The 576,716-nt window shown below is 41.8% G+C and overlaps 2 protein-coding genes and 4 long non-coding RNA genes across 7 annotated transcripts; 2 read left to right on the top strand and 4 right to left on the bottom strand.

The window, feature by feature from the left end:
• Nucleotides 1-183,216: 183,216 nt before the first annotated feature.
• LOC125163268 (uncharacterized) lies at nucleotides 183,217-195,338 on the bottom strand. The gene is made up of 5 exons (XR_007151365.1): nucleotides 194,770-195,338; nucleotides 191,826-191,960; nucleotides 189,870-189,930; nucleotides 189,478-189,560; nucleotides 183,217-183,869 (listed from the first exon to the last, which is right to left on the bottom strand). It is a non-coding gene; the product is annotated as an uncharacterized LOC125163268 (long non-coding RNA).
• Nucleotides 195,339-197,034: 1,696 nt separating this feature from the next.
• On the top strand, nucleotides 197,035-212,813 carry DUSP4 (dual specificity phosphatase 4). Its single transcript, XM_047857065.1, has 4 exons — nucleotides 197,035-197,993; nucleotides 206,831-206,976; nucleotides 207,970-208,189; nucleotides 208,836-212,813. Exons 1-4 carry the CDS (start codon nucleotides 197,561-197,563, stop codon nucleotides 209,219-209,221), a joined length of 1,185 nt encoding a protein of 394 aa, XP_047713021.1. The 5' UTR covers nucleotides 197,035-197,560; the 3' UTR covers nucleotides 209,222-212,813.
• A 10,149-nt stretch (nucleotides 212,814-222,962) lies between these two features.
• On the bottom strand, nucleotides 222,963-437,093 carry TNKS (tankyrase). Its single transcript, XM_047855551.1, has 27 exons — nucleotides 436,321-437,093; nucleotides 405,068-405,292; nucleotides 374,124-374,219; nucleotides 327,253-327,289; nucleotides 326,417-326,492; nucleotides 304,097-304,191; nucleotides 302,082-302,148; nucleotides 301,579-301,765; nucleotides 295,965-296,086; nucleotides 294,228-294,319; nucleotides 294,057-294,135; nucleotides 280,310-280,481; nucleotides 273,836-273,915; nucleotides 270,049-270,194; nucleotides 267,682-267,847; nucleotides 265,999-266,218; nucleotides 265,601-265,710; nucleotides 258,282-258,470; nucleotides 255,006-255,243; nucleotides 254,270-254,352; nucleotides 245,744-245,864; nucleotides 244,431-244,528; nucleotides 242,779-242,853; nucleotides 241,813-241,918; nucleotides 241,044-241,230; nucleotides 238,224-238,380; nucleotides 222,963-228,667 (listed from the first exon to the last, which is right to left on the bottom strand). Exons 1-27 carry the CDS (start codon nucleotides 436,991-436,993, stop codon nucleotides 228,581-228,583), a joined length of 3,984 nt encoding a protein of 1,327 aa, XP_047711507.1. The 5' UTR covers nucleotides 436,994-437,093; the 3' UTR covers nucleotides 222,963-228,580.
• Nucleotides 437,094-437,223: 130 nt separating this feature from the next.
• On the top strand, nucleotides 437,224-474,316 carry LOC125164004 (uncharacterized). 2 transcript variants are annotated; one of them, XR_007151617.1, is made up of 4 exons: nucleotides 437,224-437,439; nucleotides 446,230-446,364; nucleotides 458,516-458,726; nucleotides 474,004-474,316. It is a non-coding gene; the product is annotated as an uncharacterized LOC125164004 (long non-coding RNA). The 2 variants fall into 2 exon arrangements; XR_007151616.1 differs by lacking the exon at nucleotides 446,230-446,364.
• A 49,249-nt stretch (nucleotides 474,317-523,565) lies between these two features.
• On the bottom strand, nucleotides 523,566-530,579 carry LOC125164005 (uncharacterized). The gene is made up of 3 exons (XR_007151618.1): nucleotides 530,480-530,579; nucleotides 529,727-529,855; nucleotides 523,566-524,247 (listed from the first exon to the last, which is right to left on the bottom strand). It is a non-coding gene; the product is annotated as an uncharacterized LOC125164005 (long non-coding RNA).
• Nucleotides 530,580-532,116: 1,537 nt separating this feature from the next.
• On the bottom strand, nucleotides 532,117-542,077 carry LOC125164006 (uncharacterized). The gene is made up of 3 exons (XR_007151619.1): nucleotides 541,797-542,077; nucleotides 533,109-533,231; nucleotides 532,117-532,243 (listed from the first exon to the last, which is right to left on the bottom strand). It is a non-coding gene; the product is annotated as an uncharacterized LOC125164006 (long non-coding RNA).
• Between the last annotated feature and the right edge of the window lie 34,639 nt (nucleotides 542,078-576,716).

Here is a 576,716-nt window from a genome sequence, read left to right as displayed (position 1 = left end):
GCCACCTGGCCCCTCCGCTTCTGAGCCTGTAAGATTGCAGACGACTCAATTGCTGCACAGAGCCAGTGGGAACACTTGGGAAGATTCAGGATCATGGAAACACATGTTGCATCTGGGCAGGGCTGTTGTATGAATGAGCCAGCGCCTGTGGAGTCAGCCATAGAATCTCTTCTTTCACCACTACATGTAATCCTGTTCCTCTCTCAGCACCCTGGTCCAACTAAACAAAAGCCTCCTTGTAGGAGGGAAGTCTCATGACCCTAGAAGTAGGTGGAGGGTCCTGCCCTCTCTGGTGGCATGGGGCCCATTTACAGGAGTGGTGTTGAAAGAGAAGGAGATTTGGAGTCAGGAGTCCTGGATTTCAGCACTGCCTCCAGCATTTGCTAGAAGCATGACCTTGGGTGAGCCTGTCAAACTCACTGAGCTTTTAGTTTCTAGCTCTGTAAAGTAAGAATAGAAATGATCTTCCCTGCTGTGGCATTGTTGAGAGGATTCAAGGGGCAATATTTGAAAGTGCTTTGTAAACCACAAATCCCTACTCATGTGCTGTCATTAAGTGTTATGGTAGCAAAAAAGAAAAAAATTTTGTTCACGCTACACTCTGATGTGCAAAATAAATGTAACACTCTTCATAACTGACCTGGTCGTCCCCAGGAGCACCTCACGTCTAGGGAACAACGAGTGACAGCCAGGACATTGATTACAACCTGTCAGATTGCAAGTACTCTTGACTACTTATGTAATTCTCACAGTAACCCATGGGAAGCGGGGGCCAGTGCCAGCTCCAATTTAAAGAGCAGAAAGGAAACTCAAAGATGCTGGTTAACAACATGTGAGTCTCTTCAGTTGAAAACTATCCTTTTCAAGGAAACGCTCATAGTTCTGCCCCGCTCCATCCTCCTCCCCACGGTGGCCTCTGAGTAGTATTGGGGGAGTCTCTGAGCCCTTGTGGTTGAAGAGGTGGCCTCTGATGCCTGTGGTGCCCCAATGCTACTCTGTCCTATGGGGCATGGTGCCCCAGTTTACCCGACGCTGCCAAGGCTGTGGCAAGGAGGCTGTGGATGTTCTAGGTCAGCCAGGCCAGCATTGCCCTGCTGACTCAGCCCCACCCAGCTCTCACTGGTGCTGAGTCCCCCCTGACACTGGCTGAGAACGCTATTGCCCCTCTAGTCGAAAGGGCTTCTTTCCAGCCTACACTGTGGCAACACCCCCCATAAGCCCACCAGCCAGCCCCCTCCACTCATCCGTATCTCTTGGATACCTCCCAGCCACACGGGGGAGCTCTGCCCAGAGACAGCATCCAATCAACTTTATGCTGATATAGTCACCCCTATGTTATTGAGCGCCTACCATGTTCTAGGCACTGTCTTAGGTTCATAAGACCAGTGAACAAAGATCCCTGCACTAGTGGAAATGCTGTTCCAGCATCTCCATGATAATGGGGAGAGTACCTTTGACGGGTTCCAACAAGAAGTGGGCAAAGGCTCCTTTCATTCAGGCCTTCCTCTCAACTTAACATCTTCCCTCTCCTAGAGTGGGAAGGCCAGGCATACTGTTCCGAGACCCACATTCTGGACAGCCAGAAGATGGTGGCATTCACTCTGTCACCCTCTTTGGCAAGGACATCCTCTGCCCCAAATCTATGCCATTCTGGGGAGTGGATTGGGAAGGGCTAAGGGGGTGTGTGCTCTCTCCACTACTCTTTGATAGGGGCACAGTATATCTTGGTTCTTATCATGCCAAAGGGAAATATTGGGGATTTAGGAAGAATATCCCTCTCTCTACAAATCCTGACTTTCAAGACTATTGTCCTGGTGAACAGACAAAGAGAGTCCATTGTGAGACTTTAGTTCAAGTGGGATCCCCTCCTCTGTTCTAGGGGTCCTGCTCTGTCCATCCCTGATTGTGTTCAGCCTCAGGGTTCAGTGTTGGAGATACAAGGTTGACAGGGGACAAAAGATTAGAGGGAAAGTGAAAATACATCAGCAACCTCAGGGACTAACCAGGACAGAGACATCATCAAACAGGAGTCTCATATTCTGACATATATGCTGAAGGTCAGTTACTTTTTCACGTTGTTCCCTGTAGCTTTCCCCATAACCTCATAGTTATGAGGGCCCAAAGCTGTCTGACGACAGTAGGCTGCATAGGAAAAGAAGGGGAAGGGCAGGGGAGCAGGATTGATGTGAGGAAGCGGATGAAAGAGCCCTCAGCGAATTTACTAAACAAGGTGACTCCAGAGTCTGTGACCTCAGAGACTAGAGAGAGATGGCACATGGGACAGAAATGTGGATGGTCAATGCTAGCTTGAGGGAGCTGGTCTGGAGAAAAGAAAGATAATGAGGTGAGAGACCAAGTGTCTTGCAAAAGCAGCAAGAGGGAATTCCGATGGAAGAGATTAATGCTAACTTAACTAATGTTCTCCCAGGACTGAGACCTCAGTCCCTCAGGACTACACCCTCCTGTCCTCAGATAACAAATGGAGAGGCCATGGGTCCACAGATCTTCAAGGGCTGTACCAGACAAATTAGCACCCCCTCTGACCTTCAGACTAGTCCTTGACCATTTAGACATAGCGAGTGGCCATGCTTTTTCTGAAAAATGTTCCAGAAAAGTAGATGCACCTTCTACCAGGAGGTCTAATACCACTCCCCCTGGCTGCCAATGTTAACTTCTTCCCATGTGTCCTTCTCAAAGGCAAAAGTACTGTAAACCAACTGTGGGACAAAAAACCCAGGGTTGTCCACATAGTAGGCCCTCCCTGATGCAGACTGGTCATCTCTCAGGAATCTGAATGACCCACAGTTCACTCTGAGATTATAGTCAGTAAATGGTCCCCTAAGGTGAGAGGTGCCATTGTTCTCCTAGACCCCTTCTCCCCATCCAAACCCACACCGATGCCCTCACACACACATGGCCCCTCTCAGACAGGACATCCTTCTCCCCTGGGCTCAGTGACTAATGCTTGATTCAGCTATACTCTTCACTTGAATGTCAGTTTTTTCCTACCAGCATATCCACTCATTCTCTTGTCCCCACATCAACCTGGGAAGGTGACTCACCTGCTGTTAGCTGTGCCCTAGGTCCTCCCACCTCCTACACCCTCGAGGGCTGACGGAACTGGAGTGAGGAGCAGAGGGGAAGCTTATCAGAGGAGACACACTCCCGAAGGATGAGGGAGCCCACAGCCAGACACTTGATGAAGAAGAGGTGTAAAGCTGTTGCAGGAATGCCTGGAAGAGGGTCTGGAAGAGGAAGGGAGGGGCTGACAAAATCAAGAAGAGCCAGAGCAAGGAGTGGACGGCAGCCTGACTAAACCTTGAGTATATGAGATGGTACGAGCATCCTTCAGTCTCCACTGGGGCCTCTTCATAACACCCAGAACATCTTGGTAGGCTCCTTCCTGTGATTCATTGTGTGCATTCCCACGGTGGCATTGGGATCTGAAACAAAGGCAAAGCCAGAGGGAGAACCTTCTAATGCAGCCATACAGGGATGACTTGGCCTCAGGAAGTTACACAAAAGTGACTTTGGTAGTCACAGTTACCTGAGAGATACACAGGCTCTCAGAACTCTGGTGTGACCCGCCCAAAGGTAAACCCAAACCCTGGGGTCAAGGTGTGCAGGGAAAGTAGTGTTAAGTTCACCTGGCGGAGGTGGGGGATGGGGGCAGATTGCTCAGTCACAGAAGAGAGTCCTGACTTTGCTATAGAGCAATGGGAAATTCAGGCCAATATATTCAATAATTCAGCATGTTTGAACGCTGATTTCATACCGGGCACAGTGTTGGAGGAGAGCCACATACCTCGGAGCTGGAAGAAGTCTGGAGAAAGTCTGGAGACCATCTACTCATTGGGGGGTCCAAGAAGTGAGGTGACTTTCCTAGAACACCAACTAGTCATGACTGAGCCAGATCAGACTTCCTTTTTCCTGTTTCTCTTTACCATCCACTCTACCTGGCCTTCTCCCAGGATATTATTTTATAATCAATAAAATGTTTTTTCAGGAAGCCCCAAAATTGAAAGCAGGAGAGAAAAAAATGCCTAGTGCCGTGCTATGATTCTTGGGCCTGTGCAGGTTGAGCGTGTCCACAAGCAGAGGCGAGCCATCCTTGGCCGTGACCCTACCCTTTCTCATCCAACACAACCATCCCCCCGTTTTCTCTGCAAGACCACCTCCTGCCCAAATCCACTGATACTCCTAGGTTTGGGCAGACTCCCCAACCTGCTTGTCCTTTAAAGGTGAACAGCCGCTATGAAATGCAGGAAGAAAGTTTTCTTTCTTTTTTTTTTTTAATATTTATTTATTTTTGAGAGAGTGCAAGCGGGGGAGGGGCAGAGAGAGGGGGACAGAGGATCCAAAATGGGCTCTGCACTGACAGCAGGGAGCCTGATGCTGGGGAGCTGAACTGACGAACTGTGAGAACATGACCTGAGCTGAAGTCGTATGCTCAACCGAATGAGCCACCCAGGCGCCCCTGAGAAGTCTGATTTCTATTTCCCCCACTTCCTTCTTATTGCTGCTGCCTCATATCAGCCTCACTTCCTCGTCCTTTCCCATGCCTCCCAGTTAGAGGGAATCTGACAAGAGTGCAATGAGCGTAGAGTGGAATGAACGATTGGAGTCAAACGGACATTGCCGACATCATTTGCTGACTGCGTGACCACAGCATGTTATTTAACCTCTCTGTCTCGATGTCTCCACTTAGGCTTTGAAACTGATAATCTCCTGCTCTTAGAAGTTTTGCATGTATGTGGCATACTAACCCTATACTAACATACCAATTTAACAATATACCTAATTCCTTTATTTGACTGCTTATTCCAGTCTATGCTGGCTTGTTGTTGTTGTCGCTAAGCCCCAGGGCCCAAGCTGGGGCGAGGAGGAAGGATAAAGATGACGAGAAGGGAGGACACCCTTCAGCGGCCCCACCACACCTCACTCCTGGTCTCACCCTGACACCACCACCAGGTGGCCTTACTCTTTGCCTCACTGCCAGCATGCCCCGCATACCCCAACCTATAAGCTGGCCTATCGCGAAAAGCCCAAGTGACTCACAGCATCTTGACTTCCCTTTGAAATGGCAATTTTGTTAAGTCATCTTTCTCACCTCTGGGCTCCCTTACTTATGAGGCCTGATCAAGAAAGGAATGGGGACCCTGAAGAGGAAGTGTCTTTGCCTGAATCCTGTTCCCACATCTGCCAGCAACAACATCCCTCAGAGGAGCCATAAGGCTCTGAGCCTACCTGGGGGCCGAAACGGTGGTGCTCTGGTGTTCTGAGAATGTGGCAGTGGTGTTTTTCAGAGATGGCTTGGGAGGGTCAATTTTATGTGTCAACTTGACTAGGCCATGGGGTCCCCTCATATTTGGGCATATGCTTGCCAGTATCTGGGTGCGTCTGTGAGGGTTGGCCTGGATAAGATTAACATTTTAATCAGTAGACAAAGTAAAGTAGGTTGCCCTCCCAGTGTGGGTGGGTCTTGTCCATTGAAAGCCTGAATAGAACAAAAAACCTTGCAAAATAAAGAATTCTGCCTGCCTGTTGACCTGAGACAACAGTCTTTTCCTGTCCCTGGACTAGAACTTATACCATTGGTTCTCCTGGGTCTCCAGCTTGGGACTGCAGATCTTGGGACTTCTCAGCCTCTATAATCATATGGCCAATTCTTTAATAACCTACATACATATACATGTATGTATATATAGGTGTATGTGCATACAATCATCAATTTGTTGCATTTCCTGGAGAGTCCTAACTAATATGTGACTGCAACAATAGATCCCATTGTGCTCTTTCTTCTTATTGGGCAGCTTTTATACTTCCTCATCAAGAGGTGGAGCCTATGTTCCCTCCCCTTGACCATGGGTGGGATTGTGACTGCAGAAAAAATGACTCGATGTGACTGCCAAGCCTGGGTCATAAGAGGTGACACAACTTCTGCCTGGTTCTCTTTCACTAATGTCATCCTTGCTGGTGTAGCACAGAGAAGCTCAGAGTCCAAAAGTCCAAGAAAGCTGGAGGCAGGTTGGCGACCACCTCTTGGCCTGAGCTGGTCCCTGAGCAGTTTCTCACCTGCTACAGCCTGGCCTCCTTTCCCCCTGGCAGTTGGGTCAACCTCTAGGCCACCTGACCTGACTCTGACCTGACACATGCTGAACAGATGGATGGCACCAGAGTCAGGATGTGAAACAAAACAACACTGCTGTTGGAGCTACTGTTCAGTGACCATTGCCCTGTGGGAGTGAGGATGTGGGCCTGGAGCTGGGTCCCCACCTTCACTTCTAAAAACTCCTGCTTGCCTCCGAGCAAGTGAAGAAGTGCGGCCCTTCCTCTGATGCTGTAACCCCAACCCCGCCCCCCCCCCCCCCCGCCGCCCCGCCATACATATCTTCCACCGAGGAAAGTGGATGGAGAAAAAAGTTGTACATCTTCATTGTAGGCCAGCTTTATGTCTCAGAGCACTGTGGCATTCCAATCCAGGGAGGTGGACTCAGAGACAAGAGGAGACACACAGACAGACAGACAGACAGACAGAGGCCCAAGAGATCGATTTGGCTCAGCCAGCGTTGACTCGGGGCTTGTCATTTGCCAGCTCTGCTCTACAGAGGGTAAAAACACAAACGAGCCCCTACCCTGCCCTTGAGGCACTTAGAATCTACTGGGCATTTGGACTCATACACAAACAAAGTCAAAACAATGCCATGTAATCAGTAAGCCAAGGATGGTCAAGAAAGCAGAAGTAAGGGACTGAGCACCCTGGTTCAGAGCTCCAGAGAAGGGAGGAGACACTGAGCTGAGTTCTGAAGATCCGTCAGATGCCTTTCTCCACCCTGCCCTTCACAGTTTTAACACAACTAACATATTCCTGAACCCTTGCTCAGGCACCATTCTGAACCCTTTGCTCATTTAACATTTATTTATCAATAAGCCTACATGATTGATATCCTTAGTATGTCCATTATACAGATGAGAAAATGGAGTCATAGAAGGCATGATTGTCAAGGTCACCCTACTGGTAAATCACAGAGGCAGGATTTGAACTTAGGCATTCAGCCTCCTGGGCCCTTGCGGTAGCCTTTGCCCTACTGCCCTCCTGGAGAATGTCACAGCAGAGGCTCAGAAGGCCACTGAGAAATCATAGGCATCTGTTTCCCATACTGCCTGATCCTTTAGATCACAGCAATGCTTATCAGAAATAGAGATGCCCACCTCTCTCCATGGAGGGTCAGATTCAGGTGGTTGGTTGTGAGTTATGAGCTGGATTTTGACTGAATTTTCTGGACACACTGTGACCCAGGGCCTAGGATCACATGACCGGTTGGTGGCTGAGCCAGCCCCTGGCTCTCTCAGCCTCCCCTGCACCCATTGTCCTGCCTGCTGTCTGAGAGAGGCCTTCTTCAGGAGAAGTTTGAGCAAACATTTCTTTCCCTGGGACTGACTTCTGAGGTGAAGCTGAAAACCTCTGAGCACCCAAATAAGTAAGTTCACTTTCTGTGTTGGTCTTGGGGCTGTTGAGTTCACAGGTACAGTCAACAGTCATTATTGTCTTGTGATTCAAGGGCTTCCGAGGGACACTTCCCCACTTCCCAGTCTACCATGGCTCTGAAATCCTCACCATGATTCAAGAAAGTCACTAAAATTCAACTGTCTTACCTGGAAGTGGTAGGATGCTAATAGCTGTTAGGGCTTTTGTTCATTAACAGATCCAAACATTACAGGGTTGAGGCAAAGGACAGCAGGGCTCATAGAGAAGAATGAGGAGGAGGAGGAGGAGGAGGAGCAGAAGGAGGAGGAGGAGGAGAAGGAGGAGGAGGAGAAGGAAGAGGAGGAGGAGGAGGAGGAAGAAGAAGAAGAAAAAGAAGAAGAAGAAGAAGAAGAAGAAGAAGAAGAAGAAGGGGAAAAGGAGGAGGAAGAAGAGGAAGAGGAGGATGAGAAAAAGTAGGAGAAGAAAGTGTGAAATCTGAGTGTTGTCACAGAGGCACACTGAAATGGAAATGAGGTTTGGGGCTAGGGAGGAAGAGAGGTCACCAAAGACCAATTTTGTCCCTCACTGACCCACTTGGAACCACGTCTCCTCACCCCAACTGCAAAGCCAAAGAGGAACATTGACACATAAGTCATCTCCTCCACAGTCTCTCTCACTGACACACCACAGAAGAGAGAGGCATTGTTGGTAGAAAACCCAGCACAGCAGAAGCCCGTGATGTCAACCAGCATCAGAAGCATAGCTTGGGACCTTATTGGCCACACACTGCTATTAGCTGGAGTGTTTTCTGGTACTCCAGAAATAATTCCCTTTGGATGGGGCTAGCATTGGTCCGTCTAATCTGTAATTGCCTGCTGGAGTAGCTAATGCTAGAGATCTCCTTGAAAAATACACAGCCTCTGGGAAAGACTGACTTCAGGTTTTGTATTTTTGAAGGGTGGGGAATATGAGGGCAATTCCAAACAACCACACATGCCTCACATATGGGTAATGGTGACCCGATGATACAACATCTTCGCTGCAGCTCTCTGTTTGTTTCTTCTGTTCTGCAGGAACGCCCTTCTCATCCACAGTCACCTGACACTAATTTTCCAAAGTCACACCCTCCTGCCCTCTGGAAGAAATGACTGAAACCCAGCCAGGAAGCATTCCCTTTCAGTTTTTCATAAAAACATCACTGAATGCCCTGTTCTGAAAAAGGCATTATGATACACTTTAGGAAGAAGTTTCCTTCATCCTCTCTGTTGAATCAACCAAGGTGTTCAAAGAATGGTAGATAGCATTCTCTCCTGATACTCTCCAAAGATTTAGATTATCAACCCAACCACTCCCAGCCTTTGCTAGAATACTAGGGTGTCAAAAATGGAGAAGACCTGAGAGAGCATCTAGCTTAGAGGACGAAAACGCAAATGCTCACAGGAGACAGGTAGGTCAAGCAATGAGTGATGCAAGCCAGGTGGGGACCGCCATGACCCAGAGAATTGATACCCAATCCAAGGGAATGCAAGTTTTAAAAATTTAAAACACAAGTTCTTCTGACTCCATATCCCATGACTTCTCCCCTTAGGCTGGGTGTATTCATTTCCTAGAGTTGCCATAACAAATTACACAAACTTGGTAGTTGAAAGCAACAGAAATGTATTATCTCACAGTTCTGAAGGCCAGAAGTCCAAAATCAAGGTGTCAGCAGGGCTATGCTTCCTCTGAAGGCTCTAAAGGAGAATCCTTCCTCACTTCTTAACACTTGTGGTGGCCCCAGGTGTCCTTGGATTTATGGCTGTATAACTCCAATCTCTAACTCCATCTTCTCATCCCCACCTCTGAGTGTCTATCTCCTCTTCTGTGTCTTATAAAGATAATACCATTTAATTTAGGGCTCACCTAAATAATTCAGGGTGGTCTTATCTTGAGATTCTTACTTTGATTACATCTGCAAAGACTCTGTTTTCAAATAAGGTCACATTCATAGGTTCTGAGGGTTAGGACATGAACATATCTTTTGGGGCCCATATTCAACCCATACCAGACTAGGGTGAAAAGAGAAGAAATGAACCCCTCTAGAATCTGCAGGTGAATCTCAACAAGGCAATTCCCTTTTTCTAATTTCTGAGAGTAATTTGCATCCATATTTGTTCTTTTACCCTTGTTAGCTGAGACTCTCCTTAAAACTTCTGCATGATGTCAGTGGTAGGCATGTGCTAACTAAGAATCCAGACAACCTTGAACTGCTACAATCTTGACTCACATTCTTCTTTGATTCTGACAGCCCTCATTATTTTTCCTTTTTCTGGAGTACTTCCTCCCCGCCCCTATCCTCCCCCAATCCAGTGCTACCAGGACTGTCTCTCCCTAATTCCAGATGTGCTCCTACCAAATTTTAGCATGGATCAGGATCACCAGGAGGTCTTGTTGGAGCACAACTGGCTAGGCTCTACTCCCATAGCTCCTGGCTCTGCAGTGGGGCTAAGAATTGGCATTTTCAATCCAGGTGGCGCTCATACTGCTGGTCCAGGGGCCACACGAGAAGCCCTGCTCTAGCTCAGTACCATTCTCCTCCCTCTTCTAGTGGTGTTCACTTATTACTATCAACCCATTACCACATCTGCCTTCCCTTTCCCCTATGGTCACCAACTCAGTCTGTCTGTTGGCATTACCTCCAAACACCTGGGCCCACAGTTGATTTAGTTTCCATCTTATACCCATAGACTTCCCACCTAACCATTTCAGACCTTTGATGCTCATCAAAAACCTTTCCTCCATTCCTCTACCCTCTTACTTCTCTACGTCAAAGCTGAGGAAACCCAAGTAACTAGGACTTATGATTTAAAAACAAAAACAAAAACAGGAAAATCTAGTCCCAAGCAAGGGAGGTGGCAGCCTTGGTGACAGGGCTGGCTTGAGATACTCTCAATAGACCAAGAAAGTGGGCAGTCTGGAGCTGGCTCCAACCAGGTCTGGGATGATTACAGAGAAAACATCCAACCCAATCTCCACCCACCCATCCACCCATGCTCCTTCTGTCCTCACCAGACCCGCATGCCCCAGAGTACTGCAACCCCTCTCCGGGGTGAGCGTCCAGATGCCAGCAGACTGCCTTCCCAGGACATTGAGCAACACTTGGGGAAGTATTTCCAGCATTCATGAACAACCCAACAGCCTGCAAGACATTTTCTCCAAGGAATTTCAACACACATAACTAGCGCTTTGTTCTGATGTGAATGAGGGTCTGTCTGGGTGCCAGTGTTTCACCATACAGGAGATTAGCAAACATGAGCTGAAGCCTCTTAGCAGCCACATTGCAGTCTTATTGATCTGTCTTCATATTAAGCACAAATGTCAACCCACTCTAGAAAAAAAAAAGAGAAGGGGTGTCGGTCCTATCTGAAGATCTAACTAATCTAGATAACTGCTGTTATAAACCTTTTTAATGTCAAGTACCCACTGTCAGTTTTGCTAAAGATGGTCTGAGCTAAGCATGGCTGTGTATTTTAGTCAGGATCCTGCTAATAGTGTGTTGATACTCAGAAACTCCTCACACTTTCCCCCTTATGCCCTCGTAAGTGGAAGTAAAAGAAATAATAATAATAAGAGGCCAATTGCTAATGGTGGTAGTTCACATAAAGCTCTTATGTCCCAAGCGAATGGCTGACTTCTCGGTGCATTGAGACCCAAGTGGAAGGGAAGGTCTAAGCTGATACTGGGTTAATTGAATATGACGGACCCGCAGAGGTTGGGCTGGAAGGTCTCCTGCTAGAACAGGACTGTTCTATATCTCGGTTCCTTGTCCTGTGGTCTTAGAAAGATTTATTGAGGGGTATGCATTAGTTTGCTGGGGCTGCCATAACAAAGGGCCACAGCCTGAGTGGCCTAAATTGAAGAAATGTATTCCCTCACTGTCCTGGAGGCTGAAAGTCCAATATCAAGATATTATCAGAATTGGTTTCTTTGGAGGCCTCTCTTCTGGGCTTGCAGATGGTTGCCACCTCCTTGTATCTTCGTGTGGTCTTCCCTCTGTGTGTGTCTGTGTCCTAATCTCTTCTTTCTTTCATTTTTTAAATATTTATTTTTGAGAGAGAGAGAGATTGAAAGAGAGAGAGAGATCACGTGTTGGGGGAAGGGGCAGCGAAAGGGGGACAGAGGATCTGAAGCAGGCTCCACGCTGTCAGCACAGAGCCCAAAGTGAGGCTTGAATTCATAGACTGTGAGACCATGACCTGAGCCACAGTCAGGTGCTTAACTGAGACCCCAGGTGTCCCCTAATCTCCTCTTCTTATAAGGAAACCAGTCATGTTAAATTAGGACGCACTTACATGACTAATGTTACTCAGTCACCTCTGGAAAGACCTTATCTCCAAATACAGCCACATTCTGAGGTACTGGGGGTTAAGATTTCAACATAGGAATTTGGGGGAGATGCAGTGCAGCCTATAACAGTATCATCATTCATTTAAATTATTTGCCACATTTCACTGATTTTAAGACACATGTTTTCCTACATTTGAACATATAAAAGAGGCCACATCTAACAATCTCTGGTGTTCAGAGTTTAATCGACAGATGTTTTTCTTGTGTTCATTGTACATAAAGTAATGGCTCATCTTACAATGGATGACATCTTGGATTCAATGAAGTATAATAGTCCTTGCAACAGCGCACTGAATTAGCTGCCATTTTAACTCCCGTTTTACAAATCAGGAAACTGCGGTACACAGGTTAAGCCGCTTTCCTAAGGACACCATCTCGTAAGCGGTGGAACTGAGTTTCAAACCCAATCGGTCTGTCTCCAGGTCCCCCTGGACTGTCTTATGGGGTTGCTCTGAGGCTAACTGATTCGGTGCATTTGAAACACCTGGAACAGCATACATGTTCAATAAATGTTGGCATTTATTATTCCTAATTTCAGGGAAACGTAAGTGTCATTTGTGTACCCTATAAGTCACAGTGAACTTGACATGTATACCTGGGAGCAGGGCCATCCCCACAGTGATGTGTGACCTTGATGCCTTCCCCCTTCATGAGCCAACACTTCCAGCCTGATAAAGTATAATGAGAGTTTGCCTATTTGTCCTTCAACCTGAATGTATGCTCTCTAATCATCTACCATATACAAAGCTCGGTGAGCTTCGAAGTATAAGAAATGAATATGGAAGGTCCCTGTATGGAGACACTTAATGTCAAGTCAGGGGGAAGGACAGCTAATGAGTAGGTATATATCAAGGCAGTGCATGACAAATGCCACTGGGGCGGTGTTAGGGAGTCATGATGAGAGCTGAGAGGACAGACATTGCTTCTGGTTGGCTGATCAGATGTGTGGTGTCCCAGGGGTGGAGGCATTTGAGCCGGGAATTAAATGACCAGTAAGATTTCAAAAGGGTGAGATTGGGCAAAAAAGGGGCTGGAGCCAGAAAACAGCATAAAGGCTGACAAGTGAGATCTTCCATGGCAAGTAGCTCTGTTGAATAAAGGTTATATGTAGGGAAAGATGACACTAGTAAGGCAGGTAGAGCCAGATACTTGAGAGCCTTGAATGGCACAGTAATTCATCTAAACTAATTAAAAAGCAAGTTATATGCTTGAAAGTTGAAGATTTGGGGGTTAGGAGCAACAATGCATGGGGGAATTCAGTGCAGTGGTGATGTATGGAGAGACAGTGGGGGCAGAGGGAGACCGCCCCCTTGCTGCAGTGGGCCAGGCACAGGGTGACCAACTCATCCCACTTTTCCCGGGACTTTCCCAGCTACAGCATGTCAAGTCCTGCATCCGTCAGTCGAGGCAAGTCAGGATGGTTGGTCACCTTGGTCACCCTGTCCGCATGAGAGAAGGGCACCCTAAACTTGGCTATGGGAAATGGAGAGGGATGAATTTCATCAAGATGAGGGACACAGTGTGGGAATAATCTACCCTACTTGGGGACTGGTTAGGTGGAGAGAAGTGTAAAGGGCAAGAAGGATTTGAGAATATTTCAGAGTCTGTGAACCCAGGTTGTGGAGGAAAAGGAATGAGCATATCAGGAAGGGAAGCCGGGTTGGGAGAGACAGATGAGGCATTTTGCTTCAGATGCCCTGGGTATAGGTGGTTTGGAGCCAGGCAGATGGGCTGAGAGCTGCCAAGGACAGATCCGGGAGCCATCCCCTGGAACACAGCCACTGTCCAACGTTGTGGTGAGCCCACCAGGGCAGCCTGCAGGGGAAGAAGGGTAGACCATCCCCCAGACAAGCGTTCTCAAACTTCACCCAGGACAGGATCACCCAAGGAGATGGTATAAGCTCAGACCTCATACCGAGTCAGAACCTAAGGCTTAAGACTCAACATCTTGAACACAACCTCCAAGTGATACTTTTCTTTTTTTAAAAAAAAAAAGTTTATGTATTTATTTTGAGAGAGACAGAGACAGTGCATGTGGGGGAGTCGCAGAGAGGGAGAGGGAGAGAAAATCCCAGGCAGGCTCTGCAGTCAGTGTGGAGCCCAACTCAGGGCTCGAACCCACAAAACTATGAGATCATGACCATGATGAAACCAAGAGTTGGACGCTTGATCAACTTAGCCACCCAGGCACCCTTCCAAGTGATGTTTTTGCAGATAGTCCAAAAGCTGCAGTTTAGGAAACTCTGGGGTCAAAGAATAGGGAGTAATGTGCCAAATCTCCAGTCCCTCTCTGCCCTCTTCCACCTCTCCACTTTCTCTGCTGGTCCCATTGTATGTGCCTCAGCTGATGAGTTGATTGTAGGCACTGGCTGGCAGTGCCATCTGCCCCTCCCCTCGGCTGCTCTAGTCTCACGGTACCGGCTGCCTGCTTCTCAAGCAAAGCCGGGCCCCTAGCTGGGTGTGCCCAACACCCAACCTCCTGTCCACAGTGGACAGTGCTGGGAATATCAGTTGATTCTCTTGCTCCCAAAAGACTGACTTTGTGTGTTTTGGATTTTATCAAGAGGGTAATTGTAACCAAACCCAAAGAATTCTGTGGGTTCATCTAGCCAGGTCACCTGTTTGAGTGAATCATTTCCATCTACCACCACGGCCAGACCCAGAGGAGTGGCTTAGAGGAGTCACAATCAGGAGTAGATCATTTATCTGAGGTTCTCCAGAGGTCCCATGTTCAGACCACCAGAACGGGTTCAGTTACCGGCTCAGAGCTGCAGCCTGAAACAGACCATAAACAACACGCATGGGAGGTGACAGACTGGCTCCACTCTGTCGTTCCCTTAGCAGCCCAAGAGGTTCAGGCAGACCTTTAGCCCACTTCTCACAGACTATCATAATAGCCATGGATTCTATACCTGGAAAGGGCAGGGAGGTGGGTAGCAATCAGCATCAATTGCCCCTGGGCTAGTGGTAGAGCAATAAACCCATAGCCTGGTGCTCGGCAGCCTACTTGGTATGCAGTAATAGTCTCATAAATGCCTGCAAGGGTTACAAGGCTCAAGAACATGTGTCCATTATTCTCAATGAACGTAAAGAAAGCTAAGCCCTCCCGTTATCACTGAATTTGAAGTTGAATTTATTCAACTTCATCTGAAGGAATCAGAGAAGCTTCCCTACTTGCAAACTTCAACATCCAAACTCTCATGGACAGAGTGTCATGCTTGACAACATCATGTCACTCTGTGTGCTGCCAACAGACAACATCAGTGATCATGCGAGGTCATTTCATTCCCTGCCATTGGCTCGGGCCATTGTGACTTAATTTGCTCATTTTCATTCATTCAACAAATGCAATACTGTACTGGGCACAGACTACAGACCAGGCAGTATTAAAAAAAAAAAACTTTTTTTAACATTTATTTATTTTTGAGAGACAGAGAGAGATAGAGCATTAGCAGGGGCGGGGCGCAGAGAGAGGGAGACACAGAATCTGAAGCAGGCTCCAAGCTCTTAGCCATCAGCAAAGATCCCGGTGCAGGTCTCGAGCTCACAAGCTGTGAGATCATGACCTGAGCTGAAGTCGGACGCCCAACCGACTGAGCCACCCAGGTACCCCGCAGCCAGGCAGTATTTTAGATGCACAGGATACATCAAGAAACAGCCCAGAAAAAAAGCCCTGCCCTCATGAGGGTTATAATTTAGGTAGAAGTGAGGGTGGGAGTGGGGAGACAGCTAATAAACAATTAACATGATAAATAACTAAATTATAGAATATGTTAAAGGAGATAAGGGCTATGGAAATAAAATAGAACATGTAAGGAGAGTGGGATGAGCAAGGGGACAATGACATGCAATTTTGAAAAACATTGTCAAGATAGGCCCTGTGGGAAGGCATAATTTGAGTAAAAACGTGAAGTTTTGGCATCTGAACAGGAAGAAAGATTGGGTTGCTCCAACTGAAATTAGGGACAGTAGAGCAAAGCTGGCTTGACAGAAAGATCAAGAGCTCAAGTATGGAATGTGCCCCACAAAGTCCCAAGTGGAGGTGCTAAGAAGGGGCAATTGGTTTTTCAGTATGAAGTCCCAGAGCAGGGTTTGGGATAGATTTACAAAATTGGGAGTCCTGGACATGTAGATGATATTTAAAACTTTGATACTTGATAAGATCACCAAGGGAGGGAATGTGGATAGGTAAGAGGGACAGGAAGTGAGCCAGTGTCAGGAGTAAAAGGAGGAGCCTGCAAAGGACAAGAGAGCAAGAAGGAGCATCTGGTAACTTAGGAGGAAAGGCAAGAGTGTGTGGGTACCAGCAGCTGACTGAGGAGATTGCTCCCTGAAGGATGGTGTGATCAGCTGCATCACATGCGATGGATAGTCACTGAGGTGAGGAGCAGCACTGACCATTGTCAGCCTCAGTGATGTGACCTCAGTGAGAGCCCCTTCTGATGAATCATGGGCAAGAAAGCCCACCTAGAGAGAGTTAGAGAATGGGGCAGGGAGAGATTGGATACAATAAGTATAGACACTTCTTGCAAGGAATTCTGCTGCAAAGTGGTTGAAAGAAGACTTTAGTTTCTTAAGAGAGAAAAATGGTGATGCGAAAGAGGGGGAAAGTTCTAGAATAATGATCTTGAGACCTCAGTGGGCTGTAAGAGCTAGTCCACCCACTAAGGGGTCGTCTTCAGACGGGAGCACAGAGCCCATCTGTGCAGATGGGAAGGCAGGGGACACAGGGCAGATGTGGAGGAGCTGGATGGGGTGATGGGGTCACTAGTCATCTCTTTTGATTGCTACAGTTTTCTCAGGCAATAGAAGCAAGGTCATCAGCTGAGCAGGGACGAAACAGGAAGGTTAGGGAGAGAAGAGAAATCATGAAGGAATTGTCGAGAATCCTGGGAAAGTACATGGATGTGTGCTGTAATCTATCTCCCCAACAGCATTGAAGGCCGCCCTGAGGACTGTAGTCATGACTGTAATGTGAGGCCAGTGGGGCTGAGGGTTTCTCCAGCCCTGGAACAGGTGCAGATGTGGGGTAGATGAAGAGCAGGTGTTCTCAGGGTTATGGTTTTCTCAGACAAATACTTTGTAAGAGAGGCCAAGGGTGTGGAGGGTTTTTGCAGGGCCATGATTAGTAATGATTAACCTTGGGACATAAGTGAATAAGCAAGGAAAAGAAGACACCAAGGAGGTGCAGAACAGTGAAAAAATGGTAAGATAAGGTGATTGGAGGTTCCAGGGGGCTGTGAACTCTTGGAATCAGGCTGCTAGAGAGACTGAGTTGGGCAGATAGGAGGTGGTGGTCTGAGATTGGGATGCATGAACCCAAAATACAGAGGGTTCACATTTGTTGGTGATGACCAAGTGTGGCATATGACAGGGGAATGAGTCACAGGAGTAGAGCAGAGGACGAAAGCACTGGAGGAGAGGAGGTCAAGGAACTGAGAGGCTAGGGCATTGGAAAGACCACCTAAGAGAATCCTGAAGTCACCCAACATTAAGACAAGAGAGAAATGGGAGAGAATGACCACAAATTAAGAGCTAAGATCTTGAAGAAACCATGGGGAGTGACCCCCTTCCTACATGGCAGCAACAATTAAGGGCACTGAGTGGTATAACCTACTGCGGTGACATCTGAGTTTGGGAAGGTGAGGAAAGGACTTCAAGGGGCAACAGGATTCATGGAAGACACGTAGCTCTCCTCCAGGCCCAGTGATACAAAGACTACTGGAGAATAATAGTTACCCCTGGGGGGACTGCACTGTCCTCAGGGAAGATTCAGGCAAAGATAAGGGATTAAGAAATGTGGATGTTGCTGATGATGGACCAGGAGTGGTAAAAACATGGCAGGAGACGTTCAGGAGTTAGGACTGGGAAAGAGATGGGGATAGAATAGTGAGTATACAGAGCCTATAGGGATTAGAGGATGGGAGTTAGGTGCGACCTGGGAGGCTACGCCTTCTTAGGATAAACCAGGAGACACCATAGTGAGACTGGTCCTACTGAACTCCAAACAAGTATTGCTGGTGAAGCTTCAAGTATTGAAAGGTAGGAGAAGTGGGTACCTCAGGCCCCAAAATTGCTGGGATAGAAGGCCTAGGGAGACAAGGTCTTCATTCCTGAGCTCAGAAGGCATCCTCAATACCTACAAGTAAGCCCTGGTGCTGTGTATTCTCTTCTCCCCTTTGAGCCTTGTAGATAAAGTTACATACATTTAAGAAAGTTGGGTGTTGCTCTAAGACCTAGTCTCCTGTTGACCTCTGTCAGTGGTCAGAATTATTGCTTTTCAGAAATTTTGCGAATAGCATTAACCCCATCATTTCTGACATACCCAGAAATATTACCAGTGTTAAAGGTTTTAGTAAGATGAGACAGAATCTCTAATGAAACAAATATAGAAGGAAGAATATATTAAGAATGGTGAGAAGATGTCCCATGTTGCTTGTCTGGAGACACCTGATCTTGCAAACAACTAGATGTAAGGATGGTCTTAAGTCAAAGTGGACTGGTGGTTTTCAGGGGCTGCTGGGGAGGGGGAAATGGAGATTCCTAATCAAAGGGCACAAAGTTTCAGTTGAGGGATCTGAATACACGTGAATACAGAAAAATCTGCTGTACAACATCGTACACTTAAAAATGTGTTACGTTTTCTTGCCATAATAAAATAAGATTTAAAAAAATGACCTTGAGCGCACAACCTGTTTGCAAGTAAAGAAGATTGGATATACTCCATAAATTCGCTAGTCAATATCCTCAACGTCTGTCCTGCATTATAAGATGCAAATATAATATAACATAGCTATTATTGCAGATAACTAATCTTTCACTCCACATAACTGTTGCTCTTCTGAATTATTTTCTGATGTTAATGCAAACAGAGGGAAAGAAGAAAACCAGTTTGGATGATAAAACTCTGACCTCAAAGCACTTATGTCAGATTTATACAATGATGGATCTAAAAACAGGGTAATCCAAGGCTTCCTTTTTCCATTTCAGAGAATCTACCACTCATACAATACTTAATCACATATCACCTTGGGAAATCTCAGTTGTCCTGGTTCCTTTGGGCTGCTCTAACAAAATGCCATAGATTGGGTGGCTTACAAATGACAGAAATTTATTTCTCACAGTTCTGGAGGTTAAGTCCAAGATTAAAAGAAACCAGAAGATGCAGGGTCTGGTGAAGGCCTGCCACTTTCTGGTTCATAGATGGCGGTCTTCTCAATATGTCCTCACATGGAGAAGGGCAAGGGAGCTAGCTCTCTGGGACATTAATAAGGACACCAATCCTATTCTGTAGGGCTCTACCTTCATGACCTAATCACCTTCTAAAGGCCCCACTGCAAATACCATCACATTGGGGGAATAGGTTTCAACATGTGAAATTGAGGGCCATACAAACATTCAGTCTACAGCATCAGTTTATACTTATATTGCTATTTGCATTTTTAGGTACTTAACATCTTCACCTGGAACCTACTTATGAGCTCCTGGAGAGAAGGTTGTCCTTTGTATACACATGGTGCACAATAAACATTTGGTGGTTGATAATACTGGTCTGATCCCAATCCATAAACTCCGGGATTGCCTCAGTTTTGTTACAGTTACTTTATGCTTCCAATAAAGACTCCTACTCTTAAGAAACTGCATTGGTATATATACAGAGAGCATTACTTGTGAGTTTTACCCCAGAGTCCCTGATTATGGCTTGGAGTTTTGTGTCTTCCTGACATTTCAAAGGAGATTTTTAATGAGTCTGAGCAATGCAGACAACCAGCAAAAGCCAAGGTAGGTAGGAGAGCAGGGCAGGTCTCTGAAAGTTGGAGAGAAGGGGGCCGTTGTGGAGGAGGGGTACTCTTCCCAGTGTAGACTTGCCTTTGCCATTGGCATAGTCTCTCTTGTTGATGGTAAGGGAATGTTCAGATCTGTGCTACCTTGAGTACAAGGAACAGACTCCAAGAGGATGAGGTGTCCCTGGCAAGCATGCATGGAAGAGTGGCTATCCTTCCCTCTTTTTTGATTTCTGAAGTCTTACTTCCCTTGACCATCCCATCCAAAGAGAGAGCTTCTTCTCTAAATTAAAACATTACTCCCCACCCTACCCTTCTGCCCTCATAGTCTTGGTGCCCTCCTCTTGGTGGGAAGATCATATTCAGTCTGCACTTGGAATTGTCCTTCTCCTTCTTTGGATGACCAGCATTACATCCACTTGTCTGGTATGCAGCCCTCTGTCAAAGTTTACCCCTAGCTGAGGGCCATTTTCTGCTTTTTAGAATAATAAACATGTCCGTGTGAATGTGCATATGTGTGTGTATGTGTGTATGTGTGTATGTGTCCTGCTACAGACTGCAAACTCCTTGATACTTTGTTTTGTTATTGCCTTTGTTTAAAGGACACCCTGTCCCCACTGTTTGCTTAAGGATCCTATTCATCCTTTAAATGCCACTGCCTCTGTGGTACCTGCCAAACTAGCCTTCTCAGTTACTGGTCTTACAATGATACTGATTATCCGTAAATAGTGTCATGATTTCTTAGTTACACATTTGCTTTCTTTCCCTAAAAAAGCTGAGGCTTTGTGTCTCTAGCTCTTTGCCTAGGGTCTGGCACATATTAGGGCTTTAAAAAAATGCTCGCTTAATTGAACTGAAGAGATCTCACAGGTAGAAACCTGAGTAAACAAGGTTAAAACTACATAGTGTGACTTCAGAAGGCTGGAAGATTTTTTCGTCCCCCCAATTTTTTCTTAACCTCTGACCAGGCAAGGTAATTGCATAGAAAGCCTTGGTCTCTTTAGGCTTAAAGGTTAGATTGTGTCACAGGGCAGCTCTCCTGGGATGGGGTTCCATTTGGGCTCCTTTTAAGGCTGCCCATCCCAGGAGTGGTAGAGGGTCATGAAGACCCCAAGCAGCCAAACATTCTCGGGCAAGACACACTGTGTTCATGACATGAGTTGTACAGGGTATCAGCTCCATTACCACAGTTCCCCAGAAGCAGCCCAGCCATGGTCAGGGATGGGGACAGAAGCATAGACCACTGACCAGGGGCAAGGTTTGGAGGAAGGAAATGGGCTACAGAGAAGATAAGAGAGAAGTTAATTCTTAGCTATGCAATTAATTTGCAACTCACTTTACACCATTCTCCCATAAGTCCTATTGTTTAAGTCCATTGCCCCACAGAAGATGAAATCACTTCTCTCCTTGCTGTGCATTTAACACACATTTAAAGGAAGGACTTACAGCTCTTAAATGCCAACTCTCCTTTCACAATTTAGAGATAAAAATCAGAAACCTATCATACCTTTGACAGAGTTATGCAGATTGCTTTGGGCAGGACAAAAGAGGGTTGTGATAAAATGAAGCCAACGTAGTAATAGGGAATGGGCAAAATGAAATTCTGTGCTGTTGATGTAGGGGCAAATGCCATCTGTGCTCCATGGAGGCAGATGCCCCCTTCAAATGGTGACAAGGTGATTCGAGATGCACTAAATTCCCTGTGAGTATGGCTGACTCCATTCACATGATCATGGGCGGATAACCTGACACTGGTGGAGGTGCTGGAATTTTCTGTGATGGCTTTGCCTGTTGTATGTATCTAGCACTATAAAGAAAACACTAGAACATGTGTGCTTTCCCATTTTTTATGTTTTCCAATAAAAATCCATAACTTTCAAATAAGTTTACAAAAGAGAAATTCACAAGCATGTAATAGTATATTTTCTCTTCTTTTCTCCTCCTTCTTACCAAGTTCCCATTCCCAGCCATTCCCCAGTTCTGATGGCAAATGTTACTGGCTCAGTGAAAAGAACAGAGATGATAGAAAGCAGGTGTTAGGGATAAAACATACAAAGCTCTTTCCAAATATTATTTACTGAGGCTCCTCAGTTTGTCTGGCACATCATTCAGTGCTAAAGGAGTTGCAAGAAATGCAAGATTCAAGGCTCTGGTGCAGAAAGCAACTATAGCACCTGCTGAGTTTCAAAGCCCTTTCCATTGGCCTGGTCCCTCTTAGAAAGTTTCAGTAAAGAGGGCCGAACATCCTGAATCTTTGGTGTTTCCACCAATGAATCTCATCTGAAGCTTGGGGCTGGTTAATTCTATACACTGATGGGAGCACTGCACAGTCCCAACCCCTCCCCAGACACTCCACACCTCGTTCCGCCAGATGGCCTCCTGGCTCCTGCCCCTTCAGTCCATTAAATCAGCAAGCACTGCTGTAGATATGAGGTCTCTGCCCCTTTCCTTGGTTCTCAGACTCAGCTGTGCCCTAGGATTCCTGCTTATCCAGAAGTGTTCTTTGTCTTGAATTCTTCTATCAGTTCTGTGTTCTTATGCCTATGTCCCCTAGACTGTTCTCCAGCCTGCACTTTACTTTCTCTGACAACATCATCAGTCATTAGTCAGGTAGGAAGCAGATTTAAGGGAGATGATTTCAGTTTGAGCCTTGTTAAGGTTGGGATGCCTGTGGAGATGATTCATAGGCAATTAGATATGTGGATCTGAGCTTCATGAATGAAGTCAGTGCCAAAAGCATCGACCTGAGAGTCATCGACATGTAGGGACAGTTAAAAAACAACAACAACAACAAAACAACTCTGGAGTGAATGGAGATTGCTTCGGGACTGCAAGAAGAAGAAGAGAAAAGGGCTGAGAGTGGCAATCCTGAGGAACACAAACACATTTAAGAGGTGGGTAGGTAGAAGAGAAGCTACTTGGATTGAAAGAAACAAGAGGAAAACCAGATGGCTAAGGAGTCAGGGAAGTCATGGAAGGAAAGAGAAGGGAGAATTAAATACTGTCAGCCACCGCAGAGACAGTAAATGAGATAAGCATGGTAGTGGCCCCTGAGTTTGGACACTACATTGTGGGGCTGAAATTTGTGACCTAAGCAGTTTCAGAGAAGAGGGGAATCAAGAATCTAATTCTATAGACTGAGGAGTGAAAGAAAAGTGAGAAGGCCAGACACGGCTATAGACCCTTCTTTTGAAAAGTTTTAACCAGAAAGAAGGAGTCAGGTGGTGACTAGAGGGCCATGTAGTATTAAGGGAGGCTCCCCATCTGAGTGTTCCTCTTGCTTAAGATGGGTTAATTCTGAGCATATTAACAATATGGGAGGCAGAAGCCAGTAGACATGGTAAGGGTGACAATCCCAAAGGGGATAGTTGATGGAGCAGGAACGTGAAAGACAAGGGAATGTAGAATTTGGGTGGAATGTTTAGCCTCCTACTTCTCTGAACCTTGAAGACAAGCAGCCCAGGGTTACTTGACATGTGAGAGTTCTTGCCTAAGAGCTTCAGCATCTTTCCTGAAGAAGGAAGAAGGGTCATCTTCTGGGAATGAGAAGGAAAGGGGCGAGTTGTGAGTTTGGGGAAAGTGGTGATGGTTTGAAAAAGCATAAGGGAATAGAAGAAGGGTTGGCTGAGGACAAGAACAGAATTATCAGTCCATCTATTCAAGGCCCCACTGAGACAGTGTGTCTCCCAATCATAAACTGTATGCAAGGCTGTCTTGAGTTTCTGTAGCTGTAATCAGCAACTTCTCCATGCCATATTTAGGAGTAGAGAAATAATTTGGGGAGTTTACTTGTTGGATTGTTGAACAGAATTTGTGCTCACTGTAATGTATGCTTGTTCTAGACATGAATCTGTCTTCCCTGTCTGCTATGCTTCTGCATCTATGGGCTTACTCAGTATTCTCTATGGACTTTCTCAATGCCTTATTCATCATCATTGTATCCCACACAGTATTGCTTCTGTCAAAGAAAGTTATTTCATGGGAAAAGAAGTAAGGCTTCATGCTCATGCTCAGAGGATTTACTGGTCTTACCATATGCCCTTCATCCAGAAACAGATGGCCTCATAGAATGGGGGAATGGCTCACTAAGGCCCAGTTACAGAGCTAGTTGGAAACAATGGCAAGCAAGGTTGTGGGACGTGGTATATGTTCCAAATCAGCAACAAATAAATGGTGATGTTTCTCCCAAAGCCGGAGTGCATGGCCACAGGAATTAAGCAGCAAAATGTCTCTCACTCCTACATCTGATGACCCATTGGTGAAATATCTGCTTCCTACTCCTCAGACTTTGAGCTTTTCAGCTTTGGAGCTCTTAATTTACCAGAGGACACAATAATTGTGCCATCGAAGTGGACGTTGAGACTGCCATTTAGCTACTTTGGGTTCTTGGTGCCACTGAGACAGTAGGCCAAAAAACCAAAAACAAGGAATCATTTTCTAGCCAGGGTGACTGGTCTTGGTGATCAAGGTGAAAAAAGCACATTGTTTACACATTAGGGGCAGGGATAAATATGTCTGGAAGGCAGGGGATCCTCTGGGGCACCTCCCAAAATGGTCATATCTATGGTAACAAATTATCAAGTCTGTAGCAACCCTGTACAGGCAAGATTATCATGGGCTTCAGTCCCCAGGAATAACTGTTTGGGGCATCCTACAGTGAAGAGCCCTGACCTGTTGAAGTACTGACTTTGGAAAGGATTTGGTAGTAGAGGAAGGGAAATTATAAATACCAACTATAACATTGCTTGACCATTTGTAGAAAAGAGAGCTGTAATAGCTGCCCGTATTTTCTTTCATTTTTTTTTCTCTTTCTCTTTCTGCCTCCTCTGCTTTTATCCCTCTCCTCTCCTCTCTCTCTCTCTCTCTCATTTCTTTTATCCCTCTCTTTTTCTTCTACTGTGAGGTTGTAATGACTATCTTTCTAAGTTATCCATAAGTTAGCAGACAATGACTGGATTGTAATTGACCTAAAGGGAAAATGAGTATTACTCAGAGGTGGATGCCCTAACCAAGAAGGCTTTCGGGACGAGGGTAAACATGTGTACGTGATTGACCACACCTGAGCCAGTTATTATTAAACCACACAGGTTTGCTATTTCTAGATCAAAAAAATTTTTAAAAATAGCAATTTCGTTATATCCAACCTAATAGCTTTGGTTGGGCAGGAGCATCTGTCATTGCCATCATTGTTTGGAAATGCAAGTGAAGGGGAAGATGTGTGTGCACCTTGAGTACCAGGGTGGCAGGTGGCAGCATTACTGGGGATTCGCTCAACATCCGTCCCAACCTTCCTGTGGATGTTAGATTTCTCAGATGCCCTAGTAGTAAAGATTCTGGATGTGATATAGGCTCTACCATCAAATTGCACTTGTATTCGTCTTCATTTGCAAATTGAATTAAGTAGGAAGAAAGGCCAATGGCAAGACTTTAATTTTTCTGATGTGCATCAGGATAGAGAGGCATGGTCCCTTGGATTTGGCTTCTGAGTCTGGTGACTCCTTAGTCATATCAAGGACAATGTAATTCTAGAATGAGCATCATCACACCATGCAGAGGCAACAGGCCCTTTGGCAGTCTAGTTCTGCAGTGTGGTTTAGGGAATTGTTCCTGAAAGTGCTGCCTACACTAAAGGATTTCAGCAGACCTCTCAATGGTTCTATGAGCTAAGCATACACTTTAATAAAACTCTCAGTGCTTAAACTAGCCCAGGTGGACTCTGTTGTTTGCATCTAAGAAGCCTAACTAATATATAGGATATCTGTCACTCAACCCTGAGTTCTGATCCTGTGTTCCCCAACTCTTTCCATCCACAACGTATGTGACTCTGACATCCAGAAGAAGGACACCTGCTGTTTTCCCCTCAACTGTTCTGTTCCTCGTCCCTTCTACCCCCATAGTGCCTTCATGTTTGACAGTCAGGAAATGATCAGTATTGTGGTCAATCTACTCATTGCATTTAGAGATCTTCAGACTCTCCTTGGAAACCCAGGAGAACACAGACACCTTGCAGGAGTTTTCCACTGAAGGAAATTTCCATCAAATGCCAAAGTCATAAATTGTCCAATATACCATTTGTTAAAAAACAATTACTACGTCAAGATTCTGCCTCAGATTTGCTTTGAAAAAGAGAGTGCTACCACTAAGACATTTTTAAGCCACTGCCCTAGTCACTAATTGCTGCACTGAACATGAAGGTGACACTCAGCTATGGTGAAGGAATGACTCTGAAACAAGGACTGTGAGGCTCATTGCTTCACAGATGCATAGATGCATCACAATTACCAATGACCTTGATTCCTTCAGTACGTGTTGATTACCCATAATAAGCCCCACACCAGGCTAGGTGCTGGGGACACAAAGGCAAATCATATATAATTCCTGGCTTAAGGAGCTTTAGCCTAGTATTTTGTACTTAAAATCAAACCTGGGGGCACCTGGGTGGCTCACTCAGTCGATTGTGAGACTCTTGATTTCAGCTCAGGTCTTGATCCCAGGGTCGTGAGATTGAACCCCACATCAGGCTTTGCTCTGACAGCATGGAGCCTGCTTGGGATTCTCTCTTTCCCTCTGCCCCCTCCCGTGCTTGCTTGCTCTCTCTCTCTAAAAATAAAATAAATAAGTAAAAATTTTAAAAAAATAAAAAGCTTTAAAAAAGTAAAATTAAACCCATTTTGAACATTGTTCACAATATAGTTAATGCTTGAACAACGTGGATGTTAAGAGTGGCCACCACCCACACAGTTGAGGATCTGTGTGTAACTTCTGACTCCTCCAAAACTTAAGTAGTAATAATAATAGCTTACTGTTGACCAGAAGCCTTATCAATGATATAAACAGTTGATTAACACATATTTTGTATATTTATTACATAGTGTATTCTTATAATACCTAAATTTCTCTTAATTTTTTTCAGTATTTCTAAGTTATGCAGTTAATCTGAGAGTTTTTTCAAATCATAACCTCCAAAAATTTTTTCCAATATATTTGCTTTTAAAAATCTGCATAGAAACAGACCCACACAATTCAAATCTGTTTTGTTCAAGGGTGAACTATATTTTGTAAAAGTGCTTTCTTTTCTCTGAAACCTAATGAAAAGAGTTCTAGATTCATAATCAGATACCCTAAGTGCAACATCAAAGCTTCTCTCTTCCTACCTCAGTTTCTCATTGGTGACGTGTTGCTAATAACAGACTAAATTACTGTGAGGGGCAAACGAAATAGTGGATGTAGAATCATCCTCTAAACGCTCAAGTGCTATGCAAATATAAGACTTTCGGCATATTGTGACTTGAATCTTTCTCTGAAGAGTCCAGAGCGACGCATCCCAAAACCTGGATCACGCTGATGTCCCCCTGAGCGCGGTAGCCACTCAGCTGTGGGACGATGGGAACAGCAGAAGCTCTGACATAACTCCTAACTTTGGCTCTGCCCTTTACTACCTGTGTGCTCAAGCAGGTGACTTCCTCTCCCTGAGCCTCAGTTTCCTCATCACTGAAGCAGGACAATACTTCCTCCTTAGGAGGCTGATGTGCAGATAAAGTGAAATAAGGCATTTTAATGTGCCTTGTTCAGTGCCTAGCACATGGCAACTTTTGAAAAGAAATGTTACCTGCCAACTTCCCCAACATCCCCTGACCCGGCAGTGCTCCGCTATATGGCTCCATCCCAAGCAACCATCCAGTAATCCATCCGCTGCACTGGGGCAACAAATAAAGATTTCTAGGCATTACAGTTCACTTTCAGTGTAGTTTCTATGTAAGTCAGACTTATGGCCACATGAAGAATTTTTATGAGTGGGTAAGTGATCCAGAAGCTGTTCCATTTATTCAATTCACTCAACAAATATTTATTGATTGCCCCCTGTGAGCCTCTCACAGGCACTCCTGGAGAGAGAAAGATCAGGAAAGAACAGGCCACTCTTATTTCTCTGGCAAGAGCTACAGAACAATGGGAACACACTGCACGATGAGCCTGTCAGAAGACAACTGTTTTCAGGGCCAAGTGGTAAGGAACAAAAAGGCATCTCAAGCCTCAGCCGGCGGAGAGTGGGGGGCATTGGCTGCCTCCTGGGCAGTGGAGGCAGCACCGACACAAGCAGGAAGCCAGCACGCCCTGCCAGACCACACTAAGCTTCCTCGTGTGCCAGGAACATGGGGCATTGAATGAAAGCCAGGCCATGCACCTGGGTGACAGAAGGTGACAACACTACGGACAACGAGTACTGTCCCCACGACCCTAGCATCCTCCATGTCATTTGCATTTATAAGATTTGGAAAAGAATTGGCGAGCTGTGGGTTAGGGGAAGCAATGGTAATCACCTTGGGAGAGAGAAGGAAGGGACAGCCTCTCCTGTGTTTAGTGGGAAGAAAGTGCACTGCCAGCCACTTGCTTGGGAACTGGAGTGGACACTTGTCAGGCAACCATCCATCCTGGGAGCATATCCCACCACTACAGAGTAAACACTGTCCATTCTCTGTGACCAAAATGTGAGCTCTCCAAGCCATCAGCAAAGGCTGTTTAATGACAGACACTGCCAACCCGAAGGCTCACCCAGACATCACAGCTGACTCCTTGGCCAGCAAGGACCTCAAGGAGGCAGCTGGATAACCCCCAAGTTCAGTGAATTAACTCAGAAAATGATGACCTGGTCCTTGAGCATCCTATGAAAAAAAACCTAAAGACATTCAAGGCATCATTCAGAAATTCTGTGAATTTCAGGGCCCTTATCTCTTATGTTAGTAGTAATGGTTTCAGTAACTCAATGTGTCAATTCTTTCTTTTTTATTTTTATTTTTAATGTTTTATTTTTGAGAGAGAGAGAGAGAGAGAGACAGAGTGTGAGTGGGGGAGGGGCAGAGAGAGGGAGACACAAAATCTGAAGCAGAATCCCGGCTCTGAGCTGTCAGCACAGAGCCCAAAGCGGGGCTCGAACCCACAAACCATGAGATCATGACCTGAGCCGAAATTGGACGCTTAACTGACTGAGTACCCACGTGCCCCAAGAAATGTCAATTCTGAAAACAGCCAAGTGCAGGGGCACCTGCATGGCTTGGTTGGTTGATCTTCCAGTTCTTGATTTCAGCTCAGGTCACGATTCCAGGGTAGTGGGATCAAGCCCCACATCGTGCTCCAAGCTGAGTATGGAGCCTGCTTAAGATTCTCTCTTTCTCTTGCTCTTTCTCTTTCTCTTTCTCTTTCTCTTTCTCTTTCTCTTTCCTTCTCTGCCCCTCTCCCTGAATTGCTCTCCAAATAAACAAACAAATAAATAAATAAATTATTATTATTATTATTATTATTATTATTATTATTTTAAAAAGGGAGCCAAGTGCAAATATGGCTAAAATGAATAATCTTTGATCACAGTTTCAGTTCTGTTCAGTTAGACTGAGACAAGTTAAAACCCTCTCCTCAATTCAGTAGAGCCATGAAGTTGTTTCAGTGTGTTTCTCAACTCAATTCTGAATTGACCCATTTCTGCAGAAGTCCTTGTGATCATTAAATATCGGTGATGGGCACTGAAGAGGGCATCTTTTGGGATGAGCACTGGGTGTTGTATGGAAACCAATTTGACAATAAATTTCATATATTAAAAAATAAAATAAAATAAAATAAATTTTAAAAAAATAAATAAATATCTCAGGAAGTAAAGAAAAAAAACACATGGCCTAGGCCATGGGGGTTGGGCTTAGGGGATAGAGTTACCGAACAGGATCTGTTGGTAATGACGAAGTTCCAACAAATAGTAAATTGTTCTCTTCCTTCCTTCTTACTCTGAATCTCAAGCAACAGTAAGTAGCTCAAAGTCTGGCAGGCGAAGGAGTTCCAGACACCAAATGCTATATTAGGCAATCCATATTGAACAGGAAGCACCCACATCGCTGTGCGGGATCTACTCTGCTACCTGGGAAGTTGACATTATGCAGTGGGAGGGTCTGCATTATTTAGGAGCATAATCAGCTGGTGAGTATGAGTGAGTCATAAATTCTACTGTCTCCTCATCCCTTTTGTCTACGTAAAATCCTTTCAAAATCGTCCCCAGGTAGTTCTCAGAGCCCTCTGGGAACGGCTTTCATGTCTATGAACGGTTCTAGGCTTGCTGTTCTCTCACTGGGCTCTGCTGGGGAAAGGCTGCCTGCCCAGAGCCTGTGTTCCTGTGTCCCCACATCTGACCCCCCAACACTGCCCATGTGAGCTGTATACCCCCATCCTTCACTATATTAGAGCCAGCTTGATTCCTGTGGAAATATAGATATGGGGAGGATGCCACCCGTTTCCAAAGGTACTGGGCTGCCCCTCCCACCAACGTACACACTATTGGCACCATTTCTTTCTTCTGTCCCCCCCAAGGTGTCTTGGCACCTAGATTTTTCTACTCAGGGATCCCCTGTGGGTCCTCCTTCCATGCAAAGCAACTCACCTAGGGACATGTGGGAGCCCCACGTGCCTGTTCCGAATGTTGGCTCAACCAGGACCACTCTGCTCTAAGAAACGCAAGAAGTTCACAAGGCTAGGCAGACATTGCACAGAAGTCTCACAGATGAAATGGGACTTGAATGGGATTTTGAGGCCAAGGAGCCACATAGGTAGAAAAGAAGGTAGAAAGATATTACAGGGACTCAAGGATGTGTTGTATCTTCTGGCCATTGAGAAGACAAGGGGGGATGGCAAAGGGGACCAGTATTCCCGGCAGGAAAGCCCAGGTATTATTTCATTTAATCCTCACTTAGCCTTATTGGTTCCCATAGTCCATGATTTATGGGTGAGAAAACCGAAGTTTTGACAGATCAAGAGCAGCCTTTGTCACACTGCTGATTATACTTTGGGAAGCGCTGCTCCAGGGGGCTTCTCACTGGAGGAGTCAGGATTCTGGAAAAGTCACAGGAAACTGGAATGAATGTTGGCTGGAAGAATGCAGGTGGCTGGCTTTCCGGCTTCTTGAACACTAGTGTCCTCCGTCCACACCGCAGCCGCTCCCTCTAGCAGCACCACACCTGTAAGACCACCATTGTCACTTCACAGGCCAAGCCAGGAAATAGTTGCCAAAACCCTGAAGAGGGGGCATAGGGTTGAGAATATCTGACACTCTTTTTTTATTTTCTATGAGCAGAGGAGCCTTAGAAGAAAATGAAGCTATTTTTGAAAAATGTTTATTTATTTTTGAGAGAGAAAGAGAGCAAGCAGGGGTAGGGACGGAGAGAGAGGCAGACAGAGAATCCCAAACAGACTCCACGCTGTCAGCACACACCCCGATGCAGGGCTCAATCCCACAAATCATGAGGTCTTCATTTGAGCCGAAATCAAGATTCAGAAGCTTAACCGACTGAGCCACCCAGGAGCCAAGCAAATGAAGCTATTAATAGCTGTATTTCTAAATATAACTATTTTTACACCTCCCCCAGAGCTGGTTCAGAGGAGACCCCATTCCATGGCTCTATTTGGCATATCTAATTTTAAACTAGAGGGATTATTCAAAGCTATTTAAAGTCCTAAACCACGAATAGGAATGGAAACGAGTAATGTAGGGGATGAGCAGGTGGTCACCGGGGTCCTTAGTCATTCATACTTAGCATATCTTCTAGAGATAGCACCTTTCTGGAAGCTGAGCTAAGGACAGGGGCAAGATGCAAAGGTAAATAACTCAAGGTCCGTGCCTTCAAGTGAAAATCGATCTCTCCCTCTCTCCCCCTTTGAAACAGCTACCCTTCTCAATAAACAAAGGAGCTGATATAGTGACATCATTGGGGTATTTTCCTCTATTGGAAACACCAGTCTGGACCCTTCTATATCCTTAACATTTTTCATACTCATTCACAGTTCTGCTCTTATATTCAAGCTGTAAAGAACAGATTATATCAATGGGTCAAAAACAAAACAAAACAAAATAAAACCTGTCAGTGATGAAATAGGGAAATGTTCTGCTAGACTTTGAAAATCCCAAACACAGTTTTCTCTGTGTACGTAAATGAACACGGAAGCGTGGAGTGGAACAGAGATGACCCTGTAATATGATCCTCTCTGAGCAAATAAGAATGTGTGATTGGGCGGTGTGCTCCTTCACCGAAACCTTTGTCCTGGGAGTCGGGTAGGGCCTCGGCCCTTGACCACTGTTCTTTTGGAGGTCAGCAGCGTCTCAAGGCCTGAGAAGCAGAATGAGCTAGTAGAAAGGAACTTTACTGATGCAGAATCAAAATCGAGACTGCTTTTTCATGTGGCAGAAAGTGAAGCACACTGGACTGGGGGTCAGAAGGTTTAAATCTAAATCATAGATCTGCAGCTCACTTGCTGGGAGTTCCCAGGGAATTTTCGTAAGTTTTCTGAGCCTCAGTTTTCCTGTCGTCAAACGGAAGTGGGTGGTAACGGCACCAGCTCTGATGATGACAAAGCAGTGCTGTGAGATTCTAAAGACATATTTGAAACTGTGCTGTGGGCTGCCTAACGCACCAAAATTATTAGAGATTCCTGGAGTGCCTGGGTGGCTCAGTCAGTTGAGCATCTGACTCTTGCTTCAGGCTCAGGTCGTGATCCCAGGGTCGTGGGATGGAGCCCCATGTCAGGCTCTGTGCTGAGCGTGAAACTCACTTAAGATTCTACTCTCCTTCTGTCCCTGTCCCCCACTCATGTGCTCCTTCTCTCTCTCTAAAATAATTTTTTTTTAAATTAGAGGTGGCCATCAGTATTGGTCTAATAATCTCAGATAAGTCTCCAGAACAATATATTTAGAAAAGCCAAGTAGTCTAGTTGTCATTCTGTTTGTCTCCTAACATCTCCTCTATGTATGAGTATAGGGTGACTACCTACGGGCACCTGCGTGGCTCAGTCAGCTAAGTGTCCAACTCTTGATTTCAGCTCAGGTCATGATCTCATGGTTCATGAGATCAAGCCCCAAGTCATGTTCTGTGCTGACAGTGTGGAGCCTGCTTGGGATTCTCTCTCTCCTCTCTCTGGCCATCTCCTGGACATTCTGTCTCTCTCTCAAAATAAATAAAGAAACTTAAAAAAAAAAAAGGTGACTACTAAATAGAAGCATGCCCAACAAAGAGAGACAGGCAATTATTTGTGAATTCTATTAAGAATGTAAGCATCCTGCTTCCATCTCATGTCATATAAATACCAGTTAACCTTAGGCAAACTTCTTACCACAGCCTGAACTCAATTCTTATTCTTTCCAAAAATCTGTCTTCTTTTCTTCTACTGGAGGTAGAGAGACCTTCAGGAGGGAAGATCTGTGAGGTCAGAGAAGGAAGCCCAAAGCTTAAGTGTGTCCCAGCATTGCCACATTGATGTCATGGAGAGAGCCCTTAGAGGAAGCTGTACCTAAACAACTACTATCCCTGTAAGCCTTGTCCTGCACTCAGGATCCCCACTCCCTGGAGCAAAGCTAATGGCTGTTATGGGAACAGGTCCATTTGGCCTTACAGATGGCTTTCAGCAACTTTATGCCTCCTAGTTTATAGTTTATTAACTCACCCTTAGTTTCCAAAAAGCAGACAGAAGCTCAATCCATAAAGTCCTCATCTGAACTCCATACTCCATACTTTCTCAATAGAAACACTAATGGTTTTCTATTGTCCAAAGAGAAACGCCCAGTTCCATAGACAGGCATGCAAGGCCCCTCACAATTCACTCCCAATCTGGCTTTTCAGCCCATATTCAATTACATCTATCTATCCTTATCTATCTATCTATCTATCTATCTATCCATCCTTATCTATCTATCTATCTATCTATCTATCTATCTATCCTTATCTATCTATCTATCTATCTATCTATCTATCCTTTACCTATCTATGTATCTATCTATCTATCATCTATCTACCTGTACACATGTGTAAATAATTATATAGGAGGGCATTATTCCAGGTTCCAGGGGGACACGCTGATGTACATTGTATCTGAAACAGCATATTGATTTATAGATTTATTGACTCTGATAGGCACTTGAACTTATTCAGATGCAAACCAAAATTGTTCAGGTGGCATGCGTACGTTTTCAATGTGGGCAGGAAAAGCTCTTGGCAGCATTGTCTTCTCATAGAGTCACTCTTTCTTGTTAGAAAAGTTGGGTTTTAAGCTACCTTTTAAAATCATTCTGACTTGCAATGACCTCCACTCACCTCGTATTTTTCAATACGTATCCGTTATTCACAGTTTTGTGTTATCTCTCAGTAGGTTAGACGTCCTCTTTGTCTTTGTGTTAACTCCTGGTGAATTTGTGTCCTGTCCATATTCAAACAGTCAGCTGGTTCCAGGCTCCCCCAGGAAGTGCCCGGCTGGTGCTGATTCTCTCCACACAGCCACACTCTGCTTGGGGATTCACTAACCACCTTTGTTAACTCACATTCTTCTACTTTTAATCTTGGATACACACTCCAATGCCTACTCACCAAAACATGCTGTAAAGAATGCCTTTTAGTTGGTCACCTTCCTAGTTTACATTCATCTGGGAGCTGAGATCTGAACACTATTGTCTTCTGCTCTAGACAGTTCCTTGCAGATGCCCCAGCATGCCTTGGGGCATCTGGGCCCCAGCATGCCTTGGGCACCTTGACTGTGTCTTTCATCTGTTTATGACATCACCGTCAATTGTTGTACTTTGATGCCTTTGCTCTCAGAAGCCTACCTCGATTCAAAATCCAGCAAAAATCCTCTTCCTCTGAGAAGTTCTCCCTCACTGCTCACAGCCAGATTGGATGTAGGACAAGCACCATGACACCTGTTCTCCCTGTCATGGTTTGGCTCTTAGTGTGCTTTTGTCTATCTGTCATTCTTCCTCCAATAAGATGACAGTGCCTGGAAGGCAAGGACTGTCTGTCTCTACTGGCACCTGGCTCTTCACGAGCACCTCATTGCTCGTTTATGGGTGAAATGACACAGGACTCCCACCCAGCGGAAGAGCTGACATGTAGAAGACCTACGTAGAGATTATCCTGTGAGCATGAGCTCTCCCGTGCATGTCTTGGTGAGGCATGTTAGTTCTGGGGCCCCAAAGGAGCCTTGACCATAGAAGCCTTGGCTAGAAGGCTATTTGGGGAATATAAAACCGTCCTCTTTTGGACAAATGAAGATACAAAAGCCAAGATCAATGTGATAGTTTCACATTCATACAGTTAGTTAACACGAGGGCTGAAACTAGAATAAAATGAAAAGCCACAACAATCCAGAGCAAGTAGTACAAAACTCATTTCCTCACTGAAACATTTGAAGAGTCAAAGAACGTCTTCCTTAATATTTAATATCAATGACCATTATCATCAGCATTTACTGAGCTTTTCAGCCCATATTCAATTACATCTATCTACCCCAAAGTCGAGGCTCTTCTGAGTCAAGGTAATGAAGAGGAGGAAAATTGGCCAAGAAAACCCATCCCTAGTTCAGCAAGGGAAGCAGAGAGATATCACCATGCAGGGGATGGCCAGAGACCAGCTGAGGCAGAGAGGCCTTGAGAAGAAGCATGGGGATCTGACCCTAGCAACAGTAACATCTTCAACCATTCTGAACTTTGGCTTTCTTATCTGTGAAATAACTCTGACCATCCCTGTGGCTTGCACATTCTGAGACTGTTTCCCCTTCAATATATAAATGATAGGACCTCAAACCTTTTATTCTCTGTCAAAAATTAAATGTCTGATGGAGCCAACCTCATGCCTGTGTGTAGCTGATGTTCAAAGCCGTTCCGTTCTAAGACTAAATGAATGATTTCTGAATGTGAGGAAGGAGACACTCACTCATGTTTTCTTTCCCATTCCAAATCTTTTCCTAACATGATCTACTTTCCCCTTGTCCTGGCTCTTACTCTGTTTTGGGGGGAGGGGAGATGCTCAAGTGCAAAGGGTTGCATCTGTGATATTTCTCAGTCACACCCCATGGTCATCGCTGGGCCCTCACAAGGTCCCTCCTCTTGTCTTCTGTATTTATTTGTTGCCTTTTAGCCTTATTTCCTACTGCTATTCCTCACCCCCAAGAATAACCATTGTAATGGGTTTAATATATGTCATTTGCTTGAATGTGCTCTTGTGAAGTGTGGACTTTTGCTTTGTGTGTACGTATTTCTGAATTTCTGTAAGTAGTATTGAGTCATTATGTCTGGTTTTGCTGGGGAAACTGGCAAGAGAATCCCCACCCCAAGACCCTTCCTCTCCATCACAGAGGACGTCTTCAAGCAGAGATCTTTTCATACTATGCTCTCCCTAGTGTGAGAGAGCACATATTATTCATTCTTTCAGCAAAAACTAGGGAAACAGTATGGCATAGTGATTAAGAACACAGGCTCTCAAGTCAAACATGCTTTAGTCTGAATCCTGTCTTTTCACGTTATATGACTTTAGGCAAGTTACTCAGTCCCTCAAAAATCTCCATTTCTTCATCTGTAAAATGAAGACAAGAACAAATCATTAGGTTATTGTGAGGCTTAGATGATATAGGCTTAGAACAATGGCATTTAGCATAGACTGAAGTCCAAATAAATGACAGCCGAATTAAAAAGAAATTCTTATTAGAGTGCTCACAGATGCCAAGCCCCACACATCTCATGCAGGGGAGGGAGCTCAGGATGAAAGACAAATGGAAAGTAAGAATTTAAAAAAAATTTTTTTAATCATTATTTACTTTGAGAGAGAGACAGAATGTGAGCAGGGGAGGAGCTGAGGAGAGGGAGACACAGAATCCGAAGCAGGATCCAGGCCCTGAGCCGTCCACACAGAGCCCCGACGTGGGGCTCGAACTCACAAACTGTGAGATCATGACCTGAGCCAAAGTCGGACACTTAACTGACTGAGCCACCCAGGTGCCCCTGGAAAGGAACAACTTTAAAGGCACATCTGAGATCATAGAAAATTGCACAATTAAAAATTTTATAATCATTAACCCTTCGAATCCTGGGATGAAATGTTCCGATGCAGATGCTTACAAGTGTCACAAGCTGGTTGTTTTCTGTATTCGTGTGAAGAAACCAAAGGAAAAGAGTCACCCTCCACAGGAGGAATTTCCTTTTTTTTTTTTTTTTTTTTAGATTAAAGTATGTACTTTGAGGCATAGCTTTGTCTCAACCTAGCTTCCCCTACCCGGAAATGAGAGTCTTGCACACATGTGAACTACCACCTGTCTGGTTTAATTTGGCCAAGAGTGTTGTGCAGGGCAATCTTTATTCTGAGATTTGCTATTAAGGTAGCTTAGACATATAGAAAGTTGGTCAGAGCCTGGGAGGTCCCCCCCAGGGACCATCTGCACCTCCCCTCCTTTACATACGAGGAAACCAGAAGGATTAAGCTTCTGTTACGTCACATGTTGTTGTTCTTATGTATTGTTTTCCAACAGACATGCAGTGATCACACAAATAACCCCCTGTGACTGACAGCTAGCCTCTTCCGGTGTTAGGTCGAAATTCATAGGCACCTGCCTGGAGACAGCAATGTTGTCTGACCTTTCCTCAAGGCCAAGAAACACTCCAGAAAGATCTCTGGAACCAGAACATACCAGGCAAGAACGCAGCCTACACTTAGCAAGCCACATGTTCCTAAGCCCCGGAGCCTGTACCATCTCCCCACTGATTTAACCTTTAAAGGCCATGCCCTGGGGAAACAATGATCTCAGCCATTGCTGAGATGCCCTTCAGCATCGTGAACTCCAGACTGTGTGTCCAAGGCAGGCTGAGCCAGGTGAGTCACAAAAGTGACGCCCAAAGCCACAGTGATTGTAACATGATTATGAAAACCTCAGTCTATAGAATTAGCTCAGGGAAGCGAGTTGAGTATTTCCTCAAAGAAAGGTCTTTCGACTAGTCTAATGATTCATAAGAGATCAGAAAATATGTTCTGCGTCTATTTATACTTTGCAAACTAGCGTAACTGCCCTGAACAACTGCCACGAGTTGTTAGCACATGGGAAAGAGAGCTATTGAGCTTTAGCAGAATGATAAATTAAACTTACCTGTTTGTTTCTCAATATAATAATTGTGTTGTTGATTTCAAATACCTTCTTTTATTTATTGATCGATTGATGTTAATTTTTTAACGTTTTTATTTTTGAAGAGAGAAAGAGAAAGAGAGAGAGAAAGACAGCATGAGTGGGGAAGGGGCAGAGAGAGAGGGAGACACAGAATCTGAAGCAGGCTCCAGGCTGTGGGATGTCAGCACAGAGCCCGATGCAGGGCTCAAACCCACCAACCATGAGATCATGACCTGAGCTGAAGTCAGGTGCTTAACCCACTGAGCCACCCAGGTGCCCCTCAAAACCCTTCCTTTAATGTACCAGTAGCATCCATAGACATCACCCCAATAATCTGAAATTAGATAAGTTAACACACACGTACTTAAGATGAAATAGCTGTCATTTATGGGCATTAGCTGGTCAATGGACCATAGTCATCCCATTGTCCAAAGTGTAAGAATGGGCAATTTGACCTTACACTGTTCGTGTTAAGGCAAGCAGAAAGAACAAGTATATGGGGTTTTGTGATTCTGAAAGAATTTTGAAACAGATATGTTTTGGAGTTTTATATTTGTTGGAACTCTACCTGTTCTAGATATATGTAAAGAGTTCCCAGAATTTGTCACATTTTTTCTCGTTAGTTTCAGATTTTATGATTCTGCCTATCAAATAAACTGCATTTATTAAGACATAATTAGCCTATTTTCACATTTTAATCATCTAAGACGTATATAACTGTAATCACAGCTTCAGATCAGCATGATAATCAATGTTATCAAACTGAATTAATTTAACCCTAATCAAAAGCAAAAATACCATGACATTCTAGTTAATTCATGTAGTTTTATTTTGAGACATGTGCAATTTCTGTTAGATTTTTTGAAATATTAAGATAATCCAAAAATCTCTCTTGTTTTCTCCAAAGGCCCTCTAAGGGTTCATATACCCCAAGGGTATATGACTTGGGGCCTTGTAAAGGGCCCAGAGAGAGAGGTTATATAGCCTTGGAGAGGGAGACCTGCCTTTTGTTCCTTTTTCTACCTCCCAAAAAAAGGTGTGTGTAACCGAGACATGAGCACAGTGTTTATCTTTCTAGTGTTTCAATTTCCCTGTCTGAAAAGTGGGAATAACAAACAATTAAAAAGAAGGAAGGGAGGAAGCAAGGGAGGGAGAGAGGAAAGGAGGGAGGAAGAAATTGAAAATCTGCACCTCAGGGCTAAACAACAGTTCTGCAGGAGAAGAATCATTGGGTGGTCTGAGTTCAGAGAAAACCTTGTAATGTTGAGGTTCACCACTTCCGAGCCCCAGATAAACTCAACCTGTTTGAGGATTTAAAGAATTCTAAAACTTCAACTAGACCAGATTAGCTCCATTTCAGGGGATTTGAATTCAATAATATTCAGGAAAGGAGTACAAGATCAGAGGGGGAAATTATTTTGAATTCTGAACCAGTGAATGAAGCCAAAAGTTTTGACTCAGGCCCTAAAGAGATTCAAATTTTATTTCAATTGAAAGTAAAGACTTGCTGGATTATGTCCAAATCTTCTTCTTCTGCAGTTTAAGGTATAGCTGTCGCGGGGGGTGGGGGGGTGGCTTTTCTCAGGAAACAGTTTGTACCTCAATAGATAAAGGGATCCTGTAAAAAGTACACTAGAGGCGCCCGAGTGGCCCAGTTGGTTCAGTGTCCAACTCTTGGCTTCAGCTCAGGTCATGATTTTGTGGTTCGTGAGTTCCAGCTCTGCATCAGGCTCTTTGTAACAGCATGGAGCCTGCTTAGGATTCCCTGTCTCTCCTTCTCTCTGTCCCTCCCCTGCTTGCTCTCTCTGCCTCTCTCAAAATAAATAAGTAAACTTAAAAAAAAAATAAAAAGTACACTAACTTCTCTAGAACAAGTTTACTGGGACCTAAGTTGATTGACTAGAGTAGCCAATGAATTAAGAATTAGGCCAATTCCTAATTAAATGGACCTAGCAAACCAATTACACTTTCTCTGTGCCCTTGGGTTGATAGCAAGGTAAAAATAAAAATTAACTTCCAGAAATTAATGAGATAACCTTTATAAAGCTTTCCGGTATGTATGTAGTGTTCTACAGTGACTGGTGCTATGAGATTATTATGATAGAGTAAACCTTTGATATTGTCTGACTGAATGAAGGTCAGAGGAAGTCAGAGAGAACAGTGACAAGGTCACGTCTTTCTAGCAAAGGGGTCGTATTTGTTCTCCATTAGAGTGACTTCTTGACAGGAAGTTACAGAACATAAATGTTAACAGCACCTCCAAATTTCAGCCCTGAAGTCTTATTCTAAAACCTCACTTCGAACGGATGCTATAAAAAGAAAAAAAACAAAAACAAACCGTTACCTATCATACAATATGCTTCCAAACTATTTGTGTTTACCATCCTGAACGCGTTGACTTCCTTGAAGTCAGGTGCTGCTGGTAACAGTCAGACTTGTGATTGGCAGTAACTCTCCGGCAGCCTGGCCCCTGGAAGGTCACCCACACATCAGGAGGCTATTTGTTGATTATATAGCCTAAGACCATCGGAATGACGGGCAGCCCTTATGGAGCACTGTCTACAAATGATTAGCCTCCACCCCTATATTCTGTTTTGGGAAGATTCAGGTGGGCCTAAAAATACTCATTTTTAAGTGCACCCCAGGTAATTCTGATGTTACAAGTCCTTAGCCACGTTTTTAAAAATACAGATTTAAAGGAATGCTCCTATTCTGGCCCACCTGCAGCTGAAAAACCTAACCTCTGCCACATGAGGCTAAATAGGTTATGTCCGATTTAGAATGTTCCATGACACAATTTTCCGTTATCTCCTACTTTATTTGTATGCTATCTCATGCTCACTAAAAGTCGGGGCACCTGGGTGGATAAGTCAGTGGAGGGGGGGTTGGTGGCGTCTGACTTCAGCTCAGGTCATGATCTCACCATTCATGGTGCTGAGAGCTCAGAGCCTGGAGCCTGCTTTGGGTTCTGTGTGTGTGTGTGTGTGTGTGTGTGTGTGTGTGTGTGTGTGTGTGTCTGCCCCTCCCCTGCTCTCTGTCTCTGTCTCTCTCTCTGTCTCTCTCTCTCTAAAACAAATAATCATTAATGCTCACTAAAAGATTTTCTACGGATGAATATAGTAGCAGTGGTATTGTCATTCGTGCACATCAACTCCAAAATCCCAGAAACTGGTGGCACCCAGTTATTTTGGAAGCAGAGTTAGTGACTGACGATAGAATTGTTTAAAAAGTTGTTTGAGAAGCAGTTACAGTCTACTTCTGATTTAGTAGAGTAAGTTCCTGCTAGACCTGCCCTCCCACAGGCTATAACCGTAAAGAGTAGAAGAAATAACCTCTCCGAAGGCACTGTCTAGTGAGCAAAAGCAAACAGGTTCTAGAGAGGGGAGTTGACATTTGGAAGAAGAGGATGGCACAGGATGGCTGGGCGAGCTCCCCCATCCCTTTTTATTTCTTAGACGAAGGGAAGGTGATCAGGTGCACAGTTAAAACTCCAGCAGAAAATCTAGTCTTCCAGGCTTAAAGAACCAGAGGGCAGAGCATAGGGCAACCATAGCCCCTGGAAAGTGAAGTTGTAATTTTGGAAAGGTGAAGGCCAGTGACAAGGAACCACAAATGATATGTATAAACTCTGACCAAATATCTAGGTGACTTTCAAGCTACACATCACAGGGAAAAGTGAAAACAGCCCAAATAAAGGTACAAGAACTAGAATGAGATCTGAACTATCACCTAAATATCAGAGTTTTCAGTTTGAGTGCAACTGAGGTATTTGCTTGGAAAACGACAACACTTTTCCAGATTATCTACAACATAATATTCACAATGTCCAGAATATAATCCAAAATTATTCAATGTATGAAGAAATTTTAAAATGTGACTCATACTCAAGGCGCCTGGGTGGCTCAGTCGGTTAAGCGTCCAACTTTGGCCAGGTCATGGTCTCTGGTTCATGAGGTCGAGCCCTGTGTAGGGCTCTGTGCTGACAGCTCAGAGCCTAGAGCCTGTTTCGGATTCTATGTCTCCCACTCTCTCTGCCCCTCCCCCACTCATGCTCTGTCTCTTTCTCTCTCTCAAAAAATGAATAAACATTAATAAAAATATTTGTTTATTTATTATTATTATTTTTTAAATTTAATTTTATTTTTTTAATTTACATCCAAGTTAGTTAGCATATAGTGCAACAATGATTTCAGGAGTAGATTCCTTAATACCCCTTACCCATTGTGCCCATCCCTCCTCCCACAACCCCTCCAGTAACCCTCTGTTTATTCTCCATATTTAAGAGTCTCTTGTATTTTGTCCCCCTCCCTGTTTTTATATTATTTTTGCTTCCCTTCCCTTGTGTTCATCTGTTCTGTGTCTTTAAATCCTCATATGAGTGAAGTCATATGATATTTGTCTTTCTCTAATTTTGCTTAGCATAATACCCTCTAGTTCCATCCATGTAGTTGCAAATGGCAAGATTTCCTTCTTTTTGATTGCTGAGTAATACTCCGATACACACACACACACACACACACACACACACACACACACACCTATATATGCCACATCTTCTTTATCCATTCATCCATCGATGGACATTTGGGCTCTTTCCATACTTTGGCTATTGCTGATAGTGCTGCTATAAACATGGGGGTGCATGTGTCCCTTCGAAACAGCATACCTGTATCCCTTGGATAAATACCTAGTAGTGCAATTGCCAAGTCATAGGGTAGTTCTATTTTTAATTTTTTGAGGACCCTCCATACTGTTTTCCAGAGTGGCTGCACCAGTTTGCATTCCCACCAGCAGTACAAAAGAGATCCTCTTTCTCCGCATCCTCGCCAACGTCTGTTTTTGCCTGAGTTATTAATGCTAGCCATTCTGACAGATGTGAGGTGATATCTCATTGTGGTTTTGATTTGTATTTCCCTGATGATGAGTGATGTGGACCATTTCTTCATGTGTAGGTTGGCCATCTGGATGTCTTCTTTGGAGAAGTGTCTATTCATGTCTTTTGCCCATTTCTTCACTGGATTATTTGTTGTTTTGGTGTTGAGTTTGATAAATTTTTTATAGATTTTGGATACTAGCCCTTTATCTGATATGTCGTTTGCAAATATCTTCTCCCATTCCATCGATTGCCTTTTAGTTTTGCTGATTGTTTCCTTCGCTGTGCAGAAGCTTTTTATTTTGACGAGGTCCCAGTAGTTCATTTTTGCTTTTGTTTCCCTTGACTCTGGAAATGTGTTGAGTAAGAAGTTGCTGCAGCCAAGGTCAAAGAGGTTTTTGCCTGTTTTCTCCTCGAGGATTTTGATGGCTTTCTGTCTTACATTTAGGTCTTTCATCCATTTTGAGTTTATTTTTGTGTATAGTGTAAGAAAGTGGTCCAGGTTCATTTTTCTGCATGTCGCTGTCCAGTTTTCCCAGCACCACTTGCTGAAGAGACTGTCTTTATTCCATTGGATATTCTTTCCTGCTTGGTCAAATATTAGTTGGCCGTTTAAAAAAATGTTTTTTAAATGTGACTCATACTCAAGGGAAAAAGTAATCAACAGAAACTGGCCTTGATATGATCCAAGTGTTTAAAGTAGCAGAAAAGGGGGAGCCTGTGTGGCTCAGTCAGTCAAGCATCTGACTCTTGGTTTCGGCTCAGGTCACGATCTCACAGTTTGTGAGTTCAAGTCCCACATCGGGCTCTGTGCTGACAGTGTAAAGCCTGCTTGGGATTCTCTCTCTCCCTTTCCCTCTTCCCCTTCCCTGCTCTCTCTCCCTCTCTCTCTCTTTCTCAAAAATAAATAAGTAAACATTTTTTTAAAAAATAAAATAAAATGAAGTGGCAGACAAGGATTTTATTTTGACCACAAATACAAAAATTTTAATAATATTTAACAAATCAAACTCATCAATGTACAAAAAGAGCAATTCATCCAAATGACCAAATGGGGTTCATCTGAGGAATGCTTTAACACTGAAAAACAATGTAGCTTGCCATCTAAACAAATTTTGAAAGAAAAACTATATAATCATCTTAATAGAAAAGGTATTTGATAAAATCCATTACCGATTCCAGATTTTTAAAAAACTTCTCAGGAAACTAGTAACACAAGTTTCTCAACATGAAATACTGTCATCATTTAATGTAACAGTTAATGTTACAGATTGAAATTTGCCCCCTAACATCAGGAACAAGGGAAGTTCTAGTCAACATTGTAGTAGAAGATCTGGTCAGTGCAATCAGGCAAGACAAAGGAAAAAAAATACTCATATTGCAAAGAGAGAAGTAAACCCTCTTTATTTATTGACACAACATAATTGCATATATAGAAAATCCAGTGGAATCTATAGATAAGCTACTAAAGCTAATTAGCATGTTTACAAGGGGTGAAGTCATTCTCTACAAAAAAATCCATTTTATTTCTATCACTACCAACAAATAATTGGAAATTGAAATTTGAAAAGCATCATGTATAATAAATAACATGAAGAAATGTGAAATATTTAGGAATAGATCTGATACGATGTGTAATATATGCACACCAAAACCTACAAAACACTGTTAAAAAGAAATGTTAAAATACTTAAATGGAGAGGCATGCTATGTTCATGAATTAATATTGTGAAGATGCAGACAAGGATTTCAAAGCATCTATTATAACTATATTCAATAAAATAAAATATATTCATAATATATGAACAGGTAGGAAATCTCAGCAGAGATATGGAAACTACTAAAAAATATATAATGGAAATTCTAAAGCAGAATAGTATTATCTGAAATAAAATATTCACTAGGTAGACAAGTAAGAGTAGGGTAGAGAAAACAAAGGAAAACATCAGTAAGCAAGAAACTAGATCAATAGAAATCATCCAATATAAAGACCAGAAAAAGCGGTTAGAACTACAGAACCCTTCCCTTACTCAACTCAGCCAGATGACTTCTGCTCCCTTTCCCCAGCAGAAGATTAAGAGTTTATGCTCCAGAGAGGGCGAAACAAAAGGTCTCTTGGTTGAGAGACCAGGCATGGTTGAGGGGTGGTGGCACAATATGGAAAACAGAAAGAGGATGAGGTAGAAATTTACATACTGAGGCAGCTCCCCTAACAGCCCCAGCCCCCAACACCCCATCCCACACCCACTCTCTTTTCTCAAAATGTTAGCAGCTGGGCTTCAGGCTTATACTCTCGAAACAGGACATTAGAATGTACTATGTTAGGGAATCTTACCAACCAGGGAGGAAAGACCCAAAGATGCTGATAGCCAAGGCTCTATTCTCCAGCAAACCTCTTAGCCAGTTTCTATCCAGGAGAATATACACCCTGGATGGTTGCATTCTAGGAGCAGGGTGAAGAAAGAGAGCTGAGACTTCCGTTATTCAGTATGCAAACTTTTATAGAATGCTCCTGTTTTCCAGCCCCATCCTCTCCTGTGCCAAATGTCCCTACCAACATGGTGAGCTGGGTGTTTGAAGAACGAGGTCCAGAGGAAGCTTACTCCTACATTCTCTTTTACAATTTTGAACCTTTAGCATAAGCATATATTATTCACATTCATTTTTAAGTGCTTAGTAATGGGACTGATTGATAAATGTGAGGAAATCACTCCAAAGTGCAACAAAAGGAAAAGAGAAGAAAAACAGAACAGAGGTAAGAAATGTAGAGAATCAATTCAAGAAGTCTGACATCAACTAATGGCTGTTCTAAAAAAAGAATGAAGACAACGGAAGAGAGGAAATTGTCAAAGAAAGAATAGAAAACTTTCCAGAACTCAATAATCTGAGTCTCCAGATTGAAAGTAACCACAAAGTGCTCAACACAATGAATGAATAAATAATGAAAAAGGGATGCCAGGCATAAAAAGGAAGATACTAAAAGCCTTGAGAGAGAACAAAAACAGTCGCATACAAAAGAAATGAGTTCAGAAAGGCGTCCGAATGCTCTAGGGTAACACTGGAAGCTAGAACACATCACGCCAACACCAGCTTCAAAATTCTGAGGGAAATTATTTTCAGCTGGAGTTCTATTACCAGCCAAATGGACAACCAAGTGCAAAGGTAGAGGAAAGATATTTTCAAATATGCAGGGAGTCAAGAATTTTACCTCTGATGCACCCTTTCTTAAGAAGCTCCTGGGGAATGTGCTTCAGGGAAATAAGGGAGTGAAATGACATGCTGACGTCATGCACAGGAAAGGTGTGAGGAAAATCCTACACATAGCTGGGCAGCAGGTGTAGCTTAAAACCAACCCAGGCTGGAGGAGGAGAATAAAGGGCTCATGGAAGGATGCCTCTGCAGCTGACTGAGTATCAGATATTTGACCATTTGAAAGTGAAACAGGAGGTGTTTGACAGACCTGAACAATCCTGTGTGTGGTGTCTGTGTGTCTGTGTGTGTCTGTGTGGGGGGGGGGGGGGGGGGCGGTGAGGGTCAAAGAAGTTTAAGGAAATAAAAAAGACCAAGGCAATCAATTATCTCCAACACAGACAAAACTCTCTAAAGCAAACTGTAACTATGGCACATCCCTGGGTTCAGAGGTGAACAATATACATACAACAGTAACAGAGTAAACACCGAATATGATTTAACCCTTCAGTCTTTGGGAGAATTAGAGAAATAGAAGAGTATACCAAAGTAAACTTGACTGCTACAATAGAAATTAATAATGTCTAAAATTGGTAAATCAAGAAATAGCAGTATATGTGTATTATTTAGCACCAAGGAGATAAATACCAAAATAACCAGCTAAAAGAATAGATTGGAAATGACCACTTCCAGACAGCAAGATCCCAGATTTGTTGTAGAAATGGGGAAAGCTGTTTTTCATTATTAACCTTTAGGGGCGCCTGGGTGGCTCAGTCAGTTAAGCGTCTAACTTCCACTTGGGTCATGATCTCACGGTTTGTGGGTTTGAGTCCCGCATTGGGCTCTCTGCTGACAGCTCAGAGCCTGGAGTCTGTTGGGATTCTGTGTCTCCTGTCTCTGCCCCTCCCCTGCTCGTACTCTGTCTCTGTCTCTCTCTCTGCTTCAAAAATAAACAAAAACATTTAAAAACTTCATTATTACCCTTTACATACAGCTTGATTTTTAACCAGGTTATGTACAATTTTGATAAATTTGAATAGTAGTTAAAACTAAAGACGTACAATAAAATAAAGACGGAATTGTCACCCATCAGAAATATTCTAGAGAATGACTCCGAGTGAGGTAATAAATATAGCTAAGAATTAAGTCATACTCCCTATCTACCCATGCAATTTACTACTAATTGCCCCTGAGGGGAGATATTACAGCAGACTCCTGAGATTTCTTCTGTCGTCCCCCTTTCTTCTAGTCTATGCTCTATTTAGTTTCAATGATTAGAGTGCACATAGATGTATTAAGATAAATTTCGGGATATCTGGGTGGCTCAGTCAGTTAAGCATCCAACTTTGGCTCAGGTCATGATCTCACGGTCCATGAGTTTGAGCCCCACGTCAGGCTCTGTGCTGACAGCTCGGAGCCTGGAGCCTGTTTCAGATTCTGTGTCTCCCTCTCTCTCAGCCCCTCCCCTACTGACACACTGTCTCTTTCCCTCCCTCTCTCTCTCTCTCTCTCAAAAATAAATAAACATAAAACAAATTTTTTAAATAAAAAAATAAATTTCAACTTTTAAAAATATTCCAAAAACTTCGTATTTATTGACAATAATTGTAAAAAGTAAGCATTTTGAAGACTACAAGTTGTATAAATTATAAACTGAGGATAACCCATCATGTATGATTTATAAAAATCTCTTCTTCGTGGAAGAGGTTACTCTTTCCCCTGAAGTTTCAAGTTTGGCAGATCTCTAGACCAGGGCAGAGCGGTTTGAAGACTACTGATCTACAAAAACCCTGGGTTTGTAGAGCTTCTGACCTATTGGGGCTGTTTAAGTTTGAAGCTATTTAAATCTTGAAACATTACCATCAGAGCAAAGCCACAATTTCATATCAACATCCTCCCTAGGTCTAGAAGTATCATTTCCCACCCTGCGGGCAAAAGCCCAAATATACTAATCATTTGGCAGGAAGTGTAGGTATATCATCATTGTCCCAATTATCATGGTTCCTCAGCTACCTGGTTAGGAAACCCCAAGAAAAGCAAGTTGGTTGTGATACCCCAACAGATGAGCTTGAAATTAATAGCACGACACCTTCAAGTTGGCATATGGTTGACGGGTTTGTCAGAAACCATGGTATTTTTTTCATATTCCATGTATATGACCCTGTCCTTTCATCTCCTAGGTCCACTGCATTCTCAGTAAGAGCCCCAAGCTCTAAGAATTCTCATATTACGCAGTTGGCTTTTTCTCACTGTGCTCCATGTAACAAGTTCCCATAGGAAAAATGCCTTAATGCTCATGTATTGAACACTGTGCTCTGTGCTCACACACAAATCCATTCACCATTTACAGTAAACGTGCAGGATAGTATTATCATCCTTATTTTAAAGATGAAAAGATAGATTCAGAGAGGGTAAGTAACTTGCCTAAAATTGCACAGAGGGATCCCAGTAAGTGCCATTCGAACTGTGATACTAACCTCTCCATTAGCCAACTGTGGTTGGTTTCTCTTATATGCAAGAATGAAAATATAATATATTTAGATGATTCAGACTCGTGGAATATTTTTCAAAGGTCAGATGTCCCTTCTGCACAAATTGGTGTAAGGGCTTGTACAAGAAATCACTGCTTTAAAGGGAGGTTTGAGATATATTCAGTGCCTGAAAAATGTCTTGTCTTTCATTAAAATCACATATGCTAAAGGTCAGTCTAACATTATGAGCATTGTCTTGGGGGGTTTTTGAGGAGGGGAAAAGGGTGGTGTTTAAATCATTTAAATTACCTCTTAAGTCTCTCTTAGTTTCAAAATAATTTCTTTGTTAGTTGATGTCATTTATTGCTTTGAAGGGTTTGGGCCTCTATTCGATGTTGTACAGCTTCCCCTTCCTTTCAAAGAAACATTTCATAGTTATCTTCTTCCAGAGCGCTCTGGGAATATTTTAGAGATCCATGAATCTTCGAAGGGAAATAGTTTTTTACATAAAATATTGTTTTAAGCACTTAAAGCCAGCTTTGTTAATCTTCCATTTCTTAAAAATTGGGACATCACAGTGACATTACAAGAGAGCAGTTGTCTATAATTTGCACAGCTAAATTTGGTTTCCGGATTGTCAAATATGCAAACGTATTGTTTGGAATAATAGTTAATAATAGTTTCCAAGCAAGTCGGAAATAGAGCCATTCTCATTGAAAAGCTGGAGCCCAAATGCAACTGCCTCTCCAGTAAGATAATGAATTAATGAGGAGGACTTCTTTCGAACCAGTAAACAACACTGTCATTCAGGGTTATCTGGGCACCCACCACCTTGAACGTGAAGTCGCTAACCCATCACTATGTGATCACTAAGAATAGACCCATTACCGCCTCTTTAGCAAGGGCTTGAGCTAAACAGCTGGCACTTGTATCTGGGGCTGCAGGGAACAGATGACTACAATAAGAATAAGGTCCTGGTTTATAGAGTCTCTGCTGTGAACCAGGGCAAGCTACTGGATTATGAAAGGCAGTGAATGTAAAACTCTGAGATTCTAGGGCACCTGGAATAGCTCCTTTGATGCACTGCCCAGAAAAGCCTTCCCAGATCCCCCCGGCACAGGCTTTGCCCTGGATGTTCTCCATCTGTCCCTCCAAATGCCCCCTCTGTCCTTCTCCACTCTGCCCTGTACCCCCGGGACCCCATCTCTAAGCATAGTCCCCACACAACTCCTGTGACCTCTGTTTTGGGCCAATAGGAGGAACCAGGAGCAGCAGAGGACGCAGGGTGAGTGAGGATGGGGTCTGTGTTCCCCGACCTTTGGCTACTGCTCTCACCGGTCCCCGGCACCCTCTCTGCACCCTTGCCCTCTGCACTTGGGGATGATAACGACTTCCTGCCGTGGTGCTGAATCTGCTCCACCTCAGCGAAGGGACCCTCCACGGAACTCTTCCGTCCCCTACCTTGAGTGTCACAGCGTCCCTATGGGACTCTGATGGATGCCACAGTCCTTGTCCTCTCTGCTTGTAGTTAATTGAGGTTGGCTCTGCAATATGAAGACTTCATCTTTGGAGAATACAGACATGGATAGATGTAGATACCAGGCAGGACGCCCGACACCTAGTCCTAGCTCAGTGCTAGCTCTTTATTAGCTCTCTGTGTAAACATGAGCAACTTGCCAAAACTACACTGTTTGGCTTTTAAAGCTCTGGGTCTTCAGATCCCCAACTACGCACCCAATGCTCTGATTCCCCGCCCTCCAGTCAGCCCTTTCCAGAACCCTGCTGCCCTACCGGTCTCCACACACAATCTCCCACGGAGTGCCTTGCTTCTCCAAACACACGAAGCAGTCTTTGCCAATCGATGCTACTTTTCAACTGCCAAAGTGCACAGTACGATTCTCAGGCCGTGGTAACTTCTCAGGTCTTATTAACTAAAAAACTTGGGAATGACTCCATGTATGTAAATTTATATCAATAACAAATTATAATTATCCATGTATTTTGACCCGTTTGCTTCCATGTCCTGTTTTAGACCGTTGTATTTTTTTCCTAAGCCATTTGGAAGGGTTTTGTTTTTTTTTTAGTTTGTTTGTTTGTTTGTTTCTTTCTTTCTTTCTTTCTTTCTTTCTTTTTAGGAATCTCTACACCCAACTGGGGCTCAAACTCACGACCCCAAGATCAAGAGTCACACAGTCTTCCAACTGAGTCAGCTGGGTACCTCTGGAGGTTTTAAGAATGGAACATATAGCACATCCTCCTATGTATGCATATATGTGTGTGTGTAGCTATGTCTATCTAAGTCAATCTGTCCAGGGGTAGGGAGCAGAGGGTAAATTCATGATATGAAAAGGATGGTCTCGAATCGTAGAGCTCTGGGTTTTAATTCCAGCTCATGCCCCCTGCTATGTCACCTCAGGCAAGTTGCTTAGATTCTCAGATCCTATTTCCCCTTTTGTAAACGTGGTGGTAATCCCTTCTCTGCCTCTGGTTATTTGTGAGGATTAAATTATTTATTTTATGTAAAGCGCTTGACATATAGAAGGCACTTAATAAGTGTTCATTTCCTTCCTCCTGGAATTATGGCTCATAAACAAAGGAAATCCTAAAATTCCTTGGAAGTTCTGTTTGTTTTTTTCCAAGAGTCCTTGATTCTTTGAGTCAAATTCCCAGGACCAGATGTTGTGACACTAGAAGCTTTACAGTGTAGCAAAATAAATTTTCTATGGCAAATACCTTCCAATTAATCTTATCAAAAGCCCCTTGAGGTCAAATACTTAATCATTGGAAATTTAGGTGATTAATAAGACTTCATAGTAGAAAAGCCTTAAATTTTGTCACCTTCCTCCTGGCTTTTTAGAAACTAGAGATGCCTCGAGAAGTAACCATGAAGGTATAAATCAGCTTGTTACACGTCTGCAGCCCAACTCATCAATCTGTTCTGTCTCAGTAGCTAATAAGAAAATATAGATGCAAGAGGAAATTTCCAAGTGTGATGTATATGCTCACTGTCTTGATGGGGTGACTGTTTCTGGGTATTTACTTACACGTGCAATTCATTACCATATGTCAATTGTAACTCAATAAAGCTGCTTTTACAAGTCACCCAAGAAAAATAAATTTTACAAAAGGAAAAATATTAGGGCGCCTGGGAGGCTCAGTTGGTTAAGCATCCAACTCTTGATTTCGGCTCAGGTCATAATCTTCCAGTTTGTGGGTTTGAGCCCCACGTTGGGCTCCATGCTTACAGCACAGACACTGCTTAGGATTCTCTCTCTCTCTCTCTCTCTCTCTCTCTCTCTCTCTCTCAGTCTCACTCTAGCTCTCGCTTTCTACCCCTTCCCCCAAATAAGTAAATAAACAATTTTTAAAAAGGAAAAATATTCATTGGCCTGTGCACTGGCCCACACAACTCCAGCACAACCTCATCTTAACTTACACCTTTTTTTTTAAACAGACGTTAACACTCTTTTAAACATTTTGTTTTAATGTTTATTTATTCTTGAGAGAGAGAGACAGAGACAGAGCATGAGCATGAGCAGGAGAGGGGCAGAGAGGGAGACACAGAACCCGAAGCAGGCTTCAGGCTCCAAACTGTCAGGGCCCCAAGTGGGGCTTGAACCCACAAACCAAGAGATCATGACTTGAGCCAAATTCTGACACTTAACTGACTGAGCCACCGAGGTGCCCTAATTTTTTAAGTAAGTAGGCTCCACACCCTAAGTGGGGCTTGAATTCATGACCCTCAGATCAAGAGTCCTATGCTTTACCGACTGAGCCAGCTGGGTGCCCCTTAACTTACATCTTCATTACGTTTGCCAAGACCCTATTTCTATTCACAAGTACCTGGGGTTAGGACTTCAATCTATCTTTTGGAGAGCACAACTGAACCCACAGCAGCCAGGATCCCCACATTCTACAGAGAGGGATCTCCACTGTACCAAGTCTTATTTGTCATGCGGGTGATATCTCATAGCCAAACTTCGATGGGAACTTATGTTTACCCACCCCTCCCCGCACCCCCCCTGCTTTGCAGGGGAGGATGGAGATAAACACAGGGATGAAGAGGGTAGAAAACCCACTTCCTTCCACCTTGGGGAGGGTGAACAGAGACAAAGCAGGGAGATGGCAGAGAACCCTGCTCTGCGACCATCAAAGTTCTCTCTGGAGGGAGGCAGTCGTGGACGGCATGGGCTGTGGTGGAAACCAGGGCGAGGAGACTAAACCTCCTGCCCCGCTCACCACCACCTCGAATAAGCTGCTTAGCATTTCAGATCCCTGGATTCCCCTGGCTATAAAAGAAAGGGGTTGAACTACACTGCCTGGGTCGTCCCTAGCTTGCAAATGTTCTGATTTCAGGGCGACATCTGGGGTTCCCCACCATCGGGGACTCTGGGTCACCAGAGGTGACTGGGCATGTGGCAGGCAGGCTGCAGGATCAAGAGGCTGTCCTGTCCACCCGCACCCAGGGCTGCCTAGCTGGAGGGCCAGAGCCCTGACTGGCAAAAAGGAAGGGGCAGCGCTAGAAGGGTGTGGAATGCGGTTCTGCAGGATGGTGGCCCAGCCCCTTTCAGGCTCCAATTAGGGAGTCATCTGGATTCTTTCAACTCCTCCTCTTCTGTGGGTCTTTTTCCTGCTCATAGGCACCCCCCACCCCCACCCCAGAGGAGGGCGAGGGAAACTGAAAAAGACCGGTTAGACTTCCTGTCTTATCAGCACTTGACTTAGAAGGTCTTAAGCACGACTTTGGACTTCCTGAAACTTGACCTCCTGGCATCCCCACCCCTGGTATCCCAGCCCAGCACACCCATTGCCCTCTCCTTCCGCAGGCGCTCCCCTCCACCAATGGGTGCTGGGTTCCTTCCCATACGCTTGCACTCATCCAGGCAATCAACAAGCTGTTTCCCAGCATCCGCGGTGTGGAGGAGATACCTCCCTGCCTCCAGTGGGGCTCACAGCACAGTAAGAGTAACAGGCTCTGACCTTCAAAGAGGGACACCAGAAGGACAGGGGACCAGAGAACGAGGGGACACATCTGACGTCGTGTTTTACACATTAGAGTTTGAACTCAGGCTACTTAAAGCTTTAAGGCCGTTGGCTCAGGAGATGAAACGGTTTGTTCTGAGAGTTCCTACAGCTAATGGAAGGACGATGTCCCCCAGACCATGTCTTGTGTGAGATGTGTCTCCCACGTTCCTGAATGAATGTGTCTCGATCTGAGTATCTGCCCTCCCTGTTCCATGCAGTGTTTTTCTCTGGCAAATACTCTTGGTCTCCCCATCCTTCTGCCCTCCAGCAACCCCCTTGCTTGGATCAAAATCATCCTAATTGTGTGCTTCCTCCACTGTCAAAGTTAACATCCAGTGCTTATGACCGCAATTGCTTCATTTAGATTCTAACATGTTTTTCACATTGCAATGCAAGCCTCTACCAAGATTGATCTCTTCTCTCCACGGTTACCATTTCTCAAGTCTTGTTTTTACATTGATTTCATCCCAGCAGCTTTATTTCAAGTGAATCCAAGTGGATTTCCTCTTTTTTATTATTATTATTTTATTTTTTTTTTTTTTACTTAATTCTTTCCTAGGGAAAACTGGTCTTCAAGAACATTAAAAGACCTTTTGACCCTTTCAAGTGTAGAGAATACACTTTCTCATTATTTTTGCCTCAGTGGCCTCCAACCCCAGTGCACTCCTCTTCTGTGCTCTGGTACATGCTTTGGTACTCCTCTATCCATAGTTCATAGGTAGAGGAGTGACAAGGACACAGGCTGCCTGGGATCCTGCCTGGCTGGCCTGTAAATCACTACTCCCATGGCACTTCACAGAACTGCCAATCTATCGGCCTCTATCCATCTAGTTACTTATTTCTGCAAGCAAAGTGGATTCTCCAAAACCAAATGGCTTAAAACAACGATTTCTTTACCTCACACATGTATAACCTGGACAGGGCTTACAGGGGAACACTCATATCTACTTCACACAGTAGCAACTGGGGGGACTTGAGTAGGGACTGAAGAATCACTCCCCAGATGCCATATTCTCATGCCTGGAAAGTTTGTGCTGACAGTAGGATGGGAGATCAGGGCTGAGAGCTGGGGGCCTCAGTTCCTCTCCACATGGATTTCTACCTCCGTTACTTGACTTACTGTCAGCATGGTGGATGGGTTCCAAAGGTGAGCATCCCAAGCCAACATGGCACTCTTATGACCTAGCCTCGGGAGTCACACAGTGTCATTTCTACCATACTCTGTTAGTATAGTCATAAAGGCCCACTTAGGTCCATGGAGAAGAGACATAGACCCTACCACTAGATGGGAAGAGTATCAATGTCGCCTTGTAAGAGCAAAGGGGATGAAAGACTGCCTTTTATGCTGTAATATTTGCATGCTTATTCTAACATGAAAAATTCTGGTTTTCTCCAACATGTTTAAGTAGTATTCACACTCCCAGGAGAGGTACCATGTCATCCTGTGATTCTCCAAACACCCTGGCACAATACTACATGCCCACAGATGTTTAACGAGAATGGCCCCACTGTAAATGGTGGGCACCTCATGTGACCCACAGTTGGCATGCAGTAAAGGGTAGTTACAACTTTCATCATTATTTAATAATAATAATAATAATAATGCTAACTGACTCGGAGATGCCAAATGAGGGGATGATAAAATAATTCTCCCTGATACGTCCTTGTAACTTAGAATCCAACTAACTCAGACATTGTTTTTGTATATATAATTTGTTAATGTTTATTTTATTTTTGAGAGAGAGAGAGAGAGAGGGAGAGAGTGCAAGCAGGGGAGAGGCAGACAGAGGGAGACACAGAATCCAAAGCAGGTTCCAGGCCCTGAGCTGTCAGCACAGAGCCTGACGCGGGGCCCGAACTCACGAATGGCGAGAATCATAGTCAGACGCCTAACTGACTGAGCCACCCAGGTGCCCCAGACTTTTTTTTTTTTTTAAGAGCGAGCTATTTAAAACCATCTGGCTTTTCTACCTTCTGAGAGGCGTTGCCCAACTGGAAAAACCCTGGGAAACCCTTATAAGCTTTCTATTCTAGGTGTGATTAACATTGGGCTCTCAGATGCCTGCCATTAGCAGCTGCACCGTGCTAACAGATACACAGCCTAACACTGCTTTCCCAAGCTCCTCTTTCTCTGAGCCCTCGCTGTTTCCACAGAAAATTAACTCCAGTAGCGACTCCCAGCTTTGAGGTGTTTTCTAGCACTGTGTTACTCAAAATGGGGTTCACAGACCAGCAGCATTTGCCTCACCTTGATAGAAATGCAGATATATGGGCCTCACTCCAGATGTACCGAATCAGAATCTGTGTTTTTAAAAAGCTCTCCCGGTGATTCTCTTGGGCACACTGGCATCTGAGAAGCACTGTCCTGAGAGATTTGCTCCAGGTCAGCTTAACCCTGCCTTTCCTCCCCGCTGCCCTACAGTGCTACCCTTCAGGGAAGCCTGACTGCCATCTGGACCCTGGTCAACTAAATAACCTCCCCCACTTCTGGTCGGTTCCTACCTCAGCCATTCCCTTGAAAGAGCCCCATCAGTCATCTGGTCCTCATCTTCGCACAACCACTGTTTATGCCAGTGTCTTCTGCCTTAGCTGAACAGAGTGCAGGTGTCTCTGTTTTATTGCCATGGAAGGTGCCAGATTCACTGCCTGTCATAAACATTATACATCTGCACTGCATTTCCTCACTAGTTAATTCACTTAAAATTGAAAAAGAAAACCCCGCTGTCCTCTAGAATGAATCTGCTGAAATTTGATTTCATAACCTCAGAGATTTGAGACTTTGCCATGATCAGGATTCTTTTGACTGATGCATTGGGTTACTTCATTATACCAACAATCCACCAATTTTCTTTAAAAATTATCTGTTTTCTTAGTAAGTTTGAATCTGAGACAAGATCTGAAACATTCTTGGTTTTAATCAACTCTTTTTGTCTGTGGTTGGGAGTTTTGTTTGCTTTACCAAGGGGACCAAATGCTCTTTGGAATACTTATTCCTCACACAGAACAAAAGCCCATATATTGGAAATCCAAAACAAGACAAATAACAGGCCTCACACGGGACCACATGGCAAGTGTAATACTGGGTCGTTGGCCCGGGGAATACCCAGATGCCACAGCTGCCTTGTGCTCCTTATGATTGGTCGTTATCTTGGTAAATTAGCACAAAGTTTATTCCTCAGCCTCTAGAAGTTCAGAAATTTGGTTTTGTTGGCACAGAGATGGTAGCTGCTCCTCTCTTTGCAGAGACAGATCATGAGATGAATCAAAGTGGAAAGCCAGTTTATTAGCTTACACTGAGACATTATTCTCTCTGGAAATGGAAAACCCCAGTCCACATATAGTCAGTCAGGGCCTTATTTTCCTATAGCCCAGCTACATGGAAAGCGAAACCATTCTCTAAGTCAAATGTAGAAATTTTACAATAAGAAATCATTGACACAGGAATTGGAATACTTAAAGGACGTATGACGAAGACATACTTTCCCAGAAGGGAGTCTCCATGGACACAACAGCATAAGCTAAGGGTTTAACTGAGTCCCCCCACCGCCCAAAGACATGTGTTGAGGCCCAACCCCCATTCATTGTAAACATGACCTGATTGGGACTTAGGGTCTTTGCAGGTCTGATTAAGTTAATATTGAGGTCATAGGGTGACTGTCCATTCTGACTAGTGTCCTTATAAGAAGAGACACAGAGACACACAGATATCACAGCCATGTGACGACAGGGGCAGGGATTGGAGAGATGCATCTAGAAGCCGAGGAACACCAAGGATTGCCAGAAAACACCAGAAACTAGAAGAGCCAAGGAAGCCTTCTCTCTTACACATTTCGGTGGGAGTGTGGCCCTGCAGACATCTTGATTTCAGACTTCCGGCCACAAGAACTGTGAGAGAAATAAGTTTCTAGTGTTTGAAACCATCCAGTTTGTAGTACTTTGTTACAATAGCCCTAGGCAGCTAAAAAGAGTTGTTTTTCCGGCATGGAATCTGAATGAAGGGAAATCAGAACAATCCCACGTTGAATGGTATCATGCTACGAGAGCCAGCTCACCTTTCTTGTTACAGAGAGGGCCTTTCAAATGGGACTGGGATATTTGAAGTCCATTAGCTGAGGCCCACTCCTACATGGACAATACTTATGGGATTCAATAGTACTTGCGGGGTCAAATTTCATGTTTAATAGGAATCCCACACACTGAGGCACATGTCCCATTTCCAAACAGCAAACAGACCAAGTAGGGTGTAGTACAATCCTCCAGAAGATGCAAAGACACTCGGGAATAACTAATTAATGGTATTCCCTGCCACCAGCTTTTTTTTTTTTTTCCTGGAAATACAACCATATTCTGACAATGCTGTGTAGCTGGCAAATGTCCTAGAAAAATCTTTCTGGGCTTCACTTCCACAGCTCTTATTCACTGGCTTCTGAGGCTTCCTTGAGGGGTCAATAGACCATTGGCCAAATGAGTAGACTCCTCAAACTAAACATGTTGCACAATTTTGTTCCTAATGATTTAAGTATTGGTTTGAATTTTGAGTTTGAATGGAAGGTAAAACAACGAACGGGCCCCTTTGGGCACCCAGCTTCCCCCAGGCGTCCATAAACCCTGGCAGTGCCTTCCTCCCATCCCTTCCAGTCACGCATGCTCACTGCCACCACCTCTGGCCAGCTAGATCTCTTCTCCTGTCTGGGCGAGGGGATGACGGGGGCAATAACCAAGAGCCCTGCAGGCCTTCTTCTGAAAAGGGGTGGGTAGGAGTGATTGCTTGTGAGGCACAACCAAAAGTGAAAAAATCCCAGACTGATCAGCTACCACGTCTATGACCCATCACCACCCATGCAGTTAAATCCAGATGACATCTTCAGAACAGAGAGCCTCTCCCCTCCCTGCTGTCCCTGGACTCCCATCCAGGGCCCCCACAAAAGCTGCCTTCAAAACCTCCCAGGGAGAAAACTGTAACTCAGAACACCTAACAGCCCTATCTATAATATTTATATTTGGTGCCTCACCTATACCCAGCACTACCACCTACCCCATAAACATACACTTTTCTCACATCATATGACTGACAGAGAGCACAGCAGAACAGAGCTTGTCCTGAAAACCAAGTTTTACTTCTGACTTTAGAGCCACAGGGAGAGCATCTCCAGCGAGTTGGAGTATCCATTCTGTGCCTCTCTCACCACGCAGGGATCAGAAACACCGAGCTCCCACTCACAGCCTCTTGACATTCATAGACATTTTCAGGTTTCCTTTGAAAAGCACCATTTTGTTTTATCAGACAGAAAGCTGAAACAGCCAGATGTCTGGTTCAATCCAGGAGAGCAGGCAGTCTTAACGGCACGTGATGGCCACTGAAACGTTTGCTTCTGGATCTCGTCTTTGCTCTGGATCCTGGCCTTTTCTGACCAGAAAGGGTTTTTCTTTAGATATGTTAATACCTTTCATCTGGACACCCAGTCATATGTTGAAGATCTGGCAGCCCTTGCAGATGGGTAACTTTACCCATCTCTGCTCTGATCATAAATTAATCCTACACCTAAGATCCTAGCAACTTTATTTCCCAATGTGGTTGGGGAAATTGGGCACTGGCCTTCCCAAGTACTGACACCTCTTGCTGTTTTATGGCCTCAGGTGTGAGGACGGAATAGCAGAAACAATGAAAAGGCTATTTTAAAAGTTGTGTGCATTATGGAAATACTGTTGCTTTCCCTGTATAGTGATTTGTAAAATGTCCTTATTCTTAGGGGGTGCAAGCTGTAATGTTTAGGGATAAAGTGTCACAATTTGTACAACTTACTTTAAAAAAAATTAATGTTTATTTTTGAGAAAAAGAGAGCTTGAGTGGGGAGGAGCAGAGAGAGGGAGACACAGAATCTGAAGCAGGCTCCAGGCTCTGAGCTGTCAGCACAGAGCCCAACATGGGGCTCAAACTCACAAACAGTGAGATCATGACCTGAGCTGAAGTCGGCCGCTCAACCGACTGAGCCATCCAGGTGCTCCTGTAAAACTTACTATTAAATGAACCAGCCAAACACATTACACAGACACACACAGACACACACACACACATACACACACACACACACACACACACACACACACACAGAGCTACATGTATGTAGATAAAGCAAACAAGGCCAATGCTGGCAATTATTCAGGCTAGGTAAAGGGTATGTGAGCATTCCTTGTACTATTCTATCAATTTTGTAAATGTCTAAAATTTTTCTTATTATTAAAGGGAAAAGAAGCTGCATTGCCTTCTATACTCGAGGGTAAAAGGCTGATAGAGAGATGCTCCCTTTTCCCCAACAAGGCTGGTTCTTGGAAAAGCCAGCGGTGTCATCCAGATGAAACTGCTTCAGACAGAGATGTTAAATAAAAACCCATCTTCATTTTGGACAGGGAGGTCTTTGTAGAGCTCGTTTATGGCATTATAGCATTTTCCTCTCTCTGCCTGGGGCCAAGAGACAGGGAGGAGCAAGAGACAGAGGGTCTCTGAGCCAGCACCTGAGCTGCTCTGGGCGGGCAAGAGTGACCATGCGATGGCCCGTAGGGAGTGTGGGATAGCCTGCAGGCGGGGACCCAGAGAGCTGGGGCCGCCATAACAAAATACCATAGACTGGGTGGCTTAAACAACAGAAGCTTATTTTTCACAGGCTGAAGTCCGAGATAAAGGTGCTGGCATGGTTGGTGCCTGGTGAGAGCTTTCCCTTTGGGCTTTGGATGGCACGCCTTCTCGCTGTGTACCCACGTGGCCTTTCCCTGTCTGTGAGCACACTCGTGTGCAGAGACAGCGAGCTCTCTGGACCCTCTTCTTAAGACGACATTCATCCTATGGGATCAGAGTCCCGCCTTTATGACCTCATTTAGCCTTAATTATTTCCTGCAAAGCTCGAACTCCAAATTGGCCACCCTGGGGGTTAAGGCTTTAACATATGGATTTGAGGGGCACACAAACATTCAGTCCATAAATACCTCATATTGATTTTGCTTCTGTTTTCTGCATTGTAATTCCATTGGACTATCTTCAAGCTCTGGAAAGTTCGTTAAACACAAGAGCCTTAGGTTAACCATTTCTTGGAGAATGGGAGGGAGGACCCGGGATCCCTCCTTCCCTGAGAAGCAGACTTGGAGGGAGCCCCTGCAGCACAGACTGGCGGCTGCGAAATGGCCAGAGTTGAGCAGGGAGGAGCCCTGAGCAGTGGGCTCCTGGAGCGAGCCAGTGGGCTGGTAGCAGCTCTCAGCTGTCCCAGAGGGAGCCCCAAAGATATGGGGAAGGGGGCCGGGTTTCCCACAATGTCACAGGAGTGAGGCTCAGACTGTCTCAGGGGGCAGAGAAAACCTGGGAATCCATGCACTCTATCACAGCAAGGACACATTTTTGCCTTCCATCTCCCCCAGCCACTCCAACGAGGGGAGAAGATGTTACTGGGAAGGTCTTTTTTGTGTGCCAAACGTGTGGGTTGGTTTGTGAAAGCAAGCTGAGGGCGGAGATGTCGGCCTCGGCCCCAAGCCCTTTGGAAAGGGGCACGAAATACGCGCTGTTAGTGGAGAAAAATTTGGAGCCGTTAGGGGCCGACCCAGGCTGCAGTGAATGAGACCCAGAGTTTGCGAGAGGTGCCCCAGAGGAGAGGGGAGATGGCAGAGAGCTCAGCACTGCTTGGTGAGACACCATGGCCACAAACGCCCCCAACTTTGAGGAAGCCCGACAAGACTCAGGATGTGCTTGGCACAAGACAGTCCCTAATGGAAACCACGTGAAAGGTGGCTCTCAGCATCCCACGGCCCAGGCTGAACAAAGGCAGAACGTTTAGATAGAGCAGGGGGCCAGCAGAGCCCTCCTGACAGCCGCCCACACGCGCAGACTTACTTTCAGGCTTGATCAGAAATGGATGGTAGGAACTTGAGCTTCCTTTACACAGGTAACCGTATCTTCCGAAACCGTTTCCTTCCACTTTTACTAGTGGTTTCTCCACGCGCCAGCGTCCTGTCGTTTCATGCCAATAACCGAACTGCTTTCTTTGCAGTGGCTCGGTTCTCAGACAGTGTAATTTGAGGTTTGGCCGACTCCTTAAATACGTATCACGTCGCTGAATTTAGGACGGGAGGAAAAGAGTGCAGAACCAGTCAAGGCATCAAAGACAGGCTCATCCTCGTTCCCAAGGCGAAAGCGAAAGGGCCATCCCGACCTCCTCTCTCCTCTGGCCCTCCCTTCCAGTGCCACGGCCATGACCTTCCCCCAACACCCTGTGCACAGCTCTACATTCTCCGTGTTAAGAGCAGCTGTCCTGTGATTTGCTGGTGTCCCCCCAGGGAGCTGGAGCTGAATCACTGGACAACGGCAGCTGATTAGTTTAAAGCTCGTGTTTAAAGGGAGAGAAAGGGCTTTCTGAGATAAGGAACTCCAAGTGGGTACACCACTGACCCGTGCCGTCGAGGGTTAACAGCGTAAAGGTAATTGGGGTTTCTAGCTAAAAGGGAAAGCTGCCAAGAAGAGCCCCTAACCGAAGCCTGCGCCCCATTCTTTTAATCCGTGACTTCCTCCAGCACTTCCTCTAGCTTGGGGGAGAAGATGCAAATTTGGCTAACCTCTGAAAAAAACTTGTGGTATGTGCAGAGCGAGCGTTTCAAGCAGAAAGCAGAGACCAGGGGTCATTTCCGCCCACGCGCCTCAGCTCGGCCTCCAGGGATCACCGCATGGTTCGTCGGGACCCTCCCAGAGTCTCTTCCAGACGCCCTTGGAAAAAAACCTGGGCAGCCTGTGTCGCGGCGGAAGCTCAGGCGCGTGGCGCTGACCCCAGGCAGGCAGGTGCCGGGCCCGGGGCGCGCGGGCCCCTGCTCCTTGCCTTGATCTCCACTCCCCCCTGCATCTCTGAGCGAGTCCACGCAGCGAGCGACCAGGGATACTGCAGATCCGCCACACCAAGGTGCGTGGGTGTGAAGCCGAGAAATGACTGGCCCGGTTACAGCCACAAACATACTGATGACTTTATTATGGGCAAAACCGCCGCCCTGCCCAAGGTCTCTGGTGAAAAAGGAAGTCAGTCGTTCACGGCAGCTTTTGCACACTGGGCTATTTATACAAATGGAACTAGAGGCCGGGAGATCAGAACACACCAAATTCTGATCTTGCCAATCATGGCTTATTTCAGGACAGAAAAACGGTCCTTTTTTTTTTTTTTTTTTTTTTTTTCCAACTTAAATGTATTAACAAAGAACTGGCTGGTTCCACTGGAAGGAATTTGACTTCAGCTCGCTCCTCTTCAGACAGACTCCCTCCCGCCTTCCCCCCCCCCCAACCCCACCCCGCTGCCTGATGCCGGGTCACAGCCTGAGTGGCAGCTTGGCCAGGTGCAGTCACCCTGGGGGAAAGACCGTGGGTGGGGAGGCAGCTCGGAGGTCCTTCCAGGCAGGAATGTGCCTCAGTATATGGGCTGGAAGCCACCTGCATCAGTATCCGACAGCGGTAGGAATGCAGATTCTATTCAGTCTAAGTTCCCACTCTCTGGGAGTGGCATCTCAGAATCTATGTTACTATTTTTTTATGAAAGTTTTTTAAAATTCATATATTTTGGGGGGGGGGAAGGGCAGAGAGAGAGAGAGAAAGAGAGAATCCAAAGCAGGGCTCCATCCCACAACCTTGGGATCACGACCTGAGCCCTGAAATCCAGAGTCGGATGCCTAACTGACTGAGCCAACCAGGCGCCCCTCAGTACCTATATTATCAACAACCTCCCCAGGTATTTCTTATGCAGATTTGAGTTTGAAAAATGACATCTCTTTCACCACATTGGGAATTCACTAAATGCAGGTTGAGTGAATAAACACCAACTAATTCCTGCTAAGGTATTAACCTATCCCTCTCATTATGGGGTGGCATAAACACACACACACACACACACACACACACACACACACACACACTCTTGAAGATTCCAAAACTGAAGTTAAGATGGCAGAACCTTGGAGACTTGTCAGGGTGGTGACCCTGCTCGTATGCCCTCAAATTGCCACGTGGGCCTTCTGCACATAGGACCGCGATCCCATGGAGACAGATACCAGTGGTGTTGAGTACTAGCCATTTGCTCATCAGCTACTATGTGCTCACCAGGCACAAACATCTCAATTTTCACATCCACGTGGGAGGTACAATCTCCAATTTCCAGACAGGAAAACCGGGCTCAGAAAGGTTAAGGAATTTTTGCCTCTGCATATGGCTACTAAGTGTCAAGGTACAGATGATTCACGTCCAGTCATCCAAGCCCAAAGGCTGTACCCACCAAAATCTATTTCATAAATTCCAAATGGTGTCAGAGAATCATGAACTATCAGGACAGGTAAGAACTCTGGCCTTATCTAGTCCAGCCTCCTCATATACTAGTGAGGGGCAAAACAGTGTGAACATGAAGTTCCCCCATTTGTTTTGTCTGGCCTGCTTAGTGTCTTTAAAGAAACTCGAATTCATCAGCATTTAAAACTCTGGAGATGTTACATTAAAACCCAGATTTTCCCTGTCTTGAAAAGCGAGCGATTTTGTAACCCTGGGCCTCATTCCTGGTTCTGGTAGTGGTTAACTGTACTGGTTGTGGAATCCACAGACCTGGATTTGAGTCTTGGCTCTAGGCCTTATTGGCTGTGCAACCTTGGATAAGTCACTTTACCCCTCTGAGCCTCCTCCCTCAACTGGAATGTACATACGGTAACAGCAGCTACTGTGTTCCCTCTGATTCAATGTTGAAGGTCTGACCCCCCGTACTTCAGAATAGAATTGTATTTGAAGATAAGGTCTTTAAAGAAGTGACTGGGTAAAACTGAAGGCTTTACCCTCATCCAGTATGACTGATGTCTTATTAGAGGAAAAAGAGGGGCGCCTAAGTGGCTCAGTCAGTTGAGCATCTGACTTCGGCTCAGGTCATGATCTCATGGTTTATGAATTTGTGCCCAGCGTCTGGCTCTGTGCTGACAGCTCAGAGCCTGGAGCCTGCTTCGGATTCTGTATCTCCTTTTCTCTGCCCCTCCCTCCCGCTCAAAAATAAATAAACATTAAAAAAACAAAGAGGAAAAGAGACACCAGGGGCACATGTGCACAGGAGAGAGCCTTCTGCTAACTCAAGAGACAGGCCTCAGAGGAAAACAACCCTGTCAGCACCTTGATCTTGGACTTCCAGCCTCCAGAACCATGAGAAAATAAAGTTCTCTTGTTGAAGTCACCCAGTCGGTGGCATCTTGTTATGGAAGGCCTAGCAAACCAATACAGTCTGTTTTCCAGAAGAATCCTTGAAAAGCCTGGTACGTAGTAGGTATTTGAAAAGGGTTAGCTGTTGTGCTTCCACAGTCAGAACCAAGGACGTGGGATTGTTTTGTGTTTGGAGGCTGCCCTTTGAGCCAGCCTTCTCTGCTGGCATAGTGTGCCTGCCAGGTGGCCTGGAATGTGTGCACTGCGTGGCCAGAACACCCTCCGCCTTGGACAAGACTGGAAAGATAACGAAGGATTTGTCAATTCTTGTTCAAGCCACCACCTTCCTGTTTGCACTTGTTATGACAGCAACCCCTTTCTTCATCTCAATGTCTTTCTGAACAGGCCTCCATCTCTAAATATGAGCTCAATCTTCGTGACATCTTTCGAGATGAGTTAATGCCATCTAGGGGGCTACTTGGACACATTGGTAAACTACGGCTCAAAGTAGAATGGATTACTCCTAGCACATATTCATAGTTTTTCACAGCCCTAATATGCTGATTTTGCTAATTCTAGGGCATCTATCTTTCCATGTCTGACTGCCCTGACCTATTCTTGGCCACGCCTCAATGGTCTCTTGTGATTCAACAAGCTCCCCTCCTGATCCTTTGAAGTTTATCTGAACTTCCAGCCCACGAAGGGAAAAAAGACGATATTTTATCTTGGCGTCACTGGATATCCTTACCTGCATCTGTCATAAAGCAGATATTCATTCAGTTCCAAAATCTATGTAATATTCTTCAAAAAGCAGTAGACATTAACTTCTTTTATTTCTGGGAATGGTTCCCAATCATTTATTGGAGAGTAACCCCCATGACTGGAGATTACTATAGTATGATGTCGTTTTGTGCTATTTTGAACAGTTCCCTCATATAGAACTGTTCTGTCCACCAGCCACATGTGGCTGTGGAATACTCAAACACAACAGATTTCAAAGACTTAGTATAAATAATGAGAATATAAGGTGTCTCGTTAATTTTTATATTAATTATACCCTGGAATTATAATATTGTAGAGGTATTGGGCTAAATAAAATTTACTCAATTAATGTCACCCATTTCTTTTCACTTTTTTAAAATTTACTTACTTTAAGAGAAAGAGAGCACACAAGTGGGGGAAGAGCAGAGAGAGAGAGGGAGAGAGAGAATCCCAAGCAGGCTCCACGCTCAGCACAGAGCCTGACATGAGGCTGAATCTCATGACTGTGAGATCATGAACTGAGATGATTGAGCCACCCAGGCGCCCCATTTTCTTTTTACTCTTTAAATGTTAACTCCAGAACATTTTAAATTACATATGCAACTCACACTCTATTTCTATCAGACAGTGCTGGCAAAGAAGAGAAATTGAGGGACCAGAATATTTGTAAGTGGCTTGCTCTAAGTTCCATGGAGAGTTGGACAGCCTGGGCAGGGCTCTACCAGTAGATGTATATAATCATATGACATAGGAATGGCACCATTTGGCATGGCTCTTTGAAAATATCTCCCCAACACCAAAATCTTCATCCACCACTTGGTTTCTCCTGAGAAGAAAGCATGTGGAGATTAAGTCAGCCCAGAGGATGAACAGAAACCCATAATCCTCTATGAGTCTTAAAGGGTAAACTAAATGACCTAAGACTTTTCCATCCCTGATGTCTAGAGCAGTCATAAGAGTGTTCTGTACTCCCACTACCACATCAGAACACGTCTGACTCAGAAAGATAGTGAAAGATTCACATGACAAATATTTTCATTCTGTTATCTCTTTTTTGCCAACCACAGTTGAGGTCACTCAACAAATCCCCAAATGATGTCACCTGAGGTACTGAAGGGATCATTATCTTGCATTGGGACTCACTCAGGTATGCGTTGCATCCAAGTAAAAACACGAGGCAATGATAGGTCACCTCAAGTGACTTTGTCTCCGCCTTGAGGAGGGGAAGGCCGCACAAAGACAACCAGCATCCAGTGGGGCAGACTTCGCTGTGTGGGGATCACCCTCTCACCAGAGAGGTCCTTCTCTGATCTTGCCTGTGCCCTTAAACCCTCAACCCCGTCAGAGCCATTCAGGAAAGACCCCTGACTCATCCACCCACAGAGTCTGAAATACCTTCCTTATCTTGGGGTCACTGCGAGACAGGCAGGAACCTTGATATAAGAATAAAATAAACGGGTCTGTCAACAGCTTGAAGGGCTGTTAGTTCATAGGAAACTCACTAGGTTCTTTCCAGAGCTTATTTATTCGGACTTGACATATGACTACAACAAAGCAATTTAATAGCTTCGCTAGAAATGAGGGCGAAGAAGAAAACAAAACAAGGAAGTACTTCCAAACAGACTCTGAAAAGATGTCAAAACTCGAGGAAGGGGAAGATGATGAAAAATATTTGCAAACCCAAAAGCCCAGCAGCTTATAGCTAGTTGGCATACCTCTGTGAGTCTCAATGTGGTATTCATAGCACAAAAATAAAAGAACTGTGATAATCCAATTCATTGCGTTTAAAAATTATTATTCATATTAATGCCTCAAAGGGCATTCATGGATGTTTATAATTTGTTCTGTTTTCTGCTTTCAAAGGCTCAAAGATATGTGATATTTAAAAATATTTTGGTTCATTTTCCTTAAATGTTTTATCTTTTGCAAGGGGTGAGCTTCAGTTCTGGTTCATTCCCCCAACAGTACCCGACAAAGGAGGCCTTCTAGGAGGAAAAGTACTAATGATGTTCAGGGAACATATGTCCCTGTAATGCCCGAGGGGCAAAAGTCAGTTGACTCAGCCCCAGGCAGGAGCCCCTGACAGCCCTCCCTGCACCCAGGGCACGTCATTTGTTCAGTGGCCGCGTGGGCCAGCATCCTGGCAGAGGCGACGCTCGGGGCACTCAGCACGCTCAGGCAGATGGGCCAACCCTCAGGGAAAGGAAGCTCTTCTGAGATCCTCCTGTCTTCGTTCTTCCCAAATGGGCTTTGCTATAAAAAGCAAATTAAACAGCCATTGTTCCTTTCCTCCATGAAGCTGGCAGACGGACATCCTGCCTAATCCCAAAGCTCCCGGATGTTTGCTGCCGGCCTGCTGATGCCTGCTACTGCTTGACGCAGGAAAAAAGAACTTACCCTCCCCTGGGGAACGGAACGTGTCTTAAGTTCTGAGCTTTCCTTTTTCATTGGGGACTTTTAAATTTTTACTTTATTTTTAAATCTCTTATAGAAATATAGCTGACATATAATGTTATATTAGTTTCAGCGGATAGTTTGACCACTACGTACATTATGCTGTGCTCACAAGTGTAGTTACCACCTGTCACCACACAAAGGTATTATAATATTTTGACTCTGTTCCCTATGCCGCACTTTATATCTCTGTGACTTACTTAGTTTATAACTGGAAGTTTGTATCCCTTAATCTCCTTCACCATCTCCCCATCCCCTCACCCATCTCCCTTCTGGCAACCAGTTGTTTGTTTTCTGTATTTATTTATGGGTCTGTTTCTTTCTCTTTCTTTCATTTCTTTCTCTTCCTTCCTTTCTTTCTTTCTTTCTTTCTTTCTTTCTTTCTTTCTTTCTTTCTTTCCTTCTTTCTTTCCTGATAAAGAAAATGTGATGTGGGGCGCCTGGGTGGCGCAGTCGGTTAAGCGTCCGACTTCAGCCAGGTCACAATCTCGCGGTCCCGGAGTTCGAGCCCCGCGTCAGGCTCTGGGCTGATGGCTCAGAGCCTGGAGCCTGTTTCCGATTCTGTGTCTCCCTCTCTCTCTGACCCTCCCCCGTTCATGCTCTGTCTCTCTCTGTCCCAAAAATAAATAAACGTTGAAAAAAATAATTTTTTTTAATAAAAAAAGAGAAAATGTGATGTATGTACATAATGGAACCTTCCTCAGCCATAAAAAAGAGTGAAATTGTGTTGTCTGAGACAACATGGATGGTCCCAGAGGGTATTCTGTTAAGTGAAATAAGTCAGACAGAGAAAGACAAATAAATACAGTACAATGTCACTTATATGTGAAATCTAAACAACAAATACAAACAAATAGCAACAACCAAAGAAAAAACAGACTTGGGTCCTTTATTTTCGGTGACATATAAGACACAGCAGAAAAGGACTTTCTTTTTAACCCTGGCCTGGAGAAATACTCCCACTGGATTGATAAATAGGCTTAGGGTCATAATCGGAGGAGATCCTAAAACACTGGCCCTTAAATCTTCCCCTACCTGTGAAAGTATGTGACATTTCTCAGTGAAAGACTTACTTCAGTGTTTTTGGGAGTCCCTCTAAAATGCCAAGTAGTCAAAAGGAGATTATGCGGAATGACCGATGTGTTATTTAACTTGATTGTGTTAAATATTTCACAATGTGTACCTATATTAAATCATCATGTTGTATACTTTAAATGTATACAATTTTATTTGTCAGGCCTCAATAAAGCTGGAAAGAATAGAATAGAATGAAATGGAATAGGTAGTCACCCACCCTCATCTAAAGTAGAAAACATAAAACACTTTCTAAAAACACAGACCACGGAGGGAAAGACAAACGATACTCTGAGCACTTACAAAGCAAGGCCTTAAAATATCATCTGTCCTCAAGTAGCTCTGGGTCTCTGCAAAGAAGAGAAAAGAGAAAAACTGGGGAGAGGAGAAAGAAAGAAGAGCAGGAAAGGAAATTGGAAGAGAGAGAGAGGGAAGGGAGGCGACCCATATCATGGCATTTATCATATCATGGCATTTCTCATATCATGGCATTTATCATACTGTAATATAATAGCTTGTGTAATACTCTCTCCCCTTTATAGACAGTCCAGGATCTACCTTGTAGGCTTTTATTTCATATTATTTTTTGGTTTATTTGTGTTCTTTTTTAATTTTTATTTTTATTTCGATTTTCACTGAATTCTAACCTGTATCAATGGGTCACTGAAAGCCATAACATCCCAAAGTGACTCACAGGGCTAATCCTTCTGGAAGAGTATCTCTGAGACTTCTCCATGGACCGTCCACGGATAACTGGGCCCTGGCTGACGTTGTGTGACTGGGTGGTGCCATTTCTGGTGGAGAAGCCGAGATCTCTCCCTTCACACTTTTATGTGGCCCTTAGGAGGCCACAAGCCACAGATCGCTCTGGCTGATGGAATTCCTAACTTACAGCAAATGACTCAAGTATCCACTTCATGACACTTCAGGAACCCTAAGGCAGAGATCCAGCATTTCTAACAAACCTCAGGGGAGCTACAGATACAAGGCGCTGATGAGGGGCAGTTCTGTGAAAGTAAGTCCCAGGAGGAAAAACAGGTCTGAAAAATGTGGCTGGCCTCAGGCCAAAAGGCTAAAATTATTTAAAATGATTTACTCTTCCATCGTTTAGAGTGAAGGCTAGAATAGGCATTTTAATCACTAGTTTCTGAAAAGTCAAGTGTACCTACCTTTGGGTCATTTCACACTTACCAGTTCTCTAAACCATTACTAAACTTGGGGGTCTTTGAGGTTTCTAACGTCAGCTCTCACATTAAGATTTTCAAAGTGAAACTTCAGTACGTGTTTCCTGAACAGCTTCTCTCTACATGGTCAAGTGGACTTATTCTCAGAAAAGGAGAGCCACTTCTGGTAAATAAAGGACTGAAACAGGAAGTGAGCCCATGACAATCAAGCAGAGGGTGTGAATGGTGTGGAAAGATGAGGAAGGTTCCTTAGGGGTACGGCTCATGCTCTTCCAGCCACGGCTTCTCCACAACAGGGTCTTCTCCCCCTCAGCTCCTCGGCTATGAGAGTCCTGGATAAAGCTGCTCCTCATACCCCTGTAACCACAGGAGCTCATTTTTAGACTCCTGCCCTTTCTCCGATGCTGCAGCATTGACCAAGCTAACATTGTGGGAGACGCAAATGGTACTGGATTCCTAAGGCTGCTGTGACAAATTACCACAAACTTAGTGGCTTGAACAATACAATTTATTATCTTACAGTTCTAGAAGTCAGAGGTCGGGCACAGGTTTTACCAGGGGCCCAAACCAAGGTGTCAGCCAGTCTGTGTTCCTTCTGGAGGCTCTATGGCAGGATCCGTTCCTTACCTTTTCCAGTTTCTAGAAGCCACCTACATTCCTAGGCTCATGGCCCCTTCTCTATCTTCCAAGCCATCAGACAGACGGAGTTCTTCTCGAATGGAGTCACTTCTGCTTTTCTCTTCCACTTGTAGGAACCTTGTGTTGACATGGGTTCCACCCAGATAATTCAGAATAATCTGTTTTAAGGTCAACTGATGAACAGCCTTAATTCCATCTGCAATTTTAATTCTCTTTTGCCATGTATCATAAGAGTCATAGATGTTAGGATATGGACCTCTTTTGGGGGGCCATTATTCCACCTGTTCCACAAGCAAACCAAAATAAAAAGGATATACAATGGGCAGAACATACCTTCTAGATTAACACACACGAAAATATCTTGAAAACGCCAGGAAATAAACGTGAAATCAATGGTCAAAAGTAAAGAAAGAAAGTAGAACATCAATTCACGTTGTATCAAAAGAGGTCATTAATTAAATCAGAGTGGAATAAAGCACCCTAAGATGATCTATGAGACCTGGGGGCAACCTTATGAAGCCATATGGCTACCATTACTTAGTGCTCAGACGGTAGTTCAGAGTCAAACGTTTACACAGTCAAATGTTTTGATGCAGTAGTCCACGATACTCAAAGATGGAAACCAGCACAAAGCAAGCTGTCAATCATTGCAACATTGCAACCGTTGCCTTGGAAAGCATCTCTAGCTTTCAATTATTTGTCTGATTCCCACCCCCACCCTCTCCAACTCTGAGTCACTGTTGAAAAGAACTGTTTACAGCTCAGGAGGCAAAGTTCTTACACGTCCCTGTAAAAACATGATTTTTTTTTTTTGGCAAGAGCTTGCGCGTAGCAAATTGAATCCCCATTACCCTGTGTGTTGAACTGGTTGTTGGAAATCTGACAAATATCTGGTGCCCTGTTGGACAACCAGTGCATCTTTGCGCACTGATTGAGACCCAAGGACCAACCTCTCACTCCATCTCTCAGAACTTATTGAGATAGGGGGGAACTGCTGTCCCCATTTGGCAGACAAGGGAGATTGAAGTTCCAGGAGAGCTGAGCTGGAGTTTGGACCTTTCTAGCCCTGAGTCAACATTGTTCTACTGTATTGACAGTCACTCATCTAATCATCCCTGATAGCCCTGCTCTTCCTGTGACATTGTACAGCAGGTGAATTTCCTGGCTGTTGTATTATAAACAGTGTGTGTATGTTACCCAGATATGCAAGTTAGTGTCAGTAAATACCTCTTTCTTTCTCTCCTCTAAGTTTTTCCAAATACCGAATCTCATTATTTCTTGTTTTTCTGTGAAATACTGCATCTACAAAACTCTCTGTCAGGATGTCTGGGTGGCCCAGTTAAGTGTTCAGGTCTTTATTTCGGCTCAGGTCATGACCTCGCAGTTCGTGAGACTGAGCCCAGAGTCAGGCTCTTTGTGGACATTGCGGAGCCTGCTTGGGATTCTCTCTCCCTCTCTAAGATTCTCTCTCTCCCTCTCTGGGATTCTCTCCCTCCCTCTCTCTGCCTCTCCCCTACTTGTGCTAACTCTCTCTCTCTCAAAATAAATAAATAAACATTTAGAAAAAAAATTTTAAAAACCCTCTCTTTCTCTGTCTTTATCTGTTTCTGTCTCTCTCGGTCTCTCTCTGACTCCCTTCCTGTCCTTTGGAAATTCACCCCAGTGTGTCACGTCCAGGGTCACGTCTGTATCTTGTAGTCAGCAAGAAGCAAGTTGTCTTCCATCGTAGATTTCTGGGTACTTCCTCAACTTAAGCCATTTCCATTCGTTTTGCTCTACCTCTCTCCAGCCAGACTGTCTTAGGTCTAATGCACTTGCCTTTCCTAGATGAGTTAGAGCTCTTTCCTTAGTCTTAGCCCAAACCACTGCTGGGCTACCCATGAATTCCAGCCCCCCACCCCCTTTGCTGCTGCCCTGCTGAGCTCTGCCTTTTCCTCCTTCTTCATCTGTTCATTTCAGCCACATTTGTAAGGTCCTATCCAAAGTGTTCTCATGGGAGATTTTTTACCCCAGACCCACCCGCTCCCCTCCTCCCCTTCCCCATCTGGTAAAATCTTGCAAAATTTCCATCTGCCCTGCAACATTGTCACCACTGCTCTGCTTTAACAAATACACCCTTTCCTCTAGGGTGGTGGAGTATGTGAATAACAGCAGGTAGCAGCTTTTAAAAATAAGATCCAGAGAAACAGTCTGACATTATAATTCATGAATGTAAATTCATGCAAGAATGGGAATGTGTTCTTCCCTTCCTCCTCAGAAGGGGCTTTACCCTGTCAAAGGAAAGAGAACAGGTCTTATCAAGATACGCAATCTGCTCCATTCACTCAACTGCTGAGGTTTGTAACACCTCTCCGGTGAGTTTTTGCAAAAAGAACTTTTGCTTTGTTCAAAAGGCTTCTGTGCTAGAAAAAAAGCTCCAAGTTTCAGAAGAGCAATTAAAAGAAGCCGTGGAGCTTAAGCAAGGCAAGAGGAGGATCATTTTCCCTGGTGAGGCAGACAGGTGAGGGAGGAAAGCCTTTGAAGATCAGAGGAGATGGGAGAGAGTCCTTGGCTAGCAGAGAAATCCCAGATACAGAAATTGTCTTTCTGTATCGAGGGGAGGGACAGCAACACAGACAGCCTTGCCCCAAAGCTTGCTTTATTTTTATTTATTTTATTTTTTATTTTTTTAATATGAAGTTTATTGTCAAATTGGTTTCCATACAACACCCAGTGCTCATCCCAACAGGTGCCCTCCTCAATGCCCATCACTCACCCCCCCCCCCTCACCCCCATCAACCCTCCCTCCACTCCCTCCCACCCCCCATCAACCCTCAGTTTGTTCTCCGTTTTTAAGAGTCTCTTATGCCAAAGCTTGCTTTAAACTGAGATGTTCCACCCCATTGGCCGGCTGTTAGCTTTAAATTTGAGAGAACACCAGAAAAGGTTACTGTCCAGAAGTACAACACTAGTTTCTTTCCATCTTCAAATGCTTGGGGAAAATACCAAATGGGAACACTGGACCTGAAAAAGTTGAAACAGAATGCAGTAGAGGCAAGACCCTTATTCAGCACTTCAGCCACCAGCCCCCCCCAGGAAAGAATGGGTGGACTTAAGTGTTCACAGCTACCCATAAACTCTGGGATTTTCATTACACCCAAGGGGAGAATGACTATTATTTATTTAGCAACTAGTATAATGCCAGGCGTGTTTCATATCTCTAGAAATTACTGTAATCCTTCAAGAAAAATATTTTTAGATCCATTTTACAGTTGTGGAGACTACTATTTTACTGACAAGTTGGTATAGCCAAGACTCAACTCAATCTGATTCCACAACTGGTGTTCCTTTGCTCCGTGAAGGCAGGAGGAGGAGAGTGTATACCCTTCGGTACACTGTCACTTACCAGTGTTCCCATAGGAAGCCCACTTGTTCCTACCTTTAGGAATTAATGTGAATGGCAGTCCCAATTCAAATGCTTTTCTCCATAGTCCCCTTGAAGACTCATATTATTGAGCCATTTTTCCTGATGTTTAGACAGTGAATTCAGATATTTCCACATTGTTAATACTCAGAATGAAAATGTCAACTGTCAACACAGAAGAAAGGATTCTTCAAGAGAGAGCTGTGAAACTGACAATTTCTGATAAGACTTGAAAATCACTAGTATTTACGGTTAGCATTCCTGGCTGCACATCGGACTCAACCTGGGGAGCTTTATAAACTAAACGTCCTGCTCCGTGCCTGGGGATTCTGTTCGGGATGTATGGGGCAGGGCTCAGCAATCTGTACTTTAAAAAAAAAAAAAAAATCACTCTAATGGTTTTGATCTGCAGCCAGGGCTGGTACCCACAGACGCATGGTAAAAACAGCCTTCAGATTTCCTCTCTGTTCTGTCACTTGCAAATGCAATCACAATGCAATCAAAGAGAGTCACAAATCCCTAATCCAGAAACCCTCCCAAAGCAACACAAAGCAATCACAGAATAGTTTTTTAAAAATGAAGGCCAAAACTAAGCATAACTGGAGCAGGAAACCACCAGATGTGAATATATTAAGCTTTATTTTAAGAGATTGCAATTGGAAATTGTTTAAATACTAGAGAGTGCTGTGAGCTGACAGATGGCGAGCGGCACCGAGGAGGAAGGCAGCCTGGACTAGCAAACACTACCTTAATCCCGGTCACCATCGTGGGACATGCAGGATTGTGCCCTTGAGACTGCTGCCCGCCCCCGAACTGTTTTCATTTTCATTCAAACTTGATCCTCTGAAAGGGTCTCAAGTGCTACCGTTTTTAGAACTACAGTTGCAACAGCAACACCCCAAATGTGTTATGCGTGTGTCCCATGTACGGAGGCTCCTTGTTATCTTGATCCTCCCCAATCACCAAAAAGTCATGAGTGTTAAACCCAAGTGCACAGACCGCTGGGAGAAGGATGGAAGCAGCTCCCATGGGCCAGAAACCGTCGGACAGCACGGTACACCATTCCGGCTGCCTTTGCTTAGCCTGAGGACCGTGTCGTAATGCCAGGGATCCCCCAAAACTAGAGCCACATCCACCTGCTACAAAGCGCTGGGCTCCGGGAGCCACTCGGTTAGTTCTAAAGGTGTTCTGGTGTCTTACTGTGGTGTAGCTTTAAGAGTTTGGGGTCTCCCTCTCGGGTTCACAGAGAGTGAGCAAATAAACCGTGCGGTGAGCACGGCTAGGCTGGAAGCTCAGGGGGCACAGGATCCGGGGGCAGCTAAGTAGCAGGCCCCGGACACCTGCTGCCCGCTGGAGACAAAGCAGCCGGCCCTGCCACCTGAGCAGAAGGGTGAAGGACACTTCTCAAAGAAAGTCAGACTCAGTGAGCTAAAATGGGAAGGGTGTAAAGAATTCGCCTGATAAACTGGCGTGGGCAGAGAACAGCGTGTGAGCAGCAACGTGGTCCATTCCAGTGACAGAAGTTCAGCGGGACCAAAACATAGAGAAAGACGGTGAGAACCCCAGGAGTTAGAGACGGGGCTGGGTCAGCAGCCTCACTGACTCAAATGGACTTGTAAAGCACGATCAGGAGTTTCGACTTGATTCTAGAAGCAGCATAATTGAAAGGCTTAAAGCCAGAAAGGGCACACTGACATTCTAGAATTATTCTGGGCAGGAGAATGGGCCAGCAGGGGGTATAACCAGTGAGAGGAGACCAGCTAACAGGTCAGGCAGGGCGGGAATGAGGGTACCATGCAGAAGAAGCGTTGTCAGCAGGACATGAGGGTTCATTTGACTGGCGGGCAGAAGTTAGAAAGACATGGAGAGGGAGAGAGAGGATCCAGGTAGCTGCAGTGCCATTTATTAAGGGTGAGGAAGCTCTGAGACCCTTTTGGACTGGATGAGTTTGAGGCACTGTGGCACACGCAAGGGACCGTGTCAAGTAGGCAAATGACTAACAGGCCCTGAGCTCCTTCAGGTCATCTGGCTTCTCCCCACAAGGTTAAACCAGCAGCCCTGTTCGTTCAGCCCTCCTGTCAGCTCTCCGTGTTTCCCCCCGAGTGACAGGCTAACCATCGCTGAAAAACGCTCCAGGAGAAATGAATGAAAGGCAAATGGCCAGTGGTGGACTGGTAAATATTTACAAGTGCTTCTTCTTCCCGCTCCCAAGGAAGCCCCGACCGGGACCATTCGGTGAGTTCCGTGGTATAGCTCTTAGTGCTGTGGCCAAGGTCGAGATACTGAGGCGCCACCTCCGGATGTGGACTTGGGAAGTATGTGCAGATTCAGCTTCGGCAAGCCAGCATGAGCCGATGGCAGCCCAGCGTTGCACACACCCCAGCAAAACTGAAACCAATCAGTGAAGCCTTCAGGCAGAGTCCAAACCACACTGGCCCATCAGGCCAACCCCAGGTGACTTCTCTTCTCCAAGACCTGGGTCTCACAAAAGTCCTAGAAAAACATAATTCTGTTTGGTGCCTGGGAAGATCCGAGACCTTCTAGGGAGGTTGAGTGGAACCCTTAGACATCTGTTCTCTAAAACAGGGATCAGCACATCATAGCCCTTCGGCCAAACTGGGCCTACTTTTTAAGGTCTGCCAGCCACCGATGATTTTTACACTTTTAAATGATGGCATTTTAAATAGTTACATAAGTACCTGCATCATAGCCTTCATTTTATCTGTTGACACATAATCCCTGCAGCCTAAAATATTTACCATTTGACCTTTTAAGAAAAAGTTCACTGACTCTTGCTGTCCTGAAGGTCCTGAAGACAGAGCCAATTCTGACCCCTAACATTTTTTAAGCAGCACGGTAGCCAGTGTTTTTCCCTCCCCACCCGGGCCATCTCCCACCTCCTGATTGGGCTGGACCCACCATGGAATTAGGAGACCCCCTTTAATCAACCTCCCCTCTCTAGGGCACCCCCACTATTTGCTCCATCTGAGGCTAGCCCTGAAGTCTTCCAGAGCTGCTCCCACCATGCCTGCATTTGCCTGAAGTTCAAACCCAGGGCAGGAGCTTTGGATTCCCCTGGAGCTGGGCTGTGCAACCTGCAAATGCAGGGCTTAACTTCCCACGAGAAAAACCTTGATCTATGAGAGACAAAAGATAGAAGGGAGCCAACAAATAAACTACTTCTCCATTCCTCCTCCAGGGGACTATTCCGAACACGATATTTCTGTGTCACCTGCCTTGATTCATCCCATGTGGCTGAGCAGCTAGCTGTATCCCTTATGACGTAGCAGCTTCTCTACCTCACTTCTCTTTTCCCCAATTCTGGTTACCCTGGATTTGCACTTCTAAATTTTTTTTTTTCAACGTTTATTTATTTTTGGGACAGAGAGAGACAGAGCATGAACGGGGGAGGGGCAGAGAGAGAGGGAGACACAGAATGGGAAACAGGCTCCAGGCTCTGAGCCATCAGCCCAGAGCCCGACGCGGGGCTCGAACTCACGGACCGCGAGATCGTGACCTGGCTGAAGTCGGACGCTTAACCGACTGCGCCACCCAGGCGCCCCTGCACTTCTTAATAAAGTATTAGCACTGTAGCTGTGCATTAGGCTCTTTTTTTTTTTTTTAGGAAACTGGCTAAACAAAACAAAACAAAAACAAAAAAACCAGATGATAAGGTATTATCTTTGACAATTCAACTCTGTCCCTGAACAACAGCAAAAACTAGGTCACCGTGCCATACCTCCTAAATAAGTTCAAATGGTATACATTTTTTTTTAAAAAAAATACGCATGAAAGGAACTTTTCAGAAAACTACAGAAGACCAAAGTATGATGTGATGGCACTTTTACAGTCATAAGATATATTCATTATAAAATAAAGACCTAAAATGTCAGGTATTTAAAAAAAAAAAAAAAAAAGTAACAACCAGAAGAGAAAGAGCAGAGGCAGTGAGCAAAGCAAAGACTAATCCCGGGAAATGCCTCAGGGGAAAACAAGAAACTATTAAGACTCAGGTACTTAGGCTGTAATCTGACCTCAAAGGTGAGGCCCAAGCACACAGCCAGAATGGATCGTACTTCTTTATTGGCCAGGGAAAAGGAAGAAGAGCCTTTATCTGGGAAAGAAAGGAAAGGAAAATGGAAGCCCAGAGCGAGAAAGAGAAACTACAGAGATGCGGTGAATGCGTTAAGGGATATCAGTCAGGTGGGTTGCAGCTGATGTGACTGAACTTATGTCTCTGTAACTTCCAACACTGTTTTGTCCTAATGGTCCCTCCTGTCAGGACAGCTTTGCCTTCTACATAGATCTGTGCTGTGCTAAGAGACATTACCTAAGGACATCACACTTTGGGGGTGAAAGGAGTGGAGCTCCAGCAACAGATTCTTGAGGGTGGGAGGGGCCTCTGAGCCCATTTGATTTATCCTTTTCCATATTCTTTAGCCTTTTTCATGGAACCTTATCAAGCATTTATTGTTTTCCATGGCCCTAGATAAAGGTCTTAGAACTCAATTCGTGCTCCAAATCCAAGAGCATCTCTAAACTAGGTGTATGGACAACAATGGATCAGTATCCAACGTCATGCCTAGCACCATGGACACCTAATAAATATTGTTCAGGAAATGACTGAGCACATGGCCAGTCCTTGAATGCCCATTTGTCCTTTTCCAGAGCGGGAAGCCCAGAATGCACTGTTTTTGTATATCCGAGCCAAATGGATTTCAATGCCCTTTCCAGAGAATCAAATGATTTCTTCCTTTGAGAAAAGAGTGAGGAGCAGGCTCACTTATTCACCTCACTCTACCTTAAGACTTAAAATTCTGCCATTTGGGCTAAGAAGTTGGAAAATATCTAAGAGACAAGATTCCTTGGCTGCCTCTTCGCCAAGATAACCACTTGATGGGTCTCAAGAATTAAGTGAAATAAAGGTTGCAGAGCATTTAGCACAATGTCTGGCACACAGCAAAGGCTAAATAAATGTTAACTGCAGTGGTAGGTTTGACTTACTGTTGTTGCTGTGGTTGTGACTTATTTGTTAACTATTCCAGTGCAATAGTGAAAGCAGCCTTCGCATGCCTGACTTTTAATGAGTTCCATCTAAATGAAAAGTCTTATACTAATCCTTTATCCTGACCTGCAGAGGCTTTCCCGAGATGATTTCCAAACACAACCACACAATTTAAGCTTTTTAAAATGTGGAGGATTTAGGAGAGCTTTCTATGCAACAGAAGGAATTTACAATTTTACAAGAAGAAACAAACAAGCAAACAGACAGACACCTTCCCTGCGCTCAGTACAGGGTTGAATTTTCCTAGAGAACAGTAAACATTTGGCCATGAATGATTTGCACACCTAGAATTCAGGAAACAAGTACACCGCACTGAGCCCAAAGCCCTCTCCTCCTGCAGTGTACGTGGCCCTCTCAAAGAGGGTCAAAACTTAACCACTGTTCTCACAGACACTCATGACCCCTACGTGCCCAAACTCCCTTCATCCAGATTGCTCCTGGCTTCAAAGAATATTCTAAAACCCCGCAGGGAGAGACCAGGTAAGGCCCTGACCCATTGGTCATATTTAAACAGTGTAGCCAGGTACTGGCTAAGTTTATGGCATTTGAAAATCAGAATAAAGTATTGAATTTCCTGGGTACCTGGGTGACTCAGTCAGTTAAGCATCCAGCTTCGGCTCAGGTCATGATCTCACTGCTTGTGGGTTCAAGCCCCACGTCGGGCTCTGTGCTGACAGCTTGGAGCCTAGAGCCTGCTTCGGATTCTGTGTCTCGTTCTCTGCCCCTCCCCCACTCACACTCTGTCTCTGTCTCTCTCTCTTTTTCTCTCTCTCAAAAATAAATAAACATTTAAGACTTTTTAAAAATTAATTAATTAAGGAAACAAGTTGGATCTTGGGGTGCCTGGATGGCTCAGTCGTTTAAGCGTCCAACTTCGGCTCAGGTCATGATCTTACAGTTCGTGGGTTCGAGCCCCACGTCGGGCTCTGCGCCGACAGCCTGAAGCATACTTGGGATTCTCTCTCTCCCTCTCTCTCTCCGTCCCTCCCCTGCTCATGCCCTCTCTCTCTCCCTCCCTCTCAAATAAACGTTTTTTTTTTTTTTATTTAAAGGAAACAGACTGGATGTCTCTAAGGACCTTTCCAGACCAGCGACATTCCAACACTGAATGAAGAAGAGTGCCTCAGACTCTGGTGAAGACCCAGAATGAGAGAAGGTACTTGCCTCGGGTGCCTGATCTAGGCTAAGACAGCAGCACCTGGAAGAGACCAATATAAGGGGAGACAATGAAATATGCAGGAGTGGTGACACCATGACAGTTTCTGTGATATTCATGGATTTTAAGTCAATACTAAGAGAGCTTCTGGAAGAGTGAGTGCATCCATTTAGTCACCCTCAACTCATTTCACTAGAGATAAAAGAAAGGGGAGAGGAGATACTAAAATTTTACTCCATCCTTTTCTAGAAATGTCCTAACTGTCCAGATGAGATCTGGGAGAGAAAGTTAGTCTGGAGCCATGTTTGACTAGTCAGATAGGCTCACAGGCTTGGGATCTTCTGAGCAGGGGGAGACCATCTTTCTGGTGCTGCCCCTGACCACTGCCCAGCTGAGTCCCCAGAAGTGTAACAGCTGTCCATCCTCCTTTCAGCCAAGTTCAGATACAGCTTCCGCCCCTTTTCATGAGCCACACCATGCACTTAGTCAGCAGGGGAGGGACAACAGCAGTAATATTTGAAGCAGAAAGGAAGTGTTATGGACTGAATGTTCACGCCCTCCAAAAATTCCTGTGTTGAAACTTACTCTCCAACACGGTGGAACTTTGAGAGGTGATTAGGTTTAGATGAGGTCGTGAGAGTGGGGTCTCCATGTTGGGATTAGTGCCCTTATAAGAAGAGATACCAGAGAAACCTCTCTCTCTCTCTGTCTCTGTCTCTCTCTCTCTCTCCATCATGTGTGGGCACAGCAAGAAGGCAGTCAACAGCAAGTTAGGAAGAGAGCGCTCACCAAGAACCTAGCCACACTGGTACCCTCATCTTGGACTTCCCAGCCTCCAGAACTCGGAGAAGTGTCTGTTTATGGTATTTCATACGCCCCATCTATAGTATTGTGTTTTAGCAGCCAGAGCTGACGAAGACGGGGGAAACTGCTAAATAGAACAGGAGTGGGTCCAACAAACTTTGCAATACCCTTCAGGCCCTGGCAAAACAACAGCTGCCTTGTTCTTATCCAATCTAATCTTTCAGAATTTATGTTCCTTAATTCTCCTATGTGGCCTCAATACAGACAAAAGAAGTACGTGGCCTTTGCCAGATCAGGTGCCACCACCCTGCCAAGTCACAGGCCTCTCTCAAAAGCCAGTAGGCCCACGCTCCTCCAGGCAGCTACCCTATCACATACCTGGATGCGTGGGCCGCGGGCATTGGGTAGGTGAAAAGTAAGTCTGTCTGGGAAAGTGGAGCTTTCCTAATGGTCTAAAGAGGAGGCAATCTCTTTTCTGAGCAAGGAGTCACGTGGATGAGATGGACTCTGAGGTCCTTCCCCAGAATCTACACACAAGTTCTTGGATGCCCAGTGACGTCTGCTGTTCGGTGGCTTCAGGAGGCCGCTTTTCCTACCGGATGCAAGCCCGGGTCAGAGCAAAGTGGGCAAAATATACTCACTGCTGGGGGTTCAACTGAGCTCCAGCTGAACTCTAAAGCACCTCCAACGGTGGGTGCAGAATTCAGCCACTTAGAACCTCATGAGCCCTCTTTAAAGAGCTTGTGATCCAAAAAGAATGCACGATAGGATGGGGTCATCTGGATCTACTGTAAAGTAATCCTGACCCGGAAGCAGGTAATACGCAAATGACTTGCCTGTTTCCAGAGCCAACTTTGAACAAATCCCATCAAAGTCGCGTTTCTGCCTGGCGCGGAGCCTGTGCTTTGGCCGCTTCGGAGGCTTTGGTGGTCCTGCCAGGCCGTCGGGTCACCAAGGCCAAGAGTGCTGGGGAGAGCTCGAGAGTTATAAGTGGGCGAGCAGCTTCATGGAAGCAAATGACCTCTTCTGGAGGCCCAGTTTTCTTGAACAAAGAGAATTTGCCTCATGTAAATGAGCACTTAACTGAGAAGAGGGAACACGTTTCAAAATCTGTTGTTGTTACTGTGGAAAAACAGTCCTTTGCCAACACCACACAGGTGCTGCAGAGAACAGGGACAGGGCGTGGCCTTTCCTGCAGTTTTCTGGTGGAAGGAAAAATGATGCTCACGTCTGGAAAATGGGTGACTTCCACAAGTGAAAATCTGGCTGATTCCATCCTGTCGAGAAGGAGCAGATGATTATCTGCCCCTGCTGCCTTCCCTTGTGCTGACTTTTATGGTGGTGGCAATTTTTTTTTTTTTTTGAGGGACAGAGAAGACAGAACTGGGATCTTAATATTTTCTGTTCCTCTCCAGCAGGCATTCAAGAGAGGTCACAGGGACCATTGCATTTGGGGAGGAATTTGAGAAGGGTGGGACAACAATGTGAAGAAAAGGCAGTCACATCACACATAGAAGATGCAGACAGTTCTGAGAACGCAAGTGAATTGAGTGACTCCAGCTGTGCTCAGACAAAGGGACAGGAGACAAAGTGTTAGCATGGATCAGTGAATGCCACGGGCTAGAAATGAAAGAGAGGGGCATCAGCTTTTCCTATCTGGGCAATGACAGGCATGATCTGGTTCCCTTATCTAATATCAAAAATGCTCATGCTAATACCCTGCCCGGAACACACAGACATCTGTACAACACGCTTCATTTTGTAAATGGTGCAACAAGGAGTGGAGTCCACGAATTACTCACTCGAGAGAACCCAGTAGACACTCAGTGGCAGAGCCAGTACAGGTCCCTAAATGTCCAAGATGGTGGGATAGGAATTTGAATCATCTTCTTAGAACAGTTGAGGTTTTCTTAGATGTTAATGCATACTCACATGAACAAACGCCAATTAGAGTTGCCAGATAGTATACAGGAAACCTGGTATATTAGGATTTCAGATAAACAACAAATAATTTTTAGTGTAAGTATGTGCTAAGTACGGGACATACTTATACTAGAAAATCATTCATTGTTTATTTGAAATTCAAAGTTACTTGGGCATCCTATAATTTTATTTGCCCAGTCTCACAACCCTAGTGTCAATGGCTTTTCCTCCCTGGTCACTGTGGTTATGCTGCTAGAAATGATCTCCTCTCCTTGCATCTATTTAAATCATGCCCATCCTGTAAGGCTTAGCTCACACTTTGCCTGCTGCAGAAATCTTCTCCTGACTGGTCTCACTCATGCCATTGTCTCCTTTTTGTCAATACCTGTGCCATATTGTGATGGAACATGGGCCAGCCTGGCATGCACTGCTATGCCCTTCTCACCTTGCTTCGTAAGCCCTCACCACGTCTCTCCATGGATGTTTCAAGCTCCGAGGGTCAAAATCATGTCTGATTCTCACTTTGTATTGTCTCTTGCATCTATGAGGGGACCAGGAAGGATAGTCAGTAATGGATGAAAAATTATTTGCTTTAGAGCACACGGAGAATTAGACAAAGAGAAGATTAGGATTATCATTATCATTTTCCCCCTAGTTTCTCCTGGGTATGAAAAAGGCAAAGGATAGAGGAGGAAGAGACTAGAATGCATGAAAAAATGATTTGCACATAAATTAAAGATAACATTTGTGTGTGGGATAAGAAGCCACAACAAAATTGTGCTGGTATGGTAAGAGCAGGTGCTATACTGACCTGTAGGTTTGCTTCTATGGAAATTCTCCTCCCATCTAAAGTCTCTGCAGGTACTGTTTCATGCATTGAATATTAGAGCTGGAAAGACCTTAAACATCATCTGGGTCAGACTATCATCGTACGGGAAGAGAAATGGAGACCCAAAGAGGAAAGTCGCTTGTCCACGGTCATGTAGTGGGTTAATGACAGCCTCCTGGTCCCCAGGCAAAGCTCTTTCAATTTGTCGAGCTGACCTTTCAGTCTCAGGGACAGCGTCTCATGCCAGGAGGCAGGTTTTCAGCTCTGTTTACATATGTATGTATGTATGTATGTATGTATGTATGTATGTATTTAGAGTGCCAGCAGGGGAGAGGGGCAGAGGGAGAGGGAGAGAGAGAGAATCTTAAGCAGACTCCACATTCTGTGCAGAGCCAGACACAGGGCTTGATTCCACAACCCTGGGTCATGACCTGAGCCAATATCACGGGTTGGATGCTCAACCAACCCAGGTGCCCCTCAGTTCTGTCCATTTGAATAAAAAGACATCTGTTGTCTTTTTTTAATCTATAAAAGATATTTAATTTTATCAGGAAATCTAGAAGATATAGAAATACATAAAGAAAAAAGTTTAAGTCACCCAGTAACCAGAAAAACTACCATGAACATATGATGTATTTGCTGCCATGGCATTTCCTATGCATAAGAGACTATAAACTCCATGAAGGCAGGGATTTAATTACCCTTGTTTGGCTCATATCCTCAGCATCCAGCACAGTATCTGGCAGATAAAAGTCACTCCATCCATCCTTGTTGAATAAATGACTACATAAATATGTATATGTGCATATAATTATGTTTATGTGATTTCAAAAATTGAAGTCATGCCATTATAGTTCACTTAATGTTTTCTTCAGTTAAGATTATAGCATAAGATTGTCCCCTGGGTGCTTTAGTCGATTAAGTGTCCAACTCGGCTCAGGTCAGGTCAGGTCAAAGCCTGGAGCCTGCTTTGGATTCTGTGTCTCCCTCTCTCTCTGCCTCTTCCCCGCTAGTGCTCTTTCTCTCTCTCTAAAAAATAAATAAACATTATAAATAAATTTTAAAAAAAGGTTGTTCCCTGTCAATAAATATCCTCTTATAACAATATTTTATTTATTTATTTATTTATTTATTTATGTTTTTATTTATTTTTGAGAGAGAGACAGAGTATGAGCAAGGGAGGGGCAGAGAGAGGGAGACACAGAATCCAAAGCAGGCTCCAGGCTCCGAGATGTCAACACAGAGCCCGATGTGGGGCTCGAACTCACGAACTGTGAGATCATGTCCCGAGCTGAAGTTGGACACTTAACCAACTGAGCCACCCAGGTGCCCCTAATAATATTTCTAATAGCTGTAAAATTCTTCTATCGTATGGCTGAATCATAATTTATTGACCATTCTCCAATCAGTGCATGTTATGGCCCTTTGCAAATTATTTTGAATTACAAATAGTACGATGATAAATATTTCTAGACATGAATCTCAGTAAGAATTGGTGCATGGGGAAATAGACGTTGTCTTCACCATCAGGTGAAGTTTGGGCAAAAAAGTATAGCGAGTGGCATGCCTGGGATCATCTTCTCAGCCGTGTGTGCCATTTTCACTCAGGTTCCCTCACAAATCACAAACCTCAGATTGGAGCTGCCAATCTCTGACAGAAGGCGTGAGATGGTCAATTTCCATGTTATCTCCCCATGTGGGTGAGATAAAGATGTCTGAACCAAAGAGCATTTCATAGTTGAGTTCACCAGCCCTGTTCTTAGCCAAAGTGCACTTAAATCTAAATAAAAGAAGTGCCCTCCTCTCCCCAGCAAGTTAAAAACACATATTCCACTAGGAAAGTGACTTCAAATTCAAGAAAAATAATATAGATGACCCAAATCCCAAACTAAGTAACAGATTTCTTTTTCTAATGAAATCCATATACATGAGTCCCTGCTTGCCCATACTTGATAGAACATTCTTCACGATGTATATTACAGGTCCATTGACATTCAGCCATCTCTGAAGTCAAGCTGCCTTTTTAATTTTCCCTTTTCGCTGAAACAAAGAAAAACCAAAGCAGATCCTCCAATGGCCTGAAGCTTCTGTTCTGAGATGCCAAAGGGATCTTTGTGACATCATTTTATGTGCTGCTCTGAGCACTGAGATAAGGGAAGTGGTGAGGGAAGATGCAGGGGGTCCTTTCCCACCAATGTCACCTGCTTCTTCTCTCCTATGTCCCAACCCAGCTGAGTTCCTGGTCTGAGGAAAGGACATCCGATTCCAGGATGAGGCAGAGAGCTTTGGTAACCTTTCTACTGTAAAATGTTCTGGTGTCGGTATTCTGGGTGTGACTACAGACTGCATCTGTTTCAGGATCGTTCACGCCACTGTCCTGGAGGCCAAGCCATGGCCGGACAGGTAATGCCTCTCTCACATAACCTTCCAGTCGGAATCCAACTAATGTTGAGGACTGTGGCTATTTCTAGTCCCGCCTTATATCCTGTGGAAGATTCAGAGCTGACTAGACTCGTGCAGGCATTCCAGCTGAAAGATAAAGAGACTGGACAAGAAGAACAAATATTTCTCATCTTATGAGCTGGTTCGAATTGACTAGTGGTGATTTCCTGCAGTACTATCTGAAGGATATCAGCCCTTGTCCAGAGCATAAAAGAAAAAAAAAAGTTTCAGAGTCACAGAGTGATGGGCCCAGAAAGAAAACCTAGCACCACTCAAAGCCCAGAACTGTGACCCTGAGGGTAGGCATTTCTTTGACTCATCTTGTAACCCCAGTGGCTGACACAGTGCCTGGCATGTGACAGACGTTGAGTACATGATTGAATGAAGAAACAAATTCTGAAAGACTGACCGCAGGGCTTACATTAAGTTGTTACTGCTGGTACGAACAAAAGGAAATTCTCTGCAAAGAGAGAACACATTGCCAACACTTCATAGAGATCAAAAGGAACCTAAAAGGAAAGACACCTCACCAGGGATTGCTAAGGAGGCAAAGGACAGAAAGAACAGTGGAGATGCTGTCTCCCTTTCACCTCATGCCCAGCCAACAATATGGCTGAGTGTGGTTAACAGGGAAAGGCTATATCCCATACCCACTGGTGAAAACATTCCTGGAGCAAAACCATCTGGACTAAATAGGTTCCTGCAAAACTGATGGTGTCATCAGCCTAACCTTCCGCTTCCCACCCACTTCTTCTATTCTAGTGGAAACCAACTCCATTTTAGAGAGCTAAAGCATCAGTTTTCTTAACAACCACCTCTGCAGTGAGAGCTTGAGTGTCTGACCCATTCTAGAAAGGGTTTCTCTTTAGTCAAAGTGTTTTGTCTACAGATGATCCCTTCAACCTTGGCCACCAACTTTTAACCCTGAGGAGATAATTCTAAGGATGCAGCCACTACAGGGAAGAGGGTAGAGGAAAAAAATGGGGAAAATACAGTCCCTGGTAATACTGTTGAATGACAGAAGTGACCTGGAATTCCCTAATGAAGAAATTTTTATTATGCATGATTTCAAAAGTGTATTATTTAAGCTACTTTCAGTTGGGTATTCTGCTTTCTGTTAAAAACATTCTATTGGATGTACCCAAGTTTCATGGCCACAGGAGGGCTGTGACAGGTATGACTCTAGGATCCAATTCACCTTTTGGAGCTGGTACCAGATCTTTAACACAAGGGATGGAAGTTTTTCCCTAGAAGCCCAGGGCAGCCATTGATACAGCCCAAGATTGGCCAGAACAGTGCATGTCCGGTTATGAATGACAAAGCCAGGTTGAGGAAAAGAAATTATTCTAGAAAGGAATCATCCTTAGAAAATTGAGAAGAAATTGAAATTTGCATCCTTCCCTACTTTCTGCCCCCCTAGGAGATTTTTCTTGAGGCTATGAAAAAAAAAATCAAAGATCATCAAAGTAAAATAGATTACTTCTATTCTATTTATAGCTTATAGGTGGGAACGCCAACAGCACCATTCACATCCTTACTTTCTTTTCTAATTACTACTTTTCTACATGAGGATTATAACACAGAGTGTCACCAGCAATTTCCCCAGGCAAAAAATGAAAACATTTCAGTGGAGAATAAAGATCCTTAAAAAAAAAGAAAAGAAAAGGAAGGTAGTACAGTCACTCTGCAAAGGTGACTGATAGTAAAAAAGAAAGGAGGAGGGAATGGTGGAAGGAAGGCAGGAAGGAAGGAAGGAAAAAGGAAGGCAAGAGAGAGAATGGCAAGGAAGAAGGAAAGAAGGTAGAGAGAAAGAAAGATAGGGAAGAATCTATTATTACAACAGATGTTCTAAATCCTTGAGTAAAGAAAGTGATGAAAAATAAATCTGATGCTCTGTCTAGTATTTGTGGTTCCCCCAGGATGATTTCACCACTGAAAAGACTAGAACAATCCATTCGTAGGAGGCAGTGTGAGACAATGGAAAGAGCACAGACTTTGAAGAAAGGACACTTGGATCCCAGCTATGCTAATTGCTATTTGCAAAACTCAGGCCTGAGGTCAGCAAACTACAGCCCACAGGCTGGTCCCATGTTTTTGTAAATAAAAGTTTTTTTGTTTTTTTTTAACACAGTTGCAATCATTTGTCTATATATTGTCTATGTAGCTTTTGAGCTACAGTGGCAGAGCTGAATGGTTGTACAGAGGCCATATGAATGCAAACCTAAAATATTTACTATTTTTCCCTTTAAGTAACATTTTGCCCACCTTTGCATTAAGCAATTGTCTAACTTCTTTAGTACTCAGTTTCTCCACGTGTAAAATGAAAGTAGGATTCAAAGCAGATTTGAGCTTACAGAAGAAACCATCAGTGAACTTGAACTTGAAGACAGATTCATAGAAATTTTCCAATCTGAAGAACAGAGAGAAGAAAAGATTAAAAAAAAAATAGTCTCAGAAATCTGAGAGAAAACATCCAGAAAGACAACATACATGTAATGAGGGTTCCAGAAAAAGAGAGAGAAAAAAAGCAGAAAAAACATTTGAAGAAATAATGATTGAAAAGTTTCCAAACTTGATTCTAAAAATATTAATCTACAGGGTTGCCTGGGGGCTCAATCAGTTAAACATCCGACTTCGTCTCAGGTCGTGATCTCATGGTTCGTGGGTTCAAGCCCTGCATCGGGCTCTGTGCTGACAACTCACAGCCTGGAGCCTGCTTCAGATTCTGTGTCTCCGTCTCTCTCTCTCTGCCTCTCCCCCACTTGCACTCTGTATGTCTGTCTGTCTCTCAAAAATAAACGCTAAAAAAAATTTTAAATATTAACCTATAGATCCAAAGAGCCCAAAGAACCCCACATAGGATGATCATAAAGAAAGCCACACCCACATACACCACAAACTGCTAAAAATCAAAAAAGAAAAGAAAAGAAACGAAGAATAAAGTGATACATCGTGTGCAAGGGAACAATACAATTAATGTCTGACTTCACATCACACCAATAGAGGCCAGAAAGTAGTGAGACAACATATTTAAAGTGCAACAAATAAATAGCTTGTCCTTGTCAACCAAGAATTTTATATCCAGCAAAACTATTCTTCAAGAATACAAGCAAGATAAAGATATTTTGGGGTCAACAAAAGTTAAATGGATTTTTTCTCTCCTTGTCCTTCATGTTAAAAGAATATGACACCAAACTAACCTGAATCCACAGGAAGGAATGAATATATTTTTTCTCTTAGGCTTTTTATAACAACACAAGACTGTATAAAGCAATACTTATAACACTGTTGCTGCATTTGTAATATATATAAATGTACAATATATGACAATAATAGCATAGGGTTGGGGTGGGGATGTAGTGAGACAAAGTTGCTCTACTTTGCCAGAATTAAGTCGGTATTTACCTAGAGTGTGTGGCCACCATGAGAAAATAACTAAAAAAATTGCCTACAAAACCAACAGAGGCACTAAAATGGCACACCAAAAATGTTTAACATGAAAGACGATTATAAAGAAGGCACAAAAGATTAACAAGTGAGTTCATATATGTAAGAACATATATGACATATATGTTGGCAGATAGGACATGCTACGCAAGTGTGGTCATCAGTGTTCTCCTAGCTGTTGTCATTCAACTCTAGGAGCAAAACGAGCTCACCCAGGAAGCTTTCAGGCTAGTAAATCACCAGGTGTGGAGAGCTAGAAGGGAGCTAGCAAGCATCTGGAGAAAACAGTATCACTACAGAAGCAGGAGGCTGGCTCTCTTGATGACTTCAGAATTCTTAAGAAAATGTTAGAATTGTTGGAAGATGGAAAGGGGTGGGGGGGGAATGGCGATGACAGGGACACTTGACCTAGCATAAACCTCAAGGTCATGGACCCAAAAGATGCCTTGGCATTTTAGCCCAGAAAGAGGACTCCCGCAAAGGTATCACATTCCAAACGGGCTCTTCGAAGGTTGTGTGAGTGACAAGAGCCAACTGAAGCTTGAGGCTGATGGTGTCAAGTTAATGAAAGACAAAGAAAAAGCAGAACCCCACCCACTGCTGCTCTGTAGGTGCCTTCCAAAGAAAGGCTCATTTATGGGCTCGACTATATGCTGAGACGTCTCACTGAATCTTGAAACCCAGGAAGACAGAAACTAAAGCCTCCCACTGAACAATGAAAGGAGTTGCACCTTGCTCAGGGATTCACAGCACTTAAGACAAGTCCTGTCTTTTTTCCCTCTGTTACTGTCTCTGTCAAATAGAAGATCTCTGATCTAAAACTGTAAATGTGAGAGAGCTGAGCCAGCAGACCGAACGGGCTATAAGGAGGTACTGGGTTGCCCTGCACGGGCACAGCCTCCTCACCCTGGGGAAGTCTCCCCAAGTGCAGAGAGAACCGATGCATTTATTTCTTACAGCTGCTGTATCGACACACCACAAACTGGGTGGCTCTTAACTGCAGCACTTCAACCCAGGATGGCCTCGTCTTAACTAATTACACCTGCCAAGACCCTATTTCCAAGTAAGATCACGTTCTAAGGTTCCGGGTGAACACAAATTTGGGAGAATACCATGCAATCCAGTACAGGTGTCACGTGCACACAAATGCCACAGGACACTTGTTGCACATAACAAGAAAGCTAGAGGGCGTGTGCAGGGTGAGGAAAGAAGACGATCAAAGCTAGAGCCGGGGCTGGGAGGAGGCATTCCAAACATAAAGGAGGCAAAATGCAACTCTTCGAGACCCGTCCTGAGAACAAGAGGTGAGAGCACCATACAAGCCATGGAATCGTAGGGTTTCAAGAGGGAAGAAGTGGCAAATGTTGCAGAAAAGCCAAGCAATAAAACCCAAGCAGGCACCAGGAGATGCGGCAATTAAAGCTCATGACGTACTTGTTGCATGGTTTTAGCGGAACAATGGGAGTTCCATCGCTGCCTGATTGCAGCAACCTAAAGAAGGACATGAGGACTGGGGGGTGGCAAGCCGAGATTGGTCTGTGGAACATGATCCACAGAGGATGGGGAAGGTAGGTCGTAGCTGAAAGGGGTGCGGAGTCATGTACTGTTTTGAAGATGAGAGACACTCACCCGTGGTAATATGCTGAGATCAAAGAGCCAGGCGTGATATATGGATTGTACAGTTTTCATGCATAAAATGAAGGGGAAATTGATGACTCAGGCAACCTGAGGTGGTGGCCAGGGGGAGGAATGATGACAGTGTGAAGAATAAGCCTTAGATAAGAAAAGAATCCCCTGAGACACGAAGAAGGAAGAATGCGTCCTGTTTAAAAGAGTGAAAGTTGCCACAGGAGATTAAGCTGACAGCCTGGATCATAATGATAAAAACAGTGATGGTTTTGTTATTAGTATTTGCTGTGGGAAAGGGCCAGATCAAGGGCTGAAGCAAACAGAGAGGAAGCCAGCCAAGCATAAGGGCAGCAGAAGGTTGGGGACCTCAGATTTGCAGCCACGCCCACCTGCATTTCCTCCACATCGACTGCTCTGCCGAGGAGTTGATCTAAGCTCCAGCATTTGTGCCCCAAACCACCCCACAGGTACAGGGTAGATGATGTATTATGTTAGCAGTAGCCTGTGTGAAAGTGACTTCAGAGTGCTGTAACTGAGCGGCTGCAAGTCTAAGTGCATGGTCTGTTCAAGATGGGGCTGCAAGTTCATGGTTCGTCACACCCCCTCTGCTCCAAACACATAAAAATGAGCAACAACATATCAAAAGAGAAATCCAGTAAAACATAGCTGGCCTCAGAAACAAACTAAACATCTCCACAGACCAGAAGCAGATGGGAACCAAAGCAACGGGTGGAACTGGAGCCTTGAGCCTCTTGGGTTCTGGGGTCTGAATCAGGCAGTGGAAGCTAAGAGGTCAGCTGCCTGGAGAAACAGGGACTAACGGGTTCCTGCCTGAGCCAGAAGTGGTGCCGTGGCTGAGAACTTGGGGGCAGCCCGCTGCCCGGGGCTGTGGCTGTGGCTTCATGGGCAATGGTGGCTCTAGTGCCGGGAGAGGATTAAGACTCAGCCCCAAGGCCAGGAACAGAAGTAACTGCTCACTGACTGGGAGGCTGGACCTGCTACCCCCTAAAATCCCAGGCAGGCAGAGCTCCCTTCCGGATGACTGCGGACGGGAGTGTGGTTCACTGTGGGGGCCTCTCAAACTCGCCGAACAGAGTGAAGTAAAAACAGCAAATGAAGGAATTGGCCTGTTTGAGCAACAGCAAGGAGGCCAGAGTGGAAGAGAGGAAATATGGGGACCGTGGCAGAAGATGAGGTTGAGGGGAAGCCAGGGGCCATGTTGTACAGGGCCCAGTAGACAGTGGTGTTTGGGAATGTGATCCCAACACAAAAATAACATGACTTACTTTGGGGTCTAGACAAGCTAATCATGAAGGTAATGTGGTAAAAATTTAAAGCCAGGTTATCCAGAAATTTTTTTAAATGGAGACCAAGGGTGGGGAAGGGGGGTTATTAGCCCGCAAACATTACAATAGAAAGGCACAAGAAATAAAATAAGGTAATATTAATACATTAATAAGAAGATAGACCAAGATAACAGGTCTAAAAGTCCAGAAATAGAACTCAATATAATTTTTTTTAATTTAGTATATGACAAAGTACCACTTCAAATCTGGGGGAAAAAATCTATAGACAGGGGCTGACTTCACTAAAACATAGATAGGCATCAATTTTCCAAAGAAAAACAAGCACAAATATCAAAAGTTCATGGGGTTCCTGGATGGCTCAGTTAGTGGAACAGTGGAGCATGCAAATCTTGATCTTGGGGGTCATGAGTTCAAGCCCCATGTTGGGGGTAAAGTTTACTTACTAAAAAAGAAAAATAAATAAATAAACATAAATTGTTTAAAAATCAAGAGTTCACAAAAAGGAAAATCTAAGTGGCTCCTAAATACATAAAAAGACATTCAAAAGAAATGAAAAATAAAAACACATCAAGGGTTTTCATCTACAAGACTGGCAAAGATCCAATACATTGGATAATGCACCACATCGGTGAGCTTGCCAGTCATTCGCCTATTTTACTCTCAAATCCATTGCCAACTCTTTCCTTCCTGGCTCGTTTTAATATGTACCATATCACCAAGAAGCATCTGGCAGGACGGCCTTCTGGAAGCTTGAGACTGTACAGTTGGGATACTGTCCCGACAGGATGCAGTACGTGGTCTGAACCAGAAACCCATATATATGTGGTTTCCCCCATGGTGCCCAGGAGCAGAGATAGAGGAATGACTTCTCACTATACCTGATGGCCCATCACAGAAAGCTTCCAGTCTTGCAACCCTGGGCTCTGCCCAATTAGGAGTATTGACTCCCAAGAGAGGAATGTGTCCACCAGCAACACAAGAATAGTTGCACAGAACTGGAAGTTGAGATTGCCATTGGGCTACTTGGAACCAATGGGCAGAGAAAGAGGTTATCAGATTGGTGGAGGGGAATAATCTCATTTACCCAGAGGAAATAGGCTTTCTGATACACCATGGGCAGGGAAGGCTATGTCTGGAGCAGAAAGCAATCTCTTGGTGCCTTTTAGTACCACATGACCATAGTAAATGGAAGGCATTTTACTCAATAAAGGCGGGACTATTAAGAAATCAGACTCTTGGGGGAAAGAAAAGATTCCTGCCACTCTTCCAGGTAAAGATTCCCCAAACAGCCACGTGTTGGCAGAGGACAAAGGGAATGTTGAACGGGTCATGGAAGGAGAAACTCATAAACATCACCTGCAGCCTCGTGGCCAGCTACAGATATGAAGACTGAACAGCTGTGTCTGCCTTTGTAGGTATTTATTAGCTAACTTTTTTTTTTCTTTTTCTTTCTCACTCCCTGATGATTATGTACGAGGGATGCCAATGGTACTTAAGTTCACAATCAGAAGAAACGTCCAGACCTGAACATCTAGGCTTTTGAGACACCTGTGGTAAGTGAGGGGCTTTCTACGTCCTCATCTGGGGGGAAGGGCTTGAGTGCTGGTACAAAGGATCATTGAGCTCTGTCACACTGCACAGGACATCATTGTCGCATGACCATTAAATATGGGCGGCCGGTGAGAACGGGACTGAGCACAAAAAGATTGGGCTGTGCCAGTCACTGGCCTGATTTGCTCTCAGAGCTGCTCCCCTTCTTTCTCTGCTCTGGTCTGTATTCATGGGAAAATGCATTTCCTAAGCTCTGGCTGAATCCGGGTCCTTTTCAGAAACGTGAGGCATTGGCAGGCGGTCTGGAAGGCAGTGGAAGGGAGAAGCCAGGGTATTTCTCCCCTTCCCTGGCTGCCCGGGGGTTATCTCTATCCGGGGGCAACTACTTATCCTCCAGCTCTCTCCTGACAGCGCCCCCCCTCCCATCCTCCCAGCTCCTGCTAGGCAGGCCTGTCATCCTTCCAGCTGCTTCCAAGGCCCGGCTCCTGGGGTCCAGTCACACTGCCTCCCTGCGAGGCCTCAAGGAGCTACAGGTTCCCGCCTCACCACCCCACGTTTGACTTCGCTCACTCTTCCATCTCTCGGCTCATCAGTACCATGTTTAAAATCCCAACAGAGGACACTTTGCTGACTTGGTCCTCTTGGTCCTTGGTCCTTGGCTGATTTGGTGATGAAATGGGAAAACCAGCAGGTGGGCGTCAGAATGAGGTAGAACATTCTTTTCTGGCGGGAGCGTAAACTGACAAAATTCTGTGGAAGGTAATTGGGTGACATCTATAGATCCGTCAGGATTATGAAAGCATGCACCCTTTGTTCCAGCATTTCCACTTCTGGAAATTTCTTCTATACGTACACTCGCACGTATTTAAATAATGTTTGTACAAGATTATTCATCACAACGTTGTTTGTAAAGGATTTGGAAATTACCTAAAAATCCACTGATGGGAGATAAGTTCAACAGACCAGGATACATTCGAAAGTGAATCAACTGCAGTCACTCAACAGAATGAGGAAGTTCTTTATGTATGTTAAGGGTAGATCTCTGAGATCTGAAAAGGCAAGGTACAGAACAGTACATATAATGCCACCATAAAATAAATAAATGTAGCTACTATATTTATTTGTATTCACAGTGATCTTACTTGGAAAAAACTAATAATTTTTTGGCTGCCTCTGAAGAGAGAATCTGGGAAGATGAGAAGGAGAGTTTTTACTGTTTCCTCTTTAGTATATTTAGAATTTGGTAATTTATGCTGGATTACATATTTAAAGAATACATAAAATTTAAACTAAAAAAAAAAACCCTGCATCTCTTCACTACTTACAAGAGACATACCAAAAATACACACATGCACGCACAGAGAGAGAGAGAGAGAAATGTTGAAAATAAATGGATGGAAAATATATACTATGAAAAACTACGTAAAAAACAAAAGAATGCTGGAGAATAAATCAGACAAAACAAAAATTAAGGCAAAAGCCTTAATTTAGGGGCGAAGAATGACATTATATATAATTTAATGGGAAAAATCCACCAATTGCAAATATGTATATTCATGCCAATCTACCCATGTAAGAAGAAATTGATTGTGCCAATACAAGATTAGTAAGGGCGTAAATTAGAAGAATAAAACCAACAAATGTGAGCTAATAGACATAGAATCATTCACCAACAAATGGAGACCACATTCTTTCCAAGCACAGAAGGCAGCATACACAGAAACTGACCATGACTACAGGGACAGAAGAAATCTCAGCATGTTTCAAAGAATCCATGTCATATAAGCCATCTTCTCTGACCACATGTTGATAAGAAATCAGCAATGAAAAGATTCTTTTATAATGTTTGGAAGTTTAAAAATCTGTTTTTAAAGTAAGTTGCACACCTAAGGAGAAATCACAGTAGAAATGACAAAATATTTGGAACGCACCAGCAATGGGCGGTACTAAGTATCAAAACCCGTAGGAAGAATATTCAGAGGGAAATTGATAGTTTTGAATGCATCTATTTTAAAAAGGCAAGAAAGACTGAAATAAATGAATAGACCATTCACGTCTCAAAGCTAATACTTTTAAGTTTTTTTTAATTTATTTTTGAGAGAGAGGGAGAGTGCAAGCGGGGAGGGGCAGAGATAGAGGGGAACAGAGGATCGGAAGCGGCCTCTGCACGGACAGCAGAGAGCCCAATGTGCGGCTTAAACCCATGAACCGTGAGATCATGACCTGAACCGAAGGCAGATGCTTAACTGACTGAGCCACCCAGGCGCCCCAAAGCTAATACTTTTATAGAAAATGGAAGAAAGGATTCTGGGTTATGATATTTGAGCCCGTGCACCTAATTATTCCCCCTCCAGAGGATCCACTATGAAAGTGCAGAGAAGGAACTGCTTACAAGGGCAAAAATGCACAAGCACAGGGAGACAGGAGAGGTGGGAACAGCAGTTAAGATGTGGATGCTGGAACACAGGTGGATAATGAGAAAGGATTCTGCAGACCGGCCTCAGCCCAAATCCTCCACTGGCCGTGGGGGGAACTGTGAGCAAGGCTGGTTCACAGGCCAGCACCCTCATGGGCTCAGACACTGGCAGCACCAGGTCCCTGGACTTGAGAAGAAAGGGGACTACATTAAGGAGGATTCGGTGAAAGCCGTTTGGGAATCAGTTAACCCTTAGAGCCCCTCCTCTTCTCCACACTGCAGATGACCAGGCAGGTGGTTGACCAGAAAGTCTTCTCGGCTGGGGGCCACTGAGACACAGTGGAAGGCATGGGTATTTGGGATGGTCTGAATGTCTGTGTCCCTCCCAAAATTCATATGTTGAGCCCGAACCCCCAAGGTGATGGTATTAGGAAATGGGGCCTCTGGGACGTGATGAGATAATGAAGGCAGAGCCTCAGACCGAGTCCTGAGAGAGCTCCCTCACCCTTTCCACCATGAGACATCACAGCAAGAAGATGAGGAGCCAAGCACTCATCAGACACTGAATCTTCTGGTACCTTGATGTTGAACCTCCCAGCCTCCGGAACCGTGAGATAATGTTTGCTGTTTATAAACCTCCCGGTTTATGGTGATTTTGTTACAGCAGCTGGGAGGGAATGATCCAGTCTCCTGCCCCAAAAAGAGAGATAAAGTGGCCTATGGAACTGAACACTGAGGTCCCAGCCCTCTTTTGCCACTTGGTAAACACAGGCAATTCTAAAACTTTTTTCCAAGAAGGGGACCTGGGTGGCTCAGTCAGTTCAGCATCCGACTCGTGATTTCACTCAGGTCATGATCTCACGGTTCGTGAAATCAAGCCCGGCATCGGGCTCTGTGCTAACAGTGCAGTCTGCTTGGGACTCTCTCTCTCTCTCTCTCCCCCTCCCCCCTCGCATTCTCATTCTTATTCTCTCTCTCTCTTTCTCCAAATAAAGAAATAAATGTTTTAAAAAATAAATAAAACTTTTCTCTAGGGAGCCTGACAGTCCGAGAGGACCTCGGTGTTTCTCCAACAGCCCCCCTCGATCACTCTGCAGTGAAGATAAACGCTGACCAGCTTCACTATTCTCTCAATACTTCCAACCAGCTTTTAGATCTCTACTGTTAAATATGAGCAGGTACCCAGGATCACGTCCTCCCAAAGGGATTCATAAACTCTCAAGCAATCTGAAGCCTGCACATGACTTGAAGATTCTATTTAGCCTAGCTTCTCTGGCAGGGGAAATACTGCTCTTTCTTTGCACGGCTGGCTTTGGACTGGCTACCCAGTTTTGGAAAATCTGCTTTTGAACTGTCCTGAACTGGGATGTGTACAGGTTGGAAAACTCTAGTGAAACCGAGTGGTGTCTCTCTGGGAGAACCAATAAAATGAGGCCTGGCTGGTCTCCATTTGCACCATCGACAGATCCCCATCGCCACCCTGCTCTGACCCCTGGGGAGGCGATCCCCACACGCTGAGGCACCAGCCCTCTGGCTGATGTCCTCTGACCTCCTTTGGGATTTGACCAACAGGAAGTAACGGCCAAAGAACAGAAAGCCTGAGAAGAGAGAGGAGGAGGTTATTCCCACACCTCCTCCCACTTTGGCACTCCTCTGTCAGGGGCTACGTCTGTCTATACCGTGATTCTTGTGGGTGGCCCCTCTTCCTCAGCTCCAGGAATCACCCACTCTTCTCTAACACCATCCCCTATCCTTGCACCTTGAGGCAGAACCGGATCAGGAGGAAAAGGGGTGTTATGGAAAGAAAATGTTCTGGGGCAACTCGTAAGCCTTATGAAAAATATAATAAAATTAAATCCCTGCACCACACACACACACACAACTCAATTCCAGGTCAATTAGAAACCTAAATTAAGGTTGGCAGGCCCATAACACTTAATGAAGAAAATACAGAATAATAGATTTATGACCTCTGGTGGGTAGTAGGAAGACTTCCTTAAAAAGACAGGAAAAAAAAAAAAAAGAGGGCAAACCTTTTACAACACATTTAACGACATTAAATTTAAATCTTTGTGTTCATCAAAAGACACATAAACAAAGTTAGAGGCAAGGCACAGTCTGGGAAAAGATATTTGCAACATTTAAAGCTAACAGAGGATTATGTTCAAAATTTATAAAGGATTCCTACAAATGAATAAGAAAAAAGACAAACATATCCAGGGCAAAAGAGGCGAAGTACAGAAAGAGGCAAACCACAGAAGAAGAACACTGAAAATAAACATATGGAAAACATATTCGCCAGCACTGATAATTAGGGAAATGCAAATTAAATTTTTTTTTTGAAGTTTATTCATTTTTAAGAGAGACAGAATGTGAGCGGGGGAGGGGCAGAGACAGAGGAAGACCCAGAATCTGAATCCAGGCTCCTCCAAGCTGTCAGCGCAGAGCCCTACACGGGGTTTGAACTCACAAACGGTGAGATCATGACCTGAGCCGAAGTCGGACGCCCAACCCACTGAGCCACCCAAGTGCCCCAAGGGAAATGCAAATTAAAACAACCCTGAGATACCCTCAGATTGGTGAAGAATGTGAATGTGAAAGAAATAAGCCATGGAGCCATGAAAACGTGGAGGAACCTCAAAGGTTCATCACTAAGTGAAAGAAGCCACCTTGGAAGGCTACGTATTGTACAATTCCAGCAACACGACCTTCCGGAAAAGGCAAAACTATGGAGACAATAAAAAGATCAGTGATTGTCAGGGGTGGGGGATGGGAGATGCGGAGGCAGAGCACAGAGGATTTTTTAGGGCAATGCAAATATGCTGTATGATATTATAATCCTGGACATTTTTCCTTACCTATTTGTCCCAGAGAGTGTGCAACACCGAGTGAACCCTCAGGTATTTGGGTCATTATGAGGTGTCAGCATAAAAAATAAACCATTTTGGTGAGTGATGTTGATAATGGGGAAGGCTATGCATGCGTAGGGGCTGGAGGTATATGGGAAATCTCTGACCTTCCTCTTAGTTTTGTTGTAAACCTAAAACTGCCCTAAAGAAAATTAGTCTTAAGAAATGGTAATATGGGGGCACCAGAGTGGCCCAGTTTGGTAAGCGCCCAACTCTTGCTTTCGGCTCAGGTCCTGATCTCACAGTTTTGTGAGTTCAAGCCCCATGTCAGGCTCTGCACTGGCAGCACGGATCCTGCTTGGGGTTCTCTGTCTCCCTCTCTCTCTGCCCCTCCCTCACTCATGCTGTCTCTGTCTCTCTCTAAACTTTACAAAATTTTTAAAAAAAGAAATGTTAATGGGGTAACACCAACATTTGGTTAGATTGTGGAGAAACGGGACCTCGTACGCGTACTCACAGATGTGTATTTGGCAATATTTGTAGATCCAGCAATTCCAAGAGGTGTATATGCTGGGAAAAAAATGTTTCGTCTGCAAACTAGGGAAAAGGCACTAGAAGATGTATTGCAGCGTTTTGTAAAAGGCAAAGGAAACAGCATAAATATCAAATGGAGAGTGGATACACAAATTACACTATATTCATAAAATGCAATTCTATATAACAGTATAACAAAAAATGCAGCAACACGGAACAATCTCCAAAAAACAAAACGCTAGATGAAAACCAAGTTAGAAAAGGATCCTACCAACTGACAACATGTATGTAAAGTTTTAAAATGTGCAAAACACCACTGTAAATTTTTAAGAATATATGCATGTATAGTAACAGCGTAAAAAAAGAAAAAAGGAAAAAAAACACACACATACAATTGAAACCTACGAAACTTGGGATAATGATTACCTCCGGGGAGGGAGAGTGTGAGTCAGGAAGCCAGGGAGTAGGGGAGGGATATGAAATGGGATTCCCAGGAGACACCAAGTGTGGCTCTTAAGATTTTATGGCAAAAAAAAAAAAAAAAAAAAAAATTAAAAAGCTTTCAACGGAGTTTGGAAGCAGGAACATAAGCATTTGTGATTTTTGTATTTTTTTGTAGGTTTGAAATATTTTGTAATGAAAATATTTAAACCTACTATGATCTTAAAGGGTGTTAATAGAAACGTGGCACCAGAGTAGTGGAAAGAAGGCTCCCACTCTAAGCTGTATTAGGCAGATTCCTTAGGAAGTACCATGTGCGTACTTGGACCACAGACGAACAGGTGGTTGGCTAGTAAGTAAGCAGTGACCAAGACCTGTCAACAAACACAAACTAGGTCGGGGGGAAAAAAAAAAGCAAAAACAGAAGGATGCACCTGGGATGGTTAGCCCGGAGTCAAAAGACTTTCTGACATTTTACAAGCAGTGGGGCATGCCAGCCGCCCATGGAATGTCATCCTAGAAAGTGGCAGCTGGCCAGCGACCACTTTGTATTCCACAAAGCATACAAGTTCAGATGAGAGACAAATGCTGTTCGGTTCTCGGCCTCACCCTCGTTGCAGGGCAGATCTGGCAATCCAGATTCATCGTGAAAAGAATCACCACGTAAAGCTGCACAGAGTCAAGCCTTCTGTGCCTTGCCAGAAAGGCACAGATGCCCTGACTGCCCTGTGGTCCCAAAGCAGATCCCCTGAAAGGCACAGCAGCCCAGGAGCAAACTCAGGGTATCTTGTGGTCAGGGTATCAAGACCATCAGTCTTGGTCTTGGCCTGAGCCCTGGAGTGCTGTGTCTAAGTGATTAGATGCAGTGATCTATTTACATTCATTGAGCTAACCAATAAATGGGCAAAGAGCTCGTTTGTGACACTAAGTACAGCTTTGTCTCTACCGCGCACCATCAACAACAAGCTTCCAATCATTTCTATTCCATTAAACATTGCAAATTAGAGTCCAAGGAGGAGGCTAATTTCCAATCAAACAGAAGAACCAAGGGGACCCAAATCTGTTCTCATTTTTGCCCAGATGGCCATGTAGGCACACACTCACAAGCCAACTCGCCCACTTCAAAATATAACAGAGCAAACACACAAAAATAAACAAGTGACTAGATCCTGTGTCATGTGCTCTTTTGCTTTTATTAAAGGCATCCGTTTTTGGAAGCAACTCAAGGGACAGGCTTTGGATGCACCAATATTTTGCAGAAAGGGCACAGGTATTTTAAATGGGTTTGCTTCCTGACTCAGTCCTCTTGCATGGGTGCTAGAAGGTTGTGCCACAATTGCCCAGGCAGCCTTGAAGTGTGCTACAATCTTCCGTTTGAGCTGATATTACACTCGGCCAAATGAGAGCAGTACATCCACATTTCAGACCAATTTATTCTACTTGAATATAATGTGTCTCATTAATCTCTTCCATCTGTTGTTTATGTGCATGAACAATTCTAGTGGGAAATATAAAGGACTGACACAGGATTTACTACTTGGGCCTCTGAGTCCAGCTTTCATTTGTAAGGAGTTACTATTCTTGCAGATGGGTCACAGATATCTCAGAACTGGCTCTCCCCCAGCCCCAGTGACATTGTGAGAACTTCCCCGTCTGCCCGGGCAGCGTTCCCATGGCTGGTGCCACACAGATGCTCATGTGTCAACCTATCCTGGTATCATCAGAAGTCAAAGGCAGAATAGGATCTCCCAGACAGGAAGAGAGGTCCGCCAACTCTGTTATTCAGGCATTTTTTCTCTGCCTTCTGCTACTGCTGCTTTCTGATCGATTTGTTGCCCAGTACACCTTCCCCCAGGCTCCGGACAGGACAGACAAAAGTCAATATCCGTTGGTTTTCTACTTGGTAACAGTGCAATTGAAAGTGCTCATGTGAGAATACTCTGACGTTAAATTGGCTCCACTGAGGATTGGGGATTACTGCCTATGCAGCTTCCAATCCCCACATCACCAAGGATAATCAACATCTTGGAGGGAAAATTAACACCTTATGAAAAGCCAATCTGAAAACCCCTAGTATAATTAGATGAGGCTAGCTAAGTGTGTTCGTTAGTTCAACACATTTCTGAGGGTCTGATAGGCACCATGATTTGTGCCGGACCCTGGAGCACTCAGTGGTATGTGAGACAGACGATTCCTACTTGCCTGAAGCATTCAGTGTGTAGTGTGCCCATTCCCCAAATTCAGATGTCAGAGTCCTAATCTCCAGTACCTCAGAATGTGACCTGATTCGGAGACAGAGTCATTACAGAGGTAACCAAGTTAAAATGAAGTCATTAGAGTGGACCTTAATCCGATATGACCAATGTCCTTATAAAAAGGGGAAATGTGGAGACAGACACACACACGGGGAGGACGCCTGGCAAACATGAAGGCAGAGATCAGGGTGATGCTTCTATAAGCCAAGGAGCCCTGAAAATCGCCAGGAAACCATTAGAGAGTAGGCAAGAGGCATAGAAATATTTTCTCACCTGGGCCTCAGAGGGAACCAGTTCTTCCAACACCTCGATCTTGGACTTCTAGCTTCCATAACATGAAGCGATGTGTTTCTGTTGGTTAAGCTGCCTAGTTTGTGGTACTATGTTCCAGCAGCCCTAAGAAACCAAATATGTATGCCTTCCACAAAATAATGTCACCTAAAAGGGAAGAATTCATGAAAAATTAGAAAAAGCTTTCCTGATTTTCCTTCAATCAGCTGAGGGATCCAGCTTCCAATAAACAAAGCTGACCTCCATCACTCCCAATGGCAACAACCATTCCCAGCGATGCATGACCAGCCGCCTCTGATGGAACGAGGGCCACAATAAGTGAGGGCTCCTTGGGGGCCTGTAGATAGGACCTTAAGGGCCAGTGGAATAAGAAATAATAATAAAAAGAAAAAAACTCTCCAAAATTTGTCTGAGGGTTCCAGGATTATCCTGTCACTTTATCTGTCTCAAAAACTTCTGGGATGTACTGGCTGGCTTCAAAGATATAAAATTTCTAAATCGCTATTTTTAACCTGGGTTCTAATCCCATTTTATGCTTCGGTCAACTCTGACCTCAGGCAAATCTTGTCTCCTCTCTGAAACTCAGTGCCCCCATTTGTAGAGCAGGAATCTAGGCTACAAGATACATAGATTCTCCCTTTAAATTCAGTTGCTATGCAATTTGCCCCTCACTAGTATTGGGTAGTCTACGAAAGTAATGATGATGATGATGATAAATGTGAGGGCTTCTTTTACCAAGTTTTGTTCGATGAAGTTTTTATAAATTAATGAATTTAGTCCATGAAACTCTTTTGGAAGAAAAATAAAAGCAAATAGCTCTTGGTCATTCTCCAATTTCTCCACATACCCAGACTCAGTGGAATAAAAAAAGTTGTCGTCACAAGGAAGCAAGTGACTGTCTCAACAGTGTGTGAAATGGTTCCTAACCTTTAGAGCACCAGATGAAATGGCTTGGTCTGCCTTGCATGCTAGACATGGGGCTTGAAGTCAGCCAGAGACGCCACATCCCGGGCAAACAACCCAATACAACAAGTGGGCCTGTGTAGCCTATTAGCAAACTCTCATAAGCAATTATACAGAGACCGCTGGCCAAAAAGCCATTGACGGAGAAGCGAATTCAGTGTGTGATGAAACCATTGCTAAGAATTCCACCTAGTCTAGAAACATGTTCCATGAAAAATAACTCCTCTCAGGAAGAGGCTAAAGTCCAGTACATTGTTGAGGCTTCTAGGTACTGCTAAGGGTCAATACTTTTGTCTGGAAACCAGAAGCAGTGGGCCGGCCTGGAGGAGGAGGTCACTGGGGCCACCTCTCCTCTTGCGAAGCAGGACAATAGGATCAAGATGACCAGGCGCACTCTGTGGTGGCCACCTGCTACCTGGAAAGAATTTACGAGCCCTAAAAGGACACTTCTTGGAACTCTCTGTTGCAAAGACAGGGAAAGATATGATGAAAATTTGTGGGCTTAGTTCAGCCTCTTTTAATGCCTTCTTTGTAACTAGAGGATTTTTAAAAATTATACAAGTGAAAGCACTTTGAAAAGTGAATTAAAAGATTTTTTAGGGGAGCCTGGGTGGCTCAGTCAGTTGAGCATCTGACTCTTGAATTCGGCTCAGGTCATGTTCCCAGGGTTGTGGGATCGAGCCCCCCACAGGGCTTTGTGCTGAGTGTGGAGCCTGCTTGGGATTCTCTCAATCTCTCTGTCTCTCTGCCCCTCCCCTCTCTGCTTGTGCTCTATAAATAAGTAAATAAATAAATAATATTTTTAAAATATTCTTATTAATGCTAACACCACAACTTTAGTGTGCAATGTCTTGTAACAAAAGACAAATCGTCAATTAAATTTGAATCAATTATCCACCATTAAATCTGACACCATTTAGTCATCTCTACAGATCAGTGACTTTGTCTTAAACCATCATCCTATAAGGAACTTCTGAGTAGAGGAGCAATCAAAACTATAGATTCATATCTATATGAATAATCCATATGAGTATATTGAACTAAAAGGAATCTTCTAGAATATCTGATCTAACTCCCTATCTTTTTACTGAGAATACCGAGGTGCGGAAAGAAATAAAGTAATGTGCCCAAGATCACGTAGCTAGTTACAGACAGAGCTAAAAGGAAACCCACAGCTTCTGACACTGGGTGAGCCAGGACTCAGCATCACCCCTACCACCTCCTAGATGCCCTCAGATCCTTCTCTGCACTCACCTCAGTGACTCACCACTGGCCTGGTTCTTCATTTCTATCTCTTGCGCATGAAGGTTGGGGGGCTGACCATCTGTAAAATAGAAGCGTCTTTAGAATTATATTTTTGAATATCTAGAAACATCATTTTAAGTAACTGGGCTTATAGCCAGAATTTTCCACCGAGTGCTACCACCAAATAACTTGAATCTCATTTGCCAGACTTTCTTCCCTAATCTCCCTTCCCCTGTCCTCTATTAACAAAACAAAACAAAACAAAACAAAACAAAACAAAACAAAACAAAACAAAACAGAACATCAGGAAGAAGGAACAAGGAAGAGGCTCTCCATAACTGCAAGAATGTAGAACTGGTCCCTGGTTCCTCAAGGCCTGGCTGAAGCCAGGGGGAGGCTGAGAACAGTTTTCAGGAAATGGGCCCCTCTAGAGGGTTCCCAGAGTGACAAGCAGCCATACTGGGTGTAGACTGAAGAGCTAGCTTTTGTAGGGAAGTTGCTCAGGTGAATGAAGTTCGATGGGAAACAAGTTGGGGAAGCTTTAAGCCATGGCTTCCTGCACAGGACCCTCGGCCCTTAGCACTTCGGTGCTTAATGTTCTCAGCTTCAGCCGTGGACACACGATCCCACAATCCATGACATACTCATCTGTAACTTTGGGGAGACACCAGTTTGAATCACATGCTTTGAGGGGACTGTGAAGAAGTCAGCCCCTTGGCTAAAGCATGGGCCTAGCTCAGTATCCAACTTTCCTACTTCACTGGCCATGATTCTTTTTCTTCTGACACCAGCTTCTGACATGACAGGGTATGCTAGAATGGTATTGTATATGTGAGGATTTCCAGAGCTCTAGTGTTTTTCCAAACCATCAAAGATCTGCTCTGCAAGACCTGTCTGTGGAATCCGTCAGAGATATTCATTTGGGCCACGGCTGAAGACTGAAGAACAATCCTTTGATCAACTTGCCCTGAAATTCTTTTTTGTTTGTTTGTTTACAAATTTGATTTGTTTGTTTGTTTGTTGAGGGGGGGCGCAAACGAGCAAGGACAGAGAGAGAGAGAGAGAGAGAGAGAATCCCATGAAGGGGGGAGAGAGAGAAAGAGAGAGGGAGAGGGAGGGGGAGAGAGAAAGAGAGAGAGAGAAGCAGGGCTCACCCAAAGCAGGACACAACCTCCCCTGATGTGGGACTCAAACTCATGAACTGTGCGATCATGACCTGAGCCGAAGTCAGATGCTTAACCGACTAATCCACCCAGGTTCTCTCCTTGCCCTGAAATTCTTCCATCATTCTTTTGGCAGTTTACCTGCCATCTCCTCTTAGTCTTCAGCCCTATTCCTTCTCCTTCATTATGGCTCTTTTCCCTTGCTTGTCTAACCTGTAGGGTCTTTCTGTGCCTCACTAGGGTAGTGGTGGACCTCCGCTTTCCAGAGCAGAGGTTCAGACGCAGTGTGCATGTAGAGCTGATAGTCTGTTGCATCTTCTAGTACCCTGCTCGCTGCTTTCATCAGCTAGAAGAACCCTAGGGGAAAACCTGCATGTCCACGGATAGGGGTCAGATAACCACAGACATGTTCAGCAAGTTGGCAAGAGATGAACAGAAACCAAACTGCACAAGGAGAACTCAAGGAAGCCTCTAGCCTCAGGGAAGGTGGCGGCCAGTGTTGACTCAACAGCTGAGTAAGAGGTGGAGGGAAGTGGTCCCTGGAACAACACGGGGACTGTTTCCTGGGATCCTTTGCCCATTCCACCACTCCAACAGCTTTTGTGGAAGACAGAGGCAGAGAAGCCCTGTCCCTATGTATTTTGCAGAAGAACAGTAAATATCAGCAGTCTGGAATGTAGCAGCAGGCGGGGCACTGAGCAGAAGTCTGGGGTAAGGGAGCTCTCGTGCTGGGTGTGCCCATCAGCTGGAATGGCAGATCCGGGGAGAACCGTGGGGTGGGCGGCCCCCCTCAGGTGGCCCTGAGGGGTCTGCAGGAAACAGTCCCTACAGATCAGTGAGCAGGTCTGCAGCCACAGTAGCCCCAGAGGGTCCCAAGGGGAGATCTGCCAAGAGACCAACACAGCGTGGTGAGATGAAAATCTGCCAAGAGGATCATTTAGATTGAAGACCTCCAGTGAACTCAGACATTCTACCGAAGGGAGGAGATTGACATGGAAAGGGGCCTCGGGTCCTGCAGTCAAGAAAGTGGAAAGATCCAGCCACATTTGGGCCTGCATAGGCATGTGATCTTACCTTTCTTGAGAGTCATAAGGTTGGACAACGTGAGGTTTAACAACACAAAGAGTTTGTAGACAGCTCTGAACAATTCACAGAAGAGGGGTCTCTTCATTTCTCTGTGAACCACTGTGCATGATTTGGCATAGATACAGACATAAAAGAAGTAAATCATAAGAACCAAGCAGGCATGTGAACCCACCATGGGAAATGCAGTTTGCTACAGGACAGGGAGGTGAAGAAATCATCCTACCAAGAGGAATTCTAAATCGTGTGATGTATGGTGTGCACACTTTTATTTCTTCTTATTCAAATGAGCAGCATTTTTTGTGTATATGTGGACTCAGATTATTGGGCCTCTACCTTGGCCTCTAGTTTACCCAAGTTCAATGCACCCTGGTGTGGATCTCCAAAGATCGCCCAAAATTGCCCTGAAGCCTTTGGACAACAATATCACCTTAGTGCTCTACATTTAGCATGCTTCCTTTCCACTGACTCAGTAGAGCCCTGTCCTACATTCTGGGACAAGAATGCTAACTCTTCTCTGCAGGAAGGCTCTGAGGATTGAGGGGGCTTTCTTTGTGTGGGCCATAAAAATCATTAGTACTTATTGTTTAAAAAAAAACCAACAACTTAGATTATAGAAATGCATAAAAGTAAAATATAAAAAGTTCTTTATTTTCCAACAAAACTTACTCCCATGCAGACGATCCAGACTCCCAAAAATAGACTCTGTGAAGAGGCTGGGGTACGAGTTTTATTTTCCAAGTATATTGAAGAACCCCTCCCCGCCCCCACGGACACACACACACACACACACACACACACACACACATACACACACACACCAAGAAATGTAATCATACCACACATAGTATAGGCATTTTGCTATTTCAATCGATACTCTGTCTTGAACACCTTTCCTGCCAGCACTTACAGATTTCCCTTATTATAGTTTTTAATAGCTGCATGGTTAGTCCGTTCTATATATGAACCATCTTTATTTAATCCATCTTTTATTCATAGACATTTAAGTTATTTTGAGTTTTTTGCTTTTGCAAAGAATGCTACAAAACTATCTTCGTGCAGATATCCGTGCACGGTTGCACGGTTGCATGGTTTATTTCTAAAGGTAAATTTCCTGAAGTAAAATGGCCAGATCAGGGGGTGTATGTGTGTTTTGTATTTTAATGAATATTTTCAAAGGTTGTACCAGCCTATCCTCCCAGAGAGGTGGTGTTTGTGGATGTGGAGTGTGTTATTGCTCCAGGTCTTGAGAGATCCCTATCTTGCCTATTAGGCTTGGAAGTAAAATCCTGGGGTGCCTGGGGGATTCAGTTGGTTAAGCATTCCACTTCGGCTCAGGTCATATCTCGTGGTTTATGAGTTCGAGCCCCGAGTCAGGCTCTGTGCTGACAGCTCTGAGCCTGGAGCCTGCTTCAGATTCCGTGTCTCCTCTCTGCCCCTCCCCCTACTCTCAAAAATAAAAACATCAAAAAAAATTTTTTTAAAGAAGTAAAATCCTGGGCTTCCATTTTGACTAAAAGAGCTCTCTGGTGCTCTTGGCCATTAGACATTCAGCAAGTTCACAGTTCCACCAGTTTATTTATGGACAAGGTGGTCTTCAGCAGTTACGGGGGAGGTGCTGTTTCAGAACCACAGAAGGTTGGCACAATAGGGTCCCCAGGGAGATGGTTGCAATCGACCTCCTCATTTGACAGATGAGCAAATGGAGCTGTGGGCGGATGCTGTCTCTGGGTGTACATCACCCTGTCCCCATCCTTCTGTGAGATGTGGGTGTTCATCAGTCATCCAGAACTTCTGGGTCTTTCTAATGCAACCTCGGTACGGGGTGGGAGGGAACCTGCTTGTGGACATTTGGCCAGCCACCAAGGCTGTGAGAGGTGTTGCCGCAATGTACGTCATCCCAGCGTAAATATGTGGTACCTGCACGGGGCTGGACAAAATGATGACACTGTGTTTGTTGAACAACAGATTGAGGTATAAATCTACCTCTCGTGGCATGACTCACTCTTCAGCATGTGATCTGTGGGAGCATCCCTCTCCATTCCAGCCTTCCTACTTCAGCCGTTAGAGTCAGAACTCCCTCCCTGTCAGTATGTCTACCCAATTTCCCACCTCTCTGTCTCCTCACCAGAAGAAGAAGCCTGGCTCCTCTGAGTGGTCGGACTGGCAAGAAGGAAGGGCCACCCCTGGGTCCTGTCCCAGAAGAGGTGTGCCTGGAGCGCCACCCTCCCAGGCTGCCTTGTCAGGTGTGTGGGTGCACACCTTGCAGGAGGCGCCTGACCCGGTCCAGCTCTGACTATGTGCCCGCACGCGTCTGAGGATAGATGGGCAAACGGATTCAGTATCTCTGTGGCCCTAGTTCTAGGCTGACTCAGTCTGGCTAATCAGAGGATATTTTCATCAGACTTCTGTTTTGATCTTTTGATTGATACAGAACTCACAGGAAGAAAGGGGTTTAATTCATTGGCTGTCTTAAAACCATAACATTCACCCTCAAAGGCTGTGAGTTTGAGGACAGGGGAGATAGACCCAGTGACTCACCTAATAAATGCCCAAAGGCTTTCCGTGTGCAGAAGCTGGCGGGCCACGGGACCCTCGTTCCTTTTTCCCTCAAGGAACAGGGATCCAGTTGGACTGGGTCTCTCAAGTATATTCAGTAAGGCAATGCCCTTTTTTACCAGACTGATAGGATTGGGATCCAGGAACCTCCTGAAACTTCAACAGGCTGGTTAGCAAGGGTGCAGAGGTGCCTGCAAAGCTGAATTGCACAGAAGAATTGTGAGACCACGTACGCACGCGTGCGCACGCGTGCACACACACACGTGGGGTGGGGGTGGGGCAATTAGAAAATAATTAAAAATATAACGGAGCCACATCTCTCAAATTGTTAGGAATGTTCCACGTTGTCAAGGGAAGAAAACCAAAAAACAAGTTGCAGACTAATGCATTTACTTTAATTATATTTAAGTAAAAACAAACCAGAAAAGAATCTATCTCTATGTAAATATGCATTTGCATCTGTTTGAATGAGCAAGGGAAAATCGTGGAAAGTAGATAGCAGGTGTTAGTGCTGGTAGCTCAAGAGGATGGGCTTGGCGAGGAGGCCAAAAGAGAGGGCTCGCTTTCATTTTATAAATCTTTGTACCATTGCCATTGTTACAATAAACTTGTCTTAACTTTTGTATCAAAAACCGTCAGAAGAGGAAATTAGATGAAAAGGAAAAGGAAAATGTTAGTTCCAAATTCGCATATTTCTCTGTGTTTTGGGGGGAAGGGAGAGAGAAAGGGGGAAGCAACGGATAGAATAGTGTATATCATATGATCTATTTATGTCAACGAAAATGATTCATTCACACATATGCTAGTATTGCATCAAAATATATTTCAGTACAGTTTGAAATATTTGTCGTGGGCATGCAATTCCTTCATTTGTCAAAAAAAACTTAATTATATTTGTGAATAATTTATAATACAAGGAGAAAATGCTGGTGATGTATTAAACAAAAGAACAGTATATCAACCTGCTTACATATTAAAATTTCAATAGTAAGGGAACAGTCAGGGGAAATGTACAGACAAAAGACTGGGTGAAAAAGTGCCATAATGTCAACAGTGACGGTTAAATTATAGGTGGCATTTGCTAAAATTAAAAACAGGTCCTGTGGGCATGACTTCACCTCTGATGCTTAGGGTTGGGAAAGATCTGGCCTGGTTGCGGATAGACAGCAGATTCTAGGACCACAGCACCTTTCTGGTACCCCTTGGGGGTCCTGCATAACGCCCTCAGTGTCAGCTAGGACATGGGAGGGATTGTGCAAGAAACAAAGCAGCCAGCACAGAGAGAAAAGCAGCTGCCAGCCCCCACCCCAGTGACAGGGTCAGTACCCTTTTCTCTGACTACAGACAATATTATGAAAGATGGGGGAGAAAACTTCATTGGTTTGAATAGAAGTGAAGAATGTTCTATGTTAAACAGCAGCCTTTTACTAGAGAGACTCAGAACACAGACTCTGGAGTTAGACTGCTTGGATTCGAATTCCAGCTCTGCAAACTGGGTCAGGTGCACGCTTCTTCACTTCTCCATGCCTTGACGTTTTCATCTACAAAATGGGAAACATAAAAATAATAGCATATGCCCCATAGGGTCCTCATGAAGAGTCAACAAGTTAAAAGATATAAAAATCTTAGAATAATACTTTGAACATAGTACTATATAAGTGTTTGCTATTGTTACTAACAATATTATTCCTTACATATTTAGAAAATGGTGGCACTAATTCTTGATCTGTGGTCATTGCTTTAATAATTTTTACAATTTATTGGAGGTCAAAGTTGTGTCTGGAAAATACATGGATCTCTCAAGGCGCCTGGCTGTCTCAGAAGAGCATGCAACTCCCCCCCCCCTTTTTTTTTAATGTTTTTGAGAGAGAGAGACAGAGACAGAGCGTGAGCTGGGGAGGGACAGAGAGAGAGGCAGACACAGAATCTGAAGCAGGCTCCAGGCTCTGAGCTGTCAGCACAGAGCCCAATGCAGGGCTCGAACCCACAGTGGTGAGATCATGACCTGAGCCGAAGTCGGGTGCCCAAGCGACCGAGCCACCCAGGTGCCACTGCCTCCCGTGCAACTCTTGATCTCAGAGTTGTTAGCTCGAGCCCCACATTGGGTGTAGAGATTACTTAAAAATAAAATTATTCTTAAAAAAAGAAAATACAAAAGGGCACCTGGATGGCTCAGTTGGTTAAGCGTCCAACTCTTCATTGTGGCTCAAGTCATGATCTCAGAGTTTGTGAGATTAAACCCCACATTGGGCTCTGTGCAGATAGCGTGGAGTCTTCTTGGGATTCTCTCTCTCCCCCTTCCCTGCTCTCTCTCTCTCAAAATAAATAAATAAGCTTAAAAAAAGAAAAAAAGAAAATACATGGATCTCTTCAGGAAGGACCACAGGGTCAAAACAAACAGTACATGAAAGCTTTGCCCTAATTGGCTCTCCCATGCAGGCTTGGGTTTGAGAGCCTAGAGGTCTTGCAGAAAAATTATGCACTGGGGCAGGTGGGGACTCCCAGATCCCATGGATACCCTGCCTTTTGGAATTCTTAAGCCTCTTAAATAATTCCCAACTTAGTTATACACTAACTTGCATTGTTATTGGTGTTTCATATGTGTTTGTCTCTCTTCTTGATAAACTTCCTGATGATAAATGATATAAACCTACTCCCTGTCTGTCCTTTCCCCACACCTGAAAACAAACAAACAAACAAAAAAAGCTGAGCATACTATGAAACTTAATATAGAATCATAGGCTCCCAGAATCTGAGAGCTGGAAGGAACTTTAATCTATGGAAGGACTCCTTTCATAAGATGAGGAACCTCATCTAGCATCATCTACCAGGAGGACTATTGAATCTGAAGTGTGGACATGCCAATAAACACACACAAACATACACACATTCTTAGTAGCCAGTTCAGTTGAAGTCAAATAGGCACCATCTACCATGACAGATCCAGACACAGCAGAATTCTAAAGCAACCTCTGATTGGCCAAAGGGAGACCTAACACGTCTTTCTCCATCTGCTGAGACGGGACTCGTGAGATTTCCGGGAGCTGTTCTTTTTTATTGTCTTTGCCCTACAACTGCAAAGGGAAAGCACCATGGCTTAACTAGCCCTAAAGTCTCAGCCAGTAAACCTTGGACACATGCTTTCTAGTTCACATTGCGAAGCACTGTGTTAACATGGTACTCGATCCTGTTAATCGCACTAATCAGGAAACTCCGTGCACAGTTTTATTTATTTATTTTTAATATGAAATTTATTGTCAAGTTGGTTTCCATACAACACCCAGTGCTCATCCCAACAGGTGCCCTCCTCAGTGCCCGTGCGGAGTGTTATACCTTTATGCTAATCTATCTTTCTCATAAAATGTAAATAGGGCTAGACATTCAGCCCAGGATACTTTTCACCCTCATATGAAAAGAAAGAACTGCTGGCCGGGGGCCCAGGGTGGGTGAACATGGACCCCAGCAACAAGGCCCATTTCTTGGTTTCTTCCTTCCCTAATGAGCACAGATGGAACCAGGAAATTGGTTCCCATAGTTATTAACTGTGACTTTGGGGGTAAAGCAAACCCCATGCTTTCCTCACTGCATTTATAAAGCACACACGGTAAGAAGGAATGGGACGTCACTGGTCACCCACAAACTTCTTGAATCCTGTGAGTCAGAAGTGCCATTGCAAGTGGGGAAGGAGCTTGCAGCTTGAGTTTGGTGGTGGGGCTTCTGATGTGATTAATCTCGGAGAAACCTTCTTCCTCTTACCTTGCATCCATTAGACTATGCACTAATCAACGATCGTGTGTCATTTATTTTTGTATCTTCATACTAGCAAAGAGCCTGGCATGCAGGAAGTGCTCCAGATGTAGTGATTGAACTGATGTGAAAGTGACCAGAGTAGACGGTGGGCAGGCTATGGCCCCTGACAGTAACCGGCCCCTTCAAGATGCTTTCCCTCTATCCACCACCAGTCGCCACTCCTTTTCCTCTCTGAACATCTGAGATTGAACAGGTTGGCCCTGACTACAGAGCAACCCCCAACTGGCTCTCATCTAGTTTAGAAAACTGACATTTGTTTACAGATGATCCCAGATTACACAATGCTTGCCACTTTCCCCAAATATCATGCGTCAAAACGTAGCCTGAATATAGATAGTAAAATGGTCACTGATGTTCTGCCTAAAGGCCTTCCACAAGCTGCAGAAAGAATATTAATTCTGTGCCCTATTTGTTTTCATTGCCTAAGGGAAGCCCGGGACAGACACCAGTGCATCTTTAATCTTCTCTGTTTCCTGTCTGGGGAAAGGCAGACTGACTCTCCTTCCACAGACTTTCATATTCAACCCTATCCATTCATGTCAAACTGCTGAGCCAGGAGAAAGCACACAGGAATCTGATGGAAGTTTTTTCCCAAGTGAGGAGTACCATTAGTGTAATATAAATACAACAAAACCTTACAACAGTTCTGAAATGACTTTCTTCTGCATCTATTCAAACACAGGATGTTTCTTCTTTCATAACGGTCCAGTAGAAGGACTACCAGAATGTTTTGCCTCTCTGCCAAGTTCTGTTTCTCAGACACAGTTTACCCACAGCCCAAATTTCATACAATTATTGAATTGTAGAATTGCAAGAACCCTCCTAAGGTTACCATATAATATTAAGTATTTTTTTCATTCCAAAGCCTTGACTAGCCTTAAAGTCTACGTCTTTCTATAACATCCTAGGTTATTTGTAGTCTTATACTCTAATAGAAGTCCAAAAAAATGGAACAGTAGCTGTACTTACGATTTAGTTTTCAGCATTTCCTGAAATTGATTTTACCATAAAGTAAGTGAGCTTTAGAAAGGGAAATATGTTTAAGGACCCAAAGTCTGCTCTATTTGGACTTTGAGAAAAACCGTTCATTTTCCTAGCAAACTTAGAAACTATTTCTTAAAACAATTTTTAAATAAAAGAAAGGATTTCCTGATAATGCTTTGGCAAGTAGTAATCTTTGACAAGGATAAGCCTTGCGAGAGCTTTTTTGACCTAGCTTTTTCAAATACACTCTACATGAATCGTTCTCACTATTACATTTCTTTTAAAAGAACATAATAATATGTTTAATGCATTAAGAGACAATAAAGATTATACCAACTAGTCAATCAAAAAGTACAAATGGCCCTTACTAGGTGGCAATGGTTGGCCTAGATTTTCAGTCTGCATAATTGATCCTGCACAGAGGTAAGCACATCTGCAGCCAGCTATGCTGAGGATGAACCGGAGCCTTCTTCAATGATTCTAGCTGACAGAACATGCTCACAAGTGGATGTCTCCTGTTACATGCTGCCTAGCACCACAGTCTTTATGGGTGATGAAATACAAACCATCACCACTGGAAAACACACACACAACCACGCACACACGTTTCATCATACTCACTGTCTTTCACTATACTGCGTCATGGATCTCCCCAACAGGAACAGGACTAGGGTGCAATGAGTGAGGCACTCATCTTGGGAACAAAATTTAGGATGATACCAAAAAACTCAATTACCAAGATAAATGATAGTTTAATGCAATAGTCATGAAAATAAAATTCAATGCAAAAAAAAATCCATGACAAACAAAATATTGAAAGTCTAAATAACAAGATGCAACCTGTCCCTTGTACAACCTTGCCTCACTTGTCTTACACCAACCTTGGCCCTTGTTCCAATAAAACTTTATTCACAAAAACAGCCAGCCAGCCATGGGCCATGGTTTGCCAAACTGATTTTTTTATATTGCATTAAAATACTATTTATCTTGCTAACTGAGTTTTTTGGTACCCCTTTAAATATCATATCCTTGCCCTGGTTCTGTTCTCCCACTGAACAGTAAATACTATGAGGGCAGAAACCAAGTGTTAATTCATCTTTGGTACACAAGTGCTCATTGAATTCTCAGAAGTGATTCTCAGAGATGAAACTTAAATTTACATTCAAATCATTTCCCTAAATGTAATCCTTAATTTTCTAGTAAAAAAGATACATAGATTGTCCCTTAAGAGAAATGGAAATATATAGCATGAACTACAAATATAATCATCATATTTAATATGGATGTTTTACTTCTAGCAATTTATCATAAGAAACTAATTCAGCTAAGCAAAAAGATATAGGTATTAAAATATTCTAGCAATTTATCATAAGAAACTAATTCAGCTAAGCAAAAAGATATAGGTATGAAAATATTCATGGCAGCATAAATAATTCCCTAGGGAGGAGAGCTGTTTAATATATGATCATATGTTAATATGACAGAGTCAGATGTATTATTAAAGAAAATAATTTTTAAAGACATATAAAAATTTGAGACATTTTGTATCATAAACTAATAAAAAGTAACAAAATACTAAGAAATATGTACACCATGGAAAATAAACCAATGTATACAATTCAAAATTAATATGCAAAACCAGCTTTTTTAGGATTATGGAATTACATTTTCACAATTTCTACTAAATTACTCTTTAATCATGTTTTCATAGTGCTTCTATTAAAATAATTTGAATTAAAACATTTTGAATAAAATATTCTCAGCACAGGGTAAGTCCAATACCTATAGCAGATTTCCTCTCGATGAATATCCCCACCCATGGTAAGAGGAATTGAAAACCAGAGAACAAAAAGTGCTCTTTCTTTTACTTCCAGTTAATTCTTCACTCTTGATTTTTCTTACAAAGCTTTCAAAATTACTCTGTCTAAAAGCGTGGCAAATACTAGGGGGAATCACATGGAGAGGATTTAAATATCACAAGTTTCCACTTCAAATGTAGATGAGCATAGAGGTAAAGAAAGAGGGAAAGTGTTCTAGGGCAGAGACCAGTAAACCAAGGTCCTTGGGCCCAATTCAGGTTGCAAACTAACAATGGTTTTTATATTTTTTAAGGGTTGAGGAGAACAAAGAGGAAGAGAAGGAGAGGAAATCATAGAGGCTTACGTGGCCAACAAAACCTAAAATATTTACCATCTGATCTTGTACAGAAAAAGTGCCAGTCTCTGCTGTAGGAGAAAAAAATACATGTCTCTGTGTTAGTTGACTTTATACATTTCTTTGATTAGTGGCTTTTACCTTTTTAGAGCAGTTTCAGGTTTCCAGAAAAATCGAGCAGAAAGTACAGAGTTCCCACATAGCTTCCCCCTCCCAGTTTCCACTGTTACTAATATTTTGCATTAGTGTAGTAATTTGCTACAGTTGATAAACCAATATTGATATTATTATTATTAACTAAAGTCCATCATTTACATTAGTATTCACTCTTATTGTCGTACAGTTCCATGAGTTTTGACAAATGCATAGTGTTAAGTATCCACCGTTAGGGTATCATACAGCATATAGTTTCACTGCCCTAAAAATCTCCTGTGTTTCACCTTTTCACCCCTCCCTTTCTCCTCCCGAAACACCTGTCAAACACTGATCTTTTTACTGTCTCTGTAGTTTGGCCTTTTCAGGAATGTCATATAGTTAGAATCATACAGTATGCAGTCTTTTCTGACTGGTTTCTTTCACTTAGCAATATGTATTCAAGATTCCTTCATGTCTTGTTGTGGCTTGATAGCTCATTTCTTTCTATCACTGAATAATATTCCATTGCATAGATGTACCACAGTTTGTTTATCCATTCACTCATTGAAGGACATCTTGATTGCTTCCAAGTGTTGGAAATGACGAAAAATGATGCTATAACATTCATGTGCAGGTTTTTGTGTGGACATAAATTTTCAATTCATTTGAGAAAATACCAAGGATTGCTAGATCCTATGGTGAGATATGTTTAGCTTTGTAAGAAACTATCAAACTGTCTTCCAAAGTAGCTGTGCCATTTTGCTTTCCCACTGGCAGTGAATGAGAGTTCCGGTTGTTCTATATACTCACTGTATTTGATGTTGTTAGTGTTTGGCTATTGGCTACTTTAAAAGGTATATAGGAACATCTCATTATTGTTTTAATTTGCAATTTTCTGATGACATATGATGTTGAGTATGCTTATTTGCCATTCATAGATCTTTGGTGAGCTATCTGTTCAAATATTTTGCCCATTTTTAAGTTGGGTTGTTTTCTTATTATCAGGTTTTAAGAGTTCTTATATATTTTAGACACAAGTATTTTATCAGATGTGTGCTTGCAAGTATTTCTCCCAGTCTGTGATTTGTCTTTTCATTCTCTTAATGTTATTTTTTACAGAGAAGAAATTTTTAATTTTAATAAAGTCCAATTCATCAATTTTTTGTGTCATGGATCGTGCTTTTTTTGTGTGGTGTCTAAAACCTCATCACCAAACCTAAGGTAATCTAGATTTTTTATCTATGCTACCTTCTAAAGGTTTGTAGTTTTGCATTTTATATTTAGGTCTATGATCTCTTTTAAGATATTTTTTGTGAAAGATGTAAATTCTGTGTCTAGGTTCCTTTTTTCTGCTTAAGGATGTCCAGTTGTTGCACTGCCATTTGTTCAAAAGACCATCCTTTCACCATTGAATGACCTTTGCCCCTTTGTCAAAGATTAATTATATTTGTATGGGTCTATTTCAGGGATCTCTGTTCTATTCTGCTGATCTATTTGTCTATTCTTCCACCAACACCATGCTGTCTTAGATACTGGAGCTTCATAGTAAGATTTGAAGTTGGGTACTGTCTGTCCTCCAACCTTGTTTTTCTCCTTCAATATTATGCTGACTATTCTGGGTCTTTAACCTCCCATATAACCTTTAAAATTAGTTTGTCAATATCCACAAAATAATTTGCTGGGATTTTGATTGGAATTGTGTTGAAACTATAGATAAATTAGGAAGAACTGACATCTTAACAAAATTGAGTGTTCCTATCCATGAACATGGAATATCTTTCTATTTATTTTTTATTTCTTTCATCAGAATGTTTTAGTTTTCCTCATATAGATTATGTACATATTTCATTATATTTACACCTGTGTAGCTAATTTTTGGTGCTATTGTAAATGGTGTCATATTTTTTATTTCAAATCCCAAATGTTCATTGTTGATATATAGGAAAGCAATTGGTTTTTGTATGTTAACCTTGGATATTTACAAGGATATATAGCAACCTTACCATAAGATGCTTATTAGTGCTTTGAGATCTTCTACATAAGCAATCATGTTATCTATGAACAAAAACAGTTTTATTTCCTCCTTCCCAATCTGTATACCTTTGTTTCACTTTCTTGTCTTATTGTGTTAATTAGAACTTGAAGTATAATGGTGAACTTGAGTGGTGAAAGGAGACATCCTTTCCTTATTTGTGATCTTAGGGGAAGAGTATCTGGTATCTCACTTTTAAGCATGATGTTAGCTGTAGGGTTTTGTTATGGCTGTTTTTCCTCAAGTTAAGGTAGTTTCCCTGTTCCTAGTTTGCAGAGACGTTTTATCATGAGTGGCTATTGGATTTTGTCTAATGCTTTTTCTGCATCTATTGGATATCATCTTATAATTTTTCTTCTTTAGCCTTTTGATGTAAAAGATTTTATTAATTGATTCTTGTATGTTGAACCAGCCATGCATACCTGGGTTAAATCCCACTTGGTCATGGTGAGAATTTTTTTTTTGTTTTTATATATCTTTTCATTGTTGGATGCTATTTGCTAATATTTTGCTGAAGTTTTGCATCAATGTTCATGAGAGACATTGGTATATAGTTTTCTTCCTTGTAATGTCTTTGTCTGGTTTTGGTATTAGGGGTCTACTTCCTCAATGAGTTAGGAAGTGTGCCCTCTGCTTCTGTTTTCTGGAAGAGATTGTACAGACTTAGTATCTTTTTTATAAAAAAATAAATTTACCAAGGAAGCCGTTTAGGCATAATCTTTTCTGTTTTGGAAAGTTGTTAATTGTTGGTTCAATTTCTTTCACTGCTATAGGCTTTCTCAGTAAGTTATTTCTCCTGTGTGAGTGTTGGTAGTTATGTCTTTCAAAGAATTGGTGCATTTCATCTCAGTTATCAAATTTTGAGGCATAGAACTGTTCATAGTATTTCTTTCTTATTCTTTTAGAGTCCATGGGATCTGTAGTGATAGCCCCTCTTTCACTTCTGATATCAGTAATTTGTATCCTCTCTCTTTTTTTCTTTGGTTAGTCCAGCTAGAAGTTCATCGATTTTACTAATCTTTTCAAAGAACCAACTTAAGTTTTGTTTATATTTTTCTATTGAGTTTCTGTTTTCAATTTCACTCATCTCTGCTGTAATTCTTATTATTGATTTTCTTCTGCTTACTTTGGATTTGATTTCTTCTTTTTCCAATTTCCTTAGGTGAAGGTTTATACTATTGATTTTAGAACTTTCTTCTTTTCCAACATATGCATTCAATGCTATACAGTTCCCTCTAACCACTGCTTTTGTTGCATCACACACATTTTGAGGATTTGTATTTTTATACACATCTATGTGTTAAATAGTCTGCTTTTTTATTTTTTTTAAAGTAAACCATATCTATATTATCATTTCTAATAAACAGTTCTTTCTTAGAGGTTCTTTGAAAAGATGTGATGGGAAGGAAAAATAATGGGGAATTTGGAGAGAGTGAACTACACTGACTTTTCCTGAACTAATTATTGTGAAAAGTGACTCTTACATCTTCCCAATGCATATAGCCTATGCCAAAGAGCTCAGACCAAAAACAGCCACTCTTCCCATTCCTCTTCACCTGGCCTTTCTTTGTTGAGAAGTGATGTCTTACTAAATGTTATGGTGAAGCTGAAACCAGCTTGTACCTGCTCTGAACAGTCCATTGTTAACCTGATGTCAGCTTGAAATTAGCCATGGTGAAAGTATTTGTACCAGGGAAATTGGCATGTAGCACAAATCAGGACTAATTGTGGGTAGAGGAGGCAGTGGGGTGGGGGGGAGGCTGGCTCATCAGTACAGCAGTGCCAGATTATAAAACCTATGAATTTCCCCTAGCTTTCTAAATTTATTGGGCAGAAATAAGAAACAGAATCTATTGTACGTGAATATTAGAGAATCATAGAGCTTCCAAAACCCACTATTTCCTCCAGATGCCGTGAATATGCCAGGCCATGTGAGAAGAAGAATTCTTCTTTCAAGCAGCGATGTGAAATGTAGCTGGGCAAGAGTCCAAAATAGATTTTCTAAGAACACTCAGTTATGTCTTTTATAAACATAACGAAAATATTCTTCGACAAACTTCCATAGGGTTAACCGTAGGTGAAGTGATTCATCCAAATGTACAAGCTAAAAGTAACTAAAAATGGAAGCCACAGACTTGGATTATTATTTGCTCCATGGTGGTTTGGATCAAGGTTTTCCCCTAGGAATCAGTCTCATGCGTGGTGCCAGAATAAGGGCAGTTATCTGAGGCTTGGGTTTGGAGGGACTGGGCAATAACAGTGAAAAAAAGGCTGGAAGAGAAAGAAAGGATGTTCCCATAAAGCTAAAAATACCTTTAGTGTCATTATATACTTATTTGTATACAAATGCACATTCCTAACTATAGTTTGAATGGACATCTGGCCCTACAATCTAATTATTGCCAGAAAGAATAGAGACGGATGATTCTAAAACTAACGTGACCACTTTCAATCATTTATAAATAAAAATTATACAAAACAAATTATCTCATTTAATTTCTTTGGTGTATATTTTACAAACTGATGAAGAGAGGCACACGCGTGCGCGCGCGCACACACACACACACACACACACACACACACACACAGACGTGAAAATCCATCCGTATCTATCTCGTCAACTTTCTTCTACCTCCCTACAAAATACAATTAAAAATCCGTCGTACTATTACTCGTACGGCACTTATGGTCTAGGAAGGCTTTTCCCAGACATTATCCCACTCAGTCATCTTTTGTTAATAATGTAAATATTATTTACATCCTAGTTTTAGAGTTGAGAAAATTGAGCCTCTGAGAGATTACCCGACCTGCTCCAGGTCAGCATATGCATCGGGATTCAAATGTAATTTCTTTTTAACTAGAGCCCTCTATTTTCCTTTCATCACACGTAAACTTCTGCTCTATTTTGCCATTTCCCCTGTCATGGCTGCCCCGGACAAATATTTTAACCAAGGGAGTGGTGAAGGGTGGCATGCCATGTGGGCATAAAGATTATTTTGAGCTGAAGGCAATGGACAAGAAGCAGACACAAGAAAAGCTCTCTGCTCTCCCCTCTTCCCCTATAAGCAGGACAGAAATTTACAAAGGTGTCCGTTCCTTCTCCCCTCTCTACCAGGAAGGGCAGAAGTCAATCTCCAGAGACAGCTCTAGACCCTGATCCATCCAGAGACAACAGCAGAGGAATCCACCTAACAAACTTTGTAAAACTAGCCCTTGTCTCCACCGTTAGTTTCCTCATGTATTTTTCTTCCCACAATTTGTTGCTCTAAAGAAACTTAAAGTCCTTTCCTTTGGTCTTGTCACTTCTCGAAAATGTTCTTTTGTGAAGATGCTGTATCAGCAGGTTTCTAACCAGCCCTATGAGTTACTCACCACTGGGTGCTCCCACGTTTATGATCAATGCACCTGTTAATAAACTTCGGCTTGTTTTTTCTCTTGTGCATCTGTAGTTTGTTAGTCTAATTGCAAGGCCACTGCCTGAAACCTAAGATGGGTATAGGAAAAAGATTTTTTCCCCTCTCCTACAGTGTCCTACAACAGGAATATCCTTAGACCAAGAATTTTCTTGCTCTCCTTCTTCTCAGATTCATGCTATACTGCACATTACACTGGAGGTTTAGTATCTGCATTTAGTGTCTGCAGTATCTTTAGTAAGAAATGTATCTGTATTGGCCTAAAACATGATCCAGCAAAGGGCCTTTCTGAGGCAACCATTTCCCTCTGAGCCCATGGGCTGCCGCCCTGCTTGGGTTTGGTTTTACAAAGCACAGATAGTAATATCGTTACTGCTGAACACCTAATGCTTAAAAAGAGAGTTCTCACTATGTCATAGATTCTTTTTGGACTTTCCTATACAGAAATAGAGAAAATAACTTTTTAAGTCAACAAGGTACTAAGGATGAAGTCATTTGCATTCCTGGAATGTCTAAATTTGCATCTATACAAAAGAATTTTTTTTATTTCTCTAAAAATGAAAACTACCCGTCCAGTATCATTAAACGTCTCTAAGTCATTCTGATAGATTTTTTTTTTTTTTGATGTTTAAGGATTTTGGTCTGGTTGTTATTACCATTGATTTTCATAATCTTTGTCAGCCACTTCCTATGTATCTGCGACCTCATGCAAAGTGTATTATTCAGGTCATAAAATGCAAATATGAATAGGGAGTGTGTGTGCTCATCTCAAATTCTAAGAATTTATGACCAATTCAAAGAATGTATTTTTTAAAACAACAGCATTTTCTTCACGTGTTTTGAAGCCCAAACTAATTTTGGAAGACGCCTTTGGATTTCAAGCCTCTCTAGATTTTAAAACATACAAACATAGACAAGTATTCAGGTTATAGAATCATGAGGAAAGGCTAAACCAGCTGGAATCATCCCAAATGAGCTGCTTGATTGGTGTCTAAATTGCCCAAATACCCCTTTACTCTGTCTGGGGTAGAGAACCTGCTTCTGATTACAGACACTATTTGAAAGCAAACATGCTGTAACCAATTTGGCTCACCAGCATCAGGAACTGTCGATTTGCTTCATGACTAACTCTATCCGGGTATTTTGTTAAGGCGGCACCTCAAGATATTAGAAGTAGGCTCATAATTCACTCTCCAACAGGGAGGTGAGGAAAAGCATTTTCTAAAGCTCTTACGCATTAAATACTCAGTACAGGGTGTTAAATTAATTAAACAAAGAGACGGTTAGACTGAGGTGGTTCTAATACCTTAGCAGCCCATGTAAGCAAACTAAAACCGAAGTAGGTAAATGCCTCAAGGTTAAGAAATCTAAATCTAAGGACAACCAAGGACAAACAGCCTACTAGGCCTTTTTCAAATCAAGCAACTGCTTAAACTGTAGCCAATCAAATAATTTCCTTGCTTTGCTTCCCATCTTCTCTATAAAAGTCGTGCCCCTACCCACTTCCAGCTGGAACTCCGATTCGATTTGATGTTGGCTCAAATACACTCCTAAAACTTTTAATATGTCTCCGTTTATCTTTTAATAGGAGACAACGTAAGTGCGAGGACTGTGTTGTTATTTTAATTATTTGTGAAGTATTTCCCCCCTTCCTAAAATTCCTCTTTAGCTATACGGGATAAAATTGAAAAAGCAGACCCGTCCTTAAATTTAAGTACGAAGTTACCGCACAAATGAATCCTTCCTCAGCTACCCTTTGCTAACAAAGGGTTTAGGGGAGAGGAGAAGGGGGTTGGTCCTGCAGCTCAATACACATGGTTACTTGGCACCGGCCGGGCCCCTGGCCTTTGGTCAGGTAGCTCTTGGGTTCTGGAAAGCCGGCACGCTTCTCCAGAGGGCCAGCCTGGGGTGGGTTCACAGAAGGGAAGATCTGAGCACCGAGATGCTCCTCCCACATCCTATTAAAGAAAAGCATCCTCTGAGAAAGCTACCGAGTTTTGAGACACCAACACCCCCAAGGCCTCCACCCGAAAAAGCCTCAGGGCTCTCTGTTTCAGTTTCTCGATTAATGAACGTGCGCTTCTGAGGCCAGAAGTAGCAATTGTCTCTCTTCTCTAAAAGCAGCAAAAGGACACACCCAGGGCTTTGGGTTTGTGTTTGGAAGGTAGCTTCCGGTTCATCATTTCCCCCACCCCACCCCACCCCCGGCCCACATGGTGTTGCCTAGCTGGATCTGTAAGTGCCTTATTTACAACCCAAAAGGTTAAAAAAAAAAAAAAAAAAAGTGATGGCTGGAATTTAAATAGCAATCCCAAAGAGTTCTTTGCCTAGCAGAGAAACCAATTACACGAATCCTCTACTATTTTAACTTCCTGGGGTCTATCCCCACCCCCATCTGCCAAACTGTGGCAAAATTGTTTTGAAAGCACCGATGTGCACTTTTTTGTCTTGGGAATGGGTTGCAGAGAGCTCATCGGATTTTCCAAGACCCAAAAAGTAGTAGTTGTGGAACTACTACTGTGAGATGGAGAAATGGAAATGCAATCAACAAAGCCCAAAAAGAAAGAAAGAAAAGAAAGAAAGAAAGAAAGAAAGAAAGAAAGAAAGAAAGAAAGAAAGAAAGAAAGAAAGAAATCAACCTGGTGCTCCCTGAACTAGATGACAGTCTCCCTGCAACACAACTCAAGCTATGATTCCGGCTGAAGCCAGCAAACCAGCAGTCGGGGGAGCTTCCCCTGGGCTCCCAATGTAGATCATTCTCCTGAGAATCTGGGAAGGCTTCTGGCTCATGGACGCAGTGTATTTGCATGAAAACAGTCAGAAACATCCCAAGAAAAGAAGACTCCTAACATTGCTTGTCTGCACTCCTGTTATGACACAGGTAAGTAGGTGCACGTGGCGGGTTTGTGAGACCTCTGTCACTTCTTGTACTGAAAAGGACCAAGGCCATCTAAAGCCCCTTCAACTGGAAAGCGATTTTTAAAATAATGTTTTAATTGAAATACAACAAATATACAAATGCATAAGTTATAAGTATGCATCTTTATAAATTGTCACAGAGTGAGCATACCTATGGAACCACCACCCATATCGATATATAAAATAAAGCATTACCAGCATTTTCCTGGTGACGAGTGATAACTAACGAGGCTAGATGTTTTTCATATGTATTCTCGTTATATATGGCTTACGTAATGAATACAAATGTTAATAATATTTTTGTATTATTTGGATATTCTCTTTTATAAAGTGACTTTTCAGTTCTTTTGCTCCTTTGTTGTGTTATCTGTCTTTTCTTCTAACTGATATGTAAGCAATAATTTGTGTATTCTGGATATGAGTCATTTGCCAGTTTTATGTGTTGCAAATACTTTCGCCCACAGTGTTAGTGGCTCTTCCCTTCTGTGGAGACATCTGTGATGAATACAATTGACCGTTAATACTTGGTTTGTGTCTTGTTTAAGAAATCTTTGCTCACTTCAAAGTCATGAAGATATTCTGCTGTGTTCTAGAAAATGTGTTGCATTACCATTCACATTAAAAGATATAGTCTACTTGAAATAGATTTTTATGTGTAGGAGGTAGGGGTCAAGTTTCAATTTCTCTACACGGATATCCAATTGACCCCACACCATTTGTTGAAAAGACTGTCATTTCCCTATTGATCTGCAGTGTTCCTGTGTCATAAATATAGTGTCCATTTATGTACAGTTCTTTCTGGACTCCGTTCATCAATTTCACCTACTTATCCTTGCACCAGTTACATGCTGTATTAATTGCTGTAGCTAAATAAAGTCTTGATATCAGTAGCATACATTTTCCAACCTCATTTTTCAAGATTATTTGGCTATTCTTGTCCCTTTGCATTTCCACATAATTTTAGAATCAGTTTGTCCATTCTGTCACACACAAAAGAAGGCTACTGGGATTGCACTAAATCTAGGTATCAATTCAAGGAGAATTGACATCTTTATATGATGTCCTCCATTTATTCCAGTATTCTTAAATTTCCTTAATTTCTCTCAGTAATGTCTTTTAAAATATTTTTTAGATGTTTATTTATTTATTTTTGAGACCAAGAGAGAGAGCTCGAGCAGGGGAGGGGCAGAGAGAGAGGGAGATAGAGAATCCCATGCAGGTTCTGCACAGTCAGAGCAGAGCCCCAGGTGGGGGTTGAACTCATGAACTGTGAGATCATGACCTGAGCTGAAATCAGGAGTCAGACGTTTTAACTGACTGAGCCACCCAGGTGCCCCTCTGTCAATAATGTAGTTTTCCGTATAGCTGTCTTGCATGTCTTCCTTAAATTTATTCCTAAGTAGTTGATTTTTTTTAACTATTCTAAATGAGAATACTCAATATTATTACTAATTGTTTATTGCTGGCAAAACTATTAGTTTTTATATATGGATCTTGTATCTAGTGATCTTAATTCACCCATTGATATTAAAAGTACATCTGTAGATTACTTGGAATTTCTATGTAATATTGTATTACCTATGATTAATGACATTTTTTTTTCTTCCTGTTGAGCCAATCCTAATATAGTCACTCTCTTACATCTTTTCCTTCTTCTTTTTTTGGGTAGGGCATCAGGACAATGTATAGTAGAAGTGGTTACAGTTGAGCATTCTTGTCTCAGCCCTGATTTCAGGAGGAAGTTCCAGAATTTCACTGTCAGGTATAACATTTGCTATGGGATTTTTGTAGACACACACTGTAAGATTAAGGAAGTTCCTTTTTGCAGAAACCAGCTTCTAAGATGGTGCCCAATTCTTCTTCCCTCTTGGTAGTCAAGTCTTTGTATAGTATTCTCCTACATAGAATCCTGTGTGTTCAATAGAATATGGCAGAAATAATGAGTGATTTCCAAAATTAGTGACAAAAAAAGCATTTCAGTTTCCACTTAACCTCTTGGAAATCTTAATCTCTCTTGGATCACTCATCCTGGAATAAACTAATCATTACTTCCTGAGAAGACTCAAGCAGCCACGTGAAGAGGTTTACATGTGATAACAATGATAAGAAGAATGCTTCCACTAATAATCAACACCAACTTCTTAACCATGTGAGACACCATGAGAGCAGAGCTTCCCAATCAAGTCTTGATATTGACAGAGAAGAAAAATAATTTTCCCTCAACCTGAGTTCCTAGCTGAGACCCTTAATAAAAGACAGAGTAAAAAGAGAAAAACAAGTAGAAATGTATGATCATGTCTTCCTTATGCATATATGAGAGGTACCCAGGAAATAATGAGTAACTCCCCTAGGTGGCTTGCAATTCAGGCTTCAATATCATCTTAATAGGGAAAAAGAAGGGATGTAGGCCACTTAGGGGAGAGGAAATGATTTTTAGGAAAGATGAATGGGCCCTTTGAATAATAAAGAGGAGGGGTGGTAGTTTGTGGAAAAGTGTGTGGGTGTGGTGTTGACTTCTAGTCTCCTCTCCAGTGGCAGGAGTCAGTCCCCCCCTGGTGGATAATACTTCCAGGGAGGGGATTTACAACAGGTGAGCTTTTTTTGAAGGATCTCTCGTTGGGCATTTAAGGGAAGTTCAATGAAAGCCTCTCCCTTCATTTGCTGTTTTCCAGGTGCCTACAGCTCACAGTAATCACTATACCAAAACAGCGTATTTGGGGGTGGCATGTCGTGAACCCCTGCAGTCTTATTTTAGGGTGTCATATTCTGCTATTCTTCAATACGACTGCAGCCCCAGCCAACATATTGATTGAGCCCTCATTAAAGATCCAGAGGGAGAATTCCAATTTAAGATGTTCCCACATTCTGAAGCCATTGAAAATGTAAGGATAAGTGTTGATTGTTGTATTGAGCCACAGAGTTTTGGAGTACTTGGTTTATTCCGAGCCAAGGCAATTAATACAGGGGTGCCTGGGTGGCTCAGTTAAGCATCCCACTTCGGCTCAGGTCATGATCTCACACTCCGTGAGTTCGACCCCGCATCAGGCTCTGTGCTGACAGCTCCGAGCCTGGAGCCTGCTTCTGACTCTGTGTCTCCCTTTCTCTGACACTCCCCTGCTCACACTCTGTCTTTTTCCGTCTCAAAAATAAATAAACATTAAAAAAAAGAGAGACAATTAATACACCTACACTTACTCTGCTAAGAGTTTTTATTTTAAATGAGTGTTAAATTTAATATTATTTCTGCATTATTAAGATGATCGTATGATTTTTCTCCTTTATTTTACTAATGTGGTTAATTGCACTGATTTTCCTTATATTACTAGGATAAATCCAGTTTGGTCATGATAGCTATATTGTGTATTTCTGAATTTCATTTTCAAATTCCAGTATATTGCTTAGAATTTTTGCACCTCTGTTTCTAAGAGATATTGACCAATACTTACTTCTTTTGTTCTTTTGTAACGTACTGGTCAGGTTTTGGTGTTAAGGTGGGAAGTATTTCCTTTTTTTTCTATTCTCTGAAAAAGCCTGGTCTTCCTTACTCCTAACAGACTTGAAAGAATACACTGGTGAAATTATCCAGGCCTGATGCTTTCTTTGAAGGAAGGTTTGAATTAGAGATTCAGTCTTTGGTGGCTACAAGACAATTGAGATTTTCAATTTTTGTGTGTGTCTATTTTGCCAAGTGATGTTTCTCTGGGAATATTCCTTTCATCTAAATTCCTAAAAGTGTAGCATAAAGTTGTCCATGATGTTCTTTTTCATCTCTTTATTTTTCTCTGTAGAATATTACAATTTGCTTTGAAAAATTCTTAATATTGCTTATCTCTGCCTTCTCTTCTTTTTCTTAATCAGTCTCACCCGGGGGTTATTAACGTTGTTAGATTTTTCTAAAGACCCTTCTTTCGGCTTTTTGATCCTAGGTACATTGTTTTCTGTTGCCCTGATTTCTGCTCTTACATTTATTATTCCCTTTTACCTGCTTCCTTCCCTACTTCCTTCCTTCCTTCCACTTTAATTTTCTGTTACTTGTCTAACTTCCTGTATATCAGCTTAGATCATGGATTTTCAGCTAATATAAACATTTAAAACTGTGAATTTTCCTTTAAACACAGCTTTTGTGCATCTCACAAGTGTTGATACATTTTGCATTATAATTCTTTTCAAAATATTTTTATTTTCCTTATAAATATACCTTCTTCTTGGGGCACCTGGGTGGCTCAGTCGGTTGAACATTTGACTCTTGATTTCGGCTCAGGTCGTGATCCCAGGGTCATGGGATTGAGGTCCCTCTCTCTCTCTCTCTCTCTCAAATATATATACGTATATATATACATGTATATATATATATATATATATATATATATATAATTTAAAAATTTTTAATGTTTATTTCTGAGAGAGCGAGAGACAGAGCATGAGCTTGTGAGGGGCAGAGAGAGAAGGAGACACACAACTCACAGCAGGCTCCAGGCCCTGAGCTATAAACCACAATCTGGGTTCAAACCCACAAACTGTGAGATCGTGACCTGAGCCAAAGTCATATACTTAACTGACTGAGCCCCCCCGGGCGCACCAATAAATAAGTTTTTTTTAAAAAAGAAAAAAATACATGGTTTTTTCTTAAATCCATGGGTTATGTACACACACATCACTTAATGTCCAAGTGCTCAGGGATTTTCTTTTCTCATTGTTGTTGCTAAATCTCCCTGTGACTTAAGAGTATTCTTCTCTACAGTGTTCTGAAATTCTTTCCCATTTCATTCTTAAATTTGTTATGACTTTATGGCCCAATTGTGGTAAATGTTCTAGATATTTCTGAGAAGAATATAATTCCTGGACTTGTTGAGTGAAATCTTGATTAGGTCAATTCTGTTCAGTATATTGTTCAAATCTTATTTTTCATTACTGAATTTTTGGTTTTGGTTTTGCTAGCTACTTCTGTCAGTTACTGAGAGAGGAGTGTTAAAATTTCCACACTGATTATTTGTCAATTTCTCCCTTCGGTTCTGTCAATTGCATATATGTGTGTGTGTGTGTGTGTGTGTGTGTGTGTGTGCACTGTTATTAGTGCTTACAAATTTAGAATTATTATGTCTCCATGATTGACTGCACATTTCTCTTTCTGAAATATCCCCTCTAATTTAATCATGCTTCTTAAAGCCTATTTTGTCTGATACAGCACTTTGTCTAATAGGATTGCCTGGTGGGTTTTTCTTGTTGTTGTGTTTTTTTTTTTTTTGTATTTTTTTACATCTCACATCTCAGTATCCTTATATTTAGTATCTTATAAGCAGCATGTAATTTGAGTATTTCCTCATCCATCTTGATAAGCTTTGTGTTTTAATTGGAGTAATCTCCTTACATTTACTATCATTACTGACACATTTGATTATTTTAACATACTACATTACCATTAATTTCTATTCGTCCTACCTATTCTTTTTTTATTTTTAAGTTTATTTATTTTTATGAGAGAGAGAGAGAATGTGAGCAGGCAAAGGGCAGAGGGAGAGGGAGGAGGAATCACAAGCAGGCTCCACGCTCTCAGCGCAGATCCCTACGCAGGGCTCCGTTCCGCGAATGGTGAGATCATGACCTGAGCCAAAATAAAAAATTGGACGTTTAACCAACTGAGCCACCCAGGCATCCAGGTCCTACCTATGCTACGTTCCTTTCCTTTTCTTTCATATGTTCTTTTGTATTAAGTGCTTTGCATTACTCCAGTTTTCTGCTCTATTTGTTCGCTAATTATACTTTTCAAAAAACCAGTCTTTCATCAGTTACTCTAGAGATTGAGGCATTTACCCTTCGCTTAAGTCAAATGTAAACCACTGCTTTGTCACTTCTTGGCCAAGGCAATGACCTTAGGACATTTTAACTCCATTTAATTATTCATGCTTTTGTACCATGGTTTCATGCCTTTTGAGTTATACATACTTACAAATCTGTGAAACATTTTAATTATTATTTTATATATTCCATTTTTATTTGGATTTACCCATATATTTACTTTTCAGGTTGTTCTTTCTGCATCTCTTAGCTTTAAGCTGAGGATCATTTTCTTTCTGCCTAAAAGAATTCCCTTTCCTATTTCCTTCAGGTCTGCTGATGATGGATTGTTTCCATTTCTCTTAAAAGTAATGGCTTGTTTTTTCTTTGTTTCTGAATGATATTGGCATTGGGTCTGGAATTCCGAGTTCAGTTATTTACTTTCTGTATAGTAAAACCTTGGATTGCAGGTAACTTGCTCTGTGAGTGTTCTGCAAGACAAGCAAACATTTCTAATAAATTTTAACTCGATAAACGAGCAATGTCTTACAATAGGAGTAGTAGGTGACACTGTCACGTGATCACAACTTAGCCAATGGTTCTTCTCTCTCTCTCTCACTGTGGGATTGTGGGTGATTGTCTCTCATGCTCAGATGCTTGATCTCAGGCCATGGTGTTTGGCAGAAATCAGTGGTTTTTCAGGATGTTGAAGGTGCCCACACCCGGCACCTAGTGTATTTTTTGTCACTTTAAAGCACCTATGGACAGGCCTTTGCCTTTCCATACGAGAGTAAGCTTACAAAAACTTTGCTTCATTCTAGGTCATTGGATTGGTTCTTTATGAAAGTTGCATGAAAAGAAAAAGATTCCATTGAGCTAATAGATACCAGTGGTTCCATTAGCGATAGTGAAAGTCCTCCTACACGATAACCCTCCTCTCGCTTGTCTCTCTCACACCAGCCACAAAGGTTTTCAAAGGTAAGTGCGGATTCATTTGCTTATTTTTCTTGATATTTTGTATTTTCTTTATTATTTTGTATTATATTACAGTATTGTAATCATTTTTATGTGAATATTTTTGGTTTGTGGAACGGATCCTCTGAGTTTCCATTATTTCTTATGGGAAAATTCACTTTGATATACAAGTGCTTTGAATTGCAAGCATGTTTCTGGAACGAATTATGCTCGCAAACCAAGGTTTTACTGTCCTTTGAATTCATCATTCCATTGTCCCCTGGCTTCCATTATTGTGGCCGAGAAGCCAGCTGTCAGTCCAATTGTTGCTCTGCTTAGGGGAATTAGTCTCTGTGTCTTTTTCCAGGCTGCTTTTTCAGATTTTGCATTTGTCTTTAGACCCTGTATCACAGAGGGCTGCTACAAATTGATAGGACACTATCCATATCAGCAGTAAAGACTGCTTTACAGTCTTTACAAACCATGAAGAAAAAGACAACCCAATAGAAAAAAAATGGGCAAAGAAGGGCAACAAAATTCACAGAAAAGGAAAACAAATGGCACTTACACGTATGAAAAGACACTCAGTCTCACTCAAAGTGAGAGGATGCACATTAAAATAATAAAGGTACACCATTTTCTTACCCCTCTCGTAATGGACAAATCAGTAAGTTGATCGCCCTTTGTCAGCAAGGCCTCTCATGTATTACTGGTAGGATGGTAAACTGATAGACTTTCTTGGAGGGGCTATTTGGCCATATCTGTTCTCTATCAAATGTGCACTGAAAATGCACATTACCTGTTGAGTCAGAAATTCCACGTCTAGGAATTTATCCTACTCACCCATGTGCAAAATAGCATGTTGTTTTTATCAGGTATGCTAAGACGTGCAGACGCGAATCTGACTGTCAGGGAGAAGGGTTTTAGGCCCGGGGGCTTCGGGTAGGAGGCACACCACACCATGCAGGGTCATATGGAGAGGCACTAGCATCTGCCAGGAGGCAGAAGGAGTGAAGGCTAAGATAAGCAAGAGTCTCTATTGTGGCTATTTTTTGGCTGCTGTTTTGTTTAAAGTTTATTTCTTTTTGAAAGAGAGGGAGACAGAGTGTGAGCAGAGGAGGGGCAGAGAGAGAGGGAGACACAGAATCCGAAACAGGGTCCAGGCTCTGAGCTATCAGCACAGAGCCCGACGCGGGGCTTGAACTCATGAACCACGAGATCATGACCTGAGCCGAAGTCAGACGCTTAACCGACTGAACCACCCAGGCGCCCCTCTGTTGTGGTTTTTGAGGGCAAGAGTGGGTGAGGCAAGGTAAGTAGGATAGATAGGTTTAGGATCAACTAGTGTGAATAATTTCTGTGGGCTCTGGGCATAGAGATGGCCCCTAGTTGTCTAACACTTGGCCCCGGCATGATTAGGGCAGATGGGTAGCAGCCCAGGAGAACAAGAGCTCAAGAAAGGACCTGGTTGAGAGACATGGACTATGGACTATTGGGCTTGCAGTTGAAAAGCACACTCACAAGTGGGCCATTCGCTCCAAGAGTTGGCTAGCCCCGGAGGGGCTCTCCCCAGTTGGTAAGGCCCCAGATGCCCAAGCATCAAGAATACAGAAAATAAGAAACTGTGGTTGATACACACTTATACAAGTTTATTCATTGAAGCATTATTTGCACTAGCAAAAATGCAAACAACCTCAAATCCATCAATAGGGAACTGGTAAATATATTCAGTTCCATTCAATGAACTATTTTTTAAAATATTTTTTTAATAGTTATTTACTTCTTGAGAGAGAGAGAGAGAGAGAGACAGTGTGAGTGGGGGAGGGGCAGAGAGAGAGGAGACACAGAATATGAAGCAGGCTCCAGCTCTTAAGCTGTCATGACAGCACAGAGCCGGATGCGGGGCTCGAACTCACAGACCACGAGATCGTGACTTGAGCCGAAGTTGGACGCTTAACCAACTGAGCCAACCAGGTACCCCTCATTCAATGAACTATTGCATAGCCATACTAATAAATAACTGGCGCTTTATGCATTAATTTGAAAGGCAACATAGTTCAGTGGTTAAGAGATTAAGCTCTTAAACCAAATATTTTAGGGGTATAGCACAGCTTTACCCCTTTAAAAGTAGTTCTTAAAATACTGTTTCATAGTAGAGAAAGTAAGTATCCATGGAAAACAAAATTTACTTTTTTTTTTTCACCTTGCTGTTTTTGTGAAGACAACTGATGTTGTCAGTTCCTCATGTATCTAGGTTTCTAATTACAGGTGACCAAGGAATGAGCCCTAGCTAATCCACAGAATAAGCAGAACTCGGTAAGGCCAACATTGAAATAGGACTTAGGTAATTACCATGAACTATGAACTACCTAGAACAAATTTCAGGAAGCAAATGTGAAAGCCCTGAGGCAATTGCATCAAACCACTGGCCTCGATTCTACCAGCAGGAAGTAACTTTGAGAGAGTAAGCTATAAATATCAAGTATTGGTGCAAAAATAGAGCAAAGTGTTAATACATGTCCTCTGGTCTTCGTTCTACTGCCCTCCCATTTTTGATATTTTGTCTGTCCTTCTAATTTTTGTCAGATTTTTTTTTTAATTTTTTTTTTCAACGTTTTAAAATTTATTTTTGGGACAGAGAGAGACAGAGCATGAACGGGGGAGGGGCAGAGAGAGAGGGAGACACAGAATCGGAAACAGGCTCCAGGCTCCGAGCCATCAGCCCAGAGCCCGACGCGGGGCTCGAACTCACGGACCGCGAGATCGTGACCTGGCTGAAGTCGGACGCTTAACCAACTGCGCCACCCAGGCTCCCCAAATTTTTAAGAACTCATTATAAATTCTTCTCGCTAGATTTCAATATCCTTCACAATATGGGACTGAAATTCTGTGGTAATATGGGGCAAGCGGGGGGCTTGCACAAGGAAGAATGTGTTTATACATGTAAATGATAAAGCATTACACTCTTGTGAAGTATGATCTGTCCATTCAGCAACCCAACTGTGGCAGACTGACTGCCATTTACCTAAAATCTATTGTCTCCATTGCATTTACTAACAGATACCCAGGTGTGTTGGGGAGGGAAAGGCATTGTGCTCAGCTAAACAAGCTATACATCCTATCCCTCCTTGAATCTCAAAAGTCTTCTTGGAGATGTTTGCTTTCATAAATGTGGGTACTATTTCTTCCACTTTATTCCTTTCTTCTTCCTGCTTAGAATGTGGACATGATGTTAAGAACTGCAGAGGCTTCTTGGAACTATGAAGGAAAACCCAAGAGTTCGCAGAGACCTTGGCCCCGACATCCTTGGGCCATTGAGCTAACAGTAGCCATCACTTGTGCCCAGATTTCTTGATGCATGAGGAATCAAAATAAACAAACTTGTGGGCTTGGAGTATTAGTAAATGATAATTTCCAGCTCCCCCGGGGTAGAAAAAGCCCAGATTTTTAGCATTTGCTATTTTCTGTTGTATAAGTTCTCCCACTGAAGCTGATTTCAAGCTACCAATGTGATGTCCCTGAATGCAAAGATGAGAAGAGATATATAATACCACACTGGTTTATAGTATTCTAACTAGAAAATAAAATAGATGCAAATAATCATGGGAGCACAGATGATGGCAAATGTACTAAAATAATTAGGATGTGGGGCGCCTGGGTGGCGCAGTCGGTTAAGCGTCCGACTTCAGCCAGGTCACGATCTCGCGGTCTGGGAGTTCGAGCCCCGCGTCAGGCTCTGGGCTGATGGCTCAGAGCCTGGAGCCTGTTTCTGATTCTGTGTCTCCCTCTCTCTCTGCCCCTCCCCTGTTCATGCTCTGTCTCTCTCTGTCCCAAAAATGAATAAACGTTGAAAAAAAAATTAAAAAAAAAAAAAATAATAATTAGGATGTAAGGATTTTTGTATATTTATTATCTTTGTAATATAATTGTACATTTATACCACTTAATTTTAATAATTGTCATATTGGGGTACCTAGGGGCTCAGTCTGGTGAGCATCTGACTCTTAGTTTCAGGTAAGATCATGATCCCAGGGTCATGGGATCAAGCCCTGCGTCAGGCTCTGCTCTGAGTGTGACGCCTGCTTGAGATTCTGTCTCTCTCTCTCTCTCTCTCTCTCTCTCCTTCTGCCCCTCTCTCCCATTCACATGCTCTCTCTCTCTCTCTCTCTCTCTCTCAAAAAAAAAAAACCTAAAAAATAAAAATAAAAAATGAATCATAATAATGGCTGTATTTTAAAACTGACTTGCAAATTTCCTGAAAATTCAGTACTCCGTTCTTGTGAGCCAGGATGCATCCAGTCTAACACACCATTCGGTTTAAGCCTGTTGCTATAGGAATTAATACATCAGCCAAGGTTATTTCCCATCATTCTTCAGTCTGGGGCTCTAGGTCATCTCACATCTCCCTTTCATTATTTTCCATCTTTAAAAAAAATACAGGCCTGTGTCCTATAGGAGTCCTTCTGGAAAACTCCGTGCTTATGATGGACAGACACTGGGGTCACCCCCATGTCCATACTTTTTATAATCCCCTACCCTTGCATATGGGTGGTGCCTGGGACTTGCTTCTCTCCAGAATCCATTGGTGCTGCTATCCAATAGGATGTGGCAAAGGTGATGGGATGTCACTACCATGATTGTATTAGGTTCTACATGGATGAGGCTCCATCTTGCTGCTGTGCACTGGAGAGCTTCTCCTTGCTGGCTTGATGCAATAAGCAGCCATGTTGAGGTAATGTGATTGTTAAGGAACTGCTTGTTCGTGGCCTCCAGGAGGCTAGCAGCCTCCATCTGATAGCCAGCCAGGAGAAGAATGGGCCCTCAGTTATACAGTCACCAAGAAATTAATCCCAATGACAACCTGAATCAGTCTGAAAGAGGATTATCCTCCAGTGAAGCCTCCAGATTAGAGTACCTCTTCATCACACAGCCTTGTGTGATGCTGAGCAGAGAACCAGCCAAGCCGCACTTGGGCTTCCGACCCACAGAAACTCTGAGATAATGAATGTGTTGTTTTAAGACACCAAGCCTGTGGATGATTGTTACATGGGCTGTAAAACAAATATAATGCCCCACCGTTGTCTTCCTCCCTGCTTTCATTACCACTTCGTTTCCATACCAAGAAAATCACACAACTTAGGAGTTCTGTGCTATGGGCTTAACATTCATTGATTCCAGAAGTCTCCTCCATGTTAGCAATGTGTATACACGGGCCACTCCTGCCTGGATACATTCAGACCTGTCCAGTTCCACTGTTAATAATTTGCATGACGTGTGTTCATCAGATGCATGGATCCATTAACTGATGGAATAGATGAGAATAATGAGCAAAACAGCAAGATAATGGTTATGAATGTAACATATCTTCAAGTTCAAAAGAATAGAGTATGAGAGACCTGAATTACCAGCAATACAGATGTTTGGAAACAGTTGACCACAGAAGGAATGAAGAGTCAAAAAGACCTGTCTGTTGTGTGTTTTTCCAACACTGTCAAGCAGTTGACTCAATTTTGACATTTCCCACCTGGAGATAGTGTCTGATCCCCCAGGATAAGGGCCTGGTCCTACAACACTGGCCCCCTCCAGGTTCTCACCTGTGCTTCTGACTGGCCACAGATTGAAAGTTCCAACAACCCCCTCCTTTGGTTCAATTAATTGCTAGAGTGGCTTACAGAACTCAGAGAAATACTTTACTTATTAGATTTCCAGGTTATTGTAAAAGGATCCAAGCCAGGAATGGCCAGATGAAGAGTTGCACAGGGCCAAGTAACTGAGAAGGGGCCTGGAGCATCCATGTTCTGAGTGCCCCACTGTCCCTGAATCTCCACGTGTTTACCAGCCTGGACACACTGGAAACCTTCTCCTGGCCCCACTCAGTCCTTCTGGGGTTTTATAGAAGCTTTATTACATATGCACAATTGGTTTACTCATTGGCCATTGGTGATTGAACTCAATCTTCAGTCCCTCTCTCTCCAAGGAGAGCTTCAGTGGGGGAAGGCAGGCAGAGGGTTTGGACTGAAATTTCCAATCCTCTAGTCACATGGTTTGTTCCCCCCAAAACCAGCTCCAGCCTTAGGTTACTGAGGGGCTTTCCAAAAGTCACTTCATTAATATGAGCTCAAACAGGGTTCCTTATGAATGACAAAAGACACTCTATCACTGAGGAAACCCCAAGGATTGAAGAGCTTTCTGCCAAGAACTGGGATAAAGACCAAGTGTATTTTTTACTTTATCACAAGCTGTAAATATTTATGTTGGAGAAAAACCTAGGCCAGGAAGATGTCTGAAATAAGTAGTTAAGGGGCACCTGCGTGGCTCGGTTGAGCATCGGATTCAGGTCATGATCTCCCGTTCCTGAGATCGAACCCCGTGTTGGGCTCTGTGTTGACAACCCAGAACGTGCTTGGGATTCTCTGTCTTTCCTTCTCTCTCTGCCCCTCCCCCTTGCCCAAAAATAAATAAATAAACTGAAAAAAAAGTATTTGAATTCACCATTATCCAAGGCGCCATTTAAGAATATGTTTCTATGTGGGAAGTATATTCATCCCAAGGCATGCAAAAAATTGCTAATTATGGTTCTTACAGAGTCCAGTTTGAAGATATAAAATCATTTTAACTCTTGGCTTGCCCATCAGGACCTACAGCATTGTACGTCACTCCCTCTCTCCTTGGCTTGGTCAGTCTCAATATAGCTGATTGTGTCAGTTATTTATTACTGCAGAGCAAACAATTCAAAATTTAGTGACTTAAAATAAAAACCATCTTATTTACTCATAATTCTGCAGGTCAGTAATGTAGGCTGAGGTCAGTGGGGTAGGTAACTTTTGCCTGTGTGGCCTGGAGTACTCAGAGAGGCTGCAGTCTTGGGGGGTCAGCTCGGGGCTGAGTGGTCTAGGGGGTCCTAGCTAGGTTGGTTCATCTCTGTTCTGCATAGTTTCATCCTCTAGTGGGCTAGCCTGGGCTTCTTCACGCAGCAGTGGTGACATTTCTGGGGGGACAAGAACAGAAGGTGCAAGACCTCCTGTGGCCTAGGCTTGGAGACTGTGCAACATCACCCTCTCCAACATTTTATTAGTCAAAGGCAGTCCCAAGGCTGCCCAGGTGGAAGGGGTAGGGCAATAGGTTTCACCCCTTGATGGGACAAGCTGCAAGGGACAAAAATAGCTTTGTGCTGTTTTTAATCTCCCACATCAAGAAATCCATCTAACTTTATCCTTTCTTGTACCAATGACTAGTTTTCTGTCTGTATCCGTTGGTGATGCCAGTCCAACAGGATGGGAGTGAAAGCCTTTTCCAAAAATGATTCCAGCTGTGATGGGGCAGCTGTAGCCTCATTACAGTCTTTGTGGTTGTTGATAAGGTCAGGCACATCAGACCTTTTCGGAAACTCTGTTGCCAGTATCTTGTAGGAAGAGGAGGCAGAATGGTCCCAATTTGCTACCCACGACAGATTGCCAGGGAAATGGTTGCTTTTTTATACTCAAGTGCCTTTTTCACAGAACCCTTGCTGATAAACTAGTGTTAGCTGAAGACCAGTTAGCATGCTGACATTTCTCTAAGAGTTGTTATCTCTAGGCACCTGTGGATAAATGTGCTAATGAGAGACTTTTCTTAAGGGCTCTTAGATCCATGATTATTCCAAGCCATGGTTGAATGCAAACATCATCAGAACAGCGTGTTATGCTTAATAGCCGAGAATGCCTCTGTAATACTTAATCCCCTTTATGCTCGTGACAGATCAGCCTCTGAAATAGGAGCACGGCCCCAGGGGAAACGCAGCTTACTCATCAAGCCTCAGGTAGGAAAGCACCAACAAGTAATGACTTCCCAGCCGTGGGATGCTTCTAGAGTCGATATATTTCCAGTCTAATCGAGACAGCAACCAAAGTGATCTTTTTCCATCAAACTTCATTATTCAAACCATTTATGGGATAATTCTCTGAGAGAAGCTGTTTCTTAACACTTCCTTGGTTGAGTAAGCGGCCAGTGGAAAGATTCTATATATCACTCAAAGGCTCTAATCAAAGGGAGTCTTGGAGACCTCCACTGTTTACACAAATCTGGTGACCAGGCATTTGGAATTTGTTCAAGTTCCTATGGGATCAGTGTGATCCTTGATGGTCTACCTAATAACATTAAGGCCTTAAATCCTGACCTCGGGCAGTTTTACTCTTCCCTTCTTAAGGTTTTCATGTTCCATGTGGACTGTCCTCAATTGTGGTTGTTACTTTATCAATTAAAAGTATTTCTTTCTGCGGCACCTGGGTGGCTCAGTCTGTTAAGCATCCCGACTCCTGATCTCAGCTCAGGTCTTGATCTCAGGATTGTGAATTCAGGCCCCATCCTGGGCTGCACTCTGGTTGTGGAGCCTACTTAAAAAAAAAAAAAAAAGAAGAGAAGGACAAGGAGAAGAAGAATTTCTTCTTACTGCTTGAAACTTCTCTTTCCCAGCATGGCCTTTCCTTTTACTTTCTATCTTCATTCTCTGATGGGACTTGTTTACTTTTTAAGTTAGGATTTGGTGCCCGAAACAGAATCCACAGGGATTTAATTAAGGAAGCAGTGGGAAAGCCAGAGAAGTGGCATTTTAGATGAGTTTCCAGGAGAAACTCCTAGAATGCCAAAGAACTGATTACCAGTGAGTGGCTCCCTCTCCTAAAATCAAGAAAGTAGGCAATCAGGAGGCTGTTCTAGAATCTACTGAGTTCAAGAACATGGCACTAGAGCTGCAATCTAGGGCTGAAGAAACAGGGATCTGAAAGCTAGGATCAGAAAGTCAGTGCTTCTGATCACCCACAGAGCTGGACAGGTACTCCAGAAAATTCCACCATCCCTTGACCTTGCTTGCCTGTAGCAAATAGCGAAAAGCAGCATGAAAATGGTTACTATCTCACTTCCTCCTTGCAAATATCACACAAGTAAATCTAATGAAAGGAAGCAAATTTCTAACTGAAAGAATCTGGGAAGTGTGGTAGTTTGAGGCCTTCTACCCTGTGCACTAAGGGCACCCTAAAAAAGAAATGAACGGGAGTGCCTATTGGCTAAATCCTGCGGGGCGACTCTCACTGCTCATCCTCCCCTCTGACGACATTAACTGGAATATTTAACAAACAAGCATGTGCCAGGCAGTCCTAAACTCATTTTTCAACATTATCCCACTTAATGCTTACATCACCCCCGTAAATTAGGTGCTATTCACCCAGTTGTCCAGATGACGAAACATGGGGTCAAGGAAGTGAAGGAATCTGCCCAAGGCCACAGAGTAGGAAGGAGAAAGCTGGTAATCAGACCCAGATTGTGTGATGCCAAAGGGGATATGTGTCCAAGCCTCCTTGGTGCCAAAAGCTGTGATCATAACCACTACATTAGACCACCTTACAGAGGTGCGCATTCGGCGCCCAGAGATGGGGCTCAGCCAGCCTCGCACAAAAGAATAGATTTTCATTCCCCTTTCTGGAATGGGACCATTTGCTTCATTCCCTTAACCCACTCCAGCCAGCAATGTATCCTGAATAAACATGGGCCAACGAGAGAGGTCTGACAATACTCTTGCTACATGACATTAACCGTGGCTTCCTTCACCGCCCATACGCCAATCGGTTTTCTACAAAAACAGTTATTCTCACAGAGAGACTTGAAAAGCACTGAGAATCTAATGGCGTAAAAAGAGCTTGAGAAGGATTTTTAGCTCCGTGTTCATAATCATCCCATGCATAATGAATATCACTCACAAACATCGGGACAGTGAACACAGGCCCTCACATCTACTGCTGACCCAATGATGAAGAGCCTTTCGGTAGGTGAAAATCAAGACAAGGGCATAGGCTCACCCACTTGATCGGGCACCAAGGGCTATTTAATGCATTTTCTTCTACTCTGATAAAGAATGTAATTTAGAATCTGATGGAAAAAAATCCCCCTCTGGAGGCTGCTTGAAGCATTCTTCTGTCATGGCTGATTACTACACTAGTGTTTATTGTCAGCAAAACGAAAACACAAAAATACCGTTCTTGGCATCATGCTTCTTTTTTTCCATTATAATCCAATCAAGGTTTAAATCCTCTCAACTGAGCAGTTCTTCCTTCAAAGAGAATGCTGCAAGAGTCCACGATGGACGTGAGGTGAGCGTCGTCAGCTCCGACCTTCACCGCACTCGCACTCGGAATCTGGCCTGTCCTCTGGCCATGGGCAGCCTCACCTCTGCACTCAAGACATTTTCTTCTTGGACACAAACACCTCGAGAGAGTTTCTGGCCCTTAGAGGGAATCACGTCACACACACGAAGAGATCAGTAAGAAATGCTTTCAGCAGGCAGGCTTTTTGAGAACTATCACTTCCTTAAAAATGTAGCATAGGCTGCCAAAAGGGGTTATTTTTATCTGAGGAGTCCCATGGGCTACACCCTCCTTAAAAGGATAGGATAATGAAAATATACCTTCCTTCTTCCTCTTTGAGGATCTCTTTACCAACAGTAAATGTTCTCAACTAGCCATGAGGTACCCCTTCTGCCTAGAAATCACCTCAGCATGTGTGGGGCGTTAACTGAACGTGGGTGGTGATTCATCATGAGTAATAGTCGATGCTGTGGCATCATCGGTTGGGAGAATAAAAAGTCCTCCTTTTATCAGTCAGATTATCTGCTCTTTTTATCTTAACAGATAATAATGTAATATCCCACGCGAGCACCCAAATGCTCAACTCCCTTTTTTGTTTCTTATATAATTATTTGCAAATTCTTCCTAACTCCCGTGCGATGCACCTGTCTCTGTGGGAATTGTTACTGTTTTCAAATATGAACGGTTATTTATTATATTCAACGTCCAGTCTTCTTGGGGTTGAGTAGTTCTAGTTCATTTGGCTTTTCCTTAGCCTCCAGCATTAGAAAGTCAGCTTTGTGACTCATCTCTAAAGGCTCTCCTGGTTCTGCATATTCGTGTTCTTTAAAACCCTGGGCGAGTTCTGATCTCCTGGAGCACAGAGTGTCATACAGTGTCCCAGCCTCCATATGCACAAGAGGAAAATGACCTGCCCTGAAAAGGAACCGACTCTTCTTTACAGATAGGGACTTACGTTAGGAAAGGGATTTATCAGCCCAGCTGGCATGTGAGTGGAGAGTAAATGGTAGTGCCTGAGCCTGAGCTCAAATTGAGATGGAACCAAAAATATCTCATCAGTGGATGATGTCCACTCAGTTATATTACTTGTGCCAGCCCAAAAACAGTGACTCAAAACTTCTCCGTGCCCCAAATTCCCTTATCGGTTATTTTTCCCGGTGTCTCTTTTGTAAACTACTTTCCTTTAAACTTAGATTATGTACAGTTAGTCTGTTTGAAATTCTTGATTTTTAATTTTATTAAAAAATTTTTTTAAACTAATGATGGTTAGCATTTTACTAAAAGTTTATGTCCACTAACGAGTATGCAAGATATATTTGCTATTTACTTTTTTGTAATGTTTTCTCATAAAAGGAAACACAAAATAGTACCTGCAGGAGACCCCTCACCCTGACCGTGCTGTGCTCAGATGTCCATAGCTGTCTCCAAGAGAGGCTTATTTTTATTAAACCTAGACACGTACTGACACAAAATTCATAAAATAATCTCCCTGCATGAGCACAAGTTGTATAACAACACAACCCATCTGGGGGTTTGGACTATATAGAAAAAAACTGATCGATTTGTCATGGGGTTTCAAAAACAAAGGGTGAGGGGGAAGGTGTCCTCTCATGTGTCTGTGAGTGAATATTTAATTTTCTTAGCCAACCTTTCCCTCCCCATGTCTAGGGTGATGTGAAAAGGGTGATACCACATCATTACCCTCTGGCTACGTGAACAACCACTAAGTCCACAGTTTTCTGCCTCCCTTACCTACCTCAGTGTTTCTTCAGAGGCATCATCCATGAAATGAGCTGGCTTCATAGCAACCCCTGGAGAAGTGTAAGTGATTTTTTTTTTTAATCTGACGGATACGTGTCTTCCTCAATTACATTGGCAGATACCAGCATGTTATTGTCTGACTTGAATATTAAATACCATCTCCATAAATTGTTATATCATATTGGCCACTCATATGAGGCTCTGGAACACCAGCCATTCAACACTATGTTCTAACCTGTCCCCAAGAAAAAGCTTCACCCCCCGCCCCGCCCTGCTATCAGCATCATGGAAATCATGTTCGTAAGAGTTTCTTTCCAAGGAAAGTGCATTCATTCGCAATTTACTTTTCCCACTTATATTCATTGAATATATCAGTATGTGCCCGTCAGATGTTTTGATGAACACGAGATGTACAGAATTCTGGAATGAGTCGGTAAAAATCCAGTCAAGAGCACAGAATCTTGAGATTTTTGTTAACCCACAGCCTTGCCATGAGTCAATGACGATTTAAGGTGCTGACCTCACCCCCACCACGCCAGACTCCCGCAGGTTCTTCCTTTACACGATCTAAGGGTATAGAGACTCAGCCAGGAATCTCTGCTCCAGGGGGCAGTGCCTCAGAAGACTTTCTTAGGTGGCCCTTCCATCCAGTAACCCCGAGGCTGAGGATCACAAAAACACACAGCCACCTCTGCCAGCAGCTAAAATGTAGGCTAACGTAATAACCATGGAGATCACGCCACAGTTGGGATTTTGTGGTTGGTGATGTTGGGTTGAGGTGGGGTGTTGATTACTGTTGTTTTGCTTTGCTTTTTTCTCCCATAATATTCACTTGGTGAATGAGTGTAGGGGCAGTTTGGTGACCATGACCTCAGGTACTCTGTTAGCTGATCCTCTGTTCTCCCGGCCTCTTATAAACTCCAGTGGTCTTAGAATTCAGCTCTTTCCTTGTCCCCCTTCCTCTGCCACCTCACAGCAAGAGGCTTCAGTGGCTTTATTATTAAGCAAGGAGGCTGGCAGGGCCAAAGCTAAGCTTTTAATGCATCTGGCACTGGGATCCTACACGTGTCTCCACCGACTTGCATGGGACGAGGGTCCCCTAGGGCCCAGACACTTTTGGACACATTTAGATACTAGGAGACTAAAATTGCAGAACAGACAAAAGCCAAACTAGAAAAGGGGACTTTAGGCCTCTGAACGAAAATTCAACTTGAGGGAAGAAGACAGATCAGTCGGTCTCAGCACCTAATGGAAGGAGGGGCAGCGTGGTTCTGGAACCCACGTGGTAGTTCTGCCCCATGGGCGTGCATCCTCCACAGGTGGGCAACTGTGTGTGAAGAGCTGTACAAGCTCCTCTAGGAGGGACAAGGGGGCCATCTGGGAAAATTCCACATAGAGGGGAAGCCACTCCCAAACCGGGCGTGGGTTTCCATTGCTGGCTCGTCGCCAGCCCATCTCCACCTCCCTCCACCAGGGTGAGCTCACTCGTTCTTGTGGGTCCCACTACCACGTGCCTCCTGATGGCTCTCGAACCCTTTCTGCAGCCCACACTTGCCCTGTGTGCAGCCGCATGTGTGCCCCGAACCTGCCCATCAGAAGGCACCACAGATTTTAACCTATTCAGACTGAACTCATTTTCCTATCCCTCCACACACCCCCACCCACGCCTATGTTCCCTGTCCGCCAAGTAGTATGATGTTGTGAAAGACCAATAGAGCTTTTATTTTTTATTATTTTTTATTTTTTTTTAACGTTTTATTTATTTTTGAGACAGAGAGAGACAGAGCATGAACGGGGGAGGGTCAGAGAGAGAGGGAGACACAGAATTGGAAGCAGGCTCCAGGCTCTGAGCCATCAGCCCAGAGCCCGACGTGGGGCTCGAACTCACGGACCGCGAGATCGTGACCTGAGCCGAAGTCGGCCGCCCAACTGACTGAGCCACCCAGGCGCCCCCCAATAGAGCTTTTAAAAAACGTAGTTCCCTGCCAGGGAAAAATTCATGCTTTTTAAGTGCTGAAGATGGGAGTTTGTGATGATCACTGTAATTAAGAGTTGAAAACTGTTGGGGCGCCTGGGTGGCTCAATCGGTTAAGCATCCCCCTCTTGATTTCGGCTCAGGTCGTGATCTCGTGGGTTCTCGAGTTGACTCCTGCATCAGGCTCTGTGCCAAAGGATTCAGCTTGGAGTCTGCTTGGGATTTTCTCTCTGCCCCTGCCCCCACCTCTTGAAAGAAAGAAATAAACTTAAAAAAAAGAAAAAGAAAAAGAAAAGAAAACTATTACTCTGGAATGGCCAAAGTGAATTTGGAAATCTGCCAACAGTTAAAAACAAGCCCCTTACAGAAGGTGGCTGCCTTTGTGGTAAGCACAGCATAACACTAGAATTGTCAAATCACTGTGTTGTGCGTCTGAAACTAACGTGACATTGCGTGTCAACTACACTTCAATAAAAACCAATCAAAAAAAACTAGTGAGAAACCAGCCCCAGACTTCCGTTAGGTCATGGGTGTCGCTCCAGGTGCTTGTCCTCTTTGGTTCAGAGTCAGTGGCGATGGAACACGGCTTTGATATTTCTTAGGCAAGTCCGGCTGTTGCCAAGTAACAGCTTTTACAACTTCTACTGGGCCACCAAGCCAGGAAATCTGGGGTTGATATCCTGGTTGTCTCAATCCTCATGCACACTGCCTCTTATCAAGCCTTGCATGCCTCTTGTCCCGGATCCTCAAGGTGCGGCCAGAGGATCAACATTCCCAGCATCACCCGGGAGCTTGTTGGAAAGGCAGAATCTCGAGCCCTGCCTCAGACCTGTGCAGTCAGGGTCAGCTTTTCGACAAGATTCATGGGCACATGTGCAATTCATGGGCACATGTGCGTCCGAGAAGCACTGTCCTCACTCTTGTCCCCGTGACCACGCATCCACAGCTCACCCTCCAGCTCCTTTAGACCTTCCTACAGTGTAGCTGTGACCAGTGCACCCTGAACGGTTTTATTTGTGTAACATCCTGCACCCTGGCCCCCCTTTGCTGAAATCTGTCCTTTCTGACCCTGGCTAAACATGAGAATCATGGGGATTGCTTTAAATATTTCGTTTTAATGTTTTCTCATTTTTTGAGAGAGAGAGACAGAGCATGAGCAGGAGAGGGGCAGAGAAAGAGGGAGACACAGAATCCGAAACAGGCTCCAGGCTCCGAGCTGTCAGCACAGAGCCTGACGCGGGGCTTGAACTCACAGACTTCGAGATCATGACCTGAGCCGAAGTCAGATGCTTAACAGACTGAACCATCCCAGAGCCCCTTTCAAAAAATGTCAATGCCCTTGCCCCAGTCCCTGAAATTCTGATTCAGTGGAAATGAAGGTTTGGTCTAATGTTTAAATTCCCCTCACCTGATGTTAATGAGTAGCCACAAGTTGGGAACCATTGAGCCAAAGATGAAGTTTTAATTCACTACGATGGCAGGTGAGTCTCTCTAGGGCTGAGCCTCTCGCTGGCTTTCTCTCTGTCACCATGCTGTGTCCCGTCATGCTGAATCCATAGTTGACGGCCCAAACCATTTGTTGGATGAATGAGTGTTTGCATCTCCTACACCGGGAATGGTGATCTGTGGAAAGAATGTGTATTCCCTGCATTCTGAGAAACGCAGAGGCTGCATTCGTGGGCAGAACGAGGGAATGATGGAAGATACGTTTTTCAATTTACGACAAAGCAAATGCCTCATTTAACAACAGCCAGGGACTGCAGACAGCCATAGGGAATGCCCTTTATGGCCCCATGGATGATTCTACACAGTGACAGCTCTTCTCCTCCCAGACTGGCAGGCAAACAGGAAGCGATGGGTCTTGCTACCCAATCAAATATTTTCTGCTTTTAATTGAGTGGCAACAGAGCCAACGGAGCTTTATTGGAGGGACTTGGTCCTAGAGATGAAAACATAGACATTTTTTAGTTTGCAAATGGCGTTGTTGTTTTTTCCATTTGCCAAAACATAAACATGCTTGTTTTTTTTCTGATTTTCCTTATATTCCTGACTGGCAGAGAGGCCATGGCTAACCATGCCTTTTACACAAAAATGACTGTTAAAAATTTGGTCTACTTCATGTTTTTAAAAGCCAATCAGAGGCATCGTGATACCGCATTTCTCCAGCATCTCTTTAACATCTGGACATGGCTTATGTGCCGTAATGCTGCAAGACGTCCGGAACCCTTAGTGCTGTCACTAACAAAACCATAACCATACTGCTGTTATCACACCCAACAGAATTATCCACAATTCCTTTGTACGTATCATCCGTTTCTCTCTTGAGCAAGCTCTCCAGGTTCTGTCTTTATTAACCTCACCCCCCACTCCCCCCCGCAAATCCTTGTGCCCTGCTCTGTCCATTCAGCCAGACCCTCTGGAAAAGTACTTCCTGGGAACACCCAGCTTCAAAAGAAGGGTGAGTCACATTGAAAGTACATCATCACGTCCATTCCTGCCTTCCACCCCATCTGCGTAGAAAAGTCATAACATTCTGATTTCTGGAAGATTAAGGCACCTGGTTTTTCTCTTAAAGGGGAAAAGCAATAGGTCAGCTCACTTCCTTCTTTCTCTATTTTTTCAACGTTTATTTTTTTATTTTTGGGACAGAGAGAGACAGAGCATGAACGGGGGAGGGGCAGAGAGAGAGGGAGACACAGAATCGGAAACAGGCTCCAGGCTCTGAGCCATCAGCCCAGAGCCCGACGCGGGGCTCGAACTCACGGACCGTGAGATCGTGACCTGGCTGAAGTCGGACGCTTAACCGACTGCGCCACCCAGGCGCCCTTATTCTTTCTCTATTTTTAAACAGCCTTTTCTCTAACAATTTCCTTTCCTGTTACACCGTGCCCACATTTCTCCTTTCCTTCTCACTTACCCTCCTCCTCACCTACCAAAGACTACTCACATGGTACTCACGATACCAACCTAACTCACAAACAGTTCTCTGGAAAACCTAGGCCTGATTTTCAGTAACCTGGATCAAGGGTTTTTTAAGCATTTGATTCTCAGTCTTAAACACAGTCTATTAATTATTCCATTAACAGTGATGAATCCCACTATGCCTCTTCCCCCTTAGGGTGAATTCACTCAGCTGAAGACAGGCTTTCCACTGAGACCCATTTAAGAGAAAAGGGCATTAACATTGAAATGGATTTTTAAATATAAAGTAACACTTATTTACTAACACCAAGTTAATTCTGTACAGGAATGCTCTGTGCATGGTTGAAAAGCCATTGCCACCAAAAGTCCGGAAGTGTTGGGACAACTGGAGGTGAATCCCAGAACATAGCTATAGCCTCATAGAAGCAAACACACGGTGTTTAGGACCCCACTACTGAATTCTGTTAACTTTTATTTAGCAATTTGCCATGCCTCAGTGAATCCTTAGAACAACCCTAAGAGGTAGGTATGATTATATCCATTTCACAGTAAGTGACTCACCCAGATTGCACAGCTAGCTGGCGACAGATATGCTCCAAAGCCCTGTATTTCCCAGCCAAATACCCAGGACTCTGGTTCTCACACACCGTGCTTGTCACTCTGAAGACAGTGCTTCGTTTCCCTTCCCATCTCCAAACTGCATTGTTCCCTGGTACCTCTGAAGAAGCTTCTGGAAACATGACCCCATTCAATTGCATGCAGATGTTTATGTCTGTTTGCACTCATTTATTTTTCTGGGGAAAAAAGACTTAAGTTTAACAGAAAACAGAAAACTAAAAGTTAAGAACCACCTATTTATTTATTTATTTATTTATTATCTTTAGGTAATCTCTACACCCAACATGGGGCTCAAACTTACAAACCCAAGATCAAGAGTCGCCATGCTCTACTGACTGAGCCAGCCAGGCACCCCAAGAACCACTCTTAGAAAACACTACAATTATTTTATTTACTTATTCACTTATTTATTTATTGAGAGAGAGAGAGAGAGAGAGAGAGAGAATGCAGGCAAGGGAGGGGCAGAGACAGAGGGAGGGAGAGAATCCCAAGCAGGCTTTGTGCTGTCAGCGCTAAGCCCAACGTGGGGCTTGATCTCACGAACCACAATATCATGACCTGAGCAGAAATCAAGAGTTGAATGCTTAACTGACTGAGCCACCCAGGTGCCCCTTAAACCCTATAATTGTTTTAAATCTCTGGTTGTGCAATTGGCAGCCTCAACCTGTCCCTCTCACAACTGTAGTACATGCACACACACATGCACATGTACACACACACAATATATCCCTACAGAATCCCCACGTCCTTAGTTTAATTGCCCTATATGACAAATATTCCTCTGACCCAAGAGGCATTTTCAAGACCAAACTTGGCACGTCTCATATAACAACTAAACACATCATTTTTCCTGGAACAGGATGCCTTTAGAAATGAAAACTCAGAGCAGTTGTTCAGGTGACAATTGTATTACTTCTTCAGTCTACTCAGAGGACAACAGTAATAGATACACAAATCCTTGGCTATAGATTCATTACTGACTCAACGAGCATTAATTAAGACACTTTTGCTTTCACAGCCTGTGAGATTTTTGCCATCAAAGGTATTTCATCAACCAGACTTATGTCCCAGAGAGAAAATAGCTGCCCACCTGAGAAGCTGGAGCGGCCAGGAAGGATGAGATTAAATTATCAGAATGCAGGCCAGTGAAACAGAGTTATTGCAGGTGATAGCTGGACATCTGAGGGGGGGAAAAATAAAATAACGACCCTCAAACTCCAGAATCCTGCAGCTTAAAAATACGCTTTGTAAACTGAAAATTTTAGTAGCTGAATTCACTGTTCTTATCTAAATTGATGGCCTCAAAAATCAAGAACACCTCAAAGAATACAGAGAGGAAAATTATGGGGGCAAGAGAAGAGGCTCGGAAAATAGATTAAGGAAACGGCATGTAGAAAATTAATGTCTACACAGTCAGGGCATCTGTTACCAAGGTATGGTAAGTATCGCAGTTATGTTAGGAGCGAGATCAATACCAGCATTCTTATGAATGGGATGATAAAATGTCAACGACTTGCTTTCACATTCTCAAAACAAAAACAAAAAACCCAAGCAGAATGAGGGAAGATGCAACTAGATGAAGTAAGAATGATAATATGTTGATAATTGTTGAAACTGGATAACGGTGCAAGGGAATTCTTCATAGTGTTTTAAAAGAAGTCGAGGTAAAACAAAGTGACAGAGAATGGTGGAAAATTGAGGGTGACAGCAGTATGGTAGACCACACGCTCTGAAGAGCCTGCTCCCACTGAAATGTAACTAGTTCCTTGGTAACTTACAACAAACAAAAGCTATCATGATAATGTATGTTGGACATACCAGAAAGTAAAGGAAATGTTCAAGAACCAGAAAGAAAAGAAAAAGAAGAACGAGGCCTTAATCTTGAGTGGGGAACATAAGCAATACACAGGTAAGTAGGAAGATTAATAACACATGGCAATCCAGTGGGGTAATCTTTTGAACTGATAGTGCTAGAACAATTTGATTTTCATATGTAAAATTATAAACAGGTACATAAGGCTGACCCTTCCCTCACACCATATACAAACGGAACTTAAAATGAATCATAGGTGGGGGGGGGGGGGGAGGGGTTGGTGCCTGGGTGGCTCAGTGGTTAAGCCTCCAACTTCAGCTCAGGTCATGATCTGGTGGTTCATGAGTTCAAGTCCTAAGTCAGGCTCTGCACTGATAGCATGAAGCCTGCCTGGGATTCTCTCCCTCTCTCTCTCTCTCTTATTGCCCCTCCTCCACTCATGCTTTCTTTCTCTCTCTCTCAAAATAAAATTAGCTTAAGAAAAAAAAGAAAGTGAATCAAAGACTGCCCTGAAATTTTTAAAGAGATCAAGATTGGACTTGATATTCTCTTTTACAGGTCGCAGGCCCTTTTTATCACCTCCCAGGATGAATTCCTGATGCAAAACCTAATCGGAAGCTAACACAACGACGTAAGGCCTTTTTATCCCTAATTATCACCACTAACCACCAACTATCCCTCATGATAAAAAGCATTTTTATATCATTCCTATCACTGGAGTCCTACATCCTACATCCTGTAGTCATTACAGCTATTTTCTAAATAATCCCAGACCTACCCCCTTCCAGTCACACAAGAGAAGTGCACTTCCTGTCTCCCTTGCAGCTCATTGGTTGCCACGTGAATAGGTCCCGCCAAGGAGTCGTGAGCAAAAGAGATGTGCGTCACTTCCGGTTTAAATGTTAATTACAGTGCAACCAGCAACCTCTAGGGTAGGAGCAGTTCCATCAACCCGGGTGTTTGTGTGAGTACCGTGAGGGGGGGCCCAGACGGCCAGCGATGGACACAGAGCGAGAACAAGGAACAGACCTTTGCAGTTCTGAACGGCTGAAACCTCAGGGTTGCTTGTTACCGCACTGTAACCTGGCCCATTTCAATTAACACCACCCCTGGGCAGAGGAGTTGTCGTTTTAAATCACTTCGGAATTTCATTCATTCCTTTATTCCTTTGTCTACCGAGGCCCTCCTCTGAACTTGGAATTGGACTAACTCTGGGGAAACCGCAGCCCAGAGGGCACATATGGTCCTTTGCCTAGGTCTGTGGCTGCAGGTAGAAAAATGTGGGGGAAATAAAAACTTTATTCACTTAAGTAGAAAGTGGCTTGTCAGCTAGCCTCTGTGAGGTCTGTTTCCTCATCTGTAAAATGCACACAATACCCACCCTGCAAGGTTTTTATAGAGGTTGGCAGCAATGCCTGGTCCCTGAAGAGGAAACTAAACAACAGGTATAAATATTTTATTTCACATTTCATAAAAAATTACTTTGGGCAAACAATGAAAAGGTAGCAGAAAATAAGAATTTAAATCCTCTGAGTACCATTTTCACATTATTGCCATTTTCACATGATTCTTTATTCTAGGGTATCTTGGGGTGTGTGTGTGTGTGTGTGTGTGTGTGTGTTTATTTTTAATTTAGTGATTGGCCTTCCAGCCCTAACTGGAACTGGTTCCAGGATCAAGTAGCAAGTAGTTTGGGTTTCCTTGGAGATGAAAGGCCTCAGAGAGGGTTCTGTGTTTCCATGGGCCCCGCTTGCTAAGGACAAGTACCACCTTCCCACAAGCCCTCAAGAATACCTGTGTGAAAGTGAACCTCTGATGTACTGGGATCTTTTCTGTATTTGGATCACCTGGAAGGCGGGAGAGGCAGGGCGAGAAGAGACGCCCGCAGAGAACAGGTTGCATGGAGGGATTAGAGATAGTGGAAGGTACCCATGTGGCCTACATGATCATTTTCATCGGTATGAATGAATGTGTCTGCATGAGTGGGCGTCCGTGACTCAGGCCAGGTCTGAGTGGCTGAGGATGCACATGATTTCGAAGCCATCCCCAACTTCCTCGGTGTCAAACAGAAATTGAGAAGAGGCACATGAGGAAGTTTTCTTGAGATAATCATCATCGCCATCTCGAAACAGTCCCTCGACCCTCCCGGCAAGAGTGATGACATTTGGACCGTCTAGAAAACATGCAAAATAGCCGAGCATTTGCTTAATCTTTACGAGGTGAGCAGCGATGGAAAAACAAATTCAGTACTCCCACCCTGGGGAGCTAATCAAAGCCAGAGAGCTGTTGACTGACAAGCCTGAGGAATGGGCAGGTCTTAGGGTGTGAGGACAATGTTCAGGGACATGTTGGATTTGGGAAGCCAATGGAGGTGGTGAGTATGTGGTCAGACGTGCGAATGTAAGCCAAAGTGAAAATGTTGGGGCTGAAGATACATATTTGGGAGTCACCCTTACATGAATAATAATTGAAACCTTGAGAATGATTAAAAATAGTCCAGATTCTAGGGGCACCTGGGTGGCTCAGTCGGTTAAGCAACAGACGGCGGCTCAGGTCATGATCTCACGGGCCGTGAGTTCGAGCCCTGCGTCGGGCTCTGTGCTGACAGCTCAGAGCCTGGAGCCTGCTTCGGATTCTGTGTCTCCTTCTCTCTCTGGCCCTCCTGCTCACGCTCCGTGTCTCTGTCTTTTTCAAAAATAAATAAACATTAAAAAAAAAGTAAAAAAAAAAGACTGTCAAAGTCATGAAAAAAATAATAACCCAGATTCTAGACAATGAAGGCAGAAGAGATAACAGGATGGTGTGAAAACCACGATTGCTAAGAACATCAGGCCTTCTCTACGGTGCCTCTAGAAATGAGCAAAATAAAGAGGAACATTGGGTTGGTCCCTGTCTTTTGCTTCAGCCATTAAAGCCTCAAAGTGCCAGTTCTTCCTAAGCGGTGTAACATAAAAATTAAAACCACGGGGTTTTCGAATCAGGTAGATTGAGATTTGAATCATTGAATCATTTCCAAAATGTACTACATGTGTGACCTTGAGTAAGTTAATCTTTGAGTTTTGGTTTCTTCAGCTATAAAATATGATAATATCTACAACAAATAGCTGTTTGTTAGAGAGTTACATTATATATATATATATATATATATATATATATATATGTATATATATACACACACACACCATATATATATATACATATACAATACATATATACATATACATATAACTATATATGTATGTATATATATATGTGTGTGTGTATATATATATATACACAACAAATATCAGCACTCCGTCCTCCATGGTATAGAATCTTTGCTAGAAAGTGGTTGTCCAGCCAGAGACTGTATTTCCCAGGCTCCCTTGCAGGTAGGTGGCCACGTGACTGAGTTCTGGCCAGGAGAATATGAGCAGAACAGACAGCACAAACACTCAGGTCCGGCCCATAAAACCCTGCCATTCAGGGCTCCTCCATTTTTTTTCTCTTTCCAATGGATAGAGTGTCAGTCTTGGGTCCCAGACTTATGATGTGGAGGAGGGTTATCCTGCTGAACTATTCTATCACCCACTTGTTCTATGAGCAAGAAATAAATTTGAATGTGTTAGAACCATTACATACTTGGGAGTCTATTTGTTACGGCAGGTACAAAGCAAATAACCAATAAGGTAGCAGTTAGCCTATTCTAATGGGTTTTATTTTTCAGTGACATGGCTCCTGAGAGTCAAGCATGTATCTAAGAGGTACTGATAAATAATAGTATCATTATAGTGCCTTCAGGCCCCACGTCTGTTCTTGTTAGGGCACTAAATACCCAGAGATGTATACTCTAATCTGTTTGGAAGGGAGAGAAGAAGTTGATAATGTTAGGGTTAGCTATACAAGCTTTTAATAACACACCATAAGAAACAGGGTAGGTTCTGAAAGAGGGCAGGGCACAGGTTGAAGTTTGCAGACATGTGGTCAGTAAGAAATTTCTTGTGGCAATGTGCTGGAGGGACTCTTAAAAACACAGGTGTCAGGAGGCGCCTGACTGGCTCCGTCGGTGGAGCATGTGACCCTTGATCTTGGGGTTGTGAGTTTGAACCTCATGCTGGGTGTAGAGATTAGTTAAAAATAAAATCTTGGAAGACAAAAACAAAAAACAAAACAAAACCCAGAGATGTCAAATATTCATTTTTACATTGCTGAAATGTAAACCTCCTTTTCTCAAAACTTAAACAAGTTTAAGCATAAGAGACTCTTAAATACAGAGAACAAACTGAGGGTTGCTGGAGGGGAGGTAAGCAGGGGGATGGGCTAAGTGGGTGATGGGTACTAAGGAGGGCACTTGTTGGGATGAGCACTGGGCGTTATGTGTAAGTGATGAATCACTGGGTTCCTCTCCTGAAACCAATATTACATGGTATGTTAACCAACTTCAATTTAAATAAAGAAACTAAAAAATAAAATAAAATAAATTTTAAAGGAAAAAAAACCAAAACACCAAAAAACAAGTTTGATATGCACACACACACACACACTACATCTCTATATTATACATCTCTAAAAGTAGCACAGTTTTTTGTAAAGATATGGCTGAAAAGCTTTGGGAAAGCCAAAACCTGGTTATGGCTTAGATATCTCAAAGAGGCACTTAGTGAAATAGGAGTCTAACTAGAAAGACTAATTAACTACATTGCGCTCAGAAGGAAGGGTAATGGTAATCATGAAACCTTAGTGGGGCAGGAGGGTGGAGGGGAGAGAGTTAAAAAAGAAGAAAGAAAGAAGGGTCAGACTTTGCCAGTGTTTATCAGTGTCCTGGAAGAAATCCACCGAGTCTGGTTAACAAGACCATTCCATTCAGAAGAGAGTTCTACTCCATTGGAAGAGATGGATATTTTATTAGAGCAGTTCATGCTAAAAACAGCCCTTAAATCATTTATTTCAGCAGTTGTAGCAAGAGATGGTAAGCAACAGATATGTCCATCAAATTATGGTATGTCCATACAATGGAAAAATCAGCCATCTTGGAAAGATATCCAAGGTATAATGTTAAGTGAGAAAACCAGGCTTATGATGGTGCGTCTAGAGTACTACCAGAAGTTCATATACGAGTGAAAGAAATACACAAACACGTATGTCTCTACACATATAGAATATGTCTCAAAGGAAGCACAGATATTGGTAGGGATTGATGGAACCGGGAACATACGTGGGAATGTGATTCTGCTTTCACTGAATCTTCTTTTTTTATTTGAATTTTTTAACATGTGCATGTTTATTATTATTATTATTATTATTATCCAAGAATAATAGTAAGTAGTAAATAAAAAGACAGAACAGCAGATCATCTGAAAAGCTGTTTTGTTTTGTTTTACTTTAGCAAATCTGCTGCACACACAAGAACAATGAAGGGGTAGCTAAAATTGGATGTACATTCTAAATTCACTCTTTTCCCTCTAATTCTAGCTGTATCAAGGCCCTTCTTAAAATTATAATTGGCTTCTCATATACACAAGTCTACAGAGAGAAAACGACCTGCCCAGTGAGTAAGCTGTCCTCTGGTCCCCTCATGGTTATATTTCTTACTCTAATTCAAACATCTACTCTTGGGAGTTTGAGTATAATAATTGTGTTCCTGTATGTCTAATCAGAACACCTGCATCTGAAACTCCAACCAGAAGACCAGATCTGGTAAGGGGATCTGCCCCAGAGACTGGCAGCTGGTCAGTCCAGAACCCTCCATTCACTAAGTGGGTGGCTAATGCCCGGAGCAGAGGACAAGCAGTTTGCCCAAGTGGCCCCATGCCTATGTCAGCCACACTCCCCGCCTCCACTCCTCAAGTTCCTTCTGCCTGCCTTTCATCCAGCCCTCTATCCCATGGAACCCATGCCATTTCTGGGAGGACAGGGAAGAATGCGGATTTTTCTCACCAGGCAATGGTTCTGTAACCTCATTCGGGGGCTAAAATATTAGCAGAGGATGTGTTATGAACCAAAATAGACAAAATAACAACAAAATGAAGCCAGGGCTATCTAAAGACTGTGTCATTAAAAATGATTTCATCCCCCCTGGGCTCCGGAGACGTGATTTACAGGAGGCAGTCAGCCTACCCAGGTGGTGAGAACTCATTTTTAATAAATGATAGCAAGTAGGTTTATCCCGACCTGTGACTATGAGTCACCGTATTTGAAGCTGTTTGACAAACACCATCAGAAACAGATGACCTTGTCCAGGGGACTTTTCTTTTCAGGGAAACTAAGTGCGTTTCCTGAGAATGCTGCTACTGAAGGTCTCACGTCAGATCAGCGAGAGAGACGTGGGCCTCTGTGGACCAGACCGCGTGGTCACCAGGGTCCCCTTCTCCTCCAGACGTCTGTGGTTCTGCGTGCTTGGAAACCTGGTAGGAGGAACAGCATGTACTTCTGAGTAAAACAAACCATGGTGGGAGAGGGGGCGACGTTACTTTTCGGGGAAAAAAGCGACAGGCTTGTGATCCCTGCCGTCACTGATCATAGTGCAAGTTAATGACAGACCGAAAGCTCAGCAACCGTTTGTTACTTGAAATTCCCCGTCACTGTGATTGAGCACCTTTCCCAGTGTGAAATGAGACTATTCGCAGGCGCACAGGTACCTGTGATGTGTGGGGCTGTGGGCCAGGGACAGGAAGGAGGGATTCTCTGTGAATCCCAACAGAGGTAGGAGTGATGGGGACACTGTACTCTCAGAGGACCAATGTCACCCCTTTGATGGACTCTTGCCTTCCACAGTCTGGCAGCCACACGAAAGCAGCTGCGGGACGGCTTCCCAGAGGCAGTAATGGCCGGCTGCAACCCCTTTCTCTTGACTTCTCCCCATTTCTTCCACTTTTTTCCTTCTTACTTCTTTTTTCATTTTATCATCGAATAGGAATTTTTGAGAGAGAGAGAGAGAGAGAGAGAAAGAGGGAGAGTGCCAGCAAGGAGAGGGCAGAGGGAAAGAGAGAGAATCTCAAGGAGGCTCCGCGCTGAGCCTCCAAAGTGAGGCTCCATCCATGACCCTGGGATCATGACCTGAGCCGACCTCAAGAGTTGGAAACTCAAACAATTGAGCCACCAAGTCGCCCCAGTAAATTTGTTTTTAAAGGCAAGAAGAAACAGGTGTTTGGGATCAGAGATAAATAGGAGTGGCACTTTCTCGCTCAGGTAGGAGAGGAAGGGATGAGAGGTTGGGAAAGGTTAGAATCTGATTGAGAAGCCAGAGTCTCAATCCCAAAGAAAAAGATAAAGCGTAGGGGGGGGTAGGTCAGTCCAAAGCAGAGCAACCTAAAAGCCTTTTTATTTTCAGTCTTTGTTTTGTTTTCATTTGGGCCCACACTGATGGCAGTGGACATTTGTGTGGGCATACGCATGCGTGTTTGCTTATATAAACAAGAAAAATCTCTGGGAAAATACACAAGAAACATAACCTCATTTGCTTCCAGAAGGGAACTCCTTGTACGTTGAATGAGGTGGCTATATTACCTATTCAAGCTATACGTCAATAAAATATGTAGACAACAGAGTGTTTCTTAACTAATGGGTATAAGAAAACAGTGATTCCTGGGGCACCTGGGTGGCTCAGTCAGGAAAGTGTCTGACTTCAGCTCAGGTCATGATCTCAGAGTTGGTGAGATCAAGCCCCACATTAGGCTCTGTGCCGACAGCTCAGAGCCTGGAGCCTGCTTTGGATCCTGTGTCTCCCTCTCTCTCTGCTCCTCCCCCACTCAAGCTCTGTCTCTGTCTCTCTGTCTCTCTCTCTCAAAAATAATTTTTAAAAAACATTAAAAAAAAAAGAAAACAGTGATTCCCATCTGAGAAGTAATGAGTATAATGTTATAGGAAATTGAACCTATCAGCAAATGAAACACTTCTAGATAAGAGTCACAGTAGGACATTCCACAGATACACACACACACACACACACACACCATTTTCAATACATGACAGGGTAAAGAGGTTGTAGTTTTGAGACTCAAGAATATATAAATCTTTAACATTTCTATCTTAATAATTGTAAAATTAACACATGCCAGATGTAGACGATACTGAAAAAATATTTTTAAAAATAAAATTACACTTACTCCCACAGTCAGAATTAACTACCTCAAGTACTTGCCCTGCCTAGAGGAAGCACAGTCAAGATACAAGACCACTTTTTGGTCCTATCTGACAAAACCACAATGTAGAATTGGCCCAGAGGGAGAAGTCCCTTAAAAAAAATTGCCAACCCAAATCCATAGCTTGATGTTTTGAATATTTTCCATTTTACGTCTTTGGACAAATAAGGCAATATTTTTTTCCCCTCTCTCTCTCTTGGGGTCATCAAATATCTGATTCCTGCAGTATGGAAGATTCTCTAGGATTCCTCCAGGAAAGATTTTGGCTTTCCCCAACCTGGATGCACTAAGGTTTTTTTCCCCCAGAAAAGGGGAGGTGGGCTACCATCAACCACGCTTCTCCGTGGCCCCCCGATGACAGAAACGTGTTAACCTAGGTCAGCTCCAACCCTTTGCCACCCCTTTGGCATCCACCCAACAGTCCCCCCAAAGAAATAAAATTCAGTTTGCTTCATTATATGCCTTAAGTTAAACTCCCCTTGGAGGGCTAACATGAAACAAATCCTGAGATGCCACAAGCGGAAGCAATGGGAGGCGTGTCGTTTAACACCGTCTAGAGGTATAAGTCCCTCAGTGTGTCACATGAGCAAGTCCCACATCATGTGCACATCAGACTCACTTTCCTGCTCATTGCATGTGATAGAGCACTGCAATTAAAAGCAGGACTTTGGAGTCAACCAGACAGGAGCCACTGACTGGTACTGCTGATTACTTAATGGGGACTTTGGACTGCATTTTTATCCTCTTAAGTCTCTATTTCCTTATCTATAAAATCAGGATAATATTACCTTCTTCATGGAATTTTTGTGAGGGTTCAATGAAAAAGCTATTAAAAATTAACCCAATGCATGAGGCACGGCACACACTGAGTCAGTATTATCTGCTCCCATTGTTCACATAGCGTGGAAACAAGAGTGCCTGTCTCACAGGTGAGTCAGCATTGCTCATGGTTTCCTGTCCCTTTCTGCTGTTGCCGGCCTCTGACACTTGTTCTAGTCCATGGGAATAGAGGAAAAAATCAATTCAATCCCTTGTATCTGGTTTACTTGATTAGGTTCATACAGTTGAGTGTAATTGGGTTTGAAAACGTCTCTGAATATCAAATGTCTCTGCGAGCTTTGGTGTCATTTCCTAGCAATAACCGAGAGCCAGTTAATTTTTCATTATTTCATACGTGTTTCCCCAAATTCTCATATTCTATTTTTCTGGGTTCTAGAGCCCTTGACTTTTCAGGAACCATAGAAGGAACAACTGATGTCTTGGGTTCCATCTAGTTTCATCCCCACCACCCCCACACCCCACCCTGTATGACTGAGCAAACAAGACATTGTCAGAAAGGAATGGATTTTCCCATTTAGGATTCAACCCCGATCACAGGTGAGCCGTCTCTAAGGAAACTCCAAACAATAAAAAGATGGCTTCCAATGGTTTTTCCTAAAATCCCAAAAAGTCTGGGAAGCTTGGCAAAGAGCTTTCAAAATCCTATCGGTCCCACGTAAAACACGGAGAGTCCGCTGCCATCAGCTTCCAGCTTCGCCAGACAAGAAGAGAGCATCCCGGCAGCTCAAGGACCCAGCAGTGACTTCAGGGGACTCTGGAGTGCCCAACCACTCTTTTCCAGATCATTGTGTGACCGGTCACAAGGTCACAGAATTTGGAATTTTTTTACGTAACAAACAAGGCACATTTCCTATATCCCACAGCAGTGACAAATGTCAGCATATAAGGCACTTGTGTTCAAAACGAACACTTTCCCACCAAAATAAAGATAGAGCCATGTAGATTGGCTTAATTCCAACTTGCTTGATACGTTCTGTAAATTCCTCCAGTGTGTTCCTAAAAGGAGACTATGAGAATACGTCTTGTGCTCCCACGGCTTTTCCCCTTTACCCCCATTCCACTCTTATCATTCTCACCCCACCCTTACCAAATAACAATAACTAAAAAAAAATTAATAAATAAATAAGATGCCTTGCATTTGTGTGCTAGGTTTTCCTAAAAGTGGGCTGCATCCTGTTTCTCTTATGAGTAGGGAAACCAGGACGAAGGAACACAGACCGTTCATACAAGGCACTATTGTATTGTAATGAATAAAACAAGAACTATGGGGCCAAAAGAAAGTTCTACCCCCAGCCTCTCAACATTGAGGAAATGAAGAAGGAAGAAGAGGAACCCAAAACCCCGCTCCCGGACATCTAAGTCTAGTGAATAGTGGCCTTTTCATCTAAATTGGGCAGAATCTAGAAGCTAGGAGTCAGGCACCTATAGGACAGTTGCTGAGAAGGCAAGGTGGTGGATGGAGAAGGGAGGGCTGGGTGAGTGGGCACTGGCTGTCAGGAGAGGGTAATTTATATCCGAAGGTAGGACGACCGTACATCCCGGTTTGCCTGACGTCATCACGTTTCACTGTGATCACTGTAGCACTAGTTCAAGGAGAAGGCGCATCTCCTTTCACTCTCCAAACTGTCCTTGTTGGGACGCTAAGTTTTACATTCACCCTACCACCGAGAGACATCATAAAGCCGTTAAATGTCCCACAAGGGATGATAAGGAAGGCTCGTTTTGGTTTGGTAGAGACAAAATCTGGGTGAGTTGATTGATGTTCCACAGAAGATGTTGTAGAGAATAAATATCAATAGAGAAGGGTTAATACTGCACAGAGGGGAGCCCGGGGCACTACTGTCCCTCAGGGACATTACAGCATGTTGCCACCCTCTGTCCTTCGAACTCCCTGCATATGTTGTACTTGCACCCTTGTTTGTCTTTTATAACATTCCATCTTATCCTATAGCTGTGTGCCTGTCATACGTACGGAGTATTTCTTGTACTCACAGGTAAATTCCTCAAGGTAGAGGTGATGCCTTTGTTTCCTCTTCATTTCCTCACCCGGTGACAGGAAGTCACAGTGAGAAGAAGAGGTTGGTATACAGAGAGAAGTAATAAATTCTTATATCTCCAATTAGAAGGTGGTAATTGAGGAGGCGCCTGGGTGGCTCAGTCAGTCGAGGGGCGGACTTCAGCTCCGGTCATGATCTCACGGTCTGTGAGCTCGAGCCCCGCCTCGGGCTCTGCGCTGCCAGCTCGGGCCTGGAACCTGCTTCCCATTCTGTGTCTCCCTCTCTCTGCCCCTCCCCTGCTTGCTCTCTGTCTCTCTCTCTCTCTCAAATAAATAAATAAATAAATATTAAAAAAAAAAAAAAAAAAAGATGGTAATTGAGGCTGCCAGCTGCCCACCAACATCCATTTCATCCTTACGTCTGGGCACATAGCTGACCACATTACCCAGACTCCTTTGCAGTCAGGCCCTGTGACTAAGTTCTCCCTCAACAGAATGTGAATAGAAATGGTGTGTGTCACTTCTAGGTTTGAGCCTGAAAAAGTGGTGGTGCCTCCTCTGTATTCTTTTGTTCCTTCCTACCAGAAAACCCACCCACCATTCAAGCTTCAGCTGAGTGGCAATTATAAGACCCCGGCTGGTGGTGTAAAAGAGTAGTGGAAGGAAACTTGGTCCCCGGGAGTTTGTGTGGGGGAGAGCTGTCCGCCAAACTAGAATGTTCCCTTGGATTGTTATGTGAGAGAAAAATCACTTCTATCTTCTTTAACCACTGACCTGTCACTATGTCTGTATTATAATAGTGAGCCCTGACCCAACTAACAGACCCAACCACTAAGTTGGGGATCTTTACTGCTTTGTTTGTGCCTGACAGAAAATGGCAGCAACAAGTCTTTGTTAAACTAATGAATAAAATCATCCCCCCCCCCCCAAATATGAATGACAGAAAATTTGCCAATAAGACTCAAAGGTTCGTCCTAGATACCGCTAGAAAATGCCTTATCTATTACGGAAATATCTCTGTATACATTATGAACTTAGAATAGCAGCCTGCTGTGAAATTAAATGTACAAGACAATGTTGAGTCTTGAAGGGAAAAATTAGAATGCATTAATCAGGCAGTTCTTCTCTGGTGCTAGCAATGAAAGACAGTCCCTGACCAAGTCTGCTTAGTATATGTGCCTCTTCAGAGAAGAAAATGGCTGATAAACCTGGCACAGATTAATTGAAAACATGTTAAGATTATCCAACTCCTTTTGCTCTGCTTCTGATTTCGTGAGGCCACTGTATGGTATTCTTTGATTTCACAAGCAAATGTTCCTATTCGAAGAAAAAAAACATGAAGCACTCATTCATCAGTTTATACGGACTCAATTGTTATCTGTATCCATGTAGCATTCAGTATCAGCTAGGTTATGCTGCCATAACAAACACTCCCCAGTCTAAGTGCTATGTAAGAACAAAATTTTATTTATTGCCCTGGTTTCCATGCCCATCATGGGTTTACAGGTGGATTCTGCTCATTGTATGATTCAAGGATCTAGAAAGATAGAGTACCTCCTACCTAAATGTTGTCAGTCACTGCCACAAGGTAAAAAAGAGGGCTGTGGAGGGTCTTAAACTAGCAATTAAATGTTCCAGCTAAAGTGACAACTGGCCTTGTTTAACTCTGAAAGTCCCACATCCTGGGAAACCTCTTAGTCTCAGTCCCATCGGTATGGTTCGTCACAGTCCTAGCTGAGAAGTGACACATCTCGTTGTTATTCACAACTCAAGGTCGAGAACCAGTCACGTGGCTTCTCCTAACCACATGGCAGGCTGGGGGGGGGGGGGGCAGGAGGGGGGAGGGTGGGCAGGGAAGTACAACCTGTAAGTGTGACCAGAAGCGGGAAGAACCAGAAATATTTGCCAGCCAGCATTAGCATAATCCCTTATCATAAATTGGTATTCTTATTTATAAATCATTCTCTCGTGAGTTTTTTTTTTTTTTCCTCCTTGCTTTTGATTCTATGGGAACTTGTTTATATAAGTAAATTCTGAATTTGGCTCAGTGTGTTGAATCCCCACCTCTATGCTGAGTTATACAGGCTCTGTAGAGACAAATAAGCTATAAGCCCTGGCCTCCAAAAGTTTAAAATCATTAGGGGACATAAGATACCAACATTATAACCTAAGGTAGAAATAGAAGATTATAAAAAGGGCTGGGGGGGGGGGGGCATTAAGAATAGGAAGAATCCTACCTAGCTAAGAAGACATTCTGAAGAGGAATCCAAGAAGAGTATTACCCCACAGTAATATTCCCTGATTTTTCTTCATCAGGTGATAGTAGCCATTAAAACCTATCTGCCTAGGGGCACCCGGGTGGATCAGTTGGTTAAGTGTCCAACTTCCGCTCAGGTCATGATCTCATGGTTTGTGGGTTCGAGCCCCATGTCGGGCTCTGCACTGACAGCTCAGAGCCTGGAGCCTGCTTCAGATTCTGTCTCCTTCTCTCTCTGCCCCTACCCCATTCTCTCTCTCTCTCCCTCTCTCTCAAAAATAAACATTAAAAAAAATTATAAAACCTATCCGCCTTGAATGAGTTGAAAAACCATTCCCAACCTGTTTGTATGGAAAATGAAGAAAATATTTTGCCTTGAGAAATGCTTGACATTTTCCTTTTCCTAGCTGTGATCCATGCGGCCCGAGAAAAGCCAGTGTCAAACATACTATTTTGGTCCATCTAATCCCAATGCTGAAAAAAATACAGTCACATCAAGTCAAGGAGAGAGATTTAACCACAAGTTGTGTTCAAATGGGATTCCATTCAGTTTCGTGGTGACGAGACAGTCTTGTCTGCTCTACAGGGCTTATGGGTTATTTCACAAATGCTATCCTTCAAAGCCCTGTGAGCTTCCTCCATGTGATTACAGTCACCAAGAAGTTCTATGATTGAAAACTCCCCTTTGCCTAGGATTTATTTAGATATTCCTCTGACACACTCTCGCTAACTCTGTAGCTCCGGTGGGAATTGTACAGGGAAATTTACTCATAAGTCACAAAAGCAAGCTAATATGACAAGCGGAGAAGAGCCATCTGGCAAATTGTTTGTAAAACACTTTCCTCGTGTTTGTTAAATCCTGTTTCCTTGTAAGTCACTTACTGGGAGACCGAGCGCACACAGTTGAACCAATTCTAAACGTCCCCCAAAGCTTTCTCGGGGAGGATCCAAAGCAGGAAAATAGTTAAAGCCTTCCAGGTATAAAATGCAGACTTAAAAAGAAAGACTTAGATCCTTTTAGTGTTAGGCTACTTAATTATGGTATTAGGAAAGAGATGCAGGCCTTACGAAACAGACTCAGAAGCTTCTAGAACTTCCAATAACTGATGTTAACAAAAGCAGCCTTTGGTAGGTTAAAGTGCCAGACTGCTTCCTTGGAGTTTGCAAGAGGTTGAGAAGAAGGGGAGAGAGAAGAGGACGGACACACACACACACACACAGTTCCCTCAGATTTACAGGGCCCAGCCAGGGTTCTAAGACGGTCAGCCACACAGCACTGCATTCTGCCCAGGAGCCAAGGTATGAAAACAAAAAGGCCTCAGACTCTCAAGCCGCTGATAGCGGGTAGGGAGCAGAAACCATCAGACAAAATCCAATCGAGCCCAGCAGAGCCTTTTAACTAATGAAGCTCCGACCCATTTCATTTCAAAACACAGCTTACACCTCTAGTTATTCTCTTTAGGCCCAGGGACTACGAAATGCTGACAGACTTTAAATGGGCCTTGGATTAGCATCTGATAATTAGCAATCCTAGTTCACACTTTGGTGTGTGTTCACAGCTTGATTAGCAAAGGCCACATTGACCCTTGGGGTTTGGAACAGCAAAGCTGAGCTTCAACCCCTGTCTCCCTGCCCCCTTTCCCCCTCCACCTCGCTCCCTCCTGCCACCAGAAACACAGGTGTGGCCCCTGCCCAGCCCGGCCTCAGCTGCTCTGACTGCTCAGCAGCTGACAGTGTGGGCCGGGCCCGGGTGTAGACAGCTGTTGTCACTGGGGTTCCTACCGAGGGATAGATGCCAGAGGTAGAGACCTGCAAAATGGTTCATATTAGTTTGAGAAAACCGAGGCGATGTCAGATGAAAAATTTACAAAACAGGAGTCTCCAGCCTGAAGTGAAGGAAGGGTTTTAGGAGAGCCCGATGTTTCCATGGTCCCCCACATGTGGGAGGTGCCTTCCCCCGCCCCACCCCCCCAGTGCTCGCTGACTCTCCGTGAATTCACCCCACTCCGGGGTGAGTGATGGCGACCCTCATGAATCCACTTGTGGTGGGAAAGAGATAGGAAAAGGTGCTGGTTATATCCTAAAGTGCCTGCTGTCCCAGGTTCGTGGGGGTGAGGGGAGGTGAGTCTGGTTTAGAGTCTCGTGTCGGGGATTATAGATTTTTCTACTTTACTTCCTCCATCTCCCAAGTGGGGATGGTCACGGTCAATCCCACCTCTCCTGCTGGCCCTTACTGTCTCCACAACCTTAGCTTTGCCGTACTTTGGAGAAGAATTTGTTGATTTTTAAGGAAAGAGATCGACAAATATGATAAACTGGAAGAATTGGGACAGTGTTGTTTCGAATAAAGTTATCAAGTCCTGGACGTGTCTACAGTGGCCTCTCGAGACCACGTGATTTCTACCATTTATGTTCAGAAGTCAATTTTCTGATGGCACTTGTCAATTTTCTAATTACCCATGTTAGTCAGGACTAGACCCGGTCTGATGACGTGAAGCCTTACTGTACTGAGTCCGAGTGGTGCTTCAACTTACTTTCAGAGCAAAGACACGTCACCCCTATTATCTTCTCAAGAGCCATCTGAGTGGAAGAGACTGAACAGAAACCCAGGTATGCTCTGTCTTACAGGAGTGCTGTGGACTCAGGTCTGCTGTGTATTCAACGTTGACATTTTCACCAGCCTCCCACGGAGATTTTCCGGGCCACTTTCCCACCCACAGCGTCAAATTCCATTTCCGTGCATTCCCTGGAGCTGCTGAGCGACTTTGAAGGTCAAAAGCCTTTTGCCCTCTGTGCCCTCTCTGCCTTGACCCCCCTGGTCAGGTTGAAAGAGTGAGCAGACGGGGAACCTGGGTGGCTCGGTCGCTAAGTGTCCAACTTAAGCTCAGGTCATGATCTTGTGGTTCATGAGTTTGAGCCCCGCGTCGAGCTCTGTGCTGACAGCTCGGAGCCTGGAGCCTGCTTCGGATTCTGTGTCCCATCCCCCCTCCCACCCTTCCTTTGCTGGTGCTGTCTCTCTCTGCCCCTAAAAACTAAAACATTAATAAAGAAAAGAAAAAGGAAAAAAAGAAAAGAGCGAGCAGATAGGAGAAGCAGGAACAGAAAGGAAACAAGATCTCTCTGACGGGTCTTTCCCTGGTCCCAAATGTGCCTCCCACCCCTCCCCTGTCCACCGTGTCCAGCCCCAGATTATCAGGTCCCTACGTCGGGTTTGAAGAGGTGAGACAGAACAATGATGAGCAGAACAGTGAGGAGGACAAGACCAGATAGTTGACCTAAGAGACAGTCACACGGGAAATCAGAATAGTTGATCAGCACAGGTGCTTCTTTGTTCCTGGAATTTGAAGAAGAAAATTCAGATCACAGCATTCCCCACGCAAATCACGCCATGGAGTTTGGAAAGCAATGGGTGTGTTGAGAGAAAAGGGTTAACTCAGGAAAAGAAGGCACAGTGACGGGAACCTGGTGTAGCCTGTACAGGGGCTTTAAGAAGACAATTTTTTTTTTAAAGTTTATTTATTTTAGAGAGAGAGAAAAACTGTGAATGAGGAAGGAGCAGACAGAGAATCCCAAGCAGACTCCACACGGTCAGCACAGAGCCCGATGTGGGGCTCAAACCCACCAGCCACGAGATCATGACCTGAGCTGAAGTCAGACGTTTAACTGACTAAACCACCCAGGAAGCCCCAGAAGATGAGGTTTAAATATGGACACTGGAAGAAAGAAATGCTTGCAGTGTATCCAGGGTATTTGCCTCTTTCTCCTGTGTTTTACTCACAATGTAACAGTCCCCTCAACTAGTTGGGAAATGTATGCGAACACAAAATGCTCAAAAAAAAGAAACGAAATTTGCGAAAACAGGTGGTGGTCAGGGATGAGGGGAAGGGACAGCCCTGAGAATAATGGTAAACCCAGAAATTCCACTTCTGCGAATTTGTTCCAAGAAATAACTGGATAGATATATATGGGTAAGGGTATGTATCTTATCATTATTTATAATAGCAAAAAAAAAAAAAAAAGAGAGAGAATAAAGTATCAATGGGACATAAGGTAAATAAAGTGCGGTATATCCACAGGACAGAACGCTATGGAGCCATTTAAAAGCATTGTAAAAGCAACATGGTAAATTTACATTTGACACAGTCAGATGTCTAGAGCCTGGTAAGTTTAAAAAGCAAGCTGCAGGGGCACCTGGGTGGCTCCGTCGTTTAAGTGTCCGACTTCAGCTCAGGTCACGGTCTCGCGGTTCGTGAGTTGAGTTCGAGTCCCACGTCAGGCTCTCTGCTGTCAGCACAGAGCCCGCTTCAGATCCTCTGTCTCCCTCTCTCTGACCCCCCTCCCCGCTTGTACTCTCTTAAAAATAAATATTTTTTTAAAAAAGCAAGTTGAAAATGGCAGTTATAGATTCCATGTTTTGGTTTTAAAAAACAGGCACATACATGTGTGATCTAATGTTTCCCCCAAATGATTTATATATACTCTATTTGTGTAGAAAGGACAGGAAGAAATCACACTGAAATGTCAATGGTAACTAGGAGGGGGTGGTGTCTTTATGATCTGAACCTTTATAATGAAACACATACATAACACGATCAATTTTCGTTCAAAAGAAAGCAAGGGCCTCTGTCCGGGCAGTCGGTGGGGCCCTCACATCTGTCCTCTAGAGCACACGTGTTGTGCAAGCCAGCTCACAGGATGATATGTGCCAGGGTCTCTCCTGATGCCTGGAAGGAAGTTCCCAGGATTCTGCTACTGTCCCCAGCTGCTTCACGGAACAGACTTGAAGATTTGTGATTTTGGTCACTCCTCAGAGGAAAATATAAGCAGCAAATGAGTCAGAGAAACCACATGTAAGGAAAAACAGACTAAGCCTCCCCCCCACCCCACCCCGCCAGATACACTAATCTGAGTTTGGCTGTTTCCTGGGGTCAAGTTCAGAGTGATAAAAGAGAGAATCTGAAGATAACCTCTGTTTCAGTGCACGAAGCTTGGACAAAACAAAGCTTTGTTTGAGGTAAAACACACAGAAGAGGAGAAACTGATGTCTTGTGACATTTTCTGAGTCCATCATCTTCTTTTGCGTCCTTTCCACCCTCAGCTGTTTCAATTAAGACTCTCTCTGGTGGTGACATGTTATGGTTTCTGTCATTTCCCCAAAGACCCAGACAGGCAGATAACAACCCCTCCGGGCAGGTGAAGGACTGGGGGGAGGGGAGGGGGGGAGGGGAGAAGCATGGAGAAAAAAGACGACAAAGGAGGGAAAGAATGAACAGGAAGAAAGTTGGCGAGGGTGAAAAGAGAAAAACTCATCCAGGACTCCACAGAGGAAAAGAAGGAAATGGAGTTGCCCTCCACACCCTCTGCCACAGACGAGATTCTCCTTTAAAAAAAATTTTTTTTGTATTATTTATTCATTTGAGGGAGAAAAAGAGAGAGAACAGTGGGGGAAGGGCAGAGAGAGAAGGGGACAGAGGATTCAAAGCGGGCTCTGTGCTGACAGCAGAGACCCCGAAGCGGGGCTTAAACTCACGAACTGTGAGATCATGCCCCGAGCTGAAGTCAGACGCTTAACTGACTGAGCCACCCAGGCGCTCAGATGTTCTCTTTCTGAAACAAGGCAAGGGGCGACGGACTGGGCCCAGGTCTGGCCAGAGCCCCGGAGAGCTGGGCCGTGGACGCTACAGCATTAAAGGCTTTGGCAGGGCTCGGGGACTTCTCAGCACTTTTGTTGCTCAGGGACTTGCCACCTAAAGACCTTCACGTCTCTTGAGTCGGAGGGTGGGGGGTGGAGGTGGGGTCTGAGGCTCCAGTTTTATTACTCCTGATTTCCTCTCCTGCCATTTCCACTTCCTGTTCCCACACACCACCTGAGGAAACATGGCTTCCTCCCTAAATGACTGGCCTGACCAGAGGCCTTATCCAGCCGGCTGACCCAATCGTGACTTTGTCTTATCAAAATTTAAAACTCAGTTTGTTTTTTTAATATACTTTGGGGTGCCTGGGTGGCTCAGTCGGTTGAGTGTCTGACACTTGATTTTGGCTCAGGTCATGATCCCAGGGGGATGGAGCCCCGAGTTGGAGCATGGAGCCTGCTTGAGAGTCTCCCTCTCTCTCCCTCTCTCTCTCTCCCCTCTGCACCTCTCCCCCATTTGCTCTCTCTCTCTCTCTCTAAAATAAAAAAAAAAAAAGTGCTTTAACAAACTTCAACTAACAGCTTATGAAAGCCAAACATTCGCACCACCATAGGCTACACTCTTGTGATGGAACTTTTACTGCCCCCTACTTTTACAGGAAGAGCCTCACTCTCCGAGAAGCTAAGTACCTTACCCAAGATTACAGCGCTCAGTAAGTATTAGAGCTGAGTTGAAATCCAAAATCCACAGTGTGTTCTGATATCTTTGGTGATGTCCCCAAATGTAAGAGATCAGACCCCTGGTCCATCCAAGAGCAGAAGTTCAGGGTTTTGTGTGTATTATTAAGAACATTTCATAATCAGGGCCAGGTTGCTGCGTAGTCCAAAGGTCATCCACCCCAAATGTTTCCAACCACCTTAATAATCCAGGAAACAATAGCACTCAAGATACATTTGGTCTGTTCTGAAATGCTTGGATCTTTTATCCTGAGCCGCTGTAGAATGGGTTCTAGACCCATGGCTGGTTTAGGGGCTGGTTGACAGAGTCCCCACTGATGTTGAGGTAAGTGACCCAAGTTCCAGGCTCCAGCGTGTTCACTTGTGCACCCACTGCTTGAATCAGTGATCCTTTCGTTCATTTCAAAAGAACCCTTCACCTCTTGAACCTCAGTTGCCTGTTGTGTGCAAGGGGGGCCGGCCTTCTGAAGGCGCAGCTCAGACGTGTGACAGCCCGTGGTTCTGAGCTCACCTGTGCCCTCCAGCTTCTGTTTTCCCCTTGTCTGGGTTCTAGTTTCCCCAGCCAGTCTGTTCCTGCATCCCCTTTACCATTTCTGTCTCTGTAGGAGGGTGTGGGGTGGATTGCACCTGCTATCCAGTCCTTGGGGCCACGGGTACGGGCTCCTTCCCCAGACTGGGCAGTGCTTTCTTTCCCGAAGGTGACCTCATCAGATAAGATCTTTCACGGGTAATGGCATCCTCTGTGGGACTTGGGTGGTGGGCATCTGAGCATCTTTGATGAAAAACCCTTGGCAAAACATCTCCGAGGAAAACCTGGTGTCTCTCTTTTGCAATTTTCTCTTTATGTTATTTTCTACAAGGGCACATTTTTTTTTTAAGTTTTTATTTATTTATTGAGAGAGAAAGAGAAAAAAGAGAGAGAGAGCAGGGGATGGGCAGAGAGAGAGGGAGAAAGAATCCCAAGCAGGCTCAGCACAGTCAGTGCAGAGCCCGAAGTGACGCTCAAACTCATGAACCGTGAGATCGTGACCCTAACCGAAATCGAGAGTCGGACGCTTAACTGACTGAGCCGCCCAGGCGCCCCTACAAGGGCACATTTCTGAAGGAAGAGTGGCAGTGCGACTTTGACCTCCCTTCATTTTCCTTAAAACTTAAGGAATGCCCCAGCTCCCCATAACTCCCTGTATTGGGTGTCTCTGCTTCCTTTTCCTACCCTTTCAAGTTGCTCTCTTTCCGTTCTTTGGATTCCTCCAGAGATAAGTGTGTGGGGACTAACATTTAGAAGCTCTATGTGCCAGCGAATGAACACACACACACACACACACACACACACTTTTGTTTATTTTGTACACATTATCTCCTTTAATCCCCACAGCAAACCCCTAGAGGGTATTGCTATCAATGTTTTACAGATGAGGAAGCTGAAATTGGGAGAGGTGGAGTAATTTGCCCTTGATCTCTGCTACATTGCCTATAGGGTAAGTTACAAACACTTCAATAGCAACAGTGTGAGACTTGGCCAAGATCCCTCTGATCTATACCTTGGGAGCACCTAGTGAGTGAGTATTCCAGGACAGCAGTAGTCAACAGACTAAGCGCCCTAACCAAGAATCAATACCTTCAGAGGCAGTTACTTGGCATTTAAATTGCAGTATGTCACTGGACACTGAAGAGTTTATTAGTTAGCATAAGGGATGCCAGAAATATTTCTGTTGGTGATATGAATAGGTGATGTACTCTAAAATAGGTCATTGGTTAGAAATATGGTGCAGTCTCCAGTGCCATTGCATAAACGAGGCTTAAAACGTGGGCAAATCCAGCAGTTTAATGCCGAAGGGCATCCCAGTTGCTCCTGAGCTCCTCCAGTTCCCTGCGGACCTACCAGAAGGCATGGCCTGAACTCCTGAGCAGACCTCCCGTGCAAGGTCCTTGTCAGAGCACTACAAAATGGGTTGGGTGAACAGGTCATACACCTGCTACCGGCATGCTAATAAACGTTTGTACCCCTGGCAGAATTGAGCCTAAGACTGGCTTTCACTGTCACTTGGAACGCCGCTGTGGGGAAAGGGACATCAACTCGCTCGTCTCTGGTCTCCAGACAACCCCCCACCCCAGCTCTGCGAGGTGGTCCCTGCCACGTGCCGCACGATCGGACTGGCTTAGGCGCGGTCCGCAGTCGTCCCGCAAAGAGTGAGGGGCAAGGCCAGAATGCGGGGCCAAGTCCATCTCCTTCAAAGCCCACGGGCCAGCTGCCTCTTAAAGAAAGGGTGAAGGCCAACGTGAGCAAACAGCCATTCAATACCAATAGTTCTGTCAGTCAACAAAGTAGGGAAAAAAAAAATCCTCTTTATTGACTGAACTACCTTTAATCTGCAGGATCTTCCATTAAGTGAATCCTTAGAAATCCTACTTGAGTCCTAAGTTCTTTAAAGGTCAAGCTGCATATATAATCCACTTTAAGCCCTAACAGGAAATAAATGATGTTCGGCCTGAAGGATGTACTTAGAATATCTCATGTAAAATTCAGTACCAGGCCCGTAAGCGGGAGGGCCGCAGAGTGGAAACCACGGACACAAGTTTCTCAGTGTGCCTTTTCAAAAGGTCAAATTTATTTTAACTCTGGTGTCCCTGGGCCCGGCCAGGGAAATGCACTCTTCTCTTTCATGTGGTAAGACTACAGGCTGCTGCTGTTTCAAGCAATCAGATTGTCCAGATTATCAACAAATACTTATTTTTAGACCTGAAAGGATGAGAATTTCCTATCCGTCCACCATCCTGTGAAGGCAGTAGGGGCCTTGTTTGTGAGTATTATCAACAAGGATAGAAAGCAGAAAATCTTCCAGATTTGTTTCCATCCACACTGACAGTTGACTGAAAGCATTTCCGAATCGGACCCAAAAAAAGAAAACGTTGTGAGCAGGAAGGTCACCTCAGTGGGAATGAACAGTGAGCCGTGGTCTTTAAAACATTCGTCTTGGTTTTTCAAACACATGTGTTTATTGCAAGAGATTGCTGTGAGCGTTCCCCCCGAATGCGTTTATAGTGGTGAGGCCAACAGGCTTACCTCAGGTCCTATGAACAGCCGGCTGTAGAACCAGAAGAATGAAGGAGTTTGGAATCCTAGTGTCCTCCCCAACCCCCACCCCCAATCCACTTACTTAACTTCGGTGCCTGTGGGTTCCAGGCCAAGTGTTAGAGTTGAGGCATCATACATAACAATCTCTAGATCCTTCTATACTAATCCTTTAAAAAAATTTTTTTAAATGTTTATTTATTTTTGAGAGAGAGAGAGACGGAGACAGAGACAGAGCTGAGCAGGGGAGGGGCAGAGAGAGACAGAGACCCAGAATCCAAAGCAGTCTCCAGGCTCCGAGCTGTCAGCACAGAGCCCGAGGCGGGGCTCGAACTCATGAGCCGTGAGATCATGACCGGAGCCGAAGTTGGCCGCTTAGACTGAGCCACCCAGGTGCCCCTATACTAATCCTCTTGTGATAAAAGAGTCACACTGGGGCAGAGTTCCCAGTAAACCTTCTCTTCTCCACACTTCTCTTGAAACCTTTAGTTGCGGCCTGAGAAAGACTTGAAGTTTTTAATACTTGTCATCTAAGGAAATATAGTTATCCCTGCATCGTAACAAATACACTGAAACACATTTTATACCCCCTTGTGAAACCAGCTTCCAAGCCACAGCCAAGCATCTGGTTTCCTGAAGAGCTGAATGGTCAGCGCCCCCGGCTTGGGCCACTGAACAGCTGTCCATCATCTGGCTTTGTTCGGTGCCTTTATGAAGATCTGAAAGCGTCAGCCTGAAGCAGCGGTCGAAGTGAGAGAGGCAGTGCTTCTGAGACCTGGGGGCTTCCCCGGGGTTCTCCAGGTGAATTTCTTGACCCCGAAGGGAGGAGTCCTGTGCTTGAGCCTACCGGTACCTAAGAATAAAAGAGACAAGGAAGGGGGCCTGGGGACAAGAGCAAGAACTCAATCTGATTCTAACTTTACTCTGGAAACTCTTAACCCCCTCATCCTTATCTCCGGAGCCCTCCCCTGGACTGGTTTCCCCTATTTGACACCGTTCCTTTGACTCTGTAGCCTGGAAGCTGTACCTTTCCGGGTAGCAAGGGTGATGTAGAAGGTAGGATGACCCCACGGCAAGAAGACCCAACAGCCTATTTACTTCTTTTCCTTCATTCATATGTGTTCTGAACACTTGCCCTGTGCCGGGCTCTGTGCTTAGTTAGCACCGATGCTCTGGTAGGAACTAACACCCTCATTTTTCTGGCTAACCTTCTGCCTTACTCCTAGGGATCTAAAGTTGCCTTACACTTCACCTCTTGAACTGAGCTTGAAGAACTCTGTATCCTCCTTTGCCTTTCACCCAATCAGCAAAGACTTCTGGATTCAGCTGCTATATGTTCAAAATGCTGTCGGGGTGCACAGATGAATTAGGTAAGCATCCTGTCCTCATTGTCTAGGGGAGAAGATGCTCATACAAAAATAGAATGCCCATTTGGGTTGTTTCCAGTTTGGGACCATTATGAGAAAAGCTGCTATGAATATATTTATACAGTTCTTTTTATAGACATATGTTTTCATTTATCTTGGGTAAATATGTCATCCAAAGGTCCACTGTCAGGTGAATAGAGAAACTGTGGTATCGTCATCCAATGGAATATTACTCAGAAATAAAAAGGAATGAACTACCGGTATTTGCAACATCATGGAAGAATCCCAAACACGTTATGATGAGCAAAAGAAGCCGGGCACAAAAGAGTTCATTCTGTACGATTCTATTTATATAAAGTTCTAGAACAGGCAAAACTAATCTATTGTGAGAGAAATCAGGACAGTGGTTGCCTCTGGCAGGGGGGATTGACTGAAAAAGACACATGAGAGAAAATTCTATATCTTGTCCTATCTGGGGTGATGGTTACACAGAAGTACGCAGTGGTCAAAACTTACCACACTGTACATTTCAAATCGCTGTACTTTATTATATGTGGATTATATCTCAATAAATATTTAATTAAAAAGAAGAAACAAGTCTGCACAGGGTTTATTTGTGTCCAGAATAAAAAGTTAAAATTTGACCATTAGGTGTTAGTTACATAGGTATTTGTTGTTTGCGGTATTGTTTCTGTACTTTACCATATGCTTGAAAAATTTACAATAAAAAATCCTTTAAAAGTCCAAAGGCAAGAAATAGATATAGAATAACCAAACCATAGGGGTGCCTGGGTGGCTCAGTCAGTTAAGCATCTGACTCATGATTTCAGCTCAGGTCGTGACATCATGGTTCGTGGGTTCAAAGCCCTGCATGGGGCTCCGTGGTAGCAGTGTGGAGACTGCTTGGGATTCCCTCTCCCTCTCTCTCTGCCCCTCCCCTGCTCAAGCTCTCTCTCAAAAAATAAATAAACTTAAAAAAAAAAAAAAGAATAATCAGTGTTAGGAGGGATCTTAGGGTTCATTTAGCCGAACTTCCCATCTTGAACTTGGAACTTCTTAAAATGTCACTGTTAGGTGGTCTTCCAAGCTGGGTTTGACACCCTCTGGAGCAGCAGATTCTAAAACCAAAATGATGGGGCGCCTGGGTGGCTCAGTTGGTTAAGTGTCTGACTTCGGCTCAGGTCATGATCTCACGGTTCGTGGGTTCAAGCCCCGCGTCAGGATCTGTGCTGACAGCTCGGAGCCTGGAGCCTGCTTCGGATTCCGGGTCTCCCTCTCTCTCTGCCCCTCCCCCGCTCATGCTGTGTCTCTCTCTGCCTCTCAAAAATAAATCAACGTAAAAAAAAATTTTTTTTAACCCCAAATGATGAGTGAAGCATTCAGGAAGGTACAGAGATGGGGTGCTATGACAATCCAGAAGAACATAGCCCACTGTTCTCAGGAGTAGGCTCATTGGAGAGCCACCACTCTGAGCACTCACACGGGGCCTCCACTGGAGGTGCAGTCATGAGCAAAAGCTGGCCACGTTGCCACGAGTGGCTGAGCTGTAGCCGCTGGGTTTGGCAGGCTTAAAGTTCTGGTTCTTTCCTCTCTGCTGAACACTCTGTCTCCAGCACTGATGGAGCTCCAGGGCTCCTGGCTGAGCTGGTCTGGAGGAAAGGGGAAAGGCCAGGAAGGAGACAGCCAAGTTGGAGTCTGACCTAACAAGGAGTCAGACCTGGGAGGCCAGGCTAGATGCAGGCAAATACTGAGAAGAACCACCTCCCTTCCCCTCTGGACTCGGGCAAGGTAAAGAGAACATTCTGGAAACTTTAGTCCAAAATATGAAGGGATTTTCTTCATGGCAACACTGATCACACAGCAGAAGGGTGGGGGCAGGCCAGCTACTCTACAGGCATCACAGTGCAGGTAAGTCGCTCGGCTAGCTGGACCCTCCTCTCTCCAGGCCTTCTCTGTCACTGGGGAAAGCAGGTTCCAAGGTCCCTGTCAGCCTCACTGGTTCTATGTCAACCTCTCCCTGTGCAGGATCAGGTCCGGGGACAAGCCTCCGATTAGCTTTCTTAATACTTAGGGGTCTAAAGTTGCCAGCGACAGAAAAGAACTCTGGATAATCTCAGCAAGAAAACAAATGTATTGGACAGATAGAGGGTAGCTTCCAGCACTGAATAATCAAGTTTGAAAAGGATAGGAATCAGAGCCATCTGGGATCCGAGCAGCAGAATCTTATCAACAGGCCCACTGAGACAAATCCATGCCAGCTGACCTCATGTCTGCTCAAGAGAAAGATAGTCTGATAGGCCAGCCTGGTGGCTGTGCCCACTGAAGGCAGGCAGCTTGATTGACAAGCCCACCCAAGTTGAGAGAAAGCATGTTTCCCCACAGGAATATCATGCCCCTGTGGCCAAAAGAGAGAATATTGGGCAGGTGGCATGCCCAGTACAGTTCCACTGCACTTACTGCCTGCTTTGTGTCCTTACTGGACACAACGTAGGGCATTTTCCGGATGATGTGACATTACGGTGCATCGTGGCATGCTGTGACCATCCCTCTGCTTGCAGCTCAAAGAATAAGCAGAAGAAGAGAAGATCATGGATTCCAGAATGTTTTCTCCAATGTTTCTCCAAATCTACCAGCCAAGCTATGCTCACAAACGCACGTTTCCAAGGTTCCCCACTTTGGACCAACCGACGTTCCAATTGAGTAGGAGTTTTCTCTGAGCAATCTCTGAGATGGCCTTTGTGAGTCACCTCTGTCCCCATCTGGCCCGAACAAGACTTCAAGTCTCCACCCCAAAGCTGACACTCGGGAAGCCTGTGCCTTTTCCGGGCCGTGACGGGAGCTTACGCGGGGTAGCAGGGGCCCACAGACCTGAACATTACCTTAGCCTCGCCCTGCAATCAGTGCCAACACCCACAGTGACCCGGACCGGGAGGGGGGACACGGCTGGGGGAGGAGGCAGTGGTGGGGACACAGGACACAGGATGATGGAATGCCCATCAGGGTAACATCGGCCGAAGGCTCGAATTCTTAAGAACCTGGCTAACTTCAATCACTCATGCACCAGAATGTGAATTCCTGGGGCGCAGAGTTTCTTGTCTGTTCAGGTCACAGCTCCACCTGCTCCACCCAGGGCAGCCCCTGGCCCATTCGGGAGTCATGAAGAGTTTGTACCACGAATGGGCAACGCTGCTGCTCTGCCTTCTTCGCGAAACTAGTCTGGGGTCTCCACTAGTCTGTGGCCGGGCCTGTCTGCGGAGCGGAGCTAGAAAGTCAGTCCTGCCATTCGGGGCCGGCCACTGGAGGCGGCCGAGTGACCGGGCCAGGCAGCCAGCAGGCTGCCGTGCAGTGCTCGGGGCTGGGATGAGTCAGGAACTTTGCACGGAGGAGCCGTGACGCGGGCGGGGGGGCCCCTCTGGGCCGGTGCTCAGGGCAGAAACGCACAGACAGACACACGGGAGGCCTCAGCCGAAAAGCGCCGGAAGGAGAACAGGACGGTTATGTAAGACAGAAGCGGGGATCAAAGGCCTGCACAGGGCGCTCTCCCACATGGCACTATTCTTGGGCTTTTTTCTTCCTTCAGCTCCAGAGGATGTAATGAAAAGGAGGGGAAAAAACCTGCTGCGGAAAGAAGCTTCGTTCACTCGGCTTGGGAGACAAGCTCTCACCTTCGCTCAGGCCCCTCAGGAGCTGAAAGGGGGCCCATCCCCAGTGCCCCCAGCCATGCCAAGGGGCCTGGACCCACTTGTTCTTAGGAGGCACCTTTTGCAGGCCTGGAGTCCTGCCACTGTCCTGTTTGCTACGCCCATTAGCGCTTACCCCACTTTCCTCACCCCCACCATTCTAGCGTTTGGGGGGTCCGGTGACTGCGGTCCCCAACTGCGGCCCGCTCTCGGCTTTCTCCCCTTCTGCTTCTCCCCGGTGGCTTCTATGGTCAAGAAGTACCCCCTTGGCAACCAGCTGTGGGGGTTAAGGAGAGCTGCCTGCCAAGCCTCCCCCCCGACCTCCCAGCAGCCCAGAGATCACCTCCCCCCCGACCCCCCAGCAGCCCAGAGATCACCTCCGGCTTTGCCCAGTACGGCTCCCTTGGGCCAGGCGAGGGGGTTCGCTGCACCCCAAACTCACTCCCGAGCTGCCTTAAGCTACCTTTGTTCTCCACTTGTACACACCTGGGAGCCATGGGGTGGGGGGGGGGGGCAAGGGTAAGAATCCAGAGCCAGACACCGGAGTCACAACCCTGGCTCTGCCAAGCAGCACGTTCCTCCCCGGGAACCTCCCCGGGGCCCCAAACTCTGCGTGCCTCACCGTCCTCCTCTGTAAACTAGGGGGTCATTGCAGGACCTACCTCCTAGGCCTGTTGTGAGGATTAACTGGGCTCCCATAGCACCTAGAACAGCGCCTGACATGCGGCGGATGCTTGGTAAATATTTGTAATTATGATTACATCTCTCCTAACCGCTCCTACCCTTCAGGGCCTAATTAGATGTCTTGTCAGGGTCTTTCTCTTCTCTGAGCTCCCCGAGTACGTTCATCTGAACCTCGAAAGATAACGCTTTGCATCACACGTTGCCCGTGGGATTCTGTGAGTCTGGAATGTTCTTCGGCAAGGCTCTCTGTGCTCCTCACGGAGGCTGTGAGTGCCCCGGCTCCGGGCGTGGCCTCTCCCGTGGTGGCCGGTGGCCAGTTGCCCTGAACCCCTGCCGACAGTCTCTGTGAACCAGGACATTTTGGGGTGTGGGAGGGGGTGGATTTCTTACAAACTAATTTCAAAACTGTCTTTTAGGGTTTCCATATTTAAATTCAGACAACCAAGAACGATTTTTCATGATTCTATCGTGCGTGGAGACATAAAAATTAATCAACCCATCTCACTTCGTTGGAGCCAGAAACCTTTGAGTCATGCCTCCCTCTCGTGCCTCCCTTCCCCCCCCCCCCCCCCGGTCCCCGTCTCAGTCTGTCACTGGGTCCTGTGGCTTTCACCGCATCCTTCCCCTCCTGAACTTCCGCAAGGCATCCGCCCTACTTGGGGCCCCGCCGTTTCTTGCCTGGCCTGTTGCAAAAAGTTCTCACCGGTGTCTCTGCTGCCCTTCCCCCGGGGCATCGTACCAAAATGCAAATTAGAGCATCGTCTCTCACTGACCACCGAGTACAAGTTCCAATTCCACGCGAGGCCATCAGCCCTGTGGCCTACTCAACCTCACTAGACTCGGCTCCCACCGTGCTCCTTCCAAGCACCTTGGATTCAGGTCCTGACAACTCTCCCTTCTGCTGAGCACGGCTTTCTTCCCCGACTCTCTTCCCCTGGCAACCGCCACCCTGGCTTCGAGGCCAGATCAGATGTCACTTCCCCGATCTCCCCTCGCAGCTGTCTCCGCATCTTTCTGTTCCCAGAGAGCCTGGTGCGATCCTTCACTAGGATGCCTGTGGCTGTTGGTGGTAGCTCCCAGGGGTTCGGCTCCGTTCCTTTGGCACCCGTGCCTGGCACACGTTAGATGACCGGGAAATATGGGATCGACCTAAAGTAAAGAGCACCCTAAAGCGACTTACCTCCCATTCTTTGCTCGCTCTTTTCGGCAATACTGATCGGAAGGGTGGTTTTTATACTCACTGCCTCAACTTTGTCCGTCCGTCCCGTTCTCTCTTGCATCCATTTCAACCAAGGTGGAGTCCCGTCGAGGGCACCGGTGACCTCCGTGTTGTTAAACCTCCGATCTCTGTCCTCATCGTCACAATGGATCACCGCCTCCTCCTTGCTCACTTTCCTCCCCCAGTTCCCCGGACACAATCTTGGGGTGTTCCTCCCGTCTCCTTGGTGGCTCCTTCTTAGACTTGGCTAAGTCCTCCTCATCTTCCTGACTTCCTACTGCTGGACTCTTAGGGTTTGATCCTGGGACCTCTTCTCTTTTTTATCTACTTTCTACCTCACTCCCTGGACCCCCTTGTCCAGAGTGATGGCCTTAAGCACCATCTCTCCGTTGATTACTTCCAACTTGAGAACACCTGCCTATCCTTCTCTCTTGAACGTAAAGTTCCTGTGTCCAGCTGAATAGTCCGCATCTCCACTCCACATTTCAAACTTGTTAAACAGAAATCCTGATCTACCTCCCCAACACCTCCTTCCCGCTCAGTCCCGCCATCTCAGTGAATGTCAACTCCAGCCTTCTGGCTTCTCAGCTCAAACACCTTGAGTCTACCTGCAGTTCTTTCTTTCTCTCACACCCTACCTCCGATTTGTCACCAAACCCTGTTGCTCTGTCTTCAGTGCATATACAGACTCCAACCACTTCTCACTGCTCTGGCCAGTCTCGCCCGGCCTGTTCCAATGGGTCCCTGGCTGGTCACCTTGCTGTGGCCTTCGTCCCCATCAGTTAATTTCAAGAAGACGACCTGATTGGTCTCGTGAAAACCTGAGCCAAATCACGTCACTGCTCTGCGCAGAACTCTCCAGCGGCTCCCGTCTCGCAATGGCCTGCAAGGCTCTGGGCGATGCGGCCCTATCACCTTTCTGCCACCATACGCTACTGTTCTCTCCCTCCCTCCTTGACTCGGCTCCAGCCACACTGGCTTCCTTGCTCCTTGCTGTTCCTCAGACAGGTCAGGCACTCTCTGCTTCAGGGATATCGGACTTAACTACTCTCGCAGCCTTGAATGCGTCCCAAAGCTGTACACTCACCCCTCCACCACCTTCAAGTCTTTCCACAGGCCACTTTCCCAATGATCTTCCCTCAACGCCAGTTATGACACTTGTAATTTACTTTAAAATACTTCAGTATGGTCAGTGGCATATGAGAGATGTGCCCGTTAGTTTAATTCTAGAGATGGTCGGTTCGCGTGCGATCAAGAACACACGGTTCAGGGATGCTCAGCTGGCGTTCCACTGGCAAAGGCCACACTCCACGGCAGGTGCTCCAAGAGTTTCTGTTGCCCCATCTCAAGCAATGACCAACACTGTTAACTAGAACAGTAAGTTAAAAAGGAAAAAAAAGGTCTTTATTGGTGAAACTACAAACCTGTTGGGGCGCCTGGGTGGCTCAGTCGGTTAAGCGTCTGACTTCGGCTCAGGTCGTGACCTCACGGGCCGTGAGTTTGAGCCCCGCGTCGGGCTCTGTGCTGACAGCTCAGAGCCTGGAGCCCGCTTCAGATTCTGTGTCTCCCTCTCTCTCTGCCCCTCCCATGCTCACGCTCTGTCTCTCTCTGTCTCTCAATAATAAATAAACATTAAAAAAAATAAAATAGAAAAAGAAACTACAAACCTGTTAAGCAACATGGTAAAATTGAAGAATTGCCTTTCTTAGGTAAAATTAAAGTCACCTCTGCGGACTGGCTCCCTCAGTTTGCTATGACGATACGTAAATAGGGCATACGAATCCAGTAAGGCTTGTAACCTGTGACCACTAGGAGACACTTGTTCCCTACCCTGCCCCATCATCGGATACCAGTTGGGAAGAATCTGTGGTGTATGGTCCCAACTGGAAGGCAGAGAACCTTGGAAACGTGAAAGGTCGCTGGGAATTCAGAACAGGTTTTATGAATGCTGTCAGGCCTGTTTTGCGAACAAGTGCTCGGCTAATAGATGTGATCAGCAGAATCCGGTTTGAGATTTCCTGATGGTGACATTGTGGGGGAATGGCCAACCGTCACCTACCTCAGACTTCTTTGTGGCCACCATCATCTGCCAAAAAGAACCTGAGAACTGAGCAGATACAAACCAGCTTAGGTCTAGTTTACAAAACCTTCTTATTTAAAAGCTTTACCAGGGGCGCCTGGGTGGCGCAGTCGGTTAAGCGTCCGACTTCAGCCAGGTCACGATCTCACAGTCCGTGAGTTCGAGCCCCGTGTCAGGCTCTGGGCTGATGGCTCGGAGCCTGGAGCCTATTTCCGATTCTGTGTCTCCCTCTCTCTCTGCCCCTTCCCCGTTCATGCTCTGTCTCTCTCTGTCCCAAATAAATAAATAAACGTTGAAAAAAAAAATAAATAAATAAAATAAAAGCTTTACCATCCTCCCACACTCCATAGCTCTATCCCTGTTTTATTCTCCATGACCTGTCAACCTGTAACATACTATACACGTTAGCTTTTTGTGTTTGGGGCCTGTCTACCTGTATATAATACAAGCTCCACGAAGTCAGGGGTTTTCATCGTAATTTATTGACCAATAAATTGGTCCTGCTGACCACCACCACCCGGTACAAATAACAGTGCCTGGTCGAATAACAATGCCTGCGTGTTTGTTAACTGAATCAAGAAAAAATGGAGTGCTGAAAGAGTTGAAAAGAAAAGGGGATTACTTTTGGCTGGAGAATCAAGAAAACAGAGCATTTGATCATGACAAGGAACAAAGACCATGCCTGTAAGTGTATAGGCATGAATGTATCGTTTGCCACACTAGGAAGAGCCACATCCTTTCAGAAATGTCAGTGCGTCTCCGTGCACCGAAAGTGAAAGGGGCAGATATAATGTCAACAGAAGTTTTGTCCAAATTTCCAGTTGACTCAAAAGGGAAGTTTGAAGTCTCTTCTTGAGACGGGTTACTGTTCTCGTTTTGAATCACTCGGATGTGGGGTGACCGTCAAGCAGACCCACGATGGGTTCCATGAGGCCCGGGTGGGAGCGGACCGGGAATCACACAGCGCACAAATTCGTCCAGGCATGCGCAGAGCGGGGCGCGCGCTTTCTTCGGCTGTCTCGAGAGACCCGGGAGAAGGACACGTGTGAGCCAAAGCGCTCAGGAGAGAAAATACAGAGCACATCCAAGGAAGACACAGAGCAAAGGGTGACTCCGGACAAAGGGTCAAAGATGTTGGGAGAGGAAGCAGATGTTTCGGGGTAGACTCCTTGAACGTGGCCAGCAATAGAGTCATCAGACGTTTAAAATCAAGAGGTACGATCGGAGCTGTGTTTAAGAAAGTTAATCCCGCAGTAGTGTGGGGAAAAGGCTGTGGACGCACCACCCGTTTTGGTGGGAGATGGTGGGGCCAAGAGACATCTGCGTCTTCATGGATGTAGAGAGAGGGCTGGGGATTCCTCTGCCTGCGCACCACTTCTCTTCCCCGCTCCCCAGCGGAGCTTCCGGCAGATGCTTAGGCTATGGAATGACCAGTGTTTACCCAACCTTTGTCTCTTTTCTGCTGCATTGGGAAGAAAGGGGGTAATTTTTTATTTTTAATTTTTTCCCAATGTTTATTTATATTTTGAGAGAGAGAGAGAGAGAGAGAGAGAGAGAGCACGACCAGGGGAGGGGCAGAGAGAGAGGGAGACACAGAATCTGAAGCAGGCTCCAGGTTCTGAGCTGTCAGCACAGAGACCAATGCAGGGCTCGAACTCACGAACCTTGAGATCAGGACCTGAGCTGAAGTCTGACGCTCAACAGACTGAGCCACCCAGGCACCCCAAGAAAGGGGGTACTTTTAAGGACACAGTACCCAAATAACTCTAACACAGTTCCTACCCTTGCCAAGCATATCCTACTTGCTTCTCTGTCAACTTTCCCATTTCAGCACCTTCTGGAGAAGTTAGGAACTAGGCTAGGAAGGGCAGGAACAGGCAAAAGAGAGGCAAGAGAGAAAACCGCCACCCATGGGCTGCCTTGCGCCCAGGCAATGCTCTTCCCAGGGCTGACCTCTTCTCTCCCCCGGTTCCTCGGCCAGGAAATGCTGCCCACCAGAGCCCCGACCACAGAGCAGGAGAGCGTGGGAGAAACGGGTGGGGGTGGCGGGGGGGTGGTGGTACTTGGAAAGTGCTGATTCCAGCAGCCCTGCAACATGCCCTCTGATCTAGAAACTCCTTCCCTGTCTTCAGGGACGTCCTCCATACACTGCCTTCTAAAGCAAGGAGAGCCAAGCTCTCCCAGCGAAATCTGGCACTCTCCCTTGTCCCCCTCACTCTCCTCAACTGCTCTTAGCAATTGCTTCTGACTCTCCTGACAAGCCATAGGTCACCTTCCACAGCCTGGGAAACTGCTCATCCCTGGAATCTGACAACCTAGTACAAGCAGATTTGCCTTGGCCCCAATCCAAGGCTAGAGCATTTCGATTTCTGTCTGTGGCCACGTTGGCCTCTCCACCAGACCTCTGCCTTCCCCTTGCCTGCCCTGGGACAAGCGCCCTTGGAGTTGAGGCTCCCTAGCCCTCCTCCACCCCCAGCCCAGCAGGGGAAGGAGCTGCTGGAGGGAAGGTCCAGGAGCACAAAGCAGGTTCAGCTGTGCATGTGGGATCCAGGAACAGCGCAGGGCCCCAGGAGACAAAGATCCTTCCCTTGAGGTTCTGAGATATCCTGAGGGGCGCATAAGCTATTGACCCAGCAGGCAATTGCTCTCTTGGTCAGAAATAAATGTACCTGTCTGATCTCTAGATGGGCATGTGCTTGGGGACCTCAGAGAAGTGAATGAGTCAAGAGGTAAGGTAGGGGACATGCGTCTTGAACCAGGTAGCATGCCAGGCTCTTTTACGTCATTCTGTTGAATCCTTGGGCTGCTCCTAAGGTGTGTGGGTTTTGTCCCATTTGTCAGCAGAGGAAACTGGAACTCAGAAACATTAAGTAACCGACCTAAGGGCACACAGCTAGAAAGGGCCAATCTGGGATTCAAATCCAGTTCCGGCTGATTCTAGAACCTGAGCTCTCTCAGCCACACAGAACTACCTCCTGGGGAGAGTGTCAAGAAGAATGATATTGAAGATTTCAAGCCTCTTTCTGGGAAGAGTTAACAGCAGCTCTGTTGTGTCACCAAAATTCATACGTTAAAATCCTAACTCCCCGTACCTCAGGATATGATGTATATATTTGGAGATGGGGTTTTTGAAGAGATAATTAAGTTAAGATGAAGTCATAAGGGTGGGCCCTAATCCAATATGATTGGTGTCCTTATAAGAAGAGGAAAGTAAGAAAGGCCACTGTGAGGACACAGAGAGAAGCCAGCCACCCATGAACCAAGGGGAGAGGCCTCAGAAGGAACCACCCCTGCCGGTACCTTGATCTTGGACTTCGGGCCTCCAGAACCGAGAAAATAAATTCCTGCTGGTTAAGCCACTGTGTCTGTGGTCCTTTCTTATAGCAGCCCAAGCTGACTAAAGCAGGTCCCCATTTTCTGGATGCTCATTGTGGTCTACACCCTGGGCAGGGTATTTGACATGGAGTCATGTTCAGAAAGGAGCCCCATCCAAGAAGTAGGCAGAAGAGGTTGCTCAGTCCTTTCAAAATAGGACTACAAGTGGGGGCACCTGTCTGGCTCAGTTGGTTCAGTGACTGACTCTTGGTTTCAGCCCAGGTCATGATCTCGTGGTTTCATGAGTTCGAGCCCCATGCCGGACTCTGTGCTGACAGTGTGGAACCTGCTTGGGATTTTCTCTCTCCCTCTCTCTCTCTGCCCCTCCCCTCATACCATCTCGGTCTGTATCAAAATAAATAAATAAACTTAAAAAAAACCCACACAACAGAACTAGAAGAAGCACAGGAAGGATTCAGAGAGACAGACACAGACCCTCCCTGATGACAGGCACGAGCTGACCTTGAGGCACTGGCCAGGTAGGAGTCCAGGCCCTTCTTCTCAGGGCCTCATTTGAGCAACTACTATTCTCCTCTGCAATGATGAGAACGAAATGCAAGACGGCTCACTCCTGGATCCTCCCTGATCCTCCCTGTCTACCCCCAAGCACCCCGCATCAATCATCACCCAGTGATCGCTGCTGACCTTCCAGAGCGGTAACTAACTCAAGAAGCACCGACACATGGGAAAACCCAGACTGGAGGTGGAATAAAATCGGTCTCTGAATTTTGCGAGCACCGAATTTGAATACATCCTATCACAAGTGAGCAGGAGTTAACACATACAACAGAAGAGGAAGAAAGCCCCTTTGAATTGCAAGGGTGGGGACGGAACAAGGAGGTTTTACAAAAATGAACCCAGGTAGGGACAGGGAGGTTGGAAATGGGTGTTTCAAGAAGAAAAAGAAATGTATATACACACACTTGTGCAGATGTGTATGTATACACAAACACATGCATACAGGTATGCGTGTGCATATATGTATTTGTGCCCACGCACAGAGATATACACACACATTTTATCTTCTGAAATCTTGGGGAATTTCATACAGGAAAAGACCTTTGTCAGAGCTGCTCTACAGGGAAGGGTTAAGCCCATCTGCAACTTTTTTTTTTTTTTTTTTTTTGAGAGACTGAGAGCATTAGCAGGGGAGGGACAGAGAGAGAGGGAGAGAGAGGATCTGAAGCAGAGGATCTGAACCAAGCACAGAGCCTGATGTGGGGCTCAATCCCATGAACCGTGAGATCGTGAACTGAGCCAAAGGCAGCCACTTAACCGTCTGAGCCACCCAAGTGTCCCGCACAACATTTTTTCTTGATTCTTCAGCCAGTTGGAGAGCAGGCACAGAAACAGGGGTCCTCGTAAGGAAGACCAAAAGAATCTACAGTTTTAGCATTCTGCAGTTTGGTATTTTTCAACCTTGGTAACTTCCAAGTGGAAATCCTGAAAATTTAAAAAACCATTTCTGTGCTTTTCCCAACCCAAACTCTGTGAAGCTACTGCTAAAGGTACCTAGTCTGATCTCCTGCCTTTCCTTTTAAACCAACACCAAATCCCCCAGAAAAATGTCTGCTCTAGAATTACATCCACTGACATTTGTGTAAAATATTTATCAGTATGCTCTGTTTACTCCACTTTTATTCACATGTATAAAAGAGAAAAAAGGAAAAAAACCTCTGCCTGGCTTAATATTCTAGAAGCGAATACATTCTGACCACACTTCATTACAAGCCTGAAAAATATCCCTTATGAAAGGAGAAAAAAAGTGTATGTGGTGTTTATGCCTCAGGCCAGGAAGTATACCCTTTAGCTCGGGTTCTGCTCTGCACAGCCATCTACACACATAAGCCTGTTTCAATGTGACTGCCTTTGTGCGCCTCAGCTGAGCGGAAGCAGCTAGTTTGGTCAGAAGTTCCTGCAAAGCACACGCCTCTTCAGGGCAGGATTGGAAACTGCCTGGAGCTTTGGACAGTTGCTCAGGCCTAGAGGGGTCCAAGGAGAAGTTGGCCCCGTGGACTAGCTGGAGGCTAAGGGTCTGGATGGGTCTCTCCAGGCACCTGAGCTGTGGTCCTGGGTCCCCCGGCTGCAAACATCAAAACCACAATAAAAGGTGCAGGAAATGGTGGGCAGAGAAGCCAGCAAGAGTGATGGTGTGCTGGAGCAGGTGAATCCTGCAGGGTGTGTGAAAGACCGTAAGGAGCACAAATGAAACACAGAGGTGGTGTTGGGGGGAGGGGGAGAGGGAGACAGCAGGGGGGAGGGGGGGCGATACAAGGAGCCTCGGCACTTGTTCTGCATAGGGCTCAGCCTGAGGATTGTAGGAGTTTCGTCAGGATTCAAGCACAGAGCTTACAGTGTTGCCATTCACGATATGGACAGGGGCTTTCCTGTGAATTTGCTGCAATGTCTAAGATGAGTTTAATTCTGCCATTGAAAATCAGGAAAACTCCGGCTGGAAGCGGGAAGCTTGCTGCAGACTGAATGTTTGTGTCTCCTCAAACTTCAGATGTTGAAACCCTAATTCCCAGGGTGATGGTACTCCCGAGAGGTGGGGCTCTGGGGGTGATTAGGTCTTGAGGGTGGAGCCCTCATGAATGGGATTAGTGTCCTTGTAAGTAGAGACAGGCCAGAGCTTGTGTCCTCCCTCTCTGTACCGGGTTATGATACCATGGAAAGACGACCACCTGGAAGCCAGAAAGCGGGTCCCCACCAGACCCCAGATCTGCCGGCCCGGTGATCTTGGGCAGAATCCCCAGCCTCCAGAACTCTGAGAAATGAATGTCTGTTGTCTCAGCCTCTCTGTCTGTGGTATTTTGTTATAGCAGCCTGAACAAACTAAGACAGATGCCCAGGAGCAGAATTGGAGGCTACCGTTTCATCAAGAGCGCTTCTCACATTTCTTGGTGGAAGAAGTACTGTGCAGAAAACAGTTAAGAAAGAAACGAGTGCAGGGCGGCAAGGATTGGAGGAAGCCAGAAGCCGGAAGGTTGCCTTTCTTGCTGAAGGGGTCACAGAAGTTCTCACCGATACAGTGAGATGTGTGTGGGGATCCGTGGGGTGGGTGGAGACGTATGGAGGGGGATGGGAGGGGGGAGCACGGAGCAGTCCAGGGTAGCGGGACGCAGCAGAAAGGATCCAGGGGCCTTTTGTGGCACATTGGCCGATGGGCAAACACCTGGCTTCACAGCTGGGCCAGCTCAGTAGCCTGGCCTGACGACACTGTACCTACCCGGGCTTTTCAACGCACCTGGAGTTTTGCCAGTTGCACCTCTGGTTCTGATGTATGAATCAGAAATGCTGCCTCACAGGCATCTCCCAGCTTAAAAAATTCTGCAAAAGAAAGGGAATAAATTTTGAAGAACGACACTCTCCCAAATTGGCCTAAGCATTTAGTAATGCTCCCATTGAGAAGATGTGGAAAGTAAAGGCCAGAACTCATCCAAAGTTCCCCAGGTGGCTAAATGACCAAGTTAGCACAGAAACCCACATTTGTCTGGCTCCAAAGCCTGTGTCTTTTTCCACTGCACCAAACGAAAGCCAGGTCTGGAGAGGATATAGCTCAGGTTCAAGGCAGGGGCATCCAGATGGGCTTTGAAAAGGGCCCTTTGGTCACCTGGAGGAGAAGACCGTTCTCATTACCTTTTTCCTTGGTAGGGAGGTTGAAGACTGTGTGACAGACAGGATACAGGACACCAGGAGTCTGGGGAAAAAGAGAAATAGATTAGATTAAAAACGGAGTTGGCTGGGTGCAAATTAGTTAACCTCTAATCAATGGGATAAATAGCAGGATGTAATTAACCACTGCTTAAAGAGAACCCTGGGTATTCCCCTCAGTGAGCAAACCCCTGGGGATTGTTATGCTAATCGCAGCTGAAAAGGTAGAGAGACAATTCTTATCTGGAAAAGAATAGAGCAGGTTTAGCTGTTTTCCTTTTGTAGGTTGATGCCGGCTGGCCCAAATCATTTCTTTTAAAAAACAAAAATTGGATTAAGCAGCAGATTAGATTGTATGGAGGAGAATTTGCACTGTAGGAGGGGCAGCTCCTGGTGCAGAACATGGAGGCAGTGTCGTGACCAGGGTGCGTGGGCAGGTGGGGCTGTCATTCTGCAGGAGCTTCTGGGGACTCCAGCCCACGGAGAAGCTTGAGGGAGAGAGCAGAGACCTTTTGCTCCCCCTCGCCTCTGCTTCTCCCTCGGTTCCTTTGCAGGGCTGGTAATCTGAGCATCCTATCCAGCTGGGAGAGGCTGTTCATGCCCTGACCCCAGAAAACGATGATTTCAACTGGAGTGAACCGATCAATCTCCTGCACTGTCAAAGGCCTTTTGCTTTTTGCTAAAATTGGTAATTAAAGGTGGAAATTTTTCATTCATGAGTTGTTGGTTCTTGGTCTCTCTCTTCTGTCTACCTGAAAACTCAGAAATAAGGACTTAAGGGTTTCTAAATGATTAAGGGTTTCTAAAGCCACTGATTGGCTAAGTGGGACCGGTTTGTCACTCAAGCAAAGCTCAAATTGAAACTCTGATACCCTTCCTTGCGCTACCCAGTACCTGCTCAAGCTGTGATACAGTTATCAAGGGAATCAGGATACAGCATCCCCAAATATGCCACTTTGGCATAAGGATTGTTTTGAGCTGAAGGCAATTGAAAAAAAAAAAAAACAGACATAAGAAGAGCTCTCTGTTCCCTTTCCCATCTGCCTAAAAGTAGCACATAAATTTCCCTTGTGAGGGTGGCTCCTTCCATATAAGGAAGGGGAGAACAATCCTTAACCACCAGAGACAGACATGGCACCAAGATGAGTCTGTACAAATCTTAATAAACAATCTTTATCTAACGTTAGTTTCCTCCCATAGATTTCCTAGTTGTCTTTCCATAACTTATCAGCCCTAGAAGCCGAACCACCCTTTGTCTAGTCATTTATCTACAATTTATTACCCTTTGTTAAAATGGCATTGAAGTCCTTAAGTTTAACCACTTTTTGGTTTTCATTTTTCTGTGAAGCCCCTGTGCATGTAAAAAAAAAAAACAAACCCACAAAACAAAACCCAAAATAAACAAGAACAACGACAAAAAACCTCAACTAACATCAATTAAAATTAAATGCTTTTTCTCTTGTTAACCTATCTTTGTCAGTTTAATTTGCAAGCCCCAGGTACAAACCTAAGAGGGTAGAGGAAAGATTTTTTTCATCTCCTGCAGTTTTGATGAGAGTTAACCAACTGTTACACAAATAAAACCTCAATGAAGCCAAAACATGGAAGCAAAGAATAGCATAAACATCTAATAGTAAGGACACACACACTCCCCACACTTACTGGGCAGGAAGGACCATGCCCAGGACCGTCTGTGGATTGAATGTGGGGTATCAGTGGATAATGATGATCTGGAGCTAAGGTAGCAACTATGGTAGCAAGTAGGTAGAATGACATAGGTTTTCTTGGTTGTTTTGTTTTGTTTTGTTTTTACTGTTTCTCTAATGAATAATGCTCCAAAGTCCAAGATTTTCTGTGATAGTCTTAATTTGGGGCTGTTCTGATTGCTTTCGATTAAAGAAGATTTATAAAACATATAAACAAATGTGATTTCATGTTTACCTCTTGGTAAGAATTTTTATAGAAATAATTTCATAAGTCCAAAAATCTTTTCTGAGCGTGTACTCGACATTTGATTAGGCAAATATGTTCACCAAGGCTGGGTCCTTAGAAAGGTGATTTTGATATTTTGTTGTCCTAAAAAAAAAAAAAAAGTAAGTATTACATTATTTTTCCTAGTTTTATAGATGGTAAAATTAAGATCTAGAACAACCGACTTGCGATGACGTCACTGTCACTAGAGTCAGGCCCACACTTAGGTTACCTGGCATCTAAGGTCAGCTCACTGTCCAAGGCATAGATTTTCTACAGAGTTTTTGCATCATCTTGGCTCTCTTGTAGCTTCAGACCAATCGCTCATCTATTTTTAGCAGGCAAAACCACTGGGGAAGAGAGAGGTTAACAAATGAAAGGAAAAGATGTAAGGCACAAGGACAGAATGAATGTCAGAGGTGGGATAAAAGTTAAAAAAGAAAAAAAAAAAGGACCTAACAGAGAAGTCAAGGATAACATTTAAGTAGATGAAATGCATTTTATTCGCACTGGCCTCTTCCTTCCATTTCCCTAATCCCGCAGCACTGTGCAATCCCTTTCTTTTCTGAATCCCCCTGGCATTTTATTTGTTTTTCCCTAATGATATTTATTAGATCCTTGCAATAACGTACGGTGACATTCACACCCTGAGTAGCCCGACTGAATTATAAACTCTTTGAAATTACAGTCAGTATTTTGGATAAGCTTGTTTCCCCCACATTATTTCATGTGTTTGTTGAATAAATGTTATCAAGCTACTTGGGATATTAGCACTTGACAAAAAACATCTAAATAAAAACTACCAACTGTGCTCTCCATGAGCAAAAGAGGGCCAAATAGGAGTTAGAGACTGTTCCTGGTCTTGGGCATTTAGTGTGCCAGGCTCTGGGGAGGGAAAGGAGAAGGCTGCTGAGGTTTGGGCTTGGGGTTGACAGGAGGCTCTCCTGTGCATTCACACAGGGTGGGAAATGGACTAGACCTTAAAAACTACCCTGCCCCAACTCTTCCATTTGCAGATGAGGAAACTGAGACCCATGGAGATTGTCTTGCCCAAGATCACAAAGCTACATGGTAGCGTAGCCTGGATTGAATAGTTTTCAAATAGATTAATGAACCAAGCAATGTATTGAAACCTTTCTTCAGAGACCCTAAGGTTAGAAACCTAGCATTTAAAATTTTTTTTTCAACGTTTTATTTTTGGGACAGAGAGAGACAGAGCACGAACAGGGGAGGGGGAGAGAGAGAGGGAGACACAGAATCGGAAACAGGCTCCAGGCTCTGAGCCATCAGCCCAGAGCCAGACGCGGGGCTCGAACTCCCGGACCGCGAGATCGTGACCTGGCTGAAGTCGGACACCTAACCGACTGCGCCACCCAGGCGCCCCATAGAAACCTAGCATTTTAAATCATTAGCAAGTGCTATAGTATTATGCATAGAAAGTAAATGTGACCAAGTCAGGTCTAAAACTTGAGGCTATGTTTTTGACATTGCTTGCTGATGTTCAGTCCAAATGCTGAAGAACATTCCATTGCTTTTAAGTTCTGACTTGATGAGCAGAGGAGGGCAGGGAAGGACAGACATACATGCCTCAATTCCATTTGTGTATGTTGCCTAAGAACATGCAGGGGGCACACACTTTTCTGCTTTGAGGAGCATGAAGACAGCTTTCCAGTCCTTTTGAGCGTTCTCACTGCCAGAGGAGAAGCTTCCCAATCAGCTGATGTAGGAAGCCTAACCAACAGGTCCTTGCAAAGCAGATCATTTCCGTTCCAAGTGAGAGAGTAATGAGCAAGGTAACTTCTCTGCTCAGGAAAGAGGAATCCACAGACCCTTTCTTTCCAATGCCACCTTGATTAATTCATTAATGGGTTTTCAGGCAAGTTTTATTCAGGCACTTTGGGACAGGGCAGTGAGTCAGAGGTTGGCATCGAAACCAGAATAGAAGCCATAGTCCTCTCTGGGGATCCTACTCTGGGCTTTAAATTCCCAGATCACACAACAACCTAATTGGAAAGAAATGTTCTTAAACAAGAGCAGGGGTTTTGCCAGGTCTGCCAGGGACTAATAAGGTCGGTCTAAGGACTGTCTGATGAAAGAGAAGTTGGATTTACATGTCACAGCGAATTTTTAAAGTATTTTCACCCGGAGGGTTACTGCTGAATATAAATAAAATCTCTCTCCTTGGGCAATCCCACACCAACTCCTGCAGATATGCCTTCCTTAATTAAATTAACTTTGAAATGACATTCAAACAATGTCTTCCTGCCAAACGCCTTTGTTTTCTCCAAGATCTACCTTATTGACAAGCTGTTTCACGAGGTTCCTTTGTAAACTGATTGTTTCCCACTCCCAGCCTGCACATTAATTGGAGAGGAGTTTTGACGTCTCTATAGCCGGTATCAGATAGCTCTCACATTGCATTCGTTTAACCGTGTACCAAATGGCCGGCACACTTACAATACCAAAAATTAAAAATGAAAAAAAAATTATCTAGGGTGCTTACAGAGAACCGGATAAATACAAAATTTAAATTTCATCTGCTGAAATTCACACGCCTGAAGGCTCCGGAATTTCCCAAGTTGAGGAAAGAATTTTTTTTTTTTATTAGTCTCTCAAAAATCAGGCATTCGCATTTGCAATTAAAGCTGCTGCTGGCTTAAATACATTAAGTCCGAAGCTGCGGCTCCCCTCCAGGGTGCGGGCGCGCAGGCGCGGGCACGCAGACGTGGACACACACACACACACACACACACGCACGCACACGCCCGCCCACACCACCTTCCTTGTGAATTGCCTGCGGGATTTATGGGCTTCGCCACCACGGATTACTGTCAGGTGCAGAAAGCAAGCCTTTGTCCTTGGGCATTTTCCTCCCCCCCCCCCCCCCGCTCCCCCGGATTTGACGGTTATTTACCGGCCACGTGAGCGCTGGGCGGGGGTCGGGTAGGGGAAACAAAGGCTAGCTGACCGCGGCCAGTGTGGCCCAGGGACGGCTCCCCAGCTCCTGCGACACGTGTGACATTAGCCCAGACCTGCATCCGACTGAGAGGCTCCTCCAAGAGAAATCTCGTCCAAGCCCTTATAAAAGTGTCGCGTTTCTTGAGGCCCGGAGAGCGCTCAGCCAGCGGGCCGGGCAAAACCGGGTTCCTGGGCCGCCCCGGACCTCCGGGACTTGGGCGGCTTCTTGGAAAGGGCGCACACTCCTGGTGTACCAGTGAGAGCGAGTGTTTAGACAGAGCCTTGCTGCCGCTCAGCAAATGAAAAACCGGACACAGGCCCCCTTTGCCCTCAGGAGGAAGTACAAACCCCTCCCCAACGGAGAGGTCACGCAGTGAGCCTTTGGCTGCTGACCTCCCCACCCGGAGGGCCTGGCGCCCAAGGGCCTGCCTCCCCGAGGCCTCGGTAGGTGCGCAGTTGTGGCCCCCTCCGATTAGCAGCAGCGTGCCGTGGGCGTTAAAATTTCGGAGGCACCGAAAAGTGATAAAAAATGCAGTGCTTTTTAAAACAAAATTAATTGCAAAAAAATTATATGAACAAAATATTAAATGCTAAGTAGAAACCGGATCAGTGCAGTGCCGTGCTGAGCCATTTTGTAATCCGAGGTAAAAGGAAGATCCCCTACTTGACCTGAGCCCGGGTATCAGGGGATTCGCGGCGCAGTAGGAGGGGAGCGCGGGTGGTAGGCCTCGGAAGCGGGGGGGCCCCCTCCCGAGGCCCGGCTGGGGAGTGGAGGAGGGGTCCTGGGGGCCCGGAGATGAGAGCTCCAGGGAACCGCTCTGCTAGTAACAAAGGCGGAGCGGAAGGCCGAGTTTGGGGCGGGAAGGACCCCGCGGCGGCCGTCGCTGCTTGGGTCGTGCTTCCAGGGGAGACCCAGAATGGAAGGCCCGACCCCGCTGCTACCGGGGCCGCGAGCGAGTCCTGTAATTCCCCCGCTCGGTGGTTAATTCTCACTAACAAGATTTGGCAAGATGTCGGGCGAATAATTTTTGGCTTGTGTCGTGTCCCCACCGCGGCGCGCACAAACCCCATGCCAAAAGCGGCCTCTGGGATATTAAATGCCTAAGTAAAACTGGGGGCGGGAAAAATGCTACATGACCTGGAAAGAGAGATGCATGGAAACCTGAAACACCCTCAGAACTTATTCAATCCTTTACGCGTCAATTTCTCAGGGTCTAGCTTCGCACCAAATGTAGACCGTAACTGTCATTTCCTGAGAAAACAATTCACATGCATGCAAGATGAGGTGAAGACTTTTCCAAAAGCCTAAAACGTCGGGTTTTCCCCCCACCGGGATTCAATAAACATCTTTAGGAAGCGTGGACGGGAGTGGCACCCCTACCTTCCTCCATAGAAACAGCATTCCGGCAATTAATGCCTCCCTCTGGGTCGTAAAGCAACAAACCCAACACCTCACTACTACTGGGCTGCGGGGCAGGAGGGCTTTTCTCTTTCATCTTGTAAGTTAGGGCTTGCCCACGTTCTCGGGAAGCTATAAAGCTGATTTAATGGCTTGAGATGAAAATCGATCACGCTAATGCAGAAGCTAACGTCTGAGGAGTCGCTTTGACAAAACGACCGGCCGGGCGGAACGCACTCCGTAAGCCCCGGGCGAGGAGGTCCCCGGCCATGCCCGCTGGGCAGCGGGACAACGCTGCCCTCTCCACTTCGGTTCGCGGGAGGAGACCTGCGAGGCTGCTAAGGGGGAAGCACGGGGGCAAAAAGGAATGAAACCTCCAAAACCGAGCCCCGGCCGCCGTTAGGCCGGCTTCCCGGCGGGCCGTTTTCCGTACGCCGAACGCCGCATCGCCGCGGCGGGGAGGAATGGCTGGACTGCCACTAGGGTCCGGGCGGGACGCGTGCCGAAGAGGCCGGGGCCGGCCGGCGGGCTGCGACAGGCGCTGCCGCGTTCCATTCACAAAGTCCTGGCGCGGCCGCTCGCCTGCCGGTCGGAGGCCGCCTCCCTCTTCCTCTAGGTCTCGGTTTTATGAATGGGCCTGAAGGCGAGCGCCGAGCTCCCTGTTTACTCTGCTCTTTGTGACGTCGCGTTCCCATGACTGGGCGCAAGCGGCCCGCGCTCCATTCACGCGCAGGGGAGGGGGCAGGGGAGGGGCAGGCGGGGCCGAGGGAGCAGGCGCGGGGCGGGGAGCCGGCGCGGGGGGCGGGGGGGGGAGGGCGCGAGGCCCAGAATGGCAAGGGGCGGGGCCTCTCGAGGTAGTAATGAATCTGCCCCCTCCCGGGGGAGTGCAGAGAAGCATTAATACATCTACAAGCTAAAGAGGAAACTCTGGCTGGGGCAGTGCGCGGAGCTCCGGCTGTCGGTGGCGAGCGGCAGCGGCCCGAACGGCAGCGCCGGTGGCGGCTACGGCGGCAGCGGCACAACGGGAAAAATACAATAGAGGCAGCAACAGAAGGGAGCCCCGGTGGTCCTCTCTCCCATAAACACACTCCCCTTCACCTTCCCCTCAGCACCGCGCGCGGTGCCGCCCGGTGCCCGAGGCCGCTCGGACTGCTATGTAACCGCGAGACTGCTGGAGGAAGGGGACCGGGGAGAAGAGGCTCGCCCGTGGGAGGCCGTGGGGGCCAAGTTTGCGGCCACTTCTGCACGCGCTTCCCTTAGCCCCCGCTTGTCCCCTCCTGCAGCCCAACTGGCCCGGGTCCCCTTCGCCTCCTCCTCGAGTGCCCAGCAGCCGCGGTTCCCGGCGACCATGGTGACGGTGGAGGAGCTGCGGGAGATGGACTGCAGCGTGCTCAAAAGGCTGATGAACCGGGAAGAGAACGGCGGCGGCGCGGGCGGCAGCGGCAGCCACGGAGCCTTTGGGCTGTTGAGCGGCGGTAAGTGCCTGCTCCTGGACTGCAGACCGTTCCTGGCGCACAGCGCGGGCTACATCCGAGGCTCGGTCAACGTGCGCTGCAACACCATCGTGCGGCGGCGGGCCAAGGGCTCGGTGAGCCTGGAGCAGATCCTGCCCGCGGAGGAGGAGGTGCGCGCCCGCCTGCGCTCCGGCCTCTACTCGGCGGTCATAGTCTACGACGAGCGCAGCCCGCGCGCGGAGAGCCTCCGCGAAGACAGCACCGTGTCGCTGGTAGTGCAAGCGCTGCGCCGCAACGCCGAGCGCACCGACATCTGCCTGCTCAAAGGTAAACTCTGGCGCCGGGGCGCGAGCTGGAGGGTAGGTGTCGCGGGGCTTGGCGGCCTGCGCCTTAGTGGGCAAGGGAAGAAGTAAGTGCCTGGAGGGACTCGTGGCTGCGTGGGTACCCACGCACTCCTTTGTGCGTGCTGTTTTGCATGGGTTCGCAAGGTTTTCGTGCGTTTGTGTGCAAGTGCGAGCGCCTGAAGTCCTCAGAGACGGTGAAGGTGCGTTTCCTCTGTCACCTGCAAGTCGGTACTCTTCCTGGAGACTGCATTTATTTACGCTCACTAACCGTCAGGTCTCTTAGGCGTAGCGGCTCCACTGCGTTGCCCACCCATATATAGTCCAGGGAGGTGCTCCCGGTGCTAGTGTGCGGGTGCGGAAGGTCAGGCCTGTCGTTTTGGCGTGCTCGGGCCCTGCACTGAGTCCGACCCCTTGAACCCGAGAGGTGGGGAATACGGTGAAGAAGGGCGAGCGCCGAGGTGGGATCGGCTTGGTAAATGCAGAAAGGAAGATCGGGTTGCGGACATTGCGTGGAGCTATCTGCTGCCCAACTCCGAGCTCCGCCTGGAAGGTGGCCAACTTCTCCCGCCTCGGGCTAGACCCCAGCTCCGGGAGCGGGGTAGGGGGGGAGGGGCGGGAGGACTGAGTTTCGGGGAACGCGAGACGCGAACGTGCCCCTTAAATTCAGGCCGCGGAGAAGTACGACCTTTTGTTCAGACGGGGTTTTCGACTGTCTTGTTAGCGCGTGCTTGACTTAAGTGAAACCTGGAGAAACTCTTCGGGGACGGGAGTTCTGGTCAAATCTGGAAGTCAGAAACCCCCAAAGGACCGCGTGCTAAGTAACTGGAGGGCCGGTGCCCCGGCCGCACCTGCCGGGCCTCGTCGGGTCCCGGTCCCTGACGTTCCTCGGGTGGGAGAGCGGACAGGACGGGGTGTGGGTAGGGGCGCCCCTGCCGCGCTGCGCCCCGTCTTCCCACTGCCGCATTCCGCGCATTCTTTCGCCCGCGTCCGGTCCTCGCCTCCGAACCCGAGAGGCGTTTCAGACCCTGGCCTTCAAAGAGCCGCTCCTTTCCCTGCCGGCGTCCTTCGCCTCCTCCCTCCTTTCTTTCCCCTCCGGACCTGCTCGCCCCGGAGGAAGGGAGGTGGTGGAGGGAGGAGGGGCGGAAACCTCTCCCCACCGCCCTTTCCAAAAAGCACAACAAAACTGCTCAGTGCCGCCGAGCCGGGTTCGCCCCTGCCGAACAGCGGGGGGCTTTGTTCTCGGCAGTTGTTTCCTGGCCATTTGACCTGTCAGCTGCTGGGGAAATGCTGCTGTTGACCTTTGGTTGAACTACTAAGGCGATTTTGCTGATATTTCTTTCTCTGTGAGAGCTGCCTTTTGCACCTCCGATCCAGCCTAATCTTCCTTTTTTCTCCCCAAAGCGCTTTAAGAGAAAGTGCCGGGAAGGAGTGGCACCGGAAGGACCGGCGAGCCGGACTCCTGGGACTCGGCGGCCTCGCCTGCCTGGGGGCCGAGCTGTGCCCGGAGCGCCCGGCAGACGCACGTCCGGCTTCCACCCGTGCCAGTGTGGGGGTCCGGGCTGCTGAGCGCGCCTCCCCTCCCCTGCCTGGTGCCGGCGTCCATGGCGACAATGGGAGAAATTTCTCCCGGGAGATAGCCCTTTCGGGTGGCGCGGGCTGCACTCCGAGCCGCGCTGCCCTGGATCCCTCCTGATGGAGAGCCCGAGCCTGTGCCTTCCTTCGCGGGCTCGGAAGCCAGGGCTCTTCTCGAGGTGGTGCAGATCCACGTGGAGGCTGGCTGCGTTTTGTTTTGTTTTTCTTCCTGGAAGAAACCCGTAGGGGATCGCCCTAGAGCCGCAGCTCGGTCGGGGACCTTGACCCCTGGGCTTCCGGGCTCCAGGACGCTTAAGCCCCTGGGAGGGAGGCGTGCTTTTAAGGTTTCCTCCTCCCGCTGGTGGCACCTCCCTGGACCCACAGGGGAGAGGCCAGAGCCAGATCCGTTAGGCTGCTGGGCGCGAGGCTAATGTTAAAGACTGAGTAGGGCAGAAGCCTCTGGGTAAAATGACAGTTCTCTGGTCGTTGGCGAGGTCCCTGGAGGGAGGAAAAGGAGCCATCTAACGGCTCTTTCCTATTGGGCCCTGTACTGCTTCCTGTTGTCTGACCTGGGGTGGTGGGGAGGCCTACCTTCCGCTTCTCAAAGTCGATATCCTTTAGTATCTAGGCCTGGGCGGCAGGTTGAACTAATGCCTCTTCTGGAACAGGCCAGGGGGAGTAGCCAGGACACTCAGCTGAACAGCTGTGTCTTCTAAGGGAAAGGAGCCTGCTTTGGAAGCAGCCGCCTGAAATTCAGTGGTGGTGGTGGTGGTGAGGGGCTTGTTCTGTAGCGATGGTAGAAGCTGCCAGGTTCACAGGGTCGTATGCTATTAACCTGGCTTCTTTTCATATGTGTGCTAAGCAGAGGAAGTATTAATTAACACCGTTCCTCTTCCTTCCCTTGGCCCTCTAATGAAAAGGCATCCCTAGTGAGTTGAGGGAGAACCGGGAAGTGTCTGCTCCCACACCGCTGGAAGAGGACAGCCATGCCTCCTAAGTTCTAGTGGAGAAGCCAGTAAAAGGGAGAAAATGTGGGCTCATGGAAGGGCACTCTGGGGGCGGAGAACTAATGGGAAACTGGGGAGGAAAAGCCCCTTAGATTATCTTTAGTAAATGCCTAAATTGATTCAGTGTTGGGTAATTTGGTTCCCATCGGAGTTGTTCATTTTAATTTCCATCTAATGGGACTTTCTGTATATCTCATTGCACATGTGGTGGGGAATGTGAAAGGAAAAGTGGCCAGACCCGACTGTTCTCTGCCAACCTACAGGAACAGAAAAACAGAATATTTTCGGAAGTTATATTATCCTTTCCAGCCAAAGGCTATCTAATTCTACCAACTAATTGTGTTTAATAATCTGAGTTTTCTATTTCTGCCACGTGGACGTGCGTTGGTAGAAATGAGTTAGCTGCAGGTGGTTAACTAACACCACATGCAAGAATTCGTAGTTAAGAGTAAATGTTACTTAATACCAATAAAATGCTGCCTGGCCTTTACATTTCCTAAATGTTATCCCAAGTTTTGCTAAGAACGGTAACCTTAAATCACTACACTCTCTGGTCTTTTTGCTAGTAGAAGATTCCCATTGGGGCAAATCTTCCCCCCACCCCCACCCCCCAACTTTAAGCTCATTTTATTTAAAGTCCTGTAAGGCATTTTGGGGGAAAGTTTAGAAATTTCAGCTTGTCAGATTTCATTAGAGTACACACCTCCTTTGAACTCCCTTTCTTTCCTTGATAGCTCCTCAGATGAGGGTTTTAGACCCTGGGCATTAGAGAAGGACAAAAAGGGCATTTTCTTACCCTAATATCTTACTTTTCTCCTGTCTCAAATTCATCTCAGCTCATGACTTTTGTCCGTTCTTTAAGTTCTGATTTAAAAGTTGTCCTGGCCCTGTCTTGAGGCAGTGGGACGATCAATTAGATATCAATTAGATAGCTTCTCCCTCCAGGTTGGGACTCACATACACTGTAGTCCTAAGGCCTGACCCTACAGACTGTGACATTACACTTTCTGTAGGAAACAGCCCCCAAGGCCAATGATGGAGTGGGGGGAGCGCTCAGCCAGCAGCTGAGCTGGGTCTTGTCTCTCTCTGTCTCCATTTCCCTGGCCCATCCTAGTCCCCCAGGAGGTCAGTGGCAGCAGACAGCAAACCCCGGCTGGGGGTGGGGGGGATGACGTTGCACACCTTTTGACCCAAAGAGAAACGGACTGGCCTTTCTTCTTATAAATGTGATACAGTGCCCGTGCCAGCCAAGGATTGAGAGCATTAGAATTACACACAATGGCAGGCCTTAGAGCTAATCTCTCACCTCTGTTGTCATTCGTTAAAGAATGACCCCGAGCGAAGCAAACTCCTTCGACCTGGATATTTCCAATCAACAAAAGTAACAAAAGACCGGGTGCAGGTATCAATTGAAAGTGAAAACCCTATCACTAGGAAGCCTATCACAGGTCCCTTGGGCTTGTCCTGAGGGCTTATAGGAGAGACGGGCTACACTGGGAACTGAGGGAAGGTGGCTTTTCCAAGGAGCCAAGAAATTCCTTTAAAAAATCAGAACATCTGAAACCAGATAGCCAGTTTCCTTACCGGGAGGCAGTTGCCGCCTAACAAAGGAAGTTTGACAGGAAGAAAAGTTCACTCTCCAGCGGAAGGCAGCACCAGCCAGCTTGCTGAATGTAGCAGATAGCCCAGAAGGACTGGGAGGGACCGTGAACCAGCTCCAGCTCCAGGGTGGCATTAAGTGTCAGCCAGCTGGCCCAGGACGCGCAGGTCTGTGTGTGGGGTCCCAGGGTGGGAAGCTCACTTAGGTAAATCTTCAGCACTGCTCAGCGTTTACGTGGGTGCTTACTAAGTTAACACCCGCATCAACGGGAGTTCTCAAAGTCGAATGACCCCAGACTTTCTTGCTGGGCAGCGTTTGGCTCGTACTGATAATGAAGTCCCAGGAGAGCAAGCCCCTGTCTGTGAACGGGTGACATTCTGAGTGTTTGAGAGAGGGTGACTGGAAGAGCGACAGCCATATTAAGATCTGTGACCACTGTCCCCACCAAATGACTGGCTTCCCCATCACAGACCCCACTAAGAGTCCTACTGTGGTGATGTGATCGGCACTGCACCAGCCTGTCCTTTCTAGAGCACTTTTATGCGCACCGTCGCAGCCCTGCATGGACGTGTGGACAGTGGGTCATCCTTTTCAGTAAGCTGTGACAGTTGTCTTGCTTTGTATGAGAAAAAGAGCGTGGAGTTCAGCTAGCTATGGATGTGGTTATCCCTCAAAAAAAGTTGGGGGGGTATTATATTCCTTTTCTTCCCTCTAGACACTCACGTTTCAAAATTAAGATGAGAAAATGAGAGCTTTAAGACCAGAAAGTCTATTATTTTTTCTTTAAGTTTTCTTTTCTTAACGTTTTACTTATTTTTGAGACAGGGAGAGACAGAGCATGAACAGGGGAGGGTCAGAGAGAGGGAGACACAGAATCTGAAACAGGCTCCAGGCTCTGAGCTGTCAGCACAGAGCCCGACGTGGGGCTCAAACTCACGGACCGCGAGATCATGACCTGAGCCGAAGTCGGCCGCTCAACCGACTGAGCCACTCAGGCGCCCCCAGAAAGTCTATTATTAAGAACATGGGAAAAACAGGTCAAAATTAGTCAGAGTATCTGTTATGGAATTACATCCAATTGGAGCTACACAAAACAGGCGGAAAGTCATTGGTGTATGTGTCATGAAACTGCATTCAGAAGCTAGAAATGCAGATCTTAGACACCTGCTTTGCAGAGAAGTTTGTGATATTTAGAATCGCAGAGTATCAGAAGTTAAAGATGATAACAGTCTGAAATCCTTGCATCGTGACCCCGTAGGGATACAGATACACCTGAAACCAGAGGCCCATGAACTTCTACCTTCTTTAAATGCAGTGGATTCTAGAAGTTTCTATCCTGTTGTGTTTCCTTAAATAAAGAGTCTAGTTATGACTCTTTAGTGGCAACCTGTAGTTTGAAAAACACCAGTTAGATGCAGAGTTTGGTGAAATGTCACGAGTGTCCAGATCCTTTCTGTTTCTACGTGTGTCTTCAATGGGATGAAACCAGCAGTCTGTGCCTCCCCCGGGAGAAGGACCACCAGGAAGGCAGAGATGGGCACACAGCAGGGTCGGCTCCCGGTGGCCAGACTAGCAGGTGGCTTCGAGGCCAGTGGTCTGAACGCTGGCACTGCCCTTACCTGAGGTTGCCCTGCGCCTCAGTTTCCTCATCTGTAAAACTGGGGCCAGTCACCCCTCAAGGACTGCTGCTTGGGAAGAACCTGGCACATAGCATTTCTTCTATCCCTTTTAGTAACGTGGAGCCGATACCCGGCGTGGACGTGCTGGTCTTGTGGAGTGTGGACGTGGGTGGTTCCTCACTTGCAGCCTTCTGTCCCTGCCACCCTGCCTGCCACCCCGCCTGCGTGCTCTGGGGCTGTCCTTCCGTGCTGCGCGCAGCCGAGGTCCCAGCCCGGTGCCGCTCTCCACCCGCAGGAAGGAGCTCCTTGGGTGCAACTGTTCATAACGGTCAGCCACAGACCCTCCAGAGCTAGCGACAGCTCAGGAGGGAGAATCCCTTCCACGGCTGCCTGCCTGGGACACTCCAGTCCCTCAGGCAAATCTGCTTGTTCACTTGGTTCCTTTCTGCTTGTTCTTTAAAGAGCTGCCAAAGGGAACGGACCTCAGTAATCCTGTTTCTGCTCCACTCCAATGCTGCCTTCTCCCGCCCTCTCTGCCCTGTTATGAGAGGGTTGGGGGTGGTGCGGATGACAAATGGCCCCCCTTCAAGCCTGGCCTGGCCCCCCGGGTCACCTCTGTCCCTCCCAGTTGGCTGCTTGCCCCCTGCCTGCCACACCCCGAGGGCATCGGCCAGCTCGGGAGCCTTCTGGGCTGTGGGTGCTGTGCCACCTGCGGGGCTGACTGAGGATCGACCTGGAGGCAGCAAATGTCCCCTATGGGGAAAGGTCCTGGAACTCAGGCAGTGAACTCAGCCCTTCTGCTGTCTAACTACCAGATCTCAAGACTGTGACTGGAAAAATAAGTAAAGCCCAGGAGGAGAGGGCTGTCCAGAGTCTGGGAAATGGCCCGTAATGCTGGAGTCCCCCCTCCCCGAGGCCAGGTGCAGAGCACTGGCTGTTCCAGTCAGTCCTCAGAGGATGCCAGGTGCGGATGTCTCATCACGCTTTACAAGTGCGGGAGAGGCTCAGAGAGGTTCGATGACAGCCCCAGGCCGCACAGCTTGATGACTTAACCAGGTTGGGATTCAACGCAGGCCTTTTCAGTCTGGTGCCCTGTCCCTCACCTTCTCAGCAATGGGAAGGACATTGTGTGTTGACCACTCTGAGGCTCCTCCTACTTCCGCTGCCCTTTGGTGGGGGGGTGCTCCTCCTCGGTGACCTCACAGCCTGGCCCTGGCCCTCCTGTGTCTCCAGCACTCGCTTTCAGGGGGGCAGCGCTAGTCTGCCTGTCTGGGTGACAAGCTTTGGGAGCGCACCGCCCATGTCTTCCATAGCTTTGAAAACAGCATATTTGAACAGCTCAAATTACGTAATAAACACAGGAAATCATTTTACTTAAAAGTCTTTAAATCCTATAGAAATACATAGAGTAACAGCTAATGGCTTTGTATATAGGTGTTCAACAATGGTTTGTTGATTGATTCACTTCCCCTTCTGCCTTTCAAAGGGGAACATTTAAGGAAGTTTCCCAGAGTTCTACCTTAGGAACTTGAGCTAAAGACATTTGCTGGAAGAGCCATCTTCCCTCATTATTCACTGCATTTGGGGCAGCAATGTTTGTAGCCTTGTAAAGAAAAGGGGGTGCTAATGGGAAGGAGGGGTGCCCCTGTGCTGAGATGACCATTAAGGCCACCAACGCGCCCGAAGCTGCCAGTACTGGGCCCTCTCCTCCGGGGGAAGCTGGTTATTGTGACTCAGCAGGAGCCGGGCCTGTGACCAGAGAGATCCCCATTTATATCCCGAGGGAGGGAACGGAGGGGAACAGAGAGGAAAAAATGTATACCCTGTTCTGTAAGCCTTATGATGTGGCGAAGAAGCATTCCCTTCTTCTGCAAAGCAGAATTTTCTAGGGCTGGGATCTGGGCAAGTGATTGACTGTCACATGTCTGCATGTCGGAAGGTTACCATGAATGTCTCTAGGAACCCGTGACACCATGCCGCTTACGAGTCAGGATTTAACGGTGCTAGCTACATTCGGGACTGTTGGTTGAATGGTCGCTTCACAACCTGTAGGCTCTCCTGAATGAATTTGTAATATGTTTCGGGTCCTATGGAAACTGCAAGATAAAAATACAAGCAGGGCCACACAAGGACCGTGGATGCTAAGTTACTCGCAAAGCAAAGTCCCAGAACTGAGAGTAAGTCGGATACTGACCAAGCGCTTCTCTTCTAGTGTTTCCTGCCCCTCTCCTGCCTCTCTGCCCTCCGCCAGCCAGCAGGAGCTTTTCGGCTTGGCACTAACACTATTCCAGAGAAGTCGGCCCTTTATCTCTTTTTACTTAAAAGACCTCCCTTCCCCGGAAGACGATCCCACAGATAACCATTCCAGAGCTTAGCAACTCGCAGGTCAGGAAATCCTGCCTTGCCCCAAACCTGTATGTAGCAAGAGGGATTTATATTTAAGCCCGTTTCCTCTTATTTTGGCCCCTTGCTGATGAACAGCTGTTCATGAGGCTGGGCGATTGGCATCTGTTCTGTTGCTGAGATCCAGAAGGGCTGGTGCCAGGGTAAATTTTTTTTCCTTCTCTCCCACATTGCAGAACCTCTCCAAAGGCAGGACTGGAGGTGGGGGATGACAGACATCTTTGCAGGCCCCAGGGCCCAGCACCAGACTGCCTCGGGGCTCCTGGAAACACACAATGGCTAGTCTTCCATGCTTGGTCATCACCCCAAGAAGCTGCTGTGGAAAGTCCCTTCTGCATATCCCCTGCACGTCGTCCTTTCTGTATCTGCCTCCCAAACCTAAGTCTTGCTCCTAAAACTTCCCTTCCAGCCTTCAGGATGCAGCCCTGGCCAAATGCGGCTCTCTGAAGGTTCCATAGCCGTGATCTCTGGGCCCACAGCGCCACCCGGTGGTCAATGTAGATCCGGCTGTTCCCAGCTTCCAGCCGTTCTCCTCAGTCCAGGAGTCAGATTCAAGTACTTTTCTGGGGTTTTGCCGGCTTCGTGACTCTATTAACACCAACGTCTTTCTCTTTTACAGGTGGCTATGAGAGGTTTTCTTCCGAGTACCCAGAATTCTGTTCCAAAACGAAGGCCCTGGCAACCATCCCACCTGCTGTTCCCCCCAGCACTGCTGAGTCCTTGGACGTGGGCTGTGGCTCCTGTGGAACCCCGCTGCACGACCAGGTAGACCCGGGCGCAGAGCCTGGGAGAAAGGGGCAATGAGAGGGGGTGAGGCGGGGGCAAGGGGGCTTATTTTCAGAGTTCTGCTTTTCAGAGGCTTTGGGTCCAGTGCCTCAATTTGGGGAGAATGGAGGGAACCCCGGGTACTGGGGTGCAGTGTTAGGGAGGGTCCATTTGTTCCTTCCTTCCCTCTTACTGCCCTCATTTGGAAACATACAAAGACCTAACTTTCTGACTTTGCCTCTAACTTCACGTGCGGACACGCAGGGCTTGCTGAAGCCAGCGCATGTGGGCTGCTGTGTAGAAAGAGCCAGGCCACCCTGCCGTGTACAAGCCAATTGCAAACGCCCAATGGACATAAATGGTTGGCCAACCCTCCCCCAAGAAAACCGGCTTAAGCTGCTCTGTGTCTTACCAGCCTTTGCACTTAGACGGAAAGGGAGTGGATTCATAGGGTCCAGCAAGTCTGCTGTCAGATCCCAGACCATTTGAGTTGGTCTGACTCAGAAAACGTCACGAATTGCAGCCCCCATTTCCTCATAGATCCCGCCTCTTGTCTGTGAGGCCGAAACAGCATCCGTTTCTAATGTGCCCAAGGAAATAAGTCCCTCGACCCCACAACAGACAGCCTGGCGCTGAGTTAGGTGTAGATTCGTGTCCTAAGTGGTGTGGCAAGGCCGGTGTTGTGTCTGCCACTTTATTTATCGAGGGGGAGGAGGGCTGCTTGAACCGGCAGGTGGGGCCCACGAGGCTTGACCTGTCCTGGCTTTGCCGCTCACAGCAGAGCGGAGCGTAAAGGCTAGAGAAGCCCACCGGGCCCGGTGTCCCGCCAGGAGCCCCAGCAGGCTAAGGGGAGACCCGGAAGGGCTGTGTCCACAGGCGTTCTCCCCTGGGCCTGTGAAAGCCCACCTCGCCCAGGTACCCCCCGCCCTGTCATTTTCCTGGGGGCCTTCACTCACGATGTTGGGGGCACTCTGCCCTCTCTTTCTGGCGCAGGGGGGTCCTGTGGAGATCCTTCCCTTCCTCTACCTCGGCAGTGCCTACCACGCTGCCCGGAGGGACATGCTGGACGCGCTGGGGATCACGGCCCTGTTGAATGTCTCCTCCGATTGCCCGAACCACTTTGAAGGCCACTATCAGTACAAGTGCATTCCCGTGGAAGACAACCACAAGGCAGACATCAGCTCCTGGTTCATGGAAGCCATTGAGTACATCGGTAGGTTGGCTCTGGTGGTGCGGTGCAGGGTGCCGGCCGAGTGCGGGAGGTTGTGAGGGAACCACGGGTACTTGCCTGCGGAAGGAGGGACCGAAGGGGCGCGGTCGCCAGGGTGTGCCCGTTTCCCCTGTGCCTCTGAGGAAGGCTCACTGCCTGGATGCTGTGTTGGGTGGGGATAGGAAGAGAGACTCCCCAGCCGGGCCGTTAGCTTATCTAGGCAATAACGTTTTCCCTGCGTGGCTCCAGATGTCTAGATGATAAGGCTTTGGGGATGGGGAGGAAACAAATAAAGGGAGAACTGGGCCAGTGTTTTTTGTTCCTGCACATGGAAATCCTTGAAGGTATGTTGGGATTTAACCGGCTTTACCATGCGTTTTTCCCAAGCTTAGTGCATTTGTTTGGATCAGTCTCAAAAAAATAGCCCAGAATGGGTGGAAGGAATCCTAGAGTTCTTTGCGGTGGGCTTCCTCCTCCCCCTCCTCGGCCGCCAACGTTATTCCTGGACCGGGAGTGCCCCTCCCCCAACACTCTTCCCTGCCCTTCCCCCCCCCCCCCCCACCCCCTTGGCGCCTCCCGCACCTGCCATCTGGTGGAGCCTGGGGACCGCGCGCGCGGGGCACTAACCGCGTGGCGCTCTCTGCCCCAGATGCCGTGAAGGACTGCCGCGGCCGGGTGCTGGTGCACTGCCAGGCGGGCATCTCGCGCTCGGCCACCATCTGCCTGGCCTACCTGATGATGAAGAAGCGGGTGAGGCTGGAGGAGGCCTTCGAGTTCGTCAAGCAGCGGCGGAGCATCATCTCGCCCAACTTCAGCTTCATGGGGCAGCTGCTGCAGTTCGAGTCGCAGGTGCTGGCCACGTCCTGCGCCGTGGAGGCCGCCAGCCCCTCGGGGCCCCTGCGGGAGCGGGGCAAGGCCACCCCCACGCCCACCTCGCAGTTTGTCTTCAGTTTCCCGGTGTCGGTGGGCGTGCACTCGGCCCCCAGCAGCCTGCCCTACCTGCACAGCCCCATCACCACGTCCCCCAGCTGCTAGGGCCGCTCGGAGCCCCCCACCCACACCCCGCGAGCCCGCCGGCCCCGCGGGGACTGACCAGCGTGGGGAGCAGGTGGCCAAGCTCCTCCCCCTTTGCTCCTCCTGGGCCAGCCTGGGGCCAGCTAGAATGGCAATAAGGACTTCGAATACACCTACTACGAGCAAACAAAACACTCCAACCTAGAGCAATAACGGCTGCGGCTGCCTCAGCGGGCAGGGAAGACCTTGGTTTGGTTTGTGTGTCTGTTACTTTTCAGATAGGAATTTCTTACCTCATTTTTTTAAGCGGTAAGGCTTGAAGTTAGGAAACCCACAGATCCTGGCAAATGTGCCCACCCAGTTTTGTTAAGGTGGGGGGGAAGTGGGGGGGGAGTGGGAAAGGGACAAAAAGAAAACAAGTTTGCCAGAAGTGCCTGGTTCTGTGTGCTTCGTCCTTTTCTTGTTCTTGTAACAGGTTTTTTGTTTTTTTTTTCGTTGTTTTTGTTTTTTGGTCGATGTTTTGTTTGTGTTCTTTGACGAAATCTTATAGGACGTGGTTTTCCTTTTGAAGTCACCAACAGGTGAATAATTACGCTTCGTCATAAATAAAAGTATTTATTAAGAATTTCCTCAGAGTATGTAAGTACAAGGAGTCTAGTGACAGTGAATTTTGGATATGTTTCTGTCGATGTCCCGCAGCGGAGCACGATAGCGTGCAAATGTCGAAGCAGTTAGAAGGGAAATGGCATCTCGCGGGTGTGGACGAGGTGGCGGGATAGACACCTGGGATTGGTTGCCACTGAGAAGCAGGCAGGGTGGGGTGGCAGGTGGAAGGAAGGTGAGGACTGCTGTTTGATGACTTTTGAGGCTGGTTCCTGGGCACATGGAACACTAAAGTGGCTCTACATCCCGACAGTACAGTCTTTTCTTTCTGAGGATCGGTGATCCAGTTGGCGGGAGCATGTTCTCACAGACCTGCCTGAGGACTTGCAAATCACGTGTGATAAATGCCATGTTGCATAAGGCGCGCCTGAAAAATTGGGCGCAGTGGAGATTTTCCTCCAGGGAATCACTGGGCCGGGCCGTCGGGGAACCCAGCTGACTAGAGCCAGACGTGATGTGAATCCTGTGAGAGTGGAAGTACGCCAACAAATTCTTGCTTCTTAAAATTCCCCGGCTTAGGTGAATATTTTTTAAAGGCCCTTATTTGAATAAAAAGAGGGGAATGGACACCATGTTTCAGGTCTAGGATGGAAGAGTGTGTGTGCGAGGAGCTGGGCAGACCCTTTGCTTGGGAGCTGGCTGCTGGGCTCCTGGAATGGGCACCGTGGGTGCTTGGGTGCCATTTTGGAATCCATTCTTGGGATAATGCCATTTGAAGGGGCCTTTCCAGATGGAGGTAAGGCTTTCTGAGGGAGAAGGATGTTGTGTGTGGGTTGGGCTTGGGGGGAGGGAGGAGGGAAGCTACATGTTACTTCAATTGTAGTAGTGTGGAACAGTGTTGTTACTGAGTGCCAGCTTAGAGGTATTTGCAAACTTGTCTAGAAATGAGAGCATGTTTATTTTTTGGTTGTTTTTTTGTTCTTTGTTCTTTTGTTTTTTTGTTCTTTAGCCCCTTGTGAGTCTAGATCTAAATGAATATTCTTGCTCATCCGTAAATAACTTCAAGCCTCAATGTCAGAATCGTGTTGGAATGCTCTTTCTTATCCTGGCATCCCAGACAGGACCAGGTTCATTACATTTCCTTCCATAAACATGAACCTGTGCTGGCATCACTCATCCTGCCTTTGTCAAGCCCTGTCTTTGGGTGAGGCCAGAGTTCCCGCTTCCTGTTTTTAGAAAAGCCAAAGGCTCCCTCATTCCCTAGGAGCTGCCTGGCTGAATAGGGGTGAGGTGTGGAGGGGTTAAGATGCCTGGACAATGGACCTATTTAGAGGTGGCACAGCTGGCCATTCCCACTTTTTCCTTGATTCCTGGAGGTTGCTCTGTGTTTTGCGGTGAATGAGGTCCACTGGGTTCTGCAGCTGAGGGAGCCCTGGGTTCCAACAGCAGATGGACCTGGGGGGCAGGGTGGCTGTTGCAGGGGGAGGAAAAGTAACCTGGAACAGACTACTTTCTATAGAACAAGTGCACATCCGCCAAAACCTGTGTTTTCCCAGACTGGATTCCAACCATGTGGACAGTCGGAGCTCAGGACCAGCCCCAGACACGTCTTCCCCCCACTTTCCAATTCAAGTCTTCCGTCACTGTGTCAAACTGCTATTTATAAAGCCATTTTCTTTGTACTTGATGACAACGTGAGTCCCAGAACTCTCAGAAATAAAAATAGGAAATTGGCTTGATAGGAAGAGGGGATTTGGGGGAGGTGGTCATAATTCTGCCATCAGAAGCCTCTTTGATGACTCGACATAACTCTAATGAAGACACCACCACAGGGTCAGTTCAAATGGTCAGGTGGGTTTCCATTGGCCTCTCTCCCATGAAGTGATTTCTGGTGATGCAAACTTTCTGTGATGGCCGGAAAACGTTGCCACTTTCACTGATTATCAGCCATGCTGTTGGCTACCTTGGATCTCCTCTAGAGACCAAGGGTTGCTGTCAGCTCCCAGAATCTTGTGTGACCAAGGGTGTTTGTGGATCGCTGAGGGTAACACACCTGACTTTCCCATGGAGACATACCAGGCTGAAAGTGCCACGAACAGGTGGCCGGCAGCTCACAGTCTCAGTCCTTTCCTCCTGAGGCCATTTTGCTCAGGTGCTTGTTGGAACTGGATTCCAGAGTTTTCAACAAGGTTGGGATGCCATGAGAAAAAAATGTAAACATCTGTGGGAAAGTGGACAGACGGAGGCAGGATGGTTGATCGGGATGGGAGTTGGCCACCAAGCCCAAAGTACGGAAGGGGTGGTTCACCTTGACTGTCCACCGGCATCAGCTGGGGAGTTTTGAAAACCTTGCTACCAGGCCAATTAAGCCAGGATTTCTGGAGTTGGGACCGAGGCATCCGTGTGTTTCTGAGCTCCCCAAGTGTGCCCCATGTGCGGCCAAGATGGGGAAAATGGCCTTGCTTTCTGGAAGGCTAGTCTTCATGACAGAACTAGCTTGTCCCGAAGAAACCACAGCCAGGGGTTGGTCAGTGGCTCAGCAGGGTCTTGCCACCCGTCCCAGCCTGGCTGCGGGACAAGATGGTTTCTATCAGGAGCTCAAGGAGCATGTGACCTCCTGAAGGGGGCACCTCTCAGGCTCCTCGAAAGTCATCTGATCTGTGGAATGTTGGCGAATTGAATACAGTGTCTGGACATTGGGGTCTTTCCTTACATTTTCCTTGTCGAACAGGAAAGATGGGGAGTTTCACCTCTTGAAGATAACCCCGTCCCCGACGGGCACCCTGCCTGTTCTTAGAGCTTATGAGTCATATGAGGAAGAGGCTTCTTCAAGACAGAGCAATGCAATACTTGTAACTTTTGTAAATAGCCCCGTCTTTCAGAGTGATGTCATTTCTACATTTGATATGCTTGTATTTCTGTAGGATGTATATAGTTTAGGGGATTTTTTTTTGTTTGGTTTTGTTTTTTAGAAAAGTTGACATGTCTGTTTTTATTTATTGCTTGAAAAAGATCATTTGAAGAAAAATAAATACATTTTCAACCACCTCTGGCCTGGTTTATTCTTTCCTTGAAAACTGCTCTGCTGGGATGACTTGGAAGAGAAGGGAAGGACTGGGTCACTTAATGTGCGCTTAGTGACATTGACAGTAAGATGGTAGGCAGACTGGCTGGTAAAATCAGTGACCCCACTGTTCTCCCTGATGACCACTTGAGGACAGTGATGGTATAGCTGACGTGCATCTCTGAGAACCTGATTTCTCTAGGCACACTCTTACGGGAAGAATTCGACAGTGGAGCACCTGGGTGGCTCAGTCGGGCCTGTGTCTGACTTCGGCTCAGGTCATGATCTCATGGTTTGTGAGTTCGAGCCCCGCATCGGGCTCTGTGCTGACAGCTGGGAGCCTGGAGCCTGCTTCGGATTCTGTGTCTCCCTCTCTCTCTGCCCCTCCCCCACTCACTCTCTGTCTCTCTCTCCTTCAAAAACAAACAAAAAGAACAGTAAGAGACAGGGACTGTCCTTCATCTGAGAATTTCCTTAGGGCCAAGCACAGGATGAAGCGAAAAGGATGGCTCCTTGGTGGGAGGAGTCAGTCAAACTGCCTAAGCAGGAAGCGATTAGGGCTATAGTAAAATGTATAAGGCATCACTACCACTGGGACACCCCTCCCCATTGATAAAAGGTCCTGCCTGACTCACACAGAATCTTTGGAAAGTTTACTGACTTCATATTCCATTGGGATCATGGAAATCACCAGCATGTTTGAAGGCCAGATTGAAGAAATACCTGGATAAAGAATTATATAAATTGGCGGTCCCCCCAGTGCTGATCTGCGGATTGTTATCAGATTCCTTTGTGCAGATTTCCCAAGTTGTAAACCAAAAGCAATTAAACCTCATTCCCACTCTATCATTTTTATTTGATATTCTGGAAGCCCTACCCAATGTGATTAGGAAGCCATAAAAATGAGGCATACAGTTTGGAAAGTGGGAAGCCAACTTGTTTGCAGAGGATATGTGTCAGGAAAACAGGAGAACCAACCAAGAGATGATCAGAAGTAAGAAAATTCAGTAAGCACTTGATGGTAAAATTAATATGAAAAAAGCAATAGGTGCTGCTATGTGAACATATCCATCAACAGTAAGATGGGAGTCGATCCCACTTACAGTATAACTTACAGATGAAATGCCTACAGGGCACCTGGGTGGCTCAGTGGGTTAAGCATCCAGCGTCGGCTCAGGTCATGACCTCATGGTTCATGAGTTCGAGCCCTATGTCAGGCTCTGTGCTGACAGCACAGAGCCTGCTTCAACTCCTCTGCCCCCCCCGCCCCCCCCCCCCACTGCTTTTCTCTAAATAAATAAACTTCAAAAAAAAAAAAGATGAAATGGCTAAAATAAACTTTACCAGGCATAGGCAAGACCTATATAATGGACATGGTACAGCCCTACCAAGGGGTTTCTAAGAACACGTGAAAAAAGTAAAAGATATACTATGCTCTCTGATAAACAGACTTGATACTGGAAAAAATATTTCTCTATAAATTATACATTTTTAAAAATGTTTATTTCTGAGACAGAGAGAGACAGAGCATGAGTCAGGGAGGGGCAGAGAGAGAGGGAGACACAGAATCGGAAGCAGGCTCCAGGCTCTGAGCCATCAGCCCAGAGCCCGATGCGGGGCTCGAACTCTCACGGAGGGTGAGATCACGACCTGAGCCGAAGTCGGCCGCTCAACTGACTGAGTCACCCAGGCGCCCCTGTAAGTTATACATTTAATGTGATCTCACAACACCTACAGGATTTGTAAAGAACATGGAAAAATGATTCTTATTTCGCCTGGAGAGCTAAATGTGCAGAAATGGGCAGGATGGGAGAGAATGGCAAGGTGGGGGGATGGGGATTATATATATCCTTCTCTCCTGTGGGAGATTATCTAAAACGTAGAGGTTCTTGGGCCCACCTAAGACTTCCTCAGCCAGAGACCCTACAGACTCCCACAGGCGATGTCCGATTTACCACTCAGGAATCCCTGATACAGCTTTGTCTCTTCCACCCTCCCCCTTCCATTCAACCCCCAGACCCTGACTTCGGATTACTGTCACTATTACTATGACAACTTACCCCAAGAGCTTCCTTGTATAAACCAGTAACCGCTTTATTTTGCTGACGAATTTGTAGATTAGAAACTTGGGAAAGGCCCCGCTAAGCAGTCCTCCCTCGGCGTGTCTCAGGTGGTCCCAGTCCGTGACAGCTTGCACCGCTGTCATCCGAAGGTGGTTAGGCCATGCCTCCAAAATGGCACAAATGGCTGGCAGCGATGCTCTCAGCTAGAGTTCAGTTGTGACGGTCACTTGGACCGCCAACACACGCCCTCTCCTGAGGGCAGTCAGATTTCTCATGAGACGAGTGGTCCAGTCAACACCCCTTTTTACAATCTGGTTTCAGAAGTCACTTCCTCCCTACTTGGTTGACGCAGTGTCAGGCCTCCTCAGACTCAAGTTTTGCTCCTAACCAAGAGACATTTATCATCTAAGATCTCCTCCAAGGACTGAAACAGCTTCCGGCCACCACTCACACTGTCTACGGCCCCTTCTGATCCAGAAAACATCACAAGATAAATCCATTCTTCGAAAAACGACATGCTCGAACAGTGCAATCCCAGGAGGGAATGCAGGTAGGAGGGTCTGAAGCAACCACTGATTTCAAGACCCCCACCTCACCATGAGAGTTCACCTTTTTACATCTGCGTCCACCCAAGGTGTCTTCCCCGCTGCACGGCGGGGCATAGAGACCAACCCAGTGCATGAGACGGAGAACAAGTGGCTAGAGAGAGTGTGCTGGGTTTTCCTCCAGCAGAATACAAAGCTACTGAAATTGTACCTGGCAGCCAGTTGAGGCAGGCAGGCCAGGATAGCTGAGGGGTCTCTGGACAGACACATTCCCGTGAGCCCTTGCGAAAACTCCTTTCCCCTGTGTCTCTGCGGGCACATACAGTGCCGTGAGGGTAGGGAGGTTTGGACTGGATTTTCATCCAAGAGGTTACTTGTAACAGCCACCAAATGGACACACATCTGCCACCTCCCAACGATGGGCTCTTACACAAGACCTGAGTCAGACAACCCAGCTTAGACCAGCAACTTCATACTTCGTGAACCTGAAAGAGCCAGGCCCACTGCAACTTACCGTCCTCGTTGCTGGCAGAGAAGGGAAGGGCTTTGTGGCAGGAGAAATAACAAGGAAAATGTGTTCACCTTGAGGCATAGGGACCTCACCCAGTGGAAAAAAAAAACTGTAGTCCAATGGCTGTCCTGAGTTCTGAGCAGTTAGATGGGTCTCCTTTTCCTGGGAGAGAGGAGAGAGAGAGAGGGAAGGCAGGCTGAGGCACAGAAAGGGGCTGGAAACAAAAGGAAAAGGTCCGTTTCTCCAACATGTGCCTTCAAGGGGAGAGGCCCTTATAGAAAAGTCGTCTGTTACCTTGAGATTGGGGATTTCATGACCATCTGCTCCCTAAAGGTTGTCCAGCCTCTGGATCCATGGGTCTAAGTGGCATGGGCTTTATCTCTCAGTAATTAGCAAAGATCCCATCGAGGTCCCGGGAACCTCACTGTCATCAGCGTAGACAGAATAGGGAGCTGGGACGGTCTGGAAACAGGGCTCAGACCTCTCATGAAAGCAGGGAACCCAGCCTTACAGAGCAATAATAGCCAAGGGAGCTGGCTCTGGTGAGGTGCCCTAGGGAAGTTCATTGGGAAGAGACTGAACTTGACCTTGAGGCGTGTCTCCAGAGTTCCAAGCTGACTTGAGTCAACAATTTTGGTGGGGGGGTGGGGGTGGGGGGGGTGGGGATGGGGTGTTGCACAACTCTTAAATTTAGTAAACTTACTAAAAAATCACTGAATTGCACACCTAAAATGGGTAACTTTGTGACATATAAATTATATCCCAATAAAGCTGTTCAACAATTAATATACGGAAATATGCTCACTGCCAAAAATATCAAAGAACACAAATACAGATGAGGAAAATGGAAAGTTTCTCCTTCTCAATATTTCTGCTACATCCCACTGCTTTTACTTTCCATAACCAAAATGAACAATTCGGCACGATCCATTTGAGACTTTTATTTACGCATTGTGTAAAATGTGTGCGTTTGACAGGATAATACTGTTAAGCCAGGATTTTCCCCCTTGTTGTTCTCTGTTCTTGCCCTGCCCTCAATTTGATCAGCTCACCATTTGCTCTAACTGCCCCTAAGGTCAGGGATGGCACTGGGCCAGAACACAGAAACCAAGTAATCACACTCTTCTTTTGAGTTGCAAAGACACAAAGCAGTAGAATTGAGAAAACGTCTTTGTGCAGTCAGACCCTCCTGCCCTAGGGGATGGTGGGGTTGCACGTGTTGATCCATAGCCTACTTTTTCATTTAACGGTACACTCTGCAGATGTCCCGTGTCCATACCTACCATTCTACTTCACCTTTAAAAAATGTTTATTCATTTTGAGAGAGAGAGAGAGAAAGAGAGAGTACAAGCAGGGAAGGAGCAGAGAGGCAGAAAGAGAATCCCAAGCAGGCTCCTCACTGACAGCATGGAGCCCCGTGTGGGGCTCAATCTCATGAACTGTGAGATCGTGGCCTGAGCCCAAGTCAAGTCAGACTCTGAACCAACTGAACCACCCAGGCGCCCCGTGCCCCCTTCTTTTAATTTTAAGTAATAGTTGGAGGTTTATCTTTCGATCACAGAGAAAACCTGACCATTAATTCATAGAAATGTGTCCATGGTATAGGTTGAATTCTGTAATTAGGCCAAATGTTGATTCTGGGTATTTGTTTACAACAGTGTAACTGCATTTAATGTATAATCCATTGCTTTGAGGGGCACCTGGGTGGCTCAGTCGGTTGAGCGTCCGACTTCGGCTCCGGTCCTGATCTCATGGTCCGTGAGTTCGAGCCCTGCATCGGGCTCTGGGCTGATGGCTCGGAGCCTGGAGCCCGCTTTGGACTTCTGTGTCTCCCTCTCTCTCTGCCCCTCCCCCGCTTGTGCTCTGTCTCAAACATAAATCAACATTAAAAAAAAAAAATTTAGGGGCGCCTGGGTGGCGCAATCGGTTAAGCGTCCGACTTCAGCCAGGTCACGATCTCGCGGTCCGTGAGTTCGAGCCCCGCGTCAGGCTCTGGGCTGATGGCTCAGAGCCTGGAGCCTGTTTCCGATTCTGTGTCTCCCTCTCTCTCTGCCCCTCCCCCGTTCATGCTCTGTCTCTCTCTGTCCCAAAAATAAATAAACGTTGAAAAAAAAAATTAAAAAAAAAATTTAATCCATTGCTTTGAGCAGACACAGCAAGAGACAAGCAAAGAGAGACCCTTCCCCCAGTCCTCTTCATTTCCACCTTCCAGCTGAACACATGCGCTTCCAACATTCTGAGCAAACGGGCAAAAATAACAGAGGCACTGGCAGAATCAGACACCAACACTGTCATCACCATCATGGCTTCTGCCGTCGCTAAGATGACTGCACCTGCTTTAAGTTTCCAAACAGATCAAAGCAATTCACGTAGAGATCAGACTCTAAATTTAGAGGAGCCTTGAGTTAGCGAGCTACAGGAGCGTTTATAAATTATTATTCCTTTTTCCTTCCCACGGTAAAGTGGCTTTATTGAAAAATTCAAACGCAGCAAAAAATTAAACAGCAAAAAACCTTCTAACATCCTTATGTCTGAAGCTACCACCCTTAGATTCCGTGAATGTTTTTTATGTATGTGTGTGGTGTGCGTGCATGGATATATACATATGTGCAAAATATATGCAAATATACATGTGCTTCGATGTCCTATTTCATGGATGAGTCATGATAGCTCTGTTTTTCTTGTGGCTTGTGGGCGATGTTTCTTCCGTGTTCAACAGATGCAGGTGCGTGTGCGTGCGCATGCACACACACACACAGTGTTCCAGAGATGTGTCAGACATATTGTTAAAGAATACTTTTCGACTGTGGCACCTAGGTGGCTCAGTCAGTTAAGCACCCACATCTTTTGATCTCTGCTCAGGTCATTCATGAGATCGTGCTGACAGTGTGGAGCCTGCTTGGGATTCTCTCTCTCTCTCTCTCTCTGTCTCTGTCCCTCCCCTGCTTGCGTGCGTGCTCGCACCCTCTTAAAATAAATAAACATTGAAAAAAAAAGAATACTTTTTGACTTACCTCCCTCCTTCCACCAGACCCTGCAAACAACTATGGTACACAATCATGTGTCCTTCCATAGCTCTCCCTGCTCAGTCATATATAATGTATTGAATTATATGCTATCATGATATATTGTATATATACTATGTATCTCTATATGTAAGTACATATAAGGATTTTATCTCATAGTTGCTTCATTAAAAAAGCAACACCATATAATATGCAATGTTCTGTATCTTCCTTCCCTTAATATATTGTGGAAACCCCTCCAAGTCTAAGATAACCCAATTCACTCCTAATTTTTAGTTCTTTATATAATTTATTCACACGGATGATCAACATCTGGAAAAATACAGATGTGTATACAATAGTGTCTTCTTCTCAACTATGTTGCCTTGACCCTCAGTTTACCCATGTTTGCTGATGTTGTCAGAGTTTTACATATTTACCCAGAAGATCTGCCATGCATATACAAGTAAGCACATGAAAGTGTGTGTTCACATTTATGTAATTTCGCCCCCCACTCACTGCTTTTTTACCCAAAGACTCACTAACACTGTCATAAAACTTCCTGGGTTAATCTGGTAGGTAAATTGCATTAATTTACTATTTTAACTTGCGTTTCTTTTATTATGAGATTGGATGCTTTTATGTACTCAAGAATCATTTGTATTTTTACTATGAACTGTGTGTTCACAACTGGTTGGTTTAGCTTACAGATTTTCACAAACTCTTTCTGTATGAAAGAGATTAATCCCTTGTCTATAGTATGAATTGAAAACATTTCCCGTTTTTCATTTATCTTTGCTTAGTTTTTTTGTTTTTTTGTTTTTTTTTTTAACAAATACCTCTTTGAGTCCTTGCTTTCAGGGTATATACCATGCTGCCTTACTTGAACAACTATGTAGACAGAGAACAAAGCCGCTTGCCCTGTGGCCGGGCCCCCAGACCCGCACAAGAGAGCATCGTGTGGATCGGTGCTGTATGTGCTGGTGAGCCTGTGGGAGAAGAGCTCATCTGTCTTAGTGCTCTCTTTCCCTCACTGTTTTCCTGGGTCTCAGCTTCAGGGCACCGGTCTATAAAATCCGCCTCCGAGTCCAAAGTGGAGGAAACACCAAGAATTTTTTTGGTTTTCCTCTTCATTCTCCCAAGTTTCAAATTAATTAAAAGTCTAGGATTCTTTAATATGTTTATACTGTTCACCTCCTTGAAGTCAAAGGAGGAATGAAGTCAAAATTAACAAATTTTATTTAATATTTATTCATGTGCATGTCTAGGTTTCCTGTCTCCACTAAAAGAGAAAGTCTATCATCTATCTATCTATCATCATTATCTATCAACATCATTATTATGTATCATCATTATCTATTATTACCTATCTATCTATCTATCTATCATCCATCTATCCTTTGCTTGGACATGTTTCTATCCCTCATCTCTCTCTTTAAAAATAGACTGAATTTTTAACAGCAGTTTTAGATTCACAGCAAAACTAGAAGGTACAGAGATTTGCCATATACATTGTGTCCCCACACGTGTGGCTTCCCCCCATTTTCAGCATTTCCCATCAGAGTGGCACAGTTGTCACAGTGGTTGAGCCTGCGTTGACACCTCATAGTCAGCCAATATCCATAGTTTCCATGAGGGGTCACTCTTGGGTGTTGTTCATTTCATGGGTTTGGACAAATGGGACACGTGTCCAGCATCACGATATCCTACAGAGTATTTTCATTACTCTAAAACTTTTCTGTGCTCCACTTATTTATCCCTCTCTTCCCACCTGACCCCTGGCATTCACTGGTCTTTTAACTCTCGCCAGTTTTGCCTTTCCCAGAATGTCATGTAGTTGGAACGGTCTTTTCAGATTGGTTTCTTTCACTTAGTGGTAAGCAAGGTTCCTCCACATCTTCTCATGGCTTGGTAGCCCGTTTCTTTTCAGTGCTGCATAACATCCCATTGTCTGGGTGCGACACGGCTTATTTATCCGTGTGCCTGCTGAAGGACATCTTGGTCACTTTCAATCTTGGCAGTTATGAATACAGCTGCCATAAGCACCCGCGTGCAGGGTTTTGCGTGGACGTGCTTTTCCACTCCTTTGGGTAGATACCAAGGAGTACAATTCCCGGACTGTAGGTAAAGATTGTGTGTTTAGTTTTGTGAGACAGTTGCCGAGCTGTCTTTCCAAGTGGCTGTACTGTTTGGCGCTCCCACTGGCAATGGGTGAGAGTTCCCATCACTCCACATCCTCAGCAGCACTTGCTCTCGTCCGCGTCTGGGATCTCGGCCATTCTACGTGTGTCCTGTTTTCTTGTTGTTTTAGCTTGCGCTCACCTAATGACAAAGAATGTGGAGTGTCTTTTCATACGCTTCCTCGCCATCTGTTCACCTTCTCCGGTGAGGTGTCTGTTCAGATCTGTGGCCTATGTTTTACTCCGCTCGTTCATTTTCTTAATATCGACTCTTAAGAATCCTTTGCGTGCTTTGGACAGGAGTACGTCTTGTCAGATGTGTGTCTTGCAAATATTTTTTCCCAGCCTGTGGCTTGTCTTCTCATTTTCTCCACAGTGTCTTTCAAAGAGGTTTTTAAAAAATTTTAATGAAGTTTAGCTTATCAACTTCTTTCTTCTGTGGATCGTGTCTTTGGTGTTGAATTTTAAAAAGGCATTGTGAAAGACTCTGCCAAAGAACTATTAGGATGAATTCAGTGACGTCGCAGGATACAAAATTAACATACAGAAATCAGCTGATTTGCTATACACTAATAATGAAGCAGCAGAAAGAAACATTTAAAAAGCAATCTATCATTTCTGTTTTCTAACATCAGCAAAAACCACAGGGGAAACTGGAGCCCAAGGGCGCTTAGAATCTGATCTTCTCGTGAGATGACGACATAAAACCATGTAGCAGAGTCACCTTGGTGGTTTCATTCCTGCTTAAACACCAGCTTCAGACAAGAGTCAGGTTTGGTGCCTGTCAACAGGTGTTAAAGTCCATATTGGAAAGAATTCTGGGACATCAGTTATTTAAGCTGTTTCACCTCTCTGAGTCTCAGTTTCTTCATCTGTAAAATGGGGATTAAAATTCCTATTCTGTGGGGTTGTTGGAATTTTTTTTTTATTTTTAATATTTGTTTATTTTTGAGAGAGACAGTGTGTGAGCAGGGGAGGGGGCAGAGAGAGAAAGACACAGAATCTGAAGAGGCTCCAGGCTCTGAGCTGTCAGCACAGAGCCTGACGTGGGGCCCGAACTCACAAGCCGTGAGATCATGACCTGAGCCAAAGTCGGATGCTTAACTGACTGAGCCACCCAGGCGCCCCGGTTGTTGGGATTGTTAATGACAAGGTATATATAGAGTCCCCGGCTCATCACAAGGGCTCAGTGATAGCTATTGCTATTTGTGGGGTTATTAGCGTGCTTGCAAGTACTTAATTTATGACCTCTTGTGACTCTGCCACCCTCTGGCAAAGAAGTCGTAGATAAAATGCTAGCTTCCAATTTGCTATGTAATGCACCACGAGGCATGGAGAAAGGAGGATGGAAGAAAAGGGAATGATTTCCTTAGTGCTTGCTACGTGCCAGGCACCGTGCCGGGTGCTTGGCGTTTCCCATTGCACCTGGAAGGTATCACACCGGGAGTGGTGGAGGCAGGGAGTCTCGGCACAGAAGTCATGCAGGGCCTCCGAGATGCCCCGGGCGCCGGCGTGGGTCTGCCGCCAGAGCCCGGGCCCCTTCATTTCAGAGATATTTCTAAAAGGAACCTGTGCTTCTTTTCCCGTGGCTGCTGGACGTCACCCACTCCCGTGCGAGCTTACAGGGGGGGATGAGGCGTCTGCAGCACGGATCTGAGCAGGAAGACGAGAGGAACAACAGCTACTTGTATTCTGACAGTTTTAGGTCAGTTGTGTTAAGGGTGGTCAGGCTGAAATGGACAAGCAGGGAAATGACGACACTCCAGAGCTGACTGCTGTCCATACACCGTATATTTTTAAAATGTTTTTATTGAATATTAAACAGTTACAAGTACTGTTAGACATTTAGCCAAAGCACAATTACAGGTTAAATATAATCATAAAGATGTCTTAAATAGAAACCCACCATGCAGGCAGGTGACGTTCCTTGATGCCCTCGTTTGGAAAGTAGAGGGCAAGGAAAAAAGGTCTTCTGTTTCACGGGAAAGACGGTAAAGACTAGAAGAATTTACATGCTGTAAGCGATTTCCCATGACCAAATCGATAGGGTTGCCAGATTTGGTAAAACAAAATAAAACAAAGCAAAAAGCCAGGATGTTCAGTTAAGTTTGAATTTCAGAGAATGAGAAACTTTTTTTTTTTTTTTTACTGTATATATGTGCCAAATAGTGCATGAAACATATTTCAGCTAAAAAATTATTTACCTCAAATTCAAACGTAACTGGGTGCCTCGTATTTCATCTGGCAATCCTGCAAACGGACAAACGCAAAAAAGCAAAGCGAGGGGACTGGAACCCCCTGCCACGGGTGGGTCACAGAGAGACTAAAAATAAAAACAACACCAATAACGAACCAAGGCGTCACTACAACGGTTACTCACACAGACCAACATCACAATGGGAACATATGATCACTACTCCAAATGCTGTTGCCAGGAAACACTCTTAGATTTCCTCAAAGCTGGTTTTGTAAATGTTGAGAAACCTTGTTGATAAAAGTACCTTTATAGTTTGTAGCTATCAAAGACAAATACCACTACCACTAAGACCCGTGATGTTGAAACAATGGAAGCAGAAGCAGGTATTGTATGCACATGAAGAGCTTAAATATTTTGTGTAATCACTACAATGGTTACAGGGTCAAGGTCATCCTCTAGGTCTAGGCTATTAGCCTCAAAGAGTTTGGTTCCGCTTGTACTGCTGCGTGTTCTCGCTCCTCATCCTGAACCTTGGGAGGGGCATGGGAGCGTGAGAGACACCCCACTACCAGAGTTTTCCTGTGTTTCTCTGCAAACACTCTCAATCAACAAAGGGCTTTCAGGGCTGCCTGAGGAAATGCACAAACAGATGAAAAAGTAGCAAAACAATCTGAATTGTGGCGCATGAGAAGTCTGGGTGAGTGTGACAATGTAACGCGGGAAAGAAAACACGAACGAAGGAGGAGCCCAAATGCGACACCCCTGTGGCGTGACTGTTATTTCAAAGGAGGCGGGACCTCTGGCGGATGTAGAAAATGGGTCGCACGGCGAGCGGCTTTGGTCTCCTGGGGTATAAAAGCTGGAGCTTCCTACTGCCCTTCACTCATAACCATGGCTTGTAATTTAAAATGATGAGAAAACAGCTTGGGGAACGCTCAGGCTCCACGTGGTATCACTTCGTGAGATGCTGCTGTGTCCCCCTCCGCCCGCCCCCAAATGCTAAGTTTTGAAATCCTGCCAGCACTTCTTTAAACCAGAATATCTGGTCGCTGAGGAATTTCAGGCATCGAGAAATCAGGGGGGATTGATTAGATCCAGTCCGTGGCATGTAAGGGAACATCGGTTGTGAAATACGTACCCTCATCAAATCAGCTTTATGGGTGTGACATACACGAGACATGCCCGACTGACACCTTTCAAACACTGAGAAATGGAATTCTAACTTCTTTATTAGGCTATAAAAGGTTAAAAAGTTTCTGCCACAGTTAAGGCTTTTTCTTAAGAAGAAACATTTAATTGTCTATTAATTTCAGAATGCACAAGGTATTTGAAGACGCCTCACCTTCCAGGGCGGTTTTTCAAAAAAAGCATTTCCTGTTCAGGTGCGAGATGTGTCCAACCAAAGCTCAAATATTATCTTCACAATTACGTTCTTTTCCTTTTTCCGTCACTGACTGACACTGAACAAGTTTGAGTTTAGTCTTTAAATGAATTTCTGACACATGAAACCCTATCTTAAGGTTGGCTTGGAGTGTTCCCCGCATGACCGGAGTCCATAGCTCTGTAGGAGATGACTGCCCAAACGAAAAACACAGCAAGAAGGCCGCTTATCCCACATCCTCATACAAGCGGGCTCTGGCCACACTGGAGGCAAGGGACCCGAGGACACACCCACTTCTTTTCTCAAGGCTCTTTACAGGATTCCAGAGCGCGCACGTTGAGAAAGGGGGGGCGAGCAGTGGCCAATAACCCCGTGCACTTGGCAGGTGGACTGAAATAAAGAAGAACCCAGGCAACTTCGTGCATTCTAGTGCTGCCCTTCCAGAGCACACTGAAGCGCTATTTTTTGTATAAAGGCTACAATAATAGAATACTAATCTATATTACTTTCTTTGCCACGTTCAGGCATTTCTCTCTCTACATCAATGCACTTTGCTATTTTGAGAGCAAAGGGAAATTAATCTAGCCGCTGATGTCAAGCTCCAGGAGCACAAGGATGCTGTCATGAAAACATCCTAATATTACTAATTCTATTTATGTTACTGAAAAGCTAGAAATCCCGAATTCCAAGAAGGAAAGGGTAAGAATCCTGGTTGTACTGCTATTATTTTGCATAGAAGTAAAACTCTGGTTTCCATGCTGTCATTTGTTAACCGATTGGCAGGATCTTCGGAGCAGAGCACAGGAGGCCGCATACCGGATCTGGTCGTGGTATGCAAACAGAAGCACAGTCTCCTTCTGCAAGACTCAAGATGAAGAAGGGAGGAAGATGAGTGGGGTCACAGGTAACTATTGGAGCTACTCAATTCCAGACTAGCAACCTGAGGAAAAGGGAAGAAGGCCAAGTGCAAGGAGAGAGTGTCCAGAGCACTTAACTTACGAGTTAAGAACCCAGCCGGCAATACCCAGTAAACTGGAAGCATCAGGTCTAGAAGATTTGACTTTAGAACTGCAGTCAGGCTGGTGGAGGTGTGCAGATTCTCTCTTCCATTTGGTTTGGGAAAACAGAAGGGCCATTTCAGGGGAGGCCACACTGAAGTCCTCAACTTGCTAGCGCTCCTACAGAAGTGGGTATACAAAAAAGTAAATGGATTTCGGCCTAAGTTAATGCCATGCTTTTATATTCCAAAGGGGTTTTCACACTGCTATGGATGGAAGTCCCAAACGTAACCAACTGGTACTAGCTTGTGGGCACTCATGATGACCTTTGGTTTTCAAGTTTTGAAAAGATGTATTTGGCTCCTGTGAAATATCAACGAACCCATTCTCTTGGCAGATGAATAATACATACACATTCTTTCGACAACTACTATGCACTTGGATCATTACAAGACAAGAAGCACTGCAAATGTCTTCCTTACACAAGTACCTTTACTCGGCACACGGAACATCAGATACGGAACATCGGCGGGTTAGATACTGAACCACAGGTGGACTTCTCAAGTGTAAGGCTGAAGTTTAACACATCCATTAATCTAGTTAGTATGACGGAAACAACAAATAACCAGGGTTGAGCAGTGGCTTATCTCTTTAATAAAGCTAGAAAGCTTTTGAGATCTATACCATATTAACCCTTTTACTGAACTAAAAATCACAGCTGTGTTTACCATTTTAAACTATTTCTAAGTGGGGAGGCAAGTATTATACACTTTCACAGCTACTGAAAACAGTACAGATGCCATTCCTTCAACCCATTGTTACACACGGCAAAAAAGAAAGGAAAGGAGGAAAAAGGCCTTCTTAACAAATATTAAACTCTGAAGCTTCGTATGGAATTCTAGTGCTATTACACAGGTAGCCAAGACACGAACACCCAGCTTGGGTCACTAAAACTTCAATAGAAGCAACAACTGAGGCTAATTCTTGATTTCATTTTGAGGACCCATGCAAGATTCTGCTATAAAACTCAAACTAGTTCCCGATGCCTAGTTCTAGCACTGGACTCAAGCCAAAAAGAAAGCTAAGTGTATACTTTAAGAGCCTATTCTAGAATTTTTGCATGTAACCATTTTATTTTCCTTTAGGAGAGTAAATGAGGTCACAGCTTAATCAGCCTGCATTAAAAAATAAACCGGTTTTCAGAAATTGAAGTTGAAACGGCAAGTTTGTTGTCACACTCTTTCTCCTTTTCTTTTTTTTCCTAACCACATTTATGTTACTTTTGCTTCAAAGCTGAGAAGATGCACAGCGTGTCAAAGTAAGTGAGTTAATGCAGTCAATTCGATATTCAGTTCGGGTGAAAAGGGCGAGTGTAAAAACTGGAACGGGTAATCTTTTAGGAGCGTTGATGTGCACCGGGCAAATATTGATTAAAACATGCAAAACAAAGTAGTAACTTCCTGCAGAAACAGTATAGTATTTCTCCACCTTCATTTATAAAAATAACCGAAAAGAGCTTTGGTTTCAGTTTTTGTTCTCCTTGTCTGTTAAGAAGTTTGAAGAAACGGTTCGGAAACGTAGTGCAGGGACCTCTATAAACTATCTGAAGCACCTCACTCAAAATAAGCCCCAATCTGGAGTAAACACAAAAGTCCCTGCACATCTATCTACTAAAGACGATGTGAACTTTAGCTTTTTGAACTGGAGAAACCATGAAGATTTTTGTGACTCTAATAGAGCACAATAATTCCACTCAATTTGGAAATAAGGCAGCTAATTTCGGGGGTGACTCTTCCGGCGGTCCGGATTAGGCGAAGAGAAGTACTTTTTCTTGGAGGAGGCCCTGCGAGCCTTTCCTACGACGGTATCCTGCAACCACGTGCTCCTCCCACGCGTCAGTGGGGTCCCCCACACCGTCCTGTGGTGTTTCCTGAGCTCCGAGACACATCACCCCCCACCCCCCTTCCCCGGCTGCGCTCTTCGGAGGTCTCCGCACCAGGCGCTCTCCCAACACCTCGAAGGCTGGAACGGGAAGAGCAGGGGCCCACAGCAGCTTCCACTTTTCTGAGCTAGCGCTCCTAAGTCAGTCTGACCTGTGTGCCTTTCCCTTGTAAGACTGGCCAAGTCATAAAAGGAAACTAAAACCTGATGTTTTTCCTTCCCCACACGATTTACAATAATACGAAATACAGATACAAAATAGATCAGAGTGAAAAAAAAGGGGGAAACTAAGTCTTGTTCAGCTAGAAGCTCATGTTGCATTGCTAATGATTTTAGTCAGTGTGACTTTGTGCAAAATATCCTCGAGAAGGCTCTGGCTCATTTTCAAAGTAAACAAAAACACATACCAAAAAAAAAAAAAACCCAAAAAAAAAAAAAAAAAAAAAAGGAAAAGGAAAAAAAAAAAAGAACGATGCATGTTTATAAAACATTTAAAATGAGCCTGACATAGGTATTTGTTGCATACACGTGCCATATATAACAAAGCAAACGTAGTGTGTAAATTGTGAAATTTGGGAAAGTATGTTTTGTTTTTCCATTTCCAAGCCCAGATCAAAGCAATCTTGTTTTAGAAATGGACAATTGCAATGCAAATGAGCCTGAGATATGTTAAAAGGCCGCCCCTGTAAACATTTCCTCAAAGGGAACAGTAGCAGTTGAGTATTTATCAGTTACTCATACTATATTCATCACTATAGCAATGCTTTATAAAAGACAAACAGCTTATTTCTAGGCTGTCAGGGATTTACGGAATATTGATTTTGTTGGAAACAATCCACTGTAATCCAGTCCCAAGTTTAAATCCGATCTGGCTTTTCCCTGGGGGCCTTCACTAGGTCTTCTGCTCCGCGGCTGTGGCGGTTTGCGAAGGAGCTTCTGGCTTCATGATCTGGTATGTGATGAGATACTCTGGGTAGGCCTGCAAAGGACCGGAAGAAAACAAATCACTCCTTTGGCAGGTAAGATATTAAGTGGATGTCTCAGAGGCTGTTGATCATCATTAATATTCTATACATACCCAAAGCCTGCAAAGACCAGCCAATCAACAGGTGTCTAAACCTGCCCCCACCCCCGCCCCAAACATACACGATCTACCCGTATCTTGTACATAAATGTATCTAGACCCTATAATCGAGAGAATGGTTTTAATGTTATTCCTACTTTGAGTACTTTAAAGTGCTGCATTCACCTGTCATGCACATGGCATTAATGGGAAAGCTAAGGCAGGAGATAATCTCTCTCACCTCATCTAATGTGGTGCTGTCACACAGCATGTGTAAGAAGTTTGTTAAATGAAAAAGTAATTTGGCTGAACCGATTTCAAACTAATTTCAAATTAATTAATGACAAATAGAACCTACTGAACTAGAAGCAGGAAGAATGAGGCTTGTGGAGTCACCAGTAATGTAAAGGCAACAGTTTGGAGATAATGTTTAAAAGGTGACTAATGAAAGGTAACATAGTGGTTCAGATTTAGGCCCTCCACCCCATATAGTCTCTCTTGTCTCTTTTTCTTGCAGTACATAAAATGAAAGGCTCAGGATCTGGAATGGAAAGAGTACTTCTTAGGGGAAGTTGTTACAAACCTTCACCAGACAACTGAGTGGGGGGCAAAACCCCCTTGTAGTATGTGTACTACATACGAGTTCTTCAAGCCTAAATATAATGACACAGCTGGATGCAGTATTTCAGAGAGGTCTGGGCCTGCAAACTACTACTCTTTGATGAGGTAAATGTTTCGGGGCCCAAAAATAATTTGCTGAATGCTGACTTATAAATTACTTGTATACAGATATGGAATAATATAAAAAAAAAAAAAGATTAAAAAAACTGGACTTTCAAAAAGATACATGACCATCTATGTTCACTGCAGCATTATGTACAGTAGCCAAGACAGAAGCAACTTAAGCATCCATCGATAGATCAATGGATAAGGAAGGTGGTGTGTGTGTGTGTGTGTGTGTGTGTGTGTGTGTAATGGAATATGACTCAGCCATTGAAAAAAATGAGATCTTGCCATTAGTGACAATATGGATGGCCTCATAGGGTATTTCTGGAGTGAAGTAAGTCAGGCAGAGAAAGACAAATACCACATGCTTTCACTTATATGGAATCTAAAAAACAAAACAAAACAAACACAAGAAAATGCTAGCAAACCAAGTCCAACAATACATTATAAAAGTCATTCACCACAATCAAGTGGGATTTATTCCTGGGTTGCAAGGGTATTAATATTCACAAATCAATCAGTGTGATCCATCACACTAATAAGAGAAAGGGTAGGAACCATATAATCATTTCGATAGATGCAGAAAAAGCATTTGATAGAATACAACATCCATTTATGATAAAATCCCTCAACAAAGTAGGTTTAGAGGGAATATACAGCAACATAAAAAAGGCCAGATATGAAAAGCCCACAGCTGATATCATCCCCAATGGGGAAAAACTGAGAGCTTTCCCCATACGATCAGGAACAAGACAAGGATATCTGCTCTTTCCACTTTTATTCGACATAGTACTGGAAGTCCTAGCCACAGCAATCAGACAACACAAAGAAATCAGAGGCATCTAATTGGCAATGAACAAGTAAAACTTCCACTATTTGCAGATGACATTATTATGCTACATTCTATACTAATCTATATTTAGAAAACCCTAAAGACTCCACCCCAAACTGCTAGAATTGATAAATGAATTCAGTAAAGTTGCAGGATATAAAATCAATGTACAGAAATCTGTTGCATTTCTATACTCCAATAATGAAGCAGCAGAAAGAGAAATTAAGAAAACAGTCCCATTTATAATTGCACCAAAAATAATAAGATCCCTAGGAATCCAGCTTGTAACCAAAGAGGTGAAAGACCTGTATTCTGAAATCTATGAAATGCTGGTAAAAGAAACTGAAGACAAAAAGAAATGGAAAGACATTCCCTGCTCATGGACAGGAAGAACAAATATTGTTAAAATGTCTATCCTACCCCAAAGCAATCTACACATTTAATGCAATCCCTATCAAAATATCACCAACACTTTTCACAGAACTAGAACAAACAATCCTAGCATTTGTATGGAACCACAAAAGACCCTGAATAGTCAAAGCAATCTTGAAAAAGCAAAGCAAAGCTGGAGGCATCACAGACTTCAAGCTATATTACAAAGCTGTAGTAACCAAAACACTATGCTACCAGCACAAAACCAGACATACCGATCAGTGGAACAGAACAGAAAACCCAGAAATAAAGCCACAATTATATGGTCAATTAATCTTCAACAAAGCAGGAAAGAATATCCAATGGGAAAAAGGTAGTCTCTTCAGTAAACAGTATTGGGAAAACTAGACAGTAACATGCAAAAAAATGAAACTGAACCACTTTCTTATACCATACACAAAAATAAAATTCAAAATGGATTAATGACCTAAATGTGAGACCTGAAATCATAAAAATCTTAGAAGGGAGCACAGGCAATAATTTTTCTGACATTGGCCATAGCAATTTTTTTCTAGATATGTCCCCTGAGGCAAGGGAAACAAAGGCAAAATTAACTGCTGGGACTAAGAAGTTTCTGCACAGTGAAGAAACAATCAATAAACCAAAAGGCAACCTATGGAATGGGAGAAGATATTTGCAAATGACATAGCTGATAAAGGGTCAGTATTCAAAATACATAAAAAACATGCAACTCAACACCCAAAAACCAAATAATCCAATTTAAAAAATAGGCAAAAGACATGAACGGACATTTGTCCAAAGAAGAGACATCCAGATGGCCAACAGACATGTGAAAAGATGTTCATTATCACTTATCATCAGGGAAATGCAAATAAAAACTATAATGAGATATCACCTTGTACCTGTCAGAATGGCTAGGATCAAGAACATAAGAAACAACAGTGTTGGCGAGGCTGTGGAGAAAAAGGAACCGTCATGCACTGTTGGTGGAAATGCAAACTGGTGCAGCCACTGTGGAAGACAGTATGGAGGTTCCTCAAAAAATTTAAAAAAGTACTATGCTATGATCTAGCAATCACACTACTGGGCATTTATCCAAAGAACACAAAACAGTAATTCAAAGGGATATATGCACCCCTATGTTTACAACAGTATTATTTACAATAGCCAAGATAGGGAAACAGCCCAAGTGTCTACTGGCTGATGAACGGATAAACAAGAAGTGGTGTATGCATACACGATGGAATGTTACTCGGCCATAAAAAAGAATGAAAGCTTGCCATTTGCAACGACATGGATGGGACTTGAGAGCATAATGCTAAAATGAAATAAGTCAGTCAGAGAAAGACAGATACCATAGGATTTCACTCGTATGTGGAACTTAAGAAACCAAACGAATGAGCAAAGGGAAAAAAAGAGAGGCAAACCAAGAAACAGACCCTTAACTATAGAGAACTGATGGTTACAGAGGGGCAGTGGTGGGGGGATGGGCGAAATAGGTGACGGGGATTAAGGAGAGCACTTGTCGTGATGAGTACTGGGTGTTGTATGGAAATGCTGAGTCACTATACTGTACACCTGAAACTAATATTATACTCTATGTTAATAGACATTTAGATAAAAACTTAAACAAAAACCCTGAAACAAACAAACGAATGAACAAACAAACCAACCCAGCCTCACAAATGCAGAGAACAAATTGGTGGTTGCCAGATGGGAAGGAGGTGAGGGGATGGGAGAAACAGGTGACAGGCATTAAGAGGTACAAAATTCTAGTTATTTAAGTAAGTTGTGGGGGTGAAAAGTGCAGCATAGAGAATACAGTGGATAAACCAGAAAAAAACCTGCACTGTTGAATATTTAAAATGCAGAAATAAACATGCGATTGACTGACTGGATTATTTCTAATTTCACATCTGATTTTTAGGAGGCAGAAACTGTTACAGGTCTTTGCCTCCACTTTCCTCATCTATACAGGGGAACGGTAATAATACTAAGATTTTTGTAAGCATTAAATGCGAAGATCTTAGAATAGGTTTGGCCGACTAAGAATTTGGTATGTGTAAATTGTCACTATTAACATTATTATCATGATTTATTAAAGACATTAGGATAAACACTTAAAAAAAGACCCCTCCTGAGGGGGTCTCAGCAAGAATAAAAAGAATAAAAAATGTAAATGTGTCTTTAAAAGTTATAACTGTGTACATGTGTAAGGAAACACTATCACTCATAATATGTTTCCCAAAATTCTAGTCTGCTCTGATTTGATGTAAAAACAGCAATGGTTTCTATCTTCTTAGTACCTCTAGTTGGAATAACACAATTAACAATCTTCATCTCTCCTGACTTTCCAATCTGAAGCTTCAATAACTAAAAAGTTTGTAGTCTTATTTGATTATGATTTGACCACTGCTTAATTCTTGAAATGGTATTTTAGTCAACTAGTTACTAAAACAGGCTAGGTCAGCTAGTCTCCTAATTCTAGAGTTTGAATAAAACTCTAGGAATCGAAAAACTCTAGGAAAGCTCAAATACTGCTGGAGAAATGGACAAACTGCCCAGCCAACTAGATGGTTAAATGGTCAAGAAAAGTATTTATTCACCACCAATATACATGTATTGAGCATCTCTATGTATAAAGTACTCTGCGGTGAGATAAGGTCCTTTGCTGTCAAGAAGCTTCCAGTCTTGCTTGGGAAGGTAAGTCAGACCCAGAAAAAGAAGGATTCAAAAACAACCCACACTGGCATGTGCCCAGTGTCAAAAATGAGTGTGAAGCACACTCCTACTTCTTTTTGTCCCAGTGAAATTTAGTATCTACCATACCTTGTGTGACACATTCGTTTTGCTTGCAGAAAAGCTGCTGAAGCAAAGGAGTTGGTAATGCTAGTGTTTACATTTTGGTGGTGCACTATTTAAGGAGATCCCTCTCACATGTAAATTTTAGTCAGGCAGATTCTAAGACTCCAGTGATATGAATGATTAAGGGCCCTGGTTCCTAGTGGTTAGGCTACCGCACTGTTTGTGTGTACAGGCTGATTACAGACATTCAAGTCCAGAGGGATTTAAGACAAGGGAATTATTTAACCGCAGGAGCAGAAGGGCGCAGGATCAACCACCGAGTGTTACTTCCTGTCAAGTCACTTTATATCCATGCTGGTTATAAAAGCGTGGAATGTCTTTTTTTTTTTTTTTTTTAAGTTCCTTTAAGAAAAAATTCAACAACCACTTTGGTAACTGACTTTCAGGAACTGACTTCCAGGAAGTCCTAACTGACTTTCAGGAACCATTCCTTAACCCAGATCCCTACTGTTATCTAAACTCCAATGCTTTCAGTTTATTCTTCACAGGGATGAAGAAGAATCATGGTCTCTTGAATAACCTTATATATTTGAAAATCATGCTATAAATTATTGTACAATTTTCTACTTTCCAGGTTAAATAACTACATTGTTCGTGTCATTTCAGTAAAATAAAGGCTAAATCTCTGTAGCAACCAATGGCCAGAGAATACCTCTCCTTTATGTCTAATTTAATGTGATGCTTAAAGTACAACATACAAAAATACTCCTGACATTTTGAGTCCAGCCATATACTAAAATCAGAACCACTTTTCTTCCAAGCATAATTTTGAACATATCTTTTCAATTCTAAAGAAAGAAACAATCTCACCAATGATGAATGATACTCCTTAAATCAACCCTCTGAATAAAACATTTGTGTGTTCTTGAAAGTGTTAGTACTAAGGGTGAAGGATGATTTAAGGTATAACAAAGAGAAATGAAATAAAGTTGCCAACGGAAAACTTCACCCAAACTTTAGGAGAAATGCCAAAATGGAAACGGAAAATGACTCAATTACTAGACAATACACTTAACAATATCCATGCGGGCAAGTATGCCTTGAAATAAAACAACTATTACCTGCGTTTCATTGTTGAAAGGACTTTTTTCTTTCAAATAGACTTGGACTACATCATTCTCTAAAATTCTCTTAGCAACAGATTGTAAACAAGTTATCAAGCCAAATTACTCAGGAAATGATGATTGATCAGCAAATATCAGAAATGTAAACCTATTATTTTTGAAGTAGCCCTTATTATTTCTTTACACCCAAATATGAAATACATTATTCTTACCATAGGTAACTTTCTTGAAAAGTGTATGGTGAAGACCACTGAAATCACCCATAATCTCAATACCCTTAAGTTTTGGGGTTGACTCCATTTAACATAAATCACGTAAATGTATTTTTTTAAACTCACAGGCATATAAATATACTAACACCTATTTAATCATTCTCCTTGTTGAATATTTAGGCAATTTAAATTTTTCATTACGGTAATCAAGACAGTGATGAACATCCTTATATGGTTTTGTGGGCTTGTGTTTTTTTGGTGGTGGTCATCATTGATTATATTGAATACAAATTTCTAGAAGTAGAATTACTGGATCAAAGTGAAAGTATTTTCTCTCTGATTTACACAGAAAATTTTGACAAATTTGTTCTTTGGCAGTTTTTAAACTTTTTATTTGGAAACAAATGCAAACTTACACATTAAATTGAAAAAATTAAAATGTCACCAAAACACCTGTACACCCATTACCCATATCCATAAAATAAGCTTTTATTTACCCCTTTGCCTTGTCATGTACATTCTCATGTACACTCTCCCCAACCTCTAGGGAGGTACTAGGGAGACAGACACACACACACCCATATTTTCTTTGAACCATTTGAGAGTAAGTTCTATATATCATCATAGTTCTTTACCCCTAAATATGCCAGTATTTATTTCCTAAGAATAGGGATACTCTCTTACATAAGCACAGGATCAACAGTATAATTTTATGCTAATACTTTAATACCTATCCTTCATATTCCAATGGTCTTGGTTAAATTTTTTAAAAAGTTTAATTTATTTTTGAGAGAGTGTGATAGAGTGGGGGAGGGGCCGAGAGAGAGAGGGAGGGGGAGAGAGAATCCCAAGCAGGCTCTGCACCATCAATGCAGAGACCAACACAGGGCTCAAACTCAAGAACCGTGAGATCCTGACCTGAGCCGAGAGATCAAGAGTCACATGCTGAACCAACTGAGCCATCTAGGCACCCCATCAGTGGATTTAATGATGCTGTTTCTCTTCCAATACCAGGTCCAACTTGGGGGAAAGACCTTACGTTAGTTGTCCTATCTCTTGGGTTTCATTTAATCTGGAAAGTTTTTTTTTTTATTAAAAAAAATTTTTTTTAAGTGTTTATTTATTTTTGAGAGAAGGAGAGAGAGACAGAGCGTGAGCAGGGGAGGAGCAGAGAGAGAGGGAGACACAGAATCCGAAGCAGGCTCCAGGCTCTGAGCTGTCAGCACAGAGCCCGACAGGGGGGCTTGAACCTACGAATTGTGAGATCATGACCTGAGTCAAAGTTGAACCTTTAACTGACTGAGCCACCCAAGCCCCCCTAATCTGGAAAGTTTCTAAAGCCTTTCTCTTTTATCATATTTACATTTCTAAAGAATCTAATCTTCCCACATTTTAATGGAAACTTTATTTCTTTATTTTGAGACAGAGAGCACACACCATGAGCAGGGGCGGGGCATAGACAGAGGGAGAGAATCCCAAGCAGGCTGCGTGCTATCAGCACACAGAGCCTAATGTGGGGCTCAGTCTACCATACTGCGAGATCATGATGTGAGCCAAAATCAAGAGTTGGACAGTTAACTGAAAGAGCCACCCAGGTGCTCCATTCCCATATTTTTTTTACTAGAACATTCCTCATTTTGATTAGACCAGGGTTATGCATTCTTGGCTAGAATACTGCATAGAGGATGTGCCCTTCTCAGAATATATCTGGAGGCCCACTCTATTTCTGTCTGTCCCTCATTAGTGATGTTAATTTCGACCATCTGGTCAAGGTGTTGGCCCCCTTTCTCCAATGTATCATTACTGTTTGCTTCTCCTTTGTAGTTAATGAGAACACCATGCAAATATCATTTTTCTTATCAAAATTATCTCCTAGATTTAGCATCCACTTATGATTCTTGCCACAGTGGTCTCAAGATGATGACTTTTCAAATCCTCCCTCCACATGTCCTCATCTGCCCTTGGCTTTCTACTGTAAGCATAACCTTCTTTGCCCCTTCATTTATTTACTTACCTATTTGTTATCAGTATAGAGTCATGAATTCCTATTTTTCCCAGTGGCTTAAAATTTATTACTGTACTTATTTTGGTATTCCAACTGTTCCAGATTTGGCCAGTGGGAGCCCCTTCATGCTGGCCCTGTGTCCTTGTGACATGCCCTCACCACTTCATTCCTTTCTGGCATAACAGGATGGTCCAGGCTCACTTGTTCCTATTCTGCTTCAGCCCTGGAATTAGCTGCTTCTCCAGAGACGCCGGGTTCCTTTCAGTGGGGAATGGTATTAGAGACCAACCAAGGTCTAGGTCTGAGTATGTTCACCGCTATTGGGGTTTTCTTGTTTTTAGCAGACAGTGCTAAGAAATATATGTGAATATATGCTCATATACATACATACGCTTACATATACTCTTACCCACATACCTACACATAACATGGATTTACCAGTGCACATACATACATTAGAAACAATGAGTTCCTATCGATACCTCCAATTTCAGTCCATCTTTGCATTTTTTATGTCCCTTCGTCTACCATGAGAATCCCAGGTCCCAAATCAAACATCAACACATTTACTCATTTGTTCAATCCTACAATGCACCTAAAGGCATTTCATCGCTTTGCCCATATCCCCACCATCAACATGTCTACTAAATGGAGTTCAGGATTTGTGGCCCACGACTGATGGCATATAATACTGTTCTCATATGTTACTTGTACTTAATTTCTCCTTTCTCCATTTTGTTTTTCCTCTTCTCCATCAGAGTAGTTAAGGTATCCATTTGGAATTCAATGAAGTTCAGACAAACTGATCTTTGTTTTTAGACAAATCGGTAGGCATTTAGTAGTACTGTGAGAGTTAGGGACTTGGTTGAAAAATGACAGGAAGTTTTCCTGCTTTGTTGACAATTTTACTTTGGAGCCTTGGGCAGTCGGCAGAATTTAATGTAGCTTTACAACTCACAAAACTATTGTTCTATGTTAAGTGCCATGATCAGAAATATAGAGATTCAACTCATGTGACCAGCCTATGGCAAGGACATCCATCAGGAAAATTCTTTAGGGGCACCTGGGTGACTCAGTCGGTTAAGCGTCTGACTCTTGGCTTCAGCTCGAGTCACGATCTCATGGTGGTGGGATCGAGCCCCGTGTAGTGCTCTGCGCTGAGCGTGAGTGTGAGGCTTGTTTGGAATTCTCTCTCTCTCCCTCTTTCTCTGTCCGCTCCCACTCCCAAATTAAAAAAAAAGTAGTAAAAATTCTAAAATAAATACAATATTTTTTTTTTTAAAAAAAGGAAAATTCTCTAAACAGAAGCTGGTCTTAGCTCTCCTCGCACCGACATTTTAGCGACTCAGTTATGCTTATCTAACGAATACCATACCTGTTCACCTCTGTAGATGACATATTCAGCATATGCCAGCCCGTTCACACTTGGTCTCCCGATCACCGAGTGATGTCCTGGAGGGGCATGAGCCATTTTCATGGTGCTGAATTGCAGAAAGGATTTGCCAAGGGTCACTCTACAGAAAAGCATTTGTCTAAAGAAGAAAAGTAAAGAAAGGAAAGTGATGCTTTGAAGGAGGCACTCAATCTTAGAGTGATAAAATTGTTATATTTGTTGATTTTATAAAAACTATTTCACACAAGGCAAGCTAGTTTAAAATGTCACTTTCAAATATAAGTAGGAATGGGATGGGAGGTGATAACTGATTTACTATAAACAGTCAGCAGGCTCAATAGTTAGTTACACAACCAATGACAGCAAATCCCTGGTGAGTTTTGACTAGCGGGACAAGAGAAATACTAGCAAAAACTGAGTTCTAAGAGGATGAAAAGGAGGAAACTGAAGCAAATAAACAGAGGGCAGATGCATCTGAAATTAAGACTGGGTTTACTCATTATGAAGAAGTAAAAACAAGGATGAAATAAATAATAATAAAAGTGGATCATATACAAAACTACTTAGCTTAAATGTACGGCTAGGAATCCTCCTACTTGGGAGAAACACCAATTGGGGTAGATGTTAAATATTACAGAGAACACGAAAGGTTGACTGGGAAGAAGGTGTACTATATAAACTAGGGGTTGAGACGCTACGGCCTATGGGCTAAATCTAGTCGGCCACGTGTTTTTGTAAATAAAGTTTTATTGGAACACAGCCGCACATTTATTTACATGTCATCTGTGGCTGCTTTTGCACTACAAGGGCAGAGGGGAGTCACTGTGACAGGGATCATATGGCCCGGGAAGCCGAAAGTACTTATTACATGGCCCTTTAAAATAAACGTTTGCGAACCTTTAATATACACTATCAACACTTCAGTCAGTGAGATTGGTCACACTGTTAAATGTGTAAAACAGTATTCAGTCAAATGGTTTGTTTTTAGTTACACAGTATGATCTCTGCATTATAACCAACCAGAGATATCATTTTGAGCCCAAACTGTGCCAGACCCAGTCTAACTGGGTCCTGCCTGGGTTTGCTTTTTCAGCATGATGTTACTGATGACCCTGTGGGGTGCTGGCTCAGTACCGGCTGCATCTCCCGCAGGTCCCAGAGGAAAAGGTTTGGCTCTGTATTAGAGGGAGATGTTTGAGCCCCATTTCACATTATGGCGGCACTTGGGGGTCACTGGACCTTGCCCGCCCACTGCCATGGCTATTCTCAGTCCTTAGGTCACGCAGAGCTTGACCTGACAGGCCCCCACCTCCTGGCTTCTGCTTCCTGCCCCAGAGCTGTGGAGGCAGGAGAAAACGCAGGACCGGCCCACGAAGCGGTGGGCTGCAGACGGACAGGTGGAGGGTACTGGCTTCTGCTTGCTCACTCGCCAGCTTTGCGTGTTCTGCTGCATTCTGCAGACGCAACAGCCCCAGACACGGGGATACCGATGTCCCGTGGGGCAACTAGTGACAGTGCCAGACAAGGGCCAGCAGACAAATTCCTCTGTATCCTCCCATGATGTCCTATTCTGAGATGCAGGAGTTCACACAGCCTCTCTGACGACGTCTCGCGGACTCAGTGACCACCTGCTCGTTATGAAACAGGCCAACTCACGGACGCATCATCTCACGGTCTTTGCTCTGCCTCCTTCTCCACCTCACTTCCTCGTGTGCCCTCGTTCCTGCCTCCCTGGTATCGCACTTGCCAAGAAAGCGTTAGTACATCAGCTTTTGCTTCAGGCTCTGTTTTCTAGGAAATCCTGGCTAAGACATAAACCTATGTGTCTAGTTGTCATGGGCAACTGCTCATCTAGGCTCATTTTTATTGTTTATTTAGGATAGGTTTGCAGCAGCAGAGAGTTTTTGCATGTTACGTATCCCTGGGAATTTTTGTGTATTATTAACCATGGCGGCTTTAATAGAAAGACCGTTTTTTTTCTGGACATACCGGATCCATCCTAGAACTGCTGACGGCTATAATTTTTTCATAAAGTAATGGAGGGCAGGAAGTTTTAAAGTCAAAAACTCTATGTATTTCAAGGCTATCTGGGTCTTTTTGAGCTTTCCTCTGAATTACAAGATCTCTAACTAACCTGGCTTTCCATCTGGTTAAAGAAAAATGCAATCAACGGCAATCTCTGTGATGTATAATTTGTTTGTATTTTTTCCAATGGCAGGGAAGAGAATGGCATTTTTTTCACTGACTTCAGAGACAGTGTACTATTATTCTCTTGAATTTGAGTTTTAAAATTCTATTTAAAAGGCTAATATTCGTTTGTTTACTATTAAATCCAAAGTTAATATTCTGCAATTAGACTTCTCAAGGCTGACTATATATCCTGCCTTAAACACTGCTAGCAACATCAGAAGGAAATTGAAGATTCAACTTGTTTATAGAAGTTGTGTCTTAGTTCAAATGTGTCTAATGCTCAAGGTTATTCGACAGATAAAATTCTCAACCTTTTCTTGTTCTGAATCTGAACCTCAGCAAGTGACGCTCAGGGAGCAAGTCCAGCTGGAGGGAGCTTCATCATAACCTATGACTGGTTGGCAGATACCTGGTTTTTCCCAGCCCCGCTGTTAGCTGTGCTGTCGTTTCTCTTCTTAGGACACAGGCTGATCAGCTATTCCCATCCAACCCCGAATCCGTGTGATCCATTATCAACACTGAGGATAACCTGTGACTTCAGCAGAGCCTGAGAAACTAATCCGGTTCGTGACCTGAGGATAGCAACCACTATACGAGACCCAAGGTGCTCACCTGTGACATATATAACACGAGCGATCTTTGTGCGTGGGACAGCCTGTTCCTCCGCCAATTCCATAAACATACTGGTTGCTTTTGGAGGAGTTTTCAGCAAAATAAATCCCGGCACCAAACATTCCTCCTATGTATGCATGTCGCTCATCAAACCCTTTATGAATAATGGCATTAATGAAAGGAGAACCTAAAAATACAAACACAGAAAGATCAGTTTTTTAGTACCTGTCTGGAGTCTCAATTAGCTGCAAACTATTTTGCACTTGGCACGTTAATATTAAGTAATTAGTGATGCACAAATGAAGTTGTAAGATGGTCTACCTTACATAAATTATTATCTTGTACTAGAATCTTAGCAGGGACCTACGGTGTTCACCAAGCAAGGATGTAATATGGATTCTGCAGATGGCAGGAGATTTTAGATACCAAAGTACAATGCGGCTTTAAAAATATAGATTTTACACACAACCTTACTTTACACAAAAACAGATAATCAGATAAGCTGAAGCAATGATGCTAAACTATAATAAAAATATTTCATCATCTAGATGGCTCAACTTGCAATATGAGTTCTAAAACAATTTCCGTGAAGTGATTTTCACTCTTCATGCCTTGGAAAGCCCGTACTAACACGCAATGCATTACAAAACTGGTAACGCAGAATTAAAACAAAAACTCAAAACCAGCCATTTTTAACAACACTGATACGGTCGATGACATCAGAATTCGCAAAAAAGCCCAGAGAGATAATGGCGGGCCTGACGCTCACCGTGAAATAGCATGCGCTCATTGTGATGGTTGTGATTCTCCTCAGACACTTCCTTTTGTCTGTGACAGAATCGTTCCCTCAACTTCTTGTTGACAACTTTTTGAATCTTTAAGGATGAGGAAGAAAGAAGCAAATGAGTGCAAAGAATGTCAAGTGGCAGTTTATAATTTAAAATGAAAAGTATGTTTTCTTTTAGGAAGGTTCAAGTTTTGTTTGCTGAAAACATTACCTGAAAATGATAAAGTTGCCAGGTAGCATGACTAAGTTAACACTCTGGCTTTTAGTGACATAATTTTCAGCTCTGGCTTTTGTTACTCTGCACTAGACCTGGCTGTGCCTCAAAATCACCCAAAGAATTAAAGAAAAAACAGAGTTATTCCTAGACTCCGCCCAGGCTTGCCGAGTTTTAGGATATAGGGGCCTGCACATCTACCTTCTTCGAAAATCTTTCCAGGGAATTCTGACGTGCGCTGGTGTAACTCAAAAGGGATAAGCCCGCGCTCAACAGATTCTACTCGTCTTTAGGATGCTCCCTTGAAAAAAGCACATCTATCCTATATTACTGATTGAGATACTGAGACGAAGAGATATATGCATTCTGATACAATCGCTGACTCAGACTGAAAATCCGGGCTCTGGACACGGCTCTGAGGTGGTGATAAAAATCACTGTCAGCTACAGTCTAAATATGTGGGTGGGCCAGGTCTCCTCACTGCCTCTGTACCAGCAACGGCAGCAGATCTAGACTCCAGTCTGCAGCTTTCCTCTTTCCACCCAGTCTCTGTTTCTAGCGAAGTATGGTCTTGAGGGGTCAGAGGAAGGTAACACCTGACTGTCAGGCAACAGATGACCCGATTATCTTGGCAGTTTAAAAGCAGGAAGCTTAGAAAAAATTTGTCATTTTCTATATTTGATTTCAGGCACACCTTGCAATCTAATTTTCACCCTGAAATTTTAAAAACTTACTCGAATGACATTGTATCTGTTGAAGATGCCACCAGCATTACCACCATCTCTGTGTTCTCGAATCGTACTTTGCATCTATAGAACAAAATAAAATAACTTCTGAAAAGATGCCAGTATCTAATTCTAAAGACATTCCTCTGTCGTTTTCAACATTCACCTTCTGTTATATTGTTTTACTGATGACTCTCAGACTCAGCACTAAGAAATAAATGGGAGTTCACTGTAAATTGTTCAACAAAGTCTAGTGGATGAGTATTTCTGATGAGAAAATAAGTCAGAAATATAAATATTAAACCTCTACATTTTCTTTTTTCCTAATAAAAAAAAAAAAAGCTTTAAAAGCTTTTCCTGTCAGCACTGTGGGGAAACACAGAAATAAAACATCACACTAAGCCATCTCCATTGCTATTTTATGGTACTGAGGAGAAGCCACACCGGGGTGAAGTCAAACTTCAACTCCTCACATTCGATGAATACTCATTAAACTCATCAAACAAATGTGATTTTTAAAAATTAGTAAGTTTTTGTTCCCTAGGTGAGATACCCCATATTCTCTCTTTAATCTGGGATCTCAAAGTGCATCTGCACAGACAGACTGGGCGAAGCTGGATGACGTCTGCCCGGGGGGAGTAACCTTCTTCCGCGCAGTCCTTGCTCTTCTCCCACGCTCCAAATTCAAAAGAATGATGGAAAAGTAACATGTTTGGAAGACCCAAGTTCCTCACAGAATTGACTCCAAAGAGTTAATTCTCCATCTCACTGCTCTATCTGTGAAGGTATTCGTCACATTTCTGACAGTATGATGCAAATTTGCGACCAGTAAAAGAAGGATCAGGCGCTGAGCTGCTAGAAGATCTGATGCTCTCCTGACAGACTGGCCAGGCATGAGCTGAAAGACCACCCTGAGGTAATAATGGTCCTGAACTTCCTGGGATGAGAATAATGTGAGCACTGATTAAAAGGCAGAAAACAAACAGAGACAAATACGAAGGCATGCCTTCCTCTGCAAAATAACGGAATTGGTTAGGCAGCTTCTTTACTGTGACAATACCACTGGCACTGTGTTTATTAGGTGTAAGAAATGAGGCATGAGCCAGCGGTAGAGGGGGAATCTCTATGGCATCTGTCAAGCAAGAGGGGCATCCATCAGCCTCACCACGCTGCTTTCACACAGTGACCGAAGAGATAAAAGGTGACTCGAGGTATGAGGCAGATTTCATAAGCACACACGAACATTAGGTGTACTGTTTTATAATCTCATTTTATAACTTTGCATGAAAGTGAAAACAAGAGGATCTTTGCTATTCGTGAGGCAAGATTCTCACTCCCTATCATTCTTAGGTAGCATTTTAACACTGGAAGAAAACAGTTCTGGTAGGGCTCTTGTATAGCTTCAGGAAAGCCTCTAGGATGAAAAGACACCTCTGGCCCCCCTACTGGAAACCCTAGGCTTATTAAGATGTGCAAACACTGTGGCATAGTCCTAATCCCGAGTCCTAGCTGAATTGGGCAATATGTCACCATAATGGCTAAGGGAGACAGGAAAATAGGTGAGTGATCATAAATCACTATAAGACCAACTTAGCTCTACTGGAAAAACAGGCTTAACCACAGATTTCAGGAAGAGAATGAAAAATTTTGATGTACACTACCTCTTCTTCTACTGACTGATATTCCTTATCCTCTGGAGCAAGATCCAGCAAAATAGTTCCCTGATTAACACAGTGAAAAGTCAGATAAGGGTTGGTGCCTGTAGGAAAGAAAAATGAATACGTTAAAGTCCACACTCCTCGGCCTCAATTTTAGGGAAAACTCTGTCATAAATAATTGACATTTTGGAACAAGTCTCAATTATTTGCAATTCAAACCTAATATATAAGGTTATATTGAACAGTACATCCAAAGACAAGAGCAGTAATGGAGATGTGTTTGGGGATCAACTTTATCTGTTCTTACAGAGTTCTCCAGCCAGGGCTCAACAATTTTTTGTTGAACTGAATTCATTCATAAACACACATGAAGCTATCTCTGATACAAAAGAGAAACACACTGTGATCACAATCTAGTCAGGTCTAAAATGTACGAATTATCCTGTAATAACTCTGTGAGATGGCTTGAGATGGTCACTTATAATCAGTTTAAAATACATTATTCTTGTTCATTTCATCATGCTTAATTTAATGCAGATAAATGAGCGAGACTTAAGTTCAAAACCTGCTAACAGTTTCATGTTGCTCTTGCAATTTTATTGGCTGCAGAGTGGCTAATTCAAGTTTTTCCCTTTTCTCCCTTTACTTTCCTATTGTAAAAGCACTTTCAACAAATAGAAAAATGATAAAAATGGGGGCCGACAAAGGGGAAAGATAGGAGGCTTGTAACAGCAAAGTACGGTGGGAGGAAAAAGGCTGAGCTGACAACTGTGAGTGGGGAGAAACGTTCAGGACGAGGTCAGAGAGAAAGGTCAGATTATGAAAAGCCATGTTACGAACGTCTGATTTTATCCTAAGAGCAACAGGATTCTGCTGAAAGGTCTTAAGCAATGGAGTGATCTGATCACACATTTTGAGAAGAGTCTTCTGAGTACATGCAGGGCAGGTACTGGAGGGGAGACAAAGGTGAGGGTCGGAGATAAGCTGGAAGGCGGTTGTGACAGTCAAGGAGACAGTTGACGGTGGCCAGGATTAGGTGACCTGTACTAGATGAGACAGCAGTGGGAAGCAGACAGAAGTGTAGATTCCAGAGATGTTGAGGGTATAAAGTGAGAGGGGAGAGGAGAGAACGAGTAGACGGCTAGCTAGAGCAGCGAGGGGGAGAGCCATGTCCGTAACTAAGATGGGGCAGGCAGGAGGCGCTACACCAGCTGAGTGCATGCGCTCTGGGTTCAGACCACCTGAGCTCAGATGCCAGCCCTGACAACTTACTTGTTCCTTCTGAGATTTTACTGTTTTGTTTCCGAATAGCTTACCTTGTTGTCCACCTAAGAGTCTTTCTACTCCTTTGATTAATTTATGGCGGTGTCCATATGCATTGATGCCTATTTCTTTCAACTCCTCATGACCCATATCAGCCAGTACATCTAGTGTAATCTAAAAAAAATGGAACAAAATTAATTGCTCCTCAGTTCTTCCATTGGTCTTTAATGATACAATATCCATCCAAATTAACAAATTCTTTTGTCTCCTTTATAAAACAACCTTAAAGTTGTCTTGATAATTTTATCTTTTTTTTTTTTTTTGTTTATTTTTTTGAGAGAGAGAGGGTGCAAGCGAGTGACAGCAGAGAGAAAGAGAATCCCATGAGGGGCAGGGAGAGAGAGAGAGAGAGAGAGAGAGAGAGAGGGAGGGAGGAGAAGTGGGGCTCACCCAAAGCAGGGCTTGCGCTCATCCCATACGGGACTTGAACTCATGAACCGTGAGATCATGACCTGAGCCAAAGTCAGATGCTTAACCAACTGAGCCCCCATGTGCCCTTTATCAGCTTTTTACTCACATGAAAAACCCTCTGCTTCCAGCCGACTGTGAATTAAAATGGAAGAAACAATGCTGTACAAATATAAAATGGTCACTGCTGTATTTCCTTTTGATTATTTAATTCTACCACCTTTTGCTTTCTTTAAGACATAAGAGAGAACAACCAGAAGCATAAAATAGGGAAATACCAGGTCCCAGTATCCAGCAGGTAGCAGAGAAGAATGGTAGGGGAATGGGAGAGAGGTTTATTAGCACAATGAAACAGAATGTAGCAAAAGGAGTAAGCAGTTTTAGGTAAGCGGGATTTATATCAAGATGAAGAAGAACTTCCCAGTGCTAAGAAATATTCAAGTCCGGAAAAGGCTGCCTTAGAAAGTGGTGAGATTCAGATGAGAAGTGTTTAGTTCAAGTACAGACCACTTTATGTAGAAGCTGTATACAAAATTCTGATTTGGAAAAGAGAGAGTAGATAGTTTTCAAGTTTTCTTTAAATTCCCAGATGGAATAGTCCCTGAAGCCTAACATTCTGTTGTTGTAAAAAATAGTGGTTTTAAATTTTTGGTTCTTCATCCCTGCAAATGGAGATGATTAGTTGGCTACCATCAGGACTCAAAATCGCCCATTTCCTTCTGTGGACGAACAGTTAACTGTGACTCTACCGCCACCCAGTGGCAGAATTCTGAATGCACAGGATGAAATCGTGGGCAACCACATTTCTAGGGGGCTGAACATGCAATCTTCTGGCTCAGAAGAAGCTGGCCCTCTGACAGTACAGATACTACTTTACAAGATCAGCCTTTAATTTTCTCTTTCCTTGAAAAACTGAGAAATCCTTTCAGAGACACCGTTTTCCCAACTCAAATGAGATGTGCTTTATCTATCTATAGCATTCTCTACCTTTTTACTTATACATAACATTAAAAAAAAAAAACAAAACCCTGACAAATTCAGCCTGGAGTTCTGCTGATTTTTATTGTCAGAATGAAGTATTTTATAATGAGTCTGATCTCAGTGCAGCAAGCATATACCACTCATTCTTTGGAAATAATTACTATATTGCTCTTAAGTGGCCATTTGAGAAATGATTGCTCCATTGTACAAAACGGGCAATTCGCTTCCAATCACCAAAAGGAAATTTTGAGCAGAGCTCTTAAAAAGCAACAGTTTTGAAATATACATCGTGGAGACAGAATAGTTCACACCATAATAGGAGCCTGTACATTTTTAGCTACATGTAATTTAATACGCATTGGAAGCCATGCACAAGGTTGACTACATTACTGATGTCTCAGTTTTTCCTTCTAAACTTTGGTTCAGATAAAGTTGATGTACAAACAGGATCTCAATCGATGTGGTAGCTTCAATTCAAAGAAACCTTAAGCTTTTCTGAATAGCTACATATTGTGTATATCTGGAAGAAGCAGAAACCAGGCCAGCAAAGCATAGAGTGCTCTCTATGAGGTTCTAGAAAAGAAACGGAGAATGTTTAACATATTTGTTGATTATATAGCTCCATCCATAAAATAAATAGCTCAATTCCTCCTCCCAATCACCTATGAAGTACTACTGATGTACTCATGAGGAAACTGAGGCCCAAAGAAGTCATAAAAACAGTACACGCAAGAGCGGAGATGGATTGTATCGGTCTTTCCCTTGCCTATATTTCTTCAAAGGGCTGACTGGAAAGCTAAAATAACATTTAGTTGCTTGGGGTTACATGATACCCAATTCGTCCCCATACTTATCAGGCAGTGGCCACTGGAAAACCTGAAACGATAAAGCTAAGGAATTCAGATTACTGTTCATTTGTTCACTCATTCATACATATTTAATGAATACCTTCTATATGCTAGGTATTTCCTTAAAAAGTAACTAAGCATTTAATTCTAAAACTTCCCATTATAGCTCAGAAAGGTAAATAACTGTCCCAAATTGGTAGTAAAGGACTGGGGCAAGTAAACAAACAAGGTAGTACCACAAAAGTTCATGCTATGTCCTCTACCAAGAAGAGAAGTAAACACTAAAATACCGTACAGGTTGGTAAATGTTTTGGAGGAATCCTATGGGAACTCTATGGAAGGTTCTTACTTGATCAAGGCTGTAGGTAGGGCTGGAAAAGATGGAAGGAACAAGAAGGTGGTCAGGAAAGGTTCTTAGAAGGTAACAGCTTGGCTAAGAAGCAAGAGCTAATCAGTCGGAAGAAGGGAAGGGTATTTAAGACAAAGGGAACAGCGTACGGAAAAGAAAAAACAAGTAAGAGAATACAGAACATTTGGGAGATTCTCAGCATTGGAGTCCAAGAGGGTGAGCATATAACATACACACAGGAAAAAAGAAGGGATGGATAGAGCAGCAGGCTAGGAATAGATCTTAATGGGCTTTTTAGATCAAGTCAAGACAGTATCCAAAAGCTCCTAGGGAGCCGTTTCAGCAGACAACACAATCAAAGTTGTATTTGACGAGGAGGATGGTAGCATTCTGCAGGGTTTGGAAGGGAAAGGGACTGTGTGAACAAGGTCAAGATGGAGTGGAGTGGAAGGGAGGGATCAGAGAAAAATTTCAAAAAGAGAGGACAGGGCCTGGTAAAGAGAAATGGTTAACGAAAAAAAAAAAAAAAAGGAATAGGAGTAGAGATTATCCCAAAAGTCTGAAAATTGGTGAATCTGAGATTATCCTATCAATAAAAGAAATGTAAATATCCAATATAAGACAGGTTAGATGGGTTTTAGATATGTTGGTCCAAGATTTAGGGCTTTTATACTATTAGAAATAGATTTTTTGAAAATTATCTTTTACTCACTTCAAAAATAACTTTATTATATCTAGGAAATCACAAGTTTCTTGCACTAGTTATTTATATATCTAGCACATATTAAAATCAAATTGATCAAACCTGTCAGACTAGCTACTTTCAAAAGGAAAAAAAATGACAACTGTTGGCAAGGATGTGGAGAAAAGGGAATTGCTGTTGGTGGGAATGTAAACTGGTGCAGCCACTGTGGAAAGCAGTATGGGGGATCCTCAAAAGATTAAAAATAGAACTACCCTATCATCCAGCAATTCTACTTCTGGGTATTTATCTAAAGAAAATAAAAACACCAACTCAAAGAGACAGATGAGCCCCTGTGTTCACTGCAGCATTATTTACAATAGCTAAGATATGGAAGTAACCCAAGTGTCCATTAACAGATGAATGGATACAGGTGTGGTGTATTTATACACAATATTACTCAGCCATAAAGAAGAATGAAATCTTCTCATTCACGACAACATGGATGGACTTAGAGGGTATTATGCTAAGTGAAATAAGTCAGAGAGAGGAAGACAAATATATGATTTCACTTATATGTTGAATCTAAAAGAGAAAACAAAAACAGACACACAGACATAGGAAGGAAACTTGGTTACCAGAGGAGGTAGGGGTGGGGAGTTGGGCAAACAGATGAAAGGGATTAAGAGGTGCAAACCTCCAGTTATAAAATACATAAGTCATGGGGATGCAATGTACAGCATAAGGAATATAGTCAATAACATGGTAATAACTTCGTATGGTGACAGATGTAACTAGACTTATCATGGGGATAATTTTATCATGTATAAAAATATCAAATCACTATGATGTACTCCTGAAACTAATAAATGCCATAGGTCAATTATACTTCAATTAAAAAAATCAAATTATAATCTTTAAAATAAGGATTATCCATGTATCAATGCAATCATCTTGCATATAAAGCAAGCATCATTTTAGGCAGGTTGCCTTTTGTTTCTAATATCTGTTCATTTTCTCTAGGGTAGAGAGAGAAAAAGTAGAGTTTTATTGGACAAAGAAAGTAGAGTTTTAATGAAAAAGCCCTTTCTTTTTTTTTTATTATTTTTTTTTTTTTAATTTTTTTTTTCAACGTTTATTTATTTTTGGGACAGAGAGAGACAGAGCATGAACGGGGGAGGGGCAGAGAGAGAGGGAGACACAGAATCGGAAACAGGCTCCAGGCTCCGAGCCATCAGCCCAGAGCCCGACGCGGGGCTCAAACTCACGGACCGCGAGATCGTGACCTGGCTGAAGTCGGACGCTTAACCGACTACGCCACCCAGGCGCCCCGAAAAAGCCCTTTCTTTTACTTAGGCTTAAAAGGATACAGGTCAGAGCAGAAATAACTTTACAATCATGTGCACAATTCATTGTCTTGAGTCCATTCCTTGGTCTTTTGATTTTGAAGTAAAAATTTATATGATCACTTTTCATGAAAATATATAGGTTGCCCATAAATATGTCCACAAAAAGTCTTCTAAGTCATAGCATTTCTGTTTAGGAATTGCAGGGTAAATCAAATCAGCCTTTCTCATAGAAAAAGTGTTCTAATCAGGAAGCTACGTCATAAAGGAAGGGCGAAAGTGACACTGGTATAATATTTCATTAACTATAAAAGACCTGGGTATGTATTACTTGGCAAAGTATATGTGTTCAAACAGGCCAAGTTAGTTAAGAGACCTCTGAGAGAATAATTGTGAAGATAAGAGGTGAGGCTGTGATGTTCTGAAGGCAGTTTTCCTGATACTGGAGTAAAAGAACTATATTCCCCACTCCATTGGCAGCGAAGTATCCTTGAGCAGGAACAGAGGCACTGAGATCTTATGTGTCAAAACATCTCAGGAAACAGAACAACTCTCTGGATTAAGAGAAATAGAAAAGAATTAAGTGAATATAATGTTTATACCCACTCCTTCCCTCACTACACAAATATCTCGACCATCATCAATCACATACTCACACCCTGATAGAGAATGTTAATGGGAGAAAATTCTATGGGTGAACTATAGAAAGGGTTACAGAATTACTCTATAACTAAAGGCTACTCAAGTAACACTTGGCGGTGGAAATAAAAATTAATTTGATTGCTTGATGACTGGGCCAGAACACGAACACAGTTCAATACAAAGAAAGGTAAAATCATTTGTCTGTGGTAAAGGCGCCGTGCTGGGCAATATACATTAAATGGAATAGTCAACATATTAATTAAAAAGATATAGACATCATTCTGGCAAAAAGAAAATCGATGGAACCATTTACTCAGAACAAAAGACAATACAACAGACCAAACAGGATAAGCTGTCAAAAGGACAGACTAAAGTATTATGATCAATAAGGAGATAACCATGACATAGGAAATCAGTTACTGAGAGAATAAAGTTAAAGAGAAAAAAATAAAACACAAGATTATGTGCAAACTAACTGCAAGAGTAGAAACTGAAATCCTTTGAAAATTTTTAAATAGTCACTTGGAATTATTTGTGTGAATTAGGGCCTTTGGTTTATTAAGCAAAGATGTGTAAAATTTCACAGTTATTGTGGTCTGATCTGGGAAGAAGGGATACATTAAGATATATCTTTTGGCTTTATCAGAAGATGACGCTTTTAAAACAGCTTTCATACCTTCAGGGAGGGAATAAGGGGAAGACATTCTTACTGTTTAGAATATTCTCAGAAGAAATCTTAAACCAGAGGGTAAATCAATGGTAGGTGAAGCTAAAGGAAAAGTAACTACAGAAGTTTATACAGTCCTCACCACTAGGGGTGCCTGGGTGGCTCAGTCAGTTGAGGGTCCGACTTCGGCCCAGGTCATGATCTCATAGCTCCTGGGTTCGAGACCCGCGTTGGGCTCTGTGCTGACAGCTCAGAGCCTGGAGCCTGCTTCTGCTTCTGTGTCTCCCTCTCTCTCTGCCCCTAACCTACTCGCATTCTGTCTCTGTCTCTCTCAAAAATAAATAAACATTAAAAAAAATTTACAAAGTCCTCACCACTAGACAAAGACACATCTGGTGCTTCATTAAAGCATGTTCTAAAAACTGGCACAGAAGCACAGCATGACTGAGAATTTTAACTGTCTGGACATTTGAAGGTGTTCTATTTTATAGTTAAGGGGAGTGATACGTTAAGTGCCTTACCCAATTTACATAGTTAATAGGAAAAATAATCACAACCAAGATCTGTTAGTCCAGTGCTATTTCCACTCAACCGTTTTGATCAATAAGAGCATAAAAGATGAACCATAATAAGCACTATAAAGAAGTTAAGCTAAAAAAAAAAAGACAAGACATTAGAACATCCTCACAGTATAACTGCTATAAAAAAAGAAATGGTGTTTTTAATGAACTCCTAATTGACTATAAACCTACAAAAAACCCAGAATGGGGCAAAGAGGCTAGTGAAGAATTTGGAAACTATGTACATATAAAGAATAACTAGGGAAAAAAAGCGTATAGTTATCCTAAAATAGGAGAAGCTTTGTAGAGTGGGTGGCTGGAAGGGTTAAGTCCATGATAAGTTGATTAGGTCTTAGAAATATATGAGAGGCTATATAACATGTTGTGGTGAGCTGAATGGCGGCTCTGGTAAATTCTGATTACCAGAATTTATGAAGGACCTATTTGGAAACCTTTTTTTAGGTCTTTGCATATGTAACTAAGTTAAGAATCTTGAAATGAGGAGATCATCTAGTTTTATATAGGTAGGCCTTATATCTAGTGCAAGCGTATTTCTAAAAGATACACAGGAGGAGGCTGACAGAGAAGGCAAGGTACCCATGGAAGCACTGCAGAAAAGCAGCCATAAGCCAAAGGGGCCTGGAAGCTGGCAGAGGCATGGGAGTGCAGACCTGTCAAAAACTTGATTTTGGGGACACCTGGGTGGCTCAGTTGGTTAAGCGTCCGACTTTGGCTCAGGTCATGATCTCACGGTTCGTGAGTTCAAGCCCCGCATCAGACTCTGTGTTGGCAGCTCAGAGCCTGGAGCCTGCTTCAGATTCTGTGTGTGTGTGTGTGTGTGTGTGTGTGTGTGTGTGTGTATGCCCCTCCCTGCCCGTCTCTCTCTCTCTCTCTCTCAAAAATAAATACTAAAAAACAAAAAATAAAAAACGACTTGACTTTGAACTTCAGGCTTCCAGAATTGCCAGGGAATAAGTTTCTGTTGTTTAAGCCACCAAGTTTGAGGTAATTTCCTGTAACAGCCCTATGAAACTAATACGTTAAGTAGACTAGAAATTAGATTTCTATGCAAAACAAGGTAAATGTAAACATAAAATTAATGGATTATACACAGGGGCAGATTTGGGCACACTTTAAATTACAAGCGTTTTATTACACTTCCCCAAAGTGTAATAAATCATCTTCCCACATGGATGTTAAAAGAGTAATTCCTATGTAGGATCTGGGAAAGTGACTTAATGATCTCTAAACACCTTTCCCATTTTAAGATTCTACATACAGTAGCAACTAACAGTCAATTTAAACTCAGGAACTTATTATTATTCAATATTTAACACTGATTCTGGTAATAAAATCATTGATAAGTTAAAAACTCATTATCCTGTATAAAAGCAGAATGACAAACAGAAGGGTCTTAATTCATAAACACCCTAATGATGACCTCATATTAAGACCTTCATATACATGTAAGATGTATGTGAAAATAGGACAGGTCTATGAATGTGTGGCCAAGTTTAGGTTCAACATTATTTTGGACTCAACTGGACAACAGAAATTTCCTAAAGAGGCAATTTTAAAAAGGTACACTTATCTAAGAATTATTTTGCTTTCCAAATTTAACAGATAAGTGCTTTGTGAAGATTTTGCTAATATAAAATTTGTCATTGGTTTTAAGTGGAGTCAAGTCACAACAGTAATATATCGAGATGAATAAGGAACAACACTTTTTGGAAACAAAATAATGAAAGAAGATTTTGAAAACACTCTTCTGAGGTGGTTTCATGGCCCAAGTTTTGACATGTAATAAAACATATAGAGTCAAACGGTTTATAACAAAATAACAGTTAATAACTCCCACCATCTATTAGACAATTTTGGGGAGAATAATAAAACACTGGGTTCCCCTGGCTTCTTTAGAAATTTGATGAGTTTTCACGTATTGACTAAGTGATTAAGAAGTAAAAAAGAAACAAAGAATAGCAATTAATAGCTATTACTTTTTAATAAAAAAGACTCAGCTACATATGAGAGCTTACCTGTTCTGTTTCAAAGATGTCCCGAAGGTGTTCAAGACCAAGGCTTTTCAGGAATTGGCTGATATTCATGTCAAGACCCGCAACTAAAAGAAACACATTGAAGTTTTCAGAAAGCAGTTGATCAATCTAAAGGAAGTTACAGTATTTATTGAAAGCCATGACTCTGACACCCTTGGCTGTGCAGGTGATTTTATACAGCGTAAAAATAATCCAGAATACATAAATTTATTTTTTTTTTAATTTTTTTTTAACATTTATTTAATACATAAATTTAATTCAGACACTTCAGGTTATCTCTGAATTTGGCAGAGAAGTAAAAGAAGAATTTATCTTATCAGTAGCATTTATATTAATTGTAATATTATAATCTAATGCTTTTAGTGAAATATTTAATAGCTGGAATTAAAAATCGAATTTACCAGTTATTGTTTCAGTTTCCACTCCTTAAACATCTTTCAGGTTTTTTTTTTTTTATATAATTTCAATAATAAGACTCACCAGTAGTTAAATGAAATATCATGGCTAAAAGTGGGTATACTGGAATATATGTAAGTAAGAACAAGATTGATGTCGAAAGATTTAGTCTATGAAGACAGTTCTTATAAACTGGTGTGTACACGAAGACTCACAGACAGGATGTCTTTAAGATAGGTGTTCAATACTTACTAAGAGAGGTAAGTGAAATCTATTCATTTAAAAAGCCCAAAACCAAACACGCATTCACAAGTATACTCGCCTTCTCCCTCCTTCCTTTCTGCGCCCGCTGCTCCATCCCCTGTGTTGGCCGCTCCTCCTACGGCCAGTTCCGCTAAAGGGCCAGTGAGGTTATCGATGCTGCTGGCAGCAGACAGGCAGGAGGGGGTGGATGCTGGTGAGATCAGAGAGGCACTCACTACGGTGGCCTGAGGTTTAAAACAGGTAGGTAAGGCCTCCGGGGGCATGGCATCTATCAGCAAAGCTCTGATGTCGTCAGCCTAAAAAGAGTAATACAAAAAAAACAAAAAAACAAAAAAACAAAAAACAAACACACACACACACACACAAAAATACTATATTTTAAAACAGTAAGTTTTTCATTAAGGACAAAATGCATTCTGAAATTAGTCTTCGGCAAGTGCCTCATTATTGCCTATTGGTTTTTGATCATTTGTTTCCAGCCCCCAGCTCCAAAAAGTCCCAGCAGTTTCTTTTCTTTTTTTTTTTTTTTTAAATTTTCTCTTTTATTTTTTAAAATTTACACCCAAATTACTTAGCATATAGGGCAACAATGATTTCAGGAGTAGATTCCTTAGTGCCCCCTACCCATTTAGCCCATCCCCCCTCTCACAACCCCTCCAGTAACCCTCAGTTTGTTCTCCATATTTAAGTCCCAGCAGTTTCTACAGGTAGACCTGGAATCCCTGTATAATTTTTAAAAAAATATTTCATCTTTTGAAGATCTGATGTACAACTTGGTGACTTCAGTTAATAAAACTGTATTATATACTTGAAATATGCTGAGAATAGATCTTAAATGTTCTCGCTACATACACATCCACATATACGAGAGTTAACTATGAAAAAAAGTCTAAGAGTGTAGAATGTAGACTATGTTGACTTCTGGAATGTTTTTTAACACTACATGTGCATACAGCTGTTCATACTAATCACACAATCACACAAGTATTTAAAGGAGAAGTTCATTTTTTTTTTTTTTTTGAGAGAGAGAGCGAGCGAGCATGCACAGGTGAGCGGTGGAGGGGCAGAGAGACAGGGGGAGAGAGAATCTTAAGCAGGCTCTATGCTGTCAGCGCAGAGCCCGACTGAGGGTTTGATTTCATGACCTGAGCTGAAATGCAGAGTTGGATGCTCAACCAACTGAGCCACCCAGATGCCCCTCATCTCTCATTTAAAAAAGAACCCGTTGGGGGCTCCTGAGTGGCTCAGTCAGTTGAGCATCCGACTTCGGCTCAGGTCATGATCTGTTTGTGGGTTTGAGCCCCATGTCGGGCTCTGTGCTGACAGCTCAGAGCCTGGAGCCTGCTTCGGATTCTGTGTCTCCCTTTCTCTCTGCCCCTTCCCCTCCCTTTGCACTCTGTCTCTCTCTCTCAAAAAATAAATAAACCTTAAAAACATTTTTTTTTAAAAAAGAACCTGTTGCAGAGTGTTAATTCTCAATCTTTTCTTTAGAAGGAGTTTCTATACTTACAGTATGTTTTTGTATACTATTTAAATAACAACGATGATTTTTATTCATTGTGCATTATTTAGTGCACACTTAATAATTTAACGTATAATTAAAATCTGGAGACTATTTTTTTAATGTTTGTTTATTTTTGAGAGAGACAGAGCATGAGTGGGGGAGGGGCAGAGAGAGGGTGAGGGAAAATTCCAAGCAGGCTCTGAGCTCTCAGCACAGAGCCCAACGTGGGGCTCTTACCCACGAATTGTGAGATCATGACCTGAGCTGAGGTCGGACGCTTCACAGACTGAGCCACCCAGGGGCCCCTCTTTAATCTGGAGACATTTTACAAGGATGCCACTTTAATTTGGCCAGCTTATTTGTTAACTTCACAGTTAGGCACAACTGCTGTGAGACTACGTAGGAGCCTCCAAAAACAGAAAGCCATTAATTCCCTCCTCCGTGTGCCGCTCTTCCCATCAAGAGGTGGCATCTATTTCCCTTCCGTTAAATCTGGGTTGCCCCGCGGGTTTCTGTGACCAAGAGAACATAGAGGGAGTAATGTCTGAGGCTTTTAGTCAGGCTTTAACAGAAATGGCAGCTTCGACTTCTCTCCTAGAAGGCGTCTCCATGCTGTAAAAAAAGGTCAGGTTGGACTACTGACTCAGGAGGGGCTCCGTGGAGAGAGGCCCTGTAGGATGAACGGCCGCCCCAGACCCCACAGCTCAGCCGAGGTCCTGGCTGAAGGCAGGTGCACGTATCACTGCCTCGCTGAGCCGCCGACCCACGGAACCGTGAGGAATAATAAATCACCGTTTTACTCCACTCACTCAGTTTTGGTTAAGCTACTAAGTGTTTTGAAGTGGTCTGTTACTCAGCAATAGATGTATGAAACAGGATGTGGCTTGGAAAAGTACTTCAGGTTAAAAAATTATAAATTATTGTGCATATTAATTTACTTTTCCATCTTCGGAAAAATAATATACTGCCTAGAAGGTAATTTTTCTTGGACTCTTTCATAGTCTCAGGTAAATGATCATGAACATCAGTTGTTACTGAACAATATGCCAAATGTAAAAGGTAGAAGATATTTTACTAATGCAATTCTCTGAGGATATACGGTATGTTCTTCTAGGATTGTTTTCCCTCCCTGTTAGGCATGGCAAAAAGAGTTAAGTTAGTGTACTGCTTAGCTTGCCTTAATAGAGTTCTGAATTATATAAAAAATACACATTTAAAAAATTCAGAAGGAAGGAAATTTGTTCTTATTCTAAGTGAAATACGCACCACTAAGGTAAACCTGCTGCTGCAAATTTTTTATAAGTATTCATTTATTTATTTAGAGAGAGAGAGGACAGCACGCACGGGGGAGGGACAGAGAGACAGGGAGAGAGACTCCCAAGCAGGCTCTGTCTGCATTGTCAGTGCAGAGCCCTCCATGGGGACTGATCTCATGACCCTGAGATCATGGCCTGAGCTGAAATCAAGAGTCGGATGCTTAACTGACTGAGCCACCCAGGCGCCCCAGCTCTGTAACTTAAAGTCATCTCTGAAAGTATAAATTTAGTTTTTCTTTAATCAAAAAAAATTTTTTTTAACGTTATTTAATTTTGAGAGAGAGAGAGTAGACAGAGTGTGAGCAGGGCAGGGGGCAGAGAGACGGGGAGACACAGAATCCGAAGCAGGCTCCAGGCTCTGTGCTGTCGGCAAAGAGGCCGACACGGGGCTCGAACCCACAAACCGTGAGATCGTGACCTGAGCTGAAGCTGGACAGTTAACTGACTGAGCCACCCAGGCGCCCCGAAAGTATAAATTTGAAGCAATACTAAATAACTCAGAATGAAGACTCACGGTCGCCAGATCTAAAGGTGTCTGGCCTTCCTGGTTCTTCATAGTTGGATCTGCACCATGTGCTAGGAGTAGGGCACATAACTGTGTCCTTCCTTTCTGGGCTGCTTCATGAAGAGGAGTAAACGCCCACTTGTCTGTTGCATTTACACACGTGTTGTATTTTATCAGCAATGCCGCTATGTCCACATGCTGAGGAAAAACAAAGGATGTGAAGAGTGAAGAATGAGATTGGTGAAGCTCCATCAGGTACGCTTGTTTTATTTAACATTTCATTCCCTCTGTATCTCTATTCTCATCCTTCATAGAAGTTTCTTCTATTAAAAAAGGCCTACGTAGCCCACTCCTGTATTTTGGACTCCCGTCTTTTCTCGCCCACAGAAGCTCAATTCCGCAATCACTCCTTTACCTGGTGACTCTTCCCAGGGGCTTTTAACATTTTTTATTCAGCCTTTCAACACGGTCAGGTCTATTTTAAAAACGAACACACGAAATGCAACTATTACCTGACTCCACGCCTCCTACTAAAGGTCTAGTCTGTCAAACCTTTCAAACACGTGTTCTTACTTGCTTCTTTTATGTTCCTATTTCCCTTCTAGCCACTGCAATCTGATCTATTTATTGAAATACGCGTCTCAACGATTCTCCGTGTTCTCTCTTCAGCCTTTGGGAAAGGTAATGTAACATAACAAAATGACTGTTTACAAAACTTAGTCTGTCATGTCCAAAATGACTCGAGGGTGGGGGAAATGTCAGCAGCAGACGCGTTAACTGACAAATGGCGTGAGGTGCTCAGATCCCGAACTATGACAGAGGAAGAATAGAAAAGAAGAGCTACATTTGAGAAATTGTGAAGGAAAAACTACTGGGTTTTAAAAAGACATTAACTACAGAGAAAGAAAGTGAGAGACAAGTCAAAGATGACTACCTCTCTTTTTGCAAAATTTGTCTAGAAGATTTAAAAAACAGAATTGGAACTGTTAACAGAAACTGAGCAGTTTAAGTGGGAATGAAACTGTAAGAAAGTTAAAGTTCACTTGGGGTAAGTAGTTTTTGAGGTAAAATATCAAAGTAATGATGTTCTGTAAATGGCCTGACACAAATGGCTGGAGCACAGATAAGGGTCTGTTTATTCACTCACTTAACGCTCTCCCACCACCTCCCCCAACAAGCACACATTGGTGAACACCTACTATGCGCCTGGCCCTGGGGGTAGGGGCCCCGGGGAGGTCTGCAAAACAAAATGTCTAGCTGATAGCTGCAGCCAGGTGATAAATGAACTCACTAAGAAAAGGGATTCAGAAAGATGATTTCAAGGGGGATAAAGCCTTGAGAGAACAACATTTGGGGAAAGGAGAGTGGGCGAAGGGTCCCCAGAGGAGACAAAAGAGGCACTGAGGACGAAAGAACTATAAAGAGGCAGGACTGCGCAAGGCAACGTAGGAGAAAGTTTCAAGGAGAGCAGTTTCTCTCAAATAGTTAAGTTCTACATAGCATAAAGTTTGTTTCTTCCCAAAAGTCCTCATAAAATAAGCTTCAGATAAGCAATTACACAACAGTAATATTGATTCAATGATTGGGCTTTGAGAATAATAAAAATAACCTTATTCTTATAAACATATTTAGGGATGCTTAGTTTGGTTACCTACCACTAAAGAATGCATTTTTGAAATCCATTTCAACTCCAATATTCTATAATTCTGTGCAATTGGCACATTTGTGTTCTTTATGGATACATTTCCTGGCATAACTTGATCACTTTTAATAATTAACTCAGAAGCACATTATCTATTGAGACTAAAATTCTGACTCATGCTGCAGTATATTCAATTATCAGAAACTTTCGTGAGAATGAGAAGAGATAGGGAAGGTAGAAACAGAAATATCCCAAGATGAGATTTAGGCCACCCTTCTTCATATTTTCTGTATGACAGCCTTTTGCTCTCCTGAAGACACTCACCTCAAAAAGAACAGACACTCTTTCTGAGGTAATATTAAAGCTTTTTAAAGATAATACAAGTACTTATTATTTCAGGAAAATAGTTTCAGAAAATAAAGAGAAGAAAATTTATTAGGAAAATACAAATGAAATAACATTTTTATTAAAAAAAAATTTTTTTAATGTTTATTTTTGAGAGAGAGACAGCGTGAGCAAGGGAGGGGAAGACAAAGAGGGAGGCACAGAATCTGAAGCAGGCTCCAGGCTCCGAGCTGTCAGCATAGAGCCCGACACAGGGCTCGAACTCCTGAACCGTGAGATCATGACATGAGCTGAAGTCGGACACTTAACTGACTGAGCCACCCAGGTGCCCCAGACCAAATAACTTCTAAGGACACTATTGCATTTGCTCTGAGAGTACAAGAAACAAAATAGGAGTAAAGGAACATCATGACACTAGGGCGTCTGAAAACAAGCTATGTTTTGTGATCCTTTTGGGATTAGGAATGATACATCATCATTATAAAACTGATTCTAACACAAAAGATAAAAATAGGTACCAACTGTGGTATTATCCAAATTACTTAAAACAAAACAAAACAAAACAAAACAAAACAAAACAAAACAAAACAAAACAATGGGGCACCTGGGTGGCTCAGTCGGTTGAGCATCCAACTTCAGCTCAGGTCATGATCTCATGGTTCGTGAGTTCGAGCCCTGCATCGGGCTCTATGTTGACAGATCGGAGCCTGGAGCCTGCTTCAGATTCTGTGTCTCCCTCTCTCTCTGCCCCTCCCTGCTTGTGCTCTGTTTCTCTGTCTCTCTTTCTCTCAAAAATAATAAATATTTAAAAATTTTTAAAAAAAAGTTTAAAACAAAACAAAAATCCCCCAAAACGTATCTCCCTTATTCAAAGGACGTATGTTGAAAAGGGATAGCTTTTTGTTCAGTTAACCCAAATCATGGAATAACTTCAAGCTTCTCTCCAGTAAGGTTATACGGCATTCAAACAATGCTTCTGATGATTCATTTTATTCTACTCCCATGTGTACTGGCAGGGTGATATAATTCGGTAGACTAATTCGCACAGGCTTCCAAAATTAGACAGTCCCAGGAAAACTACGTGTGTGTGCAAAATGAATTGTATACAAGTATATGGTATTTATTATTCAACTTTCTTTATATTGAATATGTAGTTTATGCTTGGAGAAACCAATTGCATGCTTGTTAAATTTGCTGACAGACATGTGAAAGGGCAATAAACAGGAAGGAGTATATTACTACCAAAGTAGATGAAAAACACAATTCTTAAGTCTTCTAAATAGCTACACCACTGGGACAAAAATAGTAACTGAAATTTAAGGCTGACAAATGCAATAAATAAGCTGCAGCTTAGTTCTATACCATTTATAAGAACAATGTACTGAACTAGAAGGTCTAGAAAAGGAACTGAACTCTGCTGGAATGTTTCCAGAAGAAAGAGCCAATTAAACATAGCTTCAGAATGCTTTAAATGACAGATACTATGTAAATACTGTGAGGGCCTTAATTTAATTTTAGAAAGCTGGAAAGTAGGGAGAAGAGAAACATACTTGGGCTCCAGTTAGAACCATTTAATTGTATGAATGTCATGAAATCCACCCAATATTATACACTTTGGACAAAGCACTGAAAAATGAAAAAGTCAGCAAGTTGATTTATGAGATAATAGAAAATCACATGCTTCACGGTAAATAAATATTGAGGTCTTACATTTGTTAATAGAAAAATGAACTGTCTCGTGTAAATGTATATTAAAAATATAAGGCATTATAATACAAAACACTGAACAAGATAATGTATATTACCACTAATATAAACTCTCATGAAATCTACACCTTTTATTTAAACTTCTTAAACTATGTGTTTCTCTGTTTAGAAAAACCGAGCTGGCAAAGTTCTTTCTGTATAAAATGGTTAAAGATATACAGACAGCAGTCTCAGCTCTCTAGAGGAAAAAAGGTAAAATACAAGTCAAAGAATAATTACCAATAAATAACAGCTTAAGTAGCTTTATGTAATTTCGCAGACACCTCACATGATTATTTTATCCCCAGGCTACCAGTCATTATCTCCTACTGAAGCCAGTTAGTCTGCGTCTATTTCATGCAGATACTGAGCTGGTCAAGCACACACATTACTCCTAGGGCTGTGCAACGTAAAAGTGACATACAGCCCGTATTCTAACCAGTAGGATGGCTGTGGGGAGTGACTTATCTTATAATAATAGTTATTATCCCAGATTTTATAGTGCCTTAGGCTAGAGAATGCACTTTCCACATTCAGGGTCTCATCTAATTATCACAACAACCCTGTAAAGAAGATTTCAGCATCTGAGTTCTACTAACGGGAAAACTGAAGATAAGAAAGATTAAGGCACTTCCTGAAGATGATTGGGTTACTGAGTCAAAGCCTAAAGACTAGATCCCAGATGTTTAGATCCTGAGTTCAGGTCCTTCCATTACACACAGTCATTTCTTGAAGAGCTGAAAATGGCAAAGTGTATAGTATCAGGGAGAAGCCATGTCAGCAGGGATTACTGGGTAACACTATACCCCAAACTACTCTGCGAATAGCTTTATTTTTAACTTAGAAGTTTCTATTTCATAGGAAGCACCGCAAAAATCTCCACAAAACTGTTATTTCAGGGCAGGGCAGGGCACACAGCCAGGACAGCTCAGGCATCACTGGGATGAATACAATATAACTAGTGTTTTGCCACTTTAATGTGGACCAGAGCCCTACGATTTCATTAAAATATCCAGCCAAGGCTCATTGTAACATGAATAAAAAGGGACTTTTGAAAGATAACAGATTTGTATACCCATAGATAATAAAAATATAATTCTATCTGCCTTTTAGTTAAAAGACAGGGTAGCTTTGAAAATTTTTAGATTGTGTTTAACATTGGTCCTCGTTTTAAATGTACTAATTGAGATTGAGATAAATACTGATTTGATATGGTTATTAACAATAGATAATACGGTATACCAATTGCATTAGATAAAATAATTTTGTAGAGCAGAGATTCTCAGTGGCGGGGATAATCTGACCTACTGCCAACTGGAATCACTGTGTATCATAAGGGATGCTACTGGCACGTTTGTATATGCCAAAACCCTGGCAAAAAAGAAAGGTCAAGAAACCACAGGGCTAAAGTTTTTAGTGAATAACAACGCATGGTCATGAACTCACAGATATTTGATTTTTGAATTCGTAAGTTGAATACCAGAAGGACTTTTAATGACTCAAAAACTCCACCTCCACAAGGAGGTAAAAATACCTACCATAAACACATTATCTAGCCTGTTAACATTCTTCAGTAGGATGGGACAAACCAGGTTGACCAAAACCTCTACCCACATGCTCTTTACACAGCCTGGAGAATTTTCTGTTCATTTTTACTTTGAAAAATTACCTTCATTTACACAGAGCTTAGCAGCAGGGATGTGGTAACACACAGGATAACACGAGATGAGAGAATGAAACACAAAAATGTCCACTATTTGTCTCCCACGGAGTTAGAAGGAGAGAGCAGATGGATGACGGTGAAGTAAGTTCATGAAATGGCACAGGGGGCCTCTGGTCTGGGCCCTGATTGCATTACACCTCCCCTCAGCTGATGGAAGATGCTTCGAGGGAACGTGAAAGAAGACAAGACTGACCTGCACACTGCACTACTCGTTAACCACAAGACAGATCACGAGACGTTTTGATTCTCTCCTCACGCTAGTCACCACATGATACACGTGTAAGTAACATCTCAACACCTTTCTGATCAGAGAAAAGGTAAAATACTTGACTTTTCAAGGAAGTTTTACGTTCTCTGCTCTCTGTGACAGCTGTGAAGACTGTGACAGTGGAAGACTGAAGGGACAGAGCTTAGCCACAGCCACAATGTGTAAAATACACTGAAAAGCACACAGACCCACAGAGTCTACATACAACTGACCGTGTAAGTTTTACCAGGTTGGGGCAATTACTCCTTCTACTGCCACAGTAGACTTACTCCAAAGACTCCGCTTTAAGTTCTACTGGACCCATCAGTTTGATAAACTCTTAACTGAAGCTTTATCAAACAGATTAGTGGAACACAGTATGGAGAGAAGGATCACGCTAAGAAGTGAATGTTAATCTCCAAACAATACGTATTTGTAGTTCTAACACAGAGGTAAAGAAATTCTATATAACTGTGTAAGCAGATGGTAGCAGTAAATATTTAGCGTTTCTGGTCTTCAGGAGAAACGTATGCTGTGCAGTGAAACTGGGCATCTTATATGAAGGAAGGTTAAAATTCTAATAAATGTCATTAAAGATAATCATCTTTGCACAGATTACTGCAGTTCCAAGAGGATTTCAGTACTAATAATACATGCAGTAAATATGGTAACTTTCGATGAATTTATGTGACATTTGGAAGGATAATTTTCTTTCCTGTTTGTCCAACTCAAAACTAGACTGTTTGCTTTTCTTAAGAGTATTCCCACTCAGACTGTCATCTCTCTGAAATACAGATTTTTGCAGAGGGGATATGAGAAGATGAGGACACTCCTTATGGAGGGCAAGGGGGAAAGACAGTAAGAGAATATGGAAATCACAATGATTAGGTTTTACTTAATAGCTTGTTAGGCTTTTGCAAATCCAGAAACCGTCCTCATCAATAGTGATCGGGCATCTGTGGGTTTTTATAATCAAATAGGGATTTAGTGAATGAACAGATAAGCACATGAACATTCATCCTGCAGGATTATTCCTGTGTGATTCAGGCCTGAGTGGGCCTGGGTGACTTCCAGGCAGTCAGTTTCAACAGACATCATCAACACACTGCAAGACACTCCCCTTCCTCGTCCTCTTTCAGCTGATGATTACCGTTCCAGTGCTTGGAGAATGGCTCTGGACTCTCACTGTGGGGCTTTAGCTAGTCAATCAAATTCTACGAAACCGTATGTACCAAGAGCTGAACCATTTACCTGAATATTTTTAAGATGCGGACGATAAACAAAAGCAAGCATGATTTCTATGCCTGCAAACAAAAAGCCTCCTGGGTCTTACGGTTTCTAAAAGCTCTATCATCTGTAACAATAAATATTAAATGAGAAGCCATTACACACCTGTTACTGCTCTAGACAATGTGAGGAGAACAGGGAGCTGTAAAGAGCACAGCCCTTGACCAAAAAGGTAGTTAAGCTTAACTGGGAAGGCTAGAAACGCGCTGAACAGGAAGACTAAGATTGTCCTAAATTATGTTGTTGGTTAGATATCTACTTACTTCATGCACAGTATGCATTTGATAGAATAGTAAATGTCAGTGAAGTTTTCTAGACTTGAAATGTAGCATGCTCACCCCATAGGATGCTGCGTTATGAAGAGGAATTAAACCACCTTTGTCTTGGGCATTAACATCTGCTCCGTGCTCCAGAAGATATTCAGCTACCTCCAGGTTATTGTAGCCTGCTATTAGAGTGGAAGAGGCGAACATGTCAGATTAAAGAACTATATATTTCTATCTATGTATACAAATCACAAGGGCTGGAAAACGTGACGATTTTAATACTTTTTGCTCATCTGAGCAGCTGATACTACTCTCACGTGACTAAGAGCCTTTATGATAAGGCGTCATACAAAATGAAGCCAATCAAAAGCATTTCACTATTTCTGTCCAGCGTCTCCCTCATCTTCTGGTGAGCTGTATCAGGTATCCGAGCAAGCACCGTGAGCCTCAGGGGGGCTGGGGGCGCTCACCCGCCAGGTGCAGAGGGGTGGAGTTTCTGCCCTGGGTGTCCCTGCAGTTGATGTTCTCTGGCGTACAGAGCTTCTGCACTCTCGCCAGGCAGCCTTTCTTGGCAGCATCCAGTAAGGCGGCGTCTCCCCTCAGCAGGTCCTGGATGTCCGTGTCTCCCTCTTTTACCAAATCTAATGGTGTGTTTCCATCTCTGTTCTTTTTGGTTGGGTCTGCTCCATGCTGAAACAACAACGAGACAAAACCAAATGGGGTTTGTATTTTCTATAGTACCTTTCTTAAGGTCTTTTTAATTTTTAACTTCACCTTCATTCACCCAAAGAAAGGTATCTATATCCTGTATGCATTTTGAAAACCAGAGGCAACACCCGCCTTTTCTTTGTAAATTCCCTGCTCAGCAATATGGTGGATCAGCTTTGTAACTACTTCTCAGTGGAAAGTCTAAGTCTTAGGATCAGTGGTGACAGTGAAGTGGGGAAGGGGCTGGGCACCTTTTCTGTGTCAAGTCATATACTTTCCCAGACACCACGCTGTCTCCGGAAATCCCTTTTCCTTTTAAGAGCAGCCTGGATATTACTTTTTGACCAGACTTCAATGACATAAAGATATTTAGTGTGTATAATGGGAAGGAAGTAAGAAGAGGAAGATACACCAGTGGAAAAAGTACTTGATTCTAAATGCAATCAATACCAAAGTCTGCTAATTTTTTACTGTTTTCATTTTAAGTCTTAACACCTCATGTGAAATTAGGTATAGATGTATTAACAATGGATTTGATTTTAAAAGTTGAATCATCTACACCTACAACATGAAACGAATAAAAGTCAAGGACCTTTATTATGGGCCTGACAGACTGCTACCGGCCCACTGGAGAAATTCAGAATAAACCAAACTAGACAGTGAATTCACAGTGACCTGGAAGTTCTTTGTTTGTTTGTTTTTCCTGGAAGTTATTTCTTACCACCTAGTGAAGGTAAAAATGAGTATCAAATACATTATTGTCCTTAAGACTCATAAAAACATATTTAAAGGCATAAAGGTGGTGGGGACAAGAATTCTATTTATGTTTAACCAGCATAAGCTTTAAAAAAAAAAAGAAAACTACACAAATATATGTCTGATCACTTCTCACATCTTTTAATCCACAAAATTATGTTAGTTTCATGTAACTATTAGTTCCTACTATCTCGTTGCTTTCCCCCAAATTTATATGAATAACTTTGTTTAACGATTACTTTGTATTTTAATAAAAATCTAATATCAAAGTTCTTATAAGACATGTATGTTTAATGTTTGATAATGAGCAATGAGTTTTGTTAATAATAATACAGCTACTAAGAAAAAAAAATCAAAGTTGTTGAAAAACTTGTTTCTCCTTCTACCATGTTTTCTGATATTAATACCACAAGTATAAGCAATGCAAACAAATGCAACTCTTTCCAAGACCTACCTTGATGAGTTGTGATGAAATGAACTCATCAGATCAGCTCAGAAAGATACTTCAGACACTATTCAAAGCTATGCAAGTATCATGTTATCACACTCAAACACGCCCCTAAAATAGAAAATGTAAGCAATCTCTACAGCACTTAATGTACTTAATAATTCACTGTGATGTAATTTTCCATACTAACCGAAAAGCCAATGCAATTAATTTATATTTTATAATTTTAAAAATTACATACTTTTAAAAGGAGCTTGCAGATTTCATATTTTCCTTTAGCTGCTGCTTCATGCAGAGGGGTAAACTTCCATAAGTCCGCCACATTGACAGAAGCCCCATGCCTTACTAAAAGTTCCGCTACCTCATAGTGTCCATATGAACAGGCATTATGAAGGGGCACCAAGCCACTAAACAAAAGAAAATTATTTTTAAGACATGTAACAGATCTTTGTGTTAAGATGATACTTATAATAAAAATGATGTTAATTCTTCTTTGGCAGTGACTATGATGAGCACTCACTTAAAAAGAAAGAATTCTCCCTGGGTCTTGAAGATACAGTCACCCATTTCCAAGTAAGGATTAATAATTTCAAAAACACCCCTTTCAACACAAGGATTTCCCCTAGCCTCTTGGTGATGGGACAGAAATTTCACAGCAATCCTATGCTTAGAACACATACAGACAGACCCAGAGAAAAGGTTCCATCACAATATTTTTAATTAAAAAAATTTTTTTTAAGTTTATTTATTCATTTTGAGAGAGAGAGTGCAAGCAGGGGAGGGGCGGGGAGACAGAATTCCAATCAGGCTCCACCTTGCCAGCAGAGAGCCTGATATGGGGCTCAAACCCACAAACTGCGAGATTTATGACCTGAGTGGAAATCAAGAGTCGGATGTTTAACCGACTGTGCCACCCAGGCGCCCCTCCATCACAATATTTTTAATTCAGGTTTCATCCTGGTGATAGGGAGAGCAACACTACAAAGTGATTTCAGGAATAATTAACCAATAATCTGGTTTCATCCACTCAGATTTTCTTCCATTTGGGTTTTCCTAATGAAAATGGTATGCCTACTTATAAAATAGACAAAAAAATTTAACTAATTTACTCAGTCAAGTTCTACCTTCTGTCTTTCATTTTTATTTCTGAAATCCTAATAATTCAGCAGTGGCTTCAATGCACAGATTTAATATTTACAAGTTAAGCAAAGAAAAGTCAAAATCCAAGTGATCCAGGAACTGTAGTATTTGGTGAGGAAAATAATGACACCAACCATAAACTCTAGTTGCATGAGAAATCTAGCCACCTCAGCTCATGAACAAACTATTCTGAGACAACTCCAAGCTCTGGTTAGAAGGCAGCTGGCATTCTAAAAGGATAGAAAGCCGTTCCTATAAACAGGGTGCAATAAAAGGATAAGCTTAAGTTGCACTTAAAATATAACAAAAACAAGCTACCAAATGTTTTTTCTTATTTAGAGATCAGTACTTTTGTTTTTAATATTTTGAGATAAAAAATATTAAGTGCTGGGGCACCTGGGTGGCTTGGTCGGTTAAGCGTCTGACTTTGGCTCAGGTCATGATCTCTCGGTAAGTTCGAGCCCCGCGTCGGGCTCTGGCTGACAGCTCAGAGCCTGGGGCCTGCTTTGGATTCTGTGTCTCCCCCTCCCTACCCTCCCCCTCCCCCACTCATACTCTGTCACTCTCAAAAATAAAAAATAAAATAAATAAACATTAAAAATACTAAGTGCTAACTACAATGGGCAGTAGAAATAAATGTTGGTTGCTCTCCAGTGGACAACAAAACTTCAAGTCTGATGTATCCCTTTTAAAAGATAAATGCATAATGGTTAATTAAAGTCTGAATTGTGTGGTTTAATTCTACAGTACTCTGATATGTAATTGCACAGAAAAGTGCTTGCTTATTTCTATTTTGAGATGATATGAAATTAACTCAGAATATGGAAGCTCATTTCAGTTAAAACTTCCTTCTTGCATCACTAAATAGCTGCCATGGCTGCTTTAAACTCTGACTAGATAAATTAAAATAATTTAGTAAACTAACATAAAAATACAGAATATCTGAGTTGGTAAAAATAAAATTATGTGTCTATTAATAGCAATGACGTTGGGATGGATGGCTTCTTTTGGAAAGAGATTATACATTTTTAATAGCAAAAAAAAAGGACACAATAAATTGTAAACTATATAAACATATTCATACAATGCAGTAAAATACTATGATAGGCATTAAAAAGATGAGATGAACAATTAAGTACTGATATGGAAAGCCATTCAAGACCTATTTCTGGGTGAAAGAGCAAATTACAAGGCAGGCTGCATGGAATGGCATCCGCATTTATGTTAAAAATGAGGCCGACCCCCCACAGCAGCATTCCCACTGCTTTTAAAAAGTCTGGAGGATTACAACAAAATTTTTATCTAGAAGGTGGGGTGACAGGAATTTTCGTTTTCTATACTGTATGTTTCTATTAATGCTTTAGGTTTTAAAAAAACATGCATGACTTTTTTAACAGGGAAAAGAATCTGAGACTTCAACCACATTTTAACAATTTTTAAGTCCCAAACAGCTCATTCTAGCACCTACCCTTTGTCTTTGGCGTGGACATCGGCCCCGTGGTGTAGGAGGTACTCCACAACAGACACACGATTGTAGCCTGCTGCAAAGTGTAGAGGTGTAGAATGCCGACCCTCCAAATCTCTGCAATTCACATTTTGAGGGCTGCAAAGTTGCTTTAGTGACACACACACACAAAGGACATTAATATTTATTCATAGGTTTTGCTCCAAAATACCGCAGGCATCTTAGATAAACTGTAATTTTCTAATGAATATTTATTTCCAAAGATTAGATCACGCAAGTGATGTTTAAAAATCAACACTATGCCTGGCTTCACAGTGTCTACAAATGTTCTTACTGTTTACAGAGCAATTTAATCTTTTTTTTCATCATTTCCTGGCCAAAATCCTAATCGAAAAGAAAAACCCGGCATAAAGCAAGGCTTTCCAAGGCAAATGATGCCTTCATTTTTCATCCTCACAGGGTGTTTCTCCCTGAGACTGACCGCCACAGCGCATCTACGGTCCTGCACGCGGTCGGCCACTCCTTCCTCAAGCAAGACCGACCCTGCTTGACTGCAGAACCACCCAGAGCTCCTGGCTCTGCGGACATGGCAAGCAGAAAGCCTCCAGAAAAAAAAATTCTGCCTGGGCCACCCACTTGGCCCTCTGACCCACTACAGCAAAGCCGGGCAGTCACCAGGGCTTGAGCTGATCTTTGGGACATGTCCGTCTGACTCATAGAGTCAGACTGATTTCAGTCATGCTCTAGTGTTTCGCCTTCCCTTTCGTCTCCTTCCGGATGCTACTGTCTCAGCACAAGCTCCATTCTGTCTGCTTACACGGCAGTGGGAAGCCAAGAAAGGCCGGCGGGCTGTGCCACTGGCGGTGATAGATGAATTATAATTACAGTATGTGAATAATAATCCACAGTTTATTTAGAATCTCGTGTTCTTTCAGTGAGAGAATTACTGTCCGTGAAGGGGCTCATCATCTCCATCTCACAGATAAATACACCAAGGTTCAGAGAGGCTAAGTAGCTTGTCCTTTTTCATAGAGCTGGCAAGGCAAAGGTACAATGAAGACTCAGACCCGGTTTTCCTGATTTGTGATCTCTTGATCTTTCTGCTCGATCCCTGCTTACTCTCTTAATTGCCCTCGTTCAGGGAAGTGATGTGAAGAAAGGTAATAGAAGAACAGTCAAAAAAGCCGAGACAACAGTGACATTTTCTAGGCTACAAGGTATGACGGCAGGACTTTCCAGGCATTTGACAATCTTGCCGCCACTCCTGCCACTGTAATGAGCTACGATTATATAAAAACTAGGACCTTGGAAGGCATCTGTTTCTACGGATTTACTGACGAGGCGCCTTCAACGTTGGTAGAGTAGAAACAGGGCTTTTCAGGTGGTACAATGCTTACATGACAGAAGGAAGTCTGGGCCATAAGGGAGAGCCTACGATCTCATCAGCTCTATGTGGAAAAGCCCCAGACTCTAAACTCCGAAGAGCCAACTGTCATCTGGCCAGCTCATACGTCTTATCCTTTCACGACAAGTGAATCTGTGGCTACATTAATACATATACTATAGAATCAAAAAACAGAATAAACACATAAAGTAAAAAGAAAGGATACAAACATTGGTAGCAAACACCTTCTACTGGTGTCCTACGTGATGAAAGCTGCTTGATGCTGCTGCTGGTGGCTCTTTAGGCTGTTATACTCTAAATTCACTTTTTTTTCCATGCAGAGAATATTGGCAAAACAGGGATGAGGTAGGGAATAAAACACAACTCATTTAGCCAGGTCCCCAAAATAAAAGCTCATTTTGCTTATTAAATATTTGATTTCTAATATTTGGAAGTTCTTCATTCTCTGTTCCATTTCACTTTCTTTTGAGTGCCAAAGAATTTCACATCTTTCTCACCTGGTCTCCATAGTTTCAGTTAAGCTGTGTGCTTTACTCAGCAGACAGCCTTGCCTCTAATTCCTAATTTTAAAAAATACTTTCTGAAGCCTATAGGGAAAGCAACCTACCACACTTAATTCTCAGTCTGTCCTTTGCTTTTTTTCTTCCACTTCCATTCCATTCATAAAAAAATTATTTGGCCTTTACTGTGAATGGATTGTTTCAGAAACCTGAAAGCTGTGGTATATTTGCCTATCAGTACATACAGAACACGTGGAATTAAAAACTACATATTCGGGAAATACTAAACGATGAATTTAATGATAATGGGCACATGTAGTAAGTCTGGAGCCCAGATTATCAATGCTGTGATGCAGAAAAGGAGTCCTGATCACTTTTCTATTTAAAGATTTTTTTTTTTAAGTTTATTTATTTTGAGAGACAGAAAGAAAGAGAGTGCAAGAGGCAGTGTGTGTGCACGCACGAGCAGGGGAGGGGTAGAAAGAGAGGGAAAGAATCCCAAGCAGGCTCAGGCTCTGTGCTGTCAGCACAGAGACCGACACAGGGCTCGATCCCAGGAACCATGAGATCATGACCCGAGCCGAAACCCAGAGTCAGACGTTTAACTGACTGAGTAACCCAGGTGCCCCCAAAGATTTTCTGTTATTAGGATACATTTCAAATGACAAGAAGTATGTAATTTTAATTATGAAAATAAAAAGTATATAATTTTAGATCTAAGAGAACTTTAAGATTTCTCCCCAGTGGCTATTACAACTGAAATTTACTATTTTTTCTTTAAATAACTTAGATGTTCTTGTAAGATGGAAGAGATGTTAGAAATGGCCACATACTGAAACAAAAATAAAATTTCTGCACATTTATTGTCATTTTCAACCAGAAAGAATGCTAAAGGTAGTTTGCTAAAAATCACAAAAATAGAGTTTGCTTAATAAGTGACAAACTTTAGTTTGTAAAAAATAATGTTACGACTATCAGTCCCAATTTCACATTAGCCTTTCTTTGAAAGAAAGAAAGGAAGGAAGGAAGGAAGGAAGGAAGGAAGAAAGAAAGACAGACAAACGAAACCACAAGACCAACCCCCAAACAAGAACAAAATGCCACCTCTTTCTATCACCCCTGCATGAGTGGTTACAGATAGGAAGTGTATTTATTTATTTAACGTTTATTCATGTTTGAAAGACAGAGAGAGAAAGAGCACAAGCAGGGGTGGGGTGGAGAGAGAGGGGGACACAGAATCCGAAGCAGGCTACAGGCCCTGAGCTGTCAGCACAGAGCCTGACGCGGGGCTTGAACTCACGAATCGCGAGATCATGACCTGAGCCGAGGCGCCCCGGAAGTGTGTGTTTTTAAAAAACATATTCAAGATCAGACTATTATTTCATCTTTGAAAAAAATTAAATCTATAACCATGTTTCTATACCACAAACAACGGCTGTTAAAATTTTCCTGGCAAGCAGAGTTACATAGAAAAGAAAATCCATCCTCTGTACATAAGTAATTCCAAATGGTTGCAGGATCATAAGAATGCTTTTCTAGAGCAACTGTTGAGAATCTCTTGGAAAAGTTGAAGAAACATTGTTTTGACATTTTTATTGTACTATTATCTGGGCTTGAACTAGCTTAGAAATTTATGAGTGTGGCCAAAAGCAACAGTTTCATTAATCTAAGTGAAAATAAAAGAGCTTTCATATAATCAGAAGAAAAGTGACTAAAACTGGTTTAATGGATATAAAGCACGTACTAGGAAATCTTCCTGGTTTATGGATCGACTTTGTTTTTCCCTTTCATTGTTTGGATTTGAATGGTTTCACTTATAAGCTTAAAATGAATTGGTTAGCAAAGTTCAATAGTGCCACCCAAGATGTTAAAAGCACTGATTTACCTTCACAGTTTCCAAGTCTCCAGCTTTAGATGCCTCTAAGAGTCGATAGTCAACATCAGAAGTGCGTATAGGTGTACTTTCTGAATAAAAGAGAGGAGAGATTAGTGTTAGGTTTTAAGGAATCACAGAGTTAAGAAGGAAAATTACTTGGTGAATGGAAAGAGGGATTAAGGGGTCAGAAATTCCTGAGATATAATCTATGGATTTTCTAAACCGTTTTCAGATGAGAAAAAAGTGGCTTCTTATTTCAATTACATCCATCTCATCCTAAGCCACATTAAAAAAAAAGTATTTATTCTGAGAGAAAGTGAGAGAGAGAGTGGGGGACGGGGGCTGGGCACAGAGAGTGTGAGAGAGAGAGTGGGGGAGGGGGGATGGGCACAGAGACAGAGAGAGAGAGAGAGAGAGAGAGAGAGAGAAAGAGAATCCCAAGTAGGCTCTATGTTGTCAGCATAGAGTGCAATGTGGGGCTTGAACTTACAAACTGTGATATCATGACCTGAGCCAAGATCAAGAGTTAGATGCTTAAGTGACTGAGCCACCCAGGCACTCCCATCATAAGCTACATTTAAATAAATTCGAAGACACATAAATGCTTCTCTGTCCCTACTATTCTAGCTTTCAAATCTTCTGGCCAAAACCTGGCAAAAGGGAATAAAGAAACATAGAACACAGTATCAAGAACATCTTTATGATACTTTGGTCTTACAAAGTGCTTTCGCAAAGCTTTGCCATTGATTTTGTTGTGCAAACCTAGGGGAGCCACTCAACTTTCAGTATTCAATGTTTAGCCTTTTTCTTTTTGGCCTCAACTTCCTCAATTTGAAACAGAAATACTACTCCCAAAATTAGTGATCTCAGAAAATATAATCAGTGTACTAAAATTCACATTAATTCACATTTATTGAATGGCTTCAGGGAAATGCAATAAAAAATGTCTGTACAATTGGGAGGTGTGACAGAAATGCCAAATGGAATATAATTAGATTAGGCCATTAGGTCCAGATGTATGAAGTTAACAGATGAAGGGTTTTGATTAATATAAACCAAAAATTCATTACACGTTGGCCCAAATAAAAAAATTTTTAAAGAAAACAATGTACAAATATGTCACTCAAAATATGTTTGTGGACATTATGTTGGCCTTTCTACTGCACACGTGTATACACACTCATGTAACACAAAAGGAGTGAGTGAAGTCCACGAGACCTGGATTTTAACAGTGATGACGGACAAATCACTTAATAGCTTAGTTTTGCACCTATAAAGTGAGTGTTGGATTCCCTTAAATCCTCTTTCAGATTTAAAATTACATTATCTTTTGATCAAAGATCCTTCCTTGAGTCCTCTGTCTACAGGGGAAGATCAAGTGATGCTACGAAAAGGTTTTAGATTTCAGAAGAAACAACTTCAGCTCTTTCTAAAGTGCTTCATTCAGGAAGAGTGGCTTTTACAGCATAGGTTTTGAGAACTCTTCCATAAAAGATAAACTGTGTTTATTTAGTCATGATATTACTTAGCAGATAAAATGCTAAGATTAAAGGGAGGAGAGGAAAATATTTCACTTAATGAAGTACATTTTTGAAACATCAATAAGTATTTTTCTTTAGACAAGAGCTTATTATTCATTAATTTGTGGAACTGTCGACGAAAGAAATCAAGTCTTGCTTGTCTTCAAGGTTCTTTTCACAGAGAACATTCAGAAAGCATTTGCTGAACTGACTTCCACCATGCTATTTTATACTGGGGTCAGTGTGTCTGGCCCACCATCACTCTTTCTTTGGCTGCCTTTATCCTGTTCTTTGTTGTCTCATTTGCCTCCTTTCTCGGTGTGCACGACTTCGCTGCATGAATGGGTGAGGGAGTCGGTGTGGACATTATGTCTCTGTGACAGTAATTCTCACAGCTGGCAGAGCTCACGGAAACATCCTTTGGATGTATATAGGTAATATTTCGCAAAGTGAAATGACAGTTGTTTATGTATATAGAGTTAGAACTTTGGATATTTTCAGACTCTAGCATTTGAGGGATACTGCTCGTATGGATAAGTGCTTTCATTCTATGAATTATTTGAAATTGGCACATTGGTCTTGATACAGACTACTTGCAAAGGGTTATAATTTTACAATCAAGCAAAAATTTTTATGCAAATATAAAAATCCCTCTGAGAACTATGGAGAAATTCTTACTCCTTGTCAAAGAGTAGAAAGTAGTTATTTAAAGATATTGATTAATTACTATAGAAATTATAGACCTTTGCATCCATTATAACTCCTGAACAGGCTTAGAACAGATTCATTTCTGGGAACAAAGTAGTAGCTGAAAGGATATCTATACACCAGGAGCTTCGTACAAAGAGAAACAGAATTAAAAGAAGGATATAAAAATGAAGTTAAAAGGGAACATAGGTAAAATAAGAGTAGCTGATATGCAAAGTACTGTATCAGTAAATTCCTTTATGAGCACATTGGCTTTTTCAGAGTATGAAATTAAAGATTTCACTTAGAGTCAAAGGCTAAAGATAGGCTTCTAATTTTTTCTCCAATTCTATTCTGGCTCACCAGAATTTTAAAAAGAAAATAAAAGAGAAGAAAAGAAAAGAAAAAAAAAAAGAAAAGAGAAGAAACCCAAACTGAAAGTTCCAAAGGTCAGAAGGCAGTTTGCTATTAAAAAACAAGCAAAACAGAACAAAAACAAGTCTCCAGTAGACTGGCTGTCACTGGACTGGCAATAGGTCTTACTGACTTATTTCAATGTGCAAATGTAAATGGGGATTTCCGTATTTAATTGAGCTCTTATAAATCTCCAAATCCTTACCTCTATAAATGATTACGTAAAAGTAATGGAATAATCATACTGGAATATACAGTCAGAATAATTCATTCTAGGGCGCCTGGGTGGCTCTGGTTAAGTGAGTGACGTCGGCTCAGGTCATGATCTCGTGGTCCATGAGTTCGAGCCCCACGTCAGGCTCTGTGCTGACAGCTCAGAGCCTGGAGCCTGCTTCGGATTCAGTGTCTCTCTCACTCTCTGCCCCTCCCCTGCTCACACTCTCTCTCTCTCAAAAAGAAAGAAACATTAAAAAAAAAGAATAATCCATGGCAAGGTCTAGCCTAAACATACTGTTTAAAAGAACTTATCTATGATGCTGGATATATTCTTTATCTATGGTAATATAGTAGCCACTAGTCATATGTGGCTAGGACAAATGATGAACAGATTTAAAATTTTTATTTAATTTTAGTTAATTTAAATTTAGCCACAAGTAGCTAGCAGCTACTACACTGGACACAGCAGAATATAGAGAAAGCAGGTCTGGAGAAAAAAGTCAAATCTTCTGAAATCATGTTTTAAAATTCTGGTTCATTGGGGCGCCTGGGTGGCTCAATCAGTTAAGTGTCCGACTTTGGCTCAGGTCACGATCTCAGGGTTCGTGAGTTCGAGCCCCATGTGGGGTTCTGTGCTAATAGCTCAGAGCCTGGAGCCTGCTTTGGATTCTGTGTCTCCCTCTCTCTGCCCCTCCCCTACTCGTGCTCTGTCTCTCTCGGTCTCTTTCTCTCTCTCTCTCTCTTTTTCAAAAATAAACATTTAATAAATAAATAAATAAATAAATAAATAAATAAATAAATAAATAAAATTCTGGTTTATAAAAAGCTGCCGACATTAATTTTGACATAAATACTGCCAACAGTTTACAATTCAAACTTTATTTTATTTTTAAAGTATTTATTTATTTTTAAAGTATTTATTTTGAGAGAGAGTAAGCAAGCGCACAAGTGCAGGAGGAGCACAGACAGAGAAAGAGAGAGAGAATCCCAAGCAGGCCCCGCACTGTCAGTATGAAGCCTGATGTGGGGCTTCAACCTATGAACCGTGAGATCATGACCTGAGCCGAGACCAAGAGTTGGACACAACCGACTGAGCCACCCAGGCACCCCTAATTCAAACTTTATTAATGTAAACTATTGGCAATTACTGACTTGAGAGCTGGAAGTGCAGGTTTCTAAAAGTGGATCTTAAACCTGGTATCAACATTATTAAATGTATCTTCATAAAAATGTTACCCAGAACACAACTCCAATAACCTGGTATACATCCTATATGACTGATGCATTCTTTTAGGAGTCATTAGAGATATAAACTGGAATTGGATTAGTAAATTTAGGTACAAGCAAAAAGTCCAGCTAGTACATGGTCCACAGACTATAGATACTCAAGTTGCTCATAGAAATATTAATTTAAAAAATTGTATCCTCAGGGCACCTGGGTGGCTTGGTTGAGCATCCAATTCTTGGTTTCAGCTCAGGTCATGATCCCAGGGTCATGAGCTCGAGCCCTGCTCAGCATGGAGCCTACTTAAGATTCTCTCATCCTCCCTCCCCCTCTCTGCCACTCTCTCCCACTCATGTGCGTGCTCAAATAATTAAAAATTAAAAAAAATTGTCTCCTCTTCCAAAAAACAATTCCCATTTCAAAACCTTTCTAAGGGCAAGATTTTATCATATAATTCTACCACTGTATTATTTTTCCATATCAATAAAGAATATTAAGAATTAAACCAAAAAGTTCTGGCATATCCTATGTTAAGCATTTAATTACCTATTTAATGTTTTATCTTCCAAATAAACTTCTAAGAAGAATTATCAGAATAATTGAATAAAATATTTCATTTGTGATTCAGTATTTAATTTTATCTTTTACCAGAAGTCATATACTCTAATTGCATTGATTTAGAAGACATTTAAGAAACATTAATGGATCAAATCTGCCTAATTTATTCAATCCTTTCTTCTCCATTTTGTCAATTATCTCCAAATTATGCGTAGTATTATTAAGAATTTTTAACGTGATGGCTATCTGTTTGCCTGATTTATGGTTACAATTTAAAGAAACTAACTGAAAATTCAGCACTAAATGGTTCTTGGTAAAAAGCAGAAGAAAAACATTTAGAATGTTTGAACAAAAATTACACCTTTTGGAATTATATTAGAATTTACTGGGAAGGCAGAACTATTTCCTAGTCAAAGCATGATTACCTTCTTTAAGTAAATGTTCTATTGCTCTGTAGAAACAGGAAGTTAAATGAAGTCATGTTTTTCATAGTTTAAGCTTGAAATCCTATAACAGGAAATTTCATTCCTTTACGATCTTATTAGTTTTGATAGTAAAGGTGTCCTAGATAGGGCTTACTTCAACTCAAGATCAACCATCTAAGACTGAAGTTGAACGATACTATCTCCCAATGAATTAGCCTGAGGAAAGTAAATCCTAACTACTAGCTCTTACAGTGTGGCACACTCTAAGGGGGTTGGTTAGCTCTGATTCAGCTCTAACACATATGAGCTCCACAAGTCTGGAAAGTTCCCTATTTTAGTAGACAGCTGTGATGCTCAACTGTGTTGTACTTTTGGGGGGGGTCTTTCAGAAATCTGTGGGGTATATTTTTATCTTCTAGTGTAGTTTTGCCCAAGCTATTACTATTACAATAACCATAAATTATTTTATTGTAACTTACTGTCATTCTTTATATTATAGTTAGGGCATCTAATATGAGTTTTTAGAAGGTAGCTGTGAAGGTAGGTCACATTATTTATACATTTCATTTCTGTATAAGAAAAGGGGATGTTATAGAATATTCATTACGAAAAGGGGGCACTGTGCCTGATGGAGTAAAGAACTACTGGGTTACAGGCAGGAGAAAGAAACTGGGACTCTGGATTACTAGTCTGTAGCCTTCCTTCTCCATTTAACTCTTCCAGTTGGTTACATCATTCTAGAGCAGATATAACCCATGGGAAAGAAGAGTCAATTACACCAAATTAATTCTGTTCACCATTTTTTAATAGCTAGACTGTGTTATTTCCTCTAATTTGGGGGCTTGGGAAACTAATCTACTTTCATATCTGTTTACCTTTGATTTCCCTCAACAAGTTAAAGAGCTAAAATATCTAATACTGTTCTAGGAAGGCACTAACATTCGGCAAGATTTTATAATTATATTTAAGCTAGAAAAAAAAACCAAGATAATCTCATAACGGCACAATGAAGGTAAGAATTACAAAAAAGCAGGTCAGGCTATTACATTTAACAGTCAATTAAAGATCATTACCATATGAGTGATTTCTAATTTTCTCTATTTGATAGATTTGAGAGCTACCATAATTCCATACTGTTTATATGAGCCTTAAGTCACCTCTGGTTGTCACACCCATGAGTCGGATTTTCAATTTAAAACTGAAAAAAACAGAGCATAGGTCTCCTTTTCATGATACCTACCTCACTCCACCAAAAAGCCTGAGAGGGAGGGTCTCAGGCTAAACTGGGAGCAAGGAGAGGTATGAGAGATACTCAGGCAAAGAAAGCCTTCCAAGGAGCTACTTAAAACAAGCGGTGCAAAGTTTGTCTGCTTAGATCGGTGGCCGTGAAACGGGAAGCGGGAAGCCGAGACCTCACCGTTCATCTGCTTTAACTCACCGCTCAGAATCTGCTGCACGGCTTCGTTCCCCATCTGCGCTGCCGTAAAGCCTTGTAAGGAGATGATGGAGGGATCGGAGCCGTAACTCAGCAGGAGGCGGCAGGTCTGCAGGTGGCCTGCTAGGGCAGCTCTATGCAAAGCAGTCTGACCAAGAGTGTCCAGTGCGTTCATCTGAAAGATCATTGGGTGGGCACACGGCATTGAGCATCTATTTGTTCCCTTTTACACCCTAGCAAATAAGTTTCTATGAGAAAAATAAATTGTCAAAGGTTTTTGAAAAATGCCACAGACTATTCACTATTAACCTTTGTTTTCTGCTTCTGAAAAAATATCCCCTTCTTAGTCTCACCACCTTCCAAATACAAATGACGACATACTCATCCTTTCCCTGAGTAACTGGCTTCCTGTCCATCTTCCACGCCTGGCCACTCCCCTCAACAACTAGGATGTGAGATCCCTGAGGGCGGGACCCTGACTTGCACTGCCTGCCACATCTCAGATGCACATTAAATACTTTTGGATGAATGGGTTTTACCAAACTTGCTCCTGTAATATAAAGACAGCAGGGTATGTAGGCAAAGACAAAGTAGCTAATTACATTTCTCTTCTAATTTTAGTAAATAATTATAACAGAATGCTCTCATTGAATTACCAACACATTTAACACCCCCCCCACCAGAAAGATTTAAAGGTTCAAATGTTCCATTTTTAAAACTTTGAAGAGTTATAAAGGAAGAATCATTTAGCTAGTCTTAAGACTGTTTAAGACAACATTAAGCTTTGGAATCACATTCATAATTTGATCAAACCTGTTTTCCAGGAGGTCCCCCCAAATATCCAGGATGCCCCAGTAAATACCCTCTATTCCAATCAGACCACAGTCCCTGTTCATTGTATATGCTGCTCCTTTCAGACAAGCCCTCTGTCTGCCTTTCTGGATTATGAAATCCAGTGCAAGTCTCATCTCTCTCAGGAAGTGTTTTTGTTGCTTAAAGGCTTGATGATTACTGACTTTCCAAATATCCATGTCAAGTTAGCACTATCTTACAAATTATAACACCTGGGTAGTTTTTGTTCACCAAGTTAAAGTTATGGCTATTGAGAATATGGATTGTATTATATAGGTTTTCTGGGTCCTCAGAAAGCTCCTCTTAAGGACATGTAGTGAATTCACAAATATATGCTAGTAGGTTATTTTAAGCATTTGTCCACACCCACCAAATAAATACAAGATTAAGGAAAGAAAATATTTAAGACAACTGATCTCTATGTCTCCAGTCTTTCATCATTATTAGTAAGGCGGTCACACTTGTTCAGGCAAGGGTTCATCTAAATTCTTAATGGTGTTTCACAAAATTTGCCATGAAATACTGACATATTTAATTAGATCTCATTTGCCAGCAGAAAAGCGACTGTTTATACAGGCAACATAAAAACACAGCCATTACCATGTATTGATGGAAAACATAAGCTACCAAACTAAATTTCTTGACTTTTTCTATGAATATTTCTGTTACTTCACCACAAGAGAAAAACTTAAAATTGGGAATATTCTAATCATTAATGATTTTCTGGAAATTGCATAAGAAACTCACTAAATTATTTAATCAGAGTGACAGAAATTCTCAATACAGCTTGTTAAACCACGGTAACATGGTTTGAGAATTACTACTCCAAAATTCAGATATTACCTAAAATTATTCTTCAGCTCAAACTGAGGGTCTCTTTAGTGCCTTCAAATAACCTTGAATTCTTCAGCATGTCATTTAAGACCATCTGTAATTTACTTTCACACTCCCTTCCTTTCTACTATATTTTTTCATCACAATGTGATAGGCCTGCTATGCTCCAGCTTTATGAGATCACCCTGGAACCCTATTTTATGAAGATGTTCGTTTCTAAAGTCATTGCAAAAGGTAAAGTTTGCCTTTGGTCAATATTATCCTTGAAAATACCTTAGCAATGCAATGGCAGAGACAGACCTAGGGTTTCTCAGTAAATTCAACACTCGTTTCACCTTCAATGTGTGAACAGATCAACGGAACACCAAAGCACATACAGTATCTTTAAACAGTACAAACGCACTACGTGTGAGGAGAGGTTCTCGTAATGCATTTGCATGGTGAAACTGAGTGCAATACAGAAAACAGCAGATTCCCTTCTCTCTCTCACTCACCCTGGAGCATGCACTCATGGAGTGAAATCGGGCCCCAAATCACCACTCTCTAACGTTATTTACATTAACTTTTCTTGTTCCTCTCCCCCTCTCGGTTTTGGATGGCTGCTTCTGAATGCAGCTCCACTGACACGTATTCTCATTTCTCTACCCAGTAATTATTCTCTTCTCACGCTCCTTACCCTCGCATTTGGCTGTCAAAATTAGAACCAGGTAGTTTACCTCCAAAGAAGTCTTGTAAGGAAGGGATGCAACTAACATTTACTAAGCACTTGCTAATATCAGGCTCTGTGCTAGATGCTCTATTGAAATTGTAAGCGACTTAAAAGCAGAAATTATGACTTAATCTTAAATGTAATTCTTCCCTCTACCCTCCCCACTCCCAGAAATACAAAAGGTATAGGGCATTTCATGGAGCTTCACCAATATCTTGTGAATAAGTGAAAAAAATAATGTATAAGTCGTTTAGAGTTAATTTATAAAAGGAATTTTTTATGTTTAGCTGAAAAAAATTCCAACCATTTGATGAGGACTGATTGGTAACACTAGAAAGTTAAAACCATGCTGATATGCTGAAGCTTTGTGTCCTCATCCCTGTTTATGTATAGAAGGCATCTGCTCCTTCCCAAGGTAGTATTGTATTCTAATATTTCAGAAAACCAAACTTTCTTAAAGTACAAGACAGATCAGTGTAACATAAAATTCTTTGCTTTAGAAAATGTATTTTTTATAATGAGAGAATTTCCCCCTCAAACTCTAATTATCACAGCAACAAAAGAATATCTATGGAGTGCTTTATCAGACAACATAGCTGAAGCACTAGAAGTGATAGAAAAGTACCAGCGATATTTAACAGGAACACTCATTCCATGGAAACAAGTGGAATAATTTGGTGGAACTGTGTACAACCCATAGAATTAACTAGGATGGATGATAGGGAAAACATTAAACAAACATCTGACAAGAGTTTTCGTGAGGAAGGGTTATTCCTTACTAGAAGCAAATGTCAAATTTCTCAGATTCCCCGATCTCAGGACTCCAGGCTGGTCCTTCTATGGTCCAAAGATGATAATGGCAGCTCCGTGCAAACAACTCCATAAATCTCAGTGAAAGCCCAAAAGGATGTCTCATACATCTATTGTAAGAGAGAAGAAACCTTTTCCAGAGGACTTCTCCTTATGGCTGGAAGCAGAAACACTTCCTGAAGCCATGCCTATACCAGTCACTAGCAAGGAGAGTAAGATCACCAGAACTGTGTCAGACTCAGCCTTCTGTGGAGCTCCCGAAACTGAACAAAGTAGAGCCCCACAGAAGAAGGTTGCTGAGGCAAGCTATGGCCCGTGGGTCAATTCCGACCAGGTGACTATTCTGTACTGCTTGCAAGCCAAGAACGATTTTTAGATTTTCAAACGATTACATTTAAAATGGCTAGACAAGTATCCATAAAGCCTAAAGTATTTACCATCTGGACTTTTAAGAATGCATTTGCTGATCCCTGTTCTGAAGCAAAGAAGGGGGAAAGTGATTATTGGATGGGAAATCAGCTGTCTGTGGAGTCATTACTGACCTTTAAATTGATTCAAAATTGAAAACAAAAAGTCCCTAACTTCCTTATATTTAACTTTATCAACACCCTTAATGTTCTACCTTTGTTTACTCTTTTATCCACCAGTCACGGGATACAATCAGGGCTCTCTACAAGGTGGTCACTCCAATTTTCTTCCCTCCACATGTGTAGTTCAAGACACAGAAGTCCAAAATGTATGTGCCTTCCAAGGTTGGTGATAACTTTGTTTTTAGAGGGCAGCAGGAACTATTTTATAGGACTACATCTGTAGTGTGTCCCCGAGTTTTTAAATGGGTCATCTGGCAGGATTTGCATTGCTGCTCTAATTCAGTTTCACAGTAGAAAAGTGGTATTTTGGAGCTAGTGTATATTTCACTGTGGTCCCAGAGAGTTACAGGGAGCGTTAATTGTTTAAAGGTTCCCATAAGTTTGGATTTATGACTCTGCTACCATTCTGTAAGTTACACAAATGGCAAATGATAGTAATTCACTCTACTGATGGAGAAATATAAGAGATTAAATGACTTGGGCATGGTATCCACAAAATCTATAAATGAAAGCACTGGCTAAAAGGGCCCACCAATGTACAGAATATAGCCCATGACCTGAAAGTCATGCGTTTGTGTGTGTGTGTGTGTGTGTGTGTGTGTCCTCTTGGCTTTGACAATTTTGACTCACACATTGACAATTCTTCACTCAGTCAAAAAACAGGCTTAACAACATTTAAAATATTCTTTATATGTAATAATCAAACTCCTAAAAAAAAACACCCCAAAATACAGTCTTGTATTATACATATAATTAAGTACTTAAATGGTCATTCAAGCTGAGATAACTAAATAAATGAGATTGCCACTCACAGGATTCTTCTAAGAACTTTCAAATTAAAAAAAATATATATATATGTATATATATGCATATACATATATATATTGCTCTCTGTAAGTTTTATGTTTTTAACCTAAATGATATATTTGACAGACTTTATATATATACCACCATTAACTTATTATTCATATTTTAAAGAGATACAACCTGTGTGTGTGTGTGTGTGTGTGTGTGTGTGTGTGTGTGTACATATAATTTGAAACCACCAACATACATATTTCTGGAAGAATTCAGGGAGTGTTGCATCAGTTTTTGTGACCAAGTCTTCTTTAGAGCCAGTCCTATTTTCATCACAATCTCCACCATGAGGATATGATATAAGATGCCATCAAAGATGCTTATCATTCAGCACCAAGGAGATTATTTTCACTGAAGTACAGACACTGACTCAAATAAGAAAAATGCTACATATAATGTGTGGTAATGTGTGGTTAGGACTTGGCTTGAGAAAAAAACGTATCTGGCAGTTTTAGAGACAAAATATATTCCCCCCTTTTCCCTTGTATCTAGAGAGAGAAACCTGAGGTATGCATTTTTTTTCTATTTCTGAGTAGTAATTAATGATTTTCCTATAGAGGGTAATTAGATACATGATACAAAATCACAATGGCATCTGGCCTGAAATATATGTCTTATGTCTTATGTCCTGTAGGACATAAGACTATGATTCAGGGTCGCCTGGGTGGCTCAGTTGGTTAAGTGTCTGACTCTCGGTTTTGGCTCAGGTCATGATCTCACGATTTTGTGAGTTCAACACCCGTGTTGGGCTCTGTGCTGACAGTGGAGCCTGCTTGGGATACTCTCTCTCTCTCTGCTCCTCCCCTGCTCACACTATCTCTGTCTCTCTCAAAATAAATGAAAATAAAACTTAAAAAAAATCATTAAAAAAAGAGTATGCTTCAAATATGCCAAAACAATCCTGGAAACCCCAAACCAACTATAAGGAAATAGCTGTGGGGGACCTCTCAATATTCGAATCCGTGTGAATAGCCTAGTCTCAAAGTGCTAACCTCAAGACTGAGTTAATCTCTCGCCTAAACTTAAAGCTATTATTGTCCACATCACTTATTTGGTAATTAATCACGAACTGTTTTGTGATGTTGCTGTAATTAAGCATTTATTGTTAACTCACATTATAATTCTACTTTAGCTGCTGAACGTGGGTATATCTCAATCTAAACTGGGTTTCAAGTAACCTGAGCACTGAAAACAGTCTCTGTATTCCTTTAGCTAGAATGACAATGTACTTTCTCCCCAATCAGGACACTCTGAAAGTGAAAGTGAAGAGTTAAAACAAAGGCATTAATACATCTGCAAGAAAGGAGCAAAAGATAGGGATTTGAAATAGGTCTATGTCCTGGTAGACAGACTATAACCTAGGGAACAGGTGGCAGGCATATTATAACATAGTCTACATTTCTGTAATTGGTCTTATAGGAGAAAGTAGCCTTCTAGGAAGTATCTACCTTCCTGAAGCAGGATTCTGTGCAGGCCACCTACCTGTTCAAAACTTCCCAATGGCTCTCCCAGTATTATGAGAACAAAATCAAAACTCTCCCATCGAAACTACCAAGACCCTGCTCCAACGTATATTTTTAAGATTTTCATTATTCTCCTTTTCAGTACCCCTGGGCTCACTAATTATAACTCCTGACTAACTGCTTTCCTGCTTGAGTCATTACTTGAAATATTATTCGTATTTTGCCAATTTCTATATATCTAATCCCTAGACATTCCTAGCTGAAATCCTACTTTCTTCATGAAATTTCTCCAATCTCTCCCCCAGCCTGTTACCACCAATGGAGTAACCGTTCTCTGAATAGCAATGTACCCATACTTCTCTTATATATCACTTTCCAATGTGTATGATAGATATTGGCGCTGACTATAGTAGATAAGACTATTACTGGATTTTAAGTCCCTTCAGAGAAGACTCTTGACCAAATCCAAACTTCATATATACCCCACAGTAACAAGTGCAATGCCTGGTACAAGCTGGATGTTCAAAAATGGTTGGTAAGTAAATGGTTCACAAGAACAATAAATTAATAAATTCTGATGATAAAGAATACTGTTTTCATCATACTAGTGTGTATACTACATGAACATCAGACTCTTAAGATATTCTCTAACCAAAAAATACATATTCTTCTTTCCCTAGAAATTTGAAGGAAAAAAGAAGTTAAATGCCAGTGTTGACAGAATTGTAAAATATTGAAAATAATTAACTTACTTTATCTGTAGTAAGAGTATAATTTAATTTGATTTTAAAGTTTTACAGATATTTACAGAGCACTGTTATAAGGAGGATGGACATAATTAAAGCCTCTCCTGTGAGGAATGAAATAGACAAAATGACCATAATTTAATTCTTAACTCAAATTCTGATACAGCAATCAATATTTTACTTTAAAGTGTTTTTAATCCTTTAACATTTACTAGCTGAACTCGAGTGTATTATTATTTGCAAACCTTCAAAATTCATGTGGAATTTTAAAAGAAACAAAAGAGATATATTATAATGGTATGTGTTTGCTTTGGTTTATTAAAAGGGCACTCACGTTCTCACATGCCCTGTGTGAGAAACGACCCCCTGAGCAGAGCTGATTGGACGAGTGGGAGCCAATCCGATGGCCGTGTGGAACAAACTGCGATCTCATTCAGATTCTCCCTTTCTCTTCCCTGAGACTCAGGAGAGACCGTAGCTGCAGGTGTTATATTTTTAAGACAAAGACTCATAAAACAGGGGCTACCAAGTCCATATTTAAGCCATAGAGAAGTAAAACAGAAAAATGTAGTCTGTTAAAAGAATGAAGCAGATGAACTAAGACAAACACAGAAAAGAAACCCAAGCGACCAGAGAGAGAGAGAGAGACAGACACACACACACACACACACACACACACACACACACACACACACACAGAGAATGCAGTCGAGGTACTCAATAGTTTCCACATTCCTTGTTCTAGTCTTTTGTAAATCTCAGCTACAATTCCTGTAGATTATTTCTATGGGATAACAATATGGGTAATCTCAGAAAAGTAATAAGCATACATTTATAAAAGTATAAAACAGATTTCCATTTGTGCTTACTCTAGATTCAATTGATCTGTTACTGGTAACTAAAATGTTTCTGAGACACTGGGCCTTTTGCTCTTTGTGCTGATATGCTCAAACGTCAGATAACTGAACGATTAGAGATACTTTACATCTATAGCTTTGAAAGCATTTTAACATCTTTGGGCTAACAGAAACTGCTTATCAACCCACCTCTTGAAGAGCATTAATCAGATCCTTATAATGAGATAACACATTTCCCCAAAGTGAGCAAAGACTCTTCATCACTTCTCAATGTGAGAAATAAGCCCACTTAATGCCAATTACTATTGACACAATTTCTTCTTACATACAATATAAATAAATCTGTCAAATTAAGACAAATGAACAATCAAATTTCTCCGTGTTCCACACATTTAACAGATGCTCAAGCAATGACAGAATAGCAAGTGCTTTTCTATATGAAAAAAAAGCACTTTTGAATTAAACCTTTCATTTTTAGGTATTAATAATACCATATGCAGTTGGGACTAAATAATGATAGCAGACACCGCAGTAGCAATAGAATGTCAGGGTAGGCTAACAACAATAAAGAAAAAACTGCCACATGAAGGATAAAATCTTCATGTCTCTCCCATTTAGGCTTTATAGCAATCTCGCAAAGCAGGGGATTGGTAGAGATACTTGACTTTTTTTAGAAATAGAAATTTACTCCACTATAAAAGTTGATTTTTCAAATGAGTTGGCTAATACCCCCATTTTCTTATAACTCTCCTTTCTTTATAAGCCATCTGTTTCCTATCCTTTTTCTGACTACTGCCTGCTTGCCCCTCCAGATTCCTACCTATCCTCCACCCTGCTCGATGTCCTGCTTGATGTCCTGGGAAACTTACTTAATATGGATCATATCAATGGGTTCTTTTGGTCTTTAAGTTGTTACACTTGGACAATGGGAGGGAATGGCAAGAGACTGGTGGGGAGCAGGGGTGTGAGGGGTAGGGGTCAGATATACCCCTTATCAAAGGCTGCAGGTGGTGTCAGGAGACCTTCTCCAAATAGCTACCTTCTTCTGCTTCTTTGCCCCTTTGGGCCCAGGGACAATAATGTCTCCCCATTTGCTGCTATCTCTTGCTCATATCCCTAAACCATGCCCACCTTTGTATATAATTCTTTTATTAAACTTTCCTCAAATTACCCACTTTGAGTATGCCGCTTATTGCCAAGACTCTGAATATAATTCTCTGCCCCTGTATCTTTGGAACACCTCCTTCAAAAGCTGCCAAAGCCTTTATATAAAAGTTGTCAAGTTAAATGGCATTGCCTACCTTGATTTCTCTTTGTAGCACCTGTTACTTCTTCATACTCCTACTGTACTCAGTAGACACTGTGATGGATCTTTCAGTTTTCTCTTCCCATTGCTGCCCTTCAAACATGGTAATTTGCAAAGGTCCTTTCCTAAATTCTCAACGCATCTCTCTATACTTTCTCTACCTTGGAATGCATGATCACTATGTTCATGGCTTTCCAAAAGATCTTTCTAACCCTACCTAGACTGTCTTTCACACTCTAGTGCAATTATTTCCAACTGCTAGTGATACTAAATGTCCCTCCCTATCTCATATCAACTCTAAGTACAAAATTATCAAGGCATAGGAAACCAGTATTTCTCTCTAGCTTCCTCACTTCCCGTAACTGTACCATCCTTTTCTAAGTCTGTTCTAATGCCCGATTCATTTCCACGTATATAAATATTTCTTCATAAGTTACTTTCATCTTTCTCTTCCTTCATTACTCATGCCATTAAATTGGATTTAGGATTAGCTTCAAGTTTGGTAACTGCATAAACTTCAAATTGGTACTTTCCACAGTATCTAGCATACAGTCTTAATCATTTTGCATCTCAGTATTTCTTGCGTTAATGGATCAAAACAAATTATAAAGGAACCGATATATAAATCTTACATAAAAATTTAGGTGATTAAGGGAAATATGTAATATATGTCTGAAAAGACAAATATGGAAAAATACAGTGCTCACATTTACAAGTAATTAAAGTATGACTTGTATATCAGGTATTATACCACACACTTATATATACATAAGCTCATTTAATTTTTACACACATACACACACAGGTATCAATACACACATAATCACTTATGGTGAATTAGGATTCCAAAAAATTAATTCCAAGTTCACAGGACTAGAAAGTGGAGGACTGTACAGTGAAAAGTATGCTTGTCTGTTACATTCCCAGTATGTTTAGTTTAACATGCATAGTGAACCTGAGCTTTATCATCAAGCTTTGAGCAAAAGAATGTTTTGGCTTATGTAAAGATTACTAAGTTCTATCTGTCAAAGTAAGACAGATTAGTTCATGGTATTAGATCTCCGTATCCAATTCTCTGCCTTTTCTGACGTATTAGCCTTAGCCTGGGAACTTGACATGAGGAGGGAAGGAGGCAGGATGGTGGAAACAGTGTAAGGGTTGAATCCTAATCCAAGGGTGGTGCTGCTTGATCAGAAGGTGGTTTTAGAATCAAATGGAAACCATTAGTTGTCCAAAAATCAAATTGAAACTGTGAGTTCTCCAGAAAGAACACTAAGCAAGCAAACGATGGGGCCCAAAGTAGCTAAGTGAGTTTTTATCAACACATTAGTCACCAAATAAGCCAACCCTGAGGGACATCAGCCTGAGTTGGAACCAGGGAATAACTGAGTGCGGAGGATGGCAACTACTATTTATTGGTTCAGAACCCTGATTCAGTAGGATTTATTTTCCATTTAAAGGGCCTAATAGCAGGAGTTCTGGATTTGGATGAACTATAGTGGAAGGACTAAGGAGGGTAAACTAGTCTAAAAGTCCTTCTGCATCACCGACAGAGTGTTTAAAACTGCGCACACCCCACTGATGAATTGAGACGTTATCGATGAGGATATCCCGTGAAGACGAGGAGCAGAGTAAGGTTGAGAACCACAGAGCTAGAGCAGTGCTGACTGGGAGAGCTTAGAAACGCGTGCTGTTTTTCACTGAAAACGCCATGAAATAAAATGACTCATGGGAGAAAATAAATAGATATTTTTCAAAAAGGAAGGGCATTGTTCACGGGTTTTCAAGAACATTATAAATGCCATAAACTGTTTTTAAAAATGGGTCAGTGGTAAACAAAAATGCTCTTAAGTATAGCAGAGAGTCCACTTAGCTTAGTATTTTCTGCTTGACGGAGCAACAAGACATTATTTATATAACAATGCAGGAGTTGTACCCTCAGAATAGGTAATAAATTGGTAGAGTGCTGTTCCCTCTCATTCTAGGTCATCCTGACTTTTTTAAGATAAAAATATCAATTGTCCTTTTAAAGCAAGGATATCTAAATTTTTGGACTGGGAACCTTATGAATAAAAAACTGTTTTGAGAAACCTCTCAATATACATATGTGTTCATCTGTAACCTTAAGAAACAGTGCTATACTAATATATGACAGAAACATATAAAACCTATACAAAAAGAAATTACAAAGGATGGGAAAGAGATGACACGATTAAAAATGAAAAGATTTTAATTACTAATGTACAAAATACCTTCGGGCTCAATTAAAAAAACCTTAAAAAATCTTATGAAAATTGCGATGTAGATTTGAGGATCTGATTCTAAGTTCATTTTCAATAGCTGGTCCCATGGACCATATTAGCTCAAAAGACGGGAGAGAAACAAGTTAGAGCCACTGGAAAAAGTGCGCTCACTGTTAGCAATACCTACTAAATCACAATGCTTATTTTTTAAACATTTTTGGAAGTTCATTTATTTTGAGAGACAGAGAGAGTGAGCAAGGGAGGGGCGCAGACAGAGAGAGAGAGAGAGGGAGAGAGAGAATCTCAAGCAGGCTCTGCACTGCCAGTACGAAGCCTGATGTGGGCCTTGAACTCATGAACTGTGACATCTTGACCTAAGCCAAAAACCAAGAATTGGATACTTAACCGACTGAGCCACCCAAGTGCCCCCACGATGCTCATTTTTAATTTAATTTACTTAATCATGCTAAGGTTTTAATTGAAACTCTGCTAGTAAAATTTCATCCTTCTTGATGTTTTCTAATAGGTTCAAAAACCACCTAAACACAAATTAAGAAAGACTTTAAAACAGGTTGGAAAATTGTTTTCAAGTTTTTAAATTACATGTAGATATAACAGTTGGGTGATACATTTACATCATTTTTTGGCAACAAAATTACAAAACAGTGGACATTTTCCAAAAATCTATTCTCAAAATGTCCCCTTCATTTTTTAAAGTTTCTTTAAAAATGCAGTCACTTTCTCATTTACTCTAAAATATGTAGTATTTGCCTTTAAGGGCCTGACTGAGTATGTTTCTTTCTTAAACAAAGTATCTACATCCAAGTGAAAAATATCTACATGCAAGTAGTCATTTGTCATCATAGATGACAACAAATTTTGAACCCTCTTACTTTCATTAAAAAAAAAAAGCACGAGCATCTTTTCATGTGATGGTTTCACTCTTATGTGGATCCTGAGAAACTAACAGAAACCCATGGGGAGGGAAAGGAAAAAAAAAAAAAGAGGTTAGAGTGGAAGAGAGTCAAAGCATAAGAGACTCTTAAAAACTGAGAACAAACTGAGGGTTGATGGGGGGTGGGAGGGAGGGGAGGGTGGGTGATGAGTACTGAGGAGGGCACCTTTTGGGATGAGCACTGGGTGTTGTATGGAAACCAATTTGACAATAAACTTCATATATTGAAAAAAATAAATAAAATGGAAAAAAAATAAAATAAAATAAAAAAATAAAATAAACACTAAATTTTGTTCACAATTTTATATTTTGTAGTATAACTCATTACATTTGTTTTGGAATTCAGTAGTTTGACTCACATTTATGTGTGCTTCATTATTTTAAGAGGCAATTCTTGAAACATTTTTATGGAAATCAAGTTTTATATACTAAATGATATTAAAACAATTATATATTAGGAGAAAACAAAACAAAACAAAAAGCACGAGAACTAAGATCAATATTCTTGAAAATACTAATTCATGAAATAGCCAGACAACCTCTTTATGCCATCAAATTGTCATTCCCTCGGATTACCAACAATGTTATTTATGAAGGATCTACCGTTTAGGATAGTATCCATGAATCTACTTGTGTGGACATGTAGATATGTCACAACATGCTGGAAGTGAACAGATGAGTAAGTCTGTCAGTGACAACCCCTCCCTACTGAGCCTCCCATTCTCCTCAGAGGAACCACCTTGAACCGACTCAGACAGGCTGACACACAGACACATAGAGGGAGCCAGCATCAATCTTTGAATTAAATGTTAGTAGATCTCAACTTCTTTATTCATAAATAAGAAATTAGGATTAAAAAAATTAAAATTCTAATATTTTTCCTATTCTCAATGGCTCATCTTGTATATTCCATAAAGTGTCTACTTTGGAGACTTCTGCTTTAAAAATATATGTGCTTTTGAGGATTTAAAAATATGCATATTCAAGTTAACTCTGAAAAGCAACCAGTTTGCTTCCTTCCTCCCTCAAGCAATTCATAGTTTCAGACAATGTCAACAGAAATGGTTACCCCCAAATTTCTTATTTTTTCAGTCACTTGAGAAAATTATTATCATTACCAGTTTGAAGGAATAAAAATATTCTTTAGAGTAAGTAGCAATATTTTGACTATCATTTACATAAATTATTCTCTGATAAACCATCAATGATGTTGACTATCAAAATATATCAATTCCAGTATTAATGTAAAACAACGCAAAGTTAAATGTGTTTCAAATGATAAGATCAGAGCTACATTTTATTGCTTTACGGAAGAATGACATTAAAGGAAATAAGACACAGCTCATTATTTTTATTAGTAACAGCACTTAAATTAGCTTGACAAGGGAACAGATGACTTCAAATACACGGTAAGAGTCCTTTACCAAATTAATTTCTCCCGGAAAATCAGAGAGAATAGTAATAGTCTTAAAAGCAGCTAGCTACTCAACTCCAAATCTGGGATTTTATTTCTGATGTGTGTCTTACCTTTGCTCCATGCTTATGTAGAACTTCCATGACATCGTTGTGAGCTCTTTCTGCTGCAACATGCAAGGGAGTCATGAAACTGCGGAGAGGAGAGAAGGAAAATGTAATGTCCTAACTTTTGTTGCATTTCCCCTTTAAGAGCTGAACACCTCCTTCTGCGATTGCACTTACTCTTTATTTTTTTCATTAACATTTGCTCCTTTTCTAAGTAATAGTTCTGTCACTTGTTTTCGTTTGGGATGCAGGGAGGCCACAGCACAGTGCTGTAAAGTAAACAAAACTAAGTTAATAAACTTCTATTTAAAAGGAGAATTCTGAATTAAGTAGCATCTGCTGACTCTTTAGAACACTGTTATGTCAAAAAATGTTTACATATTTTATGTTATGGAGATGATCAAATTCTCCCTAAACACCGTGGAAGTGCAAGACACGGGCCTTTAAAACAAGATAAAATTATCTTAGTTAAGCATTAAGAAAGACTGTTTCTCTTCCTTTGGCCGATGCTTGTTTGAAGGTAACAGAATACTGCCTCTCCAAAGGTACAAACATCTATACCTCAGTTTTTCAATCCTTCATTGGGTTGTCAGCTACATAAATAAATAGTTCTTAAAATCTTCCCCAGAGCCACTCCTGGCACTATATAAGCCTATACGCCCAGGGATAGGCAAGAGGTAATAGACTTAGTGGAGCTTAGTGGGAGAAGTATTCTCAGAGGCTTAATGTTTTATCCTGTATTTATATGATTTTTGTATTCAACTTTGTTTTATATTAATGTTTTATATTCAAATTTTATGAGTAGGGGCACCTGGGTGGCTCAGTGTGTTAAGTGTCTGACTCTTGATTTCGGCTCGGGTCCCGATCTCATGGTTTGTGAGATCAAGCCCCGTGTTGGGCTCTGTGTGCTGACAGCGGCGAGCCCGCTTTGGGATTCTCTCGCCCTGTCCTCAACTTTCTCTCTCTCTCAAAAGAAACATTAAAAAAAATAAAATTTTAAGAGTTAAAACCTACTTACTAATCAATAAAATGAACACGCCCAAAAAGCAGGTCAGGATTATTCTGTTGCTTTGGGTATCTCCCGGCATAACGCTGTATAACGTCAGTATATCTGAACACCAGTTTGAGAGGCACGTACTTAAGTGTACATACAGCTGGCCCATTTCAGTTTGATGACTCTTTTAGTGTCGTTTTCGTCAGGTATTGACTACAGGTTGACTTTTTTGTACCGGATATATGCGGGAATTTTAACTGAAGCGTATTTAGAGGTCTGTGATATAGGCATCACACATGCTTCAATTCTGAACTCAGGAATAATTTTACCGGCCCTATACCTGAAATTTAATGTGACCAATGATAAGAAAAATCAGCTAATCTTTCTGAAAGTACGTTAGAAGAAAACACATGAACTGTTTAAAAAACAATGTGTACAGTCTGGAACAAAAAATTCATAATCTTCGTATTTTTCTATAATGAATGTAGTAATTCTTTGGAAAATTAAGAATAATTCTTTGGATAACTGCTCCAAAGGATAACGCAAGTATCTCTAAAAATACTTTTAATATTCCACAGAAGACAAACAGTCTTTACTTAGCAACCATAAGAAAAAGATTCTATAGAGAAAATCACATCTTGTATTTTATGAAAGAATTGGCCACAAAAGTAGACTTGTTAGAATACAGTTGGGTAAGGACAAAGGTAAAAATAATTCCCAAATCAAGGGTGAGCAAACATCTATTCTCTCATGCATGAAAGCAATCATCTCCTGAACCAAATTAAAAATCAATGCAACCAACATTAAAATGGAAATTTCTGGTATTTCTGATAGGAAAGTTACTTAAGGGTTCTGAAATGAAAATCGTACATTGTGCTTCTATTACAGACCTAAGGAAGGGATTAACAATGAAATCTTACCAGGGCAGTTTCATGAGACTGTGGTTGTTTGAAATTAATGATTTCCAAAGCAAGTGTTTTTTTAACTTTGGCTAGGTCTGCTTCTCTGGCTGCTTGCAGTAGAGAATGACCTTTAAATTCATCTGTCAATGAAATAAAGGTTGACATAAAAGATTTAATATCTGTAAAAATCATTAGCATGATTACAAATAAGAAAAATACTAATTTTACATATTACTCTATTTTATCAATAGCAGTAACATGATGCTAGGATGATAAAGGCACAGAGGATGTGCAGTTAATGAAGAATTTTGAAAAATGTATGCTCTGAAATAACACGATTTTATACTCAGAGTCCACAGAGATGCACACATACAAACACATTTACCCCCGCTAAGTTTTAAAATGAGCAACCAAAAACATCTACCAAATGGAAGACGGTTCTAAACATATATACACTGGAATACTTTATAGCTCTTAATAAAAAAGGAGGTCTGCACACACTATCATGAAAATATACATAATTAAATGAAAAATCAAGTAGCAAAAGAGGTATGACAGGTTGACCCAGGTTTTTTGTATTGTTACTACTGCCATTGCCACCACAACCAAATATAAGAAATGGTACAAAAAAGGCACTTAGAGAAGTATTTGCCAAAATATTAATAGTTGTAGCACTGAAAAGGGAAGAACTGAATTATAGGGGAAGTGCCAAGAGTCTGATAATTTTTTGAAGAACAAATAGTATTTTATTATTTGTATAAGAGATTTATATAGGCAAGTAAGAGATTTCTTCAAAATTGATTTCTTAATTAACTGCATAAATAAAAATCCAATATTCTAATTAAAAACTTAGAGTCATATTTTCTATTTTATAGTTTTGGTTTGTATTTTGATATGACAAAAAGCTGGAAATTCTTCTAAAAAGATGCAAATGATGTGTAAGCTAATATATTACATAGCAATCCCCGGCCAGCCCACATAGCCTTTGCACCTGCCTGCTACTAAATTCCTTTCTTTTCCTCTCTCCTCTCCTGAGTTCCCCATCTCACTCCCCTCTGTCCCTCAAAAGACAGAGAAAGACACACATGGAAACATATGTGCCTTAATAACTCCTATTACTGTGATGAATCACAAAATTCTACTACTGAAACTAAGATTTTACTATATGTTAACTAACTGGAATTTAAATAAAAACTTAAAAAAGAAAAAAAGAGAACTACTATCATTGCTCAAGGCCTCAGTTTAGATACTCTGGTTAGACCTACCTGATGTTCTCCATTATTGGCCTAGGATTCCTTCTTATGAAGCCCCCTGCACTTGCATTAGCCTTACGTCACAGGACAGATCACATGATCTTATTTGCTACGGTAGTCCTATCACTTAGCACACTGCTTGTATATGGTATATTACGTATTCAATTTGTTGCATGAATGGTGAATATTTATAAAATAAGTCATGGCAGGTGCAGGGGAGAAACCATTTTTATGAAACTTCTTGTTTAGTGGTACCTTATCACTGCTAAATTCCTCAAAGTATAGGACTTTGAAACTTCAGAAACGCAAAGTTAAGGTCAAGTGAAGTAAAAGTAAACCAGTGTTTTCAAAACACAAAATTATAGATTTTCATGTTAATGATAAAATTAGGGATAAATTAAGCGGAAGAATTACAAACTGCCATATGTAAGGAGCAGGATCCTGCCGACTGCAAAGGAAGGTGATGTGTTGAGAACGGATTTCAAACAGAAAGTATGGTTTTGCTTTGGCCATCAGTCTGGGGAAAGTTAAATGGAATTCAAATCATACTGGCTGTTTCTCTAATGACAAATGCTCTATGACTATCAAAATGATATAAGCAATTCTACTTTTTCAATTACTCTTTTGAGTTCAGGATAGGTGACTCAGAAAAAAAAACAAGGGTAAGTTTACAAAAAACATAAGTAATAGGACTAGAATACTAAGGAAATTACGAAATTAGGATGTATGCAACAATGCAATTAGACATAATATTTTCTCAAATAACAAGAAATAAAATATTCCTTATCTTTGCTCTTTAGGAAAAAGTAAAGATGTCTGCCCAAATTGGCTTTCAAATTTAAAATATAGTATACTCAAGATTAAAAAAAACAGAGAATGGAAAAATCTATCAACAATACAATGATCCCTCCAAATGCAAAGGTTACATAAAGTTTTGTTTTTAAAACCTCAAGGAAGTACTTAAGTAGCAAAAAGAAGGCAATAAAATTGCAAATTATACTCAAACTTACCTTGAAAACTTAATACTTATAAGATGCTATAAAAGTTTCTTTTTTGTTTGTTTGTTTGTTTTCAGTTTATTTCAGAGAGAGAGAGAGTGGCGGGCAGAGAGAAAGAATCCCAAGTTGGCTCTACACAGCCAGTACAGAGCCTGATGCAGGGCTTGAACTCACAAACCATGAGATCATGACCTGAGCTAAAATCAGGAGTCGGACACTTAACCAACTAAGTCACCCAGGCGCCCTAAGTTCCTCTTCAAAATCATTTTGAAACAAGAATGAAAGCTACGTTCGGTATTTTCAGCTTTAATATATGCAGAATCCAAACTACCTTGCTCATTTCACTTCATGGAAACAGTAAAAAAAAGAGAGAAAAGCAGAAAAAAAAGTGTGAAATGAAAATGCCTATAACCATGGGTAGGATCAAAATCTTGTTTGTTTCTTATATAATTAAAAAAAAATTTTAATGTTTATTTTTGAGAGAGAAAAAAGAGAGAGAGAGAGAGAGAAAGTATGGGGGAGGAGCAGAGACACAGGGGGACAGAAAATCTGAAGCAGGCTCTGTGCTAACAGCAGAGAGCCCCAAGCGGGGCATCAACTCAGGAACTGAGAGATCATGACCTGAGCCAAAGTCAGACGCTTAACCAACTGAGCCACCCTGGTGCCCCTTGTATACTTTTCTTAAGAACTCTGTTAGGGGTGCCTGGTGGCTCGGTCGGTTAAGCATCTGACTTCGGCTCAGGTCATGATCTCATGGTTCGTGGGTTCGAGCCCCACTTCGGGCTCCGTGCTGTCAACTCAGAGCCTGAAGCCTGCTTCATATTCCGTGTCTCCTTCCCTCTATGCCCCTTCCCTGCTTGCACTCTCCCTCTCTCCCTCTCAAAAAAACCCAAACATTAAAAAAAAAAAAAAAAAAAAAAGAAGAAGAAGAAGAACTCTGTTAATTGTGAATGTCTAGAGTAAGGCAGCGGGCACGATGATGAAAATCCCAGAGAAGTTCCAACTTTGTTAAATCCTTTTCTTCAGATAATTCCTTGGCGGAATCTTATTTAATAAAGTAAAAGAAATACTTGAGCAGGTTGAAAAGTACTCTAATCAGGGAACTTCTTTTACAAAACTATATAAATTTCTGTTAAGTCATAATGTGTACACTGGAATCAGATAGTGAAAGACACTATAAAAACTCATAATAATACAATGGGAAAAATGCTTGAAAGGAAAAATAAGTCAAAGGTGACATGGAGGATAAAGCTGAGCCCAGGGTATAAACTAAAAGAAGGAAATTAAAAAACAACAACAACAAAAGATTAAAAAAAAGTTCTGAGCTCAATTCAATTCAATAAACTTGCTGTGCACAGTGTTCACAATGAACTGTGCTGGGGTGAGGGGGGCAGATAGAGAGATCCAGACACAAATACCATCAACGCATTTTTACTGGGTAACGAGGCACTGTGCGGGTGCTAAGGAGACATGAATGAAATGAAAAGTCTTTCGAGAACTTAAATTTCACCGTGAAGATAGAACATGCACATAGAAGAATGAACTGTATGATGCAAGATAACATATGGCAAGGGTCATATGAGTGGGAGAGAGAAAAAAGGCATTTCTACGAGGATTCACTGCTAAGACATCTGCCCAGTTATAATCTGGTTTGTGCTGGACTGTAATCTAGTCGATGTTATCTGTGCCAGGACCAAAATAAGTTTAAATTTCTACTTAAAGTGAAAATTGCAAGTCTTCCTGTTTTAATACAAACCAGCTTAAAATCTGCTTAAATTTAAATGACATCATCATTTTGACTCTGCCTTTTTCTTAAGTTATCATTTAAAGATTTTCTTAGGCATTTAAATCTAGTTACCTGATTCTTAGAATCCTAAGAGAGAATACCAACCATAGGATGAGTTAAATGGTAGGTAGGTGATGCCTAGTTGAATTTAAACCTGCAATGCCCACATACAGAATTAAACAGATCTCAGTATTTGATAGGACAACTAAATGTAGTGTAATATCCTGAGTGAGATCCTGGAACAGAAGCAGGACTTTAGGTAAAAACTAAGGAAATCTGAGTAGAATATGGTCTTTAGTTAATAATCTATCAATACTAGTTCATTAACTATGGCAAATGTATCATACAAATGTAAGATGTTAATGGATATGGAGTATATGAGAACTCTATGCACTAATTTTGTAAATTTTCTGTAAATCTAAAACTATTCCAAGACAGGGGCACCTGGGTGGCTCAGTCTGTTAAGCACCCGACTCTTAATTTTGTCTCAGGTCATGATCTCCTTGTTTGTAAGATTGAGCTCCATGATGGGCTCTGGGCTCACACTGCGGAGGCTGCTTGGGATTCTCTCTGTCACACCCATGCACGTTCTCTTTCTCAAAATAAACAAAATTAAAAAAAAAAAAAAATATATATATATATAAAACTATTCCAAGACAAAAAGCTTATCTAAAAAACATGCATATGGTGGCGTGTGGCTGGCTCAGTCGGTTAAGCATCTGACTTAGGCACAGGTCACGATCTTGTGGTTTGTGAGTTCGAGCCCTGTGTCGGGCTCTGTGCTGACAGCTCAGAGCCTGGAGCCTTCTTCAGATTCTGTGTCTCCCTCTCTCTCTGCCCCTCCCCTGCTCACACTCTGTCTCTCTCTCCCTCTAAATAAAAATAAAAATAAAGTTAGAATAAAAAACATGCATATGTATATATAGGTAATATATATCTATATATGAGAATATTACTTCCACCAAATCTTGAAAATAGATCTTATTTAAATTGGGGCAAGTTGGGGCACCTGGGTGGCTCAGTCAGTTGACGTCCAACTTTGGCTCAGGTCATGATCTCGCAGTTTGTGGGTTTGCGCCCCGCGTCGGGCTCTGTGCTGACAGTTCAGAGCCTAGAGCCTGCTCAGATTCTGTGTCTCCCTCTCTCTACCCCTCTCCCACTCACGCTTTCTTTCAAAACATTTTTAAAAACTTAAAAAAAATAATAAATTGGGGCAAATGATTGCACTTAGGCTAACACACACAAGAAACACAAACATGATTGTGCGAGCTTGCAGGGCCTGGGAAATAGTGAGTGCTCAACAGCACCAGAATTATAAGCTCTGTGAGCTCAGATTTTTTTTCCTGGTTTGTACACTGTTGTGCTTGCAGGACCTGGCACAGAGTAAGCATGCAATAAATGGCTATGGATTGACTCACCCTCATTAGCCTTAGAAGAAAAGTGCAGGATCAGAAAGGGGGATTACAAACTAGCGTACGTGTAAGAATAGAAGGTTGTTATTCAAGTTGGACAGAACACCAGTCTTCATAACTAAACAAAAATGAGATATTTCAATTTACAGCAAGCAATGTTGAGTCTGAGATATAAATACATACAAGTCAATCTCTCCCGGAGCTCGGGAGTTGGAGCCATATCTACAGCACTTTTGCCATGGCAATTGACTAGTGTAGGATCAGCACCATGGCTAAGTAGCAGAGAGCAGACTTCCACACGATTCTTGGAAGCAGCCTCATGGAGTGGAGTGAACTGCCAGAGATCCATAGCGTTGACACAAGCTCCATGCTGGATTGAGAAAAACAGTTTCAGGTCAGCGATCATTTCACTGGATCTTAGTACAACTCAGAAGACATTTATCTCATTGTAAATTTCAGCTGTGACTCTTTGAAATGCCAATAAGCATTTTAGTTTCTTTCATTTCAGCTTTTAAAGACAATTTAAAATAGGTTGAATGTTTTAACATTTTTAAGGCAACAGTAGTATTTTTTAAAAACATTTTATTTTCTTAAAACTCTTATTGGCTCCCACAACACATGAAAACTCATGACAAGTTAGGGAAAAAAAAAGCAAACAGTATCCAATGTTTTCAAACATCTTTTACCTTAAGTAGCAGTTCTGTGACCTCATAATGTCCATATGAACACGCATTATGAAGAGGCACAAGTCCGCTAAATGGAAAAAAAGGCAATAATGTACTCAAATTTCAAACAAACAACATATAGTCATTTATCTAAGTGCTAAAAGACAAAAACTAATAAATCCAAATATAATTATATTAAAAGCATTTAAAAATATTTAATAAGAGGCTACAAAGCATAGCTAATGTTTAACCTTTTGTATTTATCTTGTGCTTTGTGTACACAATCCTTAAATATGATAAAAACACCAATTAGAAAAGCATTGAGGTAAAAGGAAGGACATGAGCTAATTGACAACTGCATGCTTTAAAGATCAAGTATTTGTAGAAAAATGTTAATGGAGAGTGACTTGAAACCTTCCTACCATTTTATTTCACTCTGTAGGTAACTGCCAGCATCAGAATGAAACATCCAAACTATTATGACTTACATATCCAACTCTCATTCTGCATGAGTCAAGGACTCCCATTTTTGTGGTGTACTTCTCTGTTTTCAGACAAGCATAAGGGAACAGAGATGTACGAGAGCATGAGGCATTTGTGCCCCTGTACTATGGGGACACCATTCACATAGGGTACATGTCAGGCGAGACAGAAACAGTACCAAGAAGAGGATTTGAAATGATGGATTCCCTCTCTGGTAAGTGTCTCAGGCACTGAGTTGTTTCTTCATTTCTAATGTTTCCTGACAGGGAGAGGGGCAAAGTGAAAGAGACCCTCCTCCCTCCGGGGCTTCTTTTCTTTATGCTGCCAATGACCGGAGTGTAATATGGATCTACATTACCTGGGTACTAAGGTCAATTCTCTTTTATTTTTATTTTTTATTTAAAATTTTTTTTTAATGTTTATTTATTTTTGAGAGAGAGAGAGAGAGAGAGAGAGAGAGAGAGGGAGAGACAGAGTGTGAGCGGGGGAGGGGCAGAGAGAGAGGGAGACACAGAATCCGAAACAGGCTCCGGGCTCTGAGTTTCCAGCACAGAGCCAGACACGGGGCTCGAACTCACGAACCGTGAGATCATGACCTGAGCCTACGGCGGACGCTTTAACCGACTGAGCCACCCAGGCGCCCCAGGTCAATTCTCTTTTAGATCTGAAGGTGGGATAATGAGAAATGTTAGCCCATCACATAGGAGCAGACCTAATTCCTATGTCTCTGAAGACGAGATAGGAAACCGGTACTAAGTTCCCCAAAACACACCTATTCATAAAATAAAGGGCTTCGCTGCTTTCTTAACTGTCCCTCTCCCCTCCATTCCCACCTCAACCTTTGTAAATGTTCTCAGTTCAGATGTCCAAGATTTTATCAGGATAAAAACCAAATCAGAATATTGTAAACGTATGCTTTTGGTTTATTAATAAAAGATGATCCTTACACACCAGATGAACAGGACAGCTACGTTACTGGATTATCAGAATTTTCTATTTGTTTCATCTCCCTTTCTGAAATGCAATTTGAGTTGAAAAATCAATAATTGAGAAAAGCAAAATTTAACTTCAAATAACAGAACTGCAATAAAATTGAACTAATTTAGGAAATTACTATGAGAAAGCATCTTTAATGAGTAGAACATGGAAATGAAGTCAAACTGAAGTTGCAAACATTCTTAAAGTGCTACACAAGCTATAAAGAAATGGATTTAGGACTTTGTTCAGTGAGCAAAAGCTTTAGTGTATCAGAAGCTAAAACAAAGCATGACAGTCCATGGGTGAGACCACTAAAGGAAATAAACTGAGGTGCGCCTGGGTGGCTCATTCAGTTAAGTGTCCGACTTCGGCTCAGGCATGATCTCACGGTTCATGGGTTCAAGTCCCGCGTCCGGCTCTGGGCTGACAACTCAGATCCTGGAGCCCGCTTTGGATTCTGTGTCTCCCTCTCTCTGGCCCTCTCCCACTTGCACTCTATCTTTCTCAGGAATAAACATACATGAAGAAAAAAAATGTTTAATAAAAACAAAAAAGGAATAGATGGATACACCTACCCTTTGTCTTTTGCATGAACATCAGCACCATGCTGGAGAAGAAGCTGTACTATCCGCACTCTGTTGTAGCCTGCGGCCAGATGTAGAGGCGTAGACTAAAAAAAAGAAAAAGAAAGCACGTCCTCTCTTCAGGTAAATCGTCCTCGTTCTGTCATGTCATCTGTGCTTATGCAGACTGAAACACAATACATTCTAACATACACAGAAAGCACTGAGTTGAAGTGCGAGAAAGTCACATTGCATAATTGGATGACAGTTCACTCACCTCAGGAGTAAATTCTAACTTCAGTGCTGTTCAGCGGTTTCTCCTACTTGTGGTTTAAGGCCTTCAGTAATCTAGCTCCAGCCTACTTTCTCTACTTTATTTCCTATTTCTTTCCAACAGGAATTGTCCTCAGTGTTCTGAGAGGACCATGTTATAACGAAAAACATTCTTCCTTATTCTACTTCAACCTTGCCTACTTTTCAAGTTCAAGCGTTGAAATCTCAATTCTACCATAAGGACTTCCCTAAAGATCTGGCCCTCAAAATTTCTCCTGAACACAAAGGTTGAGAAACCTCTCTAAAGAACAATTTGAAGAAACTTTAGTGGCAACAACAAGGACAATGGACCATATTCATTCCACATGGCTGTTAGCAAGGGGTTAATTTGCTATATCAGAGGCAGTGAAATATAAGATAATATTTAATTCTTCTATTTTATGTACTATAGATGCAGCATATATAAAAAATCTAGTTTCTTCTCAACCAATTTCTGCCACATTAATCTGAACCAAGTTATTAAAAGAATCTCTGCTCATATTTAAATGGTAATTAAAATAATCAAACTTCTTACCTCTTTTTTAAAAAAGGAAATAACATTAATTAAAAGGTTCTCTGCAACCATTGCAATTTTCCTACCTTTGCTCATTTCCTTAAAGTTTAAATACTGTAACAGCTTTTCACACAAGGCCTAATACACCTTAATGTACTCTCATTTTTTCCTGTCTTCTATTTGGACCTTGATATTTTAGTAAGACTTTAAATTTCTTTTCTTCATGTACTGCAAACGTCAAGATACAAAACAATCACTTCAAGGCACGTGGTATATTCTGACAGCCTCTAAGTTTAGGAAATATTTTTGAGTAGTACACAGCTAATAGTGAGGCGATGGGAGTAGGTCAGAAGAGAGTCCTGAAGAGGAAGTCAGGAAGCCTGATTCTATTTCTGGGTCTTATGAAACTGTTTAAGTCATATTACCTATACATCTCAGCCTCTTCATGTATAAAATAGAAAATCACCCATCCTAGCTACCTCCAAAATGTGCCCAAAGCAAGCTTTCTCCCATATATAAACACTTTCAAAATGTAAAATGTCGTACCAAAATAGATGATTAAAATCTCTGTATCATCAAACACCTTGCCCATTCAAGTTTCCGCTTTCGGACACGGGTCAAATGTTACTGCAGATGATACTGACAGGAGATGTCAAGTTATTTTTAAAACTGTTTTTCCCTCTCCTTTAAGATTTTAAAGATGTTGCTTTGCTACCTTCTGGTTTGCATCATTTTGGACTAGGAATTTGCCAACATGCTTATGTTTATTCTTTTATACAGGTGGCTTCTCCTCCAGATGCTTTCATATTTTCTCTTTACCACTGGCTCCAAGCAATTTGACTGTGAAGTATACTGGTATACCCTCCTCCTCCTCCTCCCCCTCCTTTTCCTTCTCCTCCTTCTCCTTTTGTGATGCTCGGGGCTTCCTGGCCTTCTTAGATCTGTGCTGTATAGTTTTCACCAAATTTGGAAAACCTTCAGCTATAATTTTTTCATGTATTTTTTCTGCCCTCTCTTCCGCCATTCTCTCCTTCGGGGACTCCAAAGATACATATCTTAGGTTGCTTTCCAAGCTTGTTTTTAAGCTTTGTTAAACAGGTCCAGAGCAGCTTTTTAAGTCTAAGACTAATTTTTCTCTCCTAGTGAGGTATTTATTACCCTTCTGAGTACCTTATGATATCTGGTGAATTAAGAGGTTTGGCCACTCTGGCTGGTAGCAACAGACACAGTGACAGATGCTATGTGACCTGCCAGAGTTGTTCCCTCTAATCCTCTTTTCCATGGTTCTTCTCTTGCCTCTTGTGGTTTCCTCATACTTCTATCAAATCAGTACTCAGCTGAACACTGTAAGCGGACCCTTTGCAGATCTCTGGAGCTCTCCTTTCGCTGGTCTCCAACCTGCTAACTCTTGCCCCATGGTCTCCCTAAACTCCTAATTCCACCTTCTCAACTCAGGGAGACCACGGGGCTCCTCCTGGGTTTCCCCTTTCCTGTTTAAGGACTGGAAACGCTTTCTTGGCAGTAAGCCAGAGCAGTCACACAGCTCAGCTTATTTAATGTTTATCTCTCAGGGATCACTATACGTACTGCATGATGTCCAATTTTTGAAAACCACTGTTTCATAGATTTCATTTGTGTGTGTGTGTGTGTGTGTGTGTGTTTATTGTTTCAAGAGGGAAAGTAAAACTAGTCCCTATTACTCCATCTTGGCCCACTTTCAGCACTTAATTGAACTTTATACTGCACTTGGGAAGCTTCCTCTAGAGACAGTGACTGCTCTGGATGACTGGTCAATAAGTCAGTAAGCTCTTTTATAGGACATAGCTGACATTTAATATTATACGAAAAAAGTGACACCTTCATTACTGATGCACAAAAAGATTTCCCTTTTTCATACTAAGAATCTTTTACAAAATTTTATTTGTATACAGTTGATTTAATAATAGTTTTTCTGATTCTTGAAAATGAACAAAGTCCCTAAGCAGATGAATACATACACACACACACACACACACACACACACACACACACTAACTGTTTATTTAGAAGAATTAATCAGAAGAAAAAATATTTAGTTTCTGGATTTTTACAAATCAGTGAGACTAAAAATTATTTATAATGCTTTCAAAATGGCTACGTACTTAGTTTCTAAACTGCTGTGATCAGGTAAAGTAGAAGGCTCTGTAGTTGACAAGGCAGGAAGTGACAGGCTTGAAATAAAGCAGTTGTGGAAAAAACAAGAGTTGAGGAACGAGTAATGTCAAGAACTATTAGAAAGCAGAAGTGACAGAGTCTGATAACTGACGGATGCAGGTAGTAAGGGATACAGCAGTTCCAGTTTGGAAATGTCAGTGACAGATGAAAGAAAAGAAGGATGTAGGTCGGGGCGGGGAAGGGAGGAGAGAAGAGGAAGAGGTTTGGGTTTATGAATCTGAGGTGCCTGATACCCTAGTGATCATGGGACCAACTAGAATTCAGGAGAGGTGAAGGCTGAACACAAATTTAGTGATCACTGGCATTCATTTAAAATATTTTAGCATGTGCAGTGTATCTTGCAGCATGTTAAGTGCTAGGGGTAGCATGGTAAACAAGAAAGGCTCGATACTTTGCCTTGATGAGTCTTCTTCCTCCAAAACATGAGTCCCTAAATGAAATACATACATACTAATTCTTCAGAAGGACAGAAGATGAAGAAACAAAAGCCTAGCTTCTGAGGAATCAACTAGAGAAAGCAAATACTATTTTTTTTTAATTTAAATTCAAGTTAGTTAACATATAGTATAGTATCGGTTGCAGGAGTAGAATTTAGTGATTCCTCACTTACATAAAACACCCAGTGCTCACCAAATACCATTAAATGTGACAAACAGTTCAAGATGTCAGGAGAGGCTAGAGGCTGCATACCTAACCCGCTCTGGAGGCTAGCAGAAGGGACTGGGCTTAGGAAAGATTCTCAGAACTGCTTCCTGAGGGGAGACTGGAGGATAAACAGAAATCCCTGAGGCAAAAGGATGGGGAACTTTATTCCAGGTAGTATGAAGAGCACATATTAACACCCAGAGGACACGGAGGAACTAAAGAAACTTCAGTGGCTAAATTCAGTGTATGAGATGGGGGGGGGGGACTCTAAGAACAACAGGAACCCCCTCAAGAATGTGAAGCAGAAAATTATGTAAGACTGCAGTTTGGGAAAGATCGCTCTAGCTATTCCACAGAGAATAAACTGGGGGTGGGGGCCAAACTAACAGCAGAAGACCTGAATTGAAGATCGCAGAGGGAGAGCGATAATGAGAGTGTCAGTTAGCAAAATGGTAGCAGTGCCTCAGTAGGGGTAGCTGAGCCAAGGGAGTAGATAACTTTGCAGGGAGAGTAAGTACAGAATAAGCTAGATGAGACTTTCCAAGTAGTCACCATAATGCGGATGCTAATTATGTAAACTGAATCGTATCGCTAGAAGGCACATACAAATCTGTAAATGCATGCAATAAATTTGAGGAAAGGGTACAAAGCAAAAAGAAAAAGTACAAATTAAGAACCAAGGATGGTTTAAACAAGCTTACACTACTAAGAGCCCAGAGGTTTTTCTTCTAGAAAGAAGTTCAGTAGGTGTAACGGTTAGCTAGATGGTAAACAATACACACCAAATACTATTTTCTGACGCAAAGCAATTAAAATCATATGGCCTAAGACTAAATTTAGTGCATGGTTAACACACAGTGCCCACTTTATACTTTTACAATTGCGAAATGGCCAAGTAATGATAAAAGTAATTTTCTAAATGCTAGGATAATTAACAGAGTGCAATTTAGGCTTTGAAAAAATAAAGAAAACCCATTTGTAAAATATTCACACATGTTCCTTGATTTTGCGGTGGTTGGAAACTAGTAAACACAAGAAGCAAATATCTAAGACATCATCATACAGAGGCCAGCAATCGCCGTTAGTTTGCACACCTTAGATGGATTCTTAAAACTGATTTTTCTGTTGGAATATTTTAAAAGTCAGCCTGAGGAGTGATAAAATATGGGACAATTGCAAATATAAAAACTTTTCTCTGCCATAGAGAACGTTATTATTGATATTTCATATTGTAAAATGTGTATGGAAAAAAGAATCTTTACTGAAAGAAATCTCCTAATTCAAAGTTTTCTTCTTGGATTCAGGCCACAGGAAAAAAACCAAACATATATATCTACCCTTGCCTTTTATGATTTAAATTTTCATCACAAAATAAAGCATGTAAGATAGCTTTAACTTACCCTACACATAAATGCATAAAGTAATGTCAGGTGAAAACCCTGTTAAAAAACTGTGGTGGCAACCTTACTGTAAGTCCAGCAGTACAATATAAGGAAAAAAGTAAAGCCTTTTACATTTGGGGTTTGCATTCTTGCTTTGCAACTTTACAAGGTATATAGTTTTGGACAAATGTCTTAGTGTCTTGGAGCCTTGGCTTCCAATATCTATAAAATGAGAACTGTAATTCTTACCATATAAAGCTATTTAATGGGTTACAGAAAACTGTATAAAGCACCTAATACAGTATCCCACAGAAAAAGCCCAATAAACAGTAGTTACAACTTATTATCACCTTATCAAGTATTTTATATGCTTAGAAGTTATCTCTTAGTGGTCATTTGTCAGTCCTCACCTTACTTTACCTGTCAGCACTATTTGACGTAGCCGATCACCTCTCTTCCTTCTTGAAATATTTTTCCCCTTGGTTTCTAGGATACCTAGACACCCTCCTCACTGGTTACTCCTTAGTCTTTTTTTCTGGTTGCTCCTCATTTTCTTGACACTGGAGTACTCTAGGACTACGTCCTTAGATCTCTTTTCTTCATTACCAATATCATTCTTCGGTGACCTCATGCAGTCTTGTGGCTTCAAATAACATTCGTACACTGACAACTCCTCAGTCATATCTCCAGCTCAGTCTCTCTGCTGAACTCCTGACTCTCATAATCTAACTTCCTACTTGATGTCACCACAAGGACATGCTGAAGACATCTCATGCCGAGGCCCACAACTGAGCTCCTAGTACTCCCTCCAAAACCTACTCTGAAGAATTTCCTATTGCTGTTAATACCAACTCTATCCTTTTTCTTACTCAGGTCCAAAACCCTGAGTTCTTCCTGAGTACCAGCCTTCTCTCACACACGATGCTCACCGCATCAGAGTATTTCTGTTGGCACTATCTCCAAAACATCTCCAGAATCTAGTCACTGCTCGGTCACTGGCCTGGTCTAAGTCACCATCCTCTCTCAGCTGGCTGAGTGGCAACAGCCTTCTATTTGGCATTCTGGCTTCCAGAAGAATCCCCTTAGAGTTCATGCAACATAGCAGCAGAGTGATCCTGTTGTAACATACCAGTTAGATACACCAGTCCCCTGTTCAGAATCTTCAGTGGCTCTTCATCTCACCAGATGTAAAAGCTAAGTCTATACAATGATCTGGAAGACCATAGGGAATCTCTCCTATCACTACTCTTCAACTTTCCAACATCATCTTTTACTCTGCTTTCCCTGGTTCACTCCACATGGCTCAAATACCCTAATTACTAATTAGCTGAAATGAATGGGAATTAGATTATACTAATAAGTGAAATACCTTCTGGAGAAATTAACTAGTAACAAAATATTCTCCCATTTAAATTGAATTTCATGCAACTTCTTAACAAATCAAAACAACAATGAAAAGACAAAATATTCTTGAGGGTTAAATATTAAAATAAAAGAATCTTAGGGATCCATAAGGCAGCTATGAGCTTTCAGGGACCAATGTATTATTACGTGCCTAGAATATAAAAATTTAATTTCTAAATCTTGTTTTTTTCCATTGAGCAAAGAAATCATGATAACCATGTCTCAAGATTTAAATGCATTATTACAAATGTTCAATGCCAAAGGAATTTTAGCATTTATATTTTAACACAAAACCCATACTGCTCTCTCACAAATGACTTCTGGGTACAGGGGAAAGGGTTCCTTGATCTGACAGTGCTGAGAAAGCTTTTGAAGTTCACCATTATCACACAGAACATCCCAATCTCTGTAACACCGTTCATCTCAAAAGCATAAAATATAAACATTAATTCTTAATTTCTTAAGACTGTTATTCTATTTTTATAAAGCACAAACTTTGGGACATCCTTTGAACGAGACTTTAAAACGAGATTCCAAAATACCAATACTCCAAATAATTCTTTTTTCCTCTTGTTTTGTCTTTGTAGAATACTTTTGCAAATAAAATACAAAAAAGAGATTGCCAAAGACTGGTCCTAAAACCATTTGCCACAATCTTTTACTGTAACACTTGTCACAAAATAACATACAGTAATTATTTGCCTCCTCTAATCCACCGTGAGCTCGTAAGAACAGAGAATATATCTTAATTTTACGTTTGAAGGCTTAACATAGTCCCTTATATTTAGTAGAGTGTTAACAAAATCAAAGTTATTGTCAACTTTTGATTTACATTACTAAAAGGGAACAGAGGACATGAATGATCCAGCTTGGTGAATGAGACTTTAAATCTATGTGAGAGATTTACACCTACATTTCAACACATGCCTGCGTGATGTTTGATGCGTTCCCTAGGAAAGAACAAAACCACAACTGTGAAGCCATGATGTAAGTTATCAGACAGCTGTCTAACCTCATGATATATAATGTATTTCAGTTTTCATTAAGATGAGGGCCCAGTTTGACCTCTATCAAATCCTCTAGACTTTCCTAGACTTTCCTTGACTAGCTCATCCTGCTTTGCCCAAGATTTTTTTGATCCCAGGAAGCCCATTCATCTGAGGCAAACTGTGATGCTTGGTCACCCCACTCCAGCTTAATGCTGAATGAGTTTCTAGGTTCCTGGAGTTGTCCCAAGTCAGAAAATCGTGTGTGTGTGTGTGTGTCTGTATGTGTGTGCCTACGTGCAAGGGCACACAGGCATTCTGAATAAAGCCAGGCTTATTCCTCTGCCAAACTAGGAGAAGAATCCTATTAAAAGCTGGCTCAAGAGATAACAAAGGATACTTCTCTTTCCATTTAACAATTTCTTCAAAAGACTCAAGCGTAACCTTTTCTCAGTCCATACAAGCTCCATATACTATTCAAGTTCTTCCTTCAGCCTCTTGCTCTAGGAACAGTTACAAAAATGGCTTCATAAGATAAAAATATTATGATCTTTTCAGCACTTGAACACTCATGTAATCATCACCCAGATTCAACAACCATTAATTATTAAGACTTTGCTACACTGGCCTCTGCCATCTATCTTTTCCTTTTCCCACTAAAGTATTCTGCAGCAAATTCAAGACATTGTAACAGTTCGCCCACACACACTTCCACAGGTATCTCTAAAAATTATGGGCATTTTCTTTCAAAACCCCCAACTTAGTACATCTAACAGAATAGGGGTATATCCATCTATTACCCATGCCAATATTCACATTTCATCATTGGCTGAAAAAACTTCCTAACACTGGTTCACTGGATGTCAGGATCAGTACTTTTGTTCTTGTGCCATTAAGTCTCCTTCTCTCCTTTTTTTCTCTTTTCACCTTATGGACTTGTTGAAGAGACCTTGTTAGTTGTTGTCTTTCCTGTGTGATCAACTTGTGCCTATCTATATTTTCCTCTTTCACATGAAACTTCTTTCGCAAGAATGTTTCATAGACGGTATGTCATACGGTATCATATCAGGCAACATTTCATGTCTGGATATTCTACTTTTTGTGGTAAGATTGCTCTGTGTACCATCAGTTTTACAGTTACTACCTCTATGAATCTGTGAATTAGAGGTATCATGGGTTTTTTTGTTTGTTTTTGAGAGAGAGAGAGAGAGAGAGAGAGAGAGGCAGAGTGGCAGAGAAAGAGAATCTTAAGCAGGCTCCATGCTCAGTACAGAGTCTGATGTGGGGCTTGATCCAAAGACCCTGGGATCATGACCTGAGCCGAAATCAAGAGTCAGAGGCTCAATCAACTGAGCCCTCCAGGCACCCCTTGCCATCTTTTTTTAAAATAAAGTATATATAAACAAACAGAAAATCATTACACTTAAAAATTCCAATACTTGGGGCGCCTGGGTGGCTCAGTCGGTCAAGTGTCCGACTCTGGTTCAAGTCATGATCTCACGGTTTGTGAGTTCGAGCCCCATGTCAGGCTCTGTACTGACAGCTCAGAGCCTGGAGCCTGCTTTGGATTCTGTGTCTCTCTCACTCTCTGCCCCTCCCCTGTTCACACTCTGTCTTTGTCTCTCAAAAAATAAATAATAAAAAAATTTTTTAATTCCAATACTTATTTCCACTTTTTTATACAAACAGACTTTCAGATATGGTTTTAAAAATGAGGGGCGCCTGGGTGGCTTGGTCAGTTAAGCGTCGGACTTCGGCTCAGGTCATGATCTCAAGGTCTGTGAGTTCGACCCCGGCGTCGGGCTCTGTGCTGACAGCTCAGAGCCTGGAGCCTGTTTCAGATTCTGTGTCTCCCTCTCTCTCTGCCACTCCCCTGTTCATGCTCTGTCTCTCTCTGTCTCAAAAATAAATAAACGTTAAAAAAAAATTAAAAAAAAATGAGATATTACAGGGGCACCTGGGTGGCTCAGTCAGTTAAGCGCCTGACACTTGATTTTAGCTCCAGTCATGATCTCACAGTTGTGAGACAGAGCACCACACCCCATGCCCCCGTTGGCTCTGCGCTGGGCATGGAACCTCCTTAAGATTCTCTCTTCCCCTCTGACTCTGCCCCTCCCTCGCTTACACTTCAGCTCTAGAGCTCTCTCTCTCTCTCTCTCAGAAAAATGAGGTATTACATAAGTATTTTCTCAGTTTTAACTGGTCTCACTTATCATTTACCTTTACTCACCATTCCCTCCCCAAAAGAATTATTTTAAATGATAAAAATCATGATTCCCTCTAAAATAATATCAAGTAAAATGTCCTCAATTTCTTCCTCTAGCTCAACAAACCCCTTTCCCGTAAGTAACCATTGCTTAACATGCACAAATAGCATGTGAGATTTTTTTTCTATGTACACGAACATGTGTTTCTCTGAGTTCTTTTTACTGTTGTTTGGGTCACACAAATGGATCATATTACAGTCTTCTGAAGTTTGCTTTTTTTCTCTTAAAATATTAGTACATATAAGTCTAATCTTAGTCTTTGCTTAGCCTTTCCATTGTGTAGCTGTATCATAATTGTTCCCCGGTTGTCTGTAAATAGACAGGTTGTTCCATCTCTGCTCTGGCTATCTTAACAAAAAACACCTCATTCAAACGTATCATTTGGTTAAGATAGATCAGTATTTCCCCTCTACAAATAAAATACTGTTATCAGCCATTAATATAAATTCCCAGGAAAATATAACAACCACATAATTAGAGCTATTAAATTTCTTTCAGGCAGAGAGACAGGATTAATCTGCTTGGTAGGAATACCTAAGAAGTTCTTTGAGACAGGGATACATAAATCAAAATCAAAACAAACTATAAGCTAGAGAATCCATATGGGCACGAGTCCATGGAAATACATATCACTGATGCCTGTCTTTTGAAGGGAGATTTAAAATAGTACCATAATGAAGATTAGACAATCTCATCCTTGAAGTTTCTCAATTCTTGGGCTATTATAAAGAGAATTTAAAAGAGAAACTATCTGGAGAATAAAAATTGATGAGCCAAGGTAGAAATAAAACTTTTTAAAAAGATATTTTATTCATACTTTTTTCAAAAACTTTGTTTCCTTTAACTTGTCTCTTCTACAGACTGCACATTACTAGATCCTTCTACAGTAATGTTTTCTTTTCTAGTCTTTTCCTCTGGTCCTCTGACTCCTGGTGAATGGTTCTCTCAAGCACAGTACCTCGAGCTAAACAAAGCTAACAACATATATAGTCTTATCATAGTGGACTATGTCAGAACTATAACTCTTCTTTCTTTTTTTTTTTCTTAAGTTTATTTCCTTATTTTGAGAGGAGAGAGAGTGTGTGAGCTGGGGAAGGGCAGAGAGAGAGAATCCCAAACAGGCTATGTGTTGTCAACACAGAGCCTGATGTGGGGCTCCAACTTGTGAACCACGAGAACATGACTGGCCAAAATCAAGAATTGGGCACCTAACTGACAGAGCCACCCAGAAGCCCCATGACTATGACTTTTCAAAACAGACATGATACCACTCCTAGAACTGAAGTGTTTTAACATATTAGTGTTTTTAAGTCACAGTCTCTGTAATGGGAGGAGGTGGGTGACAACAGTAATGGTTTCCTCATTGAGTTATTTTCAGGCTAAAATGAAATAGAAGACATGAAAACATTTTGAAAATACAAAGTGGTTTATTGAAAATAATAGCTAAAATCTACTGGGTACTTTCTATGTACCAAGCACTCTTCAAAATGTGTATTTACTAATTTGTATTTACTTTACACAACAATGATCAGAGCTAGAAACTATTATCTCCATATAACAAACGGGTAAACTGAGGAAGAGGAGGATTAATACAGCAAGTTAACAGCAGAGTTGGAGATCAAAAGCAGACAGTCTTGACTTCAGAACTCTCATTCCGCTTTCCTTCTTTTCCTTTGCCTGGGTGCTCAGGTTCTGCATAGCATGTTCAGAAATGGACTAGTGTGGCTGACTGCAGAAGGGTAACTGGGTAGGCAGGGATCACATTGGTAGTTCTGGCTACTTCAGCAGTGATCCAGGGGATACTGTATGTGAAATCCTACCAATAATGAGAGTGTGACCATACCACTGGATGAGCACCCTGGAAATGTAGGACTTCTTAACAACAGAAGTTGTCTAAAATAGTAAGTATCAGAAGACAAGAAAAGAGGAACAAAATTGAAACTAGAGAAGACAATTTACCTGCCTCTTTCCTAGGACAGGATTTTTCTGCAGATCCCTAACAGACAATCATTTGGTCTCTTGAACTAAATTCCTGAAGTTGCCTCAACTGCTTTTTCCAGAATAGTGTCCTGACTACCTTCCTAGTCACCCTTGGGCTGGTCAATATGCCTCCCTAATGTGTGAAACCTGAAATTCAGGACTAAATCAGATGCTGGCTGATCCAAACCAGTGACAGTGAGCTCTCACTTTTTTAAGAGCGTATTCAAGCAGAGCCAGACGACACTCTGTCAGAGTTCCCATAGTGAAGATGAGAACTGTACTGGGAAGTTGGACTAGCTGTCATTTAAGTTCTTCTCCAAATAAGATTCTATGAATTCTAGATAAGCTACATGAACAGAGGTAAAATATGATTGATATTCTCCAGGCTCAGAGAGGATATTCTTCCAAAGTAACATATGTAGGCATCTTTAGGAAGGAATCGAAGGCATTTGAGAATTTGTAGAATTTATGAAATATCTTCTAAAACAAAGTTTCTGTATTTCAACTGTCTTTTATAATAAAAATTTATTTTTATATTGAAAATATAAAGGACTATCTTTAGTGTGTGTATTGGGAAGAGGAGAGGGGAAAGGAAACGAGCATACAAGAAAGAACAGGAAATCCACAGAGGAATCTTTGTGAGAATAAAGCTCTGAATGCCAACTTAATTCAATTTTAACTTAACGTTCTCATCATGGAAACTCCAAGGGGATTCTTCAACAGCCAGAAATTTGTTTTCCTCTTTTCCAGCCTCAGATTTAGCAGAATTGAAATGTATGCATGAAAATGAGTTTCTAGCTTCCTCTCATAGGGTTTGTATGGGAGGAAGAAAAAAACAGAATGCTTAGCACTCTCAGAAGGTGCAACATTAATTTTGCATTGTTTAATGGGAAACAGCTGGCAGACTTTATGGAAACCAGGTTTCATGTCTGATACGAACCTGATGTTTTATACCTTAAGCGGAAAAGTTTTCACACAACCCAAACCTCACACGAATCCCTTTTTACAGTTAATATTTACAGTCTTGGGTTTTTAAATCTAAACATCAAAGATTCTAACTAATGTTCAACAGATAGCTGGCTGATTCTTGAGACAGGACACAAGTCACACTGATTGGCATCTAAAGATCATTTGTGAGGGAATCATTCCATGTTAGATCATTAGTCATTTTAACTGTGCAAACTGGGAGAAATTCCTCACAGCTCCTTCAGTGACACAGTCCTTGTTGCTTCTGAGTTGGCATTTGTGAATCTGGCAGCCGAGAGTAGTCAGGAGCAGAGAGCTCTAGTTCTGTTCCCTGCCCATAGCCCCTTCCCCAATTCTAAGAGGTATTGAACCCTCTCTGAAACTAGGAGATGACTTTAATGGGCGTTTTTATGGTATTCAGAGTAGGGTTTTATCATGTTACTATCTTCAGAAAAGGAAAACCAATATATGAAACATTTTATATTTAGAGTTTGTCTATTTTCAAATTTGCTAATTTGGCTACCCAAACAGGCATTTCAAACAATTATGCATGGTATTCATAGTGTTTCCGAAGTTTTACTACTGATGCTATTCTTAGTAGAGAAAGATGTTTTCTTATTAGTCACTGAAAACAGTCTTTTGAAAAAAAGAATATTATGGGGATTCTTGATACTTCTTAGAAATTTTCTTTTGTAATTCCAATTTAATTGAACAAGCAAATAAATGGGTGACTATGCATGGGGCGGGGAGGAGGGAAATAAGATTCCTGAGCAATTATTGTATTTCTTTAAAAAAAAAAAAGTAGTGACACAAAAATAACCAGGTGTTACAGACGGACTGAGTGTTTTGTGTCCACCCCGACCCCAGCAAATTCCTATGTTGAAGCCCTAACCCTAATGCGGCAGTATTTGAAGATAGGGCCTTTAGGAGTAGTTAGATTTGGATAAGGTCACAAAGTGGGGTCCTCACAATGGGGTTGGTGCCCAAGAGCTCAATTCCTCTTTCAGCAAGAAGGCAGCCCTCCCCAAGCCAGGAGGAGAGCCCTGCTGAGAAGCTGACTATGCTGGCACCCTGACCTTGGGACTTCCCAGCCTCCATCCAGAACTATGAGAAATAAATTTCTGTTGTTTAAGTCACCAGTCTATGGTATGGCAACCTGAGCTAAGATTTCAGGTAAGCAGTACAAAATGAATTAAAAAATTAACACTTTATATTGGTTTTGTATTATGGCCAGACCACAGTTCCTAATAATGCTAATTCAAAGCTACATACAATCTCAAAGTTCTTAAGTCCATAATTAACTCTTCACTTTTTGCTGCTTCTCATCAGGCCCGAAGTTTCTGAAATCAGACTTCTCTTTGCTCCTAAGCAAGCCTTTTTACCCACTAAGGTTCACCCTTTACTAAAAGGATTTGAGCCCTTCTCTGAATACTCTGTTAACTGAGGTTAACCGAATAGTTTAAGCCAAAGAGATCATATCAAATCATAATCATTATGGGACTATTTTTAAATGTTTTTCTCATGTACCAATGGATACAGAAAAATATGTTAATAACACTACCCACCATCCCACTCAACTGCAGAACTAGGACATCGGCAATACCACTGAAGCTACTTTCAGGTTTCTTCCAGAACCTATTCCCTTGCCACTCTGCCAGATGGATGTTTTTCAAGTGAATGCTGCAGTTGTAATCTAGTGTACTCTATAAAGTTTGGTTTACTTGTAGAGGCAAAAAGAGCACTTTAAACTTAGACTCTTGCCATTTGAAAAGAATACACTTAAGTGTCACTTCTGTGAAGTGGCTCCTATAATTCAAATTTTAGTAATGAATCATACTCACAGCAAAACGATTTAGTACTCACTCCTTTTCTATCCCTCGACCAGTAACCAGTCTAATGTTGAAAACTGCAGCAAACATGCTTTTTGGATGCAAGTATAGGAGAAACCAAAGTGAGGAGGAGAGTGATTAAGCAGAGCTCAAATAAACTCCTGTGTTAGCACCTGCTTTTTAACACAGGTCCCTTTCGACTAAAAATTCTCTCCTCACAGAGAGAAACAGAGCACAGTTGGCATGGGTACTAATTACCCTCACCAGTAGAAATGTCATGCTTGACAAAATAGAGACTGTTTTAGTAGAAGCGATTCCCTAATGAAAAATAAAAAAGACATTTTCAAGCCCTTATTGTTACAAAATGAATATACACAGGCATAAAGATTTTATACAATATACTCCATCATAAGTAGGCAAGAAAACTTGCTCTAAGGGATTTCTGCATTACAGCAAGACATGCATTGCTCAGCAAGATGTACTTTAAAGAAGTGATTAGATTAGATATATAATTAAATGTAAAGTGCTTGAAGAGTTCCCTGATGCATTTGACCTTCCTGTAATCCCATGTAACATCTGAACTCTGGTGCATAAAAGTTGGATATTAAAAAGTGGTATGACCTTTCATCTACCAGGCTTTGCCAAGAACAGAGGAGGATGATAAAGGCCACTAAAGGCCACCGAGAGCCAGGCATCGGCCCCCAGGTAATGCTAACACTTTCTTAAAGGGGAAAAAGACTCTATGTAAACTTTATTCCAGATTCCAGGAGCGTCCTATCTCGTGTGACTCCATACACCTTTACATAATCCAATTCTATATTGCTGGTAATTACTACTAACTCTAATGAGAAATAAATAACAAAATACATTGCAATCTTAAAATGTTAGAGTTGAAAGGTGTTCTTTTTTTAATGTTTATTCATTTTTGAGACAGAGAGAGACAGAGCATGAATGGGGGAGGGTCAGAGAGAGAGGGAGACATAGAATCGGAAGCAGGCTCCAGGCTCTGAGCTGTCAGCACAGAGCCTGATGCGGGGCTTGAACCCACGAACCATGAGACCATGACCTGATTTGAAGTCAGATGCTTAACCAACTGACCTACCCAGACACCTCTAGAGTTGAAAGGTATTTTAGAACTCATGTGTCCCAAATCCTTCATTTTATAGGCTAAAAAATGGAGAACTCGGAGGCATGACAAAATTTGCCTCATAGGAATTTTAACTTAAAAGCTAGTAATAATTTTACCTTAAAACTTGGGTCTTCTAGCTTCCAACTCCTGTTTTTTCCCCTGAGACTATGACCACAAAAGATGTACATGGAATTACTTTCTTGTACTCTGAGGGGGAAAAGAATCATAAACTGCAAGATATAATTCAAAATCATCTTTATAGCTAAAGAAATAAATATATTTGGAGATTTATCTTTAAATCTTCACGGACTCTTCCACACAGCTATGAAACAGCCGTTTTCAGTAATCTACATGAGAAAAGATGCAACCTTCTTGCCCAGCAGATAACAAGCATTGAGTTATTATTTTCTTACAGTAGGGGTATATCAGTTATCTTTTACTAGGTAACAAAACTCCCACAGCTGGTGGCTTACGCAGGTGGCTCTTCTACTCTGTGTGGCACGGGCTGGGGTGCTGAGGTGGCTGATGTCACCTGGAGGCTACTAAACAGGGAGCTCAACTGAGGTTACAAGGCCTGGGACGCCTGGACAATGAGCTGTTTGTTTAGAGGCTTCCCTCAGCTCAAGTGGGTCTCTGGCTGGAGGCCTCCGCACGGCTACCTGGGCTGCCTCATGGCATGGCAGCCGGGTTCAAAGAGGGAGGAGCATTCCAGAAGCAGGGAACTGGCAAGCGGCCAGGATACCTCAGGGGCTAGTCCCAGAAGAGGCAGAGCAATCCTTCTGCTTCATTTTATGCATCGAAACAGTCCCGGGTTTAGCTCAAAGTCAGCGTAAGAAGGAACTCGGCCAAAGCATAAATAATGAGAGGCACGGTTTCACTGAGGGGTCTTCAGAGTAATAATCTACCATATAAAGGCTGTTTAAATCCTGGTCAAACCTGATATTTGGTGGAGACTTACAGTGAGGGAGGCAGCTGTTAAACAAGAATACGGAGAAATTCTATACTACAATACGACAAAGGTATACAACCCTAAGCACTCCCATATAAATACAAAAGAAAGTTCTCTGTGCTTCACTGGATGTGCTCTATGCAATTCAAATGAATACTGTGGCATTATTTTCAGCCAGATATTAATTTTTCACAAATATAGTCTTAAAATGATTATATAGAGCTCAAAAACATATTTCTGAATTTACAAACTGTTAATATAAACAAATTTATTTATTAAGTGTGAGGTTTTCGGAGGGTGGTGAAGACGGAGCTCCTAAAGAATTAATTCAATCATATGCTTTGTAGATTACCTGGTAACGTACAATATCCAAATGATATCTGGGACTGAGCTTGGATAATAAAGACAATTTCTGTGGTGGAGTGGAGAATGTTGGGATACTCAAAACTATACATATGTCCATTCTAAATATGTCCAAAGTCTTCAAAAAATGTTTCAAAGGAGTAGGGATCTAATTTACTGACGTTCTACTAAGTTACTTGGATGGCATAACTTCATCCTCTCAACTACCTTGTGGAATGAGTAGGATTATCTCCATTTACACATGAGTACATTGAAAACTACAGAGCCATAGTCACACTTAGAAAGTGCAACAGCAGAGAAGAGAACCCAATCTGTCCGACCTTACAGCCTATTTGCTCTTTCTTTTTTAAAATTTTTTTTTTATGTTTATTTACTTTTGAGAGGGGGGGGGGGGGGAGGGCCAGAAAGAGAGGGAGACACAGAATCTGAAGCAGGCTCCAGGCTCCGAGCTGTCAGCACACAGCCCAACGTGGGGCTCGAACTCACGGACCGCGAGATCATGACCTGAGCCAAAGTCAGACGCTTAACCGACTGAGCCACCCAGGCGCCCCCCCCCTTTTTTTTTTAATGTTTATTTATTTTTCAGAGAGAGAGAGACAGAGCTGGAGCGGGGAAGGGCCAGAGAGAGAGAGGGTAGTTTTGCTCTTTCAACTAAATAATTTTTTTATGGTATCTTCAAGGGATGGCATTAAATTCTACTTTATTTCTGACTGATCACTATTAAAAAATAGTTTTTAAACACTTTACTTTTCTCTGTTTCCAGAATCTTTCTTCTTATTAACTGTTTTATGGAGGCAAACATTTACACAGTAGAAATGTGACATTTAAAGATATCCTTTAGTTAATCTTTCTGAGTTTAAATCATGCTCCTCCAACTGCCTGTTCATCTATATCTGTGGTTTCTTAGAAGAGGATCCATGTCTAAAAACCAATGCTTTAAAATACAAGTCCCCCCCCAACAAAACCCACCCACCTTAAATCTACACTTTATAATTGTACCACAGCAAAAGGAATCATACATTTTTTTAAGAGGATTAACTTCAACATACTGGATGATGTCTGCTTTTTTTTTTTTTTTAAGTTTATTTATCTTGAGAGAGAGGGAGAAAAGGCATGAGCAGGGGAGGGGCAGAGAGAGAGGAGAGAAGGAGAATCGAAAGCAGGCTCCACACTGCCAGTGCAGAGCCCGATGTGGGGCTTGAACTCACAAACTGTGAGATCATGACCTGAGATGAAGTCAGATGCTTAAGAGACTGAGTCACCTCGGCGCCCCACAAAGGAGGCCACAAGGGAGCGTGACCTTTTTTTTTTTTTAATGTTTCATATTGGATGATGTCTTAATCATTCTATCAGTTGTCGAGTTCCTTGTGAACCAATACCGTTAAACACATATTTCTCTCCCATGACACTTGGCACAGTGACCTATAGGCTGTAAGTACTAAGTGCTGGCCTAATGGGTGAAAGGAGCACAAAGAAACCTGAAATACCAGAAATTATATTGAATACTTTATAAAAATAAATTACCAGTCAAATATTAGTTACTTTCATTATTTGGTGACATACAATCATAGCAGCATTAGGCACCATACATGCATGCAAAGATATATATTCCTATTTAGGAATACATACAGTAATGCTCAACTCTACTCCCTTGTTATAAGGAGGAGATGAATGTAGGACATTTATTTTGGAAGGGGATAGGCAGACAAGAAAGGGAAATGATACAAGAAGGACCAAAGAGAACTCTGAAGAGGGCTGAGTATGGGAATAATTTGAGATGTATTCAAATATTTTTTATTCACTGTCTAAAAGTATCCTTATGAGAATTAATACTGAAAAACAAGAGACCACGGCCACCTTAAAGTTACAGGTAAACAATTATTTGGCTAATTGCTAATAAAACACCTCGACAGAAAATACTGTAAAGGGAGATTAAAGAACAACAAATCTAAGCTTGAAAACATAGGAAAAAAGAATTCTAGAAAGGGAACAGTATCTAGTTGCATTTCACTGTAGTTCAAAATAAGGAATTGTAGAATGTTCTGTCTAGTCATAATGGGTAGGAGATTGAAGAGTAAGTTATATCTATGCCCCTATGTTTCTAAAGTGGCCATCATTTGAACGTGTATGTAAATGTATAAAAGTGGCATTTTAGAACAAAAAATTACAAAAAAAATTTTGTCTTTGATTTTTGGGGAAAAAAACAACTGGAAATTTCTAGAGTAGCTCAGCTCCACTTTGATTTACATGAAAAATAAAAGCATAAATAACAACATAAATTACTTAAAACCTTATTGGTACTTCACTATTTTCAGAATTCTACAGGTTAGAAAAACAAATGTCTATGGGAAATAAAAACACAAACAACTCGTATATTACCTAATTAGATAATCACCAAGTGACAGTATAGAATTAAGAGGCTTTTGAAAAGTTACATTGTCATTGTATAACCCCATGTACTGCATTAAAGAGGAATGCTGTAGTCTAAAACCCCCGCATATATCCAAGGCAAATTCTCCACCTACCAGTTAACGTATAAGGAACATTTCTTTTCTAAAAACATTATGAAATTGACATTTCCATGGGCTTTTTAAATTTACAAACCAGGAATCATAGTAAAAACAGAGACAGGCAAGGATTCAGTTAAGCATTAATACAGTCATTTAGAAACCCGCTAAAAATAAGTTTGATTCAGTATTGTGCTCTAACATGCAAATTCAAGAAATAAAACTTTATATACCTAACTTACTATATATGTAAAGTACCTTTATCCTTTTATTGTTAATATACAATCTAATTTCCTAATTGTAGATAAACACAGGCAAATGGCCTGAAAAAATACTAAATACCTAAGACAGACTTGTAATTTCACAGCTAGATTTCCTTACACATTTTCTTGACACCAATAACAAGAAAACAAAAGATACTGTCATAACTAAAGGACCTTATCCTAATCTCCATCAGCACCCAGAATATTTGCCACTTTATGGCTTTACCGTAGCTGGCACATTTAATAAGAACTATTCTGTGCCATAAATAAGGGTAATATGTAAATATGAATATAATTAAATTTTAATTATGAAATTTTATTTACATTTTGCATACTGATGAACAATTGTGACTGATTTTTTATGTTATATGCATAGCATGAAAACCTAATAAATGCTTACATCTAATTCTCTTTTTCTATCTAGTTTGAGCAAACTAATAATCTAAAAAAGTATAGGAGCCCATTTTGGAGAATTATTACATTATTTATATGGTATGAATCCTACAGCAAAATCACAATGTATGAAACACGTTCTTAACAATGTTCTATACATTAAAATACAGCTTTCCTTCATGATATAATAAATCAAAAATAAATTAGTAAAATAATACTAGTAATAACATATAATAATGGAAAATATAAAATCTTCTATTCACACACTTCTGAGTTCATTTTCTAAATGGAAAAGAGCACAGATGATTTTTCAGTCAGAGGATAAAATTATGTTGATTAGGGAGCATAGTCATATCCTAAGATTCTGGCTACCTGCAAGGTACCAGGCTTGGTCCAGGGCAAAATACAAACAGCTAATGGATAAATAGAGGAAAAAACTCTGTGGTAAATGCCATCCATAGAATAATACAGAAAGGGAGCCCCAGGAATTTGGGTAAGGAATACACTGGTTCCAGCTGAAGGAATGAGGGAAGTGTATTCTCCTTTGGGGAGAAGGGAAAAATAAAGGAGTTTATATAGTTAGGCAGGGAGTGAGGCAGGGAGAAGAGGTAATTTGTTAATTATCAGTGTTCGTGCTCCTTAATTATTATGACTTATTGAGCTACAAATGGGGCTGGTAAGGTATAAGGCTGACGATGGGAGAATGAGGCTGGAATAGAAATCGGCTCCTGCTAGAGCCATCTCACATAAAGTCTGTAATATTAAAACGACTATGGAAACTGAAGCAGGCTGGGCTCTAGACGAGCTCTACCTAAAGACAGAGCTACACTCACCATAGTTCAGAAGGCCCTCTTCTGCACACTGATAAAAGTCACTTTCTTTACTGAGAGGATCCAAACAAAATCTGGAGCTCCAAGTAACTCAAGAATGTTAAAATCCCCAAAGCAACTTCAAAATTGAAGGGAAAAAATGAGCAGTTATCATTTAAAACCGTCTCCCAAAAGTCATTACAAATACTGAGTAAATCTCTGCTAGTTTATAGCTTGATATATGTATAATAATTTAACCTTCCATTAAAGTAGAAGTCTGTCCCCAGATTATCCAGAGAAACTGAATGCTCAATAGGCCACATGAAATAATATACAAACCACCTATAATAACAAATAACATATATTCTGTGGAGAGGATTCGGTTCCTTGCCACTATTATATGGGTTTCATTGGAATGGAAAAATGTGTAGAGGCACTATAAAGACACTATATATATCTAAGGGGTGTACCGTCCATCCTGATATTTCCCATAGCACATTTTCACTATAAAATAATTTCAAAGAAACTAATTCTTTAAATATTAGACACAAATGATGTTCCTCAATATTCACAGTGCAACTTCAAAAATATTTTACATTTTTAAAATACAAAAGTTATCCTTAATCATTAAAATATGAGCTGTCATTTTAACCAAGGCTTTACAATACAGAGTGTTTTATTTTTCAACATCTATTAGGCAAATCCCTGCAAAACTTTGCAGTCAATTACCAAAGGCTGTGAAGGGATACATTTCGGCCCATACTCGGCAAGAATGCAGAGCATGTAACGAAGACTCAGCTGTACATTTATACATACCTTACATTTGTAGCAACTGTAAATTAATGCAGAATATTTCTCTCGTCTTTAGTCTATTTTCTTTCAACAGACCATGATAAAAACTTAGCCAATAATAAAAAAAAAAAACAAGCAAAAAAGCAGTGCTGTTACATATCTAAAAACTGTTAGCATTTTCTCAGCTTTAAATGGAAAAAGTGTTGGTATCTAGCAAGCAAATCTTCCGCTGCCAAATAGGAGATCAAAAATGCAAATATCCAAACAAAGACAGGTAAAAATAGGACATAAACAAATATTTCCAATTTCCAAGATCATACATAAAAAATAATATATGTTGCTATAATTTTAATCACCAACAAAGCTGCAGTTCTATTTAACAAACAACTTTCAGTGTCTGACATTTAAGAGGAAAGGCTTTAAAACCCATGCTTCACCAGTTCTATGAATATGTCACAACTGCCAATAACAGATACAGCAGCATTTCATTTTATGGTGAAAAGATGCCAGTAAAAATAGTTGTATGTACATATGTACATATATGTGTGTATACACATATATGCCGACTTCAAAAATTTTCAGTATAAAGCAAGAAGAAATTGTTGAAGGGGGATATTAAAGAACTTACCTTTCGCCCATCACTTGCATGGCAATTCACATTTAGAGGAGTCAGTAAAGCCATTAGTTTTTCTTCATTACCACTCCTGTAAAAAGGTAGTAAGTCAATTCCTATGATATTATAGAGCTTCTTATGAATATTTATGGATATTTTTCAGAAGAGTGGAAAATAATATAGGCTTGCTTTGATTTCCTGTATATGGTTCTCAATGACTCTCTTTTGGTAGACTGAATTCAATCAACACATTCCTAATTAATTCCTGTGAATCATCATACAGCGGTACATCTTGGATAGTACATCTTTCTACATTTTTAATGGTTTTATTTATCTGCATCAAGTCACCTTCTTAGTTACAAACAAACTTTATTTTGATAAGTGCTCTAAAACACTGGGCTTAAAAATACATACAAAATGATGAACAAAGCTAACTAATTAAATTATAAATGACCAAGAACAAAAGAAAATGGATGAGAATTTTAACATTTACTTTATACTCCCCAGACAAGCTTTGCTAGAAAAATTTTCTGAGAAAAATGAAGAGATAGGTTTTTAAATACTCCACGAAGATCATCCGAAAAGCTGGGCAACTAAGGTCTGCAGGTACCCTGAGAAATGTTCCAAATAAAATTAACCTTGTAATCTTTGCCATGTTGCACAACTCTATCATTTAATAAACATCATGTAAAACAAAGTATATAGAGATTGAGTATAGGGTCTCAGCCGCATTATCACGTAAAATCCAAGCGAGACAATAACATGTTATAATTTTTATAGTCCTCCACCTGCCCTCCCCCTTTTCTCCCTTACATGCATTATACTCACTTAAAATGAATGGAATCACTTACCTAGCAGCTTCTAGGAGTTCGTCTTTCTTGTATTCACCTAGATGATTGCAAAATATCATGCTGTTAGCATTTGGCAGAAGACAGATTAAGAAATGCAGTAGGCAGCAAATAGAGAATTAAATAGAGAAGAACAGAAAAAGAGAGTCCACACCCCGCTGGGTGATGGAGCCGTGACGTTAGCCAGCTTGTGAAGGCAGCATCACCAGTGCCTTGGAGACGGGCAGCAAATTGACGCAGCTTCTTGTCCAATCCTCAGATGAAATAGCTTTCTTCAGACAACCAATGAATGCTAAATCTTGTGTCCAGAAACACATTCCCTCTGATAACAGCATGCCAGCTGAAGACAATGTCCCCTCCCCCCTTTCCTATTCAGGCTGTCACAGTATACTTGTGAAGCATAATACATTCTGAGACAAAAGCAAAATAATGTGGCTCTTTAAAGGTACAAATTACTAGCCTTCAAAAAAAAAACCTCAGTTTTATTTGTAATGACATGGAAAGTTTTTTTTTTTAATTAATTACCGTTGCTGAGCATTATAGCAGTAGAAAAAAACACATCAGCATCATGAAGCTTTTGCCTCAATAGGGTAGGTCTGTAGACTAGAAATACGTGAACTCCGTACCAAATGCTACGAACCTCTTGGAGGCAGTGCTCCAAAAACCTAAACAGTGAATACAGTCTTAGATGACAAAAATATTCTAGCATGCTGCAATCTTCAGACTTTACACAAATTCAATACCAAATTTTAGTAAACAAGAAACCCTTAAAATTATTTTTAAAAAAGATGCTGGGGTCTCTGAGAGTAAGCAGATAGCCAACTATTGAGACGTGGACAATTTTGCTCCCTTCTATTTTTTAAAAATATCGCAGACTGAAAAACAGGTATATAATTTCAAACCTTTGATACACATTCCTTAGAGTATGCAAGATCTAACAAACAAGCTTCTTTTGCAAACTCAGTTGAAGGACAAAGAATTTTAACAATACAGTGTTTGTTTATTCAATAAATAAAAAGAAGAGCCAGGACTATGATTCAGCTATAATGTGCTGAGTCAGTTTGCTATATCATTAGAGAAATAATTATACAAAATGTCTAAGCAAATAATTACATGAAAGCAAATATTAACCATACATAGAAGAAATAAAATTTTAGATTAAATGAAAATGTTACAATTCTATTAAGAAATAAGCTTAAATTATTTTAAACATCTTATCATTTATAAATATGGATTTCTTTGCATTTTGTTTCTGTTTTGTAACAGAATGCAGAATATTGATGCAAATACTCAAAAGACACCTAAGGACAACCAAGTACACGCTTAAATTCTATAGCCCATCACTGGCAAATATTCTTTTGGTTCAAACTTTGTCTTGCTTCTCATATTAAGATTACATTAAAATCTAGAAACTGTAAACAGTTATTTTCAAATAAGGAAGAAGTTATTAAATATCTATTCCCTCCTAAGGAAATTTTATATACCACTAAAGTCACAGATTCAACAATCTACATGGATAAGCTAGAATGCATCATTCATCATAGAGTTGGTCTTTCCAATTTCCCATATATTGTATTCCACATTCTTTGGCTAATTGACAGTGTTAAGATTTATATTACTGTATCTCCTAGCCAATAGGTTCTTGTCTTCCCAAAGCCAAAGACCTACCTTTACTACACATTTTAGGTGGCAATATGGAAGTGAGTGAGTCAATTTAAAAGCTCCTTGTGAGGAATATGACATAAACCATACTCTCAGATGCCTTAAGGATCAGGGGCAAAGTAAGTCAAATTATGAGATTATCTCTAGAAGTCATTCAGTCAGTCAACAAACATTTATTTGAAAATGCCAGATTCAGACCCACAAAAGACCCCAGTATCATCTCTGAACTCAAGGAGTATTGGTCTCTTAAGTGAGCCAGACAAACATAAGGTCCCAGTAGAGTATGAAAAGAATCTTGTGAAAGTCATAAACAGCTTAAAGGCTGGTCTGACTGAGATTAGTAAGAGGCAGGGTAATTGTGGCTCAAGGAAGGTTTCCTGGAAGAAGGGAAATGTACGCAGAGTTTTGAAGGAAGAGCAAGCGATTCTCAGGTAAAATGAAAAAAGGGTGAAGGAGAAGCAGGCAACCAGTGTAAAACAGAAACGAAAACCAATAGGAAGGGAGACAGTAGCTCTGTAAGTCTGAAACCACACTCACACTGCAGGGGAATGGGTAGGGAAGGAACAGATCACGAACGGCTCTCTAAGAAGTTTGAACTTTACTTCAAAAATAATGAGGAAATATGGAAATATCTCAACAAGAGGAGTATGAAGTATATTTAAAGACCTGTAAGTTTTGTAATAATATAAAATATCTCCAGACTCTACTTCTGTGAACTGTTGCCGGGGAGAAAAGTGGCCCAAGAGGTAGGGGGTGGGGAGGGACAATGAATTCTGACATAGTTTATGTTTTGGGGCCAGTGTAAATTCCCTGATTGACGGTCACAACACATGAAAATTGGGAATTGAAGTAGCTACTATTGAAAGCTGAGTCATAGTCAAACAAGACTCTAATAAGCTAGATAATAAGAGTGCAAAGTATTTAGGATTTTCAAGGTTCAAATCAGTCTACCCACATAAACTTCTCATCAAGTATTGCTTATGAATGTTTTCTCCAAAAGGCGCATTTTTTTTTTTTTTTTTTACAAAAAGGTTATTCCTGCATGGATAAGATGATAATAAACCAAAGCTCTCTAAAGGAACCATATAAGTGCACCCGACAGAGTCAGGCACAGGTATTACAAATGACTTTCTACTTTTACTTTTAGAGGCTCTAGTACTTTAATCAGCTTTTCTGCAATACATTCCAACATCCACTATCTGGTGCCCAAGGACCATAATCCATAAACAGCTGAAGCTGTTTTTCAAATGCTACATCTCAGGAACAACGAGCAGTGAATTTAGAATCCCTTGTACATTCTGACAACAAATCTGAGCTACTTACTTACCAGCCAAACCACTGGTTTGGTGTCATTTTAGCAAAGAATCTGAGAACATTCCGGCTGGGACTATATGGTGCTCTATGGAGCATTTATATTCTTTAATAACATCCAGATAAAGGCTAGCAATAGATCAGCCGGAAAGGAAACTAGGCAATTACAGTCAAGATAATAGCAGCCAGGAATGCTGAAAACAGATAGCTTAAAATATTTTTCTTTGATTAGAATAAAATAAGTGGGATTAAAAAAATAAGCAAGCCACAAAGTTTACTTTTCAAAGTCTGAACTGCTTTTTCTTTTTAGTAAACTAATGCCAGGATATATGTAAAAATAAATACACACACACACACACAAGCACACACACACAGGAGGTGTGAGTCAATGTGTTAAAAAGAAAGGTTTAAAAAAAGGTTAAAAAATAACGGTCAAAATAGGTTAAAAATGAAACTCCCCTTTTATTTCTCTGAGGTAGTTAGAAAAAAAAACTTCTCTTTTCACTTAGTATGAAGGCAAAATTACCTTTTGAATAAAAATGAAGAAAACTTACATCAATAAATAGGAGTCATAATTATTGACTTATCTCAATTTCAACATTTAAAAGTGCCTCTTTCTTTAGCAAGTGAGAGAATCAAAGGAGACTTAGTTTTGTAAAAATGAGTCATTTGGCTTTGTTGAGGGGAAATAACATGGAAAGATTATGAACACAGAATCACAAATTCTTAGAGCAATGAGGGACCAAGAAAGAATTACGACTTTTGTCTACTTCGAAGCCATTCACAATATATGCCTATGGTAACATCTTCTTAGATGCAATGAGGGAAATGGAGTTTGAAAGTCACCTTTCTTCTGTCACCTCACCTCCAATTTCAGAATTGTTCTCCTAAGGGATCATCTGCAACATATTCATTTACAGTTAATGAAATTGACACCGAGGCAGTTAAATGAATTGTCTAAGGTTTTACTGAACATTATTCATGATCAGCCAGGCCCTGAAAAAAGCTAATATGTAAGCACAAACTAACCAAACCTGAGCTCTACAAGATGATGTAAACCAAAGAGTAACAAAACAGTAATGGCAATAAAACAATTTTAAAAATAGTTAACAATAACTAGCTTTAAATAGGTTAAACCTATTTATATTATTTAAGCTAAATATTTCCATCAAAACCATTTTAAAGCATTAGAACTCTCATATGAGCTTGTAAACATGGGCAAAAAAAAAAAAAAAAAAGTATACAGGGCTTAACCTTTTTAGTTTGTTTTAACATTTTGGACCAAGGGAGTAGGAATGAGAAAAATTCATTCCAGGTCTATTCAAATGATCAATGCTTTCTGCATTTCCATTAACATGCTTAATTCCTCCTGCTTTAGATACCTCAAGGGAAGGGCTATGTAAAGACTTTAATCAATCATCTCAGTTATCAGGTGTAGGGACCCTTGTGCTGCTGAGTGCTAAATAGTACCATGAATTGATAATTCTTATAGAGATACTTTCTCATCAAGGTACCAGCAAATATAAGAGATTAACTGATTCTTGTAGCTAAAATGACAGCCTACATGGGGAATAAAATATTAATTTAGGTGACAAACTCCATTGTATTTTCACTAATAGCTTTGAAAATTCAGAACTAACTATGTAGCTGTGGAAGGAATTTCATTAAAGCACTGGGAAATAATCTCATCTCAAGAAGCTTAAAGCTACAGGTCTTCCACCAAAAGCAATTTGCAGATAGACTGGTATTCTACTTTAATAAACAATGGCTCCAGGAGTTCTTGAATTCTTTTTTCTCTCTGAAATCTTTAAATATTTTCAGGACAACTGGAGAAAAACTACGACGTTGTAAGAGTTCTCCACGCCTTCCTCCTATTTCTGAATCTTATCAGTCTTCCCACTCATTCTGATACTGGAGTCAAAGTCCATACCATTAATTAAGTCTAGAATCATGGTCAGACTACACACTCCACCTCCATTCTAAACACAGAATAATGTGGGGCTTTCAAATTCTAGGCTTGAACAGAGAATTGTTCTAGTGGAGATCCTTTTATTTTCTTTTGCTTCCTACAACTCGGACCTTTTAATTAGTCAACATTAGCTAACATTAAACATCGCCTGCACTACCAAAGTCCACACCAAAGGTCCATACCAGAGGACCTCAAAGCCGTGCTGTCCTATACAGTACACGGCACTCTCTCATAGCTATTTACTTTCACGGACATTCACATTATACAAAAACAAAAACTGTTCATCAGTTGCACTAGCCTTATTTCAAGTTTTTCAATAGGCACATGTGGCTATTGTCTCCTCCAGCAGACAGTGCAGAGAGAACATTAGAACAGTTAAACATTTTTTGGACCATGCTACTCTAGGGTTTTTATTGACTATTTAAGAAGTCATCTTAAAAAAACAAAAAAGAAGTCATCTTTTACTTTAATAAGCTACTTTCCATATTATTCTTACTATTAATTTGTCAATGCCAAAACTCTGTAAACTTTTTTTCCCCTATTAAATATTAAACAACTTCTTCATCAGTATGAAATATAGGGGAAGACACTGAATTGTATGATAAAGGATCTGGAGTGGATTCTACCTCTGCCATCAATTTACTTGTGTGACCTCGGGAAAGTCACTCTATATTCTAGGGACCTTCTTCTATTTTATTGCCATCTGGAAAGGGAAGGTGAAGGGTTCAATGATTTCGGGTTTCAGCTGTAAAATTCTCATCCTGTATTTGATTCTCAATATTGCTCAGCTCTTTTTCTAATACAATTTTAATGTTGCTCCAAACAAACTTTAAGGAAAAACATAAATTATGTGGGAAACAAAATCTCTACTGAACTGTTATAAAACGTACTACACCTGCGAATTACAGAATAAGTGGTAAAGCAATTTTGGTCAACCTGTACTATTTACTTAGTTGGTTCTATATTTTGGTGACACTCTTAACAGAAGTTAAATGAAAATAGCTCTTTCAGAAGAAAGTGGTGATCTGTAGAATTCTGATATTTAATTACAGATATTTCTATTTTGTTGGTAAGATTTTTTTAAAGGAAAAGTTCATCTAAGCATTGAACTAGATATAAACCAAAAGATTGAGAATTTTCCAATTCTTTGAGAAAATGGAAGTGTCCCACTCCCTGCAAAAAAAGAAAAATCAATTTTCAAAGAAAAAGACCCCCAAATACGATTATATTATCCTAGATCACAATATTTAAATGATAAAAAACAACAACAGATTACATGTCAACACAAAACCCAAACCGATGTCCTAAAACATTTAAAAAACATAATATAACATTCAAATATAACAAAGGCTCTGCGAAAAAACCACGTAATGCAACCAGTAAATAACAATTATTTTCTTTTAAAATTATTTTAATGTTTATTTTTGAAGGAGAGAGAGACAGAGTACAAACAGGGGAGGGGCAGAGAGAGAGGGACACATAGAATCTGAAGCAGGCTCCAGGCTCTGAGCTGTCAGCACAGAGCCCGACACGGGGCTCGAACTCACAAATGGTGAGATTATGACCTGAGCCAAAGTTGGACACTTAGCCTACTGAGCCACCCAGGCGCCCAAATAAATAACAGAATCGTTAACTCTTAGTTTCTGTGTGGGCGGTCATATGACCTTGCTTAGCCCCAGCAACATCTAGTCCAAAGTGTCCCATTTATGGACACTCTGCAGAGTTTCAAATAATTTATACAGGTCTCTGACATTCTGTCAGTTGTATCTGGCACGTAACAAGACTTTTCATTGGATTTTTGTTATTAAAAATTAAGTATTTAAATTTGGGGCATAAAAATAAATGTACACCTCTCCCCCCAAAAAGGGTATATTACAAGATATATAGACTCTCTAAAACTGGACATTAAAAGCTAAGAAAGGTGTTCCTACAGGACGTTATTAACCAATGAGAAATTCTCCAAAGTATGCCTATACTTTAAAAAGGAAAGGACTTTTAGATTATTCTGCAGAGGAAAAGACCTTTTGATACATCAAAAAGAAGACAAGAAGGGAGAGCTGGGTGAAACTGGGAGACGTGGGACACTGATTTTTTTTTATTATCACAGTGGCTGTTCCCCTCCCAAAAAAGGGGTTTGGAAAAGTAAAATCCATATTTGATCCAAAACAGGCCAATAGTTTTATATTCTTTGTTCTATACCAGTGGTCCCTTTTCCATAGTCATCAATCTACAATTTCTTATTTTTTTTAATGTTTATTTATTTTTGAGAGAGAGTGAGCAGAGGAGGGGCAGAGAGAGAAGGGGACAGAGGATCCAAAGCAGGCTCTGTGCTGACAGCAGACAGCCCAATGTTGGAGTGGAACTCATGAACCACGCACGAGATCATGACCTGAGCTGAAGTCAGACACTTAACCAACTGAGCCACCCAGGCGCCCCCACAATTTCTTATTTGTAAATCTCAAATCCAAAAGGCTCCAAAAAGTCATCTGGCAGCAAAACTTAACCTACTCAGCGTACCTAGTTATCATATATTTCAATGCAAAAATATTAATGTTTGACTACAAGGTGCATCACCAGACTCTACCGGGATGTTTTATAAGGCATACAAGATGGATGTACAGTGTCTTATTTTATTTGCATACTGAAGTATAATTTATGTAAAGTTAAATCCATCCCTTTTAGATGTACAATCCTGTGAATTTTGACAAACTTATACAGCCTGTGGCCACAACCTCCAGACACAGAATATTTCCATCACCCAAAAAGTCTCTTCAGGCCCCTCTATAATCAGTCTCCTATCCCAACCCCCTTCCATGGCAACCGCTGATCTTATTTCTGTCCCTATAGTTTTACTTTTTTTAGAATGCCATACAAATGGAATCAGAGAATATGTAAACTTTTGAGTATGGGTTCTTTTACTTAGTACAAATGCTTATTCATGTCATTGGACAGATCAATATTTGTTCTTTTTGACTGTTAAGCAGTATTCCCTTATATGAATGCACCTGAATTTGCTTACCCATTCACTAGCTACTAGAGATCCAGGTTGTTGCCAGCTCTTAGATTATGAATAAAGTAACTATAAAAATTCAGATTTTGCAAGGACCTATATCTTCATTTCCTTGGGCAAATATTAGGAGTAGGGGTACTACATATAATAAGTACATGTTTAAACTTTATAAGAAACTGCCAAATAATGACTTCTTTAAAAATTTGAAAAATTCTTAATTCTGGAATATGGATGTATCACCTACAGAAAGGAATAAGAGGGGCGCCTGGGTGGCTCAGTCAGTTGAGCCACCGACTCTTGATTTTGGCCTGGTCATGATCCCAGGGTCGTGGGATCAAGCAAGCAATGGGCTCCACCCTGAATATGGAGGCTGCTTAAGATTCTCTCTCCCTCTCCTCTTCCTTGCTCACTCTCTTAGATAAGTAAGTAAATAAATAAGAAAGAAAGAAAGAAACAAAAGTGACTGATGCCAAATATGTTGAAAAGGCATAAAGAATACTGAATAATACTCCAAATAAAAATCTGGTCCATATTTTAAAGGATCTTGAGTGAAAACATGGTATCTGTCTTTCTCTGCCTGACTTATTTCACTTAGCATAACACTCTCCAGTTCCATCCACGATGCTACAAATGGCCAGATTTCATTCTTTCTAATTGCTAAATTGTATTCCACTGTATATATAAACCACATCTTCTTTATCCATTCATCAGTTGATGGGCATTTAGGCTCTTTCCATAATTTGGCTATTGTTGAAAGTGCTGCTATAAACATTGGGGTACAAGTGCCCCTATGCATCAGCACTCCTGTATCCCTTGGGTAAATTCCTAGCAGTGCTATTGCTGGGTCATAGGGTAGATCTATTTGTAATTTTTTGAGGAGCCTCCACACTGTTTTCCAGAGTGGCTGCACCAGTTTGCATTCCCACCAACAGTGCAAGAGGGTTCCCATTTCTCCACATCCTCACCAGCATCTATATCTATAGTCTCCTGATTTGTTCATTTTAGCCACTCTGACCGGTGTGAGGTGGTATCTGAGTGTGGTTTTGATTTGTATTTCCCTGAGGAGGAGCGACGCTGAGCATCTTTTCATGTGCCTGTTGGCCATCTGGATATGTGGATCCTGAGAAACTCAACAGAAGACCAGGGGGGGAGGGGAAGGGGGGAAAAAAAGGTTACAGAGAAGGAAGGAGGCAAACCACAAGAGACTCTTAAATACTGAGAACAAACTGAGGGTTGATGTGGGGGGGAGGGGAAAGTGGGTGATGGGCAGTGAGGAGGGCACATGTTGGGATGAGCATTGGGTATTGTATGGAAACCAATTTGACAATAAATTTCATATAAAAAAATAAATGATCTTGAATGTTAGGGTGCAAGATTGAACATTATTTTGTAAGGCATAGGAAGAGGGAGTTATTCTTTGCTTTTTTTGAGTACAAGAGTAAGCTAATTAAAGCTGAACTTAACCTGGTAACTCAATGAGTTAAGACCTGGAGACACTGGGGATTAGTTCCAGGGTCACTGGCAAGAGGATGGTGGGAGGAAAAAGAACATAGATGGTAGCAATAAGAATGGAAAGAATGTCAAGGAGAGAGAAGGCACCGAGTGGATCACGATGCAGCAGAGTTTGTAATCTGATGTGTTAGCTTTATGGTGTGATTAGGAATATCATGTTGCACAACTATAAACTGTAAAATTTTAAATTTAAAATATTTGTATATTGATCTTAGATTAATACTTTGTCCAATAATCTTTCTGAACATAATCACAGAAGTACTTTGATGTTTCAGTTTATATTTAATAAATATATTACTATTGACTCAGACTTCATATACTGAGAAATGTCTATTAAGTTAGAATAACCTATTTAAATAATATAGTTTAATTAATTAATTATTTTTTCATATATGAAATTTATTGTCAAATTGGTTTCCATACAATACCAAGTGCTCATCCCAAAAGATGCCCTCCTCAATACCCATCACCCACCCTCCACTCCCTCCCACCCCCCATCAACCCTCAGTTTGTTCTCAGTTTTTAAGAGTCTCTTATGCTTTGGCTCTCTCCCATTCTAACCTCTTTTTTTTTTTCCTTCTAATATAGTTTATTTAATTATTTAGTTGTTAAAATTGAGCAGCCTTTCATTCTTGTACAGCCCACTTCAAGACACATATCGAGGGTTCACAGTCCAGCTAGGAGGCATTTCAGACATATTAAATATAATGTTCTCCAGGAGAAGTAGTTTTAAAAAATATTGTATCTAAAAGACTATAAAGAGAGCTACTGAGATATAATGCCTGGAAAGTCAATTTGGCCTTTTCCTGACCATAACATTAACTTCAAAAAAATTTTTTTAATGTTTCTATTTATTTATTTTTGAGAGAGAGACAGAGCACAAGCAAGGGAGGGGCAGAGAGAGGGAGACACAGAATCTGAGGCAGGTTGCAGGCTCTGAGCTGTCAGCACAGACGTGTGGCTCGAACTCACAAACTTCGAGATCATGACTTGAGCTGAAATTGGATGCTTAACCGACTGAGACATCCAGGCACCCCAGCTTCAAAAATTTCTAATCAGGCTGAACATTCACTTATTAATTTACCTAACCATTCATTTTATTATAAAGTGAATGCACTGGGCTATTGTACTACTATGATTACTTTTGGCTTCAACTATCCTCTCGTATTTTTATCTACTTTCCTTATTTTGTTCAGTGAGGAGACATAGGAGGATGTTTACTATTTCAGAAAAATATGGAAAAAAAGACTTTAAAGTTGAGGAAATAAAGAGGACATATTTGCATTTGGGGGAATAATTATTTTAGTATTTTGCTTTGGGAAAGTGCTTCATGTCCGACTAAATAAAAGTCAGAAAAATGTTTTTATTTGAATTAGCAAACAGGAGAAAAAAGAGATATTCAATTTCAGATAATCTTAAAATTATCTTACTGGGATACATTCTCCTATGCAGATTTGGCATACAGCCACGTCAATTGTACATTTTCATTTTCTTATCTGAAATATATTAAACCCCATCCCTTAGTATCAGTTTTATCTAGTTCCTTCTTATTTTAAATACCTAGCAATACAGGGAAGCAACATTTCTATCAGAAATATGTCAAAGACAATCTGATATTAATAACAATGAAATGTGAGTCAAAATTCCTTGTCTTTTTGTCTTTTCCTTGCTGATAAAAATTTGTCTCTTAGTTATTATTTCTTAGAGGGCAGAATTTAGATTTATGTAACTTTCAGCACTTGATATTGTTTCAGAACATAATTATTCAGAAATTCCTTGTTCCTCTTTTTTTTTTTTTGGAAGGCCGAGGTTAACCTGTGATACACATCACTTCATGCACACAATGTTGCCATGAGGTTCAGACACGGACGGTAACATTAGTTTGCTTTTTCAGGGTTAAGTTTTGGTTTTGCATTATCCATAACTTAATTGGAGAATGTGCCAGTAAGAAATGTTTAGCACCATTTCTAGACACAGATAACCAAAGACAAAGACTGCAGGTACTACACCCGAAAGTTTCTTGAATGAGGAGATCAAATTTATATACAGGTTCAAAAAAATTATTTTTGAAATAATGATTTTAATATAAACACAATAGTTGACAGCAAATTTTAAACATTTCTGAAGAAACAAACTGTTTTGGGGTATTTTGGGATTTCTACTCTTGCATGGACTTATTTGCCTTGCATGAATTTGTCAACTACTCTCATGTAAAAATTGTCACTTTGCCTTATTAGACAGCTGCTGCCATAAAAATTGACTCTCTCGGAACACTCAAAGACCACATCACTCCGGACAGCCAAGTTTTCAACATCACTCTGCTAATTTAGCAGTTTAATTCCTCTGCTCTTGATGGAATTTCTTTGTGAAATATATTACACAAGCGTATGCATTCAAAAAATGGGTTATTCCAAACATAATTTAACCTTTTGTGACAAATCAGGGCCAATTATTATGAACCTCAGCCAGACTGTGCAATGATGCAACAATGTTCTTTGGGCCTAATGAGATGTACAGGCATGGCTGTACCTGTCCAATAAGATTGCTATACATTTTATTATTTTTAAAGTATAATTTATTTTTTTTTTCTTTGTGTTAATGATTCTCCTTAATTTAGAGTGTCTAAAAATGCTGTCTAGGGCAAACATAATTCAAGGCACATGTGTAACTTAAAATTTTCTAGTAACCATGTTTAAAAAAAAAGTGAACAGAAGACACTAATTTTAATAATACATTTTATGTCACCCAATATAGCTAAAATATTATCATTTCCCCATGTGGCACTAGGCCCATTGCTGTGTTCAACAGCTACCTGTGGCCAGTAGCTACTGTTTTGGACAGTTAACATCTGAGACCATCATGAGCTGGAGGACTACAAAACTCAGTAAATGCGGTCACTAAGGTAGGAGCAAATTCTAAGTTAAGAATGGCTCTCCTAGGTGTGAGGAACTTCTGATTCCGAGCATGACTGCTGGACATTTATTTGGCAGGGGTGGAGTGATGGGTGGGAGAAGAAGAAAGGGAAGGGGAGGTGGAAGGAGGAAGAAGTAGGGGAGAAGAAAGGTCAACAGTAAAAGTAGAGGTAGGGATGAAGTTAGGGAGGACAAAGAATCCAAGAATAAAGTTTCTGAGGTAGACTCTCAGAAGACTGCAAACTCAGAGGTGAGTAAAACATACAAAGTACTCAACACTATTGACCAGATAATGCAGAAATGAGGCTTTTCTTAGTTGGTAAATAGGGCTTTTAAAGATGTATGCAACAGTGAAGAGAATGCACAGGTATTAAGGACTGGAGAATCCTTGCCACCTGCTAGAGGATCCAGAGAGGGAGACCAGCCATAGTTAATGGTGACTCACAGAGGCAGCACAAGCTTTTTACAAGGCTACCTCGTTCAAATGCATATGCCAAAAAGTGTCTGAGAGTATGCTCAGAGAATGTGTCAAACACACCATTAACCACTTTTAATGAATCTTGTAGAGATGAACAACCTTACCAAAAGAAAAATAGACCATTTCTAGTGATAATGACACTCAATCCTGGGCAAGAGACCAAAGGACTTGGTAAATTCATTATTTCTTCTTGAAACTTAAAACAACAACAACAACAAAAAACTTTGTAAAAAAGGAACAGCTGGCTATCCAGATAACATGAAAGAATAAAATCTGGTCTTGAGGAACCTGAGCTTTAGGACACAAAATGATGACAACTGGTGGCTAACACTACAAGAATAACAAGAATAACAAGGATAGGGGCGCCTGGGTGGCGCAGTCGGTTAAGCGTCCGACTTCAGCCGGGTCACGATCTCGCGCTCCGGGAGTTTGAGCCCCGCGTCGGGCTCTGGGCTGATGGCTCGGAGCCTGGAGCCTGTTTCCGATTCTGTGTCTCCCTCTCTCTCTGCCCCTCCCCCGTTCATGCTCTGTCTCTCTCTGTCCCAAAAATAAACAAACGTTGAAAAAAAAATTAAAAAAAAAAAAAAAGAATAACGAGGATAAATGCGATACCCTATTAGAACAAATAAAGAAAAAGTCAACTGCTCAAATACATAAGAAATACTTAAAACTGACTTAAGACTAGCCCAGATTAAACTACTCTGAAGCTACTTTGACAGGAAGCTCAATGAATTAATGTGACAAATTTACAAAAAAGCAAACAGAAACTTCCACTGTGTCAGCAGAATAAACAAGGTAGGAGTGGGTGCCATTCAGCTTACAATATAAAAACTAAGATGGAAGAGGTGGTGATTATAGTGACAGTAAGTGTCCTCTATTACTGCCAGTATTTCAGAGGAGGGTCTTAAAAAAAATGCATAGCCACACACAGTGTACTTCCAAAGAGAAGTTACTGCATTTGGCTTAATAAATGGGTGAAATATTGCCAACCATTTAAGCTATTCAACAATGGACTAATTATGTCAGAGAGCTCATAGGGATATGGTATAGAAATGTCATATAGGAACATAGTAGAATAATCCTGAAGGAGTAATGGAATAGATTAGCTGAGCTCTAAATCTAAGGTCCTTCCAGATCCATGATTGTATGTGTAATGTTTATGTTACAGTTGTCTGTAAATTATAATACATCTAGACTTAAATTATACATGCATGTATTCGGTACTGTGTGTTCTTCATTAGTCTCTAAGTTCAGTTCATATATCAAATTACAGATCTCATTATTTGAGGGGTACTATCCTTGAATGAACTCATTTAATCCTCAAATAATGTTTGATTCTGTTATTTCCACCTTTACAGATAAGGAAACTGAAAAATGGAAGGTCACAGAGCTAACTGTGTTAGTTTCTTGTTACTGTAATAAATTACTAGAAACTTAATGGTTTAAAACACAAATCTATTCTCTTAGGATTCTGGAGACCAGAAGTTTGAAATGGGTGAGCGGGGCTGCATTCCTTCTGGAGGCTCTAAAGGAGAATCCACTTCCTTGCCTTTTCTAGCTTCTAAGGCATGCCCACATTCCTCGGCTTGTGGCCATGCACCACGACAACCGACAACCTCCGTTTGCATGCCGCATCTCTTTTCTCTGACTGGACTTCTTTCCTTTCTATAAAGACCCATGTGATTGTTGGACCTACCTATGCAGAGAATTTAAGTTGATCTCCCCATCTGAAGATCCTTAACTTAATGACGTCTGCGAAGTCCTTTTTACCTCATAAGGTAACATTTGCAGGTTCTGGGTATTAGTGTGTGGACGCCTCTGGGAGGCCACTGCTGTGCCTCCCACAGCTAGTAGAGAGCAGACAGAGGGTGTTTAACCACGATGATCACTGCTTCTCAAACACTGCTCCTGACAAATGGAAAGTACATTATACTTTCCAAGGTGTTCCCTACCAGCTGCCAGGAATAAAACATTCTTTTCAACAAGACTTCAATTTAACACCTAGAGTTACAGACCAGAAAGCAAGAAATAAAATTCCACCCGGCAAGACCTTCTTTGGAGCATAATAAATATGTATTTTTTTGTTTATAAATATAACAGATTTTTCTTTAAAAATATAACATATTTTTATGAATCTAAAGAAAATAGCTACTCTGCTTTTTGGTTAAGTTTGCAATGATATAAAAAACAATATCAATAAAAACATGTTTATACATTCTGAAAGGAAGATTCTGGTGAAATTCTGAGGAACTTCATTCATACCTCCTTTCAACTGCAAGGGAATTAACATTTCATTTTTCTTGTAAATGCAGGTATATTATTTAATGAATATTCCATCTTTAGTTATTAGGACTAGGTCAGGAATAAACTAGGGAAAAACATAAATCCAAACAGAAAAGCACAACAGACCTGTTATTTTTGTCTGCCCAAGTGCCTGCTACCTCTTTCTTCTGATATGTGCTCTCTCCCTAGCGGTGGGCCATCTCCCTCCTTTACTGTGTGTGGTTGTAACGGGGTTGCCAATCAGAGCCCCGCTCCACCCCTGGCCAATCATCAGACTCCAGCCACAGACCGGTGCCTGATGCACGTACAGATATTTGACTGAAGCAGCTCAGAGTTCTTCCTTGAGACGGTTCACTATGCAACTGGGAAAGAGCCCTCTTTTTACATTAGAAAAATAAGAAAAGCTATACAGCTGTGGCCCCAGAGCTGCCAATGGCCATGCTCTTTGACGCATGAAGACTCTAAGAAAACAACAACAGAAAAATGAAACAGAGGCAGGGAACAAAACAACAGAGAAGGGGAGGAGAAAGAACAGGAATGAAAGGAAGGAAGCAGAGGAGGCAGAAGAGAGCTCAGAGAGGGGGGCAGGAGGAGGTGGGTGGTTAGAGAAACAGTGACAGTCAGATACAGGATGCAGTTTGAGTCTCTGGATCCAGCAGACCTTGACGTCCAATGTATCTTTGCCTTTATGTAGTTAATACCCTTAAGCAACAAACGTTATCACTTAAATAATAGTAATTTGATTCATGAGTGTTTACAATGTGCTTTGTTCTCTTCCCTTTAACTTCCTCCCACTTCACCTTTAAAAAACAACAGGCAGGGGCGCCTGGGTGGCGCAGCCGGTTAAGCGTCCGACTTCAGCCAGGTCACGATCTTGCGGTCCGTGAGTTCGAGCCCCACGTCGGGCTCTGGGCTGATGGCTCAGAGCCTGGAGCCTGTTTCCGATTCTGTGTCTCCCTCTCTCTCTGCCCTTCCCCCGTTCATGCTCTGTCTCTCTCTGTCCCAAAAATAAATAAACGTTGAAAAAAAAAATCTTAAAAAAAAAAAAAATAAAAATAAAAAACAACAGGCAAATTCAAACCAATCTTCAGCAGCTGAAGCCTCCAACCTAGTTTTTAAAAATATGGCTTTAGATTCCAAATAATTTAACACTGCTATGATTTAATTAATTTACTTGCTCAACATTGTTTTTAAAATGTTTACATTTATTTTTATGTAATTCACAAGGCCCTTTAAATGTACATTATATAAGTACCTCACTCAGAAATGATCTTGTAGCAAAGGATAGATAGATAAACATACATATATATCCTTATAAGATATAAAAGGACACACACACACACACACACACACACACACACACACACACATATTTTCTTTTCTTCTTTGACTCCAGAACAAAGTCTTTCTGGCAAAAACATTTCACTTGTGTCTGGGATTTTTACAGTAATCTTTCATATTAAGTAAGATGGGTTAATAATGAGTCTCCTCCAGAGCTCCACATGCTTTTTGAGGACAAAAAATAAAAGGAGAAGCTAAAAAGCTCTAATTGGAGTCAGGATGGCATATTACCGCTGTCTTTAATCTTTTTTCTTCCTCTAACTTCATGACTTTGATCATAAAGAGGGGGGTGCCATGTGCACTTGTTCAAGGGGAAGCATGGCCTGGGCCTGGCCCAGAAGCACTGCTAAATCACAACAAAAAGCATCACCTTTTGTGCCAGCCCTTTAGATGAATCCTACGTCTGCTACTATCTCACCAAGTCAGTTTGACCAAATCATTTAACCTTCATCAGAGTTTCATGTTTCCTATGGTAAAACGAGAAAGATAATGCTTATCTTATGGGTGTTCTGAGGGTCAGGGATAAGGGAAACAAAACACCCGACACTGCTTGATTCACAGTAGACCTCCAACACGAGATGATGATGGTGATGATGCTTTTCGAATTTTAAAGCACTTGATTTACTAATAACTGTGTATTATTTCTTCCTATAAACCAGCAGGGAGACAGGACCTCTTTTTCATTAACATCAGTGAAAGAATTTTAATTAACTAACATTTAAGGAATTTGAGAAAATCGACTTCTCTACACCCCCACTAAATTTCTCTATAATAAATGGCTTTTATATAATGAAAAGCAGGGGAGGTATTTTGTCTTTGGCCCTAAAAATTCAACTGGGCCCCTAGAAAGTTGTAATCACAATGTGAGAAGAAAGCTATTGAAACTGATGTACCACATAAATAAAATAGTAGAAAGAAATGGAGTGGTTTAAATAATTTCTAAGAAGAAGTGAAAGCTAGTCAGAGGAAGATAATTAGAAACACCAGGCAAATGAACCTCCCTTCCCCTCCACACCAAAACAGATAGAATCTTAACAAGACTGATGGAACCTTACAAGGAGTAAATCTCTAGTTCCTCATTAAAGAGAAAACTTCATTCCACAAAAAAGAAGTATTATGTACCGGTAATAAGTTCCTCTTCTACAGACATTTGATATTTCTTAAATCCTAGTTGGTGATCTACTGACTTCAAGTATATCCACCTGTCAGTAACGATAAGTCTGTGTCTGGTTTTTGGTTCATTTTAACTTTAGATTTACTTTAAATTACATACAATGATTTCATGAAATGCGTACTGACTTTGGCAAATTTTATGTCTCTACCACGGAAATGTGTCAATCATACAAGGCAGCAATCCTTCTGAAACCTGGCTCAAGATTCAGATGCACTTATATAAGCAGTCGGTATTTTAAAGTATGAGTTTTGAGATAAATCAAAAATAAAAGTCATCTCGGATTAGTACTATGGTACATACTGAGGAAGTGAAAGTCAGCCCTGCTGATAATGACTGTTTCCAATGAGACCTGGACAAGGCCACATAAAACAAAGTTCCTCTACAAGGCCATCCCACAGCTATAAAAGGGTCTGACAATCCTTTCTAAAGAGTTACTGTTGCTTTAATGAAGACATCACCAGCCTGGCTTCAGGATCAGTTCTGCTAGTCACTGATGGTGTGCGTGCGTGTGTGTGTGTTGTGTGTGTGGATCTCCAGTACATGAGCTCAGAGTAGGCCCTAAATAAAGCACAGAAATCTGTGATGGGCAGACTGCAGATACCTATTTCCTTTTCCTTTCTTCTTGCTTCTTTAGTTGCAAGACATTTGTTAATACATTAGGAAAAATTTTTAAAGGGTACATTTGAAACTCATGTTAAATAAGCTACTTACTACCTATTACCATCTTCAGGAAAAGGTTCTGAAGTTACACAAGCTTTAACTTGAAAAAACAACTGGCAAACCAGCGAACACACACAGGCAAGCATACTTTTACCCTCATTCGAGACAGTAATTTCTTGTGTTCACGTTCTGCATAATGATTGTAATCACTTGATGCCTCTTGTTGTATACAGAAGAAAGTACTATCTACTCGGAAGAATGATACTGTTGTTGCTGAGAACAAGCTAGAAAAGAATTGTATTTTTTCCTTTTGCTCAGTTTGTTTATTGCATTTGTTTCATGCCATGCTTTCAGATGACCCAGAAGTAACTGGAGAGTGAAATTGAATATCATTTGGTTTTCGTCTCGGCCATATTCTTTTGACACTATTGAGGAAAAACAGAATGGAAAAACAGAATATTCTAAATGGAAAAATACACAAAAATATTAGACAGAAAATACTAGGCCTCAAAAGTAGAGAACAACCTGGGTACGGTAAATGCTGAGTTCCTGGCTTTAATAATCTCTCTGGAGAATCAACTGCTTCTTCCTCTGTGCTCCAAACACTCTGTGTTGTATAAAAAATCATTTGTCTGTATTCCTTGCCTAACCTGAGCTCCTTTAAGTCAGACAGCATATTTTATTTTCATTCTTATATTCCCCAGGAACATTCAGTGTGCTTTATTAAAACAAAAGGAATACCTATCTCACCTTTGCATATCTGGAGGAGTCCATGATAAATAGTGATAAATGTCACTAGATAAAAAGAATGTCTTACGTAGAGGAAGTACCATTGCAATAATAGTATCTAACGTTAGAACTGAGTATAAAAGTATCACAAGGTTGCATGGAAATTCCTAAAAAAAAAAAAAAAAGAAGAAAAAAAAATCCAATACTATAGGATTAGGATACAGATTTAGATAACTGCATTATGAATAAAACAGGATAAATAAACACAGAATATGATGTGGCAATCTGCAACTGCTGAGTCAGGTGGCTTTTAATTCAGATAAAAATTATTGTAAACATATATAAATATATAAATGTACTCTCCAGCATTAAGTGTGGCTTGCTACAGTTTGTTAGCTTTTTAGAACGTATCTCTTACCTCTGAATGCAAGGCAAGTAGTTCTGAGACAGCTATCTGAATTACACACTGGGAAGAAAAAATTTCGACAGTAATCAATAAACTAATCAAACATAGCTATTTATGTTATGCAAAGAACTTGTTATTTCTCTTTCTCCAGGAGCATACTGGACTAATTATAAGTGGTGAGCCTTTTATAAGGCTGAATAAAATCCATTTTATGGACATACCACATTTCTTTATTCATCTTGTGATGGGCACTTGAATTGCTCCTAACTTTTGGCTACTGCCGATAATGCTATTATGAACATGAGTATACACATAGCTCTGAGTCTCTGCTTTCAATTCTTTACAATAAATACTTAGAAGTTGAATTGCTGGATCATAGTAATTCTGTTTTTATTTTTGAAGAACCTCCATACTGTTTTCCATAGTGGCTGCATCATTTCACATTCCCACCGACGGTGCACAAGATTCTGACTTCTCCATGTCCCGGCCAATATTTGCAGTTTTCTGGGTTTTTTAAAGTAGTAACATCCTAACGGGTGTGAAGTGGTACCACTCCACATTTCTTTTTACATTTCAAGACTCTGTCTAAAGAATAAATTTTAATAAAAACTCATTGCCCAAGATTCTATAAATGACTCCAAAATTACAGCAAAAAAGCAAACCTCTCTGGATCATTTCTCATATTAAATGATGCTTATTAAAGCAGATTTTGGTCTTCACTTGATCTGTCTCTTCCTTTCACTGACTTAAAATTAACATAAAAATAAATTAGATAAAATGTTTGTCTTTTCAGAATATTCTGGGAGTACAGCATAATCTTTATGCTAACTTTATGACATAAACTTTATGACAACAGGGTATGAAGATGTATAGTATTTATACACTTATAGTCAGGTAGTTACTGTGATAGTCCTCCAAAAGGGGTAAAATAATGAATTTTCTATGTTTTGGTTTAAATTTACATGAATTTTTATGAGATTCTAAAGTATGTGCATTTACTTAGTAATATTTTCTTTGCAGGTATAAACCAAGGAAAGAACTAACACATTTCGGGGTGCCTGGGTGGTGCAGTCGGTTAAGGGTCCAACTTCAGCCAGGTCACAATCTCGTGGTCCGAGAGTTCGAGCCCCGCATCAGGCTCTGGGCTGATGGCTCGGAGCCTGGAGCCTGTTTCTGATTCTGTGTCTCCCTCTCTCTCTGCCCCTCCCCCGTTCATGCTCTGTCTCTCTCTGTCCCAAAAATAAATAAACGTTGAAAAAAAAAAATTAAAAAAAAAAAAAAAAGAACTAACACATTTCTACTTAAGGTACTATAATTCATTTTCAATACAGAATTAAAGTATCCCCAGAAAAGACGTGAGGAGAAATTAGGGTGAAAAAGAAATGAAAAAAGGAAAAAGAAAAAAAATGGTGGTCAATATTCTAAACTAAAGGGAACTGAATCCTATTTCAAGGACAACTTCAAGGATTTCTTTTATACATAAAAAAAAGTCTGACATATTATAGCAAAATAGTTCATGGCTGGTCGTGCTTATGAAAGATGACATTACTCTGGCCCATTTGCCACCATCTCAAATCATCTGTCCCCAGCCCAAAGAGAATACAGACACAAACAAAATTTAAATTATGTTTGTGGAAACCTTGGTGTGACAACAGCAGGTAATGGTTTCAAATAAATTCACATTTCTAAATTGTGATTAGGTAATAGTAGTCACACATTTTAGAGAAAGCTATAATTAACGGCAACTAGAACCATGCAAATACTGAAATCGATTCTTCCTTTACATAATCTCTCATTCTGCGCTAGCAAAAAATACAATGCATTCATTTTGGGTAAATGTGGTTTAATTGATAGAGACAGCCATTTTTTTGTGTAATGGCTTCAGCAAATAATTACACCAGAGTGGTGACAAGGATTACCTAAGAGTGAGTGAGTACAAAATTTTAGCAAGCTATTTTCAGATTCCTGACAGCCTAATGTTTTCTCATCTTGATAACCTTAAAGATTTAAGGCAAACACATCTACAATAAGCTTATAAAGAATTATCTGTAGCTGTTTAGAAGTGTAGAAATTTTAAGTCCCAGGGGTCTACCGATTTGCCTTGGAATACAAGAAGACTTGCTGAGGTTATCTGCCAAAGAGCGAAACCAAGAAATGCTTTAAGACTACATCCTCTGCTTTGTGTGAAATGAAGATCTATAATTTTCATGACAGAGACTGAACTGAGAAACTTTCATATCCTACAGAAAATAACTTGTGGAGACAGACACATCCTGGGGCAGATGCTGGAACTAACAGTAATGCCAGAGCTTCTTTTAGGAAGGCACATAACGTATCATCGTAACTAGCCATCAGGTAGTTCTGCGTAAATTATTGTGACTGAGGTACAAAGTAAATGTCTCTCTCTCGGTCTCTTCCCCCCAACTCCCTACAATACATTCTCAGATTATTTTATAACATTACAAATACTCCACATATTTGGAATAATATTTCCATTCTCTTTTCTTTAAGAAACAAAATATACAAACTATCATTCAGTAACATCGTTTTGTTCTGAAAGAAAAAAAGAGTAATCATGTGAAATGAATATGTGTCTGTATACACACACACACACACACACACAAGCACACATATATAATTACACATGTGGATGTGGCTGTACGATCATGGCCATTTTCTTCTCTAGGAGAGGAGGCAGTCTTTAGGTCCAAATCCTGCCATAATGCAAAGTATCACCCACAACATTTATACATGACATTTGGCCCAAAGTGTACTTTAAATAATGAACACAGTAACAATGACATGAAAGCCATGATTAAGGTAAATACAGAGAAATATAAAAGGATCCAAGGACTTTCTATGAAATCCTAGTCCTTTAAGTTGTCAAATGCCCCTAATTAAGAATTAAAATATCAAGAAAGGTATAAAAAATACATTCTTAAGAGAAAGGAATGAATAAAATCACAGACTTTTGGTATGATGGTACTAAGCATAAAGCATTTAAATATCGCTTCCATTCTTTTGTTTTGTTTTTGTGTATTTTTGAGAGAGAGATAGAGTGTGAGCAGGGTAGGGGCAGAGAGAGGGAGACTCAGAATCTGAAGTGGGCTCCAGCTCTGAGCTGTCAGCGCAGAGCCTGACACAGGGCTTGAACTTATGAACCGCAAGATCATGACCTGAGCCGAGGTCGGATGCTTAACTGACTGAGCCACGCAGGTGCCCCAATATTGCTTCCATTCTTAATTGAATTTCTGTTCTGCATTCTTGGCCAGTCTTCTCTTCCATAAATAATCATTAATATTTCTATTTGGCAAGTTTTTCTTTTTGCTTTATAAAGATTACAGGTGAGCAGTTATTTTATCCTCCCTTATTAGGTTTTTAAAAATGAAAGAAGACTTATTTTTCAAACAAGTGCACAAAATTTGTCACTCTTCCAGAGAATAGGATATGTCTCTCATGTCTGTCTGTTATTGCCACCGGCATTCTAATGACTTCTTAAAAACAAGAGTCATTTTTATGTCCTGTCATAAGCGATACATCATTCACTTTCAGTGCAATGGAGGGTAATAGAATAATGGAGAAACAACATAGAAAGATTAGAACATCAGCTGAGGAAAGATTACTTTTCACTTACCTGGGGCCTACTTCCATACACTGATGCCAAACACATAAAACTAAAATTAAGAGCAATGAATTTCTTCCCACGAAGAAAAAACCAGAAGGAAAGAAAGAAAGAACTGATACATGGCATTGTTCCTCCTGTTCAGAGAGAAAAGAATTATAACCTAAACTGGAGGTGGTGAAGCTCCGATAATCCACAGATCAACGGACAGCCTATTTGTAGAGCCCTGATTTCCTGTCTAATTAATCTCCTAAAAACTACTTCTTTGAAAAGAAATGCCCACACCTAAAACAATACTCATAGTCATTTCAGATACACAGTTTCCTCTTGCATTCAAAAGGACGTGAGCAGATGATTCGTGGTACTCCTGTCAATTCGGATGACTTTTCAATGCCCACGTCAAAAAAAAAAAAAAAAAAAGTCAAGCATTTTTAAACCGTCAGAGGCTGATAATCAAATGTACAATTTTAAGATAGTCTAAATTACTGACACTGTGAGTAAGCCCAGTCCTTTCCCTGAGAAGAGAAAATCCCACTCACCTACCTATCACAGTCAGATGCACAAAACTGAGAAGGCTAATTAGGTTAAAAAGCTGCCTGGGCACTGATACCTACCTAGTGCCCACTAAAGTCATGTAGCCTCAAAGAAGGGAGTGAATACATTCTTACCCAGGGAGGAACATTGAGTCTATTGTGTTCTTGAGGAAAAGAAAAGAGAAAAAGATCCAGCTATTATTATTTGTTTCAAAACAATCTCAACGAATGTAATGCCCGAGAGTTTTCTTCAGAGAAAGACAGAAAACGAAGACAGTTAATAATCTAACAATGCTCATAAAATGGTATGCTGATCTAGAGCAAGGCATGTAGACTTTGACCTTTATTCCCAAAATAGAAATAAGCATTTAATTTTGAGAGAATAATAAACAGGAAATGCCAATGCAGTTAGAAGTAAAATGTAAAGAAAAGAAGATGGAGCTTTTCCTAAACACTAGTAAAAGTAACACTGAGATCTGAGTTTGAAAAGCAGAAATAGTAGAGTGACCATATAATTTATTAACCCAACTGTCACTTTTTAAAAATAATTTTTCAATGTTTATTTATTTTTGAGACAGAGAGAGAGATCATGAGCAGGGGAGGGGCAGAGAGAAAGCGGGAGACACAGAATCTGAAGCACGCTCCGGGCTCTGAGCTGTCAGCACAGACCTGACGCAGGGCTCGAACCCACAAATCTTGAGATCATGACCTGAGCCGAAGTGGGACCCTTAACCGACTGAGCCACCCAGGGGCCCCAGGTTTTGTTTTTGTTTCTGTTTGTTTGTTTGCTTTTTGCCCACAATGATAACTTGAAAAATCTTTGTATTTGAAATAATTTCAAACCTAGAGAAAAACTGCAAAATTAGTACAGGGGATTCTTTGCCCAGACTCACCAACTTTTAATTCTCTACCTAAGTATGTGCTTTACATTCTCTCCCTCTTTTCGCAGTAGGGTCCAAGGGCAGGCCACCCCAAACTGCGTCACTTGGTACGATATATGGATTCTTCCTAAATAAGTTAACATTAGAAAGAGCTGGTACAAGGACCCTCAGACCCTCCTCTGTCCCCCTGAAAGTGGGAAACAAATCTCCTATATGACAAATTCCCTCCTTGTCCTGACAAGTGAGAAGATATCCTTATCACCAGAGATAGGACTCGAAAGCCAAGAAAGCTACAGGAACAAACCTGGTCTTTTCTCATCTACCACCTCAGCCTAAATTCTGCTTGGAATTCTCTCCTAATTAGAGCTCCCAAACACCTGTCTTCTTGATCCTGTCGATTCCCCACAAATTTATAGTCTCTCCATCTAAATGTGTAAAAACTGCCTGCATTGGTCATTTCTCTAGGTCTCACTTTCATGAGTGGGCCTCCATGCACATGTATTAAAACTTTGGTTTTTTTCTATTAATCTGTCTCACATAAATTTCATTCATAATCTAGCTGGAGAGCCTTGAAGGGCAGAGAAAAAAAAAAATACTGTTCCTTCCCAACACCCTCCAAATCTTTGGGTATGTTTGTATAAGTAACAAATAAGTTTCCTGAGCCATTTCAGAAAGTTGCAATACATCGTGTCTCTTTGCCTTTTATTACTTCAGCATCTGTTTCCTAAAACACAAGGATATTTTCTTATGTAAGCATTGCAAAGTAATTAAATTCAGGAAATTAAACACTGGTTCAACACTTTTACCTAACAGAGAGTAAGCATTCTAATTTGTTATTGTTCCAATAATATCTTTTATAGCATTTCCCCTTCCAGTCCAGGATCATGCAGTTTGCATTCAGAGGTCATGTCTCTTTAATCTCTTTTAATTTGGAATATTGCTTCAGTCTTTGTCTTTCAAGACATTAACATTTTTGAAAAATACAGGATAATTAGTTTATAGAATGTGCCTAAATTTCTATTTGTCTAATGTCTTTTCATGAGATTTAGTTCTGCATCCCTGGCTAGACTACAACATAAGAGATAGGACGTCCTTCTCAAGTATTACATCTGCCAGCACAGAAAGTTTATCTGACTCACTGATTGTATTAATTTTGCTTTAATTAATTTAAATAAATAATTAAATAAATGTTTAAATTAAATAATTTAAGAAGGTAACGTCCAACGTCTCCACTGGATAGCTACTGTTTTCCTAAGTAATAATCAATCCGTGGGCAGACATGCTGAGAACCGGTTGCATACCTACTGCTCATTAAATCTGGGCCTCAAGATTTAGCATCCACTATTGTTTCTTGTCCTAACCAGTCTTCACTATGATGGTTGCAAAAGGTGATTTTCCAACTCCAACAGTCCCTCCATATTTATCAATGGACATTCTAACAGTAAGAAAGAACCTCTTCCCATTCATTCATTCACTCATTTATTATCACCGTATGAATATAACTATTCTTATTTTATCTAAAGGGTTATAATCCATTACTCTCACTATTTATTTTGATGGTTAAATTGTCCCAGAGCTGGTCAGTGGGAGCCCCTTCAAGATGTCTCCTGTGTCCATTTGACATATCTCCATTATTTTTTCGAGCACTTCTTTACTTTTTTAGCACAATAAGATGCTCTGGTTCATCTTACACCATCCTGTACTAGCCTTGAAACCAGTCATTTTTTTTTTTTTTTCAAAAGAACTCTTTTAATCACATGTAAGGGAATAGCATATAGCAACCAAGATACAGAAATTAGGTGTGCTCCATTGCTGTGGGCAACACACTGTTTGTAGGCCTTTCCTGCAGCAGACCTAGGAGATCCCCACCCCCGCCCATGATCCTGATTCCTACACCTTCAACAGAATGCCACAAGATTCTCCTTTGTCGTCCACATTTGTGTTTCTCGTGCCGTAGTAAGAGTCTTGGCTCCCAACACATTTATTCAATCTCACAATATACAGAAAATCATTTCTGAATAACTATCTCCTATCACTGCAAAAAGCCTAATATAAAGAATTCAAGGTTTGTTTGAAATCGTCCTTTCTTCCCCTTCTAGACTGAAGGTATACAGTCAAAGTGCTGGGTTCAAAAGTTCCTTGGATCAGTTGTTTTTCTTTATTTCTCTCAGTGTGGTTTTATTTGAAATGCAGATGGTTCATTCATTTGTTTCAAATCAAATTTTAGGATCCCCTCCCACCGTTGATTTAATTTAATTTTTTGTAAGTTTATTTGTTTATTTTGAGGTGGGGGAGAGGAGGGAGGGGATCCCAAGCACTGACAGTGCAGAGCCTGATGCAGAGCTCAAACCCACGAATTGTGAGATCACGAGACCTGAGCTGAAATCAAGAATCAGACGCTTAGCCAAATGAGCCACCCAGGCACCCCTGATTTTATTTCTGAATATGTAAAACATTAACATGCTTCCAGAAATTAAAATTATATCAAAAAGGTATACTATAGAAAATGCCTTACCTTCTTTCCCACTGGAGTCCCTACACCCTTGTAGATAACCAATTTCAATGTTCTCAAGTTTAGCCTTCTTGTATTTCATTTTGAATAACAACAACAACAACAACAACAACAAGCAGTTAAATAAATCTTTTTAAAAATGTTCCCTTGTGTACTGGTAATCTATTTCTACCTAACAAATTACCTCAAGACTTGGCAGCTTAAAAGAACAAATATTTCCTGTAATTTCTGAGGGCCGGGAATCCAGGAATGGTTAGCTGGATGATTCTGATTTAACGTCTCTAACAGAGCTGCAGCTGAGCTGTAGGATGGAGACTCTGCCACCAAGTACAGTGCTCTCTCGTGGCAGCTGGCAGGCCTCAGTTTCTCGGTAGCTGTTGGCCAGAGGTTTCAGGACCTCCCCGCACAAGCCTCTCTATAGGGTAGCTCACAACATGGCAGCTTGCTTCCTCAAAGCAAGGGATCCAAGAGGATGAGAAAAAAGCCCAGGACAGCAGCCACAGTCTTCCACAATCCATCTCAAAAGTGACATGCCATTGGCGCTGCCATTATGCTACTGTTCACACAGAGTAACTCTGACACAGTGTGGGTGGGAGGGGCAACATAAAGGTGTGAAGAAGGCCAGACAGGCAAGGTAACTGGGGACTAGATACCACTTCTCGTTTTTCACAAAGGATAGCACACTATAAGTGGCCTTTCATATTTTGTTCCAGTAAATGATACTCCTTAGGGAATTACGTCCTCGGTTTACAAAGAATTTCGTTATTTTATAGCCATGAAATGTCTATGAAATATGTACCACAGATCGTTCAACCATTTTCCTATAGGTGGGCATTTAGGAAGGTTGCAATATTTTGCAACTATAAACAATGAATAACCTTTTGCTTATATATTTTTTTATTATTGACAATTATACACTCTTAGAAAATCCAGTCTGGACCACCAATGCATTAAACTCCCTTGAGAAGATCAGTAATAAATTTTTCGAAGAGAGATTAGAAAGTCTTAATTTGATTTTTAAAACAATTTTACCATGCATTTCTTAAGAGCCTAATATAAATAGTAATGCATCATGTTCTGTAATTACCACCTGCATCCAAATATCCCTGTAAAGAACAACGCAAACACGGCCAGTAGTAACATCATTAAACCAAAAGTAAAAGACGTAAAAGAAAAAAGGCAAATGTTTCAGTGAACAGATCTACTAATCTCTACGTGTCCATGAAAGAGTTCAGGAGTGCATGAGTGGTTCAGTCAGTTGAGAGTCTGACTTCGGCTCAGGTCATGATCTCACAGTTCATGAGTTCAAGCCCCGCATTGGGCTCTGTGCTGACAGCTCAGAGCCTGGAGTCTGCTTCAGATTCTGTGTTTCCCTCTCTCTCCCCCTCTCCCGCTCACAGTCTCTCTCTCTCTCTCCCTCTCAAAAATAAACATTAAAAAAATTAAAATTAAAAAAGTAAGAGTTCAAAGGGCTCAAAAGCTACCTAAAGAAACAGAGTTACCTGGTATTGATGAGAAAAGTCAGAGGCCAAGAATTATTTTCCTAAAACAGCAGGAAGAGGGATTGTATATTAGAGACAGAATTGTATTAATGCTTAATTTCCCAAGTATAATTGTGTTCTGGCTCTCAGGAGATACAGGCTGAAGTGTTTAGCTGTGAAGCTCCACAATGTCTATAAGTAACTCTAAAATAGTTCAGAGAAGAAAAAATATTGAGATTGAAAAAGATATAAAATAAACTGGAAAATGTTAACAATTGGTGAATCTATGGGAAGAGTACATAAAGTATTCATTTTACTATTCTTTTAAATCGGAAATATTTTTAAAATATAAATGTTGGGGAAAGAGTGGATGGGAAGATTGACATTAACAACGACACATGAGTCACGCAATTCAGTAGCTCAACTACTTATCCAACAGATAATGCAATTTTAAGGCAGAATGGCAGTTGCATGTGTATTAAGAAGTTTAAGCTATAAACATTTCACTGTATTTTAGGATATGAAATCTGTCATTTTGTGCTTATCGAAGGTCTAATGGCAAGCTATCAGCTATGAATATCATTAAGTTCTCTAGAGATATAAATAATAACACCTAAACTGCTACTAATGATCCACCCAAAGCTTTTTCAAAGACTTTTATGTAAAATCTGATTACTTCTGAACATACAACCCAATGTTCATCTTCCCCCCTTTTATAATAAGACTTATAAATGAGTCAATCATTGAAGAATGCACCATTGACATTTCAGCTGCCATTTTATAATTATACCTGCTTTCTATAGGTAGATTAATGTTAAAATTTCTTTAAAATTGCCACCTTTTTCTTGAAAAAAAAATGAACTAAACATGTTAGATTTATTTGTGCTATTTTGGGAAAGTCTTTTATAACTGAAGAAGTTAGATGAAAACCAAAAAGAGAAAACTTTTGTAGATTGGAATAAGAAATTTTGAAGCAGATTTATCTTTTGATTGTGATATCTAATTAAGTCTACAAAAAAAAAAGGCAAGGTTGTTTATTTGAATGAGAAGAACCCCAAATTGGGTTAGTTTTTAGTACATTTCCTTCCATGACGACAGATAACAACCTAATTTTATAAAATAATTACCAATGGCTTCCTTCTCATCAGTATATTTTATGACCTCTGAGCAAACACATGAAAATATGCCCACAAAAATCATATCATGCTGGAGTAGGATTGTTCTCAGTCATGGAAGGCTTTCAATCTTTTGTATACCCTAAAATGCCCTAAATGGCTCTTGACTGTGGCAATGTCACGGCATGGCAGGTGTCAGGAAAAGTCCTGTCACCGGAAGATCCCTTTTAACACTCTTCAGAAGCACAAGAGGATCCCTGCTATGTAAAAATTTTAGGTGTTAACAGTGTTATGGAACACTTTATGAACAGTCAGCTCTATGAACAAGCTGACTGTTAAAATGAAATGTTTGAAATCAACACAATGATAGATATGAAGTTTTTAAAAATTTTTTTTTCAACTTTTATTTATTTTTGGGACAGAGAGAGACAGAGCATGAACGGGGGAGGGGCAGAGAGAGAGGGAGACACAGAATCGGAAACAGGCTCCAGGCTCTGAGCCATCAGCCCAGAGCCCGACGCGGGGCTCGAACTCCCGGACCGCGAGATCGTGACCTGGCTGAAGTCGGACGCTTAACCGACTGCGCCACCCAGGCGCCCCTGAAGTTTTTAAACTTAGCAAGAATATCTACCTTAGGGTGCCTGGGTGGCTCAGTCAGTTAAGGGTCTAAATCTTGGTTTCAGCTCAGGTTATGACCTCAAGGTTCATGAGATCGAGCCCCGCATAGGGCTCTGCACTGACAGTACAGAGCCTGCTTGGGATTCTTGCTCTCACTCTCTCACTCTGCCCCTCCCCTGCTCGCACACACATATGCATACTTTCACTCTCTCTCTCAAAAAATAAACTTAAAAAAAGAATATCTAACTTATGATATAGCCTCTTGAGAATCAATAGAATCAGAAGTTGTTTTCTTTAAAAGTTAAGACCAAATTGGGGCACCTGGAAGGCTCAGTTGGTTACGCATCTGACTTCAGCTCAGGTCATGATCTCACAGCTCATGAGTTCAAGCCCTGTGTCCAGTTCTGTGCTGACAGCTCAGAGCCTGGAACCTGTTTGGATTTCTGTGTCTCCCTCTCTCTATGCCCCTCCCCTGCCAGCACTCAGTCTCTGTCTCTCAAAAATAAATAAAACATCAAAAAAAATTTTTTTTAAGTTAAGATCAAACTGTATGGAGATTTAAGAAACCTCATGAGGATGTATGCACTGTTTCATCAAGGAGAGAAATAAGACAGTAAAAGAAGGCTCTACGTCAGAAACAGTAAAGAATGTGTGCTGAAATTATGAAATATTAAAACAATCTGAGGGTGTATAGAGAGCATGAATTTTTATACAAAAGGTGTTTTTGTTTTTGTTTTTCATTAATGATGAGGACTATTTTTTAAGCACTCTAACTAAAGAGCAAGTTTGATAGTTTATTTAAATGAGCAGGAAGTGGCCCTTGCAGATTCTGGGATCAACAGATCAACACGGATTAACAAACAAATAAACATTAGATTCAGTAACTTATCAAGGATCCTTTTCTGTATTTTATGGTCAATGGCAGCTTGCCTGACTGATGTTATCATTTCTTGTACATTTTATAGTTCTGGAATGCTGTTTTGATTTTACCATGTTATAGTGGCATATAATAAAACAGTTCTAGTTTATGAAGTAGCAATCAACTGAATGATCATTCATTTAACAAATATTTAGAGAATGCTGACACTGTAAACAATGAACAAAGAGAAAATCTCACTTCTCAAGAAGCCAGTACTAGAATTCAGGGATTGGGAGCTAAGGAATAAATAAGCAAAATAGTAAATAAATGAAGTCATTTCAGACAGTGACAGATAGGTGATGTAAAGGGGGACCAGCAGCTGGACTGGACATTTGCTTATTTAAGGGGTTAGGACAAACTTATTTGAGGTAGTGATTTTTGAGTTGAGACCTAAATATTGAGAGAAAGTAGTTAAGAGAAGATCTGAGGAACAGAACACTCCAGTAAAGGAATCAGCACACCAAGGGGAGGATAGAAGGCAGAAGAAGAAATCAAGTCAGAAACCAACTTGGAGTCTATGGTTAATAGAAATGCAGTTGGTATGTCTGGACTATAAGGAGCAACAGAGAAACAGTTACACAATGCAGTCAGATAAATAGGTAGGGGACAGATAAAGAGTTTGAATTTTATTATGAGTAGAATTACTTTTAAAGAAATGAATGAAACTGGGGCGCCTGGGTGGCTCAGTCGGTTAAGTGTCCGACTTTGGCTCAGGTCATGATCTCCTGGTTTGTGGATTCGAGCCCCTTTTCAGGCTCTGTGCTGACAGCTCAGAGCCTGGAGCCTACTTTGGATTCTGTGTCTCCCTCTCTCCCTGCCCCTCCCCCATTCATGCTCTGTCTCTCTCCATCTCTCAAAAATGAATAACCATTAAACAAAAATTTTTTTAAAAGAATGAAATTAACCAGTTAAAATTTTAAAAAGTTTACTGGCTGCTATACAGACAATGGTCTAAAGGAACATTGACAGGAGGGTGTCAGGGGTGGTCTAAACCAGCACTCATCAAAGGAGCTAGCCAGCAAAAGATCAGGAGCTTGCATCAGAAGGCAAATCATTGCAACGTGTTTTCATCAAAGAAGTCTTGCTATTAAAAAGGGTGGGGGGGGGGCACCTGGGTGGCTCAGTTGGTTGAGTGTCCAACCAGAGCCATCTGGTTATGATCTCACCATTCTTGAGTTCTAATCCTGCATTGGGCTCACTGCTGTCAGCACAGAGCCTGCTTCAGATCCTCTGTCCCCCCTGTCTCTCTCTGCCCCTTCCCGGCTCATGCTCTGTCTGTCTCTCAAAAATAAATATTTGAAAATAAAAAAAAGTTGGCTAAACTAACTAGTTGATTTATATTCTGGTGCCACTCCCTTATCTCATCACAAGCCAGATACAAACAGCTCATCCGAACCAGCCTATAGATCACACTTTTCTTAGCCCTGGTCCAAATTAGAATTTTGATGGCGGTAGGAAAGACTGAGAGAAATAAATCTGGAATCAATTTTGGAAGTGAAACCAACAGAATTCGGTGATGAACTGAATACAAGGTATGAGGACACGAGAAGAATCAAGTCTGGCCTGAAGTAGATTTTGATGCCATTTCTTAAGAATCTGAAAGAATGGGGTTCAAGCTTGATGGACTTGGCAATGGCATCAGATAGGGAGATAAGGAATTCTGTGCTGGCCATGGTAAGTTTGAGATGTCTACAATGAAGTTGGAAGTGTCAAGTAGGATATGTCAGCACTACAGTCATGAATTGGTGGCATACAGGGTTTGAGAGGCCATATAGATACTATTTATTTAAAGTGAATGGACTAGAGGAGGTCACCTACAAAGTCAGAAAGGAAACGAGAATCCTAAAACTACTTCTGGGCCATTCCAGTATTTAGATGTGGACCAAAGGAGAAAGAATCAGTGAAATGGGGGTGGGAGGGTAGAGCAAGAGGTTACGGTAACCTAGAAGCCATCGGAAGACTGTTTCAAAACAGGTAGTTGTTCGAAATTATGTTGAATGCTGCTAAGAGGCCGCACAGGGAAGTGACCACTAGATATACAAAACAGAATTTACTGACAAACTTGGGAGAAAAAAGAAAATATTTTATCACAATGGTTAGGGGCAAAAATTAGACCAGGTGAGTTTAGTTCAGAATAAGAAGAAAGTAAAGAGCAACCATGGGTAACTTCCTGTGCTCCAGGGGGAGGCACAAAAATGGGGTCCTCGAGAGTGATGTAGGGATCAAGAGGAAAATTTTTGTTTTTATTGTATTTTTTAAAGATGGGAGCTACTAGAATCCATGTGTACATAAATGGTTATAAGCCAACAGGGAGAGCAAAACTGCAGAAGGTCCTGGAGCAGGTGAGACAGGATGAAATCCAGAGCCAAAGTAGAAGATAGAAGCAGGATGCTTCTCTCACCGTAACAGAAGGCAGAGTAGGCGAGTACAGATGTAGCCAGGCTGGCGGAAATGGCCACAGCAACAAGTTCCTGTTTGATGGGATCTATTTTTTCAATGAAATATGGAAAATAAATTAGCTGAGAAAAAGAAATAGAGGATAGGTGCTAAAGATTCAAGGAGAGAAAGGGCTGAAACAAGAATAAAAGCTGATGTGAGATTTATGGTTATGATACTAAAGTGAAATCAAACAACTCTCTCTCCAGGTTTGGTTTTTTTTTTTGTTTGTTTGGAGTTTTCCAACTCTCTCTTCTTTTCCAGCCCCATTCATTTCTCAAGTGGAGGAATAAAATAGGCAGATAGCCGGGCTTAATAAATACTACAGTATTGCCAAGGGAGTACACTGGCTAGAGAGCTGGTGAATAGTTAACAGTGTTCGTGAGCAGGGGAAGACAATGGTGGGCAATAAAATCTAAGCTGGATAATAAGATGGTAAAGACAAAGGGGGTAATATATTGAAAAAAAAAGGTAGAGTCTATTGATTAGAGGGCCTGATGAAATTCAAGAATGCATAAAATAATAGAGTTGGAGAGAGAGAAGGACAAAAGCCGTAAGTCCCGGTACAAAATGAAGATTTTGGATGTTATGACAGTTATTACAAGACAAGATGAAGAGTCTGACCACAGTATGAGCAGCTAAGGTAGGATGGAAAAGTCGGTACACATAAGCAGTCAGGAAACTGAAATGGCAGGGTGTTAAGTGGTCACCCATGTGGAAGATGAAATAACATGATGATGTTAGTGAAGTAATACTTCAATTTCTCTAAATAATATGACCCGAAAAAGTAAGTGAAACAACTGTTATTTAGGGATTTCGAGGCCATAAAAGGGCTGGCATATGACTGTTTGCCTTTTTTTGTCACTCATTCCAGTAATACCTGTTAATATAATTGTTTTCTTTTATCCTTGGGAAAAGGCTGAAAATGATTAGAAACACACACACACACACACACACACACACACACACACACACACGACATTTTTGAGGACAAAAATCGACAAACATAAAATAGCATACAATCTTTTCTCTCTGTTTTTAGAGGTTAGTTTCCAAGGAACTTTGGGACCCAACCTACTGTAAGGACATAGTATCTTAATTCCCACTAGAACCCTTTGCTTTTCAGCCAAATCTGCTTCAAAGTAGCCTAAAAAGGAACGCACCAAGATATTCTTTTTTTTTTTAAATTTTTCTAATGTTTTATTTATTTTTGAGAGAGACAGAGTGTGAGCAGGGGAGGGGCAGAGAGAGAGAGACACACACACACACAGAATCTGAAACAGGCTCCAGGCTCTGAGCTGTCAGCACAGAGCCCGACGCAGGGCTCGAACTCACAAACAGTGATTATGACCTGAACTGAAGTCGGACGCTTAACCTACTGAGCCACCCAGGCGCCCCACCAAGATATTCTAAATACAAAAAAAAATGATCTAGAATCAATTTATTATCCAATTATGTAGAACAAAATGTAGATATGCCAGAATACAGTAGTGTTACAGGTAAGTTGTGTTTATGTCTTTCTGATGCCCTTGTGATTAATGGCTCATCATATAATTACAACAAACAGAAATCGATTAATTTTAAAGAAAAGATCATCATCTGCCATTCTCACTTCTATTTACAGAAGAAGAAACAGAAACAAAATTACTTACCCAAAGGCCACAAAACTTTAATAAGGGGCAGACAACTGGCATCTCTTGTTCCCAAATATAAAGCGCTTTCTAAGCATATTATTTTGGCTCCCAAATATCTGAATAATGAGCTAGCCCATTTATCCTAAATAAATTTAAAAGTTAAATACACACACACACACACACACACACACACACACACACACTCTATCAAATCCATTCTTTTCACATATCTTGAACTCATCCCTTTCTCTTCATTCCAGTCTAGTAATCCCGGCCCTCACCATCATCACCTTAAGCCTCAATTATTCTTTTCTCCAAAGCAGTTTCCTTACTTCTTATCTTTCCCTATATTAACACACCTAATGCATGTATGTCTAATTCATATTCTTGAACTAGAACACTCTCCAAGCAAATCCCCTGCTTAGAAACTAAAAAGAGCTCCATGGAGAACAAATCCAAGACTTTTACTGGGTCTCATCTTTCCTCCAAACCTAGACTTGAGGCCTCCTGATAGGCAACATTTCCTGTTATACCAAATAGAACACACACTTCCCCCTTTTCTTCATCGATCCAAATTAGACGTGTGAAGACCTGGGGATGGGGACGGGGCAGGGCAGTGTCAACAAATTTTAGACGAAAAGAATCCTCCCCTACCCTCCTAATCATACTGATGCACAGCTCTGGCTCATCTGGTCTTAATAATATACTGCTAAAGCAAATTCCTAACCTGTGAAAAGGCTTCATTGGTGCTCCCGACCTTAACTATATATTGTTATTTATGGCTTTCTCCTGTATTTGTTCACACACTCTCTGAATCAATTTCTACTTCCTTCCAGTACACTCTATATAAACCTACAAGTTTATTTTCTGGTAGGGAGAGTGAAGTTTTTGATCAATCTCTCTTCCATCTACATCTTTGGAAACTCAAAAGACTCATTACATATTCTTAATGTCTCACCCTAACATACTTCCCTCATAAGCATGTAAGGTTCATAAGGACAAAATTTTGATGATTTTGTTCATCACTTATTCCCATCCTACAGAATGACAAATCCCCTCTGCTTCCGATCCTGTTTGTTCTATTACTGTGGTTGTTCAGTCTAGGAAATTTTATACTTTCAGAGGTACAAAGACCACCACTAAGGAGTCATTGTTGTCTATGAGTAAAATACTGTTTTGTTACGTTTCCACGTCTCCTTGATGATATCCAAGATGTATTATGTTTTTAACTATAAATTTACCATTTTATATTTAAGAATACTGACCTCCAATTTTCCCAGGTATCATGGATCAGTTAAAATCACAGATAATTTCTAAACATCTCAGAGTCAACACATTTTTATGACTCTCATCAAAAGTATTAGCAAAGAACAAACTTGGTGATTCAGACTTCCCTTCCCCTCCCTTTACTAAAGAACCAGTAGATAACCTAAAGTTCTCAAACTAGAGCTTGTACCAAAATCACCTGACGGGCTTATGGTCAAACACAGACTGCTGGGCCCCACCCCCCAAATTTCTCATTCAGTAATTCTAGGATGAAGCCTGAAGATATGCACTTCTAACAAGTTCCAAGTGATGTCAATGTAGTTGATCTAAGGATAACTAACTAATCTAACCTAAAGAATAAAATAAAGAACAATGCAAATGATCGGACAAGCCCCAGAAGAGCTGAGCTGGTAATATTTAAAGTCAAAGCAATAAACATGCTCATTATTAATAAAATACAATTTAGTGTTTTCCTTGTATCAAGTGTTTTCAAATAAATTTATTCCATACACAACCCCAGAGGTAGGTATCATCACCTCCACTCTCTCAATGAGAAAATGTAGGAAACTGAGGCTTAGAAAGGCAAAGTAACTTCCCCAAGTTTACAACTAGTAAGTGGCAGAATTAGGAACTAATGCAGATATTCTCGATTCCAAAATTCATGTAACTGGGCTGTAGAGCCGCTGCTGCAGTCTTACATTGTAGCCACAAACCTGCTGCTAGTGACACCTCTTCCTCTGTCTGGCATAAAAACGGTTGAAAAGAGCACGGTGCCTCTATGGTCATCAACAAGCCTCCCGCTCCAAGGCTCCCCTAACCTGCTCCCTAAGCAAATGGGTACACACATCTATTTAGCCTCTGCCTAGCAGCCAGCACAAGTCCCTCACTGACATCTGCTCAAACAGCATGTTGGAGGGTATTGAACGCAGGCAGGTGGAAGGACAGTTCTGCTTGGAAAATACCGGGCATAACAGCAGGTATCTGTCCAAAGAAGGTTTTTGTTCTAGGTCAACTTATATCTTTTGCATCATACCCTGCTCCGGTTTCCCCAGCCTTATGAATGAGTAATATAAGACAGGGACACTGACACCCTGTGTAGCAAAGCTGGGGCACAGTAGGAAAAGACGGTACTCTGCAGAAATTCCGACAGGAAATTCACTAACACTAAGCTGGTTACTTTAATTATGGAACCTTGTTGATCCTAAATAATTACCGAATATTCCCTTTATTCCACCACTCAGTGACACCTTGTTTTGTTTAATAATAAAAACTTCACGCCACAGGTCTAGTGACTTTTTAAAGTTACAAAATGTAATCCCTCTGGATGAGACAAACTAGGAAAACACTGGCTGCTGGCCTCCTCCCACCTTAGGGCTGTGCCAGAGTCAATGAAATTAGTGAACAGCACAGAAAGAAGATCCCAAAAGAGGAGGCTATAAGCTTTTCTACCAGTTACCAACTGAAAAGTAGCAGGCTACTGATAACTTTTTCTTACAGTCACAATTATTTCAATTATAAAACTAAAATCATAACTGTGCTTTTTATTCAGTTAAAAAAGCAAAAGCATTCATTAAGCAATGGTATTCTTTGCAATATTATGTGAACAGTACTGAGAGTCCACTACTACCCCTCATAACACAAAGCTATTTAAATCTAGGTTTTTGATCTGTGGGTAGATTTAGAAAAATAGATATCCAACAAAAATCCCTACTGTTTATGCAGCTTCACTGTCTGCATACATCCTCAGAGTAAGGACTCTGAGTCATGACTCATTCCATATAGTAATGACTAATTAAAAAGACTTTCGACACTTCTCCTTCTATGAAAATGGAGATGTGTGCTTTTCCTTATTCTTGCTAAGTACACCTAAAAAACCTGGACCTTATATGTGAGATAAACAGATGAAGACTCCCAAAGGTGGACAGAAAAGGCAGCCTGGTTAGGGATCTCAATTCCCAAGGAACGGCATGTTGGTGAGTTTTCAAGTTCTTTTTGCTCCATACACACAGACTTAAAAGCTGAAGAAGCTGGCAATCTAGAAATGCCAATGGGTGCAGACAAGAGAAAGCCTGCTCCCTCTAGACAAAGGAGCAGTAAAGGGACAGCCTAGCAAGACAGAAAACCTTTAGACAATCACCAGCCTATTCCAGCCAAATATGACAAAAAAACAGAAACAAAAACAAAGCTCAAAACAAAAACAAAAACAAAACAAAAGAGAAGAATTATAGTTCTACCCACACTCATGAAGCAAAGGCCTAGTGATGAGCCTAGATTTACAACCTCACTGGGAGCCAGGACTTTCATATCTGCTAGGTGATAATTAGCCCCTCCTCACCACAATGTTAGTGGAGACCACGAGTGCCACACTCTTGCACTACAATCCAATGGTAATGAGGCTGCCCTCTCCCACCTCTTGCCTTGTGCTATCTATCCGTGGAAGTTCTGTGAAGAAAATCAGCAAGGATACAGAAAAACTCAACACCATCAACTAACAGGACCTAACAAACGTTTATAGAATACTCCATCCAATAAAAGCCGAAACACATTCTTACCCTGTGCCCATGGAACATACCAAAATAGGCCACATCCTGGGATATAAAACAAAAACTTTAAAAAGAAAAAAAAAAAAGAAAGAAAGAAAGAAAGAAAGAAAGAAAGAAAAAATAAGGAGTATTGCCCAACCACAATGGAATCAAACTCTAGTTTCTAAGGTAATATCAGCGAGGTAACAGAAAAGTCTCCAAATATTTAGCATCTAAACAACATACTTCTAAATAATCAATGGGTTACCAGTTATCAAAAATTACAGATCCTGCAAACACCAAAAGCCCAATGAGAGAAGACTATAAACGATTCTACACACAAAAATTTGACAACTTAGGTGACATTGAGCAATTCCTTGAAAGACATAAACTACTGAAATTTACACAAGGAGAAATATATAACCTGGTTAGCTCTGTATCTATTAAAGAAACTGAATCAATAATAATCTTCCAAACAAGAAAGCCCTAGGCCCAAGTGGTTTCACTGGTCAATTCGACCAAAAGAAATAATCTCTTCCAGAAAATAAAAGGACTCAACATTTCCTAAAGAATACTTCCTAACTCATTCTATGAAGCCAGCATTATCCCAACACCAAAACAGATAAACATATTATAAACAGGAAAACTACAGAAAAACATCTGCTAAGATGGAAATGTTCTGCATCTGACTATATCAATGTCAATATCCTGATTGTGATACCATACTACAGTTTTTGTAAGAGGTTACCCCTAGGGGAAAATAACACACTAGGTACAGGGGGCCTCTGTATTACTTCTTAATGATTGCATGAAAATGTACAATTATGTCAAAATAAGTGTCATAAAAACTTCAAAAAAAAAAAATAGAGCTATTAACCCTTACAATACCAAAGCATTAATGCATTCTAATGTCACGTGCTATTTTAAGAAAGTAAATGTTAATAGCAATTACTTTACTGTAAGAAATTTTAAAAGAACCATTTAAAATAGCTGTAATTTGGGGCATCTGGATGGCTCAGTCGGTTGAGCATCTGACTCTTGGTTTTGGCTCAGGTCATGATCTCATGGTTCGTGAGTTTGAGCCCCACATCGTGCTCAGCACTGCTGGTGTGGAGCCTGCTTGGGATTCTCTCTCTCTCCCTCTCTCTCTGCCCCTCCCTTGCTCTCTCTCTCTCAAAAATAAAAAGTAAATAAATAAATAAACTTAAAAAAAATAAAAGTAGCCATAAATTGGTTGTAGTTGAAGCTGTAATCCAAAATGCAATGAAGATGCTGTGTGAAAGTTACAGTTACACACCAGTTACAGTTACAGTTCACTGGGGAAAATGACAGGTGCTCTCAAGGTATACACTAGCAAGTTATTATGCTTCACAAAGATGTCATTTTTGGTGCACTGAAAGATCATGCTGGTTTTAATGATGTAGGGTTGCTAGGTTTAATTACATCCAAAGGTAGATGGGAAGAGTTTGAAATACTGGAGGGCTGGCTATCTAAACAGAAACATAGTTTCTATTCCCTCTTACTCCTAAACATACATAACTGCCTGTAACTCATGAAAGGCTTACATTACATACATTATTTGAGGTGCCTCTTATTTATGAACAGCTCAAACATTTTGAAATTACATCATCCCTTATACTTTCAAAATATTGTGTTTTTTTAATGTGTCCACTGAATGTTATTCAAACCTACTGGCTAGATAGCAAAGACTTAAAAATAGCATTTATAAAGTTAGATTAATAACTTAAATTACCCAATTAATTCATTTTATAACAATATGGTGATGAGTCTTGCAGGTAATATCAATCAGGTGAATTTTCTTTTTTGAAAGCACTAATCTTTAAGAAAGCAGAGAAACGTGTTAATACCTTGGATTTAAGCCCTGAATTCATGAGTTAGTCCAATTTTTCAAATATGTTTATACCACATCCTTCTAAATGAACAAGTAGGTAAAAAATTCTGATTCTGCATAAGAGCACTGATTCTTCAGAAGCCAAACTGTTTGAGTTCAAATCCCAGTAATTTCCCTTTATAACTGTGTGAACTCATAAACGTGACCTGACCATTCTGATATCTGTAAAGATGGGTACAATTGTATCTGTTTCCCAGTGTTCAATGCCCTTAGAATAGTGCTCGGCTGACAGAAGCACTCAGGAGTTGTCTATTATCATCATCATCATCATCATCATCATCATCATCATTATAACTAGATTCAGTAAGGTTTTGACTTGTTTATTTAAGATGCAATATTTTAAAATTTAAATCAATATGACCTATGTCAGCTAAGGGCTTTTTAGAAAGGTACTAGCTCTATAATCCTCTCCTAAATTACTTTCATACATTTAAAGTTTCAAAAAAAGGTGTTTCAATCACTTTTAGTAACAAAATCTTACACTTTCCTACTCATGTCCAAAATTATAGACAGATCAAAGCATTAATAAAATTTTCTTAAGAATTATGTGGTTAAGGGATTAACATTTTCAACATATCTTTAAAAGGAGTGTTCACACTGATTTATTTCAGCAATAACCCATTTTAACTTTCTTACTCTTACACTAAAGGGAATTTTTTTTAAAGACCAGGAATTCATCTTAACATAACAATAATTTTCCCTAATAAAAATGAGGCAGATAAACATACAGCTATTCTTTAAAAGTAAGCTATTTCCTCTTATGGTTTCTTTTCGGGGGGGGGGGGGGGGCATATACTATTAGGCTTCTTATTAACTGATAAAAATAATTCCTAAAGTTCAAAGTAAGGGTCTAGGAAATCAGTCCTCAATCACGTAGGTTATTAAAAAGGTATTACACCTGATACGCAATATGCCACCTCGTAGTATTAGTGTGCAAAACAGCACAGTAATGGAGCCATGCCCAAACACAACAACAACAACAACAACAAAAGACCAAAACAACAGAAAACCACAAAAAAAAACAGTAAAAATTAGACCCTGGTTTCACATCTAGAAGTTTGATGTGACAGCTGCAGGCACTTTGATCTTTCCAGAACTGGCATGTTCTCGATCAAAGGAGCTACCCGAGAAATCTGCTGATGAAAGGGTCAGTACACACGTCACCTGTCACACCAATTTAAAAATTATTTTAAATGTACTCTTAAAAGAGTATGTACATGACTATAAGCAATCCAAAACCATTTTTGGGAAGTACAAAATTTAATAAGACTATTACATATGGCACGAGATATCAAGTAATTAATGGTTAACGAGTATTTGTAGGACCTGGAAGATATGGTGCCCTCAGTCACCAGTAATCAGATGCTTGAAGTATTTGTTTATTTAATCATTTCATGTATTTATGTTAAGTCCTGGGCACAACGAAGTGAGCAAGACACACAACAGTCCAAATCCTTGTAGAGCTTTCGTTGTATTGGGGCAAATAAACAAGAAAAAAAAATGCCATTTCAGATATCAATAAATCCTTGAAGAAAATAAAGAAAGCTAACGGGACTGAGGACAAAAAGACATCTCTGAGGAGTAAGCACTTAAGTGGAGATTTGACTTGAACCACGTGAAGTTCTGGGGCAGTGTTCCAGGTTCAGTAACTAGCATGTGTTGGTCCAGACACAGACAAGGCCTTCGTCTGTCTGTTGGAGAACAGCAAGTATCCAGCTGTGGTTGAAGCAAAGAGATCAAGGCAGAACACAGTGGAAGACAGATGAGAGATAAGCAAGGCAGGGGCCCATCGTGGTATGCTATGGCCAAAGAGTTTGGGCTTTAGTTAAGGGTAATAAGAATATATTAAGGGATTTTCTAATCATAGGGCTGATCTATGCTTTAGAAAGACCACTCCAGCTACAGTGAAAACTGAGTGAAAAATTAGTGGAGGCAGTGACTCGTTACAAGGTCACTGCCGTCACAAACAAAAGAAAGACGGTCAAGGCGTATACTAAGGCTGAAGCGGTGAAGCTGGTAGGACATGGCTGGGTTGGAGATTTGAAAGTACTGTAGACCTGAGTTACTGACAGTGTGGATGCAAAGTATGAGAAAAAGAAAGGAATCTTAAATTTTGGCTTGAGCAAACCTATCTGGGTAGGGTCCAGTTCCCTAAAGTCCTCACCAATCATGCTGAAGAAGATTTTGGTTTCTTCTAAAAAGCAGTAGGGAGCAATGGAGTAGAAAAAAAAAGAAGTAGGACTCCAGATATATTTTGTTGAGGAACATGCCACACTCAGCAAGCACACGCCAGACCCCTCAACGTTGCCTCTAGCCTGAGCCAAGGCTGAGTCCTTCTGGAAAGACTGGGAGCCAGCCCATCAATCACCAATTGGGATTTCCTCAGAAGTGAAATGAATCCAAGTTAAAGCTTATGCTTGAGATACCTTGGTGCATACGCACCCTTCTTCTCTACTTCCTTACCCCTGCTAGAAAACCGCTGGGACCAATTAACTGGGCATCCTTGTGGCCATCTAAACTCATCTTTGGTTCTGCCAATGATAAACAATCCTTTGGTTGGGTATCCTTTCCCAAACTCTCAGCTTCAATCTGCTGTTACAGCTTCTCCTGACTCAACTTCCCACTGTGCCCTACAAAACCTCCTTTACAGGATTAGCAAACACCCCTACATCCTTGCCCTCTGCAAGGAACATTTCCTGTGTCAACCAACTTTAATTTAAATGTGGCTCTCCCCATATAACACCACATGCAGTGCAGATCCTTAAGAGGGAAGCTCCTCGTTCTCCAAATCCCCACATACTTCAGTCAGGAATGGAGAGAGAGAACATGTTTGTGGATGCTAAGGCTGAACATGATAAAGAAGCACATTTCCAATGGAACTGATAAAATGACTCTACATTTACAAGTAAGAATAAAGAATGAAAACAACCTACCTAAACGGGGGATTTAGCTCAAAAATTAAATATATCCATAGAAGGATATTATAAAGTCATTATAAATTCATGTTGCAGAAGAAAACTTAATGCATTCTGGGAGTATCCATGTAATTCCATTTTTTAAAAAAGTACTATTAAGCAGCATGCAATGTATAAGACTGATTTGATTAAAGAGAAAGAAGAGTGTGGGATATGTGTGCTCAGAAAAAGGTTACAAATAAAATAGACCAAAATGGTCTCTCTAGGTGGTAGAATTAAGAATGATTTTTTCTTTCTTGTACTTTTTCTACTTTCCTTAATTTCCACAAGGAATGTATTTCTTTTAACTGGGGGGGGGGGGGGGGAGGGAGGGGAAGAAAAGGCCAAAGTAAAGGCACACCCACACTCCTCTTGAATAAAATTTACATAGGCTGTTTTAGGCTTTTTATATGCTTATTTCCTGAAAATAAAAACAAACAACCACCTCCAAGATCTTAGGTTAACTGCCCAGAACTTCAGAGTGGCTAACAAAAACCAACACCACCACCACCAACAAAAAAAACCCCTCAAGATTTCTTCTTTGGGTATCATTCACTTAGCGCTATAGGAGTTTGATGAGTCTCTCCAATTAGTTATTCTAAAGGTATGCTGTTGTTTTCTATGGCTTCATAAAAATCCATGCATTCTTTATGCAGACGAGGATATTAGTCATTTCTTCAATGTAGAATATTTAAAATATTCTATAAAAAGAGATATTCACTTTGCTAACTTCCTTTAAGGAATATACATAGACATCTGTATACAGTTTTGCCTAATGCATAAGTAGTAACATAAAAGATGTTAGAAAACCATCTTCAGCAACTAAATTCCCAAAGAGGAAAAATACCAAGAACAGGAAGTTTACTCTTAAGCTAAGTACCAGTACTAAAACCCCACCTGGCATAAAAACAAAGAATGACACATCACCCAAAATAATCCCTAATAACTCTAAATTAAGGCATTCCTTTCAAAAGATTCTTTTTATCAGTGCTTTCTTGTTTTAATTTAGCTTTGGAAATACTATCGCCTCTATAATTCCATTCAAAAGGACTGCTTGGAAGGAAACCTGTATGGGTAGAAAAACATTTTGGAATCCATTTCCCTAAAGTGTTAATTCACTAAGATTATATAACATGAACATGTAAATATCACTAGCTTATATTTTCCACAAAATTAACTACCACCACTAGAATGTTTACCTTTTAAACCTAAAAAGTGGTACATCATTTCCAGAAGGGTAACTATTCATGAAAAGAACAATTAATGAATTCAGTATTAGGACCAAGGAGAATTAGTATCTCCCTATCTAAGCAAAGTACAGCCCAAAAGGGTTTTCAAATCAAGCTTAACAGATACGGCATCTGTCTTCCAGGAATCTAGTCTCCATGAGTATTATGCCAAAGCTCTTCTGCAAACGAACAGCAGCCAATATCATCCCCCCAGAAATTCATTTCAAGTTAGGACATAGCTTCGTGCTGTTAATAATTTGTATTTCAACTTTGTCTTTGGAAAAACTTGGAAGTGGATTTAAAAACACGGTTGCATTAAGTGAATCTCACAGATGGACAAGAAAGGCGTTGAGGGTTGAAGAGAAGGAAAGGTCAGAAGGAGGACACTCAGCCACAGAGACAGTCTTGGTCCGCGTTTGGAACACACCTCGATTCCCACGGACGCTGTTTCTCCTCCGGTCACAGCCCACTCCAAGGCTGCTACTACTACGGCCCTAGTGCTTTGTGAAAAGAGGGGATGGAAGGAGGCCTGAGGCTGTATCTTTTCATTGCATTAGTTAAAATTATATAATTATACTTAAAGTTCCTCTTATCTACACTGGTTTAAAATAGCTTTATTTCTCTAGTATATGTTATCTTGATTCGGCAACCAAATGACTTCACCAATTCGAATCACTTAATTAATGGTGAAAAGTCTTATCACTCGGATTGAGCAGAGATTTATCTCAATTTTAGCAATAGTGAGAAGTTGTGTATGTGGAGTAATCGAGCAAAATTCCACACATTTTCAAAGCTTCTACGTACAAACATTTTCCATGCACCTCAGGCTCTGTTAAAAATGCGCAGCATGTACTCTAAACTTAAAAGTGAACATAAGATTTATTTTCTTCAAACACGGGCAGATTTAAAAGGAAGGTAAAAGTCATTTACTTTCACACAACCGAAAACAATACTGTTAGCACTGCAGTGACAAAGAGGCTCCAAATTACAAAGGTCAGTTAAGTAAAAGAAGGCAAAGGCAGCAGAACTCAGATGCTAAGAATAAAAACAAAAATAGATCCAATGCAGTATTCTGAGAACGAAGATCAATGAGAACAGTTGCTCCGTATCCTCTCACTTATAGCATTATTTTCTATATTGTTATGAGACAGCCTTTCTATGCCAGCATCTCCTCTTTGCTGGCTCTTGACATTTGCCTTAATAAAACCAATATGTAAGCCCCAACTGTTCATTATCTGAAAGAAAAAGGCAATACATTGCCTCATCTACAAAGTACTTAGCTATCATGGGCAAAGTGAGAAGACAGGATAAAAATATAAACAGAACGGCAAGGAAGGAGCAGCATCATATTTTATTTAACTATTGATCTGAGTAATAAGGCAGCAGGTTGTCTTTCCAATCAAAACTACTTTTATAAGTAATACAAATGCCCTTGCTTGCTCAGTGGTGAAGGTCTTCAAAAGAAATCAACGGAGAAGAGGAGGTTCGGGGAAATTATGCTCGAATCCATAAAAAAGGACTAACACATGAGTGAATACTTTATGCTATCATTTAATGCTGTAATTCTCAGAAATTCCAAGCAGAATAAACAATCTTACTGCTTATGCTTATGACAGCATAGAAATTAATGAGACAGTTAATATAGCAAATCAATAATAAAGTAGAGATAATGGCACGCATATTTGTTGAGCTTAACCAGCAGGAAAATAAAATTCAGCGCAGAAAGGTTTTATGTAAAGTCAAGCTAGGGGTCCCGTAGATAAAACAACGTGGTAGCTCTCTTGTTTCCTTACCTGTGAGGACAGCTTTCGCTGAAGAGTCGGCCAGGTCCAGGGCTGATTTCCCATCAGTGTTCCGAATGTTTGGATCGGCTCCGTGCTGCAGCAGCACTGTGCAGGGAAAGCAGAAACAGTATCTTACCTCAGGGATACAGAGATTATTTACTGGTAAGTGTCGCCTCGGCATGGTGTAGGCATAAACATACATTGCACGGTTTTTTCTCTTTCAAGAAAAAAAAAGAAGAAAGAAAGACACAGAAAGGTGGGAAAAAAGCACTGCAGCAGAGGATCCTCTCTAGAGTAAAGCAAAGTTGGCAACTTGTGGTACAGTATTATCACATGACTTAGCATCATAAACATGCAACTAGAAAAATCTTGCGAGAAGCCAGTTTTGGTTTGCCTCCTTCAGGCAGCGGAATGGGAAGCTGTGTGCTCACTGCCTCACACTGGGAAATATGCTAACCGGGAACCTCCCTATCTTTACTACCACTGTGGCTGCTTGTTGCTGCTGCTTTACTGCTGAATTTCCTAACGCTTCCTCTCCTCAGAAGAGTTGTAATACCGTGCAAGCCTTTTAGTGGCTCGCTGCTTGCACAGGAAACTCACCAGAACATGCTGGCTTGCTTCCAGGAAGTTTAACAGACATAGGAATGCATGCAACCCTGCTCCCCTGCAGTCAGGCTGCAAAAAAGAACTGCCCTCTGCAATAATTCTTTCCATAAAAAATGTTTAGAAGCAGAATATCACTATGATACATGCCGAGGAATGAATGCTGCACATGCTGTATTAGGTAGAAAGTGGCTACGGAGAATTCTTAGACATGGAGGCTCCCAAAGGAGAGAAGTACTGTTTGAGTCAAATCCAGATGTAATGATTTATTAATCCAAAACACTTCCCCGCCATACCTGGTATGTGAGCACACGGGCGTGGAGGGATGGCGGGTGTTGCTGTAATACCACCCAACGGACGGTTAGGCTACTAAATACAATAACAACTAGTCCAAACAAGCAGGGTTCAATTACAAGTTCTTCTAACAGTTCAAATAGTTAAGATTTTGTGTTCTGCTGAGAACAGTAGCTGTTACCATTTACCACTATACTACAACATAAATTTAAAACAAAGCAGAAATGTCATATTCAAATACGTGGTTAAAGAGATGTTATATGATGTCTAAAAACGTCGGAGCCACTGCTGTTGGTGAGTCCCGAATTTTCATTCATTGGCACTTCCAAGCTAAAGTCCATACATTCCTTGGGAATATATGGAAGGCAATCCTCCTGTATTACTAAGTAATAGGTCCTGCTGTTTATAAAGCTCTTCCCCCTCCTTTAATCCATAAGCCATCTAGTCAATGGCTTCGTTATAAAGTACAAAGGAATAGCCTTATCTGGAATTAGGACGCAGCTGCCGGAACAGTGTTCATCAGCACCTCTTGCATTAAATCTTGGCCACTCTCAGATGTGGGATAGTAAAAACTATCCAGGGCTGAGAAGATGGGAGCGAGATTTTGCCAGGACTTTCCATATTATTTCATCTCTGAATGAAAGCAATCATAATTATTTTCCAGATGTTTACACACTGACTCAAGAGTAAACAGAATAAAAGAGCAAACCACAATCTCAAACCGTGGTTACTCTTTCATCATGATGAATAAGCTTTCATGGCAACAGTTTTGTTTTTGTTTTTTTTAATTCCAAGAAGAAATCCCAACATGAAGGTCTGGCTTATAAAGGGTCTTTATCATGAAGCGGACTCATGTATCAAATGTAAAGCTGACAGCTATGGCTCTATCTTTATTTAGTAGCTGAGTGATCACATGCAAAGGGTAGGAAAACAAAGAAGTAACAGCCCCATGAAAAGCAGAGTTTTTTTACTGCATACTTTGAGAACTTCAGACCTGCTTTAAATAAGTAAAGCAGTATGTTCATTTAACAAGGCTTGACAATTATATGATGGGAGCTTTTATTTTGCAGTTTATGAGGTAGAGGAAAAAACCTGAAAGCCTTATTGTTTCTCCAAAAGTCACCTAAAATCTCGATCTTTTTTGTTGTAACTAGTACTTTACCTATTATATTTCTGCTATTTTACAATAGAAATCTGCCATTAAGTTTGGCTGCAGTTTTGCTTTATTTTAGGTGACTTTTAAAGAAGCAATCTTGTTACTAAAAATATCTGTTTTCTAAAGATTCTGAGTCCTATATATTTCTTTCATTAGACCTGAACGCACAGAAACAGTGCAAACTAAAGTAGCAACAGGGAAGAAGAAGTTGAATTTTCTGAAGCAGATGCTGACAACAAAATCTACTTAGAAAATATTCAATCATTTTTAATTAACTGGAGAGCAGTTAACTAAAAACCAAAACTCAGTAGAATTAAGAGTTTTGGGGGGGGCGCCTGGGTGGCTCAGTCGGTTAAGTGTCCGACTTTGGCTCAGGTCACGATCTCCTGGTTTGTGGATTCGAGCCCTTTATCAGGCTGTGTGCGGACAGCTCACAGCCTGGAGCCTGCTTTGGATTCTGTGCCTCCGTCTCTCTCTGCTCCTCCCCTGCTTGTGCGCGCTCTCTCTCTCTCTCTCTCTCTCTCTCTCTCTCTCTCTCAAAAATAAATAAACATAAAAATTTAAAAAGAAGAGAGATTTAATTTAGGGGCAATAAAGGCATCTATAACTAGAAGTAAGCTAACAATTCTCTAACTTGTGTAAAAGGGCAGTGCTGGGAAGTTTACAGAACCGTGGCAGGCAAAGCACTAAGCATGGAGCCTGTGCTACACAGCAGCTAACGACAATATTTAAAGCACGTTTGTAAATGGAGACCTTGTTTGTGCTCTCAACTCTACCACTAACTACTAATTCAATGCTCTGTCCTAGAGCCAGCTCTTTAAATCTTTATTTTTTCTGCAAAGGGTCTGATAGTAAATATATCAGGCTCTGTAGACCATATGGTCTCTGTCTCAACTACTCATCCCTGCCTCAACCTCATCCTTACAGGGGAAAAGTAGCTCCAGACAATACTTAAAAGAATGTGTGTGGCTGTGCTTCAATAAAATTTTAGTTAAGGACGGTGAAATATTAATTTTATATAGTTTTCATGTGTCACTAAATACTAGTACTGTGATTTTTTTAAAAATCACTGAAAAATGTAAAGACAATTCTTAGTTTACATACAAAACGCAAGGGGTGAGCTGTATTTGGCCCGTATATGATAGTCGGTCAACGCCTACCTTGACAGTGATATACCAAATATGGTCTATGGACTATTCTAGTCCCAGAACTCTTGGTAATCCATCTACATTGAAATAAGCACAGAAATTAAGAGGAAGCATCTAGAATTGTGTATGTTATTTTAAAATTATTTACTGGTATTTCATTTTTATTGTACTTTACAAAATTATTGGCCTGCCATACCCTGGGGAGGAAGAAAAACCTAGTCCTCTACCTCATATGGTTTGAGAATCAAAAAATTCTCTGGGCCAGACTTCCCAAGTCTAGAAAGTGGAGGAGCTGGACTAGGCAGATGATGTCTAGATGGCTAAGGTAGAAACTCAATTAAAAAGAAAAAAAAAAGTTATTTCGAGTAGAACCTTTTCCTTCCCACCCTCTAAATCAAAATTAAAAAAAAAAAAAAGTTTTTCATTCACCCTAACACTTTAGCTAACAAAAACAAAACTTTTGCAAAGTAGAACCCATAATCAATGGAAGTTGTGGGGTACATACTAAAGCGTCCCAACCGACTCCCAAGCAATTCCTCCGATTGAAATTCTGTTTCACACTATTCTCTATGGGGAGTTGTTTCTCTGTTTTCCAACACCAGACGAACAGCACATACAACAGGCAAAGGTAAAACAATGGCTTTCAAGAATGACAGTTTACACTTGAACTGGTGACATGTGGAATTTTCAATTCTGCTTCAAATTTTGCATTCAAACTTCTGAGCTACCGAATAGTTACAAAATGTGACTTGCAATGCATACTACAATTAGAAATTCCTCTCTCTCTACCCCTCCTCTGCACTTGCACACATCCGCTCACATGCTCGCTCTCGCTCTCTCTCTCTCTCTCTCTCTCTCTCTCTCAAAATAAATGAGTAGTGGGGCACGTGGGCGGCTCAGTCCGTTAAGTGTCGGACTTTGGCTCAGGTCATGATCTCAGGGTTTGTGAGTTCAAGCCCCACATTGGGCTCTGTGTTGACAGCTTGGAGCCTGCTTAGGATTCTGTGTCTCCCTGTCTGACCCTCCCCCACTTGTGCCCGCGCGCTCTCTCTCTCTCTCAAAAATCAACATCAAAATAAATAAACTTAAAAAAAAGAAATTCATCTTGTAACATCAACATACGCTGACAACACACTCATATAAAAAACAGTCTCCTTCAAAAGTAGCACAACGTCTGAAGCAAAGTTCCCAAAATATACAAACAACATAGAAAGTGAGGTTTGAAAGAAGAACAAGGAAACTAAAATCTGAGTAACGGTTCAGTACATAAATTCAAGACTACTGTGGCCATTCAAAAATCTCCTTGTACTATCTTTAACCAATTAGGTCATCATCAAATCTCGAATCCCAAATGACTTGTCTATATCCAATTGTTCGACTGATGCATTTCAAATCCATTTATGTCCTTCTGAGTTTAGGAGGATGGAGAAAATATAGCAGCTGGCATAACAACAGATAGTTAAAACCAAGGTAGGATTACAATATTCAAACTGTCATTCTCAAAAGAGCTTATGCCAAGAAGGACACGTGATTTTCCTATTTCTGGTGCAAGCATTCAGCTATAGTGAGCCAGATTCAAAAGCACGCCTTTACCTTGTGACCAATGCAGTAGAAATTGAAACTGTTTCATTTCTCAAAACCATTGAATTTAAGCATGCCTATCATTTTAATTCTTCTGAATAAAAAGAAAGTATTTTTACATGTATGCAAAGCCTCATCCTATCAAATTCCTAGAAAAATACCAAGTGCTAGTATGGTAGATTGTATTTAATTATAGGTATTAGTAACTTATTTAAGAAGATAAAAGAAATAAAAACAATACAAATATCCAAGCTAAAAACATAGCAAGACTTTTAGGTAAGTTGTCAAAAAGTGTTTAATATAGTTTTCACTATAAAATGTAGAAATCCTCTATTAAAATATTATAAATTCTTTGTTATGTGAATTTTAGAGCTACATTAAAGGTCTAAAACTGTTCCTCACAACAAACACTCAATTTTATTTATTTGTTTATTTATTTTTGAGAGAGAGAGAGAGAGAGAAAGAGAGAGAGAGAGAGAGAGAGAGAGAGAGAGAGAGAGAACAAGTTGGACAGGAGCAGAGAGAAGAGGAGGGAGAGAATCCCAAGCTGAATGTGGAGCCTGATGTGGGGCTCAACGTCATGAACCACAAGATCATGACCTGAGCTGAAATCAAGATCATGACCTAACCAACTGAGCCACCAGGCCCCTGAATACTCAATTTTAAAAGCAGTTATGTTTATGTTAAAATGTATTTCACAGTCATCTTATCTTTATGAGTATAGAGATAGTCATCTGACTGAGCTTCCAAAATTCAATCACACAGAGGACTAAATTCATTAGATTTTTTAGCAAATAGAGCAAATAGCAAGTGGCCAAATTTTAACTAGCTACAATCTTCAATATATAGGACTCTCACCAACACACATGGCTTTTAAAAGACAGATTACTTTTTCTTTTTTTTTTAATGTGTATTTATTTATTTTGAGAGAGACAGAGCATGTGCAGGGGAGGAGGGGCAGAGAGAGAGGATGAGAGAAAATCCCAAGCAGGCTTTGTCAAGACCTGAGCCGAAATCAAGAGTCGGACACTCAACCGACAGAGCCACCCAAGCACCCCAACAAATTATTTTTTCTAAGTGATATACATGGCATATCCTGAGGTTAATATCTATTCAGATTGCCTTTTTCCACAGGAACATGTACAATATTATAATTGTATTATAAGATGTAATGGCATGGTATTATAAATCCTGTATATATTTATATATTGTACACATTTTTTGAAAAGCCATTTATCTTTTCATTCAGGATACACTTTACTTACTATGGCATAAAGGTAAACTACCGTATTTTATTTTAAAAAATCATCAAGAGTTGATTTATCACTAACAGTAGACATGAAAATTCAAGTAACCAGTGTTATCCTACATAGTAGTATGGCTTACTGAATCTGAAATAGAATTTAGTATATGTGCTGCCGAAGTGAGCACTGAGTTAGAATTTGAATGACAATTTTCTCTTTTCAATACTGGCTGACCATTTATTTGGACCAATCCTTAGGCTGTGAATAATGAACAGAACTAGATTTAAAACAAAAACATAACTTCATCTAAGAGCTAATGACAAAGAATTACTAGCCCAAAACTAAGGCACAAATGGGAATCCAGAGGACAAACATATATGGAAACTGCCTTTGTTCTGAAAGCACTTACTAATCCAGAAAAATATAAGTTGACCTTTCAATGTCTCATAGGACACAGGGAACAGCAATCATTTCTGCACCCCCCCCGCCCCCGACAAAGTAAGGATTCTAACAAAGACTGTCCCCATACAAAAAGTTCTATATCCTCAGGATGAGGATAAAGTGACCTGAACTCACCCTAGCACAGAATCATCCCTCTGGTTGGAAACTTTGGGTGTCCAAACTATGTGAAGCCTTGAGTTTAATTTGAAGGTGGTCCCAGACTGGCAGTAATGTCAGGACATCTGGCAAACATATATGCCCATCCTCTCAGGTGAAGGTACTTTCATCAAAGGGCAAAAAGTTAGTCCTTACAGATAAGTTTAGAGTAAAAGGCCCACCACATAGCCAAGATAACCAAGTACAGAGGTAATCCAAAATGCAGAAGCAACAATGAATATCAATAAACAACACACACAAAAAAACCCCACAGAAACTTTAGATATCAGAAAGAACTACCAGATACGTTATAAAAAGAACTATGCTATTTAATAAACAAGCAAAGACTGAAAACCAAAAAGAACTATGTTCATTGTGTTTAATGTAATAAAAGACAACCTGAAATATCTAAGTTAGATGAAACTATAAAAAGTGATAGAGCAAAGTTGTAAAAGAACCAAAAAGAATCTTTGAAGGCAGTGACCAACGGTGGTGCTAAACTGTGACCTTTAAAAGAAAGGAAACTCAAAAGATGGGTACCATGATCACTCGACTCTGTCCGTGACAATTTGGCAACCACCTGCCTACAACTAGAATCAGAGCAGAACAAGGTGGTCACGCTGAGCTGAGAAGACAGAGAACTGAATTCGGAGAACATGAACTGGTTGGAATCTGCAGGATGGAAAACTGGAGAGGAGGGACGAGGCAGCGAGCAGGGCCCAAATGTCTGCGTAGGGGTCCCTTGTGATAACAAGGCTGTGGGCTGGCCTCGTATCGTTTGTATAAGGTAAGACGACCCGAGGCTTGACAGGTAGTAGCTACTGTTGGGTTGAGCACATCACACAGTTAGTGGAGGTCAAAAAGTGCAAGGGGTGGGCAGTAGTGCTGAGAGAAACTGAAATTCTGGCCTTAAGAAAGTACGGAGATACTAAAAACACCTCCTCGACACAGTGCAGAGCTGAGAAAACAAAAGGCCATTTGAGTTATGAATACGCACCACACCCTAGAGCAGAGACTTGGGGTCTACAATGTCACTAACTTCCCTGTTTATTATTAACATCTGCACTGATGGTACAAAAGCAACGAATAAAACTGCTGGTAACTTAGCACAAACCAAGGCAGTGGCCCCAAACTATACTAGGGATCCCTGCATTCTTCACTGCCTTGAAAGAAAAAATAAATAAAGTGGTTTCATTTTAGAATGTCCTTAACGACAGTAAAAATTATTAATGGGGCGCCTGGGTGGCGCAGTCGGTTAAGCGTCTGACTTCAGCCCGGTCACGATCTCGCGGTCCGTGAGTTTGAGCCCCGCGTCGGGCTCTGGGCTGATGGCTCAGAGCCTGGAGCCTGTTTCCGATTCTGTGTCTCCCTCTCTCTCTGCCCTTCCCCCGTTCATGCTCTGTCTCTCTCTGTCCCAAAAATAAATAAACGTTGAAAAAAATTAAAAAAAAAAAATTATTAATTGTATTAAATCTTTACCCACAGATACACATCTTCTTAATGTTCTCTGTGAAGAACTGGAACATGCATAAAGACTTCTACTATCTCAGTTAAAGGACTCATGGGATTACTGTGGTTGCAAGCTGAACTAGCCACTTTTTGTCATGATGCACCATTTTTAATGAAAAGAAGAACAAACACTATGGTCATTCAGACTTGGTATCTGGCAGGCATTGTTAAAATGCCAATGATGGAAAATTTAAGTTTTCACGCAAAAATTAGAATTTTGCAAATTTTTTTTCTCTGCCTACATAAATTTGAACGTAGACTTTTCTGCTGACATTGGTATAACAAAAGTAGTTTTTTGGTATAGATTTAAAATGTGTCAACATCTTGGAATTTCCAACTCAGTGAGTTAATATTTTCAAAATGACCAATGGAAACCTACAAAATCGTATTTGAGTACAGAACCTTTCAAAGTGAAACACAGATCATTAGACTGTGATGTTACAAAGTATAGAAAGTTTTCTGTTATGGTTTGTTTCCATATGGCAATTGCCTATTTAGAGTCTACCACTTGCCAAGTTTGGATTGGGATATCAAAGAAGAATACTCACAATTATTCGAAAATGTTATTATATACATTTCCCTCTTCCAACTATAAATCTGAATTTTCTTCATCAGAACATATTGCACACAAAAGCAGACATGAGGATCCCGTTGTCTTTGATTAAGCCAGATAATAAAGACTGTATGCATTAATGCCAATATTTTTACTAATTTTTGGTTTTGGAAAACATAGTTACTTTTCATAACAACATTATTTCTCTCAATATATAGTGAATTTAGTATTTGCTAAATAAATGGGTACCTTTATGAAGATTGTAGTTTTGATTTCTAATTTTATATATGACCCAAATAAACAAAAGCTCTTCAGAATAGAAAAAAACGCCAAAATACTTGGAAATTGCTCTAGAATAAGCCCTAGACTCGACACACCCTAATAAATTCTAAAACCAACCCTCAACAAGATCTGCAGGAGACAGTATGAACATTGAGTCCCACTACGATAAAGATTTTAGGAAGCACCTTGGGCTTTCCACAGAAATGCACTTATTTAATAAAGCATAAATCCAAACATCCAAAAGTTCAGGGTGATTTGCCAGCAACCAAAGTCTCTGCTAAAACAAGCATAAAAATTTTTCAGAGGAAGATAAATAAAAATAATATTGTAGTTCCTATAGTGTCTACTATTGAATAAAAAATCATTAAACATATAAAGAAAAAGGAAAATGTGATCCACAGTCAAGAACAAAAAAAGCAGTCAAAAGAAATCATGTCCAAGATGGCCCAGATGTTGGACTTAGCAGACAAAGACTTTAAAGCAATTATTATAAATGAGTTCAAAGAATTAAAGGAAAATATGATCTGAAAAAGTAGAGAGAGATACTCAGAACCACATTGGAAAGTTGAAGAAATCATGCTACCCAATTTCAAGATTTATTAGAAAGATATAGTAATTAAGACAGTGAATTATTGGGATAAAAACCTATATTCAGATTAACAGAAAAGAAAACAGACCAACACAAGTATAGCTAATTGATTTTTCTATAAAGAAGGCAAGGATGGGCGCCTGGGTGGCTCAGTCAGTTAAGCCTCTGACTCCTGATCTCAGCTCAGGTCATGATCTCCTGGTTTGTGAGATGGAGCCCCCATCAGGCTCTGGGCTGACAACACAATTCTGTTTGGGATTCTCTCTCTCTCTCTCTCTCTCTCTGCCCCTCCCCCACTCGCACACTCAGGGGCACTCGTGCTCTCTCAAAATAAATAAATAAACTTAAAAAAAAATACAGCAGCAAGGTAACATGATGATGGAAAAAAATATTTTGAACAAAATACGTTGGAACAACAGTTACCTACACAGACAAGAAAAAGAAAACGCACAAAGTCTGACTCTTACCTCACACTTAGAAACAAATTAACTCCAAATGAGCCATAAATTCAAAAATAAAAGTTAAAACAATAAAACCTGTAGAACAAGACATGGAAGAAAATCTTCATGGCCTTGAGAGAGAAAAGATTTCTTAAGATAAAAACGGCCTACCCATAAAAAAAAAAAAAAGTTGATAAATTGTACTTCATCACAATTAAGACTTTCCGCTTTTCCAAAGACAGTTATGAGCATGAAAAGGAAAGTCACAGACTAGAACAAAATATTTGCAACAAGTACATGTGAGAAAGAACCCAGATCCAGATTATATAATGCTGAGACTGTCGAAAAGAAACAGTCAAGAAATAATTTTCTATTGTGTCAAAGTCCAAGTTTTTAATCATACCTTTTTTTAGTCTTTGCCTTTCATACCAAAGTCACCAAAAATTCAGAATCCTGTCAACATCTGGGACTAGCATACTTGTGATACATTACTTAATTTCACCTCAATGAACTACCTACCTTTTTGTGCCTAATCAGATACCCACTTATTACTTTTTTCCACGTACGTCACTGGAAACAAAATGAGGCTGCACTTCTTTTTTGGAAAAAAGTTCAAAGAAATCAAATTCTCTGCAAGTCGTCTTCACTCACTACTGACAAAACGTCACAGTTAACCAGTTAAGAACATAGTTGGGTTAAGAGACCGTCCTCTTGAACGGGACTGCATGGGTTAGAATCCCAATTCCCTTCCTCCTAGTTCTGGGGCCCTAGGAAGTGATTGCACCTCTCTGCTCTTCCATCTTCTCATCTGCAGATAAGAAAATAGCAGTAGCCACCGCATGGAGTTATTAGGAGGACAAAAAGAATAAATATTTGAGGAGTTCTTAGAAGAGTGCCTAGCATATAGCAAGCAGGAGCATAAATAAGGCAAAGGGCACAAACTTCCGGTTACAAAAGAAGTAAGACGCCAGGGTGTAAAGTACAGCATGGGGTGCACACTAAATACTACACAGTATTAACAGTAATAACTTTGGTGACAGATGGTACCTAGACTGACCGTGGGGATCACTATCATGTATACCTGAAACTGTTCTATGTTTTTTTAAGACATTAAAAAATATTTACTCACTCAAACAATTAAGCCAAGTAAATAAAAATTTACTGAATTCACATCGGAGTTTTTCACAATCAAATTTTGGCATGAAATTTTATGATAAAAGAATCCTCCAATTAGAATCTGCTCCCATTATCAAGTTCACCTACAAATATAGAAAGTCAAGAATTTTTTAAAAGGCCCATTGTATCCAGAGTAACTTAGAAACAGATGATTCTATATGCATATATAGTAGATTTTTAGATCCAGGTCAATTATATCCTTTTTATAATAGAGGTAAGCCAGGCCACAATACATCTGTGAAATCAGCATTATCTGCTTATGCAAACCACAATTTAAGACAAACCAGGCCCTAAAATAAATCTAAGAATGAGTCTAACAAAGGATACTCTTTCTACCTGGAAACCCCAGAGAGTCAAGTCTAAAAGAAAGTACCGCCCAGGAGTCAGACAAACCTGAGTTTTAAAATACTGTTCTGTATTTTGCAATTGTCTGACCCTACACAAGTTACTTCACCTCTGTCAATCTCAATTTCCTCTTTCATAAAACACTACCTACCTCAGAGAATTGCTGTTATAATTAAGTGAGACACTATATATAAACCTAGCTTGGTTCTTGGCATATGATAGGGATGCAATAAACACCTTGTCCCTTCAATCAGGATCTTTTCACCTGCCTTTCAAAAACAGAATCATACACACAGAAAGCGTTAAAAATCTATCTGTTGGACTGAAATAAAGGCAAAATGGTAGGAAGAGCCCTAGGAACAATGAATTCATTTGTGCCAAGTCAATTATTGTTTTATGCTTCCTTTTATTTAGGGGGAGATTACTTTTCTAAACCTTGGCTAGACTCTACTAAATGAAACACTAATAAGGAACAAAGCAAATAACTTTAGTCTAACTACACAAGTTTCTAAACGGATTACTTTTTTTTTTTTTTTTTTACAGTTCTAAGGGACAATGACCACATGAAAAAGGTGCTTCCCAATCTGTCTCTGGGAGAGAAAGGCAGACCCTACCTCCTTTCCAAAACCTTCCTTAAACTGTCACCCCACCTCCCCTCTCTCAAGTCCTCGAGGACTTAGTATTCCAGGCAAACTCCTCATTAGTATAAAACATTATAGCCAATTAAAATTCGTTTTAGTGCCACTAGGTACAAGGTTTAAAGTTACATATTTAGAAACAGTTGCCTCAAGGAACACAGGATTGAACCTGTACCCTAACATTCTGATTTTGCTTTGAACTTTAGTTTAAGAAATTATATCACTACTACGGGGCGCCTGTGTGGCTCAGTTGGTTAAGTGTCAGACTTCAGCTCAGGTCATGATCTCAAAGTTTGTGAGTTCGAGGTTCCTGAGTTCAAGCTCCTCATTGGGCTGTGTGCGGACAGCTAGGAGCCTGGAGCCTGCTTCGGATTCTGTCTCCCTCTTTCTCTGCCCCTCGCCTGCTCCTACTCTCTTTCTCTCACAAATAAATAAGCATTAAAAAGTAAAAAAAGGGGCGCCTGGGTGGCGCAGTCGGTTAAGCATCCGACTTCAGCCAGGTCACGATCTCGCGGTCCGTGAGTTCGAGCCCCGAGTCAGGCTCTGAGCTGAGCTGATGGCTCAGAGCCTGGAGCCTGTTTCCGATTCTGTGTCTCCCTCTCTCTGCCCCTCCCCCGTTCATGCTCTGTCTCTCTCTGTCCCAAAAATAAATAAACGTTGAAAAAAAAATTAAAAAAAAAAAAAATATATATATATACATACATATATCACCATTATTTTTTTCCTATACCTCTGAGAACTGACTCAACAGACTGAACTTCAATGCACTGTTGTTCTTTCAATCTGACAAAGAATGTAACTCTTTCACGTCTTCATTTTTTGGGAAATATACCAAATAATTTTTTTAAACTTACTTTTGTTTTTTATTGGATTTGATAAATGATCCCATTAGCAATATTCTTTCCTTTCTTCTGTTTTTTGCTCTACTTTTCATCCCCATGGCTTATTTTACAACTGAAAGTTTGTACCTCTTAGTGCCTTTCACCTGTTTTGCCCACACACTGGCCAACCAATGTTAGCAATATTTTTAATAACAGTACTCAATCACATTTTCACACCCCACCTCAGCTCCTTTCCCCCACACTGAGGAAAAACAACAACTGATTTCATGTTTTATCATAATTCAAGTTTAAAAAATTACACAGGATATGAAACAAAGGACATAAACTAATTTGCATTGATGGTAACAAAGAATGGCATATGGTAATGGACAGTTATCCAAAGTTAGCTTACACAAAACCCAGCTGTAAGAACTCCTTACTGTTGCCACCCAAGGGAAAAGAGAGTGAAAGCAAACGAGCAATTACCGAGGCTCTACCTGCTTTACTATTTCACTTAACTTCCTCTAACAACCCCGTGCAACATGATGCTCATTTTATAAATGAGAAATTGAGGCTCACAGCAACTAAATTTGCTATCTGTCCAAGATGACAGTTTATAGGTGGAAAAGTAGAAGTCATATCTAATACTAAAGTCCGGCATTTAATTTCTGCCTTATTCTACACGAGTACAAGCAAGATCACCCCAGAACTGTAACTCAAGCTTTTTTACCCTTAGGTGAATTATGAAAGGCACATCTACATATTTGTCCTAAATAACTTTATTTACTGCTCCCATGACCAGCATCCTCTTTCTCATCCCATTGAACAATCCCCCTGTGGGAAACCATGAAACCAAGATTCAGAAATAACACCCATGACAGCTAGGGTTCCATTTTAGAGACCCACTAGAATATTTCCTGTTCTTGTTCCCTCAATCCTTATGATCAAGCATATTCTTTCTAAAGACCAACACTCAAAACTGTGCCCCCAAACAGGCACCGTAAGTGAAAGGCAAAATAAAATATATGTCCTCTATTTCTAACCCTGATTACTTGTACCACAGAGCAAATTCAGAAATTTTCAGGCCTGACACAAAATAAACATATATATTTGGACACAGTGTGGGATTTCTTCATGTCTTATTTGTATCTGTCATGTCTAAGGGAAAAATATGGAACAATTCACGGTAAGGTTTACATACTTAATCCTGGATTCGGGTTACAGATGAAGAGTCTGACACCCACTCCATTTAAAGAGAAAATTAAGGGGCACCCAGGTGGCTTAGTCAGGTAAGCGTCTGACTCTTGATTTCAGCTCCGGTCACGATCTCACATTTCATGAGATGGAGCCCCGCACTGACAGCACAGAGCCTGCTTGGGATTCTCTCTCTCTCCCTCTCTCTCCTCCTCCCTTGCTCTCTCTCCCCCAAAATAAATAAATAAACATTAAAAAAATAATACGAAGAAAATTAACAGATTCCAATAATTTAAGGACTAAGAGTACACATTTTTTTATAGCCTGGAACTGCACTTACTATACTTAATAATTTTCTATATAGTTTGGGTCAGTTGAGAATGAGGAGTGAAAAGGACGCTGTAAATCTTTCTTTCCCATCTGGACCTGCTTCTGCAATCTCAGTTACCACAGAACTGTACAAAGGGAGGACACGGCTTTAATATGAACATGTTTCAGATAATACGATAACCATGCAAAGGGAGAAATGACTGATTCCATGGGCCACTTGCATCAAATACCATTTTCATACAAACACAAATTAACGCCAGACATCTCATTGAAATCCAGATCATTTCGGACCTCCACAGTTAATCTAAAAGTAAATGCAAATGTATAATTAATTCCTTTAATAGACAGACTTGAGCAATAAGCAAATCCCTGCACCACTTCAAAAACTATAGGAGGTCTTTTTTGTTGTGTTGGGTTTTGACCCTTTTCCTCCTAATTTAAACATCTTGATATATTCCTTAAGGCCTTAAGAGAACGAAGGCATTCACTCTGGGAATTATAATAAAATGCAATTGGACAAATATAAAACTTTATATATAAATATATACACTTGCCACCATTAACCAGAATGCCTACTAAAGTAGTCTCAGATTTATAGTAAATGTATAAATACTCTAACTTTCTTGAAAGCAGTTGAACCTAAGTGGGCAAGTTATCAAGATAACGGTGTTTGGTGTCGGTGGGGATTTTTTTCAGAAGGGAAAAATTATCATCATCCTTAGCTCTTCTCCTCCTTTTTAAGGATACAAGTGTGGAATTTCGCCAACTTTTACTTTTTATGAAAATGCTATATTGAGAGTTGTTTAGAAGATCTCAATTCAGTTTATATGGGGAACTGATGTTAAAAAAGCCCACGGGAGGTATTCTGGCAGGAAAAGGGAAATGAGACAATCATGAAACAAAAGCAAGCGAATTGCATTCTCAAGGGCTTCACTGAATTTTCAATGAATTTTTGCAAAGAGTAAAGGAAGATGTGAGAAATGACTTTCCTTAACCCAGCTCATTTATGAATGACATATAAATATATAATGTGACAGATTAAACCAAGAACCCAAGTGGAGATCTCCAGCAGTTACAATTTCATTCTTATTAAGAATTTGTGGCTTTCCAGGACTTTATGCTAAGATAATTAAGGATTACACATATATCTAAAGAAAAGAATATTCTCTATAGCACTATTTAGAAAACAAAAGTGAAAAATCAGAAATATTATAAATGGTATAATATAGGTGACTGATTTAAAAATAATGGTTATTTCCATATAATTCTTGACAGCCATTAAAATGAGATTAGATAAAAATATTCACTGATAATGAAATATGTTCGCATCACAAAGTGAAAAAATAAGAAACAGTATGCATGGAATGATCCCGTTTTTACTGTAAAAAGGATTACATACACAGGTACTGTGGGGTCTAATATTGTTCGATAGAAATCCCTACAATGATGGATATTTCTATAATCCACACACTGATAGGACAACCAATAGTCACATATGGTTATTACACATTTGAAATGTGGCGAGGGCAACTGAGGCCCTAAATTTTTTAGTTTTTAAATTTTAGCTAATTTTATTTAATGGCTACCATATTGGACAGAAAACAAGATGTGACAGTTGTTATAGGTGTATTTTCTAATTTTTCTTTAATGAACATCTGTTACTTCTAATAATACTGTTAAGACAAAACCAAGAAAGTTGTTAACTTTGACATGCTATGTTTAAAATAACAGGAGGTATGTATGTACCTGGAGTAGTCCAGCACCGATCCCACCCTTCCCTCCCTGACCCCCAATGTAGGCCATTCCAAGTTCTAGGGCTTTTAACTTCATAAAAGGACAGGTAACCATGGAAGTGATCAGGCAAAACTCCATTTAAAATAGAATTTATACAAGGAAAGTAAGTATCTTTTTCTCAATAGTGGATAAATAAAAAATGCAGTTACCTGGAAATCATGAAAGGGATATTATTTTAGGAGTGAATTACAATAATAAAAACGTGGTTTAGGTTTTAGTAAATAGATTATCTTAAGATTTTGTTTTGTTTTGTTTTGTTTTTTTAATAAGGCTAGCCTGGTAAAGATTGCTACTTAAATTTGCTAAATATTATACAATCTAAAAAGCTAACCTAAAAATAAAAAAGAATTTATTCGGCACCCTTTAAAGAATGAAATTAATTCTTTATCCTTAAAATATATTCTTAAATAAATCCCACTAAGCAGACAGAACTTTCAGTTCTCAATAAAGAAAACACTTCTATTATAACAACTTTATATCAGCTTTACGGACTGCTGGAAATGAACAATTTTCTCCTTTCCTCACAGATAAAATGGTAGGTAAGATGAATCGTCTGCCTCATGCATAAGATACAAATATTAGCAAAATTAATTTGGCTAAGTGCTTTGAGCTGCCTCAAAGGAAAACACTTTATTAAGTATCATCCATCCACAGCAATTTCTGGTACATTTGCCACCGTCACCTTTTTCTTTCTTCTCTCTCCCTACCTCAATTTCTCAGTTCCTGACAGCAGCAATTCAAAGGTTTGATCCACAAGTGGCAACCAAAACTGCCCATTCTTTATAGAAAAACCACTATAACAGAAGTCAATGCATGACTGGAATCAATATTCAGCGCCCTAGCCGATTGAAGAAGAACAATGCTTTGACAAATGACAGACAATCTAACCATAATTTGTACCTGACCATAAAATGTGTCTTGTACTTGTACAGGAATATGGAAATGTGGGACATGCTGCAAATTCACCGATCTTTAAAATAAAAGCACTTCAAAATATCACCTAATCAAGAAGAGGTGGAAAATTACTGGGCTTCCTTATCCCCATTAACACAGGCTTAATGCAAAAAAGGCCAGAGAGAACAATGCTATCTTCTTATAAACTGCTTTGTCACCCCACACACATCGGTGTACGTGGAACGTACCACACACACTAGTCCAGTCATGGGCAGTATTAGTACCAGTGATGGGCAATAAGAATACAAGAATGAATAAGATTATTGTTAGCTCCCTATCACAGAGAATGACCAAGTATGATCTAAGTAGAATACTACAGAAGCATACAACGAGGCACTAACCTATTTGGAGCATACTCAAGTTCACACCTTACCTGATTCAGTTTAAGAGATTGGCCCCTGGTCTTAAAGCTGCATTAAGAAGTAAATACACTTTGATTATTTTAATTTAATTTTAATTTTATTCAGCCATTTTAATTTAATTCATCACTATGCACATACCAATCGTTTATGCTAATAAATAGGAAGGTATTTTAAAGTGTGTGTATGACCCTGGTTTACCTGGGGAACAACTCCAAGATATTTCTCTCCATAATGGCATCCCAACAAGTCATTCTTTCTAAATCATCATTTCTTTATAGTTTATCTTTACTTGAATTCAATTTCACAAACAGAGTGTTTTCAGTCAGGCTAGTCTAGGTTATGTTGCAGTAACGAAGTGCTCCAGAATCTCATAGGCTTATTAGCAAAATTAAGTTCATTTCTCACTCACACGAGTTGAGAAAGTGACAGCAGGGGAATTTCCTTACTCACAGGTCAGGCTGAAGACAGCTCTATGTTAAAATGTGATACCCACATAACCAAGGTGGAGAAAAACAAAACATAGTAAACTCTACCTTGGTTCTTAACACTTCTGCTCAGAAATTATATATTTTGCTCCCACTCACATTTTGTTGGGTGGGAAAAGAAGGAAGTAAATATATTCAGTGGACAGAGGACCATTTACTTCCAGAACTGGAGATTTGTTGGTCTACACCAGACTAAAAAGATCAGCATTTGCAACTTTGCTCATATTTCCTGTCTCGATATTGCAGAAATATGGAAAACTATGAGAATTATACCAAGGCCAACAACATGAAGAAATAGCTCAAAGAATATCTATGTGTCCTCTGATCTCAGAAAAGCAGAGGGAAAGCACAAGCGAAAAAATGTTTATCTGTAAGCAATTAATGAGCCTTCCTTCATGGGAAGGTTTCAGGCAACAAGCTATTAAAATAACCTACTTCCTTAAATTCTAGAAATATACTTCCAAATGGTAGGGGCAAACAATGGTATCTCAAAAATAAGCAAGCATATTTTAGATAATTATTTTCTAATTAAAGAAGGTCCACCTTACTTTTACTCTTAAATCTTAAAATTGACCTATATAATATATTCACTTTTCATTATGGAGTAGCTTACTCTTTCATGTTGAATTTTAAAAATAAGTCCTAAACAAATTGTTATAATGCACTTCAAGCAGAAACCCTTAAACCCAAAACTGCTTTCCTGCATTTCTGCAATGTAATTAAAATTATAATCCTATTTCCCTATAAACTGCTTTTAACCTAAGAATAATTGTCTAATAGAAATCCTACCTTATCATTCCAATGCTGGTGAGACACCAAATACTCTTCTATTTTAATTGACAAATTGGACTTCACCAAAACTAAAAACCTTCACTTGTCCAGAGACACCATTAAGAAAATGAAAGGTAAGGCACAGATTAGGAGAAAGCATTCACAATAATGCTTATGATAATCACACATCTTAGGACCCATAACCACAACCCACAAAGAATTCTTACAACTCAATAATAACCATACAAAAAAAAAAAAAAGATCTGAACTGAGATCTCACAAAATAATATACACAAATGACCAATAAAGATGGAAATATGCTTAATACATTCAACCTTATTCAATTTGCTTAATACATTCAAATATGCTTAATACATTCAGATTATTCAATTTCCTGAATAATCAGGAAAATTCAGCTTCTTGTAAAGTTCAACATAGATGTATCATTCCATCTAGCAATCCCACTCCTAGGCATCCATCCGTAAGAAATGAAACAATACATTTACACCAAGACCTATACACCAATGTCCACAGCAGCATTCTTCGTAACAGCCACAGACTGGAAAGCACCCAAATGTCTGTCAACTGGACTACATCCATGATGGAACACAACACAACAACAAAAAGGAAGGAATTATACAGAAGTACAGTAACAAAAGCTGCCAGACTTTTAGCCAAACAGACTCAGAAAAAGAAGACTCAAATAACCAGAATCATACATGAAAGGAATATATTACTACCAAGGTTACAGAAATAAAAAGAATTATAAAGAAACATGAGCTGAATGGGAAAACTGGATACCCACAAAGTTGGACCTCTTGTCTCACATCGTATACAAGTATTAACTCCATATGGATCAAAGACCTAAAAAAAGAACTAAAACTATGAAACGCAGAAGAAATGTTCCCTATGTTTAGAAAAAAGCAGGATTAACTCTTCATAACCTGGGATTTGGCAAAGGATTCATTCTTATGACACAAAAGCACAAACAACAAAAGAAAAAGTAGATTTTTTAATGTTATTAATCAAATCATCAAAATTAAAAACTGTTTCACTGCAAAGTATGTTACCAAGAAAGTGAAAAGACAACACAGAATGGGAGAAAATATTTGCAAATCATGTTTTTGGGATGGAACGTGTACCTAGATATATAAAAAATTCTTACAATTCAACAATAAAGTGACAATCCAATTAAAAATGGACAAAGGACACAAGCAGGTATTTCTCCAAAAAATATACACAAATGGCCAAAGGGCACATGAAAAAATGCTCAAGATTACTCATCAGGGAAATGCAAAATAAAACCACAACAAGGTTCTGCCACAGAGCAGGCATTTTACTCTGAGTAGGCACAGAGGTATATACACTTGGAAACGGTGCAAAATAAGGCAAAGTTCCTGTGTTTCTACTCAGGCACAGAGTAGGGAAGAGTACACAGAGGTGACAGACAAATATATGATTAAGCAAATAAATAATTTCAGGCAATAAGTTCTTAAGTAAAATGAAACATGGTTGGTAAAAGCAAACATGGTTAGAAAAACCAGACAAGCAGGGCAGGGCAAAAAATTATGATAGCATCACAGCAAAAGTACAAGGAATTAACATTATGTGTGAAAATCTGGGGGGAAAGTGTTCTAGGCAAGAGGAACAAGTACGCAGACCCTGAGAAAGATGCATGGTCGGTTCATTCCAGAGACGAAAAGACCAGGGTAGCCGCAACATGAAGAAAGGGAGAGAAGGACAGGCATTAAGTCCATGCTGTAGGTGGAGGTCTGACCCAGATCAAAGAGGGCCCTGTTAAGGGATTAAGATGTCATTCAAGTGTAATGAGAACTCTTTGTGGAGCACTTTAACCAGGCCAAAGGTATGATCTGATCAGGGCATATAACCTGTGCAGCTGCACAGGGCCCCATGCTAGGTTTAATGCTCTGCTGTCACCATCTTGAAATACTTAATAATTTTAACTTTTAACATGTATTTTGTAAACAAAGTCCAATGGGACAACGGAGTATGCTGCGAGAGAAGAGATACACTGGGCAGCAGCCCATGCACACACAATAAAATCAGAAGTTTGGGGCGCCTGGGTGGCTCAGTCGGTTAAGCGTCCGACTTCGGCTCAGGTCACGATCTCGCGGTATGTGAGTTTGAGCCCCGCGTCGGGCTCTGTGCTGACTGCTCAGAGCCTGGAGCCTGTTTCAGATTCTGTGTCTCCCTCTCTCTCTGACCCTCCCCTGTTCATGCTGTGTCTCTCTCTGTCTCAAAAATAAATAAACGTTAAAAAAAAAAAAATTAAAAAAAAATAAATAAATAAAATCAGAAGTTTATACAGAATACCTTTTTTTTTTTGTCACCCGGAAACAGTATTAAGGTATCCTTTAAGGCATAATGACATGGCTCAAAGAATGTTAATTATTATTCAATATTTGAAGGAATCCAAGTTCAAAACCAAACTAATCTTTACTTCTTCCTCTCCCTGACTCACCCCACCCTCTGCACCTCACCACTCAGTACCTCTCTGGGAATGGCGCCCAGTTGCTATAGTGAGGCCGGAAGAGCCACGTCCGTACTCGAGAACTTCTGATAACAAAGATGATTGGTTAAAAGTCAACATCTGACTCCAGCTGGGCATCAGATTCCTTCTATCTCAGGTTTGAAACACAGAGTGGATCTGAAGCCAAGACACATTAACATCACTGGAGAATTCTAGTGGGGAGGGCCACAAACCTGAGCTGTTGGAAGTCCCCAGAGCTGGCCTGGTTCCTCACATCTCCACTCTTGGTTCTCCTGAATGGTTGAGTTTCTGACTCAACCATCTGAAATGCAGTCTGACAATTTTACATGCAGTTTTCATCATAACTTCATGTATCTGCCTGACCCTTTACAAAGGCCCTCTAATCTGTAAATGATAGCAGACCCCTCTAGTCTAGCTGATCCTATGACCAACCACAACCCAGAATTCCTATCCTGCTTCCAGTTTCCTACTTCTCCAATCAAATCTACTCAACACAAAGTGGATTATTCTTCCTTTAATATAGGCTTGATGGCTTCACTTCATCCAAATCACGGCCTACAGAATTTTTTATCACATGAACAGAATTCGGTAAGAGCAGGAGGTAATTTCATGAGTTCAATCACTATACTTAATCAGAAGGTTTCAACCATAAGATTTAATATCAGATTAATGATAGTCAAATAATAAAATTAAATCATTTGAGATAAATTGTAAAGATTATAGAAAACTCAACTGTTTGATTGCCAAAAATGTAAAATGGAACATTTTCTCATCTGAGATAAGAGGAGTCTATTTGAGCATTCACATCAATTTTGTTACTTAAAATACTCTTAGTTTATATTCAAATCACTGTTTTTTTGGATCAAGTATATCACCATCTATTTTGATGCTATAAACATTTTTAAATCCTGTTTTACTCACCAATGTATAAATCTAAATGCCTAGCAAGTGCCAAATGTTTGAAAACAATAAATAAGTATTTGTTGTTTAAGTGATCAATGGTGAGGTATTCTGTTATTTGCAAGTGAATGTATCCCAGATAACAGAGCCTCTTACTCCATTTTAAGAAAATGAGCAAGGGGTGCCTGGGTGGCTCAGTTGGTTAAGCGTCTGACTTTGGTTCAGGTCATGATCTCACAGTTGGTTGGTGGGTTCGAGTCCCATGTCTGGCTCTGTACTGACAGCTCAGAGCCTGGAGCCTGCTTCAGATTCTGTGTCCCCCTCTCTCTCTCTGCCCCTCCCCCACTTGCACTCTGTCTCTCTCTCTCTCTCTCAAAAATAAATAAACGCTAAAAAAAGAAAATGGGCAAAAGACATGAAGAGATATTTTACACGAAAGGACATACAAACAGTAAATAAGCCTGTGAAAAGACATTCAACATCCTTAGCCATTAGGGAAGTACAAATTGAAATCATCCTGAGCTATCCCTACATACCTATTAGAACAGCTAAAATAAAGGAAAGTGACAACAGCAAATGCTGGCAAGATGCAGAGAAATTAGATCTCTCATATACTGTAGTAGGAATGGAAAATGATATAACACTCTGGAAAACAGTATGACAGCTTCTTTAGGAAACTAAATATACACTTAACATAAGATCCAGCAATCACACTCCAGAGCTTTTATCTCAGAAAAATGAAAACTCATATCCATGTAAAAACTTGTACGTAAGTGTTCAAAGAAGATTTATTTATAATAGTCTGAAACTGGGAACCACCAAAATGTCCCTCAATTGGTGAAGGGCTAAATCATGGTACAGCAACACCATGAGATACTAATCAGCAATTAAACAAACAAACAAAACTGAAAGGCATTGTGCAATGTGGGAAAAAAGCCAATTTCAAAAAAAAATCACATGCCCTATGATTCTAGCATTCTCAAAAATGACAAAATTATAAAGACTGAAAACGGATTAGTGGTTCCTAGGGGTTAAGGATGAAAGCTGGGGAGTAGACCATAAATAAGTAGAATGAGAGGGATCTTTGCGATAATAGTTCTATATTTTGATTGTAGTAATGACATGAATTTCCAAATGTGATAAAATGGCACAGAACTATACAATGTACCAACACTAGTTTCCCATGCTTAGTTTTGTACTATACATGCATAAGGTATAACCAATGAGAAAACTAGGCGTGCCCATTTCCCTGCTTTTCCAATCTCCTAGAGGTCCCTGCATTCCTTGGCTCATGGCCCCCTTCCCCATTTTCAAAGAAAGTAATGGCTGGTTGAATCCTTCTTACAATGCATCATTCTGACTTCCTTCCTATCACCCTTCTCCAATTTTAAGGAACACTGTGATACCTGGTGCCCACCAAGATAATTCAGGATCTCTCTCCATCTTTAGGTTAACTGACTGGCAACCATAATTCTATCTGTAACTTTAATTCCTGTTTGCATGTAAAATAAAATATTCCCAGGTTCCAGACACTGAGATGTGGACATTTGGGGGCCATTATTTTGCCGCATACTACATAGAGCAGGTCCCTTCTCATAGCTGTAAATTTTAAAAGTACAATTGTAACTCATATGAGATTCTACCATCTCATATTATCTCTATAAAATAACAGCAAGGTAAAAAATAAATAAAACAGTTCTATTATTTCTACTTGATAAGTGAAGTAACTAAGGCACAGGGAGTAATCTGCCCCATAATCTGTCCTAAGTCAAAGTGCTTGCTAACAAGATCCAAGAGTAGTCATGAGGTCCCATGATTCCCGTCTTGTTGCTCCTTTGCAGCAGACCACAGTTGTCTTCAGTTACGCTAAGAGCAAAATCCTCCCTATTGCTGAAAACTTTTGTGTTCATTTTTATCAGCCCATAATTTAAACAAGTCATCAACTGGGTTATTTATCACCTAATCTCTCTCTCTCTCTCTCTCTCTCTCTCTCTCTCATACACACACACACACACACACACACACACACACACACACGTACATATGTGTGTAATTACATAAAAATTACATAAACTGTATAATGTAATAATTTCTGCTTTAACTTTTTTCTGAACCAGGATCTTATCCAGGTTAATATATTACATTTGATTGAATAAACTTAAGTTTTATCCAGTTGAATGCTCACAAACTAAGGCATGCCTTTTCTACGGCAAAGAAAAAGAACAGACAAAACACAATTATGTAAGACTCCCCAAATGGTAAATAATAGGGGGGAAAAGGGCAGAAATCCTATCACGTATGAAATAATTAATTGAAGTTCTAAATTGGGATAAGAAAAAAATGAGAATGTAGCTAAACATTTTTATTAATTCATTTCAATAGCTGACTTTAATTATGGTATTAAATGATACTATTAAAGTTGGCCTAATCTTTCCTAATAAACCAATTTGCTTAAAGACTTCTTCGAAAAATATCATCTCATCTGTTTTCTCTTACATTTTTCAACAAATATAAAAGTATCTGAATCAATATTCTGTAATACAATAGGAATGTTATTTCTGATCATGTTATTTTTATATTAACATAAGAGCAGTTACCAATCACTGAGCATATACACTACAGCATTGAGCATATACCCAGATATAGATATTACATGAAGAGGCTTTATTTGCATTCTCTCACTTAATCCCCTTACCAATTATATGAAGTACAGTTATTACTACCATTTTAATAACTAAAAGAGAATAAGGACCTTGTTCAAAGACCCACATCTCTTGGACTCTAACCAGTGTAATATAATGCCAGGGAGCGTGAAAAAAAATTTTTTTGAGTCTGAAAATTTTTTAATTTTTTTTGATGTTTATTTTTGAGAGAGAGAAAGAGACAGAGAGCAAGCAGGGGAGGGACAGAGAGACAGGGAGACACAGAATCTGAAGCAGGCTCCAGGCTCTGACCTGTCAGCACAGAGCCTCACGCAGCGCTCGAACCCACGAACTGAGCCGAAGTCCAAGGCTTAACCAACTGAGCCACTCAGGCACCCCGAGCCTGAAAACTTTTTTAAAGTGCTAATTGTTAGATTTTAAGAAGCAGTTTGAATTTGAAGTTTCCAAGTAAGATATATATATAGGAAAGATCCTCTTACCCTTTGCGTGTAAGACAAATGAAGTCAAGAATTATTTCAACGTACAGAAGGAAAGAAAGCAAGTGACAGGAGCTTTGTTTCTCTAAAGTAATGTCACTTGCTCTATTCAGCCTTTCATATTCCCAAAAAGCTGAAGAACTCCTCTTTATCAAGCGAATTACAGTTTCTTTTCTTCCAGTAGTCTTTAGAAAGTATTCCACTGACTTCATGTTTTCAATGTTGTAAGTGGAAAGTCCTTTGCTTAATTTTTTCCTCCTTTGTGGGCAACTTATTCTTTCTGCCTGGAAAAGTTCCGTATATAGATATATATCTTCCTCAGTGTGTCTTTTCACATCAAAACAGCATAGAGCTCTGTGAGCATTTTCAATCTCAAGACTTGGGTTTTTCTATGCTTATCATTTGTTTAATTATTACTGATCTCTTCTATCAGTAATTTTTGTCTATTTTCTTTTTCCCTCCTGAAACTCCTGTCACATGTAAGGTTTTAAAATAATGTTGGTTTCCTAGGTCTATTTACCTTTTTCTTCAGGACTTCCTTATGCTAACATTTTGTTCTGTAGTGGGGGGCATTTCTCACATGTGATCTTCTACGCTACTGATGTGGTCTTTAATTCACCTACTGAATTTTTCACTTTGAAAAAAATTAGGTTGTTTTGGCCCCAGGAAGTTCTTCCATATTACACTTTAATTTCCCTGATGGAATCTTTTTATTTTTATTTTTTCATTCAGGGATATGTATTCAGATTGTTCAATCTTCCCCTCTGAGAATTTTTCATTTGGTTTACTGGGTTTCCAGGTCTCAACGCTGGGTATTCCAATCAGTGAGAATCCCACAGGTGTTCCAAAACCAGGCGCCTCTATTTTCATTGAAACTGTTTGCTGTGGAAGTCAGCAAGCTGTCCCACGCCTGCTGAGGAACCAAGAAGTCTCCAAAGGGAACATGCTCTCTCCCCCTCTCCCTTGAGAATCACAAAGTATAAGCAGAGATGGGAGTGTAGTATAAATGTGGATGCACTGGAATTCTATAAAGATTCAAGAGATTTCTTTATCAAAGGCCCCATACTAGAACTTCCACTTAGCTACCTTTGCCAGATCTATCAGTCGTAAACACTACACACCCGGAAATGGCAAAATCCAATTCTGTCTACCTTGAACAGGCAGAGCCACTACTGATAACACAGGAAAAAAAACTGCTGCTATAAATAATTCCTTAACATCTCTAAGTCTTTTGGGGTGCCCGGGGGGCTCAGTTGGTTGAGCACCGGATGTCAGCTCAGGTCATGGTCTCGCAGCATGTGAGTTCGAGCCCCGCATCGGGCTCTGTGCAGATAGCCTGGAGCCTGGAGCCGGTTTCAGATTCTCTGTCTCCCTCTCTCTCTCTCTCTCTCTCTCTCTCTTTCTGCCCCTCCCCCACTCACGCCCTGTCTCTCTCTGTCTCTCAAAAATAAATGTTAAAAAAATGTTAAATATCTCTAAGTCTTTGTACTCAAAATTCTACAATATAGAAGGGGAGGGGGTGTGTCCGATTGATCAAAACAAGTCCATTCCTGTATGTTCCTCTCCAAAATGATCACTCATAGTTTTAAATCTCCAAAATCAGAAAAGCAATTGGATACTAGTCAGCCAAAATTAATCAAACAAACAAAAAACAAATGCCCATTATTTTGGCAGACTACGTATCAGTTAACTTTGCAAAAGATGTGTCTACAACTGGCTTTTAAAATGAATTTCAAAGCACTAACACTTGGATAGTCTTTAAAAAAATCATAATATATATTCAGAAAAGAAGATGTCTTTTATTTTTTGGAGACTTTATATCTGGGAGTAGAGAGACGTAGAGAGAAATGAATAAGTTCTAAAGGTAGAAAAAGTATTGATTTCTAAAGTAAATTAGGTTTGTTAGACAGAATCTAAAAATTGTATCATTGAATTACTATAATGAACCATGACCTCGGTCTTAAGTAGCTGGTTTAATTATACAAGCATTTAAAGTTGATTTTTTAAAAATAATCTCAGGCTGTATTTTGATCTTTTTGATGGTAGCTAAAAAAGCATCTAAGAAACACATGGGATAGACTTTTTGTTTTTTTAAACTTGAAGTTTGTATTCTTAATCCCCTTCACCTATTTCACCCATACCCCCACTGACCTCTTCCCTTCTGGCAACCACTAGTTACTCTTGTATTTGCATCTGTTCGTTTCTGTTTGTATCGTTGGGATGGATTTTAAATTGGCCTTTAAAAAAAAAAAGTCAATAAAGGGAAACAAAAGAAACCAGGAGGTCTATGTTACATAGAAGTCACAATTCAGGTTGAGATCTTAGCAATAATAATAGCAATTAATAATAGCTATTACACCTGTCAGAAGGGCTAGACTCAAAAGGACAGGAAATATCAAGTGTTAGTGGGGATGTGGAGAAAAAGGAAACTTCATGGAATTGGTGGGAATACAAACTGGTACAGCCACTGTGGAAATGAGCATGGAGGTCCCTCAAAAAATTAAAAATAGATCCTGTAATTCTACTACTGGGTATTTACCCAAAGAAAATGAAAACACTGCTTCAAAAGATACATGCACCCCTATGTTTATTGCGGAATTATTTACAATAGCCAAGATATGAAAGCAACCCAAGTGTCCACTGAAAGATGAATGGATAAAGATGTGCTATACATATACACACAATGGACTATCACTCGGCCATAAAAAAAAAAAAAAAAAAAAAAAAGGATGAGATCTTGTCATTTACAACATGGACAGACCTAGAGGGCATTTTTTTTTTTAACCCAAAGGGTATTATGCTAAGTGAAATAATCAAACAGAGAAAGAAAAATACTATATGAATTCACATATATGTGCAATCTTTAAAAAAAAAAAAAAGGCAAACAAACAAGCAGAAACAGAGTGGTGGTTGCCGAAGGGGAGGAGGATGAAGGATGGGGAAAATGGGTGAAGGGGAGTGGGAGATACAGGCTTCCGGTTATGGAATGACCAAGTCATAGGGATAAAAAGGTACAACACAGGGAATATAGTCAATGTTATTGTCATAGCATTGTAAGGTTACAGCAGCTATACTTGTGGTGAGCACAGCATAAAGGATAAACTTGTCTAATCACTATGTTGTACACCTGAAACTACATCAATTATATTTCAATTTAAAAAAGGAAAGCAATAAATATTTAATGTTCACTATACCAGATACTCTAAGTACTTTAAATGTGTTATCAGCTAATTCTCCCAAGAACCCAAGTATTCCCATTTCACATATAAACATGGCACTTAAATGGCCCCTGGTCTCATAGATAGCTGGTCACTGGTCACATCAGGATATAAGACCAGAACACGTGCTTTGAAGCAATCCATCCCGCTGCCTCCTTTAAGCCAGACGACAACATGGCCTGGCTCTACTTTTATAAATATCAAAAATATTCACTATGATACCTCACATATGGAGTATGATTAATCTGAAAACAATCGGGCTAGCATTTCATCATCTAGGCAAAAGCCTTTCAAAAATTAATTTTGTGCACTAATCTCTCCAAACCATCAGACTCAAGTTTTCATCCAGTTGTGCCAAAGTGGAAATTTGCCTAGAAGAAACATTTCAGAGTTCCTTAACTATTCTCAATTCACAAAGTATGATATACAGCATAACTATCAGAGATTTTGGTATATTTGGTTTCCTAATAGATTCCTGAAAGCTAATTAAATGTACAGAAGGATCTACAACCAATCTTACTTCCCATAACTATTTTAATAGCAGCTATATCCTCAATTATATCTTCATTCCAGTTTTGAAGGTGCCCTTCTCCTTCCCTCAACTTTTCTAAGACACAAGCACTTAACCAGAAGGAAAGCAACATGTACCAAAGCACAGAGGACCACGGGGTTGGGGGACTGCGGGAATCCATTCTGTAAACATTCAAGTCCTACATCTAGTCTCTTATTCCAACAGAACCTAGATAAGAGGAGCATTTCATTATGTACTTTTGGGAGGGGGATTAGGAAGAGGAGGAAAGAATATTAATTGCGATAAGCTATTCAGAGGGGTACAGGTACAGAAAACATAATACTGAAGCCTAGAAAGGATAATAATTCAAGAAGGTGAAAACTATACAAAATTCTGTGACTAATGACAGAAGAATCCAATGGATATGACAAGGTAAAGCAAGAAGGGATGAAGGTAGGAAGTTCAAAGTCTACATTAGGTAAGAATACATAGCAAATTCAAAAATAATTATCACATGGGTAACTTACCACAAATAAGAGAGGTTTTGTGGTCAGAGAGGATATTTTATAAGTTCCAGATTTTCAGGGTAGTTTTATGTAATGACTTAGTCCAGGACGTGGCTGCTTTAGTGAAAGACTTGGGAGGAAATGGGAGAAACAACTTTAAATGGAGTATCTCAGAGATCAAAAAGGACCAGGGTACCCAAAGGCTTATGTCAACAGATGTAGAAGGGAGAAAAGATAATGACAGACAATGACGTAAAGAAGCTGTACGTCAGGCGTTGCAATAATTTGAGGAAAAATAAAAAATATACTGGAGGCTGGACTCGATGGCTATGAAGAGGGAGAAATTCTTAATAATACCACCACCACTATATCTTTAAAATTGACATATATGTTTGAGTTTTATCATAAAGATAAACATGAAAGATTAAACTTGAAATGGCTGTTATCCATCCCAGAAGACAACAATTATGAAAACCAATCTGCCATGGGTTAAACAAACATCCACCATCCCGAGTGTTAAGAAATAGATACACTCAAAAGAAACTATGCATGACTTCTAGAAGCTTGTTTTAGATTTCAAAATGAAAGGTTTTATACAATAAAGTAAAATCTAAAAAATATATATACATTTAGGTAAATATGAAAGAGAAAGAAGTGTGATTGATATAATTTCATATAATCCCAAAATTTTAAATGGTTGAAAAGTTCAATTTTACTTGAAATTGCTTTTCTTCTAGACTATGGCACATGTTGAAAATATTAAGCTTTGTACTACTGTATTCGAACCACTCAAAGCTTTCCAGTGCTAATAACTGGTGTTCAATTTTAGCAACATGAGGAAAAAAGATTTTGCCTTAGAGCTAGATGACTTTCCTTGAATCAACATAAAGCATCCCAATATGTCATCCAATTCAGTAAGAACTTGTATTTTACAGGCTTGTATTTGATGCTAGAATGGAAAATTTGCAGTCTTTTAAAGAGACCATAAATTAACTAAATTTGATAATAGCAATCCATCAAAATTTAGTTCCACATCAGTCGGCATCTGACTTGCATTTGGAAAGTTAATGTTGTGAATCCTGTTCTTAACCAACTTTATATTGCTATCTCTCTACTTCCCTTTTGATGGAAAAAAAAAATAGCTTCTAAGAATGAAAGTAATAAAGCCCTCTTTATTTATTCTGTGAGAACACTATTTGCACCACAATAAAAAAACAAGAGAAAAAATGTTAAATCTTCATTTCAAACTTTATACCTGTCAGATTGATCTTACAGCTTAGATACCATCAAATAATACTTACCGATACATACGTCGATTTTCCCTTTAATAGCAGCTTCGTGCAGAGGGGTGTAGTTCCAATTATCCCTGGCATTTGGATCGGCTCCTTGACATAGTAACAGACTCACAACCTCAGCATGGCCAAAAGAACAGGCATTATGAAGTGGGATGAGACCTCCATCATCACGAGCATGGACATTAGCACCCATCTGTAGTAAGTGTTCTACGACATCCTTCCTTCCAAAACCTAAAAAGGAAAATATATAGTGAAGCAATTTTGTGTAAAAACAAAACAAAACAAAAAAAAACCCACTAGAATTTCTTTAATAACATTAACAAATATGAACACCTAAAATACTGTAGCAAAAAAGGGTAAAGAAAAAAAAATGGCTACCATTCAAATAGTTCTCTCCTCTTACAGAACTCTAAACTAAGAAAGTTGATCCTTAAGTCTTTGGGCAGTTCATTCAAAAGACATTTCTTCAACATCTTTTATGTGTTGGGCAACTGTTCTAGAAATACAAAATGAACAAGACTCCTGTCCAAGGCGTCCACTTTCCTCTCATGCTTCACAAGAAAAATTGTATCTATAAACTCCACCTCTATATTTTAAGAAATAAAGGTTACTTAAATACCGCCAACAACCAAATCTAAGACAAAGTACAACATTCAACATTATAGAGAACATATGGATACCAGAAATACGTGGTAATGGTTTGGTGACAAGAAGTTAGAAAAGGAAGAATTAAAGACAATGCCAAAATATTCTACTCTTGGGACTTATGGCCAAACTAAAACATTGCAAGCTTGAATTTAGCGACCCTAAGGAAACAATATGACAAAGAAGCCGGAACACGGGCATTTGGAAATGCAGAACCAGAAAACTGGTAGGAAGTATCATAATTTTCAGACAGAAAAAGTGGGGGGAGAGCCAGAGCGGATCTGAAGCAGTGCAAGGACTAGGCATACACTCAGAAAGGTAAAGATTACGAAGGAAGTACAACATTATAAAAGTCAGAGGGCAATAACATTATGCAAGTCCAGCATGAGGATTTGGAAGGGGAAAAAAAAAACCACCGACAATTTTAAATTTTAGTACAATGATGAAATTGTAAGCTACATTACAATGGATTAAAAAGAAAGAAAACCATAAGCATTAGTATTTTTATCTTTATAAGTTAATACACTTCATTAATGATTCTTTCTCTACTTTAAATTTTATTTGGTTTTACCGCCTAAGTATCACTACTCCCATGCTGTTACTTACCGTGTAATGTAGTTAGAAAATGGCATCATAAGTAAAACTAAGACTAAAACAGTCCTATCTTTCTCCATTTTATGCATATATAAACTAAATGAGAACTATGAGAAAAGTTGAAAAAAAAAGACTTATTTCAAGATATGTTCTCCACACTATCTATAGAAATTCATTTAATTCAGGAGAGCAGGCTCCAAGAAAAAGTCTTCAAAGTAAAAGATTATGTTTCCACAGATACGTATTGCAAGGTCAGAATTGGGTTTCTGTCGAAAATATCCTTCAAATTAAGCTGAAAATTTTGAGTGAAAAGAGGTCGATTTTGTACTACTAACTGGGAATACCCAAGTATAGGCTACATGCTAATGTAACTATCACCATCTTGCTGTTTGCTTTTTAATATCTGCACGACTTTACAGGCGCTGGTTCTGTTTATTTCTCTAACTGCAGCGTGCTTCTCACCCTACTAGCACAACCTTACTCTGCCACCGGGCTGCACGCACTTTCCTTACTCGTGAAGATTTTGTCATTTTCCCTCTGTGGATTTGAATAAAGCCTCCATGGCAAACTCACATTTCCCTAATCAATGCATTAATAATACCTGAGACTGAATTTCCTTTCTTCACTAACAAATGGGTTAAAATAGATATTTTTAAACTTATCAGCTGGCATTTTAAAAAGTATCCATTATAACTTTGAAGCAAAATAGCAAAGTGTGTGTTTACTTTTTACTAACACTTTTATATGTAAAATATAAAAAACAAAAACAAAAAAATGCTTGGTATCAGAAAGAGGGTGCGGAAATGGAATTGTGCTCACACATTGATAATGTGAGTGCAAATTGGTACCATATTTCATTTATTTATTTTGGCGGGGGGGGGGTGTTGGTGCAAAAAAGGTGGTTTTATTAAAGCACAGAGACAGGACTCACAGGCAGAAAGAGCTGCCTGGTACCACATGTTAGAAAAAAATATAGCATTATCTGAACAAAGATTCTGCATCAAGATGTTTATCAAAGCATTATTTATGGACAATCATGGAAACAGTTCATGTGTCCAACAATAAACTCTCTATTAAATAAATGATGGTTTTTCATATAACATCATTCTGTACTAAAAGGATGCTACAGAACACTGTGACTATACTTAATGACACTGAATTATACACTAAAAAATGGCTAAAATTGTAAATTTTGTTTAAAAACAAAATTTAATAAATTTCAAATTTGTGTATTTTACTGCAGTTAAGATCATCAAAAAAGTATAAACCATACATGCAAGAAAAAAACCAGGATATTATAGAAAATTCAACAACATGGGAAAGTGTTTTCAGATTAGTCTTTTAGATTAAAAATATATAAAACAAAATCCAGGAGAAAAAATATATATACATATATATTTGAAATACAGATAGAAAAAAGGACTAAATCACTAAGTAGTGGGATTACAGTTTCTTTTTATCTGTTTTCTTAAAAACACAATTTTGTATAAAATATATGTAACTGTGTAACACACATACATTCATAAAAGAAGGTAGAGGTGAACAGTCAAAATCCGTGAAGACAAAGAAGAAGTTATCTTTTTTTTTTTTTTTGAGAGAGAGAGAGAGCGCGTGCGCACAAGCAGGGGAGGGGGCAGAGGGACAGAGAGAGAAACTTAAGCAGGCTCCACACTCAGCCAGAGCCCAAATTGGGGCTCTATCCCACAACCCTGGGATCACGACAAAAGCTGAAATCAAGAGTCGGCCACTCAACTGACTGAGTCACCCAGGCACCCCAGAAGTTAGCTCTTTTAATTTGGGTTTGCATTTACGAAATATATTATTAAATCAGAGGTTTTGTTACCCACAACACAAAACAGTCCCCTATTTAAACTACTCAGAAATTTAGTACTTAGTAATTCAGAAACATTTACTTAAAACCTAAAGTTTACTTAAAACATATATTCTACCTGTTCTATTGAGTACAAATCATAATCGCTTATTCATCATTCTACAATGTTAAATACATTATTTTTACCAATAAAGAGAATTCATTATCTCTGATGGTTATACAAGGCCTTTCTTTCACAAACAAGGTTTGTAGTCATAATTATCCCTATAATTGAATTGCTTATTTGGGTCTAAAGAACCAAAATAAAAGTAGTAATTAGGATCACAGTCAAAGAAGTACATAGAATTTGAAGTAACTTATCACTAATTAACTTGCAGGAAAATAGTCCCTAAGCAAAAACATTACAGACACACACTTGCAGACAAGATTTTCAGGGACTCATTTCATCGAACTAGCACATGTTTAAAAAATAGCTAAATCACAACTTTTTAAAGATATAATGTTGCCATTTATACACAGTTGCTACTTATACATATATTTATGGCTCAGTGTTATGAAGTACAGGAGGAAATCAATAAACCTTCTCTCTCTGATCCAGCAAAGGTCACTAAAAATTAAGACTAATTCTCTGATCTTTACCAAGTATGTGCTGTAACAGACATCCAATCTGAATTGTACTTAAGGTATAATTTAACTTCTACAGGAAAACTCTTTTTGCTCAAAGACCATGCCCTATTGTTGACAATAATAAAAATAACAATGGTAAGTAACTAACATTTTGTAAGTTCTTATATGCGTCAAAAAGTATGCCCAATACTTGACATGCATTAGAGCCTTGTGATAACACTCCGTGGGAGATACCATTATCCTCATTTTGTTAAGTGATTCTTTCCCCCAGTGCTGATATTAAGAAGAAAGAAGAAAGGAGAAAGAAGAAGAACAACAACAACAACTGTGCTTCTAAATACACGCCTCAATTCTACCTACTCCCCAGTGCTACCATCTCAGTTTCTAGTTCTATAATCTCTTGCCTAGACTTCAGCATACAGCCTTCTAACAGCATATAACCTTCCAACTGGACTTTGCTGTCACATCTGCTGCCCTACAATTCATCCTTAACACAGTAGGCATAGTGATCTTTTCGAGGCATATATCAGATCAGGTCACTTCCCTGCTTAAAATCCTGCAATGGGTTCCCATAGCACATATAATAAAGTATTACTATAAACTTCTTAGGATCTCCAAGGCTTTCTGTGAGCTGGCCCCCCTGTGAGCTTTCCCATGTGTCTGAGTTTCCTCACTCTGTCTTTCACTCTCTCCTGCCTGAATATGACAAACTCCTTTCAGCCTAGGCGACTTTGCACTGTGCTCCGCCTGAGAACTTGGACCCGGATCTCCGCATGGCTAGCTCTTTATGCCATCCAATTATCGGCCTAAAGTTAATAAGCAACTCAGAGGACTCTGTCAACCACCCAATTTAAAGTCATCCATGCATGCACACACACTTTTCCATCAGTGATTCCAATATCACTCACTTTTACTTTCTTTCTGCATTTAATCACTACCTGAAAGTACCTTATTCATTTATCTATTTGCCTTTTATGTATCTCCCCACTCAAGATGGTCCATAAAATGAGGTATTCTTGAGTTATGAACTACCTTATGAGCTGTGTGTATCTCCAGCATCTAAAATAGTGCCTAATAGCTTCAATAAAATATCGGTTGACTACATGAATATACACATTTACTTACTTCATCATAACTAAATCAAAAAGTGAGTAGCTTTTAATTTTATATTTTTAATTTACAAAATGAAAATTCTTAAAGGCTTTTCCAGCTACAAAAATGTCAAATATTTTTAAATATTTTTTAAAAAACACCAAGTTCGCAGAAAGGAAAATCATCTGTAATGCCATCATCATCTAGAGATCACCAGGAACATTTTGATGATTAAGCTTCTAGATTTCATTCTTTGCATGTGTGTGTGTGTATTTAAATGTCTTTGCTCTGCCTTTTCACTTTTCAAATTTTTCAGGTAAAAAATTTAAATGTATACACCATTTTACTTAGCATTCTATTACATGGATGTGTCATAATGTATTTGGTTGGGTGGTTTCACCACTATAAAAAGATTTCGACATTATAAAAAAAAAGTTAAAAATTAATAACATTGTATACATATCTTCATACATCTGTCCAGTTCTATAAGATGAATTTCTCAAAATAGAAGGACGAGGTCAAAGGATACACATTCAAAATTTTGTATGTTGCCAAACTGTCCTCTAATTGTCTATCAATTTTCATTTTTAACCAAAATACACCCATTTCTCTCATCTTATGTACATGAACATAAATACATAAGCTTTATAAGCAAAGAGGCAAAAATAAAAAATGCATTGCTTAATTTACATTTTGGGGGTTCATATACTTGCTCTTTTTTAGAAAATTACATATATGAACACAGTTGAAATCTCTTAACCCTAGTCTTCTTTCCTCTCCAAAGACACCATTACACAAACTCAATGTTATACTTGTGCATATTTTTATATTTTTCATATACATGTGTTTTTAAGCACGAGTTTATATACGTTATATATAATTCATATTAATACATTTATGTTATGTTTCACATTCCATGCTCTTAGATTATATACCTATTATATTATCAATATCACACAGTCTTTAATCTCTGTTCGGGAGGTTGATAATTGTGGCGATTACCCCCTCTTCTTGTTGGCCCAGAGAAACCCAGTTACTGCTCAGGAATTGGTCAGGATGCATATGCTAACAGAAGGTAAACCTTTCCCCGGTATAAGGAGTAATCCTCATTACACTAGGCCAGAAAGGTGAATTCATTCCTCTTTGGCAGTGACTGGAATAAGACAGAATGGAAAATCTGGAAGCTTCTGGAAAGACTTTTCTTCCTGCCAATAGAATGTGTGTAGAGGAAAAAGGCCGCTTTCTCCTCTCTCTCTTCCTCTCTATTTCTAGAAAATTTTCACATTAAGGTTGTGACATTCGGAGCTGCTGATCCCATGATGGGAAGGTCAAGAGAATTATGAAAATCCTAGCATACCCCACTGTGCTCACAGAGTACTCAACTAATTCTTGAACTTCCTACCTCTGGACTTGCCAAGCAGGAAATAAACATCCTTAGGCTTTAAATTTCTGTTAGTTGAATTGTGGAATATTTGCAGCTGAACCCATGCAAATTGATACAAACATCTGTTTGTATATTTACTAACCATTCAAGTTTCATTTGTCAGCTTCAGTTCATTGTCTAGCTCAAATTTGTTGCCTTTTTCTTATTATTTTGTAGGAGATCTTTATATATTCTAAACACTTGTATTGGTTACATGCATTAAAAATATATACTTTTGTTTATGGCTTGTCCTTACACTCTACTTACCCAGAGTTTGATTTCGGACAAGTTTTAAACTTTAACATAATAAAATATATCAATCTTTCTCTACACTGTTTGTGCTTTCTACATAGTCTGTAATAAATCCTTCCTATTCTTACACTGTTTATACATTTTCTTCCAGATTACTTTTATAATTCTGCTTTCCATATTTAGATCTTTAATCTACCTGTCCATATGGTGTGAGTCAGAAATCTAATTTTATTTTTTTCTGTATCTTTTCTCTTTGGTTGATCAGTTTGTCTGTTTAATAGTTTAACTTCAAAAAAATCTCTAAGTACTAATCAATTCACCTTGTTCGTCTTAAACATTATCTTGGCTATTACTGCTTTTTGATGTTCAATATGAGTATCTTTAAGTTCCATGAAGAAATGTTAGAAAAAAAGGGTTTTAAGTTCATTGATTAGAATTAATTCTATAATGTTGACAAATTTACAATACTGAGTCTTTTAATCCAGGTAAATGATATATCCCTCCTCAAATTCACATCTCCTAAGTCCTTTCATTTTGTGGGTTTTTTTCCTCCATTAATTTCTTGCAAATATTTGTCAAGAATTTTGGGGTATGGTAAAGGTTTTGTTGGTATTGGGATGGAGAGAGCAGCGGTACACCAGGGGCGATCAGTAAAACCAGATCACACAGAGCCTTTGAGTCATAAGGAGTTTGGATCTGAGCAGGAGTTTGTCAGCCAAGATTTGTCCACTAGCTAATGTGACTAGAGGTAGTAATGACAAAAAATGAGGTCAGAAGATAGGCAAGATCTAGATCACGTAGGGCCTTTATCAATGAGGAGCACATCCAGCTACAAATAACAGAATACTCAACAAATGAAGGCTCAAAAAAAAAAAAAAAAAAAAAAAAAGTAGAGATTCACAGGTCTTACTTAACTTGTCCAGTCAGAGGCAATTCAGGCTCACATAGCAGTTTAACAAAAGCTCTTTAAAGATTTTTCCACCCTGGCATGCTTAGTTAGCATGGGTAAACTGTCTTCTACTTGTCACCTCATGGTCACGAAAAGAGTGCTACACCTCAAAGCCTGGTATTCAGGGTCCCACACAAGAAAGAAGAGGGCAAGGGAGAAAAAGGTTTTCTCTTAGTCTTTATTATTAAGGAAGCCTCTCTAAGATACTTTCACTTCTATCTTATTAGCCAAAAATGAGTCATCTGACCAGCTCCCCCAAAAGCCTAGAAAGTCGGTTCTTTTATGACTGGGCACAGTGCTGCCTTGACCAAAATCTCAGATCTGTTTGTGAAGATTAAGGAGAAAATAAACTTTGAGCAAATAACTGAAAGTGTCTGCAGCAACTCACCTGTTGTGGTTTCTGTGACTCACCAAGGAGTAAACTCACGTTGGTTCTTTTACAAATACACTTAACTATTTTCCTTGTCCTAATGGTAGAGTCTAAATTAAGGCCACTCAAAAATGTTTCAATATCAAACATGAGGTCATTTGGCATATATTCACCAGGTCCAAGTTTAGGGACAGAAAACTGTTTCACTTATGTTCAACATTGTAAGCCTGCCTGAAAGTAAAGCTTCAAAGGAACAACCTTAGCAGATATTAAATCTTGTAACAAACAATTATGACTCCTAAAATGTAATAAAAGGAGAGAAACCTAAGGTGTCTGGAGTATTTTAAAGTGATGTTTTTATTTATGGTAGGAAAGTCATAGCTTAAAGATATTTTTCACACTAATCGGACTGTCAGCAAAGCAACAACTACTGTAGATCATTTGAACTGCAAAATCCATTGACCTATATACTTATATACTCGATGAGAAAATGTATATTACATCTCCCGTATTTATTTATTTAAAAATTTTTTCCTTAAGGGTCGAAAGACCTAATTACACTCAGAAGATATTCAAAGAGTAAAATACGTTTGAGATTATCTAGGAAATACTCATGAACTCTCACATATATTACTGTCTTTCCTGATACAAAGAAATCACAAAAGCTAAGCTGGAAAAGATAAGGTGCTTGATGGCAGATGTGAACTGTTCACTATTCTCTCTAAAAACATTAGAAAAAAACAGAATCTAAAAGAGTAGAAGAATGTACTTTCTTTCTTAAGCATTATCAATCCACTCCCATACAAATAAAAAGCAAAACAAAAACTCTCACCAATGACAATAAAATTACTTTCAATGAAACAAATTTACCTATGATATATTTATGCAATAGATACAAGGTTTTTAAGTAACTTTTCTTTCCTGGTCAACAGACTTATTCACCTATTTAACACTGATAGCTCCAGATATCTGTGAGCACCTCTAAAAGTCCCTAATTTCACTGAATCTGAACCGTACCTGTATCTTAGCTGATGTGCAAGAGGCAGCCTCAAAATTACAGGGGGTGCCTAGCAGAGCATCTCTACATGATTTTCTAATTTTACTCACTTTCTTCTACAGGCCTACCTTCTAAAGTTTTTTAAGTTTCCAGTTTTACTACATTTTATGAAGGAAATTACATGCTACAATGGTATTCTCTAACCTGGGGAATGGGGAAAGTCTTGCGACATATTCTTTTAAAAATGTCAAGGGTTTTCTGGTTGCCTGGGTGGCTCAGTCGGTTAAGCGTCTGACTTCAGCTCAGGTCATGATCTCACGGCTCCTGAGTTCCAGCCCCACACTGGGCTCTGTGCTGACAGTTCAAAGCCTGGAGCCTGCTTTGGATTCTGTGTCTCCCTCTCTCTCTCTGCCCCTCCCCCACTCATCCTCTCTCCCTCTCTCTCTCTCTCTCTCTCTCAAAAATAAACATTAAAAAAAATACTCTCTAGACCTACTGATATATATGGAGCTGTCTGGTTCTTTTTATACTGGTTGTATGATATTCCATTATGTAAGCTGTTTTTATTTAACCAAGCTTAAACAACCATTTGAATTGAGATTTAGGCTTAGGTTATGATCCCAGGGTTGTGGGATCGAGCCCCATGTCAGGCTCCACATTGAGCGGGGACCCTGCAGCTGCTTAAGATTCCCTCGGGGCGGGGGGGGGGGGGGGCTGGGTGGCTCAGTCGGTTAAGCGTCCAACTTCAGCTCAGGTCATGATCCTGAGGTTTTGTGAGTTCGAGCCCCACGTTGGGCTCTGTGCTAACAGCTCAGAGCCTGGAGCCTGCTTCATTCAGATTCTCTGTCTCCCTCTCTCTCTGCCCTTCCCCCACTCATTCTCTCTCTCTCTCTCTCTCTCTCTCTCTCTCTCTCCTCCTCCTCCTCTCAAAAATAAATAAACATTAAAAACATTTTTTAAATGTCAAGAATTTTCTATATACTAGGCTAAATTCATGCAATCTAATATACACAGAACCAGATATCCAGTAACAGATTCCTGCTTACTGTATAATAAATATTCTATGACAAAGAAACATAAATTTTCTATTTAATATTCAGTTATTATTGCTTCCTATTCTTATTTCAATTCTAACTATATTAGCCTTTAAATAAAGAGTTATTTTACACTTCATTAGGTCGAAAGTCACTGTTAAGCAATAGGGAGCACATATATTCCCTGTTGGTTCTAAAATAACAATTTAAAAACAAACTACAAAATGACTTAAATGTCAATGAAGTTGCATGTTTTTCATTTGTCAAAGGCAGACTCTCACCAATTTTTCCATTTTTTTAGAACCTGATTTAGAAAAACATTTATGCTTGGATAAAATAGTATTTAATTAATTTGCAAGTATAGTCAAGAATGTGCACCTTCCCCAAACCCAACCGAGAAAGCACCAGAAGCAGAAGGGTAAGAGATGAATCCCAGATGCCAGCTTAAAACAACAACAGAAACAGTGTACGAAATCATCCCTTGAGGAAGAAAGAAGAAATGTTTGAGTACCATTGTGAGAAGAAACATCAGCTTAAGAGATAGATCAGGTATCCTGGACAGAGGCGAGGCCAGAAGAAGGTGTCCCAATTGTGTCCTTATCACTCCTCAACACTGTCACATTGTTCCCTATGCTACTCTAGAATATGAAAGCAGTATTTCCATCCCAGTTCTAGCCAAAAGAAGAAGGGTAACATCAAGGTAAAATATTAGAACTTGGTCAGGGTGGGAAGCAACATACCGGTGGACTCCCAGTTAGGCAATTACAATGAAGGTGACAGCACTTTGAAAAGAGAAGGGTCAGAGAAATTCTGAGCAATCTGGACGGAGCTGGAGGGAGGCTACCATCCAGAGCCTGTCTACTCTGAGGCATGTCCCTATTTACCTCAGACCACCTAGAGGACCAAAACCAAGAACACAGGCTTTCACCACCCCTAAACCTGACCCCCATCAAACCCATTCTCCCATAATAATGCAATATTGGCCCAAAGAACTGTTAGTTTCAAGGGAATATAAGCTCACAGCAGAAAATAATAGCATGTTTGAGGAGTGCAAATACCATGAAAGAAGAACAAAACGAAAGTGAAATCAACGGATTAAAAAAAAAAGACATTTAAAAGTGGCAAATTAAATGCTTCAGGAGAAAAAAAATGGAGAATATTGAAAGCACAACATGAGAACAAAAATGTACCGACTAAAGCCAACTGGAAATACTGACATGAAAAATGTAAGTGGAGAAATAAAAAAATATAATGAATTGATTGAATAGTAATGAAAACAAAGAATAAATTCCCAAGAGAATCAGGTTGAAGGACTATCCCAAAAAGTATCTGATAAGGATAAACAGAAGGAGAGGAAAGGAGAGGTAGAGGATGGGAAGAGAAGAAATATACCTATGTAGAAGTAATGATAACACTTCTCATAATTAAAGAAAAATGTAAAGTTTCAGATTAATAAGAGTTCACGTAGCGCCAAACACAATGGACAGACGTGTTATATGTAATCTAAGGCTATGAAATACTAAAGGCTATGAAATTTCTAAATCCTTCAGAAAGAAAATACAGATGATCTACAAAAACAGAAATCATTTTACTTCAGACTAAAGTCAACCTTGTTAGGGCACCTAGGTGGCTCAGTCCGTTAAGCATCCAACTTCAGCTCAGGTCATGATTTCACTGCTCGTGGGTTCAAGCCCTGCATCAGGCTCTGTGCTGACAGCTCAGAGCCTGGTGCCTGCTTCAGATTCTGTCTCCTTCTCTCTGCCCCACCCCTGTTCGCACTCTGTCTGTCTCTCTCTCTCGCAAATATAAAATAAAACATAAAAAATAAAGTCAACCTTCTCAGTTTCAGTATTTTGATGCTTAATTTCCTATCTAGCTAACTTTTTATTTACATGAAAGAGTGAAGTTATTCTCATATGTGTAAAATCTCAAAACTGAACACAGAAATATCCCAGTTCAAGTACTCTCATCAGAATACCTCAGCATGATGAAAAATTGATTTAATAGTTTGTGTGTGCGTGTGGGTGTGTGTATCTGTACATCATGAATTATCTCAGTAAAAGTTTATTGCTGTCTCCAGGAAGACTAAACAATAAACATTCTAGCAAATAACTGCAATGTGTGGGTTACAAAGAGTACACAGCTGTGCTAACTTAACCGAGCTGGGGAAGGAAACCTTCCCTATATATAAAGTGGTATTTTGAGCTAAGATGTAAAGAATAAGCAGTTAACCAGACAAAAGGATAGGAATAAATGTTCTAAGGAGGACAAGGTATAGTATATCCAAAGGTGAAGAGGTGAGAAATGCTTTATACATTCTAGTACCAAAATGAAGTTCAGAATGGTTCAGAGATACTGTACTAAAGATGCTGAAATAGGAAACAACGTAGAATGAACTAACCTTCTACCACAAAAATCACGGAGAAGCAGGATCGCCCTTCGAAACCAGTAATACATCAGAACTAAAAATCCTTTAAATTAAATTGTGTTAAGTCAGTGGGAAGACTATGACTGTACCCCACCAAAATGGCATAATTCAAAATTTCTGCAATGCAAATATAGGAAATCTACAAAGAAAAGTACAAAATGTAAACATCTATAATATACATCAATCTTAGGAAACAGAAGACTAAAGACTTGAAATTCCACTGACAGTTTTCAGTCTACTTCCAATTTATTTCAATATAGAACTTATTGAGCAGGAAAGATCAAATATAGTACAATGAATTAATCACTTGGTTAACTAGAAGTCAAAGGAAAAAGAAGTAAAACGTGCCCTACAAAACTTGCTTTCAGCTATTATAATAAGTAGACTTCATCTTTTTATTTTAATGGTTTGTACTTACTATACAATAAGTGGTTCAAAGAAACTGGCTACCTACTTAGGATAAAAAAAACACGTTTTAAAGCCTTACTTCTCAGTATACAGCAAAATAAATTCAAACAGATTAAGGTGCAAAATGAGAAAAGGAAACCATAAAAAATTTAGGTGGACATTTACATGATTTCAGAATGGAAATAATTTTTAAAACATAGAAGAAAACAAAAAGAAAAATTTTAAAGGCAACAGGTTTGGAAAGTTTATGGATAAAATTAAAAAGCAAACCAGGTGGGGCACCTGGGTGGCTCAGTCAGTTAAGCACCCGACTCTTGGTCTCGGCTCAGGTCACGATTTCTCGGTTGGTGAGTTCGAACCTCTGGTGAGTTCGAACCTCGCACTGGGATCCCAGCTGTCAGCACCGAGCCCGCTTCAGATCCTTCTCCCCCACTCTCCCTCTGCCCCTCCCCAGCTCGCTCGCTCTCTCTCTCTCTCTCTCTCTCTCAAAAATAAACATTAAAAAAAAGCGCAAACCAGGAAAATATGTGCAATGATAAGAAAAACACCAAAAGGTAAAAGAAAAAGAGCATAAGGGAAAAAGATAATTCACTAAAAAGTAAATCTCAATTATTTTTAAAAGTAAAATCAATTACTCCAGATATAATCAAAGAAATGTATATCAAAACATGAATTCTGCTTTTTTAAAATCAATAAGAAATATGTTTTAAATGATGACATTTGGAGACATGTACAAAAATGCTCACAGGAGCACTATTCACAATAACGTATGGAAACTCCCCAAATGTTCACCACCAGTAGAACAGACAAGTCATCGTATATTCACACCATGGAATTCTGTATAACAATGAAAATGAACAAACCACAATTGTGCAAAATAGAGGAACTGCACACAATATAGTATCTACTATACAATATAATTTATATCAAGTTCAAAAACATACAAAACTAATCTATGGGTGGTGTAGGGGTAGTGAGTAACTCAGATGACACAAGACAGGAGCTTAACATGGTTTTTTGCCAAGGGTGTGGTAGGAATATAAATTAGTACAACCTTTTAGTAAAGCAAATTTAGTAAAACAGAGATTCACATACAAAAACTCTCTAGGAATATATGCATAGCACTGTCTTAAAAACTTTCAGCAGGGGTAGTTAGGTGGCTTAGTTAGGTTAAGTATCTGACTTTGGCTCAGGTCATAACCCTCTTAGTTGTGGGTTTGAGCTCCACATCGGGCTCACTGCTATCAGCACAAAGCCAGCTTCAGATCCTCTGTCTCCCTCTCTCTCTGCTCCCACCCACCCCCGGCTCATGCTTGCTGACTTCTCTCTCTCTCAAAAATTAACCTTAAAAAAAAAAAACCTTCCAGCAATTACCCTTTTAGTTCATTTCATAGACTCAAAACCCAGAACAACAATGAAATTGCAATTTCTTGAATCCCAAGCCAAGTTTTCCCCAGATAATAACTACCTTATAGGCTTGTAGTCAGTGAGTCACAATTATCAAAATACTTCCTAAAACATAAAAAGTTAAAGAAACATTAGATGTTCTTAATCTCACTAGACTTGAGTCTTAATCTTTGTTACATGTATCCTCAAGCAGTGACTCTCAACCCTGTCTGCATGTGAGAATCGCTAGAGGAGATTATTTAAAAAAAAAAAAAAAAGGCTTGCCCCTACTCCTGTGATTTGACCTATTTGGTCCAGGGTTAAGAATCACTACTTAAAAAGTGAACATCAACATCAGTATTACCTGAGACTTGTTAAAAATGCAAATTCTCAGACTCTACTCCAGAGCAACTCGATGAGAAATTTAGGGAGTGTGGTCTAACAACCTGTTATAATAAGCCCTTCAGCTGATTCTGATGCAGAGTTTCAGAACCATAGTTCTAGTGCTTCGGGATGTTTGTAATCCTCTGAAAATTACATGTAAAATTTGGTTTTAAGTATATCGTTCTGGGGAGAATGTCCATACCTTTCATCAGATTCTCAAAAGAATGCTGACAAAATTAAGAACCACTCACATAAACTCAGCAGCTTTCAAAGTGTGCTCGGTACCCCTGGCGGTCCCTGAGATGCTTTCTGGGGGTCTGAGAAGTCAAAATTATTTACAAAATAATACTAAGATGATTTTGCCTTTTTGTTACCAAGACATTGACAGTACATGATTTCATAACATTATGTGGTTGGTCATCTGAAAAATGCTCTTGATGATACAAAGCAATGGTAGGTGAAACTGCTGACATCTTGGCACAAACCAAGACCGTGGCACCAAACTATACTAATAGTCATTGTATTCTTTACCACCAGGTCCTCACAGTTTAAACAAAACAAAACAAAACAAAACAAAAACCCAGCCAATTTCACTTAAAAATGTCCTTCATGGGGGCGCCTGGGTGGCCTAGTCAGTTAAGCGTCTGACTTTGGCTCAGGTCATGATCTCACGGTTCATGGGTTTGAGCCCCATGTTGGACTCTGTGCTCACAACATGGAGCCTGGAGCCTGCTTCGGATTCTGTGTCTTCGTCTCTCTCTCTCTCTGCCCCTCCCCTGCTCACGTTCTCTTTCCCTCTCTCAAAAATAAATAAACATTTAAAAAAAGTTCATGAAAATATATACACTCTTAACTTTATTAAACTCCAACCTTAGAGTACACATCCTTTTCAATATTCTTGTGGCAGATAAGAAATACACAGTAATCACTTCTGCTAGACACCAAAGTGTGGTTGTCTTGAGGAACAACACTTAAGCAACTGTTTGAGCTCAGTTTGACTTGTGTATTTGACAGACATTTTCTTGAGAACGAACAAAGTGAACCCATCACTTTGAGGCAAGCAACAGACGGTATTTGTTCCTAATGACACGATTTGAGCTTTTAAGCAAAAATGAGAATGTTGTAAAACTTGCATCTGCCCACGAGCATTATAGTTTCCCAATACGTAAGTGCTTTTCTGAGAAGACTGGTGTGGTAGTAACAAATGTGCTTTACAGTATCTTATAAAGTAAAATGTATGAACATTTAGAGGATCTGTACACCTCAAGCTAGTATTTTACAAATGACCACAACACATATAGGTGTAAGATCCATCTGTGAAAAAGAGACCAATGGATTTTAACAGAGTATGAAAAACTCACTGATACGGCTTCAGATTCCATGTTGCAAATAACCTTCAGTAAACTATTATTTACCAAATTTGCGTGTAGTACCAAAGAAAAGCACCTATGATTATCTGAAGATGCTATTAAAACCAGTCCTTTCTTTTAAAACTATGTATCTGCTTAAAGCAGGGCTTTCTTCATGTACTTCAATCCAACACAACAAAGGGCACGGAGCAAAGACTTCTCTCTTCTATTAAGTCAGCCATTAAAATGACTTGCAAAGTGTAAAATAATGCCTCTCCTCATTAATTCATGTGTTGGAAAATAGTTACTTTTCATTAACAATGAGATTTACTTTTACATATAAGAGAGTTTTTTGTTATTTTTTTTAAGTTCTCAGTTTTAATTCCTAATATGATAAATCCAAAGACACAAACAAAAAGCTTTTTCAGTAACGTTTAAGAATGTAAAAGGGGGTGCATGGGTGGCTCAGTCAGCTGAGCATCCGACTCTTGATTTCAGCTCAGATCATGATCTTACTGTTTGGTGAGGTCAAGCCCCGCATCGGGCTCTGCGCTGACAGCTTGGGATTTTCTCTCTCCTCTCTCTCTGCCCCTCCCCCACTCACACACAGTCTCTCTCAAAATAAATAAGTAAACATTAACAAAAAAGAGTGTAAAAGAGTTCTAAGATCATGAAGTTTGGGCATGACTGCATTTTGATAATAAACTTCCTTAAGCATGGGCAATCATGCCATTCTCATCATCCTTCTCCTTATGGCACTTATATTTCTTGAGTTGTTATTGAACTACTATAAAACCTTAGTAAAATCTTAGGAATCATGCCAGATTCCTCAGAAATAGACCCAAAAGGGGAAGACACACTATGGAAGTGTCCCCATGGCTGTTAATTAGGCAAATTGCAAAAAGTTCTTTTGAATTTCCATACACATTTTACTAATATAGTGAGTCTCACACTCCTAGAAGAAGACCACAGTCACTCTTAGAAACATGCATTAACAGAGAGATGAAAAGCGTGTCTGCAATATATCACTAGGATTCACTCTACTGAATACGCTATTTTCCATACTTCATGCTAGTGATATTATGAAATAAGTTCTCGGGGCGCCTGGGTGGCACAGTCGGTTAAGCATCCGACTTCAGCCAGGTCACGATCTCACGGTCCGTGAGTTCGAGCCCCGCGTCAGGCTCTGGGCTGATGGCTCGGAGCCTGGAGCCTGTTTCCGATTCTGTGTCTCCCTCTCTCTCTGCCCCTCCCCCGTTCATGCTCTGTCTCTCTCTGTCCCAAAAAAAGTAAATAAACGTTGAAAAAAAAAAAATTTAAAAAAAAAAAAAAAAGTGAAATAAGTTCTCTCTAGGACAACAGAAAGACCAAAATGCCACTATGATAGATACTCCCATTCAAAAATGTTTAATTGTAGTAAAACATCTGTAACATAAGATTTACCACCATAACCATTTTTAGGTGCACAATTTAGGGGCATTAAGTTCTTTCAAATTGTTGTGATTCCCATGTGTTTTATTCAAAATGTATTTTTTTCCTTGACTACTTCTATGAATCAAAACATAGAGCAGTTTATCTTCAAGATTTTCTAACAATTTTAAGTAGTCTTTTTTTTTTTTTTTTAAAGTTTTTTAATGTTTACTTTTGAGAGAGAGAAAGAGAGAGCCCAACTCAGGGCCTGAAGTCACCAGCCATGAGATCATGACCTAAGTGGAAGTCAAATGCTCAACTGACTGAGCCACCCAGGCGCCCCATCAATTTTAAGTAGTCTTTAAAAGAAAGGAGTTGTGGGGTGCCTGGGTGGCTCAGTGGAGTAAGTGTCCAACTCTTGGTTTTGGCTCAGATCAAGGTCTCACAGTTCATGAGATGGAGCCCTGCACTGGGCTCTGCACTGACAGTGTAGAATCTGCTTGGGATTCTCTCTCTCCCTCCCTCTCTCTCTCTGCCCCTCCCCTGCTCTCGTTCTCCCAAAATAAATAAACTTAAAAAAAAAAAATTGCTAAAAGATCCTTCTTCCATTTGATTACGAGGTTCTTCAAAGATTATTTCCAATCACACTTTTAATGTTTATAAAGCAGTTGGTCAAAAGATCAGAGAGCCCAACATTCTGATGATTGCAAAGGTTCCAATACTCTCTAAAAAATATGGTCTCAATCAAATCCTAGTCACAATGTCTTAAGTAAGCATCTACATGAAGTTTTGCTCTATTTTAAATGCCTAAGAAAAAAGCTGGAAGGAAATACACCAAAATGACTATATGAGCTGCCTTGGGTAGGTAGTGAGATAATGGACTTTTTACTGTACTTTCCAAAATCTGTACAACTACTTTTATTTTCAGAAAACAAACTTAAGAAAGTGGTAACAACTGTCAAATTATAAAATGACTCAAAAGATTTTATTCTCATTGCTACTGACTTTCTAGTTGAGTTAGCACAGGCCAAATGGCTTTAGACAGTCAGATGTGGATTTAAATCCAGCATCATCACTTAACAGCTACATGACCTTGGACAAGACATAACTCTGTTGAGTCTCAGTTTCTTCGTCTATTAACAAAGACTTAAAATCTACCTTGTACTATTGCTGTGAGGATTAAATAAAATCACATAGGGAAAGCACAAAAATCACTCCAAGACAACTGTTATTTTTATTAATTTTTATATTACTATTTAGTAATAATTTCAAAACTAAGTTCATTCATATATGTGGCAACAGAGCAGTGAAAGCATTTTGATGACAAAGGACTAGACTAATATACAAGGATTATTATTTACACATTAAGAAAGTCAGAAGATCAGAAATCAGAGGCATTAACTAACAAAGTTCACTTGCTCAAATATTTATAGTGCACATACTGGGATCAATTCAATGAACTAAATACTGAACTTCTCTTATTATATACTTCACATTTATCTGCTTTCATAAAATTCCAACAGGATAAAAATTACACTTTCCTACTATTAAATTTTAGGATATGGGGGCCGGGGGGGAGGGAGCCAAGTTTTTAATAACTTGCAATAAATTTTTATATTAGTCCAAAAGGTTTTCTGTTTGTTTGTTTGTTTTTTTCCCGAATGAGAACATTTTCCTGCAAAGAAGAAAAGTATAGTTTGGCATTTCTTCTCAAGACATTAGAAAAAAAAAACAGTTAAAATGTATTCATTTATTCACTAACTGTAACCCCATGTCATTTCCTTCTTTAAAAAAAAGTCAGTAGTCAACATGAGAACAATGTGAGCTTTTGGAAAGGGAGAGCTGCACATCTTATTAACAAGATGGATGAGAATGTCAAAATGGTTTCCATGGTTGATGAATATATCAAAATGAAGGCATCCTATCTTTTCAGTGTCTGGTTATACACATACATACCCTAGTTTTTCGAAAGCATTATACCTGAGCATTAACTGGACATCAGGAGATTTAGGTTATTTTTAAACTATAACTGATGATGCAGGGACTTTAATTTTAAAAATTTTTAGTCAATCAGTAAGTTCCGTTTGTCGTTAATACATATCATCTAAAACTACTAAATGCCTCTTCACTTTTAAAAAAAATCTGCCATAAAAGAAAAAAGGTGCAAATCCAAACAAACAAACAACAGCTACCACCAACCATTAATGTACTTTTTGTTATACAGAGAAGGCAAAAGAGAGGAAACTTTACATCATTTTATTTTCTTTTTCTACAATTAAAAAATATACCACTTTAACCGAATAGGAAGCTGACACACTCAAAAAAAAAAAAAGAAGAAAAAGAAGAAGAAGAGAGAGAGAGAAAAGAAAAAAAGGTACTTAAGCTCACAGTTTTTAATTCTATACAGATACCTGAACAAACAGGCAGGACAAGTTTCCACTTGACAAAGAACCCAGCAACTTGCTGTAAGGAAAAGCAATCTTGGACATCTGATGAAGCCTGAAAAGGAAAACCCAGGGAGCCCACAAAAACAAAAAACTCCTAATGTTTCTTAATTACTCAAAAAATGATTTTTAGAAAATGACCCTCAAAATGATCCGAGTACCTAGGCTTCAGTGGAAATCCCATGATCAAGGCTACATCCCACCTTCCTGAGCATTTCTGTTAGAGGAATAAACATAAGTCAAAGTAACTTCAAGGATCTTGACATTGCAGGGGGGAGGAGGGCAGGAGGAAGGAGGGGAGGGAATAAGAATTTAAGAGACACTTGTCTCTTTAACTGTATCTACTGCATATTTTACAGTGGACCATCCAAAAGATTTCTTTGTCGTGAAGCAAAAGGAAGCTATTAAATACATTTAAGAATAGCTACTCTAGGGACAGGTTAAGCATCCAACTCTTAATTAGTTTCAGCTAGGGTCATGATCTCAGTTTCATGGGTTCGAGCTGAGGCAGGCTCTACGCTGGCAGCACAGAGCCTGCTTGGGATCCTCCCCCTCTCTCTCTCTCTCCCTCTCTCTCTCTCTCTCTGCCCCTCCCCTGCTCATGCTGTCTCTGTCTCTCTCAAAAATAAATAAACTTAAAAAAAAAATACTTGAAAAAAACTACTTTAAGAATAGCTACTCTAGTGTTTTTACCTGCATTTTATCACAACACTCGTGACTATGTTTACTCTTTTCCAAAACAAGGCACTACAATAAAATATATTTTCTTAGCATCAGTTATATTCCTTACTTTTCTTCTGAGATCGAAGCTTACAATCCCATTTTTAAACATACATATGCTCACAACTTGACCCTTGATTGGCCTTCTATCCCCCAGATATATTTCTTTACCCTTTTAACTGACCAAGAATCACTTCAGATCTGGAAGGAAGGAACACCTGGCTGTGATCTTCAGTTTCTGGGGAAGGAAGGGATGCCCCAGGGGAAAGAAATGGCAGAGGAGTAGACTAAACTTCTTGTCAAAAAAATCTATGTAAACAGACTATGAAGAAAGGATATTATTATTAAAAGCCCCTTAACAAAACGTCTCTGGTTAACGCCCATAGAAAGCAGTTCATAAGCTATCTAAGCTGGGACATAAAATGGTGATGTTTCATAATTTAAATGCTATTACTACTGTAAGAGATGAACCTTATAGAGAGACGTCATCTACCCTAGATCAGAGATACATGTCCAACACGAGAAGAAAGAACAAAGGTTGACATCTCAGACCTTCATTTTTTCTTTCAAACCTCTATTTTTTTCCTTGAAATTACCAATTTTTATAAAAATGAGCAATGGAAAAAAATTGAGGTAAAATCCCATGCAAAGTTCTTATAAGAAGAGTTTGAGCAGAATAACATCTCCCCAAAACAATGCATGCCAGAAGAAAACACTCACAAAACAAAATTACGATCTACTATTTCTTTTTGCTAAAAGGCAACAGTAAAACGATGCAAGACATGAAAGAATAGCATATGTGTGAATTCGAAATAAGATGACAAAACTCAGAAAATAATTCAAAATTCTAAAAATCATTTCATAAGTAAAAACTAAACAAGAAGGAAAACAAAAGTGAAAAAAATACCACAGAGAATACCCTGTGATGGGGATCAGCAAACTACAACCCATGAGCCAAATATGGCCGCCACCTGCTTTTGTAAATAATGCTTTATTGGAACAAACCACACCCATTCATTTATGTATTTATTGTCTCTGGACACTTTTATGGCACTAAAGCAGAGCTGAGTAGTTGAAACAGTTGAAACAAAGACCATATAGGACACAAAGCTTAAAATATTTATTGTCTAGCCATTTACACAGAAAAACCTTCCAAACTCCTGCCTCAAGAAAAACGGAAGGAAAAGGAAAACATCTTTTAAAAGCAAAAAGAAATGAAGATGTATTTTCGGAAAAAAGATTCAAGAGTAAACGACAGTTATCAGGGCTTGCGGGAAGGTGGAAATGAGCAGTTAGTGTTTAAAGGAGTACAGAGTTTATATTTAGAACTATGAAAAAATTCTGGAAATGGACAGTGGTGATAGTTTACAAGACCGTGAATGTATTTCATGACACTGAAGTAACACTTAAAAATGGTCAAAATGGTAAACTTTCTTATATATTATTTTTACCACACAGAGAGAAAGCAAAGTAGCAAATTTAGAGAGGTAAAGCTCCAATATACATAAAACGAAAAAAACCATGGGGCGCCTAGGTGGCTCAGTCGGTTGAGCATCTGACTTCAGCTCAGGTCATGATCTCAAGGTTTTTGAGTTCGAGCCACGCATCAGGCTCTGTGTCTCCCTCCCTCTCTGCCCTACCCCTGCTTGCTGTCTCTCAAAAATGAATAAATGTTAAAAAAAAATTTTAAGAAAAAAACCCACAAATATTAAAAACTAAAATTCAAGGAAACCTTTCTAAAATAAAAGATGTGAAACTATATAAAGAAAAGGGATATCATGTAACTGAGAAAAATCAACTTAGAGGAGCTAAGACCAAGATATATATACTCTATTAGAATACGTTGACTTTATGGAAGAGAAAAAAATCCTTTGGACATCCAGGAAAAAAGACCAAGGGAAAGAAAATCAGATGACCATCAGACTTTCAACATTAACAGCTTTTACAGAAGAAAATGGGATAATGTTTTAAATACTCAGGAAAGAAAATGAGAACCAAAGATTTTATATACAGTCAAACTGATTTCCAAGAATAAGCCAACAACTGTTACCGACATTTAAAAAAATCTCAGACAATGCTGTTTCCAGGACAGCTTCCTGGGTAAACTCTGGAGAATAACACCAAAATAACTAGAGACATCAATATCAGGACTAGTGGTGAGCATCTGCAGCAAAAATGGCTAGAACCGTAGCTGTAAATAATGATTTCAGGTATCTATTGCTGTATAACAAACTATTCCAAAATCTATGGCTTATGAGAACAACTACTACTTATTATTCTGATGATAACTGTGAATTACCTAAGCTCAGTCATCTGGAGATTTCATGAGGCTGGAATATCCAAGGTGGTTCACTCACTCAGCTGGCAGTGGAGACTGACTGAGAGCCACAGGCCTTAATTCTCTTCTCCATGGTCCCAGCATGGTGGCTGGGTTCCAAAAGAGAAAGTTTCCAATGCATGAATGTGAAAATTTAAGATCTCTGAAGGCTCGGATGTCATATAGCAACACTTCTGCCACATTTCATTCATCCCAGCAAATCGCAAAACCAACTCAAATACAAGAGGAGGGAAATAGGCTGCACCTTTTGCTAAGTGATGTCACATACATTACATAAAGAGGAGGAATATATGGGAGTCATCTTTGGCAACTATCTATCACACATATACTTGTAGAACTAAAACTAAATAAAGTTGATAAGAGAAAAACAAAGTAAATGTGCAAGACAGCATCCAGGATGGCTCCCAATGATCCCCATTCCCCATCATATACACCTTTGTGTAACTCTCCCCTTTTAATACAGGTTGGCCCTATTGATTTCCTTCTAGCAAGAAGAATACTACAAACGTTGATGAGACAATACTTGGGATAGTATATTTTGAAAGGACTCTAGCTTCCATCTTGCTTGTCCTTTCTTGTTCTCTCATTGCTGGCTCTGAAAAAAGTCAAATGTCATGTTGTGAGCTGCTCTATGGAACTGAGGGAGACCTCAGTCCAACAACCTGCAAGGAACTAAATCTTGCTAACAACCACATGAACAAGTTTGGAAACAGATTCTCCCCTCAATCATCCCTTCAGATAAGACCGTAGCCCCAACCCACATTTTGATTGCAGCCAAATGAAAGGCTTTGAGCCAGAGGACGTAGCTAAGTCATGTCCGGATTCCTGACCCACACCTGGAATCGTGACCCACAGCAACTGACCCACTTAAAATTACAAAATAATAAATGTTTGTAATTTTAAGCTCTTAAGTAGTTTCATGAACTTCAGGGTAGTTTCATAAACAGCAATAAATAACTAACACAGTAAACTCAAAATAAGTAGAAAGAAGGAAATAATTAAGGGAACAAACAATGGAGAAAATTAACAAAGCTGAAAGCTGGTTGAAAAGATCAACAGAATTGATAAACCTCCTAGCAAATCTAATCAAATAAAACACAAATTATCAGTATGAAAAGTAATAAGGAGTTTATCTCATTAGCTCTTATAGACAATGTAATAGTAATAAAACAATATTATAAACAAATTTATGCAAACAAATTTGACAACTTAGATAAAATAAATTCCTTGGAAAATATAACTCACTAAAATTGGGTGATAATTGAGACAATCTCTCAGCCATCTATGTATAAAAGAAAATTCAGTATCAAAAATCCTCCCACAAAGAAAACTACAGGTCTAGTTAGTGTCATTTGGGGATTCTATCAAAAATTTGAGGAAAATTAATGGCAATTCTCCACACTTCATTCAGAAAACAGAGAAATGAACACTGCCAAGTACACCTGACAAATACAAATAAAGTGTATTTGGCATAATCCTAATGCCAAAACTTGGCAAAGACACCACACAAAAAAAGAAAATTACAGACCAATATTTCTCACAAACTTAGATGCAAAAATCTTTAACAGAATATTAGCAAATAAAACACAGCAATATATAAAAAGGATAATATACATCATGACCAAGTAGCATCTACCTCAAGAATGCAAGGTTTGACTTAACATTTCAAAACTCAATGTAATGTAATATATTAAAAGAATAAAGGAGAAAACCCATATGGTCATCTCAATATATACAGAAAAAGCGTCAACAACCTTTAATGATAAACACACTCAACAAACTAGAAATAAAAGAGAACTTCCTCAATATGATAAAGGACAGCTTTGAAAAACTTAAAGCTAACATCATACTTAATGGTGAAGTAGTGAACATTTTCCCCTTAAGAGTTGGAACAAGACAAAGATGTCTACCCTCACCACTTTTATTCAACATTATCAAGAAGAACAAATACGAGTCATAACTGACTCCATTTGGAGATACAATTCTTCAATAAAATCCTAAGGAAATAGTAATTTTCTAGATCACAGGATAATATACAAATTGATCAAATTAGGGGCACCTGTGTGTCTCAGTTAGTTAAACATCTGGCTTTAGCTCAGGTCATGATCTCACAGTTTGTGAGTTTTCGGGCTCTGCACTGACAGCTCGGAGCCTGAAGACTGTTTTGGATTCTGTGTCTCCCTGTCTCTGTCTTCCACTGCTCACACGCTGTCTCTCAAAAATAAATATTTTTAAAAATTTTTTTAAATATTTTTAAAAAAAGAAATTGATCAAATTAGCAAACAATTGAAAAATAAAAATTTTCAAAATCCAATGTAATGGCATTAATATACATTTTTTAAAAACTAGGAATAAAAAATCTCATGAAAGACTCTTACACTAAAATTTATGAAAACTGCTAAGAGAAAATAAAGGCCTAAATAATACTCATGCATTAGAAGACTCAATATTGTTAAGATGTCAATTTTTCCCAAATTGACTAACAGATTCAATATAATCCCAATTATCATCTCAGCATGCTATGTTGTAGAAATTGATAATCTGATTCTAAAATTTCAGTGAAAACGCAACAGACCTAGAAGATCCAAAGCATCTTGAAAAGGTTAGCCAAATTGGAACATTCAAACTATCAACTTCAAAAATAACTACACAGCTACAGTTACCCAGCCAATGTAATTCTGACATAAAAACAGGCAAATATATCAACAAGACAGAATAAAAAGCCTGAATACAGACGCCCCCCCCTTATACAAGCATCTGATTTTTGACAATGAAGAAAAAGCAATCCAATAGAGAAAAGAAAGCCTTTTCAAGAAACAGCATCAAAAAAACTGAATATCCACCCAGAGAAAAATAAACCTCAACTCAAGCTCACAGATGACACAACAATGAACATAAGATTGATCACAAACTTAAATGTAAATGCTAAAACCATAAAGCTTTTAGTAAGAAACATCTATCTTTGTCACTTGGGAATAGGTGAAAGTTCTTACCCCAGTCATAGGTCACAGAAAGCAATAACTATAAAATAAACATACAAATAACATAAATTAAATTAAATTTGAAACTTCCATTCAAAGGACTTATTAATAACGGATCAGCACATGTGTAACATATAGCTAACGAAGGATTAACACGCAACTATATAAAGTACTCCCAAAATTCAACATAAAAAGATGAACCCAATGAAAGTAAACTTTGTCCAATTTTTAAAAAGACAAAACTTCATAAAACATATATAAATGGCAACTAAACAGATGAAAAAGTCTTCAACGTTAGACTTCAGGGAAATGCAAAATAAAATCACAATAAGATAAAATTAAAACATCTGAGAACATGAAATGATGAAGATACAGAACAGCTAGAACTCTTACATATTACATTAATGGAAATGTAACATGACACATCCACTTTGGGAAAACGTCTGTAAGTTTATTAAAACTGAGTATTTACCTACCCTAAGCCCACCAATTTCAACACTAGGTATATGCGCAAGAGAAAGAAAGTCTATGTCCACAAAAAAAAAATGTTTTTTACAAGAATGTTTATAGCAGCTTCCTTCATTAAAGTCCAAAACTGGAAATACCCTAAAAGTTCATCAATAGGAGAAGAAACAAACCAACTATAGCACATTCATATAATGAAATACTATTCAGCAGTAAAAAGGAGCCACTGATACATGTTACAACATCAAAAACATCAGCTGAGCAAAATATATCTTACAGAAAAAGAGTAGATATTATAGGACTCCATTTTTATGAACTTTTAAAACAGGCAATTTATAATCTAGAGTGGACAAAAAGAACAATATTTGTATCTGGGACAGGGATTGAGGAAATGGGCATGAAGGAACTTTCTGAGGTTATGATGACTTTCCAAAAGGGTCTGAGTTGTCACATTTGTCAAAACTCAGTGAATGGGGGCACCTGGCTGGTTCAATCACTTAAGCGTCCGACTCTTCCTTTCAGCTCAGGCCGTGATCTCACAATTTGTGAGATCGAGCCCCGCAACTGGCTCTGTGCTGACAGTGAGGAGCCTGCTTGGGATTCTCTCTCCCTCTCTCTGCCCCTCCCCTGCTTGCACACATACTCTCTCACTCTCTCTCTCTTTCTCTCTCTCAAAATAAATAAACTTAAAAAAATTACTTAAAAAGAACTCAGTGAATGTACAAATAAGATTTGTACAGATTTTACATTAAAACACAACTTTGTAAACAAACACTGAACTCTAGATAATAATATGCATATATTGGCATACTTAGGGAAGGTGCACAGATGCTTGCAATTTACACTAAACTGCCCCCCAAATAGATTGATAGAAGAATATACAAGCAGATACATATGTAATAGAAATTACACAGTATTTTAATTTATATAAACACTCCTCTATTGTTGACTAGTTTTATATAATAACATCTTACAAATAGCTATTTTGTTCTTTAAATCACTTGCCTCAAAAGAGTGACATAGTTAAAGTAGAAGAAAGAGAAACTTACCACATCTTTCTAACTAAAAGTTCAATGTAACTTTTTTTTTTAAATGGTACCTTAAAGCATAAGATTTTAAGAAAACACTAAATAAAAGATAAAATGGAAAGACATTTATGAAGCTAGTTCCTTTTACAAATTAGATCCTTCTTAAACTCTGAGGCAGGGCATTTGCTTGAAAGTATAATCAAGGAGTTTACCAAACAATGTTAACAATGTTAAACAAGATTCCCACTCCAGGACTGAAGGGTTCCGACTCATTTTCTTAGCCATTGATGGGCAACAGTTCAGAAAATGTGATGTTTTTTTATGTGTCTTTTTTTTTCAGGTGTAGGAACTTCATTTGTACCATCAAAGTCAAAAGAAAGCATAAAACTGCCATACATATTTTGCTGGGTTTGATACTGAAGTGCCTCGTATTACATATCCTAATCTTAGGTTAATTAACTACTTAGGAAGCCTATTTCAAAAGTTTATCAATTTAAATACTACGAAATCTCAGAATTCAATGCTTCATTAAAGTTTTTTGTTTTTTTTTTAAACCCATCTAAACTTTTCTTTAAAAGAGATCACATGAGAACATACTGGTCCTTGTAACAAAAATATGTCACTAGGAACTGAACTGAACACTCCAAATTGATACTATTTATATAGCTTTGCCTGCTGTCCTTTAAATAACAGAAAATCAGGGTCAAGGATCTTATCTGTAGGAGAAAGTCTTATATAAACTCTAGTCAACAATGAAAAGACCGGGTCCTTTTGACATGGCCATCTTAAGAAGGCACTAGAAATAGTATTTTGAGAATCTACATAAACAATGGAAACTGGAGATTACGTTTCTAATTATGGACAGAGTGATTCCATTATTGTGTCTAAGCCATATTTTAAATAAATAATTATCACGGTCCAAAATGGGATAGAAAAAAATGTTTAATTCTGCATCTGGAAAGAATTATGATAATATTTTTAAAAGTTATAAGGATTTAGGGGTGCCTCAGTGACTCCATGGGTTAAGCTACCAAGGCACCCCTAAATCCTTATAACTTTTAAAAATATTTTGGTTTCAGTTCAGGTCATGATTTCACGTTTCATGGGCTTGAGCCCTGTGTGGGGCTCTGCACAAACTGCACAGAGTCTGCTTGGGATTCTCTCTCTCCCTTTTTGTTCCTCTCCTCCCTCTCTCAAAATAAATAAATAAGTTTTTTTTTTAATAATAAAAGTTATAAGGATTTAAATATGACTTCATACCACTTGAGATCTTGAAAATGGTTTCATTTCATTCTATAGAACTGTAGACTCACTTCTCAATGGAAACAAAGGCATTAATTAACACTCTTCCTTTCCAATCTTTGCTTGGCTAGATTGGACCCATCCTTTAAATCCCTCTCTGTCTAAAAAGACTTCCTTAAATGCTGTAAAACCAGGACAAAAAACCCTACTGCCTCCTCCACTAAAGTATATTCCGATAACTCCAGGTTACACACTTTATGGGGTTTTGTTATTACTGCTGTTCTTGTTTAGTCTTCCCTATTAGACTGTAAGCTCCGTAAGGGCTTAGATAGGCCTATCTACCACATCAAAATTGTGTTGGTATTTAACACCTGACCTATGACAAGTAACAAAACATTTGTGGAACAAATGAATTACAGTTTTTAAACTTCTCCACCCAAGGGATTGTTCCAATTTCCTCTTTAAAACAGTTTTTCTATGACAATCCCATTACTAGCATTCTAACCAAGAGTCAACTGAGAATTACTCTTAACCACTCATCCAACACTATGCAATGCACACAAATATGGAAGTATGATAAACTGCGGAGTGTTATGTTTTTATACCACGTAGTTTTACTGTGTTTATCTGTTTTCCACAACGAAACTAAAAAATTTTTCTTAAAAAAACAGTTAAAAGTCAGGTTCTCATAATTACAACATAATTACAGGCCTGTGTGTTATTGTCTTGTAACTTATTGGGTACACATAAAACTCTAAAACAGAATAAAAAGTAACTATTGTAGCACACAGAAGTTGATTTAGAAGGCAAGCACTGTTTCATGTGTGACTGATCCTAAATAAGTACATTATCACAGATATACACATAACTATCCTCTGTTAACAATTACTTATAATGTGGTACAGTGAGGAATGACAAGATTTGTGATATGTGCTGAACTAGTCAAGTTTGGAACAATGTATGCAAAAGCAAACCTCAGTTGACTTATTATATCAGACTCAGAGCTTTCATTTGACCTAAAGAAAAATAAATGCTATCTCATCTAAAATAAGCAACACCCTTGAGCAAATATCTACTATATGGGCCTGTTTATGATTCAATTCACTAAATACCTAATAGTATCTATACTATCTATAGTGTCTATACATCAAAAATGGATCCAATAAGCTAATAATGATTTCCTGTTTCTCATATTGCTGACCATGACCCATTAACAAACTACAAACAACATTTGTTAAAAATGAAATGGAATAGGATATAAAATAGAAGACAACACATGTAATAAAGGAAAGTATTATTTCCTAAAACTTTTGATTCAGTTTCTACGTGTGTGAAGCAATGTAAAATATATTTCTAAGTATAGACTGCAATAAAAAAAAAAAGTGTGAATGCTACTCTTAGAGTTTATGCCCCAGTTACTTCTTCCCCCAAAACAGTGCAAAAGCAGAAACTTTCCATCACACACACTCACAAAGTGAAAAGTGACCTTAACCCAGGTATTGGTTTTAATAGTTTAAGCTTGATTTCACAAACTCTAAAATCAAACAGTTCAAATCCAGGTTCCATGATTCTCTGTATGAATTTGAACTTATTTTAATAATAAGTGCTTCATGTCTGTCATCTGTAAAATGAGGGTAATAATATCTTTCAAGTTGGGGTAAAAAATATATAATACACATAGTTCCTAACATATCTTTTACCATAAATAGAACAAACTGAAAAAGTGATATGTATTGCCAACATAGCAAGAACCTTAACAGGAGGTATCTTCGGTGTGTTATCTTTGATGTGTGTGTGTGTGTGTGTGTGTGTGTGTGTGTGTGTGTGTGCTTTTTCATTTTGTACATTTCTGTCCTATATGAATTTTATAATGTATATAGAGCATACACATTTTTAATGTTTCTAATGTATATAACATTATTCTCTTTATATTTTAGAATATCAATAGTAGATATCTGGGCAGTGAGATTATGGTCCTTTTTTAAATACTTATCTGTATTTTATAAAAATATACTAGGTATTTTTAAAAGACAATGGTCAATTACTTGATTTAAAAAAAAAACCACACACACACAAAAAGTGTGTGGTCCAGAGTTTAGGAACTAGCAGGTTTTTTGGAAAACTAATGTGCCAGATGCTTCTCACTAAATCCTCACACAAACTTAGTATATCATTTTTGTCCACGAGAAAACCGAGGCAATTGAGATAAGGTAAACTGTCTATCAGACAAGTAACAAATAGGAGTGTCCAGGACTTCAAACCCTTTATTTCTTCTACCATCACATATGCATCCAAACATTCTTCTCCAGTTGTTTCATATAGGCATATTTTAATCTACCCAATTAGGCTGTAAACTCCTTGAGAAAGGGGGAAAGTTTCACATACTTCATTTATATCTTTCATTGGCTTACTAAGAGTACCATAGATCCTTAAACACTTGTTGAGTTACATTAAACTTCTTTTGGTCTAGACTATCCTCATGGAACATACCCGTGTTGTAAAAACGAAATAAACTAGTAAACAAACGACAAAACTGTTAAGACTGCCCCAATCTAACTTTATTCCTTCACACTCGTAACCGAAAAAGTTTAAGTATACCCATATCTGGAGACGATCTCTAAGGGAGTTCGGAAACGGGTACAAGTATCACTATGCGAACGCTAAAAAAGAATGAATTCACACATTCCCCCACCACGCCCCCGTCATCCAGGCACTATCCTAAAGAAAGGAACCTCTAGACGTCCGGAGAGGTGTTGAAGAACCATAACCACGCCCCCACTTTATTCTATCATAACTTGTTTTCCATCCCTACCCAGACCCCTGTCCCCAAGACCAAACCCTTAATAAACAAAAGTCTCTGACCTGCAGCGAAGTGCAGGGGAGAAGACTTCCGGCCGGCCATGTCCTTAGCATTCACGTTTGCCGCGTCCACCAGCCTCTTTACCCGGGACACGTCCCCATTGCGACAGGCCTCCAACAGTTCCCGTAAGGCCCCGCTTACTGCTGGGACCCCTGGCCCAGGTCCCGCTGCCCCAGGCCCCAATGTTGCTGTGGTGCTAACTCCTGCCGCCTCGGGGCTCTCCGCCAAGCTCGATCCAGGGGAGGATGGAGAGGAAGATGAGGAAGAAGTCGGGGAAGAAGAGGACGACGGTGAATTGTTACTGCCACCGCCGGCTGGGTTGGGAGCGACCCCGACGGCAGATGAAGCGGAAACCGCCGGGGCCACGGGAGCGGCGGCGGCCGTACAGATTGTGCTGGTGGTACTGCAACAGCTGGTACTGTCAACCGGCTCCGGGGATCGAGGCCTGTCGGGCGGATCCCGACTGCCATCCCCCTCCGGCAGCGCTAGGCCGTGCCGCGGGGAGGCGAAGGGGGCCAGGCCACCCGCCGTTGGGGAGGCTGGTGTGGTCCCCGGGGCCAGGCCAGGGCTGAGTGGGGGTGGAGGTGGCGGCGGCGGCGCCGAAGCCCCTGGGGCGGGCTGGAGCTGTTGTTGATGATGGTGGTGATGATGCTGAGAGCGACGCGACGCCGCCATCTTCGGACTCCCCCAGCACTGTCACTGCGGCAACGGCCCCACCGCCCGCCCTCACTTCCGACCGCTAGGCCAATTAGCATCCAGCGCACAGGAAATGATGCGGAGCGGAGTGGGAGGGGCCAAAGAGAAGGAGGGAAGTATTGGGAGCTCAGAGAAAAGCCGAAGAGCGGGGCGTGGCTTTGTGACCGAGGGGCGGGTTTTGTGACTGAGGGGCGGGCTGGCTGCGGAGATTTGAAAGTTGGAGCACACCACTCCATAAATGAGGCACTTTTCTTTCCTCCATTCTCGCTTTCAGTTTGCTTGCCTTGCCCTGCTCGGTTCTGTCGCCACGTCTCCCTCAGTCTTCCGTATCTTGCTCCGGAGCGTGCTCCTAAGGCGTAACTCAATGCAAGAAGGGACTGTATCGCTTATCATGTCTCAGGTGGCCTTGTCTGAGAAATGGAACTGTGAGTACCTACCACACAGAATTGTTAGCAGAATTAAATGAACAAATGTACACAAAGCGCTCTGACCGTTACTAAAACATAACTATATTTAGCCCATTGGTAATTTTTTTTAATGGAGCCCCCCATCCTCTCCCCTCCCCCCAGCCACTCCCCCCCCCCCCCCCCCGTTATTCTCTTGGTCTCATTGTCCCTTCCTGTAAGTACGTATTCTCGCTCTGTCCACTTTATTAATATTCCATTTTAAAATAGTGGTTCAGGGGACGCCTGAGTAGCTCAGTCCGTTAAGCGTGGGACTCTTGACTTAGGCTCAGTTCATGATCCCACGGTTCCTGAGTTCCAGCCCTGCATGGGGCTCTGTGCTGGCAGTGAAGAGCCTGCTTGAGATTCTCTCTGTCTCAAAATAAAAAATAATAAATAAATAAATAAATAAATAAATAGTTAAGATTGCCAGGATTGGAATTCAAACTTCGTAATTTACTAGCTGTGTAAATTTGGGTAAACTGTTTAACCACTCTGCATCTCACATTCTCCTCTGCAAAATCGAATTAATAGCTCCATAATTGTTAACTATTAAAATTACGATTTTTCTATTATGTTATCTCTGTACTTTTATTTCTCGCCTAAAGTTTGACTCTAATAATTATGAATATGTTCCTTTTGAATTCTTTTTAGCTGAACCTTTCTTCCCCAATCCTCTCGCCTCTGTTCTCTCTCCTTCCCAAACTAAGATAAAAACTTGACTGCTATCCATCATTCACCTTTAGATGCCATTCTTTAGTAACTGCTTTTTCTCTCTTTCTTCTGCCTGTACCTACTTTTTTGATTTGCCATCAAAAGAGATGTGTCAGTGCATGGGATAATCTCAGTGCAGTGTCCATTTCCTGCTTCCTATTTAATAGTCAACTACGCATTGTGGAAGTTTAGACAAAACAGCATTATTCCAATAGAGGGGACATAGATAGCAATTGTGTCTTAAGAAAGGACAAGGATTACATGGGTCAAGTAGAAATTAGTCATTGCAGAATATTAAACCAGGTATTGTTTCATATGTTCATTATTAAATATAATTACTGTGATGTTAATATTCCCACCTAAATAAACAGGTAGGTTTATTTAGAAATACCATCTACATAAAACAAGGTCAGTAACATAATATTGAGTGACATTTGTTATCATCTCATCTGGGATTACAGATTATAACTCTCAAGTGTATGCATCTGTTTTACAGATTTGTGCCATTGTTTAGAAATGTGTGGCTGGATAGGAAAACTCCATCAGTACAACTGACATCTGCCCACAATACACATTCTCCTGGTTTTCAATGTTGGTGTTTTTTGTTTAAGTTTATTTCTTTATTTGGGGGGGGGGGGTGGGGGGGTGGGGGGAGGGGCAGAAGGAGAGAGGGAGAATTCCACTGTCAGGTGCAGGGCTCAAACTCACAAAAACCATGAGATCATGACCTGAGCTGAAATCAAGAGTCAGATGCTAAACTGACTGAGACACCCAGGCACCCCTCTCCTGGTTTTGAATCTTAGTTCACAGCACAGGATAGTATTGAGAAAAGGGGTTTATCAACATAATACATTAGATGCTCGTAACTCACCTCGTGCCCCATTGACTATGGATGGCCTTCTTCCTGAATGGGAGGCATAAGGAATATCCCACCTGGTCCCTGATGTCCAATTACTCACACATCATGAGAAGTAGTAATGTTTACCCTGATTCACATGCATCTACTGTGTCTGTTTATCAGTACAAAATTTCTGCTGGATAAAGAGAAACAGGCCAAATTGCCTGAAACTATTCTACTGGTAAACTAGGTCTGAAAATGCATTTGCTCACTTGGAAATTGCCTTTTCCCCCTCCAGTGGAAAGTAGTAAAGGTACTTAACATTAAGTATTTATAAGGTTTAGGTTTATATGGACTAATGTTCAGCTCTAAACAGGAAAGGGCAGATATCATTACCTAATCTTTTACAGCTACACACAATTCCATGAGGGATGCATTGTACGCTAATGAAAAGAGCAAAGTCTGAAGTCAAACCGGCTTGAATCACATCTCTGAGGATTACTAGTTGGTTAATCTTGGTAGATATGCTTCAGCTCTGTCATTCAAAAATTCTGATTTTATTGTAGCATTGCCATGAGGATTAAAAGACCTGGTGTTTTGTAAGCACTTCCCCAGTGTTAATTTGATTCTCTTATGTGGTATACATAAGGTGTTGCCACTATTGATGCTATCTCCTTACAACTTCCTCTGTGACAAAGAGAGTGGCTGGGAATAAATATCCAACATTTTACATGTAATGGGAATCTTAAACAAAGAAAGATCAGGTTTAATTGTTTCCTCATCTGAAAATTCAAGATTTTATACAGATAGTCAGATACTCTGACTATCTCCAAGAATTATTGAGGATCATAGTTATGTGGCACCCTATCACTTTCAAAAATATTTTCAGAACAATCATGTCCATGTGGCATAAAAATGTGAGCACGGAGCACTCTCTGAAGCATTATTGTTTACACAAAAGAAAGAACCACCAACTCAAAGGGCACTTGCCTTCTGGACTGTGATGTAATGTTTGTTTTTCCCCCAGAGGGATCATATGAACGCACTTTGTAAGTTACACAGTCATAAACTTGCAGTTGCCAAATTTCAACTAGACTTGGTGTGGTTATTCCATCCATGCACTTCTCATTGATCTGCCCCAAATCCAAGTTCACTGGTAGAATTTTAGATCTACTAAGTCCACTTATTCTTCTATGCTCTGAGCAAAGCCTTCTCGGCAAACTCAGAAGCGCAGGCTAGAGCTATAGATTAGGTGAGGCGGTGCCATTTCCTCACCTTGGCCTTTGAAGGTGTTATTCTTAAGTCAGAAATAGCCATTATGCCCAGGGCCCAGATTTCTCTGAAAGTAGTACTAAGCTGAGAGAAACTTTAGCTGAATTGCTATTCAGAAACCCAGGAGAATATTATCTTGTAAAGCCATAGATGTGCAAAAATCCCAACAGCTGCAATCATGCTAACCACATTGTATCTGAGGAAGTTTCATTAAAAGGAAAAGCTAAACAACTTATTACAATGCAATAAAATTACAGTAATTTAAAGGTCCCTATATATTAGCTTATTAGATTTTCAGTTGCTTTGTAAGATATCTCTTCCATAGCTGGGTCTCTGGATACTGTTCCTAAGATGTCTATAGTCTGCCCTCTGATAAATTGGGTTTTCTCCGGGTGTGGTCTATACACTTGAGACTAGTCACTTTGATGTGAAGTATTAATTCCAGGCAGAGAGGCAATATAATATAGTAGTAAAGAATGGATTCTGGGGGCGCCTGGGTGGCTCAGTCGGTTAAGTGTCCGACTTCGGCTCAGGTCATGATTTCACAGTCTGTGAGTTCGAGCCCTGTGTCGGGCTCTGCGCTGACAGCTCAAAGCTTGGAGCCTGCTTCGGATTCTGTGTCTCCCTCTCTCTCTCTGCCCCTGCCCCGCTAGTAGTCTGTCTTGCTCTCAAAAATAAATAAAACATTAAAAAAAAATTAAAAATAAATAAATAAATAAAATCATATATGTGTGTATGTATGTATGTGTGCCTGTGTGTGTGTGTGTGTATTATGGATTAGCATGTGGCTTCCTCCTCAAAAGAGATAAATACCTGCTATCCCCCAAACTTTTAGACAAGTCTAGAAAAGTTCCAGAAAGTTCTGGAAGGTATTGATAAGGAATGGCATAAATAGCTAATAATGCACATGTAATGATACAATGGCTTATGTAAGTTTGGGTGTAGCTCACCTGAATAGGGCTGATGCAAGAGCAAACCAATAGATGGTGAGGCGCACCCAGAGCGCTCGGCCTCCCCAGTCAGAACATGGGGCTAGCCAGCCAAGCCATGATGAACATATATCCGCAACTGTCCGGGGTTTCGGTCTACCACATAGTGACCATGACCTCACCCCTGGTGAAGATTGGAGTAAAGACCTTGACAAGCAGAGCCCACCAGACCTGCTGGCTGGAATAAGTGGCCGCCAAGCCACTGAGAGACACTAGTCAGTCCCAAAACAGGTGGTGTGGGCCATCACCAGCTATCTCCTTTTGCTTTCTTGCAGTTGTTGCTTGGCTCATTGAGAGAAATAAATGAGTAAAAGTTGTTAAATGTTATTTGTTAAATAAATGGTCATCGTTAAATGATATTTGTGTGCAACTTCTCACAGGATTGCCTACTTCCTTCATATCATGTCTTTATTTTGATGTTGTTGCTCACAAGACATTGAGTAATCCAGGAAAGGTTATTTAACCTCTCTGTAAACCCACCAGCAAGGCAGGGATATAAAGCTTTGTTGTGAGAAGTAAATGAGTTAATATATGCCAAGTGCTTAGAACAGCTCCTGGCACATGACAAATGCTATGTAAATGTCAGCTCTTATTCAAAAAGATTAATGCACCCTTATGCTTATTGCTGCATTATTTACAATAGCCAAATTATGGAAGTAACCCACTTGGGTCCATTGATAGATGAATGGATAAAGATGTGAGATGTGTGTATGTGTGTGTCACACACACACACACACACGCATACACACATACACACATATATATTATTCAGGCATAAAAAAGAATGAAATCTTGCCATTTGCAACAACATGGATGGATCTAGAGAGTATAACGCTAAATGAAATAAGCCAGTCAGAGAAAGACAAATACCAAATGATTTCATTCATATATGGAATTTAAGAAGCAAATCAAATGGACAAAAAAAAAAAAAAAAGAGAGAGAGAGACAAACCAGAAAACAGACTCTAGAGAGAACAAACTGATGGTTCACACTGGGGTGGGGGGATGGGTGAAATAGGTGAAGGGGATTAAGAGTATGCTTATCGTGATGAGCACTGAGTAATGTATAGAATTGTTGAATCACTATATTGTACACCTGAAACATAACACTGTATGTTAATTACTCTAAAATTAAAAAAAATAAAATGAAAGTCGGGGAAAGTCACAAGTAAGTGTCAGCTCCTATCAAGAACTGGGGAAGGCCTCTGGTAACAAACGGAATGTTAAAGGTTACCTGAGAGATGTGACCAGTTTTGCCTGCCCAGTAACAAGCAGGTTTCTTCTCACCCAATGGCTTTGGTATCCAGCTTGTTGCACCTACTTCTTTTTTTGCTTTACAGTGTCTTAAAGGAAGGTCTAGTAAGCTTGGAAACTGAAAGGGCATCTTACATTTGGGGAAAGGCAAATACCGTTCCTTTTGGCTGCAATCAGGCTTGTGGGAGGTAGAGACTGCAAAGGAGGGCACCTCAGGAAGGAAGTATGCAAGTGTCTCCCTCAGAAGATTCTGCCCCGCTCCCTGTGCTGAGAAACCACTGTGGCTATTGTATGGGAGACCACCTCAAGAGAACCCAGCAGCCATGGTCCTGAGGTCACTGAGAAACAGAATGTTTGCAGAAGAAATCTCCCAGAGAAGATGAGCTCACCATAAATCCGCAAGCATGTGAGAAGGGCCAACAGTGTGAGAGGAAAAACAAACCCAGCGAATGAAAGGCCCTACATCAGAGAAAACAATAGAGGAATCCACAATTTATTTTTATATCCATATTTCTGCCTTGTGGTAAGCTGAATAATGGCACCGCAAAGATACCCATGTCCTAATCCCTGGAATCTGTGGATTTAAGGTGGCAGATAGAATGAAGGCTGCTAATCAACTGACTTTAAAAGAGGGGATTTTCCCGGATTTTGTGGGTGGGCCTAATGTGATCACAGGAATTCCTAAAAGCGCAGAAGGGAGGCCTAAAAGAAGATTTTTGGAAGCAATGTGAAAGAGAATCACCAGCCATTGCTGGCTTTGGAGATGAAGGAAGGGAGCCACAAGCCAAGGAATGTGGGCAGCCTCTAGAAGGTGCAAAGGGAAGGAAACCAACTCTCCTTTAGCATCTCCAGAAAAGAATGCAGCCCTGCCTACATCTTAATTTGAGCCCAGAGAAGCCCGTTCCAGCCTTAAAGCCTGCAGAACTATAAAATAATACCCTCATGTTGCTTTAAGCTACTCGGTGTGTGATAATTTGGTACGGCAGCAAAAGAAACAATGGATTTGTTGGGAAATGGATTGATAGAAAGCACCCAGCCCACTTTTCTGCATGACGATAGGCTAATGTGGCATAGTTGCTGCCACTCAGTATTCCCAGAGGGCAATTATTCCCTATCATTTATTTTATTAGTTTATATCTAGCCGGCTTTACCCGGTTAAGGTCCTGGCCCCAGAGACACAGGAGTGTTTTCTATGTGACACGTGCCACATCAGGCCACATCAAGTGGATTACCAAAATGAATTAGACCTGGTCCTAAACGTTGAATGTTTATGGTCAAGTGGGGAAGATAGATTCATAAACAGATAACATCAGCACAATGCTGGGAGTGCTCCAACAGGTGCATCCAGGGTACCCTGGGAACACAAAGCAGTGTGTAGCCCAGTCCTGGGTTTGCATGCAAGGAAGCAATAACTCCATGTCGTACTGAGATCCTAGCCCCAAATAGCACCATTATCACTGTCACTTACATAGTATCTGCTACATGTCATATATATGTATGGCACATAGTATTATATATATGTCCTAAGTGCCTTGTCGACATTAATTCACTTAGTCTTTCCAATAACTCTATCAGGTACCTATTGTTATTAAATGCATTGCACAGAGGACAAAATGAGGAACTGAAAGTTTAGGTTGCTTGCCAAGGTCACATGACCATTAAGTGTGGAGCCACAGTTTGAGCTAAGGGATTTCGGCTCTGGTGTCTGGGCTTTTAATTTTTTTTTTAATGTTTACTTATTTTTGACAGAGAGAGAGAGAGACAGAGCATGAGCGGGGGAGGGGCAGAGAGAGAGGGAGACACAGAATCGGAAGCAGGCTCCAGGCTGAGCTGTCAGCACAGAGCCCGACATGGGGCTTGAATTCACAGACCGTGAGATCATGACCTGAGCCGAAGTCGGACGCTTAACCAACTGAGCCACCCAGGCACCCCGACTGGTGTCTGGGCTTTTAGCCCCTGCCCTACACCCCCTTCTATGTTAACTAGTACCTTATATGAATGTCAGAACTGGAATTAATGGCTGCACTCACAGTGAGACCCATATCTCCCCTGGAGATTTGTTTTGCCCTGATTTGCAGAGATACTAATTCTCTTCACAGGGGAAATAACTCCTCCCATAGCCCCAGTGTTTTTACTGGAAATGGCTTCTACTAAATGTGGTGCTTTAGGGAGGAATAGAAAGTAGCCAGACAGGTGGATAGAGGAAGAACAAGAGAATCCTTGCCCTCTTCTTTTCTCCATGTGTATGTACTTCCTGGATGATTCCATCCGTACCCATGATGCTAATAACACTTGGCAGGTAGTCACTTTTTACTGAGACATTTAAAGTATGTCAGATCAGTTTGAGTAATCCTTAAATTCAACCACAATGAATGAAGAAGATTATATATCACTATGCAGGTTAACCAAATTCTTCAATGCTGCATATCCACCCATCCCACCGTTCATCAAATATTTATTGAATACATACCAAGTGCCAGGCACAATCCCACATTCTGAAGATACAGAACAAAAGTTCTTGCTGTCGTGAAACTTATGTCTCTGCCTAGGAGAAACAGATAACAAATAGGTAAAATCTATGGTCTGTCAGGTGGTGATAAGTAATGCTACAGAAAAAAAAAAAAGCTGGGAAAACCAGGGTGACGGAGATAAGCATTATAATTTACAATGTGGTATAAATAAATAAAATGTATGTAGGCCAGGTCTCATTGCATAAGGTAACATCTGAGCAAGGATGTGAATGAGGTTAAGGAGCAAGCATGGGTATATTGGGGGGAAGAGAGTTCCAGGAGTAGGTGTAACAAATGCGAAGGCCCTGGGGCAGAAGATAGTTGGCATGTTCAAGGAACATCAAGGAAGTTCATGTGGTTGGAGCAGAGTGAATGAGGAGGGGAAAAGAAATAGGGTCAAAGAATAACAGAAAATCAGATTGCACAGGACTTTAAAGTCCATAGGTAAGTTGAGGGGCCATTGAAGGGTTTTGAGCAGAAAAATGACATTATCTGATGCATTTTCTTAAAAACTTACTCCAGCTGCTGTATTGAAAACAGATTCTAGGAAGGAAGAGGCTATTAAAACATAAGAGATGATGATGACAAGAAAAAGGAAAGAATGACTCTCTGGAAGGAGAGAGTTGCCGTTAGGCAGACGTACATGGGGGATAGCTTAAGGAGAAGATCAGGATTTTGTTTTTAGATATGTTACATTTAAAATTACTGTTAGGCATTCACATGTAGATAGTTGGGTATATGATCTAGAGTCCAGGGGAAAGATCAGAGTGAAAATGCAAATGGGGAGCCATCAAAATATAGACAATTTTTAAAACCATAAACCTAATGAGATCACCAAAAGAATCACTATAGCTAGAGAAGAAGTCTTAGGACTGATCCTTGAGACATTCCAATTCCACTGCTGGAAAGGAGCAGCCAAAGGGTAAGAGTAAAACTAGTAGATTGTAGACTTCTGGAAACCATTGAAGTGGTTCAGCATAGTGGATTAAATTAAAGACCCCCAGTCTTCAGCCCTCTCTGTTTCCCGGCTCTTTACCATATGACATTGTAATATGACAGAACATATTTAAGTGTCCTTTGATTTGGGGCTCAAAGACACTATTTTCTTTGGCTGATAGGATTTAGGTGAAAAAGCCAGTGTCCGTTATGAGTCTAGACCTTACAGGTATCCTGTGTTTCCACTTGATTTCTTGCAGTCTGTTGTCAACATGAGATTAGAAGCATGGCCTAGTGAGTTCGCAGGTCCAAGAAAGACCTGAGCCCATCCTGCTGCCTGGAGCCCAGCCCCTGTTGAGAAGACCCCTCATGTGATCCACAGATGAATGGGCAAAGTAAATGTTTTTAACTACTGAGTTTGGGGGTGATTTGTTACACTGCACTATTGTAGCTGTGTAGCAAGGATAACAAGGAAATGGTCGGCAAACTGTGTCAAATATGGCCAATAGGACAAATAAGATCAGAACTGAGAATTGACCATCAGATAGAACTCCACAGAGGTTGCTGGTGTCCCTGAAGACAGTTTTATTGAAGCGGTGTGGTGATAGCTTGAATGGAGTAAATTCAAAGAAGTGTTGGGAAAGAGGGATTGAAGAAAAACAGTAGAGACAATTCTTAAAATACACTTTGGGTGCAAAGGGAAGGGGAGGAATAAAATGGTACCTGGAAGGAGTGATGTCAAAAGAGGGCTTTTTTAATGAATGTACCTTAATTTTCTATCTTCGTTTTCTCCCTTATCATATTTTGATTAATGAATAGATGGTATTTATATCATTTTCATAGGATACATTTGCAAATATTTTCAGATCTTTCGTTAAAGTAGTTGAAATAGGATTGCAACTTATCCTACCCAATTTCAAATATTTGGATATCATATTTGCCAGCATCCTCCTTTTTAATAATAGCTCTATTGAGATACACTTCACATACATACAATTCATTTGTATGTGTACACCATTTCAAGTATACACATCAGTGGTTTTTAGTATTTAGTATATTCAGCATTGTGTAACCATCACCAAAATCAATTTTAGAACATTTCCAGTACCCCAAAAAGAAACTTTGTACCCATTATCAGTCACTTAGAAGAGGGTTTTTTTTTTAATTTTTTTTTAACGTTTATTTATTTTTGAGACAGAGAGAGACATAGCATGAACGGGGGAGGGTCAGAGAGAGGGAGACACAGAATCTGAAACAGGCCCCAGGCTCTGAGCTGTCAGCACAGAGCCCGACGCGGGGCTCGAACTCACGGACCGTGAGATCATGACCTGAGCCGAAGTCGGCTGCTTAACCGACTGAGCCACCCAGGCGCCCCTAGAAGAGGGGTTTTTAATGTGGGAAAAATAATGTATATTTATCTGCTGATGAGAAGAATCCAGTAGAGAGGGAAATTCATGACACAGGAGCTACAGAGAGAATTGCTGGGGCAAAGCGTCCTGAAATAGATAAAAAGGATGAGGTACACAGATTAGGTACGGTTTAAGGAGATGTGTGTGGGTGCCAGGTTGACGTGGCTAGCTTTACATGTCAACTTTGACGAAGCTATCCACCCAGTTACTGGATCAGACAATGACCTAGTGTTGCTATGAAGATATTTTGCAGGTGTTGTTAGCATCTATAATCAGGTGACTTTAAAGGAGATTTTCTTCCATTTTGCGGGTGATTCTCACCTAAATAGCTAAAAGACTTCTAAAACAGGGGTGCCTGGGTGCCTCAGTTGGTTAAGCATCCAACTCTGGATCTCAGCTCAGGTTTTGATCTCAGGGTCGTAAATTCAAGCCCTACATTAGGCTCCACGCTGGGCTTGGTCTTCTAACCAAGCTCAAGCTGGGTGAGGGGGCAGTTTTAACTTACAAATTCCATATTTTATTATTTTACTATTCTGTTCCTGTATACTATGAAAAGGAGACTATTCTTCTTTTAATTATACCCTAAAAAGATGTGATTGTTTATTTTCTTAACATTCTATTAATAAAAGGAAAAGTTCTTTGAATATTATCCCTTTTGCACATTTGTACCCCTATAATCTATAGGGGGAGGGCTATTTAATCTAATCTGTCCTTTTACTTTTGAGAAGGTAAAACCTACATCTTATCCAGAATAGATTTCTCTATTATTACTGCCACCTTGACCACACTGTTTACTCCAAGCTTTTCCAATTCGTCTACCAGCCTCAATACTAGATGGTATTCCACAGTGGATGAGTTTGCTTCCCTCTGCACCTTCCTGACCTTCAGACTATTCAAACTATACAGGCAAGGCTAACTTTGAGTAGGGATAATTATGGGTTATCACAGAGAAGTGGGCCGTTCTTGCTACCTAATGTCACAGGAAGGACAAGCTGGGCTCTCTTCAGTTTCCTGCTGTGCCCTCCAGACCCTGGGTCTGGCTCCCTGCTCAGGAAGGAAATGAGTGGTAGTGGAACCTAGTATCTTGGGAGATCAGCAGGTCTCTGCCCTCGTATATCCTGGAAACAATCATGCTGACCTAAACTTCTGCATGACAAATAATGAGCTCTTTCTCTAGCAATAAAATTTGATCTCTTCATTCAAATTGTTCTACCAAAATATACGCTAAATTAAAGCATGTGTGATCAGAACTGTTGCTACAATGGGGCTTCTCTCTCTGACAAGAGATTCTGTAAGGGGCCTTAAAGGTAAATGTTTCAAGTCCTTTCTTTCATCTCTTTTTTGACTATTCTGCATCTACATCTCTATACCCTTTTACAGTTAAGGCTAAAGACCTCAAGATGATTTGGTCTTCTCATTTGAGTTCTGGGGTTGGTAATCAGTCTATGGGAGATGTCCTGTAATGCACTCAGATTCTAAAGAATCCAACATAAGCAGAACTGGTACACAGCCAATAAGCAGAAGTAAGGCTGTATGAATTGTTGTTGACTGGCATCTGATTGGTTGGTAGTTGGGCCATACAGGTTGTTAAATATTTTGACTATTGCCCCTGCATATGGGTCCTCATATGTAGAAGGTTGCACATGAATACAACTCTACTGTTTTGAAAGCTCCATGGAATCACATATTTGATAATAATAGTTCTGTGATTTTGCACAACATTGAAAATGCCACAGACTTTTGATAAATACCAATCAGCTAGTCAGGTGCAGTGTGTATTCATGAGGTACCATCATTGATTCCCAAGATCTCATTAAACATGATGAGTACTATTAATAGCATTATACTCATCATTGGTGCTGCCCCCTGTGTGCCCAGAGCCCCCATGCTTCTAGAGCCAGATAGAAGGCAGTGCTCCGTATCACACTCTGTAAATAGAGTGCGCAGAATCCTACCATGGTCTTCCTTGTGAGAACTCCATGCCACCCCAAGGGCACCCAAGGAGAAGTACTTATGAACATCAGTGATCCATATCTTTATAGAGTGTCACCTCAGCATCTAACTTGGACAGAATATTTGAACATCAGCTGGCAGTTACAGCACTGTCATTTGGATTTATATCTCAAGTGTACTTATACTTCATAAAGGGATATGTTCCATTATCACAGATTTGTTTTATTGGGTTCCCTTTCTGGTTTTTTAGAAAAAAAAAAAAAAGCAAAGAGAATGGATAGAATGTGACTAATGTGGGTAATTATCAGTAATTATCTTTACAGTTCTCACCAATACAGTACTCTCGAATTCATTTTATCATTTTTCCTTTGGCTCTCTGGGAAACAAATCTCTTTGGAAATTTGAACGTATTGAAAATCTTTAGACTTGAACCAACCCTTTCTAAAGAGCAAGGACATCATTATGGCTTTTTCTCAAGCACAAAAAGAGGTGCTCAACTTTAATTATACAAAGCTTTTATTGATTTGGCTGACTTAATATCTTAGGCCTTGATTAACATTGGAAACTTATAATCATCACAATTCAGACTTGGGGAGATGGAAGAGAGCCAAAGAGGTTAGCTACCAAGGCTGGCCAGCTTTAGAAGAAGAGGATGCTCCCAAGGGACAGAGACACGCACTAAGACAGGGAGCTCAGTGGCTCTTGGTAGCAATTGAGAATACTCAGGGTGCTTATTGATCATGTAAAATCAAAACAGATGTAAGGGGCGCCTACGTGGCTCAGTTGGTTAAGTGTCCATCTCTTGATTTTGGCTCAGGTCATGATTTCACAGTTTGTGGAATTGAGCCCTGCATCCAGCTCTGCACTGTGCACGCGGAGCATCCTTGGAATTCTCTCTCCCTCTCTTTCGGTCCCTCCTCGGCTTGCAGTCTCTCTCTCTCTCAAAAGAAATAAACATTAAAAAAAGAGATGTAAATACTCAGATGTAAATACAAGAACTTCTTTCAAAGGCACACTGCGATAACATAATCAGAATGGTAACGATGCATTCATTTACCAGGTGCTACTAAAATCCTTCTCAGTGTCCCAAACAAATGTAGCCTATGGAGCCTCCGCGGAACCCACTTACAGACTCCTACCCTCAGTTTGTCTGACTGGAAAGTCTGGGTTCTCCTTATTTTAGTTCCTATTTTACTTTCCTTAGAATGCCTGGCTTCTAGATTGCCATGGATATTCAGATATTATTGAATCAGCCACAAAGATTCTTCCCACTGTGATTTGTTACAAGTCCGCACCATGGGAAACAAGTGTAAGACGGTAGTTAAACAAACAAACAAACAAAACAAAACCTTGCAGACAACCACATCTTGCTATTATTTCCTTTTGTAACATAAGATTCTTGGCCTTACCCATCTGTGACAATGAAATAGGGTCACATATTTATACCCAAACGTACACCCTTTTGCTTGCAAAATGATGATGAAGTCCGGGCTTTTCCTAGGTTTCCCCTCTCCAAATACCCTCTAGGACTCCCAGGGTTGCTTATGCTTTTTTTAAAAAAAAATTATTTATTTTTGAGAGCACAGTCAGGGGAGGGACAGAGAGGGGGGCACAGAGGATCTGAATTGGGTTCTGCACTGACAGGACCGAGCCAGATATGGGGCTTGAACTCATGAACTGTGAGATCATGACCTAAGCCGAAGTCAGATGCTCAACCGAGTGAGCCATCCAGGCGTCCCTGCTTATGCCTTTTGATGAATCAGTCCTTCCTGCCTGCTGCTGCCTGCTGGAAGAGTAAGATCTCGGAAATGCTGTTAAGATCTGACTCCACTGTCCTTTGATGTTGAGAAGTCCTGGTCTGTTTGCATTGGATGTTTCCAGCTCTGTGGCCCTGCCAAAGTCACTAAACCTGCTGCAGCCAAGTCCTCGCAGTCCTACAAAGATGATCCCTGATTAGGAATCACCACCTGCTGATGGGCTTGAGCATAATTATTCAATTTAGAAAATCAAATAGGAAAATATATAAGGATGTTAACAGAAACTATGTCAGCTGTCTTCCCTCTTGACATATTTCTATACTAATATTCTCAAAAGCAGTCATTAGAGCAGCAAGAGGCAAATGTCATAAGGATCTTTACAGTCTTGGTGGCTTTGTTCCATTCATGGCAAAGCTTTTCTCAATAAAATAGAAATTAAAATATACACTGGAAAGACAAATGTTATAACTGAAAATAATTTTAGGCATAGCATTGCCCTAAACTTCTAGTTTCACAGCCAAGAAAATAGTTAACTTGTCATGTCATATAGCTATGGTCTACATTTTGACCCCAGGTACGAAGATACCAGTTCAGAAACCATCTGCCCAAATCTCCAGCCAATGTTTTTTTTGGAGACAGAATTGAAGAGTCCTTCATGCTTGAGTTACCCCATTGTTAAACCAGCCTGGCTTTCCAGAATTCAGGTTTTGAAGTGGGATGGAGTGATGAAGGGAAGAGGTGGGCAGAGATATTCTGCTTCTTCTTTGGTAGGTTGATGGTGGTGCCTTAATTCTACTTTCACAGAGTGAATGAAAACTTCAAATTGGTTCTGCTTTTAGCAGTAATACCACCATGTTCATATGATGGTTGACAGTTGACAAGCATGTGCAAATGCATCCTTCCGCTTGATAATTGCAACAAATTTGAGAGGTCGATCATATAGCTACCACTTATTTATAGAAAAGAATCTGGAGCTGAAGAAGGTGAACTGACTTGTTCAGTTTCCTTCAGATCTTAGACAATAGAGCTGGCCCCAAATTTGAATGTTCTAGTTTTGAGTGTGCTACTCCTTCCAGTGGAAAGAGACACATCTTTCTTGTTCATGCCCTATTTGCCCCTTGACTGCCAGTTTGATCTCAGATCAGCCACTTCCGTTGTTCTGTATTGTACTACATGGGACATTCCCAGATTCCCTTGCCCCTTGGCTTCCCGGTGGGAGCAGTCAGTAAAGACACTAATAGGAGGGGAGGAAGAAGGGAGAAACCAGCATAATTCTCCACCTCTCTAAGCTTCCTGTGGAATCTCTGGGCATCTCTGGGCTGTGGCCTTCATGGCTCTGTCTCCTGTCAGACAACCCTTTCTTTTTTTAAATATTTATTAATTTTTGAGAGAAAGAGAGCACACATGCATGCAAGAGTGAAGGAGGGGACAGAGGATCCAAAGCAGGCTCTGTGCTGACAACAGAGAGCCCCATGCAGGATTCGAACTCACGAACCCCGAGATCATGACCTGGACTGATGTCAGATGCTTAACTGACTGAGCCACCCAGACACCCCTGACAGCCCTTTCTTTATCAGAGCCAGATGCCCCTGGCCTTCTGGGCTTTGGCAATATTGCCCCATCCTGTTGAATCTCCAACCCCAGGAGAGGTAAATGATTTCCTGCTGTTCCTAGTTTCTGGGGTCCTTCATTGTACCCTGCTTATTTTCTCTGTCCTTCTAAATCTTTGCACTTGATTCCCTTCATCTGAAAGACCTACAGCGGATTCTAACTGATAAAATATGTGAGTTTACATAAACTTCCTTAAAAAACTGCTCATAAAGGTAGCTAGTACCCTCACTGGACAAGCCTTGGCCATGGAGGGAGTTTGTCAGACATTTTATGGGCACATATTTTTTGATCCTTGGCTTTAAAGAAACCACTTTAATAGTACCAATTTTGGTATCCTTGGTTATCTGAAACTACACAAAATTTACCAAGGTGAAGTTTCCTTTCCCTTCCCTCCCTCCTCCCCGCCCCCACTCCATGTACACAGAGTGTTGGCTGGGTCTTTCTAGCTCAAAAACACACCTAGCAATAAGGGTGCAGATGCAGTCCGTTTTTCTTGGTAGAAATTTTATTCTGCCTCTATTATTCTAACTTTGACACTAACTTCAGATTTCTTTGAATCAGTGGTTCTCAAGCTCTAGAATACATCAGAATCACTTGGAGGACTTATTAAAGCAGAAGGCTAGGCCCCATCTTCAGAGCTTCTGATTCAGCATGTCTGGGCCGGGGCCCAAGAATTTGCATGTTTTTAACTTGAGTTTTTTATTGTGGTAAAATATATATAACAAAATTGATAATTTTACCCATTTTGAGCATACAATTAGGTGGCATTAAGAACTTTCATAATGTTATGCAGCCATCACCACTTTGATTTCCAAACTTGTTCACTATCCCTAACAGAAACTGTGTATCTATTAAACAACAACTCCCCATATCCCACCCCTTCCCCCCTGGTGCTCTCTATTCTACTTTCTGTCTCTATGAATTTGCCTATTCTAGGAACCTCATACAAGTGGAATTATACAGTATTTGCCCTTTCATGTATGGCTTATTTCATTAAGTGTAATGTGTTCAAGTTTCATCCATGTTATAGCACGTGTCAGAATGTCCCTCCTCTTTATGGCTGAATAATATTCCATGGTAGGTATATGCCACGTTTAATTTAATCCATTCATCTGTTGATGGGCATTTGTGTCATTTCTGCCTTTTGGCTATTGTCAGTAATGCTACTAAGAACATTGGCATTTAAGTATCTATTTGATTTTCTGCTCTCAATTCTTTCAGATAGATCCATAGAAATAGAATTGCTGGATCATTTAGTAATTCCATTTAACTTGTCAAGAGGCCATATCAATTTTCCACAGTGGCTGCCCCATTTTGCATCCTTACCAGCAATGCACAGGGTTCTAATTTCTCCACATTGTTGCCAATACTTGCTATTTTCCTTTTTTTAAAAAAAAAATGTTTATTTATTTAGAGATAGAGAGAGGGAGAGTGTATGAGCAGAGGAGGAGGAAAGAGAGAGAGAATCCCAAGCAGGCTCTGTGCTGTCAACACAGAGCCCGATGCAGGTCTTGATCCCACTAACCTTGAGATCATGACCTGAGCCAAAATCAAGAGTCGGCTTAACCCACTGAGCCACCTAGGTACCGCACTATTTTCCTTAAAAAAAAAAAATTCCATTCTAATGGGTGCAAAGTGGTATCTCACTGTGGTTTTGATGTGCATTTCCCTAATGGCTAGTGCTCTGTGGGTCTCACCCCTGTTCTGGTAGTGCCCTCCATCAGTAATGCCTGCAGCACTCATCTGGGCACATATCACTTGTAGGAAGCTCCACAGACATGTCCCTCTCTGGGGCCTCTACTTATTGCGGGGGGGTGGTGGTGGTGGCTCTTGTGGTTCTTTCTTATTATGATCACAGGACACACTTGAGCAAAAACCATCAGGGAAATTTGAGGAACAGTATTTGTTGCTGACAAGTCCTTGAGGATACATGGCAAGCCCTGAGGGCTACCAGCAAGCTTGCAGGAAAGAGAAGAGAGAAGGAACACAGATCTGGGTCTGCCTTTATTCGCGTGGAGAGCTTGGGTGCCTAAGGGTTTCTTAGGTTCACTCTCTATCGGCAAATTTAAAACATAAGATCAGGAGTTAAAGCAATAGGAAGGGAGAAGCATGGGTCACTCAAGTGGTCAGTTATCTAGGTTGCCCAGGGCTTTCTAAAAGGGGAACTTCATGGAATGTGCACCCTAGTTCCATATTTGGTTGGTTTGCTAGTAGCTGCATCCTACAGCTGGGAGTATGTTTATTTCAGATGGGTGTCTTTTCAAGTGGGTGCCTCAACAGTCAAGGCCTAATGTCAGGTGCTTATACTCCTGCTAGCGATGTTGAATATGTTTTCATGCGCTTATTGGCAATACTATATATATATATATATGTAGTATATATGTATATAGTATATATATGTATTATATATATGTACTATATATTATATATATAACATATATATATGTTATATATATAGTACATATATATGCAATATGTAGAAATATTTTATATAGAACATATAAAATATATGTATATATATATTTTTTTTGAGAAATGTCTCTGCAAATCCTACACCCCTTTTTGAATTGGGTTGTTCAGTTTTGTTGTTGTTGTTGGATAATTTGCATTTTAAACAAGTTTCCAGGTGATGCTGACCTGAGAACCACAGGGTGAGAATCACCGTTTGTTTTTTTTTTTTTTCCCTTCAAAAACTTTTATTTGTATGAACAGTTCCTAGCTCTTAGTTTATCTTAGAGCTTTTAAAAGAGTAGAGACCTTATATATTTAAGTTTGAAAAAAGTTTCTGCTATTAATCAGAAATAATCCTTTCTACTTCTTTCTGGCTTACCCCTTGGAGTAAGCCAAAAATAAAACCATATTGTACGTTTCCTGACAGAGAGATGAGAAAACAACAGACACAAGTCCTGAATTCTAGAGTTGAGAGAATCACCGTTTTAGATGAGATTGTATATGTCAAGTGATTAAGTGCCAGCCTTGTTCATGATATGGAAGTTGGATAAAATTTGCGCGGTGTGTGGTTTTAATCACTTCTTAGGAATCAGACTTTTGATAATTCATCTCCTGTGGATATTCTGGGATTTTGATATATTATCTCGTTCCCCATACAGCAACAATGGAAATCGAGGCAGACCTGAAATTGAAAAATCCCAGTACTATATCACCTAACACCTTCAAACCCCCAGGCATTGTATCTGGATGTGTTACAATACCCTGGGAATACACATCTTACTAAAGCTGGACAGGATGCTACTACTGACCTGAACATTTAAGAAACTCTTGTTTATATACCAGCATGAAGCCTCAAAACTCCTGACCAGTAGGAGTCATTTCATAAATGCGGCTTTTTTAAAGAAAGAATAATTCAAGGAGCCTGGGTGGCTCTGTCGGTTAAGTGTCCGACTCTTGATTTTGACTCAGATCACGATCTCACAGTTCATGAGATGGAGCCCTGTGGTGGGTTCTGCTCTGACAGCACAGAGTCTGCTTGGGGTTCTCTCTGTCCTTCCTCCTCCTCCTTCTCTCTCTCTCTCTCTCTCTTAAAAATAAATAAATAAACTTTAAAGAAAGAATAATTATCTTAAAGAACTCTTGCTTATTAGACTGAGTTGGCAGAATTATCACTGGCCATGTGAATATGTAATTACCATGATTTATTTGTCAAGTACTGAACATAGGTAAATTTCCTACACTTTTATTGAATTTGAGAAGTTAATTAGTATGACTATTAAGCAAAACCCAGAGATCATTACATGTGAAATATTTCTCTGTAATTCTAATAAACTGATTTCAAAACCTATTAGGCTTGAAATTTCATTCAATAATCCGCAAACATTTTTCTCTTTGGTTAATGGATCTCTGTACTTATCCTTCTCACTAGAAATATTCTAGGACTATTTAAAAGGTTTATAACAGCTCTTGCTGGACATACATAATTAAGTTTATTTTCTGTGAAAATCTGTGGAAATGTCCCTTGGAATTAATGGAAAAGTATAATTTGTCTTATTATTGTTACTTAGTATTTATGCAGCACTTCATATTTCTAAAGTACTATATAATCACTAGTTCCTCTTCAGCAATTTTTATGTCATTCATTATAATGTCCCTTTGATATAATATGTGATTTACTTGTGTCATGCTTTTTTGATATATTTCAAGAAAAGAGTGGAATAAGATGGGCTCTTGTAATACCCTGTGTTGGGGGTCCCCAAGATCCCCCCCAGGTTGGATGATTCACTAGGAAGACCCACAGGATTCAATATCTAGTCACACCAACAGTTATGATTTACTACAGCAAAAGGAATCAAAGCCCAATTAGCCAAAGGAAAAGGCACTTGGGATGAAGTCTGTGGGAGACCAGATGCAGGTGTCCAAGGGTCCAGTGGTTTTGCGTAGGGTGCAGTCAATTCCTCCAACAGCAAGTTGTGACAACATTTTACCAAGGAAGCTCATTAGAGACTTATCGCCTAAGGTGTTTATTGAGAGCTGATCACAGAGGCAAACTTTGCCTGGCATGTGCCATATATCCAGACTTCCAGAAGGAAAGTAGGTGTTCAGCATTTTGATGATTAATTCTATGTGTCAACTTGACTAGGCCATAGTGCCCAGATATTCGGTCACACATTATTCTGATGTTTCTGTGAGGGTGTTTGGGATGGGATTGACATTTAAATTGGTGGGCTTTGAATAAAGCAGACTATTCCTTGTAATGTTGGTGGGCCTTGTCTAATGAGTTGAAGCCAGAATGCAACAAAAGATTGGCCTTTCCTAAGCACAAAGAGATTCTCCCAGCAGAGAGCCTTTGGACTTGAATTGCAACATTGGCTGTCCCTGGATCTCACCTTTAATGGTCCACCCTGCAGACCTGCAGAGTTTGGACTTGCCACCTTCCATAATCATCTGAGCCAATTCCTTAACATAAATCTCTTTCTTTTCTCTCTTTCCATCTCTCTCACATATATATCATATATATCATCTATCTATCTATCTATCTATCTATCTATCTCCTATTGCTTCTGTTTCTCTGTAGAACCCTGGCTAATAGAAGTATAAGGCATATGGTTTGTACAGTTTAGACAAAGTGAGCCACTCTGATCACTTTGATGGGGGGACACTATTGAAAAATAAATTTCCAGATGCCAGCCAAGGGCAAGTCTTGCAGCAGGCCTTTCTAAGGATGGGAGTGTAAGCCTACTGGGTTAACTTTTCTTATATACCCCATCTCATATGCTATATATAGAAAGATAAGGTAGGAGGGTGGTTCTTGTCTCTTTGCTTGATCCTTGTGCATGTATACCTTGTTTAAAAACTTGGGGGGGGGATCTCTTGTGTCCACAGAACTGGAGGAATATTTTTGTTACATATAAAACCATAAACCAGTGAAAGCATCCCCTATACTTCTGTTCTTGTTATTGTTTAGTATTTTCAATCTGTCTTAACATCACTGCATTATCCAAGTAAAGAAGTTAGTATCGGGGCGCCTGGGTGGTTCAGTCGGTTGAGCGCCGACTTCGGCTCAGGTCACGATCTCGCGGTCTGTGAGTTCGAGCCCCGCATCGGGCCCCTGTGCTGACAGCTCAGAGCCCGGAGCCTGTTTCAGATTCTGTGTCTCCCTCTCTCTGACCCTCCCCCGTTCATGCTCTGTCTCTCTCTGTCTCAAAAATAAATAAACATTAAAAAAAAAATTAAAAAAAAAAAAAAAGAAGTTAGTATCAAAAAAGGTAAAACCACCTTGGTAGCCTTCAGATCTGGCCTGCTTGCAGTTTCTGTCCTGTGATTTTTCAACAGGGAACATAACTTTTCTTTTAACTTCACAGGAAATTCTATGCTCCAATGTGCCCGGAGATATGAAGCATGACAAGAACTACCACCCAAGCAGTTGTCAGAATGAAAAGGCTTTGACAGCGGCTCCTCCAGGGGCTTGCCCTTCTCCCGCAAGCCATCAACAATGAAGATGCTCCTGGGATGGAAGGATGGTGACTTTCCAGGCAGAAACTGTTTTCAGAATCTGTACTTGTTTACTCAAAGGTCTGTAAAGAAGCAGACATGGCCAGGCAGGGGCCACACACACGTTCTAATGCTTTTTCCATCTCAAACTTTCATTTTCTTGTCTCAACATTTTGACAAGGTCTTAACTAGTCTCCTGTGTCTTCTCTCCCCATTTTCAAGTTATTTCATATGTTGCCGTAAGAATTTTTCTATAAACACGAATCTGGTCATATTGCCTCACTCAGTCCCCACTCACTATGTCTGGTCTACTGAATAAATCCTCAAGCCCTTGGCATTGCACTGAGAGAATGTCATAGTGTGGCCTGAATTTACCCTCCCAGCCATACTTCTAGTCACCTCCTCATCAAGGGTGGGTCAGTCATTTCCTTTTGACCCCTAAATCTAAGAATCTGTAAGACTGTAAAGCTGTATGATTTTGTAAGACCCACTGTCAGTAAAGTACATACTTTTCAACTAAACTTAGTACTGAAATACACAAATGAGTACACATTCCTTAATTGCATAGCTTGATCGATTTTCAAAATGAACATACCGCTGTCACCATCACCCAAATCAAGAAATAGACTGTCACCAGGACTGCCTGTAAGTCTCTCCAGACCCTCTCTTGCTCATTCCCTGTCCCCTGCCTTCTATCACCTGTGATTGTTTTTTCCTGTTTTACAACCCTGTAGAAATGGAATCGTACAGGAGGAACTCTTTTGTACCTAGCTTCTTTTCCTCAATAGTTTGTAAGGTTTATCTGTATCAATGTAACAATTGTTGGTTGTTCTCATTGCTGTCTGGTGTTCCAATTTATTCATTTTATTTTTTAAGTTTATTTATTTCTGAGAGAGTGAGAGAGAGCGAGGGGCAGAGAGACAGGGAGAGAGAGAATCCCAAGCAGGCTTGGCGCCGTCAGCACAGAGTCCGATGCAGGACTTGAACTCATGAACTTTGAGATCATGACCTTAGCTGAGATCAAGAGTCAAATGTTTAACCAACTGAGCCACCCAAGCGTTCCTTTACCCATTTTATTTTGACAGACATTAAGGTGTTCTCATTATTCGCCTACTTAGTGTAGTGCTGCTCGAAACATTCTTGTATTTTCAGTACTTGTGTTTCAGTAACTATGTGTATGCATGACTATAGGATGTATACGTAGGAGTAAAATTATCGGGCCGTTGGGTACGAATGTCCCTAGCTTTAGTAGATACTACCAAGAAATTTACTAAAATAGTTGTGCCAATTACATTCCCAGCGGCAGTGAATGAGTGAGTGTTCCTTCACATCAACATACGGTTCTTTTCCATATTAATTTCGGTGGATGTGTAGTGATATCTCATTGTGGTTTTAATTTATGTTCCCTTAGTGACAACTGATGTTGAGAAACTTCTCATGTTTATTGGTGGTTTTGATTTTTTTCTTTTGTGAAGTGTTCATTCAAGTCCTTTGCTCATTTTGTTTTTCTATTGATTTTAGGCCGTATCGATCTACGAAAAGTTACATATCCTACGTATGGGAAATTTTGTACACATACACAGTTATCCCATTCTGTGTCTTGCCTTTTCACTCTCAACGTATTTTTTAATGGACACAAGTTCTTAATCTTAATGAAGTCTAATAGGTTCATTTTTTCCCTTTATGGTCAGTGCTTTGGTGTCCTGTTGAGAAATCTGCTTGCTCTAAATTATCAAGATATTCTCCCATCTAGTGGCATTATTGTTTTGTCTTTTATATCTAAATCTGAAATCTTCTAAACTTCATTTTTGCTTATGATGTAAGACAGGAATGTGGCTTTTCCATATGGATATTCATTTGACCCAATTTACCAAAAAGTCCACTGTTTCTCCTTTGCACTGCAAAGTCACCTTTTTATTTTATTTTAATTTTTAACATTTATTTATTTTTGAGAGAGGGCAAGTGGGGGAGGGGCAGAAAGACAGGGAGACACAGAATCCGGCTCCAGGCTCTGAGCTGTCAGCCCAGAGCTGACATGGGGCTCGAACCCACAAACTTTGAGAACATGACCTGAGCTGAAGTCAGGCACTTAACTGACTGAGCCACCCAGGAGCCCCCAAAGTCACCTTTTCATAAGTCAGATAGCTGCCATTTGTTTTGAGTCTATTTCTGGATTCTCTGTTCAGTTCCATCAGTCTGTTTACCTGTCCTGTACCAACACCACATTGTCTTAATTACTGTGGCTTTATAGCATGTTGTGACATTTGGTACTGCAGGTCCTTCAGTTTTGTTCTTCAAAGTTGTCCTGGCTATTCCACATTATTTGCATTATCATATAAACTTTAGAATCAGTTTGTCAATTTTCATGAAAATGAACCTGGGATTTTGATTGGTATTTCATTGGATCTATATTGGTCTTGTTGTTGTTGTTGTTTATTTGTTTTGTTTTGTTTTTGGGAGAGAGAGAGGGCACAAGTGAATGAGGGGCAGAAAGAGAGGGAGAGAGAGAGAATCCCATTAGGGGCAGAGAGAGAGAAGTGGGGCTCACCCAAAGTGGGGCTTGAACTCACCCCATGCGGGACTTGAACTCACAAAATGTAAGGTCATGACCTGAGCCGAAGTCAGATGCTTAACCCACTGAGCCACCCAGGCACCCCTGGATCCATATATCTATGTGTGGGAGAATTTACATTTTATAATATCAAAATTTCCAGCTGGTGCATATGATTCATTCATTTATTTAAGACTGCTTTAATTTTTGTAAAAATGCTTTATAGTTTATTGTGAAGAGGTCTAGGCTAACATATTGCTTGGGATATTAACATCTATGCTCATGAGAGATATTACTCTATAATTTTCCTTTCCTGTAATGTCGCTGTTAGGTTATGTTAGCCCCATAAAACGAGTTAAGAAGTGTTTCTATTCATGGGGCGCCTGGGTGGCATAGTCGGTTAAGCGTCCGACTTCAGCCAGGTCACGATCTCGAGGTCTGTGAGTTCGAGCCCCGCGTCAGGCTCTGGGCTGATGGCTCAGAGCCTGGAGCCTGTTTCCGATTCTGTGTCTCCCTCTCTCTCTGCCCCTCCCCTGTTCATGCTCTGTCTCTCTCTGTCCCAAAAATAAATAAACGTTGAAAAAAAAAATAAAAAAAAAAAAAGAAGTGTTTCTATTCTTATATTCTGTGGAAGAGTTTGTTAAGACTGGTGTTATCCCATCCTTCAGTTATGTTTAGATGAATTTACTAGTGGGGCCATCTAACACTGGCAGTTTCTTTGTAAAAGAGGTTTTGCTTTTTTTTTTTAAGTTTATTTATTTATTTCAAGAGACAGAGCATGCACACGAACAGGGGAGGGGCAGAGAGGCGGGGAGAGAGAAAATCCCAAGCAGGCTCCACGCTGTCAGCGCAGAGCCCAACTGAGGGCCCAAACTCATGAACCTTGGAACATGAACTGAGCCAAAATGAGGATTCGGACACTTAACCAACTGAGCCACCCAGGCACCCTGTATAAAAGTTTTAAATTGCAGATTCAATTTCTTCAATAGATACATGTTTGAATTTTTAAATGTAATTTTCTGTCAGTGTATTAAATTGTGTTTTCCTTTGGATGTGTACATTTGGTTTAAATTGTCAATTTGTTGACATAACGCTGTTCATAATCTCATCAGCTTTTTCACATGTTTAATCTACAGTGGTGTCCTTTTTTTATTTCCAATATTCGCAATTTGTGTCTTATCTCTATTTTTATTATCAGTTATGCTAAATATCTATCACCTTTAGACATTCGAAAGACATTTGTCTTTCAAAGAACCAATTTTTGACATTGTTGATTTTCTTTGCTTTATAGTTTTGATTTCTTTAATCTCTCCTCTTTGTTATTTCATTTCTTCTTCATTATTTGGATTTAACTCACTGTGTTTTAAAAAATTGTGATGGGGGCTCCTGGTTGAGCATCCGACTTTGGCTCAGGTCATGATCTCACGGCTCGTGAATTCAAGCCCTGCGTTGGGCTCTGTGCTGACAACTTGGAGCCAGGAGCCTGCTTCGGATTCTGTGTCTCCCTCTTTCTCTGCCCCTCCCCGGCTCATGCTCTGTCTCTCAAAAATAAATAAACGTTCAAAAAAAATTTTTTTTTAATTGCTTGTGATGGATACTAGCAATATATGCATTTAAAACACTTTTTTTATATGATCATGTGATACCATTCAGCTTTTTCCCCATTCTATTTAAAATTTTTTTTTTAATGTTTATTTATTTTTGATTGAGAGAGGGAGAGAGAGAGAGACAGAGCACAAGCCAGGGAGGGACAGAGAGACAGGGAGACAAAGAATCCAAAGCAGGCTCCAGGCTCCAAGCTGTCAGCCCAGAGCCTGACACAAGGCTTGAACTCAAGAACTGTGAGATCATGATCTGAGCCAAAGTAGGCCACTTAACCAACTGAGCCACCCAGGCACTCTCCCCATTCTGTCTTGTGTGACTAAATACATGTGTTTTCCAAGAAAGGTCCTCTAACAAACTAGAGATATAGTTTGTTAATATGAAAATCTTAGTTTTCTAGAAAGCAACTTGTATGGTGTAGAGCTATGGCCATAATTATAACTGTTAATATAAGAATTCCAAATGTTGCCTAGTGGTCTGGATGATGGGGATCTTCTTTTACACACCCAAGTTTTTACGTAGTAGGAAGTGACTTAGCACCAGAAAGAACTGAATGCTGGGCGGTGTCCTTGGACAATATGTCATCTTTCATCTACGTTTGAGATGAGTCTATTAGTAGGACTGTATTAGTTTCCTACACCTGCCATGACTAAGTACCAGCAACTGGATGGCTTAACAGAAATTTATTGCCTCACAGCCCTGGAGGCTTGAAGTCTGAGACCCAAGTATGGACAGGACAGCACTTCCATTGAAACCTTAGGGAAAAGCATCCTTCCTTGCCTCTTCCTAGCTTCTGGCAGTTTGCTGGAAATCTTGGGTGATCCCCAACTGACAGATGCATCACTCCAATCTTCCACCTTCGCAAGGCCATCTTCCCTCTTTGTATGTCTCTCTCTGTATTCAACTTTACCCTCTTTAGGGACACCGGTCCTATTTGTATAATATAGCATGATATTGTATAATAGGATTGTATAATAGTCCTACTTGGTTAGGGTCTACCCTTATGACCTCATTTTAAATTGATTAGCTCTGCAAAGATCCCATTTCTAAGTAAGGTCATATCCTGAGGTACTAGGGGTTAAGACTCCCAACATGGCTTTTTGGAGGGATATAACTGAACCCACAACAAAGACAATGTCAGTGCTTGTTGAGAAGGCTCCACAGATGGCCAAATGGAAAGCCAGACAATGGAGAGGGGGAGGACAAACATCCCATAGACAGGCAGCTAGAACACTCTCCTCGCATATGGAGACATATCATTTCCATGACTGACATGTTGCACCACAGATTCACCAGCCTTCTTGGGCAATACGATTTCCAACATGTGACCATACTTGCTTTAGTCCTCAGAGTGAACATCTGATCACTGTAGCTCCCATATGCACAAAATAATTTGGTCCTGGTGTTCGGATATATCACTGATGGGAAACCTGGCTCAGCATTGTGAGGCCACATTGCACAAACTGCTTTCAAACCGATACATGTTAACCTAAATCCCTATTTTCAAGGTGGCAGTAACCTTAGGAGAAAAGCAGTTGTTTAGAACCCGGTCAGCAGCTGATGCATGTACTTCTAGATTCCATTGGCGCTTCTCTGTGGCACCTCTTAACCTTTCAGAAATTTAGTACCTACTCTGCTCCTGTGATTGTCATTTTCTGCAATGTTTCTTTCTCAACCGCACCTTAGCTGGATCACCCTCTAGATAGCATCGACAGATTTTTAAGACCAGAAAGCAGCCAGGCCAATGAACCACTAAAAATAGCTACATTCATGGATCAATTAAATCCAGCTTGACATCTTTAGCGCATCTGTAATGCGATAATAATGATGATCTACCTCCTAGCGATGTTGTGAGGAATAACCAATGAATGATTGCAAAGCACCCTGAAAATAGAAAGGGCCCGATAAAAGCTTGTAATTATTAACGGTAATCATTTGCAAGTGACCTAGAAATTACTAAGTTATAGCATTCATTTTGTCGTGCGTTCTTTTTGCATAACATTTGGATTTCCAGCCCCAGGCTCTGTGTTGAGAGAGATTATAAGCTGCCACACGCTGCAGCCCTTGGGAGCCTTCTAAGGAAAAACTTAAAAGCAATATATCCCTGTACAGTATACAGGGTATACTGTATATCCTCGTATCTCTGGCCTTTAAAATTTGCCTTTCTTCCCTGTAGTTGAAATTAGAGATAAATTCTTGATAGTCATTCATTGATCCGACTGTTACTTAATGAGCATCACAGACACAGACGTGGGTTCTGAGGACACAAGGCAGAAAAATAGACATAGTACCTATTCTCTTGGAGTTTTTGGTCTGTGCAGATAAAATTAAAATAAGTGAGGTGGCGATAGCAGAGGATGCTAGGAAGGGGCAAATACCTGGCCAGCCCATCCCCAGGAGCGGGAACGTACAGGCAGGGACTGGATCGAAAGCATATTGTTCGGGTGGAACATCACGCATCGCCCTGGAGGGTCATCCTGCCCCACTTCTACCCTGCTTTCACAGAAGAACTGTGACTATGGGTCATCTGCCCCACCTCCTTATTTCTCCGGGTAATCATTCATCAACGTCTTTTGTCTTCCCTCTTTTTGAAAAGCTCAACAGGAAAGGCAGCTCTTTTACCAAACCAGGCAGGACTTACTCTATCTCCTCAGCTATCTAGGGGCCAGACTGAGTTAACTGGTAACTGGGCACCAGACAAATGTGCGATACTCCCTTAGGTTTCCATGTCTGCTGGACCTGGAACGTTCTCTGTGAAGAAGATAGAACCCCTCCAGTAGATTCGACTTTATTGCAAAACTAACAGTGGCCCGAGTTAGAGGGCCCCACTGGTGGCCCTAGTGGTCCTAGTCGGGGCTTCGGGTTATCAGTCCCGCTCTCCTCACCACGTCCGCATCCCTGGTTTTTCCTCCTTCCTGTGTCTTGGTGTTGAAGGTCCTAACTCATCTCCCAGTTCCTTGGAGGCAGGTCCTTATTTTCCCTGCATTTTCTGACGAGTGGATATTCCATCTTGCATCGTGGACCTTCTTTGTGATTAAAGAGTCCCTCAACCCACATGTCCTGGTGACAGAGTCCTGAGTCACAGCCCTTTTCTTCTAATGGTTGCCATTCCACACCTGGGAGCTCAGGTGTGGCTTTTTCTGTCCCTTCCCGACACAACCCTGGACCTGGACTTGTTTTAAATGGTGTGTTAGTGGTACTTGAATCTGGCTTATTCACTCCTTCTTTTCCTTCCTGCCTTCTGCAAATATTTTGAATCCCTTCTCTGATCTCAGCACAGTGCTTGACCCTGGGGACACAAAGGTTTTAATAGCATTCAGATGCCTATGCAGCTGTCTGTAGAATCACCAGACATGAGCTGGATCCCTGGTGGGGACCCACACTGCTTCACAACTTGTGAGGTGAAGTGCACCTAAAGATAAGGTCAGGGAAGGCCAGGGTTTGAAGCCGCACTTCAAAAAGTGGCTGCTCCCTGGGTACTTACCAGAGCAGCTGACCACTGGCTCTGACCAGGTAGGATCTCTCTGTTCTGACTTTGGACTCATTCAGCTTCCTCTCAGCTCTGCTTAGCAATCGGCCGTCTCCTCTGAGCACAGTCTGACCCAACCAGTAGCTATTTTTTTCTGCTCAGCACATCCTGTAATTCCTGTAATTGTTCCTAGCCTCTGTAATGGGCTTTGACTGTAACCATGAACGTTTCTTCTGCATCTGATTTTCCCAAGGCCCCAGAAGGAAGCATTTGACTCTCCAATTTCTTGCATTTGACCTCTTGGATCCGTTTTAGAAGCTCAGTCAAGTATGTGGGTCCTACCACCCTGAGATGCAGATCTTACTGCCTGGATTTCTGCTTCACTAGCTGGACCCATCCTCCTGCTGCCCCCAAAGCGTGGTTTTAGCCCAGAGGCGAGAGCACAACCATTGCTTGCTTGCGGGTTGCAGGAAGAAGCAGAAAGGACGTACTCTGGGCTCTTGGTTTGGAATCTGGCTCCACCACCTACTTGGTTGTGTGATTTGGGGCAATTGACTTAACATCCACAAACCTCAAATTCTACTCTATAATTAAGGGGGATAAAATCCATTTCAGCAGGCTGTCATGAATATTACATAAGACAGTAAGTGGAAAGTACTAGCACGAGGCCTGGCATTGAGTAGGTGCTCACAGATGCCGGTTCCTTCATAATGTTTAGAGTGCTGCTTCAAATCTGCGATATCGGCTTGACTTCTCAAATCTCCGTAAGGTCTGCACTTCGTCCACTTCAGATTGCACGTTGCTATTATCACTGGTAAATGCATTCCTAAGCTGGAGACAGGGAAAGAGAGACGACAGATTAAACTCAACCAAGATTAGCAAACCCAGGGAAAGAGTGTGGTTTTTATATGTCCTTAAATGCCTGTCACTCAGAACAATGTCACCTGATAGTGAAAATGGTAAATATCTCTGAATCCCCAGCACAGAGTAGAATGCTCTCTCTTAATACTTACAGAAATCAGAAATCAACCTCTGGGTCTAGGTCAGGTGCGTCCCTCAGTGCCTATTTTCTAAACTCCAAGATTTGGAGAGAATCATAATTTTTTTTAAGTGATTGCTCAGGGAGGCTTTATAAGGCTATAGTTTAGTACAATTATGAGGTTAGATTCTAGGGCTGCTAACCTGGCAGTCCTGTGACCCCCCAAGGACAAATTAATTTAAAGTGAATGAAGAAGAACTACAATTATTACCTTTTGGAGAGCCAAGGAGTGCTTGTTAGGAACAAAGTGTGCAATCAAATGCTGATGATGGTTCTGCAGGCTGAGCATTTCTGAATACTTTAGGTACACAAATTGCTTTTGGTTCGTGTAACTCTGTTTCGACGTGAAATTTGCTCCTCAGGGGAAGCGGAAAAGAAAAATTTAAGTCTTCTCTTGGGGTCCACCGTTCAGGGAAAAATGGCACCGTTTTCATATAATGAGGCATCAGGTGGGAGGCAGTCCTGGTTCTGTCCCAAGTATTCCTCTCTGTTTTGTTATTCCACATCAGAGATAGCACAGAGTAAGCTCATCTGGGCATTTTTGTACATTGTGATTGTCATTAACCAAATACGTTGCAGTGCTTATTTTTGGAATATAAATCTTCAGATGACATAGCAAAGATAGAGCGGGTTCCTTCTGAATTGTCACCAGAGGATGATGGGACTCCAATTCCTCAACTGCTGTAGTTGGGGCTGGGACTCTGTGCCCCTTTCAAGGACCCTTGAGGTTAAGTAGGATGATGTTTCTTAGAAATTCAAGTGATGAGATATTGTAATAAAACAATAATTATACTCTAGATTTGTATTTTTCTTTTAAGTAGTTTAAGATGCTTTCATGTGTTTTCTCTCCTTTGGGGGGGGGGAACCCTGGATACATTTTCCATTTATGCTTCTATATATTAGAATAAAAATTGCTTGTGTTTTATTGATCCTACATGATGGGGTTATTCACCCTAAGATGCTCCTCAAGGAAGAAGGAAAGGTCTTTTGGATGCTTACCCATGGGCCTAGAATCTGTAATTCATGGCTTGTAGTAAACTCCTAGCTACTGCCTTGCTTTAGGTGGATTTAGGCAAGGATTTTACCTCTCTGGACTTCCATTTGTGCAGGAAATAAGGGTTAATACAGAAAAAGGTGTCCAGTTGCTTGGCTAGCACCTGAGCAGTGTGGCATCCGAGGCCCCGAGAGTTCCACGTGGCCTACTCCTTGACTGTGAGCGGTGTTGGTAGTGAGGGGACGCAAAAATGCTGGCGGATACACCCAGCAAGAATCCACCTCTCCTTGCCTTCTGTACCTGCACCTAAGGGACCCTAGACTTCTCCACATGCCTGCAGTCTCAGATAGGAGGAGACATTTGGGCTTCTCCGTTACTTTGATGGAAATGGCCACAGAAGCAGCCCTCCCTACCAAACGTAGGCAGGCACTGAATTGCTGAGTCCTCAGCAGGTACCCATGCTATTCATTAGGGTAGCCACTTTGCTCTGTCATCTCTAACACAGCAAGATTTGGGGCCACCTCTGAGACTTTGCCGCAAATTCAGGACCATGGCCAGTCGCTCATGAGGTCTTGGTGGATCTGTTTTTCCCCATCTGTTTTCCTCACTCTATCATCTCAGCCTTTACTCCCCTGAAATTGAGGAAACTACTCATCTCAACAAAATAATCAATGAGCAGACCTAATGAGTTCCCAATTTTATACCCAGAAGCCTACCCCATTGTGTATGTTTTTGAAAGCCAGGTCTTTATATTTACATATGGTTGGAAAAAATTATCAGATACACAGAATAAAATCTCCTATATTTCTCATTCATTCTCAACTCCTCCTAACTTTGAGAATAGCCAAGAGCTTTAGGATAAAAAGAAATTTTCAATGCTGCCTGAAAGAGACACCACAAATTTTCTTCTTGGCTAATATCTATTCCTCTATCCACACTCACACCATTTTGAGCTCTGAGTTTTAGCATATCATACCACAGCATTACACTCTAATTCTTACCACTAAATCATAGTTCTGCACTGATACAACGGGTTGAAGGGACTCCACATGGGTGGATTTTCTGATGAGCAACTTTCTTTGATCTAAGAAACTAAAGTTAACATACTTGCCTTTGAGTTTCTGCCAGTCTTTTATTTGAGGCATCTAAACAGAGATCTCCCCCACTTGACGCTTCTAAACAGCATCTAAAAAGACAAAGCTGCCAAGAGATAGTAAACAACATTCAATAAATAGAACCTGTTTTGGAGAAGGCCTTCTGGTGTTGTGTGTTTGATGCAGGACTTGGAAATGTTCCCAGTCTGTTAATAATTGATGGGCTATTCGAACATACTGAGGCACAAACACACAGCTTTAAGTGGGAAAATTCTTATTTGTCCTTATTCACCCCCTTCCTTGTCCCCATAGAGTTATTTGTTGTCATAACATTCTAAGGGTGTTCTTCCAAAGTAATTCCAGAGTCTAAGAAGGCATTCAGAGAGAGTTTTTAGTATCCAGATGGATTCCACACACTCTCCAAAGAATTCCTCAGGGTTGACCCCATCAGGTCAGATTTTAAAGTTAATCTACTTGGGGTGCCCGGATGGCTCAAGTCTGTTAAGCACCTGACTCTTGGTTTCTGCTCAGGTTATGATCTCACGGTTGGTTGGTGAGTCCGTGTCTGGCTTTGTGCTGACAGCGCAGAGCCTGCTTAGGATTCTCTCTCTCTCCCTCTCTTGGCTCCTCCCCCACTCGCACTCAAAATAAATAAACTTAAAAAAAAAATTAAGACTCCTATTTTCTTGGCAGATAGGGGGCTTTCTCCTGCGTTCTGGAAAGTTCAGCCCGAATCTCGCCTTATTCTGAGATGGCGCTGGTCCCGGCTGTGGAGGCCACAGAGCCTCCCTTTGTTGCTGAGCTGCGCAGGACGTCAGCCGTAGCCTGACAAGCCTCTAGCGTTCCCATCAGGTCCCAGGGAGAACAGCCTGGTGCAGAGCCGTGGGCAGAAATGCAGAAAGGCTGAGTTTTAATTAATCAACAAAGTAATTAGATAAGGTACAAGGTGGCCTGCAAAGGTACATAGCGTTCGGCAATGTCGAAAATAAGCAAGGAAATCAAGACGAGTGGCGCTTGTAGGAGAAAGGAAATGAAGGGACGGGATTAAGATGAAAGTAGGGGTGAAGCGTGCACCGAAAGTACAGCTCTAAAGCCCGGGGTGCATCAGGCGCGCAGTGTGATCGGTTACACTTAACACCGGAGGGAGCCAGGTCCCAGGGCCCGCATCGGCGTCTTCCATCTGCCAGCTACAAAGAACTTCCTTTCACAGGTTTTGTCCGGAGTATCTGCTACCTCATTCTTGCATCAAACACCGTGATCGGATTTAATGCGGTTATTTGGTTTAATTCTTTCAATGTAGGCAGAAGAAAGATCACATTCTCTAAGTCGAATAGGTGTGACAAAGCTTTCTCTCTGAGACCCACAACAGTCTCATGTTCTCATGCTTCATCTCTCCGGCTTCTCCCTTTAGTGCTCTGCACAGGAAGGACAAAGAAAAGGAAAAAAAAATCATTTTTCTCCTACTGTGTGTGAGGAGCTGGGCTAGGTTATTTGCATAGATTATTCCATTTAGTCCTCACAATAAACCTAGGAGGGAGGTACTCTTTCCCCCACGTTATAGAGGAGGAAAGAGGCTCCCAGAGGTTTGTAAATGTACCTGATCTTGGTGTGTGTTGGAGGCAGGGTTTGGACCCACAAGCTGACCTCAATGATAAATCAAACATAGCTATAGTTTCTGCTTAAATCGATCAATCGGCAATATCTTTCTAAGATCTACCTTGTGCTTGGCCCCAGAGATATTCCATAATTCCACCAGGCTCTCCCATCTATTTGCTAACTCTCAGCATGGGGGAAGGATCTGTGGATAAAAGAGGGGTAAAAGGGATTTGGTTTTTTTTTTTTTTTATATTCCAGTGATATTTCCTTCTACCACTTTATTATTATTTTTTTCCTGATCATCCTCCCCAAAGCACTATGTTGGTCAGGATATTAAAAATGAGCAGAAAACCTTTTCTATTTTTCTTTTTTCCCAGCTACTCTTTATCTAAGCAAGGCATAGCTAGCTAGAGGTAATTTCAATCCATTTTCGAGAAAAGACTGCCTGCCTTGGCATGTTTTTATCCATAATACCATCAGGCTGTACATGAATCCAGGACAAAGTGTCTTCATTGTATTATGCGGGAGAGAAATAGAGTCAAAGTCATCTTAACTTTGTAATGAATAGCATTTTGTCAGAGTGAATATTTGGCTCATGGGATGTTAAAGGAGCAACAGGACTAAAATGCTTTAATGGTCCAGAGACTAGCACAGCGAAATGAATTTATTGCTTTTAGTAGGGTTCCCAGTGGACAGCACGTAATGAAATTCGCTATCTGATGAGGCCGCCTTGGTGTGGGAGACTCGCTGGCAGGCGGGAGCAGCATACTGAATCCCGGGGCTCGGGAAACCTGAGGTGACCCTCACACCTGCAGCACAAGTGGCAGATTGCTCCCCCGTCTGGGTGAATTGATACACAGAATAAACGCGTGAGAGCCTTCACGGGGAGGAGGTGTCACGGGCCTATCAGTTGCCCTGCTCAAGACCATTCATTTTCAGGGGTGGCCGCGCAGATATTATTAGACAGACTAAGCGCAAATAGGACACCGACAGCCTGACTGTACTTGGATGAACCATAAAACGAATCACACCAATTTGTTTCTGGAAGGGGGTGTTTTTTCACCAGACCCAGAGGCGCAAATAAGATCTCTGGATGCCAAATAACAACGTAAATTAATTTGGCACCTCTGACCTCCAGGCACGAGGCCACTCATTGGACAGAAGAAAAGTGGCAGAGTGGGGACAAATGAATATTGGAAGAGGTGTGTAAGGGGCTGATGCTTGTAGGGAGGGGCTTTCGGTTTTGCCAAAGAATAAAAGGTTACAACATTCCCATAGCCTCTAAGATGGAGGGGAGCCCAGAGGACTCACCGCAAAAACGATTCCACAAGTAGGAAAACAGGAGTGTTAGGCGAGAAACGAACATCTTATCTGGAGGCAATTCTAATGAGTATCAATTGAGAGGAGGAGGCAAATCCATATACCACTTTCCCCTCACTGCCAAGAAGCATATCTTGGAGCTTACATTTCATCATTCACCCTACTTACGCATGGTGGTAAGAAATCATGTCATTAGCTTTGCGTGTTTTCCACTGGGTTGAATGTTGTCTAGGACAGAGACATATTACTAGGGGAGTACGAATTAGTACAACCGCTTTGGGAAACAGTTGGTGTTATCCCCTAAAGGTGCACCTTGATGTACCCTATGACCTAGCAGTTCCACTTTTAGGCTTATTGCCAAGGTGAATTCTTGCACATACACAGCAGGGATATGTATGAGAATGTTCATAATACTAAAACCTGGGAACAGATGCTTATAACTGAAGAGAACAAATAAATGGTGGGTTCACGTAATGGATATTATACAGTAGTCAAACAAATGAACCACAGCAATGTTACAATTAGTATGGATAAATCTCTGCAATAAATAATATGCAAGTGGGAAAAAAACCGAGACTGAGCAAAATGAATATACCCTTTTGGTAAAGTTAAAAACAAATTATATACTTTATTTATTTATTTATTTATTTATTTTAAAGTTTATTTACTTATTTTGAGAGAGAGAGAGAAAGAGAGAGATGGAGAGAGAGAGAATCCCAAGCAGGCTCTGCACTGTCAGCACAGATCGCGACGTGAGGCTCAATCCCATGAACTGTGAGATCATGACCTGAGCCGAAATCAGGAGTTAGACACTTAACCAACTGAACCACCCAGGTGTCCCTAAATCATATACTTTTATTTTATTTTATTTTTTCCAACTCATATACTTTTAAAGGACTCCATAGATATACAGAAAACACACACATGTATATATGAAAGCATGGGAATGATGATCATAGAATTCAGGGTGATTTGGGATGGGCTGGGGAGACCATGTGGTTGGATGTGGGTTGTCAAGGTCCTGGCTTTTATTTTGGCTGGTGGTTTTGCAGGTGCTTAATACAGATGACTAAATAAGAAATAAATGAAAATGGGCCATGCATAGGCCTGTGATGAGAGTGGTACCAAGGTTTATTATGATGAATCCAATTGTGGCCACCTGAGATCCAAAGGGAAAACCAAGAAAGAGAAAAGAGGAAATTATGCTGATCCCAGAACACTTCACTTAGTACTTGGTGCTTAACAGGATTTCACAGCCATGCTGGTGGAATAAAATATTTGAATCTAATCAGGCGCCTTGGTGATAATGTTACTCATAATTAGTACTCCAAGCAGAGTGGTTCTTACACGCTGATCCACGTTTTTGAGTCTTGAATCAAGAACTGACATAATTCATATGAAGAAATTATTTTTTTCTGAATATCTCAACATTTATTTCAACATTTTATCAAAGCGTAGACAGAAACATTGAAAGAATTTTATAATGAACTTCATATATCTACCACCTAGATTCTACCATTAACATTTTATTCTATTTTATCACATTTCCACCCATTCTTTTATCTATCAATCTATATCTCAGTTTTTAGCTGTATTTCAAAATCAATTACAAATCTCAGGCTACGTCTTACTAAATACTTCTGCATTCGTATCTTTAACTAGTTTCACATTTATTTTCATTTCTGATTTACAGGGGATATCAAAGAAAAAAGTTAAGGCATTTCTTGAATGAGGAAGAAAAGTGAATGACAAGTAGATTCGAAACTGAAAGCAATAAAATGAATGTGGCTTTAAAAAAAAAAAAATGCTTTTAAACAAGCGCCCTCCAACATCTCAAGAGCATCATGACCAGAGAGCAGAGTGCTGTTCTGCCATCAGAGGAGGACGAGTAGATCCTGAATGCGGCCCGAGAGAGACACAATTCAGAGCTAGGTGGTACCAAGGTAAGTACACATGAGGAACTGTTGAGAAGCCAAATCAAATCCCTAAACTCTGAGTAGCCTCCGTGTCAGGTTATGTGGATTCTATCATAGAAGCACTCACAGCCTTCCTGGAGCATTGCTGCTCAGTTTCCATTCTGAGCCACACTGGGGGTGATCCTTCAGATAGGAGAAGCCCCGGTAAGGCTCTCACAAGCAAACGTGACAGACTCTGGCAAGACAGTTTTTACCCCAACGCGCCACCGTGATTGCCTAACCAAAATTATTACAGCTGCCACTCTCCCAAATCGGTGCCCTCCCACCAAAGACTTCCAGGTGGTTTGAGGGACCTCAGTTCCGTGTTCTTCACACTCCAATTCAGAAGAGGAGACTATTGAAAGAATTACGGTCATCCTAGTTTAGCCCATTGTGTAAATCTTCCACTGCCACCAAAGAATTGCTCCCCTGGATTAATTCTACCAAAACCATCTGAGAAAAACAATTCTTGGTATGATGGGCTACTATCAGAGAGCTCCGGTTAACGCATATGTAACTTCGTGAGCACAGATGTAACCTGGAAGGAAGACATACAAATATTTAGCTTGAAAGATTTACAATCAATCATTTCGAAGGGAGCAAAGCTTTAAAACGGGGATCAGCAGATTACGGTTGGCATGTCAAATCCAGTCCGCAGTCTGCTCTTGTAAACTAAGTTTTGATGGAACACAGCCACGCTCATTAATTTATGTGTTGCCTATGGCTGCTTTTGTACTCAACAGCAGTGTTGGGTAGTTGCAATGGAAATTATATGGCTTGCAAAGGCTAAAATGTTTATTCACTGGCCCTTTACAGAAATCATTTGTGAAACCCTGGGCTTAATGGAGTGGCTCCTGGGGAAGGTGCATTTTGATGGGGTGGGGAGGTATCCATGAAGGTGAAGCGTTGGCTTCCAGACAGTCCTATGGAGTCACCTATGGATATGTGTTTCTTTCCACACTCACTTCATCAACCAAAGAAAGTCTGCTCCATTTTTTTTTTTTTTTACATGAGGGTTTCTGCATCGTTTGAACAAAGAGTTTTACAGGTTTTAGAAGTTAAAACAAATAAACACTGCCTACCTCAGTGCTTTTCAATCCTGGCTGCACAATGGGATTGTCTGGGACCTTTTAAAAAAAAGTGTATTTATTGATTTTGAGAGAGAGAGAGAGAGTTCGAGCAAGCACTGGAGCGAGCAGGGGAGGGGCAGAAAGAGAGAGAGGGGAGAGAGAGGGAGACAATCTCAAGTAGGCTCCATGTGGTCAGCACAGAGCCCGACCTCATGAACCGTGATACCATGACCGTAGCTGAAATCAAGAGTCGGATGCTTAACTGACTGAGCCAGGCCCTTTTTTTTTTTTTTTTTTTAATTTTTTTTTTCAACGTTTATTTATTTTTGGGACAGAGAGAGACAGAGCATGAACGGGGGAAGGGCAGAGAGAGAGGGAGACACAGAATCGGAAACAGGCTCCAGGCTCTGAGCCATCAGCCCAGAGCCCGACGCGGGGCTCGAACTCACGGACCGCAAGATCGTGACCTGGTTGAAGTCGGACGCTTAACCGACTGCGCCACCCAGGCGCCCCGTCAGGCCCTTTTTTAAAAATAACAACAGTCAGGACGCCTGGGTAGCTCAGTCTGTTAAGTGACGGACTTCGGCTCAGGTCATGATCTCATGGTTCATGAATTTGAGCCCCACGTCCGGCTCTGTGCTGACAGCTTAGAGCCTGGAGCCTGCTTCGGATTCTGTGTCTCTTTCTGTCTCTGCCCCGCCCCCACTTGCGCTCTGTCTCTCTGTCTCTCTGTCTCAAAAATGAATAAACGTTAAAAAAAATTAAAACAAAACAAAACCAACAGTCTGCCCCAGAACGGAAACAAAACAAACAGAAACAAACTTCCTAGGTGACTCTATTACACACCCGGGCAGGAAAGCCACTGGTGTGGAGGGCAAGGAGGTCAGTTCCTGGTGAAGTGCCCCCCGAGGGAGGCCTTGGACAGTAATGGGCATGAGTGAGAGCCCCAAAAAGCTGGCAGGACTGACAGGAGGGAACCCCAAGGGGCAAGAGAGACACAGAATGTAGGAGTTGAATCAGGGCATTCACAGGCCAAAACCTCTTAAAGTTGACGTACAGCTAACTTGTATCCTAATTGACAGTGCAAGCCCACTTAATATACTCCCTCCGGGCCACTTAAACCCGGACAGCTGCAGTGAAAGGTGCAATCCAGAAACATATTCGGAGTCGGCCTTGATTTAAAAGGAAAACCTAATGAGAATTTTAAAGCATGCAATGGTACCACACTATCGTCCTGTTCCTAGTCCTTAGGGCCTTGTGGGAGGTCATTTTGCTGTGGCAGGTGGTGATAAAATGGCAGTGAGGAAGGAATCCAGGACAAAAAATAATGCCTTGGTTTCCACTGGTAGGAACTTAAGCTCCATTCTCTTCTGACCTGAGAGTCTCTCTAGCATGTTCCTGGGTGATGCTCTGGTGTCTTTGAAGCTTCGAGGGTAAGCTACACACAAGGTGGGGGGGACGGTGAGTTTAGAGGGACTAGGTTAGGATGTTCCTAAGGGGGCAGAGCTGGTGACCTCTGAGGGCTTCTCTGATAAGAAGAATCTCTGATTCTACCAATAAGCAACCAGAAACAAGTACCCCCAGGATCCCACTGTAAGCTAAGGGAGAGAATTCTCTTTTCCTCTAGAGAAAAGTACCTTAAGCACACTGACCCTCTAGGGAGTGCCTACCCCACCTACTGGGACCTGCAGTTCCAAATACCCAGCAGGAAAGACAAATGAGATTCTGAAATAGTTGTGAAGAGATTCCTTTCTGTACTTAAACAAAATTTTTTTTTAACGTTTATTATTGAGAGCGAGAGAGAGAGAGAGAGAGAGAGAGAATGAGAGAGAGCAGGGGAGGGGCAGAGAGAGAAGGAGACACAGAATCCAAAGCAGGTTCCAGGCTCTGAGATGTCAGCACAGAGCCCGACGCAGGACTCAAAACCACGATCTACAAGATCATGACCTGAGATGAAATTGGACCCTCAACCAACTCAACTGAGTCACTCAGGTGCCCCCCTTTCTGTACTTTTGAGGTGTAATGGATATATAACATATTAATTTCAGGTGCACAACATAATGATTTGGCATTTGCATATATTGCAAAATGATCGCCGCAGTGTCTGGTTATGGCAGCCATCATCACACACAGCCACTGCTTTTCTTTTCTTGTGATGAGAACGTTTAAGATCCACTCTCAGCAACTTTCGAACGTGCAATACAGTATTAACTATAGTTGCCATGCTGTCCATCACATTCCCAGTACTTACTTTATTTTATAGCTGGAAGGTTGTACCTTTTGGCCTCCTTCATCCGATTCGCCCACCTTTCATGGAAAAGATTCCTTTTTGAAAGCCCACGAAATGCACGGAAGGTGGGGGTGGGAGGGAGGGGGTTGAATGGGTGCACACACAGGTGAGAAGGGCAGGGGCAGAGCCCCAAACATGCTTCCTCTTGCCCTTTAGACTTGGAATTTCTATTTTCCCCTCGAATGCCTTTCATCATCCCAATACTGCCAAACTTTACCCATATTTCAAGACCATTTGTGACTCCTTTGTGCAGTCTCTTCAAATGGTCCCTGGCTGAGCTGGTCACTCCCATCATGTTTCCATGACACCCAGTTAATTTCCCTATTTCAGCCGTGCTATGATGTGTCCTGGCTGTGGGCCCCCCAGGACACAGGTAACGCCTGTGTTCTCTCTGTCCCCTGCTTGTCCAGCCATCCAATGCAGGCTTACAAAGCATTTCTACCCATTTCTCTGTTTTGTTTTGTTAAGCAGTACCTTAAAACTATGCTTAAATAAGGGTACCTGGGTGGCTCAGTCAGTTAAGCATCTGATTCGTGGTTTCGGCTCAGGTCGTGATCTCTTGGTTCCTAGGTTCAAGCATTGCATGGGGTTCGTAGGTTCAAGCAACTGCCGATCCTGCTTGGGATTCTCTCTCTCTGCACCTCCCCTGCTTGTTTGCTCTCTCTCTCTCTCTCAAAATAAACAAACATTCAAAAAATTAAAAGTATGCTTAAATTGTCTCCTATAAAGAGTGGGTAATGTATGTGCCAGGCATTATGGTCTGTCCCTGGGATGCAAAGGTGAATGGAAAATAGTTCCTGGGCTCTAAGGTGTCACAGTTTAGGGAGAGACTTACATAACCAGAGAGAAGTGAGCTACTTTAGAAGCAGAAGCAGGGCAGTGTGGGAGCAAAGAAGGACGTGTGAACCTCTCCTGGATAGGCCAAGAAAGACTGACTAGTGAGAGTATGAGAATTTAGGCAAGCCCTTAACAGTGAATCTTTTGTGTTGGGGGCGGGCAGGGAGGGGGTCCAGGAGGGATGGGGGATGGGAAGTAGATGGATGGGGGAATGTTTTAGAGTGTTTAGGTCTAGAATCATGGCGGGAAAAGAGCATAGAAATGTACTTTCCACCGATTACCTTGAGGGGAGGCTACTCTTTTCCTGGACCGTTACAGTTCTGGGGATGCCAATCCCTAAAAGAGGATGGAAGAGAAAGAAAGAGAGAAAGAGAAAGGAAGAAAACGACCACTCCACTGGTTGGACCAAAATTGGCAACCCCCACATTCAGAGATCATAAGATAGAAAAAGCTAAAAAGGAAAACCTGTAAAATTAGTCAATTTTACACAATCCGGTAGGCAGTAATAAGGCTCCGGCATCATTTTGTCAGAGAGAGGCCAGTAATTTTAGGGTGGGAACTGATCCATTTACACAATGAGAGAATTTCCCTCATGCACAAAGTGCTCCATAGCAATTTGTGGCCTCACAGAATGCCATTTATAGTTCCTGCAGTGGCAGGAAAATTAGGGGGCAGAGTGATTATTAGACTAATCGCAGAGCTGAAAGATGCATTGGTCATACTGGTCACTTTGCCTTTCATGCCAGCCTGGGACTGCTCTACTTGGCTTTCAGCACTGAAGAAACAAAGTGGAAAGGGCTGATCAGTTCCTCTTGTACATATTATTATCTTTCAGCTTGAATCCTCATCAGCTGCTAACTATAGTCTAGGGTCTGAAGTCATTACCCAGAACAATGCTCCATCTTCATTAAAAAAAAAAAAAAAAAAAAATCTCTTAAATCCTACTTTGAAGAGTCAACCTGAGCTCAGGAAGCTGGGTCTCAGGGAAAACAAGGTCCCCAAAGAAGCCTTGACTGTTTTGCACAAAGCGTCCCCGTCATCTTTCTAAACGGTTCATTTAAATGTTGTACTTTATTCTTGCTGAATACTTGGATGGTTCCCAATTTGCACTTTGCAAGGAAGAAAGAAACATGATCTTCCTGTCTGGATTGCGTGGAGAGGTATTCATAGCAGGATCTCCCTTTGTTGTGCTCAGCTAATTGCTAATTATGTAGTGATGGATGTAAATCACACAGTTGGCATTTCAGGCTCATAGACTCCCTAGCTGTCTTTTCTACTTAAAGGAGAAAGGCTGAAATATTAAGAAATTATCCACATCTTTATCCATGAGCATAAGGTCTAAATGGGTGAAATAATTCTTTGGAAGAGCAGAAGAGGCTTGGGGGAGGGGGATATCAGAGGTGGGTCCTGCTCGGACTCTGCCGGGATTTGACAGCACATGGTTATGAGGAAAATGCCTCTGAGTCTCAGTTAACATGGAAGCAGGACTGGGTGTGAAAGGGCGGACCTACGCTGGCCGACTCCATCTTGTTCTGTGTCCTCCACCTTGAGTGACTATGTCCCCACACGCCCCCTTTCTGGGAAAATCGCAGAAACCTCAGACCACGCCTCCTCCCCTTGAGTAACCTCCTGCTCACCCGTTCAAACTTCCCCAGCCAATCGGCCGAGGCCACGACCCTTCCCCAGCCAATCGGCCGAGGCCACAACCCTTCCCCAGCCAATCAGCTGAGGCCACAGCCTTTACCTCACCAACTGCCCCTGGACCCCTATAAAACCTTTGTGCTTTTGAAACTCGCTCTCTCTCTCTCTCTCTCTCTCTCTCTGGTATCTCACCGCTGCATCGGTGCAGGTTGGGGATTGCGCTCGAGCTAGCTGGAATAAAGGCTCTTTTGCTTTTGCATCGGACTCGGCTCCCTGGTGGTCTTTGGGGATCACGAATTCTGGGCATAACAGGTGCTCTTGCTTGAAGGAGAAGCAATATCCCTAGTGTCGGAATGTTTTGTTCAGAGAAGAATAAATACTATGTCTTTGAAAGGCATGTTGAATCTTAAGCTTTTCTCATTACCTCCTTGAATTGTCCAATAATAAGATTATGGAGGCAGTCCTATTTTTTTTTTAATTTTTATTTACTTATTTTTATTTTTTTATGTTTATTTATTTTTGAGAGAAAGACAGAGAGAGACAGAGCGTGAGTGGGGGAGGGGCAGAGAGAGAGGGAGACAGACTCCAAAGCAGGCTCCAGGCTTGGAGCTGTCACCACAGAGCCCAATGTAGGGCTTGAACTCACGAACCATGAAATCATGTCCTGTCCCAAAGTCGGACACTTAACCAACTGAGCCACGTAGGTGCCCCACGTGCGTCCTATTGTTAACACTCTTTTGTACAGATGAAACTAAAAAGCCAAGAAAAGCTAATGATGTAACTAAGTCACCCTGCTAGCTTATGGTAAAGTAGGCAAATCCCAACATCACATTTGCCATCAGTCTGGTGCTGATGTGGCCGCAGCCAGGTGACTGTCTCTTAGGGTCTCTCTGAGCACTGGAATTTTGGGTTGTAGGTTCATTTTGAGCAGGGAGGTTTTCACTTATGATTTTCTTTCTTCCTTTCTATGGTATCCTTGATGCTGAGAAAGTAAAAATTATCTCAGAATAAGAAAGTAAAGTATCTGCCATGCTAATTATCACTCTTGGATAATAGATAACAGATAAAGCCAACTGCAAAGTTAAGAGAAACCAGTATTTCTCTCCAAGGACACTCTGCCATTGTAAAATGTCACAACAACTCCGGTCTTTAAGGCATATTTCTTTTACTTATTCACTGAGAAGCCTTGTTTCCTAAAATCATAGATTGTCTAAAATTTTGAGGTATGAAATTATATCAGCAAGAATGAGCTTTCTACTTTTGCCTGGAAGATGAGTCCCTTTGCAACGGGGAAGCGGTGTGAATTACCAACCCAGGCACAGAGGCTCAGATAAAGGGTTTCTGCACACATTTCACATTAACTTAACTCTGCAGTTTTCGAGGAAATCAGACCCTGAGTCTACTTGCTGGCCCCAACCTTTTATACACAGTCCTGCTTAGCGCCGAGCCTCTCCAAACACCGGCTCACGCCATAGAGAGACAATTTCATACCTACTAGGATGGTAATAATCAAAAACATGGAAAATAGCAAGTGTTGGTGAGGATGTGGAGAAATTGTAACCCTCATACATTGCTAGTGGGAATGTAAAATCGTGCAGCTACTGTGGAAACAGTCTGGGAGTTCTTCAAAAAAGCTCAGTGCAGAATTACCATATGGCTCAGCAATTCCATTTCTGGATATATGCCCAAAAGGATTGAAAGCAGGGACTCAAACAGATATTTGTGCATTGGTGTTCATAGGAGCATTATTCCCCATAGCCAAAAATGTGGAAACAACACAAGTGTCCATGGACTGGTGAGTGAAAAAGCAAAATGTGATAGATACATATGATAGAATATTATTGAGCCTTAAAAAGTAAAGAAATTCTGATACATGTTACAACATGGATAAACCTTGAGGACCTCATGCTACGTTAAGCAAGGCAGTCACAAAAGGACAGTGACTGAACAATCCTGCTTATAAGAGATGCCTAGGGTAGTCATGGAGACAGGAAGTAGGAGAGTGGTTGCCAGGGGCTGGGGGCTTGGGGCGGGAGCCGGGGGCGGGGGGGTGGGTGGGGGGGAAGAGGAGTTAATGTTTAAAGGATACAGAGTTTCGGTTGTGCGAAATGAAGGGTTCTGCAGATGGATGGTGGTGATGGATTCACAACAATGCGAATGTATCTAATGCCACTAAACGGTACACTTCAAAATTCCACCCAAATGCCGCCCTTCTTCCCCCAATCTTGGACTCATTCTAGTTTTCCCTTTTGTTTGGTGAGACACTCGCCATTCTTCTGGGATGTGGCCACTTCGTAGCAATAAGCCGATAAGTCTGACTTTGTCAGGCTACAGGTGGGTCTCTGGTGAACTTTGGCTGATGGGGCTGAGAAAGGATTCACTCCCCGCTGCCTGGCAAACCTGATCTTATTATAATGAAATTTAGGGAATACTGGCACGTGAGGACCTTGGAGGATATTTCAGGTTTATTCACTGAGACAAAGGGAAAACTGAATTCAGGCCCCAGTTGAGGACTCGTTTATTCTCCGCTCCCCATGTCCATCGGCCATGGCTCCAGGCAGAGGCTGGCCAGCAATGTGTTCAATATCTTTTCAAGAACAGAAGAGCCCACCCTGGTCCCTGGGCTCTCCATCCACCTGACTGCAGGTCCATCTGAGGGAAGTACTGTTCATCCTTGACATTCTGAAATGGTGACCCTCACTCAGTGCTGCTGGCTTCCTGACCCTGATCCCAGCTGGGCAGCAGCCTCTGACCCCCACCATTCTGAAATTGTATTCTGCTTCTGGTCCGCAGAGCAATCGATCTTGTTTTTTTCATATTGACTATGCCCATTTGGTTATCTCCCATTGCTGTTGGTTTTGATCAGGGGTTGAGAGAGAGAGAGAGACAGGGAGTACGGCAAATCATGAAGAGACTGTCATCTTGACGAGAAGTTCTGGTTGAAAAACTTTAACAACACTGAGCTCTAAAAAGAGTAAGGAGCCTCTCAGCAATAGAATTTAAAGTGAAAATATTGCTAAGCCATCAAATAGGTGCAAAACCATCTAACAGTGTTCTGATTTTCTTAAGTGAAGACTGCTTTTGTTTCTTTGGGAAAATATCAATCCTCAAATTCTTTCCATTCTCCTTGCTGCCTCTGGTTTGCTGATTTCCCAACCATTTATATAGGTCACCCAATTTAGCGCTGCAACAACCAGGCAAGTATATACAGGTCTTGTATAATAACCTAATCCTGGCAAGTGATGAGATGATCAATTTGAGGAATAGTGACTTTGGCCTGGAGGACAGTAAATAGTGTAATTTTTGTGTTTTTTTTAATGATTTTTTTTAAAGTTTATTCATTTATTTTAAGAGAGAGAGAGTGAGAGCACATGAGCAGGGAGGGGCAGAGAGAGAGAGAGAGAATCTCAGCATTGTCAGTGCAGAGCCTGACCGGGGCTCGAATTCACAAACAGCAAGATCATGACCTGAGCCAAGATCAAGAGTTGGATGCTTACCTGACTGAGCCACCCAACACTCCTAATTTTTTGGATTTGACAGTAGGGACTGTCAAGTAAAATCACCAGCAACCAATAACATGATTCACAATTGCACATGGGGTCTTAAAGAGCTCTTCCAATGCTCAGCTTCGATTCTGATCTATCGGTCAGCTATGCGTTTGATGGAAAACAAACAAGCTCCATTGTTCTTAGAGCTCATCTAGGCAAAATGGTGACGTTAGCAAGGTGACTTCATGTTGCTTTCCCTTTTGCTTACAGGGAACACACTTTTGTAATTCATGTTCCCGACCTCGGGTATCTCTCCTGTGTCTTATTCTTGTAGACCCTTGGAAACAAACTGAGGCACAGTATAGGGGAAAGGCACTAGGTGGGGAATCAAATGCCTTGGACTTTAGTTCCAGTTCTGCCAACAGTTAGCTTTGTGACCTTGGATACTTTGGGTCTCAATTTAACTCGTCTGATAAATTTCAGGAAAGGGAGTAGTTGTACTACTAAGATCTCTTTTGTCTACATCTCTTTTGTTTAATAGTTTTAGGATGTATCATTCCCACTAGTAGGTTAGCTGAAGAATCTTTTTCTCTCAGAGATTTAATACGGAAATCTTGGAAACATCTCCAAACATCTCCAAATCCTTAAGTTTTTAACAACGATAATTTCAGGCACCATGGCAGGTTGACGGAGAAATATTTTTCTGTGGGAATCTTTTAAGACGGACTTAAATCGCACAAAAGAGTTGACTTACTTATTGGAAAGTCTGGAGTGGGGAAAGAAAAGGAAACAGGATTCTTAATTTGCTGGCTTAATTACTTTCACCAGTCTGAATGCCGACTGTGTTTCAAGCATTGATGTGATGGCTCTGTGATCCTTTTCTCTTTGAAAGAAGCACATTCTGTGTAACTCCCCGTTTCCCCCCATTTTCCTCTTGTGTTTATTCATGACGTTCACGATATACGTTGCTTGTGGTTAAATTTATGTCACTAAATAATACTGTTGTAAATTAGGTACCACATTCCCTGTTCTTGTTTAGATCTCATCAGTGGAGCTCTATTAACTCTGAGATATTTTCAGTCACAGATAAATTGCTCTGTTCAATATGCATTTCAATAATTTTCTCATCTAGACGTGTGGTTGGTAATGGGCATAATAATTCAGGAAGGGGTGAGTTGAGGGGAGGGAATATCCTGAAAGGCTTGTATCTTTAGCAACATCCCCAAAGACTCACTATTTTCCACTGTGCAGTATCTTCATGTATTTGAATAAATAAGAGTTAATTATCTTTATAAACCAGTGTTGGAGATGGTGTCAGCTCTTTTCCTCTCTTTGTACATTCTGCTGTCAGTTTGAATTCAAATTGGTTTGGTAAGGAGTTTTGCCCCAGGGGTCCATTTTAGTAGCAGCATTTCTGATTTGTCATAATTTACTGGAATGCATGAACTATTATATTAAAACTGTGATTTCAAAGGCCAACTCTTAGGAGGAAGACATTGATTGTTGGTTATGTGGCTCGGTTTCTGCTTGTGGCCTCTCAAGCCTTCATTCTTCTATTAAGTCTTTCCTGGCAATTTCCTTTGTGTGTGTATATTTATATTTATATTTAATTTCTACCTTTATAAAAATTAGAGTATCTTGAGGGAGAGACTTAGTTTAGTTAAAGCACCCAGTCCAGTGATGGACACTTAGTAGGTGTATGGTATATGAAATAGACTTCTCTATCTAAACCCAGAAACATAGTACTTGTCTAAAGAATAACACACACACACACACACACACACACACACACACAGAGCTGAGAAGTGGTTTATTGATTGGTTGCTTTGTTTTCAAAATGCCAAACAAATGGTCTGAATGATTTTTTACCATTACTGAATTTATATATGTGTATGTGGGGATAGGGAGGTAGGCATTTAATCAACTACCCTGACAGGTTGTTTTTGCCTTCTGAAAACAGTTTTAAATAAATAAAAAAAAAACCTGGATCCATTAACTGATATGAAATTGCTTTAACTGCATGCACTGCATAAAATATGATATGTATGTGTGTATTCACGTCCACACAATATTGAAATTATAAAAGGGAAAAGAACTTGGCCATTGCTTTTTAAGGTGCTTCTTTCTCTTTTGAAAAAGAATAAAATAGTAAGGCATGTTATGAAAAGTAAACAGTAAAGCATAAGACAACCAAAGAACTCCCTTTCCTCAACCCCCTGGAACTACTCTCCAGAAAAAAATAAGTATTAAATCTTTCTTATATAGCCTTTCAGAGATGTTTAATGGAAACGCACATACACACACACATGCACATTCTATAGACTGTTTATTGCTTGAATGTTGACTGTAATGAACGTCTTTTCATATCGGCAAATGTACTTCTATATTTTTAATTTTGAACTATTTTTTAATAAATTTTTAAAAATTTTTGTTAATGTTTATTTGTTTTTGAGAGAGAGAGAGAGTGCGAGCAGGGGAGGGTCAGAGAGAGGGGAGACACAGAATCCAAAGCAGGCTCCAGGCTCGGAGCTGTCAGCACAGACACTGACATGGAGCTCAAACCCATGAACTATGAGATCATGACCTGAGCCAAAGTCAGATGCTTAACTGACTGAGCCACCCAGGCACCCTTCATTTTAAACTATTTTTTGAAGTGTATTTATTTATTTTGAGAAAGAAAGTGTGTGAAGCGGGGTGGGAGGGTGCAGAGAGAGATAGAGAATTGTAAGCTGTCAGCCCTGACATGGGACTTGAACTTGTAAGGCTCAACCTCATGAACAGAGACATCGTGACCTGAGCTGAAACCAAGAGTTGGACATTTAACCGACTGAGCCACCCAGGAGCCCGTATCTTCTTTGTATTTTGGCTACAATTTCCTTGAATTAATGTATCAGATTTAAGCAGTGTCATATTAATTTATATCTAATACTTGCTATTATAAACAAAAAGCAAGTGGGGGCGCTTGGGTGGCTCTGTGGGTTAAGCGTCTGACTCTTGATTTCAGCTCAGGTAGTGTTCTCACATATCAGCCCTGCGTCTGGCTCCATGCTGGTCTGGGAGCCTGCTTAAGATTCTCTCTCCATCTCCCTTTGTCCCTCCCCTGCTAGTGCACGTGCATGCTGTCACTCTCTCTCAAAAATACATAAATAAATGAAAACCAAACAAAACTGTGAATGCACATCCTACTACATATAATCTTGACACACTTGTGTAAGGTATATTTATCTTAAATTCTGGTAGATATTGTTAAAAGAGAATGCCAATAGGGGCGCCTGGGTGGCTCAGTCGGGTAGGCATCTGACTTCGGCTCGAGTCATGATATCCAGGTCGGTGAGTCTGAGCCCCGCGTTGGGCTCTGTGCTGACAGCTCAGAGTTTGGAGCCTGCTTCAAATTGTGTCTCCCTTTTTCTCTGCCCCTCCCCTGCTTGCACTCCGTCTGTCAGTCTCTCTTTCAAAAATAAGTTAACATTAAAAAAGAGAGAGAATACCAGTAGACTTCCACCAAAAGTATGTGAAAGTGCCTGTTTGCTTGTATCCTTACCAACACTGAATTTTATCAAGATTCAAAATTCTTGCCACTCTGATATGTGGAATTTGCTGTCTCTACTGTTTTGAGTTGTCTTTCTTATGAACAACGTTGAATGCATTTTTATATTTATTGGCCATTTGTATTTCTTTGATCTATGAGCTTTCTGTTCATACTTTTTGTCCATTTTAGTTGTTCTCTCTCTTATGGATTTGTAAGAGTTTCTGTGTATAATAAGGAAATTAGTCCACCGTCATATCCATGTGTTCATTATTCTAAAAATATTTATTGAGTGGCTCTGATGTTACAGGCACTGGAGATCGTACAATCTTGCTCTCGTCCTTGCTCTCGTCCAGCTTACATTTGTCAGAAAGAGACAAATCCTTGCTCTCGTCCAGCTTACATTTGTCAGAAAGAGACAAAAAAATAAACAAGATAAATAAGCTAAATAGATAGTATGGAGGCTAAGTGAGGAGATGTGGTGAGAGCTTACGGTCTCCTGTGATTGTTTCTATTCTCTCAGCGAGAGTGGCAACAGCATCATTCACTGAAACGGAGGGTCAGGGGGTGATGGAGGTTTGAGGAGGGGGACAAGGACGAAATAGTTGCACGTGACGGAGAGAGAGGAATGGACTAGGGACGTGAAGAATGATTGCCCAGAAACACCGGGACCCACCTGACATGATTTGTCTTGAGCGTCAGGACACCCGTCACCACCTTTGGGTGTTGCTGTTGCCATTGTTGTTGGAGTCAAGTTCAGTTGCACAGCCACACAAAGGGAGTTAGTGGAAAAAGGAATCTTGCCAGATCTATTTTTACTAGAGCCCTATAGCAAAATACCACAGATCGGTGGCTGAAATGACAGAAAGTTATTTTCTCACAGTTCTAGGGGTTGGAAGTTCAAGACAAAGGTGCCAGCAGGTTGGTTTTTCTCGAGACCTCTGTCTTTGACTTGCAGATGGCCACCTTCTCCCAGTGTCCCTACATGGCCTTTCCTCTGTGCACGTGCATCCCTGGTATCTCATCCACTTCTTTTAAGGACACCAATCCTATTGCTTTAGGCCCCGGCCCTTCTGACCTCCTTAACCTTAATTACCACCTCAATGACCCCATCTCCAAACATAGACACACTGGGATTAGGGCTTTAACATGTGAATGGGGGGGGCCACAACTCAGTCCCCAATACCAGATGAATTTGAAGAAATCAGAGGGGACAGGTGAGTTGAAGACAGATGCAAAGGAATTATTATCATGATGGAACATGGAATTTAAGGTAAGTAAGAAGGGAATTAAAAACTCTAGGTGTAAAAGACAGTAAGTTTAATGTTCCTCCTTAGCTGTGTGGTAAAAGTCAAAAAAATGTCGGAGGTGGGACACTGGAGAGAGCCAGCTAGAAATAAAGGCACAGGTGGCAAAAGAGCAGAATGCCTGATATTGGGGTGTAGAAGAGTTGCAGTTATTGGTAATGAGATGTTTGACCACGGGAGAGTCAGTGGCTGCAATAAGTTGAAGGACAAGATCATTGGAGGAAAAGAGGTGAAAGAACCCAGAAGTCAAAACCGCCAGGATGTTACAGGGATCACCTCTGCCTATGTTGAAATCACAAATAGTTATGACAAGAGTAGCATTAAAGAGAACGAAAGGAGCAAAACGGCACCTCAAAAGTCTTTGAAAATGGAGGGAGGTGGTCTGGGCCAATGGATGATTGTAACAGAGAGTGCCAGTCTCAGGACATGAGTTCTCAAGTTGAGTAGAGAGAACCAATGGCCCAGTCATGGCAATCAGAAGCAGGAGGACACCCACCTGATTTCCAGGTCTAGAGATTAAGAAGGGGCAGAAAGAAAACAGATGCCCCTGGACAGGGCTGTGAGGAAGTGCTGTGTTCAGGGTCAGCCAGGTTGCAGTTGGAGCAGGAGGTTGATGGAAATATTCAGAGAAGCAGCGAAACCTATAGGAGATCTGAGTTTGACCGACAGCATGGCAGGAGAGTTTTAGGAATCAGGGGTGGATGAGGCGTAGGGCCAGAAATGGGATGTATGGGCCACATGGGAGTGTGGGTCTAGATAATGAGGGACATCTGGGCTTCTTGAGGTGATCCAGATTATTAGGGATAAAGATCATAAAGAAATCAATGCTGATGATCCCCAAGAGGTTAATGGGGCGAAGCTCTGAGAGTGGGGGCAAGGAGAAGTGGGGGGCTGAAACTGGGAGAAAAGGGAGCTTTGTTATGAGCATATAGAGTTGTAGAGCAACTCTTAACTCCTGTGGATGAAGGTGTGGAGGCCAGGAGAATGGTGGTCATGCATGTTATCAATGGTTTCTACTCAGATTGATTTTGATTTTATTAATATATATGTATATTATATATATTTACCAAAGTTTTTATATGGTCAAATTTATTGACATTTTTTTCTCTATTCCTCTTAATAATATTATATGCCTAGGAATGTCTTTCCTATTTCAAAATCATAACTTTTTTTTAGAAAAACATTTAAAAATGTTTTGTGTTAGTATTTGTGTCATTTTCCATTTGGAGTCTATTTTGCATTCGTGAATATGTAGCAATCCAGAGTTTTGTTTTTTCTATATGGCCACCTCACTGTTCCAATGCCACTCATCAAAGAGTCCATCATTTTTCTCTGTTTTGAAATATCCTCGGTTGCCCTTTGAATGTTTACTTATTATATATTCACACCTTTTCCCTGTCAGCTCCTAACCAAGCCTTGAGGTAAAATGATCATTTCACAGCCTTTTTAAAGCTTCTGTGCCCTTGGTCTTCAGCCTCTTGGCTTGAAACAAAAAGCTGAAAACAAATGTCTTCTACCTTTAAAATCCAGATGTATCCTTGATCATTAAGCATCTTGGAGAATGTGATTGCACCTGGGCCTGGGACATTCATGCTAATTCTGTGATCTGTGTTTTGGGGGAAAGGTTTGAAATAGCTCCTGAAGAAAACCGCTCTTAGTATTCTCTTTCCTAATGACTTGATTTTGACCAACAGACTTTTCCTAGAAGAATATTAGAATCAGAGCCATGGGAAAATGGAATCCGGTATTCACAGTCCATTTACAGAATGGCAACCCCAATAACTGTTTGTATTTTTTTAAATGTTTAATGTTTATTTATTTTTGAGAGAGAGAGATACAGAGTGTGAGCAGGCAAGGGAGAGAGAGGGAGACACAGAATCTGAAGCAGGATCCAGGCTCCAAGCTGCAGCCCAGAACCCGGTGTGGGGCTCAAACTCATGAACCGCAAGATCATGACCTGAGCCAAAGTTGGACACTTAACAGACTGAGCCACCCAGGCGCCCCTCGCTGTTTGTATTTCAAAGTCATATTGGAGGTATTTTTGTAGTAAACCAGGGGGCATTGATAGCAAGGAACATTACCTTGTTGCAAGCTCACAAACTACCCTTAGCTTTTGCTTGTTTCTTATATTTAGAGCCCTCTCACTTCTTCAATCCTTCACTACTGCCTTAAACTTGTAAGGCGTTTAATTCTAAAGAAGAGGATAGAACACTAAACAGCGATCCCTGGAGAAATGAGTGACGGGCCCGCATCACTGACACCTGCTATCCATCCTGTCAGATGGAAGTCCTACTCTCGTCCCCTTCCCCCACTCTTGTTCATCCTGTGTGCTCTGGGGAGTCACTGTGGTCTTCCTGCCTCCAGCTCTCTCCCTTCTAATCCGTGGTCCAGATGGCCTCCCCAGTTCTCTTTCCAATATGCAAATGAGCGCATGTGGCTCTCCTGCTGAGGGAGTTCTCGTGACTCTCCACTGCCCTAGAGTGAAGCCCAAACCCTGGAGCCTGGCGTGACAGCTTCTTCACACTCTGACTCCAACCTACAGCTGTGGCTGGATCTCCTGCTGTGCCCCTCCTCCAGCCCACAGTTGATCTCTATCTGGCTACATGTTGTCACATCTCAAGTCTTGTTTACAGAGTTGGCCATGCCAATGATACCATCTTCCCAAACTAGGAAGATATCGCAGATCCTGTAAGGCTTAGCTCAAATGTCAGCATCTCTGGAGAGTCCTCTCTACTCCCTTAGACAGAATCCATCATTTTCTCATGAGTATTCCTATGGAACTTAGTTTATATCATTATGAAAACAGCGGTCGTTGTTTTTTAGAGGGTTGACTTTGACACTGGCTCTGGCCTCAGACCGGCATGCTGCGTCGGTAGAAACGTGTTGAGCCAGCAACGCTGTCCTGTGTTGAGCACGTGCGTCATCTCATTTCGTCTTCCAAACAATCCTGCGAGGCAGGCATTTTTATAATCTTCGTTTCAGATAAGAAGTGGAGCCTTAAAATGATTAAGCAATTAGCTTGCACACAGATTGTATATTCTACGCCTGGGACTCACTCCCTTTGTGGGACTCCAAAGCCTGTGAATGAATGAAAGAGCTGTGTGCCACCTGGTGACTCCTTACAGAGAAATTTCCTTGTGTGGGAGGTCCATGTGGCACCGAGAGCTTCTTACAGTGTGTGTGACCTTGGGCAAGTTACCGAATACGTCTGAGTCTTTGGGTTTACATCTGTAAAACTAAGATAATGAACTGCTTAACTACCTCACAGGGCTTTTGAGAGGATTCAATGAAATAATGTATGCAAAAGACATAAAGGCTGGCCGAATAAGTTAGTAATAGATACTTTGTCTTTCCTTTTCCCTCATCACCTATTCCATGAAGACAACAGATTGTCCTCAGAGGCCTATCTGTCCTCCCTGACCAGAGAGGAAACCAAGCAGGAGCTGTGGAGATAAACGTCCAATGGAATGACAGGTTAAGGCAGAATTAGCTATAGCTTGTACCAGTTCCATGAGGATCTCAGATAAATAATGCTCTTAAATATACCGTAGCATTGCTTTTATCGCCTATATCCATTTTGGGGGAGGAATAGCCTCATCGAGTGCCAGAGAAGGGAAGAAGCAACCAGAAATTATCTCTTGTTTGTCCTTAAGGGACTATCATTTCTTGCCACAAGATCTCACGGCGTGTACACTGGCTTTCAAATTCAAGAGAAAAACAACCCCTTAGAGATTCTTTTCTTTTGCTTTTTGGCCCTGCCAGCACCATTATCAAATGACTTTCACATTCTGTGCTCCGGTGATTAGACGGTGGCTCTCATGGCTGGTGAGAAGATATGAGAGAAAGTTGTCTCAGCCCTAGAACTTTGTGTCTTTATCCCATTCAACTTTCAGATATCAAGTATATGTTTAACACCTAAGACATGTGAGGAACGAGGGCATTAGGGTGAGGACGGTCCCTGGATCGTGCGAGGCTTGTCCAGCGGCAGAGGCAAACAGGTATAACATGGCCGCTAACTTGGGTGGTTGGTGATTTGAGATGGGTAAGCACAGAGTGTGAGGGGGGCTATAAGAAAAAGATTCCTAGCCTGTCTGGGAATCAGTGAATGGGTGGGTGATGGTCTGGAGCCACCCAGAGAAGGTATCCTGGGATCAAAGTCTTGGAAGGTGACTAGAAGTTAGCCAGACAAAGAAGGAACAAACGGTCTTTTTTAACCTGTTGCAAACCTGCTATTGGAGTCTTTACTGAGTACTTAATCCTGTTACAAGTTCCACAGGCAAAGTTATAAGTTTGCATGCTAGCTTGGTGACACATACTACAGAAATGAAGAACTATGGAGATTTTTGGACAATTTTCCTAACATTCTACAGCTAGTCAACGGAGAGGTTGGGATTTGAATCCGGGTCAGACTTTGAAATGTTTGATCTTTCTGTTACACTAAGCTAATTCTACAGAGTTCCTAATAATATCTGCATTCACCACAGGACAGTCATGTTACTCACCAAGACATCATAGAATCTTAAAACTGAACTGAGATATAATTTATATATAAATGTTTTGAGGACTTATTTTAAAAAAAATTTTTTTAACATTTATTCATTTTTGAGATACATAGAGAGAAAGAGCATGAACGGGGGAGGAGCAGAGAGAGAGGGAGACACAGAATCTGAAACAGCTCCAGGCTCTGAGCTGTCAGCACAGAGCCCGATCCAGGGCTCGAACTCACTGACGGCCAGATCATGACCTGAGCTGAAGTCGGGCGCTTAACCGACTGAACCACTCAGGCGCCCCTTGAGAACTTATTTTAGAAGAACAAGAAAGGAATCTTTCTGTGTATGATTTGAGGTTGCAGCTATATAAATGGCATCAATGAAAATACAGTTATTTTGGCAAAAAAGTGTTACAGGGTGGCTGCGTAGCTCAGTCAGTTGAATGTCGGACTCTTGATTTCAGCTCAGGTCATGATCTCACCATGCATGAGTTTGAGCCCTGAATCAGGCTCTGCATTACCTGTTGATAAGGTGATGTCACCTTCACTTTATACATGAGGAAACTGTGGTCATGTAGCTCGCTCAAAGTCTTAGCTGAGGGCAGTGGAGAAATTATCATGAGGACACAACGCTTTCAGAAGCAAAAGGCAACTTATGTGCCAGGCACTGGCTTGGAATGTTCACCCAATTTCTATTTAATTCCTATCATAGCCCTGGAATGTAGGTGTGTCCCTAACTTTTGGAAATGAGAAAACGGGCCGAGAGGCGGGGTATGACCAAGTGAAGCCCACAGTGTGGCTGGGTTCGAACGTGAGCCCAGTTTTCTGAAGCCACGCATCTGTCCGCACGTTTCTGCGAGCCATGTCTGTTTTCCAGCTGTATCCCGACATTTAGCATCGTGCCGGTCACATTGTGACGGCTCTTTCGTGCCCCCTTCTGTGGAACAGCTAAGCAATACTGGAACGTGTACTTGGGTGACTAAGCAAGGACGGCGACAGGGACACAGAAGATAGTCGGTGGAAGTTGCCCCACTGCTAAGGAGAAAGCCAAGGCCGGGGGAGTGAAATTCTACCAAATAAAAGCTCACTGGGGAAAAAGAAATAGCAAAAGTATTGCTGCAAATAGAACTTGAATTCTTCCCTTAGAGTCCATGAGCGTGGCATTCCGAGTGCTTCTCTGGACCTCCAGCTGCCTTGGTTATGGAAGCACTCTGACCTTCTGCTCACCCTGAACATCCTTAAACCAAACACCCTTGCCCTTTGCCTGACTCCGTAGGAAACGCAAGATCTCTCCAAATAACATTTAGGCTAGAGCCCAAACACGAAATTACCTCTCCTTATTTATTTTTTAAGATGCCATTTGTCACAAAAGACTCTCCGCTAATGAGTAACATTGGCTTTGATTGAATTGGCTTCTCAGTTTTGCAGCAGCATGGATTCAGTAGCTATTCTGCACAGTAGAGGACATTATTAACTTCCCACTTGATGGTGGAGAAAACCTGATGTCACATGAAGTTCTCCTGAGTTCCAGTCTTGGGTTCCAGCGCTGCGGCTATCACCAATTACTGCACGAGCCGGGCTGCTGAGCATCTTACCCTGGACGACTATAAATTTAAGACATTCTTTGGATCTGTTTATAGCCCATCTGTGTCCTTAGGGGGTGTTTGGGAACGCGTGGGAGTGTATGGGGTCATCAAAATGATTGAGGGGTTGCCACTGGCATTTAGTGCTTAGAGATCAGGGATGATAAATGCCATGCAACGTGGGGGTCTGTCTCCCGCGACAACAACACATATTCTGACCAAGATTGGAACTGTCTCTCCACTGAGAAACAATGATTGAACTCCTCCCCAGTTTTCGTGTTCTCTAATTTTAAGACAGTGACCGAGAAGCAAATTACAGTTGTGTTAACTCTGACGAAGTCAATGAGCAAGAACTTGAATGTAGGCCAGCTACCGGCAAAACACCTCCTAAGAAGCAAAAACAACAAAACGATGGGAGGATTAAATACTAGCAATGCACACGGGCCAAGAAGTTACTAAAATAACTTTCCTTATCCTAACACAGTTTCTATTAATTATCGTAGATAGTTTGTAAGGCAGTAGCTTGCATGCCACATGGGACATTAATTCTGCTAATGAACTCAGGGGCTGTGTGTTTTTCCTAGCTTCTTACCATAACCTCAGCTTCATACCACTTTGGATCCTATGAGAAAGGGCCCAAGATTTGGTAAACTTGGCATTATACCACTGAGCTGCTTTTATAACAGAAGAGCTATATGCTCCAGACTTCCTGCTGCCTAATTATTTCATTTTGCCATTACAGCTAATTGTCAGTAAGGATAATGGAAATGACTCTGAGACATTTTAGTAATTCGAATCATCGTGAGCCTCTGGGTAGAATGATGCCAGCACTATGGCTGTTCAGGATGCATCTCACTCGTAGCCCTCTGTGCCTTGTGAGATTATAGGGTTCCAAAGCTTTGTAAAACAATAAAATCCACTTTAAAATATGGGTATAGATACAAATATTGTTTTGGACCAAAGCGAAGTTTTGAAGTATTTCTTCCATTTCATTCAGTTCAGGAATAGGTAAATCAATCTGCTCTTCCCACATTTGGGAGGGGGGCTAGGAGTGCCCGTGGGGTTTTTGTTTCTCACCCACTTCTTTTTTTTTTTAATTAAAAATGTTTTTTATTTATTTGGAGGGAGAGAGAGAGAGAGAGCAAGTGGGGGAGGGGCAGAGAGCGAGCATCCCAAACAGGCTCCATGCTGTCAGCACAGAGCCCAAGGCGGGGCTCCAACCCACAAACCATGAGATCACGACTTGAGCTGAAACCAAGAGTCAGACACTTAACCAGCTGAGCCCCCCAGGCGCCCCTCTTGCTCACTTCTTAAGGCAGCCTGGCCTCATTTCCTCATTTTCTCTGAGCTTGCATAACCGTTACGTCACCACATAATGTTTGATCCACACGTGGCCAGCTCTATTACCACAACCGAGCCTCGATTTTGTTTGAAGCAGCCGTGGTCCGGCCTCAGGTAATGGACTGTGACTGATCATGATCAGTCAAGACAAGCCTGGCCCCCAATTTCCCAGCTGTTTTTGCAGAGGAGAGTCACCATGTTAACTAGTTCTGGTGATGAGATCTTGACTTAGAGGGAACTCCTTTGTAGGGCTTTCTAGGAAAACTCATTTTCTTTTTTAAAAAAAAATTTTGTTTTCAATGTTCATTTAGTTGTGAGAGACAGAAAGTGACAGAGTGTGAGTAGAGAAGGGGCAGAGAGAGAGGGAGACACAGACCAGGCTCTGAGCTGACAGCACAGAGCCTGATGTGGGGCTTGAACTCACTAACTGTGAGATCATGATCTGAGCAGAAGTTGGACACTCAACCGACTGAGCCACCCAGGCGCCCCAGAAAGCTCTTTGTCTGAGAAAACAAAACCTGATGCCTGGAAATACAGCAGCCATCTTGTGACCAGGAGATGGAGCACAATCTAAACCGCTTGATTCTCTGATGGCATCTTCAAGTGTCTGTCTAGACCCGTCTGCTCAACTTATGGCTTCTTGGAATGTTAAAAAGAAAAAAAAATCAACCTCTATTTGCTTAAATAATTGTAGCTATTTACCATCAAATATAAACCTGACTGATATATCATGTTTTATGCTAAACTGAAGGTATAACTCTGGGGGGTGGGTCTTGGAAATTTTGGTATGAGAATATTGCTGGTAGCAGTAAAGTGTTGTGAAGTTAATATTAATATATAGTTTTTAATTTTTTATTTTTGAGAGAGAGAGAGGGTGGGGGAGGGGCAGAGAGAGAGAGAGAGAGAGAGAAACAAAGGATCCAAAGTGGGTTCTGCATTGACAGCAGAGAGCCCAATTCGGGGCTCAAGCTCACAAACTGTGAGATCATGACCTGAGTTGAAGTCAGATGCTCAACTGGCTGAGCTTCAGGCGCCCCAACATTAATATATTTTAATGTTTTTAATGTTTATTTATTTGGGGGGGGAGGGGCAGAGAGAGAGGGAGACACAGAATCCAAAGCTGGTTCCAGGCTCTGAGCTGTCCACACAGAGCCCAACATGGGGCTGAACCCACCATGAGATCATGACTTGAGCCCAAGTTGGACCCTTAACCGATTGAGCCATCCAGGTGCCCCAATATTTTAAAGCTATTATATGTGAAATATCCCTCCCTTCTCCAGCTGGTGGAGATTTGGGCGAAATGAGCGTGTTTGGATAAAACAGGTCCTGCCATTGCCCAGATGTGCTTCAAGAAGTCAAGGTGTCATACGAGAAGGGTGTAAAAATGTCAGGACTGGACATCCCCAAAGTATCACTTCCATAAGAAAATGATGGGACTGGGAGACGAAAAGAAAACAATGGATTAAATTGAATTGAATTGAACATATGGGAATATAGTTGTGATTTGAGTTGTATATATGTCCTATTATTCAAGTGGTTGAAGAGGCTATAATGGTGCTTCCCAAAGGAAATAATTCACATTTTTATTATTGGGTTTTAAAGTATACTGGAAAAAACAATGGGCCTCAGTCAACATTTCTGAATCCTATTTATACTCCACAATTTTACTCAGTCTCTCTCGAGTGCCAGTTTCTCAACTATAAAATGGGGGTAATAACTCATGTCTTGTCTACACAGAATTGCCATAGAAATCAAGTAAGATGAAATGTATAAAATCCCATTTTATACTCTATTTGCTATGCAAATGGAAGAGGCCGTCAACATCATCATAACCATATCGTTCCGAGTTTTACACAACAGACATGATCATTATTGTCATCCTAGCAGTTTGGCTGTGAAGACAAATCTTGGGTTTATTTCCACTTTAGTAGCATCTTCTAGAGGGGGTGACTCCCACAGGCTAGATGTTGACACCCACACTGACACCCAGTGTTTGTGCACTGTGTTGCATTAAAAAGCAACAACCCTTTACTATTCTGAGAACTCTGAGCAGTTCTGAATAGTGAAGAACCAAAGGAATGATCAGATCCTTCTTTTGGAACTGGAACAGGAGAACAACAGAGATAGATGGCATAATGATAGGGGAGAAGAAATACACGGAGAAAAGGCCGTGGACGGAAGCCACGGGGCAGTCAGAGCTGTGAGTAACCAGAAGCTGATTAGAGAGGAGAACAGAGAGATACCGTGGCAGCAGCTGGCAGTGCAGCAGTAAAGGAGAGACAGGAACCAGGTTCTGTGAATGACACAGTAAAGCAGAGATCTCTGGGGGGATGACAAGGCAAGTCGTCCCATCACTGGCACAAGAGTTGTTGCATTTATGCTGGGTTTGTCAGATTAGAGCAGAGAGCCACTGCAGTGTGTGGAACGTGTTGGGGTCCCTGCAGTTGGAAAGAGACTAAATGGGCAGCATGAAAAGATTCCTTTTCGTTCTTTCTCTTGTATTTCTTCTTGGGTATCATCTGGTGTAACTGAAACCCACCTCTTTCCAATCAGCCTGAAAAGAGTGACTATAGTCTCCATTTATACATATGCATGTGCTCATATTTTACTTATTAGTATTTTATTTTATTTTTTTTCTAAAGTTTATTTATTTATTTTGAGAGAGACAGAGACAGCGTGAGTGGGAGAGGGGCAGAGAGAGAGGGTGAGAGATAGAACCCCAAGCAGGCTCTGCACAGTCGGCACAAAGCCTGATGTGGGGCTTGAACCTACGAAACTGTGAGATCATGACCTGAGACAAAATCAAGAGTCTTAACTGACTGACCCACCCAGGTGTCCCTACTTATTAGTATTTTTTTTTATTTAAAAATTTTTTTTCAACGTTTATTTATTTTTGGGACAGAGAGAGACAGAGCATGAATGGGGAGGGGCAGAGAGAGAGGGAGACACAGAATCGGAAGCAGGCTCCAGGCTCTGAGCCATCAGCCCAGAGCCTGACGCAGGGCTTGAACTCACGGACCGCAAGATCGTGACCTGGCTGAAGTCGGACGCTTAACCGACTGCGCCACCCAGGCGCCCCTATTAGTATTTTAAATAAGAGTAGCCATTTGTCCTGTTTGGTAATTTCCCCCTCACATATATTAGAAATATCTTCCCTTACTAATAAATATATTTCTACAATTTTTAATGGTAGATCCAATGTGCACAGAAAACTTCCCCTTCTTCCCTAATACACAGAGAAATGACAGATAAAATGATAAAAGGATCTTAAGACCACACAGGGGTGCTTAAAAATAGGAAAGAAAATCATTGCCAACAGAAATCAAAGGAACCCAAGGCATTCAGGGAAAGGAGCCTAAGGACACAAAGGACACTTTGTGGTCCACTGGGAGCTGCGGATATATACCGCATAGAGAGGGAGGCTGGGATGCTGTGTGCCGTTAGAGGCTGAGAGCATGCTTCATAGTAGATAGAGGCTGGAAATAGCCTGGAGTCACAGCTGGAAATGGACCCACTGTCAGGTACCAGGAGAGGAAACAGATTCTCTCAAGATGGGGATCCGATCCACGTGACTTCGGGTCTAGGGCTTGGAAATACAACATCTGTGTGGGGAGGGCCCGGAGTCCAGTCAGCTGCCTAAGCACCGCTGAGCACTACACCCTCTATAGGGCGGAAGGGAGTCAATCCTGAAACTGAGAAGTTCTAACAGCAACTGAAAATAAAGAGCAAGGAGGGCGCGCAAGGAACTTCCTATCGGAGACAAGAGGTATTACAAAACCACGGCAAATCAAACAGTGTGGTGTGAGAGTAAAAACAGCGAATAGATCAATGATCGAGAATAAAGAACTCAGAAACACATCTGCGCACACCGTGGAAACTAGATTTATGATAGAGACGACTTTACAAATCAGTGGGGGAAAGGATCTATTGTTTAATAAATAGCATAGGGATAATTGGTTTTCAAAACAAGCAAAAAATTATCCGAACCTCACAACATACATATATAAACACATAATTCCAGATCGAATAAAGCTTTAAAGAAGAGAAAAATTGGAAAAAAATATATTACAAAATTATTGTAATATAATCACGTATGTTACACATAATGTATTTCATATAATTACATCTATTGTACTATTATATGCAAAAATATTTTTGTAAAAAATCGTATAGGGAATAAATAATACAGAGAGTAATATTAAAAGCATAAGCTCTGAAAAAAGGTTTTAAAACTTGACTGCATCCATATTTTAGAAATGTTTTGATATTAAAGATACCGTAACAAAGTGAAAAGGCAAGACATGGTTTAGAAGAAAATATTCAAGGATGGATAAAATATTAGCGTCTGGAGAAGCACGACCCAACAGAAAGCTAAGCCAAGCCACGCACGCTTTTCTACTGAGATAAAAGAACATGTAACATGAGATCTACTCTCTTACCAAACTTTTAAATGTGTACGACAGTATTGTTAACAATGTGTACATTTTTGTACAGCAGATCTCTAGAACTTTCTCATCTGTGTGACTGAAACTCTACACCCATTAATTGGGAATTCCTTACTTCTCCTCCTCCCAGGCCTGGGCAACCTTCATTCAACTCCCTGCTTCCATGAATTTGACTACTTTAGATACCGTGTATAATGGGATCATGTAGTATTTTTCCTCCTGTGCCTGGTTTATTTCCCTTAGCATAATGTCCTCACAGTTCATCCGTGTTGTACCATATGACAGGCTCCTTGCATGCCAGCGTTCTAAGAGGCTTAAAAATGCTCAATTGTATTTATAAACCACATTTTACTTATCCATATGTCAGTTGGTGGACATTTACTTATTTCCACTTCTTGACCATTATAAATAATGCTGCAGTGAGGACAGGAATGCAAATATCTTCCAAGATCCTGTTTTCAGTTCTTTTGGATAAATACATAGAAGGGGAGTTGCTGGATCAAATGGTAATTCTTTTTTTTTTTTTTTTTTTTTTGAGGGGAAACTCTATGTTGGTTCCTCCAAGGTGGCTGTACCAATTTATAGTCCCAGCAACAATGTATGCATAAGCATTCCAATAACCCCACATCCTCTCCAACACTTGTTATTCTCTGTTTCGTTTTGTTTTGTTTTTATAATGGCCATCCTAATAGGTGTGAGGTGATAGTCTCATTGTGGTTTTGATGTATATTTCCCTGATGATGAGTGACGTTGAGCATCTTTTCATATTACCTGTTGGCCATCTGGATGTCTTCTTAGGAGAAATGTCTAATCAATTTTTGCCCATTTTTAAATCAGGTTATCTGTTTTTTGTTGTTGTTTCCTATTTCTACCAAAAAAAATGTCATTGGGGTTTGATGCACATTGATTCTGTAGATCGCTTTAGGAAGTATGGACATTTTAGCAATATTACATCTTCTGAACAGTGACACAGGATGTCTTTCCATTTCTTTCCATCTTTAATTTCTTTCAGTAATGTGCAGTTTTATAAGTCTTTCGCCTCCTTGGTTAAGTTTATCCTAGGTATTTCATTCTTTATTTGATGCTGTTGTAAATGAGATCGTTTTCTTATTTTACTTCTTGGATTGCTCACTGTTAGTAGAAACACGACAGATTTCTGTATGTTGGTTTGGTATCCTGCAACTTTGCTGAATTTGTTGACTGGTTCTACTCGCTTTTTTTGCGGAATCTTTAGGGTTTTCTATATATAAGACTACGTCATCTGCAGAGATGTCTTCCCTTCAGACTTGGATGACTTTTCTCTTTACCTCGTTGCTCTTGTAGGACTTGTAGTAATGAATTGAATAGAAGAGATGAGAATGGGCATCCTTGCTTTGTTTCTGATCTTAGAGGAAAATCTTTCAGTTTTCCCCACTGAACATGCTACTTATGAGTCTTACATATATTGTTTTTATTATGTTAAAGTAATTTCCTTCTGTTTCTATTTTGTTGAGTGTTTTTTTAAATCATGACAGGGTATTGATTTTTTTCAAATACTTCTGCATCTATTGAGTTGATCATGTAATTGTTTTTAATGTTTATTTTGAGAGAGAGAGCGTGAGCAGTGGAGGGGCAGAAAGAGAGAGGGAGAGAGAGAATCCCAAGCAGGCTCCACGCAGTCAGCACAGAGCCCGATGCAGGGCTCAATCTCACAAACCAAGAGATCTTGACCTGGGGTAAAAACAAGAGTTGAGGTGGCACCTGACTGAGCCACCCAGGTGCCTGATCATGTGATTTTTTATCCTTTGTTCTGTCAGTGTGGTATTATCTCATTAATTCGTTGGATTGCAGATGTCAACCAATCCTTGCATCCCAGGGATAAATCCCACTTGGTCATAGTATATGATGAATGCGCTATTGAATTAGACTTGCTAGTATTTTCTTGAGAATTTTTGCATCAATATTCATCAGGGATATTGGTCTGCAAATTTCTTTTTTTTTGTAATGTCTTTGTCTGGCTTTGGTATCAGAGTAATGCAGAACTTATAACATGAGTTTGAAAGTATTTCTTCATCTTTAAATTTTGGGGAGTATTTGAGAAGGATTGACATTATTAAAAAAAAAATGTTTGGTAGAATTTTCCAGAGAAGCCATCTCAGCACTGGTGTTTCTTTGTCAGGAAGTTATTGATTACTAATTCAATCTTCTTACTCATTATAGGTCTGTTCAGACTTCATATTTCTTCATAATTTGGTTTTGGTGGGTTGTATGTTCTAGAAATTTACCCATTTCTTCTAGGTTCTCCAGTTCACTGGTGCATAATGGTTTTAATAGTCTCTTATAATCATTTTTATTTGTGAGGCATCAGTTGTAATATCTTCTCTTTCATTTCTGATTTTATTTATTTGAGCCTTTTGTTTTTTTCTTAATTAGTCTACCTAAAGATTTGTCAATTTTGTTGATTTTTTAAAAAAAAAACAACTTTTAGTTTTTTTTATTTTTTTTCTGTTGTTTCCTAGTCCCTATTTTGTTTATATCTGTTCTAACACTAATTATTTCTTTTCTTCAACTAATTTGGGCCTAGTTTGTTCTTATTGTTCTAGTTTCTTGAGGTGTAAAGTTAGGTTGTTTATTTGAGAAACTACTTTTTTAATGCAGACATTTACCACTATAAACTTCCCTTTTAGTATGGCTTTTTGCTACATCCAACAAGTTTTGGTATTTTCATTTTCATTTGTCTCAAAATACTTTTAAATTTGCATTTTCCTTCTTCTTTCACTCAAAAGTACTTTTAAATTTGCATTTTCCTTTCTTCTTTCACTCATTGGTTGTTCAAGAATGTGTTGTTTAATTCCCATATTTTTTGTGAATTTTCTGATTTTTCTTCTGTTTTTGATTTCTAGTGTTATTCAGTTGTGATCAGAGAAGATAACTTAGTATGATTTCAATCTACTTAAATTTGTTCAGACTTGCTTATGATCTAGTATGTTATCTATCTTGAGGAATGTTCCTCGCACGCTTAAGAATGTGTATTGTGTTACTGTTGTGTGGAGGTTCTGCATGTTAAATCCATGGAGTCTATAGTGTTGTTCAAGTTCTGTTTCCTCATTGATCTTCTGAATGGAGAGTCTATCCATTACTGTAGGTGGGGGTGTTGAAATCTTCTACTTTGTTACTGTCTATTTCTCCCTTCAGTTCTGTCACTGTTTGCTTCTTATATTTGGGTGTTCTGATGTTGGGTGCATATACATTTATAAGTACATATACATTTATAAGTATATTTCTGGTGAATTGACTCTTTTATTTTATATATATATTTTATATATATATATTATTTTATGTATATATTTTATATATATATTTTATATATAAAATTATACACACACACACACACACACACACACACATATATATATATATATATAAAATGTTCTTTGTCTCTTGTGACAATTTTTAATGTAAAGTCTATTTTGCCTGGTGTAAGTATAGTCACCCCTGCTCTCTTTTGGTTAACATTTGTATGGAATACCTTTTTTCATCCTTTTACTTTTAGCCTATGTGTGTCCTTAGACCTAAAGTGAATCTCTTATAGAGAGTATATAGTTAGATCTTTTTGTATGTTTGGATGTTTTCTTATCCACTCAGTTACTTGTATATACACATACATATATATTTTTTGACTGAGGAATTTAACCCATGCATGTTTAAAGTAATTACTGATAGGGAAGGCATTAATATTGCTATTTTGTTAATTTTCTATCTACTTGTACCTTTTTTTTGTCCCTCTTTTGGTCTCTTGCTGTCCTCCTTTGCATTCTGTTAATTTTTTTTCATAGTGATGTGCTTTGACTTATTTCTCAGTTTCTTTTATGTTACATATTCTCCATACTTTTTTCTTTGTGGTTACCCTGGGGCTAACATAAAGCATCTCATAATTATAAGGATCTATTTAAAGCTGATAAGGAATAAACTTCAATTGTTGCAAAAACTACTCTTTTACCATCCCTTTTTGTTACTGATGTTACAAATTACTTCTTATATATTGTGATACATTAATATGTTTTTATAGTTATGGTTATTTTTGTATTTAAAATTTTTTTTTACTTTATTTATTTTAGAGATAGAGGGTGTGTAAATGGGAGAGATGGGCTGAGGGAAAGAGAGAGAGAGAGAATCTTTAATCAGGTTCCATGCTCAGTGTGGAGCCCTACCTAAGGCTTGATCCCATGACCCTGGGATCATGACCTGAGCCAAATCAAGAGTCGGACCGTCAACTGACTGAGCCACCCAGGCACCTCTATGTGTTTTTTTTTTAAGTAGGCTTCATGCCAAGTGTGGAGCCCAACGCAGGGCTTGAACTCACCACCTTGAAATCAAGACCTGAGGTGAGATCAGAGTTGGATGTTTGACTGAACCACCCAGATGCCCCTATTCTTGTATTTTAACTGCATACATCAATTAAAAGTGATTTATAGTAGTATAGTATTCTGTATTTGTGGATATATTTACCTTAACCTGTGAGCTTTGTGCTTTTATATACTTTCATGTTGATATTTAGCATCCTTTCATTTCAACATGATGGACCCTTATTAAACATTTCTTATAAGGCATGTCTAGTGGTGATGAATTCCTTCTGGTTTTGTATGCCTGGTAAAGTCTTTATTTCTCCTTCATTTTTGAGGAACTGTTTTGCTGGGTATAGTATTCTTTGTTGGCAGGATTTTTTTTCTTTTATCACTTTGAATATATCATGCTATTCCCTTCTGGCCTATATAGTTTCTGCTGAGAAACTAGCTGATAGTCTTATGTAGTTTCCCTTGTATGTGGCAAGTTGGTTTTCTCTTGCTGCTTTATTTTTTTTTTTTTTAATTTTTTTTTCAACGTTTATTTATTTTGGGGACAGAGAGAGACAGAGCATGAACGGGGGAGGGGCAGAGAGAGAGGGAGACACAGAATCGGAAACAGGCTCCAGGCTCCGAGCCATCAGCCCAGAGCCCGACGCGGGGCTCGAACTCCCTGACCGCGAGATCGTGACCTGGCTGAAGTCGGACGCTTAACCGACTGCGCCACCCAGGCGCCCCTCTCTTGCTGCTTTAAAATTTTTCTCTTTGTTTTTTTTTTCATGTTTGAGAATTTGATTATGATGTGATTCAATGTGAACATTTTGGGGTAAATTATTTTGGAGTTCTTTGGGCTTCTTGAATCTGAATGTCCATTTCTTTCACGAAAGTTGGAATGTTTTCAGCCACTATTTCTTCAAATAAGTTTTCCACTCCTTTCCTCTCTCTTCCACTTCTGGGGATCACATAATGTGTGTGTTTATCCACTTGATGGTGTCCCACAAGTCCCATAGGTTTTCTTCACTTTTCATCTTTTTTTTTTCTTTCTACCCCTTCTCTGACCAGTTAATTGCGAATGACCTATTTTTGAGTTTACTGATTCATTCTTTTGTTTGATCAAGTCTGTTGAACCCCTCTAGTGAATTTTTCAACTCAGCTGCTGTATTTTTCAGCTCTAGAATTTGTTTCATTCTTTTTTAAAAATATATTTTCTATATCTTTGTTGATATTCTCATTTTTGTTCCTGAATCATTTTCCTGAGCTCATCAAACTCCTTTACGACAGCTATTTCAAATTCTTTTTCAGGTAATTTAAATACCTTCCTTTTTTTAGGGCTGGCTTTCAGAAATTTATTTCCTTTGACTGGATCACAGTTTCCTGTTTCCTCTGTGTTTGTATTTGAAAAAACAGCCACCTCTCCCAGTCTTTATGGATTTGCTTCATACAGGGAAGGATGTTCGCCAATCAGCCCACCTAGAGATTCTGGGGGCCTCACAACACTTTTCCGTGGCTGCATCCCTTTTGGACTTGTGTCCAATTCCAATTAGTTTCCAATTAGAAGGATTTGCCAGTTTCTTTTTGCAGGAGCTCATAATCTCTTACTCCCTCTATGTCTGTCTGCAGTATTGCAGGTTGTCTGGAGCTCCCACACACCGCCCAGCTCTCTTTTGTTCTCTGCAGCCCTCAGGCTTCTGGAGCATTCCAGATCTGTCATTACTCTGGGTCAGGTGACACAGAAATCCGTCCCTCAGGCAGCCTGGGAGAAGCCAGAATATTGGACACAGGGTCCATTCTAGTCTCCCTTCCTTCTACTCCAGGGAGAGCCCACTGAGCTGTGTCAGTCTCCGTCTGCTGTACTATGCCTCCTTTGGAGCTGCAGCAGACTCCCCAGATCTCTTTTGTTTCCAGCAGCCCCCAGGCATCTAGAGAATGTAGGGCTCCAATAGTGCTCTGACACAGGTGAACCAGGAAGCAATCCCTTGGGAAGCCCTCTGAAAAGGTGAAAAATTAAATGCGTGCTCCAAATCTTCCTCTCTTCCGGGACAAGTTACAACAATGGGGAGGTTCCTCCAGCTGCTCTGTGCTGAGCAGAGGGGAAGGGCAGGATTGGGGGGGGGGGGGGGTGAGTGAGTGAGTGAGTGATAGCCCAAACCTTTACCTTTGTTTGCAGCTGCCTCCAGTTTAGCACCCTTTCATGTTAAGTGCTTAGAATCAAGCAAGGCAGAAACTAGTCCCTCAAGCAGCCCCTGGAAAGTCTGAATGTTAGATACATGTTCCAGTCTTCTATTTCCCTTCCCCTGGAGAAGGCAGGAGCTGGGAGTTTCTCCAGATTGTACCAGGCTGATCTGGGCAGAGGGGAGGGAATATGGTGAGTGAGTGCTGAGAATTTTCCTCCTGGCTGTGATGTAGCTGGTTTCATACTTCCCTGAGGTGCAGGGGCCTCTTAACTATTTTCTAGACTATTCACAAAGGGAGTTGATCCATGTATGGTTGTTGAATTAGTGTCTTCTTGAGGGAAGGAGAGTGTGGGGGTTCCTCTTCCCCCGATTTTCTCACCATGTGTGTACTTTAAAATTATCTGGTAATCAAGAGATGCCTGGGTGGCTCAGTAGGTTAAGCGGCTGACTTCAGCTCAGGTCATGATCTCATAGTTAGTGGTTTTGAGCCCCGCGTTGGGCTCTATGCTGACAGCTCAGAACCTGGAGCCTACTTCAGATTCTGTCTCCTTCTCTCTCTCTCTGCCCCTCCCCCGCTCATGCCTCTGTCTCTCTCTCTCTCTCTCAAAAACAAATACACATTAAAAAATTTTTTTTTAATTTTCTAGTAATCACATTAATAAGTAGCTTTAAAAAATTATCCCAGCAGGGCGCCTGGGTGGCTCAGTCGGTTGAGCATCCGACTTGGGCTCAGGTCATGATCTCACAGCTTGTGAGTTCGAGCCCCGCATCGGGCTCTGTGCTGACAGCTCAGAGCCTGGAGCCTGCTTCAGATTCAGTGTCTCCCTCTCTCTCTGCTCCTAACCCACTTGTATTCTGTCTCTGTCTCTCTCAAAAATAAATAAACATTAAATATATATATGTATATATATATATATACATATATATATTAAAAAAAAATTATCCTAGCAGTCCCCGTAGAAGAAACAAGTGAAATTAATTTTAATAATGTGTTTTAGTTAAACCTCTGTATCCTAAATATTATTATTTCAACATGTCATCAATAGAAAATTATGAATGAGATTTTTACAATCCATATTTTGTACTAAGTTTTTGAAACCCAGTGTCTATTTCAGCACATCTCAATTTAGACTAACCACCTTTTAAGTATTCAAGAACCACAGGTGATTAGTACCTACTATATTGGACAGCATAGATTTTTAATATAAAAATTATTCTCATAAACAAATTTAAAAGACAACCAAAATAATAATTTGAAGACCACTCAGAGAGGAGAACATCTGAATGATCATAAACATATGGAAAGATATTTTCCTTTTATGAATAGGGAAATACAAATTAGAGCAATAAGATACTAGCTTTCATTTACTGGATTATCAAGGAGTTTAAGGGAGAAAAAGCATTGTGGAACTTTTGCATGGCTCTGTCTGCCTTTTTTCCAACAGAAAGGAGCATTCTTTCCCCCTTCCACCTGAAAATGAGCTAATTTGCACTTATGTCTTTTTTGGAAAGTAATGATAAGATGGTCACATTAATTTGTTTCTTGTAATTGTGATGAGCCTCTGATGTAATCATTTGATGGATCAAATTTCATCAGAATCTAGGGTGTTTTTTTTAAGTGTATTTATTTATTTTGAGAGAGAGAATGTGAGCAGGGGAGGGACAGGAGAGGGAGAGAGAGAATTCTAAGTGGGCCCTCACAGTCAGCGTGGAGCCCAGTGTGGGGCTGGAACCCATGAAACAAACCATGAGGTCATGACCTGAGCTGAAACCAAGAATCTGACACTCAACAGACTGAGGCTCCCAGGCGCCCCATCAGAATCTAGTTAAAAAAAAATTTTTTTTAACCTTTTATTTATTTTTGAGACAGGGAGAGACAGAGCATGAACAGGGGAGGGTCAGAGAGAGGGAGACACAGAATCTGAAACAGGCTCCAGACTCTGAGCTGTCAGCACAGAGCCCGACGCGGGGCTCGAACTCACGGACCGTGAGATCATAACCTGAGCCGAAGTCGGACGCTTAACCGAAGTCGGACGCTTAACCGACTGAGCCACTTAGGCGCCCCCAGAATCTAGTTTTTAAAAAACAAAAATAGGGTCTAAATTTGACCTCGAATTTCTCACAAAATTAAGTATTCATCTTCGGTAGAATTTCCACCTGTCTGTACTTGTAGTGAATGATCTGTAAACAATTACACACAGGACTCAATCTTGGGAAGATTCCTTTTATAAGCAATCCCTTTAAATAGTATCATAATCCTTTTGAAAATTCAGGCGTCCACAGAGTGAGTATTTTTATACAGGGGCTCACCTACAATGGGAAAATGTTTCAGGCTACCAGTTTTAAGATCTGTCCACACATCTGCCTGTGGTTGGTCTTAGTCCAGCAGAGCCATTGATGAGAACAAGAATTCCTTTTGGTGGTTGAATAAAAGGAGGAAGGGAATTGCCCTTAAAATAAAGACAAAAAGAAAAAAGAAGGGAAATGTTTTATCCCCTGGGTATTGTCAGGCGAGAAGAGACCGGAACACAACCACGCTGAAGAAGGGATGTCATTGAAACAAGAAATCTGGGCCAGAACTGGGGCGCAAGGAATTGTGGGAATCCAATGCTTCTGAATATCACTTAAAAGGGCTCTACCAGGCGCACGCACCTTAAAATGATGTTCCTAATTGTTCTGCCTTTTCTTTTTTTCTTTCGCAAATCACAAAGAAGGAGGGGGAGAAAGGCCCAGCAGGAAGAGTCAGCTTCTGAGCCTGTTAGGAGAAGAAAGAGTATGGATATGATATTAATTTTGCTTCATTATCTCTCCCTCTACCAACGGCAGCCTGGCAGGCGGATGCTTTGCCCAGAAAATCTGAGGAATTTTGACCAGCAATAGCAGTTTGTCTGGTGAGGCCGTATGATCGAAAAATCTCCATGAACAAGGAGAGGACAAAGAAACGAAAGCCTGTATTATTCCCATCAATTCTCCAAGGCAGTGGCTCGCCAGTAGGTTGGGGAAAGATAACAGCTTTGCTCTCCACAGCTGCATTCAGCTTCCAGAGTACAGGTACATTAAAGAGAAGCCGAAACATGTACCGTGATTACTTCTGGGGAAGAAAACAGGCTTCAAGCTGTACTTACATCAATATCTGTAGCAAGGGAGGTTATGCACAAGCTATTGTCCTTCCCTCTCTCTGCCTGTCTCTCCATCACACATACACACACTCACACACGTGGGCCCAGAGGACCATGATTCATTGTTCAGAGCACGGAGATTCTGATCTGCCTCTCGTGCACTGCAAATGCCAGGGAACGCGAATTCCCCATTTAGACAGAGGCGCAGAGTTCATTTTTCTGAGAACATCACGTCTTCCCGGGAAGACAGAAAGAGTGGTCCATATTTTTCTGTTGTTACTAAGTGGGAGTACACATACCTGCCTAACCAGCTGGCTTTGGGGCTGCTTCTGTGTTTGACTGAAAATCATGGTAAGCATGCCAGCATTTCCCTATTTTACTTATATGTATTTATTTTTTTAAGATTTTTAAAAACGTTTATTTCCTTTTGAGAGAGAGCACAAGCAGGGGAAGGGCAGAGAGGGAAAGGGAGAAAGAATCTGAAGCGGGCTCTGCTGACAGCAGAGAGCGCGATGCGGGGCTTGAACCAATGAACTGTGAGATCATGAGCCGAAGTCAGGTGCTTAACCAACTGAGTCCACCCAGGCGCCCCCCGCCCCCCCAGCATTTCCCTATTTTAGACAGTTCACACATGCCGTCACCACTTTTCAGCTCAACCACCTCATCTCCAAGGGTCAAAAGTCATGGCCCTGGGTCCCTTCAGGCAGTTTAGTAGCTCATGCCTAGCAGTGCACCTTAGCGGTCTGGTCTTGTGGTTTCTTCTCACCGAGCAAAGTCACTGGCCTGCTAAAGGAAGGTGTCAGCTCCTGCCTCTGCTGACCTCTTTAAGATCATTCACTCTCTGGGGCGCCTGGGTGGCGCAGTCGGTTAAGCGTCCGACTTCAGCCAGGTCACGATCTCACGGTCCGTGAATTCGAGCCCCGCGTCAGGCTCTGGGCTGATGGCTCAGAGCCTGGAGCCTGTTTCCGATTCTGTGTCTCCCTCTCTCTCTGCCCCTCCCCCGTTCATGCTCTGTCTCTCTCTGTCCCAAAAATAAATAAACGTTGAAAAAGATCATTCACTCTCAGTCCTACCTCCCTCACTAGTCAGCCATGATGGGTGTACAGGAGACCATGACTAGAGTGGGCACATTGGTCGGTGGGGTCTGGGATGAGCACAGCTGCTATAAACCCACTCAGTGTCCAGAATCTGTGTTCTGAGCCCCGCGCATTGGCGTGCCTGTGGGGTTGAAGACACCCCTTGGTCCCTGAGATACTGCCTCTCCCTGCATCAGAATCATTTAGGCTGTTGTTTCGAATGCAGGTCCCCGGATGTCACCTCAGCTTTGTTACCCAGGCAACTTACCCAGAAGTAATTTCTTATCCCATAAGGATGGGCCTGGAAGTCTGTATTCTATCAGAAAGGGGATAGCCAATGAGAAGCAGTCTAATGCAATGATTCAGAACTCAAGCTCTGATGATTACCCATTCCTTCCATTGATATTTGTATGATCTCTGGGGAAATTACTTACCCTTCCTCTGCCTCATCTGTCAAGTGGTGATAACGGCCTTCATATCCACCTCATAGAAGGATTTACTTAGTAAGTCCATATTAACGTGCCTAGAACAGTGCCGGGGACATGATAAGGCTTACTACATGCTAGCTATTACTATTACTGTATAACGAGCACCCCTATTATTCTTTAAAATCAAGTTTGAGATCCACAGGTCCAGTTTGCTCATCGTGGACTCTACATCTGCTTTTCTGCTCAGCCCTACAGAGGCTTCCTAGGCTTGGAGCTCTGTGTTGTTTTCCCAACCTGTTTTCCTCAAACATAGACCCTCTTAACTCTTGTCTTTCCAATCCTTCACTGGGTACCAGGGATAAGTATCTTACACGGTTACTGCTTGTCCTTCAGTCAGAATGGTCTGGCCACAGAGAACAGGGATGCTGCTGGTTGCCTGAGGCGTACCCACTCTCCATGTGGGGAGAAAGGAATTTTCTGTAATTGGGGCCCAACTATAAAAATGGAAGTCCCTAATTGTCCCTGAATTATTCAATTCAGTGTTGATAACCACACAATCCTAGCAGAAGCTACTTTGGACACAGCACGTTAGAAAAAGGCCCCTTCTCTTAGAGCCTTGCCGTTGGGGTGACAAACTGTCCCACTATCCCCTAGACTGTTCTGGTTCTAGCCCTGAAATTCCTGGATCTCAGGAAACCCCACAGTCCTGAAGAAACCAGTGAGGTTGGTCCCCTGTGTCCCATAGATACTAGTTTGGGTCTCCAGGAGAGACTACGTAGAAATGCTCAGTTGAGGTATTCCCGGATGGCTGAGTCGATTAAGCGTTGGACTCTGGATTTCTGCTCAGGTCATGATCTCACCATTCGTGAGTTCAAACCCACATGGGGCTCTGCGCGCTCAGGGCGCAACCTGCTTGGGATTCTCTATCTCTGCGCCACCCTCCCCCTCAAAATAAATAAATAAACTTAGAAAAAAAATGCTCAGTTGGACTCCCAGCTGTAAGGCAGGGGCTTAACTGGGGTCTTGCCCGGCCATACTAACCCTCACAAGTGCAAAGCTCAGAAGAGCCTCCTGATTGTGCTGGTTTAGATCACCAAGGTATGGAAAACACACTAGCACTTTTTGTTTGCGAGGCTGACCTAGAGCAAAATTAGACTGAATGCCTCATGTTTTCTGTAACACAATAGGGATCTGAGGAACTCCACAATATGGTGCTTTGTGTAAGGCACTCAGAACTTGTATCCTCCAGTCTGCCATGTTTTCTGATGTGAATAACAGCAAGAGCTATAAATATCAATTCTTCCCCGCGTCTGGAGATTTATATGCTGACTGCATTTCAGTTGGAAGACGGCAGGAGGGTTTGCTTTCCTATTTTCCCAGAAGAAGAGATTTGGGAGGGGAAGAAACAAGGATCTAGATTTTATAGAGTTGTAGAAATTACAAATGTTGCCAAGGTAGTTAATCAACAACCAAAGCCAACATAAAACCTCATCCTGTGCCTGCGCATGTATCCCTCTAACCCCAGTGGGCGTGAGTAATAATATCGACATGAAGCAAATTACCTGAAGGAAATTGCCTGAATGGGACCGCTATAGCAGGGGGGTAGGGCTTACTTAATTAAAGCACAGTTTAATTATTGCTATAACTTAAGGAAATGGAGTACCATGCAATAATATGGGGGTATGAGAGGTTTGAGCCTTGTCGGATAACAATTAATTTCAAATAGTTTGGGGAAGAGGGAGGCATGATTAAATACAGGAGCAGCTGACAAGTGAATCATCAGGGAAGTGAGTTTCTAACTAAATGGAAATGAGTCTAAGAGGAATGGGGGCGGGGAATCATTATGGCCAAGCTGGGGAGAAGAGGGAGGATGGTCTCTGCGTCAGAATAGCAGCCTAAAGGCTGAGTTCTGGGTTCTGTCTCTTTAATGGGATGCTCGGTGTGCTCCCAGGTGCGGTGCAGGACGAGTGCTCCCAGGTTGGGTCCAGGAAGCGGTAAGCTTGTTGCATCAGCAGGGCTGCTCACAAAGGCAGCCCCCGGGGGTGTCCTCTGTCCTTGGGCTCACACTTTGCTTCAAGCCACCACCTAAGTCCCTGCAGCATCCAGGGAGCCACAGAGCCCTTGGTTCAAAATGCAAATCGGGCCCGCCCTCTCCCCTGCCCACTTCCCAGCAATTGTGTTCTCCACCTGGCACTTCCAGTCTTTCCTTGTTTTGATTCATCAACTTGGGAAAGAACATTCTCTTTTCTTACCTACCTCAAAAGAAAGCTGGAAGCTAAAACAACATATAAAGCTACCAGTGAGGGAAGAGATGTATCCAGCTAAGGACGAAGATGAGAGTAAGAATATAAGGTATTGTCTTTCGTTTGAGAGAATTATCCCAAGTGGACGAGAACCGGAAGAAATTGGGGGGAAAGCCCTTAATCCACTCAAGAATATATATATATATATATATATATATATATACACCTATTCCTAAAATAAAACTACGTGGGTATACTTTTTCAATGTAATTTATTATTTTGGAAGAATTCAAAGCTGCCAGAAAGCTCGAGAGTAATTCAGAGAATTCTCATATATGCTTTACCCCAATTCACCAATTTGTTAGCGTTTGCCTCGTTCGTTCTCTCTCTCCCTCTCTCTCTCCACACACACACCACACATGCATTATTATTTGGAGCAGGTTAACAGCATCAATGTGCTTCAGAACATCTATGTGTATTTCCCGGAAACACAGTTATTCTTTTATGTGGAAAAGAATGGAAATTTAACATCGACTAATACTCTATCAGATACATATTCCAATGTGGTCAACTGTTCCAATAATGAGTTTTATGCAGGTTTTGCCTCCAATTTAATAGACACAGTCCAGGATCAGGTATAATGTTAAGTTGTCATGTCTCTTTATTCTCCTTAATGTGGAATTGTTTCTCAAGACTTTCTTTATCTTTCATAACACTGGCATTTTTGAAGAGAAAAGGCCAGTTATTTAATAGGATGTTTTTCACTATGGGTTTGTCTGAAGTTTCTTCATGAGTAGATTCGATTTATGCACCGAAGGCCAGGATACCACGAAACTGAGGCTGTGTCCTCCTCGGGGGTTGGTTCCGGAGGTACACAGGCCCGTCGGCCCATTGCCAATGTCGCCAATCCAGTTTCTCTGCTGTATAATTATTGTATTTCCTCTTACAACGAATAAATATTCAGTGGAGAGACACATCAACACCAAATAAATATCCTCCTTCTCATCACACTCCCTTTCGGCCCCATCAGATTTAGCATCTATTGATGATTCTGGTCTGAAATAATCTTTATTGTGATCTTGGCAAAACAGTGCTTTGCAACCTCTTAACTCCCTACACATTTATCAGTTGGCAGGGGTGATACAGGTAAAAATCACTATTCTTTTAAGTTTATTTATTTATTTGGGGGGTGGGGGGGACAGACAGACAGACAGGGAGGGGCAGAGAGTGAGGGAGAGAGAGAGCATCTGAAGCAGGCTCCACAGGGTCAGCCCAGAGCTTGATGTCAGGCTCGAACTCATGAGCAGTGAGATCTGAACCGTGAGACCATGACCTGAGCTGAAAAAGCATATTTCAGTGGATGGAATATAGTGGAAATAAGGTAATGTTTGAAGTCCTATGGACTTCAGCTCAAATTCCTTCCACAAGTTAAAAGCTATGAAGCCTTGAACCACTCCCCCATCCTCTCTGATACTGAGTAAAGTAAAATAATAAAACCCAATTTGTAATCTTATAGTGATTAGAGAATGTATGTAAAAGAACCTGACATACAGTAGGTACTCATTCTAAGTAGGATGTCATTGTTTCTGCTCTTAACTTTATGATTTCCCTCCTTGGGATGACTTTCTCTCTCTCTCAGAAATCTTAACAGCTTAATATGTTTTTTCTTCTTTAATTGAACAATTAAAGTTTATGAATTTATTTCTTAATCATGCTTGGCCTCATTTCATCCTTTGATATGTATTCATTATTTACATTATTTTCAAAATGATATGTTATTGTATTATCAATTTCTTCCTTGGTCCAATGGTTATCAGAAGATTTTTTTTTGTTTAAGTTCCAAATGCTTCTGTTGTTTTTTGTTTTGTTTTGTTTTGGGGTTTTTTTGGTTATAATTTAAACAAATTGCTTTTAGTTTTATTGAACTGTGATTAGAGAATGTGGCCTGCCCAATTTCTAGTCTTTTGAATTTATTGATATTTTCTTTATTTTCAACCATATGATTAGTACTTGGTCAATGTTCTATGATCTCTCAAAAAGATCTATTTTCTGTAGAAGAGAAGAGTATCAGGGGTCTGAGCTAGATTCAAGTTCAGGTTCAATAATGCCAGAGCACGAATCCAAGCAATACCAGCCATGTGCCATATATATATATGGCAAGAAGCCTGTGGCAACCTGAAATCTGTCCACAATGGCATTTAGTCAAATAGAGGCACATCTAGTGGGGTGAGGTCAATCCAGATTGCTGGGTAGAATTAGTTAAATAAAAGTACCATAGAAGAGAACAGCATTAGGCATGCGGGTTGGACTCGGCATCAGACTCTGACCAGGGAGCTGCTCTTTGGGACAAGACTGTGCCACCAGGTGCGGGCACCCAGGAACACTGTTGTGCCCAAGAATTTAGATAATGTTCCTGAGAGCTCCCTCTGTGGCTCCATGGTCTGGAAAGTGGAAGTTAAAGCACTGTTACCTGAGTCAAAGAAATGCTACTGTTTTCTTCTCTCCTCCACGGAAAGAACATCTAAAGAGTGGGTCACTACTACAACAGGGCAGACTCATAACTTAGGGTGATCGGTGAAGCTATATAACACAGGCGTGAACTGTACTCGAGGCAACCCCCTTCCTCTGGCTGAGGAGAGGCCTGAGCGCTGGCCATCCGCAGAGGAAGGCAATATTGGGACGCTAACAGTCAAGGTGGTCAGAGCTGATGTGCACTGAACACCCATTTTGGAGTCAGCACTTTGTATGCGTTACCACAGAGTTATCATTATTATCCCATTTTACAGATTAGGAAACCGAGGCTCAGATAAATGAAGTATGTCTTTTCTTAAGAGAACTAAAGAGCTAAGGATTGAAGTTCAACTCCAGAGCCTTACCTTTCACACTGTGCTGCTTCCTTCCTAAAGACACAGGGACTAGTTTTTACAGGACCACACCGACCAGCCCATCCTTGGAAAGATTATAAATATATATGTTTACATATACGGTTATGTAAATATATACAATATTATTTTGAAAGTTATATTATGCAAATACATTCTTAAATTTCAGGGGCATCAGTTCTGTCATCAAGTGATGTGGCTTGTAAAAATTGTGTTTTTGCAATATCTCCTTTCATTTAATGGTTTTCTCTAGGTCTTTTGTTGCTGCTTTTTTGGATGACAGTTTACTATTGTTAAGTCTTTAGTATTTTTCTCGTGATTTTTTAAATAGAAGTGTTATTTTACACACCGATTATACGATACATATCAAAAGTACACACACACATGCACACATATTCAGAGGTTTTTCCACATCCCGTCACCCCTGTACTTATGCACTATCACAGTTGTGTGTACTCTTGACTAGGTGTGAGACGATCATATGCCATCTTATATTCTATATTATAAACAAGAGAAGTAGTATTTCTCTATATAAGCTCTACTTTCTTTTAAATGTAAACACCGGGGCACCTGGGTAGTTCAGTCAGTTAAACGTCCCACTTCGGCTCAGGTCATGATCTTGCGGTTCGTGGGTTCGAACCCCGTGTCGGGCTCTGTGCTGACAGCTCGGAGCCTGGAGCCTGCTTTGGATTCTCTGTCTCCCTCTCTCTCTGCCCCTCTCACACTCTGTGTTTCTCTCTCAAAAATAAATAAACATTAAAAAAATTTAAACTGTAAACACTTATTCATTGTCTCTAAAATCTGACTTATCATTCCATAAATATTCATTTTAATGCATTTTTATCATACTTTTCAATGGTTCCTAGCTAACTGAGTTGTCACTTTTTTGCAGTAAAGGGACTTGGATAATTTTGGGTGTGTGGATGTGCCAGGGTGGTTTCAGAGCCTGATGTAATTTCATATTGCCCCATAACATTTGTATTAAAACATATTTGTTACCTTCAAACATACAATGGCATGGAACTTTTGAATTTTTCCTACAATGCTCAGAAATGTCAGAATCAATCCAGGTAAGTTACTGAGCAAAGATGTCCAAAACGCCACACCAAGTTCCAAAGAAACCATTGGGTGATGATTCACAAAGTGCCTCTATTCTTGCATGATTACCTTCATTTTCCAATAGGCTTTCAAGTTCCTTCCATGCTATCAATGAATAAGCGTATGGAATAGGGATAGGATCTGGGTTTGGGAGGTGTTATTGTAATCCTAAACACTCTGCAGCCCCTTGTTAAATAGTTGATGGGCTGCCTGTAGGAAGGAGCTTCTGTCTTCCAGGATCTTCCTTATCCAATGGGTCATAAGTACTAACACTCATAGCCATTGGAAATATTGAACACTTTGACACAGCTGTTGTTGACCTGTCAGCAGGGATCTGAATACTTCGGCACATAAATGTTCCTGAAGTTCAGAAGTGCTGTTTAGATCAAAATTCTCTCATGTGTCAAGACCAGAGGCCGATGTTCGGATGCAAGATTGCTTTGTCCGACCTGCCTTTTCTGTAGATGGACCTGACTTCAAAAAGTATCTTCCAGGATAGCTTGGATTTCTTATCTAAATATTCAACACAGATAGGAAGAGATTTCCCCCAAAATAGGCATGTTGTACTGAGATGTGAATCATCTGCTCTCCATCACCCACCCTGACTTCCTCATCATAGACACATAGTTTTGCACCTAGAGCGGTGTGAGAAACTCCATTGCGTAGTTCTGGAAGGTATTTGTATTATTTGTGTTGTGTAAAGATGCCACTCTTGATATATCAAGTAAGACAAACTTTGAAAGGGATCCTTCTAAGGAAGCAGAACCTGCCAGGCTTGTTGGGCTGAGACCAATTCCCTCAGCCCCTCAGATGGCACTGATCTCTTGGGAAAAGACCACTCCCCTCCTAACTCGTGACAGACATCTTTATCTGCTAAGAAGTTTGATTCAACAGGCTGGGCTCCCAGTGAGGTACACATGGTGAATCTTGGCAACTAGTTGTTTGCTTTCTCTGTAGCTCCTTTCCGGCAGTGAGAATACTGTGTCTTAGAACACCTAGGTTCAGTACTAGGAATGTATCTAAAGTAAGTAAAGGTGATGAGTGGGTTCATGTATCTTGAGATTTCTCCCTAAATGAAGACACAGATAGGAAGAGATGAGAAGGCTGGGGAAGCCCAGAATCTATCCCTTGGTCTGTGCTTTTTGGATAGCTTTCAGGTTTGGCAAGTCTCACTGGCCTAGGAAAATTGGGAGAAGGCTAGAACTTCCCCCTGCCTTGACCAATGCTGGACTTTTTTTTCCTGGTTAGTTTATAAGCCAATGTCTGATGTAAATCAGTGCTCTGTATATGACTCGTCAAAGGACTGCTGATGTTACTGTTCATATTCCTCACAATTTCTTCAGCTGAATCACACCTGGTGGATGGACATGAAATGCTTTTGCTGTCATCTTCCTCCCCCTCCTTCTCCTCCTTCTCCTCTTCTTTTTGCTGTTTTTCAGTCTCAGCGATCAAGAGAGAGAAGGGATCAAATCCTCGTGGCAGTATCTGTTTTGTCAGAAGGTTTTACTGAAAAGCTGCTGGTTGTACGCAGCAAAATCCCATGCATGGAATTATCAAGCTTATAGAATAAAATTCCTTTGACATTTTGCTCACATCTTTCCTCTTACCTAGAACACCTTCTGCAGTTTACCTGGTCAACCCCTACTTGGAAGGGCCACTTCCTGTCATCACCAGCAAGTCTTCTAAGGCAACTCCCTTTTGTGTACTGAGCTCCTGTTTGCTGCTGCCTAACCTCTGCATTAGGAAACTTCTTAGGCAAACAAGCAAACAAACAAACAAATAAGGGGTGCCCGGGGGCTCAGTCGGTTAAGCCTGCGACTTCGGCTCAGGTCATGATCTCGCGGTTTGTGGGTTTGAGCCCCGCATCAGGCTCTGTGCTGACAACTCAGAGCCTGGAGCCTGCTTTGGATTTTGTCTCCCTCTTTCTCTGTCCCTCCCCTTCTCGCACTCTGTCTCTCTGTCTCATAAATAAATAAAGGAAGGAAGGAAGGGTCTTTTCATCCATGCTTTAGCATGTTTTGCACATACCGTTATTATAATACTTGCAATAATGTGCCATGGTTAATTTTAGGTGGGTTCTGTTGCCTCACTTTCCAGATTTTGAACTTCTAAATACTGTGTCTCATTTTCGTCTCTATGATCACAAGCTCACTCAGAAGCTGGCATACTTAACATCTGCTCACAGATGCTTGTTGAGTGGGCATGTGGGATTTTCCTCCTTGATCCTGAATGGACATTTTTGACCCTGACACCCAGCGATGCACGCATCTCTGCCTGAATGAATGGTACAACCTTAGAGAAGATTTCGGAGCATGCCCCAGATCAGAGGCAGGCCCAGAAGGTGGGCAGGACAGTGAGGTGTCTGTTCTCCTAGTTCTTTTTTTTTTCAAGTTTATATATTTATTTATTATGTTTTTGAGAGAGAGCAGGCAAAAGAGGGACAGAGAGAGAGAGGGAGAGAGAGAATCCCAAGCCGGCTCCGTGCTGTCAGAGCAGAGCCCAACCTGGAGCTTGATCCCATGAACCGCGAGATCACGACCTGAGCTGAAACCAAGAGTCAGATGTTTAGCTGACTGAGCCACTCAGGCACCCCTCCCCTAGTTCTAAGTTCAAGAGAGGAGCTACAGGTTGAAAAGGAAAGAACTGCCAACTGAGGACATGTGAGGTTCTGGGCATGGTCCTGTGACCCTGGGACCTAGCGAGCATTGTGCAGCACGGGCTGGGGAAGAAGGGTGTCACCCATTTCTACACTACCGGTGTGTGGCTCTAGGGGCACAGAGATGACAAGAGGGAACATCATGTCATTTGTCCCCTTAAGATGCTGCTTGCCAGAGACAGTGTTCTTAGGAGAAGAAATCTCATGGATTTCTTCAACACCAAAGGCAGTGGTGTGGCAAGGGCCAGGCTCTCAAAAAAGAGGTCGGAGGAGAGGACTGTGGGCACAGGTGAGATTCCCTCAGAGGGCTTCCAGGCCAGATGGGGGACTTGGGAACAGAGGCTGTGGGCCTGCCTGTCTGCGGATGGGCCTGCCCAGCCAGCACCACCGGGTTTAATGATAACATAACCTAATTTGTATTGTCTGATGGGCTTAGGAAAACTTGGGTTATAGAGAAATAATACCTAAACAGTTTTGAATAGAGGGCATGTATAAAATGTGAAAAATCACATGCTCACCAGAATTATGCTGTGATTCGGTGCTTTGTAGGTATGTCAAAACACTGGGCAGCTCAGGGTAGGGGCAAACTTCCCATTTCCCGTGTTTGTCACCATGGAATCAATCATCTGAGCGGGCATTGAACATGGACCGTTCACCTTGAAAGATTAAAGTCCAGGAGAAAAATGTGTTTGAGAGGACGTAGGGAAGTGACATCCTGGCTGTCCCCCCACCAGATACTTCAAAGAGGAATTTACCCTGGTGATTTAACCACAGTCCAGGGTCTGGCCTTTAGTTTTTCAGGTTCAAAAGCTGAGAAAATTGGTTTTGTCAGCACACTGAGGTAAGATCAGTTTATCGGGCCCTCAGTCATACTAACCAAGTTCACCAGAGACAGATGTGTAAATCAAAACGCCATTTTATTAATTTACAATGACAAGTAAAATCGGCCAGGAGATCAGACACACATTCTGTTTCAAGCACATTCTCTCCCTGTGGTGAAATCTACGTGGGAAGTCAAATTATCATCGGAAGACAGCCAGGCGAGGCTGGAATCCGAGCGAGAAGAGGGAGCTGGCTGTCTGCTTGGAATGTTAAATGAAGCCGGATGCTCCCTCTCCACCAAAGGGATGTATCTAGAGGAAATCAGACAGACCGCATTCTCGGGGACAGGTCACCCGCTCTGAGCACAGAGCTGAGTGTGCACAACCCCTTCCTATTGGACACTGCCTTGTCCTGTGCTGACCGCGCCTCTGGGCTGACCTGCTTTCTCCAGCTGTATCACTTCCATTGACTAGGTTACAGCCCCGTTCTTTCTCTCCTTTGCCTTTGCTTCTACCCCTGCCTACCAGCGAGTCCGGGAAATGGACTGTTGTCCCAGAGTGACCCCGACCGAGGGTCAGCCGGGCCCGGCCTGCTCTGCTGAGGTTAGAAAGCCTCAGATGGTCACAGTGATAGCGATCAGTGTGTAAACCAAACACCACGCCCCCAGGCTCTGCCCGGCAACCTTCAGGCCAGATCCAGTGGGGCAGAGGATGCTAATGAATTGTTAATGAAGGGTGATCAATGCCTTTATCTCAGAACAGGGGCCGCCTCTTCTCTGCAAACCCTCTGCTGCCTTAATTGAACCCAGAGTAAGCCGCAGGTAGGAGCTGAGTGGATGAGAGTCTCAGTCCTGAAATTCAGGCTCGTTCTCGGCATCGGCACTCACACGTGATGTCTAAATGTTCAGGATGTTAGCTGACGTCTTGGTGAAAGGAAAGAAGTAGCCTGAAGGTAACAGCTCGGGTTTGCTTTGTGTCATAAGAGACATTCACTGCCCTCACTGCTTGGAGTGCCACCATTGGGTCCAATGTGTGTGTGCCCCCATCATCCCTTCTGCAGATACCTCTCCTACAAGCAGAATGACCCGAGAGAGTCTTCGCTTTACTTAAGTCCCATTTTATAGAGATACCAGTTGCTGTGAGCCTGTCATGTGCCGGACCCTGTCCTAAGCCCTTTACGTACTAATTCATTTCAGTCCTCACAACAACCCTGTGGAGTTGGGTACTTTATTATCTTCATGTTACAGAGGAGGAAATGAGACATAGACATGTATGTAACTTGCCCGAGGTCACTAGCAGACCCAGAATCCAACCCGGTCAGTCTGATTCTGGAGACTGACACTTTACCTGCAGTGTTAACCAGAGCTGAGAAGTTTCTCTAAATGTCTCCAACCTTCCCCGTAGAATTGTTTAAATTGCAGCTGACTGTACCAGCTCTTACTATCTGAGTTTTGAGGAATCTGCTTAAAAGTTGGAGTGTCTTAACAATCAATATTTAGGTCTACTAGTTGTACATACATCCTGGCAAAAGTTGCTCATTTCTGTGACATTCGGTTAATTAAAAATGAGAGGGTTATGGGGCGCCTGGGTGGCTCAGTCAGTTAAGCATCTGACTTCGGCTCAGGTCATGATCTTACATTTCGTGATTTTGAGCCCCATGTTGGGCTCTGTGCTGACAGCTCAGAGCCTGGAGCCTGCTTCAGATTCTGTGTCTCCCTCTCTCTCTCTGCCTCTCCCCTGCTCGCACTTTCATTTACCTCTCTCAAAAATAAACAAACATTAGAAAAATTTTTTAAAAATGAAAGGATTAGGCTGCAGAATCTTTCTGTTCCCTCCCAATGTTGACTCTCTGAGTTTACTCCCATTACTACTACCTCTGTTTTATATTTGTAAGGATTTTAACAAGTTATCTAAGTTATTTTATTTTTCCATTAAATGACCATTGAATCAAGAAGTAACACTAGTGTACCATATTTCCAGAGATAACCGTTACAGCGTTGGGCTTAATACGTACTGCTTACACATTTATTAACTTGAACGAATTTTCATAATCGTCCTGAAAGATGGGCAGGCAACACTATCATCTTCACTTTACAGATGAAGAAATGGAAGTTTAGAGAGCTTTAATTAATGATCTTAAATCACAGAGTTCACTCGATGCCCTTCTTTGTTTCCATCCATCCCTCAATGGGGTTCTAAATGCACCTGTCCTCCTACAGGAGCCGGCTCTCAAGTATCAAACGACAGTCCAGAGTGCCTTTACTGGGCAGCTGTCTGCCAGGGCAACAATTACATTGTGCTTGGCATAATGGAACTTTTCTAGCTACTCATTTAAGAGAACAAATTGTTCTAAGGTGCGTTTTGTAGAGGTACGGATCCAGTGAATACTGTGGGTACATGTCATTTCGAAACTGAGTAATTGGTAGCAAAAGATGAATACTTGAGTGCTTTTTGTTGACTGAATTAGAAATCCTCATGTGGAACAATGACTCATGCAAAATCACCCGGGAACTCGAAGCTCGAGTGACTCAGACTTCAACAGGGTGGAGTGTGACTGCTTTTTGTTATGGGGCAAAGTGGTCTCAGTTTCTGCAAACCACAAATCTAATGGAGATGAAATCAGCTTGTCAAGAATTGGATTCCCATTTGGATGAATTAGGGTTTTATATGTGATCATTAATGACTTTGGCCACCAAAGGTTTTCCAGAGAGATATCTGTGCGTGAAGGAAAGCGAGCGCTAATGATCTTAAGGCCTGTCTAAAGTTTTATTCCCTGAGGCTCTGCTCTCTGGGAACTGTTCAGTTCCTCCAAGGTTCCAATTCTCCAGACTTCAAAAGGAATACTGGCCTTAGACCGGATGGTCCACGCAAAAATAGAGCCCCATAAATATGTCGATTCTAATTATCAGTGTGAAAAATCTTCCTGGGCGAAGCTTGAGTGTAGTCGGGACTGGGAAATGTCTGACAAGAGGAAGGGGCTGAATGAGACGAGGAAGTCAGAGCATAACATGTAGCTTGAACTCCCACGACCCAACGAAATGAAGAGCCTGGCCATGTGCCTGGCTTCTAGGAGCCTCCATACTTGCTTTTCTTCCTGGTAAAGTGTCTAGGCTCCTCTGCAGCTGCTGTTTTTTTCTAGAAGTGCCCTTGAGGAACAAGAAACAAATATCTAGACATCATTATAACAGGCTACAGTTCACCCCATTCACCCACAGAAGCATTCACACTCATCCAACAGATCTCAAGGAAGTGCAGGACAGGGCTATTTTGTTTTACATCTTTAGCTCTTTTCCTGTCCTCCTCAGTCCTCCTTACTATCTATGGACGGGCTCACCTTGTTTCTTCAATGGAGCTCCGGTGGGGTCCAAATAATTTTTTTAAATTAGAAAATAGCCTGTTTTCCATAAATAACAGAAAGTTTAAGTTCACAGGGCCAAGACCTGCTGAGGGGTAATATATCTAGGAATAGTATGGTTTTTTCTGTTCTTGAGATTGGGTTTTCCCAATTGTAGCTTTTAATTAGGTATTTCTAATGGGTAGGAAATCAATTGCATGATTAAGTTTTACTGCAAAAACGATGCATAATAAACCACCTCAAAACACCATGGATTGCAACAATCATGTTTTCTCATGGTCTGTGGGTCAGGTGGGGGTGGCTCCCATAGGCTGGACTTGGCCCACTGGCCAAGATCAGGCTGAGGGCCCATCTGGCTGGGCTGGGGCAGCTCCACAGCTGTTCATTCTTGGGCCTGGGATGAAGGGCAGCAGCGATCTGGGGGAGGTCATTCCCTGGTGATGGAGCCAGGCAGGAAAACCAAATGCTTTCTAAGGCCTGTTGTGGGTTGAATTATGTGCCCCCCAAAGAGAGTTGAAATCCTGATGCTCCCCCTCTCTTATCTATATGAATGTGACCTTATTTTGGACACCAGGTCTTTGCAGATGTAATCAAATTAAGATGAGGTTATACTGGATTGAGGTAGATCCTAGTCCAATGACTGGTGTCCTTAAGACAAGAGAAATTTGGACACAGACACGTAGGGAGAAGACCATATGATCACGGAGACAGAGACTGGAGTTTTGCTGATACAACCAAAGTCCAAGGATGCTGGCAACTGCCCAAAGCTAGGGGAAAGACACAGAACACATTCTCCCTTTGAGTTGGCAAGAAGGAACTATCCTGTGCACACCCTGATTTGGGACTTCTGGTCTCCAGAACGGTGAGAGAATAAATTTCTGTGGCTGTGAGCTACCAAGTTTGTAGTGATTTGTTACGGCAGCCCCAGGAGACTACTACAAGGACCAAGCCTGTCATTTCTATCCACATTTTATTGGCCAAAGCCAGTCACATGGTCAAGCCAAAAGTCAAGGGCAGAGAGAACATGCTGAAGCATTGAGAGGCCATGACAAGGGTGTGGATATAGGAAGAGGTGGGAAATTCGGGGTAATTATTTAATGTATCCCACATGAGAGTCAGAAAACTTTGTATTCTAAAGTATCTTTAGGCAAGACCGTAGAATCTAATGATCATCAGTATGGGTCTGGTATGGAGAAAGTTTTACATTTGAATCCTTGTTCTGACACTTCCTACTGATGTGAACTTTGCCAAATTACTTTACCTCCAAGCATCGTTCCCTTTTTTTAGAAAAAAATATTTATTTTTGAAAGAAACAAGTACTCATGCACGTGGGGGTGCAGCGAGAGGGGACAGAGGATCCGAGGCAGGCTCTGCGCTGACAGCACAGAGGCCGATGTGGGGCTCGAACTCACGACCCACAAGATTATGACCTGAGCTGAAGTCGAATACTTAACCGACTGAGCCACCAGGTGCCCCTCATTTCCTTTATTTGTAAAATGAGAAAATTAATAGTGCCTATCTCACAGCACTCTTATGAACGTTACATGAACTGATGTTTGTGAAGTATCTCCGTTGACATATATTAGGGGCCAAGAAGCATTATCTGTTGGCATTATTATCACTATAATAATGTTACAGTAGAAGACTTGGAGATACAGGTGGCAGTTTTCTTCAGAGACTTCAGAAGTGAGATGAAGATTGGCTTTGCAAAGGCTGTGAGATTTCAAGTTTGATTCATGAAGCACAGTTTAAGATATGGTAATGACTCTTCGGGTAGGCATGAGTTGTATTTCACCAGGAAAGGGAAGAGTCTACTTGCCTGGAGAATCGCCAGTTTAGGAAACTTTACACTGAGTATAAAGGAGGGAGAGATCAAGTTCCCAAGTACGGAGGAATAAGGGGCTTTGTCAGGGAACTCACATGGAACAACACTGAAGGAGGGGAGAGGGAGAACCAGAAACAGTATGAGGAGCATTTGACATCTACATGCCAACATGCAGAGCCTTGGGATGCAATGGACATAACATAAAAATACAATCTCAGGGGTTGGTTGCTTTAACCTATGGGATGGAACTCAGAATTTTAGTCGGGGGAGGGATAAATATGCCTTTTTCAAAGGGAACCAGCTTATGGGGAGAGACATGCAGTGTGGCCCTGCGGATCCAGAAATATTTACCTACTGGGGTTGCCACAGCCCCAGGGGAAGCTCATGGAAAACCTCTGGGAAGAGGTCAAGGAAGAGAGACTCAGGTGGCATTATTACATGAGTTTTATTTACATCCTATGATTAGATGAAGAAAGGGAATTAGGTTGTTTTTAGCAAATGTCAGATATGATAAAGGTAATGGTGGGAGGAAGTGGAGAAACGGGAAGCACTTTAATTTCCAGAATGTGGAGGTTCCTTATCAGGCTGAAAGCAGCAGAAACAACAAGGTTTTGACCTTCCTTACAGAAAACGAAGCGAATAGGGGAACTGTTATTAGGATTTTATTTGTGCAGACTAATGAGGCATTTGTTGGGGGAAGCATATTATTTGAATAAACAATAAGTAAAACTCACTGAGTGCTTACTATGGGCCAATCACTTATCTAAATCATTACATACTTTGGGGCACCTGGGTGGCTCAGTTGGTTAAGTGTTCGACTTCAGTTCAGGTCATGATCTCACAGTTTGTGGGTTCAAGCCCCGCATCGGGCTCTGTGCTGACAGCTCAGGGCCTGGAGTCTGCTTCCGATTCTGTGTCTCCCTCTCCTTCTGCTCCTACCCTACTCTCACTCTGTCTCTCAAAAATAAATAAACATTAAAAAAATGTAAATCATTAGATATTTCATGATGCTTAGTCTTTGCAATGATTTTATGAGGTTAGTCCCTTTTAATCTTCATTTTATGCATGAAGAAATTGAGGCAAAAGAGGTTAAGTCAATTGCTGAAGGTCACTGAGGAGGGGGCAGAAATGATTTCAGAATGTATGTCCTTCACCCTCAAGTTATCCCGCACACCTTGCCTACAGAGTGGCTAAGTCACCACCATCTTTATGAGCACGGGAGGCTTTTGGAAGAAGGTGACCCCCAAGGGTCTAGTGGATGGTGACAGGAGCTGGCCATCTGGTGCTGAAGGACCAGGAAACCTGAGCTCAAGTGGCCTATGATGTATGATTAGGAAATGGGCCAAAATGTGCATTAGCGATCCACGCTAATCCACCCACTGAACACCTTTGTTTAAGGGCCATCAACTGTCCTCTGGTTATGTGTACTGACGTCATCACTTCCCGAACCTATTGTGCAAGCTGGTGCTTCTGGACCTTTGAAAAGGCTGTTCTGCTGCTTGGAATATCAGTTCATCTCTCCTCTACCTGGCAAACTTCTAATCTTCCTCCAAGGCTCAGCTCAAGCGGCATCCCCTCTTTTGAAGCCTCCTCTGTCTCTCTGACTAGCTGTGAGCCCTTGGGGACAGAGACAGTGTCTTCCTAACCTTCTGTGGGCTCTCTAGCACTAACCCAGAGCCCAGAACAGGTAGGTTTCAGTGCATATCGGATGGATATACACATCAATGTAAGTCCATATGTTAGTCACCATAAACCAATCGAAATGACATATAAGCGGCACACTGGGCTATTTGTCTAGCATTTGGGAAGCGTGCTCTTGCCTATTCTAATTGAAAGGCAAAAGTTAAAGAAGCATGCAACCTATTTTCTTTTGGAAGAAAATCTGTCTTGCTGTTTTATGTGAGTGGGTAAAATATGCTTATAAAACAATCTGTTCCGAGAATGGCAAATGTTTCAGGAAAATTGCAATGGAATAAGTTCTTTGTGATTTCATTACCTAACCCTCCGTAAAAATGCCTTTGGAAAGACAAAAGATATAGATGAGGGAAATGGTTCCAAATATTATAGAGAGAAGCAGAATAGCTGAACAGAAATTTGTCATTAAGAAAGATTTATGCAAATCTCAAGAGTGCCTTAAAAGTTAATCTTAAAAAAAAATCCCTCTAGTCTGAGCAGATTATGCTTAAGAAAATCTTTTTGGGTAAATCCATGGAAAAATTTATTTCATAATTTAAAGGAAAATAGTATACACTTATAATAGCAACTTAGGTTTCTTGTTCTAGGTAAAGTCACACCCAAAGTGTTGGTCATTGATATATCCTGCCTCTGTGTTTTCTAGGTTTTTTGTGAAGGTTCTTATTTCAGCTAAAATATGTTAGTTACGATGAATCACCCAAATTCAGTTTTCAAGCAAATTAATATATTAGAAAATAAAACTGGTCTCTTTGGAGATGAGCCAATGAAATGTTGGACTGTCAGAGTTCATAGAATAGGAAATGATGAGGTCCAAATGTATATTCGCTCAGGGATGGATAGGACAAAAGCAGTTACAACAAACAAATCTCATTACTTGTTGATTCATACCCTTGCTCTAATCGGCCAAGAAGAGAATGAGCCAGCAACATGTAGACATGTGAATTTCAAGCATTTATGTATCTCATGGTTCCTGAACAAGATTTGAAAGAAGTGAACAAAAATTTTCAAGTCCACACCAGACACATGTACTAAACAGGGCCTCTTCAGGCCCCACGTGGCTCTGTGCTGTTGTCTCTTCTCTTTGTACGGTATTTCTATTTACCCTCAGAGACTAAAATAGGCCAGCTGTAGAAATTTCAGAATTGGAAGGATTTTTAAAGATCATTACGAAAGCTACCATTTACCAAGTGCTTTGTTCCAATCACTGCGAAAAGCACTTCACATGCATTATCTCATTTAATTCTCAGACCAGCCGTACAAAGTCAGTATTATTAGCTCCAGGCTTACAGATAAGAAACATATGGCTTAGAGAAGCAAATGCTCCAAGTCTTATAGCTTGTAAGTGGTGGACCTGGAATTAGGAGGCAGGTCAGACTCTGGGGTCTCCCTTGGACATGAATTCTGTATTATTAGATGCCACTACATATCTTACTAGGTGATCTAGCCCATGTTTAAGCACTCTCATGATAATGTGAGCCCTGTAAGATTAGAGACCGTATGTGCTTTTTTCTTGCAATTTTACACAACATATACAGCAACATAGCCTTGACCACTATTCATATTTGTTGAAAGAACAAATCCCCTTACTTGCATATGAAACTTCCATGTGTTTAGAAGTTGAGGCAATCTATACCATTATATAATTCTTCTGCTCCACTGAAAAACATAGCTTGCAGCAGATGGGAAAACATAAGCCTAAAAGGATCGAGTGAGTTGACCAGTATCCCACAGCAAGCAATCCGTGGCTTACCCTACGTCACCTCTCTGCCAGCTCTGTGTGTGGTGCTGAAAGATGTCTGTCTACTCTGTCTCTGATCTTTGGCAGCCCGAACCTCTCTGTCTCTCCCTGGCTTTCCGTCTTCGTCTCCATGTTTCTCTCCTGTTAAGCCAGAGAGCAGAGATTGTACCTTTTCACATGGTTTTAACCATCTCTGTATCCCAGAATCTAGAAGGCTCTTCAAAATATCGATTGATTAGATGGATGAATCACGAAGACATATAATTTTTATCTCAAACACCATCATTCTCTTTTTAGACTCGAGACTCCTCTCTGCATTATAAACGTTTCTGTAAGTGACACTTTTATGACACGGGGAAAGCTACAGAAAAGAATACTCGCCTGATGTAATTTAACAACTTTTTAAGTCTGTGGTGGTTTCTACGTTTTTTTTTCTTTTAAAAAAAATTTTTTTAGTGTTTATTTATTTTTGAGAGAGACAGAGACAGAATGTGAGTGGGTTAGGGGCAGAGAGAGAGGGAGACACAGAATCCGAAGCAGGCTCCAGGCTCTGAGCTGTCAGCACAGAGCCTGACATGGGTTTCAAACTCACGAGCTGTGAGATCATGACCTGAGCCGAAGTCGGACGCTCAACCGACTGAGCCACCCAGACGCCCCAAGGTTTCTACATTTTATTCACTGAGAAATGGTGTCTGTTTTAGCTAATGTTCTTCCTTTCCCGTTGAATAGTATAGGCAAGTGTATTGTTCAGGACTCTGCCCTTACCTTAGTCTTCCAGAGAACCTCTAAAACATTCAGGAGCAATGCACACACGGAGAGAGAATGTGTAGAACTCCATCCTTCCCGAAAGCAGCTGACAGTCTTCCACATGGAGCTCTTCCTGTTCTGTGGCAAAATGAAAGGAATCTCCCCCCCCCCCCCCCCCCCCCCCCCCGCCGGGCAAATCCCAAGGCCTCCATTACGTAAAACAAAATGCAGGCCGTCTTCAATAGCAGGTGCAGAATTGCTGATGGAATCCCAGCTCTCAGGGCCACACTGCAGGTTTTTCATGCCTACAAATGCGCTGCTTTGCTCTTTAGGAAGATTTCAAGGATAAATTTGGGACACACTAGAAGGCTAACACCTTGTGCCCAACTAAATGGGCCAATTTGTGGGCTCCCTCGGCACAGTCCTCTCCCTGTGTTGGCAACGAGGTGGCTAAAGCTACCTCTAATGGTTCCTGCCACCCTTTCTCCAAAAGTACGTCTGATTGCAAGCAACATCAGACACCTGCGGGGAGACAGCGATGCCAACGTTAGCTATAGGCGTGGAGAAAGAGTCTCAACACTAAACACCTTCGAGAAAGCCTTAGAGCCACCCTCCCCTGCGGGAAATCACCAGGAAGAGACATCTCAGGGTTCTGTGCCCGTCAGCATCTTCCCACCCTACCTGCCTACGGACACCTGTGCCGGCGGGCCACACACACGGCACAAGTCAGCGCTGCTCGGGGTGTTTCATTCTTTCATGTGAAGAGCTTCCGAAGAGGAGACGCGTGGAGTCTGCTCTTGGTCTCCAATCGTTTCATGTTGCACCAAAAAAAAAAAAAAAAGGAGGATAACCGCCCCTCCTACCCCAGAAGTGTAGCAGAAAGAACAGAAGTTCAGGAAAAGCGAAAAGCGTGGGTCACCCAGAACTATTGGAGAAAGTAGGAAAGGTGAGGAAAGGTGAGGTGAGGTACTTAAATGGTCACATCAAGCCAGTTGGGGGCTCTGATACCTTCATTTCTTAGTTCTCTCAGCCCTCGTGATGTTCATGCCTCATTCGGCCGGGGAAGAGGTAGTGTCCCAGCTCTCCACAACTTTTCCAGGTAACTCTGACCCTGGAGAAGATTTTCTAGGTCATGGGAAGAATGGGCCATTTCTCTTCATAATCCAGAGGGCTGCTCTCTCTTTCTCCAGTCAACGTGTGGGGAGGCGGTCGAGGTCCAGTTGCCAAAGCGGGGGGAACGGGGACCCGTGGTTGATCAGCACTTGACAGTTTCAAAGCGCTTTCCCCCTTGACGATTTCACTCTCTAGGAGGCCCTGTGAGGGAGGCACCCCGTGAAGTCGGCCTGTTCCATGGAAGAGGGAAGAGAGGGACTTTACCGGGGTCTCAGGGCTCATGAGGGCAGAGGGGGCTTGAACATGGGTTTTCTAACTCAACTGTCCTGCTGAGCGGGGTTTTCCTAACAAGCTTCCTGTGCTTCTTGCTAGGGCGGTGTGATGGTGTGATGGTGGCTAGGACTTCAGTGAAAAGGCAAGCCCATGCATCTGCGAGAGACCATGGTCAAGAGATGGCTGCTTTGTACACGTGCTCCCCACAACCCGCAGCCCGGGAGCTGCCCCTCTGCCCCGGTGCCCCCAGGCTCACTCCCCTGGGCTTGGGAGCTGGTATGGCTCAGCTCTCCAGTGAATCTTCTTCTCTTTTTGTCATGATTATCACTTCCTGCAGCCCACACCTTCACCAACATCTCCCAGGGTCTGAGATACAGAGTGTGAGTCCTTCTTTCTCTAAATAAAAATTTTATTTTTATTAAATTACTATGTACGTTAGTTTCTAAAACATACATCTCTAAGACGACCACCTTTGAGGGGGAGTCCTACACCCTCCAACTCCAGTTTCTTTTTTTCTAGAAACAAGCCCCCTCCTACTTTTTAAATGTTTATTTATTTTGAGAGAGAGAGAGAGAGAGAGAGCGAGCCAGGGAGGGCCAGAGAAGGAGGAAGAGAGAGAATCCCAAGCAGACTCCACAGCTGTCAGCCCAGAGCCTAACACGAGGTTCGAACCCACACACTGTGAGACCGTGACTTGAGCCGACACAAAGCATCAGACCCTCAACTGACTGAGCCACCCAGACGCTCCTAGAAAACTAGCCCTTTTACCCCTTGTAGGTAAAGTCATCTAATATTTATCTCCATATTTTCTATGTAATATGCATTTTCTGCTACTTCTTAGTGTATCAATTTTAGATGGCATCTATGACTCTGTTAAGGTAGGTAAGTATTTCGCTCTCTTATATCTCTGGCTGCTTACCCTGCCCCTTTCTCTAATGTAGTCCTATTATCATTTTAAACATTACTATGAAATGTAACATATAAATAAATTTTACTGCTGAGTCAAATACTGTGATTCATGTTGTATTAGTTATTGATTGCTGCAAAAACAAATTACATAAAAGCCTAACAATAAAACAACAGTTAACATTTACTATCTCACACAGTCTGTAAGTCTCAAATTTGAGAACGGCTTAGTTGGACATCTATGGCTTAGGGCCTCTGGCAAGATTTCAGTCAAGATGTCAACCCCAATGACTCGTGTCTGTCCCACATGCAAAATTCACTAGCTGCTCTCGCAGGGTCTCCCAAAGTCTGATACCGTCGGTTAGAAGTCCAGGATCTCATTGATGAAATCAGGTCCGGGGAAGATGAATTCTCTCAGGGGTGGTTCTTTGAGAATAGTTCTTCAAATACAGCTCCTCTCAATCTGAACAGCTGTGAACTAAAGAGACAAATCACGTGCTGCCCACACACTCAACATACATTGGTGGGACAGGTATATAATAACGGCTAGAAACTCTCCTGTCAACAAGAGAGGAAAGAGGAGACAAGAATCGATCGTCCATAGCAATTCTTAAATTTAGCAACACACAGTTGACAGTTCCTTGATGAAGACTCACAGCCTGGCTAACAGACACCTGGAAGAATGCTCGGCATCACTCGTCATCAGGGAAATTCAAATCAAAACCACACCGAGATATCACCCCACACCCGTCAGAATGGCTAACATGAACACCCCAGGCAACAGCAGATGTTGGCGAGGATGCAGAGAAAGAGGGTCTCTTTTGCACTGCTGGTGGGAATGCAAGCTGGCACAGCCACTCTGGAAAACAGTGTGGAGGTTCCTTAAAAAGTTAGAAATAGAACTACCCTACGACTCAGCAATTGCACTACTAGGTATTTATCCAAGGGATACAGGTGTGCTGTTTCGAAGGGACACATGCACCCCCATGTTTATAGCTGCACTGTAGACAATAGCCAAAGTATGGAAAGAGCCCAAATGTCCATCGATGGATGAATGGATAAAGAAGATGTGGTATGGTATATGTGTGTGTGTGTGCGCAATGGAGTATTACTCAGCAATCAAAAAGAATGAAATTTTGCCATTTGCAACAATGTGGATGGAATGAGAGGGTATTATGCTAAGTGAAATAAGTCAGTCCGAGAAAAGCAAATACCATGTGACTTCACTCATATGTGGAATTTAAGATACAAAACAGATGAACATGAGGAAAGGGAAGCAAAAATAATATAAAAACAGGGAGGGGGACAAAACATAAGAGACTCTTAAATACACAGAACAAACTGAGGGTTGCTGGAGAGGTTATGGGTGGGGGGATGGGATAAATGGGTGAGGGGCATTAAGGAGGACACTTGTAAGGATGAACACTGAGTGTTATACACAGGGGATGAATTACTGGAATCTACTTCTGAAATCATTATTGTACTATATGCTAACTTGGATGTAAATTTAAAAAAAGAAAAAAGAAAAAAAAAAGACTCAGAGCCTGAGAAGAATTTTCCATGGCTCTTGGCCTGAGCATTTGTTTCTAGCTTCTGAGTCAATCTTCCATTTTCACGAAATGTAGATTTTGTTCGCAAGTGAGAAGTTTTCTCAGCCTGCTTTCTGACTGTAGAAGTTTGAAGGTCCAAAGTCTTTTTTATAAATTTGTTCTGTTTCTTTACTTTTCAATTCAAGCTGGCGGTATTTTTGCCCATACAATTCTCATTAAAACTTTATAGGTCTCCTGTGAACCTTACTGGGGATTCGTGCCATTAGACAAAAGTCACATTCAGAAATCCCTTTGGGATTAGCTCTTTTTCTACCTTGGGATTTTGCCTAGATAACTGAGGGACAGAAGCCGTGAGTTGCTTGGAGGCCTTGTTTTATTGAACAGTTCTCTGAGGCATTGCCTTAGATATTCCCGAAGTTTTACGCCTCGTTTGTTCATTTGTTTGTTTGTTTTTACAACCACATAGTCGGCTTCATGTTTATACCATGTTTTCCTGACTTTGCCTGGATTTGACCTTTGCCTGGGAGTCATTTCTTAATTTTAAAATCATTAGCCATCTGGGGATGCTGGGACTTTCTGAACTATCAAGAGCCACCTCTTTTTGGTGTAAAACAAAACAAAACAAAACGAAACAAAGCCAATGTCTCTACTCTCACTCCTGAGCTGGACTGCACACTTCATTAGGTCCATTTTCCATGTTGCCCCAGGCGACAGCATTGTTCGACTTTCTGCTCCTCTGTAACAGGAGTTGCCTTTCTTCCAACTTCCCCCAATTTCGTTTAGGTTTTCCCTGGGATCCTCCTCAAAGGCAAATCATGCTTCTCTACTAATAATATCTTTAATGTCCTTTAGGCTTTCACTAACACTCCCCTGAAAACCCTCCCGGCTTCAGCCAAAGTTTAGATCTACACACATGTTTTGAGGTTTCTGTTATAGCTGCACCCCATTTCCAGGTCCCCAAACCTTCATATGCCAAATTCATCCTAAAATGTAGTGCCTTAAAGCAGCGATAGGCGTTTATTATCTTACACAGTTTCTGTGGGTCAGGAATTCAGGAATAGGTTTGGCCGGAAGTTGCCGCTCATGGTCTTTCATGAACTTGCGGTCAAGGTGTTGACTGGGGACTGAAGTCATCCGAAGGCTTGGCTGGAGCTGGAGGAACCATTTCAGTGATGGCTCACTCAAGTGACTGGCAAGTTGTGCCGGGTGTTGGCTGTCTCTTTGTTCTAAGGCCGCTTGAGTATCATGGAAGCTGGCTTCCTGCAGAGCAACTGATTTCAGAGAGCAGACTCAAAGTTTCAATGCCTTTTATAACTTAGCCTCAAACTCATTTGCCATTATTTCCACAAAACCATCGCTGTTACATGGTTATTCCTATTGAATGTGGGAGGAGATTATACAAGGAGCATTTGAAAACCAAGAAGTGGGGATCACTGAGCACCTCTTGGAAGCTTACTTATCTATATTCCATGATTATATTTTCCTGTAATTAATAATTGCCTAATTTAAAAAAAAATTTAAATATTTATTTATTTTTGAGAGAGAGAGAGAGAGAGAGATTGAGAGGCCGAGGGGCAGAGAGAGAAGGAGACACAGAATCTGAAGCAGGCTCCAGGCTCTGAGCCATCAGCACAGAGCCCGACGTGGGGCTTGAACTCACAGAGTCCAAGATCATGACCTGAGCCGAAGTCAGAGGCTTAACTGACTGAGCCACGTGGGTGCCCTGATAATTACCTAATTTTATTCTTTTAGTTGTATAAGTATTAATCTCTCTTTCCCCCCAAATGTTTCAACATCTTTCAAACATCTAGGAATTTTTTCCCCCAACGTCAAAATATATCAGGTTATTGACCACTCATATATATATTCTTTTCCCATATGGACACGTCTCTTCCACATCCCTTCATCTTTTGACTCCATCTGGACTAGTTCCTTTCCAGGCTTCATGCACGGTTGTCATCCGAGGAACCTCCCCCTTCACCATTATTCTGTTATAAATCTTGTTTCCTGGATCCCGGGTCTTTGTCTTTGTTGAGTTTCTCTTTCATTTTGCCAGAGCACGGGCTTCCGGAGTTTGGGAAACACACGTGAGAAATCAAGTTTGCAAGTTCTGTGTGTTTGACACTGTCTGTATTTATTCTACCTTCACTTGCCTGTCCACGGCTACTTACCGTGGAAGAGCTCAGTTGGTGACTGTAAGCTGGGTGCATGCAGGTGGAGCTTGCCAAATTGTAGGCTCCTCTGACAGGTGTCAGGGAGCAAGCAGGTTTTATGGTTTTCCGTTGCTAGACTCTCCTTTTCTATCATGCAGTCACCACTCCCCTGGGGCCACTCAGGTTCTCCAAAGAAGAATCCTCCAGCGTCCTCCCTGGGGTGGGAGGAAAGATAGACCCCCCGACGGCTGTGTCCTGGGAGCAGGGCCAAGGTGAAGGACTGAGGGCTTCCTGTGTACAATATAGGCCCATAATCATTCCACTTGTAGCACCAAGCTTCCCCTGCCCTTAATTGTGCTTCGGGCCCCCAATCTCCAGCTCGGTTTCTCCCGAAAACAAAACAGAATCCCCTTTTTCTCACTGGAGAGTGTGCAGAGGGGTGGTTACCTGGCTCTTCAGAGTGAGGCAGTCCTGTTGCTTCAACACCTCAATGCTGACCCTTTCAAAGCGCTCACCTGTTCACTGGGCATGGACACCGGCCTGTCATCAGCCTGCTACATCCATGTTCCTCTTCTAGGCTAACTCAACCCCTCGTGGATCGGTCTTCTTATGCCGCCATGACAGAATACTATAGCCTGGGTGGCTTACACAGTAGTCATTTATTTCTCCTGGTTCTGGAGGCTGGAAATCCCATGAAGGTACCAGTATAATCAGGTTCTAGTGAAAACTTTCTTCCTGGCTTGTCAGTGGCTGCCATCACCCCGTGTGCTCATGCGACCTCTTCTTTATGTGCACACACTGAGAAGAAGAGAGACAACTCTGGTCTCCTTTCTCTTACGATAAGGACACTATCTGATCAACGTACACTCCTATGACCTCATTGAACCTTAATTACCCCCCAGAGACCCCCATCTCCAAATGCCATCTCACTGGGAAGTATGCATTAGCAGATGCACTTTGGGGGGGGGGGACATAATTCAATCCATAGCACCCTGTCTGCTTTCTGTTTCCCCTCAATTTATAGAAATCCTTTAGCTTTTGTCTCATCCTTTCATTTCTATTCTCTTTGCCTATGGGTTAATGTCTAGTTCCAATTTCTTTACTATTGTTTTTATCGGGGTTTTGGAAAGGAAACAAAGGTAAACGTGTTTGGTCATTTCTGCATGCATAAGTATAAGTCCACGTAGAGGATTTCATCTTGTAAAACAAAAAACTGAGACACAAAAACTCAAAACAAAAGGAAGTCAACCTATAAACACTCAGATGTCGGGAAGGGGGGAACCGGCCGATGTTGCCCCAAATGAGCATGCCCTTTTACAGCGCCAGTCTTGCAGACGATGAATCTTTGTACCTTCAGTGAACGGGAAACCCCGTCCCTTCTCCGGCACCCGGCTCACTTTCAAGCATCTGTAGCTTGTGCTGCCGGCATGGACTCCCCAGCCAAGGAGAGCAGATGGCTTTCAAGCACTGATTAATCACTGCTCTTTCTTCACTTCGGTTTCCAGCTGTGCTTCACTTTCTCCTTCCTGGCACGGAACCATCGCTGCTGGTTTCTTTGCTTCCCGGTCTAATGGAAGAAGCACTCCTGTCTTTCACTAAATCTCCTCTGATCATCAGCCTCCATATTGCTGGTGGTTAGCACCGCTTTTTGTCTTATCTCAAAGCCATCCTTAGGCTATCATCTTGCCTTCCATGGCAGGAGGAAAATCTATTCTTGTCCAGTTCCTTGACCTCTGCTTGCACCGGGTGGCCAATAGGAAGCAGAAAGTCAAACTAAAGGAAGCCTCCATGGGTGGGAGAAGTCTTTCTGCATGTCTTCTAGAGTTGGACGCGGGAGAGAAGTCACCTCCAGGCTTTCAAGATCCCTTTCCAGCCTTGTTTCAAAGTCACATCAAATGGCACATTCAAAAACCCAGTGGGGTCATCGATGAAGAAGCAGTAGAGCCTGGCAAATGGTTGGCCAGATTTGTTAGTGCTGAAATAGTACATCTTGGCACGTGGCTTTGGTGGTGGAGCTACCACTTAACCATCTCTTTTCTCTACGCAGTGGTCCTGAACCAGAGATGTGCATCAAGATCGCCTTGGGAATTTTGTCATTACGCAGTATGTCCACATCTCACCCTGAAAATTTGTCAGAGTCAAGGCATTTGTGTTTTGGAGTAGCTTTCCAGGTGATTTTGGTTCGGAAACATTGCTCTAAAGAAATAACTTCAGGGGTGCCTGGGTGGCTCAGTTGGTTAAGCATCTGACTCTTGCTTTCAGCTCGGGTCATGATCTCACGGTTCGTGGGTTCGAGCCCCGCTTCAGGCTTTGTGCTGACAGCACGTGGAGCCTCCTTGGGATTCTGTCTCCCTCTCTCTCTCCGCCCCTTCCACCACTCTCTTTCAAAATAAATAAACATAAAAAAAGAAAGAAAGAAAGAAAGAAAGAAAGACTTTAAAGTGAAAGAGGCAGCACAGTAGAATAATTATTAAAAAATAAAAACCCTGGATACTTGAGTGCGGGTTCTGGCCCCAGCTAAGTCGCTTCTCTCATTGGTAGGGAGACCATATAATTTATCGTCCACATTAGGATCCATTTGAGAGTAAAAGAGGGAGCTATTAATAACTATATCAGAACAAGAGGCATAAATTGAAACTGTCCGGACAAACGGGTCACCCCACTCATTAGCCCGATGAGACACTGGAGTAGACAACTCTGAGGTCCCTTTAAGATTTATGATTCTATAATTCATGACCGCTGGGACAAGCGCAAAATAAGTTTCCGTCCCAAATGCATGTGGGATAGAGTTGTTTAGGTCCTCTTTGCTCAGGGAAACGGAAATGGCAAACACATGCGTCTTAGAAGCTGGAGACCTGGCAGCACTCCAATATGTTACACAAAGAATTTACACAACTATTTCCTTGGTGCCTCACATGTGATACAGTTAAGAAAAGGGGAGTTTAGGTCAATCACATGTTCTGGTTAATTATAAGTTAGCATATAATAAATTAGACGGCACACAAATCACCAATTTTCCAGAAATCAAAATGTAATAAAATAACACCACCCCCGCAGCCCCCCAAATGCTGATCATTTTATCCTTTATATTTCTAGAGAGCCCTTCAGGGCTCTGTATTGTCATAACAAAGAGCATGTCACACCGTAGCTGTGAAAGGTGAGCCTAATCGAATCTGGGATGTCGACAAGCTTTCACGAACACAGGAGAGTTAAGCTCAGTGCGGTTTGGTTTTTATGACATTATTCTGCTGTAGTTCTTATGCTGGTGCTTGTCAAGAACGGATTGGGAGAATCTTTAGGGCAAGCCACCGGGTCGCAGTGAGCAGGAGTGGGTGGAAAACACTACCGGAATCCAGCGAGCACTCTGTCGTTTCAGAGAGGCGGGCTGAACTTGCTTGTTTACACGGAGCTGGCAGAGATGTGGGCACAGGGCACACACAGATAAGAGGGAAGCTAAAGAGGAGGAAGTGGGGGAAGACGGAGAGAGAGGGAGGAAAGCAGTGAGGAAAGGAGAGGGGGGAGGGAGGTGAGCAAGACAGAGAGAAAAGAGGGGGGGAAGGGAGGAAAGGAAAGAGAAACTCAAACATATACACCGAGAAACAAACAAGAAGATGGAGAGAGAAACCAGAGGGGAGGAAAAGGCCAGGTCCGGGACGCACATGCATTCGTGTGTCTCTGGGGGAATAAAAAGGTAAAGCCTAGGTCTGAAGTTTTTAGTCAAACCCTCAACAGTCTTGTATCAGAACACAGGAAATGGCCTGGCTCACGTAGCTGCGGAAGCTATTTTGATGAACGCAATCAGTTCATTTCACGTCGATCGAGGCTCATGCTGCCTGGAAGGAAATTGCCCACCGCGGCTGTGCTTCAGGGGTTGTAATCAGAGGCACTGGCATTGATGGAAAGCTTCTTGCTCTAGGAGGAAGCCAGCAGATTGCGAACGGCCCTGTTTCCACGACTGTGGCTGTGTGGTTCGTTTGTCAGAATGCGTGCCCCGCATGCATTTCGGGTGTGAGCACGCTTAGCCGAGGATTAGACTTCTCCTGGCTGCCAAGGGGTTTTTGCTTCTTACTGACTCTTACCCATGGCAGAGAAGAGCAGCACAGCAAGGGGACATTGCAACGGGCTGGCTAGGAGTCATTTTTGGAGAGCCTTGGGGCAGTGTCTGTCCCTGAGAGAACAGCAGGAGGAGAAGGAAGCCAAGAGGTCATCGTTTGGCTCATCAGCTGACAAGAGGTTGATGTGACCGGAGTGGCCAGCGTGAGGCTGGGGGCTCCAGGAGGAGCTTTGAAAGCAAATAACAAACACTTAGCTTTCACCTGAGGAAACGCACACTTCTCAACCCCTCGCTTCCGGAAAGGCATAATGCAAGTGGAGGGGGGCCAGGGATGGATGGGCCAGGGAAATGACCAGGGGATTGGAGGACTGGGCAGATGGGAAATATGGGGACCGCGTTAGCCCTGAGCAGCAGAGGCAAAGAAGGAACGGGACAGATCTCTGAAACGAAGAAAGGCGTAGGGATGCAGAACATGGGCTGGATCACAGGACTCTTGGATGTCAAACCCTTAAAGGTTTAGAAAGGCCATGGTAGGAAAAAAGAAATCAAAGCGTGAATTTTTAGAGTGGATGGTGACTTTAGGAAACTTGTAGATGGTTGCTAATCACCACTAATCACCACCCCATAGACGCTCATTGGCTTTGGGCATGAACTCTCCTGATTCAGTCCAAGCAGGTGGTTATGAATTTGTCTCTCTGTCAGCGCTGAGTCTATAGCCTGGTATTTGCCCTGGGATATAGGGAATTTGCCCAACAAAGTTTGGACACCCGGTGAAAGATGTCATATTGCCAAGTGGCAGGTATGGAACAAGAGAAAGCAAGGGCAGCGCCCTGAAAGTGAGCTCGAGAAATGGCAGGCAGAAATAGCCAGCATGGACCAGGACAGAGAATCATGGGTAAGAGCAGAGGAAAAAGTCCCTAGGTAGTCCATGAATCATCAGAGAGGGTGAGGAGGATCCCCCTCTAGGGTGTCTCAGAACGGGGGGGGTTGGACATGTTTGATATACTTAGGGTCATTGTAATGTTCCTAAAAACAGAAGAGCAAATCCTCTTGCCTGGTGAAGTTCTTCGGGAAGTAGAATGAGAAAGCATTTCAGGGAGCACAAAATAGACATGATGGAAATCACCTTTCTGGTGTCGATGTTCCTCATCTGTCTCCCACTGCTCCCAGCCCTACTGCACCCTGACACTTGCCATGCTTCAGAGTCTGTTTATTCCTCTGACTTTGCCACCAGATTGTGAGCTCTGCGATGTCAGGAGCTCGGTGTCAGCCATCAACAAACTCACTTGGCACGTCTCGGGTGTCTGTCTGTTGGATGAATAGACCACTGTCAGCCTGGCTCCAGACGGGACTTCCGGTTGTCAGTGTGCCCTCCATATGCTTTGTCTGTCCCTCCGAGGGCGCCGAGTGCCCTCCCTGAAGCTCCTCCATCCCTCTGTCCTCAGGGACACACACATCTCTAGAGAGGATCCGACAAGTGTTTAGAGAACACGGAAGTCCCCATTTCACAGAAGAGAAAACTGAGGTTCAGACAGGGAAAGGCAGGGCAAGCCAAAGTCGGCCCCGCAGTGACTCTGTGCTACCTCGAAGATGAGAAGTCAGACTACCACTCCATCCCCACTCTTGTTGCTAGGCAACGCTGGCTTCCGAGGGATGTTCAGTGGTTGCCCAAATTCTAAAATTGATTCATTGTTACCCTGTGGGAGGGGGGAGGGGGAGCTGACACGCGGTGGGTTAACACTGCATCAGTGCTCTCAGAGACCAGCTTTCCCCACCATGTTGGTGGTGTTAGCGTTGTTAGTGACGTTTGTGGAGGGTGTGGTGGGTGGCAGGGAGAGACAAGGAGGGAATTCCAGAGACAGCCTGCAGGGAGGGAGGAGCCGAGCGGGCCCGCCCAGGGCTCTTCAATGCCCCTTGCTTACGAAGTTCAGGTTCACCTAGCATGGCTCCTCAGCCAGACGAGGAAGGTCCTTTCTGATCTGTGCCCAACCTGCTTTTCTAGCCACGTGTTTCCTAACGGGCACATCGCAGTTCGGAATTTTCAGATAACCGTCACGCCCTTGGTTTAATCTGATCCTTCCTGGGACTCTAAGAGGGAGAAAGGGTTGCCGAAACAGGAAATCTCAGGGTCCCGGTAGCCTGTTGACTCTGCCCGAGGCCCGTGCACAGCCCCGTTGGCCTTGTGCAAGGTCAGTGCCAACACTGCCTCTTCCAGCTCTTTGCTGCTCTCCCTGATGTGTGCCTCCCCACTGCCTCCTTCACTCACCCCGTGTCACTGGCTCCACTCAGAATTCCCACCCCCCTCTGCCCCGCTGAGTGACTCCCTCTCCCCCAACTCCTGCTTCAACTCCTGGTTCCCTTCCTCCGCGAAATCTTCCTCGAAGTCTCTGGCCCTCTGCTCTCCCAGTCCTGGCACCTCTAGCCTGCTCAGGCGGCCCTTAAAATGGGCTGTCTGGGGGGCGCCTGGGAGGCTCGGTCAGTGAAGCGTCTGAGTCTTGATGTCGGCTCAGGTCATGATTTCTCGGTTCGAGCCTCCCGTCGGGCTCTGTGCCTGCAGTGCAGAGTCTGTTTGAGACTCTCTCTCCCTCTCTCTCTCTCCCCCTCCCTGCTTTCTCATTCTCTCTCTCTCAAAATAAATAAATAAACTTAAGAACAATTTCAAACGAGCTGCGTTGGAATGCCAGATAACTCCTCTGTGTTCCCGTCTGTCTCTCTGGAGGATGTGGGTCCAACACACCTCCATTGATTCACAGAGCCTCACACGGGGCCCGGCTCATCGTCAGAACTGGTTGGCGGCCAACGCCTCCCCTAGGGATGTGACAGGAAGCATGGGCCAGCTGGAGGGTCTCGAATGCAAAGACCCAGGCGGCCCCTGCTGCCCACCTTCCAGGGAAACCACACGTGAGGCCGGGACCTCCAATTTCATTAATATTTTCCACTAAGAGCACCGTTTCCCACTAATGTTTGGAAGGCAATCGATTTCTGGACGTGCAGCCTAGAGGAGGCCTGGTGGGATTCTGGCAAAGGGGTAGCGATTTCATAAAAGCTCCCACTGAGTTGTCACAAATGAAACCTCTAGTTACCTGGACGCCAGTAAGGAGATTAGACTAGAGCTCTGGTGAATGATATTTGATGAGTCACCAGTCTTTTGAGGAAAAGGCATGCTTGTATTGGCCCCGGCTTGCCACAGATAACACAGAATTAAAAAAAAAAAAAAAAAAACTGGATCATTCAAAAGCTCCAAATCAAAAGTGGAGATATTTCTAGACTTTGGACCATGCCAAAAGAAGTACCCTGGAGTTTGTTTCTTAATTTTTAAAAAATACTTTCATTTATTTTTGAGAGAGAGAGAGAGAGAGAGAGAGAGAGAGACAGAGTGCAAGTCGGGGAGGGGCTGCAAGAGAGGCTCCAGGCTCTGAGCTGTCAGCACAGAGCCCCACGCGGTGTTCGAACCCACGAACCATGACATCATGACCCGAGCTGAAATCGGACACTTAACCGTCTGAGCCACCCAAGTGCCCTGAGTTTGGTTCTTTTGGAGAAAAGCATGCTTACAAATAGTGTAGAGAACTTCACGAGTTTTTCATATTCTATAACTGTCAATCCAGACATGCACCATATTTGCTCATTCACTCCCCAATGATTTTTTTCTGCACTTTCTCTGTGCCAGATGGTGCTCAAAAACTTGAGGGAAAACTTTAGGGGACATTCTCCTTGTGCACAGGCACCTCTTGTGCTGGTAGATTGTTCTCATGGGGTAAGTGGAAGAAATGATTTCCATTTTCCAAAAGAGGAGACAAGACTTCAGAGAAACTTGGAGAATTTCTCTTGTCGCATCTCTCATATATCATGACGCCTGTAAAAAGTCGATGTGAGGCTCGTCTCCCTTCCTCTCAAACAGTCCCAGAGACCCAGAGACCCAGAATGTATCATGTAAATGAGTAGTTCTGAACTTGACACCTGTATTCTCCCTCCCTGAGTCACAGTCGATCTTGAAGCCCAGAATAAAGTGAGGGCTCAGATGCAGGGCTGCACAGCTTCACAGAGTTCAGAGGGATATGGCCAAACCCTATTGCCTCCCATGGTGCTGTGGGGGACAAGACTTTTAGCTTGAAAACCAGCACATCCCAGATCTGGGTATGCAAGTCATCTTTAAAAAATTATTTATTTATTTATTTTGAGGTTGGGGGCAGCGTGTGCACGCACGCGAGCCAGGAAGGGGCAAAGAGACAGAGAGAGAGAGAGAATCTGCAGCAGGCTCTGCACTGCCAGTGCAAAGCCCCAAGCGGGGCTCGAACCCGCAGACTGCGAGATCATGACCTGAGCAGAAACCGAGAGTCGGATGCTCAACCAGCTGGGCCATCCAGGCGCCCACAAATCATTTTCTATAAAGAAAAGGAACACTTTCTTGGCTACAAGAGAGCTAATCTTAAAGTCAGGAATATTCCCGAAGATCCTACCCAACACAACTCGGGAATGTTGGGTAGTTCGTTTTAAGGTTGCTTGAGACTAAATATATTCCTTCCTAGTTTAATTGGTTCATTTGTTCTCACCCCAACTCCTTGATCTGAAAGGAACATCTAGGACGGACGTAGAGGAATAAAAAGGTATCTCCTCCAGTTTGATGTTCTGTTCTGTTCTGTGAATGACAACAGGACAACTAACCCTTCAAAAGGGAAAAATCAGCCCAGCCTTCTCTTGAGGGGTGCTGCACCCATATATGGTAAGAGACAGGGCTGTCTCTTTAGAGGATGCATATGCTGAGTTAAAAGTGGGCGTTGTCCATTTTGTTGCCTTGCACAGCACAACGATTCGAAGGGGCACACGAGTAGCCCCCTTGATTTGCCTGGTTCCCAGCCCTGTTTTCACACTTGCAGGTAGAAGATGAGAAAGCCAGGTGGAGGGAAGTGAGACTCCGTGTTCACGGATGAGGACTTTTACTGCAGACTGGGTAATGTGATAGTTTCAGAGGCTGTGTGCCTGATTGATTTGTCCTTTTCTTGTCTTCAAGAATTCGTGTATAAATGTTTTCGAGGACTGCTAATGTCATGCCGATGAATCTGTTCGAATGCTCTTCTTCGGGGGAATAAATAGCTATCGTCACTTCTTGCCATGATATTGCTCTTTTCTGATGGCATTTTGTGGAATAAATGGGCAACGTTTCTCTTCGACTTCCCTTCTGCAGACACACACACACACACACTGGTTTAGAATTTTTGCCTTCTAGTCTACTTTTAAAGGAGTTTCTTTTTAAAGGGTGGATTTTTAATTTTTTACAACCTGATCTGTCAATTAACTCTCCTCAAATACATTCTTTTTGGAGAATGACAATGCCGGAAGTTCAAAGGCTTTTTATCTTAGTACAACGTTAGGCGTAAAGCAGGCAATCAAACTGTTGGCTAATTGAGGCACCCACTCTGGGGAAAATGCTCCGTCAGCCATGGGCAGGGGGATGTCTTTTTCCTGGAAAAGAGGAGACAGCACGGTAATTTGGGGAGAGGACTGTCAAGGAGGAGAGACCACTCAGTCAACAGACTGTTCGGACCATGAGCTTTGGAACGAACAGAAGGCAATTCTAATCCTATCTCTGCTACTTACCATTACTGTCACCTTGAGCAAGCTGCTTACATTTTCTAAGCCTCCATGTCCTCATCTGTAAAACGGGAACAGTCTCACCACTCACCTCATAAAGCTTTTGTGAGGAAGTAATGATCTAAGTGTGTAAAGTGTTTAACACGGTGCCTTGATGTCTAGAAAACACTCCATTGAGCTTTTGTTGTTATTTTCGTAATTATTAGAGTAACACAGGGACCTTCTGGCCGGGTGAAAAGATTGTTCACTTAGAAACCTGGGAACCTGCATTTCCAGTCTCACTTAGAAGGTGGCCGTGCCCGTCACTGCTGTCACACACAGTCTCTCATTCTCTGGTGCTGTTCAAACAGCAGTAGACTTGCATGAAAATCCAAGAAGCCAAAAGTCAAAGTCTGATGGAGAGTGTTTCCGTTTAATTTATGGAGTAGGTTACCTTTCTGGGCTCTTCTTAAAAGGCTTGAGGCTGAGCAGGAGAAAAACCGTTAGGGATATTTTCTGAGGAGAGATGTGCAGCACCTTCACTAGAAGAGATTGGACCATCTTTCTCTTTTGAAAAGCTTTTTGTAAGGAGCTCCAGATGAGCCACAAAACAAGTAGATCCATCACTTCGGCAGAATGGTTTTCCAAGGGCCCTCGAGCACCAACTGTAGCCCTAAATGGCAATCTCTACTTATCTGGGACAATTTCATAGAAAAAGAGGAGAAGCAAAAACCACTTTTCACAGAGTTTCACTTCTTATTAGGTCTGTATTAAACCGTCAAACAACTTCAGAGAAAAGGATAATAGATCATGTCAACTGTTTCAACGATGATTTCCTTCCGTTGGTTACCAATATACCCCTTATTTTTACCCCGCACATGTGCACAAAGGATAACTATTTCCAACTTCCTTCTACTTCATATCATGCTGTATGGATGTTTTCACGAACTGACACGGCCTACAGACTCATCGGTCGCAATATTGCTCAACTGCGAGTTTTCTATCTTTATGTCATAAAACTAGACTCATAGAACAATAGAGTTGGAGAGATTTTAGAGCAATATTATTCATAAGAGCCAATTCGTATCACATCCTTACTGTGAGCCAGACACTATGTGCTAAGTGCTTTATACATTTGTTTAAACATTCCAGTGATCCTATGAGGTAGGTTCTGTTTATCCACGTCACAGATGGGGACACTGGGGATAAAGATGTAAATGCCTTGCTCAGAGTCATGCAGCTAGTAGGCTGGAAACTCAAACACAGGGTTGACCGAGTCTACACCCCTACTCAACCGCTATGCTATGAGCCAGGTACCATGCAGTCCTTAGTTTTCGGATGAGGATCCTGGACACCCAGAGGAGAAACACGAGTTCACTCAGGTCCAACACTTATTGGCAGTCAAAGTTGGAACCCAGTTCTCTGGACTCCCAGGCCCCCATCCCTCCCTTATAGACGTCACTCTACTGCCCTCCCTTATATATGTCATTCTACCTCCCGGATAGGAGGATACAGGCACAGGATACTCCTGTATCCTTCTGGAACTCTCCTTGCTTTCCCTGTGCTTGCAAAGTTCACGGTGAGTTCTTTTATTTAATTAAAAGGTAAACTTCTATGTAAGCTGCTTTAAAAATGACATAGTGTCTGTTTTTCGAGCCCTCCTCTTCTGGTCTCATTCTCTCGGAGCAATCTAAATTTTCAGAATTTTTAGATTCAGAAAGTTCTCTTTGAATAAGCCATCACCCCCTAAATGCATTCCCCAAGAACTCTTCTGGATTCTTCAGATAACAGCTTCTTCAGATAACAGGTTACTTGGGATTGGAAAACACACCATTCCACTCGCTCCGTTGTTAAGCCTTTGTCTCTTCAGAAAGCAAAATAAAACACATGCCCTCCCCATAATAGAACCTAAAAGAAGAAACAATCAGATTAAAAAAAAATATGCCCAGATTCAAACTTAATTTTATTTGACTTATTTTCAGCCAGTTCCTTGTGATCTAGATATAGCCCTGGTAGGTCCTTAAACAAATGGTCCCAATGTTTATTCCACACACCTGCCAAATATCTCATTAGGACTTACCAGATCAGGGTATCTCTGCTGGGATCCCAAGAGCAAAGTGATGGATGAAATCTGCTCCTTGTCTATGTGTGTGTCACTGTTTATTTACTTTCTGGACGAATTCATATTACAAGAAGACTCTGGAAGGGTTGTTAATTATCCCTGTAATCTAATTTATGGCTTCAGGTGCCTGATATGTTCTATACCTTAGATAATGTTAATTTTATTCTTTTGTGAGCTGAGTCTGGTGTTCGCGAAAAGCTATAAGATGTAATTTATTTCTCCCCACTTGCCTTCTAAATATTAACTCTATTGAAAAATGATTAAATAGATTATGTAAATCATGGTCATTGCATCCACTTTAAAGGTTAATCCTGCCATCATGTAGCCAGATAATTAATTTGAATTCATGCCCAAGCACTAATTCTCAGGGAAGCCAAGGTATAATGGGCTGCACTGCCCTATTATGGATGTCACTGTGTGCTTGCCTGTGATAAAATTTGCAAGAAACAAGCCTCAAAGTTTTGAGAACAAAAGTTTCTTAAGGCCATCGGAAGGCCCGGTGAATCATGGGAGTGGAGCTACACTCTCTCCAGAATGTTAGGAGATAGTGTTACGGACTGTCCTCCACTTCTTTGAGTTTTCTCAAGGGTCACCTCCCTTCTTGGGAAGCCAGACCTGGATGGATTTTGAAAATTCTAGGAAAGCCCTGCTGCTTAGCCATTTTCAGAAAGTTCCAAGCCCGGAGAGGTCCCATCAGATGATTTTGTAGCTTCATCTACCCGGTGCCACGCTCTCTGCTTGAGCACGCCCACTGACCAGCCACCTCCACCTGCCTGGTAGGGAATCAGCCACCAGCCACTTAACTCTCTTCCCTCGTTGATAAAACTGGCCCCATGAATCCTCTCCATTGTTTCATGGGAAACCTATGCTAATACCTCTTCTGGACTGCTTCCTCAGGCAGGGGCTTGAAGCTTATTCAATTTCTCATGGGCCTTCTGCGAGAAAAGGAATAGAAAAATACAAACTCAAAAGCAAATACAAACACGAATATGGATTTAGACTGTGAATAGAAAACACAATCGTAAATTTTAAAGAGCTGCCTGATACCATAAGCATCACGAAAGTCATAAAAATAACAATATGTTCATTATTTAATTGCCTGAAACACCTTTATAATACATCCCCACCAATTTTTTGGCTGCCAACTCTTTGATCACTTCATATGACCACAATTTTGCAATAATTTTTCTCTAGAGAGAAAAGCAAGATAATTTAGTCTTCCCTCTATCACAGATCATCAGGATTTGTTTCTTACTTTTGATTGTCAAATTGACGAAAAGATATCAACTGCATACACAGACATGCTTGCTGTTTATAATACCGTGTCAAACTTGGGTCCTTCAAACATAAGATTTCTGATGAATTCTGGGGCGTCTGGGTGGCTCAGTTGGTTAAGTGTCAGACTCTTGATTTTGGCTCAGGTCACGATCTCACGGTTTGTGAGTCTGAGCCCCACACTGGCCTCTGTGCTGCACGTAGAGCCTGCTTGGGATTCTCTCTCTCTCTCTCTCTCTGTCTTTCTGCCCCTCCCCTGCTCATGTTCTCTGTCTCTGTCTGTCAAAATAAATAAATGTTAAAAAAATTTCTGACAAATTCTGCTTTGTGCAATTCCCATCAAAAAAGAAAAAAAAATGTAAGGTGGGTTTATAGTTGTATATGCTGCCTTCCTGAGTATATTCCTGGCAGAGAACTTCTACTTTGATTTGGCATCGATCTTACTCTGCTCGTCTGGCGATTAGAATTTTCCTAGACTAACTCTGGCTCCACACATGTTAAAGCAGATTTCCTCTCCCACGATTCAGATCCTTCCCTGCCTGTCACTGGAGAACTTGCTCCTATCTTGGTGTGATCCCTGCCCTGCACCTTCCTGCTAAGTCAGCACCCACGTGGTAGGTATGTTCTAGAAGCCATTCCTATCTGGAATGACTGACTATTCAAGGAAATGACTGAAAGCCATGTTAATATGTCCCATCAAACACAGAATAAACGTACCCTCAAGTCAAATTCCCTTTCGCCAAATCCCCAAAAGGACCTTGGACATTTCAGGTCCACTTGATATATGGGCACTTGCCCTACTTAGGGCAAAGGGGAAGTTGGAATAAGGAGAATCATCAATCTTAAGTGGTTTCAGTTAAAGCACATTTCCCCCCAGTGTTACCAATTATACGATCATATGATTACCTTGTCAGTGCACTGTGTAGGCCCTGGGAAAGGGGCTTTGGGGAGTGAGGGGCCCTCAGCCCTCACCGACCCCATGTGTCTGCCCTTATCTGCCCGTGGCATCTGCTGGTGCAGGGTCCTCCCCTCTCCTCTCATCTCCTCTCCTCCCCTCCCCTCCCCTCCTCTCCCCTCCCCTCCCCTCCCCTCCTTTCTCTCCTTTCTCTTCTCTTCTCTCCTGCCGACATCTTGTCTGGGACTGGAGCTCATAGTACTGGACTGTAGCTCTGCCTCCTTGGGGTCATTTCTTTTTGTCTCTTCTCTGGGGTTATTTCTCCCACCCTCCCTGGGACCCTTTCATCCTCTCTAAGGATCTGGAGCATGCAGAAGCATCCCTCAAATCTCATACCTTCTCTTGAGCCAGATGTCCATGGCTTCGCGCCCACAGCATCCAAGATTGGTGAATGTCTCAGACAAAGTGACACCGCACGGACCCTGTGTGCTGGTCACTGGAATGTTCCTGCACAGCTCTGCTTCTCACAGGCCAAAAGTAGAGCCCTCTAATCTGGTCTCAGGACACTGCCCAGCGCATGCCATTTGGGCTCCAGGAACACCACCTTAAGCCCATGTCTCCCTTCTCCGTTAGTTATAACCCATCTAAGAGGCTGGCTATTCAGCAAAAAACACTGATTTTTCCCCCGTAGTCTTTCCCAAACTTCTTCACAGGCAATGTGATCTTAAAGATCTTAAAAGATCATTAAGTAAAGTAGTTTAAACTTTACTCCTATTCCAGCTTTTTTTTTTGCCTTAAGAGATTATTTCATTTCCCCTGGGTTTTTCTGTCTGCAGACTTGCTCTGATCTTACCAACCTCTTCAAAATTGCACCCATTCTTGGTGAATGTAGAACAGAGTGCAAAAAGCATAACTTTGGAGGCAATAGTCCCAAGGAATCCAGCCTGTCATTGCTTGGCTGTGGGTCCTTGGGTAAGTTACATAGCATCTCTGAGCATCGGCTTCATGGAAATAATAGCAGCTGTGAGAATTGCACATAAGATGTACAAAACTCATAAAATACCACCTGGTGGTTAGTTGTTGATAATAAAATGCTGATGAAGGTGGTGATGATGCTCAAATCTGAGTGTTCCTTGGGGGGTGGGTGGGTAGTGCTGTCCTCACAGTGCCCACCCCTCTCCCTCCTTTCAGTTCTGTGAAGCGTATAAAGCACTTTTCTGGTCCTGTGTGTGCAAAGACAGCAACAATATCTACAGATTGAAACCTGAAAAAGTTCTGGAGTCGGGCTCCAGGCAGAGCCCTGTGAGTTCAGCCAGAGAGAACTGTAGTCTTGACTACATGGAACAAATATTCTCTTCCCTTAGGTTTAAAAATTGTTATTATTGCGAACGGGCCCACTGGTGACGGCAAAAATATCAGCACTGTCTGCTGGGAGAGGGGGAATGTTCTTCACATCTTGTTTCACAGGAAATGTCCCCGAGACTCAAATGCAAATGAGCACGGAGCCAGCCCGTAGTTTCTGGCTTTTGCTCTCGGTAAACCCGGTTTTTCCCTCCCAAATCCACACGATGTGCAGATAGGATACTAAATTTTTTCTGTCAAAGTAATATCTTTCCCTTTTGACTCTGTCCATATGATCTGCCTGTGCAGGAACCAAACATTCTTTCACTACGGTGCTTCCTTTCTGCCCCCGTTGCCAAAGTTCCCCTCACCTGGGCTCCAGCGCGTCCACTCTGGCTTCATTCTGTGCCCTCCTCACTCGGGGGGCTTCTCTCTCTGCTGTGGCTTTTACAGTTGTTCTCTCACTTTGTTAAAAGTTTGTTTGTTTGGGGCGCCTGGGTGGCGCAGTCGGTTAAGCGTCTGACTTCAGCCAGGTCACGATCTCGTGGTCCGTGAGTTCGAGCCCCGCATCAGGCTCTGGGCTGATGGCTCAGAGCCTGGAGCCTGTTTCCGATTCTGGGTCTCCCTCTCTCTCTGCCCCTCCCCCTTTCATGCTCTGTCTCTCTCTGTCCCAAAAATAAATAAACGTTGAAAAAAAAAATTAAAAAAAAAAGTTTGTTTGTTTGTTTGTTTGTTTATAGTGATCTCTACCCACAACGTGGGGCTCGAACTCACGACCAGAAGATTGAGTCTCATGCTCTTCTGACGGAGCCGGCGGGGCACCACGAGTTCTTCTCTTTGTGTCCCCTTGCCATCCTGACGTCTTGCCCCCTGGTCCTACAGAAAGCACATGGGACGTAGCGGATGGTAGGCACCCGTGGAGGCACGTGAGGAGGACCAGGAAAGCTGGATGTGCCAGAATGACATGTCAGAACTTGAGGTTTGCAAATTTTACAGAAGTCTAGTGTACGTGCAGAAAAGTACATAGACCATTAAGTCCACAGCTCAGTGAATTTTCACACCAGGAGCTCACCTGAGTAACCAGCCCTCAGACCAAGAAGTGGAACATTAGAACATGGCTAGAACCCCAGACCCCCATGAGCTTTTCCACTCCTTACCCCCTTCTCCCAAGGGTAACCACTATCCCGACTTCTAGGCCCTAGTTTTGCCTCATCTTGAGATTAACGTTAGTAGAATCATAGAATATACACCCTTCTGAGTCTTGTTTTCTTCCCTTAGGTTTGTGATATTTACCCATGTTGCTCATTTTTTTAAGATTTTAATTTTTTTAAGTAACCTCTATACCCAACATGGGGCTCCAACCCACAGCTCCAAGATCAAGGGTCTCATGCTCTACCGACTGAGCCAACCAGGCGCCCATGTTGCTCATTTTCACTGCGATACACTCTTCTGTTGTATGCACATGCTAACATTTGTTCATCCGTTCTGCAGTGAATGGACATTTGCACTGTTTTCTGCTTGGGGCCACGAGCATTCTTTCACATACCAGTCGGTGAACGGATGGACCCATTTCTGTTGGGTACATGCTTGTAAGTGGTGCCATAGCCTCAGAGGGTAAACATCTTGGCGTTTAATGAGGCTATTTGGATAACCAGGAATATTTGGAGGTGCTCTGAAAAGTCTTGGTAGCCTGGTGACCTGTGGATCAATTGTTTTATTTCATTTTGTGCTGTGAACTGAATTGTTGTCCTCTGAAATTTATACACTGAAGCCCTAACCCCAATGTGATTGTATGTGGAGATGAGACTTTTAGAAGGTAATTAAGGTTAAGTGAGGTCATTTGGATTGGATCCTAATCCGATGAGACTGGTGTGTTGATAGGAAGAGGAAGAGAGCCCTCTCTCTCTCGCTCTCTCTCTCTCTCTCTCCATGTGGAAAGGCCATGTGAGCACACAGCGAAGAGGGCAGCCATCTACAAGCCAGGAAGAGAGCTCTCACCAGAAATAGACCCAGCTGCACCTCAAGCTGGGACTTCTAACCCTCAAAACTGTGGGAAGATAAATTTCTATTGTTTAAGCCACTTAGCTTGTGATACTCTGTTACAGCAGCCCAAGCAGATGAGGACGTTTTACTCTAGTTTGTTTTTTTGAAGTTGGAAAAATATCATGTTAGCATCGCTAGTAATTTTCTGTTATTTTCTGAGCATTCTTTCTTTGAGGAAATAACCAGAATTGGCCCCTTGGTCACATGCCTCTAAAGCAGTCACTGCCTCTTGTTTGGGGAGACCCTGATATCACTATCCCTGCCTTTGAAACAGACGCTTCACGTGAGATATGGGCTCTCTGTATATTCAGGAGGCTGCGTCTCCGTCCTCTTGAGGGCTGCTTGTCTGTCTTTCCGCTAAATTTATTTTCACTTTTATTAGGATATAATTAACATATAGCACTGTATGGCTTTAAGGGGTACAGACAACGATTTGACTTATATATATTGTGAAATAATTATGATTAAGTTTAGTTAACAGCCGTCATCTCAGATACAAAGAAAAAAAAAAGAGTTCTTTCCTTGTGATGAGGACTCTTGGGATCTACCCTTAAGAACGTCCTAAGAGTCTTCCCTCTAAATTTGAATTGAGGGTGCCTTGACCTTCAAAAAATTGCCTGCTCTTGGGAGATGGGTGAAGCTCTTGGGGGTAGTTCAGGAGTAGCTCAGAAGGGACCAGCTACTGTTGAGTGCTGTCTCTGCCACATACTGTTTTATGCGCTGTAAAATGGATCATCTCATTGGTTTAGCATAGAGGTCTTTCAAGGCGGGTACTATTATTATTGCCATTTTATAGGAGGAAACCAATGCACTGTTGGTCTTAATAACTTGTTCAAAATCATATGGCTAGCAAGCTGCAGAGCTCAGATTCAAGCTTAGTGTGATTTTCAAGTCTGACCCCACCATCGCACACTCTCACACACACACACACACACACACAGACAAACACAGGAAGGAGATCCAGAGTTGGTGTCTTTGCCGATGCTGGAAGAAACGATCATAAAAATGACAAGGTTTGGGCATTGCAGGTGGATGGGTCAGCTGGTGGCCCACATGATGTGCTGGTTATTCTCCTTCTGCTCTGCGTCTTTCTCAATCCGTTCTCTCCATTCTCTGCCCTGGGACGCTGGCCCCTGTAGGCTGCATCCCCGGAGCTCCTTGCTGACTGGCTTCCAGGCAGGTTTGGTCCAGGCAGACAGTGGTGGGGCGCCAGAGAGGGGAACAAGGGAAAATGGACAACCACCTCCATCCTTTTGGTTTCTTACAGATTACTGGCCCGTGGCCACCTTCTGCTCTCATGGGCTCCGTTAACTCGATTTCCTCCTTATCTCTCTAGCCTTAGTGGCAGCAGATGGCTTCCCAAGTCACTAGTTTCTGGATACCTTCATTCTGTTTTTTCCCCCTCAATCATGGCTGCACATCTATAAATAGTTTTTTACAAAATCTCTTTGAGCCCCCTGAGATGAATTCTGTGTCTTCTCAGACCCCTGAATGATACATGTGCTATCAACAATTGTGATTGTCTTCTCTGGGTCGTGGAAACAAGATCACTGTCAACCCTCTTAGGTCTTCAGATTCTTCTCTGGAGCCAGGGGAAGTTTTCAGTATAGACTCTAAGAAAGACAGCCAGGGCCCCACTGGCAGGCAGTTATCTGGCCCCTGTAGCATGGTGACAGGTAGAGAGAAATACTAAGAATAGAAAAGACCAATAGCAAATTCCCAGTAAAGGGTCATGGCCAATGGGCTCCCATCAAATTGAGTTCAGATTGGTTAACAGTGACCCAAAGAATGGGAAAAGTTACATTGTTTCCTATTCTAATTTTATCAATAGCTTATTATTTTGCCTCACCCTCTTCCCCCACCAAAAATAAAACCAGAACACAAAAATAATGAAAATGATACTTCAAGCTTCAGCCAAAAAAAAAAAAAGTGAGTGTTTAGCTTTGGGGATTGGGACATCAGCGTAATCTGTTACAGTTTTGGTTCATAGTTGTCATCATGTGACTGCAGAACAAGAGGAATCCGCCCAGGTGTGTCCTCTACAGCAGCCATGGTGTTTTTCTGCCTGCTCTTCCTTTTTTCCTTTTGGAACTCTTTCATGTTCTCTAAAAGATCTGTGGTTCTTCCAATCGAGAGTTCTCGCTGCCTCTGCCATGGGGACAAGTGCACAACTCAGTCTGGCTGATTAGATTATTTGGGGGCCAGCGAGTGTCCAGGGGTGGACTCAAGGTTAACCAGGATCCTTTATGGATGTAGATACTGGGAGAGGAGCTGGGAGGGCAGCATAAGCTCAAAGCTATCTCCAGCCATCTTGCTGTTACAAGGAGAAAGTCTTTCAGACAATGACACCAAACAAACAGAGAGATGGAAAGAGAGAGAGAGCCCATCTTATTCTTCCAACCTCTGAATCCAGCCATGCCTGTAGTCCACTCTTTGGACTTTCTTTGATGTGAGCCAGTGATTTCGTCTTTAAACAAAGGAGCTAGTGGTTGTGTTTCTGTCCATGTACAGTGAAAAGGTCTTGACTAATTCTCTTGACCTCAAAATGACTAGTGTCCATCAATACAAGGAAGTATGTCTTTTTTTTCTTAAAGCTTTAAAGAAGAGGGTCGTGCTCTTTTACCTGTTTCAGTAGTGAAAGCCTCCTTATATCGATCCCTCTAAATCTCTCCTGTAGCAATTTAACTAGGCTTCCTTTGTTCTTTTCTCAGGGAATGTGCAAAATAGCTGGTTACCATCTTTCTCAGACCAATCTTTGTATACATTGAGACAATTAATGGGTTGCTTTGAAGCCAGGTTCCTCCAGGCTAAGAAATTCTAGTAGCTTAAGTGTATCTCAAAGATATTTTTAAAGCACATTTCTCTCTGCATTGCAGAATTTTGAAACTTGTCATTTGATCTGGAGAGGTGAGGGTGGGGGGGTTCCAGAAACTGGAGGTTTTTGTTGGGAAAAAAAATGCTCCAACCGTAAACAGATCCTCTTACTATAATTTCAATACTAAAGAAATGTGGAAGTAAATAGGGTACAAAAAATTTCAGGCAGAGAAAACATAAATATGCGTATCTATAAACCACTTCTGGGTTCAGTTTAAAAGCAGATGGCAATTTTCTGGGGATGCAGTTAGTGAGTGGTTTGGCCATTCTGTCGATGTGCAGCCGTCAATGTGGAGAAGGAGGTGAGGGAGCCTTTGATGTCTACAAGGTGGGGGCTTTCAGAGGCTCATCACTGCCATGCCCGAGTCTCTATCCTCAAAAACAGAGTCAACTCCCCAAAATCGGTTGCTCCTGGTCCCTGCGAAAATAAGCTTTTAGAGAATTAGGCCAAAGGGACCAGAATTTCTGGAACCATGTCTCATATCAGGAAGCCTTAATTAAAGAGTGGGAGGTATAGATTTCCTTAAAGAAAGACCTTTGCTAAAGATCTATTTTTAACCTTAATGAATGTGTTATTAATTAAAAAGTCTTTGGATAAGCCCCAACGACTTGCCATGACATTATTGTCTCCTCCATTTAACCCAGGAATGCGATACAAAATGCTTTAAATAGAAAACTTGTTACATTTAGAGAGACCTTTCTCTTAGTAAAATAACGTGCAGAATAATTAACTTTCAATTTGCTTTAATTACTTTTAAACATATATACATTTTCAAATACCCAGAGAGCACACCGTGCTGCAGGGAACTTTGGGGGCAGGGGGTGGTCCCGCAGATGAGCCGTTCTGTCTCCAGCAACAGTCCTGTTGCGTGCCCACAAATGAACCATTGAACAGAAACTCAGCTCTCCTCTTTTCTGTCACTCCTTCCCTTTCTCTGGCTTCTAAGTATGTTCGATCATAGGTTTTGGTCATTTAATTAATTGAATTACTACCACTTGCAGAAAGAACAGGATCTATTCCTCGTTAGCTAAATTATTTTGAAGCAAATGGAACATTGAGAAAAGGGGTTTGCGTCCCTGTCTGCACATTAACATTACCTGCAGAGCTTTAAAAATTACCCGTACCCTGGTTCCACCCCCAGAGGTTCTGATTTAATGGGAGTAGGAGGGAGGGCAGGAGCTATTAGTAGTTTTTTCAGCCCCTCACCATTGTAACGGGCAGTCAAGGTTAGGATTCACTGATTCAGAGGCTGAAAGAAAGAACACCACCACCAGTTCAAAAGCAACTCCCCGGAAAGCAGTGTGGCTTCATGGAAAGAGTATGGGATTCAGAGCTGAGAATTCTAACCCTACCTCTACTCTGTCCACCGTTTGGACTTGCTTATGTTCTCTGCATCTTTGTGCGTCATCTCTTTAATGGTAAAACTGGGATTATTGTGGCCATTTTACAGGGTTGTTTTGAGGAAAAGAAATACCTAGCACATGGGGGAACCTCCATGCAGGGATTGTTATTAATGTAGTGTGTAGCTCGTCCTGAAAAATATTTTTCTCCCTGCTCTCCTTGTTTCCTTCTGCTGTGCTGATAGGAATCCAAGCCTATACTGTTCCTGGAGACCCTGCATTCCCTGAATGGGCGTGGGTGGCCCCCAAAGCTATAATGAGGTTGCAGTCTTGGGCGTTAGAAATCCAGACACCTGTTCCTTCCAAGCTGAAATGAGCCTGAAGGTCCGAAACCAGCTTTTTCACAAACAACTGTGTTTCTGTCTCTGTTACTGGAAAGGTTACCAACCAGCTCTGGGCCCCTGCATTTCTTGATTGGTAACACGGGATTGGATTAGATGATCTATTCCATTCTCGTCCAATAACACGAATCTATGAGCTTTAAAGAGTCTTCAAGACTCAAATCACATAAGCTTGCAAATATTTTTTACCTGTCTAGAGGAGAAAATAGTGCCCAAGCATTGTCTGCAATAAGGGGGTCCCCATGAAGACAGTGGACTCTGGAAAATTGGTTCTTTTGCAATTAGTAGTGGAAACGGGCCTCATCCTGACTTTTGGCTTGGGGACAGCGTGCCCAGTCAGTCTCCATGAGAATAAGTTCTCAGGACTGACCTTAGGGTTTTATTTCTTATTGAGTCCCTAGGAGATATGGAATACATTTGCCTATGCGAAATTTAGAGCGAAATTGTCAGGCTGGCTGGACCTTAGACACTCTCTAGGTCAAAGATTTTCACACTGAGTATGTCAAAGTGAGGAATGATGTAGGTCATCTGATCCTGGGACCACACTCTCAGGACCCCTGCTCTAGGTCTTATGGCAAAAACTCCCATGATGCTAAGAATCACATAGAAGACTTGTTAAAAATGCTAATTCCCAGATCCCTCCAATGAAGAGTCTGATTTAGTAGGTTTGGAATGACTCCTGGGCATTTCTTTCTTCTTTCTTTCTTTCTTTCTTTCTTTCTTTCTCTTTCAGGCCATTCTTATTATCAGGGAATTTGGGGAAATCCTGACTGGGTCACTACCCACTCATTACAACAGAATCACTTGGGCGGGTTGGGGAGGGGGGGACTTTTAACAAACACTTGGGACCTACTCCTACCCTCCAGAATCTGATTCTGAAGAGTAGGGCTGGGAGACTGAATTTTTAAATCTTGTCAGGTGGTTCTGAAGTGTAGTTAAGTTGTCTCAGTTTGTAGGTGAGGGTCCTAGGGACGTTGACGTATTGCTCTAGGTTAGTGGCCGATGTCATAGAGCCTGCATGGCTGAACTCCCTGTGCTTGGCCCACATTGCCATATTCCCTTTTGCCTGGACAGACAGAGGCAATGGCCCTTTCCTCTACCACTGACTTTCAAAAGGAGAAGTCCGAGGAAATGAATACTGAACTAAGTTCTGATACTGATTCTCTGACACCAACTGTGTGTCCTCCAACCCAATTTAATTCTGATACTAACTATCTGGAATTAGCATCAGATCTCACAAGTTAAATAGCAAAGTTCCAGTTCTTTGAAAAGATCAACAAAATTGAGGCGCCTGGGTGGCTCAGTCCATTAAGCATCCAACTTTCAGCTCAGGTCATGATCTTGAGGTTTGTGAGTTTGGGCCCCACATCAGTCTCTCTGCTGTCAGCACGGAGTCTGCTTTGGATCTTCTGTTTCCCTCTCTCTCTCTGCCCCTCCCTCCTTCTCACTCTCTTTGCCTCAAAAATAAATAAACATTTTAAAAAGTCACCAAAATCAGTAAACCTTTAGCCAGACTCATCAAAAGAGAGAGAAAGAGAGGGAGAGAGGACTCAAATAAAGTAAAACAAAAATGAAAAAGAAATAACAACTGACACAAGAGAAATACAGAGGATTGTAAGGGAATATTACACAAAATTATATGACAACAGACTGGACAACCTAGAAGAAATGGATAAATTCCTGGAAACATAGAACTTCCCAAAACTGAATCAGGCAGAAATAGAAAATTTGAACAGACTTATCACCAGCAGTGAAATTCAATGAGTAATCAAAAAACTTCCAACAAACAAAAGTCCAAGGCAGATGGCTTCACAGGTGAATTTTACCAAGCATTTAAAGAAGAGTTACTATCTATTCTTCACAAACGATTCCAAAAAATAGAAGAGGAAGGAAAACTTCCACTTCATTCTATGAGGACAGCTTTACCCTGATACCAAAACCAGATAAAGGCACTACAAAAAAAGAGAACTATGGGTCAATATCTAGATGAACATAGATACAAGAATCCTCAAGAAAATATTAGCAAACTGAATCCAACAATACTTAAAAAAATCATTCACTGTGATCAAGTGGGCTTTATTCCCGGGGTGCAAGTGTGGTTCAATATTCACAAATCAATCAATGTGATACATCACACCAACAAGAGAGATGACAAAAACCATATGATCACTTTAATACATGCAGAAAAAGCATTTGACCAAGTACAACATCCGTTCATTATAAAAACCCTCAACAAAATAGGTTTAGAGGGAACATACCTCAACCTAATCAAGACTGTTTATGGAAAATCCACAGCTAACATCATATTCAATGATGAAAAACTAAGAGCTCTTCTCTGAGAGATCAGGAATGAGTCAAGGATGTCCACTCTCATCACTTTTACTCAACACAGTACAGGCAGTCCCAGCCATGGCAGTTAGACAACAACAACAAAAATAAATAAAAAGCATCCAAATTTGTAAGGAAGAAGTAAAACTGCCACTATTTCCAGAGGACATGGTACTCCAAATAGAAAACCCTAAAGACTCCACCGAAAACCTACTAGAACTCGTAAATGAATTCAGTAAAGCTGCAGGATACGAAATCAATATACAAAAATCCACTGCATTTCTATACACTAATAATGAAGAAGCAGGAGAAATTTAAAAAATTCCATTTGTAATTGCACAAAAGATAATAAGGCATATAAGAATAAACTTAACCAAAGAGGTGACAGACCTGTACTCTGAAAACCATTAAAAAACATTGATGAAAGAACTTGAAGATGACACACACAAATGGAAAGATATCCTAAGCTCATGAATTGGAAGGACATATATAGTTAAAATGTCCATACTACCCAAAGCAATCTGTAGATTTAATGTAATTCCTATCAAAATGCCAACAGCATTTTTCACAGAACTAGAACAAGCAATCTTAAAATTTGTATGAAACCACACACACACACACACACACACACACACACACACAAACACACACACACACACAAATACCCCAATAGTCAAAGCAATCATTAAAAAGAAGAACAAAACTGAAGTTATCGCCATCCCAGATTTCAAGATATACTACAAAGCTATAGTAATCAAAATAATACAGTACTGTCATAAAAACAGACACACACATCAATGGAACAGAATAGAGAACCCAGAAACAAACCTATGATTATAAGGTCAATTAATCTTTGGCAAAGGAGGCAAGACTATGCAACGGGAAAACGCGTCTCTTCAACAAACGGTGTTGGGAAAACTGGACAGCTACAAGCAAAAGAATAAAACTGGACCACCTTCTTATACTATACACAAAAATAAATTCAAAATGGATTAAGGGCCTAAATGTGAAGAGAGCACAGGCAGCAGTTTCTTGGACATTTAGAAGTAGCACCATTTTTGTAGATATGTCTCCTGAGACGAGGGAAACAAAAGCAAATATAAATTATTGAGACTACAGCAAAATAAAAAGCTTCTGCACAGCAAGAGAAATCATTAACAAAACTAAAAGGCAACCTGCTGATGACAGAAGATATTTGCAAAATGACATATCCAATAAAAGGGTAGTATCCAAAATACACATAAGAACTTATACAACTCGACACCAAAACATTAAATAACCCAATTAAAAACTGGGCAGAAGACATGAATAAACATTTCTTCAAAGAAGACATACATACGGTCAACAAACACATGAAAAGATACTCAACATCACTCTCCATCAGGCAAATACAAATCAAAACCACAGTGAACTATCTCTTCACACCTGTCAGACTGGCGAGAATTAACAACTCAGGCAGCAGCAGTTGTTGGCAAGGATGCAGAGAAAGAGGATCTCTTTTGCACTGCCGGTGGGAATGCAAGCTGGTGCAGCCACTCTGGAAAACAGTATGGAGGTTCCTAAAAATATTAAAAATAGAACTGCCCTACGACCCAGCAATTGCACTACTAGGTATTTATCCAAAGGATACAAAAATGCTGATTTGAAAGGGCACATGCACCCCAATGTTTATAGCAGCACTATCAAAGGTAGCAAAATTATGGAAGCAACTCAAGTGTCCATTGATAGACGAATGGCTAAAGAAAACATGGCATATATACAATGGAATATTACTCAGCCATCAAAATGAATGGAATCTTAGCATTTGCAGCAACATGGATGGATTTGGAGAGTACAATGCTAGTTGAAATATGTCAGCCAGAGAGCGACAAATACCATATGATTTCTCCCATATGTGGGATTTAAGAAACAAAACAAGTGAACAAAGAAAACAAGAGGCAAACCATAAGACAGACTCTCAGCTATAGAGAACAAATTGATAGTTACCAGAGGGGAGGTAGATGGGGGGGAGGGGAATGGGTGAAATAGGTGATGGAGATTAGGAATACATTTATCATGATGATCACTGAGTAATGTATAGAATTGTTGAATCACTGTATTTAATACCTGAAACGAATATAATACTGTATGTTAACTATACTGGAATTAAAATAAAATTTTTAAAAAATTACACACACACACACACACACACGCACGCACACACACACACACACACACACACAAGGCAAGGTCTTCCACAAGACTGCCCTTACTTCGGAGGCCAGTCGCAGGTGTGGTTCTCAAGCTACCTGCACTTCTGTCTGACTGGGCTACAAGTTTGGAGCTTTCCATAATGTTTTCCAGATTGTTGGTTTGCTAGAACAACTCACAGAATGTGGGAAAGTGCTATGCTTCCTCTCGCTGTTTCATTCTAAAGGATACCAACGAGCAGCCAGATGGAGAGACACAGGATGAGCTCTAAAAGTGCCCCCAGAGCAGGAGGTTCTGTCCCTGTGGAGTCAGGGCACATCACCCTCCCAGTGAACATCAATATGTTCACTACCAGGACGCCTCCTTGAGCTTTGGTGTGCAGAGCTTTTACTGGGGTTTCATGACATAAGCATCATTGATTACATCGTTAACTACGTGATTGACCTCCATCTCCAGTCCCTCTCTGCTCCCTGGTGATCGGGGGTTAGGGCTGAATGTGCCAACCCTCTAATGACATGCCTGATCTTTCTGGTATGGCAGCTGCTTCTTGAAACTATTTAAGGTCCCACCCGAGTCACCCTATTGGCTTAAACTTAGGTATGTTCAAAGAGAGCTTATTATAAATAACAAAATGCACCCCTATCACTCAAAAAATTCAAGATTTTTAAAGCTCTGTGCTAGGAACTTGGAACAAAGACCAGATATATATTTTTTTACTATATTGCATGTATCCACATCCTCCCAAACTTGGCCTCCCAAACACAGTTCCTTAGAGTCTCATCTTCCCATCCCCCACCACGTACAGGGGTAGAGCAATTTGGCAGATTCAAATGCAGGCCGCACAGCCGCTCAGCTCATTAAAAAAGATGTTCTCCTCACCTTCATAGGAAGAGCCTCCGGGTTCCAATTCGGTCTAGCCCCCTGAGCAACTCTTTTTCTCTCTGGATGTGTGTAGGAAATGTGGCTCCCGGCCAGCCTGGTCCCACCTGTAACTTGCTCATTCCAAGTAATGCAGTTCAGAGACATACGTCTCTCAGTTAATAATACCTAACTTTTGTTTACTGCATTGCAACTTTCAAAATACTTTTACGTTTCTACCATAGGCCCCTCAACAAGCAACCTTGTGAAGTGAGTAGGGAGGAAAATAATGATTAGCATAGGATCCATTCAAAAACCACTCGGTGTGTACCACGGATGTGCCTGGCATTGTTGGAGCCACCGAGGGACAAAGAGAAATGAAATTTGGTTCCTGCTCTCATCGGATTGGGGAACCATTGTTCACATAAATGGAATGACTTGCTCAAAGCCGTGTGGGTCTTTTGGCTCTTTTCTCATTGCTCTTTCTATCACAGCGTGCAGGAATCTTTCAGAAGAAGAGTCCCCGGGCTAGCCTGGCAGCAGGCAGGGTGTGCTTCTCTAGGACGCACGGGGCGGGACGCAAGGTGTCCTTGATCCTTAGGTTAATGTACCGTGGCTGCTGTAGCAAATAGCCGCAAACCTGGACGCCTAAACCAACAGAAATGTGTCTTTTCACAGTCTGAAATCACTAGCTGAAAAAATAAAATCACCGTTCTTTGTCTCTTCCAGCTTCTAGCAGCATTCCCTGACGGTGGCCTCGTCCTCCAGTCTTCAGGGCCAACATCGATGAATCGCTCCCTACTCCGTCTTCACACCACCCTCTCTCGTGTGCGTGTGTGCACGTGTGGTGTGCGTGAAAATTTTTCTCTGCTTCTCTCTTGTAAACACATTTAGAACAGCATTTAGGGTGCCTATGGGTAATCCATGGTAATCTCCCTCACCCGTCTCAAGATCCTCGACCGCAGGTGCAAAGAGCCTTTTTCTATAGGTTCCAGGGAGGGTCGGGGACCATTCTTCAGTCTACTACACACCTGCTACCAAAGTAGAAGAGACCGTGAACGTTTACGTTTTCATCTCCAGAGGAATCCTGCTCGCCGGCCAGAATGCTGGACTTAGAGGGAGTGCAGAGAATCCGGTACAATGGAGGTCCAGGAAAGGAAAGGTCTTTCACAGTTTCCTTGTGCAGAGCTAATAACTATGGAGGGATCTGGTCTATTCGCCTTTCAGTCTAGGGCTTTTTTTGCAAAAACATTTCCCATGGAAATCAGAAATGGGCACACTGTACCTACAGGCCTCCTCTCCTCTGCTATCATTCCCCTCTTGGGCCTCTCTCGATAGGCCTGTTATGACTGTATACGGGAGGAGAAAGTTTTGCTGCACCCTTCTTGGTTCTTTGGCTGGTCTAATAATTACATTTAATGTGGGACAAATTAACAGGAGAAAAACAAATTTAATTACATATGGATGGGGGTCTCCTAAGAAAATGAGACCCATAGGCGGTCAGGCAATGATGCTTATACACTGTTCTGAGCTAAGGAGAAGGGGGTAGGGGTTTGGGACTTCAAAGAGGAGGCAGACAGTTCACAGGAAGTTGGAAAGAGCACATGTTTGGTAAACAAAGAGTTGCCATGCCACTCAGAGACAATGAGACGCAGAGGAATTTGACCTCCAGATTCTGTGGAGCTGAGCTCCCCGAAAGCTTTCCACACCTTGCCGGTATTCTTTGTAGTTATCTCTGGTGATAGATCTCTTCTTGGACCCGGACTCTATTTAAATTCTTTTAGGCAGTTAAGGGAGAGGCGAAAGTGGTTCTTCAATCTGTTGGATCTTGATCGCTTTCAGCTCAGAACAGTCCACTTGCCAAAGCGGCACATTTTAGGGAGGTAGGTTCCTTCGAACCCTATCACTCACTTGCTTCCTCAACCACTGTTGCTACAGGAGGGACCTTAGGAGGCGAGGCAGGCAGTTCCAGCCTGGTGTGGGAGCAGAGAGGGAGAGGGCAGAAGCTGTTCATCCGGCAGGAGGAAAAATCCTGGTTCTGGTCCCAGTAGACCACTGTCAACCGTTCCTTCCTGCCTCCACCTCTGAGCAGAACTCCAGCAGAACTTTCCAGGTGATCTATCTCAGGGCTGCCAAGGCTGACGAGCAGCCGGAGCAAAGGCACTGCCACATCTCATTAGAGCCAGGCGCCAAGGTTAGGTCTCTGCGAATGCTGAAACAGAGGAGCCTTTGAAGTGGAAATTCCGAACTGCTGAAGGGTCTTGGTTGTTCAAAAGATTTCCGCCTAGTGACTGATTAGATGGAAGTTCTGGAAGTTTCACGTCACACAGCATAAATGCCAAGTACTAGGGGGCTTGCCTAGAAGGACACACATATTAGAAAGAAACCTCACCTTCCCCAATCTAGCTACTCCTGCAGCTGTCTGGCCATTCTCTGTCACCCAGGCTGCAAGCCTGGGAGTCCTCTTCCTTTCCCTATCACTCCTAATATCGAACCGGTTGGCACATCTTAGAAACTTGGTCTCTGCAATTCAGCTCACAGCAGTCCCTCCCTTTCATCTTCACCACCCTACTTCTGGCCCTCTTGGCTTCTCCCTTCTTTCTTTTAATCATAAAAGTAACATATACTCGGTTCAGAAGGGGCCAAGACCAAGGAACCAATAAATACAGCTCTAGGAGCTAGAAAAGACAAGGAAACCAATTGTCCCCTGGCACCGCCTAGATTTTGGTCCAGTGAAACAGATTTTGGACTTCTGACCTCCAGAACTGCAAGAGAATAAATGCCTGTGGTTTTGAGCCATACAATTTGTGGTAATTTGTTACAGCAACCATAGGAAACTCATACAGGCTGTTTCCAGCTGTTTGGATTTATAAACATTTTATTACCTTTTAATAGGTAACCCCTGACAGGAACCCCTGACTCCAATCTCCCCTAGCTTCAGCCTGTCCCACATGGCCATTCCTCTGCTCTAGGAACTTTAAGGAGTCCCCAGTTCTGGAAAATGAAATCTAAATTCTTTAGGTAGAAGGCCCTCCGTGCACTAGCCTTAACCCACTTTTTTTTAGCCTTAAAATTGATTATGCTATGACCACCCCCACTCTCAGCACAGATACTTCCTATATTTAATACTTGGCTTAGAAGATTTTCTATACACGAAACGCCTTCCCTAGCCCATCTATGTCAATGGTATTTGAAGCTCCAGCTCAAATGGAAAATCTCCCAAAAAGGACCCTCTCTCTCCTCAGCCGACCCTCAACAAGGTGTGGTCTTTGCCTTCTTTGAACATGCATAACACTTTGCATCTCTCTTGTGGTAAATATCAGTTCTACCTTGTGTTGGAGTTGTGTATTTATACATTAGGTACCTAGCATTTAAATGATTAGCTGACTTACTTGCTCATTAAATATCTGTTGAACTGAATTGACATATGAGCCTTGCTACAGAATGAGGCTTATTTCCTGTTTGTGTTATAATTTGATACCCATGGTGAGATGGAAACACCACTGATTTTCATAATGGAAGATGGACATAAGAAAGGAGGACAGAGGAAATGACTGGGCTTACATCATGCTTCATTTTTCAAGTCTCATCCCTGTGTTGTGCTTTGAGAGATTCTAGAATAAATATGATAGTAGTTCATGAGTAAAGAAAGGACTTGAGAATATTTGTTGAGCCCAAATTCAGGGATGATTCCCCACTATGATTTGTTGTGGAAAATGCTCATGCCATCTCAGGCTGCACTCACAGGAGTCAAGTTCAGAACAAGAGGGGATTTTCCCATAGTGCTTTTGGACACGTCTACGGTAGGTTGGATCAATGTGGTCACTGTTTCCCAGACCTGGATCAGCACCAGAATAACCTGCAAAGCTGTTTGAAAAATGCAGGTTTCTGGATTCCACCTTCAAGAAATTCTGAATGAACAGGTTAGGGAAGAACTGAGGGATATGCATCTTAACCAGCACAAATTGCTTGGGGCTCACTAGGCTAAACCAATCTTTAAGGTTGTTTCTAATTCTGGAATTCTATTATTCAGAGTGTTCGGTTTCTGGTTCCATGGTCTCCAGCTCCCGGCTTACTGCCTCTGCTGGTTCTCATTATTGTTAGACTAGAGTTTGGGTCTCCTGATGCTCTACCTATGGGAAAGAGGACACCTCCGGATTGGCCAGGAGGTAAGATTTGGGGTTTTAGCTAACTGGTTATTTTAGTGTCAGTCACTTAAGGCAGCAAGCCTCAGTTTCCCCATTAGTAATGAGAGCTATAACTCACAAGCCTCAGCAACTCAGTTTATCCTCTAGAGATGAATGAAATGGACCTAGGATATTATCCCAGCAGAGGACCCACCAAAGAAAAACAAATATGCGAGGGTTGTATTAGATGATCTTGAGTACCTGAAGATGAGCAGATCCCAGGTGGCAGTGACACAGATAGAACTGGGATCTTGTCAGAGCTGGTTGTGTATTCTAGAAGGAGGCCTGAAAAGAAGTTGTGCTGCCCATAACCCCTTCATCACCCTAGAGGCAGAAGCAGTGTTAGTTGTGGGAGAAGGAAGCCAGCTTCTCTGGCTCTCTTGCTCTGTCCGTTCTGATTTCGGAGGTTTACGGCCGCCTTCTAAATAAAGAAGGCCACTGGAGATTTAAAAGCCCAATCCAGACAGATGACCAAGAGAAAGGAGTTATTTTTTAGCCTTAACACTATTTGTTTATCGTGTGTCCATTGTCGTTAACCCCTAAGAGTGAAAGCAGACTGGGTCATTTCATTTTCTGTTATCTAGTTTATGATGTCGTTAAAATTAATCGAGTGTTCATCTCAGCATATAACGAGTGGGCCATGTGGAGGAGGCAGTGCTCCTGGAAGATCACTGGTGGCGGGTCTGAGTGTGCCCTCCCCTTTGGCACAGAACAGCCCGGGCCCTGTTCCCATGAAGGTCATGCAACCTGAGCTAGGACCGTTGTGTAGTTACAACGGTCACTACCTGCTCTCAGCACACTGTTTCTTGGTAGAAGACACCTTAGGACTGAAGCACTGCTTGGAGTCAGAGAGGAGAGAGCAAGACAATTTGCACACTTATTTCTTCTGGATTTAAGAGAAAGTGGAGAGCTTCTGTTTGGGACGATGGCAATGTTTGGGAAGTGGGTGGTGGTGATGGCTGCACAATATTGCTGAATGTACTTAATGCCACTGAATTGTACATTTAAAAATGGCTGAAAGTTCATGGGTAAGTTTTAGATTATGTATATTTCACATATGTATAGTTTACCATTTTTTTTTTAAAGAAGTGGGTTGGCTTATCCATAGACTAGTCCAATCATTGGGCGGGAGATAATTAACACTTGCCACCTTCCCTCTTGGTTTCAAATGGCACACTGAATGGGTGACCTTCTGTCCCTTCTGTGGGGTTGACTTATCTAGGGAGCAGTGACAAAAGCTGCCTTTTATTGTAGGAACCATACAGGTGTTTATGCCCATTCTAATTCTGGACCAAATGGAAATTCTCTAATTCATAATACCTAAATATGTTTTAGAAATATGCTTGAACTCCTTTTATCCTCCAAAAGATGGACCTAAGAGTTTGTCTCTGGGGTAGACCATCGTACTTCACCTGTGGAAATGATAAACAGTTCGTCCCATTTAGTATAGGTACACAATACATTTTTTTTTTGAATGCCAACTCCCTCTACCCTGCCCGCCCCCCCCCCCCCCTTTTTCTCTTCCCGAACTGAATACTTCAGTGCAGAGCTAGAAAAGGTAAAGGCTTTGGATTTATGACCCAGGCTCATGCCATCTTTGGGACTATGAATGTCTTCACCGGCCGGAATTCAGAAACACATAGAATCAGAAGGTTGGGAGAGGACTGGATGGGCAGATTCACCACCCGTGTGATGCCTGCCAAATGGTCACAGTCTTTGGTCAGACACATGCAGAATGGCTTTTCTCTTTGATAAAGGTCATACCCTGTGACCATTACTCACCCTGTCTCTCTAGAGAGTCCTTCAAAGTTTTAGACATAAACATATTTTTAAAGTATCTTCCACTCATCCAGAGGCTTATAGTTCTGCTGGCTCTGGATTGGGTTCAGATTGCATTATTTTACTGTTCCCGGAAGCCTTTTTTGAATTCAGAAATTTCAGTTCAATTCACGTTTTCTACTTGTAATTTCTAGCTGGAAATTATACACAGAAGCTGAGTTCACCTCCCCTCGCTCCTAGAGCTTGCTGGCTGTTTCCAGGGCCTTCCTCATTATTCAAACCACTACTCATTCCCATGAATACCAAAAGCAATACTTGATGGTTGTGAAAGATTTTCATCCTCACAGGTCATGAAATGGAACAGAATACTTTCTGTTTATCACCTACACTAAGGATTTACGATTGCCTAAGTGTTATATTTCTAGACACTATATTCTGAAGGAAAGCATCCTGCCCTGAGGTAAGGACAACTTCTTTATTCATATTGAAAATGACAGCAAGTAAAGGGAAAGAATTTTTTTAAAAAATCCCACTTTTGGTATGTTCAGAATGAAAATCATATTAAAATAAGACCTTTAGAGTGCCTCCTTTCACTGTTCACTTGGGAAGATACTTCACAGACGGTACAGATATTCTGAAATGTTGCCTTGTCTGAAATGTTTTATCTGTAGTTTTAGAAGAGCAAAGGGTATGACATATGGAAAGGAGAAACCAGCCATGGGAAGGCATGGCTAGGGACAGAGACAGGAATGTAAATTATATAACTGATTCTCACCTCAGAAGATTTCTGGTCAGTTTCTAGCCGTGGAGTCTCACACTCGAGTACAGGAGGGAGCTTGCATATGGGGCAGTTAAGGGCAGATGTGATTCGCTGATGGTGACATAGACCTGCAAACTTTGTAAGGCCCAGCCCTTGACCAAAGTCACATTGTTTTTAGGTGATCATGGTTGGCAAGGATTGAACTGTGTCCCCCGCACCCCAAATTCATATATTGAAATCCTAGCCCCCAGTATCTTAGAATATGACTTTATCTGGACATAAGGTCATTACAAATGTAATTAGTTAAAATGAGGTCATTCTGGAATAGGCCCCTAATTCAATATGACTGGTGTCCTTATACAAGGTGGAAATTTGGGCACAGAGACAGACATGCACGGAGGGAAGATGATGTGAAGACACAGGTGGAATCCCATCTACCAGGAACACCAAAGATTGCCAGTAAACCATCAGAAGCTAGGAGAGGAGCACGAAACAGATCCTTCTATTAAAAACAAGACAACGGCACCAAATGGAGTTGCTTACGTTAAGCCCCACATCACCAAACCAAGACTTAACTTTATTATAGTTTTGGCTCTCCAGAAATGGAATCCTAAATCAGTCGATCACAAATTGCTTAATGAGCATTAGTTAGGTAACATGATAGATCCCTGTCACCCCCTAAAACCTTGCAATAACCAGCCTGTTTTTGCCTGGTATAACTTCCTTGTTCCTGCTCCCTTCTGTCTAGAAAAGTCTTTCCTTTTGGATAGTTGCTCAGACCTGCTTTCTGTCTGTTAGACTGGCTGCTGCCTGATTCATGACTTGGTGAATAAAGCCAATAAGATCTTTAAAATTTATTCAGCCTAAGGGTTCCTGGGTGGCTCAGTGGGTTGAGCATCTGACTTTGGCTCAGGTCATGATCTTGCAGTTTGTGAGTTCGAGCCCCACATCAGGGTCTGTGCTGACAGCCCAGAGCCTAGAGCCTGCTTCTTCCTCTCATGTTCTCCCCACTCATGTTCTGTCTTTCTCTCAAAAATAAGCAAACATTAAAAAACAATAAAATTTGTCCAGTTGAATTTTGTTTTTTAATACCACACAGCACTCAGAAGGAACCAACTCTATCCACACTTTGATCTCAGACATCTAGCCACCTAAGTTGTGAGAAAATAAGCTTCTATTGTTGAGGCCACCCAAGTTGTGGCACTTTGTGGTGGTGACCTGACCTGACTAATGGTCAACCTGAAAGCACCCAGTGTGTGCCTTGTTTTGCAAAGAGTCGTAGAGGCCGCAACACCTAAAGGTGCGATTTTATTTTCAAAACATTTATGATTAGAAATGTTTCTTCTTCTTTTTTTAATTGTTTAATGTTTATTTATTTCTGAGAGAGAGAGAGAGAGAGAGAGAGAGAGAGCGTGAGGGAGGGAGGGGCACAGAAAGAGAGAGAGAGACACAGAATCCAAAGCAGACTCCAGCTCCGAGCCGTCGAGCCCAACATGGGGCTCATACTCGCCAACTGTGAGATCATGACCTGAGCCGAAGTCGGACACTTAACTGACTGAGCCACCCAGGCACCCCAGAAATGTTTTTTAATATCTTGACTTCTAGCCTATTGCTCATGGACACTCCTCACGAGCCCATGTAGATTTTTATATAATTCGTAAGGTCTTTCTCTACTCCTGATTCCTTGAAAACTTTCCAAAGACTTGAGAATCTTGATATCTCGATGCTATCACCTTAAAATACCACATCTAAGATTCCTTAACACATGTTCCACTTTGGGCATCCCTTTCTGCCCACCTTCCTTCTACCTTGAAGAGCTCCTTGCCCACCTGTGTCATTTTTAGAAGTCTGTATGTCTCTGGGGTTATACCGGGCAGGTCCATGGGCACTTCCACAGGCAGCTGGAGGTGGGCTCTCTGATTATGTGGTCCCGGTTGTTGGAAGACGTCTCGTGTAATTCTGGGGCCTCTAGTGAGGTGACAGGGCAACAGGCACCCCACATTTATTATTTCCAGATCACGTTTGCTCTCAGGGAAGCCGTGGATTCCCTTCTCCCATCCCACTTCCAAATCTCCAACTGCAACTGCATTCTAAATCTGGATGTTTTTGCATTTTGCTCTCATAACCTGAGCCAATACATCTTGGAAGTTGCCATTTCTTTCCCAAACGGTTTTGACGAGGAACAAGTTACAAATTTCATATTTAGAAATTTATGTTTCTGTGTGTACACATATTCACTAAGTTGGCAATTATTAGGCTAATAAGTTTGTTCCTATGATCAGTCTGCTGAGCTATACTCTGACTTTTTGGGTTTTGGGGCCAGAGATTTCTGAGGTAAAGACATGGGCAATGACGCCTCTGTTACCTGGAGGTGGCAGGTCTCATCATGACACTCTTAGCTCATCGGTGCACCCAACAGAACTACAAGTCAGTTCTCCTAAGAGCATGGAAAAGTCATGCAGACTCTTGAAAAGGCATCGAAGCAGAAATTGCAAGGCACTGAATGTCACGTGGTAACATGTTCCAAAGTCTTTCTCACACAGGAGTGACCCTTCCCTTGGCCATCTCTCCCGCAGAGCAGGGCAGGTGGACAAAGGGACTAAGAACAAGGCCAGTCTGTCCCAGCCCTTCCTGCAATTCACACCCATGGGTCCCTCTCTGGGCCTTTTACTCTCGGGCTCACATTATCATCATACTGATTCATTTAGCGTCTCCTGGATTTTTCCACATGTCGTTTTCACTCTTATTTAAATCGGTGGTCTTCAGGGGCCCCTGGGTGGCTCAGTCAGTTAAGCATCCGACTTTGGCTCAGGTCATGATCTCATAGTCCGTGAGTTCGACCCCTGCTTCGGGCTCTGTGCTGACAGCTCAGAACCTGGAGCCTGCTTCCGATTCTGTGTCTCTCTCTCTCTGCTCCTCCCCTGTTCCTCTCTCTCTCAAAAATAAACATTAAAAAAATAAAAAATAAATAAATCAGTGGTCTTCAGACTTTTGCCTGTTTATACCACGCACAAAAACGGATAAGCAGAGAAAGTTTTAAAATATGTAGATACTATTGAAGTATATGTGTTATCCATTATAAAATATACATCAAAATTTTAAAAGTTTGAGACAAAGGTCATATTTATAATCTCTTTCTGTGTATATATAATTTTTTTAATGTTTATTGATTTTTGAGAGAGAGAGAAAAGCAGGCACATGAGCAGGGGAGGAGCAGAGAGAGAGAGACAGGATCTGAAGCACGCTCTGAGCTGAGAGTGGAGAGCCAAGTCGATGTGGGGCTTCAACTCACGAACTGTGGGATCATAACCCAAGCCAAAGTCAGACGCTTAACCAAAGGAGCCACCCAGGCATCCCTCTCTCTATATATTTAAGGTACTTTATTGACAAATTAACAAAACTTTGCCTTCACTCTATAACTTATTAATAATAGCTTTTGATGAGAATGGTATGATTAAATATATTTCATTATTTTAAAATAAAATGATTTAGTACTTGTGATACACCAATTTTAATTCAGGTTATAGGTATAGTTCTCTCTCTCTCTCTGTCTCTCTCTGTGTCTCTCTCTTTTTTGGCTTTATTGCTTATAGCAGCTGAAAAAGACACACAGAACCAGATGGAAGAAATGGCTGTTTAAAGGCTCATTTTCATTCCATTCCACTGGTTATGCGAAGGTTTTTGTTTAAATTCTGCTAGTAAATTTTATCTTCTCCGATGTCAGTCGGTGGCTCTTCCTAAATCATCACAAGTTATTTCACTTTTATGCTTTTAATCAATAGGTTCAAAATCCACTAAAACTCTTGGAGAATTTTCAACAGATTTTTGATAGTCTCTCCAAGTGTACTGATATGGGAGTTTTTATGGGTGACACACAGATTTTTTTTTTCAGGTAAAAACAAAATCACATAGACGTGGAGATGTTTCCAAATATCCCCTTTCAAATTGTTCTTTTCATAACACACGTCTCCTCAAAGAGCACTTTCTACCAGATTGACCAATGTCTTTTCAAATCCAGTAGGTAATATCTGATTTTTAAAATACCCCATGGTGTGGGCAGATGAAGAATTCCCTTGGGGAGTGGGGAAAAGGGTCAGCTCTCCCATGGTCTTGATATTCTCGTGCTTGCATTATTATTATCTTCAATTGGCTATTTGGGTTGTTGGGACATTTCTAGGCAAGCTTTCTGTGGTAAAGACATAGGCAACTCCTTGAAAGTGTCGTTTTAAGCCACTTATTCACTTTGTGAGGATAAGTTTACTTAAGTCTAGATGACATGATCCACAAATCCATGTAGCCAGGGACATGTCTGCTGCAATATCTCTCAGTGACCTGCCAGGTTGGGACTGTCATCAACCTCCTCGATCAAAGAGTCTCCATTCTTTTTTGAGGATACTGGGGATACCACGGGGGCTCATGACCGGGTTTGAGACATACAGACTAAGTGAGGGTACCAATTCCAACATGCATATCAGTATTGGTTAGGTTAATCTTCTTTATTTTTTAAATAAAACTAAATATACATGAAAGTTCTAACCTTTTCTACTGCATCCCAGTGGATCAATGCTGGACACCTCATTTTGGAGATCACTAATCTAGATCAACACAATAAAATCACAGGACCCAGAGAAACTCAGAAACCTTCTTATTGGGAAGGGTGGCTGGAACGGCTATAAAATGCTCTGATATATTTTTTTTTTTTTTTACATTCTGCTGTATTGTTTACAGTCACTTTGGGAAACACAAGGGCGAAATGGATCACCATTGTCCAGTGAAGGAAACCCACAGCAAGGCATCCGGGGCACGTCCAGGAGTGTGCATTACTGGGACCATCTCTGTTATATGACCTTGAATCACTAATTGAGCTTTTGTTCCATTTTCACAAAGCTGTGCTGTCCTTCCCTTATGGCTCCAGCGGGGCTTCTAAAGATAAGCCAAAATATCCAATAGCAAACCGTTAGCAACTGTATCAGACTCATTTGTTAGGATTTCTTTTTGGTCAATTAAAAAAATCGCTTTCCAAAGCTCTCACAAAGGCTTTTGCAGAGCTCATAAAGGTAACGTTCAAACTGTCTCTAATGATTCCTTGACTATGATTAAGCAAAGCAAACAAAACGAAACAAAAATCTCTTTATTTCCCAGAACCCTGGGAATATCACAAATGCTGATGAGGTTCCATAAGGTTGGGAGTGATTATTATGCTTTATTTTTCTACACACACACACACACACACACACACACCCATGCACTGATTTGTTTCCGAGTGATTTGCAAGGATATTTAAAAAAATCATTTGGTAAATATATGTGCTAGTGTGAGTGGGTAGAAGTTATTAGTTTTAAATACTTTATGTTATATGAATTGAAAGGAACAAGCCTCTCAACTAAAATGAATTTTTAAAAAGTGATACTGTAGAGGGGTGCCTGGGTGGCTCAGTCGGGTTTTGGCTCAGGTCATGATCTCAAGGTTCGTGAGTTTGAGCTCCGCATCTGGCTCTGTGCTGACAGCTTGGGATTCTCTCTCTCTCCCTCTCTCTCTGCCCCTCCCCTGCTTGTGTGCACGGGCGATCTCTGTCACTCTCTCTCAAAATAAGTAGATAAACTTAAAAAAACAAAGTGATACTGTAGAAACAAGCGTGGTCCCAGAAACTCCCATATCAGTGTCACCTGGTGAGGTCCTCCCCCCAAATTCTGATGTAAGAGAGCAGTAACACAGCCCCTAGAGCCCCTGAAGCTTAAGAACCACTGCTTTCGGCTGTGCGTCAACTGGGATAAAGATACCAATCCCGGTGGGCACACGGATCTGCCGCACCAAGGAATAATCACTTCTTTCTTCCAGATCCATTCATGGCTTCTGTTCATGTCAGAATACCTTCCGAGACTCGGCAGTTATACAACAATGAATCCGTTTCCTCCAGATTCTTGGCTGTCACTCTCCTGACCTGCCACCTATGTCACATTCCATTAGGTTCTGAGAATGAGGCATGAGCACTTGTCACAGACTGACGCATATTGGGGCAGAAACCTGATAGGATAGGATAGGCTGAGCCAAAGCAAGAAAGAAAGAAAGAAAATAAAAGAAAGAAAGAAAGAAAGAGAAAGAAAGAAAGAAAGAAAGAAAGAAAGAAAGAAAGAAAGAAAGAAGAAAGAAAGATGAATCAAAATACAACTTTCCTAGAAAACCTTCTCAGACAAAACCAACTCTGTGACACAGCACTTTGGGGAAAATTTGGTCACTGATG

Source organism: Prionailurus viverrinus, chromosome B1 (genome assembly GCF_022837055.1).
Source record: "Prionailurus viverrinus isolate Anna chromosome B1, UM_Priviv_1.0, whole genome shotgun sequence".
In the NCBI taxonomy this organism is placed as follows: Eukaryota; Metazoa; Chordata; class Mammalia; order Carnivora; family Felidae; genus Prionailurus; species Prionailurus viverrinus.
The sequence above is the reverse complement of the archived record's forward strand: the minus strand, read 5'-3'. Positions and strand labels throughout refer to the sequence as shown.

Excerpts from the sequence above, each read along its gene's own strand:
- DUSP4 (XM_047857065.1), top strand. The coding sequence starts at position 197,561 with ATGGTGACGGTGGAGGAGCTGCGGGAGATGGACTGCAGCGTGCTCAAA. Across the intron at positions 197,994-206,830 it reads CGACATCTGCCTGCTCAAAG|GTGGCTATGAGAGGTTTTCT; the intron begins GTAAACTCTGGC and ends TCTCTTTTACAG. Across the intron at positions 208,190-208,835 it reads GGAAGCCATTGAGTACATCG|ATGCCGTGAAGGACTGCCGC; the intron begins GTAGGTTGGCTC and ends TCTCTGCCCCAG.
- TNKS (XM_047855551.1), bottom strand. The coding sequence starts at position 436,993 with ATGGCGGCGTCGCGTCGCTCTCAGCATCATCACCACCATCATCAACAA. Across the intron at positions 302,149-304,096 it reads GTTCATGCAAAAGACAAAGG|CGGACTTGTGCCTCTTCATA; the intron begins GTAGGTGTATCC and ends TTTTCCATTTAG. Across the intron at positions 267,848-270,048 it reads GTCCACGCCAAAGACAAAGG|TGGCTTGGTGCCCCTTCATA; the intron begins GTAGGTGCTAGA and ends TCTTTTGTTTAG.